This window comes from Rhinatrema bivittatum, chromosome 3, assembly GCF_901001135.1.
Source record: "Rhinatrema bivittatum chromosome 3, aRhiBiv1.1, whole genome shotgun sequence".
NCBI classification, from domain to species: domain Eukaryota; kingdom Metazoa; phylum Chordata; class Amphibia; order Gymnophiona; family Rhinatrematidae; genus Rhinatrema; species Rhinatrema bivittatum.
Window position 1 is genome coordinate 412,596,159 of NC_042617.1, and position 460,513 is coordinate 413,056,671.

The 460,513-nt window shown below is 42.9% G+C and overlaps 1 protein-coding gene across 2 annotated transcripts; it reads left to right on the forward strand.

Moving 5' to 3' along the window:
* Nucleotides 1-92,685: 92,685 nt before the first annotated feature.
* On the forward strand, nucleotides 92,686-348,183 carry BMP5 (bone morphogenetic protein 5). Of its 2 annotated transcripts, XM_029595693.1 has the most exons (7): nucleotides 92,686-93,921; nucleotides 164,798-164,990; nucleotides 214,876-215,024; nucleotides 288,274-288,471; nucleotides 302,753-302,829; nucleotides 332,505-332,615; nucleotides 346,088-348,183. In XM_029595693.1, the coding sequence occupies exons 1-7, from the start codon at nucleotides 93,435-93,437 to the stop codon at nucleotides 346,235-346,237; spliced, it is 1,365 nt and encodes a 454-aa protein (XP_029451553.1). In that variant the 5' UTR covers nucleotides 92,686-93,434; the 3' UTR covers nucleotides 346,238-348,183. The 2 variants fall into 2 exon arrangements, with proteins under 2 accessions (XP_029451553.1, XP_029451554.1); XM_029595694.1 differs by lacking the exons at nucleotides 302,753-302,829; nucleotides 332,505-332,615; nucleotides 346,088-348,183 and adding an exon at nucleotides 289,191-289,347.
* Nucleotides 348,184-460,513: the final 112,330 nt, after the last annotated feature.

Consider the following 460,513-nt stretch of genomic DNA (forward strand, 5'->3'; position numbering starts at 1 on the left):
ACTAATTTTTTTTTAGTGCCTCCTAAAAAAAATTAGTGCACACTAAATCTAAATATTGCACACTCTTTAGTTTAGTGCATACTAACTTGAAATGGTGCAGATTAAAACAAATATAGCAAACATTAAAAGAAGCAGCACATAAAAAAAACCAAATGAAAATGAGAAAAAAACAAAAATGAAAGAAAATAAAGCAAACGTTTTTTGGCTACACATCCCTATGAACCACACATTTTCTTGTTTCTTTGAAAATTTTTCAAAAGAATTCCAAGAAACATTTCTTAAAATGAAATCTGCTCACTACTTTGAGCAGACTGCTCAATACCTTGAGAGGCTAAAAAATTGGGGAACATTTTGGGGAAGGGGAAGCCTATTCCAATGGGATGGGTTTGATCCTAAGAGTGAACCAGGCTGCTGTTGCTAATATTTAAAAAGGAGATAAAGGGGTTTTAAGCTAAATCATGGGGGAAAGTCAACAGTTGCTCATGAGTACATGATTTAGAGAGAGGTATCTTCTTAGGAAACTGACATAACAGGGAAGTTATAATATTCCACCAGACAGGATGTGAGAAAGGCTGATGTAGCCCAGGTAGAATTAATTAAAGGTCTGACAAATATGAAGGATTCCAGAATCAACTACTAAAAAGCGATTATGAATAAAAATAAAAAATATCCTCTAATATGCTACTCCACATTAATACCAGGCTATAAATTATGGGTTGAATTTTCAAAATATTTACGTGTTAAATTAGCATATATATATATCCAAATAGCTTGTACTCTTATATATGAATAAGGAACCAACACACCTCATATTGCTAATAATCAATGGTAAAAATAATGTGGATACACAAACAATGTTTATGTCAACAAATAATTTTTAAATTTGTGAAAGCATCAAACCTGGAGCTTCACTTCAATAATTTCTTATGGTAAATATCTCCACCCTGTGTCATGATATGCCAGCCTTTTTTGATTTTCTTCAAACAGTGATAAAATATGTATCCTTATGTGTCAAACAAAATTCCAAAAATTAAGAATTGATGCCCCAATGTCAGTCAAACCAAAATACTGTTGCGCTCGGGGGTGGACCCTTGTCCTGGAGCAGGAGCACTGGAGGAGACAGAGGCTTGGATGAGCTTCACCACTGGAAGCCCGCGGTCCCCCCGGGAGGAGCCTGTAGGGACCCGGGCTGCTTGGACTTAGGTGGGCCTCGCAGGGTCTCCTGGAGAGGTAGTAGACAGGCTTGCCTTCAGATAGCAAGGGAGCGCGGTCGGACTCAAGACTGTAGGTCAGATAGAGCAAGGAGGACCAGAACAACGTAGGCGATGACAAGGCAAGGGCCAGAGCCAGAATCAGGAGATGTGATCAATCAGGCAGAGGTCAGAATCCAAAGGTCAGTCTGAGGAGTAGTCAACAAGGCAGAGGTCAGGTTCTGGAGGTCAGATGAGGTCATAAGGCAGGCAGAGGTCAGGATGCAGGCAGCAGACAGGAAGGTCAAGGAACAGGCCGAGATCAGTACCAGAGAGACAGTCCGAGGGTACTACCTGGGAAACGAACAGACAGACGCAGGAACAGAGGGACGCTGGAACAGTAGGATGCAGGAACAAGGCTGGAACAGTAGGATCCTGGAACAAGGCTGGAACGAGATTGGAACAAGGCTGGAATGAGACTGGAACAAGGCTTAGGACGCAGTGACAATCTAACACACAATACAATGTCGACCCGATTGCCAAGGGAAGGAAGTGCAGGCAGGAACTTCCTTAAGTATTCCTTCAATCAGGGCATGCCGTGGAGCTAAGACCCACCCCTGGCCCTACAAGAGGCCAGGCGGTCCACGCGTGCGTGAGCAGGGGTGTGGCCAATGCCATGGAAGACGCCAAACTCCAGCGTGAGGCCTGGTGCGCAATGAAAGGCCTGGCGACCACCGCCGTGGGACGCCAAGGCCTAAAGGTGCTCGTGGCTGCCGCTGGGGAGGCCGACCCAGGACCTGCAGAGGAGCCAGAGAGGTGAGCATGCCCGTGCGTGGGCCGGACGCAGATGTGGCGCGCATCAAATACTTCCCAAGGTGAGCGTCATTTAATATTAATAGGAAACTTTCACAGCAACGCAAATCCCGACCTCAGGAACTTCAGACACACTGACAATAATAATATTGATAAACCAATATGCAGACAGTGAGGTATGAATGATAAAAATGTATACACGTGTGAAAGCGTATGATGGTTTAAAATATATATTGAATTTGTATACAACAATAATATGAAACACTTTAATGAAAATAAAGATTTGAAAATTGTAAAAATTATATGGATATTTGTAAGGATGTGAGCTTTATCGGTTTTGAGGGGAGACAGTGTATAAGCGGTATATAAGGAAAATAGTGTGTTGACAATAATAATATGACAATGAGCAACCAATCTCATGAGGAATAGCCATTGATAAAAACATGTATGTATGTATGTATGTATGCAAAGAAAATGTCAAATGATATAATGAAATTAATAGACCCAATTATAAAAACACAGACCAGTCAATATCATAGTTCAAATCAGGTGGGGACACAGTCTTTAATGTTTGAATCCATTTTTGTTCAAGATGCAATATTTGCAAATCCAGATTGCCTCTTTGAATGGACGGTATCACAATATCCAGGATCCCCCATGTAAGTGATTTACAAGAATGCTGTTAATCTATACAATGTTGGACAACTAGGGCTGGATTCCGATGGTTATCCACCTAGTTATGGTGTTCAATGTTTCTTGTGCAAAACGGTGTTTGATCACTGCTGACTGTGCCCTTGGAGGGCATGCAAACCGGGGACAGTGGCAGGGGCTTTTAGCTGCTGGATGAGCCTGGAGCACTGCTTGTTCCAGTGAGGAGATGTGATGCTGTAGAAAAGATGGCCTGGGAGCAATGATGACTACTCTTTTTAAGTCACTGAACTAGATGAGGTCATCCTCATCATGACGGAGAGAGAGGATCTCATCTGTGCCCTCAGAGAGGGGAAGATTCTCTCTCTGTGGTGGTGACAATATTGCTGGAGATGGTATTAGTGCCAATGGTATTGGTACATGAAGAGGTAGAACCATCATAAGTAGCAGTGGAGCAAGAGGGGGAGCTTCCATTGGGCCAGATGGAACTCCGACTTGGGGAGGCACTGTCCAGAGTAGTGATGCAACAAAGGCTAGTCGGAGCTGCATCCAGGGAGGCATTGGATACCACAGAGCATCCCATGCTGCTAGTGGCTGACAGGGTGGCATCCTCTGCAGCATTTCTCTCCACACTGTAGTCTGGGCCTGTCTTTCTTCATGCATTCCCTAAGCTCCTGCTACACATACTGCATCTCCTCCTGGATGTCATGCCTACAGCCTGATATATCCTCCTCAATTCTAGTATTCAGTTGGAGCATGTGCCTCTCAGCTAGCGTGGACTATGCTGCTTCTTCTCTTTCTGAGAATATGCTTTTCTCCTCTTAGCAGTCTGCCCTCTCGCCAATTGCATAATGCCAGATGTCTAGTGTGCCTGACAGGGCATAAGTAGTAGAGATGTGAATCGTGTCCTCGATCGTCTTAACGATCAATTTCGGCTGGGAGGGAATCGTATTGTTGCCGTTTGGGTGTGTAAACTATCGTGAAAAATCATTAAAATCGTGAGCCGGCACACTAAACCCCCCTAAAACCCACCCCGACCCTTTAAATTAAATCCCCCACCCTCCCGAACCCCCCCCCCCCCCAATGCTTTAAATTACCTGGGGATCCGGCGGTGGTCCAGAACGGCGGCGGTCCGGAACGGCCCCCTCAATAGAATCGTGTTGTCTTCAGCCGGCGCCATTTTTCAAAATGGCCGCCGCAAAATGGCGGCGGCCATAGACAAAAACGATTCGACGCAGGAGGTCGTTCCAGACCCCCGCTGAACTTTTGGCAAGTCTTGTGGGGGTCAGGAGGCCCCCCCAAGCTGGCCAAAATTTTCCTGGGAGTCCAGCGGGGTTCCGGGAGCGATTTCTTGCCGCGAATCGTTTTCGTACGGAAAATGGCGCCGGCCATACGGGTATGGTCGGTGCCATTTTCCGTATGGAAAATGGCGCCGGCAGGAGATCGACTGCAGGAGGTCGTTCAGCGGCGGTCCGGAACCCCCGCTGAACGACCTCCTGCAGTCGATCTCCTGCCGGCGCCATTTTCCGTACGAAAACAATTCGTGGCAAGAAATCGCTCCCGGAACCCCGCTGGACTCCCAGAAAAATTTTGGCCAGCTTGGGGGGGCCTCCTGACCCCCACAAGACTTGCCAAAAGTCCAGCGGGGGTCCGGAACGACCTCCTGCGTCGAATCGTTTTTGTCTATGGCCGCCGCCATTTTGCGGCGGCCATTTTGAAAAATGGCGCCGGCTGAAGACAACACGATTCTATTGAGGGGGCCGTTCCGGACTGCCGCCGTTCTGGTCCACCGCCGGATCCCCAGGTAATTTAAAGCATTGGGGGGGGGGTTCGGGAGGGTGGGGGATTTAATTTAAAGGGTCGGGGGTGGGTTTTAGGGGGTTTTAGTGTGCCGGTTTTCCTGCCCTCCCCCTTCCCCCGATTTACAATTTTTTAACGATAAATCGGGGGAATTGGTATTGTATCGTGGCCCTAACGATTTTTTGACGATTTAAAATATATCGGATGATATTTTAAATCGTCAAAAAACGATTCACATCCCTAATAAGTAGGCTGGGTCTCCTCTTCCTCCATACAGCATGGCGATACTCTGCTGATGGGTGTTTTTCAGCTGGCCCATGAATGTTGCCTTGCCCATCGGAGTCTACTGAGTCCAGGAGCATCAGAGTCTTTGCCTGTCTGCTCCCCTGCAAAAAGAAAAGTGTACATAATTTCAATATATGAGCTATGTAGGCTTTTCTCTTGAAACTCACTGGACCTCCTTTTTTGCCTAACAGAACAGCTTCATGGGCCCTAATCTAGCCCCTCCTCCTACTCCATAAACTGATAAGAAAGTATTCCCATGGGTGAGAAACTTACCATGAAGCACTTGTAAATCACTTGCAGGCATAGAGAGAGAGAGAGCTCTAACAATTTGGTGTGACTCTTGACTGCTGGTCCTATCAGCGATCTGCATTATAGAATATCTCCCATAAGATACATGTCTATATATAAAGGGGAGACCATTTTCTGCCCCTTGAAATATGTTCCAACCCCTTACTAACATCCTATATGTGACTTTAGCTGGTCTGAGTGGCCTCAGTATGACAGATGTCTCACTAGATCTAGCCTGTCTAATATCAGCACAGTGTCAGCGTGCAATGGAGGAGCAACACGTCTTCACTGAGTGGCTGCACAGGGCCAATATCTCCACAGATAAGGCACAGAGGAGAGCTGAGAATGGTTCTATTAAAGACTTCTGGGAAGTGCAAAAGAATGAAAAGAGAGTGTCCAACAAGTTGGGGATTAGTGTACAAGGAGGTGCTAATGTTAGAGAATGCTCGCCAAAGTCTGAGTCTTTTTCCACTACAAGCAGCCCAAGACTGTAAGAAGAGTGAAAATAATATATTAGGTAAACATTTCAGCTAAGTAACATCTACTGTGGGAGCCAAGAGTAGAAATGGTACCTGTCCTGAAGATCTGATCAGTGTAGTGGGTCTAGAGATGACAAGAAACTGGTTTATTGTTGGTTCTTTGTAGAAAGAAATACTGTGGGAATACTATACTTAAATTTTTGATGTTTGCACATTCTTTTCCCAGCCATCAATCATTGAAACATTTTATTATCAACAGCACAGCTGTGGAAAGTGTAATTTTGGAGAGATTTACTAGTGACCAGAAAGAATCCCAGTGAGAAAATAATCCATATAGCCATGAATTTATTTTATTTTTCCTCTCTGTGTGGTAACACTAGGAGGTAACAAGGCCTTGAGTGATCCATGGACCTCCCTTTATGCCTTCTTGCCTAGGACCTGAGCAAATTATATTTATGTATGATAGTAAACATTTTTATAGTCAGTACATACTTTATATCCCTATCCTGTATACGCTGCTCATCTAGATGTCCTTCTGAATGTGAGGTGTCCAGCTTTCCCATACTTCTCCCAGCTGCCTTTGAAATGATACTGAGGACCCTCCATTCTGCTGCAGAGAAGGTGATCTGGCTTGCAGTCCTCTCAGCTCTTATTCTAGCCTGTTTATACTTCAACAGGCTTCGGCGATCATGCCACTTGTGGCTCAAGTCTTTCACAGTCCTGTTATTGTAAAAGACCGCATTGAGCCTGTGACAGACATTCTCCAAGGTCCTCTCTTTCTTGTATGAATCTACTGTCCCAGGCTCTGGCCCATACAGGATATTCTGGATCTCCATAATCTATTGAATCAGAAGATCCAGCTTCCTGGGCTAGAAGTTGGGCTTCCTAAGCAGGGGTCCCCTCCTTCCAGTCATTGTGCAATTAGGAAGACAAGCACTTACAGCAAGTTCTTTAGAACCACATGCACACAAAAATGCCACATTTAAAGGGGCAGGATTTACGTGAGAAAATTAGTCCTGTACTTTTTTAAAACAGATAGCAAACATACACGAGGAAGTTATATTCACGTATATTGGGTCAATGTAAATGTTTATAGCCATTTTAATGTGGTATATATATGTACTTTTCCCACAAAGGTATGTGTAGTATAGTTCTATAAATGTGATAGCAGCAGGCTCCATGTGATCATGGACAGTCAGAGCTCATCCAATCTTTATCCCTATTGCTTTCACTTTCTCTGCTCTTCCCTGATGACATGAAGTCTCTGCTATCCCACCTCCAGTAGATATATCTTGGGTTTTAGGAAAGCAAGGCTTGTCATCATAAGCATGGATGTTTTATATTTTGACCTTAGCTTTTATTCATTATATCAAGCATTTTATCCATAATAAACTGAGTTTTTATTCGACATCAAACTATATCTTTGTAAATTGTATGTGTCCAGTGTATTACAATATGGGCCAGATTTTCAAAAGGTTACGCGCGTAAATCCGGAGGGTTTACGCACGCTGGGCTTATTTTCAAAAGGCCCGGCGATGCGCGTAAAGCCCCAGGAAGCGTGTAAGTCCCGGGGCTTGCAAAAAGGGGTGGGAAGGGGCAGGGTGATCTGAGGGGAGGGGCGTGGTCAGAGGGTCCTGGCACCGTGGCCGCACACTGGCTGGCAGTCGGCCGGCACACACAACTTACTTCAGCCCCAGGGCTGAAGTAAGTTTTAAAAGAAAAAAAAACAAGAAAAAGGTAGGGGGGAAAGAGTGGGGGAGGTAGGGGATATTATAAAATCGGACGTACATGTGTGTTCACCAGGTAGCGCGTGCACATGTACGCCTGCACGCATGTCTTAAAAACTACCCCTATATCTGACAAATTGTTTCTACTGGGTGTATGTAGCTTCATCTACCCTATAAACTCTTTATCAAGTAATTAATATCTAGACAGGAAGCCGATAAGGAAAATTGCAGTTCTTACTCAGCTTCAGGTAATAGTCAAGTTCTGATGATTGGTTGCAAATAGTGTAGTGTGAGGATCTTTACGGATTGTAGGTGGTGGATATGGATGAGGGGGTGAGATCATGGAAACAGCAAGGAGCCCCTGTCTTCCTGATAGCTCACAACTATGTGGGTTTTGTACAAAAAGATGAGATTTGTATAATGTATTCTCGACCTAGCTTGAAGCACTCTCTACGTAGCTGCTATCAAACTAGGTCGAGAGTACAATATACAAATCTCATCTTTGTGTACCTTTCATCACTCCAAATCACATACAATCTTCACTGATATCTACTGTGCTGTTCGTACCTCTGACTGTGCATGTTAAACTGCTCCCCAAAATCTAGCCCACCATCAAAACCTCACCCCAAGTTACTAGTTGCCCCTCTTACAGTGGTATAAATAGTTTACATATATGAGAGCCTTATAATAAGTCTCTCTCTCTCTTTCTCTCTCTCTCTCTCTCTCTCTCTCTCTCTCTCTCTCTCAGATTACTCTAACCATGCCCCCCTTTTTTTATCATGAGAACTAATTTTGCAATTTTATAGCAAAATGATAGATTTAGGGGAAGTTTCTACTAAAATGAAATAATGCTATGGCACATGGCTTCTGCCCAGCTGCTGGAAGGAGTGTGGAGTGACAGTAGTCCAGGACAAGGTGGGTTGTGGTGTCCTCCAGCACCCACCATTAAGGAAGTTGAGAGAAAATTCAGATGAGCTACCATCTCCCCCAGTACCTGGCCAACTGCTGCTTACTTAAATGGGCTGTGGTGTCTTTTGGAGTCCAAGACAGAGACAGCTGGAAGAAATATACAAATAATCTACACTCTCTCCAATGGGTATAATGTCTGTGTTTGAGTGTGTTATCCTAGTAACTTTTGTGTTTGGTATCCTATCCAAACCAAATTTTCAGGAAATATCAGAGGCCACATGAGGACTGACGGGTGTGGATTTTCTTGATCCACGTGTATCCATGGATCATGGGTGTGCTCATGTACATGTCCCAGATAATAGGCTTCTTCAGTTTTTTTTCATTGAGATTATAATTAGTTTCTCTTGCTTGTTTCAGATCTTAGCTTTGAAGTTCTATGATGGGATGCTAAATTTTGAAACCCTACAGACCTACAAGCACATTTTTCCCTTTGAAAATTTGAGTAGCATGCACAACTCAAATACCTTTGCATTTATATACTCTGATTCTGCATGGGAGCACACTGGAAAGTATATGTAGTGATTTGAAAATGAAATCACCATTTAGAGAGTCCCTCGCCTTATTAACCCTGCCCCTTTTTGCCATGGGTTTTAATGCTAGAAATAACTACACCTTTCTACATGGCATGAAGCTGTGTGGTATGTCCAAAACAGGAATTGTGATATTTATCGTGAATCCCATTTCAGAGAGAGAGTAAGAGAAAGAGAGAAAGAGCCTCTAGTGTGGTACCCATATTAGTCCTCTATTTATACCTCTATAGGAGGGTCATCTAGTAACTCGAGGTGAGGTTTTGGTGGTGGTCTAGGGTTTGGGGGCCAGTTTTATAGGCACAGACAGAGGTATGAACAGAACAGTACATATCAGTGAAGATTTTATGCGATTCTGAATGAGGAAAGATACACAAAAATGAGATTTGTACAATGTTGTCTTACCCTAGCTTGATAGTACCCAGGTCGGGAGTACATCAAGTTAGGGTGAGAGGACATTGTAGAAATCTCAACTTTGTGTACCTTTACTCATTCAAAATCACATCAAATCTTCACTGATGTGTAGTGTAGAGATGTGCATTGTTTAGTTGTTTCGGTTTGGGCTTTGTTTTTGGGCCCCCATGGGAAATTTCATTTTTCCTGTGGTTAGTTTTTTGTTTTTTTCAATAACGCGCCCTAACACAAGCTATGAATTTTTCTGAAATTTTGGAAAAATTCCATTTGTTTTTTGGTTCCCCGGAACCATGACATTTCGTTGAAATTGTCTAATTTTTGAAAAACTAATACACATCTCTAGTGTACTGTGCTGTTCAAACCTCTGACTGTGCATGTAAAACTGCTCCACAAACCCTAGACCACCACCAAAACCTCACCTCAAGTTACTAGATGACCCTCCTATATGGTATAAATATTTGACTATTATGAGAGCCTTATGAAGTCTCTCTCTCTCTCTCTATCATATATTGTGATAAGTAAGAAATTACCCTACCAGGCCCCTTTTTTTTTATCATGCAAAATTTATAGCATTTTGATGAACCAGGGGTAAATATGTACCTGATGCAAAAGAGACCAAATGACTTGCCCAAGGTCACAAGAAGTGTTAGTGGGAGAAGCAAAATTTGAACACTGGTGACCTGGTTTCCAGCACAAGATGAGAAGCATAACGTCACTCCCTCTGTCCCTGAAGGCTTTTCCCCAAAACAGGGAGGCATAGAAATAAATGATATTCATACCTTTCCATGATTTATTAGGAAAAGTTGAAGGGGCACACAGAGATTATTATAAGAGGAAAATACTTTCCATAATTGGTAACAAGTAGTTATTTGTTAGAATGCTTATTACATTAGTAGTTGTGGTGAATGAATGGTTTGAGAAAGCATGTCTGGAGGACAGAGAGGAAAGAAAATGAAATCGACTGTTAACAAAATTCATATGCTTCATAGAAAGTAGAACATGGAATTTGATATCCTCACTGAAAAAAACAGGAGGAGTCCTGGCCCCATATGCACAATTTTATCTGTTATGACCTTGTGAAGGGACATGAGGAGATGAGCACTGACAACTATTTAATAATAAAGATTAAAAATATAAGGAGAGCATTATCTTATTCCAAACCATAGAAGTCAACAAAGTGCCACAGATGAGAACATTTAGAACATGTTATTGGTTGATGTTTCAAAACTTTTAATGTGGTTTTAACTTCTACACGGGAGTTATAAAACATATGTTAAGAATTATTAAGAAGATTCAAACACAGAAAGATGTTTTGTGCCTACTAAAAACTGGTGGGGAATTAAAATCACACAATGATAAAAAAAAAAAAAAACTGGGAAAAAATTCCTCCAAAATGAATAGCTGACAAAATATTTTTTTCAATTCTGCTAATGTCATCTTTTCCTCATTCTTTTCTGACCAGAGTGAGTATTTGTTCCTAAACGTAGTCAAGAAATACATTGAGAAGGTAATTTTGTAACTGTCTGGACAGGGCTCAAATCTGAGGGTCCTTTGTACCCACAGACTTTAGTCTGAATTTTCAGACATGTGAGAAAGTATAACTTTCTGTAGGTACATTTACGTGCGTAGTTTAGAAAATAAAAAATGTGCATAAATGCTTTCCCTGCCTTCACTCTACCCCCAGGAATACCTCATGTGAAATGAGGCTTTGTACTTACTTTTATACGCTCAACCCTAAACCCCACTTACTTGCATATAACAGGGTTTTCTGTACATAGTTAAGCTCTGGAATTCATTGCCAGAGGATGTGGTTTCAGCAGTTAGTGTTACTGGGTTTAAAAAAGGTTTGGATAAGTTCCTAGAGGTTAAATTCATAAACTGATATTATGGTAATTAATAAGCAATAGTAGCTTGTGATCTGTCTAATGTTTGGGAACTTGCCAGGTACTTGTGACTTGGATTGGCCACTGTTGGAAACAGGATACTGGGCTTGATGGACCCTTTAGTCTGACCCAGTATGGCATTTTTTATGTTCTTATGAAATAGTCAAGAGAGGTCAGTATTGAAAGCCTCTGTCCTTGTAACTTTATGAGTTACATGCACAAAAACCAAGCTTTCAATAATTCCTTCTGCCAACAGCATACATTTTGTGTGCACTTCTTTTGTACATGGAGTTTACCTAGGCAAAAAAGAGCATCAATGGCATTCTGGGGGTGTGACTAAATTTTAGCCAGAGAGCACATAAATTGCACACTTACTGGATAAAGCACGTCTGGTCAGAAAAATCAGTCCTAACTTTACTTTCCTCACATATTTTTGCTACTAGCTGGTTCTCTGAAAACTGACCTCGGAATTGTATGATTCGTAGAATTTTCTTTTAGCATGGAATACAATTCTAGATAAATCTTAGAACATTCCTAGGAACTGCCACAATGTAACAACAGACTTGATGTTGGAAACATGAATAGTGGCTAACTATAGGGAACCATCACAAGGGGAAGTGGAAGATATACGGTAATAGAAACCAGCCAAGAGATAGCATTCAATTGTGAGATGCTGTTCATGAGGAACCTAAATCTACTAGTTGTGGATTGACAAATGCCAGCTGCTGAATCAATTGTAAGTAAAGTGATATTGGAATCCTTGCAAGAAGTCTTTTTCAAGCAACTAGATAAAGAGTCTGCTCATGGCAAATTGACACTGGAAATGTACTGATAAATGAAGGCAATAACACTGAGGTTATGGTAAGAGATAAGCTGAGTGCAGTGCTTAAAATCCTATGCAGTGAAATACAAACATTGGATTAGATCCAAGCTATGCTAAAACAAGGGCCTCATATTTCAGAAGAATAATGAGAAGATTATTCAGAAGAATATTGACTTTAAGAATATTGGGATCTAGGAGCTATAGACAGAAATATGGGCAGAAGTAAAAAAAAAAAAAAAGTATTGAATTGACAATAAATCATTGTGTCAGGCAATTTAGCAAGAGGAAATAACTGAGAGATGCAAGAATCATTTCAGATTTCAACACCTCCTTTCTATCTTCTTGGCACACCCCTTTTTCTTCTTTCCCAATTCGTTGCCATTGTCCCCCATATAACACACATACATCCTTGTTTGGTAATAAAAAAGGCCGCAGTTTATTATAAGACCCGAGCCCTCAAACGTTTAACACAATACACAATTCCCCCAATTTTCAGGTCACCTAATGAGCCCCCACCTCTTCCAGTGGTAGCGCTCCTGGTGCCATAACCTCCGAGCATCGGCCCCCCTCTTGCTCATTGTCCATCTTGTGCAACAGTCCCCCCGCATTGCACAAGATTCCCCTCCTTTTCAAATTTAACAGTACAATCCAATGCAATAATATTTCTGGGCTCGGGCTTTCCGCCATAGAACAATCGACAACACCATTGTCATTGTTCCCCCCCACTGCGGCCCTTAGCTGCCATAATAATTTGTTCCAAACCTTCCTGCAGGGTATTATTGAACAAGTCAATACCCACGTCAGATAAATGTACTCTATCCGCTCTGAAGTATCCTGGAATGATCTCTTCAGCCCAGTCGTGTTGCACCCAAAACCCCCCTTCTTTCACTAACCACTTTCCTATTTGCCTATTTAACTTTTTTACGCCTCTACACCATAACGGACATCCCAGGAATTTCAACCTTAGTATGATATCGGACCATCCCAGCCGAGTAACTGGCATCACATTTAACAATTGACTAAAATCTTTCTTGATTTTTACCAGTAGCTCCTTACAAGAGCCCTTTCCCACATCATTCCCCCCCAAGTGAATCAGCAAAATCGCTGGAAGATCGTATGCCAAAACGCAGGTTTGCAAAAAAGGTAACAGTCCGTCCCATTGCAGTCCACGGTGACTCAGCCATCGGATTCTCCAATTATGTTTATCCAGTTCCAGATTCACTCCATAGGGCCTTTTCTCCGCTCGAATAGCTGCCCAGTGTATGAAAGAATGGCCCACCACCCATACACATGCTCGTTCCCCTTGCAACTTTCGTTTTTCTGTAAGAAACAAACAACAATTAAAACTGTGCCCCCAACTCGAACTCCCCTAAGAAGGAACCTCCAACACTCCCTGTCTCATGTGCTCCCCTTTTCTCTTTTTTTTTTTTTAACTCCTCACATACGACAGAAAAGCCTTGGATTTCCATCGTCCTATATTTTGGATCGCCCCACTGGACAAACCGCTCTCCGCGGCCGAAGTTGCAGCCCCAATCCGAAAAGAATGTGAAGTAAAACGATATGTATCCCATCCTAATAATCGCACAACTTTTTTTCAAAACCTGCCCGAACTGAAACACCGTCAGAGGCGACCCATCATTATGCAACAAAAATAAACCGCCTAACGTAGGTCTCCGTGCCACAAAACGTTGTACTGTCAAAACAGGACACACCTCCGAATCTAAGGCCGGCACTAACATGACCAATTGCCCCTTACCATATTGATCCGTCTTGGAGCGATGAATACAAATAGACACCACTGCGTTGCTAACCCATACATTATTTGCTTGTAGGCCTGAACTCTCCGCATTTGTTCTAGAAGAAGCAACCAGTTCCCTAACCCTCATAGCTCCGAAAAAAGCCAATACATATGCAGTCTGAAACAAAACCACTTCATAATCGGACCAGCATACTTCATGCAAACAATTTACTATCGCCCTCAAGTCCCCATACCTTATTGGTAACCTCTTATCTGGTAATAAGCCCTTATCCCTTCTCCATCCTGCTAGAATTCGCTTAACCAGAAAACTAGATACCGAAGACTCCCGTCCATTTAGTTTCTGAAAGAAGGAAAACCCACCTAGATAAGAACGTACCGCGGTTAAGGAATATTCTCTATTCTTCGCCCACAAAATAAAGCATACCATACTGTCAACTGTGGCGTCGCCCCCTTTCCAACCCTCTCCTTCCAAGTATTGCACTACTATGTTATAACCTCTAATATAAGAGTTCCAGGTGGACGGAGCCAATGACTTCTTAATCAACGACCACGCTTCTCCCGACCCAACAGCCACAGGTACTCCGGAAACCGCTCCCCTTCCATATTCGCATCTGGCGCCAGCTCCCGAAATTCCCGCCACTTGAAACGAGAAAGTGCATCAGCTATTACATTCAATTCCCCTGGCACATGTCTCGCCCTAATGGTTACATTTAACTCCAAACACCTAAAAACCAATTCCCTCAACAACTCAGATACTCTTCCACATTTAGCGGATAACCTGTTAATAACCTGAACTACTCCCAAATTATCACACCAAAACAATACTTTCTTATGCTCCAACTGCCTCCCCAATAAGCACAACGCCACCACTATCGGGAATAGCTCCAAAAAAGTGATATTTTTAGTTAAACCTTCCGATTCCCACTCTGCCGGCCACCGTTCTGCGCACCACCTTCCTTGAAAATACGCTCCAAAACCTATCCCACCTGCCGCATCCGTGTATAATTCCAACTCTCTATTTGAAACTTCCTTGGATTGCATAACACACACACCATTGAAAGACTCCAAAAATGCCTCCCACACACCCAGCTCTTCCTTTACTCGCCTAGACACTCGAATGAAATGATGCCCGGCGCGGACTCCCACTGTCGTACTGGACAACCTGCGAATGAACGCCCTACCCATTGGGATCACCCTACAAGCAAAGTTCAAGATCCCTATGAGGGACTGCATCTGCCTCAATGTCACTTTTACGGCCCTCCTCACAGCCCGCACCAATTCCTTCAAACGCCCAACCTTTTCTTCCGGCAACCTCGCCTCCAATGTCTCCGAATCAATTTCTATACCCAAAAATACTAAACGCGATACCGGGCCCTCTGTCTTCTGACGTGCCACCGGCACCCCCAATTCTTCCGCTACCTGCAAAAAGCCATCTAATTGTATTTGACACTCATCTGATCTCGCTGGCCCTACGAACAAAAAATCATCAAGATAATGTAAAACCCCACTACCTCCCGTCCTTTGCTCCACAACCCAGTGTAAAAAGGTGCTAAACGCCTCAAAAAAGGCGCACGATACCGCACAGCCCATCGGCAAACACTTGTCAAAATAAAATCCACCCTCGAAAGAAAAACCTAACAACGGGAAACAAGTCGGATGAATCGGCAACAACCGAAAAGCCGATTCGATATCCGCTTTCGCTAACAACGCTCCCCGTCCCGCTAACTGCACCAAGCTAACTGCATCATCAAATGAAGCGTAGCGAACCGAACAAAATTCACGGGGAATGTAATCATTCACGGACCTGCCTCTCGGATGCGACAAGTTAAGAATGAAACGGAACTTACCCGCCTCCTTCTTAGGAATAACTGCAACTGGTGATAAAAGCATGTGCTTAAAAGGCTGACAACCAAATGGCCCTGCCACCCGTCCTAAGCTAACTTCTGACCCAATTTTTTCCCGTGCAATATCTGCGTAGTCCCTAGCTGAATGTGCATTCCTCCCCATTACCCTGCTCATTGGGCCTGCATACGGAATAACAAAACCCTCCTTAAACCCCTCAAATAAAAAATTGGCTATGTCTCTATTAGGATAACGATCCAACCAAGAACTCATAGCCCCCAGAGACACTGGCGACTCCGCCAACCGCAACAATTCACTATGACTTTCCCCCTCTCCCCTGCTGTCCGGTAACGCCTTGCCCGCACTTAAGAGCTGCATGCGCTCCTCCACATATGGCACAGACATGTCTGAATTTACAATCGGGAAATAAACAGACTGCTTTATTAAATCTCCAACAGGTATCCCCTCCAACGACTTTTTCTTTACTCCCTTGTATGCCCTTAACTTGCCCTCCCGCCCGAAAGGAATACCCCGATCCCCCACTACTACCCTGCCCGCCAGCCACTACCGAACCACTATTACCCCCTCCAGCTCCTCTTGCCGTCGTGAATCCCTTATATGTCATTTGTGTCAGCCACAAATCGATGTCTTGCCCTCCCCACGACATCGCTCTATTACCCTCCATTTTATCCCGGAATTTCTCATCATAGTTGAGCCACGCCCAACCTTCGTAATCCCGAAACGCTCCCAATATGCTGTCCGCATAAGACAGCAAAGCCCCGTATTGTGAGGAATTGTAGTGTCCCACTACACTAGCTAATCTTAGAAATCCCCGCACCCAATTAATAATATTCTTGGCCACCTTTACCTTACCCGACTTACTATGCTTTTTCTTATCCTTCTTCTTGCTCTTCTTAACCCCACGCCTGCCCTCCAGTAAACTGAAAATATTCACATACTTCCTTCTACGTATCTTCCTTCGTACTTTCCTGGGCACTCCCTCCAACAACTCCGCTAATGTTGCGCTAGCAGTATGTCCCATGCCATGTGCCGGGCCTGCGTCCAATGCAGATTTAAATCGTGGACCAGACTCCGAGGAATCCTCTGAGGAATCTGAAGAGCTAGATGAAGAACTCGAAGATGTATCCCTCTTTCTCTTACCCACCCTCTTTTTTCCTTTAATCCTCTCTCCCGCCTTCTCACCTGGACCTATCGACACTTTAATCTCTGGATCCACCGCAACCTGCCGTCCCCTGTTCTCACCACTTCCGCACGCCGGCTGATGTATCTCCCTCCTGACATCTCTCTCCCTCCACGCCTCATGTGCTGAAGTTCCTGGGCGATCATCATCATCCGCATCTGCAATGAAAGAAACCTCCCTGCTTCTGCTACGTCCCCCCCGCTCTTCCCCACTCGCTGCATACTTACCCCCGGAACGCCAACCTTGCGGAACATTAACTGTTAGGTTCTCCCCTCTGATATCATAATTATCAGGCGCCAGCTGATCACTGTGACCCATTCCGCTCGTCCCTGGAGCCCTACCTAGCCGTGTGGCCCAACCACCAAAAACACTCTCTTCCCTCTGTAAATCTCCTGCACCGCACCTTCCCTCCTGCTGCCTCAGGAAATCTGCATACTCTCCTGTGCTCCCGCCCCTGGGAACCGCCCTCCCTACCTCGCGAATGGGAGCACGGCTGCATACAGATTGGGCACTCGCGGCCCTACGGGCCCTATCTCCCCTGACTCCCCTGCAGCCCGGCGACGCAGACATACTTCGAAATGACAGCCAGCCCGGCGAAAAATGAACAGGTTTTTTTAATATCGCTCGCGCTCCCGAGGAAACCGCCGCAAATTTGGCTCTGCCGCGCGCCGACCCGCGAGAACGTCGGGAAACCTGTAAGCGGGGAATAGTGTCAGCTCCACTAAACCCCCTGCTGAACTGGGCAGAGACCTCCTGCCTAGAGGGGGCATTTACGGTGCCCCTAGCCCGGCCGGGAGATAGAGCCGCCCGACCCCGCCTGGGGGTGCCAGGTCGGGGTGGGGGCGGAGCAGGCGAAAGAGGTGCGTCCTCCTCCAACAAACTTAAATTAAGCTCGGACGCATTGAGGGAAACCTCAGGTACGTCACCGGGCTGGCCGGCAGAGCTATCCGAAAGGTGGGGGGAGGAGTGGGGGGCCTCCGTGGCCGCAGACTCAGGGCCACTATCCCCCGAATCATTGACCGAAAGGCCCGAGGAAGCCGGGGCGCCAGCCTGAGGAATAACCTGAAGGGGCGGGGAGGCCCGGCGCAAGGAGACACGGGGGCCCGGAGCGAGCGCCGGAGGACGCTGCGGTAGGCAAGGAGAGGCGGAGGCACTTAGCGGGGAAGGGAGGCGGGAAGGGAGCGGCCCAACGGCAGAACGCCCCGCGGAAGAGCGTGAGCGTTCGCGGGCTTTTTTAGGCATATCGCCGGCCGCAGATGTATTCAAAGGAAATATACACCAAAATCCCACACGAGATAATTAATCAGGATTATCGGGCCCTTAAAGATATATTTTCTCTTTTTTTTTTTTTTTTTAAACCACTACGCGGCTCTACCAATTCCACATTAAATCTACAACCAACCCCCACCGCAAATTAAATTTTATTTTTTAATTAAGTAGCCCCGTCTTCCCTCTCCCCTTACCAGGGTCCCCTGGAAATCGACCTTTGTACCTCAGCCGTTCCTCACCTACTGTCCACCAACGGTCGCTTCCAATATCTTAATTTAAACTCCCACCAATCCCCATACTCATTTGAATCCCCTCACTCCCATTGGCTGACCTATCTTTCACCTCTCTGTCCTTCTAACCCTGCCCCCCCCACCTCTAAACTTCCCATTCTCTTGACTCCAGTTATCATCGCAGCGCAAGACGAGCTTGCGCTGCTTCCCCAAAGTGAAGAAACATTTATTTTTCACTAAAAAAAATAGGAGCAGAAGTAAGAGTAAAGAATTGCATTCATGAAATCCCGATACAGAAAGAGAACAGGTAAAGCATAAGAAGACAAAAAGAGCAATAAGACAGTCAAAGGCTCAAACAGCCAAGTATACTACCAAATCAGTAGAGGCGGGGAATAAAACTTTATTTGGATATATAAATTAAAAGAAGAAGGCCAGTAGAGGAACAGTAAGAATTAAAAGGAGGATGGATTAAGTGAAGACAAAGAATGCAGATTTCTTATCAAAATTGTACTGTAAAGTATCAGTAATTTAATAGTATATTATTATGACTGCTAATTATTTAAATGACTATATCTGAAACAATTTTATTATGTAATCCACTTGGAGTATAGAAGAACAGAAAGGGCAGAATATTAAGTGTGATCAAATAAATATTTTTGATCAGTATTCACACTAGAAGAAGAGGTTTATGGACCAAAGTTATCAAATTTATCAAATTAAGTTAAGTTATTATGTTTTCAATGTTACAATGTTTCAATAATAAGACGCCTTAGCCTTACTATTGCCTTCAGTTATAATGTAAACGATGTGATATACTCCAATGAATGTCGGTATATAAAAACAACAAAATAAATAAAATAAATAAAAACAGAAAGGCATAAGCGGCTGTCAGATAAATACATTGAGATAGATTTTAAAAGCATTGCTCAAGCAAAAATGTCCACAAATGCGCGTATACGGGCCACGAATGAGCAACATGGATTTTAGGAAGTCACAAAGTACGTGTACATTCCCATGCACGCGTCAAGAATAGGGGTGGAAAAGGGTTTGGGCATGGACAATCTGAGGCTGGGCAAAGACTTATGGGGTAGATTTTATAAATTTACGCGTGTGCGTACTTTTGTTCGTGCACCTGGCGCGAACAAAAGTACACTGGATTTTATAAGATACGCGCGTAGCCGCACGTATCTTATAAAATCCGGGGTCGGTGCGCGCAAGGGGGTGCACATTTGTGCAACCTGTGCGCGCCAAGCCCGGCGCGCGCTGCCTGTTCCCTCCGAGGCCGCTCCGAAATTGGAGCGGCCTCGGATGGAACTTTCCTTCCGCCTCCCCTCCCCTCACCTTCCCTTCCCTTCCCCTACCTAACCCACCCCCCCGGCCCTATCTAAACCCCTCCCTACCTTTGTTGGCAGATTTATGCCTGCCGAAAGCAGGCGTAAATCTGCACGCGCCAGCGGGCTGCTGGTGCGCCATCACCCGACCAGGGGGCTGGTCCGGAGGCCTCGACCATGCCCCTGGGCCGGCGCCATGCCCCCGGTCCCGCCCCGAACCGCCCCCTGACCCCCGGACATGTCCCCAGACATGCCCCCTCCCGCCCCTTTTATGAAGCCCCGGGACTTACGTGCACGCTGGCGGCCTATGCAAAATAGGTGCACCGGCGCGCGAGTGCCCTGCGTGCGTAAATCCGGCCGGACATCTTACGTTTTAGGGCTTTTAGCACAGCATGAGGGTTCAGGGTCAAATGGGCTCGCAGGATGAAGAATCAGAAGGATCTTGAAGACCTTAACATGAACTGGGAAAACTGGTGGACTATTTGGAAAAACTGTTTTTGTTCCTCAGGCGAGCGTGTTTTAAAACCCACCTGCATACGCATGTAAAAGCTGCTAAAACACTAGCAGAAATACATGTGAGACATTTACTCAAGCAACCTCTTATGATCACGCAAACACATATGCGCAGGGGGAGTATTTTAATGATACGTGTGTACTTGCGCAAATGATTTAAAATTGTAGCATATCTCCGCTCGCACTTCAATATGTGCATTTGTGGGTGCACACGCGTTCCTTTTAAAATTACCCTGATTGCATTTACTGAGGCGGTAGCATTTAATGTACCGGCAAACTTGAAATTAAACAAGGCAATGAGGCTTGATGGGTGTAGATCCCAGAATACTAAAGAAGCTAAATGAAATATTTAATGTATCCCTCGCAGACCTTTTCAATTTATCACCAGAAATAGGCTTATGAAGCCCATCAGGGGCACATCCTTAAAACCTTACAAGGCATCCTTCTTTTGCCATCACCAGACTTCATCAGGGCCAGGGGAATTATAATATCTCATCTTCCATCCAATAACTTTTAAGAGCTAAATGAATACAACAAGTGCGAATCTCTCACAGTTCCAACTGACCGTTTAATATCCTCAGTCTTTCTTCTTCGTTTAAATGCTGTAGCATGTGCTCAAGTGCTTTAAGACTGCCATCAGTCTCCAAACTGATCTGTGTCAAAACCAAAACTTAACATATATTATCCACCTAACCTTCGCATCTATCCAAAAATTCACACTATCTATAGGTACGTTTGTGAAATAGCCAAAAATGTAATTCAGCTTGATCTTCTTCAAACGATTACGTTTTACGTTTTAGCAGCTCGACTCAATTACCACAGCCATTGTCTCATCCTACCTAAACATGGGAAACATACACACCAACACATCCTACATAAATTGCTTACACACTATCAGGTGACTTTTCAAAAGAATTATACATGTACATGTAACATACCATCGTAGCAGTTTTCAAAAGCCATTTATGTGCTTAAGTGCACTTATCTGAGTAAATCCTATGGTCAATTCAAAGGCATATATTGTAGCAATTTTCAAAAGCCCATTTACACTAGTAAAGTGCATTTATACACGTAAAACCCAGTTTTATGTGTGTAAATGCTTTTGAAATTCAGGCCCTTACTCTTTTTCCATTGGGAACAAAAGCTCTCTATCCTTCACAACATCAATGTTTCCACACTTTGAAAAATGTGGTGCAAGCGCAAACCAGTTCCCTTACTCTTTTTAAACCTATGTCACCTGACCCTCACAAGAATATCAACCATTCAGTTTCTCCCATCAACCCAAGCAATTACAATTATAAATCACCAGACCCTCACATGAATGCCATCCATTCAATTTCTCCATTCATCCCAGCCAGTTTCAATGTCTTCCAGTTATACATTAAAAAATGTTCTCGCTGAATAAGCAATCTAGAAATATCACCCCGACTCTGTAATGGAACCTGAGAAATAAAAAGTTTCAGATTGGAAACTACATGATGTCAAGATAGGCAATGCTCAACTAACAGCACTTACATTTTTACTATTCTTATATAGCTCCTGTGTTCCATTATTCAGGTATGCACTGCTTTTCTTGTTTGCCTAATGTAAAACAAATTACATGGGCAAATAATTGCGTGCATCACCTGACAAGTGCTATAGTCAAAATGCTGTGGTATCTTACTAAGGTTCAGATAATTGAAGACCTCGAATGTTAACACATTCTGATATATGGAACATGAATCGCATCTAAATTGTCCCTTATTATCTATCCTTTCCCTAATAGGAGCAAAGAAAGAAGATGTCAGACTATCCCATAGTCCTCTACCTCTTTTAAAAGCAAATATGAGGGGTTCATAAAAAATGTTATCCTTACAATTGACCAATGTAAAGAATAATATTTCTTATTCTAGTAGATGAATTTGAGTATGGAACCATACATACCACTTGATTTAAGGAATTTTTCTCAGAGGTGATGAGTAGATTATCCCGATTAGCATATAATGCCCTTATATATGCTTGCATGATAACTGCTTGTAGATATCTCATCTTTCCTTTCCTATGGTAACTGGAGCAAGAGGAGGGGAAAGCATCGGTTCTTCTTTCTTAATTCTTATTATCTTCCTCTTGCTGATGTCAAGAAAGGGACCAATTGAAAAATTAAAAAAAAATAGAATGTGACAAAACTTTATAGTGATATCCAATCAAGATACTATTTATTTATTTATTTAGATTTTTATATTCCACTTTTCACACTTTTTTCAGCATTTCAAAGCGGATTACATTCAGGAACTGTAGGTACTAAGATATAAAGGAAAGCTACACAAGTAATATAAAGGCATGTAATTGAATAAATATTCTCATTATATTATTAGTGAAAGCATTTTACCAAATGACTAATTAAGTCTCTCCTCCCATCAAGTAACACAGACCAGACATACAGGTTATCTTTATATAAGGGCACCCATCTGACAAAGAATACATTTTTTTTAAACAATTTTAAAAAAAGAAGGTACTTGTGTGAACTGTGTTTGAATATTGGTTTGTTGTAAAAGTACGTGTGTATACTTACAATGTATAAAACAATGGCATAATGTACACACAGCAGCATGCTTACTTTGCATTTATATTTTTTAATCTTAGATGTACATGCTTAATTTCCAAAGGAACAAACAATTGTAACCTTAAAAAGGTATTATATGTGTGTAACACAGCATAACTTTATGAGTTCTTGTTTTATGAACATTTATCCTGCTGGGACAATTGAATATTTAAGAAATGAGCTGTTTTCACATCAATTTTGTATATAAACTATTTTATAATGAAGCTTTAGTCGTGACTGATCACGCTGATGTCGTGATAATGTTGCTGACAATAGAGTGGAGAGATGATAGTGATACACAATGGGATATAGTACAAAATGTCAGGGTGTATTGCTGATGCACTTTGTTTTCTTTGAGGACAGATCTAATCAAATAATCCTATATATAATCAATTTCACAGGTTCAAACAGGAAGATGGTGGATTGTCCCCCAACATAAACTGTTTCAAGATGCAGATGCATCAGTGGGACAAACTGAGTAATCTATAAGCAAACAAATACAATAGTGTCAATGAAAGTGTTATGCTTGGTGGCTCATGGGATGGCCCCATGAGCCGCCATACTCCCTCTCAAAGCCAGCATCAGCCTTTTCGTGGCCAGGACACCACCTATAACAGGGCCTCGGTATGCTGCTCAGTGCAACACAGGATGTAGCTGACCATCGCTTCTCCCAGCCACCCATAGGTGTGCATGCATCCGGCAGCCCCATATTTAAAAGGCCCTCTGCTTGATTTGGACTTTCACTTTGAATAGACGTAGGGATGTGCCTAAGACCTGCCAGCCACCAGAACCCAAGGTCTCGACCTGCAGGGGAGGCAGCTGTTATAGGTGAAACTTCAGTCAGTCCCACCTAAGGGCTTCTCTGCTAGCTGCCAGTGTGGGCCTAGTGGATTCACTCATTAGGCTGCGCCAATCACACCATAGCACCAGGGGTCCACTATCTCCATCGATGTTACAGATAGCTGAGGCCATGGACCCAGTGGTTCTGTCCACCCCTGCAGGTCATTCCCGGCATGACCCGATGAACACAGCTGCAGAAAAATATCTTGGAACAAGTTACCGGGATCCTGACAGATTGGTTACTTGTCTGGATATGTTACCAATTCCGCAACTACTTCCTCCTCCAGTAACTCCTTTGCCAGCCTTGCCGCTGGCCTCCAGACTGGTACCGCAGCTTCCACCTCCACCTTGTTTTCACAGGAAGCTCTTGGAGTGCAGGGGCTTCCTCAACTAGTGTTGGATGCACTTCAACCTACAAGCAATCCTCTTCCCCTCAGACAAGGTGAAGGTAACTTATATCCTGTCCCAGATAGGAAGTCCCACACTGACTTGGACCTCTCCCCTTTGGGAAAGGGATGATCCCTTACTTTCCAATTTGGACCAGTTCTTCGCAGGTTTCCGTCATCTCCTTGATGAGCCTGGCCACACTACTTCCACTGCAAAGGAGCTCCTTCAGATCTGGCAAGGGTCTAGCCTGGTGGGGGAGTACACAGTCCTTTTCTGGACCTTAGCCTTGGAGCTCCAATGAAGGGAGGTCATCTTGACTGCAATCACCCATCAAGGCCTCTCAGAGTCCATCAAGGACGCGCTCACCCAATGCAACTTTACAGCCACTTTGTAAGGTCTCATTAGCCTTGTCATTCACCTAGATCTGCGGTTCAGTGAATGGGTTAGAGAGAGGAGTTCAGATCATCAGTTCATTTCCAGGATCTCTAGCCTCTTAGCCCCACTCAGCCACCCTAGAGAGGAAGGGGCTACCTTCCCACCAGAGGACCCCATGCAAGTTGACAGTTGCCAGGTCTCACCAGAAGAAAAGCAGAGAAGGAGGCATCACAATCTCTGCCTGTATTGCAGTGCTCCAGGACACTTCACATCCCACTGCCCTGCCAAGTTAGGAATCACCAGGACCTAGGGTTGGTAGGAGAGGCCACACTAGGTTGTTCTCGTTTCTATCTCCAAATACCAGTCTCAGTTTCCGTCTCATGGGAAGGATCTCTCATCCATGTGCAAGCTTTCCTAGACCCAGGCGTGGCTGGGAGCCTCATCGCCGAAGATCTCATATACATTCATCAGATCCCCACAGACTGCTTGGAAATGGTGTGTTGTGGTTCTGCTTGCAGATGGGAGGAGCTAGCAGAAAGATTAGCAGTCTGATAGAATTCCCTCCCCAAAGGGGAGGAGTTAGCAATCTGTTATGCTTCTGCTCCTGAGGAAGGAGGAGTTAGCAATCTGTTAGAGTTCTGCTGCTCGAGTTAGCAATATGTTAGCGACCTGCTGCTGGATGCTCCTGTAAAGGGAGGAGTTAGCAATCTGTTGTGGGGTCAGCTGCTAGAAAGAGCTATCGGATAGGATCCTGCTACTGGATACTCCCACAAGGGGAGTAGCCAGCAATCTGTTGTAATACTGCTAGCGGTAAGCAATCTGTTGCAGGGTCTGCGATGCGGATGGGAGGAACGAGCAGATACTCTTTTCCAAAGACCTGAAGTCCCACCACTCACATGTTCAAACCATCCTCCAATGCCTACGAGACAATCATCTCTACGCAAAATTAGAGAAGTGTATTTTCGAACAGACCCGTCTTCCATTCCTGGGCTGCATGATCTCAATCGTAGCTTCATCATGGACCCTGAGAGACTCCAGGATATTCGAGATTTTCCCCAGCCAGTAGGCCTCCACGCCTTGCAAAGATTCCTTGGATTTACAAACTATTTCAGGACTTCATCTCTAACTACTCCACGCTAGCTGCTCCACTGAAGGCCATGACTAGGAAAGGTAGTAACCTTCAAGTTTGGAGCCCCAAGGCTCAATCTGCTTTCCACGCCTTGAAAGAGGCCTTCTCCACCGGACCATGTCTACATCATCCAGAAACTAGTCGCCCCTTCATTGTCAAAGTGGATGACTCCGCCATTGGAGCAGGGGCGGTCCTGAGTCAATACTTCTCCAAGGAGGTTCTAGTGCCCTGCTCATTCTACTCGCATAAGTTTTCCACCGCAGAGCAAAACTTTACGATTGGGGACCATGAACACTTAGCTGTGAAATTGGCCCGTCAGGAATGGCACCCCTGGCTAGAAGGAGCACAGCATAAGTTCATGATATTCACGGACCACAAGAATCTTGAACACTTAAAGAAAGCCCAACTTATGAATCCTAGACAGGCCCACTGGGCACTGTTCTTTAAACGCTTCCATTTTGAACTCCGATACCGTCCAGCAGCCAAGAACACCTGAGTAGATGCTCTCGCTCGCTCCCTTGAACCAGAAGATACACCCAAAATCCCTAGACACATCATCGACCCAGCTTGCATAACCCTCGCAGTGACCAATATGGTACCAGCCGGGAAGACGGTGGTCCCATGCCGTCTCCGAGAACATGTCCTCTGCTGGGCCCATGACTCAAAGTTGGCCGGCCATCCTGGCTGGGCTCAGACCCTCCAGATGTTAAGAAGACATTATTGGTGGCCTAGCATGGTTTGGCAGAAAACAGTTGATACTATGCAGCTGTGTATTGATACCATTAAGTGTTGGCTAAAACAAAACAAATTGTCATTAAATACTAATAAGACCAAAATTCTTGTGATTCACCATCCCCATTCTACACCTCTTTATGATTCCATTTGCATCGAAAATATCTCATTTTCTCTTGATAAACCTATTATGAGTTTAGGTATCTTACTTGACGCAACTTTCTCTTTTAAACCACAGATCAGATCTTTAATTAAAACCGGATTTTTCAAACTCCGGCTTATTGCAGGATTACGGCACTTACTGTTTGACCACGATTTTCTTACAGTTGTACAAGCGATTATTTTTCCCCATATAGATTACTGTAATAGTCTCTACATTGGATTACCTAAGGCTACATTACACCCCATTCAATTACTGCTCAATTCTGCTGCACGGCTTATTTCTCACACAAAACGCTCTGGGGTAGATTTTATAATTTTGCGCGAGCGCGTACTTTTGTTCGCGCATCAGGTGCGAACAAAGGTATGCTGGATTTTATAAGATACGCGCATAGCCACGCATATCTTATAAAATCCGGGGTCGGCGCACGCAAGAGGGTGCACATTTGTGCAACCTGCAGGCGCCGAGCCCAGCGCGCGCTGCCTGTTCCCTCTGAGGCCGCTCCAAAATCGGAGCGGCCTCGGAGGGAACTTTCCTTCCGCCTCCCCTCACCTTCCCCTCCCTTCCCCTACCTAACCCACCCCCCGGCACTATCTAAACCCCCCCTACCTTTGTTGGCAGATTTACGCCTGCGGAAAGCAGGTGTAAATCTGCGCGCGCCAGCGGGCTGCTGGCGCGCCATCACCCGACCTGGGGGCTGGTCCGGAGGCCTCGACCATGCCCCCAGACCGGCACCACGCCCCCAGACCTGCCCCCGAAACGCCGCATCACTCGCGGCACGCCACCCCTGACATGCCCCCGATACGCCCCTCCATGCAAGCCCCGGGACTTACGCGCAGGGGGGTTTGGGGTAGGCTTTCGGGGGATGCGCGCGTATCGTACGCGCGTACCCCTTTGAAAATCTACCCCTCTGAGCATATTTGTCCCATTTTATGTAAACTTAACTGGTTACCAGTTACAGAGCGTATTGTTTTCAAAATTGCCATGATTGTTTTCAAACTTTTATACTCAGACTCTTCATACTGGTCAAACGCATTGCTGCATATTTATAAACCAGTAAGATGTTTAAGATCTTCTCAGTTGAATCTTTTGGAAATACCCTCAGTGCGTCCTGTTTTTCACTAGAGAGACCTCATTTTCCATTGCTGCACCAGCTCTGTGGAATCTTATTCCCTTTGAATTCTGTTCCTTAGACAATGTAAAAAGATTTAAACACCTATTGAAAGAGTTTCTACTCCAACGTGCCTTTAATGTATTCTAGAGCTATACAATGTACTCTAGAGCTATACAAGTGTGATGATTCCCTTATCCGATGTGATTGATATAATTTATAAGGGATATAGCACTAAACTTTATTCAGTTTACCTTTAGGTAAGGTATTGGTCATTATAGTTTCTATGAAACTAAAGGTATTTTTGTTTGTCAAACATGTGGCTGATTATATGTATGACATCTCATATTATGTATGTTTTTAGTGTATATCGCCTAGACCTGTTTGTGTTAGGTGATTAATACATTTTAATAAAATGAAAATGAAATGAAATGAAAATGAAACTACAGAACCTCTCATCAGCTCCTGAACTGGTGAAACTCTTCCTCAACAATGTATTCCGCTTACATGGATTACCTAAAGAGATCGTTTCTGATCGTGGGCCGCAATTCTCTGCCAAGAGCTGGAAGTCACTCTGTCAAAAATTTGACATCACCCAGAATCTGACGTCGGCCTATCACCCTCAGGCGATGTTAGAGTTTGCTCCTCCCAAAGGGAGGAGTTAGAAATCCTGTTGAGCTTTGCTCCCCCAGAGGGGAGGAGCTAGCAATCTGTTAGCGACTCTGCTAGGAGTTTGCAATCTGTTATAGGTTAGACTGTGAAGTAGCAATCTGTTGTAGGAGCTGCTAGGATTAGCAATCTGTTGACAAACTGTTATGGAGTTGCTCCACAGAGGGGAGAGGTCAGCAACCATATAAGGTCTGTTCTTCCAAGGTGGTGGAGTCAAGATGGCGTCGCAGTTGGCAGCACAGTGATTCAGCTCCGGTGTTTTTGCCTTAATTTTGAATAGTTTCCTGATTGATGATGGCTACTAAATGAAAGGGGAAGAAGAGAGCTTACCCCTCGATGTCCTTGCCACCCCCGGGGCAGAAAATGATCCCACAATGCGCCGCTAAACCAGTAGAGGTGGGCTCGAGTGAAATGGCTGTCGGGTCGGTGGAGGGAGACCACGAACCGACCTCGGAATTATACTCTCTCAGCCCGGACCAGAGACTACCTCCCTCCGAGCGCGAAACCTCGACGCCTCACCCGACTGGAAGTCCCGATGTGGATGTTTGTGCGGATCGAGCTGAGGGGGATGTGTCGGGGGAGCAAGGCGCCCGGATGCTCGAAGGACTCGGAGAAATTGCTGCTGGAGGCTCAGTGCTGGAATTGGAGGGGAATCTTGACAGTCGAAGAGGTGAGAACCTGACTTCCATTATCCCCATTAAACCCAGCGAAGTTGTGAACATAAAGAAACCGGAGGTAGTTACTTTAGAGACCTTGTGGTCTCTAACATCAAGTCTCGCAAAGTCTTTATCTGAATGTTCTACAAATATTGGTGTCCTATCTTCTCAGATGTGTATGCTTAATGAAAATTTTGGAAAATCTAAACTAGAGGTAAAAGAAAATTTTCAAAAAATGGAAGAAGAAATAAAGCAAGTAAAAACAGTTCAAGCAACCATGGTACAGAACTTTGGGGCTATTAATAGAAAAATTGAATACCTAGAGAATGCGGCGAGGCATTTAAATCTAAGGATTTTGAACTTTCCCAGAGTGGTAGGAGAGTTACCTTGATTGACTATAAAGAGATACTTCACAGAAGTTTTGGAAATTACTACTGAAAAAACTCCACCGCTGGACAAAGTATTTTTCCTTCCTCTACACTAGTCTCAGCAAAGACAAATAACAACCCCAAATCTTCTAGAGAGCCTGACAGAATTCTTAGCGTCATCAGCTTATGAAATTGCGAAGAGATCTACGCTCCTAATCTCCGTTTTTAATGAAAAAGATCTGGGGGATATTATGTGGGCCTATTTTAAAAGGGCCAGTAGAAGTTTTATGGGAGCTACAGTAAGAATCTACCCAGATGTCACTAAGACAACACAACAGAGAAGAAAAGCATTTCTTGATTTAAAAACTGAGGTGCTAGCAGTGGGAACAACTTTTTGTTTACGCTTCCCATGCAAATGCATCGTGAAATATAAAGAGGACACATATATCTTTTACCAACAAGAACATCTAAAAAGCTTTGTTGAAGGGAAGAAAGCTTTACATCAACTAAGCATTAATGTTTCTGGTCTTGAGTAAAATATATGGTTATGCGATGCAAGTATTAGAATATATATTTCTTTGTATTTCTCCTAGATATGCAGTTACACCCCCCTTCCCCATATTAGAGGTCTAAGGGGTGTCACATTTGGAGAATTTATTATGATTTTCTTTTCCTGTATTTCAAATTTATTTTATCTTTATGTAATGCCATATTGCTGTCTCAAATTGGATACTTTGTAAGATTTTGTTGAAAATTAATAAAGAAATAATTATTAAAAAAAAAAAAAAGATCTGTTCTTCCAGAGAGGAGGAGTTAGTATCTGTTATGGATCTCCACTCAGAGTGGCACCCTGATATACGAGAGTTCCCCTGAAGGGAGGTGTTGGCCATCTGTATGGTTCCTGCTAAGAAGTAGCAATTGGTTATGATACAGTTCCTGAGAAAGGAGATATTAGCAACAGCTGAGGGTTAGACTGAAAGGTAGCAGTTTGTTGTACTCAGCTCTTGAAGTGTGAGAGATGAGCACTCTAATGTAGAATGCTGAATCCTTGGGCCGATGGCAGATGACAGCGCCCTCAGGAGGATATCATGAGAGGGACCACTGACTAGGCTGGAGTATGGAGACAGACACAGATAGTTCTTTATTAGACAGGTAGTAGAACCACCAGAGGTGGCAGTAGTGAGCTGATGTGCCCAGCAGGGCTGAAGTCCCTCAGATCCTGGAACTGCTATCTCCGGGTTTGCTGAGCTGTAAAGAGAGACTCATAGTGAGTAGAAAGGATATGCTGGATACATAACCAGAAGTAGATGATACACTCACATAGATTAATAAGAAGGCTCAGTAGCTGGAGAGAGTTAGGCCTTCAAGGAGCGAGTTCCTGGTTCCAGGGACAGCTCTGAGAGAGCGATGTTAACTCACAGTTATCTATCTCTGTAATGGTTTCTAGGTAATAGAGAATAGTTAGTATATTCAGGAACAGGAGCCTCTAGGTGAGTACTGGTTCCTATATGCAAACTGAAATGAGAACTCACAATATCTGTATATGAAATAGCTTCTGAAATAGAAGACAGTCTTCAGAGGGTTTTAGGAACATAGGCCCTCAAGGAGCGAGTACCAGTTCCTATCTGCAATCTGTAATAATATCTCACGATCTCCGTACCTGCGATAGCGTCTTAGACAGAAGAGAATCTTCAGAGTTCTAGGAACATGGGCCCTCGAGGAGTGAGTACCGGTTCCTATATGCAACTGGAATAGAAACTCACAATGTTCATGTCTGCGATCGCTTCCAGGCAATAGGGAATCTTCTGAGCGTTCAGGGACATAGGCCCTCGAGGAGCAAGTACCGGATCCCGTCTTAGCAATCTCAAAACAAGAGAAGAGAGCGGGGTCCCCAAGGAGCGGGTACCCCTGGTAAGTTCAAGGAGGCAGAACAGCGGAGAATGAAGCAGGTCAAGATGATCCCTGCAATCAATCCCTTGCTAACTCAATTCGTAAGCGTAAGCAAAGACCTTTTATGTTGGAAGGGGATGACATCACTTTGGGGGGACGCCCCTGAGGTTTGCGCCTTTGCTGGTACAAACTTCGGAGCGCGCCCTACATCAAGAACATGGCGGATCCGTAGCGTCAGGCCAGTCCGGGGACTCCGGGAAGAAACGGCAAAGAGAAGCCGCGACAGCAATTGTCCATCAGACCTGAAGGGAGTCGCCTCAGAGGTAGAGAGGGTGGAGCGAGGGCAAGAGCAGGCACGAACACAACACATCCATAACACATTCCATGTGTCTCTATTGAAGCCATTTGTACTGTCCTGGCCCTCTCAAAGGCCTCCTGAACCTACACAACTTACTGCTGAACCCGAGGACATCCTCCAAGTAAAAAAGGTCCTGGATGTCCGGCACCACAGAGGCCATTGGGAGTATCTCCTGTCGTGGGAGGGCTTTGGGTCAGAGGAGAACTCCTGGGAGCCCTCCCACCACATCTACGACAAAGACCTCCTCGCTCAGTTCCACTGGACCCATCCTGAGAAGCCCAGGCCGGTAAGGGGGAGGCCTTCGAGGGGGGGTACTCTTGCGCATCCCGGCCGCGTCTGCTCCGCAGCCATCCCTGCTCACCTTGCTCTCCCGTTCACAAACACCGGGCTCTCCTCCTCTGCAGCAACAGCCAGTTTGTGGCTTCCCCAGCTCCCCCGCTCTCAGTCTCCCATCCAGGCCTCATGGCGGGGCTCTGCGTCCTCCATGGCGTCGGCCCCGCCCCTAGGCACGTGCACACAGACCGCCAGGCCTCTTAAAGGGCCAAGGGCGGCTCCCAGCTCTGCAGCACGTCCTGATTGACGGCAGGATATAAGGAAGTGGTCAGACATCACTTCTTTGCCTTGGCAATCGGGTTGTACACTCCGGTGTTCTCTAGTTTGCCTGTTCCAGTGTCACTTGTTCCAGCATTTCCTGTTCCAGTGTCTCCTGTTCCAGCGTCTCCTGTCCCAACATCTCCTGTTCTTTCATCTCTCCATTCCTGGTAGTACCCTTCAGACTGATATCACGGTACTGACCTTTGCTTGCTCCTGACCTCGCCTGACTGCTGCCTGAATCCGACCTCTGCCTGTCCACTGACTACTCCTGATCACTGCCTGGAACTGACCTCTGCCTGTCCACTAACTACTCCTGATCGCTGCCTGGAACCGACCTCTACCTGTCCTCTGACTACCTCTGATCGCTGCCTGGAACTTGACCTCTGCCTGACCTGACTACTCCCAGATTAACTACAGTTACTGACCCCTGCTTCGGCTGACCATTCTGGACTGATACTCTGGCCTTGATCCTCGCTATCTACTTTGACTCTCTCTTCTGGCCTCCTGTGACCTCTGGACATTCTTGCTTGGACATTGACCATGCACCTTGTTCGTGGTGGGCACTCCCCTGTGCTTCCTTTCTAGGAGACCCTGCGAGGCCCACCTATGACCAGGTGGCACGGGTAACCAAGGGCTCAACCTGAGGAACCCCGGGTTACTATTGGTGAAGTTCAAGCTAGCCTCTGTCTCCTCCTGTGCTCTGCTCCTGGTGGCAGGCTCTCTGGGTCCGACCAGAGGGCCGTACCAATCCTGCACCAGGCCAAGTGTCCAGATCCAGTACAACATGTTTAATATATAACCCATTATCTTTAAATAAAAAAAATGTGAAGAATATTTCTTGGATCGTGTTCTGAGTCTGTTATGTGCATAATAAAAATGCTCACTATAGCACATTTTATGATCTTGAAGGCATGAATTTCTATCTGAAGTATATTACAGTTTCTATTTAAGTAGAAGAGGGTGAAAGATGGATGATCAATAGGATGCAGAGGCAAGGACGTCAAAGAGCAGTGGACTAGGAAGGGGTAGTAAGAAGCAGCAGCCTGTAGAAAGGAAGGAAATGTAAAACTAGTGATGGGATGGGAGTAGAAGGTCAAAGGTTATAAAGGGAAGCATGGAAAAGCAGTAACAGTGGCTGGGGGAAGGAACAGTGATCTGAAGTGGAGAAGGAGGAAGGAAAAAAGGGTGGAGGCTCGTGGGGAATGGATTTCTGGAGTTCAGGGATTCCTCTTTTCTGACCAGGCTGTGACAGGACTGAATGAGCTCTGGTTCCATGTGAGTCCAGTGTTTCTTCCTTTCGTGTCCAGTTGTAACATCATCACTTGTTGTCAAAGGCTCAATAAGAAGAACCATACTGAGCTTTTATGGGTCCTCATCAGTTTCTCCTTTCCCACCAAACCTAAGTGGAGGAAGAAGAGTGAGGAAGAGTAGTGTATCAGCAGAGGGTGGGCTCAGCAGCTCTTCCTCTCTTTCCAGGTTATGCCATGTCTTGCCAATGATTAAAGGAATAGTATTAGTTGTATGCATTTGTATAATTTCTATAAAGAACAGACACATCAAACTTGTTTATAAGGGTTCAAGATTTTGACTTTGGAAACTTAAAAAAGGAAAAAGGACTTCTAAAAAGTGCTTTAAAATCCTCAATTAAACTTATGTGTGCATAATTTTGCTGTATTATGTGCTTTTGTCAGTAGGCTTATTTAGATATCTCCAGTGGAATTTTAACTGTGATAACTACACTTTTGAAAAAGCCAAAGCAATCTGCTCAGAAAAAGAATTTAAAAAACTATATCTATATACCTTTTCAACAATTCCCTGTACTGTTCCTTTTTCCTAGTGAAGGAATTATTTGCTGATCATTTATGAATATCTGGGGCAGCAACAAACTCTTCAGCATTATATGGTAATTAAATTTCATTAGGACGCTTTCAGATAATGATCCAAAGAACCAGATTTCTGATAATTGATTCTAAACACATTTGGTAGAAATGAGAGGCATTGGTACTAATTACTGAAACACAAAATATAATTTTACTAAAATCTGATTTTTTTTCTCAGCACTTTCATGATGGGGAACAGTGAAACATGTTGATGGCAGGCTGAAGTGGAAAGACTGAGCAGAACACAGTCAGCAAGATGATGACAAGATGTGATAATAGGCTTAAGAAAAGGATTGATGGACTGAAAAAGTGTTGTGCAATTTCCAAATTAGCAGGCATTCCCAGTGGCCCAGTAACATAAAAACAGCACTGGGACTTATCTGCTTGGAATTGGACTGGATACCCCTGCAACTAATGCAGAATTTTCATCTTATGGAAATGATTAAGGAACTTTAAACAGATGTACTCTAATTTAACTTCAATGATTACTAGCTTATGGAAAGAAATTCAAGATTTTTGGGGGAGAAAGTCAAGGCCAATGAAATTAAATTCATGCAGGACTAGAAAACAAATTGATTTGACTGATCGCTTCTATCAAAATTTTCAAAAACTGAAAACAAATAGCAGAGACCTTAAAGAAACGCAGGATACCTGGAACAACAAACATGGCAAAATAATGAACCTTTCAAGATTGAAGTCAAATAAATCTCATAAACTAGCTTGGTTTGCATGTTCAAAACATTAGCAGCTTGGGACATATTCCATATACCGAAATAAGATTTAAAATACAGCAGGATTTATAGCCCAGAAAGATTTCAGCTACTGATAGAGAAGAAACAAGTTTTAAACAATGATTTCCTTTTTCTCTGATATTTACATATTCTGTAGTGAATTTTCAAAGGTGTTATGTGCATAAAAGTAGCAAGTATTGTAGCAATTTTCAAAAGCCCATTTATGCATGTAAATTACTGCCAAAGTGAAAAGCTAGCATTTTAATCACTGGGAAGAGGCCTTTGAGTTCACTTCAAGGACTACTTCTTAATGATTCTTTAGATCACCTTTTCAGCTGGAGAGAGGTTGTCTTCTGGATAAGTTGTCATTGTCAGCAAGTACATGTACAAGTTGACTCTCCTACTGCTCATAATATTCATAACATTGTGTTTCATTCTGTTTGATTGTAGGTTGCAGTCAGAAACTTTGAAAGATTTTGGGTGATTATTGTAAGATTTCTGACACAAGGCAGGTGGCACCTGTTACTGGTCTGGCAGTGGACCCTTGGTCCGAAGAAGAGTTAGTGCTATCTAAGAAAGTAAACCCTCTTAGGTCCCTACCATCGGAAGGCGAGGTCTGATAATGTAGACATGGAATGAAGACTTCACCCTGGAAGCCCGAGATTCCCCCAGGAGGAGCCCATGGGAACCTGACCGCTGGGACTTAGGAGACTCCCTGGAGACCAAAGAAGATCTGGATGCAGGCACCTCCTGCAGGTCGTGTAATCCAGATAGCTGGCGCCTCCAGCAGGTAGAAGTCAATTCCAGTGTAGATATTCGGAGAATGGTCAGAAGCCGGTCCGAGGGTCTAAGCCAGAAGAATGGTCGGAAGCCGGTCCAGGAGTCAAAGCCAGAGGAATGGTCGGAAGCCGGTCCAGGAGTCAAAGCCAGGAGAATCCGTCCAAGAGGAGAATCAGGAACAAGGACCAAGAAGAACAGGAACCCGACAAGCAGCGGACCCGACAAGCAGCGGACCAGGAACTCGAGGCACAGGAAAACACAGGACCAAGAGCCAAGATACCAAGGCAAGGTCTGAGGAGCAGACCTTGCCTTAAATACAGGAGACCAGGAAGGAGTACTAGAGAGGAGCCATGACCATTTCCTGTCATGGTCCCTTTAAACTGCCCTAGCAGCCACGCGCGTGGCTCTAGGAGACCCGGCGGGGGTGGAGTCAGCAAAGAGGAAGAGGCGGCCACCTTGAAAGTGGCCACAGCCGCGAAGAAGACATCAGCGGCGGCTGCTGGCTCCTGCGGATGTCCCAAGGAGAGCCCGATGCCATGGGTGAGTGACCGGCCCTGGTTGCGGACCACCGCAGCCGGTGGCCATAACAGTACCCCCTCCTTTAGGCCTCCCTCTAGAAGGCTTGGGCTTCCCTGGGTGATCTATGTGAAAGTTGTGTATGAGGTTCTTATCCAGAATGTTCTTAGCAGGCTCCCAGGAATTATCCTCAGGCCAAAATCCTTCCCAAGCTAGGAGATACTCCCACTTCCTGCCTCGTCTCCAGACATCGAGAATCTCACGAACCTGGTATATAGGGTCTTCCTCCGCTGTGGGTTGCGGAGCTGCATGGACCTTCCGAGTAGGCCAAGTAAGAACCAAGGGCTTCAAAAGAGACACGTGGAAAGAATTGTGGATTCTTAATGTGGCAGGCAGACGAAGTTGATAGGTCACGGGACCCAGCTGCTGCAGCACCAGAAAGGAACCTATGTAGCGAGGAGCAAGTCGCATGGATGGAACCCGTAGATGAATATGCCTGGTGCTAAGCCACACTTTTTCTCCTGGATGTAAACGAGGAGCTGGTCTTCAGTGTTTGTCTGCAAATTCTTTCGCAGTGCGAGCCGCCCGTAGTAGCATTTGCCGGGTATGCACCCAGAATCTTTTCAATTGTGTTGCTGTTAGCTGTGCTGCTGGTGAGGGGACAGGCAATGGCAGGGGTAAAGGTGCTCTGGGTTGTCGACCAAAAACAATTTGAAACGGAGAAGCCCCTGTCGAAGTACAGGCATGAGAGTTGTGGGAGAACTCGACCCAAGGAAGCAGTGCTGCCCAATCCTCCTGACGGGTGTTAACATATAAGCGTAGAAATTGTTTCAAGGTACGATTAGTCCGTTCCGCTTGACCGTTGGCTTGTGGATGGAACGCCATGGTAAAGTCCAGAGAAATACGAAACTTCTTGCAGAGATTGGACCCATATCGGGCTGTGAATTGAGGTCCGCGATCAGATGTGATGTGCTGTGGCAGTCCATGGAAGTGGAAAATATGAGACATGAATAGTTGGGCCAGGCAAGGAGCAGACGGGAGGGAGGGAAGCGAGGTGAAATGGGCCATTTTAGAGAATGTGTCCACTATTACCCATATTACTGTATTGCCCTCAGAGGGTGGAAGATCCACGATGAAGTCTGTGGAAATGTGAGTCCATGGCTTCTTGGGCGAAGGAAGCAGTTGTAAGCGACCCCAAGTTTTCCCTGATGGAATTTTATGATGGGCACAGCTTGGGCAAGAATCGACATATGCTCGAATATCCTTGCGCATTGTTACGCTTTGGCTCCTGCGGAAGGGAGGAGTTAGCAAACTGTTATGATCTACTCCTCAAGAAGGGAGGAGTTAGCAATCTGTAATGAATCTGCTCCTGTGGAAGGAGAAGTTAGCAATCTGATATACTCAGCTCCTGTAGAGGGAGTAGTATACAATCTGTTAGGGTTTAGACTGCGGAATAGCAATCTGTTATGAATCTGTTGCTGAAGACTCCTGATGGAGAAGGAGTAGCAATCTGTTACCAGCGGAGTGCTTGGAGAGGGCACTCAGCTATAGAGGAATGTAGATAGGTGGATCCTTCGGCTGATGGCAGATGACTGCGGCCCCCGGAGGATATCCTGAGAGAGACTACCGGCTAGGCTTGGGTATGGAGACAGACACAGATAATTCTTTTATTAGACAGTTAGTAGAACCACCAGAGGTGGCAGTAGTGAGCTGATATGCCCAGCAGGGCTGAAGTCCCTCAGGTACTGGAACAGCAATCCCAGGGTTGCTGAGCTGTAGACAAACTATAGATAGTGAGTAGACAGGGTATGCTGTGTTCATAGCCAGAACTGGATGACAAAACTCACATAAGATTTTTAGGAAGCTCAGTAGCTGGAAAGGGTTAGGCCCTCGAGGAGCGAGTACCTGGTTCCAGGGAAAGCTCTGAGAGAGCGATGGTAACTCATAAATGTCTGTATCTGCGATAGCTTCCAGGCAGTAGAGAATCTTCAGAGTGTTCAGGAACATGGGCCCTCGAGGAGTGAGTACCCCTGGTAAGTCCGAGGAGGCAGAGTAGCTTGGGAGTAAAGCCAAAGCAATCCCCTTGCTAACTCGATTTATTAGCGAACACTGAGACCTTTTATATTGGAAGCAGATGACATCATCTCAGGAGGACACCCTCGAGGTTCGTGCCCTTGCTGGTACATCAATCGGAGCGTGCGCGCATGCGCGCCCTACGTCATCAGGAACATGACGGATCCGCAGAGTTGTGCCAGTCCAGGGACGCCGGAGGGAGACGGCAAGAAGACGCCACGGCAGCAAACTGTCCATCAGACTCGGAGGGAGTCGCCACAGAGGTAAAGAGGGTAGAGAGAGAGCGTCGAGCAGCGACAGACGCAACACACATCTCAGGCCACCAATAATATTGCCGAAGAAGATTCAGAGTCCGGTCATGTCCTGGATGTCCAGTCACCTGGGAGTCATGTGCCCAGGCTAGCAACTTGCTACGGAGCCTCTTTGGCACCACCGTTTTTTTCGGTGGTACCGTAAAGGTAGCAGAGAGGATGATACGAGCCGGGTAGATGATATGCTGAATGGGCTCATCCGAGTCTTCTGCAGAGAAAGAACAGGACAGGGCATCTGCCTTAATGTTTTTACTAGCAGGTCGATAGCGTTTGAAATTAAAATGTGATAAGAAGAGCGCCCATTGAACTTGGCGTGGGTTAAGATGTTGGGCCTCTTGGAGATATATCAAGTTCTTATGGTCAGTGAAAATGGTTATGTGATGCTGTGCTCCCTCAAGCCATTGACACCATTCTTCTAGTGCAAGCTTAATGGCTAGGAGCTCCTTGTCACCAATAGAGTAATTATGTTCAGCCGGAGAGAATTTCCTAGAAAAGTAGGAGCATGGATGAGATGTTCCAGATGCGTCATTTTGACTGAGCACTGCTCCTACTCCAACAGCGGAGGTGTCTACTTCTACCGTAAATGGACATCTAGGATCCAGATACCAAAGGCAAGGTTTCTGCAGGAAGGATTTCTTGAGGTCCTGGAAGGCTTCCTCAGCTTCAACAGGCCACGCCTTGATGTCCGCCCCCTTATGAGTTAGAACAGTGAGGGGAGCAGCCAGTTTGGAAAAGTTTCGGATAAAACTACGATACTAGTTGGCAAAACCCAGGAAGCACTGAAGCTCACGTAACCCAGTAGGCTGAGGCCATTCTTGGATACATTTTAACTTGGAGGGATCCATTTGAAAGACCAGATTGGAAATAATGTACCCCAAGAAGGTTAGAGATTCTTTTTCAAAGATGCATTTTTCAACCTTGGCAAAATGTCTATTCTCTCTTAAGGTTGCAAAACCTGTAAAACATGTTGTCAATGCACCTGTAGATCCCGGGAAAAAATCAATATGTTGTCCAAGTAGGCTACCATGCATACATAGAGCAAGTCTCGAAATATTTCATTAATAAAGTGCTGGAAGACTGCAGGAGCATTGGTTAGACCGAACAGCATGACGAGATATTCATATTGGCCGTCCCTGGTATTAAAAGCTGTCTTCCACTCATCACCCTCTCGTATCCTGATCAAATTGTATGCTCCTTGTAGGTCTAATTTTGAGAACACCCTGGCTCCCTGTAAGCAGTCAAAGAGTTCGGCTATTAATGGTAGTGGATAGCGGTCCTTGATAGTAATTAGGGATGTGAATCGTTTTAGGACGATTAAAATTATCGTCCGATAATTTTAATATCGTCTTAAACCGTTATGGAACACAATACAATACAGATTCTAACGATTTATCGTTATAAATCGTTAGAATCGTGAGCCGGCACACTAAAACCCCCTAAAACCCACCCCCGACCCTTTAAATTAAATCCCCCACCCTCCCGAACCCCCCCCAAATAACTTAAATAACCTGCGGGTCCAGCGGCGGTCCGGAACGGCAGCGGTCCGGAACGGGCTCCTGCTCCTGCATCTTGTCGTCTTCGGCCGGCGCCATTTTCCAAAATGGCGCCGAAAAATGGCGGCGGCCATAGACGAAAAAGATTGGACAGCAGGAGGTCCTTCCGGACCCCCGCTGGACTTTTGGCAAGTCTCGTGGGGGTCAGGAGGCCCCCCACAAGCTGGCCAAAAGTTCCTGGAGGTCCAGCGGGGGTCAGGGAGCGATTTCCCGCCGCGAATCGTTTTCGTACGGAAAATGGCGCCGGCAGGAGATCGACTGCAGGAGGTCGTTCAGCGAGGCGCCGGAACCCTCGCTGAACGACCTCCTGCAGTCGATCTCCTGCCGGCGCCATTTTCCGTACGAAAACGATTCGCGGCGGGAAATCGCTCCCTGACCCCCGCTGGACCTCCAGGAACTTTTGGCCAGCTTGTGGGGGGCCTCCTGACCCCCACGAGACTTGCCAAAAGTCCAGCGGGGGTCCGGAAGGACCTCCTGCCGTCCAATCTTTTTCGTCTATGGCCGCCGCCATTTTTCGGCGCCATTTTGGAAAATGGCGCCGGCCGAAGACGACAAGATGCAGGAGCAGGAGCCCGTTCCGGACCGCTGCCGTTCCGGACCGCCGCTGGACCCGCAGGTTATTTAAGTTATTTGGGGGTGGGGGATTTAATTTAAAGGGTCGGGGGTGGGTTTTAGGGGGTTTTAATGTGCCGGTTTTTCGATTTTTCGATTTTTCGATTTTTTAACGATTTTCACGATTTTTCACGATATTTTACCCCCCCAAACGGCAACAATACGATTCCCTCCCCCTCCCAGCCGAAATCGATCGTTAAGACGATCGAGAACACGATTCACATCCCTAATAGTAATAGCATTAAGCCCCTGAAAATCGATACAGGGTCGCAAAGTCCCGTCTTTTTTTCCAACAAAGAAAAAACCAGCCCCGGCTAGGGACTTGGACTGTCTGATAAACCCCTTCTTGAGATTGTCCTGAATATATTCAGCCATAGCCTGAGTCTCTGGGACAGATAAGGGATAAACTCTTCCACGAGGCGGAGTGGTTCCAGGGACTAAATTAATGACACAGTCAAATTCTCGATGCGGAGGCAAAATGTCGGCGGCTTTCTTGGAAAATACATCTGCAAACTGATTGTAGTGAGCAGGCAATCCCTCCAGGATAGAGGTACACAAATAGCTACTGGAAGAGGCTGTTCCCTTAAGGCAGGTTTCGTGACATGCAGAATCCCAATGAATTAATTTTAAAGAGGTCCAGTCGAACCGGGGGTTATGGCCTTGCAACCAGGGAATACCGAGAATGACTGGGTAGATGGCTTTCCCTTTCATAAAGGGAAATTTGTTCCGTGTGGTTAGGTGCAATGAAGCAATCCAGAGGAACTGTTTGGTGTGTAATTCTCCCTGGCAAGGGGTCTCCATGGATAGAGGAGATAGTCAGTGGTCTCGGGCATGGATGGATAGGAATGAGCAGTTATTTCACGATATCTTGCAAGATGAAATTTCCTCCGGCCCCAGAATCTACTAGAGCCAGCCTGATGAATTTCTAACCTCCGAGGCAAAAGGTAACAGGCAAGGAAAGTGGAAGGGCTGGTGAAGTGATGCCTACGGTTACTCCCCCAGAGGTCCCTAAACTTTGTAATTTCCCATAATGTAAAGGACAGCCAGCAATGAAATGGCCCGAACTTCCACAATATAGACAAAGGCCGGCCTTGTGACGCCTTTGTCGTTCCTCTGGGGAGAGAGGACCACATCCAAACTGCATAGGTTCTTCTGTAGTTCCTTCAGAGATTGATGAAGTGCAGGGAACTGAAGAAGAAGAAGAGTGTGGAGGACAAGGAACTGTCAATGCCTTTTTGAACCCAGAGCCTCATAAGCCCTTTCTTGCAGACGGTGGTTAATCTTAGTCACTAGTTCAATGAGGGCGTTCAACGAAGAAGGAAGTTCCCAAGCTGCCAGCTCGTCCTTAATCTTATCTGACAGTCCTTCAAGAAAGATGGTCCGAAGAACTCGTTCCTCTCAATGGAGTTTAGATGCTAAAGTTCTGAATTCAATCATGTAGTCAGTGAGAGTACGTCCTCCTTGACGGATATATAGCAGATCGGCCCCCGTGGCTGCCTCTTTACTGGGTTTCTCAAACACAGTTCTGAATAACTCCAAAAACTGAGGAAAATCCTGTAGAACTGGATCTGAATGGTGCCACAGCGGAGAGGCCCAAGCCAATGCCTTGCCTTCTAACAGGGACAAGATGTAAGTCGTCGTCGTCAAATCATCTGGAAAGAGGTTAGCTTGAAGACGGACGTGCATGTTGCATTGGTCGAGAAACCGCAGACACAGACGAGGTTCGCCGGAATAATGTGGCAGAGCAGGTAGCGGAATTACTGGACGAGGGTATGTCTGTATTATTGATGTTGTCGATGCTGGTGGAGGACTGGCTTGAGCTGCAACCACTGCATCTAAGCGAGCAAGGAGTTGACCTATGGAAAATGCCAAGGACTCCGATATCCGCTGTTGCTCCATCATCTTTTGGGCGAAACCTGGAATGGCTTGCAGATCAGAGGCCTGTACCGGGTCCATGGCCTTGGTATTCTGTTACTGGTCTGGCAGTGGGAGTCGCCACAAAGGTAAATAGGACGGAGTGAGGACGTCAAGCAGCAATGGTCACAACAGATTAATACCATTTAATGGACTTCTCCTCCAAGAACTTATCCAAACCTTTTTTGAACCCGGCTACAGTAATTGCACTAACCATATCCTCTGGCAACAAATTCCAGAGCTTAATTGTGCGTTGAGTGAAAAAGACTTTTCTCCAATTAGTATTAAATGTCCTACTTGCTAACTTCATGGAATACCCCCTAGAGGCATTATGACATTTTCTGTTTTATTAACCATTCCTTTCCTAATAATTCTTAATATTCTTTTTGCTTTTTTGACTGCTGCAGCACACTGAGCCAACGATTTTAAAGTATTATCTACTATGATGCCTAGATCTTTTTCCTGGGTGGTAGCTCCTAATATGGAACCTAACATCGTGTAACTACAGCAAGGTTTATTTTTCCCTATATGCAACACCTTGCACTTGTCCACATTAAATTTCATCTGACATTTGGATGCCCAATCTTCCAGTCTTGCAAGGTCTTCCTGTAATGTATCACAATCAGTTTGTGATTTAACTACTCTGAATAATTTTTTATCGTCTGCAAATTTGATAACCTCACTCGCCATATTCCTTTCCAGATCATTTATATATATATTGAAAAGCACCTGTCCAAGTTCAGATCCCTGAGGCACTCCACTGTTTACCCTTTTCCACTGAGAAAACTGACCATTTAATCCTACTCTCTGTTTCCTGTCTTTTAACCAGTTTGTAATCCATTCCTGGATGAACATTTGGAGGCCTTTAAACAGGAAGAGTAATGACAGTTGAGGTGCTGCATTGTCTGGACATTTTGCAGCAGCAGGTGGAAGAGAGATTAAGGCCTTTAACAGAAGAGAACACATACATGCTCGCCACAGTCTGTTATCCCTGTGTGAAAGGGAAACTCACCCTACAGTACGATTGTCTCTTATTGGTGAAGGACCTGCTGTTAGCAAAAGTCCGTGGACAGGAGCACCATAGGCAGAGACAGATTAGGCATGAAGCAGAGGTGGAAACAGTGAGCACTTCAGAGAGTTGTGCTGCTAGCCCAAGCAGGAGCAGCACTCTGTCAGCGACAGATAGTACCTCCTCCTCCACTTCAGAACGCCAAAGGCATGTTGCCCATAAAGATTCATCTGTTGTGCGACAGGCGAGAGAGAAAGCAGCTGGCATGAGTGACTCTCAGCCCACCCAAGCAAATGAGACACCTGCACAGCTGTCAGTGACACGGTATCTCTCAGAGCCGACAGATAACATGCAGACAGATCCGCTGTCATATTGGGCACACGTCCAGTGTCTGGCCACACCTAGCCAAAGTGGCTCAGCGATATCTGTCATATCCACTAACTAGTGTGCCCAGTGAACGTGTCTTTTCAATGACAGGGGATATCATGAGCCCTCACCGCTCAAGGCTGGCACCAGAGTTGATGGAAATGCTAGTGTTTTTGAAAGTAAACCTGCCTTTGCTTGGGTTTCCAAATTTTCCCTGTGAATGGTAAGATGAATAAAAGCAATTGAAAGCCTTGCAGCAGCTCCAACTGCCTCCTATGCTCCAGATCAGTGCTTCTCAACTGGTGTGTCACGACACAACAGTGTGTCGCCAAGCACCGGCAGGTGTGTTGCGTGCTCCCGATCTCTCCCGCTGCTCTTCCTTCCCTGCTGCCGTTGCCACCGGGCTATAGGTACGTTCAAGCCCAGTGGGAACGGCAGCGGTGGTAGAAGAAACAGTGGCACTTGAGGCTGGCCTTTTCTTCTTCCCGCGCCCCGCCCCCGTAACCCGTAACAGGAAGTGATTCGCGGTGTGTGGGAAGGAGAAAGAGCCGTGCCCCATGGAAAAATAGCAGCGGCGGTAGCATCAGCAGACCCCGAACAATCGAAGCAGCCGGTAATCGGGAAAGGAGATAGCAGCATGAGCCTCCCGCGACCGATGGGATTCTTCTTTCTTGGCCTGCGGGGGCTGGAGGAGGAGGCTGCTGCAGCTACCAATTGTGCTCGGTGCGGGGGGGGGAAGAGGAAGTGAGTGAGAGAAAGAGAGAGAAGCAGCCAGCCAGCCTGTATGTGATTGAGAGCATGTGTGTGATTGAGAGAAACTGGTCAGAGAGCTGATGTGTGTGTATATGTGAGAGACAATGAAAGTGACTGCTCAGGCAGATGACTGATGTGTATGTGAGAGTGTGAGACATTAGTCATGGAGGTGACTGATGTGTGTGTGTGTGTGTGTGAGAGAGAGAGAAAAAAAGCATGGAAGTGAGACATCTGGGTATGTGAGAAAGCATGGGCATAAGAAGCCTGGTGTTGTGGGGGATGTGTGTGTGTGTGTGTGTGTGTGTGTGTGTGTGTGTGTGTGTGTGTGTGAAAGAAAGCATGGGAGTGAGAAGCCTGATTATGTGAGAGAGAGCATGGGAGTGGGAAGCCTGTGTGTGTGTGCATGCATGAGAGAGAGAGACTGGTTGGTAAGGTGATGGTGTGTGTGAGAGAAAGAGACTGATGTGTGTGAATGTGAGAGAAAGAATGTGATTCAGGGAATGAGAAGCCTGTGCACGTGGAGAGCAAGCACGGAAATGAGAGAGACAGACTGGTGTGTGTGTGTGTAACAGAGAGAAAGTGATTATGGGAATGAGAAGCCTGTGCATGTGAAGAGAGTGAGCATGGGAGTGAGAAACCTGGGTGTATGTGAGACACAGCATGGGAGGGAGAAGCCTGTATAACTGAAAGAGAACATGGGAGTGGGAAGCCTGTGTGTGTGTGTATGTATGAGAGAGATCAGGTAACTGGTGTGTGTGTGTGTGTGTGTGTGTGTGTGAGAGAGAGAGAAAGAAAGTGATAATGGGAATGAGAAGCCTGTGCATGTGAAGAGTGAGCATGGGAGTGGGAAACCTGGGTGTATGTGAGACACAGCATGGGAGGGAGAAGCCTGTATATCTGAAAGAGAACATGGAAGTGGGAAGCCTGTGTGTGTGTGTGTATGCATGAGAGAGGTCAGGTGACTGGTGTGTGTTTGTTTGTGTGTGTGTTTGTGTGTGTGTGTGAGAAAGAAAGTGATTATGGGAATGAGAAACCTGTGCATCTGGAGAGAACAAGCATGGGAGTGAGAGACTGGTGAGTGTGTGTGTGTGTGTGTGTGTGTGTGTGTGTGAGACAGAGAAAGTGATTATGAGAGTGAGAAGCCCATATATGTAAGTAGAGCACTAGAGTGGGAAGCCTGTGTGTGTGTATGGCATGAGAGAAACTGTTCAGGAAGATGACTAGTGTGGGTGGGTGTGTCAAAGACTGGGAGATGATTGGTGTGTGAGAGACAGAAACTGGTCATGGGGGCATGACTGGTATGGTGTGTGTGTGTGAGAGTCATGGGTACTAAGGAAGAGGACCATGAGTATAGAGCTTAGCTTCTACTGCTTCTTCTGGTGTTGCCACGGCCTGCATGGACGGGGAGTAGGAATGCTGCTGGAGGGGGTAAGGTGGCTTTTTAAGTTTATTTTTCTTGATTGACTGCCATTTTAATTATTTAATATTATGTGATGTCTGCTTTTTTGAAATATTTTATTGGTGTTTGGAGAATGTTTAATAGTTTTTATGAGTTTTTAATTGTTGGATGTTATTCTGTTCATAGCTGTTTTGAAACATTTATTCTGCTTATTAGTATAGTTTTACAATAATTCCTGTGTGGGGATCTATAGCTGCTTGCTAGTTCTGTTTTCCTAATAAAAGGTGTATTGGTTTTTAGGGCCTGATTTAATATTTGTAGTGTTGCCTTTTCATAGATAGGATTGCTCCAGTTTGAGTGTATTCCATAATATAGGTGTAACTGTGTGCGGATTAGTTTATGTGCATTACTACAGATCCTGGGTTGGTTAGGTTGGTTCTGTGTCTGTTACCGAGATGAGATATTTTACTAGCATGTAAGCGTTTGTATCAGTCTTATTTGTTGTGTTTTCTCAAGAGGACATGCATTGGTGGTAAAATGCTGTCTTTTCATAAGTAGGGCTATTGAGCCTGGAAGTAGAAGGAGTTTGAGTTGCTGTTACTGAGATGACACCAGAACCAGAATATCTTTTTTGTAGGGTGAGTTGTATGGGGAATGTCATAATTCTGCTTTACATCCATTATTGTGGATCAGGGGGGTTCCCATGGATGCAAACTGTACTTTTACATCTAGACCTGTGACGATCATGGGTCGATGTGTCATGCATGTGAGAACCATCTGTCAGGTGTGTCCCGATAGAAAAAAAGGTTGAGAACCACTGCTCCAGAAATATTTAAGCATTGCAGCACATGTACCTGATCTGAAACGCTGTGCCTGACCATCCACTGTCCAGGCCGTACATCCCTACAAGGGCCTGACCTCAAACCTCTGTCCTCGACTGCTGTGCCTGTCCGTCCAGGCCTTATGTCCCTAGGTGGGATTGACTCTGTCCTGTATTGCTGTGCCTGACCGTCCAGGCCTTATGTCCCTACAAGGGTTTGACCTCAATTGCTGTACCTGTCCGTCCAGGCCTTATGTCCCTACGTGGGCTTGACCTCTGTCCTCGACTGCTGTGCCTGTCCGTCCAGGCCTTAAGTCCCTAGGTGGGATTCACCTGTGTCCTCGACTGCTGTGCCTGTCCGTCCAGGCCTTATGTCCCTAGGTGGGATTGACTCTGTCCTGTATTGCTGTGCCTGTCCGTCCAGGCCTTATGCCCCTAAGTGGGATTGCACTCTGTCCTGTATTGATGTGCCTGTCCGCCCAGGCCTTATGTCCCTAGGTGGGATTGCCCTCTGTCCTCGAATGCTGTGCCTGTTCATCTAGGCCTTATGTCCCTACGAGGGTTGGACCTCGACTGCTGTGCCTGTTCGTCCAGGCCTTATGTCCCTATGTGGGCTTGACCTCTGTCCTCAACTGCTGTGCCTGTTCGTCCAGGCTTTATGTCCCTAGGTGGGATTCACCTCTGTCCTTGACTGCTGTGCCTGTTCATCCAGGCCTTATGTCCCTACGTAGGCTTGACCTCTGTCTTCCAATGCTATGCCCAGGGGTGGATTACCACTGACAGCTGGCCCGGGGATTTGCCACCCCGGCCGGCCCCGGAGATACCACGTGGTCTGCCGAGTGCGGCTCTGTCATAGCCGCGCTCGGCAGACCACGTGACTAGAGCGACCGGCCCACCGAGGAATGCCTAATCCCCCGATAGGCCAATCTGCCCCTGGCTGTGCCTATCCGGCCAGGCCTTATGTCCAGTTCTAACGGCTGAACCCTCGTTGCAAAGGGAAACCTCAGTCTCTGGCAATTCAAACTAGTAATCCTTCACAGCATGGATCCTTAAATAAAACAAACAGTTTTCTTTAGTTTCAGGGCAGAGAAGAGAACTTCCTCCGTCTTGCTTATGAAGTCATGATCTGTTTGCAAATGTTTAAATCCTAACAATTTGTACCATTATACACTCTATGGGCCAACCCATTCCAGGGAGCCCTTTCCTGCTCAAAGGAATGGAAAATCTCCCCGTTGTTGCAGCCTATCTCTTACCACCTGTTGACCCATGTTCAGAACAAGAAAAGATCTCCAAGGTACTTAGACTGTGGCAAACACAACACAGTGAGACAATGCTCACAGTGAGACCCTGCTCCAGCTCGCCATACTTTGAAGGCTCGTGCTCCACTCTAGGGGCCAACCCATTCCGGGGAGCCCTTCCCGGCTCAAAGGAAAGGGAACTCTCCCCGTGTGTAGCCAGCCTGTATCTACCCTCTGACCCATGTTGAACCGCTGTTTACATGGTAACCTCCTCCGCCTCAGCCTTGAAAATTCTCATTTGTATATCTGCTAACTCTACCAGATTTTAAAAGACCAGCGAGAGAACACTAGACGCCAACGGAAACACCCCACTCTAGGGGCAAACCCATTCTAGGGAGCCCTTTCCTGCACAAAGGAAAGGGAACTCTCCCCGGGTGTAGCCAGCCTGTATCTACCCTCTGCCTCTGTGCCTTGCTCAACTCAACTCAGATGACTCACTCAACTCCTTGTGGTGTGCTGGCCACTATCATGATTGCTCAGTGTGTTGGTGCTAGTCTTTCTGCTTGCTATGTTCCTCCTTCATTGTGCTGTAGGATGTCGATGCCATTTGTCTTGCCGCTTTGCCTGTCGTGCTGCCTTTGAGGGTTCATGCATCTGTTATCGGTGCTCTCTTTTGAAGCTGTGGTGTGTTTTTGATACTCTTGCTGCTGCTTTGCACCTCTATTAAAGCACTCTTCTTGCCACTCCTGGTACCCCTTTGCCACTTTAAAGTACCTTAGGCTATTCATGCCACTTTGGTGCCACTTTTCCACAGTCTAAGTACCTTGGAGCTGTTTTGTTGTTCTGATGATTGCTCCCCAGAAGTTTCAGCAAAGTTGATAATAAAACCCCAATTCTGCAGCCAAAAATAGGCTGCAAATACTTCCCCATTGACTTTAATGGGAACCATAAAACGAATGCACGTATCAATGTATCGGGGGCGCCATTGAACAAATGCAATGTATATGGGCCCCAACGAATACGTATCCCAAATCCAACGAACACTTTCCGGCTGCACATCCCTAGAATACAACAATAGCATTGATTCTGCAAAATTCTTGAGCTACTTATAAGACCTGTGTTGAGTGTATTCAGTCTGTAGCAGTTTTTCATATGTTGTAAAATTATAATTGGGCTAGCCTGGGAAATATTTTTCTCTGTGCCAATAAATAATTACTTTCCTGCATAATTTACTTGATCTAACCAAATTCTTGTTGGCATCTGAAGGGAGAAAAGAACATAAATCCTGAATAGCAACTGTCAAAAATGCAGATATTCAGGAGATATATATTTTTTTTTGGGGGGGGGGGGGGAAATCTTCAACATTGACTGAAAAAAAAGATAATTGGAATGTTCAACAGAAGGCATCATTATTACACACCACATTAATGCTTTCCATTCCACTATAATTTTGCCAGCAACCATCAGACCTGAATATATTCATTCCTACTCAAGGCAGGCATAATGCTGAACTGGAGCATTCCTGCAGCCATGCACCTCCCATTACTTCCTAGGGAACACATTTTGATGTTTAAACTTTGTTTATGGTGGATCACGTGATGTATCTGGAGAGCTAGGATATGTTCTTTAGCTGCTTCTGGGGCTTCTCCTTTTTTAAACAAAATTCTGCTTTATTTTCCTACATATTACCCTCTTAAACTTGACTAACCATTTGGAAATTCCTATTTTTTTGGAGTTTTGTGGACTTATCTCATTGCTATGTCCAGGAAATCAGCCAAAAGAGAAAAGGAAAAGGCTCATGTTGCTGAACCTACAATGGCAGACCATAAGAACATAAGAAATTGCCATGCTGAGTCAGACCAAGGGTCCATCAAGCCCAGCATCCTGTTTCCAACAGTGGCCAAACCAGGCCACAAGAACCTGTCAATTACCCAAACACTAAGAAGATCCCATGCTACTGTTGCAATTAATAGCAGTGGCTATTCCCTAAGTAAACTTGATTAATAGCAGTTAATGGACCTCTCCTCCAAGAACTTATCCAAATCTTTTTTGAACCCAGCTACACTAACTGCACTAACCACATCCTCTGGCAACAAATTCCAGAGCTTTATTGTGCATTGAGTAAAAAAGAATTTTCTCCGATTAGTCTTAAATGTGCTACTTGCTAACTTCATGGCGTGCCCCCTAGTCCTTCTATTATTCGAAAGTGTAAACAACCGATTCACATCTACTCGTTCAAGACCTCTCATGATCTTAAAGACCTCTATCATATCCCCCCTCAGCCTTCTCTTCTCCAAGCTGAACATACTGATGAAGGCCCTGTTTTAAGTGCTGGAAATACGCAGATTAGTAATATTGTAGCTGTGGTTGTGTCAGCCTTGGATCATAAGACTGAAATAAATCTACTAAAATTTTGCTACTTTGCAATCTCAATACAGAAATTTTACTAAGGAACTTACAGAAACTCAACGGCGGGTATCGGGAACTGAGGATCGGATAAGTAAGTTGGAAGCAGAAATTGCTGCATTACAACAATTTAAAACATTGATGACTGAAAAACTCAAAAACTTAGAAAATTGCTCCAGGAGAAATAACTTTCAGTTCGGTGGCCTTTCAGAACCACTAGTGATAAAGACCTCACAAACATTTTGGAAACCTGGCTGTCTGAGGCGCTATCCTTGCCCTGGAAAAACAGGCTTTTGAGATTTGAGCATGTACATCGGGTGAGGTATGCAATTCCAAGGCTCAGTGGCCACGTGATCTTACCGTAATTTTACTCATGAGGTTGATATTTTGTGAACATACCATCAAGTTTCGGAGATTCTCTGTGAAGGACACAAAATCCTTTCAGGATTTTTTTAGCAGCAGTTTCAGTGCAAAGGAGAGCATTTGGTCCCGTTTGTGCAAAGTTACTAAAACAGAAGATGCATCTTAATTTGATGTATCCTGCTAAATTCTGTGTGCTATATCAGGGGAAGTCTCATATTTTTGAAACCATGCAAGCTGTAACAACCTTCTTTTAAACTTGAGATACTTGAGCTATGCAGAGGGAAATTCTTAATGGATTTATTGAAGGATTTTTTTTCCTCATAGCCCAACTTTCTTGGCTGATGATGGATGCACTTTTTTTCAGAGCATTTAATTTTGGAATTATACAGGGTGGCCCATGGAAAAGTAGCACACCTCCAATATCAGTGCATTGGAGGCAGGCTACTTTTCCAGGGGCCACCCTGTACTATTTGTACTTATTTTTCTGTTTTAGTTGACCCTCTTTTATAGATTTTAAAGCTTATAGAGGATCCGCTTTTTCAATGTTTAATATTCCCTGCTGATGGAATGGAATTTTTCTTTTGCTTCAATGTCTGCAATCACTTTACAATGCCATGATTCAAGTGGTTAGGTTTATGTCTCTAACCTACATTCCAGACTTACAATGCCTAAGCTTTTCAAGGTTTTATTGAGAAAGTTTCCTTATTTTGAACTCTCATAATGCTGTCCCCTATGGCTAAGAGCTATGTTCTGCCATTTCTTGCAGTGATTTGAGCCAACATGCACTGTTGATATCTTTATTTTGAATAGACATGGAGATTTCCTTCATCACATTTTTGGATATGTCTATGTATAAACTCTGATTTTATTATTAAGATATATTCTATGTAATTTATTCATTGGCTCTGATCCTGTATTTAAGAAGTTTGTTTCTTTTTATTATTTAAATAATTTATTTTTTGCATATGAAAAGATACAATGTACAACCAAGTTATCTCTTAATCTATCCATTTTTATTGTTACTTTACATTCATTTCTCTCAGGATTTATAGGAGATCTATTATAGACGTAGGACGTTTGGGAATTTCTCCATTTTCTTTTAGGTAGCTGCATGGAGCTTGGGGTGACAATAGTCCGTTTTGGGCCTACCATATTGTTACATTGTTTCTATGGACATTCTGACATAACATTGATTTTGTTTAGATTTTTGGTAATTCCTATTCCACTATGATATCTGCCTTTGTGGTTAGCAAACCTTTATCCCTTATTTTAGTAATTATAGAATAATACCTGGCATTATGATTTCATGAGCACAGAGGAAAATGGAAAGATGAGATGTGAGGAGTGTTATTGGATTACTATTTATCCATTTCTTTATTTCAGTCTATGATGTGTAGGTTTCCTTCTTTGAATTCAAGAGGAGAAGTCCCACTGGCATATGTGGGCCATGTACGAGAAATGTACATGGCCCACATGGGATTTTAAAAAGCATGTATGTTCCCATGCATGCATAAAGAATGAGGGAGTGGAAAAGGGGGTAAGGCATAGGCATTCCGAGGCATGATCAAGACTTACGCATGAAACTGAATTTTAAAGCTGAAACCCGCAGCTCACATACACTATATATCTGTATAACTTTACTGCTGCATGTGATGAGGAGCAAGTCTGTAGATCTTAATTTTTAGGATTTATAGAACAGGATGAGGGATCCAGATCAACTGGTGAGTGTGTAGGAGGAAGAACTAGAGAGGTTTGAAAGACCTTGATATTAACTGGACAAACTGATGGAATAATTGAAAAACTGTGAATGTGCTTTGCGTGAGAATGTTTTAAAATTTGCTGCCATATGCGAGTAAAAACCCACAAGATCCTTTGGAAGACACAAGCACTATCTCTGCTCAAGTAACCTCTTAAAATTAGAAGCAGACTTATGTGTGGTTGGTGCATTTTAAAACATAATGTGCGAAAGTGGGCGCACAATTAAAAATTCCAGCGTATCCTCACTTGTGTACCGATACAGGCATGTAGGGGCACACGTGCAATCATTTTAAAATCGACCTCTAATTGAGCAGATACAACTGGTGTGCAAGTGGCAGCCTTTTGTGGAAAATCCCTAAAGAGAAACCTTTTGGGATTCTCTGGAAGACCCCAAACTTAGGCCTAAATTCATCAATACGTTATAAATAAAGAAGAAATATTGGAAGTTAGTGTACCCCTGACGATAAATCGGGGGCATTTGTATTGTATCTGCACTCTAATGATTTTGGACGATTTTAAAATTATCTGACGATAATTTTAATTGTTCAAAAACGATTCACATCCCTACTTCCAACCACCTCCTGCTAAACACAAGCTTCAGGATCCAGACATAAAGTACCGTATTTTCCGGCGTATAAGACGACTTTTTAACCACTGAAAATCTTCTTAAAAGTCGGGGGTCGTCTTATACGCCGGGTATCGCCTTATAGGGCAGCTGTGGCATCCGCGGCTGGCCTTTTCTTCTTCCCGCCCCCTGTCGCGTGCTCCCGGTTTCTCCCACTGCTCTTCCTTTCCTGCTGCCGTTGCCGCTGGGCTATCAGCACGTTCAAGCCCAGCGGGAACGGCAGCGGTGCAAAAAAAAAAAAGCTGTGGCATCCGCGGCTGTCCTTTTCTTCTTCCCGCCCCCCGACCCGGAACAGGAAAGGATACACAGTGCGGTGCGCGGGAAGGAGAAAGCCGTGCCGCATGAAAAAATCGCAGCGGCGACAGCAGCATCGGCCCCCGAGCAATCGAAGCAGCTGATAATAGGGAAATGGGATTCTTCTTTCTTGGCCTGCGGGGGCTGGAGGAGGAGGAGACTGCCGCAGCTACTATTTGTTCTTGGGGGGCGGGGGAGGGAAGAGGAAGTGAGTGAGAGAGAGAGAAGCAGCCAGCCTGCCTGTGTGTAAGTGAGAGAATGCATTTGATTGAGAGCATGTGTGTGAGTGAGAGAAACTGGTCAGAGAGCTCATGTGTGTGTATATGTGAGAGACAATGAAAGTGACTGCTCAGAGAGATGACTGATGTGTATGTGAGTGTGAGAGAGAGAAAAAGCATGGAAGTGAGAAATCTGGGTATGTGAGAAAGCATGGGAGTAAGAAGCCTGATTATGTGAGAGAGAGCATGGGGTGGGAGGCCTGTGTGTGCGCGCGCATGCATGAGAGAGAGACTGGTTGATAAGGTGATGGTGTGTGTGAGAGAAAGAGACTGGTGTGTGTGAATGTGAGAGAAAGAATGTGATTCTGGGAATAAGAAGCCTGTGCACGTGGAGAGCGAGCATGGAAATGAGAGAGAGACTGGTGTGTGTGTGTGTGTGTGAGACAGAGAAAGTGATTATGAGAGTGAGAAGCCCGTATATGTACGGTAAGCAGAACACGGGAGTGGGAAGCCTGTGTGTGTGTATGACATGAGACAAACTGTTCAGGAAGGTGACTGATGTGTTTGTCAAAGACTGTTTGGGAGATGATTGGTGTGTGAGAGACAGAAACTGGTCATGGGGGCATGGCTGGTATGTAGAGATGTGCATTCGTTTTTGCTGAATTGGAAAATTGCAACAAAATTGTCCAATTCGGCATGTTTCAGGGAGCCCGAAAAAAATCAGGATTTTCCTGTTTTTTCGCAAAAATTCGTTTTTCCGATTAGTGCGCACTAACGGGAGTCAGTGCGCGCTAACTCCTCGTTAGTGCGCGCTGTCCTGTTAGTGCGCACTAACAAAAACTAACAAAAAGTAACAAAAACTAACAAAATCTAACGGTTTTTGTTAGTGCGCGCTAACAGGAGTTAGCGCGCACTAACGGGGAGTTAGCGCGCACTAACTGGGAGTTAGCGCGCACTAACTAAAAATCGATTTTTCGCGAAAAAAAAGACCCGAACCGAAAAAAAACGACATTTTCCATGGCGGCCGAAAAACGAAGAACGACACGAACACAAAAAACTATGCACATCTCTACTGGTATGGTGTGTGTGTGTGAGAGAGACATGGGCCTTAAGGAAGAGGACCATGAGTATAGAGCTTAGCCACTACTGCTGCTTCTGATGTGTGCTACGGAGCTGCTGGAGGGGGTAAGTAAAGGTGGCTTTTTAAGTTTATTTTTCTTGATTGACTGCCATTTTAATTATTTAATATTATGTGATGTGTCTGCTTTTTTGAAATATTTTATTGGTGTTTGGAGAATGTTTAATAGTTTTTATGAGTTTTTAATTGTTGGATGTTATTCTGTTCATAGCTGTTTTGGTTTTTAGGGCCTGATATACGGTATTTGTAGTGTTGCCTTTTCATAGATAGGGTTGCTCCTGTTTGAGTGTAAAATTATTTTTTTTCTTAAAAATATGTATAAAAAAGGGGGGGTCGTCTTATACGCCCAGTCGTCTTATATGCCGGAAAATACGGCATGTGATCTTGTAACTGAAATGATCATCATTTGGTGGAGACAGGTACATACATTGTTACAAATGGTAACATGACATATACAGTATTATGCTCTTATTCTTTTCTAAAATCATGATTACAGCAAAGAACATAGAAAGTGGAAGCTGCGTCAGGAGGGACAAGAGAGCAAAACTTTATGATCTTATACGTCATTACAGAAAATATAAGATTATAAAGTTTTGCTCTCTTGTCCCTCCCAATGCAGCCTTTGGGCGAAACATGGGATCCATGTCGGGGGACTCACCAACTAAGCTTCACCTTTGTTACTAAAGTGGAGCTGCCGCTTTCATTAAAGAACTATACAGAATACTGAAATGCAAGGACATACTTTGAACTGCATCTTTCTTGTTGTGATGTGTTGACCTCTTGGTGCAGTGGATTACTCCATTTGCGTTTGTGTATTTAGCATTTTAAAAAAACAAGTGTGATCAGACAAAATATATGTCTGTTATTTTTAATGTGTTTCAAATTAAGCTATTATGTATCACAGAATAGCATAATCATTAAACAAACCATAGCAATAAAGGAAATAATAAAATGTTCAAAAGTTTACATGTCCTTAGTCCTTAAAGCGTATGGCCCCCTTTTCCATCAATGATGGCTTGCAGTCTTTTATAATAGTTGTAAATGAGGCCCTTTATTTTCTCATATAGTAAAGATGCCCATTCCTCTTGGGAAAAAGCCTCCAGATCCTGTTAATTCTTTGGTTATCTAGTATGAAGTGCATGTTTGAGTTCTCTCCAAAGTAGTTCAATGCTCTTGAGGACAGGAGACTGTGATGGCCACTCCAAAACCTTCACTTTCTTCTGCTGCAGCAGATGAAGGGTCAGCTTGACCTTATGTTTCGGATCATTGTCATGTTTGAAAGTCCAAGTGTGTCCCAATGCCTAACCTCTTGGCTGATGAATACAAATTATTCTCCAATATTTTCTGATAAGATGCTGAATTCATCTTGCCATCAATTTGACTAAATTCCCTGTGCTGCTGTGGTTCACACACCTCCAAAACAGTAGAGATCCACCTCTATGCTTCACAGTAAGGATGGTGTTGACTCCTCTCCAAACATAGCATTTATGGTTGTGAACATAAAGTTCAACTTTGGTCTCATAACTCCAAATTATTTTGTTCCAGAAGTTCTGAGGTTTCTCTAATTGCTGTTTGCCATATTATAAGCAGGTTGTTATGTGATGTTGTTGCAGCAATGTTTTTTTTTTAATGGCAACTCTACCATGCAATCCATTTTTGTTCATCTCCTTATTGAGCATGCTGAAACACCCACACCAATATGTTACAGAGAAGCCTTTATTTCAGTAGAAGTTGCTTGTGGGGTTTTCTTTGCATCCCAACAAATTTTCCTGGCAGTTGTGTTTGGTCTGGCTTGGTATTAACAGAACCCATAATTTTCCACTTCTTGATTAGAGTTTGAACAGTATGGATTGACATTTTCAAATTTTTTGATATCTTTTTATATACTTTTCCTGATTTATAGAGTTGAACTACTTTTGTCTCAGAACCTTTAACAGTTCTTTTGATTTAAAAACATAAGAACATAAGAAGTTGCCATAGTGGGTCAGATCAAGAGTCCATCAAGCCCAGCATCCTGTTTCCAACATTGGCCAATCCAGGCTACAAGTACCTGGCAAGTAGCCAAGCAGTAAGTAGATTCCATGCTACTGTTACCAGTAATAGCAGTGTCTATTCTCTAAGTCAACCTGATTAATAGCAGTTAATGGACTTCTCCTCCAAAAACTTATCCAAACCTTTTTTTAAACCAGCTACACTAGCTGCACTAACCACAGTCTCTGGCAACAAATTCCAAGGCTTAATTGTGCATTGAGTGAAAAATAATTTTCTCCGATTAGTTTTAAATGTGCTACTTGCTAACTTCATGGTGTACCCCCTAGACCTTCTATTATACCAAGAGTAAATAAACGATTCACATATACCCATTCTAGATCTCTCATGATTTTAAAGATATCTACCATATCCCCTCTCAGCAATCTCTTCTCCAAGCTGAATATCCCTAATCTCTTTAGCCTTTCCTCACAGGGGAGCTGTTCCATCCCATTTATCATTTTGGTCACCCTTCTCTGTACCTTCTCCATCACAGCTATTAGAGATGTGAATCGGATTCGGAATCCGTTCGGATTCCGGTTCCGATTCACATGTGGTGGTTTTTCCATCGGGCCCGATCGCGGTTTTGTTTATCGGCTGTGCCCGAGCCGATAAACAAAAAACCCACCCTGACCCTTTAAAACTAATCCCTTTGCTTCCCCCACCCTCCCAACCCCACAAAAAACATTTTACAGGTACCTGGTGGTCCAGTGGGGGTCCCGGGAGCGATCTCCCACTCCCGGGCTGTCGGCTGCCACTAATCAAAATGGCGCCGATGGCCCTTTGTCCTTACCATGTGACAGGGTATCCATGCCATTGGCCGGCCCCTGTCACATGGAGGGAGCACTGGATGGCCAGCTCCATCTTTAAAAATGGCGCGGGCCAGCCAGTGCTCCTACCATGTGACAGGTGCATTCTCCTACCATGTGTCAGGTGCATTCTCAGCATGGAGCAATACAGAAGCATTATGACATTTTCCATTTTATTCAAGATTCCCTTCCTAATAATTCCTAACATTGTTTGCTTTTTTGACTGCCGCTGTACACTGAGCCGATGATTTCAATGTATTATCCACCATGATGCCTAGATCTTTTTTCTGGGTGGTGGCTCGTAATATGGAACCTAACATCGTGTAACTACAGCATGGATTATTTTTCCATATATGCATCACTTTCCACTTGTCCACATTAAGTTTCATCTACCATTTGGATGCCCAATCTTCCAGTCTTGCAAGATCCTACTGCAATTTATCACAATCCGCTTGTTATTTAACTACCCCAAATAATTTTGTATCATCTGCAAATTTGATTACCTCACTCATCGTATTCCTTTCCATATCATTTATAAATATGTTGAAAATTACCATTCCAAATACAGATCCCTTACTCACTCCACTGTTTACCCTTTTCCATTGAGAAAATTAACCATTTAATCCTATTCTCTGTTTCCTGTCTTTTCACCAGTTTGAAATCCATGAAAGGATACCGCCTGCTATCCTATGACTTTTTAGTTTCCTTAGAAGCCTCTCATGAGGGACTTTGCAAAACATCTTCTGAAAATCCAATTACACTATATCTACTGGATCACATGTTTATTAACCACTTCGAAAAAATGAAGCAGATTTGTGAGGCAAGACTTGCCTTGGGTAAATTCTTGCTGTGTTCCATTAAACCATGTCTTTCTATATGCTCTGTGATTTTGATCTTTAAAATAGCTTCCACAACTTTTCCCAGCAATGAAGTCAGGCTTACTGGTCTATAGTTTCCTGGATCGCCCCTGAATCCCTTGTAAACATTGGGGTTATATTGGCCTCTCTCCAGTCTCCAGGTTTAATGGATGATTTTAATATTAGGTTACAAATTTTAACTAATAGATCTGAAATATAATTTATGAGTTCCTTCAGAACCCTGGGGTGCATACCATCTGGTCCAGGTAATTTGCTACTCTTTAGTTTGTCAATCTGGCTTTTTACATCTTCCAGGTTCACAGTGATTTGGTTCAGTTCCTCTGACTCATCACCCTTGAAAAACATCTCTGGAACCAGTATCTCCCCAACATGCTCATTAATAAATTCAGAAGCAAAGAATTCATTTAGTCTTTCTGCAATGACCTTATCTTGCCTTAGAGCTCCTTTAACCCCTCAGTCATCTAATGGTCCAACTGACTCCCTTACATGTTTCTTGCTTTAGATATTTTAAAAAGATTTTTATTCTGAGTTTTTGCCTCTACAGTCAACTTCATTTCAAATTCTGTCTTAGCCTGCCATATGAATGTTTTACACTTAGCTTGACAATGCTTATGCTTTTTCAGATTTTCTTCAGATAGATCCTTCTTCCAATTTTTGAAGGACTTTTTTTTGGCTAAAATAGCCTCTTTCACCTCACCTTTTAACCATGCCAGTAATTGTTTTGCCTTCCTCCCACCTTTCTTAATGCTTCAGTAATTACCAAAGACAGTGCAGACCTGGATGAAAGGCACTAGGGTTTCTCTAGAGCTAAGAAACTCATTGAATATTTATCCACAGACACTAATTACAATCAAACAAGGTACAGGTGTGGATACCTACCCTTAATTATCATCTCAAACTGTGTGTATCAACTTGAGTGTATGTTATCAGCCCAAACATTCAAGGGTATGTACACTTTTGAACAGGACCATTTTATTATTTCCTTTTTTGCTATGGTTTCTGTGATGCATAAACTAGCTTAGTTTGAAACACATTAAAAATAACAGTCGTGTTTTGTTTGATCACTCATGTTTTCTTAAAATGCTACACATCTTAAAAATTCTGCCAGGGATATGCAAACCTTGGACTTGGTCGTGGCACAGACAGTGAGGAGGAACTTTATAAGACTAGTGATGAGGCATAGTGAGGGTCTCTACTGGTTGGGCGAAGTCATGAAGATAGGATAAGGCTGTATAAAAGGTGAAATCCTAACAGAAAATACCAATGAGGATGCAGGACCAAATTTATTTATTTATTTTTGTGCAGCAATTTATAACCTGCCCAATTGCCAGACCACTGTTCTGGGCAGGTAATAAAAGCATTGGCTAATATTAGGGCAAAAAACTTGCAATTCAGTTTACTTGTATAACTGTGGAAGAGTTTATCGCTTGTTAAGACTCATTTCCTACAATTTATGCAAAGCAAGAAATGCCAGAGAAATAAAGTTACAAAAGACTTGCAAAAAGAAAATGCTATAAGGTTTTTACTCAATACATAATTAAGAGCTGGAATTTATTGCCAGAGGATGTGTTGAAAGCTAATAGTATAGCTGTGTTTTAAAAAAGCTTGTACACGTTCCTGGAGGAAAAGTCCATTATCCATTATTAAGGTAGAGCTGCAGAAATCCACTGCTTATTCTTGGGATGAGCATCTTGGAAACTACCCCTTTGGATCCTTCCAGGGACTTGTGACATGGATTGGCTACTGTTGGAAACAGGATACTGGGCTTGATGGAAGTTTGGTTTGACTCAGTATGGCAAGTCTTATGTTCTAAGAGCAAAAAATTGTGGTTGATGTGTTAGTTCACTTGGATATGTGGAATTAAGAGTCAACAAACTGGTCAATGGCAATACCTTTTAATTGTGTTAACTTAGTACATCTGTGAGTAGCTTTCAAGAATCATCCTCTTTTCATCACAGTCCTGATGCAGCTTAAGGGCTAAATTTTAGGACTATACCAAAGCTCAACAGTGCTTTTTGTATATTTTTGTTTATATGTCATTCTCTGTCAAAATGTACAATTCCAGAAGGTACTGGTAATAAAGCTTTCATAAAAAGTGAATATTATGTTCAACAGCTCATGTGAAGGCACCACAAGCTGCCTCACTGCTCCAACACCACCAGTAACCCCCAATATGGCCTAAGGCTTCCAGGAATAGGGTCTCAGCTGCACGATTCACATGCTGCTCATCTGCCACCCCTCCCAGCTGCCTTTAGGCACATGCACACCCAATGTGTGCATGTGCCTAAAGACTAGAACCCTGCCTCCTAACTTTTAGGAAAAGACTTAAGACTTGGTTATTCAAGCAAGCTTTCCCAGACACAATTTAATGACACAATCCAAGGACACAATCCAAGGACTCCTCTAAAACATTCAGCCATTAATCATGCCATTTGCACATAACTTGTAATTTGACTTGTATATCGTTTAACCATTTATTCTTTCCTATTTCTTCCTCTTCACCAAGTTTTGCTACCCTTGTTAATTGTAACTGTACCTTCGGTCACCTCAGTTCTAGTTTGATGTATTTAATGCACTCCCGTTTCATGTAAACCAGCAAGATATGTTCTCATGATTGCCGGTATATAAAAACCTTAAATAAATAAATAAATAAAAATGTGCCCCTTCTTAAAGGGCCCACTGGAGGAAAACAGCTGCAGCACCCTCGGATGACATCACCAGGCCTTCCCCTATAAAGGTCCAGTGGAGCATCAGTCCCTCTACCACAGTGTGTGTAGCTTCTCCATGTGTTCTGCTTGCTACTCTTTGCTCTGTCTTGAGTCTTTCCCTGCTTGTGTCTCGTCTGTGCTTGGTTCCTGTTCCCTTCCGTGCCCTCCCCTGCAATAGAGAACATGACAATGTTCTCTATTGCCTTCCTGCCTAATATCATCCCCTCATGCCTTGGTCCAGTGTGTCTTGTCTGGCCCTGGACCGCCCTTGGCCTGTCTATTGCTGTACATTGTCTGCCATCTGCCTCAACCATAGGTCTCCCTACTGCTTTATGCTGCCTACTGCCAGCCCCAACCTTTGCTTGGATTTTGACTATTGCCTCCTCGATGACCCCAGGGAACCACCTAAGATCTGCAGGCCATCAGAACTCAAGGGCTCAACCTGCGGGGAAGTCAATTGATAAATGTGAATCTCCAGCTTGTCCCATCTAGAGGTACATCCACCTGCTGTAGAGTGCCACATTACAGCCCAAGAATCCACATTTCCTACAGATTCCTAACAGATTGGACAAGGACCTGGTGGATCTAGCAATATTACAGGACATTCCCAGGTTGGCCTCCCAGATTCAGCAGCTACAGAGTGCCTTGGACCAAGTTACCAAAGTTCTGAAAAGGGTAGCCATTTGCATGGAAGCTCTTGTAGCCCAACACCCTAACCAGCTCCCACAGCGACACCTGCCCTTTGACTACCCCTCCCACCTCACTTCAATGGGAAACTTCACGAGTGCGGAGGGTTTATTAATCAGTACCATGTGCACTTCACTCTTCAGGCATCGGTCTTCCCTATAGACACAACCAAGGTTATCTTTAACCTATCTCCGCTAGGGGTACTGTCTTGGCCTGGGCACTCCGACCCCCCCATTCTGGGAACAAGAGAATCCAGTGCTAGAGAACCTATATTTCTTTCTTCAGGATTTTCATCTAGTCTTCGATAAGCCTGGCTGCTCCTCCTCTGCCACTTCAGAACTTCTGCAGATTCGGCAAGGATCTTGCAAGGTTATGGAAAATGCCTTACATTTCAGAACACTGGTCTCTGAATTACAGTGCTGAGATGGCAGTCTCACAGCAATCTTCTGGAAGGGACTTTCTGAGTCCATTAAAGATGAATTGGCTAGAAGGAACTCACCTGACACTTTGGAAGACTTTATTCGCCTGACAATTCATCTAGATCTGTGCTTCCGGGAGCGGGCTAGGGAAAGAGTCCAAACGTGCAGTCCTGTACACCTGGCCCCCAACTTCCAGTGCTCAGTTACTCCTGCTAGACCTTCTGAGCCTTGAGAGCCAAATGAAAGAACCATTGCAGGTAGATCGCCTGTGGATTTCCCCCAAGGAATGCCAGTGCTGTTCACAGCTTAAACTGTGCCTGTACTGCACAGGTTCTGGGCACTATGCGGCCAGCTGTCCCCTCAAGGTGGGAAACTCCCGGACCTAGGCATGGTGGTAGAGGCTACCCTAGATCACCCAGACACCTCACTGCAGATCCTGATCCTGGTCTGCTTCACCCTTAGAGATGTCCAGATTCCCCTTCAGGCCTTTCTGGATATCGATTCTGCTGGAAATTTCATTGATGAAGCCATGTTACATAAATTTAGTTTCCCTACTGCTTTCAAGGTGTCATCGGTCTCTAGAGAACCCCTACCAGAGTAGGTTACCTGAATTACAATGCCTCTAACGATTTACATCAGTCTCCTACATCAGGAACAAATCTGGCTCTATGTTATTCCCATGGTAGTCAACCAGGTCATCCTGCGTCGCTTATTCAGCACCATCCCCAGATTGATTGGGGTTCACTGCAACTATCCAAATGGAGCACCTGCCATGAGTAATGCCTGATCCATGTCCAGCCTCTAATCCTTAACCTACCTTGCACCATTCCCATGATGCCATACTACCAGCAGCATATGCTGATTTTGTGGATGTTTTCAGCAAAAACAGGAAGAAATCTTGCCTCCACATTGGAAACATGATGTCCCAATCAATCTTGTTACTGGAAAGATGCTCTCCCCCAAAAAAGAGTGAACCCACTGTCAGCCCCAGAAACTGAGATCATCTGGAAAAGGGCTTCATTAGACCTCCCTTGTCCCCTGCTGGGGCTCCCTGTGCCCCTGTATTGATTGTTGGGGGTTCAATGCTATTATGAAGAAGAATAGATACCCCCTACCTCTCATCACGGAGATCTTCAATTGTCACAAAACTGGACCTGAGAGGGTCATATAACCTGATCAGAATACAGGAAGGCGAGGAGTGGAAAACTGCCTTTAATACCTGGTACAGGTTCTATGAGTATTTAGGTTATGTCCTTTGGGCTATGCAACATCCTTGCAGTTTTTCAAGTCATGGTAAATGAGAGATTCTGGGTCCTCCTTTATTCATACGTAATTGTATATTTGGACAACATCCTTGTCTTCTCAAGACACAGGATTAGCATCAAAGTCATGTATGACAGATCCTGAAATGCTTGTGGGAACACCAGCTTAACTCTAAACTGGAGAAATGCTCCTTTGACTAGGATGTGACTACGTATGGACTACTTCCATTATTTCTAGGATGTGACTACGTATGGACCTAGATAAACTGACAGCTATCCAAGATGGGCCGACTGGTCTCAAAGCCATACAATGGTTCTTTGGCTTTGCCAATTACTACTGACAGTTCATCCATGGATACTTCTCCCTAGTGGCTCCTCATACAGCCCTGACTAGGAAAGGCACGGACACATATAACTGGATGTAGAATTCACCAGGAACCCATGTTTGTGGCACCCTGACCCCACTCAGCCATTCATCGTTGAGGTAGATGCCTCCAGTCTCAGGCTGGGGTTGTCCTCTTGCAACATGATGGTGATTGGGTGCTGGTAACCTGTACTTACTTCTCCAAAAGATTCTCTCTGGTGGAGAGGACCACAAACTCTTAGCAATCAAGCTGGCCCTGGAGGAGTGGCACCATCTTCTACTCTTTCGGATAGTAGAAAGACTAGGGGACACTCCATGAAGTTAGCATGGGGCACATTTAAAACTAATCGGAGAAAGTTCTTTTTTACTCAACGCACAATTAAACTCTGGAATTTGTTGCCAGAGAATGTGGTTCGTGCAGTTAGTATAGCTGTGTTTAAAAAAGGATTGGATAAGTTCTTGGAGGAGAAGTCCATTACCTGCTATTAAGTTCACTTAGAGAATAGCCACTGCCATTAGCAATGGTTACATGGAATAGACTTAGTTTTGGGGCACTTGCCAGGTTCTTATGGCCTGGATTGGCCACTGTTGGAAACAGGATGCTGGGCTTGATGGACCCTTGGTCTGACCCAGTATGGCATTTTCTTATGTTCTTATGTTCTAGAGACCATTTTTACATACCATAAAAACTTGGAATACCTATTGCAAGCCCAATGTCTGAAACCATATCAAGCCAGATGGTCTCTGATTTTTAGTTGGTTTAATTTTGAACAGCATTACTGCCCCACCAAGAAGAATTGGTGGGCTGATGCTCTTACATCCTTTGACACAGAGTGCTCTCTGGAAATGCCACATCATGTCATTGACCAGGCCAGGATACTGATTGCCGCCACTATGATCATGGCCTTAGGGAGACGATAGTTTTCAGTGCCTGTGGGAACAAGTACTCAGATGGATCCATGATTCTTGGCTGACCAGACACCCAGGGATCCTATGCACTAAAGAACTCCTTTCTTGCCATTATTGGTGGCCTCGCTGGGAACAAGACAATCAATCTGTGGACTCCTGCCCAACCTGCGCAGTAAACAAGAACTCATGAACTTGACCCTGGAGATTGTTGCAGCCATTACCAGCTCCCAAAGCACCCTGGACACATTTGGTCAACAACTTTATTGCTGATCGACCTTTCTCCGTGGGTAATGTTGCAGTCTCCACCGCTTCCCCTCTTTTTTCTGAACTCAGAGCTCACCTTCGATGCCAGGAACACCGCTTCCGCGGCTCTGCTGGGCCTGTGGGGCGTCCGCCATTACTGGGTCATTTCGCTGCTGCCACACGCGCATTATGGACGTATGGACACCGGAAGTCTGGCCCCGCCTGGGCTAACTACGCCACGCCCCAAGCCTGATTTAACCGGCGTTCATCTGCCTTCTCACGGCCTTGCAACGAGGGTCGCTACTGTTAGTAGTTCTTAGTTGCGTTTCTGCTGTTCTGCTTTCCCGGTTGACCTCAGCTTGTTCCTGACTCCGCTTCTGCCTGCAGCTTGCCATTGACCTCAGCTCGTTCCTGACTCCGCTTCTGGATGATGTCCTCATATACTCCAAGGACATAGACTCCCACCGCCAGCATGTTTGCCAGGTCCTTCAGGCCCTCCGGGCCAATCATTTATATGCCAAACTTGAGAAATGCGTGTTTGAAGATAAATCCCTACCGTTCCTGGGATATATTATTTCAGCAGCTGGCTTTTGCATGGACCCAGAAAAGGTAGCCGCCATCACGAAATGGCCCCAGCCCACGGGTCTCAAAGCCCTTCAGCGCTTCCTGGGGTTTGCGAACTTTTATAGACATTTTATTCCACGTTATTCTCACCATGTGGCTCCTCTTACAGCCTTGACCCGGAAAGGAGCAGATGTCAAGCACTGGCCGGAGGCTGCTGTCGCGGCCTTTTCCGATCTCAAGGAGGCCTTCCTTTCGGATGTCTGTCTCCGACACCCGGACCCTTCACGACCATTCATCGTGGAGGTCGATGCCTCCAGCATCGCTGTCGGAGCGGTTCTCAGCCAGCACTCTGATACTGGTCAACTCCTGCCCTGCTCGTACTTTTCCCGGAAGTTCTCAGCCGCTGAAATTAACTATTCCATTGGGGATAAAGAGTTGCTGGCGATAAAACTCGCCTTCGAGGAATGGAGACAGTGGCTTGAGGGCTCCTTGCACACTACCACCATTTACACGGATCATAAGAATTTAGAATTCTTGACCTAGGCTCAACGACTGAACCCTCGCCAAGCCCGCTGGGCCTTGTTTTTCAGTCGTTTTGACTTTGTTGTACAGTACCGCCCTGCTGCTAAAAATCTTCGGGCAGACGCCCTGTCCCACACCTCTTGTGCTGAGGAGGACATTGATCCACCACAATTCATCTTAGACCCCTTCAAGATTCGGCTCTCTGCCATGACCATCCTCTCACAAGACCACACAGTGCTCTCAAGACGGGACCGTTTGACTGCATTACGATGGGCCCACGACTCCTTGATCGGAGGACATGCTGGACGAGAAAGGACCCTGGAGCTTGTTAACCGGTATTACTGGTGGCCCAACATCCGGCGAGACGTCGCCTTGTATGTGGCTTCTTGCCCTACCTGTGCTCGCCAGAAACCCAATTCTGGCTCCCCATATGGTCTCTTGCACCCGCTTCCGGTTCCCACTGAACCATGGACCCATATAGCTACAGACTTCATTGTAGACCTGCCTCCATCCCAGGGACATACGGTCGTCTGGGTCACGGTTGACCGTTTCTCAAAAATGGTTCATCTGGTTCCCTTGCCTAAGCTTCCATCTGCACCCGAGTTGGCCCACCTGTTCGCCCAACATGTGTTCAGGCTTCACAGCCTCCCTCAAGATATCGTTTCGGACAGAGGTTCACAGTTTGTGGACCGCTACTGGAGAGCCCTCTGTAAATGCTTCCAGGGTAAGCTTAGTTTCTCCACAGCCTTTCATCCTCAAAGCAACGGACAGACTGAGAGAATGAACAGGACTCTAAAAACCTATCTCCGGGCCTTCATTAATGAGAGGCAAGACAATTGGTCTGAGCTCTTACCCTGGGCCGAATTTGCCTTTAACAACCAGGTCCATGCCGCCACGGGCAAATCTCCGTTCCACCTAGTATATGGTAAACCATTACGACCACCACTTCCGCTGGAGGCTCCCAGCGCCTCACCCGCTGCTCAAGTAACAGCCCAGCAACTCCAGGCATTGTGGCACATGACACGTAGACAGATTCTCCGTGCGGCCGAGAAGGCTAAACAGACGGCCGATCGCCATTGTCGGCCAGCTCCCACATTCCAGCCTGGGGATAGAGTCTGGCTAAGTACGAAGAACCTGCACCTTCGACTTCCCTCACGAAGATTCGCCCCAAAATTCTGTGGCCCGTTTCGAGTAGCTGAACGAGTGGGACTGGTATCGTATCGGCTTCGGCTACCCTCTTCCTTCAGAGTACACAACGTGTTTCACTCCTCACTGCTCAAGCCTGTGGTCCTCTCCTGGTATCACCATACACCGCCGGACCCTGCAACCACAACCGTTGATGATGATCCTACATACCAAGTACGGGACGTCCTGGACATCCGATTTCACAATCGCAGATGGGAGTATTTGCTAGCCTGGGAGGGATGTGGTGATGAAGATAACACCTGGGAGCCCAGCCGTAATATCTTGGACAAGGATCTCCTGCATCAGTTCCACCGGGACCATCCAGAGAAACCCGGTCCGCTCAAAAGGGGCCGTAAAGGGGGGGGGGGGGTACTGTTGCGGTCTCCACCGCTTCCCCTCTTTTTTCTGAACTCAGAGCTCACCTTCGATGCCGGGAACGCCGCTTCCGCGGCTCTGCTGGGCCTGTGGGGCGTCCGCCATTACTGGGTCATCTCGCTGCTGCCACACGCGCATTATGGACGTACGGACACCGGAAGTCTGGCCCCGCCTGGGCTAACTACGCCACGCCCCAAGCCTGATTTAACCGGCGTTCATCTGCCTTCTCACGGCCTTGCAACGAGGGTCGCTACTGTTAGTAGTTCTTAGTTGCATTTCTGCTGTTCTGCTTTCCCGGTTGACCTCAGCTTGTTCCTGACTCCGCTTCTGCCTGCCGCCTGCCATTGACCTCAGCTCGTTCCTGACTCCGCTTCTGCCTGCCGCCTGCCATTGACCTCAGCTCGTTCCTGACTCTGCTTCTGCCTGCCGCCTGCCACTGACCTCAGCTTGTTCCTGACTCTGCTCCTGCTTGCCGCCAGCCTCCGATCTTGGCCTGCTCCTAAGACTGCATCGACTGGCTGTCAGCCTGACTCGGGTTTGTCTTCCTTACTCTCTGCCCGGTCTGGCTCCTTGCACGCTTCTGACCCCAGTCCTGCCTCCAGCAGGTCACAGCCTACGTTCTACTACAGACTCTGTTCCTGTTACCTGTCTGCTCCGCTCCGCGGCTTACTGCAGATCCCGGTCCTGCTCTCTACTGCTTGTTCAGCAGGCTACAGACTCTATCTACTGCCCCACTCTCGCCGGGCCTTCCTGTTTCCTGCTGCTGGACTCTGTGGATTACTCTTGCCCAGGCCTTCTCTATAGAGACTGTTACTGTGCTCCTAAGTCCCAAGGTTCTAGGACCCTACGGGCTCCTCCTGGGGGGTTCCTGGTTCCCGGGTGAAGACCTGTGCCTGTGGCTCTTAAGTCCCAAGGTTCTAGGACCCTACGGGCTCCTCCTGAGTGGTTCCTGGTTCCCGGGTGAAGACCTGTGCCTGTGGCTCCGCCTCCTGAGCTACTCTAACCAGGGAAGTTCGGTTCAAGGGTTCACACCTGGACTGCAGCTTCCCAGACTGCAACAGGTAATACCATAATTTGGTAATCGTGGATAGATTCTCCAAGATGGCTCATTTTGTTCCCCTACCACTACCAACCCTGGAATTAGCCCATTTGTTTGTACAGCATGTGTTCCTTCTGCATGGCCTCCCCCACCATATTCTCTCAGACTGGGAGGTCCAGTTCACTGCCCGCTATTGTAGAAGCTTATGTAAAAAAATTTTGAATATTCCTAGATTTTTTTCCATGTACCATCCTCAGACAAATGAACTGGCAGAGCGCATAAATTAATCTTTCAAGACCTTCCTACGTTCATATGTGAACCACCACCAGAACGACTGGGCCTCCTTACTTCCTTGTCACAATAACCACATCAATCAAGCATCAGAGGCCTCACCCTTTTACCTGGTTTATGGACAGCATCCCCAAACACCCTTCCCCTTGGCAGTTTCGGTAACCTGACCTGCAGCCAATCTCAAGGGCCAGGAGCTACACAACCTTTTGCAATCCACACACCAACTCTTGGAACAGGCTGCCGCCCACGTAAAAGAATAGGCAGATAAGAAATGATGTCCAGCACCACAGTTACAACCAGGAGAGTTGGTGTGGCTAAATACATGCAATCTCAGACTTTTCATGCCATCCCTGAAGTTTGCACCTCGCTTCGTGGGGCCTTTCTCTGTTTTACGCCAGATAGGGAGCATATTTATTTATTTATTTATTTAAAATATCTTCGACCTCACAACTTCCTAACATATGTTCAGTACGGGTTACAAAATTAACATCCATACAATATTAAAACATCACAGCATTCACATTCATATACATTCAGTAATACAAAAATAAAATATAATAACAGTTAAAAGCTTTTTCAAAGAACATTTTTTTTCACTAGTTTTCTGAATATTTTTAAGTCTAGCTGCTCATGGAACCATACTGGCAATTTTTTCCATTCCATTACTGCTACTGAAGGGAAAACTCACAATCTTTGAACTCACTTATATTGATTAGCCGAGGGAAAACACAGCTGCAAGTACCTGCGGATCTCAAAGTCCATTTGGGGGTATACAGCTCTATTGCATCTTATAAAACCAAGGATGTGCACTTTTTAACAGTTTAAAAACAATAATCAACAATCTAAATTTTGCCATTTTACTGGTAACCAGTGCAACTCTTTCAACACTAGCAATACATGTTCACTTCTATGTAGCTTATAAACTTAGGCTACCAACTACGCTTCGGATCGACGTTGTGTTCTACGTATCCCTCCAGAAACCCTGTTCTGGCCTTTGAGGCCACCACTATGACTCCCCACTATTTATCTAAAAGAAGATACACAATATGAAGTGGAAAAGATTTTAGACTCAAGAAGAATAAAAAATAAACTTCAATACCTCATCACATGGAAAGACTACAGCCCAGAGGAAAATTCCTGGGAGCCTGCCACCAACATTCTTACCCCTCAAATAATCCATGAATACCATAAATGGTTCCCCAGGAAACCCAGGCCCAAAAGAGGCCTTGGAGGGAAGTACTGTTACACTCATCAGCTTGTGGAATGGCCCTGTGAACTGCCTCACTCACCTAACATCTCCGGCAAGCCCCAACACAGCTGGAGGCTTCTGGCGACAGGGATGCCACGTCTCTGCCTCTGCTGGGTGGTTCACATACTGCTCGTCTGCTCCCCTCCCAGTTTCCTCTTGATGCACGCTCACTCAATGCGCCCCTTCTTAAAGGACCCACGTGGGAAGACAGTCATGTCTCCCTCGGATCACATCACCAGTCTTTCCCCGATAAACGTCCATCAGAGGAGAATTCCCTTGCCTCAGCAACAAGTCACCTGAGTAATCTGCTCTTCAGTGTGTATTGCTTCTCCTTGCATTCTGCTTGCTCCTCTTTGCTCATTTTGAATCCATCCCTGCTTGTGTCTTGTCCGTGCTTGGATCCCGTTCCCTTCCATGCCCTGCCCTGCTTGTCGTGTCCTCTGTTGCTCTCCTGCCCTTGTAAGAACATAAGAACATGCCATACTGGGTCAGAACAAGGGTCCATCAAGCCCAGCATCCTGTTTCCAACAGTGGTCAATCTAGGCCATAAGAACCTGGCAAGTACCCAAAAACTAAGTTTATTCCATGTTACCATTGCTAGTAATAGCAGTGGCTATTTTCTAAGTCAACTTAATTAATAGCAGGTAATGGACTTCTCCTCCAAGAACTTATCCAATCCTTTTTTAAACACAGCTATACTAACTGCACTAACCACATCCTCTGGCAACAAATTCCAGAGTTTAATTGTGCAATGAGAAAAAAGAACTTTCTCTGATTTAGTTTTAAACGTGCCACCTGCTAACTTCATGGAGTGCCCCCTAGTCTTTCTATTATCCAAAAGAGTAAATAACCGATTCACATCTACCCGTTCTAGACCTCTCATGATTTTAAACACCTCTATCATATCCCCCCTCCAAGCTGAAAAGTCCTAACCTCTTTAGTCTTTCCTCATAGGGGAGCTGTTCCTCCCTTTATCATTTTGGTAGCCCTTCTCTGTACCTTCTCCATCGCAATTATATCTTTTTTGAGATGCGGCGACCAGAACTGTACACAGTATTCAAGGTATGGTCTCACCATGGAGCGATACAGCTGCATTATGACATTTTCCGTTTTATTCACCATTCCCTTTCTAATAATTCCCAACATTCTGTTAGCTATTTTGACTGTCGCAGCACACTGAACAGACGATTTCAATGTATTATCCACTATGACGCCTAGATCTCTTTCTTGGGCTGTAGCACCTAATATGGAACCTAACATTGTGTAACTATAGCATGGGTTATTTTTCCCTATATGCATCACCTTGCACTTATCCACATTAAATTTCATCTGCCATTTTGATGCCCAATTTTCCAGTCTCACAAGGTCTTCCTGCAATTTATCACAATCTGCTTGTGATTTAACTACTCTGAACAATTTTGTATCATCTGCAAATTTGATTATCTCACTCGTCGTATTTCTTTCCAGACCATTTATAAATATATTGAAAAGTAAGGGTCCCAATACAGATCCCTGAGGCACTCCACTGCCCACTCCCTTCCACTGAGAAAATTGTCCATTTAATTCTACTCTCTGTTTCCTGTCTTTTAGCCAGTTTGCAATCCACGAAAGGACATCGCCACCTATCCCATGACTTTTTACTTTTCCTAGAAGGCTCTCATCAGGAACTTTGTCACACGCCTTCTGAAAATCCAAGTATACTACATCTACCGGTTCACCTTTATCCACGTGTTTATTAACTCCTTCAAAAAAGTGAAGCAGATTTGTGAGGCAAGACTTGCCTTGGGTAAAGCCATGCTGACTTTGTTCCATTAAACCATGTCTTTCTATATGTTCTGTGATTTTGATGTTTAGAACACTTTCCACTATTTTTCCTGGCACTGAAGTCAGGCTAACCAGTCTGTAGTTTCCCAGATTGCACCTGGAACCCTTTTTAAATATTGGAGTTACATTAGCTATCCTCTAGTCATCAGGTACAATGGATGATTTTAATGATAGGTTACAAATTATTACTAATAGGTCTGAAATTTCATTTTTTAGTTCCTTCAGAACTCTGGGGTATAAACCAAACGGTCCAGGTGATTTACAACCCTTCAGATTGTCAATCAGGTCTACCACATCTTCTAGGTTCACCGTGATTTGATTCAGTCCATCTGAATCATTACCCATGAAAACCTTCTCCAGTACGGGTACCTCCCCAACATCCTCTTCAGTAAACACCGAAGCAAAGAAATCATTTAATATTTCCGCGATGGCTTTATCTTCTCTAAGTGCCCCTTTAACCCGTCGATCATCTAAAGGTCCAACTGACTCCCTCACAGGCTTTCTGTTTCGGATATATTTTAAAAAGTTTTAACTGTGAGTTTTTGCCTCTACGGCCAACTTCTTTTCAAATTCTCTCTTAGCCTGTCTTATCAATGTCTTACATTTAACTTGCCAATGTTTATGCATTATCCTATTTTCTTCTGTTGGATCCTTCTTCCAATTTTTGAATGAAGATCTTTTGGCTAAAATAGCTTCTTTCACCTCCCCTTTTAACCATGCCGGTAATTGTTTTGCCTTCTTTCCACCTTTCTTAAAGTGTGGAATACATCTGGACTGTGCTTCTAGAATGGTATTTTTTAACAATGACCACGCCTCTTGCATACTTTTTACTTTTGTAGCTTTTCCTTTCAGTTTTTTTCTAACAATTTTTCTCATTTTATCAAAGTTTCCCTTTTGGAAGTTTAGCACGTGAGCCATGGATTTGCATACTTTTCCTCTTCCAGTCATTAATTCAAATTTGATCATATTATGATCACTATTGCCAAGCGGCCCCACCACCATTACTTCTCTCACCAAATCCTGTGCTCCACTGATAATTAGATCTAAAATTGCTCCCTCTCTCGGTTCCTGAACCAATTGCTCCATAAAGCTATCATTTATTCCATCCAGGAACGTTATCTCTCTAGCGTGTCCCGATGATACATTTACCCAGTCAATATTGGGGTAATTGAAGTCTCCCATTATTACTGCACTACCAATTTGGTTAGCTTCCCTAATTTCTCTTAGCATTTCACTGTCCGTCTCACCATCTTGACCAGGTGGATGGTAGTATACTCCTATCACTATAGTCTTCCTCGACACACAAGGGATTTCTACCCATAAAGATTCAATTTTGCATTTAATCTCATGAAGGATGTTTATCCTGTTGGACTCTATGCCATCCCGGACATAAAGCGCCACACCGCCTCCCAGGTGCTCGTCTCTGTCATTGTGATATCATTTGTACCCCAGTATAGCACTGTCCCATTGGTTGTCCTCCTTCCACCATGTCTCTGAGATGCCAATTAAGTCTATGTCATCATTCACTGCTATACATTCTAATTCTCCCATCTTACATCTTAGACTTCTGGCATTAGCATACAAACATTTCAAAGTTTGTTTTTTGTTTGTATTTTCATTCTGCTTTTTAATTGATAGGGATAAGTTAGAATTTTTTTAGCTCAGGTGAGTTTTTAGTTACAGGCACTTGGACTACTTTTCTAATTATTGGAACCTCACTGTCGGGATGCCCTAATTCTAATGCATCATTAGTATCCTTTAAAGATATCTCTCTCCGAACCATGCGCTGCTGAGCAACTGTCGGCTTTCCCCTTTGTTCTAGTTTAAAAACTGCTCTATCTCCTTTTTAAAGGTTAGTGCCAGCAGTCTGGTTCCACCCTGGTTAAGGTGGAGCCCATCCCTTCGGAAAAGACTCCCCCTTCCCCAAAAGGTTCCCCAGTTCCTAACAAAACTGAATCCCTCTTCCTTGCACCATCATCTCATCCACGCATTGAGACTCCGGAGCTCTGCCTGCCTCTGGTGACCTGCGCGTGGAACAGGGAGCATTTCAGAGAATGCTACCCTGGAGGTTCTGGATTTAAGCTTTCTACCTAAGAGCCTAAATTTGGCTTCCAGAACCTCCCTCCCACATTTTCCTATGTCGTTGGTGCCCACATGTACCATGACAGCCGGCTCATCCCCAGCACTGTCTAAAGTCTTATCTAGGTGACACGTGAGGTCCGCCACCTTCGCACCAGGTAGGCATGTTACCAGGCGATCCTCACACCCACCAGCCTCCCAGCTGTCTACATTCCTAATAATCGAATCACCAACAATAACGGCCGACCTAACCCTTCCCTCCTGGGCAGTATGCCTTGTACCGTCCCCTTGTCTCTTGGTCCTGTCTGTCCTTGGCTTGCTCTCCTGGATTTTGATCTCAACCTGGATATGGATCTTCCTGGACTAATGCCTGGATCTGACTCCCTGCCTGGAATTGTTGCTTGCTGTCTGCCACTCACCTCGACGCTTGGCCTATCTACTACAGTATACTGTCTGCCATCTTTCTTGACCCTAGGTCTGCCTAACAGTTTTATACTGCCTGCTGCTGGCCCCAGTCCTTGGCTTGGAATTTGACTATTGCCTCCTTGACAACCTCAGGGACCCAGCTAATACCTGCTGGCCATCGGAACCCAAGGGCTCAACCTGTGGGGAAGATGCTTGGTAAAGGCAAAGCTCCAGCTAATCCTGCCTCGGGGTATATCCACCTACTGTAGTGTGCCACATTACAGCCCAAAGGGCCCCATTTCCCTAAGATTCCTAACAGATGGTATATTTTTATGTTTTTTTGCCTGATATTTATATTTGATACACAGGGCTTTATTTATCAAGCTTTCTCAAATCCATTGGCTCAGTATATCTCTTCTGAGCCAGTGAGCCTGAAAGAATATCAGCTTTAAATTGAGATAAAGCCCCAATGTACCTCAGGCTGCCCCCTGCCACACCTCATGCAAAAGCAGGCCAGTTGGGATTTATCATTATTTTCTTAGTTTGTTTTTTTTTTTTTTGTTAATAAACATTAAACAGTCCTTTCCTGAAAGCAATAGAGGCACTTAACATTGATGTTCAGTGTTAGGCATTTAACATAGTTGTCCAAATGTAGGCATCCCAGTAGCAGGCCTAAATCTAGATGGTCAAGTTTTGCTCACCTATGTTTAGGTAAATTTTAAACCAAAAAATTAGGGACATATATTTTGCAGAACTTCCTAAATTTAGGTAGCCAAAATTTGTCCGCCTAGGTGAAGTACTCACTAATTATTTTTTTAATGAATCCTAATGTAATGAAATCAAATATTCAGGCAAAGACTATGTAAACTCCTAATTAAAAGTAGCAGCTTCTGCTTTTGAATACTTAAGAATTCTTCACATATTTGCAGTAATTAAAAACAGTAGGTGGCATGAATCCATCAAATGGTCACATTATGCTGACACTTGATAGCATTGTAAAAGGCATTGTATTCCTATCATCGGTAGAATAAATTGTGTTACTGGATTAAATCTAGAGCAAATATAGTATAACTGCTTATGTTCCAAAAATTGTATACATCACAAAGACACATTGCTTGCAGCAATATCTACAGGATTAATCTAAGATAGTACAAAAATTGACCACGAAAACACTTACAGGTCAATTTTAAAAAAGTGTTGCTCATGCAGAAATGCCCACATGCAATTATACATGGGCCGTGCGAGAGCATCATAGATTTAAAAAGATGCAAAATAGGCGTGCATTTACCCATTCGTGCGAGAGGAATAAAGGGGTGAAAAAGGGCCGGGGCACTGGTATTCCGGGGTGGAGCCAAGACTTACGCGCTTAACTCTGAATTTTAAAAACGGAACCCGTAGCACACTTAACACTAGATGTCCACGTAACTTTACTGCTGCTCCTAAGGAGAAACAAGTCAGTAGATCTCAAGTTTTAGGGCTTATAGGACAGATTAAGGGGTCCGAGTCAACTGGATAGCGTGCAGGATAAAGAACCAGAGGGGTGTGAAAGTCCTCGCTATTAACTGGACAAACCAGTGGACTAAATTGGAAAACTGGGACTGGGTCTTGCACGAACATGTTTTGAAATCTGCTGACATTTGCACCTAAAAGCCAATATGGTCTGGCTGAAGACTCACAAGCACTAGCTGTGCTCCAGTAACCTCTTAAAATTAAGAACATACTTACGTGCGGTTGGTGCATTTTAAAACATACGTGTGTAAGTGCACGCACCATTAAAAATTCTAGCATATTCTCGCTCACGCACTGATACGCTCATGCATGGGTGCACACGTGCTTGTTTTAAAATTGACCTCACAATTTTTAAAATTACAATAAGACAAGAAAGGAAAAGTTAATCAAGACAGTAAACAACCTGTTAATTTTAGACATATTAATTACTACATAGGTATTTATAGTTATAGTAATATGAATTGTACATAGATATTCATTGTTATAATCAGCATTGTACTACAACAATATTTAATGTAATTCTGTAAACAGAGGTTTTAAAGGAAATATATTAATGTTTTTTTGTACCTAGTTTTATTTTATTGTGTTTATGTCTGTCTTTTGTTTTTATGTTTTGTTTAATTGTATCCAAATCCACCAAAACAGGAATCAAAACACCATATCACCAAAAAGCATGCACATTATTATTTAATAGCGAAGAAATATAGTGAAATGATATAGTAAAGGGTGTCAGCAAGCCAGGAGACTAGTGTAAGACCACCTCCAGGGTGGTTGCCTGGACCTCTCAATCATCTACCTGAAGAAATTTGAACACCTCTTTGACTATTCTCTAAGAAACAAATAATATCTTTTTGTATAATTTTTAAATTGCATGTAAGATCACACAGTGTTCAATTGAACTAGCATAGGAGTAGACAAAACAAAGGCTCTTTAGTATACATGTATAAGCCCTACAGCATTCAGATAAAACAGCTTTGTAGCAGACAAAGCAAAACCGCAACATCAGCTGGCGTTTTGGTATCCCTGCATCAGGGAGACTTACCTGACAGCAAAGAGTTCTTTTATAATTCAGCACGCTTCAACTGGATCACCCAATCTCCTTCTTCAATAAAGTGACATAAAATCGATCCAATCCTGCAATAATATTTAAAAGATGGCGGTACTTGCAAAAATGCTGCGTCATTTAATTGTATGCCTTTTGTTTTAAATATGTCAGTCTTATTGTTGTATTTATTATACTTGCCCTTTTACTGTGTTACATTTACATTTATATTCATATGTTACACTTATGCATTCTATGTAACAGCTTTGCCTTTTTCTGGCCTGCTGCCTGTTCCCTGTAAACCGGTACGATGTACACACGGCTATCGGTATATAAAAAAAAATGTTAAATAAATAAATAAATAAATAAATAAATGTTATGCATTCTATTTTAAACCACCTTGCTTATTTTAGAAAGGTGGTATATGAAATTCAGTAAATAATAATTAAAATAGGAGTGAAGGTTTGGGCGAGAAGAAAAGGAACCATCACATTTCCACTGTAGAAGTAGAGATGCATTCCAGTTTCTGTAAATCATATCACCATTTCTTAGGGTGAAAAAGGCACTCAACTATGAAAAATACTGGACTTAGAACATAACATAAGAAATGCCATACTGGGTCAGAACAAGGGTCCATCAAGCCCAGTATCCTGTTTCCAAAAGTGGCCAATCTAAGTCACAGGTACCTGGCAAGTACCCAAGCATTAGATATATCACAAGCTAGTATTGCTTATTAATTACCGTAAAGCATTTTATGGATTTAACCTCTAGGAACTTATCCAAACCTTTCTTAAACCCAGTTACACTAACTGCTGAAACCACATCCCCTGGCAATGAATTCCAGAGTTTAACTATATGCTGAGTGAAAAAGAATGTTCTGTGATTTGTTTTAAATGAACTACTTGCTAACTTCATGGAGTGCCCCCTAGTCCTTCTATTATCTGAGAGAGTAAATAACCAATTTACATTAACTTGTTCAAGTCATTTCATGATTTTGTGCACTTCTATCGGATTCCCCCTCAGTCGTCTCTTCTCCAAAGTGAACAGACCTAACTTCTTTAGCCTTTCCTCACAGGGCAGCCATTCCATGCCCTATCTCATTTTGGTCACCCTTCTCTGCACTTTCTCCAGTGCAGCTATATTCTTTTTGAGATGCGGTGACCAGAATTGCACACAGTATTCAAGGTGCGGTCTCACCACGGAGCGATACAAAGGCATTATGACAATATCAATCATAGCCTGACTTGAGCTTGCTAGATCACATGGCATCACTTAGAATGAAACACATGTAATTAGCAATAATTCATCTGACAACACAGGGGATTATTAAAGGGAAAAACTTGCATTCCAGCCTTATAGATATATATATTTATCATTCACATGTAGATATATAGAGATATATTTTTTGTATAAATGTCTAAAACTAGATTCAATATTTTCTCTTTTTGTTTGCATATATATTATTAATGTGAAGTTATTGAAAAATAGTGAATTTGAGAATTGTTGAAAAAAAGGTCCATTATTCTTGTTAAACAATGTAATGCGAAGGGAAAAGTTCAGTTTGGTATTTATGCTGTATTGAATACTCTAACCCTCTGGACTATTTATTTTGATCTTCTTTTATGACCTTGTTATACCTGTCTGTGTATAGAATGAGATACAGCATAATAAGATTCTGCCCGTTTTAGTGCCCTTTAACTTCAGAGTACTGAAAAAGCTACACTCATCCATTCAAGCAAGAAAGGGCATGTTCAGTACTTTCCTGTATTCACTAAACAGCTCTGTCTCATGATGGTGGTTCACGGTCTTTATACTTCCAAAAATAGCAATCCTCCTAAGCCAGTGTCACAATCTAAAATATTTCAGAGCCTTATATGGGAGTCAGATGTTTATACGGAATGCTCCTTGGCAGTTACTGGGCCCCCGGATTCTGCCTTCTCCAGAATGTTCTATGCCACCCTCACCCTGGCTTGTTCTACTGCTGCTGTTATTCTGCCAAGCCAGTGGGAAGTTCCCCCAGTGGGACATCACCACTAATGATGGGGGCATCATCTTCCACTGGATGTACCGCCTGCAACGATGCCTCCTCCAACTACAACTCCAGCACTGTAGAGAAAGGATCCCCCCTCTACAAGTGCACAGATGAGGACGTCTTCATCTGCTAACATGGGGATAGATTCTTCTTGAAGAGAGGCACACCACAGATTTCAAGTATTCATCCTCAGGCCTCCCCTCATATCAGCTCTCAGGAGCTATTTTCCACTTCACAGCCCTCTTGCAGCTTTGACCCCCCCCCCTGCCACTGTGCTCAGTATCCGTGCCCTCTAAAGGCATTGTGAGTAATGCTCAGACACTTAGTATTATAAATAAATGCACCTTCATCTTTCATCTACAGCCTGCTGGTGAGTCTGGTAATGTAGCTCCTGCAGTTCCTCAGCAGTCAGGTTATATACCTTCTCCTCCTCAAGATGAATATCTAGTTGCTCTGGAAGAGGCAAGCCTTTGGTTTTGGAGAAGTTATGAAGCAGCCAAAACCAGAGGCAGCAAGCTGGAAAGATCTCACAGACCTTGGTGGGGGTTGCAGAGAAGACAACCCCCAGATCTGTCCAGGCAGTATAAACATGTTTTCAGCAGGTCCAACATTCTCTCGATGATTGTACTGTTCTGCTGGTGGGCTCTGCTCTAACATGTAGTGGAAGTGGACCCTTGAGCCAAGGTGGGGTTGGCGCTACTTGCAGGGAGGAGCCCTGCAGGTCCCCACCATCAGCAGGTGGAGTTGGCTGGCACAGGGCCCAACTGGAGCGTCACCAGTACCAACCCTCTTTCCCCTTAGGTTGAGCCCTCGGATGCTGGGGCTGGCTGGACTTAGACGCAGGATCCTGTGGAGATGAAGATCCAAAAAAGAGAGGATGTGGCAGGCCAGCGATGAAGAGTAGATCAGGTCGGGCAGGCAGCAGAGTCATGAACGGGCATAGATCATAGGCAGGCAGAATCTGATTGGCTAATGGCAGAAGTTACATCTTGTAATTTCCACTGCAAGCAAGCTGCACAAAAGGGAGAGGATCAAATTGCAGAGAAGCAGAGCATGGAGCAGGAGGAGTTTGAGAGAGGGGGGAGAAGTTTCCTTGTATGCAGAAAAGAAATTGCTTTTCAGATGGCTTGCCCTGCCCAAAGTGACCCACTCCATTCAGACACTTATGATAGAAGGGGACAGGGAGAGTCTGGAACAGACATAGCAGAGCAAAGAAGAGTGAGTTTGCTCCCTAATATAGCACCTTCCCTCTTGCCATTTAGGGACAGGAGAGCAGTAACTGAGCAAGGAGCAGACAGAGCAAAATGGGATCATTTTGGGGAGGCTAAAAGGAGGATCAGCTTGGTAGGGAGGTGTCTGTATGAAATAAAGGGGAATGGGTCAATGTTTATGTTTGAAAGAGAGAAAGGACTGGTGCTGGGTATATTAGTCTGCATGCCAGATTGGGTGGGAGGTTAGAAAGAAGATACATGGGTGGGGGGGGGGAGAGTAGAAGAGAAGCAGGGGAAAGGCACCTACTTCCTCCCCCCCTCCGTCACATCTGCAAATTAAATCCTCCTCCCTTTGATCTTGGATTTTATCCCCTAGATCCTGGAACCCAACCCAATAAGTTATACAGATGCAAACAGTTATGTTGATACCGAGTAATGCATGCAAATCAGCTCATTACTATGTAATCTAATGCAAATAAAATAACACGGCTTGCCTGAAAATTTACAAGCCATGTTATTTTTAGGAAAGTTAAAGATTAAAGGGTGAGATGAAAGAGGCTATTTTATCCTAAAATACCTCTTTCTCTATTTCTGAAGAAAATAGGGAAAAGCATAAGCAATAGCAAGTTAAATGATATGGCAAGCTAAGAGAGAATTTGAAAAGAATCTGATTGAAGAGGCAAAAATTCACAACACCTTTTTAAAATATACAAGAAGCCTGTGAGGAAGTCTGAGGGACTGTTAGATGACTGAGGAGATAAAGGAGCACTTAGGAAGGATAAAACCACTGCGGAAAGACTAATAAATTATTTGCTGTTGTATTTAGTACTGAATAAGATGTTGAGAAGATACTCATGCCGGAAACAGTATTCAATAATGAAGATTCAGAAGAACTAAAACAAATCAAGGTAAACCTGGAAGATGTAATAGGGCAGATTAACAAACTATAAAGTAGCAAATTGCTCAAATCAGATAGAATACACCAGAGTTCTGAAAGAAATAAAAAATGAAATTGCAGATCTATTACTAGCAATTTGTAACCTATCATTAAAATCATCCATTCTACCCAAAGATTGGAGGGTGGCTAATGTAACATCAATCTATAAAAAGTGCTCCAGTGGTGATATGAGAAACTATAGACTGGTGAGTCTAACTCCGGTACCAGGAAAAATCATGGAATCGATTCTAAAGAAAAAAAAAATCACAGAACATATAGAAAGACATGGTTTAATGGGACACAGACAGCATGGATTTACACAAGGTAACATGTGCCTCAGCAATCTACTACATTTTTTTTAAGAAGTTAATAAACATGATTAATGGTGAGCTGATGGATATAGTGTATTTGGATTTTCAAAAGGTGTTTGGCAAAGTGCCCGATGAAAGACTCCTGAGAAAAATAAAAAGTCATGGGATAGGAGGCAATGTCTTTTTGTGGACTGCAAACTGGTTAATGACTAGGAAAGGGAGAGTAGGACTAAATAGTCAGTTTTTAAGTGGAGAAAGATAAGCAGTGGAGTGCCTCAGGGGTCTGTACTAGGACTGGTGCTTTTCAATATATTTATAAATGGTCTGGAAAGAGGAACAACCAGCAAGGTGATCAAATTTGCAGATGACACAAGATCATTTTGAGTTTTGAAATCATAAGCGGATTGTGAGAAGTTTATGAGACTGGAAGACTGGGCATCCAAATGACAGAGGAAATTCAATGTGGACAAGTGCAAAGTGATGCTCATATGGAAAAGTAACCCACACTGTAGTTAAGAACATAAGAAGTTGCCATACTGGGTCAGACCAAGGGTGCATCAAGCCCAGCCTCCTTTTTCCAACAGTGGCCAATCCAGGTTACAAATACTTGGCAAATACCCAAACATTAAGTAGATCCCATGCTACTATGTCCAGCAATAGCAGTGGCTATTCCCTAAGCCAACTTACTTAATAACAGTTGTTATCATCCCCACCTTTCTATGGGTTGAAAGTAGGTTGTAATATTCTCCAACACAGCCAATGCTTCAGGAAAACATTTGCCTCTGCAGGATTCTTCCATGTAGCAAGGCAACCTCAAGACACAGCCCTGGCTTTAGCAGATGCTTTAACCCTGCTTAAAGTGAGGGAGTAAAATACTTTCATCTAGTTTAATGTTCCAGTTCCTGGCAGGCCTTCTGAAAGTAGGTCCAGCCTTTTCTACACAGGTCAAATCACAGTTTGTGGAGAGAACTGCATATTGATCAGTCCCTTGTTTTTTCCATTGGGTTTAACCCTGTCTGTTTTAAACACAGTATCTGGCTACTGCCACAATTTCTATCCAAGGCCAGAAGAGTCTTCTCAAGCACAGTTTCTAGTGCTTGTGGGCTTAGTTTGAGGGAGACCAAACCCTTACTGCCACCACCCACCATAGTTTGCAGAGGGAGACATACACTTTGCCTTGCCCAACTACAGCTACTATTACACACGGCAGTTCCTTCTAATGTCAAGTCACAAGAACCTGGCAAGTACCCAAAAACTAAGTCTATCCCATGTTACTGTTACTAGTAATAGCAGTGGCTATTTTCTAAGTCCACTTAATTAATAGCAGGTAATGGACTTCTTCTCCAGAAACTTATCCAATCCTTTTTTAAACACAGCTACACTAACTGCACTAATCACATCCTCTGGCAACAAATTCCAGAGTTTAATTGTACGTTGAGTGAAATGTGCGTTGAGTTTTAAATGTGCAACATGCTAACTTCATGGAGTGACCCCTAGTCTTTCTATTATCTGAAAGAGTAAATAACTGATTTACATTAACCCGTTCTAGACCTCTCATGATTTTAAACACCTCTATTATATCCCCCCCTCAACCGTCTCTTCTCCAAGCTGAAAAGTCCTAACCTCTTTAGTCTTTCCTCATAGGGGAGCTGTTCCATTCCCTTTATCATTTTGGTCACCCTTCTCTGTACCTTCTCCATCGCAAGTATATCTTTTTTGAGATGCGGCGACAAGAATTGTACACAGTATTCAAGGTGCGGTCTCACCATGGAGCGATACAGAGGCATTATGGTATTTTCTGTTTTATTCACCATTCCCTTTCTAATAATTCCCAAAATACTGTTTGCTTTTTTGACTGCCGCAGCACATTGAACCGATGATTTCAATGTGTTATCCACTATGACGCCTATTTATTTATTTTATTTATTTAAATTCTTTTAATATACCGATGCTCAAGACCAGGTCTTATCGTACCGGTTTACAGCAAACTAGGGGGAACCAGTTAACAGAGCAAACAAAAACAAAAGTTACATTATAACAGGGAATGTAGCACTCGGCAGTTAGAGAAAAATAAGTTAAAAAAATAAGTTAAAATAATAAGTTAAAAAAATAAGTTAAAATAAGCCTAGATCTCTTTCTTGGGTTGTAGCACCTAATAAGGAACCCAACATTGTGTAATTTTAGCATGGGTTATTTTTTCCTATATGCGAGAAGAACCTAGCTAGCAACCAGTGAAAAAATTCCCTGGCCTCCCAAATAACTGCGAGAGGATGAACATGGGCCAACATTAACATCCCTTTTTGAAAAATTTTCATCACCAATAACTGCCTTTGTGTTCCTTGTCCCTCCAGCCTCCCTTGTACTCTATGTAATAAATCATTCTCAATCTCAAAATGAGGATATGATAACAGAGCACTTTTATTAAACTTTTCCTTGCCTCTCACAATGATCTCTTCCCTAATTTTCCTTAACACTCCAGTCGCCTTTTGTTCCTCCTGAAAATGAGGAAACTTCTCAAGAACTTCTACTTCCAGCCCTTCAACTTCCACAAGAATTCCAGTTAAAAGGCCCTGCAATGGTCCCATTTTGTTTTCCCTCTCTTGTGCCTGGGGCTTCCGGGCCTTCCCCAGCTCATCCATTTTGTCAGACCCTAAAAAGGGGAAGATTATTTGTAAGCTACCCGCCTCTTTCACCACCTGAGCCCTTGTAGAGACCAAGGCCTCTTTAACTTGGAGTTGCCTCTCCAACCATCCCCAGTCTCCTTCCAAAATTAGGGGAAAGGGCCTCCTTTTTACGCAGAATGAGGCTTGTTGGTCCTCCCACAATGAGGCTTGTTGGTCCTCCCATTCAATCATTACTTTATAACTTGGGTAGGACTGTATGTCCCCCTGTATGCGTCGGACTTTTACCATGTTTCTGCCCATCTACTCCTTTCCAAACCCTTAAATTCCTGGCTAGGGGACCCGAAATAAGGGCCTGATTACTCCCAGTATCCAGAATGGCTTTTATTTTTATCATCTGGCCAAAGGTAGCTGTTCCTTCTGTCCCAGGGCTCTTGATCAAAGTCTCCCCTTCCGTATATGAACAATCCATACAGGGGCAGTCTCTTTTGAAATGCCCTTCCTCCCCTCAAGTAAAACACTTGCATTTCCCTCTTCCCATTAGGGTACCCTTTCCTTCTTGGGGACCTGTGGTTCTTTGATTTATAATATCCCAGCCGCCACCCTAGCTCCAGGGTTCTTTCCTTGGAACTACATCTTTAGCCCTTTTTCCTTCATTTGGGTACCCCCCAAATATGGGTTTAACGTTCCCCTTTTCACCGATCTCCTTCCCGTCCTCAGTGTCAATTCTGGTCGCTGCATCTCAAAAAAGATATAGTTGCACTGGAGAAAGTTCAGAGGAGGGCGACCAAAATGATAAGTGGCATTGAGCGACTGCCCTAAGTTAGGGCTGTTCAGTTTGGAGAAGAGACGACTGAAGGGAGGATATGATAGAAGTCTACAAAATCATGAAAGGACTTGAAAAAGTTAATGTAAATTGGTTATTTCTCTCTCTCAGATAATAGGACTAGGGGCACTCCATGAAGTTAGCAAGTAGCTCATTTAAAACAAATTGAAGAAAATATTTCACTCAGCCCATAGTTAAGCTCTGAAATTCATTGCCAGAGGATGTGGGTATAGCAGTTAGTGTAACTGGGTTTAAAAAAGGTTTGGATAAGTTCCTAGAGGAAAAATCCATAAACTGCTATTTAGCATGAGATTTATTGAATGTTTGGGTACTTGTGACTTGGATTGGCCACTGTTGGAAACAGGATGCTGGGCTTGATGGACCCTTGGTCTGACCGAGTATGGTAATTCTTAAGTTCTTATGTAGTGCTGTCATATCGCTCACTGAAAGTGATTGCCTCCTTTAAATTAGTGGGTCCCTGGCGGCCTAACCAGACCTGCATCTTCCCCGGGATGATGGCTAAATATTGTTCCAAGATTATATCTTTCAATATTTCCTGTTTTGCTTTTGCTCTGGTTCTAACTACCTATTTGCAAGATCTCGCATACGTTGAGCTACAGCCCAGGCTCTTTCTCCCTTTCCAAACTTCAATTCCCTAAATTTATGCAAACAGGCCTAAACGATCCCCAACAGCCACTTTCACCACATCCTAGTTATGGGCTTTTTACCCAATGCCCAATATGTGGTTTGCACTGCTCCAGTTAACTAGGGGACTAGTCTGCCGAGGCCAGCCCGTTATTTCTGCCATCCTCTCAAAAGTGGTCAGAAATTCCTCTGGGTCATCCCCCTCATTCATTTTGTTTAACCCCAAATCCCGCAACGAGCCACCCCCACCTGATTCTTTAGCTCTTGCCAGTCCTTCATCTTGCTCGTAGCAATGCTATTGCCACTTTCGGTGTTCCAACAAGGCTTTAGTCTCCCTGGACAGTTCCTCAATCAAGGTGATCAGTGACTGTTGTTGCTGTTTGCTGGGCCAACATCTGTTGTATCATACTGTGCGTTGTTTCTTGCTGTTTTTGAATTTGTTCCACCATCCATTTGACCATTGCTTTGGACGCCATCATGGACCTCAAGAATAAAACAGAGAAAGAAAAAAAGAAACAAAACACAAGTGTGGCAGTGTGGCACCACCACAGACTTTCCCTTTCCCCAAGGCCCCCACTTTTCCTCTGCTGGCTGGTTCCCCCATCCCCCCCCCCCCCCAATTGACTCCTTTGATACCCCTTACCCTCAGGGTATTTACGGCCAAGCCTTATTTTACTCAAGTCTCCCACTACTGGATGTCCCCTAGTATCCACACCCAGTAGAATAAGGTACCCTTACCTTATTCCTTCTTGGGGTTTTACTTTTCCAGGGGACCATGCATTCCTGGCCTCGAGATCTTTCCATGCATTGGATTTCCTCAGATCTTACTTCGGACACCTACTATCATCATTGCCACCTTTCCAAGGGTTAAGAGTAAGTTATAATATTCCATAAGAACATAAGAAATTGCCATGCTGGGTCAGACCAAGGGTCCATCAAGCCCAGCATCCTGTTTCCAACAGAGGCCAAACCAGGCCATAAGAACCTATCAATTACCCAAACACTAAGAAGATCCCATGCTACTGATGCAATTAATAGCAGTGGCTAACCCCTAAGTAAACTTGATTAATAGACGTTAATGGACTTCTCCTCCAAGAACGTATCCAAACCTTTTTTGAACCCAGCTACACTAACTGCACTAACCACATCCTCTGGCAACAAATTCCAGAGCTTTATTGTGCGTTGAGTGAAAAAGAATTTTCTCTAATTAGTCTTAAATGTGCTACTTGCTAACTTCATGGAATGCCCCCTAGTCCTTCTATTATTCGAAAGTGTAAATAACTGATTCACATCTACTTGTTCAAGACCTCTCATGTTCTTAAAGACCTCTATCATATCCCCCGTCAGCCAAGCTGAACAGCCCTAAACTCTTCACTTTCCTAATAGGGGAGCTGTTCCAGTGCTTCAGGAAACAATTCTCCTCTGCAGGATTCTTCTATGTAGCCAGGCAACCTCAAAACACAGCCCTTGCTTTAGAAGATGCTTTAACCCTGCAGGGAGCAAAATACTTCCATCTATCTTAATGTTCCAGTTCCTGGCATGCCTTCTGAAGGTAGGTTTGGCCTTCTCTGCACAGGTCATGTCGCAGTTTGTGGAGAGAACTGCATATTGATCAGTCCCTTGTTTTTTCCACTGGGTTTAACCCTTTCTGTTTTAAGTACAGTTTCTGGCCTCTGCCTCAGGGCTTGCCCCTGTTTTTCTTTCTTTCTTTTTTTTTTTTATACACAGACTCTGGCTCCTACCACTGGGTTTAACCCTGTCTGTTTTAAACACAGTCTCTGGCTTCTGCCACAGTTTCTAGCCAAGACCAGAAGAGTCTTTTCAATTACAGCTTCTAGTGCTTGTGGACTTGGTTTGAGGGAATCCAAGCCCTTACCGCCACCATCCACCGTAGCTTGTAGAAGGAGACATACACTTTGCCTTGCCCAACTACAGCTACTACTACACACGGCAGTTCCTTCTACCGGACTCTAACTTGTATGGCTTTAGCAATCCAGGTCTTCTTGAGGAGGTTTCCACCATTCATCTCCCATGTCCATTGGCATTGGCTCTGGATTCTCCAACACCTCCACCTCCATCTCCCCCATGTCTCCCTCTAGTAGTGCTCCTCCCTGTTCCTCTCCAGCCCCCTCTTCTTCTCCTCCCAGTACACCTTTGTGTCACCTACCCCTTGATGAGGTGAAGTCTGAGAAGTCCCTCCCTCTTTGTTCTCTGACCCTCCCCCTCCCCCAGTTCTTTTCAGTGAAAAGTTTTCTCCTAACCTGGGATTCTTTGGTTCTGAAGGTTCCACTCAGTTTTTCTTTTTTGCCCAGATTCCCCCCTCCGGTTTCCCAACCCAACCCCTCCCAGGGTATATAGTATCCATCACACAGTTAATGGACTTCTCCAAGAACTTATCCAAACCTTTTTTAAACTCAACTACACTAACTGCCCTATTCACATCCTCTGGCAACAACTTCCAGAGCTTAATAGTGAGTGAAAAATAATTATCTGATTTGTTTTAAATGTGCTACTTGTTAATTTCATGAATTGCCCCCTAGTCCTTCTATTATCCAAAAGAGTAAATAACCAATTCACATTTACCCATTTTTGACCTCTCATGATTTTGTAGATCTCTTTCATATCCCCCCCTCATCTGTCTCTTTTCCAAGCTGAACAGCCCTAACCTCTTTATCTTTCCCTCATTGGAAAGCCATTCCATCCCTTTTATCATTTTGGTCACCATTCTCTGTACCTTCTCCAGTGCAACTATATCTTTTTTGAGATGAGTGACCAGAATTGTACACAGTACTCATAGTGCGGTCTCACCATGGAGCAATATAGAGGCATTATGACATTTTCCATTTTATTCACCATTACACATTCAGGGGTAGATTTTCAAAGGGGTATGTGCGTATGATACGCACATACCCCCCGAAAACCTACCCCAAACCCCCCCTGCGCGCGCTGAGCCTATTTTGCATAGGCTTGGTGGTGCCCGCAAGCCCTGGGACGCGCGTAAGTCCCGGGGCTTGCATGGAGGGGCGTGTCGGGGGCGTGTCGTGAGTGACATTGCATTTCGGGGGCGGGCCCGGGGGCGTGGTCGAGACCTCCGGATCAGCCCCCGGATCGGCTGATGGTGCGCCAGCAGCCCGCTGGCGCGCGCAGATTTACGCCTGCTTTCCGCAGGCGTAAATCTGCCAACAAAGGTAGGGGAGTTAAATAGGGCCAGGGGGGTGGGTTAGGTAGGGGAAGGGAGGGGAAGGGAGGGGAAGGGGAGGGGAGGCAGAAGGAAAGTTCCCTCCGAGGCCGCTCCGATTTCGGAGCGGCCTCGGAGGGAACAGGCAGCGCGCGCTGGGCTCGGTGCGTGCAGGTTGCACAAATGTGCACCCCCTTGTGCACGCCAACCCCGGATTTTATAAGATACGCGCTCGTGCAAAATTATAAAATCTACCCCTAAGAGTTAACATCCAGGGAATGGATTTGGGAGTCATCACAGATAATAGTTTGAAATCTTTGGCTCAATGTGCCACGGCAGTCAAGACAGCAAGCAATGTTAGGAATTATTAGGAAAGAAATAGAGAATAAAACGGAGAATATCATATTCTACTAGGACATTCACAGGAATACAATGAATTCTCTATGTTACAATTTTGGGCTGTAGCCTGGTGTGGTGAACACTACCTTGAGGAGTGACAAAGGACAGGAGGATGGGAGAAATTACAGGGGATCTGGTGAGGCTGGGTTGAGTCTCTGGAGCCGGGTGCATTGTGGTAAGGGTGAACTTCAGGAAAGACTGGAACAGAATGTTGGTATGCGTGGATGTGAATGCAGGTAAGCGTGAACCGTTACACTGAAACTGAGTGTAGGTGTGAGTGAAATCAGAATACAGGAGCAGCATGCAGGTAAGCATGATACTGGATACAGGTAAGTGTGAACTGGAGGAGGGGAACCAGAGCAAAGAGGACAGACAACGAGAGGACAGGACAAGGACTACACTGAACATGAAACACAGAATGCCCGAAGATAGCAAGGCAAAGAAGTCCAAGGGGAAACAGGGGTAAAGCAGAAGAGTAATAGCACAGCTACAAGGGGGTTCAGGGAGAGTGGGAACAAGAAGGCAAGTGAGAACTAGAATGCATGTAGACCACAGAGCAGGAACAGCAAAGAACCAGGAGGCCCATAAGACGCAGGGGAAGACAAGGCAGGAAACCAGGATGCCCAAAGGCACAAAAGGGATGGGCTAGGTGGGGTTAAAGAATGAGTTCTGGATATGGGACAGGTAGGCAAGGAAGGCTGGGCCAGCCAGGTGAGAGTGCTCATGGGGGGCCTCTGGTGGTGAGGAGGCTGCACAGCAGTCAGAATCATAACACTCTATTTGTGCACTTCTTTGCTCATTCTTAGTCACAAGCAGGCCAATACTGTAAAGTGCGCTTGGCTGAGCGCACTATTTTACCCGCAGTTGGATGAGCTTTTTTGACATGCATCCACTACCCATTTTACAGTAAGGGGTTTAGTGCATCAAAAACAAGCATCCAACACTGCCCCCCCCCCCCCCAAAAAAAAAATCCTAATAGCGCTCATCACATGCAAATGCATGTTGATGAGGCTATCAGTAATTCACCCAGGATACTGAAAAGAAATGTGTGGCCGAACCTCACAATTTCTGAGCGGCCCGAAAAAGTGTACAGAAAAGCAGAAAATACTGCTTTTCTGTACATCCTATGACTTAATAGTATAGCGATATTAAGTCGGAGGAACCAAAAAGATTAAAAAACGTTTTTTTTTTTTTTAAATTGTGCCGGTCAGTCAGGTTTGGAAAGTGGATGCTCAGTTTTACCAGCATCCATTTTCCTAACCCATGGCTATCAGCGGGTTTCGAAAACCGTCACTGTTGGGAAGAACTGAATTCGTGGATCCTTGGGCCGGCTGACTGGAGAACACACTCCGGTCGATGGAAAAGGAGCCGGTAGGCGGAACAAGGCAGGTGCAGCGAAGATAGAGTTCACCCTGGAAACCCGAGACCCCCCCAGGAGGAGCCCGTAGGGGTCCGGGTCGCTGGGACTTAGGAGATCCGAAGGTAGGAGTCAGAAGAGTCGAGCAGGAGTTCAGTGGTCGAGGCAGGCAGAAGACAAGCGAGACGAGCAGAAGTCCAGTGGTCGAGGCAGGCAGAAGACAAGCGAGACGAGCAGGAGTCCAGTGGTCGAGGCAGGCAGAAGACAAGCAAGACGAGCAGAAGTCCAGTGGTCGAGGCAGGCAGAAGACAAGCGAAAGCTGGAAGTACTGGAACGATGCCGCAGGGAACAAACAGAGCAAGGAAACTGGAACAAGGCAGGACCGGGACGTCGCTGGAACACAGGAACAAACAGGAACCAAGGAACAACAGGAGCAAGCAAGATCCAGTTGGAAGCAACTAAGCACTCACAGGAGCGACCTCGTTGCAAGGCGAAGTAGGAGAGACTGAGCTGGCTTTAAATAGGGAACCAGCGTCTGACGTCAGATTGTGGGCGGTTCAGCACCTCCTGGTGCTGGACCTACAAAAGCCGTCCCCTCGCGCGCGCGTTCCTGGGCAGGGGGAGCAGCTGAAACGAGGCTCGGCGGCGTCTCCACGAGGGAGATGCCATTGCCATGCTGCCGGGCCGGCCTGGACATCGGAGGAGCGCGGCAGAGACGGAGGGACGCGGCAGCGCTGGGGAAGTCGGCCCGGAGGTAGGAAGCCGGTCGCCAGCCTGGCGACCGGAATCGCAACAGTCACTTGGAAAATTGAGCGTCGGTTTTCTGAACCCATTGACAGCAACCTCTCCTGGGTTTCTGCTGCTAAGGAGGTGCTAGGGATGCACTATTGTCCCTAGCGCCTCCTTTTTAGCATGACCCCTCATTTATATACAAGATTGCGCGCCCAGAAGAGGTGAGCAGGCACTCGTTGGGAGAGCAGGCACTCAGCACTGAGCACCCATTTTCCCATGCTCCTTACAGTATCGGCCTGAAGGTGTGGCGTTTATTTAAAGAATAAAAACTTCACTTTTGCTGAAAAAAATGTTGTTTTAGTGCTACACAACTGAAAAAAAGAAGATATAAAAGTTTATGTGGAACCTATTACAGTATAAAAATTACTATGTCATGTGGTCAGAGTTGGCCGGGAATCTCCTCCCTGAATCCCAAAAATGAGAGAATTTAGGACTGAAGTATTACTTTTATGCTTACAGGCAAAAAGCAAATTTGCATAGACTCAGGGATACCCTCCTCCGCAGGCTCTAGGACAAAATAAAAAAAAAAAAAAATCAGCATGAGCCCCAGATTCCTTTCTCTGAAAGCTCTAGGAAGAAATGAATGTTTAGGACAGAAGATCCTCTCCAGACCCTGCAGAAGAGAAGGCGAGATCAGCATGGAGCTGGGAATCTCCTCCTCAAGCTCCCAGAGGAGACAAAAATCAATGGGGACTAGATTGACTCTCTGAGCCTGAGGAGTCAGCATGAGGTGAAATTAGCTTTGTGATTATTCGTAGGTTTCCATCTATAACCTTTTGACTAATATTGTCAGGGGCAAACAAATCAGGTGTTCTAAAACTGGCCTGAAAAGATATATATAGAAAGTATAATTTAGTGCAACTAATAAAGTTATGGCATGGCAATAATTAGTAGTCAGTTTAACTCAAACAAATATGCATATATTCTAGGAACAGAGAAACTGCACCAAATCCAATAATTCCTTTCCACTTGTTAAATGTATATGTGTGGGAGGTGGGAGGAGTTGAAGTGGGGGGGGGGGTGGAAAAGGAAGGTTGTGTTTTGTCCTTCCTTGGGAATACAAATTTAGACTGCGTTTATCGAAGCTGGGTTAAAATGTCTGATTTCCACGGGGTGTTCTTAGTTTTCAGCTACCACACATTACAAAAAAAAAAAAAAAAAAAAATATATATATATATATATATATATATATATATATATATATATCTATCACTCTGCGGAGGGTCTTTGGTGAAAAGTACGCTTGAAGGAGATTAAACATCTATGCTTTGGCATTAAAAACGTGCGTGCCGGTAAAGAGCCGAAAGGGAGGCGTCCTATGGCTGCAGAAGGGTTAAAAGCTCTTTGCTTTGCCCGTTTCAAATTACAGTGTGAGAAGCCTCTTCATTCCCAGCAGGCTTCTGCTCAGTGTAGCCCTTAGATCTCCCTTGAAGAGGGCCGGTATATTTGACTGCTGGAGGTGGAAATATCACTGGGAAGCAAAAAGGAGCTGAACGGATTTACAACCACAACAACAAAAAAATGTTTCTCAAGTAAACTCAGGCAAACACGTTCAGTTTTAGTAGTTCGGGGTGTAGATATGTTTTGTTTAATAGAAGGACGATAAGACAAGATGTTGAGGTTATCAGCAGTTACGTGTTGCAGCACCCGCGTAGAGATGAGGAATTCGCCGTGAGACAGAGGAGCAGAAGGTTTGGGATCCAGATCCAAGAAACTTCGGGGGAAAGGACCTGTCAGAAGATTAGCTCTTGCTGATGCAATTAATGTATCTGCATGGGAATGCACAGGCTAACCGTGGTAAAATTCTAGTAATCCGATTCTGTTGTGCAGATACCAAAAAAAAAAAAAAATCCAAACAAACAGAATAACCGTAGAAACTTCAAAGTCTGGATTTCAGTTTTTTTCTTAAAAGAAGCCTAGCCGCTGGCATATTTCGAAAAATAAAAAATATTAATAAAAAAAAAAAAGGGACCGCCCGCCAAAGATGCAGCATTTAAAGATGAGATTGAGCTGAAAAGGCAACGCGATGTTTTAGCCAGAAGATACATAGGGCTTGCAAGGACTACAAATTAAAGACAACGGGATTTAAAAAAAAAAAAAATCCTTCACTTTACTAATATTGAAAAAAAAAAAAAAATGAATGTAACTGCTTTTCTGGTTAGGACCATGCTAGGATTGCTCTGGAGCTGCTGGGCTCCGACGGGACACGCGAAAGGAGGACTGGGAGACAACCACGTCCACTCGAGCTTCATCTACCGGCGGCTGCGGAACCACGAGAGAAAGGAAATACAGAGGGAAATCCTCTCCATCTTGGGCTTGCCCCACCGACCCAGACCCTTCTCCCCGGGGAAGCAGGCTTCCTCTGCCCCGCTCTTCATGCTGGACCTGTACAACGCCATGACGAGCGAGGAGGCGCCCGAGCAGCTGCAGTACTCGCCGAGAGACGCAATGGGCGAGAGCCGGGGGGCCCCGCGCAGGTACCCGGCCGCCGCCAATGGCTACTCCCGCGGAGCGCAGCCAGCTCGCTCCGCGTCTCTGCTCACACAGAGCCCTCCCTTGGCCAGCCTCCACGACACCAACTTTCTCAATGATGCCGACATGGTCATGAGCTTTGTTAACTTAGGTAGGTTTGTTGTTTTTTTTCCTTCCCAACATTTTTATGGTCTTGCTGGTTTGTTAAGGGTGAAGTAGCTGCCTTGTAGGTGGCCGTGGAAAGGGATTCCTGACGTTTGTATACACAGAGTCATTTTCTATAACTGGCCCTCCCCTCCTTCCCTCCGGCTTCTGTTTTCCTTCCTCCATTGATGTAATTGAAATCTTAGCCCGAGGCACTTGAACTCAGTTTTGACTTAACTTGGAAAATTTAAGATGAAGCTGTTACATTTCGGAACATTTTCTCTTTTTTTCATATTCAACTCTGAATAAATGAATTAACAAAAATTTATTTTTTTCAGATGAAAAGCACATTTTCTCGCTTAGCCTCATTTCATTTAAAAAGGGAACTGTTGGAAAAAAAAGCTTGGCAAGTGTTTTTACTGACGTGAAATGACTTAAAGTTGTGTTAATGAGCTAATGCTACAATGAATGAGTTGCAAAGCATACATTTCTTTCGTATTACATCTAAATGCAGTCGATTTCAACTTGACTTGTTAGTTTGGAAGGTCCGCATAACTCAAATAACTCAGTGACACTCCTTCACTCAAAAAAAAAGAATAGTCAAAGAAAGTGAAACGATTTAAAAAAAATCCCAAGCAATAAATCTACAGTATTTGTATAATAAAAAAAATTGAACTCTGTTAAAAACGTAATTTGCACATTCAATGGCAGGAATGTTTTTTTAACATAATAAACAACCCTTCCTTTGCGACAGCTACTACAAATGTTTCTGCTTAACACCATTATTTTGTAAGAACATACGATCTACCATACTGTGTCAGACAGGAGATTTGTAGAAACTTGTAACTGTTAATAGATCCACTGAAAAAATGTCTATCTACTGGCAAACTGAGTACAGTAACCGCCCTCCTCACCCTGCTTTTCAGTATTATATCTTCTCTGGCATTACTGTCACTTTCTAACCAGATTTCTAAAATCCTCTGATCACTGAAATAGTCACAAGATTGCATGCAATTATTATTAGCAAAAAAAAAAAAATAATAGCCAAAGAAAAAATGCACAAGCTGTGTAAGTCGTATTAGAAGGAAAGCAATAGATACAGTAATTTTAAACATCTGAAATAATCCGGGCTTTTTTATTTTTTATTTATTTTTTATCAGTGGTACTAGCGGACTGATGAGAATAAAACTGCCACATATTTAAGAAAAGGTACAGTAGGGTCTTCACTCATTTCACAAACATTTAAGGCTGGTTGCTGATGGGTGTGGTTTCAGATCTTGTTGATGCAACAATGTATTTTAAAAGCAAGTAATAGTAAACTTGTAAACCGTTGTGATGGCGATACCGAATGATGGTATATAAAACTCGATAAATAAAATAAAATAATGTCATGATTCAATAAGTAGTCTTGTCAAACATCTGTAGTCTATTAAAAGCTAGTCTATACCTACATGTGCGTGAAAACTGTTTTCAACTAATCTGACCATCTCTTACTTGTTTAGGTTACGTTCACTAATACAGAAAGATAAGAGTTATGAGATCATATGTGTTTTCATGCCCCTGAACTTTCTACTGGTATTCAGAGGTGTTTTTTCTTTCTTTTTTACGTTAACATCTATTCTTTACATTTACTTGATTTTCTGTGGCCTGAGCTTCTTCCTATTGTCTTTCACAGCATAGGCTACTAGGTAGTGTGGTAGTTCAGGGCATGCTTCTTGCTAGAAAGCCAATAACAAATATTGATGCATCATTTGGATTATTCTTGGCATTTGTATTATACAGTTCCATGATTTTGCACAATCCTCACATACACAAATAAATAATTTAGGACACTCTGGGATTATACCAAACAATGATAAGTCATGCAAACATATAAAGGAAGAAAATAAACATTCGGAATGAATACTAACACTAAACTTTAATAGCTGTCAAATAGGATTTCCTGTAATTTTAGATTTAGAAAAACTGTAAACTTCTCCAAAAGAACATTTTTTCTCAGATCGCAATATGCATGCATTTTAAGGGGATTAATTATGTTTCTTTTATACATTCCACTTTTAAAGCACTGTCTAATCTTACTTTGGCCCATGATCTGAGATGTTTATGTCATTTGTCAAACTGGTATTTAGTTTGAAAGAGCCAACGATGTGTCACAATCTGAAGTCTAGCAAAATAATCATATTTTACCATAACCATATATCATAATAATTATGAGGATCATACTCATAAAAATCCACTTCTTTGCCTTTGGTTATGTTTGAACTCTTGACAAATTGCATTTGTTTTAATAACTGTGTGAAGCTAGGTCGTTCAGAAAGAGATTTGGGGAGTTCCCATCAGCAGTTGCTGTTTATTTAAGAGTGAAATAGCTTTTGCTTTTTAATATGCACATCATATTTTATCTTTAAGGTTTTTCTCCAGAGAGCTTAAGAATCCATATAAATATTATGTAACAAGCTAGTGCAAGGTAATTCAGGCATGAAGCTTGGGGGATCCAACCTTAAATTATGCCATGATCAGAATTCAGAAACAATTATCTTTTTTTTTTCCTATAAAAAGGTGCATTTTTAATATAATTTTAGCAAGAAAGATGCTGTACATGTTGAGTCAAGAAGGAAATGATTACTAAAAGCATCCTGCTGGAGGGGAAGCATATACGGGCCCTAGCGTCAGAAAGTAATTTTGTTCTAATAATATTTTGACATAAGATAACAGATTTTTAGAAACTTAAACAGAACCAGATATGGGGAACAAAAGTTATAGTTATATCCTGAGTTTGATTTTTAAAACCGCCTTTGTCAGAATGATATTTGAACTTCTCACCTTTAAGAAAACATCATGGCTAGGGGGGAAGGAGGGGGACAGAAATTTTAATTAAACATATCTCCTTAAAACTGCCTAATCTAATCTACTGCAGTGCTACTCAGCCTTTTTTTTTTTTTTTTTAATTCAGGGAGCCCCATGCACAGGAAGACAAATTCAAATGTGCTTTGTTATGTTAAAAACCTTTAATTTGCTATATTATATTTTGCTTTGGAGTGAAAGAGACTGGAAGCCCTTATGTTGAGTGAAACCGATCATTTTCTTTATTCATCGCCATGCAAAAACACAATCTAAACACATGTAGATCGCGCCAGTTTCCAGAGGATAGGGTGTTTATTGTTTGGTTTTAAGAGGGGTAATAAAGGAAGTACGGCGGCTAATAGTCTCTTTTAAATGGCTGGTAGCAGTTTTCCACCTCTCCGCCGGGGCGTGAAGGAAGAACTAAAGCTGTACGGAGGATCCAGCCGTGGGACAGATGCTGAGATCTTGAACTGCTGTGCCGAGCACTCTGCAGCCGATAGCAGAGAAGACGGGGCTGTCCACGTACGCTTTCTAGGACAGGAGCGGCAGAGCACTTCTCGCTTCCGGAGAGATAATGGCAAGGATACTATCCCCCCCCCCCCCCCCCCCCCCCCTTCCCTATCAGTCCTCTAGCAAGGACGTCCTGACTCCTGAATGACAAAAACAGAAGTCGGCGAGCCTGCCGTTTCCGGAACTGAGCAGCAGCCAGTCTGCGTGCTGGCACCCGCCCGCACCTTTTCACTTGTGACATTTCCTCTCAGAAACCGAACCCGCCGGGCAGATTTAAAGCGCCTGGAGCCGAGTCAGCTGCAATGGCTTGGGCTGAGGGTGCGTCCTGTGGTATTAACGCTTTGCTTCCCGAACAACTCTCCCTCCCCCCCCGCAAGCCCAAAAGGGAGCGAGAAACCGCCTCGAGCATCTCCCGCCCAACAGATTTTAAAGACATCACCGACAGCAGAAGAGGAACGCTTTTAGCAGATGTTTACAACTGTTTGGCGGGCCCGGGATATTTTTTTTTTCCCCTCTAGGAAGGATGGCTGATACAATTCCGCTTCAGTATAACCCCCTCCCCTCGCCCCTCTCCCTTTTTTCGTTTTGCTTTTCCAGACTCCTGTACCTCCGCATTCATTCTAAGGGCTGATGATAATCCAAGATGAGCGAAGAGACTATTATCCAGAGCATCATTAGGGGACCTTAAAAAATGAAGTTTTCAGGTACAGGTTGCCTGGGAGGAAAAAGGGCCCTTGGGATTAATATTCATAGATTCCAAACGATTGTTAAGGGGCAGCTAAGAATAATTTGTCGCAGTCCCTGCAGGACTTCTTTTGACTATCAGCTCACGCCATTTTACGTCGCTTAAAACGCGTGTGAAGAGGTTTTTATTTAAATCATGACAGAGGGAATAAGGCAGAAAAGTCCTGCGAGCGATGCAGGATGCACCCGTCCACCTTCAGCGTCTTCTGATGTGAGCATTTCCACTGGCACCCAGGGGGTTAACAGAGGCACTGGCGGGGATCAATCTTCTCAGTGCCTCCAAACATTGTGCTGGTTTCTCCCCCCCCCAAGTTTTTTAATCAATTGGTCCGGGGTGGGCAGGGAGATTAGAATTCTAGGTTCAGTCCTGCCCTACCACCGGGCAGAAAATGAAGTGTGCCAATTGCAGCTTCTGACCGAAAGAAAAGCTCCCCGGGGGCTCCCAGGAAAACGAGCCTGTGCAATCCTCAGTTAATTGTTTCCCACACTCCTCTTTCCTCCTCTCAGCTGTGCAGCGTTTCCCGCCCTGGAGCTCGTGCGCGACTCTCTCGCTCTCTCTCTCTGGGCGGGGGGACACAAGAGGACGAAACGACGCCCTCTCTTGCCTATGCAAAACAAATAAAGAAAACCGCCACCTTTATAAAGAGGCCGCGCAACAGAGTACGTGGTTTCATGGAAGTCCTGGAACCCCCGCCAAGTTTGAGCACGAAACGGAAACGCATGCCTTTGCTGGGAAGCCGCTTTTCTTTTAATCCCGGTCGGGGCAGGTGAATATTTTTCATTGGCCGTGACTCACACAGCTGATGCCTACGTTAAGTTCCCGGGTGTTGCACTCGATTTGCAGCCTTTCCGGCTACGCCTCGTCCTCGAGTTTCCCCCCATGTGCTCAACTCTTAACAGCGGCTACGCGCCCCTCCCCCATCCCAGGCTGAGGTTCCCCCCTTGAAAGGAAAAGGGGGGGCAGCATCTTCAACCCCCGGCTAAACCTCGCGCAAGTCAGTGGCCCGGGGAGAAGAAGTGTAAACGTCGGACGTAACTGCAGCGTTTCTTCCCCCGTTGAAGGAGCATCTCCGGTGCCGACTGCCCGTGTACGTGCGTGCGTGCCCCAGCTCTCTGGCTGTTTGCACCACCGATTTATTTGTCGCCTCCTTTTTCCTTCTTAATAGGCACCAGATAGTTGAGGCAATAAATTAAGTGACACACACATATCGAACACATGATTTATTTTCTTTCTTTTTTTTTTTTTTTCCCCCCTCCCTCCCTCCCTACCCTAGCAGTATTGGTGTCAGCTGTTTGGCCTTTACCTGACCGCGCCTGTTAACTGTCAAACGATTTATTTACAAAAGGAAAAGGTGGGGAGTTGTCTCTCTTGTAAAATGACCCGGTCTGTATATGCTAGGATTGCATTACAGCGATGATTATCCCGGAACGGACGTTAACATTGCGCCTTTGTTGCTGCGAACAAGGGCCTAGACCTGATTGTTTAAACAGCGCTTTACAGGGGGCGGGGAGGCCAGCGCTTTCTTTCCGAGCAACCCCTGCTGCTGCTGCCGGGAAGGCCGAGATAGTTGATCCGCAGGCCTCCTCGCGTTCCTTCTGTTATTTTTGCCTGCGGTTCGCTTGTCTTTTTTTTTTTTTTCTTTTTCTCGTTTTGTTAATATTCTTGTATTATGAAGGTGTGTGGTTTGTCCGAACCGCTTATAAATTAAGTGGCCTTCCTCTTCGCCACCACACCCTCACCAAGCTAATTCTTATCGGATGACCGTCTGCCCCCCCCCCTCCCACCACCCCTTTGTTAATTGTAGTTAATTGCTTCCCCTGACAAACGGTTAAAGTTCAGGACGAGAGAGGGAGAGAGAGTGAGTGAATCCGTTTCTATTCTTACAAGTTTATGACCGCTTCAGTAATTTTTCAGGATCTTACTGTCCGATTCACTAAGGCTTTTCTTTCATTCTGTGTCTATGGGGAAAATGCCTTGATAAATCAGTCCCTAAGTCAGTGGTTCCAGACTTGGCCAAAAAAAAAAAAAAAAAAAAATTCAAATTCTCAATTTTCCATGGTTCTTCCAAGGATACAGTGAATGATTAACACAATTCAGATGAAAACTGTAGGTAGAAAAATCACTTTCTCAATTAGTTTAAAATTTCAATAAAGGATTGTATCCCAGATGCTCTTTAGATCTGTGGTTCATACAGCGGCAGAGGTGAATTTTCCATTAAAAGCAACAACATTATTAAAATGATTCAAAATATTCACACATTCTTTTTTTCATGGCTTCATTGCTTTTGCTGTTATTCAAGAGTCTAATTGTATTTGTTTTGAAACATTTAACTTGGTATAATTTGTACTTTGGATTATATTGCATTCTCTATTAAAAAGATCCCCTGATATATGTTTTTCAGTTGCTCATACTATATTTGTGTTTCTATTTAGATGTTTTTTTGTGATGCCTGCATGGGATTCTGAAAAAAGATTATCTCAGTAGATCCATAATGGTAGGAATGAAACAATATAATAGCAATAAGGATTGTAAGGTCCATCTATTCTCTCACCTATAAAGCCCACTTGATCTCAGGTTTTCTCTTCACTTCTTCAACAACTAAGATTGTTTATCCCATACTTTCTTGAACTCTCTCTTTACTTTAGCAAATCTACTACAGTATGGGACAGTTCCATGCATCCATTACCCTTTATGTGAAAAAAATATTTTCTGTTCCTTCAGAGTTTGCTCCCTTTGAACCTCATCTCATGACCTTTTGTTCTAAATCTTGGGAAACCAGAAAATGGTTGTTTCTTCTTTATTATTTTATATTTCAGGTATTTGACTGTCCTTATCATATTCCACCACCCCCTCTCTATTCCCTTTCTTTTAGTATAGAGAATACATATTTTTGTTTTTATCTTTTTTCGTAGCACTTAGAATCTGTTGTATTTCGGTAACTCTTTACTGGAATAACCCAGCTCGGTCTATATCTGGGTGGTCAAACTGCAATCCTGAAGAGTCTCAAACTGGTCAGGTTTTCAAAATAGCCTTATGAATATTGGTTTGCATAAGAACACATTTTATTAATTTGTTTTTCTTGGTGTTTTTATAATTTCATTTTTTTCATTACTTTCATGTAAAATGTATTTTTACAAACATTTGTGTATATGCATAAAATCAATTTTTATGCATGCAAATTATGCACATAAATAAATGTACATCTTTGTTGATTATGCATGGATACATTTGTATGCAGTCTCCAGTATATGAAAATATCTCATGCATATTCATTAGGGATATTTTGAAAACCAGACTGGTTTATGATCCTTCAGGATTACATTCAGTGTGATAGTCCTGGTCTGTATGCTTTTGGAGATATGGCCTCCAAAATTGGACACCATATTCTCTCACTAATAACTTAGATAAAAGTTGTATCATATTTTTTTTTTTAATTGGTTACACCTTTGTTTTTGTACCCTAGCAATCCTTTGACTCTGGCCAAGGCCTTTTCTCACTGCAACCTTGAGATTTTCAGATATTGTGTGTATCTGTGTCTCACCCCCATCATGTACTGTTCCCATGGATTTCTGCACCTTAAATGTATGCGCTACACTGTTTTTCAAACTGAAAATTCGTTTCTTAGTACTTGACCACTCTTTGAGTTTTCTCAGTCACTTCCTTATTTTGCTTCTCTATTAGGAGTGTCCACTATATTGCAGATTTTAACATCATGTGTAAAAAGACTACTTTTCCTCCTATCCCCTCAGCAGCATCGCTTGTTAAAATATGGAACAGAATCAACCCCAGGACTGATCCCATATATGCTATATTCGTAACCCCTCTTTCATTGGAAGAGGGGTTACGAATGTATACCACTGTCCTTTGTTAAATCTCTATCACCCATGTTGAGGTTTACTCTTAGGCTGTCCAGTTTATTTCTGAGTCTCCTATGTGAGTGAGACAGTGTCAAAAGCTTTACTGAAATTCAAATATTTCACATCCTGTGCATGCCCCAGATCTAACTCTTTGGTCATTCAGTAAGAAAAGGGAGTAATCAAATCTGTTTTCCATGATCTCCTGTTAGTTCCCGGTCTGATTTGGACCATGGAACTCATTAGATTCATGATATTCCATTTTTCTTTCCTTTAGTAGTGACTCCATCAGTTTATCCCCCACTGAGGTCAGACTAACTGGCCTGTAATTAACAGCTGCCTCCCTATTTGTATGTTTATGAAGAAGGATGACAACTGCCCTTCTTCAGTCCCCTGAATCACTTCTACTTACAAAAAGTGACTGCAATATCAAAACAAACTAGAAAGGGAAAAATGCCACCATTCTAGATGTAAAAGATGCCTTCTTTCTATTCCAAAAAGTAACTGAAAAGAACTGTCAGTAGTTGCTAGCACTTCAGTGAGATCCCAGAGTATCCTAGGGCTTCTCCCATCTGGACACATATCCACTTTCTATTTGCTATACAAACCCTTTCTTCTGAAAGTAGTGATATCTCTAACATTTATATCCCTGCCAAATATCAGTGCCCCTTCTCCATTCCCTTCTTTGTACACTGAACAAATGTATTTGAGCAGTAATTTTACTTTTTCTTTGTTATCCTCAACATTTTCTTTATCTTCAGCATTCTTGTTTTACAGTTCTAAGTCTTACAATCCCACTTCTGCATTTCCTTCTTATGCTGATATATCTGATAAAGTATTATCTTGTTTTACTACATTAGCCATTTTTCACACTGCTTGTGCAAGAGCAAAAATGGTCTGGCTGGCAATAAGGGGATTAGTGCCTCCACAACTTGCGTCCAACGCATGGCGAAACTAATAGCGCTCATCACATGCAAATGCATGCTGATGAGGCTATTAGTTACTCACCTGAAATTAAAAAAAAAAAAAAAAAGTGTGCCCAGTACGCAGGCGTTAATTTCTGAGCACTCCCAAAAGTTGTACAGAAAAGCAGAAAATACTGTTTTTCTGTACATCCTCCTACTTAATATCATTTCAATATTAGGTAGGAGGAACAAAAGATTAAAAAAAAAGGTTTTAAAAAAAGTGCTGGTGGTCAGATTTGGGAAACGGATGCTCAATTAACCAGCTTCCATTTTCCAAACCTGTGGCTGTGTGCTGATTTAGAAAACGGACACCGATAAATTCAGAGTCCATCTTCTAAACCAGCAGATGACTGTGGACAGCTGACCTCTCCCGGGCGCAGGCTGTCAAGGAGGCGCTAGGGGAATGCTATTGACCCTAGTGCCTCCTTGACAGCATGACCCCTAATTAGAATGTTGCATGGTGCCCCCAGGAGAGGTGCCTGGGGGCGCATTAGGTAATTTCTGTGCATTTTAATTGCATCGGCCCCTTTGAGTTTAGTGGATGGATCTTGTAAATGTAATATTGGGCAAAACAGGAGGGTTTGCATAGTGTCTAAGGTATGATTTGTACGCTTGCCTCTGAGGAACTGGATTGGTCCTAAAGGTTTACATAACAGATTTCTGGACACAATACCTTGTTCCCGGCAATTTTGTGGGCTGTTGAGCTGTGTGTGGGAGAACTGGTGAGAGAGACACAGTTTCTTGTCAGGTAAGTTGTCTGTGAGTTCAGCTGATTTCCTGGAAATTCTGACTGAACCAGATCTGTGTGAGTACTATGAATTGGACATTTATATGTTTCCTTGGATCTGAAACACTTGTGTAAATAACAGATGGTTATTTACCCTTTTAAATAATACTAAAGCATTAAACTAACAGCCAACAGATTCAAAACATATTAGAGAAGGCATTTTTGTTCACCCAACATAAAATCAAGCAGTAGAATCTGTTGCTATATGTAAGCCAGGACATAAGGGCAATTTTCAAAGATTTTCCCAACAGCTGTTTACCTACAGAAAAGCCTGGCTGAAATCCCACTCTCCCATCTTGCTGCATAGTTGACAGGGTGCATACTTTTACCTATGTAGAAAAGGGGAAAAGTCAGGGCAGAGAGAAATTGGGGAGAAAAGCAATACACAGATATTCTATGGGATAAGGATTTGCGGCCCCCAAATTTTTGATTAGGTTTAGGTTTCTTTTTTCATTTCAGGGATTTTTTTTTTTTCATTAAGATTTGGTTCATTTAATTTTTATTTGATTCAGTTTGTTTAAAAAGTGGGAAAAACAATTAAATAAAGAAATTTGAAGACAAAACAAAACAAAAAGAACCAAAAAAAAAAAGGCCTCCACCAGGGCCAGGCCACAGGGTTCAGGTGTGATCCAAGGCCTAGGCCGAGGTGTCATGGCCCAGCCCAAATCTGGACTTGTTGCCGAAGCCAGATCCGAGGCCTGGTCCCATTACCTAGATATAGGACCAACACCAGGGTTTAGTTTGAGGCCTTTTCCCATCACCAATGCTTAGGACCATGCCTTCCATTTTCTTTCTTTTTCAGACTTTGAAAAATGACTTTGTCTATTTGAAGGATGGTGCCACTTTGATGTATGGCTATTGAAATGTATAGCCGTACATCAAAATGGCGCTGTCCACACTGGAGGAAGGCACCACAGAGATGTCACTGAAGTGCATCCTTCAAGCAGACAGCATCATTTTTTGAAAATTAAAGAAGAAAGATGTCGGGAGGCCTCAGCAATGGAACCAGACCTCAAATCAGGCTCTGGTGCCGGGCTTAAGCCTTGGTGATAGGACAAAGCCTGAGCATATACATACTGAAGTTAATGCAAGGGTATCCATAATCGGGTTGTACATATATTTAAAACGAATGAGTAAAATGCAAAACATTTGGGGGTAATTTCATATTTGTGCATTAAACAAAAATGGACCTCCAGTAGGACCAGACCCCAGCACCGGGCCTAGGCCTGGTCCTACTGGAGGTCCATTTTTGTTTAATGCACAAATATGAAATTACCCCCAAATGTTTTGCATTTTACTCATTCGTTTTAAATATATGTACATCCCGATTATGGGTACCCTTGCATTAACTTCAGTATGTATATGCTCAGACTGCAGCCCTGTTCCCTGACAGCCCACATTTTGAAAGAGAATCCCTGTGTGGAATTTCTCTTTCAAAATGTACTTGCAGGAGCCTACAATAATGGTAGGCTATTTATAAACTGCCTATGTTATGTTGCTTTTCTGAATAAATCCAAGCTTGAACTCTATAATCTTGTGGCTTTCATTAGTAGAAGCTCAAAGCCTAACAGTTTGCCTCTTTGGTCTCCTGCCTACCTTCCTTGCATTTCTTATTTTTTTTTTTAATTTTTTATTTATCAGAATTTTCAATTATAACATAGAAGAATACTTCTTGAACAAGAAAAGTATCTAAATATACACAAAAATTAATTTATATTAGATATTCAAACAATTTACTTATCAATATACTTTAGTCCACAATCATAAGGAGTCAATAATAGAAAAAAAGAAAAACATTTCATAGTATTTACTTAACACAATATATTACCCAACGTATAATTATTCTTTAATAGGGCTCACTGATTCAATGGTATCTAGTTGAGGTCTTTCTCCAGAACCAGCCACATTTGTTTTATCACTCAGAAAATTTTTCAATTGGGAGGGAATATAAAACATATAAGAATTACCTTTATATGCAACACAACATTTGCATGGATATTTAAGGAAAAAGGTTCCTCCTACCTGGAGAACTTTCATTTTTAACAAGAGAAATTCTCTCCTCTTTTTTTGAGTAATCTTTGAATAATCTGGGTACACTCTTATAGATAATTTAAAAAATTTCTCCAATCTATGTTTAAAGAAAAGGCGAAAAACCCAGTCTCTGTCTGTCTCAAAAACAAATGTGACTAATAAAGTTGCAGTCTGTGCCAATTCACTATCAGAGGTTTCCAACAATTTGGATACATCCGATATACCTTCTAATACATCCATTACCTGTGCTCCATCCTGATCTAACTTTTGTTCTTTCTTTTTATACATTGGAATGTAATAGCTCTTAGCAACTGGAGGTATTGCATTTTCTGGTATTTTAAAAATTTCCAACAAGTATCTTTTCAACATGTCTTTAGGTAAAACATGTGATAACATTGGAAAATTAACAAATCTCAAATTTCTTTTTCTGTTAACATTTTCCAAATTTTCCATTTTCATCTGTAATATTTGATTTTCTCTTATTACACTATTTTGAACCATTCTAAAACTCTCCTGATCTTTCTTAATCTGCTCTAGATCCTCTAATTCTTTAACTTTGCCAGTTTCCAAATCTAATATTTTTTCTTGCATAATGTTTACTTTATCTACTATAGGATTAACTTGCGCTATCATAGAATTTTGCAGAGTCACTATTGCATCCATTATTACTTCCAGTGTTACCACTTCTGGTTTAATTATTTGTGGTACAGATAATTTCAGTAGAAAATCAGTCAGCCACTTTTGGTTTTGGTTGAGATCTTCCTTGTACCAATTCCAGTGAGGTAGTCTGTCCTTCCAGGACTTCCGTCCGGCTTAATATCCCAGACAATTCCAGGGGATTGGAACCTGCTTGGGAGTCCCCTAATACTGCAACTTTGGCAGACAGGTCACCCCCTTCCAAGCCCTGGGCTCTGGATATGGCCGGATTCGCAGGTGGTACCCTTTGGATCGGGGATAATGATAGTGAAAGGTCTATTGGGGAAACCACCAGAGCCGCCCCTGGGGATTTTTCCCCTTGCGCCTCATCCGATCGCTGAGTACGTTGGACATGAGTATCCATAGGACCCTTGAAACAAGAACCAGGGGTAGAAGCAGGTTCCACTCTTTCCCTGGCCCTTCTTTTCCTTGCTGAATGAGGCATTACAATGCTAAATTAAGCAGGCCAGTCCGAAAACTCACATTTATATTGTATTTCAACAGTTGGCTCCTTAGCGGGGGAGATAAGAGTTAGAGGATTTACTTACAGTTCTGACAAACTATCACCTCCAATCCTCCAATTCCGAACAAAGCCGAACTAAGCCGCACGCCCCTTTGGAGCGCGCGGCTTAGGAGACGCGCCGGCGGCGACAAGCGCCGCAGGGGGGCTGATTGTATGGGCCTCGGCGTCTCTCCGTGACGTCACAGGTGGGCGTGTCCGGCAGCGTCGTCAGGGCCAGGGAACCTCACCACCGTGGCTTCGGGGCCGGGCTCACCTTCACCTCCAGAAACAAATGCAGACCCGGTAAGAGCCTCTCTCTCTCGCTCCTCCTCTTATTTTTTTTTTTTTTTTTTTTTTAATATTCTTCCCTATTCGATTATTCAAGTCCTTTAAAATGCTAATCTTTTCGTATTTGACTTTTTAATCACCTTTCTTGAAAACCAGACTAATTTTTTTAAATTTACTTTTTCACTTTTAATATTTATCTCTAAAAATTTATAACCCGCTAATCCACAAAGCTCAGTGGGACACAAAATACATACTGTTTATGATTATAATTGTGTATCACGAACAGTACAAAACTATAAAAAAAATTTATAATTGCATTGCAATAAATAAAACAATCATTAACTCCATACTCTATAAAAATTTGGAGCCCTTTCAATGGCTTCTTTTTTAGTTTAGCCTATAGTTCTTCTATTTCCTCAAGAACTTCCTACCCTGACAGAACCACACTGACAGGGTCATTTATCAAATAGCGTAAAGGCGTTTTCGCATGTGTTAAGGGGTTTTCACATGCATGAGATTTGTGCAGTGTTCTCTCAACCTAGCTTGATGGACTCTCTACCTGGGTAATATCAAGCTAGGTTGAGAGAACACTGCACAAATCTCATCTTTGTGTGAGTTTCCTCACTCCGAAGGTCATCAAATCTTCAAAGGAGAGCACTGTTCTGTTCGTACGTCTCACTTTGAATGTCAAAGTGGCCCCTAACCCCTACACTAATACCTAAACCTCACCTCGAGTTACTAGGTGGGCCTCCCATAGAGAGGGCATTATGGCACTTATCTCAAAGTGCAAAAAAGTTATCGCAATTTGCGGTAACTTAGTGCTTTGCATAGGTATTAGCGCAAATTGTGATAAGCTTCCTATTACCATAAAACATATCCCTTTTTCTATCGCATGCGATATTTAGTTGTTATCTGTTAAATTTGTGGACTCTTATTTGACTTAAGATTTTATAAAGTCAATAGATGGATCTAAGAACAAACAGTCTTTCAATGTAACTGACCTTCAAGCTGAGAAGTCAAAAGTGAGCACAGCGATGATTCTCAAAATGTATTTATTCACAAAAACAGTGTAGATCCAACTATATTCATAACATGAACACCAGGAACAAGAAAAATACGTGGCAACTAATTAAATATATGTAATACAAGGCAAAAGGCAAAATAGAAGGTAAAAATGCAGAGACAAAGCTGAAGAGATGCTGATGGTTGCCAAGGCGACCTGAACGCTTCTCTTCAGTACATTTAAACTAGAAATTTGTGACGTTCCTCCACCGTTGGAATCAACTGGAGCCCCCTGTCACTCCCACGAAGCTCCTTCCATCTTAGCACGAGCTTACCTGTCAATTCTGAGCACACGCGTGTGCTGCGATCAAACCCTCGATCACAAACACGCGTCAGGCACGCATGTGCGTGCGCGCCTCCGACGTCAGAAGCAACGAATCAAATGAGCCCGATCGAGTTCCACCAGAACCCCCGGCTGACGCGCAAACCAGTGCATTTTGATAAATCCAGGCCTAAGGTACTCCCCAAATATAACAAAGATGTGCTCTTGAAGTCTAGGACCTTAACCTCTTTGTGAATAATCTCTGCCTTTTCTCCTATTTTAAATCACATCAGAAGATTACTGGGTTTCTAACTTTAGAAACAGTTTTCTAACATGTAAATAATGGGTAGATTTTAAAACATTGTGCGCGATTTTATAACATGCGCATGCTGGCGGGGGAATAATTTTGCAAATTCACGCGGTGACGCATCGTGGCCTTCCTCAGTTCCCTCCCAGTCTGCTCCAATTAAGGTGTGGCCTGGGAGGGAACTTCCCAACCCCCTAGCCTAACCTCCCTTCCTCTATCCTGCCCTCCCCCTATCCCTATCCTAAATCCCCCCCCCCCCCCCCCAAATTCTTTATTCTACCTTTTGCTCCTGCTTCTGGTTGCTGTGCCGGGTGCCTCTAGCCCCACCCCACCCCACCCCTGGACCGCCCTTTTTGCTAACCCCGGGAATTACATGTGCGTGGCTGGGCCCTTTGAAAATTGGCCCAGCGCGCGTAAGGCCCGGCCAAGCACGTACACGATTTAAAATCCGGCCCAATGGGTTTAGAATTGTCCCCCTTCTTTGTCGTTTCTATTTCCATTTGCCTGAGGAGACTCCCAGTGTTTAAAATCTTTAAACTGTATTATGTCTTCTCCCCCTCCTCCTCTTCTTTCTCATTATCATCTTGAAGTTCCACCTTCAAAATAAAGGTTGAGAGCTATGATGCACAAGTTCTATCTATGCCCCGTTTTCCTCTTTACTTTGCCCAAGTTTCCAGATTTTGACCATTTTTTTTAAATGTAATTACCCCAAACTGCTTTCTATTTTTATCCGTTTTCCCTGTATCATTTTCCCAGCATTAAATTAGCCAATCTGCCACCACAACTTATGAGTATGAGAGAAAAAAATGCGTGAAGCTTGCTGGGCAGACTGGATGGGCCGTTTGGTCTTCTTCTGCCGTCATTTCTATGTTTCTATGAGGAGGTTTGTACTCGGATTTTTTAGCATTGCAGCTGCCTTCACCGACAGAGCATAGAGGTCCAGCTGCTGACACATTGAATATGGGGTTAAGCATGATGTTATGGCCCTTCATTTTTTTTTTCTTATCATCAAGAAAGTGTCTCGCCAGTGTAAGGGTGGGGATTTTGCGAGCCTACTGCTCCAACTTGAGCAACACTTGATTTTCTGTTTGAAATCTTTATATCCTAGTGGTTTGAATCAAAAAATCGAGTGGGCCCCTTTTTTTCTGAATGTTCTTCTTTGACTCGGTTTCTCTGTTCTGGGGATTGTCGTCTACTTTGACAGGTTGAACCCACTGTATGATTGTCTCTTTTATCTTATTTTTGGATTGGAGGGTGCTGGTCATGTGATTGGAGCTGTCTTTGAACCATTTTGACAGGGACATTTTTGCTCTATTTTTTCTGGTGGCTGTCCTTCCTCAGATTTGAACTGGTGGGTGTTGTTCATGTGACTATTTGGCACTAATTCTGTACTTATTTTAGTTTTCAGTTCTCAGAATGTGCTTTAGATTTGATGTGAACTTCTTTAGTTCTTGCCGTTTTGTTGAAGTTTTCTTTTCTCTGCAGATTTGTATTGCTGTTGTGTGGGGCAGCTGTGTTTTGGGTTTATGTGATCCTTGTTGAGATGAATTATCTATTGAATTTTCCATTTATTTTTATTGTAACGGTTTGTCCCTCCCAATAGCTTGTCAGTGAAACACGTACATGTTGGGGCCCTATGCTTCTTGCAGCTATACTTTGGATGGTTTGAGTGTTTATCTTTGACTAAAAAGATATGCTTTATTCTCAACTTTAGAGATTTATGCTTTTGGATTTTTGTACCTCCTCACTCTATTCTTTGGATGTTTTGCTGTGAGGTTTGGTTTTTTTCCAGTTTAATTTTTGGACCCCACAATTTATGAATACATATCAGAAAATCTCTTTTTCTTTTGACCAAATCTTCTGTCAAGGATCTTCCTTTTCTCATCATCTTATGCACTCCTTTTTGAAATCATCCTTATAGCTGATTTTCAAGTTTCTTCTGTGGCTACCATGTTTCAAAAGTATTTTGATTATAATATCTTTATTGTAATTCTGCTTCACTTGTATATCATATTCCTGAGAATATACACACTCAGTAGCCTTTTCTTTAACTTTAAATCAAAGTTCTTCCTAAGAAACTCCTTATAATCCGAAAAATCATTTTTCGGTTTTACAATTCTTCTCTATACTTCTGTTAAACATTTTCCCTCTTTTGTGATATAATTACCTACATTTATATTCTTTGATTTATTCCAGTATTTCTATCTTCTGCAGATATTTCTAGCTAATTAAATTATTTTTGTTGATTAACACTATTTTCATCTACTTCTTGGTGTTCAAGCTCATTCGATAGGTTCGATGGATCATATAGAATCTGTTTATTTCTTTAGATCATCTTTCCTAAAAGCCATTAGAAACCAAAGACATGAAAGAAAAACTTGAATGATAAAAGGAATGCTGGTTATTTTGTTTGTTTTAGCTGCAAACTGAATTATCTATTTTTTTGTACTAATACTAACTTTTTATAAAAATAAAACATCAACGTTGAGGTTTGTCTTTTCTGCATCTAATTTTGTTTTTTATTTAATGGGCCTTCTTCCTTTTGTGACCCATTGACATATCTTTAGTAGCTCATTTCTGGGTCCTAACATTTGGACACTGGTAAAGAAGCAGAGTCTTAATGTTCTGCTAGTTTCTTTTGCATAATCTAGGTCAACAAGTTTGGTTTTCAGGGTATCCCTAACAAATATGAATGGGGTATATTAGCATACAATTGAAGCATTGTATACAAATATACTTCATACATATGTATTAGGGATATCCTGAAAACCAGATTGCCTTTGCTGCCCTCAAGGAATGAAGTTGGACACCCCTGGAGGAGACACCTTCTACCCAATGCTACAGGCAAACAATCTATGTTTCAGTTTGGGTCAGGGTTTCCAATAGTCCTCCTTAAGCAGGCTGAGGCCAGAAGAGGAGTACAATCAGCAGCTGTAGCTGGTTGCTTTCAGGTGAAGGCCCACCCCTACTCAGTGAGAACAATAATATGCCGGCTTGTGGCCTTGAATGTCAGAATGATTACAGAGATCTTGGCCTGTAGTAGACTCTGCCCTTAGAGTGAGATCTTCACTACTTTGGTATTTTATTATTTATTACTTAAATGAATTATTTGTTTAAAGATCAAAGCCGCTCTAACTGAAGTGTAACAAAATCAAACAAAATAAAGCAGACACTGAATGATACAAATCATCTTTTACTGACAATCCAAATATACACAGATAGACAAAACAATTGGCTAAATGCTAGACAATGTAACATCCCTTCTAACCCCCCACCCAAAATTAAATTAGCAGTGTCAAGCCAATGCCACCTTATCCCGTACCCCAGTATTTAACTCCCCCAATTTACAGCCCCCTCTAATTCACAGAACTCTTCCAGATTACAGTATTATCCTAATACTGAGCATTAGATTAAACACATATTTTATCTGTTTTTAGTTCATGCTATCATTTTGTATAATGTTTTAGCCAGTGATTCATTATATATGTTTTAGTATATTCTTTACCTTAAATGAAGGAAAAGGTAGATTACAGATTATGTTAAACAAATCAATAAATCTGCTATAAACTTGCTGAGAACAGACAAATACCTCCCTAAATAGGGTCATCTTCACCAACTTTCTGTGTGTGTGTAATCTAATGTTACTCTTGTCTCCATAGGTAATATGTTCCATAAATTGTGACCAGCAATCTGGCTTTCTTCACAGGCAGTTCTAATAACTGCAAAAGCCCGTGAAGAATACCAGTCTTAATTTATCTGATCAATATGCAGCTTCTGATCAATATGCAGCATCCATTCTTCTCAACGTCAAACAAAGAATTTTGAATTGGATCTTTGAGCTAATTGGTAACCAGCATAGCAACTCCAGAACAGGGTTACCCTTTCCCTGCTGCAACAGTCAGTAAGAATCAAGGCTGCAGCATTTTGTATTAGTTGTAGACTATATAGATATTTTTTGGAAGGCTGGAAAGAAGAGCAATACAATAATCCACTTTTGTAGATGCTAAGGCATGTGTTATTTTGATAAGTTCAAGAAATACTCTAAACTGACGACTTAATCAGATATATGCATAAAATGCTTTAACTGTTACAGACAACTGAGGCATTAAGCTCAAACCCAAGGTTCAAAACTCACTGCTTAGTATCCTTGAAAATAACACATGTTTTCTAGCTAGCAGCACTGCTTTCCCCTCTAGAGCTTGTCAAGAGTCTTGTGTTCATACAGCAGTACTTTGCAGGGGTTAATAGGCAGCCAACTGCATATGACATGGAAACAACAAGCCTCAAGACCACCGTCTTTTTTTTAAGTTTAGTTTTTTTCTTGTTTATTTTTATTTATTGCTTGCTTAATCTCCTTTCTAGTCAATAGAAAACCAAGAGAGTATAGTATTACGTTTTAGTAAACCCTAAAGGAGCATTTCAGCTTTGCCAGCTTTTTCAGTCAATGAATCACACATGCTTTTTCAGCAACCAGTTGTGGCATACATATAAGATTACCAACAAACCCTGGTGCCTGGTTAGCAAAATGTAAAATGAGTTATTACATGTTAGTAAATAGGTCCCATTGAGATCAACGAGGCCTATTTACACTTTATTGTACTTTAATACATAATCCCCTGCATGTCATAAAGGACAAGCTAAGTGTGTCCTGGTTTTACCCCACATTTCGTTTATGCACTTGTAGACCTGGCTCTGTTAGAGTAACAGCTCATTCTAGTGTGCTTCTTTTTTTATTGACCTCTAGATTATGATTTGTTTTCCTTCATCTATCATTCTTTATTTCAAAAATATTGAAATTATAAAAAAAAGAGAGAATTTTTTATTTTTTTTTGCTTTGAATGTACCTGAAAAAGTTTTTATTATGAGTTTTTGCCTTCCTTATCAATGCTTTGCTTCTATCTTGCCAATACATATGATATTTTCAGTTTTTTTCATTCAGATTGGTTGGTGCAGTTAGTGTAGCTGGGTTCAAAAAAGGTTTGGATAAGTTCTTGGAGGAGAAGTCCATTAACGGCTATTAATCAAGTTTACTTAAGGAATAGCCACTGCTATTAATTGCATCAGTAGCATGGGATCTTCTTAGTATTTGGGTAATTGCCGGGTTCTTGTGACCTGGTTTGGCCTCTGTTGGAAACAGGATGCTGGGCTTGATGGACCCTTGATCTGACCCAGCATGGCAATTTCTTATTTCTTATGTTCAGATTCTTTTTCCATGTTTCGAAAGATATTCTTTTGGGTAGAATAGCCTCTCTCATCTCACCTTTTAACCATGCCAGAAGTCATTTGACCTTCTACTTTTCTTAAGGAATGGAATGCATCTGGTCTGGTCTTCCAAAATGGTATTTTGCAACAACATCCATGCCCGATGTAAATTCTAAACTTTTGCAATTGCTCCTTTCAGTTTTTTTGAAAGTTAAATACTATTGCAGTAGATTTCCTTACTGTCTGCCCTCCAGTTATCAAGTTAAATTTTATCATGTTATGATCTCCATTGCCAAGTGACCCCAAACCATTACCTCTCGCACTAAATCATTGTTGGTTTAGTTGTTTGATATATTTATTACCCACTCCTGCATAGTTTGCAGCTGGGTGCGATCTACATACATAAAATAGGTCACATAGTACCAACCTAAAAAGTATAATGATTTAAATAAAATAAAAATATTATATAATCATGACTGTCAGCATTGTGTAGTAAGATATCTAATTAAGGAGGATCAAACTTGGTATTAAACAAATAAGGCAGATTTTCAAAGACCTACGAGCGTAAATCCAGGATGATTTACGTGCATAGGGGGGTTACGCGGCCTGGCCTATTTTCAAAAGACCCGGTGGCACGCATAAAGCCCTGGGGTGCGTGTAAGTCCCGGGGCTTGAAAAAAGGGGTGGGTTGTGGGCAGTCTGGGGGCTGGGTCAACGGCTCCTTGCACAGCAGCCATTTGCCGCTGTGTCAGAGATCATGTGCCGGCAATCGGCCGACGCGAACAACTTGCGCCAAGCTGGAGGCAGGCGCAAAAGGTAAAATAAAGATCGTAGGGGTTAGAGTAGGGCTTGGGGTGGAAGGTTAGGGGAAGGGAACGGGGAAGCCAGCGTGGCTCGGCGCGCGCAAGGTGTACAATTGTGCACCCCTTTGTGCTCGCCGACCCCGGATTTTATAACATGCGCGCACCTGCTATAAAATCGGGCGTGTATATGCACCCACCAGGTAGCGCGCGCACATATAGGCCACGTGCGCTCCTTTTAAAATCTACCCCATAGTTTTTAATACTTGCTTGAAAGCTTTCAGCTCTTTAGTGTTTCATATAGCTGCAGGTAAAGAGTTCTAGCATACAGGACTTGCAATAGAGAATGCTTTCTCTCAAATCTCACCCAAATATGCAACTTTAGGGGAAGGGACGATGATTAGCGTTAAATTAGAGGAGCAAAGAGCGCTTGTTAGGGTATAGACCTCAAGTAGAGTGGTGAAGCAGGGAGATGACACGTTTCGTAAATTTGAAATTATAGATGCTAGTTTGTATTGAATCTACCAGTGCAATGGGAGCCAGTGTAGTGATTTGAGGATGGGAGTTATATAATCATGAATGGCTATTCCAGTAAGAAAATGGGCTGCTGAATTTTGAATAATTTCAAGGGAATGCAAAGTTAGGGAGTAGTAATCAAGCGCAGATAGGACAAAGGACTGGAGAACTGTCTGAAAAAGTACTGGGTCGAGAATTGGTTCCACTAATGATTAGGTCTAAAATAGGTCCCCCTATTGTTAGTTCTTGTACTAGCTGCTTCATGAAGCAATCATTTTTTTAAATCAAATCTTTACTTCCTTAGCATAAGAACATAAGAAATTTCCTGCTGGGTCAGACCAAGGGTCCATCAAGCCCAGCATCCTGTTTCCAACAGAGGCCAAACCAGGCCACAAGAACCTGGCAATTACCCAAACACTAAGAAGATCCCATGCTACTGATGCAATTAATAGCAGTGGCTATTCCCTAAGTAAACTTGATTAATAGCCGTTAATGGACTTCTCATATCCTTATGATTTGCACAGTCAATACTGGGGTTATTGAAATCTCCCATTATTACCGTGTTGCTAATTTGGTTAGCTTCCCTAAATTCTGCTAGCATTTCATTGACTGTCTGTTTATTCTGGCCAGGGGGACTGTAGTACACCTCCACAGCTATTCTCTTCCCTTTCTCATATGAAATTTCTATCCATAAAGATTATACAGTGCATTTTGTTTCTTGCAGAACTTTTATCCTGCTTGACTCTATAGCACCACTTTGAACCATCCTATCACTGTGATATATAATTTGTACTTTTGTATCACAGTGTCTCATTGGTTATCTTCCTTCCAACTGGTCTTTGAGTTGCCAGTTATAGCTGCCTTTTCATTCAGTGCTATGCATTCTAACTCACCCATCTTATTTATATAGAAATATTTCAAGGTATGATTTTGTTTGTATTAATAACCTGCTTATCAATTGACAGGGATACTTTGGTATCTTTCTGCTCTGTCTGCTCTTTACTTAAATGCACCTGGGCTACTTTAGCATTTATTGCATCCTCTCTATTGGGATGCCCTAACTTTCTTGTTTTGTTAGCATCCTTCAAAGATATTTCTGAGTGACTGTTGGCTTTCCCCCGTCATCTAGTTTAAAAGTTGCTCTATCTCCTTTTTAAAGGTTGGTGCCAGCGGCCTGGTTCCACTCTGATTAAGGTAGAGCCCTTTCCATCAGAATAGGCTTCTGCTTCCTCAGACTGCTTCACAGTTACTACAAGGAAGAGGGTTTTAGGTTTGTTAGGATCATCTCATGCACACATTGAGAACATGGAGCTCGGCTGACTACTGGGGTCCTGCGCATGGAAGGAGATACATTTCTGAGAGTGTAGTCTTGGAGGTTCTGGATTTCAGTTTCCTACCTAAGATATTCAATTTAGCATTCAATAACTCCCTCCTTCTCCTTCCTATGTCATTGGTACCCACATGAAGCATGTCAGCCAACTCCTCCCCATAACATCTTATCTAGGATGTGCTTAAGGTCTGCTACCTTCACACCAAGCAGGCAAGTTACCAAGCGATCCTCATGCCCACCAGCCCCCCAGCTATCTACTTTCCTAATGATGGAATCACCCACTACAATGACCATCCTAAACATTCCCTCCTGGTCACATTAACTTGGAGACAAAACCTTGGTTGGGAACATAAAGCATCACCTAGAGGGCAGGACCCAGCTACAGGATAATTACCTGCCACATCAAAGTGATGGCCTCCTGTCAGGTGACCTTGCTTCTCCAAATCAGCACAAGGGCTGCTGGACTGGAGCTGAGATCATTCTATTATGTCCCTGAAGGTCTTCTATATATGTCACTGTTTGCCTCAGCTCCTCCAGGTTTGCCATGTCACAGGGGAAATGAAGACTATGGTGAACTTTTTTTCAAATCCTCACATGTCCTCATATACATCCTAGAAAGTAGGCTTCCTTCTGGTGAAACGTCTTGTTAGTTTTTGAGAAATAGCTAGCTCATTTACAAATGGCAATGAGAGGAGCAAATGCAAGCATGTGCTCTCTATACATGCTAAAAGTAGTGCACAAGAGGTTTACAAACTTCCCCCAGATTAATGATAAGCAGTGCAATCTATGCTATTTAAAAAGAATTGGGCCCGATGCCAACACTATAAATAGTGTCAGCATTGGCCTCAACCATGCTGGTTAGAGCACATTTCCCACTGAGAGAGCACACAGATTGGAAACCAAAGAAATGTCCCAGTTTTCAGCAATTAATTTATGCTGCAAAAAACCCCAAGGCAGATAGCATATTTTTTTTTTATAAATTTCATTTTATTTTATACATTTCATTTAATTTGCCCTCTGCAATTTATTTACATACAATTATAATACTATGTACCTTCATTTCTATAAGACAATGAAGATGTATATAACTGTAGCATTTGCTTTCACTTAAAAATATCACAGAATTTTCAACGCTTAAATGTCTTAGTACTGCTTTGTAAATGTGCTGTCAGGGTTAATGTCAGTTCTAAGCACTTAGCACTGGCACCAGCACTTTGTAAATGAACCTTAGAAATTGTAAATCATGGACAATGACTGAAATCTGGCACTGAGTTCTGAAATCTGGAAATACTAGTTTACATTTCAAAAAGCACTTGCTATGTATCTGTTGTGCCCGTCGGTCGCAGACGGCTGCGACTGCTGTTGCTCACCTCTTGCCTAACTGCACTGACTCCAGTAGGAAGACTGGCGGCCTCCGCTAGCTGTCGCCGGCCTGCTCGCCCCTGTTCCCGGGACTCTCTGGATGGCGTGGACGCTGCCGACTGCCATCTTGCCCTTGGAGCTCCTTAGGCGCACACGCGCGCTTCCGGGCCAGTCTTATGCACCTCATGGCGGGAACCTCGGGGGCATCCCCCCTGGATGAAATCATTCCCCATGGACTCTTAAGCCGGCTGGCCCTGCCTACCTACGACTTGGCAACGAGTTCCCTCATTGCTGAATCTGCTTCTCTCACCACGGATCCTTCGTTCCAGCTCCTGCTTCCTCTGTGTGAGATGTCTCGGGTACCCACTCCTCGGGGGCCCTTTCCTTGTCTCTGGCTATCCGCTCCTCGGAGGGCCTGGTGCCTTGGACCGCTGCCTGCCCTGCTCCCCGGGGCTTCCTCTGGAACCATCCCTACTTCCACTGTGAGTAGTCCGCTTACAGACCACTACCGTATTAGCTCTACTGAGGAACCCTCATTGGTATACCCCGCTCTGCGGACCATTGCTGTATCATCTCTACTGAGGAATTCTCTCTCTTGGATATACCCCACTCCACAGACCCTGTGGCACCTCTGTGTCTGTGTGACTTTCTTGCTACACTCCCCGCTCCGTGGGCAGTGCCTCTCTCTCTCTGTACCCTCTCTCCAGTACCTGCTGTCCTGCACACCCAGCAGCTGAGACCTCGCCTCCCGACGGTGAGGCTCACGGGGCTCCTCCCCATGGGCGGTACCATCCCTCACCTCGGCCCAGGGGCCCACTAACCCACAAACCCTAACAGTATCCTAGTAATTGTGCTTGATTTGTGGTCTTTGCTCACTTTTCCCATACACTACTATTAAGGACCCTATGTGTGTTTCACAAGCATGTTTGAATTCTGCCATTCTGTTCTAGTGGCTAATACTGAATTAGTGATATATTGTTTTATATAATCTTCACTGATGGACTCTCCCTGGTTTCAAACAAGCAGCCCAACTACAAGGGGATAATTATGCCACTGTGCTACCTTTCCTGGCCCATTCTGTAATTGACTAATACTGGCTTTTGTTCTTTCCTTGCATAAAAACTAGCCTGGGATTTGAAATGACAGCCTTGAGGGGCTGCAATGCTGCAACTGAGCTATTGAATCTGGCCCTGTTGATAAGCTAATGGTTCTTAAATTCAATCCTCAAGACTTCCAAGCATATCTTGCTTTTAGGATAATTGAAATATGCAAATTCCGCATAAACTAAGTAAATACCTATGTACATTATGCATATTATTGTACATATCCTGAAAACTAGAACTGTTTGTCAACCTTAGGGGACTGGATTTGAGCGCTTCCGAAGCAAGTAGGAGAAGGTGGTAGGGTGCTGCATAGAAGGAGATAGATTATAATTAGTATGGGATGGGATAGGGGCTGGAATTGTGGTTCCTGAATTGATGGACTTTGGGGTTTAGAATCTAGTTTGGTTAGAATATAAGAATGTAAGCAATGCCATACTGGGTCAGACAAAAGGCTCAGCATCCTCTCTCCAGTAGTGGCCAATGGCACAAGTACATGGTATGATCCCAAAGAATAATTCCAAGCCTTCTTGCTAATAACCAGGGAGAAGCAGTGACTTTTTCCAAGTCTACACGGCTAAAAGTAGTTTAACTTTTCCTCCAGGAACACATCAAATCCTTTTTAAATTCAGCTGCTCTATTTTCAACACATAATCTGGCAACAAATTACAGTTGAATTTTATGCCGAGTAAAAAATATTTTCTCTAATTTGTTTTAAATGTGTTCCTTATTAGATTCATGGCGTGCCCCTAGTCCTGGTACTATTGAAATAGTAACCATTCTCTATTTACACATTTCACCTCATTCATGATTTTTATAGAACTCCATCATATCTTCTGTCAGCCATCTCATCTCCAGTTGAAAAGCCTTAACCTGTTTAGCCTTACCTCATATGGGAGTTGTTTCATACCCTTTATCAACTTGATTATCCTTCTCTCTACATTTTTCAGTTCTGCTATATCTTTTTTGCGATGTTGCAAACAGAATTGCACACAATATTCGAGGTGCGTTCACACCATGGATCAATACATGGGTAAACTGGTGGTTTTCATTGTTTTCAATGGGGCTTCTGAAGTGAAGTGTTTAGTTGTTTGTGAGTTACATTTGGCAGTGTCATGGGTCTGCTATCTGTTGATATGGTATTTTTTGATAATGTGTAATTTGATTTTAGAGCCTTATTTTCAAATGTGGTGTTCTTGTACAGTATGTCAGTGCTTTTTTTCTTTTGGTTCTGTTCATTACATGTTTTTATTCATATAACCTATACTTGTTTTTGCATTTTATTTATTATGTTATGTATTTATATAATTTAATATTTGGTATTGTTTCATTTCATGTAATTTCATGCATGTCTTTGGGTGGGGTTTTTTTTTTATATATATAATGGAAGGGGTATAGAACTATGGTTAAACAACTAAGTCAAACTAATCCATCAACATTTAGGAAAAAGCTAATACAGTGGGCCCTTGGGTTACGAACCGCTCGGGTTACGATCAAATCGGGTTACGACCAACATTCAAGGTTTCGGGTTGCGAACAAATTTTGAGTTACGAACACAATTTTCGGTTTCGAGTTACGACCAGATTTCAGGTTATGACCGATGTGCCACATGCGTGCAGTTTTTTTTTGTTTTTTTTTCCGGATTAGTTGTAATTGGCCCGTTGCTGCCTATTGCATTTTTTTTGGTCTTGGAAGGTGGGATTTAAACAGAGATTGGATGGCTAGTGTTGCACGTGGGCAGACCCGGCACGGAAATGTGAACAGCATCGGGGGCAGAATTGGTGAACAGCATCGGGGGCAGCATCGGTGAACAGCGGGGGACAGCACTCAGCTGGCAAGGCACAGAACAGTTTCTGGAGGCCATAGATGTTCTTATAAACATTGGTAGGAAGGAGGAAAAGAGGGTCTGGGGTTGGTGTTGGTGGTTTCAGATATGGATTTAACCCTTAAAGAATTCTGGAAGGAACACTACAGCATCCTTTCATGTGTGGGGTTAATAGAGAAATCCTGGGCCAATGTCTCTCAAAGGACATTGAGATCTTCGTGGAAGAAAGTGTGGCCTAAAATGATAGAACAGCAAGACCTCGAAGGACAGGAGCCTGAACCTGCAACTGACCCTGTGGTCAATGACATTGTCACTATAGCAGAGTCCATAGGCTTGCTGATAGACATTGCTGATGTTGAGGAACTCAGAGGAATTGTCTACAGAGGAACTTCAGCAACTTCTGGCTGAGCAACAGAGAATGGCAGTTGAGGAGCTTTCTGAAGAGGAGGAGGAGCAACAATCAGTGTAGCAAATTTCCTCTTCTAGAATCAAGGAAATCCTAAAAAAATGGACAGAGCTACAAACATTTGTAGAGAAGACCCACCCAGACAGAGGAAAAGCCAATCATTGCATTCACTTGCTTAATGATAATGTCATGTCATACTACAGGACAGTGTTGGAAAAAAAGACAGAAACAGACAACCTTAGACCAGTTTTTAATTGAGAAAAGGTTGAGACCAAGTGAGCCAGAAGCAGGTCTTAGTGAGCTACAGACTCCCCCAAGGAAAGAAAGGATACCAGAGAGCCAGATTCCAGATGTTCTTATGGAATGGGACTCTCCTTCTGAACAATAACCACCTTCCATTTCGTCCCCCGATGCTGTTTGCTTCTCCTTCCTCCCTTCCTGCAAACCAAAGATGTCAACTTTTAAATAAATAAATAAATAAATAAATAGAAAAATAAACTTGAATTGTTGTTTCTGGTAGGCTAAGCACATTTTATAACCTTTTGGTGAGTGCACTAGGGAAGTATTGGTGTTTCTGGTAATTAACGACCTTATACAACAATTTTTTATGATAGAAATGTTTAGGCAAAGTGTGCTTTTCGAAGGTTCAGAACACATTATTGGTTTTCCCATTGTTTCCTATGGAAAAAATAGTCTTGACTTACAACCAGCCTGGGTTACAACCAGCCCTCTGGAACCAATTAAGTTCGTAACCCAAGGGCCCACTGTAATTACATCTTTAGCTTGTGAGGATACCCATTCCATTCCTTATATGCAAGAAAATGTCAAGAGGTTCATACTGCATATAGTTTTAGACTAGAGAAGAATCTGAAAGAGGATAGCTACACTCTAGCTTATTACAGAGCTTTTTCCCATTTATATAGTAGCATATCATAAGAAATGCCATGTTGGGCCAGAACAAGATCTTTTGAGCCCAACATCTTGTCTCCGACAGTGACCAATCCAGGTCACAAGTATCTTGTAGATGCTATAAAGTAGGTCAATTTCCTATTACTCACTCACAGGGACAGCAAGAGCTTCCTTTAGTCTACCTGGCTAATAACGCATTATACATTTTTCCTCCAGCAATTCATCCAAACCTCTTTTACTTGTTATGCTATTTGCCTTGACCATGTCTTGTGGCAATGGTTTCCACAGCTTTATTGTGAACTGACTGAAAAAGTACTTTCTACAATTTGTTTAAAATCTGCTGGTTGTTAGCTTCATGGAGTGTCCCTTGCTTTATAAATTTCTACTATGTCCTCTCTCAGCCATCTCTTTTCCAGGCTGAAGAGCCCTAGCCTGCTTAGCCTCTCATCATAAAAGAGCAGTTTCATCCCCTTTATCATTTTTGTCACCCTTCTCTAGTTCCACTATGTCTTCTTTGAGGTGGGATGACCAGAACTGCATGTAATACTCAAGGTGTGGTCACACCATGGCTTGAGACAGAGCCAGTCTGATATTTTCCATGTTATTCTCCGTTCCTTTTTGGATCGTTCCTAAAATTCTATTTTCTTTTTTTTTACTGCCACCACACACTAACCTGAGGATTTCAATGTATTTTTCTCAAGGACTCCAAGGTCATTTTCCTGGGTGGTGACTCCCAATACAGAAACAAGCACTGTGTACCAGTAACTGAGATTTTCCCCTATGTGCATCACGTTGCACTTTTCCACATTACATTTCATCTGTCATTTAGTTGCTCAGTCTCCTAGTTTCACAAAGTTCCTCTGCAGCACCTTCTCACAATCTGCACCGAATAAATTTTTGTTTCATCTGTAAATTTAATCACCTCACTGGTCATTCTGTTTTCCAGATCATTTACAAATATGTTAAACAGCACTGGTCCTAATACTAATCCCCGTGGTACTCCATTAATGTCATTTGTCCATTTGGAAAACTGACCATTTAGTCCTATCCTCTATTTTCTGTCTTTTAATCAGGTACCAATCCACAATAGGACACTGTCTTCTATCCCATGACTATGTAATTTCCTGACGAGTCTATCATGGGGCGCTTTGTCAATTGCCTTCTTAAAATTCAAATACACTATGTCAACTGGACCACCTTTATCTACATGTTTTTTTACACCTTCATAAAACAATTGAGACGATTGGTAAACAAGACATCCCTTTGCTAAAATCATATTGACTCTTCTGCATTAAGCAATGCGTATTTATATGACAGGTGATTTTGTTTTTAAGAAATGCTTTTACTATTTTGTCTGACAATGACATCAGGCTCACCAGTTTATAGTTTCCCAGATCACCCTTGGAATACTTTTAAAAAGTTGGTGTCACATTAGCCACCTTTCAATCTTTAGATATCATTGGTGTTTTAAATGATAGCTTTCAGATTATTAGTAATAGGTCAACAATTTCATTTTTTAGTTCTTCTAGAATTCTGGGGGTGGATGCCAATTGGCCTAGTGAATTATTACTCTTTCCTTTGTCAATCTGATCTATTACATCCTCCATTGTCATACATATTTGTTTTAATTGCTCAGAATCTCCACCATTAAAGAATAATTCTGGTGTGGGTATGTTGCCAACATCTTCCTTAGTAGAGGCTGAGGCAATGGATTCATTCAGTTTTTTCTGAAATTTCTTTGTCCTCTCTGAGCACCCCTTTTAACTCACAAGCATCTAGTGGCTCAATTGACTTTCTCACAGTCTTTTTGCTTTTAATGTACTTGAGGAAATCACCAAAATTAAAATGGGGTTAGTAGTTCTGCAGCGAGAGGAAGACTTTCCAGTTATTTGCACTGAGTGACACATGTATGATTTATCTCCCAGCTGGTGAGAGGTTGTATGTGTGCACTAGGTCCAAAGAGCTCGTAGACCTCAGAAAATGAGCCAATCTCTGGAGGCTAGAGTAGCAGGCCTGGAGGAGCTAAAAGAGATAGAGAGGTATATCGGGGAGACCTTAAGGGACATGGTAGAGATGTCCCACTTCCAATCTGGCAGCCCCTCTGCTGCTTGGAGGAGAAAGATCACCTGGAAGCAGAGACCCACCTGGTGATTCAGGAAGCTATCCTGTAGCTAGGGCCTGTGCTCAAGGTAATGTAGTATCCTCTCACACAGAGGATATATTAGATCTCCAGAGGCACACACCCAGGAGAGAAGGGTTAGGATGGCTGTTGTAGTTGGTGATTCGATTATTAGGAAAGTAGATAGCTGGGCAGCTGGTAGATGTGAGAATCACTTGATAATTTGCCTGTCTGCTGTGAAGCTGGCAGATCTAACGCATCACATATAATTTTAAATAATGCTGGGAGGAACTGGCTGTCTTGGTACATGTGGGTACCAATGACATAGGATAGTGTAGGAGGGAGGTTCTGGAAGACAAATTTAGTCTTCTGCTAGAAAGTTGAAATCCAGAACTTTCAGGGTAGCATTCTCAGAAATGCTCCCTGTTTCACATGCAGGACCCCAGAGACAGGCAGAGCTCCAGGACTAAATGGTCAGTTTTCTTAGTGGAGAAGGGTAAACAGTGGAGTGCCTCAGGGATCGGTACTATGACCTGTGATTTCTAATATATTTATAAATGATATGGAAAAGGGAATGATGAGTGAGGTGATCAGATTTGCACACGACACAAACTTATTCTGAGTTGTTAAATCACAAGTGTATTGTGAAAAATTGCAGGAGGACTTTGTGAGATTAGAAGACTGGGTAACCAGAAGGCAGATGAAATATAATGTGGACAAGTACAAAGTGATGCATATAGGGAAAACTATCCCACACTGTAGTTACATGATGTTAGATTCCATATTAAGAGTTATCACAAAGGAGAAGGATCTGGGTATTATTGTGGATAATACTATAAAATCCTCTGCTTAGTATGTGTCAGTAGTCAAAAAAGCAACCAGAATGTTAGGAATTATTAGGAAAGTAATGGAGGATAAAACGGGCAATGTCATAATACCTCTGTATCACCTCATAGTATGACAGCACCTAGAGTACTGTGTATAATTGTGGTCAACACATTTCAAAATGATTAATTAAACTGGATAAGATACAGAGAAGGAGTGACCAAAATAATAAAGAGGATGTAATAGCTTCCTATGAGGAAAGGCCAAAGAGGATAGGGCTGTTCAACTTGCAGAAGAGATGGCTGAGGGGGGATATAATAAAGTTCTATAAAATCATGAATGGAATAGAATGGGTAAAAGTGAATTGGTAATTTACTCTTTCAAAAAATACAAAGACTAGGGAGCACTCCATGAAGTTAGCAAGTAGCACATTTAAAACAAATCAGAGAGAGATTATTTTTCACTCAATGCACAATTAAGCTCTGGAATTCATTATCAGAAGATGTGATTAAGGCAGGTAGCATAGCTGAATTTAAAATGGTTTGGAAAATTCCTGGATGAGAAGTTCATAAACTGTTATTAACCAGGTAGACCTGGGGAAAGCCACTGCTTATTTCTGGGCATAAGCAGCATGGAATCTATCTACTATTTGGGATCTTGCCAGATACCTGTCACCTGGATTGACCACTGTTGGAAATGGGATACTGGGCTTGACGGACCCAGCTTGGCAATTCTTGTATTCTTATATTATATTCTTAATTTAGCAGCATTAAAGCACAGGGCACCTAAATTAAGACACCTAAATAGCTGGTGGGGCCATGAGCAGGGACTGGTGAGGGAATTAATTTAGTTGCTCAGCACTGAATGACTAAATAAATAAGTAAATAAAGCATCTTAATTTAGGTCATCCCAATAACTGTACTAACTTCAGATGCCTCATGTTAAGACACCTAAAGTTATATTTAGGCACCCTTATTTATTTAAGGTGCTTTAATTAAGGAGCCTTAAATGGCTGCATATAGGCACCATAAATCTGATACTAAGGGGTAGATTTTCAAAGGGTTACGCGCGTAACCCCCAAAAACCTACCCCTGCGCGCGCCAAGCCAGCCCGGGGATGCGTGAATGTCCCGGGGCTTTGAAAAAGGGGCGGTCCAGGGGCGTGTCCGGGGCATGGTGGCGGTCCGGGGGCGGGGCCGAGTGCCTCTGGCAGGCGTAACTCATCGAGATAAAGTGGGGGGGATTTAGGTAGGGCTGGGGAGTGGGTTAGATAGGGGAAGGGAGGGAAAGGTGGGGGGGGGAGTAAAAAAAAAGTTCCCTCCAAGGCCTCTCCGATTTCGGAGCGGCCTTGGAGGGAACGGGGAAAGCCATCGGGGCTCCCCTTGGGCTCGGCGCGCGCAAGGTGCACCCCCTTGTGCGCGCTGACCCCAGATTTTATAACATGTGCGCGGCAGCACGCGCATGTTATAAAATCGGGTGTACATTTGTGCGCGTCGGGTAGCGTGCACAAATGTAGCCCGCGCGCTTACATTTTAAAATCGGCCCCTAATCCTTTTATGTTGAAAATCTGGCTGCTAACAGTCAGGACCCCACTCTTATGGTTTACTGTTGATTTTATATAGTCTGTCCAGTTGACTTCCACTAATTCTATACAAATCTCAGTGAAAAGACAACTGCACTAATTCTTCTGCCATGCATATAGCATTCACACAGCACATAGGTGCCTAGCTTTGGCCTATTCTACCAACTTTGCTCTGACTTAGTATAGACTAACAGTAAGAATAAGAAAGATCAAAAACACAAAGCTAATGAAATTAAGGAAGATACAGGATGAAGTGAGGGAACAGGAAGCAAGAGATTCAAAAAAGGGAAATATATTTTAAGAACTAACATTAGTTAGGATGTATGAAATAGTTTCATTCAACCTCAAAAGGAGGCCAATTTCAGCTTGATTAGCTTATATAAATCTGCAGACATTTAATTCCAGGAAAAACCAGACAGATTATTTTTCCCTTGATCTCATGAAAATCCCCAGAGATGTGTGCTGCTCATAGGACCTTGCAGGGGATTTTGAATGGAATGGCTGTTGAGTTTCATTACATTCATTGCATATTTTTGCTCTAAACGTCCCCTTTTTTTAAAAAAAAATAAGTTCACAGATTTCTTTCAGTGATGGTCACCCAGCCCTAGACATTAGGATTAATCGTATTATTATATGAAAAAAAAGGAATCTGATTCAGAAGTGTTAACATGGTCATATTGGGGAAATTTTTCAGTTATGTGCCTATATGCAAATTTATGTGCAGGGCAATTAATTTTCAAAGCATTCTGCTTGCCTTAATTGGCTGTCTGAAAATTGCCCTCCATCAATGTAATTAAAATTTCAATTGTTCCCCAACATGCCTATATTTAGCCTCCTTGAGGGAAGGCATTCTCAGGGCATTTATGTTGGAAGAGGAAAAGTATACACATAGATCTCATTTTCAAATCTTGATGTGCATTTTCTCCATCAAAATTTTGCTCACCAAAAAAGAGATAGATGCAAGTGACAACTCACAGTTTGTATTCCTAGCAGGTTGCAAAGTGAAAGTGCTTGTGTGCATTCTCTTTGGGAACTAGTACTAATCCCTAAAATAAAAAATATATGCTGTTTCTTTGTCCCACTGCTGTTTGAAAATTGCTGCCATTATTACAAGCATGCACAAAATAATCCAGTTTTCAGATACTTAAATAAAATGAGTTTGAATATCAGGATATGTGGCTAAATGTAGTTGTTAAACTTTACTCATTTAAAAATGGGTCATAAAGCAATGCATGTAATTGTCAAAAATTCCAGTTAAGTATATAAAATCGTAACAAGCTTCTGAAATGCCGCTTAGAACCTAACTTTGTAGTTAGCGGTATATAAACTTTTAAAATAAAAAAATAAATACCCACTGGAACATTTCTTTTTTTTAGGAAACCCAGTTTATGCATGTTATGAACTTACACATGTATTTTAAGGTGGCTAAAAATTTACTTAAGCCAGTGGGGAATATGATAGAGACATTCATGTACAAAAAAGATAAAAATAATGCACATAAATGAAACCTCTTTAGAGGCAAGAATGCTACTTAACAAGAGATCAAGGTATATTCTTCCAAGGCCGTAGATTCATGAGTAAAATTAGAAAATATTTCTTCTCAAAAGTGGAGGAGGATGGATGGAATTGCCTCCCAGTTGAGTCAGCGGAGACAAAAAAGTAGTACAATTTAAAAAAAGCATGGGATAAACAGAAAGGAACCCTAGCTGCAAAGAAACAAGGGGAAAGCCAGAGATCAACTGAGGTTCCTGGCCATTGCTCTAGGAATGAAATTGAGCAGACTAGATGAGCCTTGCAGTTCTTATTTGCCATGTTTTTTGTGTTTCTGTGTAAACCTTTCTCCTGTTTTCTGCAAGGTTAAATACGTTCCTTTGAATTTAGACATTTATGATATTCCTTAAGAGTATAGTCACAGCTATCATGCAGTTACTACCCTTAAGAGAAACATGGAGGTAACCTGCACGGAGCGGCAGTTACTACCTTGGGAAGTGTTGTGCTGTGGCTCCTGCAGAAGGAGGAGTTAGCATTCTGTTGTGGGATCTGCTAGCAGGTTAGCAATCTGTTGGGATCTGCTTTGCGGATGGGAGGAGCTAGCAGATGAGAATAGCAGTCTGATAGACTCCCCTCCCCAAAGGGGAGGAGTAGCACTCTGTAGTGTCCTGCCTCCTATAGGTCTGCTAAGGAATGGCAATATGTTGTGATGTAGGCTGCAGAGCTGGCAATCTGTACCAGCAGAGTACTAGAGATGGTGCTCAGCTGGACAGAAAGTAGATAGGTGAATCTTTGGACTGATGGCAGATGACAGCGCCCCCAGGAGGGAGTCCCGAGAGGGACCACCGGCTAGGCTGGAGTATGGAGACAGACACAGATAGTTATTTTATTAGAAAGGTAGTATAACCACCAGAGGTGGCAGTAGTGAGCTGGTATGCCCGGCAGGGCTGAAGTCCCTCAGATACTGGAACTGCATTCCAAGGTTGCTGAGCTGCAAAGAGACTGTAGATAATGAATAGACAGGGTATGCAGATATACATAGCCAGTATTAGGTGATAACTCACATAAGGTCTTGAGATGGCTCAGTAGCTGGAAAGGGTTAGGCCCTCGAGGATCGAGTACCTGGTGCCAGGGAAAGCTCTGAGAGAGCGGTGGTAACTCACAATAATCTGTATCTAGAATAGCTTCTAATCAATAGAGAATCTTCAGAGTGTTCAGGAACATAGGCCCTCGAGGAGCAAGTGATGGTTCCTATATACCTTCTGAATTAGTAACTCACAATGTCTGTACATGCAATAGCTTCTGGACAAAGAGAATCTTCAGAGTATTCAGGATCATAGGTCTTCGAGGAGCGAGTACCGGTTCCTATCGGTAGTCTGAAATAAGAACTCACAATGTCTGTCTCTTGCGATCGCTTCCAGGCAATAGAGAGTCTTCAAAGGGTCTAGGAACATAGGCCCTCGAGGAGCGAATACCGGTTCCTATCTGTAGTCTGAAATAAGAACTCACAAATGTCTGTACCTGCGATAGCTTCTGGGCAAGGAGAATCTTCAGATTGTTCAAGAACATAGGCCCTCGAGGAGTGAGTACTGGTTCCTTTCTATAATCTGAAATAGAGAAAGAGAATGAGGCCCCCGAGGAGCGGGTACCCCTGATAGGTTCGCAGAGGCAATGTTGCAAGAGTGAAGTGGGTCAGATGGAAATCCCGCAAGCAATCCTTTGGGTGCAAAGTAGTCTTGGACAGCCGAAGCTAGTCCAATCGGCTAGCAAAAGTAAAGACCTTTTATGTTGGAAGCGGATGACGTCAATATAGGGGGACACCCCTGAGGTTCATGCTCTTGCTGGTACATACTTTGGAGCATGCACGCGCCCTACGTCATCAGGAACATGGCGGATCCGCAGCGTTGAGCCAGCCCGGGGACGCTGGGGAGAAGCGGCATGGAGACGCCGCTGCATCAAGCCGTCCAGGCACGGAGCGAGTCGCCACACAGGTAGAGGGTGGAACGAGGGTGAAAGCAGGCATGAACGCAACAGGAAGCTTGCTGGGCAGACTAGATGGACCATTTTGGTCTTTTTCTGCCGTCTTTACTATGTTACTATGTAGTTAGATGGCCCTGTGTTTTCATTTCGACGTAATGAGTTTGATATAAACTCAGGTCCCTCGTAATTTGGGTCGGCTATTTCTGCAAGTGATCTAAACATTAAAGGGCTTTGAGGAGAAGTAGTCTTATACATGACTATTTTTTCTAATGTATGTTATAGACTTAGAGGTTTGACCACTAGAAGATTATGGAACCAAAGTAAAACTCCGTGGACTATTCACAAATTGAGATATATTTTGAAGCTTCTCCTTCCTGAAAGCCCTGCATGATAAAGAGGGTCCCCTTTGTGAAAATGAGGAAATGAGTCTAAAATACTGATCTGCTGGAAGTCATATGATTGTATTGAATTTTTTGAAAGATTATAATAATGAATTAAAATAATCTAATTGAAGGGACATACATAAAACAATAAAACAATCTTGCAGACAGAAAGGTTTATAGGAACAGTTCAATTTTTGAACATATATTTTGTGTGTGATTTTTTTTATTATGCAGAAGTAAATAATAAATGTTAAAAAAGATTATCAAATTAGTTTAATTCATACCTTACAAATGAAAATCTGACATCCCATCTGTAAACCTCAGTAAGCTTCCCAGTCATCCTCATGACATCATTTATCATAAAATGTTTTTATTATTTATAAAACAGAACCAAATGAAATGAAAATGGGCTTCTTACAATTGGAGTAGGAGAGCTATTAAAAGACAATAATTGTTTGATGTTTCCCTTTACAGTAGCACAATAGCTAATTCCTGTGGCCTGTGACCTTAGAGTGTCTAGGAACAGAGCACTTGTATTTATCTGTTGCTTATCTGTCTTCCACTACATTTGATATTTCCAGTGTCTGCTTTCAATTATCAGTCATTTGAGTCAGCACCAAGCAATTTCAGGTAAAACTGACAGAACCTTTGACCTGTTGTTGTCAGATAACCACAGCTATTCACTATAGATAAACTATCATTACATTGCATTCAAGAGGTAAATGAATGCAGTTTGTAGTGTGTCAGCTTACAGTAACCCCTGTTACCTCCTGGTGGTTAAAAATGGGCTGGTTTCTTTAATGCCTATGGAGAAGAATTCATAAGGTCAAACAGTGAAATTCAGTAAGATTAGTGCAGTTGACCTCTTGCTATCATATGATCTGGAAGATTCACAGGTTTAGGCTGTGAAAGTATACTAAACTGACTAGTGAGCATTCCTAGTAAAATGTTTAAACAGTAATACATTTTTGACAAAACTTGATAATATACTTTTTCTAAAAGATGTTATAAAGTAGACCTATGTCTATACTTTAAAGATATAGCTCATATAAGCATACAGTTCAAAACTGTAATGTTAATAATTTAATTAAGATTTCAAATCCAAGCAAAGCATCATTTTATGTTAAGGTTTATCAAAATGCTTTTGCTTCATATGCATGATGGTCAGTCAATCAGTGCTCTTCATTTATCTTTACACTATGCACCTATGCAATAAAACTCTCAATTAAAAAGTTTGCTGTAAATGGCATAAAATAACTAATGAACACATTAAAATGCCACTTAACGAGTGATGCAAAATAAAAAGATTTAGTATGGGTGCAGTAAAACATGTCTAAGATAGAAGGCTCACTATTATGCACAGAATCCTAAAAATGCATTAACTAAATAATGTGACTAAGGGGGTCATTTTCAAAAGCGATCGCATGCGATCACTAAATGGGGGCAGAGCAGGCCCCGGAAGAGGAGGAGTCAGGGCGGCACCAGGACCGATGCTGTGGACACGTTGCTGGCGGCGAAATGTAAGGACCCTTATCGCCGCCAGTTTTGCGCCGAATAACTACATCTTTTATGGTGTAGTTATTCGGTGCGAAAGCCGGCAGCCACTGCACCGCAGTGGTGCAATGGCTGCCGGCTTTCGCAGGCCCGTCCCTCGCTTTGCCCCCCCCCCCCGCCCCCGTTACCGCCGGAACCTTAGAAAATCCAGGCCCAAGTTACTGTTGCCCGCAGACAGAGTCTTACCTTTACTCTGTGGCCCGGACTGCCACTGAGCTGCGCGGCCTCCTCTCTTTAGCAGCCTGCTGCTGCGCTGCACGCCCTTCAGTGCGGCTGGAGCCGCGCCTCCGATGTTTGTCTTCAGGGGAATTTCCCCATGCCGGGAACCTCTTCTTCGCGGCCTGCACCACCGCCAGAGAATCCTTCATCTTCGTGTTCAGGACGCTGCCAGAGCCTCCTCTCCATCGAGAGGAGGCTCTGGCAGCGTCCTGAACACGAAGAAGTCTTGGCGGCAGCACTCACGCTGAAGCGTGAGTGCTGCCGCCGAGACTTCTCTTCAGTGGCAGGAGCCACTGCCCGATGTCCTCAGGCCTTCTTCATCCCTCCAATGCTGCTGCAGGCCTTGGCTCCGCCCCCTGTCCTCAGGGCTCCCTCTAGGGGCTGGCGCGCGGCTCTTCTCTTTTAAAGGGACAAAGCAGTAAGTTTCTCTTCAGCCCTCCCAGATGATGTCTTCAGGGCTCTTCCTGATCCTGCCCTATAAAAAGGCACTGCATCATTCCTTCATTGCCTTCAGATAGATCAACTTCCTCCAGAGAGTTCCTCTTCGGAGTTCCAGCTTCCATCCTCAGAGTGCCACTGTTCCAACATGGTTATCTTCAAGCTCCTGTCCAGAAGACTTCGTCTTCTCTCTTCGTGATGTCTTCTTCATGATGTCTTCCTCTAACGTCCAGGTCTTCTCTGTCATCAACCTTCCTTGTGGTATGTTCCAGTCTCAGGCTTTCCTTCCACAAGCCTCGGGATCCCTCGTCTATTCTTAGATGTCCCTGACGCTCCAATGTCTCGATGTCCAGAAGTCCACCTGTTCTGAGTCCCAGATGTCCTGGTGTCCCATTGTCCTCCATCCAGATGTTCATCCATCTTCTATCAAAGACTTCCAGATCCTACCCTAAGCAGAGGCCCATTCCTGCTGTCGTCCATCTCTTCAGATGTCCGGGTTTCCTGATGTCAAGATGGCTTTTCTGAGGTACTGCCCTCTGCGTACCTTTCTCTTCACTACACCTCTTTATCCTGGAGAACACGTCAGCAGATCTTGGCGTTCCCCCGATTCTCCAATCAGTCTATGCTTGATAGATTGGAATTTTTCCATTGGACTTCGTCGAGTGCTGCCCGACTCCTTTCCCTCTGGTGCTCCTCTGCTCCTAGCGTGGTCTGTGACCAGCGTCCGGGTTGTATAGGGTGTGCAGAGGACAAGGTGGTCTGCGACCAGTCCTTAGGCTGTGTAAGGCACCTTGAGGGATAGCACTCTCTAACATCAAGAGCCTCGTCTCTTCTCTACTCCAAAAGCCTTGTCTATTCTCGTCTCCAAGAGTCTCGTCTTGCCTGTCTTCGTACTCAAGAGTGTCTCTATTCATCCTCTCCACGAGTCTTGTCTCATCTTTGTCTTCAAGAGTACACCTCTTCTTCATCCATGTCCAGGAGTCCTCATTCAGTTCAAGTTCCAGGAATCCTCCTTCTTCTATGAACTCTGACTCTTTGTGCTTCGGACCAGGAGTCCCCTTTTCCAGTTCCATTCCTTCATGAGTTTGAACTGTGTCCAAGCTCGCACTTGCTTTCCTATCTTCAAGGTATCTTGGGGCTCCTCTCTGAGTTATCTCGTGGACCAGGGGCTCACACTCACACAGGAGCAAGCGATCACGACTCTACGCCCCTTCCCAGGGCTTTCCCGCACACATTCACCACGGAATACATAGCCACAAGGTGGCTTACTGATAGGAAGCTAAATAGCATGGTCATGCAAAACTAAGCATGCTCAGAGTTTCTGAGGAGCAGGAAATTGACATCACTGCATGTTTAGAACCATCTATTTTCTGTGTGATTAAGAGTCTTCAATGGGTGGTTTGAGAGTATATAGCTGGAGAGAAAAGGATGTATGGAAGGAGGTGACCGAGGGAGGACTCTGACCACCCTGACTCAGAAGGGTGCTAGTATCTGATCATTACCCCATATATGTCCACCCTATAGTGTAATTTTACTGTATGTATGCGCTAGAACCTTCAATCGGAGGAACATTTGGGATGGTGGAGAAATTCCTACAAGGAATTGGTAAAGCTCCCGGCGGAAGAAATAAGGTTGACATCCCCGGAGGAAAGACCGCTGGTCTGAAACGTGGCCCCGTTGGGTGGATGGTAACGCCATTGAATGAATGTCTGTTTTCAATGTTTTCAGAGAATGTATATGTCAAATCAATACCCTGCAGTTCTATTGTAGCTACACTGTCTCATAAGAGTTCATAAAAAACAAAATTAGAAAAAAACCAAAAAAATAATCGAAATATTGTTGGAAGACTTAATTCACGTTTAATTGATAAAAAACAAACAGGTCGGTGGTGGATATTTCATGATTATAAAAATCTAAGCATGTTACCAATTGGTAATGGCTAAGGAGTAGTATATGAAACTTTCCACTCATTCCTTAAAAACAAGTTTTTTCTTTTTTTTTCAATTCATGCAGAAAGAACCTTTTCAATACATACAGTAAAATTACATGGTTTGGAGTTGTATTGAATTTAATTGGAAAAATTGATGAGTAATAACACAAGGGAGGTGATATAATTGAGTTTATTGGTTAAATTATACTATGGATCCCTCCATAAGATTGAATCTGTGTGTTTGGGTGTTTTTTCACCCTGTAGTATAAGCATCTTAATGGTTAGAATAGAAGAACATGTTATACTAGATAAAAATAAAGTCATCAAGCCCAGAATTCTATCTGTGACAGTAGTCAAACCTGGTTGCAAGTATCTGACAGGATCCCAATGAATAGTTCCAATCCTTCTTGCTCATATCTAGGGATAAATAGTGGCTTTCCCCAAATCTACATGGATGAAAATGGTTTATAAACTTTTTCCATCAGGAAATTGTTCAAACTTGTTTTAAACCCAGCTAAACTCATTGCTCTCACCATATCTCCTGGCAACTAATTCCACAGTTTAATTGTATGCTGAGTGAAAATATTGTGTTCTCTGATTTGTTTTAAATGTGATATTTACTAGTATCATAGAATGTCCTCTCGTCCTAATACTATTGTAAAGGGATTTTATAGACCTCCATAATTTCTCCTCTCAGCCATCTTTTCTCCAGGCTGAAGAGTCCTAACTTATTTAGCCTTTCCTCATAGGGAAGTTGTTCCAACTCCTTTAGAATTTTGGTTGCCTTTCTCTATATCATTTCTTCTGCCACTCTATATTTTTAAAAATTGGTTGACTGTAACTGTACACAATATTCCAAGTGCAATTGCACCATAAATCAATATAGAAGCATTATATCTTCAGTTTAACTTCCATTCCTTTCCTTACAATATCTAACATTCTATTTGCTTTTTTTGAATATTTCAGAACACTGAGCCAGGATTTCAAAGTATTGATCACAGTGACTCCAAAATTCTTCTCCTATGCAATATCTCCTAATATAGAGCCCAGCAGCATGTACCTGTTTAGATTATTCTTTCCTATATGCATCAATTTGTACTTGTCCACATTAAATTGCATCTGTCATTTAGAGTTATTATAAGTCAACCTCCTTCATGGCTTTTACTTCTTGGGGTAGAAAGCCTAGTGATTGAAAAAGCAGTAGAGAGCATATCAGACCTGGTCTGCCCTTCCCTTGTTCCTTTTGAGTTCTTTCTGGGGTAATAGCCTGCCATTCTCGGCCATGTTCAGCAAAGAATTCAACATCCTGCTGGGAGAAGTTGGTCTTTCACTCCTGTGGTACCATTTTGATGATATTTTTGCATATAACTAGAAGTGATGGGCATGGAACATGCACTCACTAAAGTCATGGTTGAAACTGGACTGCAGAACATGTGGCTGAAAACGTTTTGCACACAACTGGACTGTGGAACATGTGTTGAGGTACACATTTTGAACTGTTACCTGAGGCTAATCTGACTAGGCTCCAAGGATGCCTGCAGCATGGGAACCATGGGGTCAGGTGGAACAGGTCTCAAAGATATGGCTCCAGCCCTGTCCAGCCTGAGTTTAAGGTTCCCAGGACTGACAGCTGTCACTGAAAGGATCAATCAGAGTCCAGCTCTCAGCTATACTGGCATTTACTATTCAAGCCAGGTGGAGAAGGACAAAAATCCCCTCTCGCTGGATTATGCTAGCACTTTTGGAGTTGGGGATGGGGATGTAAGGGGAAAGGAGTTAGATTTGGAGGGAGTGAGGAGGTCTCAGTAGCTCATTCAGGGGATCAGGAGAGGGTGGAGGTCGATGGCCCCTATATTGAAATATTTCAGGTCATTGGGAGGCTCAGTCTCTTGCCACAGTTTATCATTAGGGGATTGGATGAAAAGGGGGCCTCACTCACCCACTACAGTTTATTATTAAGGAGATTAGGAAGGAGAAGGGCTCTCAGCCATTACACTGAAACATTTCAGAAGATTGGGAGAGAAGGGGCACCACTGTGGCTGCTTGGCCACTTGCGTTGCGTTTTTTTTGGGGTTTGTTTTTTTTTGTTTGTTTTTGTGCTGTTACCATTTTTCCCCAACCATAGTTAGCCAGATAACTTTTCCTGGCTAGTGCTGATATTGAAACCATGCCCTGGAGCACCCTTATCTTGTCGCTTTCTTATCCAGCTAAGCTTTAGTTGGATAATGACTTATCTAGTTAAAACTAAGCTATTCAGTAGAGAAGGAAGAGGAGAGATTTAACACTAGGGGTATGTCCAGCTAGGTTCTGAACTTAGATGGATAAACCCTTTTGAATATAGACCTCAAACTTTTTAGTCTAATTTTACCACCCATTTTTACAGAAGATGGTGCAATATGCGAAGGTGCATATGAACAAAAGAACATAAGATATGCCATACTGGGTCAGACCAATGGTCCATCAAGCTCAGAATCCTGTTTCCAACAGTGGCCAATCCAAGTCATAAGTTCCTGGCATGTACCCAAACATTAAATGAATAGATCCCAAGCTACTAATCCTTATTGATTAATAGCAGTTTATGGACTTCTGCTCTAGGAACTTATCCAACCTTTTTTTAAACCCATTTACACTAACTGACATAACCACATCCTCTGGCAATGAATTCCAGAGGATGCATTGAGTGAAAAAAAATTTTCTTCGATTTGTTTTAAATGAGCTACTTGTTAACTTTATGGAGTGCCCCCTAGTCTTTGTAGTATCTGAAAGAGTAAATAACTGATTCACATTTACCCATTCAAGTCCTTTCATGATTTTGTAGACTTCTATCATATCCCCCCTTAGCCATCTCTTTTCTAAGTTGTTTGGCTAGACATTGGGCCAGGCCAGGAATGGCCTGAAGGACTGAGAGCTGAGCCGGGTCCATGGAGTTAGCAATCTGTTATGGTTTTGATGAGTTTGTGAACCCTGGACCGAGGTGAGAGATGTCTCCGCTCACAGTGAGGAGCCCTATGGGCCTCACCATCGGTGAGCGTGGTCTCAGCGACGTAAGACACAGCTGTGAGAGAGACTTTATTAAGGAGAAAAGATATTATATAACCCGAGGAGCAGGAAATGTAATAAACATTAGAGATGTGAATCGGAACTGAATCGGAACCAGAATCGGATCCGATTTCAGTTCCGATTCACATCTCTAATAAACATAGTCTGAGCAAATACAATAGTCAGGATGATGATGTAGATACGAAGGTCCGGTAGTGGCCCGCAGCGTGGGGTACACCCGGGGATTCCTGTAGGCTGATGTGAATACCTCTGAGTGCAGATCCGGTAGTGGCCCGCAATGGGGGGTATGCCGAGGAAGTTGTACTATTGATGCCAAGGAGGCAGAGGTCGGTAATACAGGAACCAGGCCATAGACCTCGTATAGATGGTGTAGTATTCTGAGGCACAGATAGAGTAGCGTAGACAGACTAAAGAATGGTAGTGGCCCAAGGAATGGGGTATGCCATGGAATCTTCAGTAAAGTTGATAGAAGTTGGAGAATGTACTCACACAAGGAAGTCCCAGCAGAGATACCCGAGGAGCAGGTCAGGAAGTCCCAGGCAGGGACTTCCGAGGAGCGGATAGCCAAGATGCGGAAGAGACCCCGAGGAGCGGGTATTCAGAGCATCTAATTGCCAGGAGGAGTGTCTGGAACAGAAGATCCAAGTTAGAGTGGATTTAACAAGCGAGAGAACTCCTTGCTAACTCGTCTTAGCAATGGGCCAGTCAGTATAAGTACACTAGCGGTGTTGATGTCATTGGGAGGGGACCCCCCCGAGGTTCCCGCCATGACATATTCATAAGGAGGCCCTGCACGCATGCGCACGTGCCTAAGTGATGCCGGAAATAAGATGGCGGTCGGTAGTGCCCATGCTGTCCCAGGGACGCCAGGGGAGTCAGCATTGGTTGGCGGAGGCCGTCATTCTCCCAATGATTGACAGTGCAGGGAAAAAAGAGGTGAGTATGAGAGGTCGCAGACGTATGCGACCAATGGGCGCAACAATAGTATTCAAAGTGCATTATGACATCCACAATTTTATTTGCCATTCCCTTTCTAATAATTCCTAACATTCTGTTTGCTTTTTTGACCGCCACAGCACACTGAGCTGACGATTTCAATGTATTATATTCACTATGATGCCTAGATCTCTAACTACAGCAAGGATTATTTTTCCCTATATGCATCACCTGGCACTTGTCCACATTAAATTTTATCTGTCATTTGGTCGCCCAATCTTCCAGTCTCACAAGGTCCTCCTGCGATTTATGACAATCCGTTTGAGATTTAGCTACATTGCATAATTTTGTAGAGGTGCAAATTTAAGCACCTCACTCATCGTGCCCCTTTCCATATCATTTATAAATATATTAAAACGTACTAGTCCTAGTACATATCCCTGAGGCATGCCACTGTTTACTTTTTTCCACTGTGAATACAGACCATTAAATCCTACTCTCTGTTTCCTGTCTTTTAACCAGTTTGCAATCCACCAAAGATATCACCTCTTATCCCATGAGTTTTTAATTTTCAAGAAGCTTGTCATAAGGAACTTTGTTGAATGCCTTCTGAAAATCAAATACACCACACCTACTGGTTTGCCTTTGTCCACATGTTTATTCACCCCTTCATAATAATGTAGGATATTTTTGAGACAAGACTTCCCTTTGGTAAATCCATGCTGGCTGTGTCCCATTAAAACCATGTCTATCTAAATGTTCTGTGATTTTATTCTTTATAACAGTTTCCATGATTTTTCCCGGCACTGAAGACAAGTTCACCAGTCTGTAGTTTACCGGATCTTCCCTGGTGCCTTTTTTAATTACCGGGATTAGATTGGCCACCCTCCAGTCTTCAGGTACAATGGACGATTTTAATGATAGGTTACACATTTTTACTGAAAGGTCTGAAATTTAATTTTTGTGTTCTTTCAGAATTCTGGGGTGTATACCAACCGATCCAGGTGATTTACTATTTTTCAATTTGTCAGTCTGACCTACTACATCTTCCAGGTTCACCATAATTTGGTTCAGTTAATCTGAATCATCACCCTTGAAAACCATCCACGGAATTGGTATCTTCCCAACATCCCTTTCAGTAAACGCCAAAGCAAAGAATTTGTTTAGTCTTTCCACAATGGCCTTATCTTTCTTAAATGCCCCTTGAACAACTCAGTTATCTAATGGTCCAACTGACTCCCTCACAGGCTTTCTGCTTCAAATATATTTAAAAAAAATTTATTATGAGTTTTTGCCTCTATGGCTCACTTCTTTTCAAATTCTCTTAGCCTGTCTTATCAATGTCTTACATTTAACTTGCCAATGCTTATGTTTATCCTATTTTCCTCTGATGGATCCTTATTCCAATTTTTGAATGAAGATCTTATGACTAAAATAACCTCTTTCACCTCACTTTTTAACCATGCTAGCAATCGTTTGACCTTCTTTCCACCTTTCTTAATGTGTGGAATACATCTGGACTGCGCTTTTAAGATGGTATTTTTAAACAATGTCTACACCTTTTGCACACTCTTTATCTTTGTAATTGCAATCCTACTGCAACTCAAGAAAAAATTAAGTCCACTAGTGGGCAAATTTTAAAAGGCCTGCATGCATAAAATTCTGGGATTATGCTCATGCCTGGGCCCTGCACATGCCGCACATTTTTTAAAGGGCCCTACCATGCGCATAACCCCCGATATGCGCAGAAGTGCCTGGCCAGCTAAAAGGGTTGGGCTAGGGGCATGATCTGGGTGGGGAGGGGCAGGGAGGGGGCTGACCGGGATAGCAGCCATTTGGCTGTGTCCCGAGGAAGCGTGAGATGACAGCTGGCTGGCACTCATAACTTACTTCTGCTCCAAAGGAGCAGGTAAGTTAAAAACAAATGAAAAAAAAAAATGCTAGTTAGAGTTACTTTAGAGGTCGGGGAGGAGAGGGGAAAAGGGAGGAAGGGTAGATAGAAATAAAGGAAAGTACCTTAACAGGATTGGACTGGGAGTTAACTGGGCAAAGGCCCGATCGCGTCACCATGCGTAGATTAAAAAATCCCTCCCCCCTCCGTGCACGAGTCCCGACCCACCCACACATGCCCGCGTGGGAACCGTATTATATAACATGCGTGAACATGTAATAAAATTGGCACATCCATGTGCATTCACCAGAAACCATGCGCTCATGGACACGGGCACGTGCCTTTAAAATCGACCGCTTAGTGAACACCAGGCAAAGCAGTGCAAGCAGCAGTTCATAAAATAGCAGTTCTGTTTGCAGGCATAGCAGATGTAGAAGCATTTTCAGTCTCAGAAAATACTGAAGCAGTTGCCTCATCCAAGAGAATCAGTGGAAGCATAAATATCTTAAGGAGCCAGAACAGTGGCTAGAGAGAAACTTCAAGAATGGAAAGACAACAACTGATACGTGAATAGCACAATCAGAAAGACTAGCCAGATCAGTGACGCAAAGAGAATCTGTAAGCATGGATGGAAAACCCCCCCCAAAAAACTAATGATATACCAGGAACAGCATTATCAAGTGCAAGGGAAGAAAGTCAGCATCTTCAGCAGTATAAACAGCAATTAGAACAATTTGCATGCCTAGAAAGACCACAGAGGAGCAAATAGAAGAACCAGTAGGACCGGCAAAAGCAGAAGAATGAAGGGAACCCATAGGGATAGATGGAAAGAACAAAAAAGATGAACACTTACCAATGAATTTTTGCTGATTTCAGCCAAGGAATGCTGGTTATTACTAGGTCAACATCATCCATAACTACACACCTTAGACACTCACTTCTTTCCAGAGCTTCATAAATACACTTAACAGCTTTTCAAATATTGGTTCCAGAAAACAAAGTACAGACACAGCAATGTCCTAAGTTGAAGGATTTATTGGGTCCTTTTCCAGCATACTGTGGCTTTCCTTTTCCATAACAGGTTCAGACAAGCTCTTTGTTAGGATTTTGCCTGCTACGCAGCCTTATCCTACCTTCATTACACCTCCCCACCAGCAGAGGCCCTCAATATGCCTCATCACTAGTCTTGTCAAGTTACTCCTCACTACCCTTGCCATACCCAAGCCCTAGCTCTATGTAACCCTGCCCTGCCAAAAGCTCCTCGTCTTTTCATGGTGTCACTTCTGGTTCTGTGACCTGACCCTTGTTCTTGTCTTGCCTTGTAGCCTACAGGCCTGTGGTCTTGCCTTGCGGCCTCATTCCTTCTAGTCTCTTGCCTTGCCTTGTCTTGAGGCCCTCTGGCTTATCTTGCCTTGTTCCCTGTCTTGAGGTCTTTGATCTGTGGTAGCTGGCTTTGAGGTTTTTGGGCTTACTCTGACTGTTCCAAGCCTTGCTGTGTTCGGGCTTCTGGGTTCTTTGTTCTGAGTCTCCTTTTTCTGTCCCGTCTAATTCCCACCTTAATCTGCCTTGTCAGTCTTGTCCTGTCTGTTCCAGTATTCAGTCTTGCTTATACTAGACTTCTGTTCTTGCCTTGCCTTGCCTTACCCTTGTCTTGTCTAGTTCCAGGTCCTGCTTAGTATCTAGCCTTTCTTTGTCCTGCCAGCCAAGCCTTTGTCCAAGCCTTGTCTCCAGCCAGCCTTTGTCCAAGCCTTTCCTATGTGGACACAATACTATGATGTACTGCTGCCGCAGAGACCTACTGGCCCCCAGAACCCAAGGGCACAATCTGCGGGGGAGGGGCCTGGCTAGACCTTGTCTTGCTCCAAGTTCAGCCTTGCAGTCCTTTGCCACTCCCCAGGTGGGTTTCCCAGACTCTGGGGTCCATAACACTCTTGACCCAGGAACTGGCAGTGTAAGGCAACTTCAGAGAAACTCTTCACCCAAGAGATGGGACAAGAATTAAATTGGTGATGAAAGTGAATTTGGGGTTTAGTCATAGAGATTTCAGCAAGGGTCCAGTCAACTTATCATTGTTTTGTGTTAATTCATATCAGACATTGGTGATTCATCATGGAGGGTTCTTTAAAGTGGAATTTACTTCCCTTCATAATCTCTTTTTTCACTTCTGGACATTGATGCAGATGAGCAGCTACTCTGCTGTTGCTGGTATGTGATTGCTTGGTTCAGAGCCACTTTCACTTCCTCTATGGAGCATTTGAGGCTCCATAGCATGCCAGTAATATTCTCTCACTGTGATTTACAGCAGAAATGGACTCTCACAGGTACCAGTTTTGTCTCTTTATGCAGAGCTCATCCTTTACATTTCAGTCTGAAGGATCTGTCATCCTCAGACCCAGCACTGTCATGCAGCCCCTGCCTGGCCCATGTTTCTGTTTTCATCTGCTCATCAAAGTTATTCACTGACATGACTGAGTACATTATGAGATGGAAGAGATATCTGTGGGCTGTGGACGTTCACCAATTACACTGATGAAGATGGTACATCTGGAATGTAGCCACAACTGGGTCAAACCAAGAAAAGGAGAGGTCAACTAGCAGACATTCTTCAGATTCCCCTGACTGAAAATTGGACACCTCCTGGAGGATAGCAAGTTCAAAGGGAGGAGCTACCTGGGTCTTTTCTGATATGCCCACTGGAGCCAGTTGAGCTGCCACTTCCTCTTGTTACATACCCGTCAAATATAGTTGAGAAAAACTGTTATGTTTAAGGAAGGAATTGATCCCCTGGGCTGAGATGAGCGATATCTCGGTCCACAGGGAGGAGCCCTGTGAGCCTCACCGTCAGCAGGCACAGTCTCAGTGACGTGGGACACAGCTAGGAATGAAGACTTTATTAAAATAGAAAGGAAGAATTAGTCTCCACAGAAACGGAAATGTTCGTACAGTCCTGGGCAATGGGAATTACCCAGAGTGAGACACAGCTGAGAAGATCCGGTAGTGGCCCGTGGAGCGGGGTACGCCAGGGATACCCTCTGATGAGCAGCTTCAGGTATACAGATTCAGTAGTGGCCCGCGGGGTATGCTGAGGATGTCTGTACAGTTAGATGCTGAAGAACTGGTAGTGATGCCGGAACCTGGAAGTGACTCCTGTAGATGGTATGTAGGTATTCTGTAGAGCAGGAAGGTGAATGACTCCCACAGAAGGAAAGTGGTAGTGGCCCGAGGATCGGGGTAAGCCACAGGGAATCTTCAATGCAGTCTGTATAGTAGAAGTCAGTAGAGATACTCACAGTATTTATTTATTTATGGCTTTTATATACCGATCTTCTTACATTAGATGCAAATCAAACCGGTTTACAATGAAACAACAGGCTTGCTTGAGTGCAATTACATAGAACAAAAAATGTATAAAAAACTATGTCTAAAAATGTCTAAAAAACTATGAGCCGTAGGATGTTCCTGGAGCGAGATAGAGACCAGAGAAGCAGGTTCAGTAGCAGTCAGGCAGGAAGGCCCTCCGAGGAGCGGATAGCCAAGAACACAGGGGAGCCACCAAGGAGTGGGTACTTAGAGCGTCTGTATGCCAAGACTGTCAGGAAGTCCTTGAAGTGGAGAATTCAGCAAGATGGAACTCCTTGCGAAGTCGAGGAAGGCAAGGGCAGGTCAGATTAAATACACCGGCAGGTTGATGTCATCGGGCGGGGAAGCTCCCGAGGTTCCTGCCATGACGTGTTCAAATGAGGCCCTTGTGCTTGCGCGCATGTCTAGGTAACTCTGGATCCAAGATGGCGGTCGGCAGCGCCCTCGCTGTCCCGGGAACACCGGAGAGGTCAGCGTGGGCTGGTAGAGACTGCCATTCTTCCCAGACTAGATGGAGTGGAGAAAAAAGAGGTAAGCATGAGAGATCACAGCCATCTGCGACCGACAGGCGTAACAAAAACATATTGGTTGTTACCCCATCTTACAATTGATTATCATTTCAGGGATACTGCTCTGCACTATCCCATTCCCCTTATCCCTTAGTCTCCAAGTCAACCATAATGCCATTAACCCATTCAATATATTTACTGATTACTCATCATCTTGCAAAACAGTGTGCATCTCTGCCATGCCAATGACCCTCTTGCAGGCCTCCTTTTGCATCTGGCAGAAAAGTCACCTATACCAGCTCTTCCAGGGGTATCAGTTAAAGTGTGCAATGTGGCCCTCTCCCCCATCCATCATATGAACCGCTTACTCTCGGCCACCTGTTTCTTCACTTCATAAGAACTTAAGAAATTGCCATGCTGGGTCAGACAAGGGTCCATCAAGCCCAGCAGCCTGTTTCCCACAGAGGCAAAACCAGGCCACAAGAACCTGGCAAGTACCCAAACACCAAGAAGATTCCATGCTACTGATGCAATTAATAGCAGTGGCTATTCCCTAAGTAAACTTGATTAATAGCAGTTAATGGACTTCTCCTCCAAGAAATTATCCAAACCTTTTTTGAACCCAGCTACACTAACCACATTCTCTGGCAACAAATTCCAGAGCCTAATTGTGCGTTGAGTGAAAAAGAATTTTCTCCGATTGGTCTTAAATGTGCTACTTGCTAACTTCATGGAATGCCCCCTAGTCCTTCTATTATCTGAAAGTGAAAATAACCGATTCACATCTACTTGTTCAAGACCTCTCATGATCTTAAAGACCTCTATCATATTCCCCCTCAGCCATCTCTTCTCCAAGCTGAACAGTCCTAACCTCTTCAGCCTTTCCTCATAGGGGAGCTGTTCCATCCCCCTTTATCATGTTGGTTGCCCTTCTCTGTACCTTCTCCATCGCAACTATATCTTTTTTGAGATGCGGTGACCAGAATTGTACACAGTATTCAAGGTGCGGTCTCACCATGGAGCGATACAGAGACATTATGACAATTTCTGTTTTATTAACCATTCCCTTCCAAATAATTCCTAATATTCTGTTTGCTTTTTTGACTGCTGCAGCACACTGAGCTGACGATTTCAAAGTATTATCCACTATGTTGCCTAGATCTTTTTCCTGGGTGGTAGCTCCTAATATGGAACCTAACATCATGTAACTACAGCAAGGGTTATTTTTCCCTATATGCAACACCTTGCACTTGCCCACATTAAATTTCATCTGCCATTTGGATGCCCAAGCTTCCATTCTTGCAAGGTCCTCTTGTAATTTATCACAATCTGCTTATGATTTAACTACTTCCTTGGACTTATCATACCAGCAGTGCTGTTCTTCACTGCTAGGCTGCTAATGTACTTCACTATGGTGTTTCATAGTTTCCTCTTGGCTGCCAATAATGTCCTTGAGAGAAAAAGCATGTTGTAGTTTTCGATGACACAGTGTATCAGAAATTCTCTCCTCTGAGTCATGCTTTTCACATGTCGCAGTTTCATCTTGCCTATAATTCTTCATTTGATGCTCGCTACTGGACCCTGTCTGCTCATCACACACAGATTAGACTTCTCTGTCTAATCTGCTTACTCCAAGCGACCTGCTCCCTCCCTTTATTTTACCTCATCCTGTTACCCCTACATCCTGTTTCTTTTTCTGTCCACCTGCTTAATTCTGCTTCCTCTTCACTCTCTGCTTCTTTCATTCTTCCATACCTTCATTCTCCTGCACCATCTCCCTTCCTTGGCTACTCTCTACTGATTCATCCACCACATTCCTCCTAAACTCCCTTTCAACATTCACCTGCTTGACATAATCACCCACTCCTATACTCACAATCTGTTAAGCTCTCCTTCTCCAAAGGGGAGGAGCTAGCAATCTGTTACGCTCGCCTCCTCCAGAGGGGAGGAGTTAGCAACCTGCTGTCGCTCACTCCGCCAGGAGGGCGGAGTTGGCAAGCTGTTCTCCTGAAAGGGGAAGGCGTAGCGACATGACATAACCTGCTCCTCCAAAGGGGAGGAGTTAACTATCTGTAATTCTGTTAGCGAACTGCTGTTAGATACTCCTGTAAGGAAAGAAAGTTGCAAGCTGTATCAATCTGCTAAGGAGTAGCAATCTGTTATGGATCAACTCTCCAAGGAAGAGGAGTTGGCAATAGGTATATAGTACTTCGCTCTGAGATAGCAATCTATCATGCCCCCCGCTATGGAGTAGCAATCTACTCTCCCTCACAGACACCCTCCTCACTAGTCTAGACCGAGGCCATAGCTTCATCATCACATTCCTTGACATTTCCTCAGCCTTTGACACGATAAGCCACAAACTTCTCCTTTCCCGCCTAACTGACATTGGAATATCTGGCGCAGCCCTCCTCTGGTTCAAATCCTACTTGGCTAATCGACAATTCTCTGTAAAACCAGGCAACTCTGAATCCACACATTTCTCCCTCACCCAAGGAGTATCTCAAGGCTCCTCCCTCTCCTCCACCCTATTTAATATTTACCTTCTGCCCCTCTGCCAGCTCCTATCTGAACTCAGCCTCAAATTCTACATCTACGCAGATGATGTACAAATTTATTTTATTTTTTTATTTAAGTTTTTTTTATATACCAACATTCAAGACAGTAGTCCCATCATGCTGGTTCACAAGAAACAGGGGTGCAATAAACTTTACAATTTGAACAATGGTGCAGAAAAGCAGTTACATGTAACAGGGAATCAATAACTAGGAGTAAGAAGGAAAATGAAGATCAAATAATTATATATATATATATATATATATATATAATAACATTATAAGAGGTGGCTATTAATGCTAATACTAGCGAAGAATGTTGATTGGCTATTAATGCTATTATGCAAATCATTATACATAATGCTATTATGCAAATCATTATACCAATACAAGACTCCATATCCACAACGCTAAAATTCTGGGAGAAATGCCCCTCTTCCATTAACTCCCTGCTTACAACCTCCACCTTGCCCTCATCTCCTCAAAGACTGAACTGCTCCTCATCCACAACCATCAATCATTCAAGTTATTCCCAGCCAATGACTGAGCCTCCAGTTCCTTTTCTTCACAGCCTCCAGTACGAAACCTGGGCGTTCTAATTGATCAACACTTAAACCTTAAAAATCACATCAATTCTGTCTTAAAAGAAGGCTTCTATAAGCTCAATGTCATAAAAAAACTCAAACCTTTACTCCATTTTCATGACCTCAGAACAGTCATCCAAGCAACCCTGTCCTCCAAACTGGACTATTGCAATTCCTTGTATCTAGGCCTTCCTAACTCTGCAATCAAACCACTTCAAATGCTACAGAATGCCACTGCTAGAACCATCATGAATGCACGCAAATCCGACCATATAACACCCATCCTCAAGGACCTACTCTGGCTCCCCATACCATCACGCATCTTATTTAAGACCTTCACCATCATTCACAAAGCCATCTACAAAAACAACTCCACCTGGCTCATTGAACCTTTCCAACTCTCGCATTCCTCCCGCCCAATGAGAGCAAACCGCAAAGGTACTCTGCACATCCCATCCCTCAAGAATGCTCGCCTCTCCTCAACTGGGGATCGAGCCCTATCAATTGCTGGCCCCACTCGTTGGAATGCCCTACCCACATCCCTCCGCCTTGAGCCCTGCCCATTCAAATTCAAGAAAATGTTAAAGACATTGCTCTTCCACCAGGCATATCCAGACTAGATCCTCACACCTCATCACCCCTCTCCTCCCCTCTTCGCCAACTTCTTGTCCCCCAAGTCACTACTTTAATATTTTAATTTCTTAATATTTTTCAACTCTCCAGTTCCCTTCTTAGCTTCCTCTAGTTGCAGCACCGTTGCGCTATGTTGTCCTCTCCCCCACTCCCTGTTATATGTATTTTTGATCTTTTGTTTGATGTAAACCGATATGATGTGCCTACTAATGTCGGTATAGAAAAGCTGTTAAATAAATAAATAAATTACAGATAGAGAATCAGTTACTGGAAAATACACCAACACTAACCACCAGAAATGTGAGTTTATTTTACTGCACCTCAGACCAGGAATTCAATTTCCAGTTTTAAAGAAACTTGCCTTAAGTCTTCAGGGTTTATGCACTTCCCAAAGTTGGGGAATAATAGCTAATACAAGGATAGGCAACTTTAGTCCGAGAGTGCCACAAGCTAGGCGAGTTTTCATGATATCCACACTGAATACTGCATTTGCTTGCGCCATCTCTAATGCATGAAAATGCATCTCATGCATATAAACTGTGGATATCCTGAAAACCTGACTGGCTTGTAGCGCTCAAGGACCAGAGTTTCCTATCCTTGAGCTAATGCCTTCATTCATTAATGCTGACAGATTTTAAAAATCTGTCAGCAAAAATGCCCAAATGCGTGCGTATGTGGACATGTGTGAGTAACGCAGATTTAAAAAAGCTGCAAAATCTTGCATATGTACTCATGCGCACGAAAGGAATAATGTGACAGAAAAAGCGCAGGGAATGGGCGGGGGCATGGTTGCTCCAGAGAGGGGCCAAGACATAACTCCTTATTTTAAAACGAAAACTGCAGCACACATACACAAGATATCCACGTAACTTTTCTGCTGCTCCTGCTGAGGACAAGTCTGTAGATCTTGAGTTTTAGGGCTTATAGAACAGGGAGTGGTGTCTGGGTCAACTTGGGTGGGGAGGGGAGGGGGAAGGTAAGATGAATAACTAGATAGGTCTGAAAGCCCTTGCTATTAACTGGACAAACTGGTGGACTAATTGCAAAACTGGCAATGTGTCTCATGGGAGCATGTTTTGAAATTCTTTGACATATGCCCGTAAAAGCTCACAAGGTCCTATGGAAGACACATGCATGCTAGCTGTGCTGGAATAACCTCTTAAAATTAGGAGCATACTTACCCGCGGTTGGTGAATTTTAAATCATACACATGCAAGTGCGTACACAATTCAAAATTCCAGCATATCCTTCCTCACACACTGTTATGTGCGTGTATGGGTGTATGTGCGCTCATTTTAAAATTGACCTCTGAATTTGCATGGAAGCTTGCTGACATATGCACATTTTTGTACACATTTTTCATGTGCAAATCTCCTTGTTAAATTGGGAGTAAATTTGTTCTCACAAAATTATGGGTACAACAATGTGTGCACAGCATACTGTACCTTATTATGCTAGCCCCAGAATCAGGTTAGGTCTGTTTGCCTCCAGCAAGCTGAGGATGGAGAGGGGGAATTGACGAATAGCATCTTTGATATGCTATGTATTTATTTTTCTTGTTCAGTCATTCATTCATACCTATGAAGAAAGATATATTGTATTATTTAGACGATATTTTTAACCTTATGAATGTTTTTCAAAAGAGTAGAAGGTATACACACCATACATCTTATTCATTGCTAAGCATTTTTTAAATGTATTGTTTGAACTTGTCTGTGTTTCTGTATTAGAAATATTAAGATCTACCCCAGCACAAATAACTACTGTGTGAGTCCTTAGAAAGAAATGAACACATATGGAGGTGATTTCCAGGGTCACTGAGCTCACATTTTCACATTTCAAAGTACAGACAAGTTAACTGAAAAATATGACTGGAGCATTCACTAAATTTGAAGATTGCATACATGTTATTATGGGAGAATTATATGCCAGTCAACCTGGTTTTGGTTCCCAGATACTTCATATTCTTTCTGTGAACAATCAACTTTTTAATAGCTTCCTGGCGATCTATTTTGGAGATGAAATACATGTAGTAATGTGAATGGAATGGTGGCATTTTAAAGACTCTTCTGCTGTTTTATTATATACAAATGGCATCAAAATGTTTCTCTATGACTGAAAAAAGTAGGTATTTTGCTGTTGAGTAAGAAACTCCAAAGAAAATAATCAAAAAAATTAGTCTGACAAATTAAAATGACGTCAAATAGCTGTATAAGTAAAGTATTAAAAGGAATTTTGTTGTGTCCATATGGCAGTTCTGTTTCATTACTAGACATTACTATTAAATATAGCACACACAGGAAACAGGAGTTTTGAAAGTCTATTCTACACATAATGTTGGAAGCAATTTTCTACATTTTGTACAGAGATTTTCTTTTGTTTTGTTTCATTGGTGGAGTTTTTCATTTGGTTTAAGTGTGTGCTGTTTTCCAATAATGCAACTAAAAAGTGAATTTTAAAAGCCCGACATGCACCAAAATTAGAGAATGCATGAGTTTGTCGGGCAGGTGCATGCTGAGCGGATTTTAAAAGCTGCTCGGATCCGTGCATATCTCCTGCTGCTCCAAAAAAGGGGCGAGGCATAGGCATGGTCTGGGTGGGGCATGGGAGTTCTCGGACTTCACATTGAAATTAGGGCGTAAGTTATATGGTAGGGACCCCAACACACGCGTGTGTTGGGGTCCTCTACCATATAACTTTACTTCTGCTATGGATGGCATGTAAGTCATAAAACAAACAAACAAAAAAATTAAACATATGAGCAGGGTTTTAAGGGTTGGGGCTAATTAAACTAGGGGGTTTTGGCAGTCCTATCCCTTAACTGGGCAAACTGAGAATGAATTGGGAAAACAGGCAATGACATCAGCGCATGTGTCTGTTAAAATCCCCCCACTTACTCAGTAGAAGTAGCATGGGTGCGCGACCAGTTCAAATTGTGCACGTGTGGGCGGTCAGCCTATTTTATAACATGCGTGCATATATGTGCTTATGTTCTAAAATAGCTGCGTCCCAGGGCACAAGCCAGAAAATGCGCGCACATGTGTGTCTGCATGCTGGTTTAAAAGTTACCGGACCCTGAAGTTTTAGTAAACGCTATGGGCTGAATCCACTAGTAGCTGGTGGCCAGTCTCACATCCCTTCCCCCTGCCAATTAAGAACATAAGAAAATAAGAAATTGCCATGCTGGGTCAGACCAAGGGTCCATCAAGCCCAGCATCCTGTTTCCAACAGAGGCCAAACCAGGCCAAAAGAACCTGGCAATTACCCAAACACTAAGAAGATCCCATGCTACTGATGCAATTAATAGCAGTGGCTATTCCCTAAGTAAACTTGATTAATAGCTGTTAATGGACTTCTCCTTCAAACACTTATCCAAACCTTTTTTGAACCCAGCTACAATAACTGCACTAACCACATTCTCTGGCAACAAATTCCAGAGCTTTATTGTGTGTTGAGTGAAAAATAATTTTCTACGATTAGTCTTAAATGTGGTACTTGCTAACTTCATGGAATGCCCCCTAGTCCTTCTATTATTCGAAAGTGTAAATAACTGAGTCACATCTACTAGTTCAAGATCTCTCATGATCTTAAAGACCTCTATCATATCCCCCCTCAGCCATCTCTTCTCCAAGCTGAACAGCCCTAACCTCTTCAGCCTTTCCTCATAGGGGAGCTGTTCCACCCCTTTATCATTTTGGTTGCCCTTTTCTTTACCTTCTCCATTGCAACTATATCTTTTTTGAGATGCGGCGACCATAATTCAAGGTGCAGTCTCACCATAGAGCGATATAGAGGCATTATGACATTTTCCATTTAATTAACCATTCCCTTTCTAATAATTCCTAACATTCTGTTTGCTTTTTTGACTGCTGCAGCACACTGAGCTGACAATTTTAAAGTATTATCCACTATGATGCCTAGATATTTTTCCTGGGTGGTAGCCAATATGGAACCTAATATCGTGTAACTACAGCAAGGTTTATTTTTCCCTATATGGAACAGCTTGCACTTATCCACATTAAATTTCATCTGCCATTTGGATGCCCAATCTTCCAGTCTTGCAAGTTCCTCCTGTAATGTATCATAGTCTGCTTGTGATTTAACTACTCTGAATAATTTTGTATCATCCGCAAATTTGATAACCTCACTCGTCGTATTCCTTTCCAGGTCATTTATATATATACAAGCCGTTAAGCCCGTCACAACGGGCTACATTACATTTTTGTTTTCGGTCCATTTTCGAAAACAGCACCCTCCTACACTTTTTCTCCCTCATTCCCCCTTTCCCCTCAGTCACTCACCCCCTTCCCACCCCTCAGTCTTACTCACTCTCTGTCTCCCACTGCCTCCTTCCCCTCACTTTCACCTCCCTCCCCTTCCCTCAGTCACTCCCACCTCTCTCCCCTTCCCTCAGTCACTTCCCACCCTGTCTCAATCCCATCTCCCTCAGCCCTCCTCCACTCCCTTTTTCTCTGCTCCACAACTTCTTACCCTTCCACTTACTCACATCCCTGTCTCTCACCTCTCCCTCATTCTCACTCTTCCCACCCCCTACCTCCCTCCCCCTCAGTCCCTCCCTCCCTCTCACTCAGTCCCTCCCCCTACCTCCCTCCCCACTCAGTCCCTCCCTCCCTCTCACTCAGTCCTCCCTCCCTCTCAGTCCCTCCCTCCCTCTCACTCACTCAGTCCCTCCCTCCCCCCACTCAGTTCGTCCCTCCCTCCCTCTCTCTCTCTCTCCTCCCTCCCTCGGTACTGGCCGCCGCTGCCGCCACTCCTCGTCGTCATTCGCCGCCGCCGCCGCTGCCACCGGACGCCACCGCCCCCCGACACCGCCGCCGCCACCGGACACCGCCGCCGCCACTGCTGCCCCCCGACACCGCCGCCGCCATGTTTTTTTTTTTTTGACGCTGGCTAAGACCGACGTCCTTGCCTGCACATGCGCAGTAGAGCTGTGCTCTACTGCGCATTTGCGGGCCGTCGGTCATGGCCCATTTATAAGGTAGATTGAAAAGCACCGGTTCAAGTACAGATCCCTGAGGCACTCCACTGTTTACCCTTTTCCACTGAGAAAATTGACCATTTAATCCTACTCTCTGTTTCCTGTCTTTTAACCAGTTTGTAATCCAAGAAAGGACATCGCCTCCTATCCCATGACTATTTAGTTTTCGTAGAAGCCTCTCATGAGGGACTTTGTCAAATGCCTTCTGAAAATCCAAATACATTACATCTACCGGTTCACCTTTATCCACATGCTTATTAACCCCTTCGAAAAAATGAAGCAGATTTGTTAGGCAAGACTTCCCTTGGGTAAATCCATGTTGACTGTGTTCCATTAAATTATGTCTTTCTATATGCTCTACGATTTTGGTCTTGAGAATAGTGTCCACTATTTTTCCTGGCACTGAAGTCAGGCTCACTGGTCTATAGTTACCCGGATCGCCCTGGAACCTTTTTTAAATATTGGGGTTACATTGGCCACCCTCCACTCTTCAGTTACAATGGATGATTTTAATGATAGGTTACAAATTTTAACTAATAGATCAGAAATTTCATTTTTGAGTTCCTTCAGTACCCTAGGATGCATACCATCCGGTCCAGATGATTTGCTACTCTTTAGTTTGTCAATCTGGCCTACTACATCTGGCCCACTACATCTGGCCTACTACATTAATTTTTGAAAAACAAAATCCTTCCCCTGGGCTTCTACTGCATTCCTTCTACCTCCACGGGCTCCCTTAACTTGATTAAACCCCAGGATCCTAATAGGACAGGAACAATCCAGATTCACTCCTGCTCTGTCAGTGATGTTCTCCAAAATGGTGCCATCTGATGCCATTTTGGAGTATGGCATCGGAGAGGCAGGAATGAGTGCAGATCTTTCCATCCCCATTTGAAACCCAGGTTGGAGGAAGTTAAGTGAGAGGGGGATCGTGCGCACAGTGGGCATGTGGAGGCCTCTGGCCCTGCCCTCGCCCCTGCCCCGCCTCACCCCTTTTGCAAGCCCTGGGACTTACATGTGTCCCGGGGCTTTATGCACGCGGAACCCCTCTACACGAGTAGGGCTTTTAAAATATGCCCCTATGTGTATAGTAAGGACAGAATTAGAAATAAATTAGCAATGATGACTAAACTTAAAAACTACGGGGTAGATTTTAAAAGGTGCGTGCGGGAATAGATTTGTTTGCGCAACCCGTCGCGAACAAATCTACTCCCGGTTTTATAACATGCGCGCACTGTGTTTTTTATGTTGGACAGATATGATATGATTGTGCAGTTTGAAATCTTCTGTTATACCATGGAGTTTTGTATTATCTGGATTTTGTGGAGGGCCTTGTCTGTTAGGCCCTTCTACAGTGCATTGTAGAAATACAATCATGTAGTTACCATAGCATAGACTACTATGGTAAGATTAGTCTTCTTGATGAGAGTGCATTGTCTTCAAAAGTTACAAAACTGGAAGAGGCAGCTCTTAACTGTTGCCTGGATTTGTGAGAACATGATTAGTCTAGCAAGACTCTGAGGCTTTTTACCTGTATTATTAGAGGATGCTTATACCTTCCAAATTAGATTTTTTTATATCAGGGACTTGTCCAAGGGCGGATAGCCCTATCGGGGGATCGGGCTTCTCCCGGTGGGCCCGTTACTCCCATCATGTGACTATTTTTTTTCAACTTCCCGGCTGAAGAGAAGAAGAGGGGCAGCTGCTAGGGTTTTCAGGCATGCTGTGCAACATCCAGTAAGAAGTCCCGACCAGATGCTAAAAGTCCGATTTTGTAGGTAACTCCTCCTCTTCCCCACAGTCTCTTGGTTTCAGGGAGAGACAGGCAGGGTGGGCGCCTCTCAGAGGAGAGCTGCATTGTATTCCTGCCCTACCTCTTTTCTGATTGGACAGCATAGGGAGAGGAGGAGGGGAGGCATAGCAAAGCTCCAGCGACTCCACAGATTTCTGTAGCATTAACCCTCTTTGTCCCATCCCCCCTCCCCTCTCACAGCATGCTGGACCAGGAGAAAGTGGAGAAACAGACATACAGATGGAGGTACAGAGAGAGGAGAGAGACAGCGGGGTGGGGGGGGGGGCAGAGACAAAAGGGGAGATAGATACATGGGGAGCATGGTAGGGTTGAGATACAGAGGAGAGCATGGAAGGAAGTAGTTGGTCACAGGATTTCTTGCTCAGTCCAGCTGACAGCTGCAGCTGTCTGGGAAATTGCTCTATAGGCTGTATCTTCAGGTCTCACTCTGGACCCATGCCTTGTCCCATAGCAATTTGGAACTTACATGATGTTAAACAAAAACATATAGGGGTAGATTTTAAGAGAAGCGCATGTGGGGTACATTTGTGCGCGCTACCTGGCGCGCACAAATGTATACCCAATTTTACAATATGCGTGCGCTGCCACACGCATGTTATAAAATCTGGGGTCGGCACGCGCAAGGGGGTGCACCTGTGCGCGCCGAGCCCTAGGGGAGGCCCGATGGCTTTCCCGGTTCCCTCCAAGGCCGCTCCGAAATCGGAGGTGCCTTGGAGGGAACTTTTCTTCCGCTCCCCCCACCTTCCCCTCCCTTCCCCTATCTAACCCACCCCCAAGCCCTACCTAAATCCCCCCCTATCTTGTTTAACTTTTTACGCCTGCCTGTCAGGCGTATCTTGCACGCGGCTGCCAGCGCGCCAACCCCCGGCACAGCCACTTTGCTGGAGGCCTCTGTCCCCCCCGGGACCGCCCCCGGATCGGCGCCACGCCCATGACCCAGCCCCCTTCCCGCCCCTTTTTCAAAGCCCTGGGACATACGTGAGTCCCGGGGCTTGTGCGCGCCGCCGAGCCTATGCAAAATAGGCTCGGCGCGAGCAGAGGCAGGTTTTCGGGGTTACGCGCATAAGTTACGCGCATAACCCTTTGAAAATCTACCCCATAATGTACTGCGGTGACCCCCTTCCCCTCTCTGCCCATGCCTGTATGCCTTACCTAGCTCTTTCTCTGCTCAGCATACCCTGCCTATTGTCTCACTGCTCCCCTCAAGCCTATTGCTGGGCTGCTCAGTACCCCAGGCAATGTAAGTATTATGGCTGGTGGGGGGGAGGAGGGTCAGGCAGTAGCTCCTTGGATGACATGACTGGCAGCCACATAGGAGCTAAGGAATGCTTGTTCCTCTACAATGGTGGCTAGCCCTCTGATGAGGTGCATTAGTGCCCCTTGGGCCTGGCACTCTGGGCTGTTGCTTCCCTCTTCTGACAGCCCTGGTTCTCCCTTCTTTTCTCCCTTCCCTGCCCAGCATGCTTCTGACCTTCTGAGATTATGTGTGATAGGGAGAGGGAGCATGTATGAGTGAGTGTGTTTGTGTGTGACAGAATGTATGTGTATGGAGAGGGACACAGGAAAATGTTTGCTCAACCCACCAATGCCTGCTTATTATCAATGAGAAATTTTATTTATTTATTTATTTATTTATTTGAAATTTTTTTCTATACAGTCGCTAAGTTAAATATCATCGCAACGGTTTACCTGAAGGCACATAATATAATGTAGGTGGATGCGTACTATAGTACATTTTAATAGGTGCCACAAAAGGTTTGGTTACAATATTGAAATGGGGAGCAGCTGAGTGGCAGGGGCCCCCTTCATTGCCCTGAGAGGCTGTAAGAGAAATTGTTGCCTGTGTGTAGCCTGTCAATTCAATATTGCCCTTTAATGTATACACAGATACAGGGATTAGGTAGTTCACTGGCTGGATATAAAATGTATGCTAATGAGGGTCACCATGTGTCTCCCCACCCTGTTTTTCAAGTGTCCAGTCCTAGACTGGAAATTTTGGCAACCCTGACTACGGCCCAAAGAGAAACTTGCAGGGCCGAGAGAGAGGCCTGCAAGGCCACGACAGAGCCCATCCTGCTGCGACCGGAAAAAAGCCATTACGGGGCCGGGAGAGAGGCCTGCAAGGCCACGGCAGAGCCCATCCTGCCACAGCTGGAAGAAAGCTGTTTTGAGGCTGGGAATGAGGCCTACAAGGCCATGGTAGAACCCATCCTGCCATGGCTGAGAGACAGCCGTTCGGCACCATCATTCAAGTGTTGGGAGAGAGGCCTGCAAAGCCGCGGCAGAACCCATCTTGCCGTGGCTGGGAGACAGTTGTTCTGGGGCCAGGAGAGAGGCCTGCAAGGCCGAGTGACTCTCCCCTTCCCCCCTAACTTTTCAGGAGCTGCGCAGTAGCAGTGGCTTCCTTCCACCTCCCTTTGGGCAGTGAAGAGCAGCACTGCCATCCAACAGTGGCAAAGGCAAGGCCAAGAAGAAAGGGGACGGCCTGAAAGCTGTAGGTGTGTATGCTTGTATATGTGTGTGTGTGTGTGTGTGAGAGAGAGAGCACCTGCACTGTATGTATAAGTCAGCCTGCATGTGGTAGTGTGTGAGAGCCTTCATGTATGCATGAGAGAGTGAGCAAACGTGTGTATCAGAGCCTGATTGTATATGAGAGTGACAGAGCCTGCATGTGTGTGTGAGAACCTGCATGTGTATAAGAGAGTGAGAGAGCCTAAGTATGTCTGAGAGACTGTATGCATGAGAGAGCAAGACAGTCAGCATGTGTCTGTGAGAGTCTGTGTGTATGTGAAAATGTGAGAGTCTATGTAGCTGTGTGAGAGCAAAAGAGTCTGTGTATGTGACAGCATATATGTGAGTGAGAGAGCTTGTGTATGTGACAGCATGTCTGTGGGAGGGGGAGATAGAGGATAAAGATTTTGAAGCCCCCCTTCCCCAATCCACAACAATTTGTGGGTGACTGGAAATCAAAAGATACTAATTATGGATTGCAATGCTCGAGATTTTTAATCCTATTATTTTAAATTTCTTGTCTCTGCTGTTTGAAATATTTGGAATTTGGGAAATATAAAAAAAGTGAGTCATTTTAAGTACTGAATGTTCATTGGCTGTTGCCTGCTTGACATATTTATTCTTTTTATTAGTATGGCTTTAATATTATGCATGATGTTTTGTATTTCTTGACTCTATTGCTTAATGGTTTATGAGGAATGATGATGTTTCTGCTTTTCTGTTGTTGCACTGCATAATAATACAGTCAGGCTTGCTATGGATTCCAGAGGGTGTGTGAGCTAGAGATAATAGTGAGTCAATGAGCATATGTGTGAGCATAAAGACTATTTAAATCAGTGAACATGTGTGAGCCAGAGTTTGTGAGCCAGTCAGCATGTGTGTGAGAGAATATAAGGGAGTTTGTGTAAGAATGAATATGTATGTTAGAGAATGTGTATATATAAGAGAGAGACGAAAATTTGTGCACATCTCCTATCCCTGATTATTCCATGGAATCTCAGGGTGACTGGAGTATAAAGTTCCCGGGTATGGAGAGCAAGGGATTTTTTTTAGCTTAATTATTGGCTAGTATTTGATGTGTCTGCTGTTTTGAAATATTTTCTTGAAGTTTGAAAAATGTAAGAAAATAATTATATGTTTTTAATCATTGGATGTTCTATTCCTCAGCTGCTTTGAAATATTTATTTTTTTTATGAGTATAGTTTAACTAATATGATGGTTTATATATCTTGATTTTATTGTTTGATGTTTAATGAGGAATGGTGATGTTTAATGAGGAATGGTGATGTTTCTGTTTTTCCATTGTTGCACTGCATACGGAGTCTGTCTTGTTACAGTTTCCAATTTAGTTTTTGTCTGCATGTTTCTAGTTTTACTTTCTCTTTATTCTGTATTTGATGAAGGTCTGTCTGTGTTCTGCATGTGTAACTGAGGTAAGGTATTCTGCTAGCATGTAATTTCTGTCAGGCTCTTCAGCTTGACTTGTTCTGTTTTCTTAATATTAGGAGTATTGGTGTTTTATGGCCTGGTGTAATATTTGCTGTGTTATCTTTTCATAGATAGGGTTGCTATTGTTTGAGTGCTGACTATGATGTTTTTGTATAGGAAGTTTACTATATTGTAATTCAGTTTACTTTAAAGCTTTCTGATGACTGACATGCTTTGCAATAGTCCCAATTACATATGGTTGGAGGTGTCTTTTTTTTTTTTTTTGCAGAGGTTTCTGGTTGGTACCACAGCGGTGCATGTAATTAATACACATATTATAAGTGATATTTTTATCTTAAAACACTGAATATTCTTATTCATGTAAAATCTGTTACTATAATTGCATATTTTTTAATTAGGGTGGGGCTAGGAGTGTGTGCTAGGAATGTGTGCAAGGCTGTAAGGTTCACCTATGATACCTAATATCCTTGTACCAGCCCTGGCTGCACTAGTTCCATAAGAGAAAGCAGGATTCCATCTGGAACTGTGCTGCTTTGGATTAGTGCTTTCACCAGTTTCAGCCAGGGCTTAATTTTCTTTTTTTATAAGCCAAGGGAACAGTGTGGATCACTTCTGTTCCTCTCTCCCCTGGAATCGGTAGGCAGAGCACCTCCTGGGAACCATAAAAGCAGTAGACTGTGTAGCCTGCAGTCAATGGGTATGCACTAGAGTGGTGTGAGGGTTGTGGAGAAGTGGAGGAAAGCTACAGGCTCAGGAAGGAAGGGGTACGCCAGGAGAAATTGCTTATGCAGTGTTAGGGAGGCTCTGAGAGAAGTAGTTGGCTGTGGAACCAGCAAATCTCCTAGAGAATGAGATTGGGAAAAGGAGGGGGCTGCTGCAGAATGGGAAAGGGCTGGCAGCAAGCAAGAACTTTACCCCATGATGCAGCAATGCTGTACTGGGGGCACTCACTGTGTAAGCAGTACAAAAGTGGCATGTCGGAGGGAGTGCATGTGTATCTGTGTCAGAGAAAGTGAGAGAGAAACACACACCCATAGACACTTTGTCTGTGATTGTGTGTGTGTGTAGGTATCTTGCTCTCTGACACACAAAAACATACCCACACACACACACACACACACACTCACACACACTCACACACACTCTGTGTGTGGGTGTGTTTTTGTGTCTGAGAAAGAATATGTGTCTTTGTGGGTGTCAATGTGTATGTGCCAATAAAGTTTCTGCAATCTAAAAATCTGTTTGTGATTGACCATGTGTGTGTCTGACACTGGCTGGCAGTGTCATTACTTGCAACTGATTCAAGAACCAGACTGAGAATCCAGGATATATCTCTGTAACAGATATAAGCAGATATGCAAGGGGCCCAATTAATTTGCACAGATGGAATAGGGGCTGCAGGTTCATGCTTTCCCTCACAGACTATCTCACACATACAAGTTCATACTCTCAAATTCTCTCTCTCTCTCTCACATACATGCACACACACACACACACACACACATATGCTTTCACTCTCACATGCTGTCTTTCACACACACATAGACACACACACACATACAAGCTCTCAGTCTCATATGCTCTCCCACACACACAAAAACCCTCACGCTCTCACTCTCTCTCACACACAGGTTCACACCCACACATAAAATACACACACACACACCCCTTAGGCTCCCATTCTTACATACACACATACACACACAAGCACACACATACGCACACTCCTATTCTCTCTCTCTTTCTCTCATACACACACACACATACAAACATATACTCAACCAGGCTACCATCCTCACATACATACACATAGCCACACGCTGAGACTCCCACTCTTTGCCACACACCCACAGTCTACCACTCTCATACACCCCCCCAAGCTTCTATTCTCTCACACACACACTCATCCATGCTCCCATTCTAATATGCCCCTGCAGGTTCCCATTCTCACACAACCCCCTCCCTCACCAGGCCTTTACTCTCATACAGACAGACACCCAAACTTCCACTCTTATACACACACACACACACACACACACAGGGCCTCTTCTTTAGGCATCACCAAATCCATTCTTCTTTGCCATATGATAGGATCTATGGAGGCCTTGCTGCAGCAGGGCTTCTCTTTTGCTGCAATGGGAATGGATCCCATGGTGACCTTGCTACAGCTGGTCCTCTCCTTCACCATTGCGGGGATGGGATCACGCAGTGGCCCTCTCCTTCTTCAGCCATCATGAGAGGGGGATCCATAGCAGCCATTATTCAAGCCTCTTCTAGTGCCAGGCAGCTATGCTTGGGTGAGCCTCGGCCCATCCAGGCCAACCCATGACTACATCACTGGTGATAAGTCCCATCTCTGTTCCATGGCCTAGCCATTTTCTCTCTGTCAGCTAGTCATTTAGTTGTGGCCAAACTATATGTTCCACTACTTTCCCTAAAAATGGGATATTGGACACTATGTAGCAGTTTTCAGGTTTGTCTGTGAACATTTTTAATAATGGCTGACCATGACTTTTTCAGATTTATAGGTAGCAATCCTTCAAAGAAGGATGAGTTTACCATTTTGGCTGCACAGGTTTTGAGGTTCCCATTTGCTGGCTTCACTGACTTGGATGAATAACAGTCATGGATGAAGGTTGATGGGCAGAGGTTGTTTAATTGTTTTTCCGTACCCTCTTCATTGATTGGGATAACTGAGTTCCAGAACTCTAGTGAATTTAAAGGGGATGTGCTTATTTTTTTCTCCATGCTGAGGCTATCTTGAGAGTGCCAATGGATTCCTTGATTTTGTTTTCAAAGGAGGAGATAAAGTCATTTGGTATTCATTTATATTGAGATGACTAACTCTATTGAGGTGGTGGTTGTAGCAGGCTATTTACTATTTCAAACTGTTTTTTGATTGGGTTCAATGCACTGAGAGAAGTATCTTTTTTTGGCTTTTGTTATAGCTCTGTGGTAGGTTGTCATGTGCAATTTACATTATTCATAGATCTGTCTCCCAGAAACCTGTCCAAACTTTTTTTGAACCCTGCCATACTATTAACTTTGACTGCATCCTCCATAAACACATTCCACTGCTTAATTGTATGTTGGCTGAAAAAAAAAATACTTCTTAAATTTGATTTTAAATCTGCTATTAGTTAGTGACATGCAATATCCCTTATTCCTAGTACTATTTGAAAGTATAAATAGCCACTCTTCATCATCCTGTTCCATATCACACATGATTTTATATCCCCTCTAAGTCATATAGTCCCTAATCTCCTTTTGGGAGCATTTGGAAAGAAAAAGTGCTGAAAATGAATGTGGGGTATAATGCTGATGGACGATAATCAGTGAAACAACTAACCATGGTTGGGAATAGCAGTTAGATGAGACTATGATTTGGGCTTTTCTTTTTTAGTTTCACTGGCTTCTAAAATGAGTTCAATTCTCATCATGACGGAAATGTAAAAATGATGATTATTATTATTGCAGAGAACCAGAGAGGAATACAGAAGTCAACCACCATGGGGAATAAGGCTCTATGTAAGAATAATATATGCAGTTGAATAAGATACAGTAGACCAAATCCTCTCCCCAACAAGCTTGTAATATAGTTGACAACAAATAAGAATTAAGAACCTGATTAAGCAAGGTCTTTTTCCATGGACAGAGAAAAGCCGTAGAAAATCAGAATCCCTAAATGATATTAATAATGAGGAGAGATGAGGTAATGGTTATAGTGAAATAGGAGTTCTGTTTTATCACGTGGACCTGATTCACTATGGCTTTTAGCTCATTATGTCTCTGAGAAAAAGCTTAGGGTCGGATTTTCAAAGGGTTAAGCCCGTCGGGACGTGTGTAAGTCCCGGGGGCTTGCAAAAAGGGGCGGGGAGGGGGCAGGGTGGGGCGGTCCAGGGCTGGGGCGGGGGCATGGCCAGAGGCAAAAAAAAGAAGACAAAAAAGGTAGGGAGAAAAGGGCGGGGGAGGTAGGGGAAGGGAAGGGGGGGTAGGGAATGGGGGAAGGCAGCGCGGCTCGGAGCAGGCTCGGTGCATCCCCTTGCACGCGCTGACCCCCGATTTTATAACATGCGTGCGCCTGCACATGCATGTTATAAAATTGGGCATACATGTAATCAGGTCCTCTATGTCAATACACCCTCTTTTAACAGTCACCTTTCAATTACATTTTACAGTACAGATTTTACTTTGAATTAATTTATTTTTGCATAGACACTGTAAATGGAAAATATATCCTCCTTTGCAAGACTAACCATACTCTATCACATTTAAAGGTGGATTTTAAAAGCCCTATGTGTGCCAAAGCCAGGAGCTATGAGCTGAAGTTGCACTGTCCCAGCCGGCCCCTGCCCCCGGCCTGCCCTTTTTGGCTGGAGCCTGTTTTCCACACATACCAGGAGGTATGCATATGGCCGGGCTGCTTAGAAAATGCTTAAGGCCAGATTTTCAAAGGGTTACGCGCGTAACCGGTCATACGCGCGCCGGGACGCGTGTAAGTCCCGGGGGCTTGCAAAAAGGGGCGGGGGCATGGCCAGAGGCCTCCGCTCGGCCGCTGTGCCGGGGATCGTGCAACTTACTTCAGCCCCAGGGCTGAAGTAAATTGTGCGTGTACAGCCCGGCCACGCACATATCTCCCATTATTTGTGCATGCCGGGGATCTAAATTTCCCCCGAGTATGTATGGTTTCTAGAATTTTCCCTATTTTGTTTTTTTCATCCCTTCTCAAGTCCAAGTTAATTGTTACAACAGTTGCCTCTGTTTTGAGAACTGCAGAAAATGCTGCTCTTTTTTTGATATTCGAAGTGTCTCTATAAAAATAAACTACTTGACCCATCCTCTTTGGAGTCTGACATCTTGTCCTTCTTGGTTTTAGATTCTAATCCTAGTTTCCTGCTTTACAGATTTACTCATTCTACTTAGAGATCTTTGTTTTCAGTTTTTATTTTATTTTTCACATGAATTTATCAATATATAATACAACATGAACAAAAATTATATTTACCTGGAAAAATGAGAAATCTTTTTCTTCCTCTGATTTCTCCTATTTTTGTCCTTTTTGAAATAAACAGTGATACATTTCCTAATCATACTTCACTGACCTTTTAGGCAGTTTTGTAGTTAAACACATTCATATAATCCACTTCCAGTCAGTCTAGTGATTCAGCATCTGAGATATAAAACTTTCAGTTGCAAATTTCTTTTCCGCCATCATGTCATCCTTATTTCTACTCACGTTTGTCATGCACACTTCTACCTAATTTGATATTTTTTCAGTCCTGGCTCCTGGAATCTATGTGCAACCCCTAAGGGTTTTTTATTTTTAATATCTTGAACTGTATACCGCTGTCTATTGATGTTTCCTTTAAACTGAAAGTCGTATCTGGATATGTGGTTTCATTATTTTAATTACTGTAAATAATTTGTTATAATCGAGTTACTTTCCGCTCTGGCTTCTTCGTCCCCCAGTTCCATTCCCCCTGTTTTATTGTAACGTTTGCCTTTCTCCGCTATGTTAATGTTAATGTTATAACCCTGGTTCCTTGTAAACTGACATGATATGATCTGTATCCATGAATGCCGGTATAAAAAAAAAAAAGCACTAAATAAATAAATAAATAAATACATAAATTATTTGTCCAGTTTCATATTATCATGCTGTTTTTTCATATTTAGAATAATGAATTCACAGTAAATGTATGTCTAAATTACTCTTAGATTTATACATGTAAATATATGTTATATATTAATTTTTTGTAGTTGAAAGAGACAAGGACTTTTCTCACCAGCGAAGGCACTACAAAGAGTTTCGATTTGACCTTACTCAAATCCCACACGGAGAAGCAGTTACAGCAGCTGAATTCCGGATTTATAAAGATCGGAGTAACAGCCGATTTGAAAATGAAACCATCAAAATTAGTATATATCAGATCATCAAGGAGTATCCAAATAGGTACATTTTTCTCAATATATTTCAAATAATGTCTTCATTGTTCACAGTGTTTCATTGAAAGAGTCTGTTACAGCAAGGCAAGGTCTGCAGGGAAACGCAATGGCACAGGGTTTGTGAAGTTGGAATGTAGCTAAGGGAAGAAAATCTGCCTCAGAATTATAACTGGAATGATTTTTGCATTCCAAATATCGAGCCACATTTCAAAAACTTACAAGATGAGGTGAAATGAATGGTTTAAATTATACTTTCCTGTGTTCTGTATTTATTTCTCTTAGATCAGAAGTTTGCAATTATCTTTGGGTGGTGGGAGAACTGGGGATTTAGATCAAACCATGACTAAACTTGAAACACAATTTTGGACATGCATATTTCCCTGCCTTCACCCCCAAATGTACTTTCAAACAGGTCCCTGAATAAAGCTTTTGTTTAACACAAAAGAGGAAATAGCCATTACTGCCACTCTTAGCAAAATATCTTCAGACTAAGAAATAACATTAAAGTAACACAGTGTTGCTTTTTTCTTTTAATCCAAACACTTTACAGTCACACTGTTTCAGGGGGATGGCCAAATATACATACATTTTACACTGTGAGGCAGCTACCAAGAGGGAGATTAGAAAGAGAAGAAACCCATTCTCTTTGGGTAAACAGAAGCACAGTAAGACAAACCAAATGACCCAGAATCTTGTTTCCCATTCCTGTGCTATGACTGTTTAATCATGCCTCCCTTCCATGTCAAAACAGAGATTTTGAGGTTCACATTGATAAGCAAGAAGTTACTTACCCAGGTCACTACAGCTGTGATAATCAGCAGTACTGCTAGACTTACCCAGGGAAGGCTGGCAGTGAATATATCTGCCTGAAGTGATTCAGGTGACTTTACCTGGGCAATTTTAGAGCAGTGCTCGTCACAAGTAACTTCACTGGCTAACTTCAACCAGATAACACTCGATATTAGCATTACCTGGCTAAAGCTAATTTTCACCCTTGGATCCTGCTTCTTTTTTTTCTGGATAACTTTTATCCAGGTAAAATTTCACCAGTTGACAGGACAGGAAATTAAAAGCCCATGGCTTGTCCAGGCAACTCCAGAAGTTATCCGGACACACCCTTTTGAATATTGACCTTCCTATATATAATATTTATTCACTTAATATCTATTCCATTTGGAAAGAGTGACCATTCTCAGATTTCTTATCTGTATGAGAATGGGGAGAATATGTGATTTACAATTTATGAATAATTATTGCCTTTAACCTGGTGGAATATGGTTGAAGAAATTCTTTGTGGCTATAGTAACATAGTGGGACCTGATATTTAGCGCTACTTAACTGTATAAGTGGCGGCTGGCTACGTTCAGTGGTCGGCACTTAGCCGGATAAGCTACTTATCCAAATAAATAGTTAGCTGGATATCTAGTGCGCAGGCAGGGGATGTATTGGAGTGGCATTACTTATCCGACTAATGGGGTCATTTATCAAAGGCTTATTGCATGCGAAAAGGCCCTTTTTGTGTGCGATAGCATGCAAATATGGGGAGGGGAGGAGGCGGGGAGGGGGCGGAGTCGGCGGAGTCAGCAGTAGCACGCGTTATCGTCGGCAGTAGTGGGCCGAATAGCACCACCTTTCACGGTTTTTGCTGGATTCATTATATTTAGCTGGATAAGTTGCAATATTCGTATTTATTTGATTAAGTGTATCGGATAAATTAGGCCTGTCATAGAGAAGTTAGACATTTTATTCTGAATATCTACCTCATAGTAAATGACGGTTGAAAAAGACTGAAATAGCCCATCCAGTCTACCCAGAAACGTGTTTAGGGTCGTAACTGCTGCTCCATGCAGGTTCCCATCATGCCTTCTGTTTAGGTTTGTAACTGCTGCTCCATGCAGGTTACCTTTTTACTTTTCTTGGAAGCACACTACCACTATTCCAGTGTGGTTTTGGGTTTAACCACTACTCCGTGCAAGTTACCGTGTTTTGCTTCCATCCTCTTGCCTCTATTCTATGCTTTTTAAAATTCTGCTACTATCTTTGTCTCCACTACCTCCTCAGGGAGGGCATTCATAGAAACATAGAAACATAGAAACATAGAAATGACGGCAGAAGAAGACCAAATGGCCCATCCAGTCTGCCCAGCAAGCTTCCCTCATTTCTTCTCTCATACTTATCTGTTTCTCTTAGCTCTTGGTTCTAATTCCCTTCCACCCCCACCATTAATGTAGAGAGCGGTGATGGAGCTGCATCCAAGTGAAATATCTAGCTTGAGTAGTTAGAGGTAGTAGGGGTAGTAACCGCCGCAATAAGCAAGCTACACCCATGCTTATTTGTTTTTACCCAGATTATGTTATACAGCCCTTATTGGTTGTTTATCTTCTCCCCTGCCGTTGAAGCAGAGAGCTCTGCTGGATGTGTGAAGTAACAGTTTTTCTTTTCCCCTGCTGTTGAAGCAGAGAACTATGCTGGATATGCATTGAAGTGAAGTATAAGAATGGAGTGATCAAGCTAGTTGAAAGGCATCAGGAATAGAGGAAGGTGGAGGTAGTAATTTGGATATTTGGTTTGGGGTAGTAACCGCCGTAACAAGCCAGCTACTCCCGTCTTTGTGAGTGCAAATCCTTTTTTCCACATTTCCTCTTGCTGTTGAAGCTTAGAGTGATGTTGGAGTCACAGTAACCATGTGTATGTTTATTGAATAAGGGTATTGTCTCCAGGCAGTAGCCATCATTCTGGCGAGTCACCCACTCTTCATTGGTGGCCTCTTGACTTTATGGATCCACAGTGTTTATCCCACGCCCCTTTGAAGTCCTTCACAGTTCTGGTCTTCACCACTTCCTCCGGAAGGGCATTCCAGGCATCCACCACCCTCTCCGTGAAGAAATACTTCCTGACATTGGTTCTGAATCTTCCTCCCTGGAGCTTCAAATCGTGACCCCTGGTTCTGCTGATTTTTTTCTTATGGTAAAGGTTTGTCGTTGCCTTTGGATCATTAAAACCTTTCAAGTATCTGAAAGTCTGTATCATATCACCTCTGCTCCTCCTTTCCTCCAGGGTGTACATATTTAGATTCTTCAATCTCTCCTCGTACGTCATGCGATGAAGATCCTCCACCTTCCTGGTCGCCCTTCTCTGTACCGCTTCCATCTTGTCTTTGTCTTTTTGTAGATACGGTCTCCAGAACTGAACACAGTACTCCAGGTGAGGCCTCACCAAGGACCTGTACAAGGGAATAATCACTTCCCTTTTCTTACTCGATATTCCTCTCTCTATGCAGCCCAGCATTCTTCTGGCTTTTGCTATCGCCTTGTCGCATTGTTTCGCAGACTTCATATCATTAGACACTATCACCCCAAGGTCCCTCTCCTGCTCCGTGCACGTCAGCCTTTCCCCCCCCATCGAATACAGTTCATTTGGATTTCCGCTCCCCATATGCATGACTTTGCACTTCTTGGCATTGAATCTCAGCTGCCATATCTTCGACCACTCTTCCAGTTTCCTTAGATCCCGTCTCATTCTCTCCACTCCTTCCGGCGTGTCCACTCTGTTGCAGATCTTAGTGTCATCCGCAAAAAGACAAACCTTACCTTCTATCCCGTCCGCAATGTCGCTCGCAAAGATATTGAACAGGACCGGTCCCAACACCGATCCTTGCGGTACACCACTTAAAACCGCTCTCTCTTCAGAGAAGGTTCCGTTTACCGTCACACATTGTCTTCTGTCCGTCAACCAATTTGCAATCCAGGTCACCACCTTGTCACTCACTCCCAAGCTTCTCGTTTTATTCACCAGTCTCCTGTGCGGAACCGTATCAAAAGCTTTGCTGAAATCCAAGTATATGACATCGAGCGCTCTTCCTTGGTCCAATTCCTTGGTTACCCAGTCAAAAAAGTCAATCAGATTTGTCTGACAGGATCTTCCCCTGGTGAATCCATGTTGCCTCTGGTCCATCAATTCTCCGGACTGTAGATAGTTCACTATTCTCTCTTTCAGCAGAGACTCCATTACTTTTCCCACCACCGAAGTGAGGCTAACCGGCCTGTAGTTGCCAGCCTCCTCCCTGTTCCCACTCTTGTGAAGCGGGACCACCACCGCTCTTCTCCAGTCTCTCGGCACCACTCCCGTTTCTAGGGATCTATTGAACAGGTCACACAGCGGACCCGCCAGAACATCTCTGAGCTCCCTCAATATCCTTGGATGAATCCCATCAGGCCCCATGGCTTTGTCCACTTTCAGGTTCTTTAGCTCTTCCCACACATTTTCTACTGTAAAAGGATTTTCATCTATTCCACTTCCCTCCAGTTTCTTGTTGTGTAGAGATGGTCCTTCTCCAGGGTCTTCTTTAGTGAACACAGAGCTGAAGTATTCGTTTAATATTTCTGCCATTTCTTCGTCTGTCTCCACACATTGATCATTACCACCTTTCAATTTCACTATACCACTTTGGACCTTTCTCTTTTCGCTGATGTATCTGAAAAATGTTTTGTCACCATTTTTTATCTCCTTGGCAATCCTCTCTTCTGCTTGATTTTTTGCCAACTTGATTGTTTTCTTCGTCTCCCTCAGTTGATACAAATATTCTTCTTTGTGCTCCTCCCTTTGGGATCCTTTATATTTCTTGAATGCTGTTCTTTTAGCTTTAATTTTGTCAGCCACCTCCTTTGAGAACCAGATAGGTTTCAATTTTCTTTTGCTTTTCTTTATGTTTCTAACATATAGAGCAGTTGCCTTGGTGATTGCTCCTTTTAGATTGGTCCACTGCTGATCCACATCTCTCTCGTTCTCCCATCCTTTAAGTTCTTCCTCCAGGTACTTTCCCATTTCCTCAAAGTCTGTGTTTTTGAACTGTAAAACTCGGGTCTTTGTGGTTCTTTTCCCTATTCTATTAGTGATATTAAACCATACCGTTCGATGATCACTGCTGCTGAGGTGGGCGCCCACCTGGACATCTGAGACATTATCTGCATTATTGAGCAATAAGTCGAGTATAGCACCTTCTCTCGTGGGTTCCAACACCATTTGTTTGAACAAAGATACTTGCATGGCATCCATTATTGCTCTACTATTTTTAGTTTCTGCAGATGGGATTTTCCAGTCTACATCTGGCAAATTAAAGTCACCCACGATCACCACTTCTCCCTTCTTACCTATCTTATGGATGTCTTCAATCAGATCTCTGTCCAGCTCTTCCTTTTGGTTTGGAGGCCTGTAAACCACTCCAATATAAATGGACACTCCGTCATCTTTTTTTAGGTCGACCCATAGAGCTTCTTCTTTACCCCAACTTCCTTGTAGCTCAGATGCTTGGATGTTGTTTCTGACATAAAGAGCCACACCTCCCCCTTTTCTATCCTCTCTGTCCTTCCATGCATTCACCATCTTTTCCATATGTAACAGACAAGGGTTCTGTTACCATTAAGCCCCAGGTAATTCCTTTCCATCTAAGAGCTGAGGGGCGATAAAATTTTAAACCAGCATGCAGGCACACATTTGTGTGCTTGCATTAGCCCTCGCCCAGGGACACAACTATTTCATAACTTGCACGTGTATACGTGTGCATGTTATAAAATAGCTTGGCTGCATGCTCATGTGCACCAAATTTTAAGTGGGTGCACAAATGCCACTTCTACCACATTAATTCAGAGGATTTTAAAAGGGGCAACCCTGGCACTGTTTTACCAGTTTGTCCCAGTTCATCCAGTTAAGAGAAAGGTACTCCAACTCCCCCTAGTTTAATAGCCTTCATTCTCCCAATTAGCCCTGACCTTTAAAACTCTATAGATTTGCCTAGTTTTCTTTATTTTTGAACTTATATGTTATCCATAGCAGAAGTAAATCTATCCATAATGAGAAAACTGAATGGTTAAACGCATCACTTCATTTACATACCCCACAACAGAATCTGTGGTTGAGTAATACGGGTCAACTGCAAAACTGGCTCACTTGAATAGAGTAAGGGAGAGAGAGCTTTATCCCTGGCTGGCCTGACTCTTGTGAAACTCGCTCCCAAGTGACCTAAGTCTTGAGATGAACTTTCAAAATTTCAAAAAGAATGTGAAAACCAGATTATTTAAACAGGCATTCTGACTTTGATCAGGATTGTTTAAATCTGTTTTGACTAAATGGGATATCTGTTTTCAGCATGGAGAACAAGGAAAGGCTTTTATTTTGTCTATTGTTTTATTATCTTTGAATTTTAATTTATTTTAAGTAGTTACATTTTTACATACTCTTTTATAGTTTAGTGTTATTTATGTATTTTATTTATTATTTTATGGTGCGGTAAACCAAAATGATTATACTAGAATATCGGTATCTAAAATCAAATCAATAAATAAATAAAGTATTTACACACACATCTCAGTTTCAAACTCTGAAATGCCAATTCTACACCCAGACCATGGCCACGATCCGCCACCTTTTGAAAACTTTTGAGATGTGTGCGCGGACTGGGATTTTAAAATTCACCTTTTAGTGTTGTAAAGAATAATTAGAGGAGGATCCATTCGATAGAGTCCCTGCCTTTGTGGGAGCTGGAATGGCCGTCCCCTTTGATAAGTTTTATAGCAGCTCTCTCCTAGGAGCTCTGGGAGCAGTGGGAGTTGATTTTCAAGTTAGAGTAGGTGTGTGGAATTTTCCCTGAGTAAATGTTTTAGGCCTGCTTTGAAGGATTCCAGCAAACCCTGATAGAAGCCTGTGAGGTAGATCAGAGATCTGCCCTGCTTATCCACTCCCTGGGAAGAAACATTGTTTTAAAACATCTGGGATGAAGTTTTGACTGCCCGCCTTCCTACCCATTCTAAGGACATTTGCAACTGCTGTTCCAGCAAGGATCCCAAAATAAAGAAAACTGGACGATGGCTGACTGTGAGTAAAGAGACAATTAAGAGCATTAAGGACACACCCTGAGGAGAGAGAGAGAGAGAGATTTGGACTCTCTGTGCAAGGACAGTAATTTTGCCACTTTGAAGAGGTCTTCCTGCCCAACTAAAGGATCCCCTGCCCACCTGCGAAATCTATTTTTTTCCAAGCCCTGGAAGGTAGAGGTTTCTCTTGCCCTGGTAAGGAAGCTATTGCACAGATTAAGGAAAGACACTGTTACAAAAAAGGAAAATCTTGTGGTGCTGAGGATTAAGTTAACTGTGCCATTTTCATCTGACTTTTCTATCAGTAAAGCCTTTCATTTTTGGACACCGTCACTGGCTCCAGAGTGGTTACTGGCACGTACAGCACACACAGAGAAGATACCCCTATCCCAGGGAAATGGAATTAAAAGTGAAGTCACCCTTAGCACGCCAGACCCAAAAAGCAAATCTTTCCCCCCATCAAGAAAGGATCCCGAACTTGGGGTAAAGAGGAACTGTGGAAAAGCTAGCCTGGTAAGGTTCCAGCCCTGAAGAGACAACACATCCTTATATTGCCCCAGCAGGTTGCAGCCTGCACCCGGGAATGGAGTTACACATATTTAATAATATTTTCTGATGCTGCTCCTGAATCTATGTCCTTGTAGCCTCATACTATGACCCCCCTAGTTCTACAGTTTCCTTGCCATTATAAAAGTTTGTGTATTATCTCTCAGGTATTTAAATAAATGCCAAAATCATATCCCCCTAGCTCTCCTCTCTTCTAGAATACCTATGTTCAGGTCCTGAAGTCTCATCTCATATGTCTTCTGACGCAAACTCTACATCATTTTCTGGTTGCTTTTCTCTGGATCACCTCTACCATATTTCTATCCATTTTAGAGATACAGCCTCTAAAATTGAAAATTGTATTCCGAGTGAGGGCTCACCAGTGATCTGCACAGGGGCATTATCTCCTTTTTACTTCTGACTGAGCCTCTCTCTTTGCACCCTGTCATTACTCTAGCTCTAGCCATGATCTTGCCACACTGTTTCACCACCTTGATATCATCAAATTTTATTACCTCAATTTCTCTTTCCTAATCAGCATCTCCCCCTATTACAGAGGCATACTAAGGGGGCGGGGAGGGGGCGGACTGCCCTGGGTGGCAACAGAGGGAGGGGTTTATTGCCACTGGCAGAAAAGTCCTGCGGTGGCGTGGAACAGTGTTGTGGCGGGGGAAACCCCACCAGCAAAAGCAAGAACCTGTAGCTGCAGAGGCCAGCGGCACCGTCAGTACTTTCTGGAGCCGGTGCGGCAGCAAAGAACAGGCCCAGCATTGCTGCCAGCGCTCCTGGCACTGATGGCAGAAGAAGGGGTCTTGCGGTGCTGTCAGCAGCTAAAGAAGGGAGAGACTGGCCCTGTGAGAGTAAGTGCCAGTGTATGAGGGGAGAGTGTGGGTATATGAGGGTGTGTGTGTATAAGGGTGTGTGTGTGTATGTGTGTAGATATGAGGGTGTGGGCATGTGGATGTATGAGGGTATGTGTGTGTGTGTGTAATGAGTTTGGGTATGAGGGTATGTGTGTGTGTGTGTGTGTGTGTGTGTAATGAGGCTGGGTATGAGGGTGTGTGTATGTGTGTATGAGGGTGTGTGTGCATGTATATGTATGAAAGTGTGTGGGGGGGGGTGTATGAGAGGATACCTATGTATGTATGAGACGTTGAATGTATGAGTGTGAGCGTGAGTGTGAGTGTGCCTGTGGATATGTATGTATGAGAGGGTGCCTGTGTGTGGGGATAGGGGTGGGTGTGAGAGAGAGGAAGCATATGTGTGTGTGCGTGGGTGAGACAGGAATCATGTGTGAGAGATACAGAGGAAGTGTGTATGTGTGTGAGAGAGAGACGGAGGAAACGTGTGTGTCTGTCTCTTTCACACATGCACACACACGCACACACACACTCAAGCTCCCTCTGTCTCTCACCAAGCATGTATGTGTGTGAGAGACAGAGGGAGCATATTTTGTTTATGTGTGTGTGTGTGTGTGTGTGTACCCCTAGTTCACGACAATCTCAGGGTGATAGATATGGAGAGTGGGAGATTTTTAAAATCCTTATTAGTTGTAATTACTGGGAGTTATTTGATATCTTCTGTTTTGAAATATTTTATCGATGTTTAGGACATTCTTTAAATTTTGTACAGAAGCTTCTAATTATTGAATATTATTATAATCATCAGCAGCTGTTTTTAAATGTATATTTTTAGTTTGGTTTTACTATTCTGATTGACTTATATTTCTTGATTGTATTGTTTTGAGGAATAGTGATTTTCTGCTTTTCCATTGTTGCACTGCATACGGAATCTGGCTTGTGGTTTCTAGTTCAGTTTTTGTCTGCATGTGTGCATGTGAGAGAGAGAGTGAGAGAGAGAAGAAGTGTGTGTGTGTCTGTATGTTAGCATGTGAGAGAGACACAGAGGAGGCATTTGTGTGTGAGAGAGAAAGATGGAAGAATCATGTCTGTGTGTGAGAGAGACACAGAGGAAGTGTGTGTGTGAGAGAAGTACAGAGAAAGTGTGAGTGTGTGTATCTCACACACACACACATGCTTCCTCTGACTCTCACCAAGCATGTATGTATGTATATGAGAGAGAGGGAGCATATTGTGTGTGTATGTGTGTGTGTGTGCATGCATGCGTGCTCCCAGTCAACAACAATCTTAGGATGACGGATATGGAGAGCAGGAGATTTTTAAAATCCTTATTAGTTTTAATTATTGGGTGTTATTTGATGTGTTTGCTATTCTGAAATATTTTATCAATGTTTAGGAAATGTATTTTTTTTTTTTAATTTGAAACAATTTTTATTGTTTTCATGAACCAACAACAAACAGAAAATACTTTGTCTGTAACACATTCAAAGAAGCATCGCAAAGGACATGAGATGGTGTACAGACTGAACCCCCTTCCCAACCCTCCCACCTTCCCTCTCTACCCACCCCCCTCCCCACCCAAGTGTTTCAAACTCATTACTCAACTGTACACGGTGTTCACTCAGCAGAAAAACTTCAGGATTTACAAGACACCTGATGGGGCTTGCGTTCTCCCAAAAAAATAAATAAGAAAAGTCAGTCATTCAAAATCAAACTCCTTGCCTTGTGTGGGAGAACTTGAATGTAAGGATCCCAAATCTTCAAAAACTTCCTTCGCTGCAGAGGAGATTGGCAAGAAGCGAGGTCTTCCGCCCATAGTAAGTAGTGAAAGTGGCTCCGCTATACCCAAAAGGAAGGGGCGTCCGCATTTTTCCAATTTAAGAGTATCGCTTTTTTCCCACCAAGCAGGCTTTCTGTAGCAGCAAGCGAGGTCCAACACCCCTAACCTGCAAAGGCAGGATGCATCCAAAAAGGAGAAGTAACGGAGATATGTTAAACGAGACCCCTAACAGGCCCATAATGGATCGAGCAAGTCGACTCCAAAAAGGTTAATAGGAGGGCATGCCCAAAAAGCGTGCGATAAAGTACAATTATCTGCCTTACATTTCCCACAGGCAGCTGAGGCAGAGATTTTCAAGCGAAAAGCCATCTGAGCGGACATATAAGCCCGCAGAAGAAACTTATATTGCAGTTCCCTATAATACATGTTAGAGGAAATTGTGGACACTCGCTTAAAACCTGCTCTAAGAATAGAAGCGGTGACCAGAAATGGGAGGGCGGGGCCAAAGAAATATCTGCCCCAGGTACCAAATATTCTAGGTACGTCTCTGCCCTATTATGTACAGCTTTTTGGATTTCTGCACCCCAAATGTATGACTCTGCCCTTTTTGGCATTGAATTTTAAATGCAAAGCATTTTGCCACTCTTCAAGCTTTCTTTAGCCACTTTATATTTTGTCTGATCCCTCAGATGTGTCCTAGTGTTTTCCACAAAAATGAATAAGCGCGCAAGATGGTGAAGTGTGAGCATTTCCCTTAGTGAATAAGCCATCTAAATGGAAAGGGAAGGTAAGGGTGGTCCCTTCTGAGCCAGCTCACCTTCCAGGTCAGCTTTTGATGACTGCGTTCATGCTCTTGGGTCCTGCCTCTGCGGGGGAGATGGTCTCTGCTGTGGAGTTTGGTGAAGGAGCATCAGTTTCGCCTGGAGACAAGGCGTCTCTCAGCTCCCGCAGTTCTCCACCATTGAGACTTGGATGTGATTTCCCAATTAGGCTCAAAGAGGCACAAATGGGATGATGTAATAGGCATGTCTGAGGTGGAGGGGGCCCATGATTTGCCAGCATCCTTACAGCAATCTTCAGAAGAGTCCCCCAGGAAGCTGTGATAATCTTTGCCCTGCAAATGTGGCCTTGGTTACTGGAGGATGTGCATTGGTTATTGTGGGGTTGCCCTCAGTGAAGGGAACGCCTGAGAGATCTGAGCTTTCCTGTGGTGAGTCTTTCTCCATTCCTGTGAAGCCAGAGGTGGTGAGTTTAGAGTCTTTTTGGGAGCTGGTATCTAACTTTGGAAAATCCTTAAACTCCTGTGAGAAAAAGACTGATTCTTTATCGTCTTAGCTAGAGCCTCTCATCGTGAGGCACCAAGGACATCTGGATGAGCATAGTCATAAGTTAACCATTCTGGGAAAAGAAATTAAGAATATATAAGGGCTCAATGTGAATATGAAAACAGACTATGGCATCTTATCAAGGAAGATTGAATTTCTTATGATTCAATCTAGACATCTTAATTTGAGACTGCTTAATTATCCTAAGGTTATGGGCAAATTACATATTGCAATGTTAAAGAAATATTTCTTTGTATATTCCATATTTCTTCAAATGAGTTTCCTTCAAATAATAAATTGTATTTTTTTACTTATTGTCTGGTTTCCCAGCAACAGGCATAGACTGTTCATTTCCTCCTAATATGTTAAACTTAACAGCTTTTCTTAAATCATCTAGTCTTGAGATAATCGAGTATCTTATAGGGATGTGAATCGTTTTAGGACGATTAAAATTATCGTCCGATAATTTTAATATCGTCTTAAACCGTTATGGAACACAATACAATACAGATTCTAACGATTTATCGTTATAAATCGTTAGAATCGTGAGCCGGCACACTAAAACCCCCTAAAACCCACACCCCGACCCTTTAAATTAAATCCCCCACCCTCCCGAACCCCCCCCCAAATAACTTAAATAACCTGCGGGTCCAGCGGCGGTCCGGAACGGGCTCCTGCTCCTGAATCTTGTCGTCTTCAGCCGGCGCCATTTTCCAAAATGGCGCCGAAAAATGGCGGCGGCCATAGACGAAAAAGATTGGACGGCAGGAGGTCCTTCCGGACCCCCGCTGGACTTTTGGCAAGTCTCGTGGGGGTCAGGAGGCCCCCCACAAGCTGGCCAAAAGTTCCTGGAGGTCCAGCGGGGGGTCAGGGAGCTATTTCCCGCCGCGAATCGTTTTCGTACGGAAAATGGCGCCGGCAGGAGATCGACTGCAGGAGGTCGTTCAGCGAGGGTTCCGGCGCCTCGCTGAACGACCTCCTGCAGTCGATCTCCTGCCGGCGCCATTTTCCGTACGAAAACGATTCGCGGCGGGAAATCGCTCCCTGACCCCCGCTGGACCTCCAGGAACTTTTGGCCAGCTTGTGGGGGGCCTCCTGACCCCCACGAGACTTGCCAAAAGTCCAGCGGGGGTCCGGAAGGACCTCCTGCCGTCCAATCTTTTTCGTCTATGGCCGCCGCCATTTTTCGGCGCCATTTTGGAAAATGGCGCCGGCTGAAGACGACAAGATTGAGGAGCAGGAGCCCGTTCCGGACCGCCGCTGGACCCGCAGGTTATTTAAGTTATTTGGGGGGGGGTTCGGGAGGGTGGGGGATTTAATTTAAAGGGTCGGGGGTGGGTTTTAGGGGGTTTTAATGTGCCGGTTTTTCGATTTTTCGATTTTTCGATTTTTAACGATTTTTCACGATATTTTACCCCCCCAAACGGCAACAATACGATTCCCTCCCCCTCCCAGCCGAAATCGATCGTTAAGACGATCGAGGACACGATTCACATCCCTAGTATCTTACATTGTTGGTTTTCTTTGTGGCAGAGCAGGATTTGAGTAAGGTTATGAAAAAGTATTTTAAGAACGTGAACACTCTTTTTTTTGAGCCAAAATGTTAGGATATTTCCAGATCTCACTAGATTAATTCAGGAGATAAGAAAAAGGTTCTTGACGCTCAGACAGAAGGTACTGGCTGTGGGCGGATATTTTCTTTTAAGATAGCCTTGTAAATGTATTGTTAATTAAATTAATGATTGTTATATTTTTTTTCCCCTTGGAACAGCTAAAGGTGTTTCTGGACTCATGAAGAATTGTAACATGTATTTATTTATTTATTTATTTATTTATTTATTTATTTGATTGTTTTTATATTCAGAATTCTATACAAATCAATCACCGTAATTCATAAAACTATCCATCATCATCTTCAACTCGACCTGGAAATCCCATTCAAACTCCACTCCTCTAACAGACCAACTAGAGATACTCTCAAAGGCACCCTGAAATTTCCCCCTACTAAAGCTTCACGCCTCTCGATGACCAAAGACAGAGCTTTTTCGATAGCTGGCCCATCTATCTGGAATAGCATCCCTTCAAGTCTCAGAGTGGAGCCTTGCCTGTTAACTTTTAGAAAAAGACTTAAAACCTGGCTCTTTCACCAAGCCTTCACCGACCCACCAGACAATCACTAGTTGTCCTTCACGCTTACCCGTTATGATGATTATACTCACGAATGGACTCTGACTCTCCCAGGTTAAAGCACCATTAAGCTTTAACCCGTACGCCCTATGGCATCACTTCATATTTATTTCCTGCCTTATCTTCTTTCCAGCTTGTTGCAAGCTTCCAAGTTCTCTTCCCTGTTGATTGTAACTTTGATTCATTCCTACTTACTGTTTATCTTTCGTTTACTTGAATAGTTACCCCAGTTTTTTATTCTTGTTAATTGTAAACCGATCCGATATGGTTATTTACTATGAAGGTCAGTATATAAAACTGTTAAATAAATAAATAAATATATACTGGTTTTGAGAATACATCATATCGGTTTACAAAATAAAAAATAAAATAACCAGTAAATAGAAATACATCTGATAAAAAGCAAAAAATGAATACAGCATAGATAACATATTAAAAATACAAATACAATAATCATAAAATAATCTTCTCCGGTTCCTTCTTTGTTCTAGTTTACAATCTTTCTTTTTGATGGTAGGATTTTTTCATGTTAATGCAGTTTTCTTGATTTTTATGCTTTATTGGTTTCTCCTCATTTTCCTTTTCTGCCCCCTTCTTCAGTTAGGGGTAGATTTTTCATTCTCCACATGCACGTCTGTGTGCGCGTGCTTCCCGGTGCACATACATGGACGTGCCGATTTTCTAACATGTGCGCGCCGGCGCATGCATGGTAAAAAATCCATGGGCCGCGCACACATGTACGCCGGATTTTATAAACCGCGCACGTATGTGCGGGCGGCGCACACAAGGGGGCAGAAATTATACAACCTCCACGTAGATCAGGACTCTCCCAGTTCCCTCCCAGGCCACTCCAATTAAGGAGCAGACTGGGAGGGAAGTGGAAACTTTACAAACCACCTAACTGACCTTCCTCCCTCTTCCCATCTCCTCCCCGCCCCCTATCCTTATCCTATCTAACCCCAAATATTTTATTTTATCTCTTGCTCCTCTTCAGGAGCAGTAGCAACTTGCAAGCACCAGCAGCCTCCTGGCACGCGCTTCCCCGGCACAGCAGCAAATGACCGCTGTACAAGCCACCTCCAGCCCTGCCCCTTTCCGCCCCCAGACCACCCCTTTCTCTGGGCCCAGCACTTTTGCGCATAACGGGGGTTATGCGTGTGGTTGGGCCCCTTTGAAAATGCGCATGGTGCTCGCAAGGCCCGGCCACATATGTAATCCCCGTTTTTTCACTCATGGCCATTTTAAAATTCAGCCATTAGTGTATTGAGATAATGAGAAATTGAATTGTCTTGTTTTTGTATATGAGTTTCTTTTTTTCCTCTTTTTTCCTTTCTTTTTCGCATTGTATTTCTGAGTGCAAAGTTTGAATGCTTTGTATTGCTAAACATATAAATTGAAAATATAGGGGGCATAGTTTGAAGCAGAGCAAGATGGCCATATAGTTGCTTAGCTCCAGCCTTAAAGGCAAATTTTAAAAGCCCTACGTATGCCAAAGCCAGGAGATACACGCAGAAGTCGGCCCAGTACATGCGAGTACGCACATATCTCCAAGTACATGCACAAAAATGTCTTTACAAAAAAAGAGGAGGACATGGGCATGATCCCGGCAGGGCATGGGCATTCCTAGATTTCTTCTGCTATGGATGGTATGTAAGTCCTGAATAAAAAAAAAAAAAAAAGAAAGAAGTTAGCGGGGTTTTAAGGATTGGGGATAACAGGGTAAAAGGTAGGCTATTTAATGGGAGGGGTAGGAAGTCCTAATCTTTACCTGGACGAACTGGGAATGAACCAGGGAAACTGATAATTGCGTTGGCGTGCATATGTACTAAATCTCCTCATTCGAGTGGTAGAGGCTGCATTTGCGCGTACATGCATGCGTCCATATAAAATGGCGCACACATGTACACACGTACAGCCTATTTTATACCATTAGTGCATATACATGCGTATGTTATAAAATGGCTGTGTCCATTAGCGCGAGCTGGTATACGCATGTACATGTGCACCTGCACAGATGTTTAAAAGTTACCGGCCCCCTGAGCAGATTAGTGCTCTTTCATGTATTACCTACTCGAAACTGCAGAGTGTTTTTGCTGCAGTTTTGCAAATCAGCATGTCAAGCACTAAAAAGCATAAGATTGATGCCACTTTTGCGGCCCCCGGTGGCATAAAAAGACCCACTGTCTCCGTCTGAGATGGTGCCCTCCAAGGACTCTCTTGAGCTCTTCACCCCCATTATGGCAGAGTTGCTAAGCCTAAATGATTTTAAAGGCTAAGGGTGAGGTGGTTTGTGATATCAATGTAACTTACCGCATTTCATCAAGAGGCAGATCTGATAGAAGGTAGAGTTTTGCTACGAAAGGATGATATGCTGCAGGGCAAACAGGATAGGAGACAACTGGCTGAATTGAAATGGAACCTTGAAGATGCAAATAATCTCAGTCGTAGGAATAACCTCCTTATTCTGGGTCTCCTAGAAGATGATGAAGGTACCAACCTGGTCAAGTTCACTGAAGATCTGATTCCCCCAACTGCTTGGCTTTATCTTTCAACACCTGTTTGAAGTGGAACGTGCACACCATATTCTAAGCCTGCAATCTGGAGCCAGAGGTCGAGCCAGACTCTTCATTTTTTAAAATGCTATGCTATCCACAAATACTGGACATTCTCAAAGCTGTGAAGATTAAATTTCCACTGCTTTGGCAAGGACATAAACTGTTGGTGGTCACTGACCTAGCAGAATCTACGGCCTCCTGCCATAAGCAATGTTTGGCATTGAGGTCCCAGTTATGATCACTGGGGACCTGATACAGCTTGTTTTATGCTGTTCATATGTGTGTAACCTTGAACAACTCCACTCACAATTTTACCAAGCTGTCAGAGGTCTGTTAAATTTTGGGCGACTTTTCACCTGCAACTATGGATATGCACTGAACTTTCTGCCTTTTGATTTAGTTAATTACTTCATCAATGGTCTGCGATTCTGTTCTCCATGTTGCGCAGTTTCTTACATATGTCTTGGCCTAGTGTGTCTGGAATATTTTTCTGTATATACTGTTATGTTTCCTTTTACCACAGAGGGTGGTATGTTCCTGTGCACTGTGTGGTGATGGACCAGTTTCACATTATGTTATTCTCCGTTGACCACTGTATTGATTCATTTTTGGGATGGACTGGAGTTCTTTCATTTGTTTTACTTTTTTCTTTCTAGTGACTGATATTGGGACTTTCTTCATGACATTATGTGCTTAATGGACACTGTTTCTTTTCAGTTTATAGCAGTACATACTGTTTGACGCATTGAGTATTTTTTTTTTCTTTTAAACATTATTCATGTTGGGTACTCCGATAATATTTTTTTCTCTTTCTTCTGTTTTTGCTGTTGCTGAGTCAGATGGCTAACTTTTTTCCACTTCCTGGCACTCCCCTTTGGTTGATCTTTTGGATGGCTCTCTTTGGGCCGCTGTTCCCTAATTGTTTTAACCTGGTGACATTTTTTCTTGTGCTGATTGCTCCCTTTAATATGTGTGTATGTTTCTTGAATTTTCTCTTACTGATCATTTCTTTTTCTGTGGCATGCATATGTAGAAAGGGTTCTTTTCATTACTTCTCATCATTCTTCATGGCTATTATTTTTAGAATATTTTATTTGAATGTAAATGGCCTTAATTAATCCATCAAAAACGTATATGAAACCTTTGAGGATAATTGCTAAAAAGCAAACACTCTGATTTTGTGTTTTAACAAACAAACTCTCAGGGGTAGGTATCAGAAAAAAGTGCTCACAGTCTCACAGGCTCTTGCCCTATACAGGGCTACAACCCTTCTCATATAATGGCACTAGTAGATCACGTCATCTACCATTTCCCCATGAGAATATTTTTCTTTTTTTCTTTTTAACTTTTCAAATTTAGAATATAACACCCTATAAAATCTATTCTTAAAAATTAACACCCATCCATTAAGTGATATTGTGTATTAAAGTACTTATCTCTTTGTTTGTGCTTTTACTGCTAACTTTCAATACTTTTTATGCGCTCGCTTGCTTGCTGTCAGCTGTCTTCCCGCCCGACATTGACAATGTTTCGGCGCAACAATTGCGCCTGCTTCAGGGGCTTACTGCTCAATACCTAAAATTTTTTTTAATGCACCAAATTTAAACATATCTCACCTTTTAGTCGGCAATACTATCAATGGTACTCACTATTCAGCTTAGCGCTATCTCACCCGATCCTTCACAGCATTCAAATATGGCGCCTAGACGCTTTCACTATCTCATTACCGGAAATGTGTTTTTATATCCTGTCGTGAATGATTAAAGCACCCATCAGCTGGAACTTACAAATACACCGACCAATCTACTTCCTTGTTGAGCCCGGCTGGCGCTACCGTATTCAATTTAAAAATCCACTTTTGCTCACGTTGTAAGAGGCGTAAGTTTGAATCACCTCCTCTTTCATCCTGTTCCATTACCTACAACACCGTACATTTTAAACTAAGAAAATTATGGGATTGTTCTAAACAGTGTTGTACCAGTGGGGCTTCTAATTTATTACGTTTAAGTGCAATTTTGTGTTCTATTAAACGAGTTTTCAACTGTCTTGTTGTTTTGCCTATATATAATAAACCACAAGGGCACCAAATAGTATATACCACAAAGCTGGCATTGCAAGTGGATTTTCTTATTGGTTTAAATCTCTTGAGTTTTTCTAGGGGTATCCTAATGTTTGAATGAGCTAGTGGACACATCGTACAGGACCCACATGCAGAGTGTCCCTCATGATTTATTTCATTTCTAAAGGAACTCTTAAAGTGTGGTCTTACTACTTGACCCTTTATGTTTGTTCCTCTTTTAAAAGCTATTAATGGTCGCGATTCAAAGACTGAATGTACTTGTAGGACATTCCAGTGGCGTCTAATACTACGCGCCACTTCATTCGCCCCCAGAGAATATGGCAAAACACAAGTCAAACGTTGTGAATTTCTCTTTTGTTGAGGTTGTAATAAATTTTCCCTGTGGTTCCATCGTGCTCTCTTACAGGCTTGCTTTATCACTTTTAAAGGATAACCTCGGTCTAAAAATCTCTGGCTCATCTCTCTAGCTCTTAATTTGTATTCTCCTATTGTTGAACATAGTTTCCTCAGCCTTAAAAATTGGCCAAAAGGAATACTGTTTTTCAGTGGTAATGGATGGCAACTAGAATATTCCACAAGAAATCACTAGTAACTGTATGAAATATGATGTAATATTACTAGTCAATACAAAAGGAACATCATAACATCGCTGTTTTTTTTTGGATCGTGATACCTCATAATAAGTAAGGCCCCTCGATTTTTTTCGGAGAGTGCTCTTAAAGAAACATGTCACATTTCAAGCGTTTCCCATTAAATGGTTTTACGCTAAAGAGACTTGTTTTTATCGTTATAAATCACAGGTATCAACGATCTGAACTCTTAAGAATGTTTTTTCTGGAACTTTTTTTTTTTTTTTTTTTTTTAATATATTGATAGAATTAGATGTGAATAAAGTACTTATCATTTTATGCGCTTGGCTTGCTGTGATGACTGCTTTTCTGAAACACCGGTCTTACCGGTGTTTCAGAAAAGCAGTCATCACAGCAAGCCAAGCGCATAAGTGAACTGTAAAGCCTGTTCACGAGCATTTAACCATTGGATAAACTCTTTAAATAGAACCTCAGTGCCTCTCCACACTATGAAGATGTCATCGATAAATCGGCGCCATACCAAGATATTATTCTGATATGGAGAAACTGCCAGCCACTGTGATTCAAAGTGTCCCACATAGAGGCTAGCGACGCTGGGGGCCATGGTGGCACCCATCGCCGTGCCTCCCACCTGTTGGTAATAGGTATTGTCAAATACAAAAAAAATTTTTTTCAAAGCCAAACCAGCTAACTCAACTATAAAAGTAACTGGTGGATGAATCTTGGAAGATTGTGTTGTTAATTGTGAATAAATCACTTGCAAAGCCCCTTCTTGGGGTATATTCGTGTAAAGGGACACGATGTCAATTGTGGCTAAAGATACTTCTTCAAAAGGAATACTCAAAGTTTCCAAGAATTGTATTAATTCACCAGAGTCACGTACATACAATGGCAAAAGAGGTATCAAAGGACGCAGAAATGTGTCCACATATTGAGAAAGCGGTTCTAACAATGAACCTCGTGATGAAATAATGGGGCGTCCCGGAGGATTTTCCAAGTTCTTATGAATTTTTGGAAGATGATAAAAAGTTGGCACCCTAGGGTGTTCAACTTTTAAAACACGGAATTCTCTTGTAGTAACCCATCCTTGTGCTAAAGCATCTTCCAAAAGATTATCAATATGTTCTTTTAACTGTGATGAAGGATTAGCGTCTAGCTTCTTGTAAAAATGCTGATCTGCTAGTTGTTTTAATGCCTCTGCCCTATATGAATCTTGATTCATTATTACCACCGCTCCTCCTTTGTCCGCACTTTTGACCACTAACATTGGATCTTCTCTTATCTCTTGTAATGCCTTGTTTTCTTGCGTGGTTAAATTAAAAGATCTTAATTTGAAATCTTTCTGAATTTTATCTATGTCTTTTTGTACCAATTTTGCAAAAGTATGTATGACCGGGTCAATGTTCCCTGGGGGACACCAGGTGGACTTTGGAAATACCACCGATTTATCTCTCTCCTCCCCTGGTGTTTTTCTATCAAAAAATAGTTTTAACCGCAGATTTCTTAAAAATTTTTGAAAAAATTTGCTGGTTTCAAAATGATCGTATTGCACCGTTGGTACATACGTTAACCCTCTTTCCAACACCTGAACTTGTGTACGTGTTAGAGAACGTGAGGATAAATTAATCACTGTGGATTCTCTGATCTCTGTTGATTCTCCAATCTGCCTTTCCCTTGTGATCGGGTCCATCTCTTTTGCTGTCTCTGTCCCGTGGGAGGATCTTGAGTATGTTGTTGAAACCTGACTTTGCGATCCTGTCTTGCCTCTGGAAAAGGGGTAGTCGTGGGACCACTAATATTGGAGGACTTTTGACCACGAGTAAGTTCATCCCCAGATGAATCTTCTGAACTGGATTCAAATGTTTTTCTCTGGTTATAGGTTCTCTTAAGTTGTGGACTCATCCAATAATATATTGAACCCTTCTTATAATCTTGTTCATCCCTAACAAATTTACTCGTTTTTCCTTGCTTGACCTCTTCTGTGAATTCGTTGATGGTGTCCTGAAACTCTTTCAATTTAACATTAAAATTGTCTAAATTTTGATTTTTAATTTTTTCCAACAGCTGATCATGTTCTGTCTGTAGAGTCTCCATTAACATTTTAGCTCTCTCTATGACCAAAAGCATTAGGTCGAGAGAACATTTGTTAAGGATCTGATTCCATTTTACCAGAAAATCTTCAAATTCTACATATAGTTTAGGTTCCTTCATTATACGCAATCCTCTAGGGATTCGCTGAACTCTACAATATTCAATTAATGTCCCATAATGTAAATTTGTTCTAACCATCCTTTTATTTAAACGGACCAAATTTTCCCAACTTTCTCCCTGATTTCCAGGCATAAACACTGATGGTGCAGATAAGATCTCTTGTAAATGTGTTTGCGAAAAACTGAATGTGTCTTCCCATTGAGTAGCCATCTTTTACTTACTGCCGGCCAAAAAAACCTGTTATTCCTCCGAATCTAATATACTTGATTTAGAACAACGGCTCACTTCCTCAAATTCTTAGTAATCTAACAAAAACGTATATGAAACCTTTGAGGATAATTGCTAAAAAGCAAACACTCTGATTTTGTGTTTTAACAAACAAACTCTCAGGGGTAGGTATCAGAAAAAAGTGCTCACAGTCTCATTCTATAGATGTGGCCAGGACCTCTAGAAACTTTTGTTATTCTTGTAGCTTGTGGACAAGGCCTCAAATGGCCTTCAAGGCCATGGCGTCTGCGGGTCCATGACTTCAGCAATCTGTTGAAGGTATGAATGCTTGGATGGAGATGAAGTTGGCACAACCTGCAGGATGGAGCTCTGCAGGTCCCAACCGTTGACTGGCGGAGTCGGATAAGGCAGAGGGACAACTGGGGCTTCACCTATACCAGCCCATGTTCCCTTTAGGTTGGGCTCTAGGATGCTAGGGCTGGTAGGTCTTAGGTGGGGGCCTCTGCTGAAATCCTGAAGATCCGTAGGTGAGGCAATGGTGAGCAGGCAAGGTTGAAGGCAGGTCAGAGTCAGGGCAGGTAGCAATTACAGATTCTGATGATCAGGTGGTTGTTGTTGGCAGGCGGCGATCTAGAGAAGGTCCAGTGGTCAGGCAGTGGTTGGTAGCAGGCAGCAGTCAAGAGAAGGTCTGATGATCCAGCAGTGGTCAGTGGAGGAGGCAATCAGGAGAGTCCAGGAAACAAGTTGATGTCCAAGCTGAAAATCCATCCAAGGAAAAGTGGAACAGATGGGCAGGAAGATGAGGAGAACCACAGGAGGTAAAGTGTACAGAAGGAACACAGAACTGAAGATTGACCACAGGGGCTGATGGACAAGATGAAGACCATGAGGATTGAAAACCAGGATGAAGACCAGAACTGAAGACATGGAGAAGACCAGTAACACAAGAGAAACGCTGAGGCAACTCACACTACATGATGGTAGGAGACCTGTTGCTGAGGCAAGGACTGCAGCACAAAGTGGCCTTTTATAGCCCAGGGCTCCTGACCATCATTCGAGAGTGACATGGGGGTTTTCCCGCTATGGTCCCTTTAAATGGGAGTGGGTCCGTTGCATGCGTGCCTAAGGGCAACTATGTTTGGAGGCCAGTGGTGTGCTGCAAAGCGCTGCATTGGGCACACACGGATGTAGTGTCAGGGTCCCCATCGAAGGCTCAGGGTTGGATGTAAGAGCGGCGGTTTGTGGGGAGACTGGTGGACTGCCAAACGCAATTCTCTTCCAACCCTGGGGATAATGACTAAGGCAGTTGTCCCTTCTCCTGGGTCAGGTTGGGGGATCCAAAAGGGGAAACAAAATACGAAACATCTCCTCTAATACTCCAGCTTCAAAACCAAACCAAAACCGCACTTCTCCTCATGCACAACTTTCTTCTATGAAGCTAACTGATCAATCCAGGAAAGCCTCGGTGGAGCTTTCTACAGAAGATGGTCTGCAAGCTACTGAATCCTAGCCTAGGGCTTAAGCTAAGGACAATTTAGCTATTGAGCGACCTAGATGGTCCCATTCACATCCAGTGCCTGCTGTTTATTTAATTCTGTATTCACCTAATAGAAATAATCTGATTTGTTTGACATAATATGCCTTTGGTGAACTTCGGATCCTGCAACCCACTAGATTGTAGGTAGTTAACTATTATTCTATAATATTTGTTTCATTATATTTCAGGATTTATTGAATCAATGAAAGATATTTCCATAGATAGAATAATGAGACTATATAAATTAAGCAGATACTTGCACCATTTATACATATTAAATGATTTCTGCTAGGAACAGCCAGATGAAAGAGCATGCAGCAGTCCCTTTTATGGACCTCTTGCTGGTTCATGTCATCATTTGCTAAGCATGAGATTAATGTGGAAGGTCAAGGGGAATTCTCCTCCTCTTTTCCTTTTCTTTCCCTGCTGATTCCACTGTAGCAATAAGCATTAAAAGAAAAAAAATGGAATGAAGCAAATGATTTGAGACAAGCTGATCTTTGTGCCACCTAAAGGACAAGAGTAGAATGGGGAAAAACCGTTTGTGAACTGGGACAGAGATTTTACTGCCACAAAGCGAGGCCAGCAAGGAAGCAGAGGCAAACAGCTATTTTGGACATATATCCCTTCATGAGACTGAGTATAAGCAAAAAGATCAATATAATGAGAGATTTATGCAGGCCTTTCCAAGTTATGGGTTGTATTATTTGTCTTATTAAAATATGCGCATGTCGTCTTTGAAAATTCTGGCTAAAGTCTGCAGGTGCTTTGATTTTAGCTCTGTGCTAAAGACAGTGGACATAGAAAAGGTACAGAGAAGGGTGTCAAAAATAAGAACTTAAGAAATTGACATGCTGGGTCAGACCAAGGGTCCATCAAGCCCAGCATCCTGTTTCCAACAGTGGCCAATCCAGGTCACAAGAACCTGGCAATTACCCAGGCACCAAGAAGAACCCATGCTACTGATGCAGGTAATAGCAGAGGCCATTCCCTAAGTCAGCTTGATTAATAGCAGTTAATGGACTTCTCCTCCAAGAACATATCCAAACTGTTTTTAAACCCAGCTACACTAACTGCACTATCCACATCCTCTGGCAACAAATTCCAGAGCTTAATTGTGCGTTGAGTGAAAAAGAATTTTCTCCAATTAGTCTTAACTGGAGTGCCCCCTAGTCCTTCTATTATCCAAAAGTGTAAATAACCAATTCACATCTACTCATTCAAGACCTCTCATGATTTTAAAGACCTCTATCATATCCCCCAATAGCCGTCTCTTCTCCAAGCTGAACAGCCCTAACCTCTTCAGCCTTTCTTCATAGGGGATAGAAAAGCTCTCTTATTGAGAAAGGCTAAACAAATTAGGGCTCTTTAGCTTGGAAAAGAGACCACTGAGAGGGCATATGATTAATTGAAATTTATAAAATCATGATTAGGGTGGGACATGTAAATAGAGAATGGTTATTTACCCTGTCAAACAACACTAGAATTAGGGAACACTTGAAACTAACAACTGACAGATTTAAAACAAATCATTGGAAGAATTTTTTCACTCAGTGCTCATTCAGGCTATGGAATCCTTTGCCACAGGACATGGTCAAGTCAACTAACATAGTAGGGTTCAAAAGAGGACTGAACAAGTTCGTGAAGGAAACATCAATAATTATTAGCCAAGGAGACTTGGGAAAGCCAGCGTTTATCCTTGGGCATGAGATACAAGAATACTCTGTACAATTCTTGTCACCGCATCTAAAAAAAGATATAGTTGCGATGGAGAAGGTACAGAGAAGGGCAACCAAAATGATAAAGGGGATGGAACAGCTCCCCTATGAGGAAAGGCTGAAGAGGTTAGGGCTGTTCAGCTTGGAGAAGAGACGGCTGAGGGGGGGATATGATAGAGGTCTTTAAGATCATGAGAGGTCTTGAAAGAGTAGATGTGAATCGGTTATTTACACTTTCGAATAATAGAAGGACTAGGGTTCATTCCATGAAGTTAGCAAGTAGCACATGTAAGACTAATTGGAGAAAATTCTTTTTCACTCAACGCACAATAAAGCTCTGGAATTTGTTGCCAGAGGATGTGGTTAGTGTAGTTAGTGTAGCCGGGTTCAAAAAAGGTATGGATATGTTCTTGGAGGAAAAGTCCATTAACAACTATTAATCAAGTTTACTTAGGGAATAGCCACTGTTATTAATTGCATCAGTAGCATGGGATATTCTTAGTGCTTGGGTAATTGCCAGGTTCTTGTGGCCTGGTTTGGCATCTGTTGGAAACAGGATGCTGGGCTTGATGGACCCTTGGTCTGACCCAGCATGGCAATTTCTTATGTTCTTATGTTCTTAAATGGATCAATTATTGAGGATATGACGGGTACTTGTAACCGAGCTGGCCACTGTTGGAGACAGAATGCTAGGCTCGAGGTGCCCTGGTCTGACTTAGTATTCACTTTTTACGTTCTTAAGACAGAAACAGTCTTCATGTAATGGATTCCTGGGATATACTGTGCCTCGGCAGCTGAAATGCAAAAACAAACTGCCTTAGTACACACAAAATGACTGAAAACACCTGTTTGAAATGATGTTTTTTGAAGTAAGAGAAGTGAAAGCAACTGTATGCTGTCCATTTTTGTGTTTTATGCTCACTTTATTTTAATTGCTGTATTTGAATATTTTGATTTAATTTTATTCTGTCTGAATAATTTTGTATTTTATTATTAATATTTGTGAATGTATAATTGGAAGCCACTCAGGACATCAGATGATGCGGCATACACATTTTTAAAATAAATTATGATAGCTGCTTTCAGCCTGGCAATATTTTAGATGATGTTTCACCAACAACTTATACAACGGTATTATTCCCCCTATTTTTGTTATATCACTTTCTATGCATCCTGACATCTCTCAGACTTAGACTACCACCTTAATACGATGTTATGCTAGTCATAGGTCTTCAGACGCAATCTCTCTCCTCTGAAAAATTTGCTTCTCATGCATTTATTCCTTTTAGGAATTTGAACATCTCTAATATATCCCTCTGACTCTCCTCCCTTCTAGGTCATTAAGTCTCATCTCATATGGTTTCTGGAGTAGACCCGACACAGTTTTGCTTTCATCTCTTTCTTGTCTGCCTCCAACCTGTCTATATCCTTTTTGAGATACAGCTTCTAGAATTACACTCAGTCTTCTAGGTGAGATCGTTTCAACATCATCTGCCAATGACATGTCCAAAGATGCTCTTAGTCATCATTTCTTCTGCCTCTACTAATTCCCTGAGTGCTCTGATGAGTGCTCTCATTGCCTCTTGGGATATGCATTCATTTGAAATGACTTAGACAATGTCTAAGTCATTTCATGTTGCTTCCAAAAGGACACAAGAGAAAAATAGCATACAATTGTATATTTCTCCTTCTATCATTTTTATTGCACACCATTTCAAAAAGGTGCACATTATTTGAAATAGTAAGCACTATTCAGAAAGAGGTTCATATTCAAAAGCCATTTAGACTTAAAACTCAAAAGTTATCCATCTAAATAAAGTAAGTGGTATATTCAGCAAATTGTCCGGTTAAATTGAAGCTGGATAATTACTTATTTGGTCTTCATTTAGCTGAATAAAAACGGTCGTTCCAGGAAGGGGAAGAGATAACCAGCTCACATAGCCGAATATTGGTTATATACAGCTAGCTTAGGCCTAGATTTATCAACATGCGGTAAGTACCACATGCGATAGCAAAAGGGGTGTGGTTTATGCTAATGTAGTATTTATCACATTTTGCAATACTTACCTGTGTGAAGAGCTAAGTTAGTGCACATTGCAATACCATTTCATATTCTGTGAGAAGTGCCAAACCTGATGTATTTCCTGCATGCAACCACTGGGGGACCCAGAGGGAGGGAGGGGGGGAGAGAGAGAGAGAGGGAGGGGGGGAGGGAGGGAGAGAGAGAGAGAGGAGGGGGGGGGGAGAGAGAGAGAGAGAGAGAGAGAGAGAGAGAGAGAGAGAGAGAGAGAGAGAGACTGGCCATCATAGCATGTCCCATACATAGGTATTTGTATCCCTAGGATAGGCCCACCTAGTAACTCGAGGTGGGGATTAGGTAAGAGTGTAGGGGGTTAGGGGCCGCTTTCACATTGTACATGAGACGTACGAACAGAACAGTGGTCTCTTGTGAAGATTAGCTGGCCTTCGGAGTGAGGAAACTCAGTCCAAGATGAGATTTGGGCAAGGGTCTCTCAACCTAGCTTGATGGACTCTCTACCTGGGTAACATCAAGCTAGGTTGAGAGACCCTTGCCCAAATCTCATCTTGGAGTGAGTTTCCTCACTCCGAAGGCCAGCTAATCTTCACAAGAGACCACTGTTCTGTTTGTACGTCTCATGTACAATGTGAAAGCGGCCCCTAACCCCCTACACTCTTACCTAATCCCCACCTCGAGTTACTAGGTGGGCCTATCCTAGGGATACAAATACCTATGTATGGGACATGCTATGATGGCCAGTCTCTCTCTCTCTCTCTCTCTCTCTCTCTCTCTCTCTCTCTCTCTCTCTCTCTCTCTCCCCCTCCCCCAGGGCCTTCAAATCCTAAGAAATAAGCCATACAGGACACATCACAAATGGAGATAAACCCTTTCCACATGGCCGCTATCACTCCACTCCTCCCATTTTTGGAATTTGCATCGCACCATACGATATGGTGCGATCGCATGCAGTAAACACGTTTTCGCATGCGTTAAAGGCCTATTGCATGCGATAAGCCCTTAATGCATGCGAAAACGCCTTACCACATTTTGAAAAATGACCCCCTTAGCTGGATAACTTTAGACCTACTTTACAGCAGGTATAATATTATCCAGCCTTGTATAGGTGTATAACTCCCTACTTATCCAGATATCTTTAAAAGAGAAGAAACTAAAAATAAACAAACAGGGTCAGCATGTCTATTCGTCTCCTCCTGATCCACAAATTTTAGATATAGGCCTCTTGGGCCTTGCACCCCTTAATCCCAAATCTCTCCCTAAACAGATCGCTGGGCAACCCCTACCCCCACCAAACACACAGACACAGACACACACACACACACACACACACACATTCTCAGTAATATACATCAGATAGTACTGCTCATCCCTTCCTCAATCCCTCCCACCCATCTGCAGTATGAGTAGTCCTGCCCACACCCCCCACATCCCTCCAGACCCTCCCATCTCGCCCCATACAAATCAGATATCCATGCCGGAAGCTCCCGGTGATCCAGCACTACTTTTGTCTTCTAGCACTAGAAGCATAAACTACCTGTAGTGTACACTTTCAGTGCTAAAAGCAAGCTTACTTTTCTAGTGCTGGAAGTGTATACTACAGGTAGTTTATACTTCCAGTGCTAGAAGACAGAAACAGCCCTGGATCGCCAGAAGCAGTTGAGTTGACACCTCGTTCCCGGCAGGGTTTTTATTTTGTATGGGAGTGAGATTGGCAGGGGGTGGGGTGGGGGGGGGGGTCTGGAAGCGTGGAGGGGTGAGGGCAGGACTACCTATACTGCGGGTGGTGGGAAGGATTTGAGAAGGGCATCGCTATCTGAATTATCTTACTGGAAATGTGGGGGGAGGTACCCAGAGACCTGTATAAGGAAAGATTTGGGATGAGGGGGTACATGGGCCAAGAGGCTCACATCTAAAATTTGGGATCAGAAGGGGAAGAGTAAAGCTGCAAGCTCTGTTTACTTATTTTTAGTTTCTTTGCTGGCAGTACTACTTACCCAGATATTTTTTAAAGATATCTGGGTAAATAGGGATTTATCTGGCTGCACAAGGCCGGGTAACATTGAAATCTAACTGGCTATATTCAAACTTAGCCGGATAGATTTTAAAGTTAGCTGGGTACATGTAGCAGGATAACTTTAAACAAGTATATTCAGTGGTACATTTATCCCTCTGAAGATACAAGACAAGTTATCCGGCTAATGTTAGCCGGATAACTTGTCCACTAAATTGCCTACCAGATATTGGTTTCAAATTGTGCACATTATTTGAAAAAATAGTAAGCACTATTTCTGAATAATGCACACTATTCTGAATAGTGTGTCCTATTTCCAAAAATTAAGAAAACAAAAAAAAATTTGGAAAAAACCTAAATGATATGGAAATTTGCCTCTAAATGACACAAAATGACATGACATTAAATTTTTTGGCCTGCACACCCTTAATTGCCTCCCATGGCTTTCAATACCATCTTTATGCTGATTCCCAGATCTATTTCTCTACACCAGAAATTTCATTAGGAATCCACTTCTGATATTGCTACCTGGATGTACTACTGCCACTTTAAACTCAACATTGCCAAGACAGAACTCTCCATCTTTCCCTTCAAACCCACTTCTCTTTCCCCTTTCTCTGTTTCTGTGGATAACACTGTCATCCTCCCTAGCTCCTTAGCCCATAACCTTGAGGTCATCTTCAACTGATCTCTCTCCTTCTTTACAAATATTCAAACCACTATTACAATGTTTTGCTTCTTTCTCTGTAACTGGGTGTCCAACTCTGGTCCTCAATAGCAAACAAATTTTATTGTTTTTACTTTCTTTTTTCTTTTTTTTTCTTTAATCTTTATTGAGTTTTTTAAGCATAAATACAAGATATTTCCCGCTGCGGCGTAAAACTCCTGAATCTTTGTTTGCTGCAAGGGAGGTTTCAGGGGGGTCGAGGTATCATCCCTCACCTTTCCTTTTCTCTTTGTATGCGGCATTTTATCTCCAAGGCAATGGTAAGGCAAAACGATCAGGAGCTCCATGTCGCCGCATCTTTCCCTCAAAGCGCCATTTTGTTTTTCCATCTTTTTTATTTTTAAAGGAAAACAATCCTCTCCTACACAGACCAAAGGCTTCCTTGGGTCCTCCCCAGGCCTAAGCTAAGCTTCCCTGGGGTCTTCCTGGGCTAATCTGAGGCTTCCCAGGGCTGATCCAAGGCTTTCTCAAGCCAACCTGAGGCCGCCCCAAAAGAGCTGGCTAGTAGCCCAGGGCCTCCAAGCCCGACAAAAGGTACTGGGGCCTGGGAGCCATTCCAGCCTCCACTTATCCCATCTGTGTGGGGTCATGAAGAGCAGGAGGGATTATTCATCTCCTGCCCCTGGGTCATCCGCTTTCAAATGGCACGTTGGTCTTAAGATTGGTGCCATAATAACTTCAAAGTGGCACTGGTATTGCAGCCAGACAGTGCCAACTAAATATGTGACCATTTGTTTGTAAAACAATACAAGAAAATGGTACCTGTCAACCCTGAGAATGTGCTATTTTGATATCACTATGGAACCAGACTCAGGGCCTACTAGTGCCATTTGAAAGTGTATGATTCAGGGGAGGTGAGTGAGCATTCTTCCTGCCCATCACAGGAACCCCATGGATGTGGTGAGGACCAGGGTGATTCCTAGCCCCGGCATTTTTGGGGAGAGGGTGGGAAAAGTTGCAGAGGAGCCTGGGGAGGCCTTGTGGTTAAAAGTAGTGGACTATGAACCAGGAGACCAAGGTTCAAATCCTGCTGTTGCTCCTTGTGACCTTGGGCAAGTCACTTTACCCTACATTGCCTCAGGTACAAAAACTTAGATTGTAAGCCCTCTGGGGATAGAAAAATACCTACAGTACCTGAATGTAAACCGGTGTGATATCTCAATTGAGATCGAATGTCGGTATATAAAAAAATAATAAATAAATAAATAAAAATAAATTATCTTTGTTATGGGGGAGAAGTGTTTTTATTTTGATTCTGCAAAGGAACAGAAACAAAATAAACAATGAACAAAATAATATATGGGGGACCCCTCCCCCCCAAAAAAGAAAAAAGAAAAGACATTTTAGAGGCTGTAAACCCTTAATTTTAACCATTTTCTTAATACATGGAATACTCATTTTTGCTCTGTATATTTGCCTTGATTAGATTCTAAGCTCTACTGAAAAGGAACTGTCTCTTCTGTGTTTTTATGCAGCACTGCATATGTTGAGTAGTGCTATAGAAATGATAAGTAGTAGCAAAGACATGCACACTCCTTTTTACACTGCTTATGCCTCTCCATATGCCTTCTAGTGACCTACTGGCTCTGGTCCCCACCATCTCACATTGTATTACTACCCCAAAACTGACATAATCACTCCAAGGTGTCTCCTACCTGACCCTCATCCACATCTCCTCCTCCATCATGTACTACTCCTTTGGATCTCTGAACCCCAGTGTTTGATTCAGCAGGTGTTTGTTTAGGTCTGTGAGTTGGGATTAGTATTTGAAGCACTGATGTTGTGTTATGTGAGAATTAGGTTGTGGTGTGTATTATATGTACCTTACTGTTTGATGAATGTTTTTATGTTATTTGCCACCTAGAGCTGTGAAGGCAGGCAGCATATACAACTGTTACATAAATAAATGGATACATCTTGACTACCAGGGATTCAATCATTCCTCATTTTCATAAATCACTTCTCGGTCTATTCCCTCAGGAGCGCCTAATCTGCTGCAGATCATATTGTCATCCATACAAAGTAAACTTTCCTTTATATAACTCTGCAATATCGCTCTCTACCTTCTGTTGTCTACCAGTCAACCGGTCTCTAATCCTTTCCATCTCCTTAGGGCCCACCCCCAGGCTACTTCATTTATTTATGGTCATTTAAATCCTCTTCTCAGGTATCTATGTTGGCTTTTCATCTGCCTCCGCATATACAGTAGTTCAAGCTTCCTTTACTCACATACAAATGCATTCACTCTGCAGCCCGTTTTTACCTCTTTTCATTTCTTTCTCCCTACACACTTCTTCTTGAACTCTGTTCATCAGGCAAGTCGCTCTTATCTGTGCCTTTCTTCTCCATTGCCAACATACAGGTCCATGCTTTCCACCATACTGCCACATATGCCTGAAGTAGACTTCTTGATTTAGTGTGTCGTATTCCCTTCTCCAGCCATATTCAAATCCATCTTAAAACTAATCTTTTTTAGGTTGTTTTTAAATCTTAAACTCTGGCTTTCCATAATACGGAATGATCTGAATGTGAAATTTGATCTAAATGAGTCAATTTTCAGTTTGGTTTGGATTATATGAACCAAATGGACACAGTCCCCTGTAAAATCTAAATCATTTTTGGCTAATTTAGGCACAGATTTACTATGCTGTGATAAGTCCATATTGTGCGATATTGCTATATTATGGCGATATTGCACATTGTTTTCACAAATATCCACCGCATTATAATTAGCTGCTTTGTGTGCATTTGCATGCATAAAATTGCCTCATGCACGCAAAGCAGCTAATGCATAGGCAATGTAATACAAATAAAATAATCCAGCTGACTTAGAAAACAATCAGCCACCTCATTTAATCACATTTCAAGGCATGTCCCTGACAGGCCAATTAAAAGCGCCTTGGCTTCAAAATAACTTCATCTCCCTGAAAGGCCAACTCCCCCTGAGGGTCTGTTCAAACCCCCACCTACTCCCTGCCGCCTATCAAGCCACTAAGTCAAACAAGTAACTCCTCCCCTTTGTGAAATTCCCCCTCCCCAACGAAAGTTTCTCCTCCCGATGCCTTTCTCAGGATATCCGCTTCCAAAAAAATTAGACCCTGGTAGTTTAGGTTGGCCTCTCTCACCCCCTTACTTCAAAAACGGACTCTGGTAGTCCCCAGAACCCCCCTACCTAAAATAAGACTTGGTGGTATAGGGGTGGCTCGGAGCACCCTCCCACTCTAAGCCGGTCAATGCCATTTTCCAAAATGGCACCAACTGGCCTTTGCCCTATCACTTGAGAGAGAGGAAGCATGGGTGTGCGATTGAATGTGTGTCTGTGTATAAGAGAGAGCAAGGGTGTGTATGTAATTCAGCTTGTGTCAGAATCTGAGAGTGAGGCGGTGTGTTTATGTTTATTAAAGTTTATTAATCATTTCTGCCGAGGCCCGAAGTGATGTACAAAGAAACATGCATAAAACCAATATCATAAGTATAAAATCAATATTAAAATTAGAATAATATAGCATTAAATAAAATTAAAATAGGAATAAAAATGAATAACATCAGACTCATAAAATTTAGTCCTAAACAGATTCATAACATATTAATCAATGTGCTTTGAAAGATTTAACACACTTCAGGCAGCAAAGCAACTCTGGCAAAGAGTTTCAGATTGTAGATGCAGCCAGAGAAAGGGCACATTCTCTAGTGTGAGAGGGATGAGCCTGCTTGACTGAGAATACATCTAGCAAATGTCGCTGAGATGAGTGAAGAGATCTCGTGAGCTGATAAAAGTCTCAGCAGTGCATTACTCCAAAAGGAAGTGATGGCACTAATCAGTTTGAAAGTGATCAGAAAGATGTGTATGTGTGTGTGTATGTGTGTGTGTGTGTGTGTGATTGAGCATGCATCTGTATGTGACATGTGATTGAGTGTGTGTCTGTCAGAGAGTCAGTGTCTACGTGTGATTGAGCATGTGTGTGTGTGAGAGAGTCTGTATGTGCATGTGAGAGAAAGGAGAACGTTTGCATGCAACAGCCCTCCCCCTTCTCCTGCTAATCCATGGCAATCTCAGAGCATCTGGAAATAAAAAATTCCCAGATGTGGAGAACAGGGGAATTTTTTTATCCTTATTAGTTTTAATTATTGGGTATTATTTGATGTGTTTGCTGTTTTAAAATATTTTATTGGCATTTGGCAAATGTTTATGTAAGGGACCTCTGGTTTTCCCTCACTAAAGGAATGTATCATTAAGCTGGGGAGCTTCTGTGTAGCAATAAGTGAAAGAGGTTTGGGTTTTCCTGCCCCATGTGGGAACAGGCAAATGGCGTGTCCTAGTTACTTATCATCCCACAGCACCTGCTTTCTTCATAGATTTTAGTATGGATTTTGTTTTGGGGGGGGGGGGGGGGGTTGGCGCTCTCTGTCTTCTGTCTACTTTTTCCTCCTAATTTATGGGAAAGGAGTAAAGAAGGTCCCATTTAGGGGTTGGCCTCCTGTTGACTCATTTACCTACCTTTAAAGATTGTTTGGATTCTTTTAAGCCAATTTTTGTGATTTCCCTGTGGTCATCACAAGCAAATTATAGATTTCTGTAATGAAAATGACCTGTCCTGACATGGCCTTTGCAATCAAATGACTGTCATTGGGACCCAAGTGACCCATGAACTCCTGCTTTCTTTCTAATCAAACCTGTGTGCAAACCCCCCCCCCCCACACACACACACACACCTTGGTCTAGACTATGAATTACCCCTGTGCTTGGGGTGGGGAGTGCAACATGAAAAATTATATTTACTAATATGATTTATCTTTGGGTCCATAGCCTAAGTGGGGGATGAGACAGGATCCCGGTCATCTCGATACCACAGTTCTGTGCCCTTCCCAATCACCTCTCACTTGTGGCACCACAGACAAGATAAAATCATCACACCAGAATAAAACAGCAATTAGCCTTTCTAGTATTATGTAAGTAGGCAGTAAATCCAACCAGAACATTAAACGGGAAAAGTACATTAGTGAAGTATAATATAAACTTGCAGTTTTCTTATTTTAAATCAAGTAATACAAAAATAACACTGGGTATGGCCTGTTAGCCAGGATAACCAACATACTCTTATGGATAGTAAAAAATAAATAAGGAAAGCTAATAGAGAAAGGTTGGGGAGAAAAGCCGTGAAGTACACAGCTTTCAACAATTGTCTAAATCACTGAGTACTCAAAAAGGGAGAGGGGGAAACAGATCCATCCAAATGTCACCAGTTTGTAAAGGGTGCACCCTGTCCCAAACACAAAATTATGTGGAAAAAAAACAATCAAAAAATGAAGAAGTCCTTCTTGATGGTGGAGCAGGCTAGATGACAAACCAAATAGATGAACACTGCAGTGCGTGAAAGATCTCTCTCTCTCCTTGGGAGCTTCCCCAAATGGTTTACTTGGTACTAAACAGAAAGCTGGCCTGGTTTCAGTCTCTTACAGAAAGACCACAGTCCGTCAGCTTCTCTGTCCCAGCCCTATTTCATGGGTCTCTGCCTGCCAGCAAGAGTTTATGCTTGACTTTGGCTGAAAGGCTGAAGCTGTTGAGATACTGAATTTGTGACAAAAGGCAAGGCAATAAACCTTCTCCCTCTTCTGCTAAGATATTCTGGAGCCGATGCAAAAAAAATGTGTTGAAAGCGGGCGCTGCATGTTCAGTGCCCCCTTTCCTAACGCGCCCCCAGGCACCTCTCCTGGGGGCGCCATGCAATATTTTAATTAGGGGTTGTACTGTCAAGGAGGCACTAGGGTTGATTGCATGCCCCTAGTGACTTCTTGACAGTTGGTGCCCGGGAGTGGTCGGCTGTCCGTGGCTGTCCACCAGTTAAGAAAATGGACGCTTAATTTATCGGCATCAGTTCTCCTAATCGGCGCAGAGCCATGGGTTTGGAAAATGGACGCTGGTTAACTGAGCGTCTGTTTCCCGAACCTGAATGATATTAAGTCATAGGATGTACAGAAAAGCAGAATTTTTGGCTTTTCTGTATAACCTTTTAGGGTACTCAGAAATGTAGGCCTGCTCTGGGCAGGCATTAATTTCTGAGCGCAAAAATGTGCGTATTGGACGCACAATTTTTTACTCATATGGAGTGAATAACAACCTCATTCACATGTATTTGCATGTGATGAGTGCTATTCGTTTCCTGATGCATTGGACATGCGTTGTGGACGTCTTAATCCCCTTATAATGTAAGGGACTGTGGACGCGTCTACAGAACCCGCGTCCAACTGCGGGTTAAACAGTGTGCTCGGCTGAGCACACTGTATTGCATCGGCCCCTCTCTATGTAAAGTTTAGATTACTTAACTCAGTCTCTTAGGAGGATGATCCAGCCATGTACTCCTGGGCCTGGATATCTCTGGAAAGGAAGCCTCTCAGTCTCTCAGCTCCTGGCTCCTCTGTCCCTTGTTGGGATTTTACATGTAGCTTGGCTATGAAGTAAGAACGGCTGTCTATCTGTCTATATCCTCAGAGTTCATACTTCTTGAAATTAGTTCTTCAGGAGAAGAACAGATTACAAAGCTGCCATATAATACTCCTTTTTTCCTAGCTCTGGCCATTTCTGCCCCTTATACACAGACAGAGCCAGCCAAATTGTGCTTTTTCTTCCTTAAATGTTCTTCCAGCATTCTTTGGCTTCCTCCTCTGCTGGCTATGTAGTGCTGGTCTCTGGGCAGGCTAAACAGTACAACCCTTTTCCCAAATTGTTAACCCCATGTGTGCTGGATGCTGGTTCTTACGGAACATTTGTCATTCACTGGATAGCACACAGGAGTTTTGATGTATTTTTATTTCCTTCACCTTGGCTGTGGTGGCTTGCAGTCTCTGCAGGGTTGAAAAACCCATTTTGGCAGCTTCAAAACATATCACAAATCCAGATGCAGATCAGTGCACATTGTAAGGCTCCAACACATGATAAGCTCACAGGGGAAATAAACTGCTTTATAGTAGCTTGCTACATTTGCAAACAATCAATGCCCACTACAGCATGAGGAGGAAAAGCTTCTTTAACCTCCCCTGCTACAGATGCTGCTGTTCTGCCCTTTCATATCTTCAGCGGCTGAGGTCCTGGATACCTTAAGAAGCTAGGTTTCATATACCACACCATCCTTGGGAGCTTCCTTTTTACCCAAGTACCACTATTTCCCTACCCCTGCTCACTCTCCACTGCTGGGCTGAAGATGCATCAGAAAGCAATGCTGAGAGCAGAAGACAGCAGCAAGCATCCCTGCTAAGACCAGACCCAACCTCTGCAGCAGACGGACATTCCAAGGAATCCAACCAATGGCCATGATGGAGAGGCCTTCCCATCCTTGGGGAAGAAAAATAGCATGGATCCAAGACTGTTTCTTCCATTCAGAGAACTAAGCAATCATCTATGGTACCAAACGTTTTTGGGGAGGTATCAACAACCTCCAGGCAACCACACTATTAAAGAATGGCACCATATGAGAGAAGGTAATAAATGCTGGGTAGATGTGGGGGGTAGAGCTGAGTGGGTAAGGGAATTGGTAAGAGAGAGTGCTAGGTGGGTAGTGAGATAAAGTAAGTTGGGCAGGTGACGGTGGGTTGGAGAGAGAGAGAGGATTCTGGTCAGTTAGAGCCCAACTTATTCGCACATCCCCTAATTAATGCACGTGCCGGGCTTTTAAAATTCATATCTAAGAGTGGGGAGAAAGTGGCTGGAATGTTAAAAATAAAATAGTACTGCATGCACTTATTTAAGTTGTGGAAAGTGAAACACTTCTGGATTATGGACTCTTTCTTATCAAACCTTCTGTACTTTTTTTTTTTTTTTTACTAGTTCCTTATTTCTTTGAAAATTGATAGACTGGTGGTTTTGCAATGTAGCAAGCTAAAGTTTCAGAGATGTTCCCTGCTGAACATGCGGAATGGCACCCAAATGTCATCAGTTCTATCTAGAAATGGATGAGAACAGGATCACTGGTCATGGTCAACAGCTGACAAGCGTGATGATTTCAGGGCTATCCCCAGTCAAATGAACCTTACTCTTTTATGCTCTGGGAATCTTTGAACAAGTATAGAGGATTGCTATTGCAAATAAATGAAAAAATAATCTGGTCCTTACACATGAATTTACATCATCCACAACTGAGGAGAGGCATTTTGTCTTTAATGGCTGACTCTTCATGGGGCAGAGTTATTAGAGAGCATGTGAACATGTGGATAGGCATAGTTTAATAGGACACCAATTTGCTACTTTTTTTGAGGGCATAAATAAACATGTGGATAAAGGTGAGCCAGTTGATATAGTGTATCTGGATTTCCAGGAAGTATTTGACAAAGTCCTCATTAGAGACTTAGAAAATTAAAAAGTCATGGGATAAGAGGCAGTGTCCTATTAAGAACATGCCATACTAGGTCAGACCAAGGGTCCATCAAGCCCAGCATCCTGTTTCTAACAGTGGCCAATCCAGGCCATAAGAACCTGGAAAGTACCCAAAAACTAAGTCTATTCCATGTTACCGTTGCTAATGGCAGTGGCTATTCTCTAACGGCCGGATTTTAAAAGGGTTACGCGCATAAGTTATGCGCGTAATCCTTTTAAAACCCCCCTGCACGCACCGAGCGCAAGCCCCGGGACGAGTGTAAGTCCCGGGGCTTCGCAAGGGGGGGCATGTCGGGGGTGTGGTGCCGGCCAGGGGGCGTGGTCAAGGCCTCCAGACCAGCCCCCGGGTCGGGTGATGGCAAGCCAGCAGCCCACTGGTACGCGCAGAGTTACTCCTGCCTCCAGCCAGCGTAACTTTGCCAACAAAGGTAGGGGGACGGGTTAGATAGGGCCAGGGGGGTGGGTTAGGTAGGGGAAAGGTGTGGGGGGTAGAAGGAAAGGTGTGGGGGGTAGAAGGAAAGTTCCCTCTGAGGCCGCTCCGATTTTGGAGCGGCCTCAGAGGGAACGGGTAGCACGCGCAGGGCTCGGCGCGCGCAAGTTGCACAAATGTGCACCCCCTTGCGCGCGCCGACCCCGGATTTTATAAGAATCGCGCAGCTACGCGCGTATCTTATAAAATCCGGCGTACTTTTATTCACGCCTGGTGCGCGAACAAAAGTACGCGCATGCGGAGATTTAGAAAATCTACCCCTAAGTGAACTTAATAGCAGGTAATGGACTTTTCCTCCAAGAACTTATCCAATCCTTTTTTAAACACAGCTATACTAACTGCACGAACCACATCCTCTGGCAACAAATTCCAGAGTTTAATTGTGCATTGAGTGAAAAAGAACTTTCTCCGATTAGTTTTTGTTTTTTTTTTAAATTTTATTTTTCTTGAATTTTCAAATTACATAATTCAACATTACAATTGAACTTTATAATTAGGAAATAAGATCCACATATTACATACATTGCATTCTTAAACTAACAAACATCATTTAGTTTACTCTTATTTTCCATTTTACAATACAAGTTTGGGGGAGATTTACACTAAAGCAAGTACTTCATCTATAAATTTAGACCAAAGAAATAAAGGGCTTAGCAGAATGACTACTTTACTAACTATACTTGGGTTTGAGATTGGTCCTCCCTCCTTTGATTATGATACTCCTCTAAGAACCTCTCAAGGTGTTCTGATTCATAATATATATCTTGCCCCCTCTATATGCATCACAGTCTTACACGGAAATCTAACTGCTATTTGAATTCCAAAAGTTCTTGCCTGATTCTCTAAAACCAGAAATTCTTTTCATCTCAACTGAGTTTCCTTGGCAACATCAGGGTATATCCATACCTTTTGGCCCAGATATAAAGAGGTTCTTTTTTCAAGAAATATTTTCAAAATTGTATCCCTTTCAGAAGAAAGGGAAAATTTTACCAAAAGTGTTCCCCTCTTTTCTACCTGTGCACTAAAGGATGTCTCTATCAATTCAGTTACATTCAAAGATGTTTCTACTTGGTCTAATACTGTTTCCCCCGCCTTCCGGTTTATAAAATAGGCACTTACAATTATAGGAATATTCTCTGGAGGTAATAAAAGCACCTCCTGAAAATAATTCCTCAATTGTTCTTTTGGGGAAATTAATTTACATTTGGGAAAGTTAACCATCCTTAAATTCGTATAACGAATATTATTTTCAATCATTTCTACTTTCCTTGAAAGCACTGTTTCACCTTGTACAATAGTTGTCTGAACATTTTTCAGTTGGGTTATATCTTCCTCAACTTTTGCCAATGCAATCCCATTATTCGTTACCAAAGGATTCAAGTTTGACACAGCTGTTTGCATTTCTTTAACACTAGAATTTAAATTTCCAATATCTGTTTGTAATGCAGTTATTACTTGCCATAACATTTCCAGAGTTACATTAGAGGCTTTCCCTCTAGATGGTCCTGATATAACAGATAGAAGTGAAAATTGAGACTCAGAGATCTTATGAGCATCTTTATCTCCCAGAGGGAGGGTTCTCTCAACTCCAATAACCGGATTAGGTCTTCCACCAGTATTTACTCTGTCTTCACTGAGACAAAGTCCCACTTTTTCGGTAGGAGGTTCTGTTCCTCTTACCTTCTCTGGCATTGCAGTCCCTATGCCATGTACCTCCTCGATCGGGCTTGATTCCAGAGATGACATCCGTCGTGGAAAAGAGCCTGGTTCTCTGGTCGGCGCAATGCTCTTAGGTGGGGTAGGTGTCGTTGGGGCCCTGGGACTTAAGCTCACTTCTCCCAATAGTATGGGTGCTTGCTCCTCACCCAGTACTATACCGGGACTCTCCGGGGTCTCTTTTTCTGCTGTGGAATAAAATCCAGTCAATGTTGTCTGAATGGGTAATGGTCGCACAGGGGTCGAGGCTTCCTGTCTTACCTTACCCTTCCGTTTGGTATGTGGCATCTTCCTTTAACAGGGATAACCATCCCAACAAACAATCAAACAAAATTCAATTCAATGTATGTTTTCCAACCCTGTATTTCCTTCCACTACCTTTATAACACACAATAAGTATGGAGATATAGACCAGAGGAAGATGAAAAATAAGAGACTTCTCAAGAAGAATGGTCAGAGATTCCCGCCTTCTAGCCTTCGCTGGCCTAAGCTGGACCAAGCCGCATGCCCCTTATGGAGCGCGTGGCTTAGGCGGCGCGCCGAAGGCACGACGCGCCATCTGCCGCCTGTTTAAATAGCGGCAGATGCTCCTCGATGACGTCACTCGGGATGCGCCCTGACGGACGTCTCCTCAGGGCTCAGCGTGTTCTCAACTCCAAAACGTTGTTCCGTGGTCTCTCACCAAGTGCAGGTAGGCTGAGCAAACCTTCCGGTCTCTCTCCTCGCTCTCCCCCTCTCCGATTAGTTTTAAATGTGCCCCATGATAACTTCATGGAGTGCCCCCTAGTCTTTCTATTATCCGAAAGAGTAAATAACTGATTCACGTCTACCCGTTCTAGACCTCTCATGATTTTAAACATCTCTATCATATCCCCCCTCAGTCGGCTCTTCTCCAAGCTGAAAAGTCCTAACCTCTTTAGTCTTTCCTCATAGGGGAGCTGTTCCATTCCCCTTATCATTTTGGTAGCCCTTCTCTGCACCTTCTCCATCGCAATTATATCTTTTTTGAGATGCGGCGACCAGAATTGTACACAGTATTCAAGGTGCGGTCTCACCATGGAGCGATACAGAGACATTATGATATTTTCCATTTTATTCACCATTCCCTTTCTAATAATTCCCAACATTCTGTTTGCTTTTTTGACTGCCGCAGCACACTGAACCGATGATTTCAATGTGTTATCCACTATGACGCCTAGATCTCTTTCTTGGGTTGTAGCACCTAATATGGAACTCAACATTGTGTAATTATAGCATGGGTTATTTTTCCCTATATGCATCACCTTGCACTTATCCACATTAAATTTCATCTGCCATTTTGATGCCAAGTTTTCCAGTCTCACAAGGTCTTCCTGCAATTTATCACAATCTGCTTGTGATTTAACTACCCTGAACAATTTTGTGTCATCTGCAAATTTGATTATCTCACTCGTCGTATTTCTTTCCAGATCATTTATAAATATATTGAAAAGTAAGCGTCCCAATACAGATCCCTGAGGCACTCCACTGCCCACTCCCTTCCACTGAGAAAATTGTCTATTTAATCCTACTCTCTGTTTCCTGTCTTTTAGCCAGTTTGCAATCCATGAAAGGACATTGCCACCTATCCCATGACTCTTTACTTTTCTTAGAAGCCTCTCATGAGGAACTTTGTCAAACGCCTTCTGAAAATCCAAGTATACTACATCTACCGGTTCACCTTTATCCACATGTTTATTAACTCCTTCAAAAAAGTGAAGCAGATTTGTGAGGCAAGACTTGCCTTGGGTAAAGCCATGCTGACTTTGTTCCATTAAACCATGTCTTACTATATGTTCTGTGATTTTGATATTTAGAACACTTTCCACTATTTTTCCTGGCACTGAAGTCAGACTAACCGGTCTGTAGTTTCCCGGATCGCCCCTGGAGCCCTTTTTAAATATTGGGGATACATTTGCTATCCTCCAGTCTTCAGGTACAATGGATGATTTTAATGATAGGTTACATATTTTTACTAATAGGTCTGAAATTTCATTTTTTAGTTCCTTCAGAACTCTGGGGTGTATACCATCCGGTCCAGGTGATTTACTACTCTTCAGTTTGTCAATCAGGTCTACCACATCTTCTAGGTTCACCATGATTTGATTCAGTCCATCTGAATTATTACCCATGAAAACCTTCTCCATTACGGGTACCTCCCCAACATCCTCTTCAGTAAACACCGAAGCAAAGAAATCATTTAATCTTTCCACGATGGCCTTATCTTCTCTAAGTGCCCCTTTAACCCCTCGATCATCTAACGGTCCAACTGACTCCCTCACAGGCTTTCTGCTTCAGATATATTTTAAAAAGTTTTTACTGTGAGTTTTTGCCTCTACGGCCAACTTCTTTTCAAATTCTCTCTTAGCTTGTCTTATCAATGTCTTACATTTAACTCGCCAACGTATATGCTTTATCCTATTTTCTTCTGTTGGATCCTTCTTCCAATTTTTGAATGAAGATCTTTTGGCTAAAATAGCTTCTTTCACCTCCCCTTTTAACCATGCCGGTAATCGTTTTGCCTTCTTTCCACCTTTCTTAATGTGTGGAATACATCTGGAATGTGCTTCTAGAATGGTATTTTTTAACAATGACCATGCCTCTTGGACATTTTTTACTCTTGTAGCTGCTCCTTTCAGTTTTTTCTAACAATTTTTCTCATTTTATCAGTTTCCCTTTTGAAAGTTTAGCACGAGAGCTGTGGATTTGCTCACTGTTCCTCTTCCAGTCATTGGGGTGAAGTGAATTTAGCGGTTCACAAAGTTCCCCAGGTAGCTCTTCAATATCCTAGACCTCTCCTTTTCTCATACATGCTTCACAAAACCCCTGGAGACACCAGGATTTATCTGTTGGTGGTGGTGGTGGTGGTGGGGGGGGGGGGGGGAGAGGTTTAATCTCCTGTGCCCCTGGTGCAGTTAGTATATACAGTCATCGAAATCACATTCACCCTGCTCTTCCTGGTCACTGGTCCATGGGATTCTCAGATAGGAAGAATTTAAACTGGGGATTCAGATAGCAACTAATCACAGTGTCTGAGAATGTTGTTCACAGAAAAATATACTTAAGGTTTGAAAATCGAGATCCAAGCCAATATGGAAAAAATCATAAATGGCATCAAGAAAATCATAAGCAGAAGGCAATAGCACCTAAATGTAATCCACTTTGATGTACACTTTGAAGTGCTGAAAAGTGGAATATAAAAATCTAAGTAAATAAATAAAATAAACAAATAGTCTCTTTGTGCATGATAAATCCCCTAGTTGTTCTTCTTCTAACTGATCCAGTGTCTAATTCTAGAATTCCTTCCACATGGAGGGTAGGATATTCTCTTTCAAGTTCCAGCAGGAAGCAAGGGCTAGAAGGATGAGAATCCCCTTGTTCAAAATAGTTCTTCCAAAATCAGTCTTTACAAAAATCTCAAAGTCCAAAAAAACTTCAGTCTCCAACCTCTATTGTTAACTGGTTGCAAAGGTTAAAGATCCAGAACCCAGTCCTTCAAGATATCTGAGGTTTGCCTTTCTTTCAGGAAGCTGATTCAAAATCCAAAACTTCAATCTCCAACACTCACTCTCAAAATCTCCACTCTATTACCATCTATCAGGGAAGCAGACAGATCCCACTGGATCAATCCTCATAGGGAAAAGCAATAACTAAAATCAAATTCTTAGAGGAAAATTTATATCCCTGAGTCACTGCTCACAAAAAGGTGAGAATAAAGCAAGGGCAGGACCCCAAAAATGCAAAACCTGACTAGAAGGAGTCACATTTCCCTTTCATTGTGATGCAAGGCGTAACATATATATTTTTTATATATAAAAATGGCAATCTTGACAATACACGCTATAATTACTAGTTATACTAGCCTTCAATGGACTTTAGATGATTTCTACTGAAAAGGGCTGAATTTGAGCTGTGAGGATTACAAACACAGCAGAGTTTTGAATGTGGAGATATGGTTCAATATGCATACAGAGTGTACTTAGCCATATAAGTTATATATGGCTAAGTTTAGACCTGTTATTGAGGATAAGACTCAATATTAGTAGTTAACCACATAACTTATATGGCTAACTCGCTCCTCTCCGATCCACCCACTATACACCTACAAGTTATACAGATAACCTTTTAGCCTTACAAGGATCCTATATTGCTAAGCGGCAGCTGCTGAATGTTGGCACATATTCAGCAGTCGTTACTTAGCTGTATCAGTCCCACTTATGCGGTTAAATCTCACTGAATGCATTTTGAATATTGACCTCACTATGCTGAAGATAGAAAAAGTAGCTCATCACAATTCTAAGAAGCAACTGTGATGTGCTCTCTTTGAGGGAAGTGACATTTTACCATTTACCTGTTTTTCTACTTAATAAGTTCAAGATAAGTCCTCTGAGTATTACCATCATTACTGGAAATGGATTGATACATATACAAACTTCTTAGTGAACTCTTTATAAATGTTTCAATGTAAAGTTTTGACTGGGGTTTCTCCTGATGAAGCCTCTAATTGGATGAACCAAAAACCTTCATTGGGGTAGTTATCGTAAATAAGCTTTTTAGGATTACTTTCACATAGCTTTGAACCATATTGCTAATGTCAAAAAATGTGTGTGTGTCTAAACAGGTTCTTTAAGATTGTTGCTGTCACATGACCTAGATGCTGAGATTGTTTTATTTATTATATAGAATTGTTACCGTACAATGATGGCACTTAACCAAGTTGTAATCTATACCACCCATATGTTCATTGTTGTGCCCTTATGTAAACCGTTGTGATGGTTAGCCAACTTAACGACGGTATAGAAAAGTTTTTAAATAAATAAATATATAAAAAAAAATGTAGGGTGATTGATGTGCTTGGGGTATGGATGGTTAATATGTTTGATGGGGATGTTTAGAAAATCATATGTTGAGCTTGGTGATTTTTATATAGCATCTGTCCATTTTAAAATTAAACAAAGTATAAAGTTACTATTATAAATTATATTTAGAAATCTATACATGTATATTTGTATTAAAGGATTTGTTAGAGTTTTAGTTTAAGGGAATTTTTTTCATTGTGTATATAGATAGATATAATAACAAATTTGCACAAAAACAAACTATCCAAAAGTGTTCCCAGAAAATGGAAACAAATGACCCTCTTTAACTCCAGTTGTCATGCAGCTTAATTACTGTTACTAGTGTTCTAAAATATTCCAGTTGGATGAAAAAGCCAGTTTATAATGTTATTGTAATGATCTGCTGTAACACTGCCAATCAGAAAGATAAGAGTTTCTAGTTATTACTGGCAGAAAAAAAACAAATCTGGATAAATGTGCAGTCAATCACAAAAAAATCATTGCATGAATATATCTGTTGTAGTTTTTATCAAATACCACTAACCAATGTGCAAACAGTATATAATAGTTGCAAAACCCCCAAATAATGCTGAAAGGCCTTTTTTTCACTCATAAAAGGGTTTCTTCACGAGGATTGAATTGAAAGACAAATATGCAAGCTTATAGCGTCTGAATTGACATCAGCATTGTAAGAGAAACTGGATTGGCTTACTCATGTAATTTGGAGCAAAACTTCATAATCTGAACAAGTCTCAACACAATCCTGTATCCCAATGTTAAGCCTGTTTAGAGGTGAAACAAAGACCTTTGTTAGTGTCATAAGTTCAGCTCTCTCTCTGGGGATGCCAACACATGCAGGGAGTTAACTCCCCATGACGTAGCTAGAAACAATTCCACAATGTCTATCATATATAGATGAAAAATGTTTCTATCAGTCTCGGGAAGTCAGAGAGCTTCCTACAAGGAATGACTGGCAAATAGAGCCTTGGAAGCTTACCATAAGGTTTTAGAGGTAATTGCGGTTCATGAGTCCCTACACCTCACCCCAATAAATACCTCAACTCAGTGGAATCTTGCCTTGAATAATTGCGTCGATCGCACAGGGGGCAAGGGGGTACCCAGGCCTCGACCTCATTTCTGGAACAGATTCTTAATTTTAAGGTTTGTGGGTACAAGAGGAGGGTTGGAAAGTGGATGGGGTCCCAGAACCCCATTTTTGGAACTCTTTGGGAGGAAAGAATGGGGATGCTGGGGGGGGGGGGGTACACTATGCCCTAACAAGTTGAGGTGTTTATTGGGATGGGGTGGGGACCTCTGAGCTTCCAATTACTTTTATTTACAACTTTGGGGAAGGAAGTGGGGATTGGGATGGCCGTCACCGCAAGTGCATTTGACACAACTTTTTTTTTTCATGGAGGAGTCAGGGCCACCTCGAGTGGCAGCCTCAGGTTGAGCTGGGAGTCAGCACTGAAATCTGCTCAACCTTGCCTTTCAGCTGTGCCACTTGTTTTTTTTAGGTTATGAGAACTTTAAATGTGATGCAGGAGCCTTGGGACCCGCCTTATGTGTCGATTAAAAAAAATCTGCACGAGTGTCCATGTGTGCGCGGTTCCTGTCGCATGCACATGGACGCACTGATTTTATAACATGTGTGCACTGGTGCGCGCATGTTATAAAATCCAATGACTGTGCGCACATGTGTGTTGGATTATAAAATCCGGCGCACATGTGTGGGTGACTTGTGCGCACAGGGGTGGATTTTATATCCTAGACGCGCCAACGCAATCAGGCCTCCCCCAGTACCATCCCAGTCCACACCAATTAAGGAGCAGTCTGGGAGGGAACTTTCCTATCCCTAACTGTTGTATTTTTTAAGATGGCGTTGGCCGTCCATTGCTCCTACCATGTGACAGGGACCAGCCAATGTCACCGATAGCCCCATCACATGGTAAGGGATTTTGTTTACTGGCAGCCGATGGCCTGAGAGCAGGAGATCACTCCTGGGACCCCCACTGGACCACCAGGCACTTTAAGAAAGTTTTGGGGGGGTCGGGAGGGTGAGGAATTGTAAATAATTAGATTTAAAGGTTTGGGGTGGATTTGTTTGTTTTTTTCGGCTCGGGACAGCCGAAAACAAAAACTGTCCAGACCACAGGAAACGGAATTTCCCGCGGATCCACAATCCCGAAACCAGAACCAATTCCGGCACCCGATTCACATCTCTAGTACTGGGTATGTTATGGGTTTCTGTGTATGATGTGTTTGGTGTAGTGTTTTTATGTGAGGGGTTCATGTGTATGTATTAGGAAATTAATGTGGAAGTGGATATGTGTGTGTGTGTAGGGGGTATAGTATGTGAGGGTCTGGTTTGTGTGTCTGTGGGAGGGGTATTTGTATGGGGCTATGCCTTGGAAGTGTGCATATGTGGGTGTCAGGAGTGTATGGAAGTGGTTTGTGTGTGAAGGAGTATGTGAAGGTGTATGTTTTGGGGTATTATTTTATGTAATTAATTGTTCTACCATTTTATGATTATATAAACTGTTGTGACAGAATACCGAATGACAGCATATAAAACCAATAAATAAATAAATAAATACATTATATAATTCTTGTTTTCATGAATACATACTATATTTTTAATGCATCTAAATTTTGTATGTGTTTGTTAATAAAATAGATAGGAAAAGTAAATGCTTTCATTGCACTGGAAATATATGCATATTGTGAAACATATGCACCTACCTTTAGAGCATAAGTATGTGGTATTTTACAAACCATGCAGCTCCCACTATAAAATACTTGGATGAATCTCTATATGTCCATTGAAGCATACACTTGCAGTAATGTCAATAGGTTTGAAAGTTAGGCTACCTGGCTTCAATATTCAAAGGTAGCCATTTATTAAGTTATCTGGTTAAGGCTTATCCAGCTAACTTACTTGGGATATTCAGCAGCATGGTTATGCTGCTCAATATCCTCTTATTCACCACTACTCAGCTAGTTATGTCAAACTTATTCAATTAACTTAAACAGCTAAGTATGAATATTACTAGTTATCAGGCGAAGTTAACCAAATAAGTTGCACTGTCCAAATCGGCCCATTGCCTGCCTAGTCAGAGGAAAGAAATACAGACAGAACAGAAAGCATTCATAGCAGAGTCCAATCACATGTTCTGAATGTGGTAAAAGTTTTAGAAAGAAGAGAAAACTGATGCAGAATCAGAAGAAATGGAAGAGTTTGTGTTCATCTACAAAATATAGGAAAAGCTTTCATAACAAAGCAAATCTCACAAATACTAGGAAAGCTACACTGAGGCAAGACTCTTTTTATGTTCTGATTGTGACTACGTATATTTTTAATCAGAAAGAAAATTTCACAAAACAAAATTCTACCCAGCAGCAAGATTAAGTGCAAGTAGGGAATAAAATGAAAGCATATTTTACAAAAGTGATACTGATGTCATATTTTTCTTTTATATTAAATCTGACACGTGGCAAGTGTTTCAATAGGAAGAGAGACAACATCTCCCATGCCAATCTACCTTGCTGATTTATCCCTTATCCTTTTCATTAGGAATCTTTCTTCCACTCAGCATTGCTGCAATACCCAGCATTTTGTATCCTGATGGTCTTGTTGTCACTCTACCTTGCTGTCATGCCCCATATTGTATACTTTGAGGTGTTATTGCCACTCTGTGGGCTGCTTTGCACCTCTCTTGGTATCTTGATGACTTATTCTTTTAAAGGGCAGCCATTGAAAATAACTGGATATTCAGTGACTGCCACTTAGCTGGATAAGTTTGACTTATTCAGCTAAGTAACATTTCAAAATCAAGTTCCCTGAGCTTTAAGATGTTATGATAAAATGAATATGTCATTCAAGAAGTTTAAAATGCAGTAGGAGAGAAACAGAATACTTACAGGGAACAGTTGTATCAAGGTTTTTTTTTTAAAGAAATATAAATTGTTTTATGTTGATGTCTGTACATGAAATCTATGTGCCGTATGTTTTTATGTACCTGGCCCCATACATTGGAGGGAGCAAGTTAGTAAAGATTTTAAATAAATAAACAAAGAAAGAACGAAATTAGAGAAGATGTTCTAGGAGGCAATTTTCAATGTCACATTATTTGCAATTTACATGGACATGTTTGCTTATGTTGTTGTTTTCCCCTTGAACATTAGCAGCTACAGACCTTGCACTTGCCATTTGTATAGGTGGCTGAGCGGCGGGGAGGTCAGCACACATACATTTGAAAATTAGATTTACATCCACTGTTTTCCTCCCCCAACCTAAGCTTGTTTTGTCTCATTTTAACTCAGTTAAAATTGTCTCATTTTAACTCAGTTAAAAATCTGCATGCTGTGAAAGCCAGCATATACATTTAGCCCTGCAAAGAAAAATGTTCAGCCTGAATAAATGATTTTGAAAATTACATAGAAACATAGAAATGACGGCAGAAGAAGACCAAATGGCCCATCCAGTCTGCCCAGCAAGTTTTCATACTTATTTTTCTCATACTTATCTGTTACTCTGACTGCTGAAGTCAGGGCCCTTATTGGTAAAAATTGTTCTCATACTGACTAGGGACTATAACCTGGATTAGTGAAATGTTGAAACCATGAATAAGAAGAGAGGAAAGCTTCAGAGTATCTGTTGAAGAGTAGCAAATGTGTTCATTTGTTTCAAATGCCCTGCTTATGTAGTAGAAAGAGGGTGCTGTGTTAGTTTGTCAGACAATGAAAGGAGTTAAAAAATAAAGGGCTTCTGTAGAGGAACTTCCTTTTTAAAGATAACACATATTTAAAGATGAAAGCTTTTGGGATTGCCATGATCCCTGACATTTTGGGGGGCTGGGACCTTTGCACTTTTGTCCTGAAAGTTTGTATTTGTAACTATTGTCTAGCTATTTATAATGGGATTAACTGTGTCCATCTAGTTTGTTGGGTATTATTACTTCTGTAGCGATAGAAAACACTCCTGAAATTATTGCTATAAATATTCTTTTTTGTTATAATATCTTGTAGATGGCACAGCTGTCTATACTACAGACCGAACTAAAAGCAATTTAAGCAATTACAGAAAGGAAATGTTATGATGTAGCATAATGTAATTTTACCTCTTATTAAGTATAGGCAAACTTGTTTTTCTTTTGCCTATTGATTCTTTTATAATTTGCCCTTCTTTTTGTTAAATTAGGGATGCAGATCTATTTCCACTAGACACTCGAACGGTTCAAGCTTTTGATGTGGGCTGGCTTGTGTTTGATATCACTGTCACCAGCAATCACTGGGTGATTAATCCACAGAACAATTTAGGCCTGCAACTTTGTGCTGAAACAGGGGATGGTAAGTAATGTCCAATGAAATAATATCACATATTTTATTCATCCAATTGTGTTAATATTCACTGTATAGTTAACAAAAGCAAGATTTAAGATTTTTCATATGTGTGTTACTTGCTAATGGATAGGGTTTGGTACAGAAATATGCCTGCGTTCCCAAAATTCTGAATATTTTCAGTATATCATTGATTTAACTGTTGTGTGTCTGGGTATTAAAGAGATGGTGGATGCCTGGGGACCCAGTCATAGATACATGTATATTGGCAGTAATCTAATACTTGGCAGATGAGCAGGGCTGGGGCAAGGGTCTGTAGCACCCTAGTCAGATCAATGTAACCCCCAACCCCGCCCCCCCCCAAAAAAAAAAAAAAACAAACCCACCCTGAGTTGACAGTGGCCCTCATACAGTGGTAGATATATATGGTCATGTTCTCCCTCTTACAGTGTTCTCTCTCTTTTGCTCCTGGTTTGTGACTGGTCTCATAGCTCCGTCCACATTTTGAAAATGGCGCACCCTTGTCCCTGACTGTGCCCTTCCCACTTCCAGTGCCCTAGGCAGCCACACCAGCCCTGCAGATAAGGATCTCTTTCTTAAGCTAAATCTCTGCCAGAATGTTTTACCACTGGACTCTTATTTATTATTCTGGTTTTCTGGTGCTGAAACGTAAGTGTCAGCAAAGAACCATGAAGTACCAATAATAAGTTTTTCTTACCCATCATACATAAGGTTTACAAAAAAAAGGGACAGTTTTCAAAGGAAAAAGGAGTGGTGCAGGGAGTGTGATTAGGGTAAAATAGGGGAAGTTCATTGGATAAAGAATCCCCATGTCACCGGCAACTGTGGGATTTCTAAAGGCAAATTCTGGGAGAGTTTCCCTTTGAAAATCGGCTTTCAGGCCTGTGGGTAAAAAGTACAATAGTTGTAGTGGCAGCCTATTTAGAGGGATGACATGGATGTGCCAGGTGTAGCTAATTGTTAACAGTATGATGTAAAGCTATAAAAGAAAGCATTTTACACATGCTATTATTTTGTTTATTTTGTGGGCATTATGGTGCTTGGTTATTGCTAGAAGTTTTGTACATTGTACAAGCAGAACAGAGAGAAGGAGAAAAAAAATCAGAGAAGGGCTGTTTAGCCTCAGGCTCCTAAATGGCAGTACGTGTTTGGTTCTAGGATTACAAATGTAATATGGCAGTACCATTTGAGTTCAAGGGCTATTTTAATTCTCAGACTGCTAGGTCTTATGCAATATCAAAATTTGTCAAGTAATTGAGCTTGTTACATTTGTTATGCTTGGGACTTTTTAAAATGCAGTGACTGTAGTTTTCAGAATTTTAAGAGTCTTCATTTTTGAAATATTTTGGTCAGGTACTAAAGGTCATGAAAAGATAGCTAAGAAGGTATATCCAACACCCTTAGCAGAGAACACAATGGGAAGACCAAAAAATGCATTTTATGATCACCAGCCTTCTGGATGTGATGGCTGATAATCATTGCAATTGTGTTGTACAAATATGAACATAAGAATATAAGAAATGCCATTCTGGGTCAGACCAAATGTCCATCATGTCTAGGGTTGCCAACTGGCTCCAGATTTTCAGGACAGGTTGTTCCAGTCCTGTTTTTATCTCACCATATGCAGAAACTTTTAGTTCTTTATTTCCTATTGTATTCCCTAAGGCAAGCAAGATTACACGTCACTGGGTGATGTAGTATAAAACCGGGATTGGATCAGCCTGTCCTGAAAATCTGGAGTCAGTTAGCAACCTTAATCAAGCCCAGCATACTGTCTCCAACTATGGCCAATAGGGTTGTGCAGAAGAAAAAATTAAGTTTGGGTTTATTCATTTATTTTGCGGGCACCTCAAATTGTTTTATTAGTTTCAAAATGAAAAAAATATTAATTTTATTTATTCATTCATTTACAATTTAAGTCAATGGGCGAAGCATTGTAGCCTATTTGGGGCTCCAGAATTGGGGTTTACTTATCAATTCTAATGAAACTTTTGGGGTGACATCATCAGAAGGGGGAAAAATCTCCAAGGCATCTAGACTATGGCAAAGTGGTACCAAAAGTAGTATGAATAGCTTTAGGCATTGTAAAGGGGCAAAGGTGTACCAGCGGTAGCAAAAGCTCTCCAAAGCATTGACAGAGGAGCTAAGAAGCAACAAAAGGCAAAGGCTTCAAAAGGGGACCCACACAACAGTGGCATAAATCCTTGAAGGCAGACAAAGACAAAGTGGCACCAAGAGTAGCCTTAGTATACTAAGGCAACATGAAGAGGGAACAAAGCAAAAAAGGTGGCAGGAGAAATCCAAAGGCTCTGATTAAGAGACAAAGCTGCCCAAAGAGTGGCATCAATACACAAAGGCTCCATGAGAAGTGCAAAGCAGTCCCCCAGAGTGACAAGAACAACCCAAGATGTAAAGTCCATGGTATGAAAGCAAATCTTAGTGACTGCAACACCCTCAAGGAACAAAATACTGGGTATGGCAGCAATGCTGAGTGGAAGAAAAATTCCTAAGGTAAAGGATAAGAGGTATAGCAGCAAGCAGAGTGGCATGGGAGATGTTGTCTCTTCCTGTTGTAGCACTTTCCACTTGGCAGATTTAGTAAAAGAGAAAGATCTATCATCATTATCACTTTTGTGAAATAAGCTTTTGTTTCATTCCCTACTTGAATTGATCTTGTTGCAGGGTGGAATTTTGGGTTTCTTATGAAATTTGGTTTACAATTGAAACTATGATCATAACCAGAAAATAAAAATGATCTTTCCTCAGTGGGGCTTTCCTAGCATTTGTGAGGTTTGCTTTATTAAGAAAGTTTTTCCCATATTCTATAGCTGAACATAGGCTCTTCCATTTCTTGATTTTCTTGTTTTGCATGAGTTTTCTCTTCATTCTAAAACTTTTACCACATTCAGAATATGTAATTGGTCTCTGTTTTGAATGTTTTCTGTTCTGTGTATATTTCTTCCTTCTGACTAATATTTTTTGTGGACAAAACACCCTAGTCTAACCAACAAACAAATAAGATGGGAAAACCAGGCTAGAATTATAGAGGGTATTGTATTTTTATTTTTGTTTTCATTTTTACATTTTTTCTGGGAAAGAAAAAGACACCTTAGTTTACTCAATAAAGAAGCAAGGTAGAGTGGGAAGAATATTCCAAGGCTTCAAAAGTTGTAGTTATATGGAGTGGTGCAGTAAGCATACAAAGCAATGGAGGGCCAGGGCAAGACCAAAGGTTGGTAAGAACTGTAGAGAAAAAAAATTAGGAAGTAACCTCATAGATACCCGGAATGGGGGATGCTTGTCGGAGCTTTGGCTACATGGCTGATTCTACCAATAGCACATGCTTCTGTCAAACGGTAAAGGTTGAGTGGTACTTAGAGTGGCATGAAGAGCCCGAAAAGTGGTACAGCAAGTATGCAAAGCAATGAATGGTCAGGGCAAGAGCAAGAGTGTGCTGCATGCACCGTACAGTGTTGTACACAAGTGCTGGTAGACTCCACAAAGAAAAAAATGATTGGCATCCTGATACAGACTCTGATTCAGTCTTTCTGTATTGCTGAGTCATCTCACTGGTGTCTAGACAGCCAGAGACAAAAAAATTACTAGCACTGCTGCAACTCCCCATACTATCTCCTGTTCAGTCCTTTCCCAAGTGAAGAGAAAAATCAGCAGCAAGTGCCAATACCTATCTTTCTCTGGTAGTTTGTACAGTGAGTGAGACCAGTGCAGCACAGATTAAATTAGAAATAGCAAAAAACCATTTTTTATGAATTCGGTGAAATTCCGAAATACTATATACCTCTCAGATGAAGCCTGGAGAGGAAATGCACTGCTTTTTGCATATGGTTAAAACAGTGGAGGGAGCCCCATAAGGTACCAAGACTGGCTTGGAGCAGAGGCAGCAGTGATACTGGTAATTAAAAACTGAAATGGTCAGAGCAGGGCAATGCAGCAGGAAGAGTAGCTGTAAAACCCTTAGAGCTAGATTTTAAAAGGTGCGCGCACACGTCCATGTTTGTGCGGTTCCCGGTGCACACACATGGATGCACTAATTTTTAGGGATGTGAATCGTTTTTTGACGATTTAAAATATCGTCCGATATATTTTAAATCGTCAAAAATCGTTAGAGGCGCGATGCAATAGGAATTCCCCCGATTTATCATCAAAAATCGTAAATCGGGGGAGGGGGGAGGGGAAGGGGGAGGGCAGGAAAACTGGCATACTAAAACAACCCTAAAACCCACCCCGACCCTTTAAAATAAATCCCCCACCCTCCCGAACCCCCCCAAAATGTTTTAAATTACCTGGGGTCCAGTGGGGGGGGTCCCGGTGTGATCTTCCACTCTCGGGCCATGGCTGCGTTAATAGAAATGGCGCTGGCGCTACCTTTGCCCTGTCATATGACAGGGCAAAGGTAGCGCTGGTGCCATTTTGGTTCCTGTCCCCCGACGTCACGAGCACAGGAGATCGCTCCCAGACCCCCGCTGGACCCCCAGGGACTTTTGGCCAGCTTGGGGGGGCCTCCTGACCCCCACAAGACTTGCCAAAAGTCCAGCGGGGGTCCGGGAGCGACCTCATGCACTAGGGCCGTATTGCAAAATGGCGCTGGCCGTATGGCCGTATTGCAAAATGGCGCCGGCCGTATGGCTGTATTGCAAAATGGCGCTGGCCGTATTGCCGTATTGCAATACGGCCCTAGTGCATGAGGTCGCTCCCTGGGCCTGTGCTTATATTGCGGTGACCATGATCTGTGTCACAGTTGACCGTTTCTCTAAGATGGCTCACTTCTTGCCTCTTGCTAAGCATCCTACGGCACCAGAATTAGCTACCCTCTTTACGCACCACATCTTCTGTCTACATGGACTCCCTTCGCACATAGCCTCTGACTGAAGCCCGCAGTTTACTGCAAAATATTGGAAGGCTCTTTGTAGGAAGTTCGGTGTGCAACTCGACTTGACTATAGCCTTCCGCCCGCAGGGCAACGGGCAAGCCGAGCGCACTATTAGGACCTTAAAGGCATTCCTCCAGTCCTTCGTGGGGGACCTCCAAGATGATTGGATCACCTTACTACCATGGGCAGACTTCTCCTATAACCGGCATAAGCACTCTGCAACCAACCAGTCCCCGTTCCAGTTGGTCTACGGGAAGACCCCGAGGCCTCCTCTGCCACTGCCTTTGATGTTACCATCCCCGGCAGTTCAACTTACGGCATGACAGCTGCACAGCTGCTCCAGCCTTCCTTCCAGGACAGAAAGTATGGTTGAGTACCAGGAACATCCATTTATGGACTCCCTCTATGCGTCTGGCCCCCAGGTACATTGGTCCATTCATGGTAGTGGAGCGAGTAGGGGCAGTCTCCTACAGGTTACATCTGCCGTCTACCCTGAGGATCCACAATGTATTCCACGTGTCTCTGCTCAAGCCAGTGGTTCTCTCAGCATTTCATGCCAAGCCTCCTGAACCCACCACAGCCACTGCCAACCCAGATGTCACCTACACCGTAAAAGATGTCTTGGACGTTTGGTTCCACCATCGCCGGTGGGAATACTTCCTCTCGTGGGAGGGTTACGGTCCAGAGGAGAATTCCTGGGAACCGTCGTCCCATATCCTGGACAAAGGTCTCCTCCACCAGTTTCATCTGGACCACGCAGCCAAACCCAGACCCCTGAGAAGGGGGGCGTAAGGAGGGGGTACTGTTGTGGTCCCGGGCCATGCCCCGGTCCCTCCACCTACCTCTGGGATAGCCCGAGCCATTTCAAGGCCTCCTCGGGCCTGCAGGACTTCCAACGTGTCTCTCCCTCCTCGGGAGAAATGCCGATGATCCGCCATGGCTAGCCCCTTCCCCTAGACGGGCCTGCGAGGAGGAGTCCCTTTTAAAGGGGCCAGCACGGGGAAACCTTAGCCCTGCCTTGGATGACGTCAGACGCCATCAGGGTATTTAAACCCTGCATCTGGACTCCTTCAGTGCCTTGCAATGAGGTTTACTCAGTTCCTGAGTTTCTAGTTGCTGCATCTGGATTCTGGATCTCCTATTACGGCTTCTGGATTCTGACCTGGCTCTGTTCCTGACTACGTCTTCGGCTTCTGTCCCTGGCTCTGGTTTGACTTCTGACTTATGGCCTCCGACCCGTTTCCATCCCATGACTTCGATTCCTGCTTCCGCTTCTGGCATTGGCTTCGGACCTCTGATTCTTCGCTACTGACCCGGCTCCGTCCTTGGACCATGACTTCAGCCTCTTCTTCCACTACAGGTATCCGGTACTTGCTGGCCCAGAGGATTCTCCTAAGTCCCAGCAGCTCGGGCTCTCATGGGCTCCTCCCAGGAGAGTCGCGGGCTTCCTAGGGTAAAGACTCTCCTGCCTCCTGGGCCCAGCCGACCTCTCATCCACCTGTTCAGCCGGTGCCCGGATCCTTGGTCGCATAGGGTCCCACCTAAGTCCAAGAGGTCCAGGTCCCTACGGCTCCTCCTGGGGGGACCTCAGACTTTCGGTGGTGAAGTCTCTTCTGAGTCTCTTCTGTGCCACCTCTCGGCTGTGACGTTCGCTGTGGGTCCCCATAGCATACCACCAACAGTCTCAGCCGGCCCAAAGGTCCACGACCGTAACATCAGATGCCAGATGAGTGCTGTAGAAGGCATGAAAAACAATGGATTGCCAGGGCAAGAGCAAAAGTGGATCTGGAAGGAACTTCATATATGGCTGCAGCAGCAGAGAAAGCACCCTAAGGTACTAAGACTGGATTGGAATCATGGTGACAGCAATGGCACTAGCAATTATTAAAAACTAAAATAGAGAAAAGGTAAGACATTCTGCACACCACTCTAGTGAAAAGAACATTTAGGCAAATAACTCACAAGTTATCTGTCTAAGCAGCAACTTTTTCCATATTCAGCCACTTATCCATTGATTTTGGGGACCCCACAAATAAAACAAATAGGACTGCATTAATTTAAAACAAACGCACATCCCTAGTAGCTAATCCAGGTCATAAGTATTTATTTATTTATTTATTTTGTTCTTAACAAAAATTTATATTCTGCATATTCCATGTTTGATAGCGGATTATATTAATATTGAAATCCCAAAATTTATATCACATTAAAGCAGGAAGAGAATCAAGAAAAAAAGTAAGAAAATTAAAATCATAATTATAAGACCTTGTTCATTGTTTAAGGAATAGGGCAACAGACACTGGAACAGGCTTGTTTTGCAAAATATTTTCTAATTGAACAGGATCAGAAAACATGTATCTGTTTCCCTGAAACTTCTCAAGACAATTGTATGAAACATTTAGTAAAAACATGGCCCCCAAGTCAAGTGCTCATTGTTTTTCTCCAAAATCAACTTCCTGCATGGTTCCAAAACAACAACAGGAAATATGAAAATTCTTTACCCCTTGTATAGATAATCTTTAAGATAAAAGAACAATTTTAATGAACATTGATTCCAGAATATACATAACAAGCAACATAGTTCTTTAATTATTAAATCAGATTGTTCAAGAAAATCTGACAAACTGAACAAATCAAATGAATCATTATTATTACCCAAAACAGGACTAGAGGAAACTTTAACATCTGTTAAATAATGCAGTCTAAGGACAGCTGGAATTGTTTCCTTGGACACTTTTTAGAAATCTAAATAAAATGTCTTAAGCATTTCCAAAGGTAGACTCAAAGGGCATTTAGGAACATTTAAAAATCTGAGTTTCAACCTCCTAGAGAAGCTCCCCAGATTTTCCATTTTTCTATACAGTAATTGGTTGTCTTTCAGAAGGCCTAGATTGCTCTCATATAAACCAGCACACTTGTCACTAACAACCTTCAACTGTTCTCCCTGTTCTTGCAACTTCTGAGAGTGATCATTGACTGTTGAAATTCAATTTAGTAATAAAGAATAAAAATTATGCCCTGTCTTCTTCACAGAAAGGAAATAAAATGTTTTTACATGGACATAAAGCAAGCATTCAGTGTATACTTTCACTTCCTTTTAATATGTCAACATAGAGAAGGGCTGTTAGTAAAATAAAATTAAAGCCATTTTACTCAAAGCAGGCACATGTAATACATATACACTTTTCTATGCACAGCTATTTTATTTCAATAATAGGCATAATTATCATTTTCAGTCTATCACATTTATTCTACAAGCCTAATCACAACACATGAATAATAAGTTTTACTGCAGTTTCCTAATTTCTACCAGATGCTTGTGGTACATAAGAAAATAAGGCTTAACATAATCGGTCAGACCAAAGATCCATCAAGCCCAGTATCCTGTTTCCAACAGTGGCCAATCCAGATCACAAGTACCTGGCAGCATCCCAAGGGGTAGATAGATTCCATGCTGCTTATCTGGGGATAAGCAGTGGATTTCTGCAAGTTCACCTTAATAATTGTTTATGGACTTTTCCTCCAGAAACTTGTCCAAACCTTTTTTAAACACAGCTACACTAATAGCTGTCACCAATTCCTCTGTTAATAAATTCTAGAGCTTAATTATACATTGAGAAAAAAATATTTTCTCTTATTAGTTTTAAATGTATTACCTAGTAACTTCATTGTGTGTCCCCTAATCTTTGTACTCTTTGAAAGAGTAAACAACTGATTAAAATTTACCTTGTTCACTCCACTCATAACTTTATAGACCTCTTTCACGTCTCCTCTCAACCATCTCGTCTCCAAGCTGAAGAATCCTAACCTCTTTAGCCTTTCCTCATAGGGAAATCATTCCATCCCCTTTATCATATTAGTTGTCCTTGTCTGTACTTTTTCTAATTCTGCTATATCTTTTTTGAAATGTGGTGACCAGAACTGCACACAATATTCAAGATGAGGTCGCACCATGGAGCAATACAGAGGCATTATGATATTCTCTGTTTTATTCTGCATTCCTTTCCTAATAATTCCTAGCATTCTATTTACTTTCTTGGCTGCTGCTGCACACTAAGCAGAAGATTTCAATGTATAATCAATGATGACGCCTAGATCCTTCTCCTGAATGGTTACTCGTAATACAGGTTACTCATCCCTAAGTGTGTCACATTGCACTTGTCCACATTACATTTATTTTGCCATTTCTATGCCCAGTCTGTTATGTAAAGGGGTTTTTGTGTGCCCTTGGGCCTCGGCCCGACCCCAGACGGATCCAGGACCGAACCGAGGGTTGGCGGCGTGTCTCAGCATGGCAGAAACACGGTCTTACCCTCCGCCGGGCGTGCAAGCTCCCAGAGCCAACAAGATGATGTTGGAAGGTGAACAGTCCTCCGACCGTTCCAAGCCCTTTCAGACCTGCCGCTTAAGATCGGTATGGAGCCACAGGCCGGCCTGAGGATGAGGGCAGACGGAGGCCTTGACACAAAGACATGAGACTATGACTAAGGCGAAGACATCACAGATGAGGGCTGATGCAACAGCATCACAGACGAGGACTGATGCAACGGCATCATAGATGAAGGAACTGATGCAAAGACATGACAAACAAAGCTGATGCAACGGCATCTCAGACGAGACGAGGAACTTGATGAAGTCCAGACGAGACGAGAAGCTGGGAAGCTGGGGAGGTAGACATTGGCACTGTCTCTCAGGGCGCCCTACTCAGCCCACCTTCACGGGCAGACCCAATGCGATCATCCTGTCCCATTACGCACCCTACACAGCCCAAGGAGACTGGTCACGGACCACGAGGAGAGCGGGACGAGCGCAGGAAGTAATCCAGCCGAGGCGGGACTTCGATGATGGAGCCAATGTCATCCGGAGAACCACAAAGGCTGGCAGGTCAGGAAGCTCAGGAGCATAGGACAAGAGTCCACTGCCGGCATATTCACAGACAGAGACGTGTCACCCGGAGAGCCACGGCCAGCAGAACGGAAGGCTCAAGAGCACAGGAGAAGGACACCAAGGAACCTGGAATATCAGGAAGTGGGACATCAGACGATGAGACATCAGGAGACCTGGATGAGGACCTCAGGCGACGAAGATATGACACAAGAAGCAGACAACACTTGAAGCTCCAACGAGGAAACACAAAGGACCTGATGGAGCACTGGACAGAAGGAACTTCCAGAGGCGAAGTAACTCTGATGCAAGGCGAAGACAAAATGCAGGAGCAGCTCTATTATAGGGCTGGTACAGGAAACAGTCTGAAGGTGGGGCCCAGGGCATATCCGGCTGTGGTCCCTTTAAATCTTGAAGAGAGGCATGGCCGCACACCTAGGAGGAAACAGGAAGCTGTGCAGGACCGTGGACAGCGGTCCTGCACAGACGTCGATGTTGTGAAGAAGCAGGGCTGGGCCCAGACGCAGGCCCCGATGACAGCAGTGGCTCCTGCTGCTGCAGGAGGACCCAAGGGCGGCTCTAGCTGCCAAGCCAGCTCAGGGATTGTGGCCTCCAGCCGCGAAGATGGACGGGATGTCGGCAGCGGCCTCCTGCCGCATTGGCAAAACGTTGGTGGCTCCGTGCCACACTAAAGCAGGGCAAGATGGGCGGCCTCCGGGCCGCAAGAGGAAACCAAGTCCGTGGTGAAGGCCACAGTGAAGGCCTGACATCAGCGGTGTCCAGCCGCGTTGGCACGGCAAGTCAGCAGCAAGGTAAGGTGAGGAGCCTGCTCACGGGGGACCCCGCGGGCAGAGTTCATAACACAGTCTACCAGTTTTGCAAGGTCTTCTTGCAATTTCTCACAATCCTCTTATGATTTAACAACTATGAATAATTTGGTGTCATCGGTAAATTTGATCACCTCACTCATCCCCATTTCCAAATCATTTATAAATATATTAAAATCCAGTGGTCCCAGAACAGAACCCTCAAGCATTCCACTATTCACTTTTCTCCATTGGGAAAATTTACCATTTACCTGTTATGCTCAGGCTTGTGGACCCTTGGGCCGATGGGAGGATGGTATATCTTGAAGGAATATCCGTAGGTTCTCCCGTCGGGTGGCGAGGCAGGAACAGAAGATGTGACCAGCTGACCCTCGGCACTGTAAACTGGTGCGACTGTGAAGGCGGGCGAAGAGGCATGACGTCAAGGGACAGAGATGTGTCTTCGCCACTGGAATTCCGCGGTCCCCCCAGGAGGAGCCCGTAGGGACCCGGAACACTGGGACTTAGGTGGACCTTTGAGAGGTCAAGGAACAGACATATGGTGCAAGGGCTGCCTGGAGCTTCACCCCTGGAAGCCCGTGGTCCCCCCGGGAGGAGCCCGTAGGTACCCGGGCCACTGGGACTTAGGTGGGCCCTTGGAGACGATGGTCAGGAAGAGATCCAAGGTCAAGTGCCAGAGGGTCGTCGTTTACCAGTCCGAGGTCACACACCGAGGGATCACCACATGCCAGTCCGAAGTCCCACACCAGAGAATCACCGCTTGCCAGTCCGAAGTCAATACCAGGAATTACTGCTAGCCAATCCGAAGTCAGGAACCATGGATACCAAGATGAAACTGGAACAAGGAATCAAGACGCTGGAACTCACCGAAGCAAGCAGACTCAAACAACACTCGCAGGAGACGTTTCCAAGTCGAGGAACGGTCAGAGGAAGTCTCCTTTTATACTTCCTCTGGCCCTTGTGGATAGGAATCAGCTGAGAGCAATTAAAGGGACGAGGTCCCTTTAATTCTAGTGAAGAGGCGCGGCCTCGCGCCTAAGATGGTGGCGGCCATCTTGGATCCGGGCCGCAGAGGAGAGCAGCAGGCGACCGCGAGGGAGGAGAAGAGACAGCTCTGAACCTGGCAGCTCGCTGGGGGGCCTGCGCCGCCACGCGGGGGTGCCGAGCCCAGAGCAGGGCAGTCAGAGCCGATGCTGCCGGCGGCCCGGTCAGGAAACAAGGTAGGGGACCGTGCCCGCGGGCGGCTGCTGGCGCAGAACACAACATTACCTACCATCTGTTTTCTATCTTTAAATCAGTTCTCAGTCTACAATAGGGCACTTCTCCCATCCCATGTCTTTAATTTCCTAAGAAATTTCTCATGAGGGACATTGTCAAATGCTTTTTGGAAATCTAGGTATATTATATAAACTGACTCACTTTCTCCATATGTTTATTTACATCATCAAAAAATGTAGCAGATTAGTGAGGCAAGACCTCATCCATGTTGGTTTGCCCCAGTAAACTACACCTGACACAAATGTCACTCAATGGTCTGTATTTTCCTAGATCACTGAGATTTGTTTCAGTTGTGCAGACTCATTGTAGTTCCTCTTTTGTATATAAACCATACATATTTATTAACTTATTACCTTACTACCTCCTACCAATAATCTGCACTGCATAACATTTTAAACTTCAAAAGTAAACAACTTTATCAAGATGTAAATAGCTTTGTCATAAGATTATGTCTCAGAACTCTCACTTCTCCATATTATTTCATTACCTTTTAACCTTTCCCTAAAATATTGCTGAGGAGAGACTAAAGAGGTTAGGACTTATCAGCTTGGAGAAGAGATGGCTGAGGGGGGATATGATAGAGGAGTTTAAAATCATTAGAGGTCTAGAACGGGTAGATGTGAATCGGTTATTTACTCTTTCGGATAATAGAAAGACTAGGGGGCACTCCATGAAGTTAGCATGGGGCACATTTAAAACTAATCGGGGAAAGTTCTTTTTTACTCAACGCACAATTAAACTCTGGAATTTGTTGCCAGAGGATGTGGTTAGTGCAGTTAGTATAGCTGTGTTTAAAAAAGGATTGGATAAGTTCTTGGAGAAGTCCATTACCTGGTATCAATTAAGTTGACTTAGAAAATAGTAATGGTAACATTAATTTTGACTTTGACTTTGACTTGGTTTAATAACAGTCCTATCCAGTTCCCCATGTACACTCACCCAGAGTTTGCATCCTATAATTGAACGTACGGAACCTTCTACCCACATACGACTCCCTCTTTTTTTTTGATTGTATAAACTTCTCCCTTTAATTTCACTATCACGGTCTCCTGGACCGTTGCATATTATAGAATATTCAATTTAAGTTCCATCTACCAGCTCTTGTATTCACTTGTTTTATGTTTTCCAGTTGTACCATTTCTTGTATTCACGTGTTTTATGTACTGCCTTTGGGCGAAGTTGCAGTTTCTTGTAAAGCGGGGTGATTTGTATCCCATACAGGAACCTCAGTATATAAAAGTTAAAAATAAATAAATAAATAACATGGAGTAGACTTAGTTTTTGGGTAGTTTTTGCCAGGTTCTTATGGCCTGGATTGGCCATTGTTGGAAACAGGATGCTGGGCTTGATGGATCCTTGGTCTGACCCAGTATGGCATGTTCTTATGTTCTTATGTACATTACTCTCAGGTCTCCATTAAGTCATCTACTTTTATAAAGTGCTGCCTTAAGCAATATTGTCTATTTCATTAGCTGTTTTAACTCTGTTTATTCTCTATTAATATCTACTTGTGCAACCTTCACCTTTGGCCTGCTCTGATACCTAAACTACAATGACCAAAACAACTCTAGGCCTTCTAATAACCACAAAACATATCATAGAGTCCATGCTAGAAGAATTATATTGTTCCAGTTTGATTACAGCAGTCCACAGAACATCTAGAATGATTACTGTCACTTTCTCTAATAAGACCTGATTTCTTGATTCCACTATTATAGCAGTTGAAATAGTTAACTCATTAGCCAAATGAAACTATCCATCACCAAAAATAGGGACATGAAGCGCAGTCTCAATATTTATATTCCTAGTTCCTACTTGAAATAGATCAGAAACCTGAAATAGGATCAGGCCATCAGGGCTCAGAGAGGCAGATGTCTCACCAGGCATGGAATCCCGAACTCTTAGTTCATTGGGCCCTGAAAAATGTTGACTCTGAAAACTGAAAGCTTCTAATATCGATTGGGAAATAGAAGGCAAAGCAGCAGGTTCTGATGGAAATATATTGGCGTAGCCTTTCCTCTTCTTAACTTTCTTCTTCAAAAGCAAAAAAGAAAGGAGGCACAAACTTGGAGCTATGGGCATGTCCCTTTGGTATGTGATTTTGCAATGCTGCAGCATGCTTGTTTTATATCCGTTAAAGAAACATAGATGAGAATGGAGGGGAGGGTGTTTCCACTGCAGGCAATGGCACCAGTAGCAGGTCCAAGCAGGCTACCTCTACAACTCATTCTCTCCACATGGATACCACAGTACGCTCGTCTTATATCCCCCACATGTGCCTAGATGATGTTGGGGGGATGGCATCTCCATTGCAGCCAACAGTACCACTATCATGTCCAGGCAAGCCACCTGCACAACTTACTTCCCCCATTATTTTCATTTTATATTTATTTATTTATTTATTTATTTATTTATTTATTTAAATAATTTATATACCGGAGGTTCCTGTATAATATACATATCACCCCGGTTTACAAGGAACAGTAACTATCGCTACATTTAGCGGTTTACATAGAACAGAATTAGAAACAAAGTTTTTACATTGGGGGTTTTTTGTTTCATTTTGTCATGTTTTAATACAGACTAAATTTTGCTCTGTGTACTAAGGGGCAGATTTTAAAAGGGTTACGCGCGTTTTGATAAATGAGGGGGTACGTTTCTGTATTACAACAACAACAAAACAGAATACATTAATCCTACTGATCTAATAATTTCCTTCTTACCATTCTCCTACTGAAATGAAACATTCACAACTTCATACTTTCTGAGGTTCAAAACATTAACCCTTACAGGCTTTTGTTTGTCTGTCTTACTTTTTACCACAACCTGTTTCTTTAGATACAACCAATTTAGATAAAATAAATTGCATTTGAAATAACTTATAGTAGGCATCAAATTTACAGTCAGAAAGCATTGGGATTCAATAAACATACTCTAGTATATAAACCCCTCCCCAGAAAAAAAACCATCCATGATTTATGTTGCTATGGTCTATCGCCAGTCAGTTTTGGGGAAGAGCAAGAGAGGAAAATCTTACTTGGTTATGCGCCTATATAGAAAGGGGAGACAGATGGAGTGGGGTAGAAGGGAGGAAGCTGTATACAAGGAGGATGAGAGATGGGGCAGAGTAGAAAGGGAAGAAGGGTGAGAAGGGATACTCCGGAGAAGGGGAAACTTTACACACAAAGAGGATAACTTTCAAACAAATATGCACGGCAGCATATACACGTGTATGTGGCTGTGCGCAGATTTACCATATTATTTCATAACCAGCGTGTATGATATATGTAGATTTTATAAAATACACTTATTTCTACCAAGCAGCATATGCGTATACGTAGGCTTACGCACAAATGCATACATGGCATTGGAATCATGCTTGTCAATGCATTGAATGTGCATAATTTACCTACCTATTTTAAAAATATACATGCATATATTTTCCATGTGAAAGTAAAGTGGGATTTACTCACATAAGTCTTGATTTACTTGCATAAGTTGGTGTATTTTATAACACGTGTGCATCAATGAAATTGCCATTTTTGCCAATCAGTCTACCAGTTCACCAAGTCCTTCAGTAGGTCATTGAGAACTTCCTGGTTCTTCAGCCTCAGCTCCATCAAGACTTCCCATCCAGTTAATAGTTAACAATATTTATTTATATATTCCAACATTCAATCTGAGATATCACATCAGTTTACATTAGGGATGTGAATCGTTTTTTGACGATTTAAAACAATCGTCAGATATATTTTAAATCATCAAAAATCGTTAGAGCCGCGATACAATAACAATTCCCCCGATTTATCGTCAAAAAATTGTAAATCGGGGGAGGGCGGGAAAACCGGCACACCAAAACAACCCTAAAACCCACCCCGAACCTTTAAAACAAATTCCTGACCCTCCCGAACCCCCCCAAAATGTTTTAAATTACCTGGGGTCCAGTGGGGGGGGGGGGTCCTGGCGCGATCTCCCACTCTCTGGCCATGGCTGCGTTAAGAGAAATGGCGCCGGTGGCCCTTTGCCCTTATGTGACAGGGCAAAGGTAGCGCCGGCGCCATTTTGGTTCCTGGCTCCCGACGTCACGCATGTAGGAGATCGCTCCCGGACCCCCGCTGGACCCCCAGGGACTTTTGGCCAGCTTGGGGGGGCCTCCTGACCCCCACAAGACTTTCCAAAAGTCCAGCGGGGGTTTGGGAGCGACCTCCTGCACGCGGGCCGTATTGCCAATATTCAAAATGGCGCTGGCGCTACTTTTGCCCTCACTATGTCATAAGGGCGACGTCGCCCGTATGACATTTCTCTTAACGCAGCCGTGGCCAGAGAGCGGTAGATCGCGCCGGGACCCCCCCCCCTGGACCCCAGGTAATTTAAAACATTTTGGGGGGGGTTCGGGAGGGTGGGAGATTTGTTTAAAGGTTCGGGGTGGGTTTTAGGGTTTTTTTGGTGTGCCGGTTTTCCCTCCCTCCCCCGATTTATGATTTTTAACGATTTAAAAACAAAACAAAACACGACAATCAGATTTCCCTCCCCCCCCAGCCAAAATCGATCGTTAAGACGATCGATCACACCCCTAGTTTACATTCAGGTACTGTAGGTATTTCCCTATCCCCAGAGGGTTTACAATATAAGTTTGTACCTGAGGCAATGGAGAGTAAAGTGACTTACCCAAGGTCACAAGGAGCAACAGCAGGACTCAAACCCTGGTCTCCTGCTTCAATGCCCACTGCTCTAACCATTAGGCTATTCCTCCAACATGCTTAATATCAATTACGCCAAATAATTAGCAGGTGTAAAAATAAACAAGTACATTGGAAAATGTATAAGCATAAGTTCCTTTTAAAATAGTAACATTTATTTATTTTATTTATTATTTAAAAACATTTCTATACCACCTTTCACAAATAATAATTTGACCAAAATGGTTTACAAATTTCAGAATAAAATAAGATGAAATAAAATACATGTATACATGTAACTGTTGGCCCTGCCTGGGAACATCCTTAAACCACCCTATTTTTAACCCTTGTATATATGCGTGTGAAAGTGAACATATGTTCGTATTTTGGACTTTTATAAAAAATGGAATATGTGACTAGAGACTACTTTTGCACATATATGCTAATTTTTTACAAACATAACGTTTTGAAAATTCACTTTTAAATGTTTTAAAATCTGTAAAACTCTGTATATTTTACTTGTCAAAGTAATAATACAACTACTGTGAGTACTAGTTTAAAGTACAGTATAGAATAAGGCTACTGAAAGAGGCACAATTTTCCAGCCTCCATCCTCCTTCAGAAATTACTGTAATCATTTATCAAAGTAGAGTAGGATAAATTTTATACCATATTACAAGCAAAAAACATCAAGCTAGGTTGAGAGAACATTGTACAAATCTGATCTTTGTGTGATTTCCTCACTCCGAAGGACATCAAATCTTCACAAGAGTGTAGTATTCTGTTCGTATGTGTCACTCTGCATGTAAAAATAGCCCCTAACTCCTACACTTCTACCTAAACCTCACCTCAATTTACTAGGTGGGCTCCTATAGTAGCATAAATAGCTGCCTATTATGGTGCTACATCCAAAGGCTCTCCCTCCCCCTCCCCCCTAAAAATGCCCAAAATGGAATTTAAGAAAAATCACAAATTGCATTATGGGCTTAACACCTTTGAAAAAGGTGTAGTTATTTTCACTGATATTGTGCGTTATGGTTTCACAAAGCCAGCCCACTTTTTCAGAAATCCCGCCCCCGACTTCTCCCCCAATCCCTTCCCTTTTTAAAATTTGCATTATACCATATGTTATGGTGCTTATCACGTGCCTTAAGGCCTTATCGCATGCGAAAATGCCATAACGCGATTTGATAAATGACCCTCTAAGTCGCTACTTATTGAGCTAATTAGTGCTGAACATTGGGTTGAAAATATTTAAATAATTCGAAGGATGATCCAGTAAAAGGTTTCAGAATCTGCTAAGAATCCCACAATTGGAATGGAATTTTCAGTGATAAGTTATTGTTTGTTCCATGTAAAATTTATGTAGAGGTAGCGGAGAGCTAAATAATTTTGAGAAAATAAGAAGTGCCTCATCAAGTGGGACAGAACTGATGAGAGTTTCTTGATAAGAATCTGGCAGCACTGACTGTGCAAGAACGAGCTGATTTTTTTAATTGTTCCAATATGGTTCCAATATGATCAGCACAATGTCAGTAACACTGATGCCCTATGTTTACAGGATCATTCTTGAGGTGGGGTGGAGATAAGCAGATTGTGATTGTTCAATTTAATTATCAACATCTCAAAGAGAGACCAGATGGACTTGAAACCCATGAGCCTGTGCTATAAGTCCTTTGAGTATCTAGAAACACTTCTTTAGGCAACCATTTATTTATTTATTTATTTATTTATTTATTTAACAACTTTTTAATATACCGACATTCGTATGGCACATCACGCCGGTTTACAATTAACTCAAAAGGAGGAAATTACAATGAACAGGGGAAGAGGGGTGGGAGCAGGCGAGAAAGAGGAGAGGGGTGAGGGAGACAGGAGAGGAGGGAAAAGATAGGTAGCATGGAATGGAGAATAAAAGAACAACTGTTAAAATAGCAGGAACTTATTTACAGAAGGATCTATTTACAGTGGTTGCAACTAAAGTAAGATTGTTTACCTCAGTTTAACTGTATAATTTTGTAAATTGCAGTACGATAAAGGGAGGGGCAGAGGGGGGATGGCAATGAGATATTGCCTTAGGATAAGGGGGGAGGGGGGGAGTAGACAAGGAGAGGGGTACTAGGGGTGCATCTAGGTTTGGTTGGTTTCAGGATAGGCCTTTCTGAAAAGCCAAGTTTTTATACCTTTTTTGAAGGTGGCCAGGCAGGGTTCAAGGCGGAGAAAGGTGGGAAGGGAGTTCCAGAGTGTAGGGCCCGCTATGGTAAAGGCCCTTTCTCTCGTGGAGGTGAGGTGAGCAATTTAGAGGGAGGGGGTCTGAAGGGTACCTGCGAGGGAGGATCTGGTTGGACGGTTGGTTATGCGGAAGTGAGGCGAGTCCTTGAGCCAGGGGTTGGTTCTGTAGAGCAGATTGTGAAGGATGGTGAGGGTTTTATACTGTATACGGAAGGTGATGGGTAACCAGTGGAGGTCCTTAAGTATGGGGGTGATGTGGTCTCTTTTTCGGGTGTTAGTTAAAATTCTCGCCATGGCGTTCTGTAGGATTTGTAGGGGTTTGATGGTAGACTCTGGGAGGCCAAGGAGGATGGAATTGCAGTAGTCCACTTTGGAGAGGATAGTGGTCTGCAGGACTAGTCGGAAATCTTGTGTGTGGAGCAGTGGTTTAAGCTTTTTCATGATGTGGAGTTTGTAAAAGCCCCCCTTTAAAAGGGATTTAATATGAGCTTTGAAATCGAGGCGCTGGTCTAGTTCAATACCAAGGTCTCTAACAGTCAGTGGTGTAGTGGGGGGAGAGAGTATGTTATTGGGGGATGTAAGTTCAGGTTGATTAGATATAATGAGTATCTCAGTTTTTGAGGCATTAAGAGCAAGGTGGAGGTTGGATAGAAGTGAGTTGATGGCTGTAAGATAGGAGTCCCAGAGTTGGAGGGTTTCTTTTAGTGTGTTTTTGATGGGGATGAGGATTTGAACGTCGTCGGCGTATAAGAAGAAGTTCAATCCTAGGTCGGCGAGGAGGTGGCACAGGGGCAGTATATAAATATTGAAGAGGGTAGAGGAGAGTGAGGACCCCTGGGGAACTCCTTGTGTGAGAGAAATGTGAGAAGATTCAGCTTTTTTAAGAAGAGGTTTTCATTCATCTGTAGTAATTGTATTGTTTGATTTGTGCTTATAGAATATGATCCTTCTGCTAAGAAATTCAGTTCCTTTCACAAAAAGAATATTGACTATATAAACACAAAAGCTTTAAATCTGCAGTATTGTAATTGATGCTCTTTTAATGCATAAGGAAAATCAGCTATTGTGGTTTTATACATTGGAAATATTCTATTAGCTTGAGGAGTTGGGAGAATACTGTGGAATAATAAGAACACAACTGTTTGATTGTTCTTCTATTTGCATGTTGCAATGCCATGTTCTACCAATAAAGATATTATAAAAATATATAATAATCTAACATATGTCTTGCAATATGCCTATTTGCATTATAAAATTTCAAAGGAATATATACTCATCACTGATTTCTTAATAGATATGAAAATTGTATACTGCAGAAACACAAAAGCAGTTTGAACTATACAGTCAAGCTCACTTAATAGAAGCAGTACAACTACAAGTGTAACTGCACCACATTAATTTGAACACTGAAATTTGAAACATTTTCTATCTTAATCTTTGAAGAGCAAGGTCATTGATGATGTCCTCAAATGATAAGCTTAGGGCTGAGTGCTTTTCTTTCATCATTATTGTCTGCAATTCATTCTTGATATATTTCAGTTGCAAAAATGATCCTTCTCCTGAGTAATGTGTTTCCATTTGAATAAAAAAAAAACAACTACAAAATTGTTTATACACTTCAGAATGCCAACTAAATCTTATCTTGGTTGCTGACTTGATAAAGGTCCTCATGGATTAAATGACTTTATTTGCATGATATTAAAATATTATTTAGACAGACACTGAGAGTGAGAAAAACTGCCTGCAAAAGTGCAAATATTTTGTACCCTCAGACTCTGCACATATTTTCAAATAAAAAACCTTCCCTTTAAAATTGCCTAAGAAAAAGTGCCTTTACCAATCTGCAACACCTTTTTGAGTGGATACCTTGTGAAAATTGTAGACTAAGGGGCAGATTTTAAAAGAAGCGCGCGTGGCCTACATATGCGCATGCTACCTGGCGCATGCACATATACACACAATTTTATAACTTGTGCGTGCAAGTTATAAAATCAGGGGTAGGCGCGCGCAATGGGGTACACAATTGTGCACCTTGCGCGCATCGAGCCGCACTGCCTTCCCCCGTTCCCTTCCCCCTAACCTGACCTTCCCACCCCTTCCCCTAACCTTTCCTCCCCCTAGCCCTACTCTAACCCCTCCCCAACATTTTTAATTTACCTTTTGCGCCTGCTGGCCGACTGCCAGCACACAATCCTGAGCACAGCGGCAAATGGCCGCTGTGCCTGGAGCCTCTAACCCCGCTCTGCCCCCGGACCGCCCCACCCCGCCCATGCCCCCCCTCCCCGCCCCTTTTTGTAAGCCCCGGGACTTACACGCATCCCGGGGCTTTAAGCGCATCACCAGGCCCTTTTAAAATAGGCCTGGTGTGCGTAAGGCCGGTTACACGGTAAATCCTCTAAAAAGTACCTTGCGTGTTCATGTAATTTTACCCACACGTAGGTTGGGCAGTTTTCAACGACCCCTTTTTGCATGGGTAAGACATTGTTTTACTTGTGAAAATAGCTTTGATAATTGCCCTCATAATGAACATTAAAGGCTTTATTAGCCCAACAATCATAAAATAACCACTGGCAAATTCAATCATGGAATCTGCATTTGTATAAAGTAGGACAGATTAAGTCTGATGAGAGATCCTCCAAGGTCAGTGGCTTCCCAAAATTACAATAATATATTTGGAAAACATTTTGACAAAATGGTGAATTAATTTTAAGGAATGTCTGTAAAGAAACTATTTTAAATTACAATATAATTAATTAATGAAAATCTCTTAAGACTATGCTAAGAATTGTAAAACAACACTTTTGGACAATAAAAATAGAGAACTCAGTAGTAAAATTTGAAAAATAAAATACATATTTATATGAGCTAACTTAAAAATTTGCACATGGTGGGGATTCAACATTTTATTTTTGCCTAGATTTGCAAAAATACAAAAATAATTATTGGCACTAAGGAGATAGGGCTCCAAACATAGAAACATAGAAGTGACTGCAGAAAAGGACCTAATGGCCCATCCAGTCTGCCCAGCAAACTCCCAAACTTATTAGTTTCCCATACTTCTCAGTTACTCAGACCACCAAGATCTTGTTGGCTACTATTTGAGTCTAATTCCCTCCCCCCACCGTTGTTGAAGCAGAGAGCAAAGTTGGAGTTGCATCAGAAGTGTAGTATCAGGCTTTTTGGTTAAGGGTAGTAACCACTGCATCAAGCAAGTTACCCCCATGCTCTTTTGTTTTCCCAGCCTGTACAGTTCAATGTTGTTGTTGGTTGTTGTCTGAATCCAATTGCTTTTTTCCTCTTTTCCCCCTGCCATGGAAGCAGCGAGCAATAATGGAGTTGCATCAACAGTATGAAGGCTCATTTGTTAGGGGTAGTATCCGCCAAACCAGCAAGTTACCCCCATGTCTCTTACTTCATTCCTCTCCCCCTTGCCTTTAGGGATCCACAGTGTTTATCCCATGCCCTTTTGAAATCTTGCACCATTTTTGTCTTCTTCCTCTGGCAGGGCATTCCATGCGTCCACCACCTTCTCTGTAAAGAAACATTTCCTGATTCTGAGTCATCCTTCCCAGAGCTTCATTTCATGACCCTTAGTTCTATTGGATTCTTTCCAACAGAAAAGGTTTGTTGTTGATCGTGCATCATTAAAACCTTTCAAGTATCTGAAGGTCTGTATCATATCTCCTCTACTCCTCCTCTCCTCCAGGGTATAAATATTTAGGTCCTTCAACCTCTCCTCATAAGTCATTTGATGGAGACACATCACCATTTTGGTCTCCCTTCTCTGGACCACTTCCAACCTGTCTCTGTCTCTAGAATTGAACACATACTCCAGGTGAGGCTTCACCAAAGACCTGTTCAAGGGAATTATCACTTCCTTTTTCTTAATAGATAGTCCTCTCTCTATGCAGCCCAGCATTCTTCTAGCTTTAGCTATTGCCTTGTCACATTACTTTTGCCATCTTTAGATCGCTAGACACTATCACCCCAAGGTCTCTATCCTGTTCCGTGTACATCAGCGCTTCACCCACCATCACATACAGTTCCTTTGGATTACTGCATCCCACCATCTTGGCGCTCACTCCCAAGCTTCTCATTTTGTTCATGAGCCTTCTATGCAGGACTATATCAAATAGGGATGTGAATCCTGTGATCGATCGTCTTAACGATCAATTTTGGCTGGGGGGGAGGCACACCAAAACAACCCTAAAACCCACCCCGACCCTTTAAAACAAATCCCCCACCCTCCCGAACCCTACCAAAATGTTTTAAATTACCTGGGGTCCAGTGGGGGGGGGATCCCGGTGCGATCTCCCGCCACGGCTGCGTTAGTAGAAATGGCGCCGGTGGCCCTTTGCCCTTACCATATGACAGGGCAAAGGTAGCGCCGGCGCCATTTTGGTTCCTGTCACCTGACGTCACGAGTGCAGGAGATCGCTCCCGGACCCCCGCTGGACCCCCAGGGACTTTTGGCCAGCTTGGGAGGGCCTCCTGACCCCCACAAGACTTGCCAAAAGTCCAGCGGGGGTCCGGGAGGGACCTCCTGCACTCGGGCCGTATTGCCAATATTCAAAATGGCGCCGGCGCTACTTTTGCCCTCACTATGTCATACGGGTCGTATGATTACGGATCCACACCTCGAGTGTGTACTTTGGGCCAGTCCCATGATGTTTCATCATGCCCAAAATGTGCAGAAATGACCGCTAAAGGTCGAAAAACACGGCAAGAAAAGATCGTTCCACCTTCAACTGTTACCTTCCACATCGATGTCCACTCAGTTGTCTCTGGCCGGAGCTTTGAAAAGGATAATCCTTAAAAAACGTCGTCTGGAGGGTTCAGGGGCTCGGTTATCACCAACCTCATCCGCGGCATTGATTAAGTCAGCATCGGGCCTAGAAAAAGCCTCAGAGCACCGGTCTAAACATTGGCATCGACAACCTTCGATTCCAGAATCTCTTTTATCCCCAGAGAAGTCGACAGCCAAGCGGCCTCGCCTACAAGAAACACCGAGGCCTTCGACACCGAGGCGTTAACCTTCTATCGAGGTGCCAGACATCGAACCTCCACAGGGCCCTGTGGTAGGACCGATGACGCTCCCACAGCTACCATGTATAGCTGCTCTGCCTGCATCAGCTATTACAGAACAACTGAATGGATTCATCCACAAGGCGGTGCGAGAAGCACTCCAGGAGCATCGACCATCGACACCGACACAGATGCCCTCGCCGAAGCCGACACCATTGTTGATGCCGGTGCCTGCACCAATGTCGGTGCCTGCACCGATGCCGGCGCCTGCACCGATGCCGGCGCCTCTGCCGATGCTGACGCCCATGCCGACACCGGTGCCCGCGCCGATGCCGGGATCATCCCCGAAAACAGGACCAGCACCGATGCCAGTACCCATACCTGGGGCTCCAGATCAACCGGAATTCTCAATATTTCAAATGCTAATGGATAGACTCGACGCCCTCATCGGTGCCATCCCACCGCAACCACTCTCTACTAAGCCTGGAAGACTAGGGGACGTTCCTGGACAAGGCCCTTTTGATGATCCTCAACTGGGCTTTCAGGACTCTTCAGACCACTGGTTCCATCACTTCCACCGAGGTCTTCTCCTACTTCTCCTTTCAAACAAGTACCATACGACTCATGGGAGGAGAAAAACACTGATTCCTCATCTGAAAGCATCATGTCTGAGCTATCTCCTCCTGAAGGAAGGAAAAAGTCTCCACCAGAAGACTTGTCCTTCACTAATTTCATAAAAGATATGGCAGACACAATCCTTTTCAACTTAGTGTCTGAGGAGGATACACGGCAGCAGACTTTGGAAGTCTTACAATTCGTGAATCCACCCAAAGAGGTCCTGGCCATTCCTATCCATGAAGTAGTCTTGGAATTACAACACAGGCTTTGGGAACATCCATGTTCCGTTCCACCAATTAATAAAAGAGTGGACACTACATATCTTGTCCAACATGTTCCTGGTTACCAAAAGTCACAGTTACCACATCAATCTGTAGTAGTTGAGTCGGCTCAAAAGAAATCCAAAAGATTACGACCTCATTCCTCTACTCCACCAGGGAAGGATCATTGATTCCTGGACTCTCTAGGGAGAAAGGTATTTCAAGGCGCTATGCTTAACTCCAGGATAGCATCTTACCAACTCTATATGACGCAATACCAAAGGAATCTATGGAAGCAGATGCAGGAACTCACTGACTCCCTACCTCAACAGTACCAGGATGCAGCTCAGGCTATCATACATAAGGGACTTGAAGCTGGAAAGCATGAGGTCCAGGCTGCCTACGACAGCTTCGAAACATCTTCAAGGGTGGCAGCGTCAGGAATCAGTGCACACCACTGGGCCTGGCTAAAAGCCTCTGACCTCAGGCCTGAGGTACAAGATAAGCTGGTGGATTTACCCTGCGTAGGCGACAACATGTTTGGGTCAAAGGTCCAGGACGCAGTGGCCCAACTAAAAGAACACACAGAAACATTGTGCCAACTATCGTCGGTCCCGCAAGACTCTTCTTCATCAATGTCTTGCTGTCCACCAAGGAAAGAAACCAGAAAACATTTATATAGGCAGAGACGGTATTATCCACCGGCATCCAGGGGTAGATCTTCTCGCCCACAACAAAGATTTCAGCCCAGACAGCCTAGAACCACTAAGCCTCAACCGCCACCGCAGACGGGACCGGCTGCAGGTTTTTGAGGCCACCACCAAAGAGCAAAAGCCATCTCCACAATCCCAAACCGAACTTGCCAGTTGGAAGTCGAGTTTCCTCCTTCTACAATCATTGGTTACAGATAACAACAGACCAATGGTTACTCTCAATAATATCACGAGGTTACCAACTCAATTTCCTCTCAATTTCAAGAGACTCTCCTCCAAAACCTTTTTAGCTAAACGAAAATCACATAATTCATCTGCAAGCAGAATTATCCACCCTTCTGAGAGCCAGAGCCATTGAACCGGTGCCCTGGACTCAGCAGGGCAGAGGATTCTACTCCCGTTATTTCCTCATTCCAAAGAAAACAGGAGGCCTACGTCCCATCCTAGACCTCAGAAATCTCATCAAATTTCTAAGGAAAGAAAAGTTCAGGATGGTTTCTCTAGGCACCATGCTTTCCCTTCTTCAAACAGGAGATTGGCTTTGTTCTCTGGATCTACAAGACGCTTACGCTCACATTCCAATATTCCCTCCTCATCGCAAGTATCTGTGTTTCCTGGTGGGTCAACAGCATTTCCAGTACAGAGTACTACCATTCAGACTTGCCTCAGCTCCCAGAATGTTCACGAAATGCCTGGCAGTAGTAGCAGCACACTTACACAAGGAAAGTGTACACGTTTTCCCCTATCTAGACGACTGGCTCATCAGAAGTCAATCTCAACAAGGAGCTCTGGCTTCTCTCAGACAAACAATTACTCTGCTTCACTCGATGGGGTTTCTCAACAATTACCAAAAGTCCCATTTCATCCCGTCTCACCTACTTCAGTTCATCGGAGCAGAATTGAACACCATCCTTTCAAGCGCTTTCCTACCTGAGGATCAGACAGAAACACTCTCCCTATTGGCAAACTCGCTACACTCACAGAAACAAGCGACAGCTCATCAGTTTCTCACTTTACTAGGCAACATGGCCTCCATGGTTCTTGTCACTCCTATGGCCAGATTAGCCATGAGAATAACCCAATGGACATTAAGGTCACAATGGATACAAGCCATTCAACCACTGTCGTCTCCAATTCAAGTGACCCACCAACTATGTTCATCTCTCCTTTGGTGGATAAACAGACAACTTGTGCAAGGGCCTACCCTTCCAACAACCAGTTCCACAGATAACTTTAACTACAGATGCATCTACCTTAGGTTGGGGAGCTCACATAGGCAATCTCCAAACCCAAGGTACTTGGACAAAACTCGAAGCAACATTTCAAATCAACTTCCTGGAACTTCGAGCTATACGTTATGCTCTGCATGCATTCAAGGACTGCCTTTCACACAAAACTGTTCTGATTCAAAGGACAATACAGTAGCCATGTGGTATCTGAACAAACAGGGAGGTACGGGCTCATATCTCCTTTGCCAAGAAGCAGCACAGATTTGGGACTGGGCCCTGACACATTCTATGTTTCTCCGGGCCACTTATCTAGCGGGCATCCACAACGTAGTTGCAGATCGCCTCAGTCGTTAGTTCCAACCTCACAAGTGGTCCCTGGATCCATTAGTAGCAACCAGGATTTTTCAACGTTGGGGACAACCAACAATAGACCTTTTTGCATCACACCTGAATCACAAAGTGGACAAGTTCTTCTCTCTGCACAAACAGAAACACCAGCCAGCCAAGGACACCTTTGCTCACCCTTGGAACTCAGGTCTTCTATACGCGTATCCTCCGATACCGCTAATAACCAAAACTCTAGTGAAGCTACAACAGGACAAGGGGTCCATGATACTAATAGCCCCACATTGGCCTCACAAATGTGGTTCCTCATACTTCTCGATCTATCGATCGCAGAGCCAATTCGCCTGGGCATAGCTTCCACTCTCATAACTCAAGATCAGGGCAGGTTGCGCCATCCCAACCTTCAATCCCTACCTCTGACAGCATGGATGTTGAAAGCTTGATCTTACAACCACTCAATCTTTCAACTAATATCTCTCAAGTGCTTATAGCTTCACGTAAACCTTCCACATAAAAGAACTATTCTTCGAAATGGAAAAGATTTATTTTGTGGTTCACACAAAAGGACATTGACCCTTTCTCCTGCCCCACACCTTCTTTGCTAGACTACTTAGGTCATCTTTCAGACTCTGGTCTCCAGACCTCATCTGTATAAATACATTTAAGTGCAATCTCGGCTTACCATAACAAGATGGGAGATGCACCAATATCCATACAACCTCTTGTCAGTAGATTTATGAGAGGTTTAACTCACCTTAAACCACCAATACGGCCACCGGTCACAGAATAGGACCTAAATCTGGTGTTAACAAGACTCATGCATTCTCCTTTTGAACCCATAAATTCCTGTGATGTTAAATTTCTCACATGGAAGACTATCTTCCTCATAGCCATTACATTGGCTAGAAGGGTTAGTGAGTTATTAGCACTTGTCATATATTCACCCTACACAAAATTTCTACATGACAGAGTGGTTCTCTGTACACATCCAAAATTCCTCCCCAAGGTAGTTACAGAATTCCACTTGAACCAATCCATAGTTTTGCCCACATTCTTCCCAAGGCCTCACTCTCACCAAGGTGAAAGGATTTTACATACCTTGGACTGTAAACGTGCGCTAGCATATTACTTAGACCGCACTGCAGTCCACAGGAAATCCACTCAACTCTTTGTTTCTTTTAATCCAAACAAACCGGGTAATCTAGTGGGCAAACACACTCTCTCCAACTGGCTAGCAGATTGCATAGAATTCTGTTATGAAAAAGCAGGCCTTCCTCTCCAAGGGCGAGTAAAGGCGCATTCAGTAAGAGCAATGTCAACCTCAGTAGCACACTATTGTTCAGTGCCAATTCTTGACATATGTAAAGCGGAAACATGGAGTTCTCTTCACACCTTTGCAGCTCATTACTGTTTGGGCAAAGAAGGACAACAAGATTCAGCCTAAGGACAATCTATCTTAAAGAACTTGTTTCCAGTATAATCCCAACTCCTTCTACATCCAACCTTTTGTGATTTTTAGCTGCCTCATTTTTACCAACAATACTTCAATGTTACTTCTCTACAAAATGACTAGGCCTATAGCTTGCTAATCACCCATATGTGAGGACTATCATCCTTCTTGTCCTGGGATAAAGTAAAATTACTTACCTTGTAATAGGTGTTATCCCAGGACAGCAGGATGTAGTCCTCATGAAACCCACCTGCCACCCCGCGGACTTGGGTCCGATGCGTTTTATTATTTTATTTTTACTAAAGCTTATTGCTACATACGAGACTGAAGAGAGACCCCTGTGGCTGAGAATATCATGGCATGCTGGGCATGTTCAGTGGGCTCAGTGTGCCAGTCAAACGTTTCTAGAAACTTTGACAGAAAGTTTTCCGTGATAGGGCTCCGTCAGTGACATCACCCATATGTTGAGAACTACATCCTGCTGTCCTGGGATAACACCTATTACAAGGTAAGCAATTTTGCTTTCAGTGGACTCCCCAGCACATCTCTGAGCACCCTCAGTATCCTCAGATCTCAGACATGACCTACATGACTTCATATTTTTTTTCAGTAGGTTTTAGGTTAATAGTGAAGTATGGGCTTAAAAAAAGGTGCTGATAAACTATTTATGTATGTTATAGTATTAACTATTACTATGAATATATAATGTATATCCCAAAATATAGTGTGAGGGATATATCCCAAAAAATAGTGTAAAGTACAGTAGATAGTGTGATTAATATTAGCTACAATAGTAAGTACACTTTGTTCCAGAGATCATTCAGGATGTATTATAAAAGATATTTCAAATTGTATGTCGAAAGTTTATTGACTGTAAGTGTGAGTGTGGCATGAGTGTGAATAAATCATTTTAACGTAGAGAAAGAGTTAAGTAATGAAGGGAAGGAAAAGTAGGCTTTGATATGAGATGTCAAGTAATATATAGATTACAGTGGTAACTAGAGCCATCAGAGATTAAACAAGGGCTTTCTGAAAGATAGCCTTAGTTATCCCAGTACTAAAAATGGTAATGACTCTTTAAAAACATCTCCACAATGAGGGGTAGATTTTTTAAAAAAGCGCGATCACGTACTTTTGTTTGCGCAGCAGGCGCAAACAAAAGTACGCTGGATTTTATAAGATACGCACATAGCCGCGCATATCCTCTAAAATCCTGGATCGGCGCGCGCAAGGCTGCCGATTTTGGGCAGCCTGCGCGCGCTGAGCCGCGCAGCCTGCCTCCGTTCCCTCCCCTCCCCTTCCCCTCCCTTCCTCTACCTAACCCACCCCCCCGACCCTATCTAAACCCCCCCTTACCTTTGTCCCTAGATTTATGCCTGCGAGAAGCAGATGTAAATCTACGTGCGCCAGTGAACTGCTGGCGCGCCGTCTTCCGACCCGGGGGCTGGTCCGGAGGCCTAGACCATGCCCCCGGGCCAGCGCCACGCCCCCGGTCCCGCCCCCGAAACGCTGTGCCCCATCCCCGAAACGCCGCGTCATCCAGTCCCGCCGCCCCCGACACGCCCCCTTCAAAAAACCCCGGGACCTACGCGCGTCCCGGGGCTCTGCGCGCGCCGGTGGCCTATGGAAAATAGGCGCGCCGGCGCGCAAGGCCCTGCTCGCGTAAATCCGGGCGGATTTACGCGAGCAGGGCTTTTAAAATCCGCCTGTGAGACGTTTTAGAATTGCTTTAAAATAGAGGAAGTGTGTGAAACTTTTCCTATATAGATTTATTTTGTTGAAGATGTGGGTTTAGTTGAACAAAATGTGTATACAAGAGAGAAGATTAAGCCTGATAAGAACAGGTAAGAAGATACAGTATTATCAGACTCCCTAAGATCTGCGGCTCCCAAAAATAATAATAATAAAATGAACTAGTTATCTCCAGAAATTGATATGAAAATGTAATATAGTTGAGTAATTAATTAAATTCTCTTAAAATCAAGCTACGGAGTGGATTTTTAAAGGAGTTAAACTTGTAAAAGTAGCATATATTGTCTATCGGTGTTCTGGATGGAGGGGGCCCTGCTGACTTAGGGTTGTGCTCTATGCAAACAGCGGGAGAAGCCGAGACTGGATTGGCCATTACTGATAGAAAGGATCCAAGGGGCCCCTGGCAGGAGAAAACTGAAGGGAGATACTGAAGGGACCCCCGAAGGTTGTAGTGCTGGCAACCAAGAGCCACAGCCTTGTGGCTGAAGCCATGATGACTGAGCTGAAAACCATGGCCCAGGAACTGACATACTCCCATACCCAATTTTGAATCGGCATGTTGGGATAAAAACAGGGTGAGGCACCACATCCCCAGGATTGCCATCCAGAGGTCGCAACCTGGCAAGATGGCAATGGTACCTGGGTACCTGCTCTACTGAGCTCCCCCAAGCAGGGCACTCCCCATCCTCCCTGGGTTGTGAAGCTTCCTTGGCAAGCTGCAGTGTACTCCCTAGGTGTCCAGCCAGCTGGTGGGGCCAGGGGTCTACACTGATGCCTGCAGGATTACACTCTCCACTGTGCCCTTGTCCTGATCCCCCTGCTGAGCTTTCTAAATCCGAGTGCACCCCACTCATGGCTGCCTTGTCTGCAGGGGCCTTGTGTGCAGCTCTTCCTTTACCTTAGCAGCCTCTCGGCCCATCCCTGCTCTCAACCTCCCCCCCCCCCCCAGGGGGTGCTAGTAGCCATGCACCCTTGACTCCTGAATGGGTGTAATGGTACAATTCAATTAGTCCCCCCATGATGGGACAAGCAAAGGGCTTTGGCAGCACCCCTGCAGCTTTGACCACGGCCTCTGGGCATTGTTGTCCTTGATGTTAGCAGAAAAGAGCTTCACAAATAAAACTCAAACCTTGCTTCCGCTTTATTTTTTTAATTTATTTTTTTAGTGTCAATCTGAGCCAAATAATGAAAATATCAAAACAATCAAATGCAGAGTTAGCAGCCGAATGGAGGAAACCTTACCTGATAATGAGCACAAGGAGAGGCAATAGGCAGCAGCTGCAGCGCAGGGAGCCAAAGTCAAAAAAAATATGGTCCATATTGGCATCCTGGGCTAGTCTTCCTCTTACAGCTGGGACTGCCCCCTTCTCCCACCCACAAAATTCAAATCGACCCAATAGAGGCTCAGCTTGCCTTCTTTGGGTTTGCCTTGTTCCTCCCCGTAGCCCGTAGCACTGCCTATTACCCTGCCTCTTGCATCTGTGGTTTATATGAATAAGGTATTTATTCTTATATTTTTATTTTCGATGTATGATTTATGATGAGATAATCTGTTTTCCTTATCTATTATTTTTCTTAAAGAATTATTGTCCAGCCCCTGATGTAAACATTAGCTGAAATATGGCCATGACGAGCTTTGTATTTTAGTGTGGTATATATTTGGGGTTTTACAAGTTTGTATTTTAGTATGTCTGTTTAAAATTGTTTTTAAATAAATTACATTTTATATTATTTCTGTTTATATGTATTTTATTTTTAGTTTAGTATTCCTTCAATATATTTTATATATATATCATATATACATTTATTTTTCTACCAATATCAATAATTTCTATCCTCTTGTTGTACTGCTCCTCTTGTTTGCCTTTATCTGTCATTCACAGATAATCTAAGATCCTGAAATAATAGAATCTCATCTATCCCAGTACAATTCTTAACTCCAAAAAGAGAAATTTTTGTGGCATAACAAAAATAAATGAGTTAAAGTACCTTATTCAATACCACATTTATGACAAGTATCAGTAGCTGCCAAGCTCATACATTTCCTTTTCACTGTCTATATAACAATGATATAATATTTTATAATGCATCTCCCTAATACTAGAATCTACAAGGAGTTTATGGGCATTTGAGAACAGTCTTTGTGGTAGGAATAAATATGAACGTCTGCTGCATTACTAATTTATTTCCACTGGTCGTATGTTAAGGAAAAAATAAAGTTTAAAGTGTTAATAGTGGGTTTTCACTGTTTGCGGAGTAATAGACCAAAGTAATTGATAAATTGGAATAGTATGTTCCAGGTCGAGTCTTGTAGCCTTCAGTTATCAACATCTGGGACATATGAATTTAGATTGTGGCGGTTTGGTAAGAGAACATTTACAAGCATAGCACCTCAACTCTGGTTGGAACTTAGCTATCAAACATTCTGGAAACATGTTAAGATCTTTCTATTTCCTTTTGGAGTCTGCATAGGGATATAGAGGGTGGGAGTGAGGAGGGTGACCATGGTTATCTTTGGTTGGTCTTTTATATGTTTTCATGGATAACTGTGACTGTAATAGCTTTGCTCATGCAGGGTATACACTTTTGAAAATAAATTATGGTGATAGAGCTACCTAATTCTTTTTGTCAGTACATGGCCAAAGCTGTTAGACAATCATCAGGAATATTGAGCTTACAGAGTTTATACCATTGAGAGATAGAGTTTCTCCCCAATCCCACTTGTTCTATGCCATGTACACATTTCAATTCCCCCTGAATCACAGTGGCATTAAGACCCAAGGAAAGGATATCTCCAAACGAAGATAGTTGGATAGAACAGTGTATTAGCATTAGCTGCAGCAGGTAGTACCACAGCAAGCAGATGTATCAGACTCAGTGGCCAATAGGGGGTAGTGTATTCTCCATTAAGTCTGGAATGTCATATTTTTATTTCCCAGTTGCTGCTCCCACAAGAGTTATGTCTGGCAGGCAGTATTGTATAACCTAATATTTGGCATATCCAAACCATCCATCTCTTTGCTTCTCAATACTTCTTCATTGTTCACCTGTGGCCTCTTCCCTCTCCATATGAATCTAATCACTATAGACTTAAGGATCATCAAATTGATTTGTGTTAACCAACAGGGAAGCATTTGTAATTGATATAATAGTTTTGGGAGGAGGACCATTTTGAAAAAATGCACATCTACCAAGTAGTGATAAAGTGGATTTGTGCCATGAATTCAATGTTCAGCAATTCTTTCAGTGTATCCCTAAAATTTACCCTATACACAGATTGCTAATCTCAGAGGACCCAAACACCGAAGTATTTTATCTTGTCCACTACCCACTTAAAAGCGAAAGAACACAATGTATCACTTTTTAGAGAACATAATGGCCTTGCTTCTGACTTTTCAAAATTAATTTTCCAACCTGCAAAGGACTGAAATTGAGAAAAAATTAACAGTATTTGTCCAATCTTAGATCGAGCATTACCAAGAAATGACAATATATCTGCAAACATACAAATCTGATTTCTTGGCAGCCCTCCTTTATGCCTTGTACAGATCATTACCTTGCAGCAAGATCGCCAAAAGTTCTGAAGTAAAATAAAATAAAAGAAGATATAGAGGGCACCCCTTCTCATCCCTCCCTTAAGATAAAACTTAGAAGAGATCCTTCCAATGATTAATAACCTAGCTTGGGGAGTTTGGTAAAGAAGTCTTACCCAATCACTTACTGGGTCTACAAAGCCCAATTTGCCTAATAATCAAAACACATCTTTCCATATTGCTTTGTCAAATGCCTTTTTATTCATCCAGGCTCAAAATGACATCCCTCTTTATTACTTGTTTGTGTGTGACAAAGTACCAAAAGCATTTTATGATGATTGTTTACTCCATGCCTGCCCACTGCAAAACCAGTTTGATCCGATGCCACCAAGTGAGTAATAACAGCGTTTAATTGGGCAGCTGCAATGACTGCTAAGATCTTCACATCCACACGGAGAAAGGATCTATGTCTACATGAAGAAATCCCATTCAGACTCTAGTCCAATGTATACCCAGGGCCTTACCCAACTTCCGATTAGTTATAACTCTGAAAACCTCTGTATCTGAGATGAGTACATTCAGCTTAGCCACTTGTCCTGAAGTTACTTTGGGAAGCTGTATACCCTAAAAGAATACATCATGGACATCACTATTGAATTCCTGCTCCCTATAAAGCTGTTAAAGCCAGTGAGGATAGATTTACACTTCATCCCTTTCACTAAATGTGCCAGCATTTTGCCAGCCTTGTTACCAAACTTATAAAACTGATAATTATATTATCTAAGTGAAAGCAATGCTTTTGGGTGTATTAGCTGGTTCAGCTCAGGTGAATTTTAATAAAGAATGTATAGATGTAAATCCTTCTAAATTACCTGAATTAATTGTCAATAATAAATGAGCTGTCATGAATAAAAAATACATTTAGGTGTTTGCTCTATATGCAAATGCCAGGACTCTAAAAAAAAAAAAAAATAGATTGAAGGGTTAGAATGTATGGCATTTAATGAAGAACTAGATGTAATAGACAACTCAGAGAACTGAAGGAAAGAAGATAACCAATAGGGCACTGTGACAACAGAGTGAAAAATTTATCAAAATGACAGATTAGGGCAAACTGCTAGGGAGGAACACTATAAGGTCAATTTTCAAAGTGCTAGGTGACTAACTTTTAGGGAGATTTTCAAACAGTGATAGGGCTTTCATATATCGCACGATAAAAGCTGTATTTTACGTGATATAGCCCTATTGCGGCACTATCGCACAATATTTGCGATATCTCAAGATATTTGCTATATCGTGCTATTTAAGCCTGAAACCTGCCCCTATTAGAATGAGCTGCTTTGCAAGGTATTTTTATGCATGAATTTTGCAAATTCATGCAAAGCAAGTCATGCATACCTAATCCTATTTAAATAAAATAATACAGCTTACTTAAGAATTTTTTCAGCCACATCATTTTATTTACACCTGTCTCAGAGATGCTGTTCCCATGCAGGAGTACCAAGACCCTAATGTTGATTCCAGTGCTCCCACTGTAGAATTAAAGGCCAAGCACATTTTCCCCCAAAAAATGTTTTTAAAAGCCAGTGGGTGTCTTACTAGATCCCACCTACACCTCCGCTCCGGGGCTGCCATACGAGGCAGCCCCACATAAAAGTTAAAAAAAAAATAGAAAATACATGCCATGTGGCAACAACCTGGACACCAGCCCGAACTCCTCCCCAAATCAGTAACCCATCTAGGTTGAATAGATGCCCCATTCTAGGTCAGGTTGACAAGGCCCCTGCCATGCTATTTTGTCTTGTGGACTTTTTCCATGAGATAAAAGATCACAGTTATACTGACACAATATTTTATTGGGGAGCGGCAAAATATTGCGGTGTCCAAACTGGTCCCTTTGAAAACTGACAGAGGTTGAGTACCTAAATTTAGGTACTTATTTTTAGCTCTTGCTATTTTCTTTACCTTGGTGGATAGGTAAGTGTTTTCAGGGTGTTATTAACCCTGACTTTTTTTTAAAACTGGGTTGGATGCAGAGTGGGGCTTTGGAGGATTGTGAGGCTAAGCTTTTTTTTTTTTTTTTTTAACTTGGGTGGTCGGGATGGGGGCTGTGAGGACTGTCGGCCTTGGTTTTGCATTCAGTTTTGGGCCATAGGAAAAGATATAGCCAGGTAAGTACTGATTTTTATCACTGGTCAGCAAAATTTTAGCATCCAAAAGTTGAGCACCCTAACTCTAGGAGGCCAAATTTTAAATTCTTAAATTTAGGTGGATTTTCAACCAAAAATCTAGCCAGTTAAATTCAACTGTAAATTAGCTTAACATAGCTTAACATAAAACGTTTTTACTAAACCTTTTTTCCATAGATACAGAATAGGAAAAAGTCATAGTAAATCAGGCCTTACATTAAGTGCTCAGGTATATTTTGAAAATGGATCTATATATACTACAGATGGCATAGTGTCAAATAGGATACAAATTCTGTAGGAAAAAGGCTGCACTCTAAAATCTCTGGGGTAAATTTTCAAAGGGTTATGATTGTAACCCTTTAAAACCCCCCCTGCATGCGCTGAGCCTATTTTGCGTAGGCTCAGCGGCACACGTAAGCCCTGGGACGCGCATATGTCCCGGGGCTTTGAAAAAGTGGCGGGAAGGGGCGGGGCAGGGCGGAGGTCCAGGGGCGGGAAATGGAGCGGTCCCGAGTCCTCCGGCACAGCGACCGTGCCGGGAGATGGCGCACCGGCAGCTGGCCGGCATGCGCAAGTTACGCCTGCCTTGGGCAGGCGCAACTTAGAGAACAAAGGTAGGTGGGGGATTTAGGTAGGGCTGGGGGTGGGTTATATAGGGGAAGGGAGGGGAAGGTGGGGGGAGCGAAAGGAAAGTTCCCTCTGAGGCTGTTCTGATTTTGGAGCAGCCTCGGAGGGAACGGGGAAAGCCATCGGGCCTCCCCTAGGGCTCGGTGCGTGCAAAGTGTACAAGTGTGCACTCCCTTGCGCACGCCGACCCCGGATTTTATAACATGCACGCGGGTAGCACGCAAAAGTGTATCCCAGGGCCTTACCTTTAAAAATCTGCGCGCTCCTTTAAAAATCTGCCCCTCTATGAATAGAAATTCTGAGTGTGATAGGAAAGTGTATAGCAGTGGGATTATATTGATATCCACCCAAGCAGGATAGTAAAAAAAATTAAAATGCTGGTATTATACAGATTTGTAAAAATGGAAACACAATAATAATGGGAGATTTCAGGGCATGCTAGGGAGATAAAGTTTTTAGATGCCATAAATGATTGTTGCTTGGAACTGCTGGTTCTGCAACCAATGAGATAGGCACTACATACTTTAGATCTAGTTCTCAGAAAAATTCAGAATGTGGTACAAGGGATAATAGGGGTGGGGTTACTGGGAAACTGATCATAATGCAGGCAGTGGCATCACTAGATAAAAGTATTTGGGGGATGGGAACAACATGGGGGCTAGCTAAGTATGGAAGAGGCAAACCAAACTTACATGTTTACACATCATGCACACCTCCACCATATGGCCCCTTGCTATTAAATTGGCTATGAAAAAGACACAATAAGAACAAGTCCCAAGGGCCTACTGCACAATTTTAGGAAAGCTGGCCAGTTTTATCCTTCTAGTAAAACAACTATTACAATTATTTGGTAGTCTCATTCAACCAATTCTACATGGATATGAGAGTGAACTCTGGAATCTATACAGGAAGGGATAGAATCTCAATATAAATCCTGCATTTCCGATTCTGTAACACAATCCGCATCCACAGAAATTCCTCCAACAATGGAATTTGGATGTTTCCCCTTACAACTAACCATACAGAAAAAAATATGTTTGAATTCTGGTGTCACCTCAGTAACAGCAGTGCAAACACTTCCACTGCCAGAAGAATTATGAAGTAACACAAAACCCTGCAAAAAATACTTTCAAACTCTATATAGCAGATCTGTGTCTTGTAATAGCAGTAACACCAAGGACTCAAAGAGCAACAATTTTACCTGTGAAAATGCAGCACTATAAATATTACACTGGGTCCCAGACTACAAATATATCATATACACAATTACTATAGATCCCTAAACAGACACCTCACACTAGCAGAATCTTTCTCCTTGGTTATATGTGCAGAACAGAGACAGGCCCTCACCAAATACAGAATAAAGGACCACAAATTAAAACCAAAAACATGCAGACAAAAATGAAATGAAAAACAAGAAGCCAGACTCCATCCACAATGAAACAATGAAAAAAACAGAAACACTGAAACCCTCCCCCCCACCCAAGAGAGAGAGGGTAAAGAACATGCTACCATTTAAGTTAACTGCAGCAGAGAAAAATAAAGAGGACAATGCAGCTATGTACCATGAGCTGCCAGGCCAAGAAACCCAGAATGAGATTGAAAAGGTTGCCAGACGTCTTACTGTGAAGGTGCTTATATGACCATTGAATAGAAGAGTCAGAGACTCAGGTAGGGGATTTGCATGTCACAGACCTCTGGACTATTGTTGGTAACTTGCAGTGAAATATCACTTTAAATCAAAGGATAACAAAATCCTAAATTACAGAACTATCAATGGAAAAGTCCTATATTGGAGAATTGTGAATGAGAAAGGGATTTATGAAAGAAATATACTGAAAAAGCAGTCCTAGGAAGCAAACAGATTCTCAGCTTGACCAGCAAGGGGAGTCAGACCCTTGGGTATCCAGTACTCAGACAAAAAAAGGGCCAAGCAGGACGAAAGAATGTGCACACATTCTTTTTCTATGATCCTGCCTGGGTCTTGGCCTTTTAGTTGAGAGAAGGTGACCCATCCAGGCTGGGTAACAGAAAATGACTGGCCAAGACCTTAGCAGAGCTAAAATCACTGAAATCTGAGACTGCAGCAGGTCTGAATCACTGAATGCTAACCAAGCAATTGGCCCAGTGGAGCTGTAAACCCAAGCCAGGAAGAACCCTCCTACCAAGAAAGAAGAAGCAAAGGACAGCAGCAGATCTGGAGGTGGAGGGGTCCCCCCTGACCAAGGGGACCCAGCAGCTGATTGAGCAGTCCCCCATGAGGAAAGGGACCCCAGTGGCAGATCAGGAGGTGACTCTGGGTCCCCTTGAGCTAAGAGACCCAAGCAGCAGATTATGTGGTCCCCTAGGAAGGCATGGAACCCAGTGGCAGATCAAGCGGTCCCCCAGGAGGTCGTGGTCACCAATGGCAGATCAAGCAGTCCCTCAGGAAGAAGGTGATCCCAGCAACAGGTCCAGAGGTACATTCGGGTTCCCCAGGAGGGCATGGATCCCAGCAGCATTCTAGGAGATAGTTTGGTCCCCCATAAGGCTGTGAATCCCAGTGACAAATCAGGAAGTGGAGTCCGCTCCTCAGGAAGGCGTGGACCCCAGTGTTGGTACAGACCTTTCAGCAGAGCTGAAGCAGTTCTGAGGAGATAGCAGCGGTTTAGATACAATGGACCCCCCAGCCCAGCACTGCCCACCAGCCCAGTTGTATCTTTTCACATGGGTGAGACTTGGGGAAAAAAGGGGGTGGATAATAATAACACTTGCTTAAGCGAGAATTCAAAAGGTTCTTTCTATTCTATGGTGGTATACTGTGAGGTGCAACAACCCCAAATTTCCAAAATATTAAATGATCTTGCTACCTTGTAGAAATATATATAGTTGTGTGGCCTGAGACTATTAACCATGAGTAGATAAGTATGCTGTTTGACATCCTATTAGCGATGAACATAGTCATGTAGAAATGTATATACTTATATAGTCTAATAAACCTGTATATATTTGCGCATACTTCAAGCCTTGTTCACAATCCCATTTGTTTTCCTGTGGTAAAGGGAGGGAAATCCCACCAACTAACACATTTTTCACCAGGTGGAGGCACCAGGCGCCAAAAATGTGAGGACCAATGGAGTCTGACCTAAGGGGGGCCTCCCACCAGGTTGGTCCTGGACTCAGGAATACTCTGTGAGGGAAGTGGTCAAGAGGGCATTACAACATCATTCCATATAAAATAGCAAACAATAAAATCAAGAATTATAAAACATCAATTATAATAATAAAACCATACTAATAAAAAGGATACATATTTCAAAACAGCTGACAAAATAACATTCAATAATTAGTCATATACATTTATTTTTTAATTTCCCAAACACCACCAAAATATTTTAAAACAGCAAACATATCAAATAACATCCATTAATTAAAACTAATACGAGTAAAAAAAATCCCCAGCTCACCATACCTGGGAGCTCTTTTCCAGTCATCCTGAAATTGTCAAGGATTAGGGGGCTGGGGGAGTACTTTTTCCTCTCTCTCTTGCACACTCTCATATATTCTTTCTCTTTCTCACACATTTTTTTATACACACACACACATGTTCACAAACACATACATACACGTCCCACAGCCTCTCTTTCTTGCACACAGACATTCTCATTCTTACAAAGACTCTCAGACCCTTTTTCTCTCTCTTTCTTCCTCCATGCACACACATGCTCTTACTCCCAGAGGTTCCCTCAAACACACATACACACACAGACACACACACTTTTGCACACAAAGCAGGCTCTCACTCCAACAGGCTCACACCATCTCACTCCTACAGGCTCCTTCCCTCACACACACATGTACACACACACACACACACACACACACACAATTTGCAGGCTCTCACTCTCAAATGCTTTTCTTACAGGTTTCCTCTTACTATCAGGCTCCCTCACTCCCACATGCTGTCTCATAAATCGGCTGTCACTCTCACATGCTCCCTCATACACACACACACACACACATGGTCTCTCTATCATAGGCACACACACATGCTCTCATTGTCACAGGTTCCCTAACACCAGCACATACAGATCCTCTCATTCTCACTAGCTCCCTCACACATATTCTCCTTCACATATATGCATGCATGCACATACACACACACTCAGGCTTCTTTACTCTCACATCCTTTCTCTCACAAAATGGCTCTCTCTCTCAAAGACTCCCTCATTCAGAAATGCAGCTCACAGGCTCTCTCACACATGCAGGCTCTCTCTACATGCTCTCTCTCATAAACAGGCCACTCATACATACAGGCTTCCTCACTCCCACATGCTCTCTCACAAACTGGCTCACATTCCCACAGTTTAACTCACGCTCACATGCAGGCTCTTACATGCTGACTCTCAAACAGGATCTCCTGACAAACATGCTATCATTCTCACAATCTCCTTCTCACATCCACCAAATTATCTCTCACACACACACAGACTTTCTTATTCCCACATGCTCTCTTTCACAAACCAGCTCTCATTCCTACATGTAGGCTCTCACATGCTTTCTCTCAAGGCACCTTGACAAACATACATGTTCTCACTCAAACATGCTCCCTCACACACAGGCTTCCTTACTCTCACATGTTTTTTCTCACAACCTGGCTATCACTTCCACAGGCTCCCTCACACACATACAGGTGCTCTGCGGCAGAAGAAGGCCCAGAATAAAAAGTAGCTGGAGCAGCACAGGCCCAAGGAGGAGAAGCATTGGGGCTATGAAGAGAAGGATGAGGAGGAGCATAAGCTCCCACATGGCAGGAGGAAGAAGAGATGTAGTGTAGAATCCCCCTCCTGGGGAACAAGAAACAAGCACCATCAGCCCCCTCTGAGCAGATGCAGGAAGAGTAGCAGCATTGGGGCCATGTAGGCAAAATGAAACTGGGTCTGTGTGGAGCCCACACTGCAGACAGAGGAACCTGGGGAAATAGTAGGCTGCTGTGGCTAATGAGGATCTAGGTGAGGAGAGAGAACAAGTGTGCATGCATATGTGAGAGATTGCATGTGTGTGTAGAAGAGCAAGAAGAATGATTGAGAGTGCATGAATGTCAGAGACTGCATGTACAGTAAGTGTGGAAGAGGAATAGGAGTGAATGAATGTGCATGTGAGAGAATGCATGTAAGAATGGAAGAGGAAGAGGAATGAATGTGTTCACATGTGTGTGTGAGAGTGCATGTATGTGTAAGAGAGAGTATGAGTGAATACGTGAGTGTGTTAGTGTATGATTGGAAATCAAAAGTTCCCATCTATGTTTCTGTCATAGGCTCCCTGACACAAACATTCAGCATACGTAGGCTCTCACATACCCTCTCTCACAGGCTCCCTCACACACACACACACACTCATTCTCACATGCTTTCTCACAAATACACATGCTCTCTCTCTCTCTCACACACACATACACACTTACATTCACACTCAGGCTACCTAACTCCCACATGCTTTCTCTCATAAACCAGCACTCACCCCCACAAGCTTCCTCACTTATATACATGTAGGGTCTCACTCTCAAATACTCTCATTTCCATAGGCTCTCACATAAAACCAAACACACACACTCATTCTCTCTCTCTCAGGGACTCTCCATGTCATCTGAGGCTTTCAGGCCACTGCAGGATAGGGTCCATGGTGACCCTACTAAAGGGCCTCTTCTTGTGCCTTCATGGAATGACGTCCATGGCAATCATGCTGCAAAGCCTTTCCATGGGCTGTGGCAGTAAATCATTTTGTGAGGAGTGAGCCGGCAGAAGGAACAATGATGTTTAAGCCTATATCATTTCCTGCTGTAATGGGGCCTGTCTCGTGGTAGAAGCACCATAATGTCACAACTCCTGCAGTGAGAAAGGCCTTGCAGCAGCAGGAGATGATGTAGACTTAAACACTGCTCCTGCTATGGCTCACATTCAGGGGGAGAGGATGAAGAAGAGAGTGAGGATCAGAGGATGAGAGATTGTACTCTATCAGATTGGGCATTGATTTCTATTACCCCAGGCCCAATCTAATGTTAGAAACTAGGATGGCAAAGGGGTAGCAAGCCATTTTTTGGGGGTAGCACTCCGTGAGAGCTGCAAACTAAGCTGAAGAGAGAGATTTCCAAACTATTGAGGCAACGTGCATCCAGATTTATCCCATCCATATTTATTAGGGGTATCCTGAAAATCTGAGTGGTATGCAACCTTCGAGGACCCGAGTTGTACACCCCACTCATAATGCAATCAATTTAAACATAATCACTAGAGAGAGAATAATAAATACAACTAATGCAGTAGTTTTATTTAACTTAAGAAATGAAAACTATGATAAAATGAAGAAATTGGAAGAAAACTAAAGGATTAATTGCAAGAGTTAAGTCTGCATGAGAGAAGGAAGCCTAGATGAAATATATTTCACAAGTTAAAACAAGGTTGAAAGAACCATAAAAAGAAAGCATGGGGTTGCACAGAGCAGCATTTACAGCCTTACACACTTTGCTGGGCAGGCTGGATGAGCCATTTTAGTCTTTATCTGTTACTATGTTAGGAGGCCAAAAATCTGCCAACATAAGTAAGTGGTGCTGTGAAAGATGCTCTTAAAGCCAAAAAGACATCCTGTAAAAAATGGAAAGCAGGTCCTAATGAGGAAAATAGGAAAGAGCATAAGCACTGGCAAATTAGACATAAAAAACATTAACAAGGCAGGCCAGGGGAAACTTGCCAAAAAGGCAAAAACTAAACATAAAAGCTTTTTCAATACTTTAAAAAGGAAGCTCATGAAGAAATCAGTTGTACCACTATATGACCAGGAGTTTAGGCACTTAGCAAAAAAGCTAAATGAATTATTTGCTTCACTTTTCCCTGCAGAGGATGGAGAGATACTCACACTGGAACCATTCTTTGAGATGATGTTCCAAAGGAACTGAAGCAAATCATTGTGAATCTGTTAAATGTGATAGCAAATTGACAAACTAAATTAAATTGTAGAAACTCACAAGAACCTGAGGATATTCATCCCAGAGTTCCGAAGGAACTCCATTAAGAAATTGCAGATCTGATACTGGTAACCTTTATTCTGACATTACATAAGAACATAATATATGCCATAGTGGGTCAGACTAAGGGTCCATCAAGCCCAGTATCCGGTCTCCAACAATGGCCAATCCAAGTCACAAGTAACTGGCAAGTACCCAAACATTAAATAAATTCCATGCTACTAATGCGAGTAGCAATCAGTGGCTATTCCCTATTGATTAATAGCAATTTATGGATTTCTCCTCCAGAAACTTATCCAGCCCTTTTTTAAACTCAGCTACATTATCTGCCTTAACTACATCCTCTGGCAATGAATTCCAGAGGTTAATTCTGAATTGAGTGAAAATTAATTTTCTCCAATTTGTTTTAATTGTGCTACATGCTAGCTTTATGGAGTGCCCCCTGGTCCTTGTATTATCCAAAAAGGTAAATAACTTTCACATTTACCCATTCAAGTCCTTTCATGAGTTTGTACACCTCCATCATATCCCCACTCAGCCGTCTCTTTTCCAAGCTGAACAGCCCTAACTTCTTTAGCTCTTTCCTGATGGGAGAGCCATTCCATGCCCTTTACCATTTTGGTCATCCTTCTCGGTATTTCTCCAGTGCAACTCTGTCTTTTTTGAGATACAACGATCAGAATCGCATACAGTATAAAAGACACAGTCTAACCATTGAGTGATGCAGAGGCATTATGATGTCCTCCATTTTATTTGCCATTCCCTTCCTAATAATTCCTAATATTCTGTTTGCTTTGTTTGACTGCTGCAACACACTGAGCTGATGATTTCAACTGTGATGCTCGGATCTTTTTCCTGGGTGATAAATCCTAAAATGGAACCTAAAATCATGTAGCTGCAGCATGGGTTATTGTTTCCTATATTCATCTGCCATATGGCTACCCAATATTCCAGCCTTCTAAGGTCCTCATGCAATTTATCACAATCCGCTTGTGATTTAACTACTTTGAATAATTTTGTGTCATCTGCATATTTGATCACTGCACTCACTGTACCTCTTTCCAGATCATTTTTAAATATATTAAAAAGCACCAGTCGAAGTACAGATCTCTGTGGCACTCTACTCTTCACCTTTTTCCACTGTGAAAACTGACAATTTAATCCTACTCTCTGTTTCCTGTCTTCTAACCAATTTGCAATCCACAAGAGGACATCACCACCTATCCCATGACTTTATAGCTTTCTTAGAAGCCTTTCATAAGGGACTTTGTCAAATGCCTTCTGAAAATTCAAATACACCACATCTACCGGTTCACTTTTCCACATGCTTATTCACCCCTTCAAAAAAATGTAGCAGATTTGTGAGGCAAGACTTCCCTTGGGTAAATCCATGCTGGCTGTATTCCATTAAATCATGTCTATCTATATGTTCTTTGATTTTATTATTTATAATAGTTTCCTCAATTTTTTTCCAGCATTGAAGTCAGGCTCACCAGTCTATAGATTCTATACATTGGCCACCTTTCAGTTTTCAGGTACAATGGATGATTTTAATAATAGGTTACAAATTACTTGTAATAGGTCTGAAATTCATTTTGGGATGTATACCATCCTGGTCCAGGTGAGATTTACTAATCTTCAGTTTATCCATCTGGCTTACTACATCTTCCAGGTTCACCATGTTTTGTGTCAGTTCATCTGAATCATCAACCTTGAAAACCATCTCTAGAATGGTTACTCCAAGTTACTACCCTTAACAGAAACATGGAGTAATCAGCACGGAGCGGCAATTACTACCATGGGGAGCTTGCTGGGCAGACTGGATGGGCCATTTGGTCTTTTTCTGCCATCATTACTGTTACTATTTTACTATGTTACTATTTCCCCAACATCCTCCTCGGTAAATACTTAAGCAAAGAATCCATTTAGTCTCTCCACAATGGCCTTATCTTCCCTAAGTGCCTCTTTAACCCCTTGATCATCTAACAGTCCCACCGACTTCCTCGCAGGCTTCCTGCTTCATATATATGCTAAAATGTTATTATTATGAATTTTTGCCTCTACGGTCAATTTTTTTTCAACTTCTTTTAGCATATCTTATCAATCTTTTACATTTAACTTGCCAATGCTTATGCTTTTTCCTATTTTCATCAAATGGATCCTTCTTTCAATTTTTGAAGGAAGATCTTTAGGCTAAAATAGCCTCTTTCTCCTCACCTTTTAACCATACTGGCACTTGTTTGGCCTTCTTTCCAGCTTTCTTAATGCGTGGATTAAAATCTTTCATAATACCTGATGAGTGGAGTGTAGACAATTTTTAAAAAGTGCTCCAGTTTTGATCCTAGGAAACTACAGACCAGTGAGCCTATTGTCAGTGATGGGTAAAATGGTTGAAGCTATTGTTAAGTGCAAAATTATTGGACATAAGGATAAATATGACTTGACGGAAAGAGTCAGCATGGATTTAACAAAGTGTAATGGTTTGTGGGTTTGTGGACCCTTGGCCCGAGGTTGGAGTTGTTACTACCTGTGGGGAGGAGCCCCACAGGTTCACACCATTGGGAGGCGAGGTCTGGCACAGCGGGGATCTCTGAGTGAAACAGTGGAGAGGTCCCGAGGAGTGGGGTAATAAACACAGCAAGGAGGGACCCCGACAGTAAGTAGACAGGCAGAGACCTCCGAAGGAGATGTCACTAGGCAGGCCCATGGAGCGGGTAGCGCGAGACAGGACGAGCAGGAGGTATTCCAGAGAGGCAACCCCGAGGGGCGGGGCTGCATAGCGAAGGAGGTACTGACGCGATGACGTAGGCCAACCCGTGGAGCAGGGAAACCCGAGTCAGGTCTCCAAATGATGACGTGGACCAGCCCAAGGAGCAGGAGGTACCGGCAATTATCGGTGGTAGAATCAAGGGTACTGCCCCTAGGAGTGGGGAAGCACCGCCAGTCCCAAGTGTAAAACGTAGGCACTACTCCGAGGAGTGGGGAAGCACTGACAGTCTCTGTATAGAACATAGGCACTGCCCTGAGGAACGGGGTAGTACTGACAGTCTCTGTATAGAACGTAGGCACTACCCTGAGGAGTGGGGAAGCACTGAGATAGAACTCCCAAGTGGTGAAGGCGTTCCCAGAGGCAGCCCCAAGGAGCGAGGAGCCAGCAAGATAGGACTTCAGGAGGGCGCAGGGCCTGCCCGAGGAGCAGGGAAAGCCAGGAGACCAAGTCCCCATAGAGCGTGCATGCTGGCCCCTGAGGAGTGGGTACCAGGCAGGGTCCAGAGTCCAAGAAGGTCTGGTAGCGTCACCACAGGATAACGGAGACAGGAGCTCGTAGAATAGTAATGGAACTCATTGCCAAGTCGGCTGGCTGAGGGTGAAGGAGGAGCTTAAGAACCCTGATCCAATGACATTATCAATCAAGGATACCCCCAAGGTTCCTGCTGAAGAGGCTTCAAAAGAGGGCCCGGTGGCATGCGCACACGCCTAGGAAAGCCCAGAGTCAGCATGGATGGTGGTGGCGTCTCGTCCGCCACAAGGAGCCATGGGAAACACGGCAGCGTAGACTAGCCCATGCTGCAAGCAGGCCTGGAGAGGGAAGCAGGATGGTGTAGGACGTGACTAGACGCGGTCGCAGCCATCTGCGACCAACGGTCATAACACAAACGCAAGTCATGTTTTACGGATCTACTAGAATTCTTTGAATGTATAAATAACCATATAGCTAAAGGTGATTCTAGTGATGTAAAATATCTAGATTTTCAGAAGATATTTGATAAAGGCCATTATGAGACTCCTCAGAAAATTAAAGTCAATGCCTTAAAGGTGAATTTTAAAAGTCCGACATGCACCAAAATTAGGGGATACACAAATATGTTTGGCTGGCGTGTGCTGAGCAGATTTAAAAAACCAGATGAATACACATGTACTTGCCAATTCGTGCACAAATGAAACATTTTTAAAAAAGGGCGGGGCATGAGCGTTCCAGGATTGTAACCTAAATACTTATGCGCACTGGTGCGTGCCAGGGTCCCTTGCCTCGTAACTTTACTTCTGCCATGGATGACATGTATGTTGTAAAAGAAAAAAATTCTAGGCACATCAGTGGGATTTTAAAGGTCGGGGCTAACAGTGGGGAAGGGAGGCTATTAAACTGGGGTGGGGGGGTGGGGGTTGGGAGTCCTATCCCTTAACTGGGTGAATAGGAAACAAAATTGGAAAAAAACCAATGGCATTGGCACACATGGCTTTTAAAATCCTCCCACTTATGCAGTAGAAGTGGCATTGCACGCACAAATGTGTTTCCACTTAAAATTGCATGCGCATATGTGTGCGGTCAGGCTATTTTATAACATGTGTGCAAATATATGCATATGTTATAAGATGGCTGTGTCCCTAGGTGCAGGCCGATGAATATATGCACATGTGCACCCGCGCACCGTGCTGAAAGTTACCATCTCATTGGTAGATTGGTATCTGGTTAAAATGTAGGAAGCAAAGAATTGAACTACATGATTACTTTTCTCAATGGACAGTGGAATATAGTGGAGTGCCTCAAGGATTTGTACTGTGACCAGTGTTTAATTTATTCATTAATGATCTAGAAAAGGGAGCAGTGAGAGGTGATCAAATTTGCAGACAGCACAAAATTATTCAAAATAGTTACAACACAAGCAGAGACTGAGGAATTGGACTTACAGAAAGTAGATGAAATTTAATGTACACAAGTGCAAAGCAATGCCTGTTTGGAAAAAGTAATCCAGAAGCAATCATTAAACATTTTTTATGTGGTTAAACATGTGTTTCCCTGCGTAACAATGAGGTTTGCAAATTGTCTAGTAAATGTGGCTAAAAGTGGACATGCTAGATTACAGTGTGCACATTGTTAGAGGGGCCAAAAGTGTGGGACAGGCTTGGAGTGGGCATAGAAAATTTAATTCTGAAAACTCCACATGTACTTTAGAACAAGTGCTCTCTACCCTCTTCAATGCAGATGAAAAGTACATAAGATACTTTTTATCGCTGGTGTGAGCACCTGCTCACCTGCCCACAGAGTTTATTGCCCTCCCCAGATCTATAATGCTGGGTTCTACACTGTTACTACTCAGGAACAGGACCTGTAGCAGAATTAGCAACACAAATTGTTCATGGTATGGAATGGGTCCCTTTTGAAAAAAGACTAAAGATTTTGGCTTCTTCAGCTTGAAGAAGAGTCAACTTGAGAAGGGATATAATACAAATTAATAAAATCATGAATGATGTGGCACGTTAATAGGGAGCAGTTATTTACCTTTTCAAATATTGGTTAGGGCACTCTTTGTAGCAGATTTAAAAACATTTAAAAAAACGTTTTTCAATCAATATGCAATTAAGCTATAGAATTTGTTGCTGGGAGATGTGGTAAAATAAGCTGAGACAAGTTTCTGGAGGCATTGGTAGCTCTTATTTCTGGGAATGAGCAATATGGACTACATTTTCCTTGCAGGATCTGCTAACTACTTCTAAGTGACCCAGATCTGTCACGCTTAGAGGCAGGATGCTGACTTAGCATGAAACTACTTATGAATGGCAGTTTCCTTCTCCTATACATCTTGAATATAATTTCTGAACCCTTGTTAAATATACACTTCACCCCCCCTCCACCCAGATCCACCCCCCGTCTTTCCTCCTTAACCCTCCCCCTCCCCCTATGCCATCAAAATACCTGCCAACGCTACCAGTAAATTATATTTGCAATGTTTATATTAAGTGCGGTTTCCCGCCCTCCAAGTTGCTTTCCCCTGTTCAATGTATATTACCTCACCCCCCCCTTCGCCCAGATCCCACGTGTTTTCCTCTTTAACCCTCCCCCTCCCCCATGCCATCAAAATACCTGCTGCCGCTACTTTTAAGTAATATTTGCGATGTTTGTATTTTCAGTTTCACACCCTCCAAGTTGTTTTCCCCTGTTTCAATGTACTTTTGTTACAAGTTAACTGTAAACCGATATGATGTTCCCACAAATACCGGTATATAAAAAACATTAAATAGATAAATAAATAAATATCTTTTTCATTTAAATATTCATTGAATATCATCTTTGACAACAGTTGATATCTGGCAATTTCCTACTGTTCACCCTCAAAAGATCAAAAATAATTTCAGTGATTCAGTTCCATTGTGACTGATATTTAAGACATTATCGGCCGGATTTTAAAAGCCCTCCATGCGTAAATCCGGCCGGATTTACATGCGCAGGGCACTTGTGTGCCGGCGCGCTTATTTTGCATAGGCCACCGGCGCGCGCGCACAGCCCCGGGACAAGCATAAGTCCCGGGGCTTCATAAAAGGGGTGGGGAGGGGGCATGTCCGGAGGCGTATCCGGGGTCAGGGGGCGGTTTGGGGCGGGACCGGGAGAGTGGTGCCGGCCCGGGGGCATGGTCGAGGCCTCCGGAACAGCCCCCGGGTGGGGTGATGGCGCACCAGCAGCCCGCTGGCGCGCGCAGATTTACACCTGCTTTCGGCAGGCATTAATCTGCAAAGTTAGGGGGGGTTTAGATAGGGCCGGGGGTTGGGTTAGGTAGGGGAAGGGAGGGGAAGGTGAGGGGAGGGAGAAGGAAAGTTCCTTCCGAGGCCGCTCCGATTTCGGAGCGGCCTTGGAGGGAACAGGCAGCGCACGCGGGCTCGGCGCGCACAGGTTGCACAAATGTGCACCCCCTTGCGCGCGCCGACCCCAGATTTTATAAGATACGCGCGGCTATATGTAATATAGCTTCCCTGTTTTTAAAAAGGTTTCTACCATAGTGTGACTGTGGCAAAGCTCTTCTGAAAGTAAGTCTCAAGAGATGCTGTTAGTGCTTATGCAATATGAAGAATTTGTAGAAGCAAATGTCAACTAGTAAAGAACATAGAATGAGAATATTGAGTTATTTTTCCAAAATAAAAATGGATAAAATAAATACAGTAAAGTGCTTGGGCAGAGATGTTGCCTTAATGAGATTAACTCATGTTTAAAGATGTAAGTGTTTGGTACTAATAGACTTCCTTTCTCATTAATGAGGCAAGGGGCTTTGGTAGTTCTAGAAGCTTGCCTCTTTAAACATTTGTTATCCTTAAGGCCAGTGTACTAAAATTCATTCATATCAGCCATTAAGCTGCTTTAATTAGTTTGTGTTAATGGCTCATGTGAATGACAAGAAGACGAGCTTTGCTTTAATTTACTAGTGCACTAATATGGGCATTATTGCAAAAATGTAACTACACCTCGCTGAAGTGTAGTTACAACTTTTTTCAGTGTGTCAACGGGTCTATATTCACTTTCGCAAGTTTTAACTGGTATCATTTTCTTATGTGCTTATACTTAATGATCTTTGCATAGTTTTGCATGCCATGATATCATATAGCGTAGGTCTTTGCATTAAACTCTTGCAAGCTAATTAGCATGCATAAAAAATGCTAACTTGTGTAAACCAGATTGCACATGCCAGCAGCACCTTTAATGTGCATTAACACTTTTGAAAGCATTAGCACAGTTTAGTATACTTGTCTCATAGTAAAGGGAACCACATTACCCAAGTTCTCAACTGGTTTCCTTTTAATTCAATTTGTTAAAATATGGAATGCTGTATATGGGAAAACACCAACCATCCTGTGTAAGATTAGAGAAAAATTCTGTGCAAGAAACATTTCCATTCAGAAATCAGCATAGCCTCATGAATTAAGAGTGAGAGAGTGGTTTATAGGGCCACCTTAATATGCTTTATTTGTATATCCTAAGCAACTAAGCAAGCCTTAAGTTGTGGAATCTTAATAGCATTTCATTCCTGAAATCTAAAGGAAATAGGAGGGAACTTAAAAATATTATATATTTTTTTAAGGGAGTTCACATTGGTTAGAAGCATATTTTGCTTCCCACACAATAGTTACCTTTGTAAATTCACAGATGCTGCACATGCTTTTACAGTCCTCAGTGCATAAATCTAGCAAAAGTGCTTACATGACTGCCAGAAATGTATTACTCTTTAAAAGATAAAATTAAAATATTGAATGTTATTGGAAGAAACAAATTAAATTACCTCTATGAAACCAAATCAGGGAAAGCCTATCTGTCATAATGGATATTTAAATCCCTGTGTCAGTACATATTATATAAGATGGTGAACAGTTTGTATGGTTTTTGGTTCCCACACCTTTGACAGCGGTAGGAAGGCTCAGATATTCTATTCTTTGAATGAGTTTGCTGTCCACACATTTGTTCCATTTTGGTTTTCAGTGACCAATGTGCTTTGTATAAGAATTTTCATATGATTTGACTGATGTTGCATATACCCCCTGAGAAAGCCTATTCCGGGGAAATATAAGGCCTTTGTTGGGATTTCTATGTTTGGGGTTTTAACATTCATTGATTGATTCCTGCCTGAATCGACATTTAACTACTACTGAGGCTGCACATAAGGCCAACAGTGAAAGCACTCATGCCTTATATTCATGTATTAAATGCTGAGACATTGCCACAATATAATTTTTTGTAAAAGCATCCTGTATGATACTTTTTGTACATGTTCAAATTTATTTTTTTCTGTGTCACTATTTTGTATTTGCAAATTTTGGCTAATTGTTAACAGTTTCTTTGTCATATATATTTAAATTGTATACTAGAATAAACATTTTTAACAAAGATTTTCATTAGGGTCCTATGTATATGTAATTCTTTTGTTCTAATTATTTTGGAACACTCTATTTTTTTTAATTTTTGATTTAGTTTTTGTACCTTCACTACATATCAGCTATTAATAAAGGTAATATCATCTGAGTGTAGCCCATATCAGACATATATTAGACTGCTTTTACCTAAATCCTTCTGCTTTTATTTGTCCCTTTCATGATTATTGTAACTCTTTATTTATGACTTACACATGTGCTGAAGCTCAGACCCTCAGTATATCCTCAGATGCCATGGATTCCCCACTTTACTGAGAGCTTAGTTCAAAATTACCCTCCCAATTTTCAGAATCCTCCAAGGACTTGCTCCTGCATGCTTCCCTGACCTTGTTTCTCATTTTCTATTCATCAAACCTAGTCCCTCCACTCTTCTAACCTCTGTCTTCTCTCTGTCAACCTATAATGTTACCAGTGGGTGGTAAATGCTTTCCTATTTGCTGAACCCTCAGTCTGAAATGACCTGCCATCGTCCTTCCATCTCACCCATATCCCTTCTCAAGACTCACCTCTTCCTCCTTTCCAATAAATGTCAATCAGAGCCGGTCGGGTTAAATGTAACTATGTATTGCATTTCTCTTTTTCTTGTGTGCATGCTGTGATTGTAAAGATTAATTTTACATTATATTTATAAAGAAGCTATTGCAAAAACTGTAATTGATAGAATTTTGATTACATTGCTATATAATGCCCTGTTATAAAAACTGAAGATTTTTTTATTTTTTTATTTTATTATTTCTTTATTAAAATTGTATAGACCACTTGTAAATCATGTTAACCAAACTGGGAATACATTAAAAACAAAAAAGGCTAAAATAAAGATGAAACAAACCAGGGGAATATAATAAAACTAAATTAAAGATCAGTGATCCTCCAAATTTACATCATGCGTTAGGAGGGAAAACCATCCGTGGAATCCAGCATTTTAATAAACGACCTTTCTGGCATATTTTTTCTGTCATCAAAGACATAATTGTAAAAATTGTTTAGCAGTGGCTGACAACTATTCTGTTCCCTAGCTTAATTTTTCAGTTCTTCTTTCCTCTTGCTTTGCTAGGCGCTCTGTCGCTGGAAACATCTTAAACCAATTTAAAGTGCTACACCTGAATAAACATGTGGTAAAAGTGTTTATGTATTGAAGTGGGTCAGTTCAAGGTATGGTATTTGGCTGGAACTTCTAATTTCTCTTTTTACAGCACGAGTTCTGCCAGGAGGAGGAAGCCTGAGCTGAATTAATACATTTGTTACAGTGGAAGTAGAATGGAAACTGCTTTAACCACAAATCAAACTGCCTCTTTCATTTATGCCAGTGATAGAGTTTTTCTGAGAAATATAGGACTCTGGCAGAGAGCCATCCCAAGTCTGCATGTAGAATGAGAATCCTATAGGGTTATTTGCTTAAGGTTTATTCCTGTTCTGATTTCTTTCTCTCCAGTTTAATGGTGTCGTACATTTGGGAGGCAGATGCCCACATTTAGTTCTCTTAGCTATTATTCATTTTCTGTAATTGTGCTTTTTACTCTAACGTAAACTGTGAACATAAGAACATCAGATCTGCCATAATGGGTCAGACCAAGGTCCATTAAGCCCAGTATCCTGTTTCTAACAGTGGCCAATCCAGGTCATAAGTACCTGGCAGGATCCCAAAAGGTCGATAGATTCCATGTTGCTTATCCCAGGGATAAGGAGTACATTTCCCCAAGTCCACCTTAATAATGGTTTATGGACTTTTCCTCCAGGAACTTGTCCAAACCTTTTTTAAATCCAGCTACAATAACAGCTTTCACCACATCCTCTAGCAACTAATTCCAGAGCTTAATTATGCATTGAGTAAAAAAATATTTGCTCCTATTTGTTTAAAATGTACTACTTAGTAACTTCATGGCATGTCCCCTAGTGTTTGCACTTTTTGAAAGAGTAAATAACCGATTTGTATTTGCCCATTCCATTCCACTCATTATTTTACAGACCTCTATCATAACTCCCCTCAGCTATCTCTTCTCCAAGCTGAAGCAATTTGTTTCTAAATGCTCAGTAAGACACTGATGCTGGCCAGACTGGTATATACTTCTGTACCAATATATCCATGTTTTAAGAACTTACGTGCCCCTTCTTTAGCAGCCATATAGCTTCACCTGTTGCCATCTCATCTGCTCACACATTGAATATGTTCTGTGTTAGCACACTAACTAGGACCCTACCCTCTGCAACTGGACACAAAGCCTATGAAATGACAACACTGCAAATATTACACCCAACCCTAGAATACCAATGCACATCCTTTTGGGAAAACAGAATAAGTTGGACTGCTACAGATCCTTACACAGAAACTACACATTAGCAGAATACCTCACCTTGACAACACAGACAAAACATAGACAGAGCCTCACCAAATATAGAATAAGTGACCACAAATTATAAATAGAAATATGCAGACAAAAACTGAACAGGAAACTCTAAGAAGCCAGACTGTGTATGCAGTGCAACACTGGAGAAACAGAAGCAGAAATGCATTTCCTTTTGTTCTGTGCAAAATGTAAAGATATCAGAGATGCTACACACATTCCCATTCCCAAAGTACTAGAGATGTGAATCGTTTTTTGACGATTTAAAAAAATTGTCAGATAATTTTTAAATTGTCAGAAATTGTTAAGAGTCATGATACAATAGAAATTCCCCCGATTTATCGTGAAAAATTGTAAATCGGGGGAGGGGTGGAGGGCGGGAAAACCGGCACACCAAAACAACCCCTAAACCCACCCTGACCCTTTAAAACAAATCCCCCACCCTCCCGAACCCCCCAACATGTTTTAAATTACCTGGTGGTCCAGTGGGGGGTCCCGGCGCGATCTCCCGCTCTCGGGCCATCGGCGCCATTTTGGCTGCCACTAATATAAATGGCGCCGATGGCCCAATAAAAAAAAAAACCCACCCAACCCTTTAAAATGTCCCCCTAAGCCTCCCCCACCCTCCCGAACCCCCCCCCCAAAAAAAAAAAACCCTTTTAAAATTACCTGGTGGGCCAGCGGGGGCGCGAGGAGCAATCTCCCGCTCTCGGAACTGACAAAACTGAAAGTGGGCAATGCCATGGAGCCAGATGAGATACATCCTGGGAGACTAAGGGATCTCATAAAAGTGCTGGTGTGTCCACTGAAGGACCTGCTCAATAGATCCTTGGAAACAGGACTAGTGTTACAAGATTGGAGAAGTGCAGTTATATTCCTGCATCACAAAAGTGGTAGCAGAGAGGAGGCTGGAAACTATAGGTTGATTAGCCTTACATCTGTGATGGGAAAATTAATAGAGTCTCTGCTGAAGAAAAGGATAGTTCACTACCTACAATCCATTTGCAAGATCTGAGACAACATGGTTTTACCAAAGAAGGGTCATGTCAAATGAATCTGATTTTTTTTTATTGGGTTATAAGAGAATAGATCCAAGGCAGGAACTTGACATGGTTTACTTGGATTTCATCATAGCTTTTAACGCAGTCCCACATAGGGGTCATTTATAAAATAAGCAGCCTGGTTGTAGGTCCCAAGGTGGTGGAATGGATTAGAAATTGGTTGACTGACAGAAGACATAAGTAGTGTTAAATGGAAGTCACTCTGAGGAGGGAAAGGTGATTAATAGTGCCTACTTCTGGGGCTGGTTCTGTTCAATACCTTTGTGATCTATATTGCAGAGGGGTTAGGAGGAAACATGTATATTTTTGCAGATGACACTAAGATCTACAATTGAGTTGACATCCAGAATGAGTAGAGAGAATGAGAAGTAACCTAAGAAAGTCTGAAGAGTGGTTGAAGGTTTGGCAGTTAGGATTCAATAACAAGAAGTACAGAGTCATGCATTTGGTCAGGAAATATCCAAAGGAGCTGTATGTGACCAGAAGCGAGAAACTGATGAGCTTCACCAGGGAGAGAGGCCTAAGGGTGACAGTGTCTGATGATCTAAAAGTAGCAAAACAATTTGTCAAGGCAGGGGCCAGGACCAGAGGGACGGTGGTCTGCATAGAGAAAGGCATGACCAAAGGACATGATAATACCTTCATAGAGGTTATTGGTGAGGCCTTACATGAAGTATTGTATAGAAGCAGTCCAGAGAAAGACAATAATACTGGGGCAAAATCTGCACCAAAAAACATAGGGCCAGATTTTAAAAACTACGCGCGGACGTAGATTTGTGCGCGCAACCCAGAACGCACAAATCTACACCCAATTTTATAAAATGTGCACCCCCACATTCCCCTCCCTTCCCCAGCTAATCTGCCCCCAGCCCTATCTAAATTCCCCCTTACCTTTAATTTTTAAGTTGCGCCTGCCTCCAGGCAGGCGTAGGTTGCACGCGCCAGTGACGGCCATCCCGTGGTCCCGGGCACAGCAACAAATGGCCGCTGTGCTTGGAGGCTCCGGCCCCTGCCCTGGCCCACCCACTCCCCGCCTATTTCTTCAAGCCCTGGAACATATGCATGTCCCGGGGCTTGCACGCGTCACCGAGCCTATGCAAAATAGGCTCGGCGCGGGCAGAGGAGGCTTTTAAAAGGGTTTCGCATGTATATTACGTGCGTAACCCTTTTAAAATCCGCCCCATACTGTATGAGATGTGACTTGAAGACCTAAATATGTACACCTTAAATGTATTTATTTATTTATTTATTTATTTATTTAACTCTTTTCTATACCGACATTCATGATGCAAATCATATCATATCGGTTCACAAGGAACAGGGGGGTTGTAACGATAACATTGAAGAGGAAGAAAAGTTACAATAAAACAAGGTAATGTGAACTTGGAAATAGAAATGTGCTGGAGACAGAGGAATAACGTTGTAAACTTAACAAGGCTATACTGGAAGTGCATTGGGTCGGAAATAAGGCACTCTAAATATATATATATATATATATATATATATATATATATAAAGAACTTATATACAATCATGAAACTGGCTAACAATGTGGGGCTGTGACAGTACTGGGGGGAGGATTAGCAGGAGGTGAGGGGAGACTTTCTAGGATCAAGGAATTAGGAGGGGGAAGGGGAAGGGGTAGGGAGAAGGAAGGGAAAGGGCTATGGGAAGGTTTGTTGGAACAGCCAGGGCTTGAGTTTTTCCTAAAGTTCACCAAGCAGGGTTCCTGTCTGAGATCTGGAGGCATGGTATTCCAGATGGCTGGCCCTGCTGTTGAGAAGGCTCGTTCTCTGGTGGATGTACGAGTGGTGGATTTGGTGGTGGGGGCATGCAGAGTTCCTTTATAAGCCTCTCTTATAGATCTTGTAGAAATGTGCAGTCTTAGCGGGATATGAAGGTCGAGTGAGTGCTGATTGTGTATGGTCTTGTGAATAATGGTGAGGGACTTATGTAGGATTCTGAAGCTTATGGGGAGCCAGTGTAGATTCCTGAGGATGGGTGTGATGTGATCTCCTCGATTGGTGTTTGTCAGAATTCTGGCGACAGCATTCTGGAGCATCTGAAGGGGTTTGGTGGTGGAGGCGGGGAGACCCAATAGGAGGGTGTTGCAGTAGTCTATCTTGGAAAATAGTGGCCTGGAGAATTGTCCTGAAGTCATGGAAATGGAGGAGTAGTTTAAGTCTTTTTAGAATTTGTAATTTGTAGAAACAGTCCTTGGTTATATTGTTGATGAATTTCTTTAAGTTCAGACGGTTATCTAGTATCACTCCGAGGTCTCTTACTTGGGTGACCATGGTGGTGGAAGGGGTCGGCAGTGAAAATTCAATGTGATCAGGGGAGATGAGGAGGAGTTCAATCTTGGCTGAGTTCAGGACTAGATTTAGGCTGGTGAGGAGGAGGTTAATAGAGTGGAAGCAGCTTTCCCAGAACTTGAGTGTTTTGGGTAGGGATTCTGTTATAGGGATCAGAATCTGCACGTTATCAGCGTACAGGAAATGCTTTAGTTTTAGGTTAGATAGCAGCTGGCAGAGAGGCAGCAGGTATATATTAAAGAGAGTGGGAGAAAGTGAAGAGCCTTGAGGTACTCCTAGGGATGATTTGATGCTGGAGGATTCTTTGTCATTTATTTTGACTTTATAGTGTCTATTGCTGAGGAATGACTCAAACCATCTGAGGACGGTTCCAGAAATGGGAGGAGAGGATGGAGGAGATATAAATGGGAGGAGAGATGGGGCGATATAATATAGATGTACCTGAAAGGTATAAAAAATGCATAAAAATCAAACCTTTTCTAATGGAAAGGAAGCCCTAGAACTAGAGATTAGGGGTGTGCATTCGTTTTGAACTTAAATGGAAAACGCAACTTATTTTTTTTTGACTTAAAAAAAAGATGAGGCGTAAACGATCGGATTTCCAACTTATTCAACATAGCTATGTTGAATACGTTGGAAATCGCGATTGTTGATCTAAATACAAATTTAAACCCCTCACCCTCCTTAATCCCCCCCCCCAAGACTTACCAAAGCTGGCCAAAAGTTCCGTGAGGGTCCGGGAGTGACGCGTGGGGAATCACGTGACGCCGCGTCACTCTGACGTGGCGCCGACGTCACGTGATTCCCCTCTGGTTCGCTCCCGGAACCCTCGTTGGGCTCAAAAGGCACTTTTGGCCAGCTTGGGGGGGTCAGGAGGCCCCCCGAGGGGAATCACGTGACGCCGCGTCACTCTGACGTGACGCCGACGTCACGTGCTCCTTGCAAAGGAGTTCAGGAATGGCGTCCTGACCCCGCTGGACCACCAGGGAGTTTTGGTAAGTCTTTGGGGGGGGGGATTAAGGCGGGTGAGGGGTTTAAATTTTTATTTGCACATATGGACATAGACTCAACTTATGGAATTCTCCATAAGTCCATATTGACCGCAAATGGGACCCCCATTCGACTTATGGACTTATGAACTTAAACTTTTGGTCTGCACATCCCTACTAGAGATCATGAAACTCCAAGGGAGTTCCCTCACTAACAATATCAGGAAATAATTTTTCACTATAAGAGTGGTGCATGCCTAGAATGCCCTTCCCAAAGAGGTGGAGAATGCAAGAACAGTAATGGAATTGAAAAGGCTGTGGGATAAACATAGAGGATCCCTAGTGGATAAAGGATGGAAATGAAGAACCTGGGTAACTTGTGGCAATTTTTGATTTAACACTTTCTACATGGAGTTTACCTGCATGTGGCAACAGTTACAACTCTAAACAGAAGGCATGGGGCAAGGAGTGCCGAGTACTGTACAACCCTAAACATCTGCTAGGCATTGCAGATGGACCATGTTGGTCTTTATTTGTGGTCATTTACAATGTTACTATCTCATTTACAATGCTAAAAGCAAGAATATATTTGCTAAAGCCTGGATTTTCAAAGGGCTATGGGCATAAATTTCGGGGTTTACGTGTGTGGCCAGGCTTTTCAAGTGACACGTGTGTTACGGTTTCGGATATGTGGATCCAAAGTAGCCAATCAGTCTTACCTTAGCAGACAGCAGATCACACAGGTCCGAGAGGCAGTCCAAGGTCAGGGCAGGCAGCAGGCAAACAGGTCCGAGAAGCAATCCAAAGTCAGGGCAGGCAGCAGGCAAACAGGTCCGAGAAGCAATCCAAAGTCAGGGCAGGAAGCAAGCAAATAGATCCGAGAAGCAATCCAAAGTTAGGGCAGGCAGCAGGCAAACAGGTCTGAGAAGCAATCCAAAGTCAGGCAGAGATGCCAAGAAACAAACCACCAGAGTTCTAGCACAAGCAAGCCTGTAGCCGAGGCAATGCTGTGTTGGACTTAGTTCTTAAATAGTCAAACTTCCCACGCAAACGCAGGGACTTCCGGGTAGAAATCCGACACGCAGAAGGGGGCGGAGCTTGCATGCGAGTAGCGTCAGCCCGTACTGCTGCCGGGAGATGCCGAACAGTAGCGATACCAGCCTTCTGTGCCGTGGATTGCCGCGAAATAACAGTACCTCCCCCGCAAAGGCCCTCTCTCTTACTTCTGGGGTGAGGTTTGAGAGGAAAATGCTTATGAAATTCCCAAATTAAACGAGGAGCTTGTATATTATGGGCCGGTTCCCAAGAATTCTCCTTCGGGCCATAGTTCTTCCATGAGATTAAATATTGTAGGGTCCCCCTTGATCTTCTGACATCCAGGATCTCCTTAACTTCATATTGGGAATCATCTGCCCTGACAGGTGGAGTCGTCTGTTTCCTCCTCCTTGAGGGCCAAGATAAAATTACTGGTTTCAATAAGGAAATTTGAAACAAATCATAAATACGTAAAGTAGGGGGAAGATGAAATTTAAAGGATACCTTACTGATCTGTTTTTCAAAAGGAAAGAGTCAAATAAAGCGAGGAGAAAATTTTAGAGAAGGAGTGCGTAATTTGAGATTCCGTGTACTTAACCATACTAAATCTTCAGGTTTGAGCAGGAGTCTCAGTCTCCTTCCCTTATCTGCCTGCTTTTCATTTTGAGGAAAGCTCGTTGCAGGAGGGCTTGAGTCCGTTCCCATAAAGTCATCATGGAACGAACAACTTGTTCTACGGCCGGGCAAGAAGAGGGGGTATTGAGAGGGAGTGGAATCCGCGGATGTCTCCCAAAAACCAGAAAGAAAGGCGATGAACCTGAAGCTTGGTTGACATGATTATTATGGCAAATCTCAGCCCAGGGCAATAAGGAAGCCCAATCATCCTGGCGTTGATTGACATAGCAATGTAAAAATGTTTTAAGAGTTTGATTCGTTCGTTCAGTTAACCCGTTGGACTGAGGATGATAAGCAGAGGAGAAATTTAATTCTGTTCTGAATTTTTTGCAGAGATTTCTCCAAAATCATGCTGTGAACTGGACTCCTCTATCTGAAATAATACTAGAAGGTAAACCATGGATTTGAAAGATGTGTTGTACAAATAATCGACCCAACTCTGGTGCAGAGGGTAATCCAGGCAGAGGAATGAAATGTGCCATTCTGGAAAATCTGTCATTCACGACCCAGATTACTGAATTACCTTCAGAAGGAGGGAGATCAGTGATAAAATCTGTTGCTATATGAGTCCATGGCTGTTTTGAAATCGGAAGAGGTTGCAACGGTCCCATAGGTCATTGTCTAGGTGTTTTCTGAACCGCACAAGTGGGGCAGGAGTCAACATATTTTTGGACATCAGATGCCCACTGCAGCCACCAATAGTGGCGGGAAACAAGATTCTTAGTTCCGAGTCTGCCAGGATGTCCAGTGAAGAGAGAATCATGGGCCCATCATAATACTTTTTGTCTTAAATGCTTAGGAACTACTGTTTTCCCCAGTGGAACAGTAAAGGTAGCCGCTACTATTATTTGAGCGGGATCGATAATATGCTGGGGTCTCAGGGTGTCATCAGGAAGGAAACTGCTAGATAAAGCATCAGCACGCACATTCTTCTCTAAAGGTCGAAAATGTAAATTAAAATTGAATCTACTGAAGAAAAGTTCCCAACGGGCTTGACGGGGATTTAAACGTTGGGCCTGAGACAAATAGGCAAGATTCTTATGATCAGTGTAAATATCAATGGTAAACTTATCCCCCTTCAAGAGATGTCGCCATTCTTCCAGTGCCATTTTAACTGCCAAGAGTTCACATTCCCCAATTGTATAATTTCTTTCCGCAGGAGAGAATCTTTTGGAAAAATACACACAAGTATCCAATCTCCCTGACTCGGAGGGTTGCAAGAGAATTGCCCCAACTCCTAGGGCTGAGGCATCCACCTCCAGAATGAATAGTTTGTCTGAGTCCAGTTGTTGTAAACATGGATTTTTAACGAATTCTTTCTTTAAAAGGTGGAAGACTTAGATGGCTTCCGGAGGCCAATTGCGGGTTGGAGCTCCCTTCTTCGTTACAGTGGTTAGTGGTGCTACTAGGGTAGAGTATCCAGCGATGAATGACGATAATTGGAGAATCCCAAAAATCGCTGCAAAACCTTGAGCCTCAATGTTTGAGGCCATTCTAATATAACTTTAAGTTTCTCTGGATCCATGCGAAGACCTTCTCGAGATACTATATATCCCAAAAAGGGTAGTTGATGTTGGTGAAAAAGACATTTCTCCAATTTTGCATACAGCCTGTTCTCCCGAAGTCTTTGGAGAACTTGTTTGACATGCCGTTGATGCTGAAGTTCTGTTTTGGAGAAGATTAATATATCGTCAAGATATACAGTAACATGGGAGTACAGAAGGTCTCATAAGATATCATTAATCATGGTCTGAAATACCGCCGGAGTATTACATAGTCCTAATGGCATAACTAAGTATTCATAGTGTCCATCTCGAGTGTTAAAGGCGGTTTTCCACTCATCTCCTTTGCACATTCTAATTAAATTGTAGGCCCCCCGAAGATCAAGTTTAGTAAAGATCTGTGCTCCTTTCAATCGATCAAAGAGTTCGGTGATAAGTGGAATTGGATATCGATTCTTCTTGGTGATGCCATTAAGTCCTCTATAATCAATACAGGGTTGTAATGATCCATCTTTCTTTTTAACAAAAAAAAATCCAGCCCCTACTGGAGAGGAAGAGGGTCTGATGAAACCATTAGCCAGGTTTTCCTGGATGCATTGCTTCATAGCTTCAGATTTGGGTTCCAACAGGGTGTAAACCCTGCCTCTAGGAGGAATCTTATTTGGAAGTAATTCTATGGCACAGACATAAGTGCGGTGAGGGGGGTAAAATTTCGGCCTGCTGTTTGCTGAAGACATCACTGAATTCAGCATATATTTGTGGCAATGTAGATGGGACAGCCAGCGGACATGAAACACAGTTTTGATGACAGTATTTGCTTCAACTGGCCAACTGTGAAATGTTACAATTGATTTGGGGTTGGTGAAGCCTTAACCAAGGTAACCCAAGGATGACTTGGTTCACGGAAGAGGGAAGTACATACAATTGGATAGTCTCTTGATGCAGAATTCTGGTGGTGAGTTGAATGAGTTTAGTAATTTAAAAAATTTTATTTGCCAGGGGTTGTCCAGAAATGGAAGATACAGTAAGAGGAAATGCCAATGATTCTGTAGGAATCTGGTATCGACGGACTAGATTTTCCTCAATGAAATTACCGGCCACCCCTGAGTCCAAGAAGGCTTGTAGATGAAAGGTATCATTGTAGAGAGATACTGAGACTGAAATTAAAATTTGTGGAGAGGACATGACATGACCCAGGGAGGCCTCTCCCACCAGTCCTAGGTCCGGGAGTTTCCCGACTTAATCGGACATTTATTGATGAAGTGTCCTGTACCAGCACAATAAAGATTGTGAGATTGTGAGATTGTTCAGTCTTCTATGCTGAAGTTCCTTGGGGGTTAAATGACAACGATCGATCTGCATAGGTTCCTCACTTGATGCCTGAGGTTCTGAAATTCTTGGAGGCATGAAAGTTCTCTGAAAAGAAGGTGCCAGTTAAATGGGTCATCTAGAAAGGTTCCGTTCCCGAGCCCTTTCTTGAAATCGTAGATCAATTCAGATTGCTAAGCAGATTAGCACCTCTAAAGATTCTGGAGTTTCAGGGCTGCCAGTTCATCTTAGCAGGCAGCAGATCACACAGATCCGAGAGGCAGTCCAAGATCAGGGCAGGCAGCAGGCAATCAGGACCGAGAAGCAATCCAAAGTCAGGACAGGGAGCAGGCAAACAGGTCCGAGAAGCAATCCAAAGTCAGAGCAGGCAGCAAGCAAACAGGTCCGAGAAGCAATCCAAAGTTAGGCAGAGATGCGAGAAAACAAACCATCAGAGCTCCAGCACAAGCAAGCCTGTAGCCGAGGCAATGCTGTGCTGGACTTAGTTCTTTAAATAGTCAAACTTCCCGCGCAAACGTGGGGACTACCGGGTAGAAGTATGACACGCAGAAGGGGGCGGAGCTTGCGTGCGAGTAGCATCAGCCCGTACTGCTGCCGGGAGACGCCGAACAGCAGCAATACCAGCCTTCTGCGCTGTGGATTGCCGCGAGGTAACAACGTGCATTTTACAACGGGCACGGCCAAGCACATAAACCCCGGTACACGCAGAAGTGCCAGCCGAGGGAGAAGGGGTGGGTCAGGGGCATGGTCTGGGTGAGGCAAGCCACGACAATGCCATTAGCCACTGTCCCGGGGAAGCACGCGCCGGTCTGCTTCTGCATCGATGGAGCAATAAGTAGGAAAATAAAAAATTGGGGGATAGTTAGGGTAGGTTTAGGGGGCAGGGAGGAGAGGAGAAGAGGGGAAGAGGGAAGAAGAATAGAGTTAGGGGTAGCAAAGTTCCCTCCCACTTCGCTCCTTAATTGGAGCGGACTGGGAAGAAACTGAGGGAGGCCCGATTGCGTCGCTGCATGTAGTTTGCTAAAATTCCCCCCACTGCGCACGGAGCTGGCCACCCACCCATACATGCACGTGCGGACATGAAAATCTGGTGCACATGTTCGCGCAGGACCTGTATTTTATAACATGTGCACACCGATACGCGCATGTTATAAAATTGGTGAATCCATGTTTGCGCACCGGGAACTACGTGCACATGGATGCACGCGCACGGGTCTTAAAATCGACCCCTAAATGTCTCAGATACAAGATGCAGCTTTAGTGACTTCTTTTGTTTTCCTTCTTTCAGGGGAGGGTCAATCATGTTACAGATTGAGACAGCTCTACAGTTCAAACTGGATAAATCATTTTAATGAAACACACCAAATCCTCAGGGAACAGAAGCAAAGTCAGTCTTGTGTGCATTTCAGACTTCAGGGTTTACTTTTGAATAACTGAGAACTTTTGTGCCTTTGCTAGCAACTTTCATGTGCAACTAGTGTGCAAATTGCAAATATTTATATTTGAGGCAGGGATATTTTGTTTCAACATGCTCCTTAATCAGTGGTTTAATTGTCCTGACTTTTTGATATTAAAATGTTCCTGATATTTCTTCATTTGTGCAGTTCATTACAACAACAGAATTTATAGCAATAAGTGTTTATTAATAGTTCTGATGATTTTTTAAATAAGGACATTCTAATATTTAATGGTCATCTATTTTTATGCCGCATATAGAAAAATATGGAGCAGGAAATTCCGAAGTTTATTGTTTCTGTCTAATGGATTTAAATGCCGGAGAAGTGAAGAATGGAAGTTTGTGATCTGAAATATATTTACTGTATGTGTAAATTAATAGGTGATCAGATGGGTCTTTATGCATCTAAATATTTTTTTGCCTAATTAGAGAACTATAAAGAAAACTTGAGTGTTCCTGATCTGCTAACTTCTCTTATAGGTCACATACAATTATCCACAAATATTCAGCTAAATGAACATACTGAATATTAATAGAATCAAACAATCTAACTGGGTCATGCATCAAGCCACATTAATTTTCTAACATACATCATATCGCTTGATATATGCGATATTTTATATGTCCCTGCCAGGATAACTCCCCTATTACAATGACCTTCTTTGCATGCAATTTATATGCATGAATAATGCAAATCCATGCAAAGAAGATTATTAGCAGGCAATTCGATGCAAATATTTTATTGTGGCCAACTGAGAAGGTGGTCAGTCATGATAAAATAACACCTCACTAGGAAGCGATAGATGAGTGGCGGGAGGCCCGGGACCCTAACACAGGTCCCAATGCTCCTGCTGCACATTTAACGTGGTGGGGAAAAAAAAAGTGGCTAAATGGGGGAGGTTGAGTAGGGCTCAAGTAAGGTACATTTGGTTTAAGTCATGCAGAAACGTAGTTACAAATGGGCTACCATTAATGATGTAGGTTATTTGGGAATAGAAAATGCATGTAAATAGACAGATAGATAGCAAAGGAATAATAAACACCAGATGTGAGAAAGATGTTAATGAATAATTGGGTAGAAATGGCTCAGAAGTACTGTAGGTGAATCTTGTGCGACTAGTGGTCAGAAAGGCGAAATATGCTTTTTTTCATGCTTACTTTTCGATTGTAATTGTTATACATTCTGTTTAGTCATTTAGGCCTATTTCATCAAGCCATTATGTTTTCCCACAGAAGGGGGTCCCACTATTGTGTGTGGGGGGGGGGAGGTTGTTGACTGCGATAGTGGAGCCCCTCCCCAAAAACACATTGTGGATCAATGTCGCATTTTTATGTCACAGCCAAACACTGCAACACAAAAGAAGGCAGCAAGTGGCCCTTTAATGTGATGGCGGCCCCAACCTCGTGGGACTACCATTGTCTTAAAGTGATGTTGGCCCCGAAAAAATAAACCGTGGCCAAATGGAAAGGTTGAGTGAGGGTCAGTGCTGACCCCAATTTCAACCTGGGTCCACCAGTCGAGCTGGCACCAACTCCCCCAAAATAGAAAAAAAAGTTTTAAATATTCATGTGGTGGTGTTGGCCCTCCCGATCTCTAAGCCCCCTCCCCACACACCCCCAGGCCCTCAATAGTACAAACTCCCCTCACCCCACTTCCCAGCCCTCAATGTATCAAGACCCCATCCCCAACCTTGTCCCACCAATAGCACAATAACTCCTCATCCTGCCATATTACCCCCTGACACATCAACCACCCTCACCCTGGCCCCAGCACCCACAATAGCCACATGGCTGGGGCAAAGTCTGGTTGTCACCATTTTGGAAAATGGCACCAACTGGGATGGGTGCGAGGGTGCGCCATCCATGATGTAGGATTCTGGATAAGGTAAGGTGGCTCTGGATAGGACTAGGGTGGGGTCTTAAGCAATTAGGGGAAGGGGGCTTGTGCTATCGGGGGGTTGAGTGGAAAGGGGAGGGGTGTCTTGATGCTTTAGGGCTGGAGGTGGGGAGGGGGTCTCGATGTATCTGAGGAGCCAGGAATGGGGGGAGGAGATCTTGTGCTTTCCAAGAGTAGGGGAAGGGGATCTTAATTATCAGGGGGGCCAGGGCACCCGGAGTGGGGGAGGGGGTTGAGCTCTTGGGGGGCCAGGGATAGGGAATGGGGTCTTGATGTGTTAGAGGGGGAGGGGGATTTTGAGATATTGGGGGGCCAAGGGCAGGAGGAGGAGGCTTGAACATAGGTGGGGGGCTGCTATACCACACTCTTAATTAAAACTTATTTTTTATTTTGGGGGAGTCGAGGCCACCTCGACTGGTGGCGCTAGGTTGAAATGGGGGTCAGCACTGACCCTCACTCAACCTCTCCGTTTGGCCAGGGTTTATTTTTTCAGGGCCAAGAACCCCTTAAGACAATGGAGGTCCTGCAAGGTTAGGGTTGCCACCACATTAAAGGGCCGCTTGCTGCCTTCTTTTGTGTTGCGGTGTTTGGCCACCACATAAAAATTGCATCATTGAGCCACAATGTGTTTTTGGGGTGAGCCCCACTATCGCAGTCAACAACCCCATAAGAACATACGAAAATGCCATACTGGGTCAGACCAAGGATCCATCAAGCCCAGCATCCTGTTTCCAACAGTGGCCAATCCAGGCCATAAGAACCTGGCAAGTACCCAAAAACTAAGGGGTAGATTTTCAAAGGGTTATGCGCGTAACCCCGAAAACCTGACTCTGCGCGCGCTGAGCCTATTTTGCATAGGGTTGGCGGTGCGCGCAAGCCCTGGGACGCGCGTATGTCCCGGGGCTTTGAAAAAGGGGTGGGGTCGTGGGTGGGGTCGTGGGCATGGTGCCGATCCAAGGGCGATCTGGGGGCAGGACCAAAGCCTCTGGCACAGCGGCTGTGCTGGGGGATGGCGCGCCGGCAGCTGGCCGGCGCACACAAGATACACCTGACAGAGGAAGGCGTAAAAAGTTAAACAAGGTAGGGGGGATTTAGGTAGGGCTGGGGGGTGGGTTAGATAGGGGAAGTGAGGGGAAGGTGGGGGGAGTGGAAGAAAAGTTCCCGCCGAGGGAGCAGCCTTGGAGGGAACGGGGAAAAGCCATCGGGCCTCCCCTAGGGCTCGGCGTGCGCAAGGTGCACAACTGTGCACCCCCTTGCACGTGCCGACCCCGGATTTTATAACATGCGCGCAGCAGCACGCGCTTGTTATAAAATCGGGTGTACATTTGTGCTCGCCAGGTAGCGCGCACAAATGTACCCCGCGCATACTTCTCTTAAAATCTACCCCTAAGTGTATTCCATGTTATTGTTGCTAGTAATAGCAGTGGCTGTTTTCAAAATCAACTTAATTAATAGCAGGAAATGGACTTCTCCAAGAATTATCCAATCCTATTTTAAACACAGCTACACTAACTGTACTAATCACATCCTTTGGCAACAAATTCTAGAGTTTAATTGTGCGTTGAGTGAAAAACACTTTCTCCGATTAGTTTTAAATGTGCCACATGCTAACTTCATGGAGTGAACCCCTAGTTTTTATATTAAACGAAAGAGTAAATAACCGATTCACATTTACCTGTTCTAGACCTCTCATTATTTTAAACACCTCTAACATATCCCCCCTCAGCCGTCTCTTCTCCAAGCTGAAAAGTCCTAACCTCTTTAGTCTTTCCTCATAGGGAAGCTGTTCCATCCCCTTTATCATTTTGTTCGCCCTTCTCTGTACCTTCTCCATCACAACTATATCTTTTTTGAGATGCAGTGACCAAAATTGTACACAGTATTGAAGGCGCGGTCTCACCATGGAGCGATACAGAGGCATTATGACATTTTCCGTTTTATTCACCATTCCCTTTCTAATAATTCCCAACATTTTGTTTGCTTTTTTGACTGCTGCTGTTATGGCCGCCGGCAACGGTCTGCAGCCGGGAACAAATACTCACCTGCGACACAGGTTGGACTCGGGGGCTCCTGCAGGAGCAGGGAGCCTCCTTCGGCATTCCTCTCGCGGCCTTGGCCGCTGCCCGGGCCGGCCGCAGAGCCCAGCAGGGCTGCAATGACTCCTCCCACTTCCTGGCTGCATAGGGCTGCGCATGAAGCTGAAGAATAGATTTAAAGGGGCCACGACAGGAAATGTCGTGGCTCCCTGAAGACTCCTCCCTTCTTCCAGGTATTTAAGGCAAGGTCTGCTCCTCAGACCTTGCCTTGGTATTGAGGCTCAGTTCCTGGTTTCCTGTTTGGTGTTCTGGATCCGCTTCTTGCCCCGCTTCTGCTCTTCTCCCCTTTGGACTGATTCTTTGGCTCCTGACCCTTGAATGGTGGTAGTGATTTTCTGGCTTTGACGTGAACTGGCTCTGGGCCCTTCTCCTTCTTGTTCCTGGATTGGCTTCGGACCATTCTCCCGTCTGCTCCTGGACCGGCTCTCGACCTCTCTCTGGACTTCAACCTTTGGACTGGACTGGGACTATTCTTCAAGTATACTCCCTGACTTCTCACGACCTGCTGGAGGTGCCAGCCATCTGGAAACCAGGACCTGCAGGAGGCGCCTGCATCCAGACCATCTTCATTCTTCAGGGAGTCTCCTAAGTCCCAGTGGCTGTGCCCCTACGGGCTCCTCCTGGGGGGGTTCACGAGCTTCCAGGGTGAAGTCTTCAGCTCTACCTCTCCAACAGGCCTTGCCGTCCGACGGTAGAGACCGACAAGGGTTAACTCCCTTCTCAGCAGTGCTGACTCTACCTCGGAACAGGGGTCCACTCTCCAATTCATAACAGCTGCAGCACACTGAACCGATGATTTCAGTGTGTTATCCACTATGATGCCTAGATCTCTTTCTTGGGTGGTGCCATTTCGATGCCCAATTTTCCAGTTTCACAAGGTCTTCCTACAATTTATCACAATTTGCTTGTAATTTAACTACTCTGAACAATTTTGTAACATCTGCAAATTTGATTACCTCACTCGTCGTATTTCTTTCCAGATTATTTATAAATATATTGAAAAGTACGGGTCCCAATACAGATCCCTGAGGCACTCCACTGCCCACTCCCTTCCACTGAGAAAATTGTCCATTTAATCCTACTCTCTCTTTTCCTATCTTTTAGCCAGTTTGTAATCCATGAAAGGACATCGCCACCTATCCCATGACTTTTTACTTTTCCTAGAAGCCTCTCAAGAGGAATTTTGTCAAACGCCTTCTGAAAATCCAAATACACTACCTCTACCGGTTCACCTTTATCTACATGTTTATTAACTCCTTCAAAAAAGTGAAGCAGATTTATGAGGCAAGACTTGCCTTGGGTAAAGCCATGCTGACTTTGTTCCATTAAACCATGTCAACTATTTTTCCTGGCTCTGAAGTCAGGCTAACTGGTCTGTAGTTTCCCAGATCACCCCTGGAGCCCTTTTCAAATATTGGGGTTGCAGTCTTCAGGTACAATGGATGATTTTAATGATAGGGTACAAATATTTACTAATAGGTCTGAAATTTCATTTTTTAGTTCCTTCAGAATCCTGGGGTGTATACCATCCTGTCCAGGTGATCTACTACTCTTCAGTTTGTCGATCAGGCCTAACACATCTTCTAGGTTCACCGTGATTTGGTTCAGTCCATCTTAATCATTACCCATGAAAACATTTAATCTTTCCGCAATGGCCTTATCTTCTCTAAGTTCCCCTTTAACCCCTCGATCATCTAATGGTCCAAATGAATCCCTCACAGGCTTTCTGCTTTGGATATATTTTAAAAGGTTTTTATTGTGAGTTTTTGCCTCTATGGCCAACTTCCTTTCAAATTCTCTCTTAGCCTGTCTTATCAATGTCTTATATTTAACTTGCCAATGCTTATGCATTATCCTATTTTCTTCTTTTGGATCCTTCTTCCAATTTTTGAATGAAGATCTTTTGGCTAAAATAGCTTCTTTCACCTCCCCTTTTAATTGTGCCGGTAATCATTTTGCCTTCCTTCCACCTTTCTTAATGAGTGGAATACATCGAGACTGTGCTTCTAGGATGGTATTTTTTTTAACAATGACACACCTCTTGCACACTTTTTACCTTTGTAGCTGCTCCTTTCAGTTTTTTTCTATTTTTCTCAATTTATCAAAATTTCCCTTTTGAAAGTTTAGCACGAAGACGTGGATTTGCTTACTGTCCCCCTTCCAGTCATTAATTCAAATTTGATCATATTATGATCACTATTGCCAAGCGGCCCCACCACCATTACCTCTCTCACCAAATCCTGTGCTCTACTGAGAATCATATCTAAAATTTCTCCCTCTCTCGTCGGTTCCTGAACCAATTGCTCCTTAAAATTGTCATTTATTCCACCCAGGAACTTTATCTCTCTTGCATGTCCCGATGATACATTTACCCAGTCAATATTGGAGTAATTGAAATTTCCCATTATTACCGCACTACCAATTTGGTTAGCTTCCCTAATTTCTCTTAACATTTCACTGTCCATCTCACCATCTTGAGCAGGTGGACAGTAGTATACTCCTATCACTATAGTCTTCCCCAACACCAAAGGATATCTACCCATAAAGATTCAATTGTGCATTTAGTTTCATGCAGGATGTTTATCCTGTTGGACTTTGTGCCATCCCAGACATAAAGCACTACACCGCCTCCTGGGTGTTCCTCTCTGTCATTGCGATATAATTTGTACCCCGGTATAGCACTGTCCCATTGGTTATTCTCCTTCCACCATATCTCTGAGATGCCAATTAAGTCTTTGTCATCATTCACTGCTATACATTCTAATTCTCCCATCTTACTTTTTAGACTTCTGGCATTAGCATACAAACATTTCAAAGTTTGTTTTTTGTTTGTATTTTTATTCTGCTTTTTAATTGATAGGGATAAGTTAGAATTTTTTAACTCAGGTGAGTTTTTAGTTACAGGCACTTTGACTACTTTTCTTATTATTGGAACCTCAATGTTGGGATGCCCTAATTCTAATGCATCATTAGTATCCTTTGAAGATACCTCCCTCAAAACCATGTGCTGCTGAGCGACTGTCAGTTTTCCCCTTTGTTCTAGTTTAAAAGCTGCTCTATCTCCTTTTTAAAGGTTAGCGCCAGCAGTCTGGTTCCACCCTGGTTAAGGTGGATCCCATCCCTTCGGAAGAGACTCCCCCTTCCCAAAAATGTTCCCCAGTTCCTTACAAAACTGAATCCCTCTTCCTTGCATGATCGTCTCATCCACGCATTGAGCTCTGGCTGTCTCTAGGGACCTGTGCGTGGAACAGGGAGCATTTCAGAGAATGCTACCCTGGAGGTTCTGGATTTAAGCTTTCCACCTAACAGTCTAACTTCAGTTAGTCAGCCAGAGAGACTCACTGCTCTCTTCAATTTCAAATGTTGGTACCTAATCAAACCAAATCACACTACCTTAACACCTTTCCAAGGTGAGTAACTGAACTGAACTGAACTTTTCAACCTTTTTACTTAGGTGTACACTGCTCCTAGCTTGTTTCTAGTGTATGACTAGCTTCTGGCTACCTTTTATTTATTTATTTATTTTTAAATACAAACACTCTTACTTCTGCTTATTATCTGCCATACAAACTATTAATAATAAACACTCTAACTACTGCTTATTAGCTGCCTTACTGACTGACTATTTAAAAATACAAACGGTCTAACTTCTGTTTAATCGCTGACTATTAAAAGCACAAACACATAAACACAATAAATAATATTCCCAAATAGTTAACTTCGCCCTAATACTTTTAAAAAAGAAAAATTCCCAAGGAAATACTTACTGATTTCTTTCAGCCACCAGCAAGGTGATCCTTTCCTCTCAGTGTTCCTTGCAATAGTGGGACCCCCTCCTGTGAGAAAGCATAGTGGCTTGATGAAAAAGGCCTACATGACTAAAGAGAATGTATAACAATTGCAATTGAAAAGTAAGCATGAAAAAAAAATATTTTGCCTTTCTGACCACTAGCCGCACAAGATTCACCTATAGTACTTCTGGGTCATTTCTTCCCAACTATTCATTAACATTTTTCTCACATCTGGTGTTTATTATTTCTTTGCTATCTATCTTTCTATTTGCAAGCATTTTCTATACCCAGATAACCTACTTTGTTATTGGTGTCCCATTTGTAACTGTTTATGCATGACTTAAGCCAAATGTACCTTACTTGCAATTTATTCAGTAACTGTATGTCATACCTGTATGTGCTTTCTTATGTGCTCAATGTTCTTCTTAAATTTTATGCAATCTGTCTTGTGCCTCCCTTTAAGAAAAGGAACAATATAAAATGCGTATAAATGAAAATAAATAAATATTCTCCTATTTTTGTGTAGGTCGCAGTATCAATGTTAAATCAGCTGGCCTTATTGGAAGACATGGTCCACAATCAAAGCAGCCATTCATGGTTGCCTTCTTCAAAGCAAGTGAAGTCCTTCTTCGCTCTGTCCGTGCGGTTAGTGCCAAAAGAAAAAATCCTAACCGTAATAAATCTGGTGGTCACCAAGATTCCTCTCGAATGCCTAGTATTGCAGGTAAGATAATATGTCAAAATATCATCTAGCATTAGGTTTATAAATTAGATGCTTATAATTTTATGATTAGTATAGAATTCAGAATTAAGTTAGTTGGTACGGTGATCACCCATTGTGGATAAATTACTAAAAGACAGAGGCAAAAAATAACCTGGAAGCCTCCCTACTAAAATTTGTATCTATTGGGCAACTAACAATAAACAGAAATGCAAAATATTCCTTAAGTAGAAAAATCTATACACATAGAGCCTGATCTATAGAAGTTTTGACCTATTTATCTGCCATCATTTACTATGTTACTATGTTATTATTTTCTGCCTATGGAGAAAAAGTTTATAAAATCAGGCATGCTTAGAAAGTATTTTGAATACAGAACATAGAAATGTTCACATTATTTGTTTTGCTCTTTTGCTTGATCATTTCTGGTAATGTACATGTCATGCGTACAATATTTAGCAGCCATAAAATAAAAAAAAAATGCCAATGCAGCATTGGCATTTTCATGCTGAATATAACTTATTTGTAAAGTGAGGTAGCAGCAACAGCTTTAAATCAAAGAAACCTTCTAGCAGTGGTATGCATCATGTTTAGTACTACCCTTATCGGAAATATCTGTAGAATACAAATCAGTGGAGCTCATTTATTAGGATTTTGGATTAATATTGCTCTACTGCAAACGTTGCAAAGGGTATGATCAATTAAATGATCCCATTTTTCAGTGGGGGAAGCACAGGAACATTTCTTGCACTGGAGCAAAGCGGGTGCGAACAAATGAATACGCATGTGTTCCAGAGGATTAATTTTGCAAAATTTCTGAGACTTACAAATGGATGAATGACTTTGTCTCAAAAAAAATATTTGAACCAACTTGAAGATATTTAACTTTGTCCTAAGAAGATTTATCCCTTCTCTATTATGTAAGTTGGCTCCATAGACATTCGATATATACTTTCAATACCCCTCCCCCCATCCCATAGTCTATTGTACAAAAACAACGGTACTGTTAGTCGGCTATCTTCAGACTGAATAAATGTACTCTTGAGTCAGGTAGGAATAAATTAATTGCTGCTGTCTTTTATCCTTGCACCTGTATTTAAGTCAATTATATTGTGGAAGAAGGCCATATTGTGGTGTATGTTTTGTTGTAAATTACTCCAAGCACTAGTAGATGGATTACATAAATACATGAAAACTTGTATTATATCTCTCCAAGGTTCACACACTTAAGACTAGTGTTTACTTTTAACTTCACCAGATATCCTCTTTCTCCTCTGCTGCTTAATGTGTTCTCTCTATTTGTTTTTCCTTTTTCTCTTTTCCCTAGTCCTTTCATCTGTCCTTTATATTCCGTTTCCTAGCAATGTTACCCCGCTGTGTTCTCACTTCATCACTCACACCACTTTTTTCAGTCTTCCTTGTGCCTTTCCTGACTTGTCAGCACAATTTGGGTCCCCCTCCACGTTCTTCATTCACAATTGCTCCCCACACACAGACTTCCATCATTTGCTTCCCATTCACCCCTCTCCTATTTTCATCTACCGACAAATGACCCCCTACAAGTACTTTGCATTACGCTTTTCCTCAGAACTCTCACTAATTTATTCACACTTGATCTCTATTCCAAAAGCCCTGTACTTTCCTTCCTCATTCTACCTTTCATTTTGACCTCTGTTTACTCACTTATTCATCCTTCTTTTTCTCTCCTTTCTGTATGTAGCCCTTTTTTGGAGGATTTTACTGTTGCTGAGAGTACACAAAAGAATTTGTTTCTGGGGCTGTCTCATTTAGCATTTCCTCCCTCTCAGCTTGTCCCAAGGGGTGGCTCCTTTCTGTGGGGGGAAGGCTAACAGTAGTATAAGCGAGCAAGGTGCTCAACCCAGACCTTGACACACACCGCCCTCCCTAGCCAGTCAGGTTTTCAGGATATCCCTAATGAATATGCAAGAGAAATATTTGCATACATAGAAGGCAGTGCATTCGAAATAAACCTCGTGTATATTCATTAGGGATATCCTAAAAATCAAGCTGGTTGGGGGGGGGGGGGGGGGCAAGGACTGGTTATAAGCTAATCTTCTTGGCCCAGGCAGTGGTGTGATCTCCCATCCTGTGTGTGTATGAATAGTTTGCTTCCTTTGGTGATGCTGCAGTGCAGAGATCAGATAGGACACAGTGTTGGGTGTTCAAAATAAATGTATTGATGATTCTTCAAAAAGAAATCAGTGTCCAATTACAACAATAATGTCCTCTTTACGTCTGTGATTTTACTGGGGTAGTTACATGAGCGGGCTCTGCTTCCTATCTTCTGTATAAGTATTCTCAGGCAAAAAAAAAACAAGGGGACAACCTTATGTCGTGGAAGGATTTTATTGTTGAATTTTATTTTCTAGAGCCCGACTCCAGGCTCTAGATAATAATTGTTTTGGCCATTTGACTTGAGGAATAGAAAATTTTTGGAGTTAGTCATATTTTCCACTTGGGACATAGACAACTGAATACCTAGACTAACACACTTCGTTCTTCGAAGCAGTGTGAGTCGTCTATAAGACAGAATTTTTGATTGCTACTTTCTTACTACATGAAAGATTGCTTATGTAGTTATGTAACCATCTGAGGCAACTTGAGCCCCTGATGCAGCCTTAATTGGCGAAACTCGGCCGGAGTCGGGCTCTAGATAATAAAATTCAACAATAAAATCCTTCCACAACATAAGGTTGTCCCCTTGTTGTTTTTTGCCTTGGCTACATGGGACCGCCTTCCGATTTGTTTCATAAGTATTCTCAGGACCAGATCCCGGGCAGTACCTTATCTCTCAGGGAATGAGCTGATAAGAAAATTCAAGTTGGCAGGGTAATCCCTATTAGTGTATAGGATCCCCTAAATTACAAAATTGTACCTGAGATGCACACGAGCCCAGTCCTTTCCCAGCCTGAGTCCTATGTCCCAAAAGTGAAGATCCCATTGTGGGATGCCAAATGTCCTGCCTCCTCTGCTCCTTGAATTCTTTCTGGTGTGATCTCTCAGGAGCAAAAGTCTATTCTGGGAAAAATAGGCTAATATAGCCCACTTGCATCCACGAGGAGGGGTGGTACTAAACCTCCTCACGATCCCAAAAAGGGGGCATAAACATTTTCAAAGTCTGAAATGCTTCTACTGAGGTGAGGAGTCATTGCTGCTCCTCCTCTTCAGGGGAAGGGGTAGACAGATCTTCTCACACCTGGCTGCTAGATATGAGTCCTGTCCCTCACCAAAGCAGAGCCAAAGTCTCACCCAGATAACCTCAGGAAAAACTGCTGCAAATATAACCAAAGTCTCTTTATCCTGAACTAGAGGCAGACCCAAACAGGCAAGGGGTGCACTACAGGAATCTCCTTAACCAGCTCCTAAACCCGGCTCCTTACTTTCCAGAAGCCAACTCAAAATGACCACACTCTCTAAGTCACTAGCTCCCCACCCCCAAGTGAACTAAGTATCTACCATTCACAGCCAGCCTCAAGGGGAGGTACTGTTAGGTAATGGTTTCTCCCTCTAAGCTGAAAATAACTAGGGCAAGGATCTAGGGCCATCTAATGGAGACCAGTAGGTCTCTACATGTTCTACCATATTTACCTTGATACATTTGCCCATTTTACATTACAACACAATCACCTACATTTTGGGGGTAATTTTTTAACAGCCTGCATAACAAAGCTGGCAAAAAAAACAACACATAAACTGCATGAGTTTTCAAAGTGAGCTTATATGCATATGTTCACTTTGAAAATTATCCCACCAAAATTACCCGCTAAAAGGTATCCCACCCCAACTCCTCCTCTGGTAATGCCTCCACTTAGTGGGGTTAAACTTACGGATATACAGGACATAGGCATTTAAGCATGTCCACATATCGCTCATGCAATTTTATATTGTCATTTTCATAGATAAAGCACTATTTAATCCATGGCAATGCCTTTGAAAATTATCCTCTGTAAAGGACGAATTTTCAAAATGATATACATGTAAAAATTAGCACATTTATTTAATTTATTTATTTATTTAAGTTTTTTATATACCAACATTCAAGACGATAGTCCCATCATGCTGGTTCACAAGAAACAGGAGTGCAAATTACAATAAACTCAACAACTTGAAACAATAGTGCAGAAAAAGCAGTTACATGTAACAAGGAAATATAGAACTTGGAGTAAGAAGGAAAATGCAGATCAGATAATTACATATAATAACATTGTAAGAGGTGGCTACTAATGGTATTGCTAGCGAAGTGTGTTGATTGATGGGAGTTAAGTAATGTTGGAGTTAGGAAAGGCCTGCGTGAATAGCCAGGTCTTGAGTCTTTTCTTGAAGATAGAGATGCTGGGTTCCATTCTAAGATCTGCGGGAATGGTGTTCCATAAGGTAGGACCGGCTGTGGAGAAGGCTCGATCTCTTAGCGTAATGTGTCTGGTAGTTTTGGCTGGGGGTACTTGAAGTGATCCTTTGTAAGCATCTCTTGTCGGTCTTGTTGAGTTGTGTAATCGGAGGGGGATGTGAAGATTAATTGGGGCTAGTTGATGGATGTTTTTGAATATGGTGAAAATGGCCTTGTAGATTATTCTGAAGTGGATGGGCAGCCAGTGGAGGCCCATCAGGATAGGGGTTATGTGTTCTCTTCTCCTGGTGTTAGTGAGTATACGGGCGGAGGCATTTTGGACCATTTGTAGTGGTTTGGTGTGTGATGAGGGGAGACCAAGCAGGATGGTGTTACAATAGTCCAGCTTTGCGAAGATGATTGATTGTAGAATCGTTCTAAAGTCATGTGTGTGGAACAGAGGTCTTATTCTTTTCAGCACTTGGAGTTTATAAAAGCAGTCTCTGGTGGTTTTGTTAATGTTTGCTTTCAGGTTCAGGTGATTGTCAATTAGAACTCCTAGGTCTCTCACTTGTGTGGTATTTGGTATGGCTGGATGAGTGGGTGTGAAGGAGCTGTTTTCTGGTGTGATGAGAAGAAGTTCCGTTTTTGATGAATTTAGTATCAGGTTGAGGCTTGTGAGAAGCTGTTTGATGTTTTGGAGGCATGTTTCCCAGTGTGACAGTGTTTTCGCGAGAGACTCCTTAATGGGGATCAGGACCTGAATATCATCAGCGTAGAGGAAATGTTTGAGATTGAGGTCAGTGAGAAGTTGACATAAGGGTAACAGATAAATGTTAAACAAGGTAGGAGACAAGGATGAGCCCTGAGGGACTCCTACTGAAGCGGGGTAAAGTGAGGATTCTTTATTATGAATCTTAACCTTGTATCCTCTGTTGCTGAGGAAGGTTCTGAACCACGAGAGGGCAGTGCCTGAGATACCTATGGCTGTTAGTTGGTTGATGAGAAGGGAATGATTGACCGTGTCAAATGCTGAGGAAAGGTCGAGTAGGATCAACAGGAAGGCTTGTCCTTTGTCTAGGCTTAGGATGATGTGGTCAGTCATGGAGATGAGGAGGGCTTCTGTGCTTAAGGTTTTGCAGAATCCGTATTGTGATGGGAATAGGAGGTTATTGTCTTCAATGTAGTTTGAGAGTCGTGAGTTTACCAATTTTTCCATAATCTTGGCTATGAAGGGGAGGTTAGCTATCGGTCGAAAGTTGTTAGGATCGTTGGAGTCAAGATTTGGTTTTTTGAGAAGGGGTTTGAGTGAGGCTAGTTTGAGGTTGTCAGGGTAGAGCCCTTGTGTGAGGGAGCAATTTATGATGTCTGCCAGGATTTTTGAGATAGAATCTGGAATTGATAGTAATAGTTTAGATGGGATGTGATCTGAAGGGTGAGAGGAGGGTTTCATTTTCCTTAGAATTCCTTGGATCTCAATGGATGAAGTTGTATCAAGTTCTTCTAACCGAGTGTTGTTGATTGCGGGTTGAGGAATGGTTAATGGTACAGTGGGGTTAGTGGGGAGCTTAGATAGAAGACTGTTGATTTTGTTGCTGAAGAATAGTGCTAATTATTCTGCTTTCGATTGAGCTTGGTCATGTGCAATCTCTGACTGGTTTAGTTGTGTGAGGTTGGCTACATAGCTAAAGAGGGCTTTGGCATCGAATACAAGGTCGTGTATCTTAGAGGCGTAGTAGTCCCTCTTGGATCTTAAGGTGCTTGCTTTGTATTGATGAAGAGATGATTTGTAGATTGAAAGGGTGTTGGTTCCTGGGTTTTTGCGCCATTTAGCTTCATTTTGTCTTAGTTGGAGTTTGAGCTTTCTTAGTTCTGAGGAGAACCAAGGCTGTCTTTTGGAGGAATTATGGTGTGGTTTTTTTGTTATTAGAGGGCATAGCTTGTTAGCTATATTTTCGGTGATAGTATTCCATGATCGAAGCGCTGAGTTTGGATCAGTAAGGTCCAGTTGGTGGAGTTGTGGTGATAAGTGATTATTGAGGTCTTCTGGGGAGCAAGTTTTCCTATATGTGAAAGAGGGCGAAGGAATGCAAGCCGGGCTCGTGTGCTTTATAGAGAATGAAGTTGTTATGAGGTAGTGATCTGACCACGGGACCTTTGTGCAATTGGGGAGAGATACGGGCTTGATTGCAGCGTTAACGAAGATAAGGTCTAACGTGTGGCCGGCTTTGTGGGTGGGTTTGTTAACTAATTGAGTGAAGCCTAGCGCGGAGAAGGCTGTGAGTAGGGTTTCACAGTTGGGTGATGGTATAGGGTTATCAACGTGCATGTTAAAATCGCCTAGAATGATAGATGGCGAGTCTAAGTTGATAAGGGAAGTGGTTAATTCAATAAGAGGTGAGGCATCTGATTCCAGGAGTCCTGGGGGAGCATATACGAGAAGGATTTGGAGCATGTCTGAGGTGAAAAAGCCGAATTCAAGTTTTGAATTGGAATTGGATTGGTGCAGATTGAATCTGAGGTCCTTTTTGGTTGCTAAAAGAATACCACCTCCCTTTTTTTTATGACGAGGAAGCGAGAAGAAGTCGTAAGCCTCTGTAGGTAATTGATTGATTATTGCTGTGTCTGATGGTTTTAACCACGTTTCAGTGATTGCACATATCTCCGGTTTCACGTCAATGAGGTAGTCGTTTAGAATTACAGACTTTTTCGTTAGAGATTGAGCATTGAAAAGGCTTAAAGAAAAAAGGGTGAGGCCTAGAAGTTGAGTCGTGGGAGTGATTATAATTGAAGAGAGGGATTTGAGGTTGTGATGTTGAGCATGTCGAAAAGAAATTCTTTTAGGTGGAGTATTATGTTGGAGAATTGGAATTGTGAAAAATGGGGCCATTTGTAGGAACTATGTTGCGAGATTAGAGAGATTGTGAATGTATGCTAGAAGCTTGCATGTGAGGCTTGATGAATGCTAGAAGCTTGCCGGTGGGTCTTGAAGAAAGCTAGAAGCTTGCAGGTGAGGCTGGATGAATGCTGGAAAACTGCTGGTGGGAAAGGGGGGATGGATCGAGATCCAGGTGCGTAAGTAGAGAGGAAACTGTTTGCAGTAGCAATGTTTGAATGTGAGGCAGTTTGAATGAGAGGCGGTAGAGCAGTAGCAATGGAATGCCAGAGAAGAGAGGCCAATGTGAAGGGCTCATGAACCCAAGGGTGACGTGGCTTCCTTTTAAATGCTATTGTAGGTGTTGTTATAGTGGATGCTGGATTCGTTTGAGTGGAGTAGTAGAGTGGATTTGTTGAGTTTTGAGTGGATGCTGTGTGGATGCTGGAGTCCTGACGGGGTAGAAAGTCTTGTTGAAGTTGTTTGTTGGAGAGAGTTGCTTGTTGGAGAATCTTGGTGGACGCTGAAGAGACAGGAATGGATGAGGTTGGTTGCGTGGTGACTTTATTCCAGACAGCTGACTCAGTTAGCTCGGTACATTTGCTAGCAGCTACATTTATTGTAGATTTAGATTCTTCCGCGGGTATGGCTCGGGGCCTCCTCGGGGCTGCAACGAAGGGGCGAAACAAAGGGGCCTGCCCCTTTGTCGCGCTCCTTTGGCACGCGGCGCTGGGCTCAATACAGATTTAAAGCCCCTCAGGGCTGGCTCCTATTGGAGGAGCTGGATTGGAGGGCGGGGCTCCCGTTTTTGGCGCGGCGTGGTTTTTCTTTCACTTACAGGGTAAGAAGCTTTACTTTTGCCGCGTTATCATCACCGGGGCCTCCCGGGTGGGGAGAGTGTGGCCCTGACCTTCCCTCGGTGGGGCTCGGCGCCGATTGCGCAGGCCTTCCCCGATCGCCGCTGAGCTGAAGGGCTGAAGAGGAGATGGCGCCGAGCTCAATACAGATTTAAAGCCCCTCAGGTTGGTTGCGTGGTGACTTTATTCCAGACAGCTGACTCAGTTAGCTCGGTACATTTGCTAGCAGCTACATTTATTGTAGATTTAGATTCTTCCGCGGGTATGGCTCGGGGCCTCCTCGGGGCTGCAACGAAGGGGCGAAACAAAGGGGCCTGCCCCTTTGTCGCGCTCCTTTGGCACGCGGCGCTGGGCTCAATACAGATTTAAAGCCCCTCAGGGCTGGCTCCTATTGGAGGAGCTGGATTGGAGGGCGGGGCTCCCGTTTTTGGCGCGGCGTGGTTTTTCTTTCACTTACAGGGTAAGAAGCTTTACTTTTGCCGCGTTATCATCACCGGGGCCTCCCGGGTGGGGAGAGTGTGGCCCTGACCTTCCCTCGGTGGGGCTCGGCGCCGATTGCGCAGGCCTTCCCCGATCGCCGCTGAGCTGAAGGGCTGAAGAGGAGATGGCGCCGAGCTCAATACAGATTTAAAGCCCCTCAGGGCTGGCTCCTATTGGAGGAGCTGGATCGGAGGGCGGGGCTCCCGTTTTCGGCGCGGCACGGTTTTTCTTTCACTTACAGGGTAAGAAGCTTTACTTTTGCCGCGTTATCGTCGCCGGGGCGACGATAACGCAGCAAAAGAAGATAACACATGCATGTAAGAAGCCTCTACTAGTGAATTCCATACTTTCTAAAAGTCCAAAATATGTGCGAGTTTTCACTTTCACATGCACATATATGTGTTTAAAAAAGGGATGGTCTAGGGCCATTCCCAAGCAGGGTCATTAGCTATGCGTTTAAGCTGCTATTTTAAAAGACACTTGTCTGCACATATTTTCCAACTTACTTGCGTATTTTTACACCTGCTAATTATCTAGCGTTAGCAACATTAAACATGTTAATTGTGCAATACTGGCTAGGTGGGAGGTCTGGATGAACTAGGGGAATTCAAGCTATAGAACCAGGAGGGTCTCGATGAGCTGCAGAAAAACTGGACAAACTGGAGGACTAATTGGAAAAATGATAATTTCATCAATGCACGCATCTTATAAAACCAACTTACCCATGTAAATCAGAACTTACTGTGCATGGGTAAGTGCTACCTTACTTTAAGTTTAGAATATATGCACATATATCTTTAAAATAAGTGGGCAAACTACATACATTCAATGCATTAATATACATGGTTTCAATGGATTGCATGTATTTGCACATAAGCGTACATACATAATCATGTGTTGCGGGATAGAGATATGCATATTTTATAAACATGTGTATATCATATGTACAGACTATAAAATTCTATAATATTTTTTATATTTATGCAATTTCAAATATATACATCAAGATAATCTTGAAAAAGAAAATCACAAGCTGATACCAAAGATAAAACTAAGATATACAAAATATACAAATTCAGCTAGAGATTAGTCCATAATTAGAGAAGATACAAGGTTTCAATCTTAATGAAAAACAAAATTAATAAAATAGAAGGAAATAGCAAACAAGCAGCTACCCCCCCCCCCCCCCCAGGGTTTATCTCAAAAGAAAACATATAATTCCACCTTAATGAGGGCATTGGATGCAGCAGAAGGAGATTGAGGAGGGACAATCTTATTAGGCAAAAAAAAGAGTTGATTAGGTTCAAAAAATACATACATAGAATTACTATATTTAACACAGCATTTGCAAGGAAATTTAAGGAAAAACTGATCCTCCAATTGTAGCATCTGAGGTCTCAATAGGAGAAATGGCTTCCTTTTATTTTGTGTTGATCTTGCCACATCTGGGAACACCATAGTCCTAAATTGCAGAACAGTGCCACCACTGTGTCTGAAATACTTTCTAAGGAGCCAGTCTTTATCAGTATCCAAAACCAAAGAAACCAACAAAGTGGAAAGCTTTGTCGATGCTGAATTAGAGGTTTCCCATAGGGAGTAACATCCAAGAAATTATCCAATATTGATGAGAGTTCCTGAGATATTCTTCTCTCAGCTTCTTTAATGGATGGAAGTAAATAATATATTCTGGAAATAGTTGAAAAGCATTTTCAGGAATTTACAAAATCTCCAACATGTACCATTTAAACATGTCCTATGTTAAGTGATAGGGGCACAAGGGAAATTCACAAAGTGTAAATTATTATGCCTTAGAGAGTTCTCCAGATTTTCAACTTTATTAGAGAGCATTACATTGTCTTTGACTATGCTTTCTTGTAAAGGCTTAATTTGAGATAAACTTGTTCTAACCTCGGATAATTGTGAAGCCATGTCTTCCTTAGAATTTTCCAACATGCCTATATGGGATTCCAAGGATGAATATTAGTTTGCAAAGCCCCAACTTGAGCTGTGATCATTTTTCCCAATCCCCCTATGGCCTCCGAAGAGTAAAGGTTATGGGCCTCATAAGAGAAAAGAACTCTTGCGAAGGAATATTACTGACTACAGAAACAGGAAGGATAGTACCTCTGCCAACCTCTTCCTGCTATGCTGTCAAGGCCCCATGAAGATGAACATCAGCCAATTTGCTGGAACTTGTGGCAGTTCTGCTGCTCTCTGCATTCCCCACTCCCAGGGGAGTCACAGCAACATCATCCAGAAATGACTCTCCTTGCCACGTCGAGAGAAGCCTAGTCGCTGCTGGATCAGCTGGAGGTGTTCTCATTGCCGGACTCAAAGATACCAATGAACCAAGGGAGAATGGAGGCAAACCTTCCTCTCTGGAACCCCTCAACATCGACAGCGCTGAACCCTGGACACATGAGCACCCATTGGACCATGCGCAATTGAGGCAAGTGTGACCACCGGGATAGCCACAAAATTGTTCTTCCTCTTGCAGCCCAAAAGGTACTCATCAACCACAATTTTAAAAGAAACCGCTCTTTGCCTCTAAGCTCCCTGCCGCCACCATCTTGGATCACCCTGAGAAAATAGTATAGTAAATCTAGCATGCACACATTCACATGTATATCCCACCACGCGCAGTTGTTTGAAAGTTATCCTCTCCAGAATATTTTTCAAAAGCTGTTCACCGATGTAAAGGAGTAATTTGTAAAGAGTGCAAAGTATGCAGATAGTTTTTACTCTCAGCCTTTATACTTTATACCGGAGGAGCAGTAAGTAGTGAAATAAAAAAACGTGGGGTAGCTGGGTAGGGGTTAGGGGTTGGGGTGGAGCGGGGAAAGGGAAGGAAGGTTAAGCAGGCAGGTAGGGAACTGGAAAAAAGACCGATTGCATCGCCACGCGTAATTTGAAAATTCCTCCCCTGCCACGCGAATTGCGGGCCACTCGCACATGCGCACATGGATTTTAAAATCCGGTGCACATGTGCGCATGGCCATGGGATTTTATAACATGTGTGTGCCGGAGCGCGCATGTTATAAAATCGTTGCACCCATGTGCACGTGCCGGGAACCTTGCGCCCATGAATGAGTGCGAGGATCTTAAAATCGACCCCTGTGTTTCTGTGCAAAGTGTATTTACTTTGTAATTTTGTTCTTCATCAATAAATATAAAGTTTAAAAAAGTGTGTAACTTGGAACCCCTCCCTAACTCTATCCTTGGGAACGCTTCTCTGGTTTGTGGGTAAAAATACCTGCGCACAGGCTGTACACGAGTATTTATCACTACATATGAGGTGGGAAATTTTAAAAAAGCAGAAATGGTTTTTAAAATTGCTCTCTAAATTGATTTTTATCGGAGTAAAAGGGTTATCTGAAAATGACCTACTCTGTATGCGTGTAAAATTAAGCACAGGGATGAGTAATGCACATACTTTTACTCACTGGAGCACTAGAATGTGCACGCTCACGTATCCATATTTCCCTGAAGGGGGGAACTTACTAGTCTTCCCGAGTCACCCACTGGGCATCCCTGGTGGTAGCCAATAAAAAAAAAAGGCTTTTTCCATTCATTGGTGAGAGGCACTGTCATATGACAGGGCAAAAGTAGCGCCGGTGCCATTTCTACAATGCACCGCAGGCCCGAGAGTAAAAGATCACACCGGGACCCCCGCTCTGGACCCCAGGTAATTTAAGGCATTTTGGGGGGGTTCGGGAGGGTGGGGGATTTATTTTAAAGGGTCGGGGTGGGTTTTAGGGATGTTTTAGTGTGCCGGTTTTCCCGCCCTCCCCCATTTACGATTTACACAATATTTACAAAAACAAAACCGCGACTATCCGATTCCCTCCCCCCCCCCCCAGCCGAAATCGATCGTTAAGACGATCGATCACACGATTCACATCTCTACTATTTGATAGAAACAGTCATAATTTGGTGGTGTTCCTGTCTTCAGCAAGGGAAAAATATAAAGTGTTGCATCTTCCTGAGAAAGGCAGCCAGGACCTGCTCTATACACTTAGAGGTGGCAGACTGAGTGATTCCAGATGTGACCCCCTAGAGGTGTCTGGAAGATGCCGGTAGCGAAAAAGGCCAGGGCAGTAGTGACCTTGACATGTACTGGCAAGGCATGGCCCCATTGGGTAGTAGTTGCAGGTCCCACTCTAACAGTTGGCATAGGTACTGTATGGTTTCCTTGTTGCATCTGAACCTGCACGTGACTTCCTCCTCTGAGAGATCCAGAAACTGTGTCCTAGTCCTGTAAACTGTGTGTAAGGGGTACCTCTTCCTCCTGTGCATTCTTCACCTCCTCTCTCTTTCTCCTCTCAGCCATATTAATCTGAGTACCCATGTAGCTATTATAATCATAATCTTGAAAAAGGGACTCCCAAGAATGAGTATCCCCCCTCAATAGCTGTAGGTACAACACAATCTCCTAGCCTCCTTTCTAAAGCTCCATCTTCCTGTCTCATTCCTATTTTTTTCTGTAAGCACCAGTCTACACTTGAATATCTGATTACATCAGCATTACCCTTTTAAGCCATGAGTCAATACCTGCAAGCCAGGTGTTATGTCCCTATATACCATACTTCTCCCTGCCTCCCCCAGTAGGTCCCAGACTGTTCCTGACACACTCCCTCCTACCCCCTAACCTGCTTCTGTGTCCACTCACCCAGAGAGACCAGCCCAACTAAGGAAAGCACACAAGAGAAAATGAAAGTTTGCACTGCCTCACATAAATAGGCAGTAGCAAATATATGCGCATGTATGCCCCTAAACACACCACCTCATAGGCGTGTTTCCCTGATAATATATGTCATATGGGATAGGTGCATGTACTTATACGTCATATGTGCGTATGTATGAGACACACCCATGTTTTATGCACGCAGAATTGTGCACGTACAATTACAGGCATGCACAAATGCTGCATATGTAAAATACTGTCCCTGCACGCCCGGATCGCGTATTGCTATGATTTCACATGCGCAGACCTTTTAAAATCTATCGGCATGATCCTATCCAAAATCCATTTTGGTTCTTCATCCATCCCTAATTATCTTTATCTTTATTTATATTTATAAACCACCTAAAGCAAAAACTAGGCAGTATACAAGTAATACAAACATGAATTAATTTACACAAATCACATCGCAAAAATCTCACATATGAAACCGGCTCAGTTACAGCTAACACATACGAATTGTTCAGTTAAAAATCATCTGTGGGTAGGCCTCGACAGAAGGAAAAAAAAAACAACCTTCTTTGAGAGTAGTTTACTCTAATCCTGAATTTCTGTTGACTCCAAAATATATGGGAAATTATTTTCTCACTAGACTGAATGCATCATTTTCATGAATTTCTTAGCTGATGCCAGCCCAAAGTTTAAACAGGGTATCCCTAAACTTCTCAATATTATATAGATATATATTTATCTAGGGTCATAGCAGAGCAGTATTGGTTATGCGGTTTTTATATTTCACATTGTTGTTTCTAGTCAGGCATAATATTTTACCATTCAGCTTTTAGACTCATTCAGCTGGGATAAGGTCCAGCCAGCAAATGCTGACACTGATTCAGATGGAAATCCCATAGTTAACCAGCATTAGTTTCTAGTTTAGACTGAAAGACAGATATATCCTGGGTGTATTTTTGTTTCAGTCATGACACTCCATAAGTAACTGCTTGCCTTATTATTGGAACTAATATTATTATTTCTGTCTGTAGATTATAATACAAGTGAACAAAAACAAGCCTGCAAAAAACATGAACTGTATGTGAGCTTTCGTGATTTGGGATGGCAGGTATGGAGTCCAATTTTTTTTCTTCTAGTGTGATTTTTATAATCTGTAGTCTGTAACCTTCTGGTCACTGTTGTCTGATATCAATTCTGGTAACTTGTGCTTTAGTGAAATGCCACTAGCAAAAGACCCTGTATATATCTTCATTAAACATTTTCTAATACATTTTGTGAGACCATTTAATATAAGAGTGACGGGATTTCTGAACTGAAACTTAATAACAGCTTTTTTGATCCCTGATTTTCAATTTCTATTTTCTTGAGAAATATAAAAGTGTTCCATGCAAAATAATAATTCATATAAACCTAAATTTTAAAACCTGCACACAGGGGCGCACATGTATGCTGCACGTATGCCAGCTTGTGCAAAAGGACACAGCCATTTTATAACAAACATGCGTATATGCGCACATGTTATAAAATAGGCTGAATGTGCACAAGTTTATAAAGGACGTGCTCATGTGCATGCAAATGCCGTCTCTCGCGCGTAAGTGGGGGAATTTTATAAGGGACACACGTCGACGTAATGGCCATTTTCCCAGTTAGTTCCCAGTGCGCCCAGGTAAGGGATAAAACTTCCTAACCTCCCCTACTTAAATAGCCTCCCTTTTACCCTGTTAACCTCGAACCTTAAAACCCCACTCACCTTTTTACTTTTTTTTTGTTTTAAGACTTACATGCCATCCATAGCGGAAGTAAAGTTATGCAATAGGGACCCAGTGCGCTTGTGCGCATAAGTCTACACATGCTGATTTCATTGAGAAATCCAGGAATGCCCATGTCCCGCCCATACCATGCCCCGCCCATACCCTGCCCATGCCCCTCCTCTTTTTTGAGAATTATTTTTTGTGCATGTAGCAGGAGAATATGCACATACTCGGGCGACTTTTAAAATATGCTAGGCACGCGCTGGCATAAAATACTCATGTATCTCCTGGTTTTGGTGCACGCAGGGCTCTTAATTTTCATCTGATAGTCTTTAAACCCAAATCAGCTTTAAAAAGTACTTAGCTCCTTCCTTGAAAAATCCTGGACACGGTTTCCCTGGATATAGTACAATGCAATTCCCTGGATATAGTAAATTTCAATTACTTTGAAATTTAGGGAATCTAAATCAGCCACATTGAAAACTCCCTTAAATTAAGGTGCTTATTTTTAGTAGACATTTAAATTTAGATTGCTAAAATGCTGGCAGCTATGGGTGCAGGTAAAGGGAGGGAAAACCAGAAATAACTGGAGTCAAAGCTCTGCTCTAGGAATGATATTGGGCAAGCTAGATGGGCCTTATGGTCCTTATCAGCCATCATATACTCTGTTCCCATATAGCACTGCTTTTCAGCACTAGGCCATATGCATTGCGTGCCTAAATTTAGGAAATATTCAGCTGAAAACTTTGGTGCCTAAATTCATCTGAAAATCCACCTACTGTAAATTTTGGAACCTAATTTAGGAAATGGGAACTTTTTTGGAACATTGACCCCATAATGCCTGGCAATGACATTTTGTTTTTATAAAACATAACACATTCATTTTTTTCAACCACCCTAATTAACTGATTATAGTAAAAGAGTAAAATAATAGATGACGGCAGAAAAAGATCAATTGTCCCATCTAGTCTGCCCAGTTAATCCTGTCCATCCTGCTAAGGATGTATCTCAGCTGCAAGCCATAAATCATGACTGCTCATAAGATACCACTCATTATCCAAAACAGTTTTTGTCATCTTTCTCTTCTGTACCTCACCGTGTAGGGTAGATGAATGTGTAAGATTACTACTACTACTACTGCTTAACCTTTCTATATTGGAACTACACATGCACAACACTGTACAGACACAGGGAGCCCAGCTTTCAAAATTGTCAACAGTACACCATCTACACACATAAGGGGGTCAACAGAGATTTTTGCTAGTATTTTATAAACTGTATAGAGGTAGGTGCACAGTTTATAAAATATAGCTTTTATCTGCCCTGAAAGTATACATATTTCTTTGTAATGCAGGGACATGTATACGTTCTGTACCCATTTCATACAAATATGGTGCACAACAATTTGCATGTAATAACCCAAAATTAAAAACACTGAGGCAGGTATTTTATAAAGCATGCACATACTCAGAATCACTAGTTTGATGATCTATCAGTTTACCTTCACCAGTTCACCTAGACCCTTCAGCACATCATTCAGAACCCCTAGCTCTCCCACCCAAAAACTACAGTACGATTTGGATTGTGCAAGTCAATTAACAAGTCTACAGAAATCCATAAAATAATGAGTGGAGTGGAACAGATAAACATGAATTGGTTGTTTATTTAAAAAGTACAATGACTAGGGGACATTCAATGTTGTTACTAGGTGATACATTTAAGACAAATAAGAGAAAATATTTTTTTTTTCTCAGCACATAATTAAAGTCTGGAATTTGTTGCTGGAGGATGTGGTAAAAGCTGTTAGTGTAGCTGGGTTTCAAAAAGGATTAGATAAGATCCTAGAAGAAATATCCATAAACTATTATTAAAGTGGACTTGGGGAAATCCACTGTTTACCCTGGGATAAGCAGCAGGGCATCTATCAATCTTTTGGGGTGCTGCCAGGTGCTTGTGACAAGAGAGGGAACTATTTTAGATTTAATTCTTAGTGGAACGCAGGATTTGGTGAGAGAGGTAATGGTGGTGGAGCCCCTTGGCAACAGTGATCATAAAATGATCAAATTTAAACTAATAACTGGAAGGGAGACAATAAGTAAATCTGCAGCTCAAACACTGAACTTTCAAAAGGGAAACTTTGATAAAATGAGGAAAATAGAAAAAAACTGAAAGGTGCAGCTGCAAAGGTTAAAAGTGTTCAACAGGCATGGACATTGTTTAAAAATACAATCCTAGAGGCGCAGTCCATATGTATTCCACACATTAAGAAAGGTGGAAGGAAGACAAAACAATTACCGTCATGGTTAAAAAGTGAGGTGAAAGAGGCTATTTTAGCCAAAAAAAAAAATCCTTCAAAAATTGGAAGAAGGATCCATCTGAAGAAAATAGGATAAAACATAAGCATTGTTAAGTTAAGTGTAAACAATTGATAAGACAGGCGAAGAGAGAATTTGAAAAGTAGTTGGCCATAGAGGCAAAAACTCATAATAAAAACTTTTAAAATATATCCGAAGCAAGAAACCTGTGAAGGAGTCGGTTGGACCATTAGATGATGGAGAAGTTAAAGGTGCTCTTAGGGAAGATAAGGCCATTGCAGAAAGACTAAATGAATTCTTTGCTTCTGTGTTTACTAATGAGGATGTTGGGGAGATACCAGTTCCAGAGATGGTTTTCCGGGGTGATGAGTCAGATGAACTGAACGAAATCACTGTGAACCTGGAAGATGTAGTAGGCCAGATTGACAAACTAAAGAGTAGCAAATCACCTGGACCAGATGGTATGCATCCTAGGGTAATGAAGGAACTCAAAAATGACATTTCTGATCTATTAGTTCAAATTTGTAACCTATCATTAAAATCATCCATTGTACCTGAAGACTGGAGGGTAGCCAATGTAACCCCAATATTTAAAAAAGGCTCCGGGGAGATCCGGGTAACTATAGACCAGTGAGCCTGACTTCAGTGCCGGGAAAAATAGTGGAAGCTGTTCTCAAGATCAAAATCGTAGAGCATATAGAAAGACATGGTTTAATGGAACACAGTCAACATGGATTTACCCAAGGGAAGTCTTGCCTAACAAATCTGCTTCATTTTTGGAAGGGGTTAATAAACATGTGAATGAAGGTGAACCGGTAGATGTAGTGTATTTGGATTTTCAGAAGGCGTTTGACAAAGTCCCTCATGAGAGGCTTCTAAGAAAACTAAAAAGTCATGGGATAGGAGGTCCTTTCATGGATTACAAACTGGTTAAAAGACAGGAAACAGAGAGTAGGATTAAATGGTCAATTTTCTCAGTGGAAAAGGGTAAACAATGGAGTGCCTCAGGGATCTGTACTTGGAACAGTGCTTTTCAATATATATATAAATGATCTGGAAAGGAATACGACGAGTGAGGTTATCGAATTTGCGGATGATACAACATTATTCAGAGTAGTTAAATCACAAGCAGATTGTGATACATTACAGGAGGACCTTGCAAGACTGGAAGATTGGGCATCCAAATAGCAGATGAAATTTAATGTGGACAAGTGCAAGGTGTTGCATATAGGGAAAAATAACCCTTGCAGTAGTTACATGATGTTATGTTCCATATTAGGAGCTACCACCCAGGAAAAAGATCTAGGCATCATAGTGGATAATACTTTAAAATCGTTGGCTCAGTGTGCTGCAGCAGTCAAAAAAGCAATCAGAATATTAGGAATTATTAGGAAGGGAATGGTTAATAAAATGGAAAATGTCATAATGCCTCTATATCGCTCCATGGTGAGACCGTACCTTGAATACTGTGTACAATTCTGGTTGCCGCATCTCAAAAAAGATATAGTTGCGATGGAGAAGGTACAGAGAAGGGCAACAAAAATGATAAAGGGGATGGAACAGATCCCCTATGAGGAAAGGCTGAAGAGGTTAGGGCTGTTCAGCTTGGAGAAGAGACGGCTGAGGGGGGATATGATAGAGGTATTTAAGATCATGAGCGATCTTGAATGAGTAGATGTGAATCGGTTATTTACACTTTCGAATAATAGAAGGACTAGAGGGCATTCCATGAAGTTAGCAAGTAGCACATTTAAGTCTAATCGGAGAAAATTCTTTTTCACTCAATGCACAATAAAGCTCTGGAATTTGTTGCCAGAGGATGTGGTTAGTGCAGTTAGTGTAGCTGGGTTCAAAAAAGGTTTGGATAAGTTCTTGGAGGAGAAGACCATTGATGGCTATTGATCAAGTTTACTCGGGGAATAGCCACTGCTATTAATTGCATCAGTGGCATGGGATCTTCTTGGTGTTTGGGTACTTGCCAGGTTCTTGTGGCCTGGTTTGGCCTCTGTTGGAAACAGGATGCTGGGCTTGATGGACCCTTGGTCTGACCCAGTATGGCAAATCTTATGTTCTTTTGTTGTAATGTATGTGCATATACTGCTTACAAAGTAGCAACCTGTGGGGCGGATTTTAAAAGGCGCGCGAATAGCCTACTTTTGTTTGCGCTCCAGGCGCAAACAAAAGTACGCTGGATTTTAGTAGATACGTGCGGAGCCGCGCGTATCTGCTAAAAACCTGGATCGGCGCGCGCAAGGCTATCGATTTTGTATAGCCGGTGCGCACCGAGCCGTGCAGCCTACCCCTGTTCCCTCCAAGGCCGCTCCGAAATCGGAGCGGCCTTGGAGGGAATCCTCTAACGCCCTCCCCTCACCTTCCCCTCCCTTCCTCTACCTAACCCACCCCCCCGGCCCTGTCTACACCCCCCCCTTACCTTTCTCCGGGGATTTACGCCTCCCGGAGGGAGAAGTAAATCCCCGCGCGCGAGCGGGCCTCCTGCGCGCCGGGCCGCGACCTGGGGGCGGGTGCGGAGGGCGTGGCCACGCCCCCGGACCGCCCCGGGCCGTAGCCACGCCCCCGTACCCACCCCCAAAACGCTGCCGACACGCCCCCGAAACGCCGCGACGACCGGGCCCGCCCCCGACACGCCCCCCTCGGAGAACCCCAGGACTTACGTGAGTCCCGGGGCTCTGCGCATGCCGGGAGGCCTATGTAAAATAGGCTTCCCGGCGCGCAGGGCCCTGCTCGCGTAAATCCGCCCGGTTTTGGGCGGATTTACGCGAGCAGGGCTCTGAAAATCCGCCCCTGTGTGTATACTTCTGAATCTTACCCTTGAGTGCCCCTCAACCTCCTCTTTTTTTTAAGTGTTAACATTTACGCATGACCCTGCAAGAAGGTGCATATTCTCAAGGTTTATAAAATTGCATATACATGCTAATTTTACTTGTGCGACCATTGCTTAACTCTTAGAAAATTACCTCCATGAATCAGAAAAAGTCCTTGCTCCCTGGAGTTTACAATATAATTGAGACATACAAACAGGAAAAATGCTTTCTAGTAATCACTTAACTATTATAGTAAAAACATGTTTAGATGGAGCGGATCAAGACAGAAAATGTTAGGGCTTCTTTTGGATTATTGAATGTAAGGAGGTGAATGGGGAGTTTCTGAGGAGGAGAAAATTGTAAATGATATGCATCCTTTCTTTGCTGATGACCCAGTATGCACCAGAAACGAGTGTGTACTGCTAATTGTACTGTTTTTGTTTATTAAAAAAAAAAAAAGAGTTTAACTAAAACATCCTCTGTTTAGTTCTCTCCCAGCATCCCTTCCTTCCCATGTCTAACCACAAGGGTTTTTAATCATTTAAATGCCTTAACATCCAGTCTCCTAGGTCTCTGTGGCTTTTCCATATGATGGCCTGCCACCAACAACCTGCCAAACTGACCCTACTGATCTCTGTGGAGTTGTAGCTTTACTTACACAGTTCCAAACTGAACACTTGTCAATAATAATAATAATAAGTTCAGTATATTACTTCACTTTACATTTCATTATATAGCAGTATGGATTCCGCTCCAATGGTGATTCTGCAATGTCTAAATCCAGCTGATTACGACTGGCTCTCCACACCCTGCCAGTCACACCTGGCAGCAGTCCTCCTGCCAGTCAGAGCCAGCTGATCCCCTAACTTGCAAATTACTACTGGCTCTTCACAGCTTCCCAAACAGACCTAGCAGATGTGGCTAATTTGCAAACTGCTGTTACCAGCCCAGCTACCTCTGTGATCTGTGGGGGTCCCTCTGGGTCATGTTCCACTATCTCATTTGCTTTTTGCAACTAAGCATCCTCTGTACTTATCCCATTGCCTTATTGAAGTCTGTTACTGTTTTAGCCTCCGTCACCCACACCAGGAGGGCATTCCATCTATCCGTCAGCCTGTCCATGAAAAAATATTTTCCGAAGGCCCACTGGGTGACTCGATGGCAGCATTGTGCACTGCTGTGCAGAGGGGTCTGGTTCAATTCCTGGTTCAGGTCTTCAGCTCACTGGGTTGTCCAGGGTAAGAAGTCATAGTCATCGTGCAATGGCGGTACCTAGTGGTTGGATTTAGGGCCCATCATTTCCGGGTTCTGACCAAAGACCATTGCTGCAATGACTGGATTAAGTAAGTTCGGAAGAGGATATATAGTAGAGGAAAGTTCCTTATAGAGTTGCAGATGAAGGCTCCTGGTGCCAGACCTCAGCCCTCTTTCTAGTTGAGCTAGAAGCCCAAAGGAAAAGGAAGAAACTGCTGGGCCAAAACAAATGACCTAATGTTGCTCCTGAGACTACCTCCTTGGCAGCTCATATCATTATTCACTGAAAGGAATACAACAGACATAAAAATAATCTTCTCTGGTTGCAACACATACACTGTCAGTCAAAACCTTTCACATATACACACAAAGCCTCATGCTTGCATATCTAGTTAAAACCTCTCTCATATACATACACCCTTGATCACATACTTACAGAAAACATATCCAGAGCCAGTTTTAAAACTTTGGCATCAATAAGCACTGGGTGGAGGGATCCTCTTTTTTCCCCCCCTCTCCCCAGAAATTATTGATAGGGTGAGTCCCCCTTCCCCCAACATAAATCATCAGCGTTTGCAGGGGGCCCTGCTTTGACTTTCCCTGGGCCCTTGGCTTCTTTCACTAGTCCCTTCTCACCTCCAGGCCTCACGATGTTTTCCATTTTATCCAGCTATATGGCCATGCCAGGAACTTCAGCTAAACTCTGTGTGGGGCCTGTGAGCCAGCGAGCATGCTCACAGACCTTCAGGTGGCCCTGCCCTTCACTTGGGTTTCCCTGGGAACAGGAAGCTAATGCTGGAGCAGGGCATGGGGCCACCGCATGGTATGTGAGCTCGTGTGCGAGCTGGCTCGTAGTCCCCACATGGAGTTGAGCTGAAGTTCCTGGCGTGGCCCTGTGGCTGGATAAAAAGGAAGACCCGGGTGGCAGCAGCATGAGCAAGGCTTCGGCACATCAAAGTTTGATGCCAGAGGCAGTTGCCTACATTGCCTATGCCTAAATCTGGGCCTGAGCATTGCACATTCACACATCTAGCCATTCACTGTCTTTTAAACACACTTACCACAGCCTGTCTCTTTCTCATGCACAAATGACATACCCATACTTGAAACTGTATGTTTTGCCCATCCTCTATTTTTTTCTTCAAGCTCATTCTCCCTTTACTTTCCATGCATTTTCATACTTCCCTTTCATTAGTGTCTCCCTCTCCCCTTGCTCCGTTTCTCCTCTCCCTATCTCATTGTGTTTTTGTCATTCTCCAATTATCCTTTCCCTTCTTTACTTACTTTCTTCTGTCCTCTTCTCTTCACATCCTATCTCTGTTCCCCTTCCACCTCCATACCCCATCTCTGTCCTTTTCCTGTGCTATCCCTCTGCCCCTTCTGTATCCTTCTGCTCATTTTTTTGTTCCCTATTTCTCTTTGATCCCTGTATGTCTCTCCACCTTTTATCTCTCTACCCTCCCTCCTCAATGCTCCTCTATTTCTGGTTCTTTCCTTTTGCCCCTTCGGTCTTTTCTCCTTCTCTTCACTTTCTTAGTAACTCCGTGTCCCACCAGTTCTGCTCAAGAGGGGCAAGTAAGGAGAGTAAAGCAGATAGCCCTGCTAATGCCAAGCTCCCCTCTCCGGGTTGGTTGATTAGTGAGTCAGATGAGTAGGTGTGCAAAGAGGTAGAAACAGTTGGATCATTTCTTCCCCTACTTCTTACTTTTTAGGTAGGTGAAAGGAAATAAGGAATCTTAGGGTCCCACATCTCCCCACCTTCTTACTACTTTTCTCAGATGTATGGGTGAGAGAGAGAAGTCACGGGCAGATTAGTGCTGCTTCTGTCCAGTTTCTTATTTTTGGTCATATAGGTAGGTAGGCAGGAAGAGAAGAAGTGTCAGGCAGCTGTCTTGTGACTCTCTCTAATTTGTCAGTGTCTGCCCCTTCCACCAGGGCACACAAATCCTCCAAGCTGAGGACCACTGCAGTATAGCAGTAATTGCTCATTTTATTCTGTTCTTCTCCTTTAGCTTCATAACCAGTGTACCCTGCTTTCTTTTGAATATTAAAATGAAAGTGCAGGGCAAGCTGGCACTTTTTACCATTTACCGCAATATAATATGCTAGCGTTTCATACATGAAACACTGCCTTTAGTACCCATATTAGCCAACTTTTCTGAACAATTGAGAATGCTCAATTCAAGAGAAATTACCCTTCCCTGGCTGTGGGAGGACTCCTGTGGCCAGAAGAAGAGTTAGACAATCAATGCAAGTCCCATGAGTCCCTCTTGCTCTCTTCTCTCCCCAAATCCAGCTCATCCCCACCCATCATCCCACCCTTCAACCCATGCACAGCACATTCCACTTCTCTACCCAACCTGGCCCAGTCACACTACCCCACTCTCCTCTTTCCTCCCCAGAAAACACTCTCTTTCCCTAGCCCATCCCTACTTCTCTTGCAACTCCTTTCTTCTTTCACTTTCTCCAAATCTTTTCTTCCTCATCCTATTTCTCGCCTCCCTCCTTTCTCCCTATGCATAGGAGTGAACAAGAAAGACCCTCAGAACATCTTAAGAGACTGGCTCCAGATATCTGGCCCAGTAAACTTTAAGGCACAGCCTAGAAAGGAATCCTGATCTCAGGGCTTTTCCCTTAGCAGGGGAATAAATTAACAGGCCCAGGTTGGAAAAGGGAGATCCCAGAGAGAAGAAGGAAATATAGAATATGCTAAAATTGCCTCTGTTTGATTACTGTGACTTTACTTTAAAGACTGCTGAGGTAAGCAGGTCTTTGCTGTTTGTTTCATTTTGTTTAAATAATAAAGGTTTGTGAGAAATGGTTGGAGTTCAGACTCCTCTGTCCTCCGGCACATTCCTCCAAACCATGGGCCAATCCCATGGCTTTACATGTGGTGACAGTGGTGGGATTATCTTCTCTAATTGCCAGCACAGACCAGAGGCCCATGAAAAAAGAGGGAATTTATTTTTCTCTTGGGGCCTTACTGCAGTGGCAACTGAGTGTTAAAAACAGCAGAGGTGTGGAAAGAGGTGTCACTTTGCTCATGACTGTCACCATGTGGGGACAAACGATGAAGGAGTCTCCCCCTGAAGCAAACAAAATCAAAACAGAGCACCGTGTCGGGATGTTTTCAAGGAAGGAGCTAATTATTTTTTAATGCATTAATTAGGTTTAAAGACTATATGAATGAGAAATGACTACTTACCTGATAATTTCCTTATCCTTAAACCAGACAGATGAATTCAGGACCAGTGGGTTATACAGCTCTACCAGAAGATGGAGATGGATCAAAGCTGACATCACAGTATATATACTCCTGCAGTGACATCAGTCTGCCAGTATTCTCTTCGAAAGTCAACTGTGAACAGACTAACAAAAATATGATAAATAGATAACCATTTCTATACTCAGCCAATAGGAAACACTGAACTCAGACAAAGAATGCATTAACACTAGTCTAAGGACTAACACTTACCAGTAACCCCTGGAACACACTTACCAGTAACCCCTGGAACACGTAGCCATGCAGGAGGACCATAAAACAATTATTCAGCAGCCAAGGGCAGGAAGCTGAATTCATCTGTCTGGTCTAAAGAAAAGGAAATTATCAGGTAAGTAGTAATTTCTCATTTCCTAGCACCCAAATCAGGACCAGTGGGATATATCCAAGCTACTCCCGAACAGGGCAGGAGTCTGCCCGCGGTCCTGTCAAAACTGTATGTGCAAAGGCTGCATCATCCCGGGCCTGCACATCCAGATGATAATACATGGAAAAGGTGTGTAAGGAGATGTGCAGCTCGGCAAATGTTGACGGGAGACAACAATCTAACATCCGCCCATGACACTGCCTGAGCCCTAGTGGAATGATCTCTAACCTGACTAGGAAATGGCTTTTCAGCATCCATATACATGGCCATGTCTACTTTTTAATCCAGCAAGCTATTGTAGCGCACAAAGCCAGCTTGCCCTGTTTATCTCCAACATGAAGGATAAAGGTTCAGAAACCTCCAGATAACTTACGATATGTCTCTTGACATCCAAGGGTCACAACAGGTGATATTCCTTTGCATCTCTTTCCCTTTCCAGAGATGGCAGAGAAATGGACTGATTCAAGTGAAAATCTTAGACCACTTTTGGCAAAAAAGAAGGAACAGTACACAGCTGTATCACCCCTGGGGTCACCCTGAAAGAATGGCTCCCGGCAAGACAAGGCCTGCAGCTTGGATATTTGATGCACTGACCAAATCGCCACAGGAAACATCATTTTCAAGGTCAGTAACTGCAAGGAAAGGCTACACATTGGTTAAAATGTAGGGCCCGCCAAGAAATCCAAAACCAGATTAAGACTCCACAAAGGTACCGGTAACTGCAAGGGAGGACAAAGATGTTTCACTCCTTTAAAGAAACAGGCCACATCTGGGTGAGCAGATAAGGATTCACCATGCACCTGATCCTGAAACAGGTAAGAACCACTATTTGCACCTTTAAGGATTTAAGGGCCAACCCTTTTTTCAATCCATCCTACAAAAATTCCAAAATGAGCGGGATCTTAACTGAGTGAGGAAGAACACCTCAATATTCACACCAACCCTCAAACACTTGCCAAACCTGCGCATAGGCTAAAGAGGTGGAGAACCTTCTTGCTCATAGCAAGATGTCAATCACTGCAGTAGAATATCCACGCTTCAGCAACTGAGCCCTTTCAAGGGCCATACCATAAGACAAAATTGGGTTGGATCTTTGTGAAGAACAGGTCTCTGCTGCAACAGATTCCTGTGTGCCAGAAACAGGAGGGTGGGGGGGGGAGGATCTACCAGAAGCCATCACTGGTCCGCATACCATTGTCTTCTGGGCCAATGTGGTGCCACTGAAAGTACTATGATTCCTTGACCCTCGACCATCTGAACCATTCTGCCCAACATGGGCCACAGAGTACAGCAGCTTGTCCTCTGGCCTTCCTGCACAAGAGCATCAATACCCAAGGACTTTGGATCTCTCCCATGACTGAAGAATCAAGGAACCTTTGCATTACGAGAAGTCACCATCAGGCCTAGAAACAGAAGACCCCCATGATCCACTATCAGCTGAAACACCTCGTCTGACAATACCCATTCTCCTGGGTCCAGACTCTCCCTGCTGAGAGAGTCTGCTCTTACATTGTCTTTTCCTGCAATGTGCAAGGCCGAGATCTCCTGAAGATGCACTTCTACCCATTCCATAAATTGGTCTATCTCCTGCGACACTTGCTGGCTCTATATTCCTCCCTGTCGATTGATGTAAGCTATTGTCATTGCATTGTGTGACATTATCCGGACCACTTGACCCTGCAACCTGCCACTGAACTGCAAGCATTCCAACCGGACCACTCAGGCTTCCAGCCAAATAATGTTTCAGAGAGACTCTTCTGCACTCCAGAGCCCTTGCGCTGTCAGTTCCTGACAGTGAGCTCCCCAATCCTGGACTCTTGCATCCATCATGACTACTAAGTAGTCCTGTGATTTTAGAAAAACTCCCTTTCTTAGATGATCTGCTTGTAATCACCACTGTAGTTGAGAGCAGATCTCCATCAGCAGGTGTAGCTGAATCAAATAATCCTGAGACTGTGGGCTCCAAAGAAACAGCAGAGAGCACAGAAGAAGACACATATGCACCCTCGCCCACGGCACCACTTCCAGGGTTGCCTCCATCAAACAAAGTACCTGTAGATAAGACCACACTGTCAGGTGTTTATCAACAGATGCACCTGCACCATCAACTTCTGAATATGAGCTTCTGGTAGGAAAACCCTGCCCCGCTTCGTGTCAAAATGAACACCAAGATACTCAAATGACTGAGATGGCTGAAGACTGCTCTTCGGCCAGGTTCACCACCCAACCGAGCTCCTGCAATAGGGAGATAACCTTGTGGGTCACCAGGTGGCTCTCTTCCAGAAACTTGGCCCAAATCAGGCAATCGTCCAAATACAGGTGTACCAGGATGCCATTCTTTCTCAATTATGCTGCCAGTACCACCATAACCTTGGAAAAAGTTCTGGGTGTTGTAGCCAGATCACAAGGCAGTGCCCTAAACCAATAATGGCATCCCAACACCGTGAAACACAGAAAACGTTAGTGTTCCAATCGGATGGGAATATGAAGGTACACCTCGGACAGATCCAAGGAGGTCAGAAATTCTCCCTCTTGCACAACCATTATCACTGAGCACAATGTTTCCATGTGAAAATTAGTCCCATCCAGGATGGGACAAATGAGCCCTCTTTCTTGGGCACAATGAAATAAATGGAATATCAACCCATATTGTCTTGAGTCATGGGCACTGGGACCACAGCCCTCAGACTGAGGATCCTTGACAATATAAATTCCACTGCCTGCTTCTTCTGTGGGGAGCGGCAGGGAGACACCATGAACACATCCTGAGGAACACTGTGAAACTCCAGTGCATATCCTTCTCATATCACCTCCAGGACCCATCGATCCAATGTGATTTCGACTCACCTCTGATAAAAGAGAGAGAGGCGTCCCCCTATCTCCTGTTCCTCATTGGGAACTCGGAAGGTTCCATTACCCGAGCCCACACCCCGTCTAGGCTGTCTGGGATGAAAGGACTGGGGCCTACTGAAAGGTTGAGTCCTCTGAAAGGTCACTTCTCTATAGGGTCCTGCTCTCCTTTGGCATGACTCTCATGCCAAAGGAGCGTAGTGTCTGCTTTTTTTCCTCTGGCAACCGAGGAACTGGAGATTCTCCCCACTTACTGGCTAGTTTCTCCAACTCGCTCTCAAACAAGAGTGAGTCTTTAAAGGACAACTTCGTACGGTTAGCCTTGGAGATCACATCAGTCAACCAATTTCTCAGCCATAACTGACACCTGGCCGCTATTACCAAAGCCACCCCTCTGGCTGAGGTGCGGACCAAACTGCAGCCCGCATCTGTCGAACAGGCAGCTGCTGCTCCATAACTGCTTTGGAATTCACTCCAGATTAATCAACCTTCTGAGAGAGAAGTAAACAAAAGTGGGCCACCAGGGAACTGTTGCGTTCGTGCCTGCTCTTGACCTCGCTCCACCCTCTCTACCTCTGAGGCGACTCCCTTTGTGTCTGATGGACAGTTGCTGCCGCGGCTTCTCCTCGCCATTTCTTTCTGGAGTCCCCAGGCTGGCCTGATGCTGCGGATCCGCCATGTTTCTGATGATGTAGGGCGCGAGCGCTCAGAAGTTTGTACCAGCAAGGGCACGAACCTCGGGGGCCTTCCAAAATAAAAGGTCTTTGCGTACGCTTACGAATCGAGTTAGCAAGGGATTGATTGCAGGGATTATCTCGACCCACTTCATTCTCCGCTGCTCTGCCTCTTTGAACTTACCAGGCGTACCCGCTCCTCGGGGGCCCCGCTCTCTCCTCTTGTTTTCAGATTGCTAAGACGGGATCCGGTACTCGCTCCTCGAGGGCCTACATCCCTGAATGCTCAGAAGACTCCCTACTGCCTGGAAGCGATCGCAGATGTGAACATTGTGAGTTTCTATTTCAGTTGCATATAGGAACCGGTACTCGCTCCTCGAGGGCCCATGTTCCTAGAACTCTGAAGTTCTCTTCTGTCTAAGACGCTATTGCAAGTATGGAGATCGTGAGTTATTACAGATTGCAGATAGGAACCAGTACTCGCTCCTCGAGAGCCAATGTTCCTAAAACCTTCCGAAGACTCTCTTCTATTTCAGAAGTTTTTTCATATACAGATATTGTGAGTTCTTATTTCAGTTTGCATATAGGAACCAGTACTTGCCTAAAGGCTTCTGTTCCTGAACATACTAACTATTCTCTATTGCTTAGAAACCATTACAAAGATAGATAACTGTGAGTCACCATCACCCTCTCAGAGCTGTCCCTGGAACCAGGTACTCGCTCCTCGAGGGCCTAACTCTCTCCAGCTACTGAGCCTTCTTATTAATCTATGTGAGAGAATCATCTACTTCTGGTTATGTATCCAGCATACTCTGTCTACTCACTATCTATGAGTCTCTCTCTACAGCTCAGCAAACCCGGAGATAGCAGTTCCAGGATCTGAGGGACCTCAGCCCTGCTAGGTACATCAGCTCACTACTGTCACCTCTGGTGGTTCTACTACCTGTCTAATAAAGAACTATCTGTGTCTGTCTCCATACTCCAGCCTAGTCGGTGGTCCCTCTCATGATATCCTCTTGAGGGCGCTGTTATCTGCCATCGACCCAAGGATTCACCATTCTACATTAGAATGCTCATCTCTCACACTTCAAGAGCTGAGTACAACAAACTACTACCTTGCAGTCTACCCTCAACTGTTGCTAACATCTCCTTCCTCAGGAACTGTATCATAACCATTTGCTACTTCTTAGCAGGAACCATACAAATGGGCAACACCTCCCTTCAAGGGAACTCTCGTATATCAGGTTGCCACTCTGTGCGGAGATCCATAACAGATACTAGCTCCTCCTCTCTGGAAGAACAGATCTTAGATGGTTGCTGACCTCTCCCCTCTGGGGAGCAACTCCATAGAGCTCCTACAACAGATTGCTACGCAGCAGTCCTAACCAATAACAGACTGCTAACTCCTAGCAGAAACTCTAACAGATTGATAACTCCACCCTCCTGGCGGGGTGATCGACAACAGATTGCTAACTCCTCCCTTCTTGAGGAGTAAAGCTACAACAGATTGTTAACTCCGCCCTCCTGGCGGGGTGAGCTACAACAGGAACAGCAAGAAGCTATCTGCAAGGTCATTGCCACTGCTTCAAATGCTTGCTTAAGGATGGCCTCAGTCATTCTATTGTGCATATCCTTCAAAGCGCTCCTCCCTCCATGGGGATAGTCGTCCACTTGAAGATGGCACAGACAAGCACATCCACTTTCATAAAAAGTAAACAGTCTCTCTCTACTGGATCCAGGGGATACAGGTCCCTTTGAAATTAGCCTCTGGGGCATCCCACTCAAGATCAATCCATTTTTGAATGGCCTTCATAACAGGGAAAAAAGAAGAGGCTTTACGCAAAGAAACCAAAATGGGATTTTTCTTTGGCTAAGACATGGAATCTGCCCCAGATACTCCCAGTATCTTTAACGTCTGTGAAATCGGAGCCAGTTCATCTCTTTGAAAGAACCTCAACATAGTCCTAAATGGTTCCAGTCCCGGAAGAATTTCCCCATCCTCCAGAGAGTCCAGATCAGCCTCATCAGCAGTACCATCCAGATTCCTATCAGGAGGACCTGCTGCCAATCTAGGTGTACTTCAGCTCTTAACAGTAGTATCGGGCAAGAGAGAGGTTCCATTACCTGACGGGATTGGACAGGGTTGAGGACTGTGCCTGGATTGCAATCCTTGAAAAAATTCTATTCGTATTTGTATAAGTTACCAATTGATCACCACTATGTACAAGTTGTTTATCCTGTAAACCGGAGTGAAGGCATCCCGCTATACTTCGGTATAAAAAAGCCTCGAAATAAATAAATAAATAAATAAGGGTCTATGCCAAAACCAGAAGGTAGCAGTGCTGTGCCCACTGAGCTACTGTCTCCTGCTGGCGAACCAACTAAGGAATTTCCAAGATCAGGTGCCCCTCCTGACATGTTCTTATCCAGGCCGTCATCAGGCTGAGAAGAACCAGGCTTAGTAAAATTAGAGGAAGATAATTCTCCCTGAGCGTCTAAGCAGCGCTGGCACAAGTTAGAGAGCACACCAGGCTGAGATGCCCGAATATGACAGGCATCACAGAGGGAAAGGTGCTTAAGTTTCTTAACCACAGGCACCATCAGTCTGCCAGTACACTTAGCAAGTGACTGAAAGTGTGCATCCAGCTGAATTCATGATGTAAAATTTAGGCACACAAAACTTAGGTGCACAAAATTAAGGCATCCCAAGGCTAGGCATTGCAAAACTAGAAGCACTTCTGACATCCCAAACTTAAGCACACAACCAATGTGGCCCAATTTGTGCACACAGGCAGTGTACCCAAAAGAAACTGGGCGCACATCTTGGACGCACAGCCAGATGCACTTGCATGCATAGACAGTCCTGAAGAGGGCAGCCTAACATGCAGAAAAAAGCATGCTAAATGCCACTGCGGCCTACCATGCGGTGCACAGAGAAAAGCCCATCCAGACTGCTCAACCCACAAGGCTGCCCAAGTCACTTAACCTCCCTTGGGAGCAGGAACGAACGTCGGAATGGCACGCCAAGCACGGAGACCAGAGGAAGGAGGAAGCCTTACCAACAACCCTTCTACTCTATCTCTGTTTTTTTTTTTTGGGTTTTTTTTTTTATACCTTACCTGAGCTCAGCCTTTCCTGGCTGAGTACAGAGATGGTCTCCAGCTATAAGGGGGAGAGGGCATATACCATCACCGCCACGCTCGGCTTCCTGCACCTGCTGCCTTTCAGCTGTTTTAACAGCTATGTCCATGCCGGCTGAGAAAACTAGCTACCAGACCAAGGCACTCATCTGAGGGATCACGGAAAACATCTCAGGAATTCTCAACTGGGGGAGGGACTATTTGATATCACTGCAGGAGAGTGGGGTGAATTAAATCTCCTTCTAAAAATTTGAAGAAATCCCTAGTAGGGACATGGACGTCCACTATCTGCTGGAGACGGAGAATACTGGTAGGCTGATGTCACTGCAGGAGTATATATACTGTGACGTCGGCATTGCTCCAACTTCATCTGTTGGTAGGGGTACATAACCCACTGGTCCTGAATTCATCTGTCTGGGTGATAGGAAATTACTATTTTCCATGGAGCACTTCTATTATTCACAAGAATACAATAAGTTAAAAATCAGACTCTTCAATACCTGTCCATCCTTAGCACTTCCTTCATATCCCTAATGTATGAATGTATGATTCCTTCATATCCCTAATCTCTAATGTACTTCGTTCAATGTATTCCGATGTTCTACTGTTTTATGTTCCATGTAATGTTATATGTTCCATGTAATCGACCCCCGCAACAGTTCTGTTACACTGTAAACCGGTATGATCTGTATACTTTACAGGAATGTTGGTATATAAGAATTCTAAATAAATAAATAAATAAATAAATCCCTAAAAGTCGGTGGAGAATTTGGATTATGAATCAGAGTGGCTCTTCTTTGATCTCCAAAGTTAGGGTTGCCAACTGTCTAGTTTTATACCAAACAGCCAGGTTTTCAGGCATTCTGTACAGTGTCCAGTCAGAAGTACCAACTGGACGCTAAATGTCCAGTTTTGCAGGTGAATCCTCCTTTTTCCCACAGTCTCTTAGAGGAAGAGAAAGGCAGGTCTGAGCCTATCGGAGGAGAGTTGTCCTGTATCCCTGCCTCCTTTCTCATGCTGTGATTGGACAGCATAGGGAGAGGAGGTGGTGCACAGCCCAGCCTTCAGCTCCCAGTTGTTGCACAGGAGGTGGACCGTTGGGCCGAGTTGGGGTTGTCACTACCCGCAGGGCAAGCCCTATGCGTCCCCACCGTCGGCAGGCGGAGCTGGCTGACTGACAGAGGCCAGTTGGAGCTTCGCCAATACCAGCCCTCGTTCCCCGCAGGTTGAACCCTTGGGTACTAGGGCCGGCTAGACTTAGGTGGGCTTCTGTCTAAGGTCTTCTCAGGGATGACAAGGAGGTCAGCCAGGGGTCAGCAGCAGTAGAAGTCTGTGGTCTGATCTGGATGAGGCGGACTCCCGGAGACACGGGCACCAATGAGAACAGGAGGCAGACAGAGGGCGCCCGAATAAGAACAGGCTGAAGCCTGAAAGGACAAGTCCAGAGTGAAATCAAGAGAAGTGTCGTAGAGCAGGCTGAAGTCAGGGCAGGTGGCAGGCAAGGAAGAGTGGCAAGACAAGTGTGGGTCAAAACCAGAAGTCAGCTAGAGAATGGTCAGGCAAGGCAAAGGTCGAACCAGGAGACGAGCAGAATCGTAGACAGATGAAGCAGTGGTCAGAGCCAGGAGTCAGTCAGTAGCAACAAGCAGGGTAGACACGGAACACAGGAGCAGGAGCGGGTGCCAGGATCAGGAACAGGAATGCAGACGAATCAGGAACCAGGAACACGGAGGAATCACAGGAGAAGCAACTAAGCACACGACTAGTGTGGAGACCTGTTGCCAAGGCAAGGAAGCAGTGGCTGGCCCAGCCTTAAGTACCGGGACCCAGTGACGTCAACATCTGGGGCTGCAGGTTGGATTCCCGCTGTGGTCCCTTTAAAAGGAAAACTGATGCGAGCGCCTAGGGAGGGGCGCGGCGCAAGACGGTAGCATCTCCCCGTGGGCCCCGCGAGGAGGCCCGCTGCGGAGCTGAGACATCCACTGCAAGCTGGGAGCATGGGGAGTGGCCCGGAGTCAGAGGCGGTAGCCCACGGCTGCAAGAGAGGCAGAGCCTGGCACTGGAACAGGTGAACAGGGGTAAGAGGGCCTGGCCACAGGCCAGCCACGGCCAGCACACACAACACCAGTGGTTCTGCAGATACATAGATATACTAAGAACATAAGAAATTGCCATGCTGAGTCAGACCAAGGGTCCATCAAGCCCAGCATATTGTTTCCAACAGAGTCAAACCAGACCACAAGAACCTGGCAAGTACCCAAACACTGAGAAGATCCCATGCTACTGTTGTTAGTAATAGCAGAGGCTATTCCCTAAGTCAACTTGATTTAGGAAGCTCACTGGCAGGATCTAAAATTTATGCAAATGAGGGGGTACCATTTCCCCACCCCTCCCCCCAGTCCTCAAGTGTCCAGTCCTGGTCTAAGGAAAAGTTGGTAACCCTATCCAGTGTCTATTCCCCTCATCATCTCCCCTACTGCAACTGAATGACAGAAGAGGAGGGGTTGGATAAGGTAGAGAGTGGTACTTCTTTATTATGCTCCAGGTTCACCTCTTCCCTCCTGTTCTCTGTACCCTACTTGAGAGAGAAGAGGCTGAAGCATGAAACAAAGGGCTGTTCTCTGCTGCCTGAGATTTGGCACTGTCTAAAAGAGTCCTGCCTGCCCTTCCCTGCAGCCCTGCAGCAGGCTAGCTCTCAGCTTCTGATCAGTAATCTAATAAACATTTTAACATTTTGCTTGGCAATGGTGAGGGCAATTTTATAACAGTCTGCATCGGGCTGAAGTAGAAAGTATACACAGACATCGGCCCTAATTTTCAAAGCAAACGTATGCATATTATTTATTTGTTTGTTTCTGCATTTACAGTCATTTATAGACCACTCATAAAGAGAATCTCCTGCTGAGCAAAGTACAATATAACGTTAAACATAAAATTACAAGCAATAACACACACACACTTAGATAACTGCTTTTAAAACTGTTTATAATCTACCATGGCACACAGTTCCGGCGGGAGCGCATTCCAAAGGAATGGACCCACAATGGAGAACGCTCTCCTTCTTATAGTTTGAAGATGATATTCTTTGAAAGATGCAACAATTAATAGGTGTTTGCCCAGAGAACGTAAATAACAGCCAGGCTTGTAAACCACTATTCTGTCTGTGATGAAAGAGGAACTTCAGCTATATACAGCTGTATGTATGATTGTCAGTAATTTAAACTTCATAAGCTGCTTTATGGGCAGCCAGTGAAGCTGACACAGCACTGGTATAATATGCTTGTCCATGGCAAAAGACATCACCATGATTCATGTCGCATTTTGCAGAACCTGTAAAGCTTGAATGCAATATTTGGGAAACCCAACATACAAGGAATTGCAATAATCAATAGTTGTTAGTACAAAGGCTTGTACAACCATTCTAAAGTCCTCTCTGCAAAATAAATATTTAAGAAATCTCAGCATCCTTAATTAAAAAAAAGAGTGAATAACTGCATCCTAGTCTCTATCTTCCATTGATCTCGAACTATCAAGCAATCTAAAACATTTCCATAAGTCTGCTTTGAAAATTAGTAGGTATACCTGTGAGGGAACAGGTGTAAATGTGTATGTGTATGTGGAGCCTTACTGGATCTCTATTAAGAAGAGTATATCATATTTGTAGGTATAATTCAAGTATATTATGTTGGGGATAGCTCCCCTCCGTGGGAGGCTTCCATGGTGGAATCCTGATCCTATAATAAATAGTGCCATCATGTTGAACTGTGGATTTTTAGTTATCCTTTTGAGGAAGAAAGATGTCCTAGTTCTTGCTCCTCTGGTTTGATTTTGGGGAAGGACCTTTAAGCCTCAAGAATGGAGGGGAATGGGAGACAGGGTGACTTATTCCATAATTAATAGGGATGTGCATACATTTCAAATGAATTTCAAAAACGCGATGAATGAATCGGAGACCTCTCGAATGAAACAAACCTTATTCATTGCATTCGTTTGAAATGAATGCATCAAGCCTAGACCTAGGCCCGAGACCTAGGCCTAGGGCAAAGGCCATGGTCCAAAGCAGGGGCTGCGGCCTATGTCTGAGCATTACTCCAGCACCTCAGCCTAGGCCTGAAACTGGAGCTGTGTCTATGGCACAAGCTGAGGTTCAAAGCAAGAGCTGCAGCCTAGTCCTTAGCGTGATGCCAGGGTCTTGGCCGAGGCATGAGCTCTACCCCCAGGGAACAATTACTTACCAGATCCATTGGATATCTGATGGCCAGGCCATCTTGAGGCTAGGCTGAGGCCCACGAGTCAAGATCTGGCCTTCAGGTCAAGCCCCAGCATCAGGCCTGGGTCCAGGCTGAGGCCCCAGCATTGGGACTCAACCTTCAGGCTGGGCCATGGCATCAGGCCTGGGCTCAGATCTGGCCTAGGCTGAGAATGGGTCATTGAGCCTTGGTCTGGGTCGAGGCCATTACATCAGGCTTGGATCTGGTTCAAAGCTTTGAAATCAGGACATGGCCCCCAGGCCAGGCTGCATCTTCGGGCCTGAGCCTGGCTCAGACCGAGGCCGAGGCTTCAACCTGAGCCCTAGCCTCACTGGTGGTAGATCCCCACTGGACTGGGTAAGTGGGGCTTGGATGGGAATCTTGACCTTGGCATTTTTCCAAGTAAGAGGGAGAGGTGGTATTGATGGGATGGGAGGCCCCATTATTTTTCACTTTGTTTTAGGTTTGGGGTTTTTTTTAATATTTGATTTTTTTTTTCATGAATAAAATGAAGCAAACATTCCATGAAATACCCTCCCGAAAATGAAACACACCCTTAATTAAAAAAACCTGTTTTGCCCTTTTTCTTTATGGAATGAAGGAAGTTTTTTCCACCCTTCCTTCCTCAATTTTTTATTACATTTTGAAACTGATTTTTATTTTAACCATCTACCTGAGTTTCCTTGTGTAACTCTTTGCTTGGAAGTGGCATTTCTTCAAGGTGCTTCTTTCCTGATGCTTGTCTCCACCTGTTTGTTTTAACCCCAATGGTGCATCCTTTCTGTGGGGTGAAACTGATGCTTATGGCCCAGGCGGTAGTGTGAGTCTCTCAACTGTGTGTCTGCTTTTCCGATGAGGCACTGCTGACTTGGGACAGATTAGGACTGAGTATTCAAAGAATATTTTACTGATTTTGTTCAAAAAGTTAAATAAATGTGCAATCACCAAAACGTCAGTTACAGCTAGTTATCCTCTTTTTTCTGTGTAAGTGACCAGCTCTCAGCCTCTTTTCACCACTATTTCTCTGAGTGAGGGAGAAGCCCAGTTTTTGATGTATCTCTACTCTGCACAGGAGTTCCCGTATATCACAGAAAGATCCTACCTGAGGCTCTGTCCCAGCCTGAGTCCTGGTCCCTTTTGGTGTGGAGGTCCTTCTGTGAGTCTCCAGTATCTTCCGCCTTCTTCTCGCTGACTATGACCTCTCTGAAAGAAAGGTCTGATAACCCACTTCAGGACTGAGCTGCTATAGCCCAAGCGCTAACTGAGGAGGGGTGGCAAAAGCCTCATGAATAAAATCCAAGCCAAAATCCTCTAATGGCCCATAATCTCCTCTTGAGTGAGTATTGTCACTGTAGCCTTTTTCTCCTTAGATAGGTGCCTACATGTCATCAGTTGCCCAGCCTCTGGATCCAGGGGATGGTCTTCTCTAAGAAGCCACACTTATACCCAATCACAACGTCGATGTAAAATTTGAAAAAATATTATATTTTTAGAAAATGTTGAAACAAATAATTGGAAATTTTTTTTTTGAAAAAACAGGACTGCATCAGCAAGCCTTTGACAACGTGCACAATATAACCATATTGAGCCGTCCGGTCTTTTCAATCACTTGCAGCCTGTCATGTAAGCATGTATTCTCCAAAATGTTCAAAAGCCCAAGAACATTGATTCTATGGGACAATTTCGCAGTGCATGGAATTCTGCGTTTGCTGCAAAGGATGACTTGAGACTTTGGTCCTGATTTCAAGAGAATTACCTGACTCCTGAAGAAGCAGCCGGTAGGCTGCGAAACACGGCCGCTGTCGAGTCGGCACTCCAGACACTGACTATAATAACAAGTTGTCATAACGTTCAAGCGTATGAATGTATTTACTAAGAGTGTTTGGAGTCTTGCATCTCTCATTAATCCATCCTACTAAAGCAGTTACTTTAACTCCATACATCGGGAAACTACTATAAGAGATTGTTGTTCTCTAACATTTATTCAGAACAGTTATCAGAATTCCATGCACTGCGAAATTGTCCCATTATTTGTTTCAACATTTTCTAAAAATATAATATTTTTTCAAATTTTACATCGACGGTGTGATTGGGTATAGGTGTGGCGATACCTTTTGTATTCATATATTAGTTTCGACAGGGTCGCGATTTTTGCTCTTTGTGTTGTTGCTGCTTCTCTAAGAAGCTCCAGGTCTCACCTCCAGCCAAAAATCCTCAACTCAGTCAAAACTCTTACCCTTTAACCTCAGGGTAGCCCTCCTGGCAGGCAGTGCCTGGCAGAGATTTCCCTTAACCAAAACCCCACCTTTTGAGGGGTATGGGCTTCACTTAGGCAAAAGAAACTAACAGAGTTCTTTCCTCTTCAAGATCCAAACCAAAAGACCAAATCTTACCTACTCCTAACCCCCATTTATAGGAAAAATGTCTGCCTATCTCAGACTGCCTCTGGGGTAGGTGTTGATAGGATTAAATAAACCCCCCAGCTGTAAAATTCCTATTATAGGGATATAGGGCCATCTAGTGGGTGACCAGGGTGTCGCCACATTTGGATACAGGGACTCAGAGTAACATCAAAAGAGTTTGAGTCTCGCCCTGAGAGGTACTTTGACCCTATCAAGGTCACTGAGGGAATGCATTTCTATTCATTCCTGGGAGGAGGAAAAGTGGAATTTTATAGAAGACTAATAGCACTCATTGGTGTTAACCATCATATCACCTGGATATTGAAGAGAAGTGTGGGGAAGTATCCTCCAAATACCAGCAAGGACTGTGAGAAGAATATATAAGGGTAAAGATAGGACACAGGAGACTTTAAATGATATCAATTAAACTGGATTTAAGAATCCTATTCACCAAATTATGGGAGGGAGCTTTAAAACTACCCTTACACTTGGGGAAAATCAAGAATCAAAGAACAAATTAACTCAAATTATAAAGTCATAGATTTCATGAACACTAACAGTGTAAATGGATTATATTGAACAATGAATTGTAAATTAAAATTTTCAACTCTCATTCAGTTATCAGTAAAGTTAAGTTGGGAGCCACAATCGGCTTCCAACATGATTATTACTGTTGTATGCAAGGATTGTTTTAAGAACGTTCAGGGTCTTGGAGAGAACTCTCTCTCAGCTGACAGAGAATTCTGGACACAGAGGGGCTTGGTATTAGTAAAGAAAGTTTAAGCTCCAGAAGCCCTTAAATTTAAAGGTGACCATTGGGGTCCTGTACTGGGACATTAGCCTGGGGGTTGCATGATTAACAAAGGTATGCATGTATAAGTTTTCCCCGCCAGAACTCCCTCCACCAACGCCTCTTTCAAGTATGCATAAAACTATATACAAAATCACTTCTGCCCATACTTTTACATGTATAATCCTCTTGGGTAATTTCTTCTGCACATACATTTACACATATAACCCAATGGGATAATTGCTTCTGCATGTACTTTTATGCATACAACCCTCCAGGATAATTTTCAAAACATGGTTTCATGTGTGTAAATGCTTTTGAAAATTACCCCAAATAAAGAGAAATTAATAAAAGACAAAATAAGAAATAGCAAAGATCTTTGACAGATTTTAAAATGTTGGTTAAATTTCAGAGAGCCCTCTTAGCTGCAAAACCCACAGGTGTTTTATACCCACAAACTCTGCAGCAAATTTAAACATTGCCCAAGGATGCAAAGTACTCACAGACTTAGCATTTGCATTTCCTGTGGGCAAAAATTAGCTGGAAAAGAACACATTGGGGTAGATTTTATAACATGCGTGTGCAGGCACGCGCAAGTTATAAAATCAGGGGTCGGCGCGCACAAGGGGGTGCACAATTGTGCACCTTGCGCGAGCCGTGCCTGCACCGAGCCATGCTGACTTTTAAAAATAGGCCCGGCACGCGTAACCTTTTTAAAATCTGGCCCATTATATTTGAAAATTCAATCTACACACATTGAGGTACATTTTCAAAACTTTTACATGTTTAAAGTTAGCATTTATGTAATTTGCTTTGAAATGCCACGTGCACATTGATGGGCAATAAAAGGGGTGGTCTGGGGCATTCCGGAGCGGGGCCAAGACCTACCCCTGCAAGTAGATATTTTTTAAGAAACTTATATGTATACATTTACATCTGCTAATTATCTTATGCAACTGATATCAGACTCGTCTATTGTTTACTGTTGGTTGAGTGGAAAGGTCTGAGTGAACTGGGTGGAGTTCAGTGTGAAGAACTGGAAGGGTCTCATTGACCTTGAGAAGGCCTAAGTAAACTGGTGGATTTTTCACAAAACTTGTGATTTCAATTGCGCGCGTATGGATTAAAATGTACCAAATTCCATGCGTAAACAGGGTTTTACCCAAGCAAGTCATGATTTTTTATTGCATAAAATATGTCCTGTCTCCTCATATTTTTTTTGTTTATTCTCTGTTGCATGGTATCATTTATTCCTGGATGGAATAAATGATAGCTTTATGGAGCAATTGGTTCAGGAACCGACGAGAGAGGGAGCAATTTTAGACCTAATTCTCAGTGGAGCACAGGATTTGCTGAGAGAGGTAATGGTGGTGGGGCCGCTTGGCAATAGTGATCATAATATGATCAAATTTGAATTAATGACTGGAAGGGGGACAGTAAGCAAATCCACGGCTCTCGTGCTAAACTTTCAAAAGGGAAACTTTGATAAAATGAGAAAAATTGTTAGAAAAAAAACTGAAAGGAGCAGCTACAAAAGTAAAAAGTGTGCAAGAGGCGTGGTCATTGTTAAAAAATACCATCCTAGAAGCACAGTCCAGATGTATTCCACACATTAAGAAAGGTGGAAAGAAGGCAAAACGATTACCGGCATGGTTAAAAGGGGAGGTGAAAGAAGCTATTTTAGCCAAAAGATCTTCATTCAAAAATTGGAAGAAGGATCCAACAGAAGAAAATAGGATAATGCATAAACGATGGCAAGTTAAATGTAAGACATTGATAAGACAGGCTAAGAGAGAATTTGAAAAAAGAAGTTGGCTGTAGAAGCAAAAATTCACAGTAAAAACTTTTTAAAATATTTCCGAAGCAGAAAGCCTGTGAGGGAGTCAGTTGGACCATTAGGTGATCGAGGGGTTCAAGGGGCACTTAGAGAAGATAAGGCCATCGCAGAAAGATTAAATGATTTATTTTCTTCGGTGTTTACTGAAGAGGATGTTGGGGAGGTACCCATACTGGAGAAGGTTTTCATGGGTAATGATTCAGATGGACTGAACCAATCACGGTGAACCTAGAAGATGTGGTAGACCTGATTGAAAAACTGAAGATTAGTAAATCACCTGGACCATATGGTATACACCCCAGAGTTCTAAAGGACCTAAAAAATGAAATTTCAGATTTCAGTGCCAGGAAAAATAGTGGAAAGTGTTCTAAACATCAAAATCACAGAACATATAGAAAGACATGGTTTAATGGAAAAAAGTCAGCATGGCTTTACCCAAGGCAAGTCTTGCCTCACAAATCTGCTTCACTTTTTTGAAGGCATTAATAAACATGTGGATAAAGGTGAACCAGTAGATGTAGTGTACTTGGATTTTCAGAAGGCATTTGACAAAGTTCCTCATGAGAGGCTTCTAGGAAAAGTAAAGAATAATGGGATAGGTGGCGATGTCCTTTCATGGATTACAAACTGGCTAAAAGACAGGAAACAGAGAGTAGGATTAAATGGACAATTTTCTCAGTGGAAGGGAATGGGCAGTGGAGTGCCTCAGGGATCTGTATTGGGACCCTTTTCAATATATTATAAATGATCTGGAAAGAAATACGACGAGTGAGATAATCAAATTTGCGGATGATACAAAATTGTTCAGAGTAGTTAAATCACAAGCAGATTGTGATAGATTACAGGAAGACCTTGTGAGACTGGAAAATTGGGCATCTAAATGGCAGATGAAATTTAATGTGGATAAGTGCAAGGTGATGCATATAGGGAAAAATAACCCATGCTATAGTTACACAATGTTAGGTTCCATATTAGGTGCTACAACCCAAGAAAGAGATCTAGGCGTCCCAGTGGATAACACATTGAAATTGTTGGTTCAGTGTGCTGAGGCAGTCAAAAATGCAAACAAAATGTTGGGAATTATTAGAAAGGGAATGGTGAATAAAACGGAAAATGTCATAATGCCTCTGTATCGCTCCATGGTGAGACCGCACCTTGAATACTGTGTACAATTCTGGTCGCCGCATCTCAAAAAAGATATAATTAGGATGGAGAAGTTACAGAGAAGGGCTACCAAAATGATAAGGGGAATGGAACAGCTCCCCTATGAGGAAAGACTAAAGAGGTTAAGACTTTTCAGCTTGGAGAAGAGACGGCTGAGGGGGGATATGATAGAGGTGTTTAAAATCATGAGAGGTTTAGAATGGGTAGATGTGAATTGGTTATTTACTCTTTCGGATAATAGAAAGACTAGGAGGCACTCCATGAAGTTAGCATGTGGCACATTTAAAACTAATCGGAGAAAGTTCTTTTTTACTCAACGCACAATTAAACTCTGGAATTTGTTGCCAGAGGATGTGGTTAGTGCAGTTAGTATATCTGTGTTTAAAAAAGGATTGGATAAATTCTTGGACGAGAAGTCCATTACCTGCTATTAATTAAGTTGACTTAGAAAATAGCCACTGCTATTACTAGCAACGGTAACATGAAATAGACGTAGTTTTTGGGTACTTGCCCCGTTCTTATGGCCTGGATTGGCCACTGTTGGAAAAAGGATGCTGGGCTGGATGGACCCTTGGCCTGACCCAGTATGGTATGTTCTTATTTCTTATGTTCTCCCTGTCTGCTTCCTCTCTCCTCCAGCTCACACATGCCCCTCTTCTTCTTCTGCCCCATATCCCTTCCCTGGCTACACACCACTGACTCTTGCATTAAACTCCTTCTATCCTCTCTGACATCACTCACTTGCCTGACATGCTCACCTGCTTCCTCACTCACACCCCATCCATCACACTCCATTCTCTCCACAGCCACGATCACCCATACTGCTCTTTCTTCAAACTAAAGACACAAAAGTGGACAATAACAAAGGAGGTCACTGACCAACAATCATTTCACACAACAGATTCACTCTAAAGATTCTTTGAAGAATACAAACAAAAGACAAAAGTATTGGAAAACAGTAAGGTAAAAATAAGCTGCCCAGGCACCAACCAACCATAGCCACCATTCCCATACCAAGAAAACTACCAAAAGCTAGTCCAGTGCTCCCCTAACACCACTCAGCACTGATAGACTGGCCCTGGAATAAGCTGCCTTTTGTTTCCCTGCAAGAAGTGTCCAGGAAATCGCACCAGAGGTTACCTTAGTCACATTTCTCAATCAATAGGGAACACTGCAACACTTTCCAGCTTAAGGTGGTTTTTAGTGTGGTTTTCTAGTCAGTTTTAACTCTGGTTCTAGCATGCTTTTTTCATTTAGAGTGGATTTCTTCCTGTGGGTCCATTTGTATTCCATTAGCTTTTCCTGCACCCCTCAGGGTTTTGTGTTTTTACCGCACGTGGTAATGAAGACCTGCGCTAAAAAGTTTTTCTCCCATTTTTAGCCCTGGTTTTATTGCATCGGCCCCAAATGAATATGTAACCAGTGCATGCCTTTTCTTTGCATGCAACAGTGGACTGTACCCAAAACACAGAAAGGAAATGATGCCACAGCATACACACCCAGCTACAAAAGTACAAAGACACAAGCAGAGAGTGTGCGCTGTGAGAAACCTGATTGAAGTGGCACCCACATAGGATGCCTTCTGGGGTTCCAAATGCACTACATCTGCCGGCTCACCTTTATCTACATTTATTAATCCCTTCAAAAAAGTGAAGTAACCCCTTCAAAAAAGTGAAGTTAGGTACAAAAACTTAGATTGTAAGCCCTCTGGGGATAGAGAAATACCTACAGACCCTGAATGTAAACCGATGTGATATCTCAATTGAATGTCGGTATATAAAAATAATAAATAAATAAATCGCCACAGCAAAATGTACACAGTTTCTTTGACTTACAATGCTTAATGTTTCTCTTACCTTTTATAAAGAATAATTTTGTGTCCTGCAGGATTGGATTATAGCTCCAGAGGGTTATGCTGCATTTTATTGTGATGGAGAATGCTCATTTCCACTCAACGCGCACATGAATGCCACAAACCATGCTATTGTTCAGACTCTGGTACGTGTTGCTCTGGCACATTTTCTAATAAATTAATCTCTAAGAATGATCATTCTAGGGGAAATTGTTGTATTTCTTCTGGATTGGCACAGGCATTTTTGCATTCAATTAGAGCCAACCTAAAAGAATAATATGAAATACAATGTTGGTTTGTATGCCAGAACTTGAAGCTATTTTCAAGATGATGTGATGGAAAGGATACATTCCAGACCATTAACGTTATTTCTATTTGTTAGAAAAGAAAGTACATTTTGTTGAATGTGGGAAGATTTTTAAAAATTCTGGTATAATGTCTTTTTTTTTTTCTACTCTTCCTTTCCTCTTTCTATCTCCGGGGGGGCAATGTAATAAGCTGCGCTGATCCTAGTGTCACTTTTGACTGCAATTTTTGTCCAGAGTTTTTGGTGCTAACATAATTCTGGCATGTAATAGGTACTGGAAAAACACACAGCAAAAATTGGAGTGAAACCCCGTGCTAAGGTTAGCATTACTGCATGCTAATCCCGTGTGAATGAGGGAAGTAGCTATTAAAAGGCAATACAGGGAGGCGCTAGAGGGGAGTCTGCTTAGCCCATCCTTTTCCAGTGCGAGATACTTAATGCCTGCATCAGAGCAGGCGCAAAAGACCAAGCTAAGCAGAGAAGAGCAGAGACATATTTCCAAATGGGGCCTACCTCCTGATTTTTCCTTCCAGCGTCACATCTTAAAAAGTTTCTGGCAGCGATTGTGGTGGGAGAAAGCACCCGGAGAGCCTTATTTTTCTATTTGGTTTCTGGTTCCTGGCAGCTACCCCGACGTCAGCGGGAGGGGCCGAGAGACGCTACAAGAGCGGCGTCGTAGAGGCACCTGAGCTGCAGCGATTGTGGTGGGAGAAAGCACCCGGAGAGCCTTATTTTTCTATTTGGTTTCTGGTTCCTGGCAGCTACCCCGACGTCAGCGGGAGGGGCCGAGAGACGCTACAAGAGCGGCGTCGTAGAGGCACCTGAGCTGCAGCGATTGTGGTGGGAGAAAGCACCCGGAGAGCCTTATTTTTCTATTTGGTTTCTGGTTCCTGGCAGCTACCCAGACGTCAGCGGGAGGTGCCGAGAGACGCTACAAGAGCGGCGTCGTAGAGGCACCTGAGCTGCAGCGATTGTGGTGGGAGAAAGCACCCGGAGAGCCTTATTTTTCTATTTGGTTTCTGGTTCCTGGCAGCTACCCCGACGTCAGCGGGAGGGGCCGAGAGACGCTACAAGAACAGCGTCCCTAATAGGCGCGCCACCGTCGCGCCACCAAAGCCGCGCACACTCAAGGGGCGCACGGCTTTGTGCGGCTTAGTTCGGCTTTGGGAGGCTTGGAGGTGAAGTCCTGCCAGAGTGTCTGCTGCCACAGAGGCAAGTAACTATTAACATTGTTGCAAAGAACGAAAATCCTGATATAAGCAAAGAACGAACATCCTGATATATCCATAAAGAGACATCACTGCACAATGTAAATAAGTTACCTCTGTAAATTTTTACGCTACTATCCTTATTTCCTTCCTCTCCCAGTTCTACAACCTTGTTTTATTGTAACTTTTGCTTCCGTTGCACTTGTTAAAAGAACAGTTTTTGCACCCCCTGTTATATGTAAACCGGCATGATATGATCTTATCATGAATGCCGGTATAGAAAAACCTTAAATAAAATAAAAATAAATAAGTAATTTCAGATATACGATGCCGCCAAAACGGAAGGGGAGAGTAAGGGTGTTTCCTTCCCTACCTCCCCCTTCACCGATCCAACAGGAAATTGTTCGGTTTTTGTCAATACCTGCATCAACTCCAGTGGCCAAGGATACCGCTGGCTCAGGTACTTTGGGAGGAGTATCAGAGTCTATGGAGGAGGCATTACTGAGTCCGAATCTGGACAGACCACCTTTGTGTAGGGCAACAGAGGGCCCCAAAATGGATTCACCTGAGGAGCTCAATACAGTTGAGCCACAGTCCCACACTGAGAACATCACAGGAGGGGCTGGAAATGAGACACAAGATCGAGCCTCAGCTGGTGACTCCATAGTGACCCCCGAACGCCCTACTGTGGTAACATTGGACTTGTTGTGGGACATTATGAATAAAATGTCTTCAGATATAAAAGGGTTAGACAGGAAAGTGGATACAATGGCAGGGAAAGGACAGCAGGATATTAAGGAAATCCGAGATGTTGTGAAAAAATCAGAGGAAAGGATATCATTATTAGAAGACAGGGAGAAAAAGAATTCAGAATTTCAAAGCTTGGTAGTAAAGGATAGAGATTCACTATCTCGAAGAATAGAAATCTTCGAAAATAATAGCAAGCGCCTAAATCTCCGTTTGCTCAATTTCCCCCGGGTGGTTGGGCAGACATTGATGGAAACGCTGAAAAGATTTCTGTTAGAAGCAGTGAGTTTGCTAGAAAATGATATACCTGTTATTACCCATTGCTATTTTCTTCCTAAAAAAGACCCAAACTTAAGAGCTGAGGAAATGCCTTTTCAAGGCAACCTCACAAATTTTTTAGAAAGTACCAACAATTTGATAATAGATAGAGGTACATTAGTGGTAACTTTTCTTAATTTAAATGATCTTAATAATGTTATGAAACAATACTTTGCCAAGTACCCTATCATGTTTCATGAAAGTTTGGTTAAGATCTTCCCTGACTTATCAATCACTACACAGGCCAGAAGAAGGGAATTTTTGCTATATAGACAAGAACTGATAGAGATGGGTTTCACTTTTACCCTGCGATATCCATGTAAATGTGTGATCAGGAAACAATTAGATGTATACATTTTCTTTGTCCCTGAACATCTAAAAACATTTGTAGAACAAAAGAGATTAGAAGTAATTCCCCCACAACCCAATGGTGAAGCATAGACTTAATGCAGGAATACAATGTTAAACTCTAGATAATGTTTCTTTATATCTCCCAATTTTATTTTCAATATGCCTCTGGTTCAAGATAACGATTGAAAGATTTCTGTTTGATTACATCATAACTTAGACTATAAATATTAATGGAAAGTTTTTGATCTGTAAAGACAATGATTCTATGATATAGTTTAATAATTATGTTTTATTTCATGTCTAATATATGAAAATCAATAAACATATAATTGAAAAAAAAAGAAAAAAAAAAGTTTCTAATAATAACTAAATCAAAGCAGGCTAGAGATGGGCTAATGGCAGAGAAGTGCTCCAAATACCTTGGTCTTTCAAATGCCAGCTCAGATTTTCGTTTCCCTTGTTTGACAGATTTGCAAAAATGATAAACTTGGAAATCCAGCACAGTTTCCATGAAAGAAGCTATCTGACAGATCCCCTTCTCAGTACAGACAATTCCATTATGAACAGGTTGCAGATCATATTTGCTGACCAGACCTTACACATTGACTCGGATCCTCCATTCTGGGATCCAGCAAGAGAGATCTTGTAGACTGGGCTATTTTATGCCTAACTGGACTAGTTTTTACCCATTATCTGGAGAAAAACGAGTGGACAGGAATTAAGCTAAAGTTGGATTCCCCTTGCCCAGTACAGGGAAAGAGGAGAGCCAGCGTTTTTGGCAGCACCCAAAGCTACCCAATTCCTTTTTCATTTACGAGGTGGAAGAAAACCCCCTTGGTATTTTTGGAGGGATCCAGCCTGCTACATTTGCACTGCAGCACTGATCTTGATCAGGCACCTCTCTTCAGCGCAAAGAGCATTGGCAGGACCAATACCCAGGTGTAATCTCAGCTGGAAGAGACTGAATCTTCCTCCCGATTTCTAGGAGTTGGATCTGGTTCAGGGAGGGAAAGTATACACAGAACTGCCGATTAAAAGTGGCTGGAGCTAGAAGGGCATTGCATGCTGTCCTCACCTCCCTCCGTTCTGTCACAATAATTCAGCAGTAATATCTCTGTCTCCCCCACTCCCCCAATATTAACCATCAAAATATTATTATTTCTCTTCCTCCTTTTTTAAATTCTTTTGGCTGGTCCTAGAATAAGCAGTGTTCAAGAAATATAACTCCATTTCTTGCCACAGATTTGCAGCCTGATAACAAGCCTATGGCCAGTGAGTAAAAAAAAGTGTGCTTTTTCAGTTTACTGTGCTTTCCTTAATCATGGGTCATTTGCATGCCATTATCTTACTGCATCCCGTGGGGCCCTGAGTTTCTATCTCAAGAGTAAAGTAAAACCCACACTAAAAATCTGCTCTGATTTTATTACATCAAACCAAAGCTTTTTGTCTTTTTCTCAAGAGCTTTCTGCTGAATATGTAAACATTTACGTTCTTGTACAGTTCTTCTGAAAGATAGTGATATGATAATAATGATTGTGAATAATAAAAATTATTAGATCAACAAATGTTTCTGGGTAAAATAACTTTCAAAGGCAAATATAAACAATAAAAATTATAGATTACACAATACTTTAAAGTATGCTAATGGAGACCACTTGAGGTTTCCAGTATGCAGACAGAGGACTGTCATGGATATCCCCCTTGTATAATCTTAGTTTATTTACAGAGTTATATGGGTGTAACCCTTAGCGAGGTGTTTAGTCTCAAAGGCATTCAAAAGTATTTATCTCTTCAGGCTTCTCCGGCTAGTTCTCCTCCCATGGCTTGTACTGTTTGTCCCAGAGATGGATTAGTTTTATGGAGGGAAGCTCGTGTGGAATGTTATTCCCTTTATGTATGTTGATAGCTGCAATATCCCAAGGGGAGAGGTGCTGGGACAATCCAGACAGGACAAGGCACTGGGTGTTAAATTATAAGTTTACTGATTTGTTAAATATCAAATTAAAGTCCATTTTATCCATAAGTATGAAGTTACATCTGAGTTGGGTACAGGCATGTATTTCTCTTCTGGGTAGGTGTCCTTCACTTCAGTTGTCTGGGCAGAGCTTCCCATAGTGATATTTAAGTGCACAAAAAACCCTCCCAGCAACCTAACAGGAATCCTATTGGGGAGATCCCCTCGAACTCAGAAAAAAACAGTCCTACCTGAGTCTTCAGCTCATTCCCAAACACCCAGCCCTGTGTCCTGGGCCCATATGGGTGGAGACCTGGATGGGAGTATCCAGGTCTTAATTTGTCTCCTTAATTGTTCTAAAATAGTGACTCCTTGTTCAGAAAAGTCTTAAGATCAAGAACCTGCTGTACCAGCCTGGCTCCCATTGAGGAGAGATGATTAAAAACCTCCTCACAACAAAAGAGAAAAAGACTTCCTGAATGAAAAGTCCTCTTTGACTAATCTTTTACTGTCATGGGTATTTGCCACATTCAAGGGGTGGATAGGTTCACTGACCTTCAGCCCCTGTCTTTTGCGCCTGGCCAGTGAAGATGACCCTCTCCAAAGGAGCAAGCCTTAAACATAGTCCCTTCTCAAAAGTAGATATCTTTTGGCCATCAAACATCTCATGCTGCCAAGCCTGTCACAGGTACTTGCCACATTCAGGGAATGAATGAGCTCAATGATCTTCAGCCCTGGAATGGGAGTCCCAAAGGGGTTCCTGCAAGAAGTCTCTCTTACTGCAACTGAGAGCAGAGCAAAAGCCTGATGAAGCTGGGAAGCCTCACCAGGGAGGAGAGTCCAGACATCTTCCTCACTCTGTGTCTAACCAAAAGTTACCACCACCCTGAATAACAAAGTGGTTGGGTTAAAAAAGAAAAGGCAACCAATCCCAGCAATCCAAGCTAGGAGGAGGCCAAGGGAGATGGAAGGCTCGGAGTGTTGAAAAAAGCTAAACCAGGACCCAGGGTCAATTAGTGGCAGATGGGAGGGTCCGGCCATAAGTGTTACAAGATGTAATAGTGACATCTAATAAAAAATAAAGGTTTAAAACACATGTTACACACTTGTTACATAGTTAAATAGTTAAGTTTCAGTATAATAACTTGTACAGCCCTCCTCCGTCAACTTAAGGGTCATGTTCTTTTGACCTTAATAAATATGGTCTGTCTTATATAGTCACATGGTTCTTGAGAACCCAACTGTTATTATTTGTAACATGTATTCTTTATTGTTACTGTTTAATTGCAACATCCAATAAAAATAAATAAAATAAAATAAAGGTTAATCTAATCACTTATTTGAACACCAATTTCTAATACATGCAAGCAGCTAGAAACATTTACAGTGAACCAGTAGCATGTGGTTAGTGCCTTCATGGGATTCTGTGAATACACTGCCATAATTGTCTTTTTTTTTTTTAACCTTTTTTCAGCAGCTAAGCTCTCAATCAATTTCATTGATATTGGCAAATAAAAGAGGCAGCCTTCAACCATGTGCACCCCTGATTGCAGCACTCAGATGGGGGACCCCCTCAGGGGGCCAATAAGATGGAGCATGCTGTACAGTAGGTGGTGGCTTCATCATGGAGTTAGGCAATGGACCAGGCCTATAAGGGAGTCATTCAGAGTCAGCAGTGCAGCCAGAAACAACACATTTCCTAGCATGTAGCAGATGGACTCAGGATCAATGGGTATAGTGTACTCCTGATAGCAGTTGGAGACGGATCAGATTTCAATCTGACGTCAGCCCCTAGTACATATACCCCTGCAGGAAGTGCAGCTCTTCAGTATTTTCCATCTCCATAGCAGTTAGGGACTATCTGCACGCTCTCACAGCGTTAGAACCAACTCAAAGAAGAAACCCCAAATTTTGAAGAAAACCTACCTCTGAAGACGAGCCCCGCTCTCCTGTGGTGATACCCTCGGGTCCCTCCCCCAGTTGAGATTTCCTGAGGTGATTTCAGTAGTCCCTCGGAGGTAAGCCTCGCTCCAGTGGCCAAATCACGGCGAGGACCTAGCCCCAGAACCCGGGCGCGGCTGAGAGGCAGCGGGTGCACCCTCGAGCATGGCGGTGAAGGTATTTGCCATCTCCCCCCGCAGCCGGAGACCACCCGGAACGAAACCGGGAAGCGCCGAAGACAAGGTAAGGTAGAAATCTTCAGCGTTGACTCCGGTCTCCGAGGTTCGAGAAGTCGCACAGGTCGCCGGCCGGGACCAGTGCCACCGGGTTGATCCACCCTTGCAGGGCCAGGCCCCGGTTAATTTCAGTCCCTCTTTCATCCATGGACCAAAGGCTGCAGCAGAAGTATCAAAATCCATGAACAGGGGCAGATTGACCTATCAGGCATGCCCCAGTGGGCCAGTCAGGTCATGCAATGGAAGCCTGGCCTGCCAGATCATCTGCTCGGTTTGTCGGGCTCTGGTGCACAGATTAATGTTGCATCCCTCGCTGTTGCTGTGAGCACAGCTGTAGCATGCAATTGGTCACGTGCAATTCTATGATTTTTTTTTCCCCTAATCCCCTCTTCTCACGGACTGGAAGTCAAAGCCAGCAGGTACCAGGGAAGCCAGTGCCTCTCCTTTTTTCTTACTTACTGCATAGGAGCGGAGTAGCCTGTTGGCCAATGTCACTTCTTACTCATAACTGCAATTTCCTACAAAAGGAAAAAAAAAAAATGCCAGTGTTGTTTGCCTCTGCTGCAGGGCAGGGAGGCTGCGCCCAACTACTGGGCTCCAATGCTGCACTCTCAAAGAACTGCAGCGTGGTGGCCCCTGCCAGTTAGACCTTGGCCTTGACCTGGTTAGCAAGGGCCACTACATTGCGGTTCTCTGGACAAACAGAGAGCCACTGTGGAACCCAGCAGCTGAGTCAGTGCACCCTCCCTGTCCTATGGCAGAGATGAATAACAGCAGCATTGGGTTTTTTTTTCGCAGGCAGTTGAGCCACATTTAGGAGTTGGAGGTGCTGTCAGCCAATAGGTCAATCCACAGGATGTTTGCAGACCCCTTCCCACTGACAAAATGCCAAGAATAATTAGGCAAGATGGAAAAAAAAAAGAGAAGCACACAATTTTAAAAAATAGATAAAGGCCTTGAAGACTGGCAACCTCCGATTTCACCCATAGCCGGAGAAAAAAATACAAGTGGAAATAAGGTGAAGAGGCATCAAGAAGCCGGCGGTGAGTCAGCAGAGAAAAAAATAAAGCCAAAAAAGAAGGCCAGGATTAAATAAGGAATTGATCAAGTGTCTACCACCTTTCTGAGTCAGGGGTAAACAGGGCTGAATTTAAAGAAAAGCTGGGCAAATTTGCAAACTTCTAAACAGAAACTCTGTGCAGGTGGAGGTGACTCCCCATCCAGTACAGATGTGGCCTGTTGCAGAGGTGATCCCCCTTCAAAAAACATTTGAAGCCTGTAACCTTCAATCTGAGAGTACAGGAGAAAAACACTGAAAATCCTAGGGCAAAAAAATGTGCCTTTCAGTTCAAACTTTAAAAAAAAAAAAAGAAACAAGAGACACAGGATTTTGGCAATATTGCAATTTTTAAGGGGGATGTGATGAAAAAGAAACAGCAGCAGCATAAATGTAATTAAGCAAAACTCATGCTTTGTTGGTATGGAGGCTTTGTGGAGCCTTTAGGGCCAGGAGCTCCTGCATCTCTCAGAGCAGTCTCAGCCCCTTCCTCTTCCTCTTCCCTGCTTTTTCAGGAGCCAGGACACGACCTAAGGCCGATTCCGTAAAAAGTGCGGGAGAAACAGCGATCCTTGTTGAGCACCTGCTCTCCTGACGTGCTCCCAGGCACCTCCCTGGGCGCGCAATTCTCTTTTTAAATTAAGTGCCACGCTAATAAGGAGGGGGCTGGGGACAATAGTGCATCCCTAGTGCCTTCTTATTAGCGGTAGAGAGAGCTGTCAGCGGATTCGACAACCGACGCTCAGTTTTACCGGCATCGGTTTTCAAACCCACTGACAGCCACGGGTTAGGAAAACGGACGCCAGTAAAATTCAGCATCCATTTTTCTAATCTGCTCACCGGCAGGTTAGATTTTTTTTTTCTTCTTTCTTCTTTTAAATTTTAGGTTCCTCCGACTTAATATCGCTATGCGTGACTGCACATTTTACTTTCAGCATTCCGGGTGACTAACTAATAGGCTCATCAACCTGCATTTGCACGTGATGAACGCTATTAGTTTTCGGGGGGTTGGCCACGCGTTTTTGACGCAGTATTACCCCTTACATTATAAGGGCTAATAAGAGCGCATCTAAAACGCACGGACAAAAGGGTGCTAATGGCAGAGCGCACCGTACTGTATCGGCCTGCTAGTGAGAAATGGTGCTCCCCCATCCCCAGCCTCTGCCTCAGCCAGCAGGGAAAGAGAGCTTCTGGTTTGTTCTGGGAGGGGGGAGGGGGGAGCCAGGAAGGGAAGTACCCAGCACAAGGCCATCTCCGATCTGCACTACCAGCCATGGCCTGAGAAAGATGCCAGGAGGGGACTCTTTTCATAAAGGTATGTGTCAGTTTTTTGCTCGGATTCAAACAAATTGCAGCAGGTTGATCGATGAAAAAAAAAAAGGCCCCATTATTTTCAGGTGCAAAACTGGCCGAGAATTTTCAGTGGTTATAATAATTGCCCTTGAACATCTGCTTTTAAGTTGGCATTGTTATCCTTGTCCTGGCCTTGGTTTTCCACTGATCGACACATAGTAGATTTGCGTCTTCATTCTCTTCCTTTGGAACAAAGCCCTCATTTATGGGATGGCCCTGGGTGGACCCCTGGAACCCTGTTGGGACTTCTAGGGCTGTTGTGAGTCAGGTACTATAAGCCGCCACTGAACTAATGGGATTTTTTAAGTAAAAAACTATGCTGTGCAAACCAGAGGTCCCCAAAGCACCTGCTTTTGAGTTTTAAAAGAGTCACAATCATTACAAACTAAACATATTAGCTGGCAAAGACAACTTCCTTCTCCATGCATGATGAAGCTAATTTGTTTTTTATTCTGAAGATAATAATTGAAAGTTAAATAAGATTTTCTCTTAGAAACAGCTTTTAAAAGGGTGTTTAATATTTGCTTATGACTTTAATTCAGATCCAGGTTGTTTTGTTTTTTTTTATAAGGAGCTAGATGGCTGCTTTGTGCAGAATTCCCTCAAGAGGAAAGCATTTCTATTTCTCTGGTGTTGCACTGCATGCAGAGTCTGGCATTTTGAGGGTCTTTATTTCACTTTTGGCATATTTCTAATTTATGGTCCTTTATTCTGCATTCAGTGAGGCTCTGTTGCTGGGTTCTGTATATGTGACCAAGGTGAGGGATTCGCTCCCCTGTATTTTCTGTGTAGAAATCTATGGCACTCCAGCAGGTTCTGCTTTCCAGTAGGAGGTGTACTGATGGAATATTTTTCATAGGCAGGATGATTAGCCAGGGCTGGAAGAGGGAAGGAGATGTGCATTTACTAAATCCCCTACTTAGAATATCAGCACACGACACTGTAGTGGACTGTGCAATGAAGTGGAAGGGAATGTCTGCCTTGTCATATAGTCCTTTTCAAATACACTGAAATACTCTTAGAAATAAAGTTCATCCTCATTTAAGGGAGTGTTAAATGAGGATTGTCCTATCTGCACGTGTGCACGGCTTTGCAATTGATCTGTCCTAGAATGACCTATTTTTCGTGTCATCGTAGTCTACTAATATTTGCTTTGCTAAGCCTAGAGGGACAGTAGTATGAAGGAATTGCTTTACGTGTTCAAAACCTCTAGGAGAGTTGTCTCAATAGAGTCTATTCATGCTGATGTACTGAAATTGACATTTCTGATGGATCAAAATATTGCCACTATCGTTGGTGAAAGGGGGGAACAAGAGGCCCACTCTGCGTTGTCTTTTGTCAAGATGAAAATCAGTAGCAGTGTTGAAAAGAAGAAACTGCTGAGAGGATCCTATGCTCCTGTATAACTGTTTTGACAAATAAGAGAGATCAAAATATAAGTAGGGTGTGGAATTATTTTAAATTTGATAAAATAAACAATATTCATCAGAAAAGCTGAGGCAAAAAACAAGAACATATCTTCTTCATGTTTAAATTAAAACATGTTTCTAACATACTGGAGAAATTGTTAAAGAATTATCCTGTGCTATTCCTGTGTGAAACTTTGCTCACACTATTGCCAAGATCCAAGAGGACTTGAATTGTGTGCTGTTTCAGTGCTAATGGAATGCATTCATTTTGCCAGGAAACACAAAGTTCTAGATAGGACATTTTCAGAATTTTTACGAGTGTGCCTAGAATGGTTATAACATAATCTTTTCAAAGAAATCTTCCCATTTAATATGCTATTTTCTCCAACTGGATTTGCAAATGGATTATCATGTGGATTCATAGCTTTTTATTTCTATGATGGCAGTTCAAGTCTATCTGAAGACCAGACATCATTATCATCTGAAAAGCATTCAGAGGTCTACATGAAATAAGTTGAGGCTTATGATGTAGCTAACAGCAATGCTAAAAATAAATCACAATCACAACTGACTTTATTTTGAATTCTTTTTAGAACTATCAGCAGATAGGTCATGGACTGAATGGGCATAGGGATATATCGTATAGAACAAAATAAAGACATATTGGGCCGGATTTTCAAAAGGTTATGCGCTCCGGGCCTATTTTAAAAATGCCCGGCGTCGCGCATAACGCCCCGGGACGCATGTAAGTCCTGGGGCTTTGCAAAAGGGGTGGTCCAGGGTGGGGCAGGGGTGTGGTGGGGAGTGGCCAGAGGCTTCTGCACGGCTGCTGGGCCGGGGATCGCGCGCCGGCAGTCGGCCGGCATGCGCAACTTACTTCAGCCCTGGGCTGAAGTAAGTTCTGAAACAAAAAAAAGAAAAACAAAAAGGTAGGGGGGAAAGGGCGGGGGAGGTAGGGGAAGGGAAGGTGGGGTGGGGGGGGGGGGGTAAGGAACGGGGTAAGGCAGCGTGGCTCGGTGTGGGCTCGGCGCGCGCAAGGTGCACAATTGCGTGGGCCTCTTGCGCGCGCTGACCCCTGATTTGGGGGTAGATTTTAAAAGGGTACGCGTGGGCATACATGTGTGCGCACTACCTGGCACGTGCACATGTACACCCGAGTTTATAACTTGCACGCGCAGGCCGACTGCCAGCGGGAGCCTGACCCCGCCCCAGACTGCCCCGCCCGCCCACACCCCTCACACTCCCCACCCCTTTAGTAAAGCCCCGGGACTTACACGTGTCCCGGGGCTTTACGCGCATCTCTGGGCCTTTTGAAAATAGGCCCAGCGTGCGTAACCTTTTGAAAATCTGGCCTTTTATAACTTACGCGTGCCTGCGCATGCAAGTTATAAAATTGGGTGTACATGTGCGTGCACCGGGTAGCGCGAGCACATGTACACCGCACGCACATGTTACAAAATCTACCTCATTATGAATAGTGCTGTGCTTATTGCACTGTTAAATGTTGAAAGACTTTAATTTCCAATATGGTCATATCAGCACACATGGTAAATTGTCTTTAAAAGTGCTTGTTCTAAACTGCTAACTATAGATTAAATAGTGATAATTCATACTGCTAATTCAACCCTCTTCACAGATCAAATTGCTTTTCACACTGCAGATATGGATAAACTTCCCAGCTGCAATGTACTTTATTTTTAAAATATATTTGATAGATACTCAACATAGGGCAGATTTTAAAAGCCTTAAACACCGAGCCTATTTTGCATAGGCCCGGCGATGCACGCAAAGCCCCAGGATGCGCATATGTCCTGGGGCTTGAGAAAAGAAGCGGAGTGGGGGCGTGGCCAGAGGCCTCCGTAGAGCCGCTAGGTTGGGGGATCACGCGCTGGCACTCGGCCGGTGCGCGCAACCTACGCCTACCTGAAGGCAGGCACAACTTGTAAAATAAAGGTTGGGGGGGGTTAGGTAGGGGAAGGTAGGGGGAACGGGAAAGCCATCGGGGCTCCCCTAGGCTCGGCGCGTGCAAGGTGCACTAGTGTGCACCCCCTTGTGCACGCCGACCCCAGATTTTATAACTTGCACGTGGCTGTGCCGAGAGGCAGGCGTAAATAACAAAATAAAGGTAGGGGGGAGGATTTAGGTAGGGCTGGGGGCAGGTTAGATAGGGGAAGGGAGGGGAAGGTGGGGGGCGGAAGGAAAGTTACCTCTCAGGCGCTCCGATTTCGGAGTAGCCTCGGAGGGAACAGGGAAAGCCATCAGGGCTCCCCTAGGGCTCGGCGTGCACAAGTGTGCACCCCCTTGTGCGTGTCGACCCCGGATTTTATAAGATGTGAGTGGGTGCGCGCGCATGTTATAAAATCGGGCTTAGATTTGTGAGCGCCGGGTTGTGCGCACAAATCTACGCCCACACGTAGGTATGAAAATCTGGCCCTAAGTGTAATGTAGGCAGGCTAATATAAGTATATAGAGCGACTTAAATTTGCATACATCGCTGGAGTAGTTATACTAAACTGAATATCCTACTCTCATAGCTCCTAGTACTCTCTTTTCTTCCTCATCACTTTTAATTCTCCAATTCAGGTAGACAATGCATGCATGGACTTGGTGAAACTGGAATGATTTAACCCATGCCAGCAGAAGCTCAGGATACCAAAACCAGTCCAGTGATACATGATGGAACATTTTTTTATATATATATTACTGTGTATGAACTTTTAATTTCTCTCTCTTTCAGGTTCATTTGATGTTTCCCGATCATGTCCCTAAACCTTGCTGTGCACCAACAAAACTAAATGCAATCTCAGTACTGTACTTTGATGACAGCTCCAATGTCATTTTGAAAAAATATAGAAATATGGTTGTACGGTCATGCGGCTGCCACTAATACAACAAAAACGAAACAAAGAAAATTAGGATTTTAAGCAAAACTACAATCCAGGCAAAAGACTCTTGATGCAAAGGCACCATGGAATGGATTCCAGTTTCCTTCATCTCTTATTTCATGTACAGTGTTATGTAAATAGTAGTTTCTGTTATTTATTTAAAGGTCTACAGTGTCTTATGCTATGAACAGAATATCAATAGATTTTATTGTATGAGTCCTAAATTCCAAAATGAAACTTCAGAAGGCCTCATTTTCAATTGCTTAGGCTAAGACCAACTCCATTTCACTTCAACAATTTTTTTCTTTCCAAATAAAGCTTTTGTATATTTTAGATTTTCAGAAATTAGGCAAAGAAGCCTTGTTAAAGGAAACCGAATACATTTGGTTACGCTGTGCCAACGAAAACTAAAATAGAGTATTTATTTAGAAAAAGGTGCTGGGAAAAAAAAGGAACCCAAAGAAATGCTTGCATAAACACAATTTTTCTTTCTGAAGTTCTGCTCCATTAGAAAACGTGAAATGCCGAACTGTTTGAATAAATAAACAGCAAGCAAGGCTGAAAGATTACACATAATTGTTATAACTGTTTGCTTTAACAGAATCAGTGTAACTGTAGGGGCATGATACTTCTCTTGGCTTGCGCAGAGTGTGCTCAGTGACGCAAGCTTCTGAAATACTTTGGAGTCAGGCTACGATGTATAAACAAGATTTTCTAAAAAATTGTAGTACAACCTTCTTACCTCAAACCGATCATTCCTGGCTGTCAGTTGCATCACTACTGCAACTGCTCTGTGAGGCTGAAGCACTAACATGTGCTAACCTTCCAAATGTAGCATGGATTAGCGCGCAAGCCCCCATATCTTTTTTTCATGTATGTAAATAGAAAATTGCTGCAGATCAAAGGATCACCGTGTCATGATGTCAGATGTACACAGGAGCACCAAGGCTTGAACAAGAAACTGCTTTGCTGCATGGCTGGGCTTGTTATTTTTTGGGTGTAAAAGATTTCAGTTGTAGTGACACTGTGCGCAAATGCAAGGTGACCTGATCCAGTTAAAATAGTGGCAGGGTGTCCCCACTAGAAGGTTAGCTACATTGGGAGCAATTATCAAGCAGCCTTCATCACTGCAAAGCCGGCCAGTTACTCCCTACCTGTGGTCTTTGCACCCTGGTACAAACTGAAAGTCCATTGTATTCTTACCCTCTGAAAATTGCCTCCGGGACAAAGTATCCACAGACATTGCCCCCTGTTTTTTTCCGCAGATGGTTTTCCTACATACAGTAAAGCATGTATATTTGGAAATGCAATCTGCGTGCATTATTTTCCTTCCCTAAATGCCTCCCTGGGACTGCCTCCTTCTAATGCGGCTAAAAATGCGTGTGCTGTAGAGCACTAAATGTAAGGGGTGGGCAACTTTCAGAAAGCCTGTTGACCAAGGCAAATTGGTATTTACTAGGTAAATGACTTTCGAAAATTGTTGTCATGAACACAGGACAAGAAGCTGCATGTGCTTCTTACTCCAATGGACAGCAAATGTTCTGCAGGCACCCTGAATAGGAAATGGAAGAGGAAGGGTAACATGGAAGGTATTTGCACTGCCTTTTTCTGAAGGCACTTACACATCTGGCTTTCATTTTGCAATTTATTAATGTGATTTTGTTTTTGTTAATGTTTGTTAACCTTTTGCTTTGACTTCCTTTTCTCAGAGTGCCTATCCATGATTTGAAATATGACTCATTCAAACTATGAACTGCTAATATTTGTCCATACACTTCAGTTTTCTTTCCCATTAAAAGGCTGGTTCATCTAATTTCATGATTGTGCCTTCTGCCATGAACACAGTTGAGATGTGACTATCTGTGAAACTGAATTCGCTACAAAGTGATCTCTTTCTAGGGTAAAAAAAAAAAAAAAAGGAAAAAAAAAGATACCTCTGTCCTATGAACAAATAGTTGTATACCTTATCACAGAGCCTTAAGTCATTATGAGCAGATTTAAGGATAGGGCAAAATAAATAAAAAAAAAAGGGTGAAGAAAAAGAAATCTACAAGTTAGTATATATGAACAGTTTTGAAATAGGCAAGGGAGTATGATATAGGTAACCATCCTCAGAGAACATTCAATTAAAACACTCAATGGTGACAGTTTGCAATTTATTTAGTAGAAAGACTCCTAGCTTTCAAAATGTGTTTTTCAAAAGGTCAATCTGTCCCCCGACACATACACCTTGTTTCGCCAACAAAAGCTGTGTCAGGAGGGACTGTAAAGGCAATAGCTCAAAAACTGTAAAAAAACAGATATACAGTATTCATAGTATATCAAGAACAGCTAACTGTGAAACAGTCAGAGCATATAATAAGTTAACATAGCCTCAATTAATTTTAGTGTATGGCAGGAGCCCTTATAGTTATCAATTGAGCGAATGAATTTAAAGGTCACTGACTTTGCTGCCTAAAATATAGTTTGTCCAATCTGGTGAAAGATCACAAGATTGTAGACTGGCCAGTCAAAGTAGTACTTGTAAAAGGGATATGTTGCCTGAAAGGATCAAGTTAACATTTCAATCTACAGAATAACTTCAAAGGAACAGAAAAACAAAGTTACAAAATATCGTGTAGCATTACAAGAAATGTATCCATTCCAGTTCAATGTTTAAATCATTCGATAACAAAGATGGTAGTGTAAAGATCCATTGCTGTTCCCTATGCAGTAATTTTGCAGAAAAATTCCCACCCCAGGGGGAGAAGCTTATAACATCAATGGCAAACAATCTCAAATCTGTCAAAAAGCATTGGGGTAGATTTTAAAAGGTGCGTGCGGGAGTAGATTTGTTCGCCCAACCCGGTGCGAACAAATCTACTCCCGATTTTATAACATGCGCGCGCTCCCGCGCGCATGTTATAAAATACAGGGTCGGCGCATGCAAGGCTGCACAAAATCAGCAGCCTGCGCGCGCCGAGCCACGCAGCCATCCTCCGTTCTCTCCGGTCCCCCCACCTTCCCCTCCCTTCCCCTATCTAACCCACCACCCAGCCCTAACTAATTCCCCCCACCATTATTTTACAAGTTACGCCTGGAAACCACGAGTCCAAAGAAATCCCCCTAAACCAAGGTGTCCCCCAAGGCTCTTCCCTGTCATCCACAATCTTCAATATATACCTCCTACCACTCTGCCAACTACTATCCAATCTCAAGCTTCCACACTATCTTTACGCAGACAATGTAGAAATTCTCATCCCTATCACTGACTCTCTACCCAAAGCCCTCAACATTTGGGAATCCACACTACAGTCAATCAATAACCTTTTAAATAGCATCCATCTTGCCCTTAACACCACAAAAACTGAGCTTATGCTTATTACCCCCACAACCCATTCCCACACCCTCTCCCTACATCACATGCTTCCACCCCACATCTCCTTTTCCCACCAGGTACAGGATTTAGGGGTCACCCTAGATGATCAAATAAACTTTAAGAAATTCAGCAACTCAACACTTAAAGAGTGCTATTACAAGATACACACTCTAAAGAAACTCAAACCCCTGCTTCATTTCTCTGATTTTCGCACAGTCCTACAAACTATGCTCTTTTCCAAAATTGACTACTGTAACTCTCTCCTCATAGGGTTACCCAAAAACGCCATCCACCCCCTACAAATTCTGCAAAATACTGCCGCCAGAATCCTCACCAATATACACAGCAACAAACACATTACACCTGTCTTAAAAAACCTTCACTGGCTACCAATCTCCTCCAGCATACAATACAAGACTCTTTCAATCATTCATAAAGCACTACACAACCCCGACATGAACTGGTTCAAAGACTCCATCCAATTCCACTCATCCTCCAGACCGACCAGAAACCAATACCTTGCCAACATATGCACTCCCTCTCCCAAACTCACCAATCTTGCCTCCTCCAAAGCCCGAGCGCTCTCCTTAGCTGGTCCTGTCTTATGGAACACAATGCCTGCAGATCTGCGCCTATGCCTGAAAAACTTTAAGCAAAAACTCAAAATGTGGCTTTTCTCACAGGGTTACACCTCGGACACCCATCTTCTTTTATCCCACATCCTCATAGCCTCTCTACTTTCAAACCCCCCTGAGCTAACTTTCTTTCACGGCATCCCCCCCTTCTATACCCTAGAAACCCCCCCCCCCCCCCCCCCATAGTCCCACCTTTCGGTCCCAACCTCTTTTCAGCACTAATGCATCTCGTCCTTTTCCTGTATATATTATATAGCATTGTTATCCGTTAAATATATTATATATCACTTTTATTATGCTGTTCACCCAAGTTTAAAATCATATATTCCATCATGTTTCCTGTCAAACGTCTCTGGCATAATGTTTTCTGTTCAATATACACTGACGTGATATCCTCGATGAATGTCGGTATATAAAAAACCTTCAAATAAATAAATAAATAAAAATATCAAAGGACAACAGGGTATTCCGGTCAGTGTTCTTACGAAAAATGGAGGTAACAAAGCCCTCTTCATTGACAGGTACTTCTTTGATTGGCTAGTCTACGGTCAGTGATCTTTCACTGGATTGGACAAATTATAGTTTGGGTGCCAAAGCCAGGGACCTTTAAATTCATTCATTCAGTTGGTATCTGTAAGGGCCCCTGCCATGACTATGCATTAAAATTGAAGGTATGTTAACTTACTATCTGCTCTGTCTATTCCCAGTTATCTGTCCTCGATACACTATGAGTATTGTGTATATATTTTTTACAGTGTTTGAGCTATTGCCTATACAGTCCCTCCTGATGCAGTCTTTGTTGGCACTACACAGTGTCCATGTTGAGGGACAGACTGACCTTTTGAAAAACGTATTTTTTGACCTAGAAGCCTTTCTACTAAATAAATTGCAAACTATTACAGTTGAGTGTTTTAATTGAAATTTCTCCGAGGATAGTTACCTATATCATGATCCCTAGCCTATGAACAGCTACCGTTTTGAGCATGGACTGTCACTCCATTTCTTTCGGCAGTTTTGAAATAGGCCATTTTTGGCCAAGTTTTTAATTTTCTGTGACTTATGGAAGGGAAATAATTTCTACTAAAACCCAGTTGCAAGCAAAATGTTGCAGGAAGTTAAACTCTCAGGGGTGATTTTGTCCTAAATTAGGCAGCAAATACGTGCTCAAGTTACCCCAATTTTCAAAGTGGCTTACACACTTAAATCTGCTTTGAAAATGATCCCGCCAAATTTTCCCACACACAATTACATCTGCTATGATATGCACAGACAAATTTCAGGGGAAATATAAGAGTGTGTGCACAAGTCCAAACTCTTCTTCAGTTCTGCTCCTGGGAACGAGTGAACGGGCAGTGCGTGTGCAAGTTTACCTGAGTAATGGGGAGTCAATTTTGTAAAAGGTCATTTCTGCAGGTAAAACACTGTTTTACCCTTGGACAAGCCTTTGAAAATTGTTTTCCCTTAAGAGAGGGGCGATCAATAATGCTTAATTAGATAATGTAATGAAAGCTCAGAATTCCCTTAATCCAACCATTGATATATTTAAACAAACCATTCTGCTAAATGGCTATTTAAAACTATAAATATCAATCTTTTATTTTATACAGTTGGTAAAGATTTGCCATTCTGGATGCAGTGGATATTAAATTTAAAAAAAATCAATTTATTTTAGGCTATGCCATTTGTATTTTTTTATACTGAATCAGTAAACTGTAGGAGTATAGTATCATATGCAATTTCAGGTAAATTTTCAAAGGAGTTACACATGTAAATGTAGCATATTATTGGAACAATTTTCAAATGCCATTTATGTGCAATTACACAGGTAAATCCTATGGAGAATTCAATGGCATATACTGTAGCAATTTTGAAAAGCCCACTTACATGGGAAAATTGCATTTACACACGTAAATGCTATTGAAAATCAGGCCCTTTGAGACTGCATTATGCTTGGTTCTAATCTGACTGGTAGTATTAATTCTTCCTTTTCATTCTGATTTTTTTAGAATAAAAAAAGTGAATGATGCCTGAATGTGTTCCAAATGCATGACCATGCTCTTTTTTAACTCGCTATATCGTAAATAACTTTGGCTAATAAATGTTTAAATTGAGTAATATATATTTTGAATAATGGTATGCCATTATAAGAATAGGAAACTGAAATCTGTTACATTCTTCTTTATGTTCAGTTTGGAAATATATTTCCATATTTTAAAATACAAATAAAACTCTAATACTAGATATATTCATTATTCTTTTTCTCTGATATGTATTACAGATAAAACACGGATAGTACGTTCAAAACAACATATTTTGTCCTGGGTGCTCACTGGTAGTGCTGTGCTGGGTTAAATTTGTCTGTTTCCCAGATCAGCCAGGCCTGGAAATGCTGCAGAGGCAGTGTTCACAGTCCTGGAAGGCAGGAAGTCTCAGTCATTGCTCCAAAGTGTCATATATGAGACAGTGTACCAGACTCTGGAGAGAGCTGCAGTCTGTGGACCCTGACCAAGGACCATTATTGCTACAACTGAGCTAATTGAAAACTATAAAAACAGGAGAAAACCCTGCCTGGCAGTTATGAATAAAGACTCATGAGTGTGGCTCCACAGCCCAGCAGAAGCCAGTTCCGACTGAACTTAGAGGCCTAAAGGAGCAGATAGAAAATCGACAGATCTAAGAACAAACACAAAAACCCCAAAATGGCATGTTGATGGTCTTTACAGTATATTAGGGATGTGCAGCCAAAAACCTTTTGTTGCATTCGTGATACGTATTTGTCGGGGGTCATTTCCGTTGCATTCGGAAGTATGGCACCCCCGATACGTTGATATGTGAATTTGTTTTCCGGTTCCCATTAAAGTCAATGGGGGAAGGATTTCCAGCCTATTTTTGGCTGCAGAATTGGGGTTTTATTATCAATTTTGATGAAACTTCTGGGGAGCAATCATCACAACAACAAAAGAGCTCCAAGGTACTTAGACTGTGGCAAAGTGGCACCAAAGTGGCAAGAATAGCCTAAGGCACTGTAAAGGTGCAAAGGGGTACCAGAAGTGGCAAGAGTGCAGCAAAAACACACCACAGCTTCAATAGAGAGCACCAATAACAGATGCATGAACCTTCGAAGGCAGCATGACAGGCAAAGCGGTAAAACAAGTGGCATTGACATCCTACAGCACAATGAAGGGGGAACATAGCAAGCAGAAAGACTAGCACCAACACACTGAGGAACCATGATAGTGGCAATAACACCACAAGGAGCTGAGTGAGTCATCTGGTGATTGGCAGCAAGGCAGAGTGGCAGAAAGTTGATAGGGGCAAGACAGGCTGGCAGAGCCGAGGTAGTCAGTTCCCTGTGGTTTGATAAGGGAAAGACAAGGAGGCAAGACAAGACGAGGCTCAGCATGTGGTGGGACTGTCAACTGTGCATACTGTGCACCCAACCCATCTTGAAACAGGGACCAGGAAGTCTAACACGAGTGCTAGGACCTGAAACATGATGAACTATGCCTGGGTGGAGTGGAGCATCTGCGGGTGCTGATTTTGGTGGTAGTAGCAAATATTCAAACAAGAGCCCTGGGGAGAGTTCCCTTTCCTATGAGCAGGAAAGGGCTCCCTAGAATGGGTTCGCCCCTAGAGTGGGGTGTTTCCATTGGCGTCCAGTGAGCTCTCGCTGGTCTTTTAAAATTCGGTGGATGTAGCTGATATACAAACGAGAGTTTTTCAAGGCCGAGACAGAGGAGGGTGAATGTGAACAGCGGTGCAAACATGGGTCAGAGGGTAGAAACAGGCAGGCTACACCCGAGGAGAGTTCCCTTTCCTATGAGCAGGAAAGGGTTCCCTAAAATGGGTTCGCCCCTAAAGTGGGGGGGTTTCCATTGGGGTCCAGTGGACTCTTGCTGGTCTTTTAAAAATCAGGCTGGCTGCACCTGGGATTCTCAGGGACTGTAGTGTGAGAACATCCTTGACAAAAAGACAGGTAGGCTGGAAAGCAGTCAGAGTACAAGCTTGGCATAGAAAGAGGCTGATTTTAAAATGGAACAGCGGTTCAACATGGGTCAGAGGGTAGAACCAGGCAGGCTACACCCAGGGAGAGTTCCCTTTCCTCCGAGCAGGAAAGGGCTCCCTAGAATGGGTTCGCCCCTAAACAGCGGTTCAACATGGGTCAGAGGGGAGAAAAAGGCAGACTACACCCGGGGAGAGTTCCCTTTCCTACGAGCAGGAAAGGGCTCCCTAGAATGGGTTCACCCCTAAACAGTGGTTCAACATGGGACAGAGGGCAGATACAGGCAGACTACACACGGGACCCCGAGGGACTGTAGTGTGAGAATATACTTGACAAAAGACAGGTAGGCCGGAAAGCAGTCAGAGTACAGCTTGGCATAGAAAGAGGTTGATTTCAAAATGGAAGAAACGACTGGAGGTAAAACACTAATAAAAGGACTTCATCAAGTGAAGTAAAATCCCAAATGCCAGCTGTTGTTTTAGTAGAAACAGAGGCTTTGAAGAACTTTACTATTCCGAAGCTAAGAAGAAGTACTAATAAAGTGTGCTTGGCACCTAGCAACACAGATAGAAAAGAGTACATACAGAAGAAGTATACTTTAGAAGAATCAAGATTTGATATGTGCTATCATCTGCACTCTTCCTGGCATTTTGGTGATATCAAACTTGAATATACATATGACAATCCTCAATGCCGAGCCGGAGGAGGTTACCATGTAAACAAACAGTGGTTCAACATGGGTCAGAGGGTAGATAGATACAGGCAGGCTACACCCGGGGAGAGTTCCCTTTCCTATGAGCAGGAACGGTCTCCCTAGAATGGGTTTGCCCCTAAACAGCAGTTCAACATGGGTCAACAGGTCCTAAGAGATAGGCTGCAACACCGTAGAGAGTTCCCTTTCCCAAGAGCAGGAAAAGACTTCCTTGGAATGGGTTGGCCCCTAGAGTGGAGCACGAGCCTTCAAAGCGTGGCGACAGGGAGCAGGGTGCCATGTGAACAGCAGTTAAACATGGGTCAACAGGTCCTAAGAGATAGGCTGCAACACCGGGGAGAGTTCCCTTTCCCAAGAGCAGGAAAGGACTTCCTTGGAATGGGTTGGCCCCTAGAGTGGAGCACGAGCCTTCAAAGCGTGGCAACAGGGAGCAGGGTGCCATGTGAACAGCGGTTAAACATTGGTCAATAGGTCCTAAGAGATAGGCTGCAACACCGGGGAGAGTTCCCTTTCCCAAGAGCAGGAAAGGACTTCCTTGGAATGGATTGGCCCCTAGAGTGTATAATGGTACAAATTGTTCGGATTAAATCATTTGCAAACAGATCATGACTTCATAAGCAAGACGAAGGAAGTTCTCTTCTTTGCCCTGAAACTAAACAAAACTCTTTGTTTTATTTAAGGATCAATGCTGTGAAGGAGTACTAGTTTAAATTGCCAGAGACTGAGGTTTCCCTTTGCAACGAGGGTTCAGCCAGGATGGACAGGCAGAGCAATCGAGATCAAACACTTTTAGGAACATAAGGCCTGGTCGGACAGGCAGAGCAATCGAGGTCAAACACTTGTAGGAACATAAGACCTGCACTGACAGGCAAAGCAGTCGAGGGCAGAAGTCAATCTCACCTAGGGACATAAGGCCTGGACTGACAGGCACAGCAATCGAGTCAAACACTTGTAGGAACATAAGGCCTGGATGGACAGGCAAAGCAGTCGAGGACAGAAGTCAATCCCACCTAGGGACATAAGGCCTGGTCAGACAGGCAGAGCAATCGAGGTCAAACACTTGTAGGAACATAAGGCCTGGACAGACAGGCAGAGCAATCAAGGTCAAACACTTGTAGGAACATAAGGCCTGGACGGACAGGCAAAGAAGTCGAGGACAGAAGTCAATCCCACCTAGGGACATAAGGCCTGGACGGACAGGCAGAGAAATCGAGGTCAAACACTTGTAGGAACATAAGGCCTGGACAGATAGGCAGAGCAATCGAGATCAAACACTTTTAGGAACATAAGGCCTGGACGGACAGGCAGAGCAATCGAGGTCAAACACTTGTAGGAATATAAGACCTGCACTGACAGGCAAAGCAGTCGAGGACAGAAGTCAATCTCACCTAGGGACATAAGGCCTGGACTGGGGGGCGCTCGCGAGCAGCGCACAAGATGGCCACCCACTTTTAATGCTCTGAGCATCCTCGCTCCTTTTTTGCTAAAATTGGTCGTTTAAAAGTTGATTTTTCTTTGGTTGAAACGGAGAGACTTATTTTCTAAAGATGGCTGCTGCTAAATCGGGTAAAATCGAGGCAGCTTTTGCTTCTGCGGCAGGCACAAAACGGAAAAAGCAAGATCCTCCAACGCCAGATAAGGTAAATGCGGCGAAAAACATGGCGTCCGCCGATTTAGTTCTAACGGAGCTTAAACAACTTAAGGAAATGCTGCAGCTCAACATCGAAACTACCACTGCGGTACGCTCGGATCTGCAAACCTTATCAGCTCGGATGGATGGTTTTCAGCTGCGATTTGGATGACGCTGAAACTCAGGTTTCTTCTCATGCTCCTCACTACGGCATCAATCCCTGATCTCACTAAAGCGTTGATGCAGCTTCGGTCTGAAGTTGAAGATCTGTCTAATCGTAATCGCCGAAATAACATCCGGATTTTGGGAATCCCCGAAGGAATCGAAGGTAATGATCTCATGAAGTTTTTGGGAGATATGATACCCAACTGCTTGCAAACTACCTTTGAGCAACCACTGGAACTGGAACGTGCGCATCGCATTCCTTCCAGGCCTCTCAGAAATTCTAAGTATCCAAGGCCTATTATTTTCAAAGTCTTACGCTACCCTCAGGTTTTACAAATTTTTGCCACAGCTCGCAGCAAAACCCCGGTTACATTTCAAGGTCATACTGTACTTTTTGTTCCGGACTTGGCTAAAACCACGGCGATTAGACGCAAAGCTTTACTAGGCCTGCAATCTCGCCTACAGGCTCTGGGAGCTAGATATGGTTTATTGTACCCGGCACAAATGAGGGTAACTCACAATAACCGCACACAAATCTTTCAGGATCCTCAAGATCTGGAAGAAATATTTGACATCTTGCGATTCTTCAGCTGGCATGGTAACCTGAATTTAATATTTCTCTAATATGTGGTTTCCTATCTACTGGACGTAAGCGTATTTCTATATGCCTAATTTTTTCTTGGCTTTGGGACTTTATCTTAAATCTCGAGGCTACTGAGCACGGACTGTGATACATTTTATTGGAGACATCCGTCTGATTATTTTTCTTTTTACTTCATGCAATCCATGGACTGCCTGAGGATTTCTTGGTCTCGGCCAACCTAAATGTTGCAAGTTTCTTTTTTCTGTGACGCCAATTTTGTTTAATTGTTTGGCACCCATGGCAAAGGAGCGAGGACGTGGGCTGTATTTTGGCCTGCCTTGAGGCTCTTTTTATTGTCCACATATAGATAGTGTGCGTTAACACTGTCTTCTCTTGCAATGCCACAATTCTGTGTGGGAATTTTTGTGGAGACACTATACCTACTTGGGTCTACTCTATATCTATTTGTTTCTATTTCTTTCCCCCTTTCCTCTTTGGCGTGTGCCAAGCTTGCCAATTTTTTCTCCAGCTGCATACAACTGATCTATAGGAGGAATACTCAGCATACATTGTGGGACTCGTCTGTCTTTCTGGTATAATGGCGACTCATATTTCTTCTTTTAAAGTAGTCTCATTAAATGTCAACGGTTTTTCTCATCCAATAAAGCGGAAGAAAATCCTCACATATTTACATACTCTGAAAACGGACATTGCGCTTTTACAGGAGAACTCATTTATCTCAGCTGAATCTCTTAAGCTTAAACAGCACTGGGTAGGACAGGTTACTTCAGTGCTGCGGTACATAAGAAAAGAGGCACTGCTATTCTCATCAACAAGAACTTAACGTCTTCTGTTTCCGATCACATGGCTGATCCGGATGGTAGATGGAATCTTCTACGACTTTCTATCCACTCTGAAATGTTCACCATCCTTAATATTTATGCACCCAATAATGATAACCCAGACTTTTTCCAGGAAATATTTGTGAATCTGCTCAATTTGGACTCCTCTTCATGTATTGTTGGAGGGGACTTCAACCAGCCCCTAGATCCTATCCTGGACAAGCAATCAGCAGCTCGGCCCACAGTCTCTCAATCTACTAGAACCTTACAACATCTGATTTCCACGTATGGTCTTGTGGACCCTGGAGAATGATCAATCCTACCGGAAGAGACTTTACCTTTTTTTCATCACCTCACTCTTCGTACTCCAGAATTGATTTTTTTCTTATTAATAAATCTTTATTATCACAAGTTTTGGATACAAAAATTCACCCCATATTGATCTCCGATCATGCGGCTATCTCCTTGACGTGTACTCTGATGACTCCAAAACAAGTACATAAACAATGGCGGTTTAATTCTGCTTTACTAGAAGATCCTGAGTTTCTTCCATTTTTAGAACAAAAGATAACTGACTATTTCCGCAATAATTCTACAGGAGATGTTTCGACTGCCACTAACTGGGAAGCCTTTAAAGCTACAATTCGTGGAGACATCATTAGCTTCTCTATCAGACGTGCCAAATTGCAAAAAGCAGCTTTAGCCTCTCTTCACCAACAGGTTGCGTCCCTCGAATTGGATCAAATTACGTGTCCGTCTTCAATATCTCTAGCAGCCTTAGTTAAGGCACGCTATCAATATAACTGCCTTCTAAGCTCTCAGGTACAATTATATGTCTCTCAATCTAAGGCACAATATTATGCTGGTAACAACAAATGTGGCCACTTATTATCCTTGTATCTAAAGAAAAAATCGGAAACCAAACGCATAACGACGATTTTATCTCCGTCTAATACTACATTAACCAAAGACCCTGAAATCCTGCAGGCCTTCAGTGATTTTTATGCAAATTTATATCAATCTGAAATTTCACCGTCACCTGAGATGTTTCAAGATTTTGTTTCTAGTTTGCAACATCCGACTTTGACACAAGAGCAAATGGACACTCTGGACTCTCCTATTACCATTGCTGAACTCACCTCTGCAATCAAGTCACTGGCTCCACGTAAAGCACCCGGTCCGGATGGCTTTACAGCTGAATTTTATAGCTTCTTTCAAAAGACGTTAACACCATATATCCATGATTATTTTTCCTCCCTGCTTCTTAATGATGCTTCTGGTACGTCTTTCACACAAGTTTGTGTAGTGGTGCTCCCCAAGCCGGGTAGAGATGCGGCCAACATAGCCAACTATCGACCCTTCTCCCTCTTGAATACTGATTATAAACTTTTTACAAAAATATTGGCTACTAGATTATCCCGGGTTATGGGTTTTTTGGTAGATCCAGACCAATCTGGATTTATTAAGAGCCGCTTGATATCTAACAATACCAGGCTTTTTTTGCATATACAACAGGCTGTTTTTTTCATCCCTCACTCCGACTGTTGCCATATCATTGGACGCGGAGAAGGCTTTTGACCGCATAGAATGGTCTTTCTTATTAGCTACGCTCCAATGGTATGGCATCGGTCCTCAATTTCTGTCTTGGATTAAGCATTTGTATACTTCACCTAAAGCATATCTGTATATTAATCAACAGATTTCCCCAACCATTTCTCTTCATAGGGGTACGCGGCAAGGATGCCCCCATTCGCCGCTTCTCTTTAACCTGGCTTTGGAGCCCCTACTCTCGGCGATTAGGCATTATTAAAGGAGTATCAATCGGATCGGATGTTTTCAAACTTTCTGCTTATGCAGATGATGTTTTATTATTTTTGCAAAATCCGGAGAGTTCACTCCCCCAGCTTTTTGATTTAATTTCTGTTTACTCATCTCTTTCTGGATATAAAATTAATTGGCATAAAACTGAATTATTGCCATTAAATTACTCGGCATCTGTTCTGCCCCTTACGCATCTCCCCGTTCAAAAGATGTCTACCTGTCTTAAATATTAGGAATCCATTTTTTTACGGACCCCTTAGAGACGATAGTTCATGGTGAATCCAATGTTCTCCGGTCTCTTAAAGATCTTATCCTACGATGGTCTCCACTCCATCTTACTTGGTGGGGCCGGCTGGATACTATTAAAATGGTATGGCACCTAAAATTACATATACTCTGAGCATGATTCCGGTTTTTTTTTCCAACGATTTTTATAAACAAGTTGATAGGATATTAACACGGTTTTTGTGGAATAACAAGGTTCCACGTATCGCTCTTTCTAAATTAAAAAAGGCTAAGATACAAGGTGGAGTGAATTTCCCGGATTTTTACTCTTATCATATGGCTTTTATTCTACAACAAGGTTATTTTTATTTTGACTATGATCAGGAATTTGTGCACCCCCCACGTTGGTTACTTATTGAGCAACATCTAGTGACACCTGCACCCCTATATTGTTTTCCAGGTATGAGTCTCACCTCCCCTCAATCTGCTAATCCTATTCTAAGGTCTTTATATAAAGCATTTACTGACATAGATGTGAAACGTCCAAGTGCCTCCTCGGGATGGAAAGCATCTATCTTAGCTCCCTTATGGCGCAATTCATCTATTAAAATAGGGGACAGTTCACCTTCTTGGTCCACTTGGCAACGGTGTAACATTTGGTTAATCTCCTCCATTGCACAAAATGGTAAATTGTTACCCTTTTCTCAATTACATGAGAGATTTGGTCTCCCACACACTCAACACTATGCTTGGCTACAACTAAAAGCTGCACTGCAAGGTAACTCTGTATGCCTCTCCCTTATAGACCAGATTCCATTTTTGTGGGAATTCTACCAAAATAATGGAGAGAAAGGTCACCTTGCTTCTCGATTATATAACTTCTCAATCGAATATCTTACGCTACTTCGTATTCTTTACGGTCGACCTGGTCCTCAGCACTGGGTGTAGAGATATCCTTGCCAATGTGGAACTATATTTGGTTAACTTCCTCTCGTATTTCCCTATCCTCTAGTTTGACGCAGACTTCCTTTTTTACCTTACACAGAGCTATCTGGACCCCTTGGAAATTGCACAGGGCGGGCCTTTTAGAATCCCATAAATGTTGGTCATGCTTGACCCCCAAGGCTACGCTATCACACATGCTTTATACCTGCCCCTTTGTCAATAGATTTTGGCAGCAGATATGGGACAAGATTTCCTCCATATTACAACTACAGTCTCCTATTTCTTATTCTATGGTCATCCTCAAAGGGGCGCACCCAGCACTAACATTATCACCACCTCATCGGAAACTATTGGATTTTCTTCTAACGATTGGTCAGCATAATATTCTGTCTAATTGGAAGCACAATGATATGTTATCGGAATCTTTATGGTGGAACACTGTAAGCCTTTATACTAAATATGAACAGGCTATGGCCATTAAATATGGGCGACTGGGTAAATGGTCCCATGTTTGGAAACCGCTTGACACCTACATAACTTCTTTGTAATATCTCTCATTTACAAATCTAAGTATCGACTCCTTTCTCCTCCTTCGATATGCACATTTACTCATTTGATGAAACTTCTTTTCTCTCTTCTTTTTTCTCCCCATCTCTTCTCTCTCCTTTTTTCCTTTCTCTCTATTCTTTTCTTTCTCTTCTTTCCTTTTCTTTATATACTGGTGACATAACAGATGTATTGTATCATGTTTTTTGTCTGTTGTTACATTTGTTCTGCTATGATGTATATAATGTGGGATCTTCCCTGTTTTTATGTCATATTGTCACTGTATTTTTCTTAAATCTTAATAAAAAAATTAAAACATAAAAAAAAAAAAAAATAAGGCCTGGACTGACAGGCACAGCAATCGAGTCAAACACTTGTAGGAACATAAGGCCTGGATGGACAGGCAAAGCAGTCGAGGACAGAAGTCAATCCCACCTAGGGACATAAGGCCTGGACAGACAGGCAGAGCAATCGAGGTCAAACACTTGTAGGAACATAAGGCCTGGACAGACAGGCAGAGCAATCAAGGTCAAACACTTGTAGGAACATAAGGCCTGGACGGACAGGCAAAGAAGTCGAGGACAGAAGTCAATCCCACCTAGGGACATAAGGCCTGGACTGACAGGCAGAGAAATTGAGGTCAAACACTTGTAGGAACATAAGGCCTGGACGGACAGGCAGAGAAATCGAGGTCAAACACTTGTAGGAACATAAGGCCTGGACAGACAGGCAGAGCAATCGAGGTCAAACACTTGTAGGAACATAAGGCCTGGATGGACAGGCAGAGCAATCAAGGTCAAACACTTTTAGGAACATAAGGCCTAGACAGACAGGCAGAGCAATCGAGGTCAAACACTTGTAGGAACATAAGGCCTGGACTGACAGGCGAAGCAGTCGAGGACAGAAGTCAATCCCACCTAGGGACATAAGGCCTGGACTGACAGGCACAGCAATCGAGGTCAAAAACTTGTGGGAACATAAGGCCTGGACGGACAGGCAGAGCAATCGAGGTCAAACACTTGTAGGAACATAAGGCCTGGACAGACAGGCAGAGCAATCGAGGTCAAACACTTGTAGGAACATAAGGCCTGGACTGACAGGCAAAGCAGTCGAGGACAGAAGTCAATCCCACCTAGGGACATTAGGCCTGGACTGACAGGCACAGCAATCGAGGTCAAAAACTTGTAGGAACATAAGACCTGGACGGACAGACAGAGCAATTGAGGTCAAACACTTGTAGGAACATAAGGCCTGGATGGACAGGCAGAGCAATCGAGGTCAAACACTTGTAGGAACATAAGGCCTGGACGGACAGGCAGAGCAATCGAGGGCAAACACTTGTAGGAACATAAGGCCTGGACTGACAGGCAAAGCAGTCGAGGACAGAAGTCAATCCCACCTAGGGACATTAGGCCTGGACTGACAGGCACAGCAATCGAGGTCAAAAACTTGTAGGAACATAAGACCTGGACGGACAGACAGAGCAATTGAGGTCAAACACTTGTAGGAACATAAGGCCTGGATGGACAGGCAGAGCAATCGAGGTCAAACACTTGTAGGAACATAAGGCCTGGACGGACAGGCAGAGCAATCGAGGGCAAACACTTGTAGGAACATAAGGCCAGGACTGACAGGCAAAGCAGTCAAGGACAGAAGTCAATCCCACCTAGGGACATAAGGCCTGGACTGACAGGCACAGCAATCGAGGTCAAACACTTGTAGGAATATAAGGCCTGGACAGTTGACGGTCAGGCACAGTGTTTGAGGTCAGGCCCTTGTAGGGACGTACGGACTGGGCAGTGGACGGTCAGGCACAGCGTTTGAGGTCAGGAACATGTGCTGCAGTGCTTATATTATCTGGAGCATAGGAGGCAGTTGGAGCTGCTGAAAGGCTTTGAATTGCTTTTATTCATCTTGCCATTCACAGGGAAAATTTGGAAACCCAAGCAAAGGCAGGTTTACTTTCAAAAACACTAGCATTTCCATCAACTCTGGTGCCAGCCTTGAGCTGTGAGGGCTCATGATATCCCCTGTCATTGAAAAGACATGTTCACTGGGCACACTGGTTGGTGGACATGATAGATATCGCTGAGCCACTTTGGCTAGGTGTGGCCAGACAGTGGACTTGTGTGCCCAATGTGTGTTGAGTAAAAATGTATTTTCTGCTATTTGTCTTAAATGTATCATGTAGTAACTTCATTGCATGTCTCCTAGACTTTGAACTTTTTGAAAGCGTAAACAACCAATTCACATCTACCAGGCACAGAAGCCACAAAAGGAGTAAGGAGTAAATATATATCTGGTACTAAATGAAGGTAAGGAGAAGAAGAGTCTAACAAGCAGAATTCACGGATTAAGCAATGAGGAAATGGGCATTCAGAAACAATCTAAAGAAAATCTGGAGGTTTAAGACTGAATGATTGTAATAGATTGTGCTGATTGATTACAAAGTGTACTCATGGATTCAACTACCTGAAAATGCTTATCAAATTGTCACTATTCAAGACGTTTTGCATCAGTAGACTTTATTTTTTATTAAAACAACAAAGACTGGTGCAAAGAGTCAGTTTCTTGAGTGGAGCTAGTGCTGACATTTTAGGGCCCTAAAGCTATGCATGCTTCTCCCTTATTCCGATCAAAGGACTGGCATAAATGGTGACATCACTGCAGCACTCCAGAGTGGTCACCCCTAGCGAGAGAGGACATGGGAAATGGATTACAAGCTATTCTGTAGGTTAAAAATGTTTCCAAATCATAAAATGCAAGAATTGAACTGGCACTTTATGTAATGCTTCTCCCTTCTCATCCAATAGAAAGCAGTACTTATTTGAAAATGTACCTGTTTTCCCATCCACAAGCGTCACCATTTAGTTTTATCTCAAGGTTTCAAATATCATCATTCCAATAGTCTTTCATTCCTAAAATTGCTACAGCTAGCATTCTGGGGTAATCTTTAGCTTTCATCCATTTTCTTTTTTTTTTTTTTAATTTCTTTTATAATTTCATTCATAAATTAAACTATATATATTAAAAAAAAAACAGTAGAAGAAGATTGAATAGAAGTAGATTTCTCCCTGTCAATGTCTGACCTCTTCCTACAGCAATCTGACCTTCCCAAAGCAACCAAAATTGTGACTTTTATGAACCTTAATGATGTTTATTAGGACAGAATATTTGAACATGTAATTCCAGATAATTTCAGAACTGGACTTTAACTGGAGAAAACATAAGGCAAACCAGAACTGACTGATAAAGTTTGATGGGATCAATCATTTATGACATGGAGTCCAAGTGGGATCATTTCTGACTCACCCATGCCTTTTCAACTATGCATGTAGAATGTACAGCTTAAGATTGTTAGAAATCGAATCATGCAGAATCTGATGGCGACTCAAGGACTCCAGCCATTTCTTGATTCTATATGCTGGTGAAGTCACAGAGAAAAAATCCTTTATTTACTTGCTTTCATTAATGAGCTGGAGAAGACAACTGGCAAATTGTTTAGAATAATAGACTGCGAGTCAAAAGTCCTGTATTCATATCTTACTTCTGACACTCATTATGACCTTGTACATGACATTTTATCATCCACTCAGGTATCCACTTCTCTGGAGCAAGAGCTCATTACTATATGTAATTTGTTGCAAGGCAGCCTAGTTTATGGTGCTATAAAAATGTTGAAATAATATTTAGATTTTGCTACAATCAAAAAATGAGTTTATGAGTTAACAGTCCTATTATCTAATGCTATAATATTACTCATATTCGAAGATGGCAACAATGTTAACAATTGAAGTTCAATGACTGATAGTTCAATGACAAGTTCAGCTTCCACAGCTGGGTTATATCTGCTTTTGGAATTCAGCTTTTCCTCATCCCTGATTTGTTATTGTTTAAAATTCTTAGAAGGTTTAAAACACATTTACAAAGCCCAACATGTGGACACTGATAAACGAATGACAGGTATAATATGAACTCTAGTTGAAGACCCTTAGGGTCCACCGAAGTAGAATTGCACATCTGTTTCCAGCTGTGCAGTTATAGGAATGAAATAACATCAATGCTAAAAAGGGCTGGTAATTATTTTTGTTGTTGATGTGAAGATCTAAGGTTATTCTTAGGAAGTAAGGCAATGGCAATGGACTTTGATTTTTAACAACAGAACAGATTTATTTATGCAGTTTGATAAACGGATTGCACACTAGCCTTTAGCTAATATATAGATGGCACTGACAGCAGCAACCTAAGTAACTCATAAAATATTGGATGCAGTGTAATTGTCATATAGTAAAGGAATCCACTGATCCCATTACTTTAACAAATCTAGCAGAATCTTTAGATGCTGCATTCCAAAAGAATGTTCTATTGTTATTATATTTTGAGGATGTTTGAATAGTTTTCAATTGTAGGATTTCATCAGATTTCATCAGAAAAATGTACCCAATTTTAAAATTATGTGCATTGATGCAATAGCATATATTAGAAACAAAAGTTTTAGTGCATAAGAACTGACAACATAAAACAGTAAGGAGGGTGATATTCAGCATCATTTAACTGGATAAGTTAGGGCTTATCCAGTTAAGTGGAGGCGGCTGAATATCCAACCCAGCTGAATGGCCACCACTTAGCCAGACAACTAGTTATCTGTCAAAATAGGTAGCTAAATGAGAGGCAGAGAGAAGCTGACTTAGTCAGATAAGTTATCCGGCTAAGTCTAGTCGGGTTATAGAGCTGTCCTAAAGTTAGCCAGATAAACTTATCTAGATAGCTTTAAGATATCCGGGTATATTCAGCATTGCGGCTGATGCATGAAAAGCAATTTGTAAACCTGGAGGGCAAAATTCAGTTGCAGTGTAGCTTGGCCCTCCAGGTTTACAAATTACTTTTCATACATCAATTCCCATAACCTCATGTTTGCTGGATGAGAAATACTGTTCTCAGTAATTTTCTAATACATTCCTAGAAGCCCAGAATGTTACATTTAGAGGCTTATATTCAGACACAGTCCGGATAGCAAAGATAGACCTTGATTCATCAAATCACTATAAAAAGAGCAAAAATAATGCCTGCGATTAAAAAAAAAGGGTGTGGTTAGTCAAATTTTCATCGTGCCGCATCGCATAGGTAAATAATGCATGGTGCATTGTGTCAATGCGTCGTGTTTTGCATAAAAATGTGTTGCACCATTTTATGCGGCTGGCTTAAATTAGTGCGTGGTGCGTTATTTTTTCAGTTTATATATCTTGGCTTCCTACAGCTGCCTCTTTGAGGGTGTGTCAGGAGTTTGGAGAGAGGAGGTGGGTAGATGCTGCTGGTGGCTATTTGGAGTTTTTTAGAGTCATTACTCAGTGAGTTGTCTTGTTATCTGTTGCCATCTGTTTCCCTTTGCCTTGGTCTTTCGTCTTCTTTGTTGGAGTGAATGCTTTTGTTTGTTAGTCCAGTTTGTTTCTCTGTCTTTTGGTGTAGAGGAGTGGTGGTGGAGGAGTGAGGAGAAGGAGTGGTGATGGAAGACTGTGGAGGAGTGAGAAGGAATGGAGAAGTGTTGATGGAGAAGTGGTGCTTGTGCTGAGGAGGATGGAGCGTTGGAGGTGGGGAGATAGGAGAGGAGAGAAGAGGCAAGAAGAAAGGAGGGGAGAAGGGAAGAGAGGATGTGGGAGGATGAAGGCAGGATTGCTCGGGGAAGAAGGATTAGGAGCAGGGACAGGGACAGGAGTAGAAATAGCTAGGAGGGAAGAGATAGGAGGAGGCAGGGTGGAGGGAGGAGGATATCAGGCTAGGGATAGACAGAGAGAACAGAAGGGAAGGGAGTTGGCAGGGCAGGGGCAGGAGGGGGGAGGAAGGGAGGGGAGAGGGGAGTAGGAGGGAGATTGAGGAAAGAGAGGAAACCTCTCCAAAAGCAACACCACCTTCTGGCAGCCAGGCAGCAGGATGCCCTCATCTAAAGACTATCAAGTTCAGCATCCAGGATAATGAGATGGTCATTGGAGGGTTCCTGGAGCATTATGCCATGCTGATTGGCAACCAGGTGGCCAAGACCTCAAAGGCAGCCAAGGCCAGATCTGGTAAAACATAGCCCAGGGCATCTCCAGGCAGAGCAGAGTCCAACCAACTGAGGAGTAGGTGACCCACAAGTACCAGGACATCAAGAAGCAGCTGAAAGCCAAGGTAGCGACCAGAAATAAATATATAAGGTGGACCATAGGAAGAGCTCCTTGTCCCATTGTCCTGACTCCATGGAGGAGTGCCTCAAGCAAAGCCTGGAGCCAGATGTCTTTGAGGGCATGGCTGAGCTGCTGGACACCATGCGAGCCAGTAAGTTCATCTCAGCTGTAAATGGGCAGGCAACAACAGGTGTACACATCATTTGGCATAAGATGCTCACAATGCTAAGAAGCAAAGTGCACCTCTGATGCCAAATGAATAAAGGATACTTACTGCCATTGGTACTTATGTCTTATGTTTTGTTCCCACTGCTCTCACCCATGAAGCAGCAAAAAGGTGTGGACAGAATGAAGAACCTTGCAGTACCTCACCTACAAGACTCCTGGGAGCTGATGTAATGCTATTAAGTTTTACCGTGAAATCTTGTTCCTGAAGAAAAGACTGAATTCTCCCATGACATCCACAACCAATCTGAACTGTCTGCACCTGTCAAGCAAGATGTTATGATCAACCAAGCTGAATGCATTCAACAAGTCTAACAGCCCCATCAATATTGATTCACTCTTTTCTAGGTAGGGTAGAACATCAATTAACACTGAAACTAGAGTTGATTCTCTGCTACTGCCTGCTTGAAGCCCTAGCTGGTTACAACAGCCAATCAAACTACAAGACATCTAGAGTGATGCCAGGCAGTTAGAGGCAATTGGAAGCACCTGCACAGGTTAGTAAAATTGCTGCCATAGTGTTGACATACTGCCCCCCCCCCCATCCCCCCTAAGCACGGGTCCTTGGGCAATCACCTCGATAGCCCTGCTTATATGTCTTGAATGCTTTACGAATTCTTAGCAAATACATTTTCTAAAGGCACTATCTATTTTTATGATAGACACTATATGCCCCTTCAGGTTGAGTATAATTTGGGTAAATTGAGTCCTCTGTGCTATTCTGTAAATGAATATTGCTATTTTTTGGAAAATATATATTCCACTGAGATTAATAATTATGTTTTCTAGATACTCTACATTATAGTGGACTCTTTGAAAACGTGACTTTGATAGCCTTTTTACATTCAATATAGGTACAATCAAATAAATTAAATGTATACTTTCAGGTTGAGCAGTTGTTTAGTATATATTGGAGAAGAGATATGTTCTAGAGGTATATAAGCAAATTTTTTTTCATTAGAAGTTCTGTGGTAGCAAATTTCTCAGCAGGCTAATTTTACTCCATAACAAAGCATAGTTTCAAGCTATTCTTGTTATCCATCCACCCACCTTCATTTCCTTCACCACCTCAGATTTACAGATAGTGGATTCAATTACAGTTCTTTGTTTCATAGTATTTTCACCCTTAGATCTCTTTATATAATAAATTCCGCTTTTATCCTTTGGAAATGTTTGTCCTTTCCTTTATTATGTTTCTCAAAATAAAGCATGGGTTTGCTTTAATCTCTTTGTGGTTCTTATTCACCTTTTACATTGCTACACCACAGTCTGCTGCATTCTCTGAAGAGCATAATAAAGTGAGAAATCTATTCATAATGGTGTCCTAGTAATTTCATGGCTTATCTTTCAATGTTCTCGTTTCCAATGACTTTGCTAATTTTTTAAAACACATTTCATTAAATTGTTAATCAAAAAATTAAGCTGGATTGGGCAGGTTTGTTGCTGCGTAGGAAATGATTAACATGTAACTGCACCCTGTGTGTGGAATTGTTTTGATGGAGGTTAAAAATAATAAAGAGAAAGTACAAAGGTTCATGAGAAACAAAGCAAAGTACTAAAAGTAAAGTGGCATGTTTTATTTATTCTTAAGTCCAATCATCCAAATGCGGCTGCGTCGGGAGGGACAATAATTTTTTGCGCTATTCACATGCTTCAGAACTCAATGCTTTGGTATAATTTCAGCGCAAGGAGAGCACTGAAATTATTGTCCCTCCCGACGCAGCTGCGTTTGGCGAAACACGGGTCCGTGTTGGGGGACCCCTTTTGTTGAAACTTGTGCTGTTATGAGCAATGGAGTATGCCGCCATGACAAAATAAAGAACTCATTCTATATTATGGAAGTGTGGGACTGACTTAATATTACTGCATTTCCTTGGATGATTGGACTGAATAGTTGGAGTGCAGTCTCTAGCTCCTCTATTGTGCTTATTTATTCTTAAGAACATGAATCTGAATCAAAAGCAAAGTACATTACTTTTGCTTTACATTTTGAATACTTTTTCTACTACATGTTATGCTTAGATTTGTATGAAGATAAAGCCACTATAATCATGAATCATACTTTTGTATAGTTTTTTTTTCTCTTCATTTTTCACTTTGGGGTCTATGCAAACAAAAACTTGCACAAAACCATTTTTAGCATGGATTCACAAAAACTTTCATTCTGCTGACCTAGGGCATCACCTCCATTCAGTGATTCCAGTCCCTCCCATTCCTTCTTGACTGCATCCATGCCACATAGGAGATCCTGTTAATAAATATGGCCCACACATCAGAAGGTAGAGCTGGACATAGCTGTCCCAGTTTTGGTGGTAAGAGGCCGCCTTCTGACAGACTTCCTCGTTCCATTGGTTTGCTGTGAGATTGGGGTTTCCCCCTTCATTACTGCTGCCTTGTCAACACGAACGGGTTTTACCTGCACATTTTTCTGTCACAAGACCTCATGAGAGACCCCTGAAGCAAGTGAAAAAGTTATGGGATAGGAGGCAATTTCCTAATATGGATTGGGAATTGGTTAAAAGACAAGAAACAAAGAGTTGGAGTAAATGGTCAGTTTTCTCAGTGGAGGAAGGTGAATAGTGGAATTCCCCTGGGATATGTATTTTTAATATACTTATAAGTAATCTAGAAAAGGAACAATGAGTAAGTAGAGAAAATTAGCAGACAACGCAAAATTAATCTGAGTTGTTAAATCACAATGGGATTGCAGGAAAATTGCAGGAGGATCTTATGAGACTGGGACACTGGGCATCCAAATAGCTGATAAAATTTAATGTGGACACGTGCAAAGTGATGCACTGAAGGAAAAGTAATCAAAACTGTAGTTACACAATGTTAGATTTCATATTTGGAGTCACCATCTAGGAAAAGGATCTGGGCATCATCATGGACAATACATTGGAATCCTCGACTCGGTGTGAGGTGGTGGTGGTCAAAAGAGCACAGAATATTAGGAAGTATTAGGAAAGAAATGGAGAATAAAATGAAGAATATCATACTACCTCTGTATCCATGGTGTGCCTGCATCTACAGTAATGTGTGTAATTCTGGTTGCCACATCTCAAAAATGATATGGTATCTGGAAAGGATTCAGAGAAGGGCAACCAAAATGATAAAAGACTGGAACAGTTCTCCTATGAGGAAAGGCTAAAGTGGTTAGGACTCTTCAGCTTGGAGAAGAGACTATAGAGGGGAGATATGACAGAGGTCTATAAAATCATGAGTACAGTGGAATGGGTAAATGTGAATCAGTTGTTTGCTTTTTCAAAAAATTGAAAGACTAGGAGTCACACCCTGAAGTTACTAAGAAGAACATTAAAGCAAATCAGAGAAAATACGTTTTCACTCAATGCACAATTACATTCTGGAATTCATTTCTGAAGGATGAGTAAAGTCAGTTAACATAACTGGATTTAAAATAGATTTTGACTAGTTCCTTAAGGAAGAATGTAATCTGCTTTGAAGTAGATGAAAGGAGTAATATAAAAAAAATTAAATAAAATAAATAAATAAATAATAAAGTCCATAAACCATTATTAACTAGATAGACTTGAGGAAAGCCACTGCATATCGCTGGGCATAAACAACATGAAATGTATCTACTATCTGGGATCCTATCAGATATTTGTGACCAGCATTGGCTACTGTTTGAAACAGGATTCTAGGCTTGATGGATCCTTGGTCTGACTTAACATGGCAGTTCTTATGTTCTTACCCGTCTTATGAACTCTGTATTCCAGACTTGCCAACCCTACAGGACCGAGAAAATAGGCTGTCTTCATGTTATGCACATTGATGCTTTGCAGATGTGGTAGGGCTCTTTTTGAGACACTGTAGGGGCAATTATCAAAGTGATTTTCTGACAAAGAAGGCTGGAGAAAGTGAGTGGGGGGTTTATTTGGAAAATCCAAGACCTTGCTTTCTCTCACTTTACTCTGCTGCACACTTTTTACCTACAAAGCAGGTAGGATAAAGACGCTTCACAGGCATCAACCTGCCACAAATTCTCAAAGGTAAATTCCAGGCAGAGTTTCCCTTTGAAAATCAGCTTCCAGTCCTGCAGGTATAAAGTACCTGCCAGCCTGCAAGAAATGCAGGAAGGCTGAAAATTAATCCTTATGCCTTATACATTGTGAGGCCTATAGCAATGTTGCACGAAAAGGACTCATAGGTGACCCTTCATTTGTACATTCTGTTTGAGGGTAAAGAAACTTGGTTTTTTCCTATCCTGTTGGATAAATGAAATTTGTATTTTTTGCATGCTGGTGGCTTTCCTTGTTACAGAAAGGTGCTGGTCTGGAGTTAGGGTTCCTTGTTACAGAAAGGCAGGTCTGGAGTTAGGGTTCCTTTTTAGCTTTCTCCCATGCCATGCACTGTGTCTGACCCTCTGTGATGTTCTCTAGATGCCAACCCTCCAGCATTTTTTTTTTTTTTTATGGTTGTTAGGATATTGCATGAGGTGTGGTTGGTATCTATCACCTGGGTGTACAGCACAGCCCGCCTGCATGCTGATTCTCTTTTCCTACTACAGCTGGCACCTGCCTGCCCCTGCCTTGGTCAGCTTCCACCACTGTGCCATCAGGGTGATATAGGTATGTGTAGTATTCTGGCTGGTCCAGATGTCAGTGGGAAAAAGTATGCCACTTCCCTCTGCCTTGGCCAGCTGAGCCTGCACGCGACTATGACACTCATTGTACTGGGTGGGGATAACCTGTCTACTGAGTACTGAATAGAGTCTTGGAGGACACTTTATAACTGAGGGCTAACAGCTGCAGCGGAAGCATAATGCCCACGTACTCCACACTCTGCAGGGGCTCGTCCTCCAGGGCAATCACTCCCATGATGCAACTCTTCCCTACTTTGAATGCTACTTACCTCTTGTCCCAGGATAGTGATACAGAACACCACCCCATCTGCTCTATAGTGGCTTGCGACAGCAAATGGATGAATAGAGGCTGATAGCTTGCCACCATACTGGAGGAAGGAGCCAAGGGGTTCACCTTGAGAAAGAGACTTCCCCTTTTCAACCCTTTTGCTATTGCTTCAACTTTGAATGGCACAGTGGCTCCCCAGGCTAGTACTGCTGTCTCCCCTGATGCCAATGTTAGTGGGTGGTGATGCTGCATGCCAGTGTTTGTCAGGTGCCTCAGTACCTTGTCTTGACTGATGGACTTACGACAGTGAAAGCACTGAGAAAAATGTGAGCCTCTCTCTCAATCTAGTGCTCCCACCATCCAGTGGGAGCACTGAGAGGAGAGGGTCACCTTGCTGGTGGCTGAAAGGAATCAATAAGTTTTGCTTGGGTAATTTTCTTTTTTAAAAAGTATTGGGGTGAAGTTAACTATGGGGAATATTACTTAGTGTGTTTGTGTGTTTGTCCTTTTAATAGTCAGTAAGGCAGCGAATAAACAAAAGTTAGGCTCTTAGGTAGAAAGCTTAAATCCAGAACCTCCAGGGTAGCATTCTCTGAAATGCTCCCTGTTCCACGCGCAGGTCCCCAGAGGCAGGCAGAGCTCCGGAGTCTCAATGCATGGATGAGACGATGGTGCAAGGAAGAGGGATTCAGTTTTGTAAGGAACATGGGAACCTTTTGGGGAAGGGGGAGTCTCTTCCGAAGGGATGGGCTTCACCTTAACCAGGGTGGAACCAGTCTGCTGGTGCTAACCTTTAAAAAGGAGATAGAGCAGCTTTTAAACTAGAACAAATGTGAAAGCTGACAGTCACTCAGCAGCGCATGGTTCGAAGAGCAGTATCTTCAAAGGATACTAATGATGTGTTAGAATTAGTGCATCTCAACAATGAGGTTCCAATAATAAAAGCAGACCAAGGGCCTGTAATTAAAAACTCACCTGAGCTAAAAAATTCTAACTTATCCCTATCAATAAAAAGCAGAATGAAAATACAAACAAAAACAAACTTTGAAATGTTTGTATGCTAATGCCAGAAGTCTAAGAAGTAAGATGGGAGAATTAGAATGTATAGCAGTGAATGATGATATAGACTTAATTGGCATCTCAGAGACATGGTGGAAGGAGGACAACCAATGGGACAGTGCTATACCAGGGTACAAATTATATCGCAATGACAGAGAGGAGCACCCGGGAGGTGGTGTAGCACTTTATGTCCGGGATGGCATAGAATCCAACAGGATAAACATCCTGCATGAGACTAAAAAAAAAAAATTAAAAATAAATAAAATAAATAAATGCTCAATTGAATCTTTATGGGTAGAAATCCCTTGTGTGTTGGGGAAGACTATAGTGATAGGAGTATACTACCTGGCGAAGATGGTGAAACGGACAGTGAAATGCTAAGAGAAATTAGGGAAGCTAACCAAATTGGTAATACAGTAATAATGGGAGATTTCAGTTACCACAATATCAACTGGGTAAATGTATCATCGGGACATGCTAGAGAGATAAAGTTCCTGGATGGAATAAATGATAGCTTTATGGAGCAATTGGTTCAGGAACTGACTAGAGAGGGAAAACTTTTAGATCTAATTCTCAGGGGAGCACAGGATTTGGTGAGAGAGGTAATGGTGATAGGGCCGCTTGGCAATAGTGATCATAATATGATCAAATTTGAATTAATGACTGGAAGGGGGACAGTAAGCAAATCCATGGCTCTCGTGCTAAACTTTCAAAAGGGAAACTATGATAAAATGAGAAAAATAGTTAGAAAAAACTGAAAGGAGCAGCTACAAAGGTAAAAAGTGTGCAAGAGGCATGGTCGTTGTTAAAAAATACCATCCTAGAAGCACAGTCCACTAAATTCCTCTTTGCGCCTTTCATGTTGCTGTTAATTGTTAATTGTTAAATGTTTCAATGTAAACCGCCATCGAGGCGACAGTTTCTTCCTTGTAAACCGGTGTGATATGTATACTTTACAAGAACATCGGTATATAAAAACCAAAAATAAATAAATAAATAAATAAATAAGATGTATTCCACACATTAAGAAAGGTGGAAGGAAGGCAAAATGATTACCGGCATGGTTTAAAGGTGAGGTGAAAGAGGCTATTTTAGCCAAAAGATCTTCACTCAAAAATTGGAAGAAGGATCCAACAGATGAAAATAGGATAATGCATAAGCGTTGGCAAGTTAAATATCAGACATTGATAAGGCAGGCTAAGAGATAATTTGAAAAGAAGTTGGCCGTAGAGGCAAAAACTCCTGGACTCAGCTTCTCCGCTACTGCGACAAGCCCAGCCCTTGGACCCAACCTCATCCTCCTGTGGGATATTCTGCCTGCTGATGGCAAGAACCTTTGGGGCTGTCCTCGAAGGGTGCTCTCATCGTGCTGCAGCCAAAGGGTCCATGTAAGTAATATTATCCAAACCTTTTTTAAACCCATCTACACTAACTGCACTAACCACATCCTCTGGCAATAAATTCCAGAGTTTAATTGTGCATTCAGTGAAAAAGAATTTTCTCCGATTAGTCTTAAATGTGCTACTTGGTAACTTCATGGAGTGCCCCCTAGTCCTTCTATTATCCGAAAGTGTAAATAACCGATTCACATCTACTCATTCAAGATTTTAAAGACCTCTATCATATTCCCCCTCAGCCATCTCTTCTCCAAGCTGAACAGCCCTAACCTATTTAGCCTTTCCTCATAGGGGAGCTGCTCCATTTCCTTTATCAGTTTGGTCACCCTTCTTTGTACCTTCTCCAGTGTAACTACAACTATATCTTTTTTGAGATGCACTGACCAGACCTGTACACAGTACTCAAGGTGTAGTCTCACCATGGAGCAATGCAGAGGCATTATGACATTTTCCGTTTTATTCACCATTCACTTCCTAATAATTCCTAACATTCTGTTTGCTTTTTTGACTGCCGCAGCACACTGAGCCGACGATTTCAATGTATTATCCACTATGATGCCTAGATCATTTTCCTGGATGGTAGCTCCTAATATGGAACCTAACATTGTGTAACTACAGCAAGGGTTATTTTTCCCTATATGCAACACCTTGCACTTGTCCACATTAAATTTCATCTGCCATTTGGATGCCCAATCTTCCAGTCTCGCAAGGTCCTCCTGCAATGTATCACAGTCATTAGGACTCTGTACACTTAAACAGTTGCTATTCCTTCTAATACTACTAATAATAAGACTTGTATGGTGTTAATTAAAGTTTTCTGCTCTGTTTGAAAACACATACTTAAGAATCCCATTTCAATAGAGCTTGCTGTGTACTGAAGATGAACAAGAGACTTAGGAACTTTAATAAGTGATGCACATGTTTATCATTTAAAAAGCTACGGGATAATTGAGGTAATGAATGAAAAGCTGCCTCCAAAAGGTGGTTATCCTAGCAATTTGGCCTCCCTCAATCCCCTGTACTTCCCACCATCAAAGTAATGTGGCAGAGTAAAGCAGTAAAATGTATGCAGAGAGAATGCTTCTTAGGGGACTATCTGGTGATGCACCAAGCCGCGTTAGTGCTCTAACTCATTTCATATCACATATATTGCACAATATTTTGCATTTCCCTGCCCAGATACCCTCCCCTATTACAATGACCTTTTTTGTATGTGATTTGCATGCATGAATAATGAAAATTGCGTGCAAAGAAGATCATGCAGAGTTGAGAAGGAGGTCAGCCATGATAAAATAACAACACCTATTTGAAATGCGTTAGATGTGCTGCAGGAGGCCCAGGATCCTAATGTGGGATCTGAAGCTCTGCCGCACATTTAAAGCATCAAAAAAAAATTGCGGCAGAATGGGGAGGTTGAGCGGGGGTCAGTGCTGATTGCTGTCTCAACCCGAGGCCATCAGTTGAAGCGGCCCTGACTCCTCCCAAACTATGAAAATAGATTAAAAAGCCAGCACATGACCGTCAGCCCCACCATCCATGCAAAAAAAATCCATTTTGGGTCCTGGCCTCCCCATCCCCCCAGTGTCCAAGAGTATTCCGGCCCCCTTACCACCCCCAAGTCAAAGATATTTTGCCAGCCTCACCTGCCCATACCTACCCCCCTAGAAGCCAGAAAATACAAAAATTAGGATGAAGACCCCCACCCCACCCCTCCCCTCAACCCCACTTGCTGCACCCTCCCCCCCCAGGGGGGGGGGGAGGGTTCAGCATGTAAGATGTGATGTGAGATGTGAGATGTGAGATGTGATGTGAGAGTGCACCAGACACCACGTAGGGGTCAGGTGCACTCTCACATCAGGCCCAGTTGATGCCATTTTCCAAAATGGTGCTGACCTGACCCAGCCCAAGCCATGCGATTGGGGAAAGATCCATGGATCAGACTGTACTTCAGTCACATGGCTAGGACAAGTTCAGATCAGCGCCATTTTGTACCAACTGGGCCGAGTGTGAGGGTGCACTCGGCATTGACGCAGGATCCATTTTAAGGTCTGGGGTGTGTGGAAGGGGGAAGTCGAGGATGGGGTGGGGACCTGCAGCCTAATTTTTGTATTTTCTGGCTTCTGGGGGGTGAGGGGGTGGATATGAGCAGGTGGAGCCAGGACGCTATCTTTGACTTAGCAAGATGACAAGGAGAGCTGGAACACTCAATCACTTGGGGCGTGAGGGAGGGGGCCAGGGCATTCTTGGTCACTTGGGGGAGTGGGAGAAGGAGGGCGGAGACACTCTTGGACACTTGAGGGATGGAGATGGGGGGCCAGGACACTCTTGGATACTTGAAGGGGTGGGGGGCCAGGACCCAAAGCAGACTTCATTTGCACAGACTTGAGGGTTGGAGGGTCATCACTGTGCTGGCTTTTTAAATCTGTTTTTACATTTTGGGATGAATCGGGGCCGCCTCAACTGGAGGCCCCAGGTTGAGATGGGGAGGTTAGCACTGACCCCCGCACAACCTCCCCATTTGCCGTGACTTTTATTTTTCAGGCCAGTGGCCCTATAAGCTGATAGCGGTCCTCTGAGGTTAGGGCCACCATAGCATTAAAGGGCAGCTTGCCGTGTTCTTTTATGCCACAATGTTTAGCCGCGATACAAAAGAACATGCTATACAGTCATCATGGTTTTTGGGGGTCCAGGCCCCACTATTGCAGCAACACCCCCCTGCCCCCACAATAGTGGGACTGCTACTGCGATAAAACATTGCGGCTCAGTGCATCCAGAGGTATGTCTGATAGGTGCTCTGTCTTGTGCTGGTGCATATCTCCTTAGCATATGCATGAAAGACCGTGAGTAGAGATTGGAATGAAAGAAGCTTGTAATGTTTTTACCCAGTACCACACATCAAACTAAAGTAAGCCACTGGTATCTATTTATAAATTTCAAACATTAGGACGTTCAAAAGATGAGTATACCTCTGGGACGTGTTACTGCAGGAAATTTGCTAAATGTGATTTAATGATCAACAAAAGAGTTGCGTGGTTTGGAAGAGTTATTCAGTTCTCATATATGTGATGGTGATATACCCAATTAAGCTGAAAAATTAGGGTCTTGTTATGTTTTTAAATAAATTAAAAAACATACAAAAAAATTTTCTATAAATAAATCAAATTTGGACCTGTACACTACAAGTGAGTTTGTATGCTCAACATTCTCATGTAGATCAGAGGTCCTACAAGTATATGATTGTCTAAGCAGTGCTTTATTGGTGTGGTTCAACAATTTGAAATTTATAAATAGATACCAGTGGCTTACTTTAGTTTGATGTGTGGATTACAATTGTGGAGACACTGGAATAAGAATAGTTCTGGGCATTGTGTTGTGTGATTGATATCGTAAATATTTTACCCAGTACCAGCCATTACCATACCTCCCATCCTCATAGTGCTCAAAAAGTGCCAAGTGTCACAGGATGTAGTCGTCCCTTGTATCTCAACACTACATTGAGGATATGCCTTTCTTCCTCACATTACTAGCACATTCAGGGAGAAGAAGAGCTTCTAGTTGTAGTAGGATTCTTCCCTTTGATGGAGTGAGATGAGGGCTACCTAGGTGCCGACAGCAGTCAATCACCTCCAGGACATTGGGAAACTGCACCATGGCATAGATATCCCTCTTCAGGGCCTGCTTTCTTGCCTCTGTGTAGGGAAGGTAATGTAAGCCTGAACCTAGCTGTGCATGGCTCACAGTACCTGTTATAAGCACCTGGAGGAATTAGTTTGGTTCGTTCCTTCGTCCATGCTGACTATAGTTTGGAAGGAACCAAAAGCCATGAAACAGAAAGAGCTCAGGAGTTTCACAAGACTTGGTATGGCATGGTATCTGTCTATGGCTGGACTGAGCTCTGCTTTGAGCTCTTCATATAAAGCCATTATAGCCACAGAGCTCAAGCGTATCTCCTGATCATCTCCTAAATGGAAGATCCAGCAATGTGGTGGGGAAATGAAATATTTGCTCCTGGCAGGCTTGGTGTTGCCTCCTGATACTATACATGCCCCCTGCTGATCCACATGCTTCTGTTGCTGATCTGTGTCCGTGCTGGCTCCTGCATTAATGACAACTCTGCCTCCCCTCTCACTGCTGCTAGTTAGCAGCTGCAAGCATCCAAGGTGTCAAAACCACATTATACTGGCCAAACTTCACCAAAAGAAGCATGGCCAGATAGGTAAGATTTTTTTTTATTGGTTCAAAGCTAGGTGTGTCTGGTGAATTTGTAAAAAATAACATACATACAAAATTGGCTGTTAAATCCCAAATAGTTTCAACTCTAGAGGTATACCTATTTTTTCCAACTTTGCATGATAGTTCATTTTCAAAAAATGTGTATTTTACCACAAGAAGCTAAAAGTGATCTTCATTTGCCATGATTTGCATGAGATTTTCCAATTACCATAAAAATTAATGAAAAAGAATTACTGCATGATATTCCAAATACTACACAGTAACAGCAAATACCAGGTGGTCTTTCATTAATACAGTTTAGAAAGTGGATCCCTAGTTTATACCCAAGGCAAAGGAGAGTGAAGTAACTTGCTCAAGGTCACAAACAGCATCGGTGAGAGAAGCAAGATTTGAATCCTAGCTTATTAGGTTCTCAGTCCACTGTGCTAATGGCTAGGTTACTTTCCCACTCCATGTTAATGGGGACTACCACTATTGGAGTGACCATATTTTTTCATTTGACCCCAGATGTGATACAGAGCATTTAAGCTTTTCCAGTTGTTTTTCTACAGGCTTCCTAAAAGAAGAAGTTTGTAGAATATAGGAATTGTACCAGGTCATACTATTATAGGTATTTTTAAATCCTTTGGCGGTGCAATAGTGTTCTTGAAAACTGGGACAGTATTTGAGCAAATATTTATCAGAGATTCACAAATTAAACCTCAATCTTTCTTCAACCTTAATATCTTGTCCTAGTTTAGCTAGATATGATGCAATTAATATCTTCCCAGAAGGCCACGTATAATTTTGGTAGTCCTTCCTAAAAGAAATCAGAAGGGGCCTGCCTATATTCTTAAAAACACATGTACTACTTCTTTTTAGCTAGTGCTCAAAAAATTCCAGTTTAATGTAGGATCTAAACAGCTATTGAATCGCTGAAGTTCCCTAAATTGTCAGTCTATGACAAAACTTCCTTGTAATACTAACTAGATGAATATTCTGTTGTCTTAACTACATATGATATTTACTGTGAACAGTGCTGCTGAGTTTTCCACCAAGTATATGCTCCCCACAGCTGTTCCAGTTCTGCGGATGGTCACATACTGTGCTCTGGGTAAGCGTGATTTGCTTTTGTAGATTGAAGCAATGTAGCCCATTTTTCCACAACTACAGTAAGTATTTTGTTTGACTCTTTAGGTCTGTTGATACTTGCTCTCACACCGGTAGCAAGATTTGCTAGCTTTGGCATGGTTGCCTCCTCTTACTGAGGACAGCATGCTCTCTGTTTCAGTGGCAGTACTTGATTTTAAATTGAAAAGCAGTAGTTTTCAGAAGACACGGATCTTTTAACTATCATGTCTCTCCAGGCGCCCCGATTTACTGTGCTATTGAAGGCTGTGGTTGTCTCCCTTAGACATCTTCTTCTATGGGAAATGCTACCTTCTTATCCCTTATATCCTCTTTCCCTTTTTTCTTTTAGAGAGTATATTTTGAGTTCCTTAAATATTCCCGTGTGGGGTTTGTGTTGCAGGCCATATATAATTTTGGTAGACCTTGTCTGAACTGACCTCATCTTTTCAATGTCCTTATAAAACTGTGACCTGCAGAACTGAACATAGGAGTTAAGGTGGTGACTTACCAGTGATTTGTTTGATGGCACTAGTGTCTTCTTTTTTCTCTTGGTTATATTGTGACTCTCCTCATACACCTGAGCATACTAATAGCTTTTCCCATTGCTTTATCATCATGATTGGTAACCGTCAGTCTACTTAGATAATTTCCTGTAGGTCTCTTCCTTGCTTGGCAGTTTCTAGTTTTTATCCAACTACTTTATAAGTAGCGAATGGATTTTTGTTTCCAAAATACATTATGTTACAGGGTTTTTTTTCTTTTGGAATTGAAACACAGCTTCCAGTTCCTTGACCTTTCTTCCAGTTTCTCCCAGTCATCTTTAATTTTTCCATCCCACCTGGTGTGTGTTCGCTCTGTTCCACATTTGTATGTCATCTGCAAATAAGCATAGTTTTCCTACAAGTCTCTCTGCGGTATTGATAAAACAGATGTTGAAAACTACTGGACCCAGCAAGGAGTCCCACTAATCAGTTTACCTTCATCAGAGTTTGATTGCCTTAACCAGCTCTTAACTCATTTAACAACTTTTTTTTCTACTCTCATGCTGATTAATTTGTTTGTTTGTCTTCTGTTTAGTACTCTGTCAAAGAATGTACTGAAGTCCATGTCGACTGTGACATCATTTTTCTGAGCTTTAACAGGCCTGGCAGAGTTGATCCTCTGGGCAAGTCACATGCACATATACAGACTAAATGTTTCATTGCATTAAATAAAGTATGCAGGTTAGCATGAACTAAGACAGTGTCTCTCAACCTTTTCGATGTCAGGGTCTGGGTAAATGATCTCCTACATTTATGTGGACTGGCTGATTGGTAGAGTTGGAGGAGACTCCTGAAGAGTGTAGCGGGGGGGGGGGGGGGGGGGGGGGGAGAAGTTACCTCCTGTGGCTGAAGAGCATGGCGAGGGAGAGCACACCCCTCCCTTCTTTATAAGTCTACCCCAGTCTCAACCCAGCTACCTTCTAATATTTTAATTACAAGAATTAGGACAAAGGAGCATGTTTCTTGTGATTAGATCAGGGGAGGCATAAAATCAGGTTGACTCTTTCCAGACGATAGTGTAGTCAGTGGATAAACTTACATTGCTGGCAGTGTGGGTAAAAGCTGCCCCACTAAGGAGTTTGGTGCTTACAACAATCTTCATGGCTGCATAGCAAGCAACCTGTTGGATTTTTTTTTTTATTTACAAAGCTGGAGTTGGGTTAGTCTGGGACTCAACTGAGCCTGATGTGCTTGTTGATTCTGCTGGCCCAATCAGCTATTCAGTACTGGTAGTCTGTCCCCTCACCCAGAAGCAGCAGCAGGGTGAAGCTTTGTGGGGCCCAGAGGGAAGCCCCTATCAGGACATTTTGGCACAGTGGCTTAGGGTAGTAGAAAATATTGCAGATGACCGGGTGGAAGCTGGTACCTGTGTGGCTGCAGAAGGCGGCTACAGCAATGACTACCTATCTGCGGACCAGCAAACATGGTGCCAGGGACTGCTGAAAGTCCAGGGACCCATGATTGAGAAACACTGAACTAGATGATATTAAGAAGGCAGCTTTCAATAATCTGCACAAGCAATGAATCAGCACATAAGTTGGGCCGCGGATATTACCGCAAGTACTTTAGAAACCGTGTGGCGGAAGCCTCATGTTTTTTAAAGTATGTGTTATCTCCATCCCCAAACTTACAGAGGCGATTTTCAAAGGAGTTATATGTGTAAATGTAACAAATGATCGTAGCGATTTTCAGAAGCCATTTACTCGAGTAAAAAGCACTTATGCAAGTAAATCCTATGGAAAACTCAATGGCATAAATTGTAGCAATTTTGTAAAGCCCTCTTACATGAGTAAAGTGTAAAACGCAGTGGAGAGGTTGGATGAAAATGCGGGCAGCATGCGGGCTGACTGCATGGGTTGAATGGCTGCTCTGGTCACAGGAGTGGCTCACAGACTCTCTGCGGTTGCTGGCCATGCTGCCACAACCTGTGCACCCAGCCTCCCAGTCTGGCAGGACCTGCCCTCCTCACACTCCTCAGGTATTTTTTTTTTTTAGTGTATATTTTTCTCACTAGAGCTTCCCTTCCCTGCCCCAGTTCATTTTACATTTTTGTACATTTTGAAAAGTTTAAATTTTTAATTTTTATTAAAAAAATTATATTTTCTTGAAAGCTACTGATAGTTGTTTATTTTTTTTTCTTTGCATGCTAGCTAGTAGCTACACCTCTTACTCTAGCCCCTTTCACAGTCCACTATGTGGAAGGGCACAGATCCTCCTCCAATTGTTAGCATAAGTGTAGTATGACTTTGTATTAAATCTGAACCTGTGCATGATTTGTTCCTTAGACAGACCTAAAAATTGTGTTCTCAGCTTATATATCGTTCATGGGATACTTTCCCCTCTTCTCTTGTCTCCACTTCCTCTGATGCAGATTCCACCTGATCCACAGATTTATAGCACTCGTTGTACTTCCATCAACCCCAACACCACCATTTCTGTTCACCAGTAAATCCCAATCCTACCACCAGTACATCCAGACTCTTCACCAGTAAAACCCAGCCCTAACTCCAGTATATACAGAATCTTTACCAGTAATGACCAAAGCTACACATAGGCTCCATATTTACAGTATGCATACACAGTCTTCTAATACAGCCACACACTCACTCAGATAGATGCACACAAATGCTGAAACACCCCAAAGATTGAGACACAATGAGTAATAAACAAAAAAAGAGAAGCACAGTAACAAAGACAGAACAAATGACAGGTAAGTCACAGAAACAGTAGACAACTGAGAAAAAAAAAAACCTCAATAATTCACTTCCTAAACCCTCTAAACACACTCTAAGAGCTCCCAACAACTAAAAGGAGATATCATATGGGCAGAAAATCTTTTTGGTAGGAATGTATATACAGGGAAGAGAAAAAACAGACCATTATGGTTTTCTAAAAAAGGATGTGAAAAGGTAAGGGAGAAAAGGTTAGCATTCATAAGACTCAAGAGATCATGGAAAGAGGAAGAAAGGAGCCAATATCTGTAAAAATTAACAGAAGCTGGGAAAGTAGTCAGAAATGTGAAAATTCAAATAGAAGGAAAAATAGCAAATACAGTAAAATGGGGTGGGAACAAGATGATTTTTAGTTATGTTAGTGATAGAAGGAAGTGCAAAAGTGGCATTATGAGATTCAAAAGTGAAGGGGAGGAATATATAGAGGCTGATGAGGAAAAAGCAAAATTGCTTAACAAATATTTCTATTCGGTGTTCACTGTGGAAGAGCCTGGAGAAGGACCACATAAAACAAACATAAATAAGATTGGCAGTGAGGGAAACCTCAATCGATTTTCAGAACAGTGTGTTTGTGAGGAGCTAACGAAACTTAGAGGTCAATATTCAGTAGGCTGTTTAGTGGATAAGTTATCTGGCTAAGGTTAACCAGATAACTTGACCCTTATATTAAGTGAGATAAATGTCCTGCTGTTAGAAGAAGTTGAGCTTAAAACAATCACTTGGTCAGATCATAGATTGATCCATGCATCTGTACATATAAAGAATAATCAAGACAGCTCTAGAGCTGATAATATGTTGTTAACAAATTAAAAGAAAATGTCAACTGAGGATCTCACAGTGAAAATGACAGATGTGCTTAGAACGTCATATGAGAGCACAGAGATAGCAACTCAATCATGGATTGAGATGACAAATATGGTTGTCAAAGAGATTAGTCCAAGAAAAAACAAGAATTTTGTTAAAAACAAACCTTGGTATACCCCTGAAATTAAAGAATTAAAGAAACTATTAAGGTAAAAAGAAAGAATATGGTGGAAATCGCCATCCCCTAATACATTAGGAATTTATAGAAACCACTTAACTAAATATATAACTTTAATTAATACTAAAAAGGATTATTATGCAACAAAAATTTATGATATAATTATAATCCCAAAGCCCTATTCACAATGGTTAAAAATTTGACTAAAGATATTTCAGGTATGCATAGTGAACACATTGAAGCTTCAGTAGATAGAAATGATGATTTTGCAAAATTCTTTAACCAAAAGATTCAAAATCTAAAGGAAAGTTTTCCTCAATCAAGGGATCAAACTATAATCCTACAGGTAGCAGAAATACCACCATGGGCAGTATTTGAATAAATATCAGAACCAGAAGTTCAACAAAATATTAAAGAGCTTAAATCCAGCCAACCATCCATTAGATGTGTTACCCATTAATTCATTAAAGTCAATATCTGAATTGGTGATACCATATATCACCAAACTGGTGAATTTATTGTTATTAGAAGGTGAAATCCCTCACTCATACTAAGTTTGAAAGGAAATAATACTAATAGCAAGGCATTAAGCAATTATTGACCAATATCAACATTACCAGCCATTACTAAAATAATGGAGAAAGTAATCCACCCACAATTAACAGATCATCTTGATACAAATAACATATTATTTCCATCCCAATTCGGCTTCAGAAAAAATTGTAGTACTGAAACTCTATTATTAGCTTTGACTGACACAGTACTTCGGGGATTCGATGCTGGATAATGATATTTACTGGCATTATTACACCTATGAGCAGCCTTTGATACTCTGGCTCATAACATCATAACTCAAAGATTGATAGAAATTGGCTTAACTGGAAAATCCTTAAAATGGTTTAAGTCTTTTTTTATCAAATCAAACATATCAAGTGAGAATACAGGAATAGGAAAAAGCTACTACATCTGGGCTGATGACGTACAGTTTTTAGTCCCAATAGAAACATCAATTGATCATTCCCTGAAGACTTTAGGAGTTTATCTCTCTGCAATACAGCAATTGCTAAAACACATGAAGTTAGTTCTCAATAAGCAAAAGACAGTAATTGTGCTATTAAACAGAAAGATTCCCAGAAAAAAGTCTAATTATTTCTGGAGAGGTTCTACTAAAATAGATCTGATGGAAGAGGCATGTAGCCTTGGAGTTATTATATACATAGCAATCTGACACTGAAGAAACATATTACAAACAAAATATACTAAAATGACTGAAGCCATTACTGTTTACAAATTCTCATATTCATTGCATTTGACTATTGTAACTCATTATTACCTGGATCGCCAGCAAATACAACCAGAGCCCTACAGTTGCTGCAAAATGCCACTCCAAGAGTTCTATCAGGTAATACTAAATATGACCATATTACACCAATTCTGAAATCCTTACACTGGCTAACGGTTAAATCCAGGGTGCATTACAAAATATTATGTATACTTCATAATATGATCAATAAAAATAATACTGGCTGGTTAAGCACAACTTTGCATTTATACACATCACAATGAAACCTAAGATCAGCCAATAAGGGATTATTACAAATACTGTCACTACATTCTGCACATTTAAATGAGGTGAGGGAAAGAGCGATTTCAATTGCTGGGCTGAAACTATGGAACTCGATGTCAGTCGAATTATGTGTCCAGAAGGATATAAAGCAGTTTAAGAAAGATTTAATAACATGGTTATTTGGACTTGCATATGCTGGCTAGGAGAAGGAGGGTGAAACAGAAGTACAGGAAAATAATTGTTTTATGTATAATAAAATGTTATTAGCAATTTTGATATTTATAGATTTTGTAATTATTGCTACTGAAATGATCATTTTTAGTGATGTATGTTTTGTTGTGAACCGCCATGATTGTCTACAGAACGGTGGTATATAAATATAAATAAATAAAAATACTTGTTAAAAGTTATCCGGCTACATATAGCCGGATAACTTAAAAGCATTAATCACTAGGTTTGAATATAGTCATTTAGGTTTTTAAGTTATCTAGTGTTCTGTCAAAGCTGCACCAGAAGTGTGCACTGTACAGGTTGTATGCTTCCAGTGCAGCTTTGACAGAAGCTGTGCTGGACCTCGCCTCAAGCAGGTAAGTGTTGACCCCATTCCCGGCGGGGATTTTTTAACCACAGGAAGTGGGGGGGCCAGGGGGTTGGGGTGCGGCGGGGTGGTAACTTACAATGTTGAGGGAAGAGGAGCCTGGCCTCACAACTTTCTGTCTGGACAAGAGGTTTGTCAGGGGGAGGGAGGGTGCATGATGGCTCCATTATATTTAAAGATGTGAGGTGGGGATGCAAGGCCCATAGGGCAACTTGTATATTCGGTGGGGGAGACCAAAAATTGGGCTCCTTTAATTTTTTTTTTTGTTGTTGTTACAAAAGTGCTACTTACCCAGATATCTTTTGAAGATATCCAGATAAATAGCCAGTTATCCGGTCACACAAGGCCAGGTAAGTTTAGATCTGCATCCGAACAGGCCCTAGAAACTCCCCCTTTTTCCCCAGCTAAATTATAGCCTGATAACTAGATATCCTGCTATAATTTAGCCAGATAAGTGACTGAATATGCCGCTTGTGCCATTTAGATAGATAACGTTTGAGCTATCTTTCTAAATGGCTTTTGAATATTGACCTACCTGTAGTTAAGGCGATGGAGCTGGATGGGATACATCCGAGGGCAGTAAGGGATGTCCTGGCAGCTCTGCTGGCTGACTTTTTCAATGCTTCTTTAGAATCTGGAGTAGTTCTGGAGGACCAGAAAAAGGTGGACGTGGTTCTTGTTCATAAAAGTGGAAGCAAGGAGGAGGCTGGGAGCTACAGGCCAGTTAGTCTGACCTCTGTGCTGATGGAATCTCTGCTAAAACAGAGGATAGTGCGATTTTAAAACCCAATGGATTGCATGATCTGAAGCAGCATAGTTTTACCAGAGATAGATCTAGTTAGATGAATCTGATTAATTTCTTTGATTGGGTGACCAGAGAGTTGGATCTACCCGCTCTACCCGCCCTCCCCCTCTCCTGTGTTCCTCCCTCCCCCCGCATCCATAGGCTCCCTTTTCCTCAGCTAGCCCCCTCCTCGCCCTCCCCAATCCCTCCCCTTCTGCCCCCATTCCAGCTCCGTCACCCTCATTTATTACACACCCTGCCCCCCTCCCCCTCCCTTCCCACCCTCCCCTCTCAGTGCCCTCACCCCTTTATCCCCATTGCTAACACTGTTCTTTGTTCCTGCATTTTGCCTCAATACATTCAACTGAATAACATGTATCCTGTTTGTTGCTTCCTGTTTGATGCTTACTGTAACCCCGTAGATAATGCTCTTTATTAGTCCTTTGGACCTGTTCATTTGTTTTGCGCTGTCCTTTTTTCCTCCCTTCTCTTCTCAGAGTTTTTCACTTCCCCGCTGTCCCCTTTCCCCTTCCCTGTTTATTGTATTTCTCCTCAGTTTTTTGTAAACCACTATGATGTCTATTCGAATAACGGTATAAAAAATCTATTAAATAATAATAATAATAATAATCAAGGGAGAGTGCTAGACGAAAGATACTTGGACTTTAGCAAGGCCTTTGACATGGTTCTGCACAGAAGACTTATAAATACATTGTGCACCCTTAGTATGGATCTTAGAGTAACTGACTGGGTTAGAAACTGGCTGGGTGGGTGGTGACAAAGGGTAGTGGTAAATGGAGTTTTCTATGAGTGGCGGAGGGGGGGGGGGGGTTGTTTCTAGCGGTATGCCTCAGGGATTGGTCCTTGGACCAGTTCTATTCAACATTTTTGTGAGTGACATAATGGAAGGGTTGTCAGGAAAGGTTTGTCTTTTTGCTGATGATACCAAAATCTGTAACAGGATGACAGCCAGGAAGAGTGGAAAACATGAGGAGGGATCTAGAGAAACTTGAGGAATGGTCTAAGATCTGGCAGCTAAGATTTAATGCTAAAACATGCAGACCTTTGCATTAAGGATGCAAAAACCCAAGGAAAGGTACAGTATTGGAGGTGAAATTCTTCAAAGCATAAAGGAAGAGTGGGATCTGGGGGTAATTGTATCTGATGATCTTAAAGGGGCCAAACAGGTGGATAAAGTGATGGTAAAAGCCAGAATGATGCTTGGCTGCATAGACAGAGGAATGGTCAGCAGAAAAAAGGAGGCAATATTGCCCCTGTTTAGGACCCTGATGAGACCTCACTTGGAATACTGTGTACAGTTCTGCTTACCACACCTTCAAAAGGATATAAATAAATGGAGTTGGTTCAGAGGGTGGCTACTAAAATGTTCAGTAGTCTTTGTTCTAAAAAATATAAGAATATACTTAAAAATCTAAATATCTATACCCTGGAGAAAAGGCAAGATAGGGAAGATATAATAAAGACATTCAAAAGGGGGGGGGCACTCTAGCGCAGCGTCAAGATGGCCACCTGAACCTTTTGCTCCGTAAGCCTCTCTTCCTTTTCTTCGCAAAAAAAACCATTCAGTGGATGAGTATTGTGGTAAATTTTGTAAAATCCTCCCTTCATATGGCTACCTTCAAGGCTGGTAAAATTGAAGCCGCTTTCGCGGCTGCGGTGGGTACAAAAAGAGTGAAACAAGATCCGCCCATGCCCGACAAGGCCCCGAATCCCAAATCGATGGCATCAGCGGAATTAGTCCTCACCGAAATAAAACAACTAAAGGACATGATTCAACTTAATATAGATGCCACTGCAGCTATTCGAAGCGATCTCCACAGCGTGTCAAACCAAATGGGCATTTTTCAAAAGCGTCTTGAGGACTTCGAGACGCAAACCTCCTCCTTGCTAGTGTCTATCGTGCCCTTACCGCGCATAAATAAAGACATTGAAAAGCTGCAGCAAGATGTCGAAGATTTATCTAACAGAAATCGTCGCAACAATGTTCGCATTTTAGGCATACCAGAAGGGGCGGAAGGGACGGATATTATGGCTTTCGTCCTCCAATTTTGTTCCCTCCATTCTCCAGGTAACATTTGATATGCCCTTCGAAATCGAACAGGCCCATTGGATCCCTTCAAGATTGCCTCGAAACCCATGGTATCCCCGGCCTATAATTTTTAAAACGTTACGATACCCCCAGGTCTTAATGATTCTGACGACGGCTCAGAATAGGGCCCCGATTACCTATCAAGGCAAATCGATTCTCTTTGTTCCGGATTTGGCGAAATCCACTGCGGATCGTCAGAAGGCTTTTCTAGCACTCTGACCCAAACTACAGGCTATGGGACGATGTATGGCGTTCTTTACCCAGCCCAACTAAAAATCACGTTTAAGAACCAGACGAAAATCTTCCATACGCTAAAAGACGCGGAAGAGTTTATTTCTTTACATGAGGATGGCCCTGAAATGGTTACATGAAATGGTTTATGATCCAGTTCTTTATATCTCAGTATACTGCCTACTCAGGGCACAATTTGAGGATGAGAAATCCTGTTGGCTCACAACGGATTGTTGAATTTTTTAATTTCTTTGCGTTAACACCTGAATCCAATGGATCATATTGATTTTCAATATTTATCATCAGGATGCTCTCTAACTCACTGGTATTTCATCCTTTTTATTTTTTTATTTCCTACACTCGAGCTAATTTATGGATGCTTACACATTTCATAAATCATGTTTATTTTATTGAACCCGAGTAGTACATCTAAAGGGGTTTTTTTTTGCCACAGTTCATTAGATACCTGCTATAGGCATTACAGGAAGCGAAATGTTCGGAGTCATCTGCCTGCTCAGAGGCTCTTTATTCTATTTTTGACCTGTAGTGCTAGTGCTGTTAGGTCTGTGTGTCTCAGGATCTTATCTCCAAATATTTCTTTTTTCTATTTCTTTATGGTCTCTTATCCTTTCTTCAGATGCCTATATGTATTATTTTTGATGTTATAGTTCTTTCCTTCTCTCTTTCTCTCTCCCTTTGTCAGCAGAACGGCTCATCTAAGATTGTAGGTACTCTTAATCCTTCTATTACTTTTGTTATTCAGGGGGGATGCTCACCAACATATGTTTGTAATATGTCTTTAATATGGCTACTATCATATCTTAGTTTACTTTAGTATCACTAAATGTAAATGGTTTTTCACATCCTATCAAAAGGAAGAACGTGCTGTCCTATTTACAATCTTTACATGCAGATATTGCTCTAGTGCAAGAGACACACTTAAATTCTCTTGAATCCAACTAATTGAAGCAACAATGGGTTGGACATGTTTTTTTCAGTCCGGCAGTCAAAAAAAAAGAGGGAAACGGCTATCCTCATCCACAAACATTTGGGGGCGCAAATCTTACATCAGGCAGCAGATGTGAACAGTCATTGGAATCTCCTTCAAATTCTCCTACAAAACGAGAAGTTCAATATTCTCAACATCCTTGCGCCCAATCAGAATGATCCCTCTTTTTTTCAATCTGTATTTTCACACCTGCTCTCTTTGGAATCAGCTCAATGCATAATAGGAGGTGATTTAAATCAGCCGCTGGACCCCATTTTGGATAAGAAATCTTCAGCGAAACCTCTTCTTTCCAAATCCACAACTACCCTGTGACATCTCACGTCCACTTATGGATTAACGGATCCTTGGTGATTATTACACCCTACTGGTTTAGACTACACTTTTTTTTCATTTCCTCATTCTTCCTATTTGAGGATAGATTACTTTCTCATCTCCAACAGTATGACTCCCAGAATTCAATCAGCTAAGATTCAGCCAATTCTAATTTCTGATCATACTGCGGTATCACTGGTCTGTGATCTTTTATATCCACTGCAAACAGATCATCAATGGTGCTTTAACTCCGCTCTTCTTTCAGATCCGGCCTTCATAGATCAACTCAAACCGAAGATATTGGAATACTTTCAACTAAATGATACGCCTGATGTCTCAACCCCTACTATATGAGCAGCCTTTAAAGCCATTATTCGGGGAGAAATCATCAGTTACTCCATTCGTCAAAAGAAAGCTTAGAGAGCTACTTTACAAGCTCTACAACATGAGGTGGCATTATTAGAACAAGCTCATATAATGGCTTCTTCATCCTTGACTTTCAACACATTGCTGAAGGCTAGATCCCAATATAATAGCTTACTTAGTTCTCAATGAAGCTTAACCTCTTCCAGAACAAGGCCCAATACTATGCTGAAAACAATAAATGTGGTCATTTACTGTCTTCTCTTTTAAAAAAACAACAAGATAAAAACTGAATTGTTAAAATTCAATCTTCCTCAAAGGCCATGCTAATGACAGATACAGACATTTTGCAAGGATTTCATGACTACTATGCCTCTCTATCAGTCTGAAGCTTCTCCTACTTCTCAGGACATTGGCAGTTTCTTGTCATCTTTATCTCATATTTCTCTCACGGATACTCAAGTGGCTAAGTTGGATGATCCTATTCAACTTCCGGAACTAACCTCAGCGATTGCTTCTCTTTCTTTGGGCAAAGCACCTGGTCCGGATGGATTCAATACAGAATTCTTTCAAACTTTCTCCAAGGAACCTGCTCCACATATGCAGACCTATTACTCCTCTCTTCTTCAACATCTGGATGCAGCATCTGCATTCACAGAAGCTTGTGTGGTGGTGCTTCCAAAGCCAGGTCGAGATGAAACTGGATAGCCAATTATCGCCCCATCTCACTCCTTGATACTGACTACAAAATTTTCACAAAAGTTTTGGCTACCAGATTGTCTCTTTTTATGCCTCTTTTGGTTCATCCAGATCAATCCAGTTTTATTAAAGGTTGCCTTATTACTAACAACTCCAGACTGTTTTTACATCTTCATCATTTGGTATTCCCCTCGGATGCCCCAGCAGTGGCAATATCGTTAGATGCCGAGAAGGCATTCGATCACATAGAATGATCGTTTTTATTTCAGGTCCTACAATGGTTTGGAATTGGCCCTATTTTTTTGTCCTGGATTCAGCATATTTATCACTCCCCTTCCGCATTTCTATATATTAATAACCAATTGTCCACCCGGTTTCCTCTTTTTTGAGGTACAAGACAAGGATGCCCTCTATCCCCGTTACTATTTAACCTGGCTTTGGACCACTGCTCATGGCTATTCGGCAAGATGTTCATATTAAAGGGATACTGGTTGGTGATGAAATGTTTAAGTTATCTGCTTATGCTGATGATGTCCTATTATTTCTTTCAGACCCTATCTCCTCCCTAACTAGCCTTTTCTCACTAATCTCTAAATACTCTTCGCTATCTGGTTATAAAATTAATTGGCATAAAACAGAACTCCTTCCTCTAAATTTCAGTGGTGACCAGTTAGATATCTCCCAGTTTCCCATTCAAAAGGTGCATAATGGTCTTAAGTATCTTGGAGTATATTTTTATGCAGACCCAGCAGATACGGTCAAACATAGTGAGGCCTCCATCCTGAAAAATGTACATGATGTGACACTTAATTGGTCCCTATTACATTTGACTTGGTGGAGTAGACTGGAAACGATTAAAATGGTTTTGGCACCAAGGATCACTTATATCCTTTCAATGCTTCCTATTTTCTTCTCTGCTGATTTCTATATCCACGTGGATCATCTCCTCACTGGTTTTTTATGGCGACATAAAGCCCCTAGGATTGCCCTGAAAAAATTAAAGATGAGCAAGTAATTGGGGGGGGGGGGGGGGGAGTTAACTTTCCTGACTTTCATGTATACCATCAAGCTTTTATTTTTCAGCAAGGATATCAATATTTTGTCTCTGTAACCCCGATAGTAGACCATCCACGTTGGCTTCTCATAGAATGACATCTCTTTAGTCCATTCCCTCTGGAATCCTTTCCTAGCATGCTTCTACCTGCCCGAGTAGCATCAAATCCGATACTATGCTCTTTACACAAGGTTTTAGGAGAATTGGAAACGCTTCGTCCGCCATCCACCTGTGCTTGGTGATCTTCCCGGCATGCACCATACGGAGGAATACCCTTATTCGTATTGATGGTCAGCCTCTTTATTGGCCAATCTGGCAAGCTCTCACATCTGGTCTATAGCTGATATTTTTCAAAAGGATGTATTATGCTCGTTTACAAATTTATAGGAGCGGTTTCATATACAATGATCTCAGTTTTATGCATGGCTGCAACTCTGAGCTGTCCTCTAGTCTAACAAGGGAGGTAATTTTGCGCCTGATAAAACCCCATATCTGTTGGAGGTTTATAGGGAATTTGGCCCCAAAGGACATCTTGCATCATGGTTATATAAACTGATTAAGAAACTATTACAGAGATTACCAGCTCTTTGTAATGTATGGGCGGATGATTTGGGCAGCTCACCCTCAAGGGTTGAATGGCAATATGTTTGGAACGTTTCTGTTCACATATCACTCTCCTCCAGTTTGACTCAAACGGCCTATTTTATCATGCATAGGGTGGTATGGACGCCTTGGAAACTACATAGAGCGGGTCTTACCATATCTCATGCGGGTTGGTCCTGTGTAGAGAATAAAGCTACATTATAGCACATGTTATACTCCTGTCCTTTTACCTACAGATTTTGGACACAGATTTGGACAACTATATCCAATATTTTACACATCGATACCCCTCTTTCATATTCAATGATTATTTTAAAAGGAGCGCATGCTTCCTTGTCTCTTTCAATCTCACATCGCAAATTACTAGATTTTTTACTTACAGTAGCTCAATATAATATCCTTTCTAACTGGAAACATAGTGATATACTCTCAGATCATTTATGGTGGAATTCTGTGTTTTGTATTCCAAATATGAAAAAGCCATGGCTATTAAATTTAACTGGTTGACCAGTTGGTCTCAGGTGTGGAAACCATTGGATACATATTTAACTTCTACTCTATAATTTTTTAGATGGTTGTCATCCCTCTATCTTTCTTCGCTTCATGTGAAATTTAAGATGAGCCTCTTTTTTTCTTTTTTCTTCTGCTATTTCCTCATCATTTTTTCCTCTCCTTTTCTCCCTTTCTTCTCTTTCTTCTCTTTCCCCTTTTTCTTTACTTTCATTCTTCTTGTTCCTTTTAATTCACTGATTCTCTCCTTCCTTTCTCTTTTTCTTTTCTTTGATTACTTATACAATGTTGGGGTTCGCCCTGACTCTTTTCATAAGTAGTTATGTCTCATCTCGGCTTGTTTATTATTTAGTTTTCATTCATCGTAGGCCATGGTTTGCTCTCCTTTGAAAACAAAAGGGGACATTATATGGAATATTGTTTTCTTTTTACTTCCAATCAGAGTTAATGATTATTGTTGACGAGTGTTTTTCAAATGTAGATTGTTTTGACTCATTTGTTCCTGTACTTGTATGGCTTACTGAAAACTCTAATAAAAAAGATTTAAACTAAAAAAAAGACATTTAAATATTTCAAAGGTTTCCATGCACAGAAGATAACCTTTTTCAATGAAAAGAAGGCTCTAGAACAAAAGGTCATAAGATGAGGTTGAAAGGGGTAGTAATCTTAGGAAATATTTCTTTACAGAGAAAGTAGTAGATGTGTGGGATAGCCTCCCAGTGGAAGTGGTGGAGACAAAAACAATATCTGGATCCAAAAAAGCATGGGATGAATACAGGGGATCTCAAGGGAGGTGATGGGAATTGTGGTGCTGGATTTTTTGGATGGATGGGCAGACTGGATGGGCCAAGTGGTCTTTTTCTGCCGTCATGTTCTATGTTTCTAACAATTTCTAATGATGAGCACTGACCACCATTCCATATATCGTCCCTAAAGACAAGTAAGATTTGAATTTGGAACCTTAAATAGCAGGTGCAAAAGTGTTTGAAATGCTTATAGAATCCCAAACTCTGTGTTTACTTGCATACCACTCCCCAGAACACCATCGACATGTCCATTTTGTTCACACATATTTTTCCAAGTCAAGGCAGAAGTATGTGCATTCTCCCAGCCTTTGAAAAATTCTGTATATGCATGTACATTCCTGTGTTTACTTATTTATTTATTGATATTTGATATTCCACTTTTTAGTATGACGAGCTTCAAGGTCAATTATATAAAATTTAAATAAAAACATACAATACTTTTTGAATAAGCTGACCAGTTAGAATCACATTCACAGCTGGCATCTTCTCACTTGGCAAAGTAATAAGAATCTAAAAGTGGATAACTTGTGGACCTTTTTTAAGTTAGGTAGTTAGGTCACTGAACAGAAAGTTTCTGCATGGAAGACCTGGGTCAAACGCTATGCTTTAGCTTATTTTCTGAAAGTGATGTCACAGGGTTTAAGGTGTAGGGTTAATATTAACATTTTTCAGATTTTTGGTGCATAGCAGCTGTCCAGCTGAAGACCCAAAGTCTAGTATATGATAGTCTATCAGAGGGTGGGGAGGATGGAAAGAAAGGCCAATTAGGAAGATTGGAGTTCTTTTGTGGGGGTGTAAAAGAGAAGAAGTGGAGAAAGGTATTCTGAGGCCTGTTTGTTCATGCACTTTAAGTCAAAGCAGAGTGTTTTGAAATTTATCCTGCTTGATATAGTATAGGTTTCATGTGGTCTTTTACTTTGGTTCCTAACAGAATTCTCATGGCTGTACTCTGTAAGAGCTAGAGGCAATTCATATTACATTGTGAGATTCCACAGAAAAGAGTGTTGCAGTAATGGATTCTGATGGTGATTAATGCATGAATTACTGTGGACAGATTGTGTTTAACAAGACAGTTGCATAGTCGGCAGATGAAAGAAAGAGGTTGATACCATCTTAGTCATGTGTGTTTCCTTGCTGAAGTTATGATCATGTTGAAACCCTAAGCTTTGGACTAACTCCTTGGGATATAATGGGGTACCTGATAGGGAAGGTTGTGATTGTAAGAGATGACCATGATGGCTGATCCAGAAGAGTTCAGATTTGCAGGTATTCAATTTGAATTTTTCATTGATAAGCCATTAAGCTACTGCCATGAGAAAATTATTGAGATTAACGATGGAAGAAGTTTAATTAGAGTAAGTTGTAATTCAGAGTTCAATGATAACCGCAAAAAGATGGCACTCAGTGTTGAGGACTAAATGAGGTGATAGATAGGGAGGATGTAAAGGGTGAAAAGGATTGGGAAGAGGACTAGCAGCACTTCACATGTGAGAACTCTGGATTTTGGCATGAATATTGGCCCAAGTGTCAGATTGAGTTTTGCTCGACAGAATTGATTTCAATTATTTAAGGGCAGTACCCTTGATGCTAATGTATCTTAAGCACTAAATCAGGAGTTGGTGATCAATTATCTCAAAGGCACCAGAGAGATTTGATAAGAAAAAGAGAGAGGCACTGCCTAGATCAACAAGTAAGTGGATTTTATGCATACAATCCCCATGCAACTCTTTGAAAATTAATCACTAAAAGAATTAAATGGATCCTATTTGCCCTTACACAAAATCAAACATATCATACTGAACATATTAAAGATGTATGGAAGTTTTATCGGCAAATCTGGATAAAGATGACTGGCACAGTATGTTTGAATTCCTATAAACAAGCTTCAGCACTATCATTATAGGGGCTGATATTAAGTCGTGCTGCTGATTATCCCTGGCTATCTTAAAGTTAGGCGGATAAGTATATCTGGCTAACTTTAGGACAGCACTATAGCATGACCAGAGTTAGCCACATTAGTTAAGCAGCTAACTCTGGCCCACTCCAAAATGCCTCCCACTCATGCCTGAACCAATCCTGAATTATGTGACTAGAATTTAGCCACATATGGCTTCAAATATCGCCGCTTTGCCATTTAAACAGATACGTTTTCAGTTAAATGTCTAAATGGCTTCTGAATATCGGTCTTTTTAATATCATTCATATACCCAACTACGGATGAAATTTCCTGCAGGTATCCTAGTTTTCAACTGTCTGTTGGAGATATAACTTCAGTATATGATATGCAGTTTATTCTGCAATATGATTTCTATATTCTAAATGGAGATATTATGAAACATAAATAGATGTTACCTACAGCTTGTGAAGGAGTGACCTTACTACTGCTCCTTAACCTATGCAAGACCAGGCTAGACACCTGGTCTACCTTAAAACCCAAAGAGGAAGAGAGTTCTATGGGTGAGATCCTGCTAGGCAAGAAGATTTTGGTGGGCAGGAACCTGCTGACCTGGTTAAGAGGCAGGGGCCAGCTGAGATCAGGAGACCCCCAAGTCTCCAGGAGCTCCTGACCCTCTCTAGGAAGTTTGAGTTGTGAGAACACTGAAAATGTAGACAGTCTATTATGATGTTATTTTGCTGGTTATAGTAATAAAGGTTAAAACTGCACAAGAAAGACTGGAGTCAGCGTGATTCCTGCTCCAGCCCGCAAGATATCGCTCAGTCATCCTCACATAGCTAAAAAATATATTGCATTGAAACAAAAGAGTTCATTACATCCTACAGTGCTGCAATGATAAAGGAAGCTCCACGTAATATAATTTTTATACAAGCAAATTTATAGTTTAAGAACGTGGGAAAGTTTTGCTGAAAACATTTGGGAGAATTTCTCATGCTAATAATAAGCTGGAAATATGAACTCTATTATGATTAAACTCATTAAATTAATTTCCTCATGTTAGTTTAGGCTTAATGATAAGTTGTAACACAAACATTAATTTATTGTTATTAATGCTTAATTTGATTTGTATGTAATGTCAAGAAATTCTTAAAGAAACTAAAAAAGAGCAAAGTCATTAAACTATTCTGCTTCTTGATTTTGATAATTTTCCAGTTTGGCAATAAATATGGAATGGAATATTAATAAGTGAGAGTGTCCATGAGCTGCTGATAGTTTGGTTCTATAGGCTTAGGGAGAGCAATAAGATTTTTCAGAAGATCTTTAGTTTTTTCTGATAGAATGAACTGAAAACTTTCTTCCTTCCTATTAAGGTCATGACTGAAGGAAAAGCAGCTAATAGAGAGACAGTTTTGAGACATCTGAAGAGCACATAGGATGACCTAGAATATAATAAAGCAAATAAGAAGCCAGGTCCAGGCCAATATCAAAGTCAGAGGGTCAAATGTAAGGCAGGGTATAGGACCAGAGAGGGATCAAAAACAATAAGCAGCCAAGAAACAGGAGCAGACAGGAATTCACAGATCAAAAGCAGACAAGAACACAAGGACCAGGAATAAACAGGAACTGAAGGTGAAATACACAAGGTGGGAAGCAGAAACTTAGTTGATCTAAGGATGACAGAAAACCAGGAACAGGTCCAGACTATGCTTTTCTATCATCCAGGACATAAGTCAATTAGGAAGTTAAATATACCAGTAAATCAAGACTGATTCCTGCTAGTCCAAACGAAAGGACAGAGAATTGAACAGAAGCCAAATAAACAAGAAAAAAGGAGAACCATCTGGAAAAACATCCAGCACTAGTTAGCAGAAATAGCTCCCTAGGAAGAGCTACTGGATGGGCAGCTGCAAGGCAAGACTGACCATTCAAGACTAACCAGCTCTGTCAGTACCTGTCCAAGATCAACACTTGTGGCTCTTAAAACTGGCAAAGGAATTAACAGACAATAAAACATGTTATATCACAGCTGAGACAAAGGCAGATTGCATTTACAGTAGCAGAAAGGAGGACATTGTCTGCTAAGCAAAATGTCACTCAGATTCTGGGTTGAAAACGAGACCAAAGTCAAGTGTGAGAGACCAGCCAAGGAAACAGACACAACATGAAGAGAGAGAAAATAGCGAAGAATAGGAATTGATGAGAAGTCACTTGACAGGAACAAAAGCAGACTCACAGGCCAAAAACAGGAATATCGAGGCTTGGTTCAAGAAGGTCATTTATAGCAACAGGAGTTGTAAAGCAAAGAGGAAATTTAATAAAGGAGCTAATCCTGTCTTTTTCTTGCGGTCCAATCACAGAGGATAGATAGAATCACTGATGCATAATTGAGTCTGGACAAAGTTCCTTCAAGAGAAATAGTCCATGCATCAGCTTAGAAGGTTTGGGGGTAACCTGCATGGAGTGGTAGATACCACCCTTAACAGAAACATGGGGTGGTAACCTGAACAGAGTGGCAGATACCACCCTTAACAGAAACATGGGAGTAACCTGCATGTAGCAGCAGATGCTACCATAGGAAACTTGCTGGGCAGATTAGATGGACCATTTGGTTTTTTTTCTGCTGTCAATACTATGTTACTATGTTTTAGCACATTGCAAGGTTCAGGTTCAAACCTTGCTGGGCCTAATTCTTCCTTGCTTCATCAGTATTGTGAGAGAGTGACTGAGCAGAAAACCACACTGACTCCATCCAGTCTTTTCAAATGCAATTTCAAGTTTTATTTTCATACATAGTACTTTCTTTCACACAATGGTAGATGGCTTTACCTCAGGGCAGTGTACTTGCAACCTTCAGAGAGGGTCAGGAGCTCCTACCTCCTGGAGACGTGGTGGCCTCCTGAAACCTGCTGGGCTCACAATCTTATTCCCCTCCCAGCACGACCCCACCCACAGGCCTATTTCCCTCCGTAAGTGCAAAGATGAAACAGGCTAAATGCCTGGTTCCACACATGCAAAGAGGGGGAAAACAGGGCAACTCCCTCAGCTTAGACCTATTGGTCTGAGCGTTTTCCACTCCCCCTGGATCCCATACAGGAAAGTGCCTCACATCCCCAATCCCCCTTCATCCGGCCTCCACCAGCTAGGTTTGAGATCAGGGTTCTAGGGTCAAGCTCACTCCACACCTTAGGTTTACCACAGAAACCAGTAGACATGTGCTTCTGGTTTAAATTTCATGTCGGGCTTCATTTTGGGGTCCCTCTGCAGGAATTTAGTTTTTCCTGCAGTTCAGGGGTTTTTTTTTTTCGGGGGCCCTGAAAATGAATTTTTTCTGAAATTTCAGAAAAAATTCAATCGTTTTTCGGCCAAATCACATCTCTAGTTAACAACACTCTGTTGAGTGAAAGTGGCTTGGATACTAGAACATTTTTGACTCCAAAGGTAACTTTAATTAAACCCCCAGTTATTACGTTGGATGCTATTTGGAATGTTTTAGTTTCATTGGAAATTTCTAGTTCCTCCTTAAAAAAAATTGCTTTGGATACCAAGCAGCATGTACTGGCCACAGATAAATTTGCTGCTTCACATGGGGGAAAACTGAAATTTTGGAGTCTCTAGTATCTTCAGTTGAGAAGATCCAAAATGGTTTGGTTCAATGTGATTTGACTTACACCAAGAAATTAGAAAACATTGAGAATGCTTTGAGAAGTTTGAATTTGAGAATTTTTAATTTTTCTATTATTAAATTGATTTCACCATTGGAACTCTTTAAGAACTATATTTCACAGGTTCTCAAGATTCCCAAGGAGGTATTGCTGTTATTACCAAAACATATTATTTGCCACTGCAACCTTCTGGTACTCATGAAGACCAAGCACTAGATCCTTCCTTAAATCTACCAGTCTTTCTTGAATCATCACAAGAAGCTCTAGTTTCTAAGAGGGGAACCTGATTAGTTTCCTTTGATTTTTTTTGAATAATAGAAATTTAGTCCTTAGATTTTTCTTTCATAACAGATTACTCCCATTTTATGATCAGAAGATATGGATATTTCCTGATATAACTTGAGTAACACAGGATTGGAAGAGGAAATTTCTTTCAATGTGTTCTGAGGTTTACATTGAGATATCTAGGCAAATGTTTTGTGAGATACTTAAATGTTAATTATCTGTATTTTGAACCTTCTCAACTGAGATTATTCCTAGATTTGCATGCCCAAGAAGCTCCTTAAAATGGTATGGCAATTTGGAAATGATGGTGTCTTGTTATGCTTCTCGATGTTCCTTTTTCTTCATTGCAGTGCTTAATCGCTCTCTTTTCTTTCTTGGTCGCTCCTTTTCTTTCTTGGTCTCCCAAGTCTTTCCTACTAGTTGAGCTAGCAACTAAAGTACGAAATCTAGGAGTAATAATTGACCCTGAGCTAAACATGAAACATCCCATCTCATTGAAAATAAAGGAAGGATATGTGAAACTAATGATCCTGAGATGATTTAAACCTCTACTAACACTAAACAATTTCCGCACAGTTTTGCAGGCAATGATATTCGCAAGTACAGACTACTGCAACTCCCTACTTTTAGGACTACCACTATCCACAATTCGGCCACTACAAGTCAAAATTGCCAGTCAAAATTCAGCTGCGAGAATTTTGACTGGCAAAAAAAAGAATGATCACATTACAGGAACGCTCGCCGATTTACACTGGCTCTCAATTGAACAAAGAATTCAATATAAGGCTTTATGCATAATACATAAACTAATCCACGATGAAAAAGCTGACTGGCTTAACACTGCTCTGCGCGTACATGTTCCACAAAGAAACCTAAGATCTGCTAATAAGTCTCTACTAACTGCCCCCTCTGTCAAAACAGCATGTCTCACGCAAGTTAGGGAGAGAGCACTATCACTAACTGGCCCTGTGCTATGGAACACCATGCCACTCGAAATAAGGCTGCAGAGAAACTTCAAAATATTCAAATCCAATCTGAAAACCTGGCTATTTAAACAAGCTTTTTAAAAAGATAAAGAGAAGGAAAAGAACAGTTGATTGATTAGGACGCACCAAACTAGAAATTGTTAACTGTAACTTACAAATGCACATTAATGTTAAATTCAATCTGCCTAATATGATCCCAACAGACAAGCCTAGTTTATTGAAATGAATTGTTACCGCACTATGATGGCACATGATTAATTGTAATCTATACCACTCACACTTTTCATTATCGTGCCTTGCTGTAAACCGCTGTGACGGTTATCTAACTTAACGACGGTATAAAAGAGCTTTTTTAAATAAAATAAATAAATAAAATGTTAATTTGTTGCTAATCATTGTATATGATATGACACATTCCTCATATTTTCTGCTACAAGGCCTCATGTTTAAATCTATAAAATTCATTAAATAAAGAAAAAAGAAAGACATTTTAATCATAAATGATTCATAGGGAAGTTGGATCTGGATCTCTTAGGGGCCTAATTAATAAAATCTGCAAATAGTGTGTATTGTTAGTAAACTGGTCTCATTGATCTGAGTTGGGCCTGTTTACTAACAATGCATGTTAACATGCAACAGTGCACATTAGCACATTTTGATAAATAGGCCTATACGTTTAGATTTGAATTTTAGAATTTATTACTTGCTTTTCAAAATTAGAGCTGAAGGCAAATGTTATAACAGGTAGCTCTCGGCCATAGAGAACTTACAATGTTAAGTTTATACCTGAGGCAATAGAGGGTTAAATGACTTGTCCATGAACATAAGGAGCATCATTTGGAGAAGCAGGATTTCAACGCTAACCTCACTACTTTTTAGCTTGCTAACCTAACCACTGGTCTACTCCTCCAGTTTACAGCTGTCCAATATAAGCAGTAGACTAGGTTACATCATCTGACCAAATTTTTTCTCTGTTATATCCTTGCAGTTTCTGTCTTTGCCTTTTGCTTTCAGCTGAATTAGAACTAGATTATTTTGGATTTTGATGCCATAAAACTTCATTAGCAATTCCCAAGATATTATCCCTTATTTAAATTACCTCCCATTAACTCTAGCCATCGACATGAGATGTTTTCAAAAGGAAGTCAGGAAGTATTTGGAATCCTGAAACCATGGTCTCTAAATCTAACCAGCAGATGTCGCATTTCTTCATTGCCATTACTGTTTTTCCCATATTCCAGATGTTGGAATTGTGGACTCTTGGACTGGAACGAGTGTTGGTGCTACCACTGAGGGTTGGCCCCCAATGGCCCTCGTCGCCGGCTGGCAGGGCAGGTAAGGATGACCCGGCTGGAGCTTCACCTATACCAGCCCTCGTTCCCCTCAGGTTGAGCCCTTGGGTACCGGGGCCAGCAGGTCTTAGCTCCCCTATTCCTAGGGACTGTGAACACTGCTTCCAGAACATTTGCAGCCCAGGCTTGATCTGTGAATGAAATTCAGGCCCTTTGTATGACAACATGCATTACTTGACACACAGTCATTAGGTCATTCCCTGCCTGCCTATCTTAATAGCAGTACATTTACTTGACATCAGACATAATTGTTCTGTTATTATTATTATTGTTATTTTGTTTCTATTCTATTCTATTATATTTCCAGCACTTCAATGTGGATTACATTCAGGAGCAGTAGGTTTCAATGTTTCCCTATCCCCAGAGGAATTACAACCTAACGGCCTGTTTTACTAAGGTTTTTCTCCCATTCTGTCTGTATGGGAGAATGCTTAGCAAAGGAGGCCCTAAGTTTGTCCCTTAGATGATGGAGTGTGAAATAACTTGCCCTATGACACAAGGAACAATATTATAATGGCTACTTTGTAAATTGCTTAGGTATTTGTAAGTGATAAATAAAGAACAGTAGTAGGATATGAACTTTGGTTTTGTATATCACAACCTGCTGCTCTAACCACTAGGCTACTCCCCCATTCCTGTCTCACTTTGGTTAACTTTCCTTCATTCCAAAGATGATATGCAAACCCATGGCAATTTCTTCATTGCCATTACTGTTTTTCCCATATTCCAGATGTTGGAATTGTGGACTCTTGGACTGGAACGAGTGTTGGTGCTACCACTGAGGGTTGGCCCCCAATGGCCCTCGTCGCCGGCTGGCAGGGCAGGTAAGGATGACCCGGCTGGAGCTTCACCTATACCAGCCCTCGTTCCCCTCAGGTTGAGCCCTTGGGTACCGGGGCCAGTAGGTCTTAGGTGCGGGTCGCCTCAACGAAGACTGGAGAAGAGGCAGGCAGAGGCAAAGTCAGGAGTCCAGATCGTAGCATGCAGCAAAGGTGCAAAACGAGAGTCCAATCCAAAAGTCCGGAGCAGGCAGCAGACAGGCAAGATGAGGAACCAAGCCAAGGGTCAAGACTGGCAGCAGACAAGCAGGAACGAGGAAGTGAGCCATAGTCAGAACCAGGAGATCAAGCCGAGGATGTAAGCTCAGGAACTGGAGGATGCAGAGAGGTATGGAGACAGGAACACAGGAATGGACAGGAACACAGGAACTGGAACCACCGGAATTAGAATCAGGAACTAAGGACAGGATCAGGAGCAGGAGCAGGAACAGAAGACAGGAACTTGGAGATGTCAGGAATCTGTATCAGGAACTAGCACTCTGAGGATGTGGACCTATTGCCAAGGCGAAGAGCTGGAGACTGAGGCAGGGTTTAAATACCCCTCAGTCCTGACATCATCAGTCGGAGCTGGACCAAAGTTTCCCGCCATGGCCCATTTAATAGGCGGGACATTACATACATGTGTACCTAGGGAGAGGGCTGCAGGGAGGAGGACGGCAGTAACCAGAGCTGTGTGGGAGGCACGTCGGTGGTCAACTTCAGATTGGAGTGCGCCGTACAGGTGGAGAGGAGCCCCACAGAGCGTCAGATGAGGTTGTGGGGACCGGCTGTGGGCTGCCGTGGCTGGGAACTGCAATAGTACCCCCGACTGTGCCCCCTCAGAGAAGGACCAAGCTTGTTGTGGTGAGTGTGATGAAAGTGCTTAAGCAAAGACTTGTCCAAAATGTTTGATGACAGTTCCCAGGAGTTTTCTTCAGGACTGAATCCTTCCCAGGAAATCAAGTACTCCCAACACCTGTGACTTCATCTCACATCCAGTATCTCTTTAACTTGATGGACTGGGTTTTCTTCAGAGGAGACCTCCAGAGTCTTGGGCGGTGTGGCATGGAATGTGTAAAGAACCAATGGTTTTAACAGGGATACATGAAAGGAGTTGTGTATTCTTATGCCGGCGGGAAAGCGTAGGTGGTAAGACACAGGACCCAGCCACTCGCTAATGGAAAATGGCCCAATATATTTAGGAGCAAGCCTCATGGAGGGAACCTGAAGGCGTATATGGTGTGTGCTTAGCCACACCCGGTCCCCAGGTCTGAACAGAGGAGCCAGGCGATGGTGTTTATCTGTCGTTTGCTTGGCAGCGTTGGCGGCTCTTTGGAGGTTGGCATTGGTGGTATTCCATAAGTCACTGAGGTGCTGAGCCTTTAGCTAGGCACTGGGGAAGGCACAGTCAGAAGCAGAGGCAGAGGAGGTCTTGGTTGCTTGCTGAAGACTACCTGGAAAGGAGAAGTCCCTGTGGCAAAGTGCCCGTGTGTGTTATGCGAGAATTCCACCCAAGGTAACAACAGTGCCCAGTCATCTTGACAGCTCCCGACAAATGAGCGGATGAAGGTTTTAAGCCTCAATTGACTCGTTCAGTGTGGCCATTCCCCTGAGGATGGAAGGCAGATGTGAAATCTAATTGTACTCCAAATTTCTTACATAGAGATCTCCAGTATTTGGCCGTGAATTGGGGACCATGGTCCAATGCGATGTGTTGAGGAAGGCCATGGAGGCAGAAGACATGCTGAGTAAATAACCACGCCAATTATGGCACCGAAGGCAAGTTGGGTAAAGGAATGAAGTGTGCCATCTTTGAAAATCTATCAAGCACGACCCAGATCACCTGGTTCCCATTGGATGGAGGCAAGTCTACCACAAAGTCTGTGGAGATGTGGGTCCACAGTTATTGAGGAACTGGAAGAGGCTGCAGGAGCTCCCAAGGGTGACATGAGAGTGGCTTCTGTTGGGCACAGGTTGGGCAGGAACTGATGTAAGCCTGAACATCCTGTGCTGTCTGGGGCCACCAATAGAAGCGTGACAGGAGTTCTAGGGTATGGGCTCTGCCCGGGTGTCCGGAGGTGAGGGAATCATGTCTCCAGGCTGAAACTTTCTGTGTGAGGTGGAGTGGGACCACCGTCTTCCCCTGAGGTACCATGCTGGTGGTGGCAAGGAGGATTCTGGCAGGATCCAGGATACAACTAGATGAGTCAGGAACATCTTCTGTCTCATAAAGTCTAGACAGGGCTTCTCCCCTGGCTTTCTTCAATGCTGGCCTTTAGCATAGCACAAAGTCAAACCGACTGAAGAAAAGAGACCAGCGGGCCTGGTGAGGGTTCAAACATTGTGTCTTGCTGAGATATTTGAGGTTTTTGTGGTCAGTGTACACAGTGATGGGGAGCTGTGCCCCCTCCAACTATTGTCTCCACGTCTCGAATGCCATCTTTATGGCCTGGAGTTCTTTATCTCCAATTCTGTAGTTTTTCTCCATTGAGGAGAATTTGTGAGAGAAGAACGAGGATGGTAAAAGGGCTCCTTGAGTGGAGTCCTGGCTGAGAACTGAACCCACTACAATATCTGAGGTATCAACCTCCACAATGAATGGGCAAGAAGGATCCGGGTGATGGAGGAAAGGTTCTCGCAGGAAAGCCTATTTCAGCTCTTCGAAGGCCTGAATGGCTTCGGGAGACCAGTGTCTGGCATCAGAACCCTTCTTGATTAAGGCAATGAGTGGTGCCACGATGTGGGAGTATCACGGGGTGAAGTTCCTATAAAAGTTAGCGAAGCCCAAAAAATGTTGCAGTGAGCGAAGTCCCACAGGTTGAGGCCAATCCCAGATGCTAATTAACTTCTCCGGGTCTATTCGGAAGTCTGATGTGAACCCCAAGAAGAGCAGGGACTCTAGCTCGAAGAGGCATTTCTCCAACTTGACATATAGGCGATGCTCTTTTGGACGCTGGAGAACCCGGCGAACCTCGGCATGATGGGTAGTCAAGTCTTTGGAGTATATTAAGACGTCATCTAAATAGACAATCATGTTGGCATGGAACATATCTCTGAAGACCTCATTCATTAGGTTTTGGAAGACCGCCGGTGCGTTACATAGGCCAAAAGGCATTACTAGGTATTCTTAATGGCCATCACATGTATTAAAGGCGATCTTCCATTCATCCCCAGGCTTAATGCAGACCAGATTGTAGGCCCCGCAGAGGTCCAGTTTTGTGAAAATCTTGGCTCTTTGGAGACAGTCCAAAAACTCTGGAATGAGCGGGAGCGGGTACCTGTCCTGACATGTGATCGCATTGAGTCACCAATAGTCAATTCATGGCCTTAGTGTACCATCCTTTTTGGGCACAAAAAAGAAACCTGCTCCAGCCGGGGAAGTGGAAAGATGGAAGAAGCCTCTCTCTAGATTCTCACAGATGTATTGGGACATTGCTTGGGTTTCAGGTAGCAACAAGGGGTAAACCCGACCTCGAGGTGGCACCGTGTCGGGCAGGAGGTTGATTGCACAATCAAAAGGGCAGTGCTCCGGGAGAGTCTCTGCCTTCTCCTTAGAAAACACATCAATAGTCCACATACTGCATCGGCAGAGGTAGGGTGGTGGCAGCTAGCAGGAGCTGAGGGCGAGGTAACCCCTGAAGGCAGGTAGAGAAGCAGTTGGAACCCCAGGCAGCCACTTGTAGGGTCTCCCAATTGATGGAAGGAGAGTGCTTCTGCAGCCATGGGAGCCCTAATACCACCAGGTGGATGACCTTCTCGAATATGAATAAGGAGATCTCCTCCTCATGAAGCACCCCGGTGCAGAGAATCACAGGAGCAGTGCAGGAGGTGACTCGACCAGGTAGAGGGTCCCCCTGGATGGAGGAGACCAGTAGTGGAGGAATGCGGTGGACCACGGGAAGTTGCAGTTGTCTCACTATTTCAGCCAGAATAAAGTTCCCTCCAGCCTCGGAGTCAATGAAGGCTAGAGTTGTAAAGGATCCACTGGAGAACTGGAGAGTCACCGGCACCATACATTGGGGAGCAGGGTTGATACAGCCTAGGGTCAGCTCTCCTGTGATGCCTAGGATCGAGAGTTTCCTAGACGCTCAGGGCATTGGACCAGTAGATGTCCCTTACTGGCACAGTAAAGGCAAAGCCCAAGGGATCTACGTCGCTGCTTCTCATCTGTGAATAAGTGACTTCGGCCGAGTTGCATAGGCTCCTTGTTGCAAGCCAACGAACCTTTGGAGGTGCCAGGAGAGACCAGAGGCCGAGAGAATGAAGGTGCCAAGGAAACTCCCCGGCTCCCCAGCTTTAGCTCCCTCATCTGTTGCTGAAGACGCCAATCAAATCAGCCCATTAGGTCAGTGAGCGCCTCTAATTCCTCGGGCAACTCCCTGGCAGCCAGTTCATCCTTTATTCTAGAGGCCAGCCTTTCGACGAAAATACTCCGCAGGCTGTCCTCCCACCAGCCCAATTCAGAGGCCAGGGTGCAGAATTTCACAGCATATTCGGCCAGAGTATGGGACCCCTGGCAGAGGTGAAGAAGCTCAGAGGCTGTGGTAGATGGATGTCCTAGTTCATCAAACACTTGCCTGAATGTACGAACGAAACGGGGAAGATCCCCAAGAATGGAGTCCCCGCTTTCTCACAGTGGGAAGGCCCAGGCCAGGGCCTTGCCATCCAACAAGGAAAGGATGAATGTGATTTTAACCTGGTCGCTGGGGAATTGCATGGACTGGAGGGAGAACCTCATGAAGCAGTGGTTCAGGAAGCCATGACACTGCTTTGGATCCCCTGCTTACCAAGGAGGAGCTGGAAGATGCAGGGGAGTTGACAGTGGCAGAGAGATCACTGGAGGCGGAGCGGAGACCCCAGGCATGGAAGAAGAATCCAGGCAATTCGCCAGGTGCTCAACCATGGCCGCCAAGACGTCCAGGCATTGTTGCTGCTGCTGCAGTCATTGGGCCAGGCCTGGAATGGCCTGAAGACCGGACAGATCTGCCGGGTCTATGGTCTTGGCAAACTGTTGGCATTATGGACCCTTGGACTGGAACGAGTGTTGATGCTACCACTGAGGGATGGCCCCCAATGGCCCTCGTCGCCGGCTGGAGGAGCAGGTGAGGGCGACCTACCTGGAGCTTCACCTATACCAGCCCTCGTTCCCCTCAGGTTGAGCCCTTGGGTACTGGGGCCGGCAGGTCTTAGGTGCGGGTCGCCTTGATGAAGACTGGAGCAGCAGCAGGCCGAGGCAATGTCAGGAGTCCGGATTGTGGCAGGCAGCAAAGGTGCAAAACGAGAGTCCATCCAGGGCAGGCAGCAGACAAGCAAGATGAGGAACCAGGCCAAGGGTCAAGACGGGCAACAGATGAGCAGGAACGAGGAAGCGAGCCAAAGTCAGAACCAGGAGATCAAGCCGAGGATGGAAGCTCAGGAACTGAAGGACGAGGAGAGGTATTGAGTCAGGAACAGACAGAACCGCAGGAATTGGAACCACTGGAACAGGAATCAGGAACCAAGGACAGGATCAGGAGCAGGATCAGGAACAGAAGACAGGAACTTGGAGACGTTAGGAATCTGGATCAGCAACTAGCACTCCGAGGAGGTAGACTTGTTGCCAAGGCGAAGAACTGGGGACTGAGGCAGGGTTTAAATACCCCTCAGTCCTGATGTTATCAGTTGGGGCTGGATCGAAGTTTCTCGCCATGGCCCCTTTAATAGGAGGGCCATTCCATGCATGTGCGCCTAGGGAGAGGTCTTCAGGGAGGAGGACAGCATCGTCCAGATCTGCGTGGGAGGCACCCCGGCAGCCGACTCTAGATTGGAGTGCGCCGAGCCGGCGGAGAGGAGCCCTGCAGAATGTCGGAGGAGGTAGGGGGGACCGGCCGTGGGCTGCTGCGGCCAGTAGCCGCAACACCAGAAGATTCTGTGCTACAAGTAAATCCCAAGCACATTATCTTTCTTTTTCACTTTGTTTTATTCTAAGAATTACAAAGTAGAGAATCATGAAGAATGTGCATGTATATAGCTTAAACTGTCAAGGCTATAGTGATGTTTCAAAATAAAGGAATGGTCCACTCATAATTTACAACAATTTTATATTTAGGGGTAGGGTTTAATCTTAAAACTGAAAGTCATTGTGACCTGGTTTTCATTAAGTGTCAGTATTTACTCACAGAATGGCTTAAGGCATGTCACTTGATCTTCTTGTGCTTTTATACAATTAGAACGTTATAGAGCTTCACCAAACAACAGATGCTTCATCTGAGTTGAATTTTCTTGGTTAAACAAATTACAGACCTACAAAAAAACTGTAGCAGAAGTAAAACAATGATAGACATATTTATTTCTAGAAACACTTGATTTTAGTAGAGCAGAGTTTATATATATCTAGCATATAATCCTGCAATCACAATATACCTTATATGCAACATTGAAAGAAATGTTGACTCGGCCTACTGGTATCTTTCTGGATTGCATTATATATTCTCTTGTTTACCTATATTATTACTTTTTAAAATTTCAGCATTCAGTATTTCACTGGACTGATGAATTGTTGGTTTGCCCATGCCATGCTCATTTTTTGCAGATTTCGCTTGTTTCTCTTCAAATTTCTTTCCAGATTCCCACAATGGATTGTCTATGCTTGTCTATCTTGTTTCTTTTTCTGTAAGGATTCCTTTTTAATCCCTATCTTTTCTGGCTCTAATAAGATCTATCTTCATCCCCACCCACAGCCTGGTTTGTTATTATCCCAAATGAATAATACACTTTGTGGCTTACCTCCTTCAGCAGGACCCGACTACAATTATAATGATGGAAAAATAGGCACCATAATCTGGATAACTGGGTCCAAAGCAGACCCTCTAAGTCTTATGGTTTATAGCATCTAGCATTTTCTCAGATTATCTTCCAATCTCGCTTTAGGCAAAAGTATGGCTGATGAAACTCTTCCCCAGTCTCTCTTCCCCCAATACTAGCATTGCAGCATAAGACCCAAGATGCTGTACATTCTGGAAGAGATCAGCAATAAAGGGCTGTTAGCCTGCAAGGAAACAGAAAGATACTGCAAAAAGGAAAATGAAAGAGAGAGATGGTGTGAGGACTACTACAGTCAGGAAGCTGTTGGGTAATGAAGTTCTAAGGGAGCAAAAACCATGGAAACAGGCAGGGCCAATCAGGGTATGGTTTGAGCAGGAAGCAAAGTATCTTAGAAAGGATGGAAAGGGAAAGCTGATGGACAGAGGGGTCAAGGAGTTGCCAAGTAGAGCTTTCAAGGGGCAGGAGTCTGCCTGAGAGGCAGAAGAGCCAGAGAAGCAGAGGCCAATTGCCTCATCCTCCACGGACCTTCTCTTCCTAAGCTCAGATGCCTAAGCACTTTTACTTCCGCTACCTAAGCTATTTAATATATGTATATTAGTTTCATTAAATCTATGGTAACCCTCCGCTACCCTCCCCCCCACCTTCCAACCCCCCTTCCAACCCCCTTACTATCCCTCATTCCTACCCCCTCCCTCGGAATACCTTGTTACCCCAAAGCCAACTCTTATCAGTTCTTACCAGTTTTGACACGTTACTCCCCATGCTTAAGCTGTATCCAAGTTTTTCTCTCCCCCTGTTCTATGTAAGATAACTTTGTCACTGTTTTTTATGGTTGCAATGTAAACCGGAGTGATAATTAACTCTGTTATTTGAACTTCGGTATAGAAAAGTTATAAATAAAATAAATAAATAAACATGAATGGAATGATGCTGCCATTGGAAGGGGCTGTGTTTTTGCCTGGGGAGGAACAACCTATATAAAAGAATAAAAACACATTGTCTTCCTGCACGTGCCTGGTTGTCTGGTGTTTTTCAGTGCTTTGACTGTGGTCCAGGACAGGATATGAGCAGTGTCCTGTTACATCTACCAATATCCAAGAAAAAAAATGCAACTCCTTCAAGAATTGCATCTCAAGGCAGTTTGATATGCATTGTCATGCCAAGTATTCCTTGCCCCTTTTCATTATAGGAGGCTGAGCATATTGATTTTGCAACACTCCTATCCCCATTCATAAGATTAAAAATCATTCCTATATGTTATCATGTAGTTCCATTACTGATCTAGGAGTCACATCCTTTTGCTTTCCTTAACCTAAATTAAAAATAAATAAAACAATATAAAATAATACAGACATATAAATATACTAATATAAAGTCAATTCAGGAGAATCTGGGGAATTTCTATACCATATGAAATCTGAAAAAATATTGTATCAGAATTTTTGAGGAGTACCTTGGAAGTCTTTTCAATGACAAATATTAATCATCTTATAACAATGATTCTCAATCTAATTCTCAAGTACACCCAGCCAGTTTGATTTTCAGGATACATGTACATGTGCTGCTTTCATTGAATGCAAATATATGTTATGAATACTCCCTGTGTATATGCTGAAATCTAGAATGACTTGGGGATATTCAAGGACTAGGTTTAGAACAACTGTCTTACATTTTGACATCATTAAAACTCCTCAATCCCTTTATCCCAAAACTGAGACCTTTTAAAGATATGGTCAGAAGTGCACTTAACCACTACTAATTAACCTCTACCATTATTTCTCTAGGTAATGGGTTCTGCAGTACATGGTTGTAGTTTGTGGTATCTGTGTCTTTAAGTGTGCATCCAAATGCAGCCTTTAGAGCAGGGTTTCCCAATCTTGTCCTGGGGACACCAAAGCCAGTCAAGTTTTCAGGATACACATAATGCATATGCATGAAATAAATTTTTATACCATGGAGACTCAGTACATGCAATGCTGTGATCCTGCCTGAATGAAGCCTCCCAACCATTAGAGGTCCCCGTAGAGCTGCTCCTACTGTCTCTCCAGTGATCCCATGACTCAAAAGGGCTCAGCCTATTTAACTCTGCCTCTGGGTATGCTCACTGCCTTGTCATTGAGCCTCGCTAGGACAGGGCCAAACAGAGAACCTCCGGGCCTTCAAGATTTTACCTGTGGCCTTCTCAGGCCTTCTGTTCTTGCCTTGCCCTGTGGCCTTCTCAGGCCTTCTGTTATTGCCTTCCCCTGTGGCCTTCTCAGGGCTTCTGCTCTTGCCTTGTCCTGTGGCCTTCTAATGCCTTCTGCTTTGAATTGCCCTGTGGCTTTTTCAGTCCTTCTGCCCTAGCCTTACTCTGCGGCATTTTTGGCCTTCTGCTGTGGCCTTGTCTTGTGGCTTTTTCAAGCCTCCTTTCTAGCCTGTTGCCTTTGCACTTTTTTGTTCTTTGTTTTGTTCTGTTTAGTCCTGTTCTTGACTTGTCCTGTCCTGTCCTGTCTGTTACAGTCTTACAGTCTTACCCACACTCTATTCCAGTGTTGAAGTCTTACCTGTACCCTGTTCCAGTGTTCCAGTCTGTTCCAGAGTTCCACGCTTACCTGCACCCTGTTCCAGACTCCAGTTCCATGCCTTTCTCTGATGCCAGCCTTGCCTTGCCTCAGTCTCCAGCTCTGCATTGCCTGCAGCTCAACTTCAACCACAGTCTAAGTTCTGCCGGCCACCAGAACCCAAGGTCCCAACCTGCAGGGAAGGTGGCTGGTATAAGCAGAAGATGCTCTGTGCTGGTTCACCAGCCCTAGCCGGGCTCTCAGTCATAGCATGAAACATTATCTCATACATATTTATAGTGGATATCCTGAAAACCAAATTGGCTGTGGGGTCTCCAGGCCAGGTTTAGGAATCCCTGCTCTAGAAAGCATATAACACTGAATTCCCAGAAGGAAGAGTTTCATTTTTTGGTTGTTACAACTGGAGTTTAGATGGACCAGGCATTGTTTTTCATATGGGGTACTGCTGACTGTTGTTGCAGCAGGGTTTATTGATTCTCACCAGTCCATAAGGGATCCTACTGATTCTTCCATGGATACCAGCAGACAGAGAGGCAGCTCCTAGGATTTGGTGCCTAAATTCACAATTTGGTGCACTAGGAAGAAACATGGGCACAACTTTCACTGTGAAATTTCCTGCCTAAATGGAAACTCCTTAGATGGATGAACTCTTTGTTTAAGTGTGAGAACGGACTGAGGTTGTTTTTAATGCCTGAAATGGTATTGTTTTGTCTGGACTAATGGACTTTTTCTGTGCAGGCCTGTACTGGTGAGCAGCAGTGGTTTCCAGAGTTCCTGGAGAACAGTCTTGTGAATGAGTCAATGAGGGGAATCTTCTAAAGAATGTTCCTGAAAGAGAAAATCATTCTTGGTGAAATTAGAGGTCCCTGGTGATTTTTCAGTCATTGGAGAGTTGCCTTTCTAGTGCTGGAGGAGACAGTGGGTTGCTGAGGATCCCAGAGAATTGCCTGTGTTCATCAGCATGAGCAAGAAGGTGTCTGGTGCCTCTGAAAGTTCCTGATTCATTAGCATTAAGAGGAGTTAAGATGGAGCTCAAAATTAAAAGCAAAGTTGTGTTCACTTTTGAGGAAAGTTACATGGCAGTTCAACTTTAGTGTTGGCAATGTCATGCCAGAAGTCACCCTCAATGTCTAAAGTTTATAAGTTGCATGTGTCATGCACCACATGTATGGGAGAGAGATATTAAGGAGTTAATGAAGGTTTTGGACTCGGGAAATGTGTTGGCATGGAAAGCAGCAAGATAAAGTGGCTTGAATGGCATCTATGATTCCCTCAGAGCTGGAGAAGAAGCAGGCAAGAGAGGTCCATTCAGTGGAAGTGGATGCCAGTAAATATCCAGAATAGTGATGCTATGGCCAGAAGGGACAAATCTAGGGTGGAGTTGAAGCCTAGCATGGACATGATGGGGTCAATAGAACTAGCAGGTTTGTAGCCTAGCCATAAAACCCATGCCCTAGAAAAGTCATTGCTCAGTCCTATGGAATGTTTGTGGCCTATACTAATATTTTGTGTTCGGGAGAGCCTGTCATGCAACGAAAGTGGAGGGCTTTGCCAACTAGTAGCAGTGAAGTAGCGAAAGTGCCAATTTTGGTGTGTCAACCTGCTGTAAGTGAGGAGGCCCCATCTGATATAACTGTGGTGTTGATGAGTAGCCTTCTGGATACCCACACATTTTGTTGGCCCTACACAAAGGAGGCCTGGGCTTCTCTGGGCAAATGGAAGGATCTATTAGAGTCATCGATTAATATTCAAACTAAATGGTTTAGCTTTGGTCCAGTCCAGCCTATGCTATATGTCATGGAGGCTGCTCATGTTATATCTCCATTGAGCAAAGGTAAGGCCCTGGAAATATCATCAGGGGAACCTAACCTAGCTGGTTCAGACATTATAGCCCAAAGGAAGAGTGGCAGTTGGAGCAAGAATAATGCCTGGTCCTCATTCCCTGGTAAGAGGTCATCATGCAGGGAGTCTCTCTGAAGAAGATTCCAGTAGTTGGGATGACCATAGTCCTGTTGGAGATAGTCAGGAAGTTGATGATCTCTTTTTAAAAAAACCCATTTAATGACATCTGCCTAGATTTAAACCAATCACTAAACTCAATAAGGCTGAATGCATTGTGAGGAGGAAGGTTCAAGGAGGAAAGGTATGCATATGTTCTGCCTGGCTTATGAAGATGGTGGAGAGGGATAGAGATGACTGGTATGAACTGAAGCCCTTGCCATATTAAGAAAAGATACCAGATATTATGATCTGTCTTCAAAGGCTAAATTATTAGTTGATGCTATGGGACATGTAGTAAAAAAGAAAATTGACATTTGGCAGGAACTTAAGAATACATTATATAGAATATCAATACTCCTCCAGTAGAAGGAAATGCTACTCTAACATTTACATGCAGTTATAACAGAGCACACACTTGAGATTGGTCATATCTATAATTGTTTTAAGACACAATTGCCAGTATTTTCCAGTTTTGCTACAACTGTAAAAGTCAATAATGACTGAAATAAAACAAAAGTAAGAGGAAAAAGGAAGTTGATATAGTTCTCCAAAGAGGTAGCCAAAAACTAGAGGCAAACATTTGCATTCAAAAATCTGGTAAAGAAGCAAGGAAAAAAAATCAGGTCTGCCAAAGTGTGAGTGGAAAAACATATTGTTAAAGAGGGAATTTGATATGACAAGATCTTTTTCAGATACAGTATGTAAGAGAAATGAGGAAAGCCAGAGGTGGAATTCCAAGATTGAAAGTTGATGAGGAGCAACATGTGGAGGTTGACAATGAAATAGCAGAAATGCTAAACAAGTGTGTTGGTATTTACAGAAGATTATCTTGGAGAGGTACTAATGATGGTTGGCAAGGATGCATTTGGGAATGGGGTAGATATCTCATTATTGTTTGGAGCTTGCAAAACTGAAACTGGGCAAAGTGATGCAGCTGGATGAAATACATCCTAGGATACTTGGGGAGTTTAGAGCAGTTCTGGTAAGTTCGTTGAAGGACATTTTCAATAGATCTTTGGAGATGGGACTGGCTCTATGGGATTAGTTGTGATCCCTCTTCACAAAAGTGGCAACATAAAAGAGATTGGAAACTACAGGCTGATTAGCCTTACCTTAGGGCGAGGGAAAATTAATGGAGATTCTACTGAAGGGAAGGATAGTAAACTATTTACAATCCAGTGGGCTGCAAGATATGAGGCACATACTTTTACTAGAGGCAGATCATATCAAATGAATGTGATTGACTGATTTATTCAATTGGGTGATTGGACAATTTGATCAAGGTTGTGTGCTGATATGGTTTACTTGGTTTTCAGAAAAGTTTTGACACTATCCTGCAAAGGAGGCTCATGCATACACTGAGCAGCCTAGGGATGGATAGCAAAGTTGTGAACTGGATAAGAAATTGGTTAAGTGATAGATGACAGGAGGCAGTGGTAATGGAATTCACTCTGAGAAGAGAAAGATGGAGTGCCTCAGAAATCAGTCCAAAACCAGTTCCATTCAATAACTTTGGGGGTGATATAGTACATGGGGCAGAAGGAAACGTCTGTCTTTTTGTAGGTGATACAAAGATCAGCAAGAATGGATACAAGAATGGATAGCCCTGAGGAACAGATAGAATTAGAAGTGGATGAATGCTTGACAGTTAATATTTAAAGCAAAAAAGTGCAGTGTCATGCATTTAGAATACAAAAATCCAAAATAGCTGAATGCAGTGTGTATGTGGGAAGGGAGAGCTGATGAACACCAACCAGGAGAGCGATCTCAGAGTGAACAGTATCTGATGATATCAAAGCAGCAATAAAATGAGACAAGGCAGTGGCAAGAGCAAGAGGGATGCTAGATTGCCTAAAAAAAGGCATAACCAGCAGGAAAAAGGCATAACCAGCAGAAAAAAGTGGATAATAATTCCCCCTCTATAGGTTGTTGGGAAGGTCTTACTTAGAACATTGTGTTCAATTCTGGAGGCCATATCTCAGAAAGGATAGAGATAAGCTAGAGGCGGTCCAGAGAAAGGCACCCAAAATGGTGCAAAGTCTTTTCTATAACGCATATGAGATGAGATTTAGGACATAAATATGTATTACCTAGAAGACAGAAGAGACAGGGAAAACATGCTACAGGCATTTAAATACCTGAAATATATTTATAACACACAAGAAACAAATGTTTTCTAATGGATATGAAGTTGAAGAACAAGGGGTCATGATGTCAAGTTCCAGGGGAGTAGACTCAGGAACAACATTAAGAAATATTTTTTTTATAGAAAGAGTGGTGAATAATTGGAATGCCTTACTGAAGGAGATGGGGGAAAAACAGAAATATAATTTTAAAAGGCATGGGATAAGGATCCCTTTAATGGCAAGAGAATGGAAATGAAGTACTGAGATAACCTGCACAAAGAGAAGGCATGGGGTAACCTGCAAGGCAGTTGCAAACCCAAACTGTGGGCATGGGGTAACCTACACAGAGTGTCAGTTAAGACTTTAGGCAGTTTGCTGGGCAGACTGAATAAGCCATTTTGATCTTTATCTGCTGTCATTTACCATGTTATTATGTTACTGTGTTACAAAGGCTACCTGATACCGGGAAGGACGCCTACCTCATGCTATGGTACCTGACCTGTAAGTGTATACTCTGACCTGACCTACTTGACCTGCAAGTGAGTGCCTTGAACTCATCCAATTCTCATCCAGATCACCAGACATAAAGCAGGTGCAATACCTATAATGTATTTAAATGAAACCTGCTTGTGCTCTTAAAAGTTCCCCAAAATAGTATTCTGTCTTCAGAAATAAATCTCGCATAGGTGCCATTAGTCATGAAGTATTTAAATAGAGATAGTATGCTGAAACATAATTATTTCCTTACTGAAATGAATGAATGAAAGGTGTAGGCTTTGTAATAAAAGCGGAACAGTTTGAAACGTAATACTATTGACTGAGGTGCTTAAAAGAGTCTGACCTATTGAAAGACAAGAGAGAAAGATTCTTTCATGCCAGACAACAAACACCAGTCTTATAAGTGCCTCTTTGAGGGTGCAACTTGTTTAAACTTTTCACAAATGCTTTAAAAAACCTATTAGCATGATGCATCTTAGTTATTTAACGTTAAACAAATACATGCTATCACTTTAATCTGCAATGCTGGTTATTTATTTCAAGGCCTGCCACCATATTTGTTGACTGTCTCTTTTGACTGTGCATTTTTTTTACCTAAGCATTCCTGAATGCATATTAATAAACGTTTCTATAATAATGGCTGTGACAGAGCAGGGTGAGATGGAGTGGATGGCGTGGCACGACTCCTTTAAGCTGACAGGGCAGAGCAGGAACTAGCATGGCAGGTGTCATGATAGCTTTGCTGCCGAACAGCAGGGCGTCATGGGGTAGAGGGACAGACTTTATCAGGAACCTTTGCGTTTACATTGACTGGTAAATAGGAGAGTGCTGGGACTAAGATGATAAGCACTATGCTCAAGGGAGAGCACTGGGACAGAAAGAGCAGAAGGTGATCCAGGATGCTACCCCCCACCCCCCTCTCAAGTGTTGCAAAGTTCCATGGACTGGACACCACGGCATAATGGAGACTGGGGGCCTAGAAGGTGGCTCAGATGGAGGTAATGTGTGGGTAGAGCTGGGGAACAGTACTCGGGTCAGGCAGGGGTAAAGGGTGGGGTAAAGGGTGGGGAACATATTTCTGTGAATTTCACCTTGTGTCCAACTCCGTACCACAAGAATCACAAATAGGTCTGGTTTTCAGGATATCCACAATAAATATTCATTGCAGACAATGGAGATAATGCATTCAAATCTACCTCAATGATATTCATTGTGGATAACCTGAAAACCTGACCTGTTTATGGCTCTTGAGGATGGAGTTGGCCATCATTGTACTAGATCCTGTCTGTCTAGGAAAAAGCTTAGGGGCCGATCCAATATAGTGCGCTGAGCCCAGCGCACTGTATAACCTGCAGTTGGACGCGGGTTGTAGAGGCACTAACAAGCACTGGCAGGGGTTTGGAAAATGAACGCTGGTTAATTCAGCGTCCATTCTCCGAACCTGACTATCTGCACCAGAAGGAGTGTATAAAATCAATATTAAAGTGTCAGGCACTTAATATTAATTTATTCACTCCTTCTCTTATTGCCCATTGGTCCTTTCGCTGACATTTGATAGTAAAGGGACCAATCAGCAATAAGTGAAGGAGTGAATAATTTATTATTAAGTGCCCGACACTTTAATATTGATTTTATACACTCCTTCTGGTGCTGGTAGTCAGGTTCGGAGAATGGACGCTGAATTAACCAGCGTTCATTTTCCAAACCCCTGCCAGTGCTTTTTTAAAACTTTTTTTTAAATTATTTTTTTTAAAGAGTTGTTCCTCCCACTTAATATCCCAAGGATATTAGGAGGTAGTACAGAAAAGCAGTTTTTTCTGCTTTTCTGTACTAGTTTTAGTTGCGCTCAGCTGGTTAGGATAAATTCAGAGTCTGTTTTCTTAACCGGCGGACGGCCACCACAGCGGACCTCTTTCCGGCTTGTGCTGTCAATGAGGCACTAGGGGCGCACAATCGCCCCAGCGCCTCCTCGACAACACGATCCCTAATTTAAATATTGCATCGCACCCCCAGGAGAGGTGCCTGGGGGCGCGTTATGAAAGTGGGCGCTGAATACACAGCACCCACTTTCAGCGCAGGTTTTTTGCATCGGCCCCTTAGTGAGTTAGTTTCTGAGTCCTGCATTTTTTTTTTCCAGCAAGGTAGGCAATAGCTGGGTGAGCAGTCACGGGGAAGAAGCAACTCCAGCCATCAGAAGGAAGCATAACTGGGCTACATCTTTGTGCCAGTGACATGAGTAGCTGTAAAAAGGGGCAGATTGTAACAAAATATTGCTTTGGTGAGCTGTAGAGGGGAGCTGAGGGGCTAAGAGAATGATTGAGTGGAAGAGGTCTCTCTCCTACCCCCGAGCACCAACTAATCTCTCTGTCTCTTTCCCTCTTTACTTTACTACATATCCTGTGGTCCTGTTGGCTAAAGTTCTCTGCACAAGTTCCTTTCCCCACAATCCTGGCCAATTTGTTTGTACAGTCATACAAGAAAAGGGCACCAGCCACCCCTGACACCGGCACCATTCTTACATCATTTGGGAACCAGTCTCAGAACTGGGAGCCATTTTTAAATAGCCGTGGCAAAAGCAATTGTGGATTACTCCTGCCCCCTTTCTCCTAACAGGACATAATAGTGTAGGTGGGGTCCTGGGAGGTCCCCAGCCCTAGCTGATTTATCTGGCCTAGAATAGGTCAGAGGGGGCTGGCAATGTCCTGGCTGGGCTTGATTCAGAGGGGCCCAGGGGAAATGCTAGCAAGCTCTGGAAAGCAAATGATGAAGACCTAGGGAAGCCACATTTTTGTTCTTTTTCTGTTTATTTCAGTAGGCAAATAAACTGAACCAAAACATGAACCTAAACTAAATTATTGTGGCTGTATATCCCTAGCATTTTCTGTTGTGTATCAGGTAATCAGGTTTGAACCTAGAATACCAAGAAGTGGAGGGTGGGAGGAAGAGAGAACTAACTGAATATTCATATCTGACAACTTTCCATATTTGGCTTGGATACTCCAGAATTCTAAAGGAATTGCCAGGTCTCTAGACCAACACCAGAAAACTCCATGTTGAAGGCAGAAGTGGGTCTGCATGGACCCAGAAAATGTCACCTGGTCCACACAGGGGGAAAGATGCAGAGGGTTAGTTGCATGGTCAGAAGGATGAGGAGTATCTGACCACCTGATGAAATAAGAAGGAGGTTCACCATCTGCCTGTAGTGCCAGAAGAAGGAGGTTTCTCATCAGTGACACAGGCCAAAGAAGGAGGAGAAAGCTGCTGCTGCCCCGGGGGCCCAAAGGAGGAGGAGGCTGCTGCCCTGGTGGGTTTGGGGTAGGCAGAGGGAATGAGTGAGCATGTATGTGTGTGTGGTTGGGGGGAGGGAGGGAAAGGGATAGAAGTGAGATTGTGAGTAACCATGAATGTGGGAGTGGGCACGTGTGTATGTGTGTGGGCACGTGTGTGTGTGAGTGGGCGTGGACAAGTGTGGTTATGTGAGAGGGGACATGTGTATGGGGAAGAGGGTGAGAAGTGAGTGAGTATGTGTATGAGAGTGTATATGTGAGAGAATGAGAGAACTGAGGGTATAAGTGAGCAGCTGAGTGAGTAAGAAAGAGCATGTGTGAGAGAGTGAGTGTGGGAGAATGAACATAGAGTGCATATGTGTATGTCTGTATGTGTTTCAGTTCAGTCTGTAAGAACCAGGTAGACATCTTTAGATAAATATTATTTATTGCAACAAGAATAGTCAATGAGTTATATATATACTGTGTTTGTGTGTATATATATATATATATATATATATATATATATATATAAATGCATATATGTATCAAATATAATAAATAGTTTGCAGAATTTAGTTACAACACATGCTCACTGGCTTATGCACTCGGGATCTCCTATACCAGCTGGTGAGATGTCTGTAATGGTTCTGTGTGCTTGTCTCAGTCGGTGAATTCCCAACAATTAGGAGAGTCCCTGTTCCTTTTTATAGTGTTGTGCAAAAGAGCATTATCCTTAGTCATGGGCACCAGCATGTTGCTAAGAATAAACTCTACTCGAGGACACCCACATCTAAGCACCCTTGTTTTCAGTACAAACAGGAGGTAACCATGAGCTCTGTGTCTACTGTGTATGATTTGTTATGCTTTGTGCTGGGAGAATCTGAAGAAAACAAGTTCTATCACATTCCACTGGTGTATTCAGAGAATCCCAGACATTCTGGGGCAGATTTTTAAAATTATGCACGGGGGTACATTTGTGCTCGCTACCTGGTGCGTACAAATGTACACCCGATTTTATAACATGCGCGTGCTACCACGCATGTTATAAAATCCAGGGTTGGCACATGCAAGGGGGTGCACACATGAGCACCTTGCACGCGCCGAGCCATAGGGGAGGCCCGATGGCTTTCCTGTTCCCTCCAAGGCCGCTCCGAAATCGGAGCGGCCTTGGAGGGAACATTTTTTTTGTTCCCCCCCCCCACCTTTCCCTCCTTTCCCCTATCTAACCCACCCCCCAGCCCTACCTAAATCCTCCCCTATTTTATTTTGTTGAGTTATGCCTGCCTCTGGCAGACCTAACTTGTGCGTGCCGCTGTCTGCCGGCGCGGCAGGCCCCGACATAGGCCGCTGTGTCGGGGCACTCAACCACGCCCCTGGACCACCCCCAGACTGCCGCCACGCCCCCCCGCCCCGCGGCTCCGCCCACGGCCCCGACGACGCCACGCCCATTTTTGTGAGCCCTGGGACACACGCGCGTCCCGGGGCTTGTGCGCACCGCTGAGCCTATGCAAAATAGGCTCGGCACGTGCAGAGGGTTTTTTAAGGGTAAGGCGTGTAACTAACGCGCGTAACCCTTTTAAAATCCGCCCCTCTGTGAGTAAATTTTAATAAGCCCATATTTCAGTTTGTGGTAAAGTTGCATTTGAGGGAGGAAAAGTTTGACGATATACTATATTAGTAGAGAAATAGGTTACATTATTCTGACAAAATGATAAGACTATAAAAACATAAAAGGTTGCCATGCTGGGTCAGACCAAGGGTCCATCAAGCCCAGCATCCTGTTTCCAACAGTGGCCAATGCAAGTTACAAGTGCCTGGCAAGTAACCAAATATTAAATAGAGCCCTTGCTACTAAAGCCGGTAATAAGCAATGTCTATTCTCTAAGAGGCAGATTTTCAAAGGGGTCCATGCGTAAGATACGCACATAACCCCCGAAAAGCTGCCCCTTCCACCCCCTGCGCACGCCGAGCCTATGTTGCATAGGCTCGGTGGCGCGCGCAAGCCCAAAGGTGCGCGTAAGTCCCAGGGCTTTCCTGTGGGGGGGGGGGGCGTGTTGAGGCTGGCGCATCATCGGGGGCATTCCGGGAGCGGGGCCGCGGGTGTGGTTCCGGCCCGGGGGCATTTCGGGGGCATGGCTGAGGCCTCCGAAACTGCTCCCGGGTCTTGGGCAGGCGTAACTTTTATAATAAAGGTAGGGGGGGGGTGTTAGATAGGGCTGGGAGTGGGTTGGGTAGGGGAAGGGAGGGGAAGGGAGGGGAAGGTGGGGGAGGTGGAAGGAAAGTTCCCTCCAAGGCCGCTCCGATTTCGGAGCGGCCTCGGAGGGAACAGGTAGTGCGCGCAGGGCTCGGCATGTGCAAAGTGCACAAATGTTCACCCCCTTGCATGCGCTGACCCCGGATTTTAAAAGATCAGTGCGTATCTATTAAAATCCAGCGTACTCTTGTTTGCACAGGGTTGCGCGAACAAAAGTACGCCCGCGCGCTTCTATTAGGATCTGCCCTTAAGTCAACTTGATTATTTTATTTATTTATTTAAAAGTATTTATATACCATCTTTCCAGATTAATAACAGTTTATGGACTTCTCCAGGAACATATTTAAACCTTTTTTAAACCTAATTACACTAATTGCCTTAATCACAACTTCTGGCAATGAATTCCAGAGCTTAATTGTGCATTGAGTGAAAAAGAATTTTCTCCCAATTGTTTTAATTGTGCTACTTTTTAATATCATGGAGTGACATCCAATCCTTGAAAGTATAAATAACTGGCTCACATTTACCTGTTCATGTCCTTTTATGATATCCCTCCTCAGTCGTCTCTTCTCCAAGCTGAAGAGGCCTAACCTCTTTAGCCTTTCCTCATAAGGGAGCTGTTAGTACTGATTTTGGTTCTCTTAGGTATTGGTATGATAATCCCCTTGCTATCTATATACATATCAGCTCATGGAGCAGATGAAAATGTACATGCATGATTATAAATCAGTTGTAAGGATGGATATAAAATAAGAGAATAAGAAGCATTGGTGAATAGCTACAAAGTTTTATTGCAGTTAGCCCAGTCAGTGGTTGAATTTTTTGTGATAAGTAGCAATTGGCTAATGACAGTATACTAGAAAGTACCGTAATAATTGTTCATCCTTTCAAGTGTAGTTGAATGAACATGGGTTTGACTTGCCATATTGTTGTCAGATAACTTGTCTAGCTGAGGGCGCAATAGGTTCATTTTTTCATTCATTTATATGCATAGTTTCAGAATTATCCAGTATTTGGACATATTTAATTGGCAGTCTAATGTTAATATCATATGTGTAAAAAAATTGAATTGAATTGAATTGAAGAAATTATGGGAAGTACTCATAATAGAAGAAGAAGAATCCAAGTTGATCTTGTTCTGTTCATCATGCTATCCTAGAAGAAAGAACACATATACAGAAAAAATGTGGTTATTCCTGCTTAGTAAATTAGTCTCATAGTGTTCATGTATCCTTCTATCATAATCACCCATGTGTTTCTACCTGGTCCCCATGCAATTATCTCCCTTTTTGTTTCCTCCCTGTGGAAGGCATGAAAACCCACATTTTCATACCTGTTTGTACATCTGTAGAACCGATCCCTGCCGTTGTTCATGAATTGAATTTTGTAGAAGGTGGTATTTCTGAAATGAACATAATTAAGGCGTGCTTGTAAATCAATTGAGAAGTATGAGTTTTGGCCTATATGTGGTGTGGGAATGATTTCACAACAGTACCTTAAATTTTCCCTATTAATCTGCATCCATAACTCCTGCCATTGCAGCTAGGCCTTTAAGACTTAGCTTGCTTTGAGGGGCAAAGGGTAATTGGACCCCTATACCTGTATGAATGGGCTGTTGTGGGTTCAAAGTGCATTGATTTGATATTATGTAAATCCATTCCTACATCACATGGACTCTGCAGAGTAAACTGGCATTTTCTCAAACTTCCAACATATTATCTTACAACATTAACGGTCTGGCTTGCATTCTCTGAAAGGGTGTGGCATTTATTTGTTTAGATGTTTATATTCTGCTTTTTTTACACTTCAACGTGTACATCAAGTAGATTACATTTAGGTACTTCCCTATCCCCACAGGATTTACAATCTCATTTTGTACCTGAGGCAAGGAAGGATAAAGTGACTTGTCCAAGGCCACAAGGAGCAACAGCAGGATTTGAACTCTTGTTTCCCTGGGTCAGAACCTACTCCTCCACTCTGCCAGATGATTATTTAGTTCCTGTGATGCAGCTGTTGCTTGAGTAATTCATCCATGCTTTCTATCAGGCCAGTAGCCTGAGGATAATCAGGGAGACACCCAACATATGTGTACTTTTTCAGCACATGCTTATACCAAATGTCCAGTAAAGTGAGATCCATTATCAGATTGGATTTCATCAGGCATACTTTAGTGAAGAGTTAATTACATTATTTTATTTAATAAATTTACATACTGTATAACCAGTACAAACTATAAAAGGCTTATGGAGTATTCTGCTCAGTGGTTCATTTACAAGGGTAAGCATAAATTTCCCTGAATAAGTATCCACTAGGATTTCTGCATCCTGACACCTCTGAGAGAGTGGCAATGGATTGATATAGTCTATCTGCCATATTTGGGCCATTTATTTATTTAAAATATTCATATTCTGTCTATAATAATAAGAAGCTAAGCAGATTCCATATTCAACATAAAACATAAAACAGCATAAAACAATTGTAAAAGAGACAAATGCAAAACATACATACCTATTTATTGATTCTGTTGCATCTATTTATTGTCTCATTGACTCTGCACTGCCTAGTCAGTTTTATCCTCTCTCCCTGTTTTAGCCTCTCTCTTTTCAGTTACTTGTAAGGGCTCTGCCCAAAAGTTAATTTGTAATTTGTATTTTTTCTGTTATATGTAAGGGCTCCGCCCAACATTTCCTGTTTTTTGTAAACCGTTGCGATGTGCGAACGGATATCGGTATAAAAGAGACTTTAAATAAATAAATAAATAAATAAATAAATAAATAAATACAATTTAAAATCCCTCTGGGATTTTGTTTGTCTATGGGAAAAATACTTAGTAAATAGGGTCCTGCAAGATAGCAAATCATTGTATTCTCCTGTGTACTGTTTGAATTCATAAAGCAAATGGGGTCTCTGTTTAATTTTCTCATTCGCTTTACATCACTACCATACATGTAAATTCTATCATCCCTTTCATCTAATAATTTGGCTAGCCATATTAGCAAATAATCATTGGGGCAGTGCTGGTATTTACCTGATAATTCCAATATTTCCTGATAAGTGTAATCATTTATATAAATGATTCCCTTCTTCTACCTCGTGTTTTCCACTTGATGAATCACTATATCATAAGAACATAAGATATGCCATACTGAGTCAGACCAAGGGTCCGTCAAGCCTAGTATCCTGTTTCCAAAGGTGGCCAGTCCAAGTCGCAAGTACTTATCAAGTACCCAAACATTAAATAGATCCCATGCCACTAATGCTGGCAATAATTGATTAAAAGCAGTTTATGGACTTCCTCTTCAGGAACTTATCCAAACCTTTTTCAAACCCAGCTATACTAACTGCCTTAACCACCTACTTTGGCAATTAATTCCAGAGCTTAATTGTGTGTTGAGTGAAAAAGAATGTTATCTGATTTGTTTTATATGTACTATGTGCTAACTTACAATTTGTCATTCAAACGATGTATAAAAAATGTTATAAATTGCTAACATGTTTAAACATAATATAAATATAAAATAATATAAAAAACATAATATAAATATAAAATAAACATTTAAAACAAAAGATCTTTTTCTGTTGTGGCACCAATTTTGTGGAACACCTTTCCAGTGGAACTGCGCCTAGCAGACAGCATAAAAACATTCAAATCCCTATGAAAAACATGGATATTTAAGCAGGCTTTTTATTAAGCTATAGCATTATTGCAAACATCTGATTTGGCCACTGTCTGCCCATGTTCAAGTATATTTGCTGATACATGTAAAAATATAAGAACATAAGAAATTGCCATGCTGGGTCAGACTAAAGGCACATCAAGCCCATCATCCTGTTTCCAGCAGAGGCCAAACCAGGCCACAAGAACCCGGCAATTACCCAAACACCAAGAAGATCCCATGCTACTGATGCAATTAATAGCAGTGGCTATTCCCTAAGTAAACTTGATTAATAGCAGATAATGGACTTCTCCTCCAAGAACTTATCCAAACCTTTTTTGAACCCAGCTACACAAACTGCACTAACTACATCGTTTGATTAGTCTTAAATGTGCTACTTGCAAACTTCATGGAATGCCCCCTAGTTCTTCTATTATCCAAAAGTATAAATAACTGATTCACATCTACTCATTCAAGTCCTCTCATTATCTTAAAAACCTCTAGCATATCCTCCCTCAGCCGTCTCTTCTCCAAGCTGAACAGCCCTAACCTCTTCAGCCTTTCCTCATAGGGGAGCTGTTCCATCCCCTTTATCATTTTGGTCGCCCTTCTCTGTACCTTCTCCATCGCAACTATATCTTTTTTGAGATGTGGCGATCAGAATTGTACACAGTATTCAAGGTGCGGTCTCACCATGGAGCGATACAGAGGCATTATGACATTTTCTGTTTTATTAAACCATTCCCTTCCTAATAATTCCTAACATTCTGTTTGCTTTTTTGACTGCTGCAGCACACTGAGCCAACAAATTTAAAGTATTATCCACTATGAAGCCTAGATCTTTTCCTGGGTGGTAGCTCCTAATATGGAATCTAACATCGTGTAACTACAGCAAGGGTTATTTTTCCCTATATGCAACGCCTTGTACTTGTCCACATTAAATTTCATCTGCCATTTGGATGCCCAATCTTCCAGTCTTGCAAGCTCCTCCTGCAATATATCCCAAGCTGCTTGTGATTTAATTACTCTGAATAATTTTGTATCATCTGCAAATCTGATAACCTCACTCATCATATTCCTTTCCAGATCATTTAAAACTATATATTGAAAAGCATCGATCCAAATACTGATCCCTGAGGCACTCCACTGTTTACCCTTTTCCACTGAGAAAATTGACCATTTAATCCTACTCTCTGTTTCCTGTCTTTTAACCAGTTTGTAATCCATGAAAGGACATCGCCTCCTATCCCATGACTTTTTAGTTTTCTTAGAAGCCTCTCATGAGGGACTTTGTCAAATGCCTTCTGAAAATCCAAATACACTACATCTACCGATTCACTTTTATCCACATGTTTATTAACCCCTTCAAAAAAAATGAAGCAGATTTGTGTGGTAAGACTTCCCTTGGGTAAATCCATGTTGACTGTGTTCCATTAAATCACGTCTCATATGCTCTGTGATTTTGATCTTTAGAATAGTTTCCACTATTTTTCACAGCACTGAAATCAGGCTCACTGGTCTATAGTTTGCCGGATCACCCCTGGACCCCTTTTTAAATACTGGTGTTACATTGGCCACCCTCCAGTCTTCAGGTACAATGGATGATTTTAATGATAGGTTACAAATTTTAACTAATAGATTTGAAATTTCATTTTTTAGTTCCTTCAGAACCTTAGGATGCAAAACATCTGGTCCAGGTGATTTTCTACTCTTCAGTTTGTCAATCTGGCCTACTACATCTTTCAGGTTCACAGTGATTTGGTTCAGTTCATCTGACTCATCACCCTTGAAAACCATCTTCGGAACTGGTATCTCCCCAACATCCTCATTAATAAACACAGAAGCAAAGAAGTAATTTAGTCTTTCAGCAATGGCCTTATCTTCCCTAAGAGCCCCTTTAACCCCTCTGTCATCTAATGGTCCAGCCGACTCCCTCACAGGTTTCTTGCTTTGGATATATTTTAAAAAGATTTTATTATGAGTTTTTGCCTCTATAGCCAACTTCATTTCAAATTCTCTCTTCACCTGTCGTATCAATATTTTACACTTAACTTGACAATGCTTATGCTTTTTCCTATTTTTTTTAAATGGATCCTTCTTCCAATTTTTGAACAATGTTTTTTTTTTGGCTAAAATAGCCTCTTTCACTTCATCTTTTAACCATGCCAGTAATCATTTTGTCTTCCACCTTTCTTAATGCATGAAGTACATCTGGACTGCACGGCTAAGATTGTATTTTTAAATAATACACATGCCTGTTGAACACTTTTAACCTCTGCAGCTGCACCTTTCAGTTTTATTCTATTTTCCTAATTTTATCAAAGTTTCCCTTTTCAAAATTTAGTGATAAAGCTGTAGATTTACTTAGTTCCCCTTCCAGGTATTAGTTTAAATTTGATCCTGTTATGATCACTATTGCCAACTGGCCCCACCACCGTTACCTCTTTCACCAAATCCTGCATTCCACTAAGAATTAGATCTAAAATAGCTCCCTCCCTCCTTGGTTCCTGAACCAAGTGCCAACTTGATGACATTATATCAAGGGATAGATTATTGTTATTAACTCATCTTTGGAAGCGTATCAGAGGATGTTGAAATTTAAACTGGTAAAGATTGAACTCATATCAAAACCAAGGACTAGTGGTGTATGGCTTGCGTCTCTTAGTCAAGCAATATTCTACCTATTCATCACTTAAGACAGGAACAAGCAAGGGATAGAGTACTAATGAGATTTCTCAATCAATTACCATTTTTCTATTTGAAGCCTAGAGGAGAAAGAGATGAGCTTCTTTTTGTTTCAAGCAGTCAGGAAGAGAGGGACAGAGCCAGCAAGTTACACATTACCTGCAGCCTGTTCTTGTATGCTAAGAACCAAAGAAAAAAGAAAAGACGTTTTCATTGTGAAGTTAACTAGGAAAGAAATTGCTTATCTAAAGTAGAGACAATTTTTTTCTTTTTTTTGTAGAGATATCCTGAATTAAATCTAAGCTCTGGCTGATTTTTTCAGGAATAATTGAGTAAAGTAATGTTTAGGTGACATTTGGTTTTATTTTCAGTTACTAGAGCAGTAATAGCAGTTGCATACATTTTGTAACTATTATTTAAACTGAGTTATAAGGAATAATCCAAAGAATTGTTACAGTTTTATTCAGAGGAGAGAGGGATTTGTATTTCATTTTTGGTTAGAGTAGGCTGCTTTTCCATGAGTTAAGTTGATTTCCTGGTCAAAGGGAAATGCACAGAAGTCATCATGGGACTCCAAGTATCCAGCAATTGGGTCGTTGCCAAAGAACTGAGAGAAATGCATGTAAAGAAATGGGAAAAAGGCATGAAATTGAACTTTGAAATCACATACTAATTTCTGGCCAGAAATTCACCGGGGACTTTAGGAACACACTTTTTATTTGATTGAACTGAGAATGGTCTTTCGGCATTTCCTTGTCTGGGATATCTTTCTTACAATCTCTACATTTATTCCCAATGCACTTATGGTTGTTACAAGAACCTTCTTTCCCCAAACTGGACTTTGTAGTGCTCACTGCAACTCCTGTGCCAAAAATTTGTAGAATATCTATAATGTTTTTGATCCATAACTTAAAACACAGAGAGTAGAAAAGTAGATTGAATGTCAGTGTATTTTAGAATTGTCAGGCAGGAGGTGAGCTGACAGGTAGAGGAAGCTCTCTAAATACATCAAGACTTTTTATCAGGTGCTAGGAATCTTGATATTGATAGCCTCTAAATCTTCAGTGCCATAGGCCTTCACCTACTTGGGGGGGTGTCTCCTGTCTCTAATCCCTTTAAAATTTGAAATTTTCAGGTGCTGCGAGAAAGTATATTTCTCCAAACTTCAGGTAGTCAGCATTGATATGGACATCTCATAGTGAAGTCTCATATCTTTTTAACAGGTACAAATTAGAGGTTGGGTATAGGTGGACTTCTTTGCTTTGCTCTTAAGACTCGCATCAGCTTCAGTCAAAGTCTAGGAGATGTCTTGATTTAGATTTGGCCCAAGGTATACATCTGTACCACTTCCATATTTTCACCCGAAACTTGACTGTCAGGGAAAGTAATAATGTGGTATAAGAATAACTCTAGACTGCGGAAGCACAGCTGAGCAAGGTCAAACAGGTGGCAGGAATGGCTATGACTCAGTCACTGTCAGTGGCTGTCCTTATTAGAACATAAGAACATAAGAACATTTGTCATACTGAGCCAGACCAAAGTTCCATCAAGCCCAGTATTCTGTTTCCAACAGGGGCCAAACCAGGTCACAAGTACCTGGCAGGATCCCAAAGGGGAGCTAGAGTCCATGCTGTATATTCTCATCCTTGTCTACTTACTACTACCTAACAGCACTCAGCATCAGCATTACTATGTCACTGTGTGCTGTCTGGTATGAAAATGGGATCTTTATCTTTATTGTTCTGTCTCCACACAGGAGAATCTACGCTGACTCTGACATGAAAGAGGCAAAGACCAAGAATCAGAGTAAGGAGGTGAGAGGAGATCTGCCCTCTTCTCTGCACCCCCCCCCCCCCCTACCAAAAGAGTGTCTGATCTGAGCAAACCGGCATTGCATCATGTGAATATTTCTGAAATTTGTGGGATGGCTGTCCTGATCTTGTGATACATGAGATTAGCAAAGCTGGTCCACAAATTGCAAAAATCACCTATACCAGCTCGCCACATGGTGCAGCTGCTGGGACTGCAACAAGCCAAACAGGTCAGCTTAGAGATACTTATCGAACATCAGCTCAGCTGCAGATGGTCAAAAGCACACCATGGGAAGCTGCAAGATAAACGTTTCCACCACATCTGGGCTCTGTCAGCTACCCCTAATGACCACTGAGCAGTGCTAACTGTGCCATGCCCTTCCTGACTCACCTCTCTCGTCAGCAGAATGGGCTCCACTGGTTGCCTTGAATCTGCCCCATGCCAGAGTTCTGGTTCAGACAATCCTGGGGGAGGCTACACCTTCCCAAGCATCTTATACCTGCTTGCCACTCTCACTGCTACTTTTACCCAATAAGAATGACATACCAAAAATTTGACCAACTTCAGGCATCTAAACTGGATTACGATATCTAAAGTATCTAACACTATTGTTTCGCAAATTCTACACTGACCCTCATTCATCTGACCATACCAACTCTCAAATGAACTCTCAGCTATAATCTCCAACTAAACATGCTTACCCTCCTCATCCAACCTAATAATACTTACTGGACTTGATATGTTTATTTCTGTAAATGCTCACATTGTTATAATGTTTCAAAACTGCTAAGAAAAATGTTCACTTTGTAAACTGTTATGATGGCTCTACCGAATGACGGTATATAAAACTCATCAAATAAATAAATAAATAAAGTCATGTATGGTATCTGAATTTAGGGGGTTTTTTTCATAGGGAAGGAAAAAGCTCCTTGTAGCATATAAAAATGAAATCCTCCTCTATATACAGTATTTTGGTATATCTGTACATAACTGTTTTTCCTTATCATTGCCAAAAAAGAACCATGACTCATTTAAATAAATTATTTTACTCTATTAAAAACAGAATGTTTCTTTTACATGTCATTCTAATTTTTGGTGTTTTTAACTACATTATTATAATATATCAGGATGTGTTTAAAAAAATATTATATATACACACACACACACACTAACATATCAAGAATGTTTGAACTACCTGGCTTAAAGGAAGATGTCTTAAAAGTTAATGTAATGGAAATAGTACTTTACCAAAACACATCAGTACTATCTGAATTTTCAAGAAGACTCATTAATTAACTGCACGGAATGGCATTTGCTACCCTTAAGAGAAACATGGGGGTAACCTGCACAGCGAGGCAGATACTACCATAAGAAACTTGCTGGGCAGACTGGATTGACCATTTGGTCCTTTTCTGCCGTCACTACTATGTAACTATGCTAATTGATTACAACATAGTACTGATTGAATTATATCATTTGTTTCATACAATATTATTTCTCCTACAGATGATTTCATCGTCCTTACTTGGAAGCATAGAATAGCTTGTTTAATTACATGTTATAACAATTTAAATGAAATACATACTAAATTAAGACATCCTCCTGTTTAAGTTTATTAAAATTACCAAAACATTCTCTTAGTTTAATCTGAAGCTTTGTACAGGGGAAATGTTTTGAAAGTATAAAAACAGTAATTACACAGGATCTGTTGGTCATTGTAAGGAATAATAGCTTTATCCTTGGAAACATAGTCAGCTAGTGGAATCTTTAGCATCTTGTAATGTAAAACACTGAATAATGTATGGAAAGTATTTGAAATTTAAACTGTTTCGTAATCTCAGTAAAATTGTGATATTTATTGATATAACTACTATAATGTCTTTCAGTGTGTAGAAGATATGGGGTCAAATTATGCTTCTGACTGTGTAGTTTTCTTATATGTAACGAGATTGAATGACTGCATTATATTTAATTAAAAGCAGGAGTGATCTATCCAGCTGTTAAAAGGACTTGAACTGAATAGTGCGTTGACATCAGATGAATAGAAGAGCCCACCTGCTAGTTCCACTTTTGGCTTCATGGATGATTTGCATTCCTGTGGCCTGTTACTCTGCATGATCACTCTCAGCACCTCACAATCCCATGAACTGTTTAGTATCAAAGATAGCCTGCCTGAGCAGAAGGTATCTTCCATCTTGACATCCATGCAACATAAAATATGGCTAGTTGCAGAATTTCAGTTAGGCCATGATGTTTTCAATTAACACATACCACATCAAAGAGAAGGAAATGCTTTATAGACAGTATGTGTATACTATGTATAAAAATATACATATATCAGATAGCTAAATATAATGTGCACCCACATCTGTCAAAAAGCATTAAAAGACCATTTTTTCATACTGAAAGATGATGCCCATAATTTTAATTCCTTTTCAAAACAGCATGCTGAAAATCTAATTTATTCCTACTGTATTTTGAAAACACATAAAAGTAACAAAATAAGTTAAAGAATGGTCACTAATATAATGACTCACATACAGTGGAAGCTGCTACTAGGCACCAGGCTCCCTCCCCTAACATATCCCTTATCAATCAACAACCCTTCTCCCCAGATCCACCAAGGCTCTTCCCACACCTGCCTTGCTGTTTTCCCAGCCCCCTCTCTCACCATGATTTATAAGATCAACAAATGCACAAACAGGAGCACTTTAAAACATACCCATATATGCAGCTATACTGACATGTGTGCGCATGCACATGTATTTAAAATATGTGTAAATCTACCCAACAACATGTTCTCATATCTAAAAGATACACAGCATGTATTTTCAACATAGCCAGATAAGTTTTGACTTATCCGATTAAGTGGTGTCAAAAGACACAAAAGACTCAAACAACACTACTTATCCGGCTAAGTAGCAGTGTTTCAGACTTAATCCAGAAAAGCAAGCTAGCCTGATAAATAAAATAAAAATGCTTCTTAGATGCATAAGTAAGGGCCTCATTTTCTAAAGTATCGCAGGCTTGTGATACTTTAGGAAATGAGGTGCGGGGGGCCGAAACGGGGGGCTGGCCTGCGCTAGCCGGCAGCAATCGCACTGTTGCGATGCGATCGCTGCCGGTTTCATACCCAATAGCGCCACCATAGGAGGTGTAGCTATTGGGAGCAAAATAGGACACAAAAAGGTCCTTACCTTTCCGTCGTCCACGGCAGCTTCGCGGAGTCAGCCCCGGTGACGCCCCGACTCCTCCTCTTCTGGGGCCGACTCCGCCCCCATTTTGGTATCACACGCAAAAAGGGACATTTCGCGTGTGAAATGTCCCTTACCGTGTGTATTATGTGTAGAAAATAAGGCCCTAAGGGGGTCATTTATCAAAATACGCTAAGGCTTTTTTGCATGTGTTAGGCCCTTACTGCATGCGAAAGCACCATATTGTATGGTGTGATGCAAATATGGAGGAGTTAGGGGTGGGGAGAGGGCTGGGTTTGCCTGGCTGCAAAGACTTAACAACACCTTTTTGAATTGTGTTAGGCTGTGTGATAGCTGCTGATAAGATTTTATCACCTTGTGTGATGTCTCCTGCAAGGCCTATTTGGATGAATTGAAGCTCCCAGAGCAACCAACTAGCCTTCAGGGATATGAGAGAAGAGAGAGAGAGAGAGAGAGAGAGAGTGAGACTGGCCATAATGCCATCTCCCAAGATAGGTATTTGTATCCCTATGGTAGGCCCACATAGTAGCTCGAGGTGAGGTTTAGGTATCAGTGTAGGGGGTTAGGGGCCCCTTTGACATTCAATGCTAGATGTACGAACAGAACAGTGGTCTCTTGTGAACATTTGATGACCCTCGGAGTGAGGAAACTCATTCCAAGATGAGATTTGGGCAATGTTCTCTCAACCTAGCTTGATGGACTCTCTACCTGGGTAACATCAAGCTAGGTGGAGAGAACATCTCATCTTGGAGTGAGTTTCCTCATTCCAAGGGTCATCAAATGTTCACAAAAGACCACTATTCTGTTCGTAGATCTAACATTGAATGTCAAAGGGGCCCCTAACCCCCTACACTGATACCTAAACCTCACCTCGAGCTACTAGGTGGGCCTACCATAGGGATACAAATACCTATCTTGGGAGATGCCATTATGGCAAGTCTCTCTCTCCATCTCTCTCTCTCTCTCTCTCTCTCTCTCTCTCGCTCTCTTTCCTTAAAACTACTAAACATGGTCCCCCCCCAGTGGTTATATGTGGGAAATACAAAAGGTCTGGCTGCTATCACAATTTGCACTAACTTAGCTCTTCACATAGGTAATTAGCACAAATTGCAATAAAATGAATATTTGCATAAACCACACCCCTTTTGCTATTGCATGCGATATTTACCGCATTTTGATAAATCCAGGCCAAATGCTAGATAACTAGCATTTGAAGACATATCCAGCTAAGTAGTGCTTTTTAAGATTTACCTGGAGAAGTGGTGGCAAAGCAGCCACTTAGCCAAATAAGTCAAAATTTATCCAGATAAATGGTACACATCTGCACGTATTTATGCTTCTAATTTTATTTACACGATGAAATTTAACTTCCATATTTTCCTTAGCTCTTGTTGGCTTTTAGGAGTATAAATCATCCAAATTTTATAGCATGCATACATGAAGAAAATTACCAGTGTTACCAATTAGTCCACCAGTTTGCCAAGTCTATCTCTAGATCATGAAGACCTCCCCTGGTTCTTCAGTCTGAACTCCAGTTTACCCAGATCCCTCACCCAATCAGTATTTGTCTATAAAGAATTTTATTCTGATTTACACCAGATAATTAGCAGGTAAATATGCCCAGGTAGCAGCAATACACATCACTTTCACAGGCTATAAAATCATATCGCATGTCTGACCGATGGAATGGCTTTATAAAAATCTCTTAAACCGTCCATCAGATCATCTTCATCTGAATCTAAACCCAGATCGCAATTCCAGAGCTCAGCCAAGACTGAGGAAGCAATTTTTACGGGTCATACATAGACTTAATCGATCTCCTCTCCTGTTTTAAAATGAAACTTATTTCGTTAAGATGGCACCGGCCATCCAGTGCTCCTACCATGTGACAGGGGCCGGCCAATGGCACGGATACCCTGTCACATGGTAAGGGCAAAGGGCTATCGGCGCCATCTTTATGAGTGGCAGCCGATGGCCCGAGAGCGGGAGATTGCTCCCCGCGCCCCCCCTGGACCACCAGGTAATTTTAAAAGGTTTTGGAGGGGGTTGGGAGGGTGGGGGAGGCTAAGGGGGCCGGTTTGAAGGGTCGGGTGGGTTTTTTTTTTATCGGTCCATCGGCGCCATTTATATTAGTGGCAGCCAAAATGGCGCCGATGGCCCGAGAGCAGGAGATCGCGCCGGGGACCCCCCCCCCCACTGACCCACCAGGTAATTTAACATTTTGGGGGGGGCGGGAGGGTGGGGGAGGGTAAGGGATTGGTTTTAAAGGGTCGGGGTGGGTTTAGGGGTTGTTTTGGGGTGCCGGTTTTCCCGCCCTCCCCCCAAATAATTCCCGTGCCCAATTTAACAATTTTTGACGATAAATCGGGGGAATTTGTATTGTATTGCGACTCTAATGATTTTTGACGATTTAAAAAATATCTGACGATTTTTTTAAATCATCAAAAAACGATTCACATCCCTAACAATTATAGATTTCATGGTTGTGTTGATCTTTCATGGGTTGATAAGGTGGTGTCTCTGTTCTCTTGGAGTTGTCTGGTTGGGAGTCTGATGATGTTGGTGGTTAAGTTCATCTGAGAAAGCTCTGGTAAAAAGCCAGGTTTTTAAGTCCATGCTAAATTCAGCATATGATCTTTAAAAACAGCATTTCAGTACCCCATCTAGCATCTTCCCTGCTAAACGCAGCACTCAATTTTTAACAACAAATTCTCCATGTCTTTTCAGCAGGCTTCCTCCTTATCCTTGCACCAATCTTTAAAAAAAAAGCTTTCCCACCACTTCAGCCACAGAACACAATTGTCTCTTAAAGGAGGATATAATACTTCGTAGTTTTGATTAAAAGCTTATGAGATTGGTTCCAATTGAATTGGCCACTCCAAGAGAAAGATGAGCGGATACAAGGAAAATGAGAGAGAAGGGAGGCACAGGGGAGAGAAAAGAGAAGAAATGACAAATAGGACACAAAAGGAGGTCAGAGGTGGCATAAGGGACACACAGAAATTTAAGGTATAACCCCACCCTGGGTTGGTACACAAACTTATTTATTGCTCTTTGGGGCTGGAACCACTCACCGGCTAGCTCTCTCACATGTACTCCCTCTCCTAAGACCGGATCCTTTGTAAACTCCAGGGCCCAATGTGACATGGGTGACTCTTTTACAAATGCCATCGTGTTCCCCTTGAGGAGATGTTGTTATTAATGTGGGTGTAGTGATTGCAGAAGAAATACTCTGGTGTCCAAAATAAAAGTCTTTACTGTTAACAAAGGTGATAAATGACACAACATACTAAAACTGCAGCACCACAGATTTCTCTTCCCAATTTGTTACAGTTTCTTTCCTCTGTGCAAGACTTACTTGTGTTGGGGGCAAGGGACAACATCTACTCTCTTGAATTAAGTAAAGTGGAGCTCCCAGATGGTCAGGGTCTTTTAAACTGATCAAAATCCCTTCCAAACCGACAAAAACTGGCAAAAGGTCTATGGCACCAAAAGTAAATCCTCTTTTTCTCTCCCCAGGGTGGTGAACACTGGATGGGTGTCTCCAGTGATGTTGGTTTCCTTTACTCACGGTTAGGAGATATTCTGGATCTTCTTTATTTCACACAGTCTCTTTAGTAATCTCTCAGGATCCTTGTTGGAAAAGGTTCTCTTTAAAGCAAGCAGTTCTCTTGCTTCTGGCAGGAAGGAAGGGGCAGCCAAACTGCCAAATCTTTGACCTCTTCAGTTTTTCATAAATCACATTTCACTCTCTCCACTCCTTCAGGCATGCCCAGTCTGTTGTTAGCTTAGTATTATCAGGAAAAAGACAAACGTTTCCTTCTAACCTTTGTGACGGTGACACCAGTCCCAGCACTGTTAGACCTGGGTGAACCTTGTTTTCAGCTAGAGAGAGAGTGTAGAGTGAGGTTCCATTCACCGTCAGCCCCTCCCGGTGAAGGGTCTGGAATGGCCGTCCTTCTGAGAATCGATTTAGGGGCTCTCCACAGTGAGCTCGGAAGGCACTCTCTTCTCTTTAGGTTTGCAAAGAGTTCCGAGCTAGAGCGGAGTTTGACTTTTGTTAAGTTTGCAGGCACAGTCAGTAAAAGCAGGTTAGCCCAGCCTGTGGGTCCTGCCCAGGGTCAGTAAGGGTTTCTGTTTCCAGTCCACAACCTGGCTGTTTTGTTAAAACAAAACAGTTTTTCCCCCCAAAATTAATTTAAACAAGAGTCCTGCATACAGCAGGGGCAGTTCTTCCCTTCCCATTCCCTACTCCCTGTGTGCAAGGAAAGATCCGGGTGTCGTGAGGCTCCTTACAATAAAATATAAAAATCCCTAAAATAGAACCAGAGGAAGCCTGAGGATGAAAGCAAAGAAGAGAGAGAACAGCATGATGTGGGGGGGAAAGGCAAAATGAAAAATGTTTCAATTTTCAATGTATTTATTTGATTGCATGACTTTGGAACATTTTAAAATATTTTACATGTATTTTTTAAATATTTTTTTTTACAATCTAGATGCAATACCTGACATCTGAAACTGGTCATGTTTTACTCTTGTTAGCTCTATGTCCTGTTATTTTCGGTTGGAAAGTGGGGCATGCAATGTAATTTTTCCTTCTCTACCCTGCATCCGTATCCATCTCGCTGAAGTTAATAATCCAAATTTAAAGTTTCTGGGCTGGCCTGACCCAGGTAACAAGCTGCAAGGGGTAGAAAATGTTCTCTCCACTTTCTACCACACTTAGCAATGCTTCACCAGTGTCTCACTCCCAGTACCCTTCTGTAGCATCCCATAGCTCTTCACTGATATTTTCCTCTATTCCTCACTATCATGGTTTGCAGCCATGGATCAGGCAGTAGCATGCTCACAATCTCTGAGATGTTGCAATCCCCTCCCCATCCCCCCACAGCAGGGCATGCTTCCAAATGAATGTGTAGAGGCCAGCACATGTTACCACAGGGCATGTGAGCCTATGGCAGCTCACAGTTCTCACAATTCAGTCACTCGGTGAATATTTGAAGAACTCAGTAAGTAAGTTAGCAGCGATGAAGGTACATAGAGGCTGTGTTATTGAGCTGTCAGCAGCAATAAAGACCAGGCAGAAGGCAGCGGCAGCAGGAAGACGGGTTTTAGGAGTTATCAGTGTGTGGGGAGGGGGGACAGGATGCATCAACAGCTATGGTATTGACTGGGGCAGAGAGGGGCAGCAACTGTTAAAACAATCCAGGGAGACCAGAAACTTTCCACTGGCCTCTGGAAAATGCCTTACCTTCTGATATTCCGAGATCTCTACCTGTGAGGATAACTTTGAGTCACGCGGGGGCACATGTATGTGCATATGCTGGCTCCCATCCAGAGATGTATCCATATTATAACATGCCTGCATATATGCAGGCATGTTATAAAATAGGCTGAATGTGCGTACATGGGCGCACAAATCACGCGTCTACTGTGTAATTCATGGAAATTTTACAAGGGATGCGTACTGATGCCATACCCTGTTTTCCCAGTTCGCTCCCAGTTCACCCAGTTTAGGAACAGGACTTGCAAATCCCCCTAATTTTATAGCCAGCCTTCCTCCCTGTTAGCTCTGACTCTTAAAATCCCACTGCCTGGCCTAAAAGTTTATAGTTTACTACTTACACGTCCTCCAAGGCAGAAGAAAATTTACACGGCAGGGGACCCTGGCACATGCCTGTGTGCGTAAGTATTGGGACACACATTTTTTGGTCAGGCTCTAACAGGCCTGAGCCCTGCCCAGACCACGCTCTGCCCCTTTTTAGAAACGTTTCACTTGAGTGTGCAGCGGGAGATACGCACATCTATGGGCAGCTTATAAAATCCACTCAGTGCTTGCCAGCCCAACTTGTGAGCATTATCTCGTTTTTGGTGCGCGAAGGGCTTTTAAAATCTTCCTGTATGTGAATTGTTCCTTGATGTAATTTTCATGGAGTTCAAAAATAAAATGCCACCTATCATTTTTCATTCAAAATACTACGACAAGCTTTAGCTGGCCATCCTGAAAGAACAGTCCCTCCCCCGAGGGACTAGGAATGTGTAGTTCACTACTTGACAGATCCTCACTCACACCAGTGGACCATAAATTATGTTTTCTTCTAAATGCATCACCGTGAAAGAGTGTTATTCACTGGTCTATTGGTTAGCTTGCACTCTGGAAGCATTTCCTGGGTAGGCTTCTATAAGGGCCCAGTGAGCATCTCAGATTAAAGGGCTTTAAACTATTCCCAGTTTCATGAAAGAAATAACATTTTAATCATGCTTGCTACATGCATTACTAATATACTCCCAAAGGGAGAATTCTGACCTACATAAGTTTTAGCTGTATAGAATGAAATACAGCCCTCTTCTGTAGTCAACATCCTTCTTTTTAATCAGAATCCCAATAAATCTCTTTTAAGCTTTTTAAAATATATTTTTATCTTTGTTATGTATAATTTTCAAATAAGATATACAATATAAAAACTGAGAAAAGACTTACTGGGACTTTGATTTAAAAGAAGGGTATTGGCTACAGAAGAGGACAATCTGTGTATGGCTCTCCCTCTCATACTCAAATATCAGTGCTATTAATATAAGATTTATGTGAATATCAAAGTTATGTTTTATGCTGTAATTGTGGGCTTCTTTTTACACACAAATGAGGACATTTTAAGGCTATTAATTCTAATATAATGATTTGTATAGCACATACCTGATGTCTGCAGGACAGTGCAGAGACATCCCCCTCAGACATACAGCATCGTAATTCACATCTTTTTTTCTAATCCACCTTGTGCATGTCCTGCGAAATGGTAGAATATCAAATGGAAATAGTCTGTTTGTCATTATTAGGTCTTGTCTTTGCATTGTACCTTGCATGTATTTTTTATGCTTGCATTTATGCCTACTGTTGCGGTCCCGGTCGCGGTCCTTACCTCTCTTCCTCGGGAGAATTGGCAGCAGGCTCCGGGATCTGCTGGGCCTACTCGGCCCTCCACGGCGGCATCTCCATGAGGGAGATGCCGCCGAGCTCCGAGTTCTGGCTCCGTCCCTCTTCGGTGCGTGCGTGAGGGGAATCCTTTTAAAGGGGCTCTGGCGTGAAACCGCGGCCAGCCCCCAACAATGACATCAGACGCCGGCAGGGATTTAAACCCAGCGTCTGACCAAAGATCTTTGCCTTGCAACATGGTTGACTCCTGATGAGTAGATAGTTGCTGTTCCTGCTTCGCCTTGTTCCTGTCTCCGCTTCCATTCCAGTTCCAGATCCTGTTCCTGATCTCTCCGTGGTTTCTGCTCCAGTTCCTGTCTCTGGTCCTGCTAGCACTCCAGTTCCAGGTTCCTTCCTGTTCCTGCCTCCGCTCCTGCTGCAGTTCGCTGTTCCAGGTTCCAGCCTAGCCCATGCTTCGGATTGCCTTCCTGGTTTTTACTCCGGCTCGTCTTCCTGTACGTCTGGCTGCTGCTTGCTCTGTACTTGGATCGTCTTCACGCTATCATTCTTTGACCCAAGGTATTCACCTAAGTCCCAGCAGTCTGGATCCTCACGGGCTCCTCCTGGGGGGATCTCAGACTTCCAGAGTGAAGATTCCACTTGGTCTTCTGTCTCCGAGCCGCCACCCGGCCACTTCTTCTCTGTGGAGTACACCTGTTCTTCTCCGCATGGCCGGCCCAAGGGTCCACATCCCTGGTCACAACACCTGCATTTTATGCTTGTACTCTGCCCTGAACCTTGGAGGTCACAGGCTAAAAACAGTATTCAAATAAATAAATAAATAAAGAATAAGGAGTCATTTTATAACAGGACGCATAAATATTTGGGATGTTATGTGCTCAAATTATACCTATTTTCAAACTGAACTGATGCTTGTAAGTTTGCTCTGAAAATTATCTGGTAAAATTATGCACACACAATAAAACCTACAATTTGGTACAGGTAGTTTTGCTGATCTAATTTATGCGCATACATTTTAAAATGAAAATATATGCATGGAAGTCCTGACACTGACCAGATTCCATCCCCTGAATTTCCTCTCCACTATGTGTATGAAAGTATGCGCATTTAATATGTGTGTATGTGTGTAATTTTGTGCTTGCATTGCTGATGCAATTATCTAAAGGACCATTTCTACAGGTAAATTAGTGCCTTACCTCAGAAATCTTTTTAAAAATGAGATATGTTACACAGGAGATAAATCTGATTTATTTGGCTAAGTAGCCACTGCTGAATATCTAGAAATACTACTTTGCTGGATAAGTCACTTATCTGGGAAGCGGCCCTGACTCCTATCTCATTTGCGCCCGCCAAGTGTGTGCTTCTCTGGACCGCAAACAGGATGGGACTGCTCGTGGCCCACTGAATCTCTGCTCTTCTTTGCTGCAAGCGGGATAGGCTCTGCTCATGGCCCCACATGGCTGCACTTCAGCGCCCCCTAATGGACGGTGCCCAAGGTGACCGCCTAGTTCACCTAATAGGATGCACCAGCCTTCGTGCTACCTATCTGACTAAATTATGCCTAGATTAATCAAATTACTATGTGTCTTCACAGGAGGTGATCCACAAATAACTAAGCCAATACCCATCGCAGCTCCATGGCATGTTCTTTTGTGTCATGGTCAAACACCGCAACACAAAAGACCACGGAGAGTGGCCCTCTAATGCAATGGCAGCCCCAACCTCATGGGACCACCATTGTCAAAAGACCACTTACCACCAAAAAAAGAAGGTTGAGCAGGGGTCATTACTGATCCCCATTTCAAGCCAGGGCTGCTGGTCGAGGCGACCCCCTACTCCCCAAAAATAAAGAGTAAAATATGCATGTGGCAGCAGCGGACCCCCATTACCCAGCTCCCTGATTGCACAATCCAAAGTCCCCCTCCCTCAATCCCCCTGAATGACCAAACCAAAGTCCCACCTCTGGCCAGCCCCCCAAATGACTAAGCCAAATGTCCCCATCCCCTGACCCCACCAAATGACCAATCCAAAGTCCCCCTCCCCCTGACCCCCCTGAATGACCAATCCAAAGACCCCTGACCCTTGACCCCTCAAATAACCAATCCAAAGTTCCCCCTCACCTGGCTCCTGATTGTACAAAGTCCCCCTCCCCTCACCCCCAAATGATTAAACCAAAGTCCCCTCTCCCCCTCCCTCCAGAGCCTCCTGATTACACAATCCAAAGTCCCCCTCCTCTGTCCCCCCCCCCCCCCAATTGCACAATCAACATTTCCCCCTCCCTCCTCCACCGGCTCCCCTGATTGCACAATCTAAAGTCACTCCTCCCCTGACTCCTCTGAATGGCCAACCCAAAGCCTCTTCCCCCCATACCCCCAGAGGCATAGCCCCCCTCCCCACCCCTGATCTCCCTCCAGAGAACCCCTTACCTTATCCTTATCCTTTGGTTTGGTCATTCAGTGGTTTTGGGGGAGGGGGGACTTTGGATTGGTCATTTGGGAGGGCCAGTGGATGGAAGGAGGGAGTGCCCTTGCTGCCACGCACATACTGTACACTTTAGTTTTGGGGAGAAGGGGCTGCCTTGACTGGCAGCCCTGGGTTGAAATAGGGATCAGCAATGACCCCCCCCCCCCCCAACCTCCCCATTTGGCTATGGGTTGTTTTTTTTTCCTTTTTTCCTGCTGCATTAGAGCCTCAGGCCTCCCACTACTCATGAGGTGTAGTTATTTTATCACAGCTGGCCACTTTCTCAGTCAGCCGCAATAAAATATTAGCATAGAACTGCCTAGTAATGACCTTCTTTGTATGCATTTGTATTATTCATGCATGCAAATTGCATGCAAAGAAGGTCATTGTAATAGGGAAGGGTATCTGGGTGGGGACATGCAAAATATTACATATATAGCCCAATATCATTGCGATAGTGCACTATCAAGGCAATATTGCATGATATAACACGTGGCAGTCTTTTATTGTGTGTTAGGGCCGCAACACAATTTGAAAAATGACCCTGGTGACCAGTTAAATAGCAATATTGAGGCTTATTCAATTAGGTTAACTTGATAAGTTAGACATGGCCCACAGATTTAAAGTTAGCTATATAAGCTTATCCGGCTAACTTTAATTCTTATCTGGGTATATTCAGTGGAATTGCTGTACCACTGAATATCCCATATAAGTTAGCAAATAATTATTCTCCGCCTATAGCTGGATGTATTTTAATACTGGCCCCAGTGAAGTTATGTGAATCAGTTTGTTATGAAAAATTTGCAAAGGTACATGTAGAAACTCACTTACACAAAGTTACACCTGATCTTTGTAGTGCTTAAATTGTGCAGGAGAATTTACATCAAAAGTAAAACAAAAAACATGCACATAAATTGAAACCCCATCTCAACTCCTCCCCAAGAATGACTCTTTGCTGTGCATATAAAAGTATGTACAAAATTGGGATTCATGCATAATGCTATGTGCACAAACCCTGGGTAATTTTACAACAAGCTATTTTATTTGCTTAAAACCATGTTTTATTACACAAATGGCTTTGAAAATTCACCCCATTGATAGCTTATAGTACATGTGTTTTCCCACCACCAACATTACAAAAGTAATATGAGAAAAGGAAATTAATTTATGTTGAACTTTGGAGTAATGAGAAGGTTAAAGAGCTTCAGTATTCAGTATGTAACCCCCCTCTTGTTTTTAGGCCATTTAATCAAAGGGATACAGAAGAGTCCCAGGACAGTCTTCACGTTTCTATTGTCTACAAAACACTTTCACTCAACTTCAGCCCTGGGGGCCAGGGTTCTCTGGCCGGGACTCTTGATGCTGTGGTGGGGGTAACAACCACTCTCACAGATAGCTCAGTACTCCCGGAGAGGGTTCGGATGATCCAAAGGTACACTTGAATGAAAAGGATCAGTCTGAATGTGTTGTTCAAATAATAAAATGATTTATGGAAATTTTAAAAATGAAAGCCAGAAAATGATTCCAAAAATCATAAGTAAGAAGAGTAAAATACAAATCAAGAAAAAATAGGTTTCTCTGTCCATAGTGCCTCTTTTGATAACCCTCCTGCACTTAGTTTTGTCCTTATCCAAAATGCCTTCCCCAGTAGGGGTAGGTAAATTCTCCTCCAATTCCAACAAGTGCCAGGGCTACTAGAAAAACTTTCTCCACACTCAAAATAGGTTGAATCTTCAAACGACGACTCAAAGTTACTCACAAAATGCCAGAAAAGTGCAATCTTTCAAATAGATTGCTGTTAATTAGGAGTTAAGCATATTGAAGAGAGATGGCACCCTGAAGTTTTGGCATCTCAGTTGTTTTTTTGCTCTTGTTAATTTTTAGCTCCTAAAGAAGATCATTGTTTGAAATGTGGCCTGTGTAGAACACTGAAGGATTGATAGCAAACCAGTACTTTTCATAATGATAGGGCAGTGCTGGGCTGGGGGCCACTCATTAAATTAACCCATGAGTAGCTGCAGAACAGCAGAATGTTTATATATGTATAAGACATACTCTGTATGTGTATAAGTCTGGGCAAGAATGAAGAGCATGTGTGTGTGTGTGTGTGTGTGTGTGTGTATGTGTGTGTGTGTGTGTGTGTGTTCGTGTATGTGTGTGTCTGGGAGAGAAAGAGAGATGTGTATGTATCTGGGAGAGAGAGAGAAGCTGTGTGTATATGTGTGCACCTGAGAGAGAAGGTGTGTGGGAAAGAGAGAGAGAGAGAGACAGGTATGTTTGTGTGTGGATGTCTCAGAGAGAGAACGGAAAAGTCTGTGTATGTGTGTGAGTGTGCATGTGCATGTGTTTGGAAGAAAGAACAAGAGAAAGTGTGTGTGAATGTGGGAGAGAGAGCAAGAGAAGAAGGGTGTGTGTGTGTCTATGTCTGAAAGAGAGCGTGAGAAGATAGGTGGGATGTGTGCCTGAATCTGGGAGAGAGAGAAAGAAAAAAGGTATGTATGGGGGTGTCTGTGATTGGGAGAAAGAAAAGGTGTGTGTGTGTGTGTGCCTGTCTGAGAGAGAAGAGACAAAAAAGGTGGGTGTGTGGGGGAGAGAAAGATAGAGGGTAGGTGTGTTTGTGTATCTGTGTTTGGTAAAAAACAAAAAAAGAGGGTGTTTGTATGTGTCTGTGTCTGGGAGAAAGAGAGAGAAGATGGACTTTTCTATTAGGACGGGGATGGGGAAGGGGGGCAGCATCACACAGACACACAGATACACCCTTTAACCCTCTCTTGCCTCCCCACCCCTGTTCATGAAATGTGTAGTATTCTCTGCCACTGCAAATTCTGATTTTGTGGCTCTTGATGTGTGAAAGACCAGCCACCCCTGCTTTAGAGCTTTGCATGAAAACATTGTTCAGAATATATTAGCATGTATTTGATTAAAATAAAATATGCAAAATGTTAATATGAATTTCATCCGAAAGCAACTATTTTGCAAATACTATTTTGTAAGCGTATCTGAAATGAATTTACCAATCATTTCCAGCACCCACATAAAGGTCAAACGATTGCAGAAAAGCATGAAAGTGTAGGTTCCTTTTCAACTTAGACAAACATTACATATCCTAATTAATTATTATAGGTAAATATTTAAGGGAACAATAAACTATTGAAATATGTATAAATATTTAGAAAGTGCTCATATTTATTGGAGAGAATTTTTAAAGTGGTTTTGCATGTAAAATAGCATATATGGTACATGTTTATGTAGCATGTATGCGCTTACATGCTGTTTTATTACTCTAGAGTATGCATTTGTATTTGGTTTTGTGCATTTATTTTACCATGAAAAAAAAGGGATGGCATTCCAAGTCAGAGTTCAGAAGCATACAGGGTAATTGCTATTCCGTAAGAGATGTACATGCATAAATTAGAGAACTTGTTCATACACTTTTACTTTTGCTAATTGACTTGTGCAAGTGAAATCAGACTTGTCTCTGACTGCAGCCTGTGGGTGGGAGATCTGGATGAACTGATAGAGGCTCGGGGTGAAATGCTAAAGGGTCTAGGTGAACTGGAGGACTGGGTGAACTGATGGAAGTTATCACCGAACCGGTAAGTCCAAGTATTCATGCAAATATTTTCAAAAAAGGAGTGGGTGAGGGTAAGAGGGAAAGACTACAGCATGTCCCAGTTTGGTTTCCTAGCCAAGAAAAATATTACACAACATCCAGTTCAATCAAGATGAGGATAAAAAATTGACTGAAAAATTCTGGGCATTTACATTGAGTGATGTGAGAGAAGAACAGAAGTAATGTGTGTGGCATAAAAAAATAAACTATGGGGCTGATATGTGCTGATGTGAATAGTTTAGGGGTATTCCCCTGAAACACTATCTTGTAATAAATACTTTTGTGATTTCAAGCATAAACTGAAAGAAAAGGTGACATTACACTACAGGCCTACATCTGGACATGTATAATATTGTCAAAGGACATGTATAATATCATTAGTAAACTGTCACAGACCAGAGGCTTTTGTATCAGCAGTGGTGGAGGGAATCAGGGCATCCATGGAGAGATCAACATTGGAGAAACGTCAGAGAAAGATGGAGATTAGTAATGCTTTAGAACAGGGAGAGGTAACTCCAGTCCTCCTGTGCCACAAACAGGTCTGGTTTTCAGGAGATCTACCATGAAAGTGCACTAGATATAGTTGCATACAAAGAAGGCATGTATCTCATGTATATTCATTGTAAATAGTCTGAAAACTAGACCTCTTTGCAGCACTCCAGGATTGGAATTGCTGCCTACCCTGCTTTAAAATCATATCATTCACTTCTCATTTCATACATGTATGTATGGTAATATTTATGTGTCTCTTAAAGCAGATTATTTCAAGGGTCATAACTGGCTGCTGGGCAAGTACTGACTGTAGCAGCACACAGCAATAAGGTTGTCATAGCCTTGCATATCTATCTATCACTACATGTTGCATTTGATAGAGAGGTCAGTTTAGATAGAACCATATTTTTTGTTGTTTCCAGCAACCCCCAACTCTTTAAGATAATTTTTGCAAAAAGGGACATCTTTTTCTGTGATGCAAAAGTTCAAATGCTCTTATGTCTAAATCAATTCTTCATGCATTTGAACTCATTCAGAAGACCACCAGTATCCTTTGAGAGTTGAGTAACATCTTTTTTCATCTGTGCCATTTGATACTCCAGCTCTTCAGGCCATCTCTCAAGTTCAAAACTGTGTATATCTATTCCATGAATTTGACCTGTAATGTCAGGATTCTTTGTACTTTGAGAAGTTATTTTTTTCCTAGTTCTACTATAGAGTTCCCAGCTCAAAAAGGCTGATAACCAGTCTGCATTTAGGGAGTAGAATAGAATGTAGCTGAAAGGCTTCATATGCTGATGTCTAAATCAAGACAATCAGAGCCTCCAAAAGCGTACAATATCGGGAATATTTGACTCACAAGGGCAACACTATTAAATACATTTTCAAAGGGATTTCATTTGAAAAACATCTTTTACACGTATATGTCCAATGTTAAAAACAGTGCAAATATACCCATACACATGGTTACATGGGAAAGTACATGCGAAACAAAGTGGAATTGTTTGGTAGCATGTTAACGTGCACTTTGTTGTTTTATAATGATCTTACATGCAAATGTTATCAAGGATGCAAGAATGCTTTTACATCTGCTATTTAATGCAAACTTTCATTGTCTTTTTAGACCTGATGATTGGCTCGCTGATTTCTCCTGGCGAGTGGAAAGAGTAGCTTGCTAGCAATAGAGGGAGAGGGTGTTGGTTGCTAACTGAGAAATTGTTGCCATTGTCATAAGTTTGTTTGGCATCTCATGTAACTTTTTTTTTTTGTGGGTCTGTCCTCCTATCTGATCCAATGCTTCCATTCTTTGAGGGAACCTTTTTGTGGATGGCACTGCATTTCTGAGAATGTGTGTGTGTCACTGGGGCTGACTGGGGGCTGATGAATGAGTGCCACTGGAGATGACTGGGATAACAAGGAGAATGTGAGAGTCACTGGTGATAACTGGGGTGATTGTCATTGGGGTGAACTGATGGAGTGTGTGAATGGTGGTGAAATGACGTTCAACATGAGTATCATAAACTTTTGGATACTTTGAGTACAAAGTTTAAGAAGGGAGAGAGGAGGAGGAAGAGGTACCCCATAGATAGAATATACAAGACCAGAATATAATTTCTAGATCTGTTGGAAGAAAAAGGCTTGTGCAGGTTCAGGCTCAAAAAGGAACCATACTATTCCTATGCCAGCAGTTAGAGCGGGACCTGCATCCTTCCACTTGAAGAGGCCAGGCCTTGCTAGGTCACCTCAAGGTCACCTGTTTTGCCACCAGTACTTTCCAGATACTTATAAGGGTCTGTGAAGGTGACCGAGCAAATCACCTAGGCTCGAGCAGTAAATCATACCCACTCCAGCCTTTTCAAATGCAAGTTCAAGTCTTATTCTCATATAACAGTACTTTCCCACAATGGTAGACTGTTTTATCTCAGACAGGGTAAGGGCCTCCTTGCTTCTGGAGATGTGAGGGACTCCTGATCCTAGCTGGGCTCACGCTCTTATCCTACCCCAGCTGGTCCCACCCTCAGGACTCTCCCTGCCCAGCAGGATCCTTCCTACAGAGCTCTCTCCCTCTGAGGGATTTAAGGTGGCCCTGCTCTTGCAAAAAAAAAAAAAAAAAGGTGAAAACAGGGTTACTTCATCAATACCCCTCCTCAGATCAGACCCAAGAGTTTTTCACTACCCCTGGATCCCATCCAGGGACGTGTCTCACATTCTCAATCCCTTTCATCTGGCCTCTATCAGCTAGGCTTGGGAATGGGATTCTCAGTTCAGGCTTACCCTCAAACATTAGAGTTACCCCATCTTTACTCATCAGCCCCTAGTATAATAGGGGCTGATGAGTAAAGATGGCCGGCGCCATCTTTAAAGATGGCGCCGGCCATCCAGTGCTCCTACCATGTGACAGGGGCCGGCCAATGGCACGGATGCCCTGTCACATGGTAAGGGCAAAGGGGCATCGGCACCATTTTTTTTTAGAACAGCTGATGCCTGGGGACAGGAAATCTGTCCCCGAGGCCCCCTGGATCTCTCCCCGAGGCCCCCCTGGACCACCAGGTAATTTTAAAAGGTTTTGGGGGGGTCGGGAGGGTGGGGTCGATTTAATGGGTCAGGTGGGTTTGTTTTTATTAGCAGTTCGGGCCTCCCTAAAAAAAAAATTAGCGATGTGAATTGGAATTGGAAACGATTCCAATTCACATATCTTAACGATCAGATTCCCCCCCCCCCCCAGCCGAATCTGATCGTTAAGACGATCTGGCACACGATTCACATCTATAGTAACCATACTCTGAGTCTCTTGCGGCAATGATAGAAGAAAGGCATGAATGCTAACATTCTCAGTTGCAGATGTGAGTGGCTAACCTCAGCATCCAGTAAGACTGTATGAGGTAGCCTGTACCTTTGCTGAGCCTTAAAACCTGATTAGCATTGCCTGACCACATTTTAGATTATTATTGGCCATTATATGTGCAGGCAAGCTGTTGTCAAAAGGAGCTCATCTGTTCATGACTATACCAATTCATATGGGTATTGGAAGGATTGCATGACAGGCTCCCACAACCCAGCAAAGGCTATCGATGTGTAGCTGCCTGCCAACATTGAATGCTTACGTAAGAGGTGATACACTTGTGCTACCAGCAAATGCTGTACCTCATACTGTGCAGGCAAATGTCCATGGCGACTGTGCAGTCTGTCCTGCATAGAAACCCATTAGTGAGCCCACACACAGATGATACGGCAGGCCAGCAACATGCACTGCAGACTGCTCATGGGACAGGTGTGTGAGGCTGTACAGAAACTGTGTGTGACTATCTTCTTGATGCCTCAGTAATGGACCACACATGATAGTGCCATGCCAGCAGTGTGGACAGTACATGATTCAGATTCACCTGACACATTGAAACAGCTCCCAAGGGGAGGATACAAATATTGCCTTTTAGGCTATAAAGACCTACTACATATATAATGGATCCTCACTTAGTAATCTTTAGTAGGGATGTGAATCGTTTTTTGACGATTTAAAATATCGTCCGATATATTTTAAATCGTCAAAAATCGTTAGGGCCACGATACAGTACCAATTCCCCCGATTTATCGTTAAAAAATCGTAAATCGGGGGAAGGGGGAGGGCAGGAAAACCGGCACACTAAAACCCCCTAAAACCCACCCCCGACCCTTTAAATTAAATCCCCCACCCTCCCGAACCCCCCCAAATGCTTTAAATTACCTGGGGATCCAGCGGTGGTCCAGAACGGCGGCGGTCCGGAACGGCCCCCTCAATTGAATCGTGTTGTCTTCAGCCGGCGCCATTTTGCAAAATGGCCGCCGCAAAATGGCGGCGGCCATAGACCAAAACGATTCGACACAGGAGGTCGTTCCGGACCCCCGCTGGACTTTTGGCAAGTCTTGTGGGGGTCAGGAGGCCCCCCCAAGCTGGCCAAAAGTTCCTGGGAGTCCAGCGGGGTTCCGGGAGCGATTTCTTGCCGCGAATCGTTTTCCGTACGGAAAATGGCACCGGCAGGAGATCGACTGCAGGAGGTCGTTCAGCGGGGGTTCCGGACCGCTGCTGAACGACCTCCTGCAGTCAAAGTCAAAGAGGGCCGATTGCCTAAGTATAAAGGAATTGTGCACGGCTCCCGGGTACCTGGCAATCACATACAGGATGTGCATTTGAGCGTCGCAGACCACTTGCACATTGATGGAATAGAAGAGCTTTCTGTTGTGGTATGTCTCCTCCCTCTGACAGGGTGGAGCGATGGCCATGTGAATGCAGTCGATAGCTCCAACAACATTGGGAAGGAGTGCAAGGCATATAAATCTCTCTTCAAGTCCATCAAGTGCTGCTTGTCACGAGGAAATTTAATATTTTGATTAATGCAGTCATTGACTGCTTCGAGGACCTGGTTCATACAGCGTGAGAATGTGGTTTGCGACATTCCCCCCATGACCCCTACTGTGGTTTGGAATGGAGGGCGACCAAGAGTTTGGTGAGGCCAGGGATGGTGCGGGACCTTGCAGTGACCGGATCAAGATCCCCTCGGATGTCTTCATATAATTCCCGGATTGCCCGTGAGCTGAGGTGATACCTGCTAACCCAGCAAGGATGTTCGGGGAGGAAAGATATGCTCCCTGTATCTCCCATGCTGTGACTGCTCTTGTGCCGGCTGCTGGGCTGGGGCCTGAGACCGCAGGAGCGGAACCTGTACCTGCACTGCTGGTACTTCCCTCATATGTCTTGTAAGTGGCCTTGGCTGTTGTTCAGGGTGTTCTTCTTCCACATGTTGTTGTCTGCGGCGAGCCTGACGGGGCATGAAGTATGCTGGTACAAGTACACTTGACAGTGACAAAATGGTGTTAGCAAGGTTGACCTGGTAAAAACAGCCATTTTTATTGGTCCAGGAAGGCTTGGTAGGTGTGTGGGGATTATTTGCAGTGTTTATCACGTGTGATATGCGAGACAATACCGCAATACTTTTCGGACAGTCCTGCCAAGAAAAAAGGTGTAGCTATTACCCGCATTACTGAGCTGTGATAAACATGTGATACCTTGCGCACACCACTCTACCACCCCCTAATTTACATTTATCTCACCCCAACTCCTCTCACTTGAATACTAATTTTCCATTTGCATATGCAATTTGCAATAGGCCTTTTTAGCATGGTTCCGATAGTATCGCACGCGATACCACCGTAATACATCCGATAACGGCCTTTCGCAGCTTGATGAATGACTCTGTTAGCCACTAACTACTGAATATTGGATAAGTTAGCCTGATAACTTTGCTTTGCCAAGGAATGTTCCAAAAATGCCTTTTTTTTTTAACCATACAAATCTTTCTGAATATGGATCCCTAACTTTTTATTACATTCCTATAAAATAGCACGGACATAGAACATGAATCTATAATGTGCCATTTGAAACGGTATGATTTATGACAGGCAGACTGACAGTTTTCTATTTTTATTTTTCCCTTTATTCCTATGCAGTTACATACATTAAGTTGATTTAAAATGGAAAAATTAAAGCTATGTTTAGGCTAGGACTGTGGGTAGCCATGATTGGTTTAATTCCCTTGTTCCATGCTGACATCAGGAGGTAGGACAGCCGCGGGCCGCAACACAAATAATTCATTAAAGTCTTCTCTGACTGCTCCAATAGGACTAAGGAAAGTTTAAAGTGCCCCCTACTATCATGGACAAGTTATGTCCCTTAACAATCAGTCATACTCTACTGTTGAGATAAGATTTGATATCCCAACATCAAATGCCTAGAAATGGTACATGTATGTGCTATATGCACCATTTCTTGACATTTCTTTTTTACCATATCAAAGAGATGCTAACTTATTAGGACGTGGCTATTCCATGTATCCACAAGAACCTGGGTCTCAGTCCCTTTTATGTTTAATACATTTATCCTTGGTCTACACGATGTGTTTTGCCAGGCACTGAGAAGAATGAATATTTTGTAGATAAGAATTTGAATTTAAAACAAGTTTCTGTGTTTCAGGAATCTAAGAGATTGGGTCATTATAGATGTGACTCAGGTCTGATGTGTCCAACTGTCTTGCAGACAAAAAATTTGAATGTCCTATATTGGGAGTGACTTTTGATCTCTAGTATATGATCACCTGCATTTCTGATACCATGGTTTACAGCATCATATGTCCTTCTCCATACTGCTAAAACAAAATGGATGTTAAAAACCAAATTGAACATTTCAACTGTACGAAATATCAGAGGGTCAAAGCCACCATTGTGGATGATAATGTCCTTTTATCTCAGAGGTTTGAAGACTTGTGTGCAATCTTATTGATCAAGCATGGATGGACTGGCGTGGAGGTATCTGAGATAGATAGCTTTCTTAAGTAGAACAAAGGTGGATTTTTCATTTGAACCTGGTCTCTCCTAGGGATTTGAATGCAAAATGGATTAGAACATTTTTGCTACATGAGCATCTCATTATTCTTTGTGTTTCTAGATTTAGGTTTAAGTTTAATTTGGTGCTATATTGCAGACATTCATTCACACCAGTAATTTTATTCTGTTTCTTTTGGAGCATGTCATGAACTTTGGGGACACCTTTTTGAGGAGAGATTTCACTTTAGGGATAACTCATCTTTGTGAGGTTGTTAGAACACATGATTGCAGGATTTGGATATGGCTGTTGAGCTCTCTGTAATCACTGTTTGTTTGTTTTTTGTTTTAAACTGTTCCGATATTTTGTGAACTTGTTTCATTATAACTTGTTCTTTACACCATAAGGCCTTAGAAAAGTTAGTAGAGCACTCCGAAAACTACAATGACGATCTCAAATACCTGATGCAGATAATATTGCAAATACAACTCATATCAGGTTTTTCTTGTATATTAAAGGCCAGATTCATTAAGACTTTTCTCCCATTTTCTGTCTATTGGAAAAACCCTTGGTGAAGAAGGTATTACATTTGGCTTGTATTTTTATTAGCGTCCTGACTGGAAAAGCGAGATATGGGACATTTTCTTCTGCAGCATCTCAGAAAAGTATTCTGTGTATACTGCTTGGGACATAAATCTAATGATGTATATGATGAATGATTTTTGGACTTTTTTTGTCTAATAAAATAGACATTTTTATTTGCACAAAAAATGAGCTTTGTTTTTCATCACATCTGATGACTAAAATCCTCTGTGGAAATTTGGTCAGAATGATGCATAACTGATACTAAAGTTTGAGTCCCCTTTTTATTGCTGATTTCATTTCCCATACCATTATTAAACTAATGTTGATTATATACATATGCAGAGAGATTGAGACCCAATACAGTAGCATTTTTATTTATTTGTATTTATTTAAAATATTTATTAGTCACTTGGTAGAGATTGAAGGACCGACCTGAAGTCAGAGTGTTCAAGAAGGGGCTTGAGGTGAAGGAGCAAGTGAAGTTTGTAATAGAAGGAGTTAGTAATAGTCCTTATGTAGTTGTGCACTGAGAGAGAAGGGTCAATTGTGACTCCTAGATTTCTTATACTTTGGGAGATGGAGATGGAAAGGGGCCTCAAAGGAAAAGAGTTTTGGAATGTTAGCAACAGAGCTAATTTAAAGCTGTGAAGCCATTTTTGGATGATTGTTAAGACAGTGGGTGAAGAAAGCTTCTGTAAAGGCCCAAGATTCCTTGAAGGGAAAGAAGAAATGGATATTAGGGGTGTGCATTCGGATTGACCGCATTAGTAAAACGCAACTCATATTTTTTTTTTTACTTAAAAAATTGATTCGACATAAACGATCGGATTTCCCACATATCGAACATAGATATGTTCGATATGTGGGAAATCGCGATTGTTGAGCCAAAATACAAATTTAAACCCCCTCACCCTCCTTAATCCCCCCCCCAGACTTACCACAACTCCCTGGTGATCGAGCGAGGAGTGAGGACGCCATTTCTGCAATCCTTGGCGAGAAGCATGTGACGTCGGCGGCACGTCGAGTGACGCCGGCGTCACGTGATTCCCGGCTCGTTCGCGCCGGACGGCTCGTTCGGCCCAAAAAGAACTTTTGGCCAGCTTGGGGGGGTCAGGAGGCCCCCCCAAGCTGGCCAAAAGTTCTTTTTGGGCCGAACGAGCCGTCCGGTGCAAACGAGCCGGGAATCACGTGGCGCCGCGTCACTCAGACGCGACGTCACGTGATTCCCGGCAAGTTCGCGCCGGACGGCTCGTTCGGCCCAAAAAGAACTTTTGGCCAGCTTGAGGGGGTCAGGAGGTGCATAAACCAGGATTTCCCTGTCCACCCAGGGTTAGCCCTACAATGGGGAAGTAGAGCTTGTAAGCCACTGCAATCAAAGAGCAGCACCTCTGTTGCAGGGTCTCTCGTCCCCCAATTCCCTCCCCATGGATATGGTGATAGGTTGAAAGGCCTACTTGCCAATTAGATGGACTAGAACCTTTCTCACTGAAGTAGGGTCCCTGAGGCAAGAATGACTAGCAATAGTGATCCTTATTAAAAAATGCTCATTGAGCTCAGCAGGTATCAAAGGTAACTCCTGGATGGGAGAAACCCTTAATCTTCACAGGGGAGCTGCTCTGGAATGGCTTCCTCATGAAATAGACCTGCTGTACTTTAAGGGCGTGCTACCACTCAACAGACTCTCGGAGCCCGTGAGGAACCAAGAGTGACCACCAATCAGAAGCAGTGACATCCCTTCTGTGGGAAATGGAGAACAAGGGACACCTCTTGTGGAGTAGGACAACCAGGCACATCCAGAGGAGAACCCAGTCGAATCTCCCCTTCCTGAAGGGACAGGAAAGCAATGGGAATCGGGGCCTTCCAGTCCCAAAAAACATTTCAATTCTCCAGTTGAGAGTTGAGTTACAATCACTGATTGCTGAGGTTTAGAAGTGACCAATTTGCCACTGGCAGCTATCCTCAGATGGGGTAGGCCACCATGGTAATCTGCAGAGGGACCCCAGCAAAAATGGTCCAATGACCACCACTGCTGTCCTCCAAGGCTGTAGTTCGGCGATAAGCTGCAAGGGACGGAGCCTCAGGGGCTTCCCCACAAAGGGAATTTGTGACCCAGGAGGGATTGAAAGACATATTCCTCTTCTGAGGAAGGAGAATACTCCTGCTACTACACTCCTGGTGTCTACTCCCTTAAGGGTTTGACCAGGAATAGAATCGAAGGTCAGTCCTGCGGCTGTGTGGCATAAACATAATAGCATAAGATATGCCATACTGAGTCAGACCAAGGGTCCATCAAGCCCAGCATCCTGTTTCCAACAATGGCCAATCCAAGACACAAGTACCTGGCAAGAACCCAAACATGAAATAGATACAAGCCTACTATTCCTTAATTGATTAATAGTTTATGGATTTTTCCTCTAGGAACTTATCCAAATCTTTTTTAAACCCAGTTACACTAACTGCCATAACCATATCCTCTGGCAATGAATTCCAGAGATTAACTATGCACTGAGTGAAAAATAATTTTCTTCAATTTATTTTAAATGAGCTACTTACTAACTTCATGGAGTGACCCTAGTCCTTCTATTATCTGACAGAGTAAATAACTGATTTACATTAACCTGTTCAAGCCATTTCATGATTTTGTAGACCTCTATCATATCCCCCCTCAGTTGTCTCTTTTCCAAACTAAACAGCCTTATCCTTTTTTACCTTTCCTCATAGGGGAGCCGTTCCATGCCCCTTACCATTTTGGTGGCCGTTCTCTGCACTTTCTCCAGTTCAACTATATCTTTTTTGAGATGTGGTAACCAGAATTGCTTGTGCTCACCATGAAGGAAACACACACACACACAAACCCACACCACACACAAACACACACACATCCATACAGTAGAGGGCAACTGGAAGAATAGAGTTCTCCACTGTAAAAGCATGCTGACTAGTACTCATACAGTGGTATCCCATCCTACGGATAGTGGCCCACCTACAAACCTATTCAGAGTGCTTGTGGGTAGAATCCCACTGCATAGCAAGGACCAAGCACCACCTGTTAAGAGTCATTAGCTGCATGTTGCTAAAAAGCAATCACAGAGTGTGTGATGCTGCTTTCCTTGCCAGTGCTCCCCAGAACTTTATGGTGCAGAAATGACAAGGAGGCTGATACCTTGATGTGATGATGGCAGAGCCCTGGCATTCCAGAGTACTGCACCGACAGGGAGAATGCCATCTGCCATTGCTCAAGGTGCTTGGAGCAGATGCCTTGCCATAACTGACTGTGCATGCTGCACTCCACTATCACACTAATTCCCAGTGGAGTGAATTGGAACAGTGTGACAAAGGTGTCCCCAGTTCCACTGGGGTTTTGGTTAGGGCATGGTGGTGTATGACATTCTGTGGTGTCTTTCCCTCCAATACCTGATAGTGCTCTAAGAGGCTGGGCACAGCCCTTGAAATGTCATAGGGAATGGCTCACCGCCATTTCCCTCATGCAATGGCAGCAGCAAAGTCCATGGTGACTGACGGTGCCCATGGTGCTCTGCAGTCATGTCCTGCAGCATCCGACTGTGTCCACTGGTGCCCATCATGGAGACAGCACCCGTAGGGCCAATAGATTAACCTAGTCATCAACAAAGACAAGACGGAATTTCTAATCATCTCTCATGATGCAAATCTCTTTATTAGTGAAACAACCTCTCTCCCAAATGCTCAACCTCAGACTGATATCCACTCTCTTCCTACCTTCCCTTCAACAATACCTGATTACTTCAAAAATTCTTCGTACGTAAGAGATTTAGGCACCCTCTTAGATAACCAGTTCAACTTTAAAAGATTTGTTAACAATACAACTAAAGAATGCTTTTTCAAATTACAAGTCCTTAAAAAACTTAAACCCCTTCTACACTTCTATGATTTCCGTTTGGTTCTTCAATCTATCTTACTCACTAAAATCGATTATTGTAACTCTTTGTTGCTCGGTCTCCCTGCTGTAACTATAAAGCCACTACAGATGTTACAGAACTCAGCTGCCAGGATTTTGACAAATACAAAAAAGAGGGATCACATCACTCCAATCCTGTACCACCTCCACTGGCTCCCCATCAAATATAGAATTATATACAAAGTACTAACCATCATACACAAAAACTTACACAATCTTGCCCCACTCGATCTCACTTTCCAGATTCGCCCTAAATACTCCACCAGACTTTTGAGAAGAGCTTACCTTGGTACCCTCTTCGTCCCTCAAGCTAAAACATCTCTAAGAAAAAGGGCTTTTTCTACCGCTGGTCCCTCTAACTGGAACACTCTCCCTCCTGACCTTCGACAAGAGATTTGCCCAATCTCCTTTAAGAAAAAACTTAAAACTTGGTTATTCAAGCTTGCCTTTCCAGAACCATCTTGTTAGCTTAAAGCATTCTCTTCATCTCTTACTACACTTCTCTGTTTATTTCTCTCCCTTATATGGTTTGATCTGTTATTAGTCTTAGTCTTAGTCTTTTTCATTTATTCTGGTTCCCTCTGAAGAGACCCTTAGT

Excerpts from the sequence above, each read along its gene's own strand:
- BMP5 (XM_029595693.1), top strand. The coding sequence starts at position 93,435 with ATGAATGTAACTGCTTTTCTGGTTAGGACCATGCTAGGATTGCTCTGG. Across the intron at positions 164,991-214,875 it reads ATCAAGGAGTATCCAAATAG|GGATGCAGATCTATTTCCAC; the intron begins GTACATTTTTCT and ends TTGTTAAATTAG. Across the intron at positions 302,830-332,504 it reads TTCGTGATTTGGGATGGCAG|GATTGGATTATAGCTCCAGA; the intron begins GTATGGAGTCCA and ends TGTGTCCTGCAG.